The 576,716-nt window shown below is 44.1% G+C and overlaps 3 protein-coding genes across 8 annotated transcripts; 1 reads left to right on the top strand and 2 right to left on the bottom strand.

Moving 5' to 3' along the window:
• Positions 1 to 261,186: 261,186 nt before the first annotated feature.
• Positions 261,187 to 266,980, bottom strand: S1PR1 (sphingosine-1-phosphate receptor 1). Its single transcript, XM_088451312.1, has 2 exons — positions 266,624 to 266,980; positions 261,187 to 263,745 (listed from the first exon to the last, which is right to left on the bottom strand). The coding sequence occupies exon 2, from the start codon at positions 263,656 to 263,658 to the stop codon at positions 262,537 to 262,539; it is 1,122 nt and encodes a 373-aa protein (XP_088307438.1). The 5' UTR covers positions 263,659 to 263,745; positions 266,624 to 266,980; the 3' UTR covers positions 261,187 to 262,536.
• A 13,824-nt stretch (positions 266,981 to 280,804) lies between these two features.
• LOC148500820 (putative oxidoreductase ZK1290.5) lies at positions 280,805 to 459,854 on the bottom strand. 6 transcript variants are annotated; one of them, XM_088451308.1, is made up of 9 exons: positions 459,766 to 459,854; positions 459,586 to 459,672; positions 430,411 to 430,659; positions 388,397 to 388,498; positions 362,856 to 362,947; positions 350,941 to 351,123; positions 343,876 to 343,935; positions 341,759 to 341,863; positions 282,399 to 282,486 (listed from the first exon to the last, which is right to left on the bottom strand). In XM_088451308.1, the coding sequence occupies exons 2-8, from the start codon at positions 459,650 to 459,652 to the stop codon at positions 341,768 to 341,770; spliced, it is 849 nt and encodes a 282-aa protein (XP_088307434.1). In that variant the 5' UTR covers positions 459,653 to 459,672; positions 459,766 to 459,854; the 3' UTR covers positions 282,399 to 282,486; positions 341,759 to 341,767. The 6 variants fall into 6 exon arrangements, with proteins under 6 accessions (XP_088307432.1, XP_088307433.1, XP_088307435.1 ...); XM_088451306.1 differs by lacking the exon at positions 341,759 to 341,863 and having other exon boundaries at positions 280,805 to 282,486; XM_088451307.1 differs by lacking the exon at positions 341,759 to 341,863 and having other exon boundaries at positions 280,805 to 282,486; positions 459,815 to 459,836.
• Positions 459,855 to 459,981: 127 nt separating this feature from the next.
• Positions 459,982 to 513,018, top strand: DPH5 (diphthamide biosynthesis 5). Its single transcript, XM_088451305.1, has 7 exons — positions 459,982 to 460,299; positions 460,952 to 461,076; positions 483,325 to 483,433; positions 499,084 to 499,204; positions 501,392 to 501,431; positions 503,039 to 503,142; positions 512,342 to 513,018. The coding sequence occupies exons 1-7, from the start codon at positions 460,165 to 460,167 to the stop codon at positions 512,578 to 512,580; spliced, it is 873 nt and encodes a 290-aa protein (XP_088307431.1). The 5' UTR covers positions 459,982 to 460,164; the 3' UTR covers positions 512,581 to 513,018.
• Positions 513,019 to 576,716: the final 63,698 nt, after the last annotated feature.

Below are 576,716 nucleotides of genomic sequence, written 5' to 3'. Positions count from 1 at the left end.
TCAACAAAGTAGTGCCAAGCGTGCGCCTGTGTCATAAGTAAAGGGCCGGCTGGCTTGACCGTTATAGGGTGCTGTAACCCCCAAAGTACACTCCAGTCCAAACCAAAAAAAAAAATATTTTCTGTGTTTGTGAATTGTGTGCGCAGTAGCCGCACGTGCATCAACAAAGTAGTGCCAAGCGTGCGCCTGTGTCATAAGTAAAGGGCCAGCTGGCTTGACCATTAAAGGGTGCTGTAACCCCCAAAGTACACTCCAGTCCAAACCAAAAAAAAAAATATTTTCTGTGTTTGTGAATTGTGTGCGCAGTAGCAGCACGTGCATCAACAAAGTAGTGCCAAGCGTGCGCCTGTGTCATAAGTAAAGGGCCGGCTGGCTTGACGGTTAAAGGGTGCTGTAACCCCCAAAGTACACTCCAGTCCAAACCAAAACAAAATATTTTTTCTGTGTTTGTGAATTGTGTGCGCAGTAGCCGCACGTGCATCAACAAAGGAGCAGCGCCAAGCGTGCGCCTGTGTCCCATAAGTAAAGAGCCGGCTGGCTCATTTCTTAAAGGGTGGTGTAACCCACAAAGTGCACTACTCTCCAGCAAAAATAAAAAAATATTTTCTGTGTTTGTGTGCGCCTTAGCCGCACGTATATATCAATATAACATAAATGGAGGACCAAACTTTCTCCGATAAAAATAAAATAGGGAAAGATCAAGAACCACTTCCTCCTAATGCTGTTGCTGCTGCTGGGAGTTGTTCATCATCCCAGAGTGGAAGTAGGAACATCACTACTTTTACTAAACAATTGACCCTCCAACAGTCCCTAGCGATGAGGATGAAGTACGACAGCAGTCATCCTGAAGCAAAACATATAACTGAGGCCTTGACTGCTATGTTGGTGTTAGACGTGCGTCCGGTATCCGCCATTAGTGCAGTGGGATTTAGACAATTGATGGAGGTAGTGTGTCCCCGGTTCCAAATCCTGTCTAGATTCCACCTGCATCCTCAAAGCAGCAGCGACAAGCGTGCATCTGTCTGTTAAAGGGTGGAGTAACCCTCAAAGTGCGCTCCACAAACAATAAAAATATTCTTCTTTTTTTTTCTGTCTTTGTGAAATGTGTGGCCTGTAGCCGCACCTGCATCCTTAAAGCAGCAGCGACAAGCGTGCGTCTGTCTGTTAAAGGGTGGTGACACCCACAAAGTGTGCTACACAAACAATAAAAATATTGTTCTTTTTTTTCTGTCTTTGTGAAATGTGTGGGCTGTAGCCGCACCTGCATCCTTAAAGCAGCAGCGACAAGCATGCGTCTGTCTGTTAAAGGGTGGTGACACCCTCAAAGTGTGCTAAACAAACAATAAAAATATTGTTCTTTTTTTTCTGTCTTTGTGAATTGTGTGGGCTGTAGCCGCACTTGCATCCTCAAAGCAGCAGCGACAAGCGTGCGTCTGTCTGTTAAAGGGTGGTGACACCCTCAAAGTGTGCTACACAAACAATAAAAATATTCTTCTTTTTTCTGTCTTTGTGAATTGTGTGGGCTGTAGCCGCACTTGCATCCTCAAAGCAGCAGCGACAAGCGTGCGTCTGTCTGTTAAAGGGTGGTGTAACCCTCAAAGTGCTCCAAAAAATAAAAAACTATTTTTTTAATGTGTTTGTGACTTGTGTGCGATGTAGCCGCACGTTCATCAACATAGTAGCAGCGCCAAGCGTGCGCCTGTGTCATAAGTCAAGGGCTGGTTTGGACATCTGGTCCGGACTGAAGGACGTGCCAACAATTTCTGACAAGTCTACTGTAACTGCATATGATACTGTCCTCAAAGCAGCAGCGACAAGCATGCGTCTGTCTGTTAAAGGGTGGTGACACCCTCAAAGCGTGCTACACAAACAATAAAAATATTCTTCTTTTTTTTCTGTCTTTGTGAATTGTGTGGGCTGTAGCCGCACTTGCATCCTCAAAGCAGCAGCGACAAGCGTGCGTCTGTCTGTTAAAGGGTGGTGTAACTCTCAAAGTGCTCCAAAAAAGAAAAAACAATTTTTTTAATGTGTTTGTGACTTGTGTGCAATGTAGCCGCACGTGCATCAACATAGTAGCAGCGCCAAGCGTGCGCCTTTGTCATAAGTCCTGGGCTGGTTTGGACATCTGGTCCGGACTGAAGGACGTGCCAACAATTTCTGACAAGTCTACTGTAACTGCATATGATACTGTCCTCAAAGCAGCAGCGACAAGCGTGCGTCTGTCTGTTAAAGGGTGGTGACACCCTCAAAGTGTGCTACACAAACAATAAAAATATTCTTCTTCTTTTTTCTGTCTTTGTGAATTGTGTGGGCTGTAGCCGCACTTGCATCCTCAATGCAGTAGCAACAAGCGTGCGTCTGTCTGTTAAAGGATTACATCGGTGACAGCATCCAAGTAGGCATGTCAGACAGTCCGTACCTGTACTGGCAGGAAAAAGAAGCAATTTGGAGGTCCCTGTACAAACTGGCTCTATTTTACCTGAGTTGCCCCCCCTCCAGTGTGTACTCCGAAAGAGTGTTTAGTGCAGCCGGGAACCTTGTCAGCGAATGGCGTAGGAGGTTGCTTCCACAAAATGTGGAGAAGATGATGTTCATAAAATGAATTATCAACTCTTCCAGGGAGACCAGCCTCCAGAACGTACAGAGGGACCTGTGGTTGTGGATTCCAGGGGGACGAATTAATACTCTGTGAGGATGAGGATGTACACAACACTGAAGAGGGTGAGGAATCGGTGGATGAGGAGGATGAGGACGACATCTTGCCTCCATAGAGCCAGTTTGTGCAGGGACAGATTAATTGCCAGCTTGTTTTGTGGGGGCCCAAACGAACCAATCATTTCAGCCACAGTCGTATGGCAGACCCTGGCACTGAAATGTTTGGTTTGTTAAAGTGTGCATGTCCTGTTTATACAACATAAGGGTTTTCTTTGCATTATGTATAGTTTGGGGCCTAGTTTTTCAAACTGCCATCCTGTCTGCCACTGCAGTGTCACTCCTAGATGGACCACGTGTTTGTGCCGCCCACTCGTATCTCTTAGCATAGTCATCCAGCTACCTCGGTGCAACCTTTTGGACATAAAAACACTATTGTGAGGTGTGAGGTGTTCAGAATAGACTGGAAATGAGTGGAAATTAAGGTTATTGAGGTTAATAATAGCATAGGAGCAGAAAAACCCACAAATTCTGTGATTTTAGCTGTTTTTATGCTTTTTTTTCAAAAAAATACAGATCCAAAACACAAAACCCAGAACCCAAAACATGGAAGGGTGGTTTTGGCAAAACCAATCCAGATCCAAAACACGAAGAAAGATCCAGATCCAAAACCAAAACACAAAACACGAAAAGTGGCCGGTGCACACCCCTAATATATATATATATATATATATATATATATATATATATAAATGTCCATACCAATAGACGACCAGCACACCAAAATAAATGCAAAAAAATATAGGTCTTTTTATATCACCACAACATATCTCAATACAGCGTTAGTTCACAATAAAGTGCAAGAGTGCTGTTTCGGCACCCTCAGGTACTTTCTTCCATGCCCCAGGAAGAAGGTACCTGAGGGTGCCGAAACAGCTGTTGGACCGGGCTACACACCATGCCACAGCGATGGGTCACTTATTTGATGAGTATCACATTTTAGCCATTTTTGCACTCTTGCACTTTATTGTGAACTGAGGCTGTATTGAGATATGTTGTGGTGATATAAAAATACCTATATCTTTTTCCATTTATTTTGGTGTGCTGGATGTCTATTGGTATGGATTTCTATTTATCTATCTATTTGGATCAGGCACCCATGAAGTATATAATTTGTTTGTGTGTGCAAGACTTGTGAACTTTCTTATATATATATATATATATATATATATATATATATATATATATATATATATATATAGATTATAGCTAGATATATAATATTGACCTGTGAGATGCCTTATGTTTATAATGTGTGGGACAGTGGCCTACCTTACTAGCTCAGCTCACACAATGACCATATCACCAGGATGAGCAGCTGAAGAACAGAGTAAAGTGGTGCCTCTGGCATCTCTGCTCTGCTCTCTCCCTCACACACAGCCTCACCTCTGGTCTGAACAGTAAATCTCATGAGATGATGATGTCAACTCTCACAAGACTGTACTGAGACCAGTGGTGGCTACAGACGTGGGGGGTGCAGCACAGTCCAAAACTAAAATAGGGGAGCTACACCAACTGCCAGTGAGTCCCAGCCAGTAATGTTTTCCAGCATTTGGAAGGGCAGTTATTGTGGCTCCTCTATTTGAATTTTGAACTGTACTGCAGCCCCACCTCTGGAGCCTCCACTGACTGTGACTGTCTGAAGTGAAGCACCTCGAGGACCGCTGTAACAGGTAACAGCTGTGCCGCTGAGGAGGAGATCGTGGACCGGAGCGGAGACAGCTAAATGTTGTACTCTGGTTTTGGTTAGTAAGTGTGGGAGACAGAGAGTGGAGGCCCCCTATGTGTGTGGGTCACAGGGGGTCCCTGCTGCCCCACATATACTCCGGCCCTGTCTACAGGCAGCATTAGCCTACAATTCTGATTCAGGCCCTATGTTAATTTGGGTTGTCAGCAGCAATAATATCAGATGCTGGGAAACATTGATGAGAAGAACACAACAAAAGTATCTAATTTCCTCTGGCATCCAAGATGCAGTTTTTATAGTATTTAGTACATGTCTGCAAAGGGAACATCTCAGTGAAGGTGGCTCCCAGGTGCATCCTAAGGACGTGCCCCGTGGCTTACAGTGCATTGGATAGCCTCTCCAGGTTGCCCAAGAGGTAGAACATGGTGATGGAGTGAAGGGCAACCTTGCATCCTGAGCAGCAGCCCTGATTACAGCCCAGACACCAGTACATAGCTGTACAGAAGTACATAGCTCCCCCGCATATAGCTATGCAATAATTATTTTATTATAAGTAGTATTTTTAATGTATAAAGCACCAATCAGTGCTGTACATTGAGGAGATTATGATACAAATAAATTAAACATGAAAGAGAAGATACAAAGGAGCTGCCCAAAAAACTCCCAAATAGAGATGAGGTTCGGTTTTTCTGGATTATGTTTGGATCTCAAAAATGGCATCATATTGGCTATCTGGCTCTCACGTGCTTTGGATAGCCAATAGAATAAGTCCAAACTAATTTGAATTTGCACTAATTTGGCAAAAAGAACCAAGTCAAAACCAAACATCTCATCTCTACTCCCAAGTGTTATGTAGTGTACTTGATGCATAAGGTATGGGGATAAAAACTGTAGCTGTAGATTGAAATATATATATTCATGGATATAATACAGGTACAGTACTAGTATATTGCTTCAGACAGTTATTACATTTACTAGTGTCTAGCTCATATACATCTCATCAATATCCAACTCTCCAATATACAGCTGTCCTCTGTTGAGTTTGCTAGAATAAAGCCTCCCAGAATCTACTGGACCCTCCCCAATATACAACTTTCTGTGAGAATCGGTATGTATTACCGCCGGACCTAAGCCGGCGGAAGAAATCCCGATGCCTGAAGGTCGGCAGATGAAGATCCCTACTAAGGTAAGTAAGTACCTTAACCCTCCCCTCTCCACCCCCCCTTCCCCTAACCCTCCCTTATGGGGGGAAGCAATCGGGAAGCCGACTGCCTAAATACCGGCAGCCAGCTTCCCGACTGTCTTATCCTGGCATGGGTGAAATGCCGGATGTCTAGCTGTAGACGTCCGCATTTCCCCGACGCCGGGAGACCGGTGCCCGGCATCACGATCGTAGTGATGCCGGGCACAATGAGCGGACAGCCGTGGGGGGGAGGGTTAGGTTTAGGGCTCCCAGGGGGACTTAGGGTTAGGCACCCCCCCGTGAGGGTTAGGGTTAGGCTAGGGGGAGGGGGGGTTAGGGTTAGGCACCCCCGGGGGGAACTTAGGGTTAGGCATCCCCCTGGGGGACTTAGGTTTAGGCAGCGGGGAAGGGGGTGGTTAGGGTTAGGCACTTAGAGGGGGGATTAGGGGTAGGCACTTGGGGGGGAAGTTAGGGTTAGGCAACCCTAAGGAGGGTTAGGGTTAGGGGGGTTAGGTTAGGTTAGTACATAACGGCCGGCGGTATATCATACCCATTCCCTTAGGGGTGCCTAACCCTAACCACCTCCCTAGTGCCTAACTCTAACCTGCCCCCAGGGGTGCCTAAACCTAACTCCCCCTCCCCGCACCCTAAATCTAACCCTCCCTGGGGGGAGCCTAACCCTAACCTCCCCCCAGTGGTGCCTGACCATAACCCCCCATTACCCTAGCACCCGGCTTACCTACGTTCAGTATGCCGGGCGTCGGTATTTGGGCGTGGGGCTAATGATAGGCATCGGTATTTAGATGACTATTATTAGTCCAATGCTGGTCTTTCACTGTCGGGAAGTCGGCGGTTCAGCCAACAGTACAAAGGTTACCAATATACCAATACTTTTTCCCAACATGCACAAGTGACTACATACAGTGTCCTTCCTAGTGCACAGCATCCCAGTATGTAGCCCCAGCTCTGCTATTCAGTGTACAGTATTCTAATGACAAGCTCCCCAATTCAAAGTTGCACCCATCCCACATTGTCTGTTGTAAATGTATTCAGTATTATTTATTTATCCAGTAAACCCTTACCTGTAGCTCTCTGTAGTTCCAAAATATGTGTTCCCATCCCTTAGCTAAAAGCTTTAACTATGTAGTATCATTGATTTTAAGAAATACTGTATTCTCCATTTCTAGTGACAATAATGGGACTGTCATTAAAAGCATGAACATATTATTGTCTATAGAACACAAAATCTGCACAGTAAATGTTAGGGAGGTAGTTGAAATGCCGGCTGTCAGGATACCAGCGCTCAGAAGGGTTAGCTTTAAGCGTTAGGGGGAGGCACTAGGGGGGAAGGATTAGGGTTAAGCACTAGGAGGGGAGGGTTAGGTTTAGGCACTAGGGGGGGTTAGGTTAAGGGTGCAGGGAGGGAGGGTTAGTTTTGGGGGTAAGGGTTGGGTTAGGGTACTTACCAGCCATAAACTGTATTTTACCCCTGTTGGGATGCTAGCGTCGGGATTCTGCCTGCTGGGATCCCGAGCACCAGCATCCCGTACCAAAGCCATGTTTGAGCACAGTATCACAGGCATTAGGTAATTGGCTAGGCTGTTTCTTAAGTACAGTAATCTTATTGAAGTGATTCCTCAAAATTATCTACAATACATTTACAGTTGTTTAAAATATAATTGTTGACGAGGTAAATAATTAAATATTAATAGATTCAGATTGGACCACAGTGTGCCTCACTTTCTACAGTGAAAATTACAATGAACCACTCCTGCCAGGGGAGTTTCCAAATGCTTCATTATAGAGTAAGTGTGGTCAGCCCATGAAGAGGCCATAATTAGCACTTAACAAACTACAGGTATCGCCTTCCTCATACAAAGTACAGGGTATGTAATACTTCAAATAAAAACTGAGCCACCTATCACAGTAAGCCGTTGGATGTTGTAGAAGAGCCAGCCCATCTGAGTTGAATATTATAGATGGTCTATAGTATAGGCTGTTCAAACTTATTGTATCAAACATATCTATCTCATATAAATAAGGGGATGCAGTCATAATCCCGGCAAGTGGGATGCCGGCACTTAGAATACTGGCCTGTCAGAATCCCTGCGCCGGCATCCCGATAAGTGTCAGAATCCTGGTGCCAGCATCCCAAAGGTAAGTAGTAGAGTTAGGGGGAGGGTTAGGGGTTAGGGATAGGCACTAGAAGGAGGGTAAGGCTCTAGGGGGGGTTAGGTTTTGGGTTCCGGGAGGGGGTGGTTAGGTTTAGGCACTAGGGGAGGAGGTTAGGTTTAGGCACCAGGAAGGAAGGGTTTAGGGTAGGGAGAGGAGAAGGGTTAGGATACCTACCGACAGGTGTTGGTAGCCTAACCATGTCAGGATGCCGGCATAAGTAGTTTGACCACCGGGATCCCAAACCTAAACAAGTGTTCTGCAAAAAGTTAAGCATCTCAAAACACCGGTCTCTTCCTGCTGGCAGCTGCTCTTTGGTCTCTATGGTCTGGTGCTCTGACTAAGCTTTTAGAATGACACATTGCTACTGGGCATGCACAGCAGCTGTTTCATCCATTATACTACACAGCGCTAGTAAATTCATATTATATACTGGAAAAAAGTCCTGAATATATATAATAGGAGGTGCTACCTTTTGAGATTATTAATGCAGACACAAAAAAAGACAGATCACAGGTGCACAACTCCAAATTACTAATTATATATAAATACATTTTACAATGAAATTTTGCAGTAAATAGGTTTTTAGCATAATCATGGCCAAGGTTATGGACCTACTCACCATATCCAGGTAACCTCTGTGGGGTAGGTCCCTAACATACTGGTGTTCAAATCCAGGGCGCAGGCCATCCCCAAACCAGTTCAAGCTCAGCTCTACACTTCACCTTTCTCATTAGAGCGGTGAGATATGATGTTATTTACAATGTAGTGTGAGCTATTAATGTTTTATAGTGGGGTTGTTAATGTAGTGAGGGGGCTGATGAGGATTACTTACATAATATGTTGATTATTAATGCAATGTGAGAGTGTTAATGTAATGTATCTTACTCTACACTTCACCTTTCTCATTGGAGAGGTGAGATATGATGTTATGTACAATGTAGTGTGAGCTATTAATGTTTTATAGTAGGGTTGTTAACGTAGTGAGGGGGCTGATGAGCATTACTTACATAATACAGTATGTTGATTATTAATGCAATGTGAGAGTGTTAATGTAATGTGGCCGTTGGTGGGGCAGTTTATGTGACATAGGGGCCTATTCATCATCAAAGGCCATATGGCCTCTGATGAAGAAGTTTAGAACTCGCTGTGAGGGATACTTTAGTATCTAACTCGCAGCAGGGGAATCCTGACACCGGAGCAATTCATCATTGCTCTGGTGAGTGGACAACTGCTCCGAAAAGCAGTTGTCCACGTGGAAAGTAACGCAGCTACTTCTGTAGCTGCATTACTTACCTGCTCCCCGTCACCCCAGCAATGCATGCGTGACCTTGGGTCACGCATGCGCACTGCCGCCGGAAAGCTGGTGACGAGGCAGCAGAGGGATTCGCTCGGATCCTTATTCGCATCCTCGGAACTCCTTCCCATAGGAAGGAGCAGGGATCCAAGAACAAGCGTCGTCTGAAGATGGCGCTTGTTCTTGCCAGCAAACTCGGAGTTTGCTGAATACAGGGGGGGTTCAATAGGACCCCTAATGTTGAATGGACTGGTAACTTAAAAATGCGGAAACTAGAGTTTCCGCATGGTTACCGGGCCATTTATCGTTTGATGAATAGCTCCCATAGAGCCTTGTGAGGGTTTATGAATGTTGTGTTACAGTAGTTAGGGGCTAATAATTTAACATGGTGTCTCTTTTATTTGTGAACAAGGTGTAATGGGTGCGATAAATCAATAGTGTGAACATATGATGTGAACAAAACAGTGTGAAAAAACAATATACTGTACAAGATAATTGTCCAGATATATTAGTCTGTGTGTACACACTCTCTACATTGTGAGGTGGCTGCTTAACTCTTCAATAGATGAATTATTCAGAGATCATCAAAAGAAATAGTAAAAAACGGTGAAGACATAGACCCTCATTCAGAGGCGGTGGCAAGAAGCAATCACTCTCTCTGAATGAGGCCGGCCGCTTCTTTTTTAGTGCGGCCTCCTGGATGCCACCCACAGCTTAGCGACCGACCAGGGTAATGGTCACGATGGTCAAGACCATCGTGACCATTGGGGCTTGCGACGAGACCCTAAGGTTGAGTCTCGGTAAGCGCAAGCCCCAGGGAGCTCCCTGCTCTAATCGAGCATGAAGCTCCCCACTGCTTGCTGATGTCAGTGGGGCCGCCCCCAAACGGCAAGCATTCCATCGGGAATGCCTCCGTTTGGCCGGCCACGCCCCCTGCCCGCCTCCCAAACGGGGCAAGCTGTCAATCACCATCGACAGCTCACCCCCTTTGGAGCGAGACCCGTAGCGATGGAGCGCCCGTCGCTAGCCGAGTCTCGCTCATGCGCACGTTGGAGCCGGCTCCAACGTGCGCATGCCCGGTGGGCAAACATCGACCTGGTTGCGAGCGCTCAGCGCTTGCAACCGGGTCTGAATAAGGCCCATAATGCCTCCAGTGCTGAGCAATAAAACCTTTTTCTATCTGTAATATTTCAAATACTTTTAAAGGTTCCTTAGTTCTTAAAGTAATGTCTTCATGATCTTCAAATTATTATCTTAGGATGTATGTGCATGTGCCATAAGACATGGGAAAAAATACATATATAGTGTAATACTAACATTCACAGAGACAGTGCTCTCATGCAGTAATAAATGGTGAAAACTAGTCAGTTTATTAAAAACACTGATTGTGTAAGAAAGCTCTCCACTTGTGCTTTATAAAGCCAAAATGCACCTCCAAACTCCCCAAGGGAATTAAATGTGAACCGTACCAAAGTTAATCAATCACAGGCATAATTGATCCTCTCATAGGTAAATTGCTGTTATTTCGGGAGCAGTATATATGTGCATATATAAAAGGAGATAAGAACAACATCCAACTGTGTAGTATAAAAATATATGTAACCCTTTAATAATTATACAATAAAGACTTGTACAATATAAAAGAAAGAATAAACTTATCTGCCATTTAAGATTTGGGGTGACCACAGAAAAGCATCCCAATGCGTTTCATCCCGCAATGATGTATGGGGACTTCTTAAGAGGAATATCAATCAAAGGAGTCTCCTTTATTGAATGTGGGGCTAATAATGTAATCATAGGCGTGTACAAAAGGTCTTTCCTTCTCATATTCTTCACCTTAGCCTAACTAACTAAACCTAACTAAGGTGAAGAATATGAGGAGGGAATACCTTTTGAAGTACAACAAAAAGAAGGAACAGAGTCCTGTGAAAATCCTATTCATCACCCAATATAATAGTTTTACACAAGGACTGGAATCTAGCTTGAGGAAACATTGGCACCTATTGAAATTGGACCCAGAATTGAAGGATCTGATTACTAACAAACCCAGAATTGTTTACAAGAGAGCACGAACTTTACAGAACATACTAACCGCGAGTTGCATACCCCCAGAATTAACAAAAAATCAAATGGAAAACCAGAAAGGATTCAACTACTGCTTAAATTGTAAGGCTTGCAAAGAAAGAGGCATTAACTCTACCTGACCAATAACGAATTTCCAATCAAAATCGAATAACAAAGAATTTGACATCAAACAATACCTGAGTTCCACCACGGAAGGTGTAGTGTACTTTTTAGAATGCACATGCAGCCTTCAATACATTGGCCGAACAATAAGAATCGTGGAACACATGAACAATATAAGAAAAGGTGTGAAGACGCACCTAACCATTTTCTATTGCACCACCAAAAGAACCCTACAGGATTAAAAAAAAATGCAGTTAAGAAAATTTAAAAAAACTGGAGAGGTGGTGATTTCAAAGAAAGAAATCTCACAATCAGAAACTGAATGGATCTTTAAGATGGGATATTTGCACCCAAATGGTCTGAATTTAGACTTCAACCTGGGTGCATTTCTAAAAGTCTAAAATACACCTTTGCACAGAACACTTTCTCTTACATTGAATAAACCCCATCCTTATTCTAATGGTAACAAAATTTTTAGTGCAACTTCAACTATCCAATGCCCTTTCTTATTAATTCACCTTTTTAATATATATATATTTTTAAAATTTTTATATTTATACATATGTTATATTTAACATTAATTACAGATATATTTAGTTTTATATTTATTTATAAATTATTTTCACATTTATTAGGACATGTAACCTAATATTCTCCAGTAGTTCATTATACAAACTAAAACAACATTTATCATTCACCCGGCTAAATAAATAATGGTGATTCATTACTACTAATTTGCACACATTGTTTCATTCTACTGAGAACTCATAGTAATATACATTTAAAGTAATCTGTATTTTTATATATATATTTTTTATAAGGTTTTTTTACACATTTAATAAAGTTTGATTATACTCAGTCATTTTATATACACATTATGGATTTTATTCAGTCTCAAATAAGAAAAAACAACGTATATAGGTATCTATCAATTTATTAATTAACCAATTAAGAAGTTGGACAGGACTTAAATGGAGACTACAATCAACAACAGATAACTTGAAATAGTCATGTTGATGACGAAACGCATTGGTGTTTACCCCTAACTGATGTCATACCGGGAACACGGACCCCGGCGCATGAAGTGTGGTGATCACGGTGACTCCGCCAAGAGATAAATTAACAACCCCAGCATAAGGAGGATCAAGAGGCTAACATACGGGACCAGCACGCAGCTGATCCCGTATGTTAACTCCGTGCAAATGCTGAAAGGCAGAAAGATCATCCGCGAAGTCACCACTACTAGGGAAAGGTAGGGTCAGGGCCGGATTGAGGGCCCCGTGGGCCTGGAGCTGAAAATGACCAAGGGCCTATTATGACTTATGAGAAGCAGAGGAGGTGTGACCAGTGCTGTGTGGGTGTGGCCAGTGCCATGTGGGCGTGTACACCCCTATACCCAATGTGTCCCTAAATATGTAAAAGAAAAAAATGCTTAATTTTGTGAGGTAAATAGACATACAATTTTACTACTTATGATTTATGGCTGACCATGTGGAGAGCAGATGGCCAGTCAACATCATGTTGTCATGACAATGGGCCTATTTTTATGTGGAGGCCTGGAGCTGTAGCTCCATCCACCCCATTGTTAATCTGGCCCTGGGTAGGGTGAGCTTATTGACTACAATTCACTGATTACCTTCCCAGGGGAGTAGCAAGGGTGGTTCTAGTGGAGCATGAGCTCCGGGCGCTAAAATGGACAGAGGACGCCATCCAGGGTTCCGGAATTCATGGGGCGCTGCACAGTATGACGGCCACCAATTAGTTTTATCTCAATTTGTTTGCTCTTTATCCTAAATAAGTTATTCATCGGAGATCTGTTTCTAGATTTCATGCTCCCTCAAGCTGCCCAGATTACCTCCCATCCGGCCCTCCCTACTCTGTGATCATCTTCTGTCACCTCCCCTTTCCAGTTAGATTGATTACATTCACTTTTCACCTCTTTAATTCCCTCCCCTCTCTACCCTGTGATCGGCTCTTTGCTCGTCTCCTCTCCTTTTCTTATTGGCTTCTGCTTCAATGAATTTAATAGTTGAACATCTGAGGTAAAATCCTAAACTTCAATTATAAGGTATGAGATTAAAAAAAGTCACTGCTTTGCTATATAAAGTAATGGTGGGGTTCCCAGGCATGACCACACAGTGACCTGAAATAATAATAATAGTGGTAGACAGAACATGACATGGTTAGTAGTACTCACATTAATATAGGTGCAATGTATATTTGCTAAGCAGGAGCAAAGCTGAGAAGGGAGCTCCCCATAGGTGTTCCCACTCCAGTGACAGCTGCTTGTGGCCGTAATTGTAGTGATAAGCTGTGCACCCTGTGGAATCTCACTCTAGCACATGTACTCTGTCAATTTAAGTTACATAATCAGAATATATAATACAATCTCCTCTATTGACTTATAACAATTATTCTAAGGTGATAAAAGTCAGATCTTATGTGCTATACATAAATAAAGAAGTGCCAAGTCAGCTACCCTTTAATGTCAGATTCATTCCCCCAATGGGACCTCAATGCACAGTGTGATACTGCCACTGTTTGCTGTTTTATCTTCACTTCAGTATTCCCCCACAGGCTGGCCATACCCCACTGGCACAGTTCAGTCCAGAGGGGGGTCGCTATAACATGCACTTTCTCTGGGCGCCATGGTTCCACGCTACTCCTCTGTACCTACCAGACACCGGTCAGATACGTGGAACTTGTTTGAACTGACACACTTTTTTAAACATTCACAGATAGAGCTTTAAACATTATTATTATTTCAATGTTGGAAGGAGGGACAAGTCGCGTGCCTCCAGTGCTCGTGACCGAAAAGAGGGCATGACCTAATTAAAAAAGGGTGGGGCCTATTGAAAATGGGACGGAGCCTCGCGGCTTCGCCCGTTTTCATAACTTTGGGAGCTTGCCCAGCATTCTCCAAGATGCTGGGCTGCCCCCAGGCAGTCCGTTCCCACAAGAACAGATGCCGTGCGCATGCGCATGGCATCTTTTCTCCTGCACACCCGCTGCTCTGCTATGCAGAGCAGCGGTATGTGCTCTCCCCAACTTTCCCCCACCGCGGGACACTGTGGCCCGTGGGCGGGACAGTGGGACAGTCCCAGAAAAATGGGACTGTCCAGCTGAATGCGGGACATTTGGGAGGTATGCACACTGTATCCGACCTGCACTGTAACCGACTCACACTGTATTCAACCCACACTGTATCCAACACTATATCTGACCTGCACTGCATCCAACTCACTATGCATCCTGAACTGTATCCGACTCGCACTGTATTCAACCCACACTGTATCCAACCTGCACTATAAACTGCACTGTTTCCGACCCGCACTATAACCAACTCACACTGTACCCTGTACTGTATCCAACCTGCACTGTATTCAACCAACACTGTATAATACACTGTATCCGGCCTGCACTGTATCCAAAACGCACTGTATCCCACACTATATCAGACCCGCACTGTATGCCACTTGCACTGTATCCAATCCACGCTGTATCCTGCACTGTATCCGATTCACATTGTATCGCACTGTATCCGACCCGCACTGTATCCGACCCACACTGTATCTGACCCGCACTGTATCTGACATGAACTGTGTCTGACATGCACTGTATTTGACCCGCACTGTACCCTGCACTGTATCCGACCTGCACTGTTTCTGATTCGCAGGTACGGAGTACCGTTTTTAATGGTTGGGGAGATTTTGGGGAACTGATCAACAAAAAAGGGTGATTGATCGAGGCTTTACATGGGCCAGTCAGCGGTGGCCCAGCGCCTCCAGGAGTAAAATACAGATTGGGCACTGAGAATAGGCATGTGATGGGGGCAGCTGTTGTTATTTACACATGGTTTAGGGTTTTTTTGTTTGCTGCTTGTTAACTTCGACTAATTGTTTTGAGCAAGGATATTCCACGTACGATTTTTAGTAAATTTCTGTGTTGAATTGTTTTCTATTGAACGTACTTGTGAGTTGTAAACAGAGTGTTTGAACTTTTGCGATCCACACTAAAATAGGACAGCTCAGGACCACAGTGATATTCACGAATCACCAAAATAGACTTTCTTTCTTTATTGTACTTGTGAGTTGGTTTAGCCTATGTTGGTGAACAATATTGTGTGAGGTGGTCACAATTGACTGGAAACGAGTGGAAATTAATGTTATTGAGGTTAACAATACTGTAGGAACAAAAAAAGAAAAAATTATGTGATTTTAGCAGTTTTTATCAATTTTTGAAAAAAAAATACAGATCCAAAACCAAAATAAGCAAGGGTGGTTTTGGCAAAACCAAATCCAGATCCTAAACACGAAGGAAATACAGATCCAAAACCAAAGCCAAAACACGGGGGTCAGCGCACATCCCTAATTAAAATGCTCTAAGTAGCATTACACCAGTGTCCGGAGCCCAGCCACGGCACTGTCATGTGGCATCACATCCATAGGTGCATGGACCAAAACGTATGTTCACCCCACCTAGAATGGCACCATGACCAGTGATTTGCAATTTAAGATTCCATTTTTGGATAATAAATCCATGTTAAAATTGGAAGTTAAAATCAGTGTGTTTGTACTTCTCAGAAAACTACCACCATTGCTGAAAAAGTGTCATGGTTATTTGTATAGTGTGTTGGGTTTAAAAATGGCAGGCAGTTGTTTCACCTTTTCTGATCCCCAAAAAAATGTAGAAAACTAGTTAGCTGCTACCAAATCACTGTTTAATAAGTCTCCCGCATAATGTTCTAGTGCAAATTAATATGACTGTCGATTTCCCAATAGTCATGGTAAAACTGAGTCAAAATCTGCAGAGAATCGACTGCTATAATAGGTAATAATCATCATCCAAAGCCACTTTGAGAGGCACAGCTAGAGGTAAGAAGCTGAGATGCTTGAACCCTTTAGACAAGCACCAAGGAGAAAAAAATGACAGTCCCATGGTCCAGACACTACGGGAAGTGCCATTACCCAACATGGCTCTTGTATGCAATTAGGACTCTTTATCAGGGGATAATGTGTGGGAGATGAATCAAATCTTCTAAAGAGAACAAGTGGATATGTTGTCTATAATAACCAATCAGATTCCAGATATTATTTACAGTATATAGCACAATCTATAAAATGATAGCTAGACTATAATTGGTTGTCATGGTCATCACCACCAGTTGTCCTCTTTAGATGGTTTGACACATCTCCCCCTCTATCTGGTATGACCTGTTGTCTTTCTAGGATAAATAAGGGTTGAAATATTGGATGTTTTAGTATCCAATCTAAATTACAGTACAGAGATACAACAGTAAGCCATGGACAAATGCCCCATTAGTTATTTTTATTATAACACCCCTGCCAAAACAGAAGTCAAGAAGACCCAGCGCTGTGATAGTTCATCTTTTTCATTTTTCAAAATATTTTTTTTATTTTGTGGATAAATGCTGAATGATGAAACAGTGCTTCTAGAAAAGTACTTTTGGCTTATAATAAAATTACTGTCTTTAATTCCCTGACCTGTTGCCACTGTTCTCCATTGGGTGTCATTGAAAAGCCATGTATTCCTGCATTGAAGGCACTGCTATGAAAACCTCCTGACATCTAACTGTGTATGCCCCTTGGTATGCTGGATAAAAGAACCTCTTGTGATGAGTGTTGGCAGCTTTTATTGTCTCCAGTGAATCATTTATAAAGTGCATGGTGTTTGGAACAAATTCTTCATTTTCCAGCTGCCAAACTGATTTTTTCAAAAGAAACACATAGATCTTAGGAGGCTTTAAATAATTCACAGCTTTGAGTGTCAAACTTCTTCACTCTGTGTCTTTATGTTTGCATAGCGTATGTGAATTTGCAGTGCCTGTGAGGGGCTATCATTAGCAATGAACATGTTTATGTGAATACTGAAATACAGAGCAATAAAACAATATGATCTGTCACACATTTTAAGCCAAAAACATAATATGTTCCAGATACCCAAGGCATATTGTTTCTGCATTTGCCTATTACCAATATTTCCGCCTATAGTGAGCAACAGTTAAGTCCTCTGCTAATTATGGTAAAGATGCAATGTGGTTAAAAAAGTATTCCTTTGCAAATCTGCAAAGTGCTGGATTACTCTATCAACACGTACATTGAATGCTGCTTGTTTTATACTCTACTAGCTGGAGTACCCAGCATTGCCCGGGATTTTACGAATGTTTGTTTATACATTATCCTCCAACAAACCTCTCCTTAGGCAAACCTCACGAAAAGTGTGACAAACTTCCCCATCCACAGTCCTAAGGTCTTCGAAGGAAGTAGGACCTGTAACGGTGTAAAGCAAACTTCGGAGATAGAAGCATTCAAAATTTGTCGGATGCACAGTGTAAACATGGCCAAGAGCTTCTGTTGCTCTGATACCAGGATGACTTGTACTTCCTGGTTGCTGGATCGCACTATGAAATGCACAGCAACTACTTCCAGTTCCTTGTGCAGCTGTTTCCGGCATTCAGGGTCTCCATGGTATATAAGTTTCATCCAATCGGTTTTACCCTTCAGGGGCTAACAACGGAATGAACCGGAAGTAGCCTCTGTGTGTTCCATAGTGTGGTCCAGCAACTAAGGAGGTAGACAAAAAAGATTGGTCACCATTATTATTGACACCATCTAGTTGTGTAAGCTGATGCAAGAGCAAGTATAAATAAAAATGTGTGCTGCAGAGCTGCGTTTTTGCATCCCAGTATAGTTGCCATCTTTATGGGCCTGGTTGTAAATCAGATGGATCTCTCCTCATGGATGCAGATATCAATTTTTACCATATTCAGATTCATAATAAGCCTGGCTTAATATCAATAGTGGTTATAACTTCTAGAGATATGCGCCGACCCTCGTGTTTTGGTTTTGGATCTGGATCTCCCCTGGTTTGGATCTGAATCTGGTTTTCTTTTTTTTTCCTTGGTGTTTTGTTTTTCGGTTTTGGTTTTGGATCTGGAGTTTTTCTTAAAATATCATAAAAACAGCTAAAATCACATAAAATGGGCCTGTTTTTGTTCCTACAGTATTATTAACCTCAATAACATTTATTTCCAGTCATTTCCAATCAATTTTGACCACCTCACAATATTATTATTATTATTTATCTAGTTAAGGCCAAAAGGTTGCATACAGCTAGCTGGCTGACTAAGCTAAGCGACACAGTGGGCGGCACTAACATGTGGCAGTTCAGCTTCCAATTTCCAACACGGATACAGTGTGTTATACAGTGTGGGTTGGATACACCACTAGTGCATTACTGTGACAGCAGTGTCGGCAGAACAGTGTTGCTGATGATGCCCTCAGTTAAGGGTACCGGCGATGTCGGCAGTGCAGGAGCACCGGCGGAGTCAGACAGCGAGGGATGGCGGGCGCCATTTTCTTTTGCTTCCTGTGTGCATATTAAATGGGCTTAACGCTGATTGGCTGAGAGCCGTGATAGACGGCTTTCAGCCAATCAGCGTTAAGCCTGCTCAAAACAAAACCTCGCGACCCGACAAGGGCATCGCAAGGTTTTGCCTCAGGTGAGAGATCCGGGGGAGGCACGCCCCGGATCCCCAAAATTCGGATGGGTTTGGTTCTCTGAGAACCGAACCCGCTCATCCCTAATAAATTCGTACAGCATTTAAAAGATACTGTAAACTCCACGCGAGAGACATAGTAAATGATGTTCAGAAACTTAGATTATATGCTACAGAATAAAATTCCATGATTCCTTAGTATGTAGCAAAATGCATGTTATAAAATCAAATTCTGAAATGAAACAAAAATAACATTTTAATAATTTTATTATTGATCTAGCAGATGGCCCAAGAAGAATGGTGTCCAAATCTGCATCTAACAATAAACCAAACAGGACAATGCTTTTATTCTTCTTTAGAGGGCGAATACTATGCAAAAATTGTGTTTTTTAATTATTTAAAAATTAACAGTAATTAATTTCGATATAACATTTTTTTAGTTGCCTCTGCCGTGTTTTAATACATATGTATGTCAAATTTCACGATCTTAGCTTGTAAACTGTGGATTTGTATAGAAAGACAGAATGACAGAAGGACAAATTTTCGCTTTTAAATATATAGATGGGTGTTGCTGGAAGGTAACAGAGGGTGGCTAGCCAGACGCGGGCATGTTGATGGCCAGCAACTGCAACTCTTTCCGCAGTTGCACTGATTACGGCGGCCATGTTCAGACAGACATTCTGCATCCCCATAGGCAGGGCCGTTTCTAGGGGCAGGCGACCCGTGCAATCGCACGGGGCACGCTACCTCCTACCCCTGCTGTAGAAACAGCATGTTAACTGCCGGGCGCCCGCTGAGATTCAGTTACCAGCGGGCGCCCGGCAGAGCAGAGCAGCCAGAGATGGAGACGGAGACGGAGATGGAGACGGAGGCTCCTGCTTCCGGCTTCCAGCTTCCGGCTCCCCCAATGTGCACTATGGGAGAACGTCATGACGTCTTTCCCATAGTGCAGAGAGAGGAGCAGCCGAGCGGAGCGGACGCCAGAGCGGGGCTGAAGGTAAGTGTTACTGTTTTTTGTTTTTTTTTGTGTGCAGGCAGCCTGGACAATACTTGGGGGGAGGCACTACTACTGGGGGCACTTCTGCTGGGGGAGCCACCACTACTGGGGGCACCTGGGCACAGCTACTGGGGACATTACTCTGGGGGCACTTCTACTGGGGGAGACACCACTACTGGGGGCACCCGGGCACTACTACTGGGGACATTACTCAGGGGGCACTTCTACTGGGGTTATTGCTTAGGAGGCACCACTACTGGGTGCATTACTCAGGGGCCAGGGGCACTTCTACTGGGGGCACTACTACTTGGGGCTTTTCTACTTGGGGCACTACTACAAAGGGAGCATTACTATTGGGGGCACTAATACAGGGGCATTAATACTGGGGAATTTATAAAGGGGACACTACTACAGGGGGCATTACTATTGGGGGCAATACAACTGGGGACACTACTACTGGGGCACTACAACAGGGAGGGGGCATTACTGATGGGGGCATGACTACAGGGGACATGACTACAGGGGGCACTACTAATGGGGGCTCTGCATAAGTTACACTACCACTGTGGGCACTGCATAAGGGGCATAAATACAGGGGACACTGCATATGGGGACAACTACAGGGGGCACTGCATAATGGGCACTTTTGCCTGAGAGCCAGTGGGGGGGAAGCCTAAGACCTGTCGGGATGGAATGGCAAGGGAGGGGGCTGGAATGAAGTGTGTATTATGTGAATCATGTTTTTTCAATGTGTTTTATGTGGTTCTGGATTTAATAATGTATTTGAGGTGGATGTGGTTTTAAAACGTAGTTTATGTGCCTCTGGCTTTTCCAATATATTTTATGTGGAAGTGGTTTGTTGCAGTGTATTTTATGTGGATCTGGCTGGGCTCGCTCCCAACGCGACTAAAACCGGGTGTGATGCAAGGTCATACTTCTGCAAATGTCACACCACAGGCATGCACACAGAAATGCGGCGTGGGCTTGTGACAGCTAGGCCACACCCCATTTTTTGAGCGCGCGCCACCGGCGCGCGCATGCTGTCTGTCTTTTGTTTTGCTACATATATTTTTCAGCACTTTGCCTCTGACAGGTTAGACACCCCTGTACTCAGTAGTCACGGTGGCTGTCATTCTGTGGTCTTTCTAGATCACGCTCCCTTACTGTGATACCACACCCCCTCACGATGACGCCACGCCCACTCCACAATATTACTGCTTCGAGGGGGGGGGGGCGCATTTTGACTGCTCGCACTGGGAGCCTCAGACCCTAGAAACTGCCCTGCCCATAGGGCTGGTGCAATGTTCGATGGTGCCACATATGTGCGGCCAATGTTAATACACAAAGCATCAGATTAGCAAATCCCATCTTCTGCGGCTATAGCACAAAGTGGCAGCCACACTGCTAGAAAGACACAGTCGCTGACATTAGTTTCCACCTCTGAATCAGGCCCTGTGGATTATATACAGTATCAATAGACCCCTTACTCCAGTGATAAGCAGGATTTTTCTTCTAAACCACACTTTAGCAAAAAAATATCACAAGGGCAGTTTAACAATACTAAACTGGCCTAGAGCAGTAAAGATTAAGAAAGAGCAAAAGCCCTATTGAGAGGGAATTTCAATTTTCCAGTGTAGTCCCCCGATGATCAGCAGAGCTTTCCATCTGGTGAGTAATGTATGGCAGGAGTTCCTAACTAGTGGCTAGTGTATATAATGGGAGTTCCCATATGCTAGGTAGTGTGTAGCAAGACTTCTGAGCTTGATGCTAGCTAGTATGTAGCAGGACTAGGGGCGTATCTATAATGGGTGCATGGTGTGGGGGAACATGGGCCCCTGGGTCCAGGGGGGCCCAGCACCCATAAAATTACTTACCTCTCCGTAGTCCCACGTCGGCGCGGGCATCCAACACTGTAAAACGACTGGAAAATGGCCACGGTGGCCATTTTCCCATCGTTTGCGCATGCGCAGTACAGGGAAAATGGCCACCGCTGCCATTTTCCCGGTGACCTGTGCATACACTATAGACTCTGGGCACACTCTAGTGCCCAGAGTCTATAACTCCGGCTCTGGGCGCGCACAGGTCAGTGCGCTGCTGGCCGCCCGGTGGAGAGGAGGGGGCCCATGTCAGAGGCTGCACATGGGCCCCCTCCTCTCTAGAAATGCCCCTGAGCAGGACTTCCCACCTGGTATCTAGTCTATAATAGGACATCCTTCTTTTGGATAATGTAAAAAATATTCTGCTTTGTGATGGTTAATGTATAGCAAATTTATAATGTGGTGGCTAGTGTATAGCAGGAGTGTTAATCTTGCATCTAGTTTGTAGCAGGACTTCTCACTCAGCGTCTAGTATATTGCAGCTTTTCCAACTTGTAGCTAAGGTTGAACAGAACTTACTATCTAGTAGCCCAATGTTTTAAATCTGCACATGCATCCCGATGGTTATCACTGATGGAGCTGCAATTTCGATAGATTTCCCTTAGCAGGGACTGTGGGGGTGACTTTAGTTGGCAGGTCTGTTGGCAGATGTAACGGACTGTGTTGAAAGATGCAGTCTACTGTCATTGGCAGCCATGTACCATTGGCCATTCTGAGTAACCATAGGGTTTCTCTGATGTCCGAGGGTGCAGCCACTGTCTGCTCAATGGTGCGACTATCAATGCACCACAGAGAATTAGAGCCCCAGTCTGTGGGAGTCTTAGTAGGAAGCCCATTGGCTGAAGCATTAACATAAATTCACAGCTGCTACTGCACCTCCATCCACCTCTGAATCAGGCTATAAGTTATACAAGGACTTTCCAACTAATAGCCAGTGCATAGCAGATTTTCTTGATGTTAGATTGTAGCAGGGCTTTCCATCTGGTGGCTAGTGTACAGCAGATTTTCTTGATGTTAGATTGTAGCAGGGCTTTCCTTCTGGTGGCTAGTGTATAGCAGGACTTCCAACATGTGGATAATATATAACAGAACTTTCTGTCTTTTTGCTAATGCATAGCAGGACTTCACTCTTGGAGTTTAGTGTATATCTTGACTTGCAATGTTCAGGTTAGTTTATAGTAGAACTACCACATTGTGCAACATAACTTTCTATCAGGTAGCTGCAGTATAACAGGAATTCCTACCTAGTGACTAGTTAGGCATGGACTAGTTAGGCATGGCAACTTGACCCTTTAACTCTCAGAACACCAGCAATAGATGGCACCATCAGCGATGACAACTGTGGGCCTGATTCAGAGATGCATGCTAATGCTACCGCCATTGTGAATATGTATGCAGTGTGAAAATACAGTATGCAAATGTCACAGCCATGAGTATTGAGAAGCCAATATCCAAGCGACTACATACAGAGATGCAGCATCCTTTACAAATCAGTTGATTATTGGACTTCTGTGTAAACCTATGGTTGCACAGTATGGTTGCCGATACTGAGATACCAGAGCCATTTTTACTGTGTACAGGATAGAGTCGCAGGCAGAGACACTGCACGAAAACTGTTGGGAAATGCCTGGGTTTGACTCGCAATAGGAAAGGTGGAATTACACACCTCTGCTGTTACGTCAAAGAGTCTAGTTTTGTTTGCCTGTTTATCCAATTTGGCTTTGTCCCCTGTAATTCTACATTCTTCAGCCCATTTACTTTGGCATCATACCTCATTCCTCTACCTTCTCCAACACACTGATTGTAGCTTAGTCCCTCATGCTCCTTTTTCTGAGGACTAAGCAACTTTAGCAGTTGTGATGTGTCTCTGATATAACTGCCACACTCAAGTGAGTCTCTCCTGGTAGCAACTAGCACTGTGACGTTTGCTTGTGCACATTACAGTAAGTGAAAATGTATGTGTAATTGTGAGTGTTGAAGGAGCACTGCACCTGTTACTTGTAAATGGAATTGCAGCAGATACTCACAGATGCAGTCATCTTTAGCTGGTATCACAGTAGTGCCAAGGTGGATCAATGCATTCCAAAAGTTTTTGGGGTATAGGGATCTATTTACTAAGCTTTGTTAGGAGATAAAGTGAACGGAGGTAAGGTACCAGCCAATCAGCTCATAACTGAAATTTTTCAAACACATCCTGTGACATGACATTTAGGAGCTGATTGGCTGGTACATTATCTCTGTTCACTTTGTCTCCTATCAAAGCTTTGTAAATAGACCCCTTAGAAACCAATACAGACGACCTCAACTCGACACTCGATCACAGGTTGGGGGTTTTGTTTCGCACTGGTTCTCGGAGAATCAGGGTTTCCCGCTTACCGCCAGTGAATGCCTGTCACTGACTGCGCCCACTGTGCCATGGGTGTGTAACGATGCTGCTACCACCAAACTCTACAATCAGCATTTGGAACTGCTTCTTATGTACTCAGGCTCCTACCTCCGGCACCATGCTGCTTATACGTCGACTAGCTGCGGCCACACCTCCTGATTGGTGCCAGCTGATTCCTCCTGATCCCTCACAATTGACCAGGCTCTGCACGATAGCTGGCAGAGGACTTGAGCTTTGGAGATGCTTGGCTTAATCCAGAACAGCCAGAGAACGGAATAGCATTTTTGCGCAATTCTGTTGGTCGCAGGATTCAGATGCAGTTGTAAGGCAAAGATGTTTATTGTTCACAGTCTTGAAAAATACTCTTCCCTCAGCTTTTAAGGGGCATAGCATACAGAAATCTTAACAGCAGTCTTGATCTTTAAAAGATATACAAGGATGTCCACAACCCAGGCTCGCAGGCCTGGTATATATGTCACTCCCATACACATTACCACAGGGGGTAAATCCACCCTGTGTTCCTTCTAGCCAATCATGCTAGCTCATAAAATATAAATAAACACATCTTACTTTGCCTAAAGCACAAACTGAGTTAGCATATACTGTTTCTGAAGAGGTAGATATAATGCATATTTTCAATGGCATTCGTCCTTTCACATGTCTATAACTAACACCAGTTTTGGCTTTCTGAGTCTTAACACCTTCTAAGTTCTTCCACACAATAGAAGCTCCTTAAACACAACCAAATTGCTTTCCCCAAACTTGCTGGGTATTGTACCCAGAGACACACTGGAGACCTCTGCATTGCATTTCAATGAAAGTGCTGTAAACGAAGGTTTGGTCACTACGTTAGGATAAATAACATCACTAGGAGGTGAGAATGTCTCAAAACCATTTCAATCTAAATGTCACAGCCTTCTAAAACAAAATAACTTATAAGTTCATTGGCTATACATTTAAAAGTACATTTGCAGACCCTCCAACATGACCCATTCCATTAGGTACAATATGTTCTGCTCCTGGACTTCCCTCTTACTTTATGATTGCAGACACCTGTGGTGAAACACCTGTCTCATCAATTACCTAGCTCAACACAGGTGACTGCAATCATATATTAGGTGAGAAGTCCAGGAGCAGAGTGTTTTGTACCTAATGGACGGGTGATGTTGGAGGGTATGCATTTCCACAACTGCGCACAGCACATTGAATATAACATGTTCAAACACATTACATATACAATCGCAGTACGTGGCGCACTGAGCGTAAAAGTCCTTTTAACAATGGTGCGCGGCATGAGGGTTAATCCCTTCAGTGCCGTGGCAGCCATTTTAATCACGTTTGGTTGGGCTCCGGCCACAAGCACTATAAGGACCTCATTCAGAGTCGGTCGAAGCGGCCGCTCGGTCGTACGGGAAAAGGGGCCGGATATGCAAATGATTCCCTCGCAAGTTGCTTCCCTAAGTTCAGATCGGTAGCTGGCCGACCAAGGGGAAGAAGCGGCCGGAAGACATAAAAATATGCCCCCTTCTCGTACGCATTACACGTCATCTCCGGCAATATAAGGATTAATCGAGACCATCGGGAACCATCGGAACTGGTCGTAGAGCTTAAGGTTGACCATACCCTCTCTTAAGCTCTACGATCATGTCAGTGTAAAAACCTCCCATGTCACATGTGCCATGACGCTACTTTGTTAATTATGCACTCCCATAAAACGCCGTTCGCATAATTAGGCATGCCTGCGTTCGGATCTCCACTCCCCCGTTTTCAAGCACCTTACCCTGTTACCACCCACAAATGCCTCAATATGTCACTCAAACTACCGACCTGGCTGTGTTCAAGGAGAAAGAAATTTCTGATCATAGCGGCTAGTTTGCGCACTCGCATTGCGAACTTTATGCATGCGCAATATAGCGAACATCGGTGGCGTACGACCGTGCGGCCACTTCGACTGACTCTGAATGAGGTCCAACATTGTCCTCACTGACTGAAGTAAACTTCTAGAGGTGTCTAAATTCCTTCTCTCTGTCTTCACTGACTACAATACTTGCAGTATATCCAGGGACTAAAAGCTTGAACCTTCTGCAGGCATGGAGGATGCTTTTCTTAACCAGGTTTAACTTTATCATAATATAAATGCATTGATCCCACAACATCAAGGCTCACAAACTCTCTATACAGATCTCTTACAAAAAAGCTGCCATGGAGAGTAAAGTCATTATACTCCAGGCTTGACTCTGGAATTATTAATTTCTTTGGAGTTGCTACTGTAGCATACAGGTTAAAAATAGCATCAATCACTAAGCTACTCAAGGCACCAAAATGCAACAGGTTTGTTCCTCCTGACTGACAGCTGGAGGTGTTACAATGAAGACATGACTCACAACTGGCAGTGTTTCACAACATTTTGAAAACAATCTATTTGTTTCTCCAAGAATTCTGGTGGCCAACTGTAAAAGATGTCCCTTCCTTTATCTACATACACCAAAGAGCCACAGTCCACTGGGCTTTTGATGCTCCTGCCACTTCCACAGAGTACATTGACTCTCATGTCTCCATGGATTCATCACCGACCTCTGCAGCTCCCAGGTTTACACCACCATTCTGGTGGTCAGAGCCGGCACTAACTAATTTGATGCCCTAGGCAAGATTTTGGCTGATGCCTCCAGCAGATGCAAAACTCTCCCTTCACAGCACCCCTCTTCCATCCCAGCACACTGTTGTAACTAAAGAAAAAAAGTGACAGGTTTTAGGGGAAAGTTCCTTAAACCTCCACCTCAGAAGGCATTCTATGGGGCACATTATCCCCTCATAGCACTTCTCTTCCCTCACTGCACAGCACCCCTCACCCAGCACAGTACCTCTCACAGCACAGATTACAGCTCAGCACCCCTCATCCAGCACAGTACCCTTCACCCAGCACAGCACAGATTGCAGCACAGCACCCCTCACCCAGTACAGCACACCTTGCCCAGCACCCCTCTCCCAGGACAGCACCCCTCACACAGCACAGATCACAAAACCCATCACCCCTCACCCAACACCCCTCTCTCAGCACAGCAACCCTCTCCCAGTATAGCACCCCTCACCCAGCACAGCACATCATACATCACCCATCACCCCTCACCCCTCTCGCAGCACAGTACCCTTCACTCAGCACAGCACCCCTCACAGCACAGATTACAGCACAGCACACATCACCTCTTACCCAACACAGAACCTCTCACCCAGCACCCCTCTCCCAGCACAGCACCCCTCACAGCACAGATTACTGCACAGCACCCAACAAGCCTCATCCAGTACAACACCCCTCATCCAGCACAGCACAGATCACAGTACAGCATATATAGAACAAAGACACATAGCCAAAAAAAAAAAAACACTTACCTGAATCCCCGATCCTGCCACAGCCACTGCTGTCCACTCCTCCGTCCTCCCGCCTCGCTCTGCAGTGCACTATGGGAGAGACATCATGATGTCTCTCCCATCAACCACTGCGGGAGCTGGAAGGCGGAGCTCATGAGTGAGCTCCAGCCTGGCTCCCTCCGTGGATGCAGCAGCCAATGAGAGACTGTCTGACTCTCATTGGCTGCTAAAACAAACACACAGGTCGCCGGGTAGTACGAGTGTACTACACGGCGCTGGCGGTGGTGTGTTTTTTACTGTGTCGTGCGGACTGCACTCACTGCGGTTTGCACTACACTTACTGAAACCGCCACTGAACGGCGAGCAGGGGGGTTTCTTGGTACTCAGAAACCCCCGTGCATGCATGCCTTGCCTCCCCCTCCCCGCATAGCAGTATCATTAGCTCCCTGAGCCTCCACTTCCCATATGTCTGTGTCTCCCCCTGCCATAGCAGTGTCATCAGCCCCCACTCCCCATATGTATCTGCCTCTCCTAATCCAGCTCTTACCTTTATCCTGTGTGGCTGCATGTTGCCTGGCTTCCTCTGCAGCTGCTCAGCCTCAAGCAGAAAATTAAAGTAAACTTCCTGCCTGTCTGAGACCGAGAACCGGCTCTGTGTCCTGCTGCTGCAGCCTCCTGACCTCTCCTACTGGCTGGCTCAGATTGCCGAGCCAGCTCAAATTAATAAAAATCTACTGCTGGTACTAGGCTTGGGATGCTCCTAGGCTTTCCAGTTCCCCCAAAGCATTTGCCTATAATGCCTATGCCTAGGGCCAGCCCTCCTGGTGGTAGTACTGTATGTCACTTGTCCAAGCAAGTCCACTTTACAGCCTTGAAAATACTGCCTTTGGCACTTAAACTTTCCTAAATCTTCAACAAAGAGGTCTTCTGGCTGCTCAGACTTCCATCGGAGATTGAGATAGTAATTCATATAGTTTCTTTAACAAAGAAAAGCAATCTTATGGCTAGTCCACAGTAGGACTTTCCGTTTTGGCCTCCCTTAATTATGTAGCCAAAGGTTGCCCATGTCCCAGCTCTGTAGCTTATTGCTAAGGGGAGAACAGCCAGGAGCTGTCAGTAATATATAGCTGATGGCTCTCAATATTGATTTGTTCAAAGAGTCAGAAAGGAAGCTGTATATTATGGATGAATCAGAACATCACGTGCTGAATGTAAATAAAAGCTTCAAGCCAATCTCTCTCAGGCAAAATTCAAACAAATTAAACCTAAAAGTGACTCCCCTTGGTTATTAATGTTTTATTAATGTTTTCAATGAATTATGTGAATATGGGAAAGTCATGGCTGTATTTATTATATTTGTCTCTATCCTACACTTTAATGTTTTCTCTTACTACAGTTCAGTATATTGGCATAAAGTGTGCTTTACCAACACAGCGCATCTGGAAGGTATAGTAAGTACAAGGTGAGGCACCCTTATATCCTACCATGGAGGACATATGAAAACTGTACCAAACTTTTTCAGGGGAAAAAAGGGTTTGGGCCCATACCTCTGCTCAACTGGGAATCCCTCTCCCCACCCCTTTATCTTTTAAATATCTTGTCCTACCAAACAAACTCTTGTTTTTGCATTTGGTCAAAACAAGACACAGGGGTGCATGTAGCCCATATTAAGCAAACATTTAAGTGTACCTGGAAGTGCATCTACCCTATATTAAGCAATCATTTAAGTGTACAAAGGGCATCCCATATACCACAAGCCCCAATCTCCAGTACCTCTAGCATAAGTCTTCTTTGTGGGATGAAAAATACTTTGTATCCTCCTGGTAAACAGAGTACGCCACTCCACCCCTCTCATTTAAATCAACTCGGACAACAAAGCAAAATCTAATTTTTGAACAAGGGTATATAAAGATGGAATTCAGCACAGAACATAGCTGATTGGCCCATTAGAAAATGCAACATTTTGCACTCACACATTTTCTACCATCTCCTACAAATCTGTGCACTTTCCCAAGAAAAGGTGTGCTTTTGTCCAAAATAGGTTAGTGATATCACAACACTGCATTTGCACAGTACTTTTGGATATACAGTGAATAATACACCCATCAGCCATAACATTACAACCACTGACAGTTTAAGTAAATAACATTGATTATCTTGTTTAAATGGCACCTCTCAAGGAATGGTATATTTTAGGCACCAAGTTAATAGTCAGTTCTTGAAGATAATTTGTTGGAAGCAGGAAAAATGGGCAAGCATCTCCAAAATGGCAGGTCTTATGGGGTGTTCTCGGTATGCAGTGTTTAGCACCTATCAAAAGTGGTCCAAGGAAGGACAAATGCTGAACCCTCAACAAAGTCATGGGCTCTCAAGGTTCATTGATGCAAGTGGTTTGCGAAGGCTAGCCCATCTGGTCCTATCCCACAGAAGAGCTACTGTAGCTCAAATTGCTGAAAAAGTTAATGCTGGCTATGATAGAAAGGTGTCAGAACACACAATGCATTGCAGCTTGCGGTGTATGGAGCTGTGTAACTGCAGACCAGTCAGAGTGCCCATGCTGACCTCTGTCTACAACCGAAAGTGACTACAATGAGCACGTGAGCATCAGAATTGGACCATGGAGCAATGGAAGAAGGTAGACAGGTCTAATGAATCACACTTTCTTTTAGATCATGTGGATGACCTGGAGCATGTGCATGGAGCAATGGTAGAAGGTGGCCTGGTCTGATGAATAACACTTTCTTTTACATCATGTGGATGGCCGGGTGCATGTGCATTGTTTACCTGGGAAAGAGATGGACCAGCATACACTAATGGCAAGCCGGCGGAGGCAGTGTGATAATCTGGACAATGCTCTGCTGGGTCCTGGCATTCATATGGATGTTACTTTGAGACATACTACCTATATAAACATCAGTGACGTGTGGGGAGGTAAATGGCTGGGGTGGCACTGGCTAGTATCAGGGCCAGATATACAGATACATATATGAACCCAAGGATTCATGTGGGCATTATACAAAGGTGCAGCAGTACATATGGAAATTTGGTGTGTTTTGATCAGGGATGTTCGGAAAAGGTAGAGAGGGGAGGCAGTGCCTCACCAGCCATACACTTTTTACTCCAGAGTTTTGAGTAGAAAAATGATTAGAATAATACAAAGAAGATATTTATAATATTTTCTTTACATTTTTCTTATATTTTTTATACTTAAAACCCTGGAGTATACCTAAGTTTCACAGGAAAGGCTCTGCCCCACCTGACCGCACATCACTGCTAAATATTGTTGCAGACCAAGTGCACCCTTTCATGACAACGGTATTCCCTGATGGCAGTGGCTTCTTACAGCAGGATAATGCTTCCTGCCATAATAAAAAATTGTTCAGGAATGGTTTGAGGAAAATGACAAAGAGTTCAAGGTGTTGACTTGGCCTCCAAATTCCCAAGATCTCAATCCGATTGAGCATCTGTAGGATGTGCTGGAAAAACAAGTCCGAGCCAGATGCCACAGGTTTCTTTCAGAGGTCTTGTGGAGTCCATGACTTGACAGGTCAGAGCTTTTTTGGTGGTACGAGAGGGGCCTACACAATATTAGGCAGGTGGTTTGAATGTTATGGCTGATGCGTGTATTTGTCTATTCTGCTCTGAATAAGTATAGAAATCACAGTACATTTCAGAGGTTAGTACAAGTGATGGTGCAGTGATAGAATTCACAGTGCAAAAGCATTTTCCTGAATTTCAAACTATGGGCTAAATTTACTTAGCTGCACTTTTCAAAGTTGCTGCGTCTTTGGCAGATTCGGCTGCTGGATTTAAAGTAAAAATAACAGGTGTGTTTTCTATTTACTATGTTTGCCCATTTAAATCCAATGGCCAAAACGGCTGAAGATACATCTGCTTTGTAAAGTGCAACGTAGTAAATTTATCGCTATAGATGTCAGGTCTAGAAGGGGAATCCCAGATAAATCACAAACTGTGAAGACAGCCATTCTCTCTGCTGAAGAAGTATTTAGTTTGATTCACTGTGCACTATTGACATCATTGAGCCATAGGTTGCATTCTTATGAATATTGGATCATGCAAATGTTTGGGTCCACTTTAAAAATATCCAAGCTAACGTTAATTGCAGAAATTTGTGACAACACTTTATTTATGTCACAGGTCTACAGGATTTCATGTTTTTCATTGCGGTGTATCATTTTACAGCAGCTGTACAAATGTTACCGAATCAATTAATAAATGAGATGTTTCATCACGCTCCTCATAAACAGATTTATTAATGCAACTTCTTGCTTCAGTAAATTAACACAACATCGTTCTCTAAAATGAGATAATGATTTCTCTCCTGGGTAATATTTAACTCTTCTAAAGAAAGATTTAAATAGATTTCAGGGAATCATCTAATATGGTTGTAACCGTCAAAGCGAAGAAATATTCCAGTTTTCTTTCTGCTATAGAATTTAGAGTTAATATTTATAAAAAATGAGATATTGTAAATAATCCTGAAGCACTACAGTAAGTAATTTTGTTACATACTTCTGCTTTTTAACATCTTCTAACTAATTTTTCTCCCAATATCTCTTAACATGGACATGTAACTCGTGTGTTTCTATAAAACTAAAGGGGGGTATCCACTAGACGATAAAGTTGAACGATTGAACGATAATGATAAAATCGATTGATAATCGTTCGATAATCGTTCAAACATCGTTTGAACATCGTTTGTAAATCGTGCAGTGATTGTTTCTAATGATGTACGATGCGGGCTCCCGCTGGTCGTTTGATCGTCTCCTTCATCGACTGAACATGCAGGTCAATTTCACTTGATTGCTTGCAAATCGTTTACACATCGTTTACACATCGTTTACACATCGTTCACGCTGAACGATCAAACGATGAACCACTGTCTGCCCACTATAGCTGAAAGCTCTCAATCACAGATTAAAACAACATAGTTTATTGTTAGATCTTTTGCAAATTGTTTGCAAATCTTTTGCAAATTGTTCAGAGTGGAAGATCATATTTCAAGGGAAACTTCAAGGGAAAATCGTTAAGAGGTTGGACAGGGATAAAATCGTCTAGTGGATGCCCCCATAAGGATTCCGTTTATAAATATTTTTATATCTTTCAATCCTAGTTTGTATTTAGAATATTGCAGTCAATTCTTACTTCATGGTGATCTAATGTACTAGGTATAAAACAAGGGCTTATCTGTGCTTTATTTTTTATTTATAAAGCTGTTATAATCCGTCAACTGTGATAATGGGGATTTTTACAGCTTTGCGCTATTCAAGGAGAGGTTTACCTCAGAGAAATGTGTGATTTGTCTTGCATTCGACTGAGTTACAGATTATTTCACTTCCCCATACTCATGGGGAAAGTGATCCTCCGCTTACCATCTCTTTCAGGGACCTATTCATCATAACTAAAATGGCTAGTTTCCGCATATTTAAGGTAACGAGCCATTCATCATCAGGGGTCTCATAGGACCACCTGATATTCAGCAAACTCCAAAAACTTAAAGTTTTCAGGGTTTACCTGCGACAACAAATGCCATCTTCAGATGACGCTTGTTCTTGGACCCCCTCTCCTTCCTATGGAAAGAAGTTCCGGGGATGCGAAGAGGGGTCCGAGCGGATCCCTCTGCCGCCTCCCGGCTCTGCGCATGCGTGACCTCAGAGAAGAGGTAAATAGAAATAATAATAGTGCACATTTAATGTTTTGAGCTGCTTCCTTATTTCTTATAAATAATAGAAAGTGACAATATAGGTAATGGGGAAGCGCTGTGTGTGTGACGTGAATTAGAGGGTGTGACACAAAATGGTAGAAATAATTATTGAAAGAATGTATATACTGTATGTGGTATATTTCAACTGCTTCAGTTCTCTCCCCGGCACTTGTGTCTTAAATAAACAAGTTGCTGTGCAGTGTGCGCTCTGTCTTCGGCGCGATGGACGAGGCAGCATACAGTGTTCGCACTCCTCGGTCGGTCTGTTTAGCACTTACAGTAGCACTGTGCTTTTCCAGACCTGCCGGTGGCTTGGTGATTGTAAATAGATGCAGGCTCCAACTAGTTTCGTCCCTGTATGGACTTTTTCAAGGTACATTTCCTAGGAATCAAATTTCTGGTTTTTAACTTTTTTTTTTTTTTGCCTCAACTGATTTTTTTATTCTTTTAGAAGTAGGGATTAAGAATTGAAAATAATATATATTTTTTATATAATATTATTGATGACTGCCATTTCACTCATTACCCAATTTCTCACACACATCTTTTTATACGCATGAAATATACCACATATATACATTCTTTCTATAATTTTTTCAACCATTTTGCGACATTGATGCAAGTGGGTTGCGAAGGCTAACCCATCTGGTCCTATCCCACAGAAGAGCTACTGTAGCTCAATTTGCTGAAAAAGTTAATGCTGGCTATGATAGGTGTTGCGTCCCTATTACCTATATTGTTCAGAGAAGCGGTAAGTAATGCTGCCACTTCTGTAGTGCTACTAATCGTGGGGATAGCTGCTTTTCGGAGCAGCTGTCCCCACACAGGAGCAATGATGAATTGCTTTGGTGATAAATATCCCCGTGGCGAGGTGGATATGATGAATAGACCCTCATCCTGAGATGGTTTAACAAGTCTTGTTGGAGGAGTTAAGTAGAGAAGAGCCATTTCTTCCAGCTTCCTCTCCATCCTCAGCATGTTGTTCTGCCCCCTTCAGTGTACAACAGCCAATCACTGCATTGTGCAGTATTTTTCCTAATCTCCATTTCCAGGTGCTTAAAAGCACAGCAAGTGCTCATGGACAGGGCTCGTTTATAGTTCTTGGGATATTTCACCCTTACCTTGGATATGGATAGATCCACTAATCCTCCCAGTAGCACCTCCTAGCCACATTTTAAGACAGCTAACTTGTCCTTCTTTAACGGACTGAATAAACTTTGTGATCATAGCATAAATTGTCATTTCAAATTTACTGCTATAAGAATTTTACTTGGTCGAGTTGCTTAATTGCAGTTCAGTTTCCTCTCATGCTAGAGCAGGCACGTCAAGCTGAAAATACCAAAGGGACCGAATGTTCAAGGTCTAAGAGTGTGTGGGCCGCAAGAAAAAAAAAAAGCAATGCCACTGTAGTTGTGCCCGTTATGCAATGTCCCCTGTATAAGAGCCCCTTATGAAATGCCCCCTTTATAAGAGCCCCTTATGCAATGCCCCCTGTATTAGAGCCCCTTACGCAGTGCCCCCAGTAGTGTCCAATATGCAATGCCCAAATAGTGCCCCCTTATGCAGTTCCCCCAGTAATGCCCCTTATGCAGTGCCCCTAATAGTGCCCTTTATGCAATGCCCCCTGTATTAGAGCCCCTTATGCAGTGCCCCCATTAGTGCCCATTATGCAGTGCCCCTTATGCAGTGCCCCTTATGCAGTGCCCCAGAAATGTCCCTAATAGTGCCCCCTATGTTGTGCCCCCAGTAATGCCCCTAGTAGTGCCCCTTATGTTGTGCCCCCAGTAATGCCCATAATAGTGCCCCTTATGCTGTTCCCCCAGTAATGCCCCTTGTAGTGCCCCTTATATTGTGCCCCCAGTAATGTCCCTAGTAGTGCTCCCAGTAAAGACCCTTATGCTGTGCCCCCTCCCAGTATAGAACAAGCCTCACTCCCCTGTGCAATACTTGTCTCTCTTCATGCTGGCCGCTAGGCGACGCTCCCGCGTAGCTCACGCTGCCGCTGACTGGATCTAACTAGATCCAGCAAGGCAGGCTCCTCTCATCGCGGGTGATGCGGCTGACATCACGACGTCACCCGCGCACCCGTGAACTGCATCACTGGGAACGCTGGCCTCTGAAGCAATCAGAGGTTACACAAATAAACAAATATTATGTGGTCCAGTCACCCCTGCCGCGATCGGAGCTGAGCTCTGATCGCGGCAGGGGTGACGGCCGCATAATATATGTATTTGGACCCACACTGTTTGGCCGCATAAAATGTTATGGTGTGCTAGGCATATATGCTAGTGTAGGGATCTGCAGAAAAAAAGGGTCCCTTGCCATTGGGCTGCAGGCATAAATGCTTTAGCAAATCATGAAAGAATCCCCTTGGTTTTATTTGCTGCACACACATAGATTTGCAGTATATTATTATTAGCGCCAATAGCAAAAGTTTTTCTGTTTTGTATACATTTATGGCATTAATATTGCCATGCTGCTGGTACCAAGTATAATATGGGTAAAACCGAGCGCGGGCATATTTCTTTTCTGTTTTGTTTCAAAATGTTGCCTTGTGCTATCATGGCAGCTTTTAATTAAGGCTATAAAAGGCCTAGTTGGGTGTGGCTCACAACCAGCCCCTGTATAGATGTTTCCCTCTGTATCTGAGTACATTTAACTGCAATTTAATGGTGTGCTGGGCATACATACTAGTGTATGGACCAGCAGAAAAAAAGGGGTCCCTTGCTGTTGGGCTGCAGGCTTAAATGCTTTGATCAAATCATGACAAAATCCCCTTGGTTTTATTTGCTGCACACACATAAATTTGCAGTATATTATTATTATTAGCAACGATAGCAAAAGTTTTTATTTTTTTCATTCATAGCCTGTCTGCAAGACAGCCCAGCAGTGAGAGCAGGAGAACCGAGAGCCAGCTATGCTAACTTAGAATACTGCAGCACGGAACATCACCCAATTAGGGGCAGTTGATATTACTTTGGGCAGACATTAGATCCTACAATATCATTATTTTACCTTTCCTCATATCTCGCATTAGGACAGACTTTCGCTGCAGACCCACTTTTTGCTTATTAGGAGGGGTGAAAGTACTTAAATTACTCAATAAATGGATGAATTAACCCTGTAAAGCTATATGATAAGTAACGATGTCCACGTTTAAGAGGCCTATGTATTCATGGGATGGGTACGGGATGCCGGCGTTCAGGATCCAAGTGGTCAGAATCCCAATGCCGGCATCCCGAGAGGGTTAGAATACTGACACTTTGTCAGTTGGTATCCTAACCTCCCCCCTTAGTGCCTAAACCTAACCTCACCCTCCCCGAACCCTAAACCTAACCCTCCCCCCTAGTGCCTAACCCCAATGCTCCCCTAACCCTGCTACTTACCTTCGGGATGCAGGCGGTCAGGATGCCGGCGCCGGGATTCTCACAGGTGTCAGGATTCCGGTGCCAGCATTCTGATCGCCGGAATACCCTCCATCGGTATTTCAACCGCATCTTGTATTCATAATCTCTGCAGTTCTATCTGTCCATATTGCAAGAGATATCTTTATTTTGAATGAAAATATCCCCGCTATGTACTAACTGCAACAGGCAGGGGTAGCACACAGTAACAGATTCCTAAAATGGTCAGATTAAACCTACAGAGCCAAACTCTGAAAAGTTTTGTCAACCATATAGCAGTCATTCCTTCACTGGGATTAATCATTAAATAGTGTAATTAATAGGGCTGAGGAGAAACTAGATATAGTAGGTGTTCCCTATAAAAGAAGAGGAAGTGATGTTCCACTCTTTATCGGATAGGTGTGGCACCAAACACAGATCATTTAACTATAGCATCTACTGTCCAATAACCAGAGGTGGATCTACTGTGAAACTAATGAAGCTTAAGCACCGGGGGGCCTAACCCCGGAGGGGCCACGTAGCACATTTTTTTTAATAAGTGAATTTTCAAAAAAATCAATGGAGTTTTTTAAGTGTGTGTTATTAAAATAAGGTTATTTTAGTTATAGAATCAAAAGCCAATGGGTTGAAATACTTAATATTGACCTTAGAATATGCTCTACAGTAGTGCACTTAGGGGGGTTTCTGAGTATGCTGAAACCCTCCCCTGATCAGTACTGGCTGGCAGACGCTCTATCTACAGCTCCAACTGAAGGATGGCTCTTATGAGCTGGCCGGGCTCAGAATAGAAAGCTGCTGTCAGTGTCACTGCTGAGTACAGTACTGCCAGGTGCCACTATCTCCAGTTCCAATCTCCATTTGCGCTGTCCCATCTGCCAGAAGTCGACCCTGCAGTGCAGACCACAAACTGAAAGCTGAGCTGACTGAGGGATGGCATGCAGCTCAGAGGCAGGAGCATGCAGTGTGGGGGAAAGACCTGACTCAGGGGGATTCCAGAGATCCCATTCAGGATGATCAATAGCTGGGATCCTACAGAGGAAGTAAGTTTTGGTTTTCTATGTGATCTATCTACAGTCTCTCTCTCTCTCTCTCTCTCTCTCTCTCTCTCTCTCTTTGGGGGGTTTCTACATCTATCTATCTTCTATCTATCTACAGTCTTTCACTCTCTGGGGGGTTTTTACATCTATCTATTTATCTACAGTCTCTAACTCTCTGGGGGTTTCTACATCTCCACCATTTGGACCTCAAGGTCCTTGTAAGAGCAACAAGGCACATTGGACCTTGTTGGATGTTGCCCTATTGTTGCTGGTTGCATAGGGGCCCCCATAACAGTTCAAGTTTCAGGGCCCCAAAAATCCACCACTGCCAATAACATCAGGCTGACAGCTATAGGGCAGTATATCAGTTGAATATCTAAAATATAAAAAATTTGGAAGGAAAAAGTTAAGATTAAATATTTTATTCAATGTTAAATGTGACTGTCGTGAATGATTAAAGTAACCCAACCCACTGCTAATTACATTGTATCTACATCATGGCCTGTACCACGCTTTAGAGGCTAATTACAATGAAGCTATATCACATGGTTTCCATTTCTTCATCATTCTACACTTCAGCCATTGACCACATCTTAGAAACACCTATGAGGCAGGAAATACTTGTAAATAATTAGACCAATGGTTTCCAAACTTTCTTGAATAACAGTGCACTAGATTATTAGCATTTTTCCATGGCACTTATTGAATGTTCTAGGCCCTCTGGGATACACTTGTTGCATCTTCCTATAGAATATGTAAAGTTTCTGCATTAAATACCTTGCAGCTTAATCAATGATGAAGTAAGACATAGAAATTAATGCTGATCAAAAAAGCTGCCAGTACTGACTTTGAGGTGACGCTGGCATGCACGCTCACCAACATAGCTTTTCTAAAAGGAAAAATTAATATTTCATTAATTTTTATTTTCACAAAGCCCTGCTTCCATGAGGGACACTGTAGACAATGCGGTATAGGGGTGCCGAGAGAGTCTGGGCACTAAAAGGTTAAATATCTTCCTGCACAGGATCCTTCCCCTCTATACCCCACCCCCTGCATCATAACAGCCAGTTTACACTAACAAAGCCAAAAGGACAGAAGGAAGAGAAAGGAGAGGGAAAAAAAGGAGGCAATCACAACCACACACATACACAGAAAGGATGGATAGTAAGCCAACATGCTCCAAGAAGTTGATTACACAGAGAAAATCTGGGCGCCCCTATAGATCTGTACTTGAATAAATTCAAGTGGTGCCACTCAGCAGAATTAGAGAATGCCTACCTCCAATACAAAAACAGTAATAGAAAAATACTGCAAGGCGCTAGACCACTTGGAGTATATATACAAACACGTTTAAAATAACACAGTATTTATTAAACATAAATTGATACCATAAGTTAATAACAATTGCTCCCGGGAGTATGTATAAATCACATATATGTCATAAAAATGAGAGAAAACACAAAAACAAAAAAGCAACAATTGTATAATGTCAAAAAATGTTAGAATAAAAGTCAGGGGTGTTAATCCTTGTAGCTGGACATGAGGGGCTAGAGATCACAAATGCCAGTGGGGTAATTAATGTTCTGTTGGAAATACAAGTCTCCACACTAACAAGTGGGTCCGCAGTTGGAATATGATGTTATATGCTGAAAATATATGTGAGCATGGACTCAAAGTACTCACTCCATTGGTATACGCTGGCAGACTCTGGTCTATAGTAAAGCACAAAGGTTGCGGTGTATACCTCCGTGTCAGGCTCCAATTGAGAGAAGGAGCACCATGGATCCTGTGATTCCCAGGTGTGAGGAGAAGGCCCGGCTCCAAGTGAGTATCCCCGAGAAACAGCTCTACACGGTCATGTTCACCGGACCGCTTACGTGAATCCACACAGACACTGTGTACACCAGGCGGCTCTGTAAGTGAGGTACTTGCTTCAATGCGTTGGAATATGTAAATAAGCATCCTTGATGTCCAATGATGCCATGAGGTTCAGGGGCAAATGCAGGATTTCTATAGGGGATTTCCAAATACTTGATTTTAGAGCAAGTGTGGCCAGTCCATGAAGAGGGCATAATTAGCACTTAACCAGCTATAATATACATCATATGAAGTATAGTGTATGTTATAATTCTGACATATACAGGACCAGTGATCACAGTATGCTATTATATGTTAAAGTAGGGCCATCCTGCCGGAGCTGAATTCAGATGTGGGCTCCATTCCAGATCATTTGAGCAAATTCGGGAGTATGGGGGAGCAGCAAAAGAACCTTGCACTGCCCTGGACATATATGTATAGATTGGTCTCCTTATGCACTGGATAGTGTATTCTTATACAGTAGTAATAAGTGACCCTATAGATGGTCTATATCAGTGCACTCTTAACAGTATATGTTTTCCAGATCTCCTAGTTGGTGCACAAGTGTATTCATGACTGGCTCACACATTTTAAAAGATCAAGAGTTGGTACTAATCATTTCATTTGTGACACTGAGGAGATGTTACGCTTTTCCAGTGACCACTCCTAGTAAGCCGTCTAGAACTCAGGCTGCGAGGTCTTCTGCCACTAACAACCGCCCATTGTTCCCTTACAGATGAATAGCTCACCGGTACTTAGGCGGCCGCCTGGACTTACTGCTCGGAGTAGTAGCAGCTTACAGGAGTGTCGACTGGATTCCTGAGATGAAAGAAAAGAGTCTTGTGCAGGAAAAGCAGATGATACATTTGGAGAGATGCAGCTAGGGAGCCAATGGTGTGAAGTGTGCCAATGGTGCAGCTACTGTTCTACTGGTGTGGCAAATGTGTCGATGGTGCGGCAGATGTGCCGATGATGCAGAAAATGTGCCGATGGTGTGGCTTGTGTGCCGATGGTGTGGCAATAGCCAGTGATAGACAGTTTATTAGTAATGCTGTAGCTTTAAGAGATGATGGTGCAGCAAGTGTGTCGATGATGCGGTAAAGGTGCCGATGGTGCAGCAACAGCCAGTGATAGACAGTTAATAGTAATGTTGTGGCTTTGGAAGCCGATGATGCAACAAAGGTGCCGATGGTGCTACTTGCATTCCGATGGTGTGGCAATAGCTGGTGATAGACAGTTAGTAGTAATGTTTTAGCTTTGGGAGCAGTTGGCACGGCACATGTGCTGATTGTGCTGCTTGTGTGCCGATGGTGCTACTTGTGTGCCGATGGTGTGGCAATAGCCGGTGATAGACAGTTTATTAGTAATGTTGTAGCTTTGAGAGCCGATGATGCGGCAAAGAAGCCGATGATGCGGCAAAGGTGCCGATGGTGCGGCAATAGCCAGTGATAGACAGTTAATAGTAATGTAGCTTTGGGAGCCGAAGATGTGGCAAAGAAGCCAATGATACAACAAAGGTGCCGATGGTGCGGCTTGTGTGCCGATGGTGCAGCAATAGCCGGTGATAGACAGTTAGTAGTAATGTTGTGGCTTTGGGAGTCGATGGTGCGGCACATGTGCTGATGATGCAGCTTGTGTGCCGATGGTGCAACTTGTGTGGCAATAGCCGGTGATAGACAGTTTATTAGTAATGCTGTAGCTTTGAGAGCCGATGGTGCAGCAAGTGTGCCGATTATGCGGTAAAGGAGCCGATGGTGCGGCAATAGCCAGTGATAGACAGTTAATAGTAATGTAGTAGCTTTGGGAGCCGATGATGTGGCAAAGAAGCCGATGATGCAACAAAGGGGCTGATGGTGCGGCTTGTGTGCCAATGGTACAGCAATAGCCGGTGATAGACAGTTAGTAGTAATATTGTGGCTTTGGGAGCTGTTGGTGCGACAAATGTGCCAATGTTGCAGCTTGTGTGCCGATGGTGCGCCTTGTGTGCCAATGATGAAGCCATAGCTGGTGGTATACAGTAAATGGTAATGCTGTGGCTTGCAGAGCCGGTGGCAGCACAGTGGTGAAAGTGCGGCTTGGAAACCGTAGAAGAAGCTGGAGACCCGGGGTCAGTGCAGAAGCTGTTGCTGCAGCAAATGTCATGAAGGTACGGCAAAAGCCGATGGTAGAGGAGCAGGTAGTCAGTGCTGCAGCTTGGAAAGCTGATGGCAGCATAGTGGTGAAGGTGCGGCTTGGAAGCTGGTGGTAGAGAAGTAGCTAGTCGGTGCTGCGGCTTGGAGAGCCAATAGCAGCATGGTGATGAAGGTGCAGCTTGGAAGCCGTAGAAGAAGCTGGAGAGCCATGGCTAGCACGGAAGCCACTTTGGGAAGGCCAAAATCTGCACCATGTGGAGGAACAGATCGCTGACCATGCAGCCAAGCTGAGGGAACTCACAGATACGCTATAGTCGGTGAGGCGGCAAAAGTCCAGTGTGTACAAATTGGAGGAACCACCAATCACGCTGCACTGTTGATGACACGTCACTTCCTGAGGCATGCCGATCGCCTAGAAGAAGAAACTGGGGTAACCCCATCCTGACTGGGTAACCTGCTCTAAGAGACAAGTCATGACCGTGACTTGTAACAGCAGATCTTCAAAACATGCAGCTTTATTATTATATGCTTTTGCTATTGTGGTCATAATGGTGTGGGCTGGGGAGGGGTTTCCCAGGTAACCGGAATTCCCTCCTATGTTTGTCTATGAGGTTCCAAGGATTGAACAATCGATCTTGGGGATTTCATCTTGAATTTGGGAACCTGAAGATGGAGATTGAGGGATTTGAGATTCAAAATGGAATGAAAGGACCCATACAGCCTCGGAACGAGGAAGAGGTTTGAGTAGAAACCTTGGGCCTCATGCAGAGCCACTCGCAAGTGCACAGCACTTGCAAGCAGCTCAATGTTTATGGTGTGCGCATGCGCCGTGTCTGGCATGCGCATGCATGAGTCCCGATGAGCAACTGAGCTTCAGTCACTGCGGGGCTCGCTACAAGATGGGGTGGCTGTCAATGGTGAGTAAAAGTTTGCCCCGTTTTGTAGGCAGGGAGGGGGGGTGGTTGGGCAAACACAGGCATTCCCAAAGGAACACCTGGCATTTCAGGGAGGACCTACTGACATCACAAGTGATATCAGTAGTGGACTTCCTGCTCTATTACACAAATGTCATGAAGGTGCAGCAAAAGCCGATGGTAGAGGAGTAGGTAGTCGGTGCTGTGGCTTGGAAAACCGATGGCGGCACAGTGCTGAAGGTGCAGCTTGGAAGCCGGTGGTAGAGTAGTAGCTAGTCGGTGCTGTGGCTTGGAGAGCCAATGGCAGCATGGTGATGAAGGTGCGGCTTGGAAGCCGTAGAAGAAGCTGGAGAGCCGTGGATAGCACAGAAGCCACTTTGGGAAGGCCAAAATCTGCACCACGTGGAGGAACAGATCGCTGACCATGCAGCCAAGCTGAGGGACCTCACAGATACGCTATAGTCGGTTAGGCGGTAAAAGTCCAGTGTGTACAAATTGGAGGAACCACCAATCACGCTGCACTGTTGATGACATGTCACTTCCTGAGGCATGCCGATCACCTAGAAGAAGAAACTGGAGTAACCCCATCCTGACTGGGTAACCTGCTCAAAGAGACAAGTCGTGACTGCGACTTGTAACAGTAGATCTTCAAAACATGCAGCTTTAGTATTATATGCTATTGCTATTGTGGTCATAATGGTGTGGGCTGGGGAGGGGCTTCCAAGGTAACCGGAACCCCCCCTATGTTTGTCTATGAGGTTCCAAGGATTGAACAATCGATCTTAAAGATTTCATCTTGAATTTGGGAACCTGAAGATGGAGATTGAGGGATTTGAGAATCAAAATGGAATGAAAGGACCCGTACAGCCTCGGAACGAGGAATAGGTTTGAGTATAAACCTTGGGCCTCATTCAGAGCCGCTCGCAAGCACACAGTGCTTGCATGCAGCTCAATGTTTATGGTTTGCGCATGCACCGTGTCCAGCGTGAGCATGCGCGAGCCCCGAAGAGCGACTGAGGTTCAGTCACTGCGGGGCTTGCTACAAGATGGGGTGGCTGTCGATGGTGAGTGACAGTTCGCTCCGTTTTGCAGGGAGGGGGGGGGTTGGGCAAACACAGGCATTCCCAAAGGAATGCCTGGCATTTTAGGGAGGACCTACTAACATCACAAGTGATGTCAGTAGTGGACTTCCTGCTCTATTAGGCAAATGTCATGAAGGTGCAGCAAAATCCTATGGTAGAGGAGTAGGTAGTCGGTGCTGTGGCTAGGAGAACCAATGGCGGCACAGTGGTGAAGGTGCAGCTTGGAAGCCGGTGGTAGAGAAGTAGGTAGTCATGCTGCGGCTTGAAGAGCCAATGGCAGCACAGTGATGAAGGCATGGCTTGGAAGCCGTAGAAGAAGCTGGAGAGCCGGGGACAACATGGAAGCTACTTTTGGGAAGGCCAAAATCTGCACCATGAGGAAGAACAGAATGCTGACCATGCAGCCAAGCTGAGGGACCTCACAGATACTCTATAGTCGGCGAGGTGGCAAAAGTCCAGTGTGTACAAATAGGAGGAACCACTAATCACGGTGCACTGTGGATGACACGTCACTTCCTGAGACATGCCGATCGCCTAGCAACAGGAGAAGCTGGAGTAACCCCGTCTTGACTGGGTAACCTGCTCAAAGGAGACATGTTGTGACCGCGACTTGTAACAGGAGATCTTCAAAACATGCAGCTTTAGTATTATATGCTATTGTGGTCATAATGGTGTGGGCTGGGGAGGGGTTTCCCAGGTAACCGGAACCCCCCCATGTTTGTCTATGAGGTTCCAAGGATTGAACATTCGATCTGCGGGATTTCATCTTGAATTTGTTAATCTGAAGATGGAGATTAAGGGATTTGAGATTCAAAATGAAATGGAAGGACCCATCCAGCTTCGGAACGAGGATGAGGTTTGAGTAGAAACCTTTTCCTCACTGAAGAGGAGGTACAGGAATGATGACTTCTGATGTTAACAGGGAAAGGATGGACCCCTGCAGAGCCACTGCTTTTGCTGGATCTGAGGGAAGACCAGTAACAAAAAAAGATGTTGCAAACACACCTTTCCATTGTTGAAAAAAGCCACTGGTTGCTGAACTTGAGCAGACGTAGTCCCACCATTGAATCCTCTTGATGGTGCAAAAGGAGAAACAAAGGATAGTCATGCTGCAGGCTTGTCAGCCGACTTATGAGCTGGACACTTGATGACCTCTAGATCTTGATCCTCAGGAGGGCCCTGGGTAGAAAGAGACTGTGTGTCCCCTTGAGGGGGGTTACAAATCTTCGCCTCCCCTGCAGACGAAAGTACTGAAAGTAAGGCCTTGGGTTTGGATCAGAGGAAGGCAGAAAAGCGGTCTTGGATGCTGCCGCTACTGTGATAATCTTCTCCAGTTCAGGGCCAAACAAGATGTCACCCTTTTTAGAGTCTGCATTCACCTGCCACGTGCGTAACCACAAAGCATGATGAGCATCGATGGCAGAATCAATAGTCACTTCACCCAAGTACCTGGATGCTAATCTGAGGCTCCCCACCAAAGGTAACAGCTCTGCACATGACATGTCACTATGAAGTTCATCATTTAAGGAGTCCACCCAGCATTCCATGGCCTTGTTGACCCAGGCTGTGTAGAGTACTATATTTGAGAAACCCATCAAGTTTCCTATCAGTTACATCTTTGTGAGGCTACGTTTGGCAGAGGAATACTAGTAGCCTTAGCCAAACGTGCGATGGGGCATCCACCTGGGGGTGGAGTTTCCAATTTGGTTTTGTCTGATGATGGGAGAGGATTAAAGGAGAGGATACATCTGGAAGTCTGAAATTTGCGGTGAGGCTGATCCCAGGCTTCAAACAATAGATCTTCCAGCTGCGCAAAAGAGGGGACAGTAATTAATTCCTTTTTCTTGCACTTGAAAAGGGAGAACACCTGTTTAGTGACACCCTCAGGATTCTTAATCTGAAGGATGGTTTTAACCACACCCAATTAAAGCTTCCACATTAATAGGAATGTCAGAGTCCTCTTCAACCACTGAGGATTCTTCAAAATCAGTTACCTGTGGGCAGGCTTCCTCATCTGCAGAGAAAACGTCAGAACACGAAAGATAATCCTGCACCTCTGGGACAGATAAGTGGCACTTCTGAGTGCATGCAACTGCTGGATCCAACATCCGGTGTAGGGAGGATGAAACCTGTACTAACCCTTGTATAGACTGGGATAAACTAGATACCCAGACAGTCTCTTCAGAGGTGGTTGGGCACTAGTGATAGGAATAGCAGCAGGAGCTCGTCTAGACAGGGATAACGGCTGAGACAGTTCTCACATAGCATTAGATAGGGCATCTGCCCAAGATGGCTTAGATGGGGATGAACCTGGGGGACTATCCCCCTGTGACTTTGCAAAACATGGCTCACGAGCCCATTGCAGTCTGGAGCTCCACTCTGAAGTTTCTTTTGGCAGCGTTTGCATCTATGACCAGAATGTTTGTCAGCAGCCTTAGAGCTCTCTTTGAAGACATGGTGACACAAAATGTATACAAAAACACACAGTGAAAAACAGCCCACACAAAAATGTCTGTAATGGATGTGTAAGAGTTGTGTGGTGCGGTACCTGCTGTCGTGCAGGTGTAACCTTGCGGCTTACCTGGCATTGCACCCTCTCACCTTCAGGCCATATGTAGATCAGACAGTCCTGGAATTCCAAACAGGACACAGACACGGTGGCCTAGGAGGAAGGAGATGACGTGAGTACTGTCCTTCCTCAATGCCAACTGATTTGCCCTACCGGACCGAGGGCTACACAACAGATTCAGGTTTCAAGTCAGGATCATCACTGGCGCTTTTGCCCTGAGATCCCGAGTTTCACCTATAGGTACTCGCGCACCAGGTGAAGACTCGACCTTGCACCGGAGTGCAAGGTCCTTTGTACTCCCTGAAGAAATGAGGATAGGCAGAGATGAACCGACAGTAATAGACAGACAGATCGAGAGGTTCCCACTGGAGGTGCTCTTGGGCTTTGTCCCACTGGATCCCACACACAGGTCCCTGTAGGGGAGAGAATCATACACTGTGCAGGGTTCTAACCTAGCCTAGAAGTGTGCCACTTGTTGTTACCTAAAACTACACAAACAGCAGCCCTAACCAACAAACTGTGTGTGTGGTGTAACAGACCCTTCTAATTTAACAAATAGCAACAGTGCTAAATAAATTTACCCTGCATGACACAACACACATAGTGATACTAGGACAGTTAAACCATGCAAGAGTGACCCCGGGTTAATAACCTATGTACTGTTTGTTTAAGCCTGCCTATCAAGAGCTGGCCAGCTCCTCTTCTAGGTGACTGAGAAATTACTTGTTATCTTAGTGGGAGCCTGACAGCTCTCCACGGGGTACCAGTGAGGGTGAGTGCCATACAGCAACACACCTCTCTTGCACATTTACGCAGGGGCGATATACTTATTATGCCAGTGATCTGGACCTATTGCCCAGACCCACTCAACAAACTAGGTGCGCGGGGCCTAGCACCCATTGTCTTACCGGTGGCTCAGGCTTTATGCCTGCCTACTGCAGGGCCCAGGAGGGACTTGGGCCTACTACCTAGAATCCCATTTTATCTTTATAAGGCCTCAGACCTATGGGGTTGGCTGACTGTGGGGCATACTGAGTGATCTGGACCTAATACCCAGAGCACTTTAATGAGGGCTCAGGCCTACGGGCCTGCCTAACAGTGGGGCTCACCTAGTGGCCCGGGGCCTAATGCCCAGGGCCACTTTGTATCTTTAAGTACAGGCAGGCCTACTTTCTCAATTAGTGGCCTGGGCCTAAAGCCCAGGTCACTCACACCTAATGGGGAGCAATTACAACCTATAGGGCCTAATGCCCCCTATGTAGCCCGGGTCTAGGGCCCACCTATCAGTGGCACAGGCCTATTGCCTGACTTTTCCCCCATGGGCCTAGTGCCCGACATCTGGTGGTCTAGGGAGTGGTTAATTAAGATGATAGGCCTCACAGAAGGCCTACCAGTATGTTGGAGGAGGCTGTGAGGGGCAGCTTCATTAGCTCTTTTACAGATGTCACACAGAATTAGTGAGGAAGCCAGTCACTATAGTGTATAAACATTTTTATGGTATACTGAAGTGATGGCCATTGACAGCAGTACCATCAATGGCTGATTGGTTCAAACATCGATAGAAACAATCGAAGGTTTGAGAACGCAGCTGCCAATTGTTTCCTTCTCAGTCTCAGTCCTCTACGATCAACTGATGGAAGTTTCTATTTTTTCGAAGATTGACTTATGGGGAGCATACAACCTTATCTGCATCCATAAAGAAGATGAGTGGAAGACAGCATTCAACACCCACTCAGGGCATTTTGAATATCTTGTCATGCTGTTTGGTCTCTACAACGCCCCAGCTGAATTGCAGGAATTTATCAATGAGACTTCCTGGGGGTCTTTGCTGTTGTCTACCTAGATGACATCCTCATCTTCTCCAAATCCATTAAACAGCATCAACAGCACATGATACTGGTGCTGCAGAGACTCCTTGATAGCAGTTTGTATTCCAAGTTGGAGAAATGTGAGTTTGAGGTGGAAGAGGGTCCCAAGTTCATTGGCCCTTTTAGAATTATTTCTCAAGTAAATCCTGTGGCTTTTCGACTGAAGTTACCTCACACTCTCAGGTTCAATAACACTGTCTATTGTTCTCTCTTGAAACCAATTTTCCTTTCCTCCAGGTTTACTCCTAGGCGTTCAGTCAGGCTTCCACCAGTGCTCATCCAGGGGAGCCAGGAGTTTGTTGTGGAGAAACTGACTACAGAATTTCTCGAGGATGTCTTTAGTTTCTTGTTTACTGGAGCAGGTATGGACCAGAGGAGTGTTCTTGGAGTCCTGAAAAGTCTTTGCATGCTCCTACCCTGAAGAAAGGATTCTTTGAGAACTTTCCTGACAAACCAGGGTCTAGGGGTTCTTTAACCCCTCGTCAATGGGGGGTACTGTCACAAGCTGCAGCACTGAGAATGCAGAATGAGACGAACACCGGGCGAGCATTCGCTGAATCTCCTCCTATCTCCAGTCCTTCATTCTGGGATTGTTCTGGATTGGCTCCTGCATCTATTTCCTTCTGGTGCTAACGCTGCTCCAGTGCCAGTGATAGCATTTCACGTGTTTCCAGTTCTGGCTAAGGGCACTGATTCAGAGCTGAATGCTCTGACCAGAGCGCTCGCTCTGAATCAGTGCCCTCCTATCAGAAAATGGAGTGGCCCCCTGGCCGCTCGCATAGCTGTGGGTGACCACCCACAGCATATGCGAGCGTCCATGATGATGGTCATGATGGTCTTGACCATCGCGACCATCGGGCTTGCGACAGAGACCCAGCGGTAGGGTCTCGCTGCCGCAAGCCCTGGAGTGATTTTGGCTCTATCAGAGCCAAAATCACTCCCACTGACATCACTAGTGATGTCAGTGGGGCCGGCTTCAGACGGTAGGCGTTCCCATGGGTAGGCGTTCCCATGGGAACGCCTCCGTCTGGCAGGCACGCCCCTGGCACGCCCACCAAAGGGGGCATGCTGTCAATCAACATCGACAGCACGCCCCCTTTGGTGCGAGACCCGGAGCGGTGGAGAGCCCATCGCTCGCTGGGTCTCACGCATGCGCACAACGGAGCCCCCTCCATCGTGCGCATGCGCAGTGGGGGAACATCGACCCGCTTGCGAGCGTCCTGCGCTCACGAGCGGGTCTGAATGACCCCCTATGTCTCCTGTTTTCCAGTTGAGTACCCAGTTATTCTGTCAGCTTTGTTTTTTGCCTGCCGTTTGTACCTTCTAGGCGGCATGGTCCGCATAGCATCTACCTGCCGTTTGTATCATCTAGACGGCACGGTTCGCATACATGCTCCCAGCCATTTTTGTCACCCGGGCTGCACAGGATGCACTCAGTGTCCAGAGTGCACAACCCAACCTTCTGTATTATCAGCATTTTGTACCTGTTGTCCCTGTCAACCTATTGCATGTTGACCATTTGGTGTCGACCCATTGAATGTCGACCTTTACATTGTCGATATTTTATACCACACCCTAGGGCTGGACTGGGACTAAAAATAGGCCCTGGCATTTAAAGCATACAGGCCCACCTTGCGTCACCACCTGGCTCCTGGCAGAGACTCCTCCCCTTACTATCCTGACTCCTCCCACTTCTTAGTCTATGCTATTACAAATATAATTTATATTAGAGCAACATACAAGCGTACGTCATTCCTTGTATTATAATACACACAACAGGGCTCATCCTGCAGGGGTTACATGCATGTGCCATAGTCACACATTTGGTATTTGGTTGGGTCTGTTAGGTACAGAAACTCCACCCGCAGAGAGAGGAGAATTAAAAAGTAGGTAAGCATGGGCTATGCCCTTCGTCTTGTCATTGTTGAGCTGCAATATAAAGAACCCTAACTAGACATTTTTGGTCCCTGGACGTCCTGTCCTTAAAAATCCTTTCATTTTCCCATCGGGAAGCCAAAGGTAAGTATCAGGGTGTTAAGTTTAGGGTGTGGGGATAGGCACTAGAGGGAGGGTTAGTCACTAAGTGGTGAGGGTTAGGGTAGGGAGAGGGGGAGGGTTAGCATACTGACCAACAAGTGTCGGTATGTTAACCCTTTCAAGATGCCGGTGTCGGGATTCTAACAGCTGGAATCCCGAGTGCCGGCATCTCATACCAATAAAAAATGTCCTAAACAGTTGCCCAGCTTATCATTCTATTTTGTGCTTTTGTAAGAAGATTACTGGTATGGTGTTCTTTGGATCTATGTTTATGTATTTAACTCAGTTCCTCAGTAGTCAACTCTAATTCACAAAGTCTCTCAAAACAAAAAGAAGAGTAACACTTAAATGAAAAACATAAACACACAATTCCTATCCGTAAATGGCCTAAACATAGGTAGAGGGTGATGTCTGGGAGAGGCAGAGTATAACAGGAGAGAGAGGGTGGTAGGGGAGAGATGGTGATGCTGGGGAAAGGCAGGAGGTGGCAGGGAGAAGGTGACAGGAGAGCCAGTAAGTGACAGGGAGAGAGTGATGGGGAGAGGCATTGGGTGACCCCAGGCAGTGGGTGACAGGGAGAGAGAGACCGTGAGAGGCAGTGGGTGATATATAGGGGGGCACTTGGCTGGGTGGGAAGGGGGCAATGAGATGGTAATTAGAGGGAGGAACACTAGGCTGGAGAAGGGGGTACACTGGGGATAATGTGGGGGGACACTAAGTGAATTGGTTGGGGGTTCTTGCTGAGGGGCAGTTATATGGGGCAGTGGGCTGGTTGGGGAGGTAAAGGGGGAGACACTGGGATGGGGGATCAGTGAGATGGTGGGGATATTGGGCTGGATGGGAGGCACTGCGGATGGGGAGGTCCTGGGCTGGTTGGAAGTGGGGCATTGAGAAAGGGGTGGGAGGGAGGAACACTAGGCTAGAGAAGGGGGTACACTGGGCTGAATGAGGGGAGGACACTGGGACTACTGGCTGGCTGGGGGCAGTTAGTGCTTCTCCTTACTTTACTTTCGCCTACTTCTTACCCCCCTCCAGGGCACCTAACACTTGGTTGCTTATGCTCTGTTGCATATCTAGGTGTTATGGTCACTTATGTATCAATGTATATTATCCATGTCCTTGTCCTATTTTGTACTGTAAGTCAGTTGTCAAATTATTTGTTTATGTACTTTGTAAGGCGCTGCGGAACACTTGTGGCACCATATAAATAAAGGATAATAATAATAATAGGAGCAGTGGGCTGATTGGTGAGGGAAGGGGGGATGCACTGCGATCAGGAGTCAGTGAAATGGTGTGGGACACTGGGCTGCATGGGGTGACATCATGTGAATGGGTGGTAGTGGGCAGGATGGGAAGGAGACAGTGAGATAGGGGTGGGAGGGGGAACACTGGGATGAATGAGGGTGATCTCTGTGACTGGACTGGCTCGGAGTTCTAGGTGGGGGCAGTGAGTTGCAGTGGGCTAGTTGGGGAGGGATGGGGGAGACACTGGGCTGGCAGCATGGGAGACACTAGGATGAGGGGTTCAGTAATGGTACGGGACACTGGACTGGAGAAGGGGTAGACACTTGGATGGGAGCACTGACCTGCTGCTATACAATTTCTGCACACTCAATGCAGCACTGCATGCTCACACAGCAGCCTCCTGAGAATCTCTTCTAACTCCGACTGCTGCTGGGATCTGGGAGACTGGATCTCATTGCGGGATCTATTAACTAAGCAGTGTTGGGATACAGAGTGAAAAGTGATAAGGTACCAGCCAATCAGCTCCAAACTGTTATTTTTCAAACACAGCCTGTGAGATGGCAGTTGGGAGCTGATTGGCTGGCACCTTATCACTTTTCACTCTGTCTCCTAACACTGCTTAGTAAATAGACCCCTGTGTCTCTTTCCCTGGCGGTGCGTTCCAGGTAGGTGGAAGGAGAAGGGAATAGTTTTGTGCCCAGCCCAGGAGTCAGTCTAAGGCTGTCAATAAGAGGCTGAGCTGTGAGGAAATGAGGCGGGCCTCTCTCCTGCTCCATCTCTAGTAAAGATGTGACGAGGCCAGGCCGGCTCCTGATCTGCGCTGGCCATGGCACGAATTTTAAGAAAATGTAAATTGAAAAAAAAAATACACAAAAAAAATTATTCCACCTGCCCAAACAACAGTAAAGTCTACCGCTATATAGAAAAGAAATGGGAGCGCCGACAGCGGCTGCTGGTTTAAAAAATTAGTGATTTTATTACATATAACACTATTTCCAAAAACATTAAAAACATCAAATGGAAATACAGATGAATATAAAACCCAGAACCCAAAAAACGGAAGGGTGGTTTTGGTAAAACCAATCCAGATCCAAAACACGAACAAAGATCCAGATCCAAAACCAAAACACAAAACACGATAAGTGGCCGGTGCACACCCCTACATATAACACTATTTCCAAAAACATTGAAAACATCGAATAATGGAAATACAGATGAATATAATTAACTGGGCTTTAATGCCACATAATTTAAAGCATGGAGCCAGCTCCACCATATGATATTAATTAATATCAATATAAAGATACTTCAAAAAGACTTCTGCAAGATACTCTTCCTATAACATACACATTATGATAAAACGGAGCGTGAAATAAAAGTCACTGGTCACAGCCTAATAGTATGGGTTAGTTGCTTGTTAGTATTGGTATCCACTTATACCCAGTTAGTCGAGGGTTAATGAAAAGTGAAGAAAACAATGCAGCTCTTTCCACACAGATTAGAATGTTAATATTGCAGTGCTAGTAATATAGTGGATAATAGGTAATTCCTATAGTGAATGTATTACCATCCAATCATTTTTAGTAGACAAAGCAGGGTATACTGTGGCAGTTAACCTCTACCCCAATCCCAGGGGGAGGAAACTCATGCAATTATCGTCTGCTCACTCGGAGCCAGTGTCAAACCCCGCCCCCCGAACACCCGCGAATCGTGTCGTTCCTTAGGGGCGGGGCCTAATAATGCAAGATGCCCGCCACCCATTAGCAACCAGGTGCTGTGCAGAAGTGTAAGTAATAAATATTTTTGTGTTTGTCTGTGTTAGTGTGTGTATATATGTGTATGTACTGTATATGTCTGTGTTAGTGTGTATATATATGTGTATGCACTGTATATGTCTGTGTTAGTGTGTATATATTAGGGGTGAGCGGGTTCGGATTTCTGAAATCCGAACCCCCCCGAGCCCCCCCGATCCGAGTCCGATCCGAGTCAGGCTCGACTTTTCCCGCCTGACTCGGATTCTGAAATCGAGGCAAAACGTCATCTTCCCGCCTTCCGAGTCTCGCGGGTTTTGGATCCTATATAAGGTACCCACGTCGGCGCCATTTTCTCACTCGGCTGTGGACAGTGAAGAGGGAGGGTGGGAGTTAGGGCTGTGTAGTGTAGTGTAGTGTAGTGTAGTGTAGTGCTGCTGTTGTCCACTACTTCAAAGTCCATAGGGGCTGGCTGTGTTGTGCTGTGCTGTGCTGCTGTTGTTAATAGGGGCTGTGTCCACTACTTCAAAGTCCATAGGGGCTGGCTGGACTGTGTTGTGCAGTCAGTTCTCCATAGGGGCTGTGTCCACTCCAAAGTCCTGTGCAGTGTCCCAGTCCTAAAGAGGTGCTGTAGTGTTGTCCAGGGGGTGCTCTGTCCATCAGGGGTGCTCCCCCCAAGTGCTAAAAATATAATATATTTTCTGTGTTTGTGAATTGTGTGCGCAGTAGCCGCACGTGCATCAACAAAGTAGTGCCAAGCGTGCGCCTGTGTCATAAGTAAAGGGCCGGCTGGCTTGACCGTTAAAGGGTGCTGTAACCCCCGAAAGTACACTCCAGTCCAAACCAAAAAAAAATTATTTTCTGTGTTTGTGAATTGTGTGCGCAGTAGCCGCACGTGCATCAACAAAGTAGTGCCAAGCGTGCGCCTGTGTCATAAGTAAAGGGCCGGCTGGCTTGACCGTTAAGGGTGCTGTAACCCCCGAAAGTACACTCCAGTCCAAACCAAAAAAAAAATTATTTTCTGTGTTTGTGAATTGTGTGCGCAGTAGCCGCACGTGCATCAACAAAGTAGTGCCAAGCGTGCGCCTGTGTCATAAGTAAAGGGCCGGCTGGCTTGACCGTTAAGGGTGCTGTAACCCCCGAAAGTACACTCCAGTCCAAACCAAAAAAAAAATTATTTTCTGTGTTTGTGAATTGTGTGCGCAGTAGCCGCACGTGCATCAACACAGTAGTGCCAAGCGTGCGCCTGTGTCATAAGTAAAGGGCCGGCTGGCTTGACCGTTAAGGGTGCTGTAACCCCCGAAAGTACACTCCAGTCCAAACCAAAAAAAAAATTATTTTCTGTGTTTGTGAATTGTGTGCGCAGTAGCCGCACGTGCATTAACAAAGTAGTGCCAAGAGTGCGCCTGTGTCATAAGTAAAGGGCCGGCTGGCTTGACCGTTAAAGGGTGCTGTAACCCCCGAAAGTACACTCCAGTCCAAACCAAAAAAAAATTATTTTCTGTGTTTGTGAATTGTGTGCGCAGTAGCCGCACGTGCATCAACAAAGTAGTGCCAAGCGTGCGCCTGTGTCATAAGTAAAGGGCCGGCTGGCTTGACCGTTAAGGGTGCTGTAACCCCCGAAAGTACACTCCAGTCCAAACCAAAAAAAAAATTATTTTCTGTGTTTGTGAATTGTGTGCGCAGTAGCCGCACGTGCATCAACAAAGTAGTGCCAAGCGTGCGCCTGTGTCATAAGTAAAGGGCCGGCTGGCTTGACCGTTAAGGGTGCTGTAACCCCCGAAAGTACACTCCAGTCCAAACCAAAAAAAAATTATTTTCTGTGTTTGTGAATTGTGTGCGCAGTAGCCGCACGTGCATCAACAAAGTAGTGCCAAGCGTGCGCCTGTGTCATAAGTAAAGGGCCGGCTGGCTTGACCGTTAAGGGTGCTGTAACCCCCGAAAGTACACTCCAGTCCAAACCAAAAAAAAAATTATTTTCTGTGTTTGTGAATTGTGTGCGCAGTAGCCGCACGTGCATCAACAAAGTAGTGCCAAGCGTGCACCTGTGTCATAAGTAAAGGGCCGGCTGGCTTGACCGTTAAAGGGTGCTGTAACCCCCGAAAGTACACTCCAGTCCAAACCAAAAAAAAAATTATTTTCTGTGTTTGTGAATTGTGTGCGCAGTAGCCGCACGTGCATCAACAAAGTAGTGCCAAGCGTGCGCCTGTGTCATAAGTAAAGGGCCGGCTGGCTTGACCGTTAAAGGGTGCTGTAACCCCCAAAGTACACTCCAGTCCAAACCAAAAAAAAAATTATTTTCTGTGTTTGTGAATTGTGTGCGCAGTAGCCGCAAGTGCATCAACAAAGTAGTGCCAAGCGTGCGCCTGTGTCATAAGTAAAGGGCCGGCTGGCTTGACCGTTAAAGGGTGCTGTAACCCCCGAAAGTACACTCCAGTCCAAACCAAAAAAAAATTATTTTCTGTGTTTGTGAATTGTGTGCGCAGTAGCCGCACGTGCATCAACAAAGTAGTGCCAAGCGTGCGCCTGTGTCATAAGTAAAGGGCCGGCTGGCTTGACCGTTAAGGGTGCTGTAACCCCCGAAAGTACACTCCAGTCCAAACCAAAAAAAAAATTATTTTCTGTGTTTGTGAATTGTGTGCGCAGTAGCCGCACGTGCATCAACAAAGTAGTGCCAAGCGTGCGCCTGTGTCATAAGTAAAGGGCCGGCTGGCTTGACCGTTAAAGGGTGCTGTAACCCCCGAAAGTACACTCCAGTCCAAACCAAAAAAAAATTATTTTCTGTGTTTGTGAATTGTGTGCGCAGTAGCCGCACGTGCATCAACAAAGTAGTGCCAAGCGTGCGCCTGTGTCATAAGTAAAGGGCCGGCTGGCTTGACCGTTAAGGGTGCTGTAACCCCCAAAAGTACACTCCAGTCCAAACCAAAAAAAAAATTATTTTCTGTGTTTGTGAATTGTGTGCGCAGTAGCCGCACGTGCATCAACAAAGTAGTGCCAAGCGTGCGCCTGTGTCATAAGTAAAGGGCCGGCTGGCTTGACCGTTAAAGGGTGCTGTAACCCCCGAAAGTACACTCCAGTCCAAACCAAAAAAAAATTATTTTCTGTGTTTGTGAATTGTGTGCGCAGTAGCCGCACGTGCATCAACAAAGTAGTGCCAAGCGTGCGCCTGTGTCATAAGTAAAGGGCCGGCTGGCTTGACCGTTAAAGGGTGCTGTAACCCACAAAGTACACTCCAGTCCAAACCCAAAAAAAAATTATTTTCTGTGTTTAGCCGCACGTATATATCAAATCGATATAACATAAATGGAGGACCAAACTTTCTCCGATAAAAATAAAATAGAGAAAGATCAAGAACCACTTCCTCCTAGTGCTGAAGCTGCTGCCACTAGTCATGACATAGACGATAACATGCCATCAACGTCGTCTGCCAAGGCCGATGCCCAATGTCAAGGTAGAGGGCACATACAATCCCAAATGGCAAAGTTCAGGAAAATGACCTTGAAAAAGACATTTAAATCAGCTGAAGAGAAACGTAAACTTGCCAATATGCCATTTACGACACGGAGTGGCAAGGAACGGCTAAGGTCGATCCCTAGTATGTTCATGACTAGTGGTTCAGCTTCACATGACGATGGAAGCCCTCCTCCCACTAAAAAAATCAAAAGAGTTAAGCTGGCAAAAGCACAGCGAAGAACTGTGCTTTCTAAGAAGATATCACAAATCCCCAAGGAGAGTCCAAGTGTGGTGGTGGTTGCGATGCCTGACCTTCCCAGCACTGGACGGGAAGAGGTGGCTCTTTCCACCATTTGCACGCCCCCTGCAAGTGCTGAAAGGAGCACCCACAGTCCACTTGCTGATATGCAAATTGAAGATGTCACTGTTGAAGTACAACAGGATGAGGATACTGGTGTAGCTGGCGCTGAGGAGGAAGTTGGCGAGGAGGATTCTGATGGTGATGTGGTTTGTTTAAATCAGGCTCCGGGGGAGACAGTTGTTGTCCGTGGGATGAAAAAGCCCATCACGGTCATGCCTGGGCAGAAGACCAAACATTCCACCTCTTTGGTCTGGCAATATTTCTATCCAAATCCGGACAACAACTGTCTTGCCATATGTACCATATGTAAAGGTGAAATAAGTAGGGGTAGGGACGTCAACCACCTAGGAACATCCTCCCTTATACGGCACCTGCAGCGCGTTCATAAAAAGTTACTGTCAAGTTCAGAAACTTTGGCTAAGACCGTAAGCAGTCCAGGGACACCTAAATCCCGTTGTCCTGTTGTATCCAAGCGCCTGCAAACCACACCGTCAACTCCCTCCTCGTCAATTTCCTCCTTAGTTAGGATCGGAAGTAGTCCTGCAGGCCATGTCACTGGCATGACTGACTCTCCTATCCGGGATTCCTCCGGAGGATCCTGCATTGCTACGCCTACTGCTGCCGCTGCTGCTGTTGCTGCTGCTGGGAGTCGTTCATCATCCCAGAAAGGAAGTAGGAACACCACTACTTTTACTAAACAATTGACCCTCCAACAGTCCTTAGCGAGGAGGATGAAGTACGACAGCAGTCATCCTGAAGCAAAACGTATAACTGAGGCCTTGACTGCTATGTTGGTGTTAGACGTGCGTCCGGTATCCGCCATTAGTGCAGTGGGATTTAGACAATTGATGGAGGTAGTGTGTCCCCGGTTCCAAATCCCGTCTAGATTCCACTTCACTAGGCAGGCGATACCGAGACTGTACAGAAACGTCAGAAAAAGTGTCCTCAGTGTCCTGAAAAATGCCGTTGTACACAATGTCCACTTAACCACGGACATGTGGACAAGTGGAACAGGGCAGACTAAGGACTATATGACTGTGACAGCCCACTGGGTAGATGTATCACCTTACGCAGCAACAGCAGCAGCGTCACCAGTAGCAGCATCTCAGAAATGCCAGCTCGTTACAAGGCAGGCTACGCTGTGTATCACCGGTTTCAGTAAGAGGCACACCGCCGACAACCTCTTAGAGAAACTGAGGGAAATCATCGCCCAGTGGCTTACCCCACTTAGACTCTCCTGGGGATTTGTGATATCTGACAACGCCACCAATATTGTGCGGGCATTACATCTGGGCAAATTCCAGCACGTCCCATGTTTTGCTCACACAATAAACTTGGTGGTGCAGAATTTTCTGAAAAGCGACAGGGGCGTGCAGGAGACGCTTTGGGTGGCCCGAAAGATTTCTGGCCACTTTCGCCATTCAGCGACTGCGTGCCGAAGACTGGAGCGCCAGCAAACACTCTTGAACCTGCCCCGCCATCACCTGAAGCAAGAGGTTGTGACGCGGTGGAACTCAACCCTCTATATGCTTCAGAGGATGGAGGAGCAGCAAAAGGCCATACAAGCCTATACATCCACCTATGACATAGGCAAAGGAGGGGGTATGCACCTGACTCAAGCGCAGTGGAGAATGATTTCCGTGTTGTGCAAGGTTCTCCAGCCCTTCGAACTTGCCACACGTGAAGTCAGTTCAGACACTGCCAGCTTGAGTCAGGTCATTCCCCTCATCAGGCTTTTGCAGAAGCAGCTGGAGAAAGTGAAGGAGGAGCTAAGACGGAGCGATTCCGCTCGGCATGTGGGACTTGTGGATGAAGCCCTTCATTCGCTTTGCCAGGATTCCAGGGTGGTCAATCTGTTGAAATCAGACCACTACGTTTTGGCCACCGTGCTCGATCCTAGGTTTAAAGCCTATGTGGTGTCTCTCTTTCCGGCCGACACAAGCCTGCAGAGGTGCAAAGACCTGCTGGTGAACACACTGTCAGCTGAAGCGGAACGTGACACGTCAACGGCTCCTTCTTCATTTTCTCCTGCAACTGGGGCTGCCAGGAAAAAAACTTAGGTATCCTAAGCAACCCGCTGGCGGTGATGCAGGGCAGGCAGGACCAAGTTTGGACATCTGGTCCGGACTGAAGGACCTGGCAACAATTTCTGACATGTCTACTGTCACTGCATATGATACTGTCACCATTGACAGAATGGTGGAGGATTACATCGGTGACAGCATCCAAGTAGGCATGGCAGACAGTCCATACCTGTACTGGCAGGAAAAAGAGGCAATTTGGAGGCCCCTGTACAAACTGGCTCTATTTTACCTGAGTTGCCCCCCCTCCAGTGTGTACTCCGAAAGAGTGTTTAGTGCAGCCGGGAACCTTGTCAGCGAAAGGCGTAGGAGGTTGCTTCCACAGAATGTGGAGAAGATGATGTTCATCAAAATGAATTATCAGCTCTTCCAGGGAGACCAGCCTCCAGAAGGTACAGAGGGACCTGTGGTGGTGGATTCAAGTGGGGACGAGTTAATACTTTGTGAGGATGAGGATGTACACACTGAAGAGGGTGAGGAATCGGTGGATGAGGAGGATGAGGATGACATCTTGCCTCCATAGAGCCAGTTTGTGCAGGGACACATTAATTGCCAGCTTGTTTTGTGGGGGCCCAAACGAACCAATCATTTCAGCCACAGTTGTGTGGCAGACCCTGGCGCTGAAATGATTGGTTTGTTAAAGTGTGCATGTCCTGTTTATACAACATAAGGGTGGGTGGGAGGGCCCAAGGACAATTCCATCTTGCACCTCTTTTTTTTCTTTGCATTATGTACAGTTTGGGGCCTAGTTTTTCAAACTGCCATCCTGTCTGCCACTGCAGTTTCACGCCTAGATGGGTCACGTGTTTGTGCCGCCCACTCGTGTCGCTTAGCATAGTCATCCAGCTACCTCGGTGCAACGTTTTGGACATAAAAACACTATTGTGAGGTGTGAGGTGTTCAGAATAGACTGGAAATGAGTGGAAATTAAGGTTATTGAGGTTAATAATAGCATAGGAGCAGAAAAACCTACAAATTCTGTGATTTTAGCTGTTTTTATGCTTTTTTAAAAAAAAATACAGATCCAAAACACAAAACCCAGAACCCAAAACACGGAAGGGTGGTTTTGGCAAAACCAATCCAGATCCAAAACACGAAGAAAGATCCAGATCCAAAACCAAAACACAAAACACGAAAAGTGGCCGGTGCACACCCCTAGTATATATGGGTATGTACTGTATATGTCTGTGTTAGTGTGTATATATGGGTATGTACTGTATATGTCTGTGTTAGTGTGTATGTACTGTATATGTCTATGTGTTAGTGTGTATATATGTGTATGTACTGTATATGTCTATGTGTTAGTGTGTATATATGGGTATGTACTGTATATGTCTGTGTTAGTGTGTATATATGGGTATGTACTGTATATGTCTGTTAGTGTGTATATATGGGTATGTACTGTATATGTCTGTGTTAGTGTGTATATATGGGTATGTACTGTATATGTCTGTGTTAGTGTGTATGCACTGTATATGTCTATGTGTTAGTGTGTATATATGTGTATGTACTGTATATGTCTGTGTTAGTGTGTATATATGGGTATGTACTGTATATGTCTGTGTTAGTGTGTATGTACTGTATATGTCTATGTGTTAGTGTGTATATATGTGTATGTACTGTATATGTCTATGTGTTAGTGTGTATATATGTGTATGTACTGTATATGTCTGTGTTAGTGTGTATATATGGGTATGTACTGTATATGTCTGTGTTAGTGTGTATATATGGGTATGTACTGTATATGTCTGTGTTAGTGTGTATATATGGGTATGTACTGTATATGTCTGTGTTAGTGTGTATATATGGGTATGTACTGTATATGTCTGTGTTAGTGTGTATATATGGATATGTACTGTATATGTCTGTGTTAGTGTGTATGTACTGTATATGTCTATGTGTTAGTGTGTATATATGTGTATGTACTGTATATGTCTGTGTTAGTGTGTATATATGGGTATGTACTGTATATGTCTGTGTTAGTGTGTATGTACTGTATATGTCTATGTGTTAGTGTGTATATATGTGTATGTACTGTATATGTCTATGTGTTAGTGTGTATATATGTGTATGTACTGTATATGTCTGTGTTAGTGTGTATATATGGGTATGTACTGTATATGTCTGTGTTAGTGTGTATATATGGGTATGTACTGTATATGTCTGTGTTAGTGTGTGTATATATGTGTATGTACTGTATATGTCTGTGTTAGTGTGTATATATGGGTATGTACTGTATATGTCTGTGTTAGTGTGTATATATGGATATGTACTGTATATGTCTGTGTTAGTGTGTATGTACTGTATATGTCTGTGTTAGTGTGTATATATGTGTATGTACTGTATATGTCTATGTGTTAGTGTGTATATATGTGTATGTACTGTATATGTCTGTGTTAGTGTGTTTGTACTGTATATGTCTATGTGTTAGTGTGTATATATGTGTATGTACTGTATATGTCTGTGTTAGTGTGTATATATGGGTATGTACTGTATATGTCTGTGTTAGTGTGTATATATGGGTATGTATTTCTGTAGGTGTTAGTGTGTATATATGTGTATGTATATATCTGTATGTGTTAGAGTGTACATATGTGTATGTATGTTTGTGTGGATGTATGTGTATGTACATATGTTAGTGTGGATATATGTATATGTGTTATATATACATGTACATGTGTGTTATGCTGCATATATTATATGTGTATGTGTGTGTTTAACAATATATATATATATATATATATATACACACACAGTATATATATATATATATATATATATATATATATATATATATACTGTATTTTAATTATTTTATTAGAAACCCCCTCCCTCTCCCTCAGAAAATCCTGTATTTGCCCCTGCACTTGTTTAATAAATTTTCTTTTCCTTTGGCGTTGGGGTGCATGACATCACGCCACTGGATGGGAGATGTCAGATGAGCCGCGGCGTGTGAGGAGCAGCGCCAGCCAGCCCTGGAGGAGAAGAAGCCAGAAGGAAGAAGCACAAGGCAATAAGGTAAGTCATAATTAATTAGACCTAGCAGTAGCGGGAGGGGGGGCCCAGGGGCCCTGCCTATTTTGTCAGTCCTGGGCCCCACAATATCTGAAGGCAGCCCTGACAGTGACATCTTCAATTTGCATATCAGCAAGTGGACTGTGGGTGCTCCTTTCAGCACTTGCAGGGGGCGTGCAAATTGTGGAAAGAGCCACCTCTTCCCGTCCAGTGCTGGAAAGGTCAGGCATCGCAACCGCCACCACACTTGGACTCTCCTTGGGGATTTGTGATATCTTCTTAGAACGCACAGTTCTATTCTGTGCTTTTGCCAGCTTAACTCGTTTGATTTTTTTAGCGGGAGGAGGGCTTCCATCGTCATGTGAAGCAGAACCACTAGTCATGAACATACTAGTCATACTAGTATGACACACACTAGTCATAGGGAAAGACCTTAGCCGTTCCTTGCCACTCCGTGTCATAAATGGCATATTGGCAAGTTTACGTTTCTCTTCAGATGATTTCAATGTTTATTTTAAGGTCATTTTCCTGAACTTTGTCATTTGGGATTGTATGTGCCCTCTACTATGACATTGGGCATCGGCCTTGGCAGACGACGTTGATGGCATGTTATCGTCTATGTCATGACTAGTGGCAGCAGCTTCAGCACTAGGAGGAAGTGGTTCTTGATCTTTCTCTATTTTATTTTTATCGGAGAAAGTTTGGTCCTCCATTTATGTTATATCGATTTGATATATACGTGCGGCTAAGGCGCACACAAACACGGAAAATTTTATTTTATTTTTGCTGGAGAGTAGTGCACTTTGTGGGTTACACCACCCTTTAAGAAATGAGCCAGCCAGTTCTTTACTTATGGGACACAGACGCACGCTTGGCGCTGCTCCTTTGTTGATACACGTGCAGCCACAGTGCACACAATTCACAAACACAGAAAATATTTTTTTATTTGGTTTGGAGTGTACTTTGGGGGTTACAGCACCCTTTAACGGTCAAGCCAGCTGGCCCTTTACTTATGACACAGGCGCACGCTTGGCGCTGCTCCTTTGTTGATGCACGTGCGACTACTGCGCATACAATTCACAAACACAGAAAATATTTTTCTATTTTGTTTGGAGCGTACTTTGGGGGTTACAGCACCCTTTAACGGTCAAGCCAGCCGGCCCTTTACTTATGACACAGGCGCACGCTTGGCACTACTTTGTTGATGCACGTGCGACTACTGCGCACACAATTCACAAACACAGAAAATATTTTTTTATTTTGTTTGGAGTGTACTTTGGGGGTTACAGCACCCGTTAACGGTCAAGCCAGCCGGCCCTTTACTTATGACACAGGCGCACGCTTGGCACTACTTTGTTGATGCATGTGTGGCTACTGCGCACACAATTCACAAACACAAAAAAATATATTTTTTTATTTTGTTTGGAGTGCCCTTTGGGGGTTACAGCACCCTTTAACGGACAAGCCAGCCAGCCTTTTACTTATGGGACACAGGCGCACGCTTGGCGCTGCTCCTTCTTTGATGCACGTGCAGCCACAGTGCACACAATTCACAAACACAGAAAAAAAAAATTATTTTATTTGGAGTGCCCTTTGGGGGTTACAGCACTCTTTAGCGGTCAATCCAGCCGGCCCTTTATTTATGGGACACAGGCGCACGCTTGGCACTACTTTGTTGATGATCTTGCGGCTACTGCGCACACAATTCACAAACACAGAAAATATTTTTTATTTTGTTTGGAGTGTACTTTGGGGGTTACAGCACCCTTTAATGGACAAGCCAGCCGGCCCTTTACTTATGACACAGGCGCACGCTTGGCACTACTTTGTTGATGCACGTGAGGCTACTGCGCACACAATTCACAAACACAGAAAATATTTTTTTATTTGGTTTGGAGTGTACTTTGGGGGTTAGAGCACCCTTTAACGGTCAAGCCAGCCGGCCCTCTACTTATGACACAGGCGCACGTTTGGCACTACTTTGTTGATGCACGTGCGGCTACTGCGCACACAATTCCCAAACACAGAAAATATTTTTTTATTTGGTTTGGAGTGTACTTTGGGGGTTACAGCACCCTTTAACGGTCAAGCCAGCCGGCCCTTTACTTTGGACACAGGCGCACGCTTGGCACTACTTTGTTGATGCACGTGCGGCTACTGCGCACACAATTCCCAAATACAGAAAATATATTTATTTATTTTATTTGGAGTGTACTTTGGGGGTTACAGCACCCTTTAACGGACAAACCAGCCGGCCCTTTACTAATGGGACACAGGCGCACGCTTGGCGCTACTTTGTTGATGCACGTGCGGCTACTGCGCACACAATTCCCAAATACAGAAAATATATTTATTTATTTTATTTGGAGTGTACTTTGGGGGTTACAGCACCCTTTAACGGACAAACCAGCCGGCCCTTTACTAATGGGACACAGGCGCACGCTTGGCGCTGCTCCTTTGTTGATGCACGTGCAGCCACAGTGCACACAATTCACAAACACAGAAAAAATATTTTTTTTTTTAGCACTTGGGGGGAGCACCCCTGACGGACAGAGCACCCCCTGGACAACACTACAGCACCCCTTTAGGACTGGGACACTGCACAGGACTTTGGAGTGGACACAGCCCCTATGGACACCTGACTGTACAACACAGTCCAGCCAGCCCCTATGGACTTTGAAGTAGTGGACACAGCCCCTATGGACAACAGCAGCACAGCACAACACAGCCAGCCCCTATGGACTTTGAAGTAGTGGACACAGCCCCTATGGACAACAGCTGCACAGCACAGCACAGCACAACACTACTCTGCACTACACTACACTACACGGCCCAGCCAGCTATAACTCCCACCCTCCCTCTTCACTGTCCACAGCCGAGTGAGAAAATGGCGCCGACACGGGTACCTTATATAGGATCCAAAACCCGCGAGACCCGGAAGGCGGGATGATGACGTTTTGCCTCGATTTCAGATCCGAGTCAGGTGGGAAAAGTCGAGCCTGACTCGGATCGGCCTCAGATCAGGAGGGTTCGGGGGGGTTCGGATTTCAGAAATCCGAACCCGCTCACCCCTAGTTATATGTAATAAAATCACTAATTTTTTAAACTAGCAGCCGCTGTCAGCGCTCCCATTTCTTTTCTATATTTCTGATCTTGATTGCTATTAGGTGAATTTCCAGATCCACTGTGTGGGGGCAGCAGAAGTGGTATACACTTTTTCAGCTTAATTGGTGACATACATTGGTAGCGCCCACTTTTTTCCTAAGTCTACCGCTAATCTGTGCCTGAATGTGGCTCACTTTGCAGTTTGCACAGGCAAGACTTCACGGAGCCAAGCCGGGGACAGCCAGAGCCGGGCATAACTTAATGGCAGAATGAGGCCGGCGCAGCGGAGTGTGGGGACGTCACCTCTCCAGCCCAACACCATTCTGCAATGCATAACTCGCTTACCACTGCAGGCCGGCCCCCACACCAAGTTGTTACTTATCCAGGCAGCCAGATGCTGACTGCTCTCCCTCTGCCAAACTGCATATGACCGTTGCTGGCATAGTACTTTGTGCGGAGTGGGGATGTGGTGCCTCGGTCTCGCCAGAGAACAGTGGTTTCCTCTCTTGCGATTTCAGTTCCTCCAAGGGTGGGCCGCTGTCAGCCAGTGGGCTGCCTGTCATACAAGGGCAATGTGCTACTTGGGGTGGGGGGCCACATACGACAGACAGTCCACAGTCCACTCTGGAGGGATTAAACGGCCAATCCACCCCTGTGTGTCTATAATATAATATATATATATATATATATATATATACACTGTGCGTGTGTGTGTGTATATATAATATATATATATATATACAAATTACTGGTGAGCGGGTTCGGATTTCTGAAATCCGAACCCCCCCCCGAGCCCCCCCGATCCGAGGCCGATCCGAGTCAGGCTCGACTTTTCCCACCTGACTCGGATCTGAAATCGAGGCAAAACGTCATCATCCCGCCTTCCGGGTCTCGCGGGTTTTGGATCCTATATAAGGTACCCGCGTCGGCGCCATTTTCATACTCGGCTGTGGACAGTGAAGAGGGAGGGTGGGAGTTAGGGCTGGCTGGGTTGTGTAGTGTAGTGTAGTGTTGTAGTGTAGTGTAGTGCAGTGTAGTGTTGTGCTGTGCTGTGCTGCGCTGTGCTGCTGTTGTCCATAGGGGCTGTGTCCACTACTTCAAAATTCCATAGGGGCTGGCTGGACTGTGTTGTGCAGTCAGTTGTCTATAGGGGCTGTGTCCACTCCAAAGTCTTGTGCAGTGTCCCAGTCCTAAAGGGGTGCTGTAGTGCTGTCCAGGGGGTGCTCTGTCCGTCAGGGGTGCTCCCCCCAAGTGCTAAAAAAAAAATTTTTTTTCTGTGTTTGTGAATTGTGTGCACTGTGGCTGCACGTGCATCAACGAAGGAGCAGCGCCAAGCATGCGCCTGTGTCCCATAAGTAAAAGGCCAGCTGGCTTGTCCGTTAAAGGGTGCTGTAACCCCCAAAGGGCACTCCAAACAAAATAAAAAAATATATTTTTTTGTGTTTGTGAATTGTGTGCGCAGTAGCCGCACGTGCATCAACAAAGTAGTGCCAAGCGTGCACTGTGTCATAAGTAAAGGGCCGGCTGGCTTGACCGTTAAAGGGTGCTGTAACACCCAAAGTACACTCCAAACAAAATAAAAAAATATTTTCTGTGTTTGTGAATTGTGTGCGCAGTAGCCGCACGTGCATCAACAAAGTAGTGCCAAGCGTGCGCCTGTGTCATAAGTAAAGGGCCGGCTGGCTTGTCCATTAAAGGGTGCTGTAACCCCCAAAGGGCACTCCAAACAAAATAAAAAAATATATTTTGTTGTGTTTGTGAATTGTGTGCGCAGTAGCCGCACGTGCATCAACAAAGTAGTGCCAAGCGTGCGCCTGTGTCATAAGTAAAGGGCCGGCTGGCTTGACCGTTAAAGGGTGCTGTAACCCCCAATGTACACTCCAAAAAAAATAAAAAAATATTTTCTGTGTTTGTGAATTGTGTGCACTGTGGCTGCACGTGCATCAACAAAGTAGCAGCGCCAAGCATGCGCCTGTGTCCCATAAGTAAAGAGCCGGCTGGCTCATTTCTTAAGGGTGGTGTAACCCACAAAGTGCACTACTCTCCAGCAAAAATAAAAAAATATTTTCTGTGTTTGTGTGCGCCTTAGCCGCACGTATATATCAATATAACATAAATGGAGGACCAAACTTTCTCCGAAAATAAAATAGGGAAAGATCAAGAACCACTTCCTCCTAGTGCTGAAGCTGCTGCCACTAGTCATGACATAGACGATAATATGCCATCAACGTCGTCTGCCAAGGCCGATGCCCAATGTCATAGTAGAGGGCACATACAATCCCAAATGACAAAGTTCAGGAAAATGACCTTGAAAAAAACATTGAAATCATCTGAAGAGAAACGTAAACTTGCCAATATGCCATTTATGACACGGAGTGGCAAGGAACGGCTAAGGTCTTTCCCTATGTTCATGACTAGTGGTTCAGCTTCACATGACGATGGAAGCCCTCCTCCCGCTAAAAAAATCAAACGAGTTAAGCTGGCAAAAGCACAGCGAAGAACTGTGCGTTCTAAGAAGATATCACAAATCCCCAAGGAGAGTCCAAGTGTGGTGGCGGTTGCGATGCCTGACCTTCCCAGCACTGGATGGGAAGAGGTGACTCTTTCCACCATTTGCACGCCCCCTGCAAGTGCTGAAAGGAGCACCCACAGTCCACTTGCTGATATGCAAATTGAAGATGTCACTGTTGAAGTACAACAGGATGAGGATACTGGTGTAGCTGGCACTGAGGAGGAAGTTGGCGAGGAGGATTCTGATGGTGATGTGCTTTGTTTAAATCAGGTTCCGGGGGAGACAGTTGTTGTCCATGGGATGAAAAAGCCCATCACGGTCATGCCTGCGCAGAAGACCAAACTTTCCACCTCTTTGGTCTGGCAATATTTCTATCCAAATCCGGACAACAACTGTCTTGCCATATGTACCATATGTAAAGGTGGAATAAGTAGGGGTAGGGACGTAACCACCTAGGAACATCCTCTCTTATACGGCACCTGCAGCGCATTCATAAAAAGTTACTGTCAAGTTCAGAAACTTTGGCTAAGACCGTATGCAGTCCAGGGACACCTAAATCCTGTTGTCCTGTTGTATCCAAGCGCCTGCAAACCACACCGTCAACTCCCTCCTCGTCAATTTCCTCCTTAGTCAGGATCGGAAGTAGTCCTCCAGGCCATGTCACTGGCATGACTGACTCTCCTATCCGGGATTCCTCCGGAGGATCCTGCATTGCTACGCCCACTGCTGCCGCTGCTGCTGTTGCTGCTGCTGGGAGTCGTTCATCATCCCAGAGAGGAAGTAGGAACACCACTACTTTTACTAAACAATTGACCCTCCAACAGTCCTTAGCGAGGAGGATGAAGAACGACAGCAGTCATCCTGAAGCAAAACGTATAACTGAGGCCTTGACTGCTATGTTGGTGTTAGACGTGCGTCCGGTATCCGCCATTAGTCCAGTGGGATTTAGACAATTGATGGAGGTAGTGTGTCCCCTGTTCCAAATCCCATCTAGATTCCACTTCACTAGGCAGGCGATACCGAGACTGTACAGAAACGTCAGAAAAAGTGTCCTCAGTGTCCTGAAAAATGCCGTTGTACCCAATGTCCACTTAACCACGGACATGTGGACAAGTGGAACAGGGCAGACTAAGGACTATATGACTGTGACAGCCCACTGGGTAGATGTATCACCTTACGCAGCAACAGCAGCAGCGTCACCAGTAGCAGCATCTCAGAAACGCCAGCTCGTTCCAAGGCAGGCTACGCTGTGTATCACCGGTTTCAGTAAGAGGCACACCGCCGACAACCTCTTAGAGAAACTGAGGGAAATCATCGCCCAGTGGCTTACCCCACTTAGACTCTCCTGGGGATTTGTGATATCTGACAACGCCACCAATATTGTGCGGGCATTACATCTGGGCAAATTCCAGCACGTCCCATGTTTTGCTCACACAATAAACTTGGTGGTGCAGAATTTTCTGAAAAGTAACAGGGGCGTGCAGGAGACGCTTTGGGTGGCCCGAAAAATTTCTGGCCACTTTCGCCATTCAGCGACTGCGTTCCGAAGACTGGAGCGCCAGCAAACACTCTTGAACCTGCCCTGCCATCACCTGAAGCAAGAGGTTGTGACGCGGTGGAACTCAACCCTCTATATGCTTCAGAGGATGGAGGAGCAGCAAAAGGCCATTCAAGCCTATACATCCACCTATGACATAGGCAAAGGAGGGGGTATGCACCTGACTCAAGCGCAGTGGAGAATGATTTCCGTGTTGTGCAAGGTTCTCCAGCCCTTCGAACTTGCCACACGTGAAGTTAGTTCAGACACTGCCAGCTTGAGTCAGGTCATTCCCCTCATCAGGCTTTTGCAGAAGCAGCTGGAGAAAGTGAAGGAGGAGCTAAGACGGAGCGATTCCGCTCGGCATGTGGGACTTGTGGATGAAGCCCTTCATTCGCTTTGCCCGGATTCCAGGGTGGTCAAACTGTTGAAATCGGACCACTACATTTTGCCCACCGTGCTCGATCCTAGGTTTAAAGCCTATGTGGTGTCTCTCTTTCCGGCCGACACAAGCCTGCAGAGGTGCAAAGACCTGCTGGTGAAAACACTGTCAGCTGAAGCAGAACGTGACACATCAACAGCTCCTTCTTCATTTTCTCCCGCAACTGGGGCTGCCAGGAAAAAACTTAGGTATCCTAAGCAACCCGCTGGCGGTGATGCAGGGTAGGCAGGACCAAGTTTGGACATCTGGTCCGGACTGAAGGACCTGGCAACAATTTCTGACATGTCTACTGTCACTACATATGATACTGTCACCATTGACAGAATGGTGGAGGATTACATCGGTGACAGCATCCAAGTAGGCATGTCAGACAGTCCATACCTGTACTGGCAGGAAAAAGAGGCAATTTGGAGGCCCCTGTACAAACTGGCTCTGTTTTACCTGAGTTGCCCCTCCTCCAGTGTGTACTCCGAAAGAGTGTTTAGTGCAGCCGGGAACCTTGTCAGCGAAAGGCGTAGGAGGTTGCTTCCACAAAATGTGGAGAAGATGATGTTCATAAAAATGAATTATCAACTCTTCCAGGGAGACAAGCCTCCAGAACGTACAAAGGGACCTGTGGTGGTGGATTCCAGTGGGGACGAGTTAATACTCTGTGAAGATGAGGATGTACACAACACTGAAGAGGGTGAGGAATCGGTGGATGAGGAGGATGAGGACAACATCTTGCCTCCGTAGAGCCAGTTTGTGCAGGGACAGATTAATTGCCAGCTTGTTTTGTGGGGGCCCAAACGAACCAATCATTTCAGCCACAGTTGTGTGGAAGACCCTGGCGCTGAAATGATTGCTTTATTAAAGTGTGCATGTCCTGTTTATACAACATAAGGGTGGGTGGGAGGGCCCAAGGACAATTCCATCTTGCACCTCTTTTTTTTCTTTGCATTATGTACAGTTTGGGGCCTAGTTTTTCAAACTGCCATCCTGTCTGCCACTGCAGTATCACTCCTAGATAGGTGTTTGTGCCGCCCACTCGTGTCGCCTAGCATAGTCATCCAGCTACCTCGGTGCAACCTTTTGGACATAAAAACACTATTGTGAGGTGTGAGGTGTTCAGAATATACTGGAAATTAGTGGAAATTAAGGTTATTGAGGTTAATAATAGCATAGGAGCAGAAAAACCAACACATTCTGTGATTTTAGCTGTTTTTATGCTTTTTTTAAAAAAAAAATACAGATCCAAAACACAAAACCCAGAACCCAAAACACGGAAGGGTGGTTTTGGTAAAACCAATCCAGATCCAAAACACGAAGAAAGATTCAGATCCAAAACCAAAACACAAAACACGAAAAGTGACAGGTGCACACCCCTAATACAAATGCACGAGGGGCCAACACTCTCTCTCCAGTTAGAATTAGGGATGTGCGCCGGACCATTTTTGCCGGATTTGGATTTGGTTCTAATTCATCGTCCGGCTTTGGATTTGGATTTGGATTTGCCAAACTGCGGTGACTGGCTTTGGATTTGGATTTGGATTTGGATTTTTTTACAAAAATTGACAAAAAAAGCTAAAATCACATAAATTGGTCTTTTTTTTCTTCCTAGAGTATTATTAACCTCAATAACATTAATTTCCAGTCAATTTAGACAATATCACAGCTTATAATATTGTTTTCAACATTATTGGCCAAAGGTTGCAGTGAGCTGACTAAGCGACAAAGCAGCGGCACAACGACACAGACACCACAGTATAAAGCACATCTATGACACATTGCCACACAGCAGTGGCAGAAATGAAAAGTAGTGCACCCACCCAGTGGGGTACGGCCAGCAGAGTCACAGTACTTGTTTACAAAGTGGGCTACGGCCCTAGGAGTCACAGTGCACAATCTTATTCGCATTACACCGCACATAGGGCCTGATTCACATTACACCATAAAGTAGTGTCTCTTATTTATGTTACGGCACACAGTAGTGCCCCTTTTACACAATGCCCACAGTAGTGACCCTTTTACACAATGCCCACAGTAGCCGTGTCCCTTACACAATGTCCCCCAGCAGTGGTGCCCCCTATGCAGTCCCCTTAGTAGTAAGGTCCACTATGCAGTGCCCCCAGTAGAATGCCCCCCAGTAGTATGCCCCCCATTAGCAGGCCCCCCCAGTAGTATGCCCCCCATTAGCATGCCACCCAGTAGTATGCCCCCCATTAGCAGGCCCCCCCAGTAGTATGCCCCCCATTAGCATGCCACCCAGTAGTATGCCCCCCCAGTAGTATGGCCCCCCCAGTAGTATGGCCCCCCCAGTAGTAGGCTGCCCCAGTAGCAGGCCCCCCCAGTAGTAGGCTGCCCCAGTAGTAGCCCCCCCTGTAGTATGGGCCCCCCCTGTAGTATGGCCCCCCCTGTAGTAGGCTGCCCCAGTAGCAGCCCCCCCCCAGTAGTAGTAAGCCCCCCCAGTAGTATGGCCCCCCCAGTAGCAGGCCCCTCAGTAGTATGGCCCCCCCAGTAGCAGACCCCCCCAGTAGTATAGCCCCCCCCAGTAGCAGGCCCCTCTGTAGTATGGCCCCCCCAGTAGTATAGGCCCCTCAGTAGCAGACCCCCCCCAGTAGTGCAGACCCCCCCAGTAGTATGGCCCCCCCGCACCCCCAGTAGCAGACCCCCCCCCAGTAGCTCCCCCGGCCCTTGCACAAATAAAAAAAAAAAAAACTTACCTGTATCCCCGCTCCCGCGCCGTCCGCTCTGTTACACGCTGAGGAGGGAACCGGAAGACGGAGCTCATGTGTGAGCTCCATCCGGCTCCCTCCGTGCAGCAGCCAATGAGAGTCTGTGTGACTCTCATTGGCTGCTGTAACAAACACACAGCTGCTGCTGGCGGCTGTGTGTCTGTGTCTGTGTAGGGCAGAGCGCTATCACTGCGCTCTGCCCTACACGCGAGGAGACCTGATGTCAGATTCTCTAGTGAGAATCCGACATCAGGCGGCCGCCGTTCGGCCCCGAACGGGGATCCGAGTCAGGCGGTGAACACCCGAACAGGGTTCGGGTGGACTCGGATCCCCAATGTTCGGAGCGGTTCGGATTCCACAGAATCTGAACCGCTCATCTCTAGTTAGAATGCTCCGATGCACTTCCCAAGGTAAATGTAATCGCAGCAGGAACGGGATGGCACTCAGTGAGACTCCAATAAAAATAGAGTACGCAGCACTACTTTGCTTTAAGTTGTCAGACGACTTAAAGCAAAGTAGTGCTGCGCTCTTTATTTTTATTGGAGTCTCACTGAGTGCCATCCCGTTCCTGCTGTGATTATATATATATATATATATATATATATTAGAATGTATATACACATATTGTGTGTGTATATATATATATATATATATACACACCCTAACATTATATACTCTGTTAATTACACTAACACATGCATACATCATACGCACACTAGCACACACATACACCCTAGCATAGTATACATAGATTTACACACTCACTTTTTGCTGGAGGTTGCTGATGGGGACGGGCACCTTGCACCATTAGGACCCACCCCCTCGCTGCATTTTGCAGCAATTTGCGGTAATCTGAGAGGAGGCAGGACTGTTCACAGGGGCCCCATCTGACCCAGCCAGGGGCAGTGGCAGGCTGGGCCGGGGGGCAGGGTGCCATGTGCCCCACAGGCCACAGCGTCATGCGGGCCGCAGGCAGTCTGTGTCACTATGACACAGACTGCACCGCGTGTGTAGCGCTGACTGGACGGAGTTCGGTCAGCGCTACACAGCACAAACACACAGCCGCCTGTGCCGGCAGCTGTGTGTTTGCTTTAGCAGCTGATGAGAGTCAGACAGACTCTCATCGGCTGCTGCTCCCACTGCCAGAGCCGGACATCTTCCGGCTCCCGCAGTGGGTAATGGGAGTGACGCCTCACGCCCATGATGCGCCACTCCCATAATGCAAAGCGGCGGATGGAGGAACTGATCTCGGCGGCAGGAGCGGGTGTCAGGTAAGTGTTTTTTTTTATTTTATATTATGTGTGTCTACTGCGGGGGGTCTGGCACTATAAGGAGGAGACCACTACTGGGGGCACTACAAAGGGGGGGACTACTACTACTGGGGGTGCTACAAGGGGGGGACTACTACTACTGGGGGCACTACAAGGGGGGGACTACTACTGGGGGCACTACAAGGGGGGGACTACTACTACTGGGGGCACTACAAGGGGGGGGACTACTACTACTGGTGGAACTACAAGGGGGGACTACTACTACTGGGGGCACTACAAGAGGGGACTACTACTGGGGGCACTACAAGGGGGGTACTACTACTGGGGTGGACTACTACTAGGTGCACTACAAGGGGACTACTACTAGGGGCATTGCATAGGGGGGAGGGGACTACTACTAGGGGCACTACATAGGGGGGAGAGGGCTACCACTGCATCGAGGGACCACTGCTGGGGGCTCTACATAAAGGGCAATAGTGGGGGTACTGCATAGGGGGAAGACTACAACTGGGGCCACTATTTAAGGGGCACTGCATAAGGGTTACCACTACTGGGGGCACTATATAAGGGGCTTACTACTGGGGGCACAAGGGGCACTGCATAGGGGGGATCACTACTGGGGGCACTACTCGAGGCCTGCATAAGGGTGTCCTCTCCTGAGGAGGGGGTGTGCCGTAGCACGCACATTCTTTCGGGCACCCTGGCTACACGCTACTCTTTTGCCAGGGCCGCCTGCATGCATTTGCCCCCCAGGCTAAAAGTTGCCAGCCAGCCCCTGGCGAGGGGTATGTCGGTCCACAGGGGGTTTACTGTTACTGCTCTGGCAAGAGGGCTCCTGGCTCCTGCATGCTTCCCTGCCAGAGAACTTGTGCTCTATGACTCCGCCTACAATGGATGGTTCGAAAGATTAAATTTGGCAAACAGTGAAGCTGCATAGAGCTGACTGACGGCCTGGACTAGCCACTCTGATTGTGTTATAAACACAATGGGAGTGACTGCAAACCACTGTGTGAGTAACTGTGGCCACGGTGCTGAGCAGATGCAGAGCTCTGAGAGACGTTATCTGCTCAGCTGGGCTTCTTGACGGCCGGACGGAGCGGCCCATCTGATCATTGGCCCTTCTGGCATGTGCCAGAACTGCCAGATGGCCAGTCCGGCTCTGCCACACCCATTCAATTACCCACAAGCTTTTTGCGTGGAAAATTACCATGGCTATGAAGACCATTTTTTCATGTGGGCATATGCGTGCACAGAAGCCGGCACAGGGAGATTCGCAACAGGACCTCCTTTATCAGGTCATGTACATCACCCCCCTCCCTCTGGGACATAGACTACTCATCTGGGCAGCCAGGTGAACAATCTATATCCCAGAGGGAGGTGGGGACAGGGTAGTCAATGACCCAATGGAGGGGGAGGTCTCATTATGGCACCCCATGCGAGCTTCTGAGCGTAAAATTTTACAGCAAAATTAAAATGTTAAAAAAAAAAGTAGTACAATCAACATGTACCTCCCAAAAAAATAATAAAAAAATATAATGCAACAGTATAGCTGTTACTTACTGTCCCAAAGGAAAAAATTAGTTTTAAAATTTTTGAAAATAGCTAAGTTGAAAAATATAAAAAAATAGACAAAAAGCAAACTTTTTTTAATTTAATTAAATATGAATACAATTTTAAAAAAATGATTTTGTGGTAATTTGATGCTAGTTTAAAAAAAAATAAAAAAAATTATAAAAAGCAATTTTTTTCTGTTTAAATACTTAATTTGAATTTGGTGGTGCATAAAAACAGAAATCATTGATTTTTGGGTAATTTTTTGGCCACTATTTTCACCACAAAAATTACATGTAATTATTAAACCAATTAAGCTAATTGAAAACTTTCAATTGCCTAATTATATATAATTACAGTTTCCAGACTCTGGGTCTGATTCAGCATGGATCGCAATTGCAACCGTGTACGCAGATGGCCACTGGTGTGTACTGCGCATGCATATGCACCGCAGTGCACGTGCGCAGGTTAACATTGTGGTGATGGTGAAGTGGCGTGCCTGTCCGTTTGAATGCCGTTACATGGGCGTGCATAAATTAGCCACTGCGACGGCTTACACAGCTAAAGTACTCACTGCATGCGATGAGACTTGCAATTTCTGAGATAGGTCAGACCTGCTGTAATGCTGTGTGAGAGGCCGATGTTACCGATAAATACACAGGGCTACAAGGTCTTACAGATGTAAGAAAGCGGTAGTGGGCGTCTCTATGCTGGCTTAGCAGTTGCAAATATTAGCATATTATCGCTTCAGAACTGCGATCACAATAGCGGGCTGTAATGAATCAGGCCCTCTGTTCAATAATCACAGGAGGTTCCTTTTATAGATATAGGCATTGAGTCCAGTGACCCTTCCTGTTCCAGCAGTTGTCCTCTGCTCTTGATATGTGTAATTCAATGATCAGGAGCTGTGAAGAGTCAGATAATTGGCTGTCACCTCCTGTCTTCCCACTTCTCATCCTGTACATTTAGTGAAGCAGCCATGCAGTAATCCAAAAAAGTTTTGTTCAGAATGTAACAATTTAGCTGTCTTCTTCCGAAACACCCATTCAGGTCTACTGAGGATAGTACCATGATGTCTGTGCTAATGACTTAAAGCATTAATGTGGATATGCAGGCCACTGCCTGCAGTTGGAAGTTCCAGTAAAATTATTTCCTTTCCAAAGTACAATACACAGATGACAATAACAGCACAGGTAATATAGTAAATTATAACAACTAAAATCTCTAAATTTACAGAATATATTTGTAGAATGGTGTAGAGAGGAATATTTCATAAGGTTTCCCTCAAAGTAGCTCTTAGGCAAACTATAACTGGACATTTTAGTGCCCTAGGCGAGAGATAGTGCTGATGCCCCCTATATCTGATAATAGTAATAGTGTGCACAACTAGAGGGGCAAGGGCCAAAGCTACTGTGACAAGGTATTTTTTATTAGAAGGATCGCAATGAATAACAGAGATCATAATAATCAAAATCTCACTTATATAAATAATTATCAAACAGAAAAGGTCTGTTCCTTATAAAATAAAAACAGAGATTGTGATCCATTTTTACAATTTAACAGAGTGAAGCAAAAAAAAAAGTTCAGTGTACACAATGGTAAAGTAGGCTGAATAAAGAAAGGGATAAAGAAGAGAAAATGAAAGAAGAGAAGCAAAAAAAAGGGGGGTGAGGAAGGATCTCCGAGGTGGGTCTCAAAACTGAAAATAAATGACTACATATGTACATATACACAACTTGTAAATATACATAGATGTTTATAGATATGCCAATATAAATGACTGTTATACAGCAAAACAGGAGGGGGCAGATTGAGCTAACCATGGGCTCCAAATTTTATCAAAAGATTTAGAAGATTGGTTAATAATGCTAGTCATATATTCCATGTGATAAATATACCTAATGCGAGATAGAATAGACTGCATAGAGGGAGAATCAAGCTTTTTCCAATCAAAGCTATCTGACATTTCGTTGCATTAAGAATATGGCGCATCAATTTGGTGCCTAGTCAGCGTAGGAAGGTTTAAAGGGAGAAGAATATACTTAGGATCATAAGGAATAGGTTTAGTGAGTAGACGATTTACAAGGCCAAAGACTTCCTTCCAAAGATCTACTATCTTAAGATAAGTCTACCAAATGTGAAGAAAGGAGCCTTCAGCGGCACAACCTCTCCAACACCTATCTGCCAAACCAGGATACATCTTGCTCAATCAAGAGGGAGCATAGGGCCTGATTCAGAGCCGGAAGCTCTGACAAGAGCGCTCTCTCTGAATCAGGGCCTTCCTACCTAAAATTGGAGCGGCCTCCTGGCCGCTCGCATAGCTGTGGGTGACCACCCACAGCTTATGCGAGTGGCCAAAATTATGGTCGCGATGGAATGCCTCCATCTGGGCAGCAACGCCCCCAGCACACCCACCAAAGGGGGCATGCTGTCACTCACCATTGACAGCACGCCCCCTTTGGTGCGAGACCCATAGTGACGGCTGGCCGTCGCTATGCGGGCCTCGCACATGCACATGATGGAGCTCCCTCCATCATGCTCATTCGCACTAGGGCACCATCGACCCGCTTGCGAGTGATCAGCGCTCACGAGCGGGTCTGAATCAGGCCCATAGTACCATCTATATAATAGATTGTATGTATTCTCTTTTATTTTAACACAAATTGAGCAAGAGGCAGCATTATCCCAGACCTCAGCCCATTCCTCATGATCTAAAGAGGTAGCCAAATCCATCTCCCAAGCCTTTTCATGAGAATCATGTTGTGAAGACAACTCCCCAACAAGCATTGTATATAGGGAGGAAATTAAACCTCTGGTTGAGGAGCATCTCAATCATAAAGCCTCAAAGTTGGAAAGGGGTCTATTAATTAGAAGATGTTTCAATTTAGAGTGGAAATGCCAAAGTTGCAAAAATTGGAAAAATTTGTTAGAGGGAAGAGCTATATCCTCCTGAATCTGAGAGAATTGGGGAAAACTTGAATCTCTAGTGATGTCATTTAATTAAAAAATGTTCCTCCCCTTCCATGGATAACAAAAAATGTTTTTATCTGGAGGCAGATTGGAGTTGTGAAAAATTGGAATAATGGGAGAAGGGCTCGGGGTCAGACCAATTTTTCTATTAGCATAATCCCATACAGATAGTGAGCGGGAAACAATTGGATGAGAGGTGATATTTTTAGGTCGATGTGACCTCAGAAGCCAAAGAGAGAGGAAACCGTGGAGAGAACCAATTCAGCAGCCTCAATAGCAACCTAGACCTTCCTAGCACCAAGGTTACACCACTGTACACAGTGAGCATGTTGCGTGGCTAAATAATATCATTTAAAATCAGGTATACCTAACCCCCCACTATGCATGGGACATTGCAGCAATTTCAATGTTTGTTTGTCCAAATGAATCATGAGGTATGGAACTGTAAAAATTTAAATACATAGGGAAGAATAAAAATGGGGAGAATCTGAAAAAGGTAGAGTATCCAAAGGAGCACATTCATTTTAACAGAGTTCACTCTGCCTATACATGAAATAAAGTGACTAGCCCAAGAATTAAAGTCTGACTTTATCTGGTCTAAAATATGGGGAAAATTCGTTTGGAATAACTGGTGGCGGTGATGTGTTAGGAAAATACTTAGATCTGTGATTTTTTTGTTTATGCCAATTAAATGGGAAAGATGTCACCAGAAGGAGTTTTGTTGACACATGAATATAGAAATCAAGCACTTCTGTTTTACTCATATTAATTTTGTAGCCTGAATTACCTGAATAAAGGTCAATTTCCATGAGGAGAAGCTGCAGCAATTGAGCTGGGTTCCCAAGACATATTACAACGTCATCCATGTATAATGCAATTTTATGCTCTGAGGAAACAGCTTTTATACTGACAATGTCTGGATTGTCCTTGCTGCCAGAGGTTCCATGACTAGAGTGAAAATCAAAGGGGAAAGCGGGTATCCTTGTCTGATACCGTTGGCAATTCCAAAAGGAGAAGAAGTGGTGCGATTGACAGAGACTGTAGCAGTGGTGGATCGATATGGGGCTAAAATACCATCTAAATATTTTCCAGAGAACCCCATTTTCTGAATTCCTCCAAAAACAAAGGCCCAGGAAATACGATTGAATGCCTTTTTGGCATCTAATGCCATAATTAGCAAGGTAATTTCTGAGTATGAATAGAGTTAATCAGTTCGATGGCTTTCCTAGTATTATCAGATGCCTGATGGCCTGGAATAACGCCCACCTGATCTGGATGAATTAAATGGGTAAGAAGGGGGGGCTAAACGGTTAGCCAAAATTTTTGCATAAATTTTGAGGTCTACATTTAGCAATTAAATTGGCCTATAATTAGAGTACTATGTAGGGTCTCTGTCAGGTTTTGGAATTAGCACAATGTCAGCTAGCATGGAAGCTGGTGCAAAGGATGCACCATCCAAAATATTATTGAAAAGGAAGGTAAGACGTGAAGCGAGCTCCTTAACAAATGATTTAAAGTACAGAGCTTTGAAGCCGTTGGGACCCGAAGCAGCTGAGGACCGCATGGACATAATAGCAGCCATCGTCTCCTCTTGTGAAATCTCCTTATTAAGCACAGAAAGCTGGGATTCCAACACACATGGTAAAGGAATATTGGACAGATATGAACGTATTTTCTCGGCACCAGTGGAGGAAGAAAGGGGGGGGTCCTGGTAAATTATAGAGAGAGCTATAAAAGTCTCTAAACTCCTCCACCATCACTGCAGGGTCATATGTAAGGGTTCCTAGTTTGCGGGAATACAATTTGTCTATTGTACTTGAAGTTTGCTTATGCCTCAACTCACTGGCTAAAAAAGCATCAAATTTATCAGCTTTGTCATAAAACCGCTGGTGTAATTTCTGTAAAATAGCGGCAGCCTGACGGGACAAAAGGGCATTCAGCTGCCTTTTCATGCATTCTATCTTAGAAAGGAGAGAAGACCTGGGGGAGCATTTATGTTGGGTCAAAAGAGTGGAGTATTGGAACTCTAAAGAAAGAATTTCTTGGGCTGCCTTTTTGTGGATTGCAGAAACCTTTGCCATTCAATGGCCTTGAATGGTGGCCTTATGGGTCTCCCAGATTATTCCAGGTGAGATATCAGGGGATGCATTTTCCTCAAAATAATGCAACAAAGCACTTTTAATTTCCAAAACAGTTGAGGGATGCAACAAAAGAGAATCGTCTAAACACCATTTACAAATCCCCTGTGTAGCCCTGTTTATATTGAACAAAATTTAAACCCCTGCATGGTTGGTCCATGTAAATGGAGTAATTCCAGCATTGGTAACTACTGACGTAATTGATTGAGAAATGTGAATCATATCGATGTGGGAGTAGTGTTGGTGTGGTGCAGAGAAATGGGTATAGTCTCATGCAGAAGAGTGACACAAATGAAGCTATTTGAGGGAGGATGTAAGGGTGAGAGAGGCAGTAGATGGCATCATTTCTCTCTTCTTTTTAGGGGAACCTGACCTATCTAAGAGAGGGTCAAGGCCAGTACTAAAGTCTCCTCCCAGTGTTATGTGACCCTGTGCAACTCTACCTAAATGTTAGGACAAAGAATTAAATAATTGGGAATGATCCATGTTAGGGGTATATATTGAAGAACCTCTGTATGGAGGGTGCCAATCACTATTACACAGCGTCCCTCTGTATCAATTATTGTTTTAGTATGCATAAATGGGATATTACGGTGAATTAGAATAGCAACCCCCCATATCTTACAATCTGCAGATTCAAAGAAGGTCTGGGTAAATTGTTTACCTTGAAGCTGAGAATGAGAACCAGTAATGTGAGTCTCTTACAGGAAAACTATATCTGCTTTCTCTCTCCTAGGGGTGCCCAGGACCACAGTACATTTTCTGGGTGAATTAAACCAATGTGGTTAGCCTTTTGCAAATGCTATCAAGTAAAGATGTGCAGGTCCGGATTTCTGAAATCGGAACACACCCGAATGTAGGGATTCTGAGTAGAACCCGGGTAAGGTTCGGATTCACTTTTGTGTCCTAATTCGGTTCTGTTGCCGGTTCGGGACTCGGATTTAAAAACCAAACTTGGGTTTTTGGATTTGGAAATTTTAGCTGTTTTTATTGACTTTTATCGATTTTTAATCAAATGACAGTATATCCAAATCAAAAACACTTATTAATAATAATAATAATAATAATAATAATGTTATTTATATACAGTAGGGCTTTTCTCCTAAAGGACTCAAAGTACTTTACATTTGCTCTACAGTACAAAATACAAAACAAGCTTAACAAGGGTCTTTAGTGAAATGCTTGGGTGAATAGGTGAGTCTTGAGTCTATTTTTGAAGGATTCTAGAGTGGAGGCCTCTCAAACTGTGTGGGGAAGTGAATTCCATAAAGTCAGAGCTACAAAGCTGAAAGCTCAACTCCCAGACTAATTCTGTGAGATTCTAGCTACTGTTAATAGTCCTTCGTCAAAGGATCGCAGTAATCGAGTGGGACAGTAAGGAATCAGAAGCTGCTTCAGGTACCTTGGGCCCTGGTCATGTAGGGCTTTGAAAGTTAGTAAGCCAATCTTGAAAAACATTTGCCATCTGACAGGCAGTCAGTGAAGGGAGTAGAGAATGGATGTTATGTGGCTGGAACAGAGCTGGTTGGTTAATAGCCTGGCAGCTGCATTTTGTACCATCTGCAAGTGGTGCAATTATTTTGCTGGGAGCCCAAGGAAGAGGGCTTTGCAGTAGTCGGGTGTGGTATAACAGATAGACAAAAATTAGTTAGACAATGTCTAGATCTACCCCAGTTGTTAGACAGTCAGTAGATGGACAGGTACAAAATGTCGACAGGTATAAAAGGTCGACACACTAAAGTTCGACATGTAAGAAGGTCGACAGGTACAAATCACTTACAGGGTCAAAAGGTCGACATGGAAAAGGTCGACACAAAAATGGTCGACACATTTTTTAAAAAATAAAATTGTGTAAATACCACACGCTTCGCTCGCCATGCTGCGGGCACGGTGGCTCGCTTCGCTTGCCACGTGGATTTATTCCCCCTCCATGCCCACTTGGATGGTAGGGAATGACGTTGGATGGTAGGGAATGACGTTGGACACTGGCTCATCTTAAGTGCCTAACCCTAAACCTAAAAAAAAAAAGTGTCGATCATTTTTGTGTCGACCATTTTCATGTCGACCTTTTGACCATGTCAACCATTTGTACATGTCGACCTTTAGTGTGTCGACCTTTTGTACCTGTCGACCTTTTGTACCTGTCGATCTATTGACTCTAACAACTGGGGTCGATCTAGACATTGTCTAACTAATTACTGTCTATCTACAGTCCGGCACCCGCAGTAGTCTAAGCGTGATTATATACTGTAAATGCATGTATGACTATAGGCAGATCTTCTGAGGGAATTAAGTGCTTGATTCTGGCTATGTTCCTCAGATGAAAGAATGAGTATTTGATTGTGGCTGATAACTGATTAAGCGTCAAGGCATTAACCAGGACAACACCAGGATTCTGCACATGTTCAGTGTTTTGTAATTCTGAACCCCCAAGCATAAGTCCTGTTGGTTGGCTATGCTGTAGTCTTGTCCTGTGACCTATCATGATGACCTGTTTTATCAGGGTTCAGTTGCAGCCAGCTGGCACTCATCAACTCCTGAAGCTCAGCTAGGCAGTCATTTAGGGTTGTTATGGGGTCCTTTGTCCCTGGAGCAAAGGACAGGTACAGTTGTGTATCATCTGCATAGCAGTGGTAGACCATGTTGTCTGATTATTTCACCCAATGGTAGCATGTATACTGCAAAAAGCATGGGAGATAGTATAGACACCACATGGAAGTGGCACTGGTGATGAAGAGTTTACTCCAGAAGAAACTCTCTGTGACCTGCCGGTCAGAAATTATTTGAACCAGCTGAGGACTGTGCCATCCAGTCCACACAATTTTTTCAGGTACTCAATCTGCTGCAGAGAGATGCAGGAGGATTAAGATTGAACAATTACCTGTCTCTTGCCATCAGAAGATCATTAAGCACACATACCAGGGCTGTTTAAGTGCTATGTCTTCTCCTGAATCCTGACTGAAATGGATCATAAATATCATGGGTAGAAAGGCAGGTTTCCAGTTGCATTGCCACCACTTTCTCAATGACCTTTCCTAGAAAAGGAAGGTTTGATACTGGTCTATAGTTGGTCATGCAGTCAGGGTCTAAATTAGGTTTTTTAAGAAGTGGTCCAACAATTGCTTCCTTTAGTGGTTCTGGAAAAATGCCTGTCTGCAAAGTGCATTGAACTATTTTTGGAATTACAGGGCCACTTATTTTTGCAAAACCAAAATATGAAGATGAATATGGGGGTCCACGCACATCTCTACTCTAAGTAGGGATGTGTGCCAGACCATTTTTGCCAGATTTGGATTTGGTTCTAATTTGTCGTCTGGCTTTGGATTTGGATTTGCCAAACTGCGGTGACTGAATTTGGATTTTTTACAAAAATTGTAAAAAAAAGCTAAAATCACATAAATTGGGCTTTTTTTCCTTCCTAGAGTGTTATTAACCTCAATAACATTAATTTACAGTCATTTACAGCCAATTTAGATCACCTCACAGTTTAAATTATAGTTTTCACCATTATTGGCCAAAGGTTGCAGTGAGCTGACTGGTTACCAAGCGTCAGAGCAGCGGCGCAGCGGCACAGACACCACAGTATAAAGCACATCTATGAAACATTGCCACACAGCAGTGGCAGAAATGAAAGGTAGTGCAAGATGGATCTTGGGCCCTCCCACCCACCCAGTGGGGTACGGCCAGCAGAGTCACAGTACTTGTTTACTCAGTGGGCTATGGCCCAAGGAAAAAAGGGGGGGATGGGCTGCACAACCTAATTACAACATTATCAGAGGTGCTACCATGCTGTGACCTGTAGTTCTATTGCAGAAAAAAGGGGGGAAGCTGATGCACACTCTAAGTACTAAGAATAATAAATATAAACATATTCCCAACATGGATTTACAGCATACTTGCCGACATTTGTGTATGGGGATCCGGGAGGGGGCTGGCAGGTCCGTCCAACAGAGAGGGTGGGGGGCGGTTCAAGTAGGCGGAACGGGGGTGTGCCAACTCAATCGCGTCATAGTGGCCCCGCCCCCTGCTTTATAATGCCAATATTACTGGCATTATAAGTTAGGGGGCGGGGCTATGATGACGCGATTCAGCATGAATCGCGTCATCGCACCCCCGGACTGCCCACTTTTGCGGTGGGTGCGGGGGTTTGCAGCGTGCCGGCGGCTATTCTGGGGGATTTGCCTAATCTTGCGGGGTGTCGGGAGCGGCACCCGATTTTCAGGAGGCTCCCGACAGTCCCGGGAGAGTAGGCAAGTATGATTTACAGTTCTTTTACTGTTGCCACATAAGGGGCATGTGGAGAGGACATTTGTCATATCAGTAGTGTCCTCAGTCATATATATTATACCAATATACCATGTAAGTGCAATGCTGAATGCAGATACTCGACTATCAGAAATCTGCTTGTGCACAGGACCCATTCTGCATATGTGCAGAATGGGTCATGGATGATCATTTATGGAGTGGTGCGGGGGGCGGGGGCGGACCTGCTTTCCGGGAGTGGCAAGGCTAGGATCTGCATCCATGGACACAGTTATTTGGTCTTGCAAGTCAGTCAGCCTGCGTGAGCTGAAGCTTACTCAGCTGGCTAGCACCATCCACCATCACAACCGATAATATACCAAGAATATATATATTCTGCAGCACTTTACAGAGACTATTTGGCCATTCACATCAGTCCCTCCCCCAGTAGAGCTTACAATCTATCCCATACCACATGTACACACATACACACTAGGGTTCATTTTTTGTTGGGAGGCAATTAACCTACCAGTATATTTTTGTAGTGTGGGTTAAAATCAGGGTACACGCAAACACACGCAAGCATGAGGATTTTAAAGGATGGTAAAAAAAAGTGGGTTACTCTAGGAGACCAGATGTTTTGAATTTGGAAGAGCGGTTCATGGATAATGCTAGTGACTGATTTCAAACTAATAATAAATGTATTTTCTTCTTTATGGATCGTCTTCAAAACACTGGTAATTCCATCCTATGAGAGAGAAAAAAATTATGCTTGAAATTAATCTTGATTTTAGACAAATTGTTGTCTTGTAGGGTGGTGGTAACAATGCATAGGGTATAAGTTCAGGAAGCCAGCCGTCGCAATGCAGACAGCCAGCTTCCCAACTACTTAATCCCGGCGAGGGTTAAATGACAGGCATCTAAAGCTAGACGCCTGTCATTTTACTGATGCCGGGAGAGCGGCACCCGGCATCCCGATCGAAGTGATGCCGGGCGTGGACAGCTGCGGGGGGGGAGGGTTATGTTAGGGGCTTCTGGGGGGACTTATGGTTAGGCACCCCCCTGGGGTGACTTATGGTTAGGGTAAGGCTAGGGGAAGGGAGGGTTAGGGTTAGGCACCCCCGGGGTGGAGGGTAGTGTTAGGCACCCCCCCCGGGAGACAGGTTTAGGCGGCGGGGAAGGGGGGGTTAAGTTTAGGAACTTACAGGGTGGATTAGGGTTAGGCACAGGGGGGAGGTTAGGGTTAGGCACCCCCGGGGTGGAGGTTAGTGTTAGGCACCCCCCCGGGGGACTTAGGTTTAGGCGGCGGGGAAGGGGGGGTTAGGTTTAGGCACTTAGAGGGGGGATTAGGGTTAGGCATGGGGGGAGGTTAGGGTTAGGCACCCCCGGGGTGGAGGTTAGTGTTAGGCACCCACCCAGGGAAGGGGGGGTTAGGTTTAGGCACTTACAGGGTGGATTAGGGTTAGGCACAGGGGGGAGGTTAGGGTTAGGCACCCCCGGGGTGGAGGTTAGTGTTAGGCACCCCCCCGGGGGACTTAGGTTTAGGCGGTGGGGAAGGGGGGGTTAGGTTTAGGCACTTAGAGGGGGGATTAGGGTTAGGCATGGGGGGAGGTTAGGGTTAAGCACCCCCGGGGTGGAGGTTAGTGTTAGGCACCCACCCAGGGGACTTAGGTTTAGGCGGCGGGGAAGGGGGGGTTAGGTTTAGGCACTTAGAGAGGGGATTAGGGTTAGGCATGGTGGGGAGGTTAGGGTTAGGCACCCCTAAGGGAGGGTTAGGGTTAGGGGGTAGAATTAGATTAGTTTATTATACTTACCTTTAGGATGATTGGGATTTCCTCCTCTGTTGGGCTGCCGTTGCCGGCGGTAAATCATACCGAATGTAATGCATACTAGTGGTTTTGAGAGCTCTGTTTAGACCAATCATAAGACAAGTCAGTTAAATTTGCGGCAACATTTTAAAATACAAAGTAGAGGACTGACGTGTAAATTGTATATCTGTAACTGTTTGAAATGTAGATGGCCGAGCCTCTATGGGGAAGATTCTATTACCCAAGTTATTTTTCTGCACAGATGAAGCTCTGGGTTTTGTGGCCTGAGCTATTCTTTCCTGCCCTGTAAACCGTCAGGTAGCGTGCGTTAACCCATAGAGTCTGTGTTAAGTGCTAGAATCTATCAGTTTCCCTATTTGTAAAGCTCAAGAGGGTGCACTTACAGTATGACAGATTTTGTCATAGATTTTGCGTTGTGGAAAACATGAAGCAGGCTGACACAGCATTTTCCTCTCTAATTTCAAACTGTGAGAGACAGATGGTGTAAGACTCTAATGCTCCTCCTTCTGCAATAGTGTCTCCTCTAGGTTTGAAGGCGAAGAAGAACAAGTCTCAAGATGGTGTCCAGTAAAATGCGTTCTATGCTCCATGAAACTGCTTCATATTGGCTGGCACTTGGTCTATTTCTTGCTCTTCCTGATGATCTTCCTGCTGATAGTCCTCCTGCTGATGCTCTACATGCTGGTGGCCTGCCTACTGATTGTTCTGCTGCTGATGCTCATCCTGCTGATGGTCCTCCTGCTGCTGTTGCTGCTCCTGCTGGTGGTCTTCCTGCTGATGGTCCTCCTGCTGATGCTCTTCCCGCTGTTGGTCCTCCTGCTGATGGTCTTCCTGCTGATGGCCTGCCTGCTGTTAGTCTGGGGTATCCTGATCTCATCCATGTCCCTGTGATGTTTTGGATTGGTCCATCTGAAAAGATATTTAATATATTGTAGGATATCATAAATAGCCATAGGTAACATGTTAAATCAATAATGTGATTTAGATATTATGTTGAGATATTTACAACTCAAAAAAACTGCAAAAGTCTAAGTGTATAGATGGAGACCCCAAATGTTTAGTGATCCCTGATCAGCAACTGACTAGCAACATGGAAGGTGCCACCCAGTAACACATGGACTCTGTCCAAAGACCACTATCATAGTCCCTCTCACTTCTAAGGGCAACTGCTAAAGAATGAGAAAGTAGTCTTAGATTTAATTTACTGAGCATACATTTTACTTACCATCATTTCCATGTAGCTGGGCTACTTTCCCCTGGCTTATTGCAGCTAATGACAAAGTGCCAAATAAAGAAAAAAGTTGGTGCACAAAGATAGAAAAAAAAACACACACACAAAACAGCACAAATGTGATTGTGCGCTCAACTCCGCTCAGTGGTAAATTACTGGAAGTATTCAATAGTGTACAAATCAGCTCCTAACTGCCATGTCACAGGCTGTGTTTGAAAAATGACAGTTAGAAGCTGGTCGGTTGGTACAGTATCAGTCTACTCTATCTCCATCCAAGGCTTAGTAAATAGACCCCTTGGTTCTCTCCTCCAAGGCTTTTCTCTAGCATCAGCAACTGCTTCAATTCCAGAAATGACACTGATGTTGCCATGCGCTGGGGTTTTATACCAGACCCATATAGTGGGCACCTGACCATGGTTACCATGGAGAATGTTGTATACATGCATATGTGGCATGCGTGCAGTAATTGGTAATAGCTGTGCTTCACATCAGCTCTCTGCCCTATACCCCACATCAACATCTTCACACTAATATTACACAATTACACATGTGGGAAATTACATTAGTGCTGAATAGTTATCACAACAAGAGCAGGGTGGTTTAGGGCATCTACTGAAAGCATCTCAGTTCTGTTGCAGGACCTAGTTATTTCATCTGTCATTGCTGCTGCCATCTCTGCTTCTTCTGTGGTGATGTCTGTAGCGCAGGGCCGGATTAAGGCTTGTGGGGGCCCCGGGGCAACTAAGTTGTAGGGGCCCCATCAATATAATTGTCGCGGCCTCACGCAGCGACTACTATGCCCCTTACCTCGCCACTGGATTCTCCACTGACCGGTAAGGTGGCAGCATAATAAATCATGTCCGCGACACTGTTGGGAACTGACTCCTGGCAGCATAGTGGACATGATTTCTCTGTCCTGCTGCAGTTGTAATCTATGCTCCAGGCTGTCTGAGCCGGCATCCGGGTCTACCCACAATGCAGAGCATGAGCAGATTCCCTTCCCCCAGTATACAGCACCTCTCCATCCATTCCCACCCTACCCCATTCTCTCTAACATGCACATCATCCAGTGTACCCCCTTTTCCCAGTACACAGCAGCATTCCATTCACTCAGAAAGAACCCTGCGGACCCCCCCTCCCCAGCAGCATCCGACTGACCCTCAACCCCTCCCTCCCCCAGTACACACCATCCTGCGCCCCCACCCAAAAGAGGTTGTCACCGCGGCCAGGCTTGTATCTGCGGACTGATGCGGATAACTGGCTGCCATTACAGCTCAGTTACCCTAGAGGAGAGGCAGCCAGGGACAGCTAAAGGAATCAGCAACAGTGCGCACAAATAATATGGCTCCTCTCCCAGATCTCCTCTGCGTCTAGTCTGCTGGACTGCGCATGCACACAATTCACACACGAAAAAATCAACTTCACTCGGCAGCGCTGTTTAAAGAGAGAAATAGCGCTGGTGGGTTTTTTGATACTAGCGCTTGCCAGCGAGCGCCTCAATGATGATTTCTGAATTTAAAAATAATTTCGGCAAGCGCTAGTGACAAATATCTTTAGTGTAAAAATGTAAATGGAGCCCATTGCAAGAGCGATAGATAGATAGATAGATAGATAGATAGATAGATAGATAGATAGATAGATAGATAGATAGATAGATAGATAGATAGATAGATAGATAGATACGAGATAGTTAGATATGAGATAGATAGATAGATAGATAGATAGATAGATAGATAGATAGATAGATAGATATGAGATAGATAGATATGACATAGATAGATAGTTTGATAGATAGATATGAGATAGATAGATAGATAGATAGATAGATACGAGATAGATAGAAAGATAGATAGATAGATAGATAGATAGATAGATAGATATGAGATAGATAGATAGATATGAGATAGATAGATAGATAGATAGATAGATAGATAGATAGATAGATAGATAGATAGATAGATACGAGATAGATAGATATGAGATAGATAGATAGATAGATAGATATGAGATAGATAGATAAATAGATAGATAGATAGATAGATAAGAGATAGATAGATATGAGATAGATAGATAGATAGATAGATAGATAGATAGATACGAGATAGATATGAGATAGATATATAGATAGATAGATAGATAGATAGATAGATAGATAGAGAGATAGATATGAGATAGATAAATAGATAGATACGAGATAGATATGAGATAGATAGATAGATAGATAGAGAGATAGATAGATAGATAGATAGATAGATAGATAGATAGATAGATAGATATGAGATAGATAGATAGATAGATAGATACGAGATAGTTAGATATGAGATAGATAGATAGATAGATAGATAGATAGATAGATAGATAGATAGATAGATAGATAGATAGATAGATACGAGATAGTTAGATATGAGATAGATAGATAGATATATAGATAGATAGATAGATAGATAGATAGATACTGTATAAAGAAAGAGTGAGAGAGAGGGGGGAAGGTTGAGAGAGGGAGGAAGGGACAGGGAGAGATACAGACAGAGAGGGGGAAGGGAGAGAAAGAGAGGGAGAAGAGAGAGAGGGGGGGGAGACAGAGGGACATGGGGAGAGAGATAGAGAGAGAGAGGAAGGGGAGAGAGAAAAGGAGGTAGAGAGAGAGAGAGGAATAAACGGACAGGGAGTGAGAGAGGAAGTGGAAGAGAGAGAGGGAGGGAGGAAGGGACAGAAAAAGAGCACACAGTACCTGTTTCAGCAGCTGCAGCAGCATCAGCTTTCTGATGGTGGCGGGCACTTTGCGGCAATTGGCCTCGCCCCCTACCTGTGCACCCGCGAATCGCAGTATTAAGGGGGCGGGGCGTCCATAGTCAATCACGTTCACGGACTCCGTCTGGTCCACCGACCACCGGTCCATCAGTGAGTGTGGCTGGAAGTGTGATGTGTGTGTAATGCTCCCAGGAGCCGGCCAGGAAGTGTTTAGAGTGCCCAGGTTCCAGCCAATATTTGTGGCGGTGTGGGGGCCCCCAAGGTGTGGGGGGCCCTGGACGACCGCCCCGTCTGCCCCGCCTATAATCCAGCCCTGCTGTAGCGATAGCTGTCAAACATCATCGGGAAGAAAAAATATATATATACTAGGGGTGTGCACCGGCCACTTTTTGTGTTTTGTGTTTTGGTTTTGGATCTGGATCTTTCTTCGTGTTTTGGATCTGGATTGGCTTTGCCAAAACCACCCTTCCGTGTTTTGGGTTCTGGGTTTTGTGTTTTGGATCTGTATTTTTTTTTTAAAAAGAATAAAAACAGCTAAAATCACAGAATGTGTTGGTTTTTCTGCTCCTATGCTATTATTAACCTCAATAACCTTAATTTCCACTCATTTCCAGTCTATTCTGAACACCTCCCACCTCACAATAATGTTTTTATGTCCAAAAGGCTATGCTAAGCGACACAAGTGGGCGGCACAAACACGTGGCCCATCTAGGAGTGGCACTGCAGTGGCAGACAGGATGGCAGTTTGAAAAACTAGGCCCCAAACAGTACATAATGCAAAGAAAAAAAGAGATGCAAGATGGAATTGTCCTTGGGCCCTCCCACCCACCCTTATGTTGTATAAACAGGACATGCACACTTTAACAAACCAATCATTTCAGCGCCAGGGTCTGCCACATGACTGTGGCTGAAAGCATTGGTTCATTTGGGCCCCCACAAAACAAGCTGGCAATTAATGTGTCCCTGCACAAACTGGCTCTACGGAGGCAAGATGTCGTCCTCATCCTCCTCATCCACCGATTCCTCACCTTCTTCAGTGTTGTGTACATCCTCATCCTCACAGACTATTAACTCGTTGATGAACGTGCGGCTACATCACACACAAGTCACAAACACATTAAAAAAATAGTTTTTTATTTTTTGGAGCACTTTGAGGGTTACACCACCCTTTAACAGACAGACGCACGCTTGTCGCTGCTGCTTTGAGGATGCAAGTGCGGCTACAGCCCACACAATTCACAAAGACAGAAAAAAGAAGAATATTTTTATTGTTTGTGTAGCACACTTTGAGGGTGTCACCACCCTTTAACAGACAGACGCACGCTTGTCGCTGCTGCTTTGAGGATGCAAGTGCGGCTACAGCCCACACAATTCACAAAGACAGAAAAAAAAGAACAATATTTTTATTGTTTGTTTAGCACACTTTGAGGGTGTCACCACCCTTTAACAGACAGACGCACGCTTGTCGCTGCTGCTTTAAGGATGCAGGTGCGGCTACAGCCCACACATTTCACAAAGACAGAAAAAAAAAGAATTTTATTTTTTTTGAGGAGCGCACTTGGGGGTTACACCACCCTTTGACAGACAGACGCACGCTTGTTGCTGCTGCTTTGAGGATGCAGGTGCGGCTACAGCCCACACAATTCACAAAGACAGAAAAAAAAATAATAATTTTTTTATTGTTTGTGGAGCGCACTTTGAGGGTTACACCCCCCCTTTAACAGACAGATGCACGCTTGTCGCTGCTGCTTTGAGGATGCAGGTGCGGCTACAGCCCACACAATTCACAAAGACAGAAAAAAAAAGAAGAATTTTTTTATTGTTTGTGGAGCGCACTTTGAGGGTTACACCACCCTTTAACAGACAGACACACGCTTGTCGCTGCTGCTTTGAGGATGCAGGTGCAGCTACTGCGCATACATTTCACACACAAACACAGAAGAAAAGATTATTTTATTTTGGTTGGAGCGCACTTTGGGGGTTACACCACCCTTTAACAGACAGATGCACGCTTGTCACTGCTGCTTTGAGGATGCAGGTGCGGCTACAGCCCACACATTTCACAAAGACAGAAAAAAAAAGAAGAATTTTTTATTTTTTGTGGAGCGCACTTTGGGGGTTACACCACCCTTTGACAGACAGACGCACGCTTGTTGCTGCTGCTTTGAGGATGCAGGTGCGGCTACAGCCCACACAATTCACAAAGACAGAAAAAAAAAGAAGAATTTTTTTATTGTTTGTGGAGCGCACTTTGAGGGTTACACCCCCCCTTTAACAGACAGACGCACGCTTGTCGCTGCTGCTTTGAGGATGCAGGTGCGGCTACAGCCCACACAATTCACAAAGACAGAAAAAAAAAGAATTTTTTTATTGCTTGTGGAGTGCACTTTGAGGGTTACACCACCCTTTAACAGACAACGCACACTTGTTGCTGTTGCTTTGAGGATGCAGGTGCGGCAACTGCGCATACATTTCACACAAAAACACATAAAAAAAGAAGATTATTTTATTTTGCTTGGATCGCACTTTGGGGGTTACACCACCCTTTAACAGACAGATGCACGCTTGTTGCTGCTGCTTTGAGGATACAGGTGCGGCTACAGCCCACACATTTCACAAAGACAGAAAAAAAAAGAAGAATTTTTTATTTTTTGTGGAGCGCACTTTGGGGGTTACACCACCCTTTGACAGACAGACGCACGCTTGTTGCTGCTGCTTTGAGGATGCAGGTGTGGCTACAGCCCACACAATTCACAAAGACAGAAAAAAAAAGATTTTTTTTATGGTTTGTGGAGCGCACTTTGAGGGTTACACCACCCTTTAACAGACAGATGCACGATTGTCGCTGCTGCTTTGAGGATGCAGGTGCAGCTACAGCCCACACAATTCACAAAGACAGAAAAAAAAGAAGAATTTTTTTATTGTTTGTGGAGCGCACTTTGAGGGTTACACCACCCTTTAACAGACAGATGCACGCTTGTTGCTGCTGCTTTGAGGATGCAGGTTCGGCTACAGCCCACACAATTCACAAAGACAGAAAAAAAAAGAATTTTTTTATTGTTTGTGGAGCGCACTTTGAGGGTTACACCACCCTTTAACAGACAGACGCATGCTTGTCGCTGCTGCTTTGAGGTTGCAGGTGGAATCTAGATGGGATTTGGAACCGGGGACACACTACCTCCATCAATTGTCTAAATCCCACTGCACTAATGGCGGATACCGGACGCACGTCTAACACCAACATAGCAGTCAAGGTGTCAGTTATACGTTTTGCTTCAGGATGACTGCTGTCGTACTTCATCCTCCTCGCTAGGGACTGTTGGAGGGTCAATTGTTTAGTAAAAGTAGTGGTGTTCCTACTTCCTCTCTGGGCTGATGAACAACTCCCAGCAGCAGCAACAGCACTAGGAGGAAGTGGTTCTTGATCTTTCCCTATTTTATTTTTATCAGAGAAAGTTTGGTCCTCCATTTATGTTGTATTGATATATACGTGCGGATAAGGCGCACACAAACACAGAAAATAATTTTTATTTTTGTTGGACACTATTGCACTTTGTGGGTTACACCACCCTTTAAGAAATGAGCCAGCCAGCCCTTTACTTATGGGACACAGGCGCACGCTTGGCGCTGCTCCTTTGTTGATGCACGTGCAGCCACAGTGCACAAAATTCACAAACACAGAAAATATTTTTTTATTTTGTTTGGAGTGCACTTTGGGGGTTACGGCACCCTTTAACGGACAAGCCAGCCGGCCCTTTACTTATGACACAGGCACACGCTTGGCACTACTTTGTTGATGCACGTGCTGCTACTGCGCACACAATTCACAAACACAAAAAAATATTTTTTTTTATTTTGTTTGGAGTGCCCTTTGGGGGTTACAGCACCCTTTAACGGACAAGCCAGCCGGCCCTTTACTTATGGGACACAGGCGCACGCTTGGCGCTGCTCCTTTGTTGATGCACCTGCAGCCACAGTGCACACAATTCACAAACACAGAAAATATATATATTTTTTTGTTTGGAGTGTACTTTGGGGGTTACAGCACCCTTTAACGGACAAGCCAGCCAGCCCTTTACTAATGGGACACAGGCGCATGCTTGGCGCTGCTCCTTTGTTGATGCACGTGCAGCCACAGTGCACACAATTCACAAACACAGAAAATATTTTTTTATTTTGTTTGGAGTGCACTTTGGGGGTTACAGCACCCTTTAATGGCCAAGCCAGCCGGCCCTTTACTTATGACACAGGCGCACGCTTGGCGCTGCTCCTTTGTTGATGCACGTGCAGCCACAGTGCACACAATTCACAAACACAGAAAATATTTTTTTATTTTGTGTGGAGTGTACTTTGGGGGTTACAACACCCTTTAACGGACAAGCCAGCCAGCCCTTTACTAATGGGACACAGGCGCACGCTTGGCGCTGCTCCTTTGTTGATGCACGTGCAGCCACAGTGCACACAATTCACAAACACAGAAAATATTTTTTTATTTTGTTTGGAGTGTACTTTGGGGGTTACAGCACCCTTTAACGGACAAGCCAGCCAGCCCTTTACTTATGGGACACAGGTGCACGCTTGGCATTGCTCCTTTGTTGATGCACGTGCAGCCACAGTGCACACAATTCACAAACACAGAAAATATATTTTTATTTTGTTTGGAGTGCCCTTTGGGGGTTACAGCACCCTTTAACGGACAAGCCAGCCAGCCCTTTTCTTATGACACAGGCGCACGCTTGGCACTACTTTGTTGATGCACGTGCGGCTACAGTGCACACAATTCACAAACACAGAAAAAATATATTTTTTTTGCACTTGGGGGAGCACCCCTGATGGACAGAGCACCCCCTGGACAACACTACAGCACCCCTTTAGGACTGGGACACTGCACAGGACTGGAGTGGACACAGCCCCTATGGACAACTGACTGCACAACACAGTCCAGCCAGCCCCTATGGACTTTGGAGGAGTGCACACAGCCCTTATGGATGACAGCAGCACAGCGCAGCACAGCACAGCACAACACTACACTACACTACACTACACAGCCCAGCCAGCCCTAACTCCCACCCTCCCTCTTCACTGTCCACAGCCGAGTGAGAAAATGTCGCCGACGCGGGTACCTTATATAGGATCCAAAACCCGCGAGACCCGGAAGGCGGGGTGATGACGTTTTGCCTCGATTTCAGATCTGAGTCAGGCGGGAAAAGTCGAGCCTGACTCGGATCGGCCTCGGATCGAGGGGGCTTGGGGGGGGGTTCGGATTTCTGAAATCCGAACCCACTCACCTCTAATATATACAGTATATATGTATATATATATATATATATATATATATAATTTCCAATATAATAGGGCACTCTTCTATAGATAGATCAACTCACTGGGTGCTCATTCTCCTTGTAATACGTTTCCTTGAGGTAAGTAAAAACCACACCATGTTCAGCACTGTAGTATGCATAAATGTATTTAAATAGATGACATTCCAGCAACGTTTCTGGATCGCGCAGTATCCTATCCTCAGGCTGTAATGAAGGTTAACAGTAAAAGAAAAAGAAATCTAGCCTTACCTTATAACCCCACTGAGGTGTTTCACGCTATCCCGGAGACTGTAGGCCCACTGCCGTGCACTGGGACACCACTCAGTGACATAGGCGCTGCACGCCTGCTGGTTGCTAGGCAACCCGACGCTGTCTACCTCTCCGGGATGAGGCTGTGAATACAAAGAAAACAATGGCTGTATCTGCTCCCAGAGTGCCGTGGGAATTTAGGGGACATGAACACTAAAATAACAAAGACAGAATGCATGAACAATATATGCTCTAAATATGCGTGATGTAGCAGAATACAAGTAATAAGTCCCCTAATAATATGGAGGTAACAGTGACAAAATGGCTGGTACAAGGGTCTAATTGATTACGTATACATGTTCCCTAAGAAGAATGAAAAACTGTAAAGGAGAATAGTCATTAAATGTATAGAGAGGCGCATGATCAAAATAAGTGCCTCACAGTCAATGGGAGATACATGTTGAGAAGAACCCAAAACTAGGGTATAATGAACCTCTATGTAGTAGGTCACTGAAAAGCTTTCCAATTAATGCGTTCATTTAGTCCCTTGGGATATATGGTTTCAAATTTATAAATCCACCAGGACTCCAATCTTAATAATGCTGCGTTTCGATCTCCTCCTCTTGGTGATGCCAGTACTTGATTGATAATTTGGTACTTCAGTGATGCCAAAGAGTGTTCCTTCATCTTAAAGTGGCAGGCTACTGGTTGCTCACTGTCCATTCCCAGATAGAGCTGACATAATGGCCGACCGATGGAGGGCCACTGTCTCCTTAAACATACGGCTGATCATCCCTATATGGTAGAGACTGCATAGGCAAACAATGCAATAGATGACAAATTTAGATGAGCACGTAAGAACATGTTTGATATTAAATGTGTCTTCTTTGTGGGGATGCTTAGATACGGATCCTGTTATTAAATAGCTGCATGTGGTACATGAGGGGCACCAAAAACCCGGTTTCTTCCTTTGTCCAAAGATGCCAGATGAGGCACTGTAATCATCTTACTAGGAGGTCCCTTAGGTTTCTCCCTCTCTTGTAACAAGTCATTGGTTTAGTGTTTTTGAAAGATGGTAAGCTCTGGTTCGTGGAGATGATTGGCAAGAGAGCCTTAGTGGCCCGTGGGATAATTGGGCTGGAAGTAGAAAATTTGGTAGTCCATATTGTCAAAACCGGATAATTGGCGAAGACAGAATCTGTTTGCAATTGGAATCTGCGCAATGCTATCTTGTAAAGGGCGTCAAGACTCCATCTTAGAAATAAAATCTCACAGCACTATATTGTAAAAAAAAGGTACATAGTCAGCCTTCCTCAAACACAGGCAGACAGTGTTTAACACAAACACTAACTTATTAGCATTTAGAACCCTATACAAAGCCCATCTTCAACCCAAAACAGGCAGAATAAACAGGGAGGCTCTGACTGCACAGCTGGAAGCCTCCTTCCTGTATGAGGATTAAATTCACTGTATAAACACATTTTGCAATTGCAGTTTAAAAACATCAGAAAAATACATGTGTGCTTATGTGTGTGTGTGTGTATATATATATATATATATATATATATATGTGTGTGTGTGTACATGTGGCCCATCATGCATGGATTTATGTGTATAATATCACGCACAGACTTATATTTGAAAAGTAGCAAAATTCCCTGCAACTCATACACACAATGTTAAACAGAACACAGTCAGTTTTTTAGTGATCCTTCCCAAAATCATACTGGCATGGCCACACACACACATAGATGCCCTTCCAGCTTAGTGCTGCTCGCTGAGTGCCCCACCGACCCTCAGACGCACAACGCAATTCAGTGCTGTTTTCCCCGCATACATACATTTAAAAGCAATGGTCCCGTAATGCAAAAAGGATAACTATTACTTGGTTTAAACGCAATGTCAGTATATAAAGAAATGAATGTTTTCTGTAACTATGGCTTAGTAAATGACAATTGGACTGTGTGTGGAGCTGTACTGATCTACTCTGTTTCCACAGCGTTCCGGTGACATCAATATGAAGATCAGAACATGCGGCTATGAAATATGAATGTTAGAGAGAATAACTATTTGAAATGTTGTTTGCCATAGCAGCTTAGATTTGCATGTAGGGGGATACAAAAGGAGGTTGGAGACCTTTTGTATCCATTTGGAATTGTCCAATAAATGCCCTGTAACAGATTTCTAACCTCTACCAAAAGACAATAACATGGGTGTAGGCTTGTTTACATTTTTGTCCAAAGGACTGGTTATTCCAGTCTAATCAATAGAGATAGCTAACTGGGAACAGTAGTTCAGGAAACCAAAAGGATACTCCCTTTCTGATGACCTCACAGGTAAAAGGGGGTGGGAACATAGCATGCACATCCTGAGAACACACAGCCAGCAGACACACTTGCAGATTTTGGAAGGAAGAGAGAGGTTCGCTCCCTCACAAGACAACGGAAAAATGGGTCTCAGTTCCTCTGGGTTATAGCTAAGTATAAAATGTGCAATACTTAGCCTATTTGGGTGTCTGTAGCTATGTTTGGTGTTAATCTGTTATTAGCTTAGCATGGTGTGTGGTTTGTAGTTTTCTAAGGATATTCATGAGTCTGTGTTAGCATACAGTGGATGATATGTTATCTAATCTGTACTCTTCATCTACACTGTAGGGTACAATAGTCTGTTATCAGCATGCAGGAAAGGGATTGATTATGGAGTTTTTGTAATATTTGTAAATGATTGATGCTGGTTGATTGAGATCCCATGTGCTCTGTGTTAGGGCCTTCCCATGTGCTCTGTGTTAGGGCCTTCCCATGTGCTCTGTGTTAGGGCCTTCCCATGTGTTCTGTGTTAGGGCCTTCCCATGTGTTCTGTGTTAGGGCCTTCCCATGTGTTCTGTGTTAGGGCCTTCCCATGTGCTCTGTGTTAGGGCCTTCCCATGTGCTTTAACAATATCTCTGCTTGGGAGAGATAGGCTTGGTATGTGTTGTGTACTCATGAATGTAATCATAGGGTGGTATCAGTTATATATTATGGAAGTTGAATTAATAACAGCTTTGAATGGTCATAAGTAATTGCTGTGTGGGTCAGATAGGTATATTGTCTGCAGTTTATTAGAGATGGCTACTTCCATGTGGGGTGAACAAAGGAAATTATAATTCTACCCAGTTATGGTGTTGTATGGGTCAGATAGGTATATTGTCTTTATTATAATTGTGATCATTTATGGATGTATGATTTACAGAGTTACAACTTAATGTGAGTTTTCAAATTGGAGTTTGCCTAGGGATCATGAGGCTTGCAAACAAAGGAAGAGCATGTGCTTCAGCCCTTCCCCCTCCCCACGGTCTAGTGGGTATGGGATGAGGTCTGTTTTAGGATGGTATTGTTGTATATTGGAATCAGCTTGTGTTGTAAATGTTGGAATATTAAATGGTGCAGTGTTTGCCTGATGTGTTGGCATATGATATCCAGCTTGCATATTTAATTAACTATGGCATTATGGGAGATTTCAATGAGGTAGCTTCATAATGGAGTTTGTTTGTAGACCATGCAGTTTGGACAATAGGGCAGGAAGCATTCCTAAACCCCCCCTCACACACAAACACAAACACACACACACACACCATCACCAGCCATCTTGAACATGTGCTCCCAGCAGACATTGATATCTCTCTCATTGTATTTTGATGTGTCTCTTTTTCTCTCTCTTTCTATCTCTCTCTCTGTCTCATATTGCTCATTGTATTTTGATCTTTAATAACCGTTTCATGTATTTTAACTGTACTTTATGACCTAATGTTTGTACAATTTATTTGCGCTCATTATTAGATCATAGCGTTGTAACATCTGTACTTTTACCTGAATAATAATCTTTAGCGCTTTGGACCGCTATTCAACTGTCTCAGTATTCCATTAATGGTATAATCAAACACAGCGCTAATTAGCGACATCTTGTGGTTTCAGAAGGTATAGGCAGGTGAATCTTAGAGGATTATAGGCAGGAATGTATTAAAAGGTTTATTGACAAATTCAACAGTGGGGGCTCGTAGGTTTATCACACTATCTGATACACGATAACACTCGGTCAGTCCTCTCTCAGCAAAAGGGTGGAGGTGCCTTTTGAGAGACGCATTAGTCTCTCATTACCACAGTGTTGCTGAGAGCATACTGCCGGTTATTGTGTAGAGGAAGCGCTGATCAGAATCCAGGGACAAGAGAGAAAAAAAAAGTTTTTTTTCTCTGTTGATAGAACCTTACGTTTAGAGGGCTGCCGCAGTATTGAGTATGCGGCTGAGATGCATTTTTGCATACGCAGTTAAAAAAATCATTATACGGTTGTGTGGTAGTCGCATTAATGTGTATGTGGATGGGCACACGATAGCGTATACGCACTTCCGGTTCTGCTGCCACATGTTTGAACAAAGCCATTGAGGTTTACATTTTTTTCTATCTACCAATATCTGGGTAAACGTTTATTTTCTGCGCAGAGAAAAAGTGTGTAACAGTGAGTGTATTGGTAGGGGTAATTTATTCCCTAAAGTTAAGCATACCGTATGATCCTTAAGGGCTAGGTGCAAGGGTTAGCCTAGTCGCTCGGTAAGCAGCTTTACCATTCTAAACACAGTAGCAGGTGTACATGTTGTCTTTGTTGTATAGAGGTGCGTGAGAGTGGCCGACATATAAACTCTCATAGGTCTGGAAGTTACCTTACTAAAGCTTATCCGGGTCTGGAAGTTGCCTGTTTCAAAACTTATCTAGGTGTGGAAGTGGCCTTACGAAATCTTATCCAGGTGTGTGGGCGCCGCCGACTTAAATCGTTCACAGGTAAGTGAAAGTATCTTGATTGTCTTTCACCAGTTTAAATATTTATTGAAAAGCATAGGAGTTGTCTCAGAATGGGAGCCACGCAAACAGTAGAAATGGTAGGCAATGATGTGCTGCTAATGGAGGCACCGATCAGATCAGCCCGTCGTATCATGCATACTAAGTACGGTACTTATGCAATAAGGTATTGTGATATATGGTTTAATATGACGAGAATGAGAGTTAGACCGTTTCCCAGAATTGGTGGTTTTGATAAAAATGTGTTAGACAATGTCCAGGATCACATCAGTATGGTGCGATCCCGAAAAAAGATTGTCTTTTGTTTAAAACTGTGGCAGCATGAAGGGAATGCGTGGCTTAACAATGTGCAAACGACGCAAACTAGCGTCGTGAGCACATTACCAGAGAATAAACCCGCAGTGCTGAAATGCAATGCGTGCGAGCTGCGAAATAGCGCGCATGTGCGGCACGGTAGCATTGTGGAAGGTAGTACAGATGGTTCACGCGCACCACCACCATCATATGCGGATGGGGGTGTAGGTACAGTCAATGTGAAAACCCATAAAAATGTAACTAACCACTTATACCCTCTCTTAAGCTAAAAAAAAAGAGAGATCCAGAGTGAGATAGCTTAACTATTGTTTATTTTCTCCCTCCCATACCCCAACTACAAGTGCCCTCTTGCTTCCATATAAGGGAGAGGTACACTGCACATAGACACGAAAGCCTCAGGGTCCCAGGGACTAACCCAGTATTGTTTGTCAAAGCTTTATAGAACTGTTGAAAATCTTTTCAGCCCGTATGTTTAAATGATATTAAACTGTTGTGCTTTATCTTTCACATACAGGACGCAAGGCTGCCAAAGACATACGACAGCCATACCCGGCTAAGGTTAAATACTTGAAGTACTGCCCTACCCAGGGGACAAGGAAACAATAGAACCGTAGACATTTATAACAGAATTTTTTTATTGCAGGAATTTTTGTATCAATACAGTATCCTTAGAATTAGTGATGGAAGGAATACTCATTTCACAAGTAATATATTTTACAACATGTGTAAGGTGATAGGTACTAGTATCAAGATCATCCCAGACCACCTGTCTGTCTCCCGTTGAGATACTGTTTGCCAGGTAGCCTCATGTGAAAATATTATGAGGTTACTGTGCAGGTTCTCATGACAATGTGTAAGAACAACAGGAAATGAAGTGTTATTTACTAACATGCCTGAAGCAAACTGTAATGATGTTAAACCTGGAGAAAAATTCATTTGATCTAATAATTTCTTGTGTTCAGATTGCCTGATTGATCGGGGGATAGAACCATATCCGACGTGTTAACAAAATTCTACATCCTCAAAGGGTGGCTGACTAAGATACCAGAGTCCATTCCACCAAATACAGGGAGGATTAATCTACCAGAGGAGATACAAGGTGGAGACGAGGCCGATAGCATGGACCTGTCAATCGCGAGCTTGTGCCGGGAAGATTAAAAGGTGACTGTGAGCTATCTGAGCTAAAGAAATTGCAGATCAGTGTTGCAGCAATGGACCAGTCTGCTGTGTTCATTTTTGTATTGTTTTGCAGAGTTTTCACCATCCTGGGTTGCTCGGGGATTCCTGGTTTCGGTGATGGGGGACTGATACAGACAATGGGAGCTGATGTCGGCATTGATGCAGAGGAGTCGAAAGGAGGAGTGCTATACCAAACCAGGGGAGTGCCGGTCCAATATGTAGTGTATAATAATGTAGCCTGAGTTTGAGTGGTCATGTATGGATATAACGTTTATGTTGTTTTAAGTCATCTTAGGTAATGCAGTCCCAACCCCTTCCAAGGCTCTCCTTATAGGATAGGTGCATCCCAACATCTTTCCCATGATCCCTTAAGGATCCGCGGTGTGCGTACAAGGACAGTTTTATGTCCCTCTCGGAGACGCATTATCTGAATGGTTCAAATGACCATACTGTGTCATACCATAATAACATTGAACGGTATATTCTCATGCATGGCTAAACAGATTCAGAACAGGTTGTGATAGCGCTTGATTGGCTATCAAAGGGTGGACTGTCAAAACCGGATAATTGGCGAAGACAGAATCTGTTTGCAATTGGAATCTGCGCAATGCTATCTTGTAAAGGGCGTCAAGACTCCATCTTAGAAATAAAATCTCACAGCACTATATTGTAAAAAAAAGGTACATAGTCAGCCTTTCTCAAACACAGGCAGACAGTGTTTAACACAAACACTAACTTATTAGCATTTGGAACCCTATACAAAGCCCATCTTCAACCCAAAACAGGCAGAATAAACAGGGCGGCTCCGACAGCACAGCTGGAAGCCTCCTTCCTGTATGAGGATTAAATTCACTGTATAAACACATTTTGCAATTGCAGTTTAAAAACATCAGAAAAATACATGTGTGCTTATGTGTGTGTATATATATATATATATATATATATATATGTGTGTGTGTGTGTGTACATGTGGCCCATCATGCATGGACTTATGTGTATAATATCACGCACAGACTTATATTTGAAAAGTAGCAAAATTCCCTGCAACTCATACACACAATGTTAAACAGAATACAGTCAGTTTTTTAGTGATCCTTCCCAAAATCATACTGGCATGGCCACACACACACATAGATGCCCTTCCAGCTTAGTGCTGCTCGCTGAGTGCCCCACCGACCCTCAGACGCACAACGCAATTCAGTGCTGTTTTCCCCGCATACATACATTTAAAGCAATGGTCCCGTAACGCAAAAAGGATAATTATTACTTGGTTTAAACGCAATGTCAGTATATAAAGAAATGAATGTTTTCTGTAACTATGGCTTAGTAAATGACAATTGGACTGTGTGTGGAGCCGTACTGATCTACTCTGTTTCCACAGCGTTCCGGTGACATCAATATGGAGATCAGAACATGCGGCTATGAAATATGAATGTTAGAGAGAATAACTATTTGAAATGTTGTTTGCCATAGCAGCTTAGATTTGCATGTGGGGGATACAAAAGGAGGTTGGAGACCTTTTGTATCCATTTGGAATTGTCCAATAAATGCCCTGTAACAGATTTCTAACCTTTACCAAAAGACAATAACATGGTGTAGGCTTGTTTACATTTTTGTCCAAAGGACTGGTTATTCCAGTCTAATCAATAGAGATAGCTAACTGGGAACAGTAGTTCAGGAAACCAAAAGGATACTCCCTTTCTGATGACCTCACAGGTAAAAGGGGGCGGGAACATAGCATGCACATCCTGAGAACACACAGCCAGCAGACACACTTGCAGATTTTGGAAGGATGAGAGAGGTTCGCTCCCTCACAAGACAACGGAAAAATGGGTCTCAGTTCCTCTGGGTTATAGCTAAGTATAAAATGTGCAATACTTAGCCTATTTGGGTGTCTGTAGCTATGTTTGGTGTTAATCTGTTATTAGCTTAGCATGGTGTGTGGTTTGTAGTTTTCTAAGGATATTCATGAGTCTGTGTTAGCATACAGTGGATGATATGTTATCTAATCTGTACTCTTCATCTACACTGTAGGGTACAATAGTCTGTTATCAGCATGCAGGAAAGGGATTGATTATGGAGTTTTTGTAATATTTGTAAATGATTGATGCTGGTTGATTGAGATCCCATGTGCTCTGTGTTAGGGCCTTCCCATGTGCTCTGTGTTAGGGCCTTCCCATGTGTTCTGTGTTAGGGCCTTCCCATGTGTTCTGTGTTAGGGCCTTCCCATGTGTTCTGTGTTAGGGCCTTCCAATGTGCTCTGTGTTAGGGCCTTCCCATGTGCTTGAACAATATCTCTGCTTGGGAGAGATAGGCTTGGTATGTGTTGTGTACTCATGAATGTAATCATAGGATGGTATCAGTTATATATTATGGAAGTTGACTTAATAACAGCTTTGAATGGTCATAAGTAATTGCCGTGTGGGTCAGATAGGTATATTGTCTGCAGTTTATTAGAGATGGCTACTTCCATGTGGGGTGAACAAAGGAAATTATAATTCTACCCAGTTATTGTGTTGTATGGGTCAGATAGGTATATTGTCTTTATTATAATTGTGATCATTTATGGATGTATGATTTACAGAGTTACAACTTAATGTGAGTTTTCAAATTGGAGTTTGCCTAGGGATCATGAGGCTTGCAAACAAAGGAAGAGCATGTGCTTCAGCCCTTCCCCCTCCCCACGGTCTAGTGGGTACGGGATGAGGTCTGTTTTAGGATGGTATTGTTGTATATTGGAATCAGCTTGTGTTGTAAATGTTGGAATATTAAATGGTGCAGTGTTTGCCTGATGTGTTGGCATATGATATCCAGCTTGCATATTTAATTAACTATGGCATTATGGGAGATTTCAATGAGGTAGCTTCATAATGGAGTTTGTTTGTAGACCATGCGGTTTGGACAATAGGGCAGGAAGTATTCCTAAACCCCCCCTCACACACAAACACAAACACACACACACACACACCATCACCAGCCATCTTGAACATGTGCTTCCAGCAGACATTGATATCTCTCTCATTGTATTTTGATGTGTCTCTTTTTCTCTCTCTTTCTCTCTCTCTCTCTGTCTCTCTGTCTCATATTGCTCATTGTATTTTGATCTTTAATAACCGTTTCATGTATTTTAACTGTACTTTATGACCTAATGTTTGTACAATTTATTTGCGCTCATTATTAGATCATAGCGTTGTAACATCTGTACTTTTACCTGAATAATAATCTTTAGCGCTTTGGACCGCTATTCAACTGTCTCAGTATTCCATTAATGGTATAATCAAACACAGCGCTAATTAGCGACATCTTGTGGTTTCAGAAGGTATAGGCAGGTGAATCTTAGAGGTTTATAGGCAGGAATGTATTAAAAGGTTTATTGACAAATTCAACAATATAAATCTGTCATCTTTTTTCGATTTATTTGTTAATTGTACCAGACTCGCTCTATCTAGTCCCAGGACGTTTTCCTTCACCTGCATTAACAATCGATGGCTGTAGCCTCTTTGTTCAAACTTATGCACTACTGTGCCCAGTGCTTCTGGAAGTTCTGCTGGGTCACTAGTGATTCTTGCTGTACGCAACATCTGCGAGTAAGATAAGCCATCCTTTAGTGTCCTCGGATGATCACTACTTGCATCTAACAGGGAATTCCTGTCCATATTTTTGTGATAATTGTAAGTAATCAATTGACCCCCTTGTAAACGTATCATGACATCCAAATAATTGATTGAAGATCTACTGAACCTATAAGTAAACTTAATAGGAGTAGGTCGCTGATTTATTTCATCCATCATGGACTCAAATAACACTACTTCCCCGTCCTAAATCATGAAGAGGTCATCTATATAGTGGGGCATACACAATTGGGTGCGAGGTTTAGCAAGGAATAAACCTCATGCCCCTTGCGCCCAATTTAGGAATACCACGGGTATGCGCGCTCCCGATACCCACGGTATTCAATTAAAAAATAGTGGTCGCAGGGTTTTTTGCTCTGAAAACCCTGCGCCGCATAAATAAATAAAAAATCTGCAGCTTCCGGTGGCTTCCCCTCTCTCTTCTTACTGGAGAGGTGGCTGCTGGGAGTCCCGGGGGCTCTGGGAGGCTCCAGGGGCTGGTGGGAGGGGCAAGGGCTGCTGGGAGATGTAGTTCTCCCAGCGCCCATTCCAAAGGCCACAAGGACACTAGGGGAGCACACTGGCAGTGGGGATCAAACACGCACTGATACACACACACACTCATGCACACTTATAAACACCACACACACTGACATACTCATACCTAATTGAATAGCAAAAAACTCACACCTGCAGGAAAAACCTTGCAGGTGCGGATTTATTGCTATTCTCGCACCTGATTGAATATGCCCCTATGTGTCTTTTGTATAATTCATTTTCCAAGAAGAAAGCTTTTTCCTGTTCAAACATGTAAATGTTTGTGTATGCCTGGGCCTCGCTGGACCCCATGGCACAGTAGCTCCTCAACCTATAGTACTTGCCATCGTACCAAAAGTAGTTATTAGTAAGGGTAATCTTTAGTAGTTGAAGGAAAAGATTCTCATTCAATTCAAAGGATGTTGTAAACTTCTTAAGAATTTGTGGACAGCAGCTAAACCTTCCTCATGTGGTCTGGATGTATATAGAGAACAGATGTCCATGGTCCATAGTGTGACACTTTCTTCTACATGCTGGAATCTGGTCAAGTGGTTTAGGAAGGTAATGATGTCTTTGAGATATGTGAGTTGACTCGTCACATGGGGTTGCAACAGGGCGTCCAGGAACTCAGCCACCAGTTGAAATTACGACCCCCTGGCAGAGATAATAGGCCTGCCAGGGGGGTTATTCAGGCTTTTATGCACTTTTGTTACAGTGTAGAGGAGAGGATTCCTGGGATTTTGCTGTAGGATAGCTTGTAAGTTTTTTTTCGTTATATTTTTATGCTCTACTGCTTGTTTGAGGATCATTTCCAGTTCTTTATAATATTTATTGGTAGTATTCTTCCCTAGTTTTTCATATGTGTTGATGTCTCCCAGTTGACGATATATCTCATTTCTGTGTTGAATCTGAATCACTATACTACCCCCCTTGTCAGCGGGGCATATAATGATGGAGGTGTCTTCGCTATGGTTTTTAATCACTTTAAACTCTTCCTGTGTTAAATTGGGAGTAACACGAGTAGGTGTTTTAATGTACCTCTCCACTGAGTTGTCCAATATTCGTGTGTAGGTATTAATGGAGGAGTTGGATGATTTCGGGTCAAAGTTATTTTTTTGGTGTACTTCTGGAGAACAGGGTGTAATTTCTCTTGTATAGAAATGGATGCAATGGTATTTTGATAAAATTATATTAGTCTTATTTTCTGTTCATGTTATGTAGATCTGCTTGCCATTCAAACCCATTGTGCCTATTTGTGGGCACAAAAGAGAGGCCTTTGTTTAATATGAATTCTTCAACTGGAGTTAGTGAACGAGTGGATAAATTAAAAATTAGGTTTCCTTTTTGGCTGTTCCTTTTGTGGATCCTTTCCATTTGTCCACCCCTTCTTGTTGGTCTCCACTTGTATCTGTCCGTGCTCATGTTTGTGCACCTAAAGGGGGTTGTTGTGTATTATGAGGATCATCAGAGTCTGCCACGACAAAGTCATTGTCAATATTAGACGTATTGTACTCATTTGTTTGGCTCTCTCTCCTTTGTCGCCAATTGTTCCAACCTTGATTTTTATTATATTGTCTCACTGGCTTCGTGACTGTAAGCCATATGTAGACCTTATGTTCCTCATAGTCGTTTTGTATTGTTTGGACCTTGGACCTTTTAAATTTCAATAGGTTATTTTTGTAGTTTTCCACCTGCTGGTTCAATTTGATCCACCATGACATATTATTGGGTTCTTGTAAAGCGGCCTCATGCATTAATTTAAAAGAATCTATCTTAGAGCGTACTGCTGAAAGTTCCTTGTCAGCTCTTTCGATCACTAACAACATGAGATCGAAGACGCATTTATTTAACACTGCTACCCATTTTTTGCAAAACTCTGCACTGCTATGTCCTATGGACTGTGTATTCCAAACCCTGAATCCCCTTGGGTTTAATTTTTGCCAATAATAGTCAGATAATGAGGATCCATGAAGCAAATAATCCACTTCTCTTTTGCGCATACGTGTCAATTGATGATACAAGTCATCTATGGAGAAGTCCAATTGTTCAGGAATTATGTTTTGTCCGCTTGCTCATGTGTGAAGCTAAGCGTGTCCCCCAGAGGTAATGTTAGACCTATGAATCCAGGTAAATCACTCTGGGAACCACCCAAGGAGTCCATTATTTCACCGAAAAAGATGTATGAACAATGTTGAATAAATCGGTGGGTTCCTTCCAAGACAGTATTTAGATAGTTCAATGCATGGGGTGCCTGGAAACTAGGAGTGAGATCGCTCCACAGTATAATTTCCAATAATAAGAAATAAAAGGCCCAGGTGCTGAAGATGTAAAGGCTTTCAGACGCAGGGCCTGATTCATTACGGATATCAACAGCGATTAAGCACGCAGATGGCCAATTGTTGCAGTCTGTGCATGTGTATATGCAGACTGCGAAGGTCTCACTGCAATCACATTGTGATCGCAGAGACTACACAGACCATCACAGAGTGATTGACAGGAAGTGAGCATTTGGGGGTGGTGACAGGGGGGTGGTCAGCGAAATGCAGGCGTGTCTGTGGGTGTGAATGCCGTCACAGGGGCATGCATAAATTAGTCACTGCGATGCCATATGCAGGTTGAGATCTCACTGCGTGCAATGAGGTTAGCAATTTTTGAGTAAGGTCTGACCTTGAGCAAGTGTGCATGGTACTCATTGTTACTGATGGTTTCGCTGTTTTGCAAAGTATTACGGATGTGAGTAAGGGGAAGTGGGCATCCTTATATTTTGCTGCGATGGCACAGCGATTGCAAACATTAGCATATTTTCAGAGTGGACCTGCATGCGTAATCTCAGCTGCGATCGCATTAGTGATCCGTAGTGAATCAAGCCTCAATGCAGCTGTGTGACGTAGTCACTCTCTCTGATAAATTGAAACACAGAAATAAGACAGCTGCAGAGTCTAAAAGTAGCGATTAGATACACTCAACTCAGTTACAGTTATTTTAATATGCAACAAACTTAATAAAACAAAATATTACATTAAAAAGTATGTATTATCGACTGTATATTTGGCAGACAGCAAAAAGCTGAGAGTCCAAATGAAAGTTAGTTAAAACTTAGGGTAATTATATAAGTCCCATGGGTAAACAAATAAAGAAATAGCAGCAAAAGTAGTATTTGGGGATATACTTTAATCCAATACGTTGTCTGTAGGAAGCAGCATGGGATTTTACCTGTTGGTCTAGTGAGACAGTAACTTGTCCTTAAACTGATCCGGGTTGGCTGTAGCTGTAACATAAAGACCGTGTCCATGGATGTCAGGCTTCTAAGCTCAACCCGGCACAGCGGGGAGTGTTATTGTATCCACAGAGAAGCCGCTCTAAAGTCCTGTGTAATTGCTGGAAATAGCCATTAAGTCCAGAACAGTACGGAGGTATTTAGTGTTCAGGAGCTGCTCAGCTGTGCCCAAAAGAGAACTCGGCTTTAGGATTACATAAATCCCGATCTCCCTTTTTGACTAGAGCCACTTGCAATCATAGGCCCTCATTCAGACCCGGACGCAAGTGGCCGTTCGTACGTTCGGCGTACGTAAAAAAAATATGTAAATTCAAGCACTCGCTCGTATTTTCGAACGCAGCCAAACATCCTCCCCAAACTCAACCGACCCCTCCTCTAACTAACGAGCGTGCCAAATAGCGAGCGTACATCCCCGAAATGGCTTGAAGGGAACACACGCACAAGTACAAACCGGAAGTGTGACTGTCAGATTTCGATTAACTGCTCGTTTATTCTGCCTACCTCCCTCAATCGTATCATGCCAATCAATATATCAATTTGCTTAATTATTTTTTTTTTTTTCACAATGCAATAAACTTTAATCTTGTCCGTGTTTGTGTTTACCCGCAGAATACGTACGGCTTAAACATTCGCTTTTATTTGTCAAAAAACATGTTAGACCCAATTAAACAATTGTTTTATTTGTTTTTATCCCCGCATATTTCCCGGGGTTCATTTCTTTATTTAAATTTGCTTACGCATGTCACTGCATCAAGCCTATCATAACTCTCAAGAGATTTCTGGCCCTGTCGAACACATGACTCATACATTAACCAATAGAATTGGTCCTGTTAATTACCCAAATACATTAGCCAATCAAAATTATTTTCGGGTCTTTATTAAAAATGATTTTTAACAAATACACCATTGCCATCATGAGAGCCTCGGCATTCACCAGGCGCGAGCTGCTGGTGTTAACCCAGGTGATGGATAGGCGGTTCACCAGCCAGCCTCCACCCATCACAAATCGCGAGAAGCGTTCCGCATATGCGGAGGTACGTGGCCGCCTGCATTCCTTCGGCTCACGACGCCAGATCGGTCAGCTGGAGCGCAGGTGGTCGGACCTGCAACGGCGGACGACCCGCTTGCTGGCATGCTTTCGCATGCAGATCGCTGAAAGTAAGTTTTTGGGACTGTGGTTTTCATGTTTATCTTTGTGACCCTAACTGCGTGTGCATGTTTTCATGTATGTCCTATTTATTCCTTGTACTCATATCTGCATGGCCATGTTTTCATGTATGTCCTATTTATTCATTGCACTCATATCTGCATGGCCATGTTTTCATGTATGTCCTATTTATTCATTGTACTCATATCTGCATGGCCATGTTTTCATGTATGTCCTATTTATTCATTGTACTCATATCTGCATGGCCATGTTTTCATGTATGTCCTATTTATTCATTGTACTCATATCTGCATGGCCATGTTTTCATGTATGTCCTATTTATTTATTCATTGTACTCATATCTGCATGCCCATGTTTTCATGTATGTCCTATTTATTCATTGTACTCATATCTGCATGGCCATGTTTTCATGTATGTCCTATTTATTCATTGTACTCATATCTGCATGGCCCTGTTTTCCGATTTGTGTTGTCATAAATTTGTGTTTGTCTCGGTTTTGGTTGAAACTAACCACAATTTGTTTCACATCTTTTAGGGGCACAGCGAAGACTACGGCACCATCGCCAACCAAGACGGCGCTCTCGCCCACTCTCCCCAACCCCAAGCCAACCCTCCACAACCCCAAATTCCCCTATTTCCCCCTCCTCCCCAGCCTGCCCAGACCCTGTGGCGGATATTTCAGGGCTCCTTCCCCTCCATCCCAATTCCCCCTCTCCTCCAACCACCCCTCTTCTAACTACCCCCTCCCCGGAATCCCAAATCACCCCGCCAAGATCTTTGGGGAATGGAGGCACCTCCGAGGAGGACGAGGGAGTGGCTTCAGGAGCGGCCGTTATTTTGAACTGTATGTTTTTTTTATTGTTTTTTTTGCGCCACAAACTGTTTGGATGTAATCATGTGTCGTTCCCTTTTTTTGTGTTTTTTGATCGACTTTTTGGGAGTTTTCGGGTTGTCTTTACCTGTTACTGCTGATTTCACCATACACATATCACACCTGTCTGAATCTGATTTTTGGACTTGTAATTTTGGGGTAGACCATTTTGGTGGGCTTGGTTTTTTCGGTGTAATTCTGCTTTGTGCCACAAAGTTTAGATTTTTGGTTAGCTTGGTTTTGCTTGTTTTTTAATGTGGTTTCATTATTGATGTATTAATCCCCACACTTTTCTAACCCACAGAGGAACAGAGGCGTATGGCTGAATTAGCCGGCTGTGTGGGCCGTATGCGGGAACACATCATCGGGTTGCTGGTGGTCCTTGACCATATGTCGGTCCTCCTTAGGAACCAGTTTTAGTGGTTTTTTTTGACAAAATTTAAATAAATTAATATTTTAAACTTAACGTTCTGTCTCATTCCTTGTTTCAAAATCATAGATTGTTTACACTGACATAAGTAGACTCTTCCAGCAAGGATTTGCAATTATTGTCACTAAGATTGTGTGTTGTATTTTTTAGGAAAACAGGCACAAGAAACACCTAACAGTAACAATCTCATTTCCCTTTTTTGGTGTTGTCAAAATTATATATTACTACATTTTACATGTTCCTATTTGGGGGGCAAGCTGCTTAGGCCGATATTACAAAGCCAACTGATTGTACAGGATTCCTTTGGGTGTTGGTTTGGACCCAGAAAACATCTTACATTTTAGCTCAACTTGCGTCATTACTGGATTACCCCTTAGGCAAATGTAACGTGTGTGAACCTGGTTACACTTGCTTGTAATGGGCAAAAAAAGGAACAAAATTACACTCTCAAGACATTTATTCACAACATAACTAAAATAACAAAGTGGTCACTCACAAACAAAACACACAGTGATAATCATAAATACAACACATACAAAAAAAAAAAAAAAACACGCAAAAAATCAAGAACTGGTTGACGAAGGACCATGCCAACATGATTCCACAAATGTGGCGTTGCAATATGGGTTCCATAATATATTCCCAAAGTTTCCACATGAAGGTTTTTTAAGGGTAGCAGGAAGTAGTCATCGTTGGAGTCCCAAAGATTATGAAAATAAACAGAAGATGGAGTAAAAAAAAACAATTAATTAGATGTTCGCAAACAAACCGTACCACATTGGGTCTAAACACTGTTGTTTTGACAATAATTACCTAAAATATCTGGCCACCACATCATCGCGTATGGCGCCCCCACATACTGACCTCCGACCAACCTCGGGGGGGCCATCCTCAGGTAAGGCATCCTCTGGCTGCATTGGGACACCACTCCTTATGGCGATGTTGTGAAATATCCCACACAGGACCACAATTTTCAAAACCATATCCGGCAAATACATGAGCTCGCCACCAGAGCGGTGGAGGCATCTGAATCGGCCTTTTAAAAGGCCGATACATCACTCCACCACTTGCCTGGTGGCTGTAAGTGCGGCATTAAAATTACTTTGTGGCCCTGGTGTGGGAGCCAAATAAGGAGTGAGCAGCCAGGGCGTGCAAGGGTAGCCACTGTCTCCTGTGAAAAAGAAGTGACAACATCAGGATCACTGTGTATCAAGCTTAACATTGTTATGTACTAAAGGTCTCCACTTACCCAGAAGCCACGCATCACCAGCTTGTAGGTTGGTTAATTTGTGCCATATCCCTGATTGCCGGAATACGAAGGAGTCATGTGCACTTCCTGGTAATTTTGCATTCAGGGACAGGATCTGGAGGGAGGCATCACATACCACCATTACATTCAGGGAGAGATAGTGTTTCCGGTTGCGAAATATGGCCTCCAGCCGTGCTGGAGGCTGAAGTGGTATGTGCGTACCATCCACAACCCCTATGATGTGTGGGAAGCCAACTATTTGGTAAAAATTGGCCTTGGCCACACTAAGGGCACACATATCCAAAGGCATTTGAATAAAATGATGGAGGTGCTTGAAAAGTGCCTCCATCACTGCCCTCAGGATCCGGGAAAAGGAGGATTGGGAGATGCCCGCCACTATTCCCACCGTTGTTTGAAACGATCCTGAGGCACAGAAATGTAACACCGCCATAAATTGCGTAAGTGGTGGTATTGCTGTAGGACTGTCAATTTGCCGCTCAAGATCACTCTCTATTAATGAGAGAGTGTCTATGATGATTTTGGGAGGAAGACGGTAGCGTCTTAAAACCTCATCATCGGGCATTCCAAAAAGGGTGCCACGTGTTCGAAATATCTGGGGCCTTGCACGCCTACGATGCCTATGCCTGGGACGAGATTGAGGTTGGTCGGCTTCCGGGAGCATGGCCAGAACAATCCGACCCAGATCAACCTGAAATGGCAAGATTTGAATGTAAGGCTTTTTAACCCCCCCAAAAATACGAATTTTACTTAGCTTAATGATACCATCCATTGATGCTTACATGTCAGGGTATTGTCATGATACGTGCAAACTGTAAAGAATCACAATATAAAAATACAATTTATGCTGGGCATTTATGTTTCAAAACATAAAAGGGGAGAAACACACATTTGCCCAAAGAGCAAAACGACATTGTGCAGACTACGTCAAATTGGGGCCAAATGTAAGCAACAAATGCTAAAGGGAAAACACAAACAATTTAACGGGTCTGAATAAGCAGTTAAAAATGCGCTAATTAGTTCGCAAATACAAGACACAATAGAAACAGATAAAAATGCGCTAATTAGTTCGCAAATACAAGTCACAATAGAAACAGATAAAAATGCGCTAATTAGTTTGCAAATACAAGTCACAATAGAAACAGATAAAAATGCGCAAATTAGTTCGCAAATACAAGTTCTAAAATACGCAGCTAGAAAAACATAACATTTTCGAAACATTTCTGACTAAGAAAAACAAAGGTTACAAGTGTAAGGTCCAACAAAGTTGCGTAAATCCAAACATGAACATTTACTAACCAAGTGAAAATATGAACTTACCAATAGATAATATATAAGATTCCGGATCAAAAGGTCTTTGGGGCTGAGCCAAAAAAAAACCTAACAAAGATGAAATTACGAAAAAATAACGTTAAAAAAAACAGGAAAAGAAGGAGACACAAATTGAACAAAAGTTAGACTGCCAAAAACTTACAAAATAAAGAAACGCCAAAAAAAAAAACACCGGAAAAAATGCGAACGGAAAAACTAAAACAAAATTTAGCAAATAAAAACTACTCCCACCAATGCCAACTCCAAAACCCGCCAACAATCAACTCCGACCAACGTAACCTCCAACAACCAACAACCGCCACCTCGACTCGAGACGCCCCAAGCCATAAATAGTGTTTAGTTTCCCGCACAAATTAAGGAGGGATCATAGGAACGCACAATCAATGATGCGGCCGAAAAATAAGGACGCATGTATAAATACGTCACTAGCCAAACCAAAAATTCTGGTGTATTTCTTGTTTTGAGCTAAGACATGGCTACAGACCAGGGAAACAATGGGCAACAGTCTGGCGGTAAGTATTTCAGGCATTTGGAAACAATGATTAATTTGACACATAATATAGTGCAAGTTGTGAAGTTTACAATTCTCAACATTTAAACAAATAGGTGAGGAGGATGACATGGAAGAGGCTGCTGGGCCCAGTATTCCGGCCAAAGCTGGCAAAAAGAAAAGGCAGCCACAATTCACAAGAAAGGAGATGGAGGTTTTGGTTCAGAAGTGTGTGGACATCCTGCCACAGGCAGACAGGAATATGAGTGCAAGCCAGAAGTGGAGAATGTGGGAGGAGGTAGCCGTTGCTGTCAATAGGGTTGGTGATTATGTCCGTCTACCCCGGGATGTCAAACGGCGGTAAGTAAACACTTGACCCCCCCCTAAAACCAAAACCCATTTAAAACAAAAGGATAATGGTTCCAATTTCACCCACAGATGGGCCGACTTCAAATATCGCCTGAAGCAAAAACTTGCGGACAGGGCTAGGCATGCAAGGGGGACAGGTGGGGGTCCCACCCCTGTGTCATTGGAGTTGAATGATTTAGAAGAGCTGGCACAGGGGTGTGTGCAGGCTGTGGAGGTGTTTGGCGTGTCCAACATGGATACGGACATGCCAGACTTTGCGGCTCCTCATGTTGTCCAAGGTAAATATTGTGATGTCACCAACTCTGAAATGTTATTGTGCCAATATGTAGATTCTAATGTGACTCTTTTCGCATTTTTCCAACAGAGACACAGGCGGATGAGTCTGCTCCAGAGGGGAGCCTTGGCCGCAGAATTTCTGCTGGCTCTGCAGGGGAGGAACCAGGACATCTGGCTGAGGACCCTGCAGAAGCCAGTCCAGGGCAATCCCCCTCGCAGGCAGTTTCCCTCCTCACAGAACTCAATTTTAAATCGGATTTCCATACGGAGATTCTGCAGAGGATGGACGCCAGTCTGGTACGGGTGGCTGAGGCCCTGGAGCAAAATGCTGCGGCCAACGTGACCATTGGTCAGGACCTGGTGGAAAATACCAGGGCCAACATCCGCATCGCCAATGCTCTGGAGCAGCTCGTTCGCCAGCACATGGTGGCGCCGACCTCCCTTCCTGCCGGAACATCAGGATCCTCCACCTCTGGCACAACATCAGCCAATCCTCCAAATGTGCCTAGCCCTGTGCCTAGTCCAGAGGCCACAACATCTGCCTCTGGACGGGCCAGCCCAATGACATCCCGGACCCGGTCTGGCGCCCTCCCTCCCCCAGCCAAACGGGGGAAAAAACGTTGACAGCACTGACTACTTTTCCTACACTCCTTCTATGCTTGCCCCATATTCCTTTCTGGCCAAAACTTCCCTCTCCTTTCTTGTGAATTGTTTTTAATTTTTAGCTTTACGTTTCCAAACACTTTTATGTTTGTACAATTATTAAATTTTTGGGAATGAACACTGCAAAAAATGTTTGTGTAAAATATGTGCATGAAATTGTTTTTTTATAGCAATAAATTTGCCAAAAATGTACGACTTTGTATTGTGACATTATTGTAAAAATGGTTTACATTTAATCCTGGCCCACAAGGCAAAACCGTGCAACACCAACATTTAACATGAGAAAGAAAAAGGGCTCTTTAAGGAACGTTTTAAAATTTACATAAGAATGCAAATTCACCATGCAAAAGCAAAATGGGCCAAAAAAAACAAACATGATGACATTATTGTTACAATAGGCCAAAAACCAAAAATTAACCCAAAAATAAACCCCCACAAATGTACGCAAATTGATTGTGTAATCCTAACATTAGCAGCTATGATTTCCACCTGATTACGGTTTTGTGCTAACCCAAAAAACTGATTTCAAAACACATACCAAGCCGGTATTCAATCCAACACTAATTGATTTTCTGACAAGCCGTGATTAATCGATGCTACATCGTGGAGTGCCGGGACGGAGGAGAAGGCCATCGCCAATGTGGTCGAGTAATCCAGACCCTAAGCTGTGCGAGCATTTTGAAGGGAAAGAGGATCATCCAGTGACGTATGAGTTGGTACGAACACATTTGACGTTCGCATCTGATAATGTATGTACGCCCCAAAAACGCCTCGCCACGCCTGCGTTTTTCCATCTCCACCCCCGTCAACGCCCAAAAACGCCCTGTTCTGTCAATCACATTTGACATGTCACTTCCTGTACGCTATTTGACGAACGAGACAAAAAAAGCTTGCAATCTGCCGTACGCACATGCGCAGTGTTACACCGACGCACGCACGTTTACTCAACATCGGAACGCAACGAGCGTACTGCTGTTAACGAACGGCTCTGAATCAGGCCCATAGTCCCATGGAGAAAGTAAATGTGTTACTTGCACCGTAATACCATACCACTCCAGACAGTTAGTTCCACTCCTTCAGACTTTGTGACATTAATATTTTGCACCCCTTTTTACACTTTAAAGCTGGGTACACACTACACTAACAATTTAGCCGAATCTGACGCATCGGAAAGACAAATCATTAATATTGTGCAGTGTGTAGGCACTACATCATGTAGTGCGCACTCCCGTGTGGTCACCAGCCGCATCGCCTGATCTTTTGTACATGCAGTAAAATCAGGCAATGCGGCTGACAAACCCATACAGCGCTATGCAGCGGGGTGCGGCATATCGGGCGGTCGGGCAACGGATTATCCAGTGTACACGGACCGCCCGATATGTTGGCTCGTCAACAGCTGGGTCATGTGTTGCATCGCTGGGTACACACGTCGTTTAGTGTGTACCGAGCTTTAGTCATTACTGTATGTTGGCATGAGCGTGTACACAAAGGTCGCACTAAAGTAGATTTTTCTATGCAGTACAGCCCACTTATTCACTTAGTCCATCACACAATTTTAATGATAACACATATATTACGGGGTGCAATTCCAGGACTAATGCTAAATCTCCAAAGATACAAAAAGTAGTCCTTTGAATGGAATGCACACATGTGCTGTATAGATATCACAAATAAAAATTAGACTAATAAAATGGAACTCGTTAATTTCCAGTTCCTGGTTACATTAATAAAATCAGATAAATAAAATATATAGAGCAGAGATTAAATTTAAAATCAAAGGCAAAAAAGGCCTTTGAAAAAGCTACAGTGAAACACGCCTTGGCGTTAGCTACAACTGTCTCATTATGTGCCCTATTTGAAAATATGTTTGTGTGTAACAATAGTAAATACGAGTTTGAGTGCACACTAGGTGATTAAAGTTACTGCAAGTAGTGGCACAGATTGAATTATAATATGATTAGATCCTGGCAAAGTGCATATGGCTAGAGTAACAGTGGTTAGGGGCATTGATACAACTGCCTTGTACAAAGAGCAAGACACTATTAGGGAAACCGCTGCTGAGCGGCACTTACATTGCAGCCATATATCATATTAACGGAGGCAAGGCTAGCTATGGATCAGTAGGGCAATGAGAATAGTGTCTGTATAATCATTTAATCACTAGGATACACATTAAAACACTATTGGCTGGAGAAATAAATCTACATGCGCGGCTGAATGTGGCTGTAGACAGATAGTATATGACAGATCGTAATTATCTTGTTAGCTCATTTTGTTCAGGTATAGATGATCTGTATTGATACTAAATGTGCATTGTTTGTAACTAGTATTATTTGCAGTATGAATATACGAGCAAACAAGGAATATATATGTACTGGTATCACATCTTGCAATATAAAGAAACTATGACTGAATGGAATACATCTATTGAAGTGATGCATAACAGCTCCTAATTGAAGTCAGCGTATACAGTAAATAAACATATACTCACACCTCAGAATTATAAAAAATTGCCATTTATTGGATTGTGTATACTGGCACAATGCATAATGCCTCCTGAATAAAGCCTGCATGTAAATGAATACATGCTGGTTGACCTTTATTGAAACAATAAATTAATGCATGAAGCAATTAACAGATTTTTCTGACAGCCTATTTTACACTGGTAAAATGATCTGATCTTATAAAAATAAGTCACAATAGTAACCTGGATTAAGCACACTATAGATACAAAAAAAAAACATTTGTTTGAGGTGTATTAACAGTAACACCCATCAGAAGAGTGGACTTCTTGTCTGAATTATTGGGAGTGCTAACTGGTAGAAATACATCAAACTTATAGTCTACATTGCATACTGTAACTGTATAAGATACATTGTATAACTCAGTGGATACACTGTAATGATCTGATTGTTACTATGAAGATGAGTCAAAACAAAGATCGGTGGTTATAAACTAAACTTCAGGGTGGCACTTTGTAATACGAGATATGTCTATTAAATAATGAGATTGATTAAATAACTCATCTTTATTTATTGGTATTACAAATTTAATGTTTGTCCCCTTCAATATACTCCCCATTTGCACTAATACATCGCTGTAGTCTTGTTTTCCACATGCCGAAGGCATGGAGCAAATTAATTTCTGTTAGTTGTTTCAACATATCTGCCATTTTCTTCTTTACAGCATAAACTGATTCAAAATGTGTCCCTTTAAGCACAGATTTAACTTTTGGGAAAAGATAAAAGTAGCAATGTGCTAAATCGGGTGAATATGGAGGATGTTCAAGTCTAGTAATGTGATTGTCAGTCAAAAACTGCGTCACAGAAAGTGCTTTGTCCTGGTGAAGACTTAAACCACGCGCACGGGACAGGCAGTCATTCCCATAGGCTGTAGTAAGCATTTGAAAACATTCTGTTGGTGTTTTGTGCAATTTTGTAAAAAATGTCAAATTCACACGTTGTTAAACTTTTAAACTTAGCATTTTTTCATCACTCTAATGAAAACACAACCAAATTAAATGGCGACTCACAATCGACTGAACGTCATAGAGTGTTGCTGCTTGTCATGCAGGTTCAGACAAGTTCAAGGTTACTACGTATGCAGTTAGAACCGGTTCTGACTGCTTTGTTTACTATGCGGAATCACAGTGTCATTATTCTATAGACATACCTCGTATGTCAGCGCTTATAAAGATAATAAGAACTACAAGGTGCAGAGGGCGGCTCAAGATGCTGCCTTGGCCATCCACATCGCAGCTTCTCAAGGAGCACGTATTTGTCTGCAAAGTATTTTCTTTTTATAAAAAACAAAGATTTGGGGGGAAATCAAAGAGCACACACTGTAAATATATATGCAATTTATAGTAGTCCACAATAAGGTCCTTCTGTGGGAATGGGATTGAAATACCGGCGGCTGTTCAAATCCCAACTGCACAAGCTCGACAGGAAGATATCCCAACTGGGGCTGGTAAGTATTCTAACCCTCCCCTCTCACCCCCCCTAACCCTCCCTTGGTGGTGCCTAACCCTAAAACTCCCGGGGTGGTGCCTCTCCATAAGTCTCCCAGGGGTGCCTAATCCTAACCCCCCTTCGTGCACCCTAAATCTAACCCTCCAGGGGTGGTGCCTAACCCTAACCTCCCCCCAGTAGCACCTAATCCTGACCTCCCCTTCCCCTAGCCTAACCCTCCCCGGGGGGTGACTAACCCTAAGTCCCCCCAGGGGTGCCTAACCCTAACCCCCCCACCCTACTGCTAACAGTTAAAACATGCCGGACTTACCTCGATCAGTCCGGGGACTGTCTGTCTTCCAGCGTCGGGATTAAGATAGATGCCTATCTTAAGTCCCGTGTTGGGCTTTAGGTGTTGGTATTTAGACCAGCAGCATTCAGTCCGCCGGTCTAATAACTGCCTCCCCTCCTGAGTTCCACTTGTTTCTTCTGTTATTCTTCCATTTATGTTCTTTTCCTCAATGATGGTATAACATAAAAGAAGGATAAAAACCAACAATGTGTAGAATGTTCTAAAGAATCTTCATTCAGAATAGATGTCACGTGAGCTAAGAGGCTGAAGGTATTCTGCATGCAAGCTATATATGGCCACAAAGTTAGGAAATTAGGTGAAGTACCAAAACTTACTTCACAAAAATGTGTTCACCATTTATAAAGGTATCTTTACATCATGCAAATCCAGAAAAGTAATCACCAATCATGTATACAACACCAAATGATTAAAAAGTAGTGTACCCCACTCACATTAAGACAATATGATAGATAATATATCAAGGTATATTTATCATCAAGGAATGTTCTATCAATAAACTGCGTACTCTACTCACACATACATTTTGCTCATTCCTCATATAAAGGTATCTTTTGTAGTGATTTCCTCAGCCAATAAACGTAAGCTTCATTTCAACATTCATGAAGGTTAAAACAGGGTTTATTCCACAAAATGAAAATGCATCAGAACAATAATAAAGTGCAAATAAAAGTCCAGAATAAAAGTTCCAAACATCGGTCTCTAAAATAAGTAAAGATATCACAGTGGGTGGTTAAAATATAGCCGTCCGGATAGGCAAAATAGCCAGACCAGTATCTCAATTATTTCAGGGATCCGAAGTAATCAGTCCTTTTAGAATGCACATACCCCACAACCAACGCGTTTCAAATGTATCTTTTTCAAGGCATAAATGGGGTAGTGACACATACAATCTCTTATACTCCCGGTTACCAAACGAAACATAGGGTGAAACCAGAAGTAAAGTACAGGATATAAATAATAAAAAATTCCATAACCTATTTATAATGTATAATATGTGCTGACTCACTTGTAAAATTAAACTAGGGAACATCATCTCCAGGTCCGGTAGTTGGGTGTCCTTCCTTGAGAAACAGTAAACAGATCCAGACACTCTGATATCACCTAAGACTGGAAAACCACTGCAGTGCAACACAAGCCGGAACTATATATGTTTTACCTGAGTGGGACGCAACCTATATATAATGCGCATCACCCTAATATTAATGGTGGAACATAGGTTTAAAAACCTGTTTGTTGCATATATATACTCCGGTGGGACATAACATTCTATAATATTATACTAAATGATAAGGAACTGTATAGGAATACTATTATTAAATAATAAAAAATGGAGCACAATACAATACCTTCAGCCTCTTACAGTATCTCACGTGACATCTATTCTGAATGAAGGTTCTTTAGAACATTCTACACAGTGTTGCATTTTCTCTTCCTTTTATGTTATACCATCATTGAGAAAAAGAACATAAACGGAAGAATAACGGAAGAAAAAAGTGGTTCTCAGGAGGACCTTATACTGGACTACCATAAGTTGTGTATATATTTACATAAATTGTGCATATATTTACAGCGTGTGCTCTTTGATTTTCCACAAAATCTTTGTTTCTTGAAAATTTAACTTTTCTTGTATTTGGCAAGACTGGGGTTGAATGAAGCTGTCTAATACTGTATTGTGCCTCTACATCTCCAACCATATTGAATTTCTATTTTCTTTTTATGCCCATTAGAACATCAGGAAGAAAGAAGAGGGTCCCCTTGATTTGGGTGAATAATACATTGATATATGGGGTATTGGACAGTGTTCATTTTAAGAAAATATTTTTTTTCAGTCTCAGCAGGCCCTAGATGCCAGGAATGCTGGTGCTTTGGGTTCTTGGCAATCAAGCATATGCTGGCACTTGGCATTCTATGATTGCCAGAACCCAGTTTATGGCTGCCAGAGATTGCTGAAGTTCCAAATAAAAATGCATTCGAACATTTAACTATTTTTTACTGCAATATCCACTAGGAATGGGTGTTGGGAGGAGCCTCAGGGCTGCAGCACAGGACTGGTTCATCCCTAGGGAATTCAGCCTTATGCTGAACATTTTTGGGCTATGAACCTGATTCAGAGATGAATGCAGTCAGCGCTGCTGCTGCATCTTCGGTAGCTGCAGATCTGAACATGTATTCTAAAGGATGTAGTTATGTAGGTCTCAATCTCGACATAGGAATCCTGATTTAAGATAGACGTCAAAATACCGGCGCCTATCTTAATCCCGATACCGGAACGCCGAGGACGCCTGCCCGAACGAAGGTAAGTCTGGGGAGCCTTTAGGGTTAGCCACTGGGGGGAAGGTTAGGATTAAGGGGTCCAGTTGGGTTAGTGTTAGGTTTAAGGGGGGGAGATTAGATATAGACATCCCTATGGGGGAGGGTTAGGGTTAGGCACCCCAGAGAGAGATTAGAGTTAGGCACCCCCCCGGGAGGGTTAGGTTTAGGGAGCGGTAAGAGGGGGTTAGGGTTATGCCCCCCAGGGGGATGTTAGGGTTAGGCACCACTAAGGGATGGTTAGAGGGGGACAGGGGATGGTTAGGGTACTTACCTGTCCCAGTTGGGATCTTCATCCTGTCGGCATCCGCCGGTAATTCAATCCCATTCCATATTCTAATTCCACAGAAGCTCTTTTGTAAAAAGAACCCCACTGCTGTCTTCCCAGATCAACTGCCTGCGTCTGAAGATGCAGCATCAGATCCATCATGACCATCGGGAATTCCATCCGGGGATGCAGACTCTGGCTTTGGCACCCCCCAAAAATGGAGGTGACACGCCGTCGGCCTCCAAATGCCTGCAGCCTGTAAATCAGACTGTGGCTAACTCTACACCTTGACCGGAGCCGCAGCACCATTGCTGCATATGCGCACTGCGGCTCCGGCGCACGAGATGAAAACAAAAAAAACATTGGCCACTAGTGCCCAAATCAGCAATGTGCCTGAGTCCCCTTCAGGCCGTATGTGATATTATAACATGCGGACCTCATGCTGCAAGTTTCTCCTTTACAGTGTCACCAGCCCAGCCTATCATAGCCCAGTGATTGTTGCAGCAATTGTAGGGGACCCTCGCTTTTTGTCCCTGACTCCCCCGAAAATTGCCACAATCAGCCCAGCACTGGTGCTAAGATCACATTTATTATTATTATTATTATTATTATTATTATTTTATATTTTTTTGCTTTTGTGTGTTTGTGGGTGGGGGGGTATTAAAAAAAATATTTTTTAAATCTACACTAAAATGTCAGCCATCATCATCAAGTTACTGAAAGACTTGCAATCCAGCAGTATAATGATACGCTTTTAGTGTATCAAATGCTTTAATCAGTCAGACACGTTAACCATACTGTGCTGCATTGCATATTTCTTTAGAGACTCAGAACATGTATGTACTATGTACTTGCATCTTTTTTAATGCATTTTACTTCTGTTTATTGGACACATATGCATTCAAACTCATTACAAAGGTTGCCACCTTTTCTAGAAACAAATGCCAGCCTTCCTATATGTTTTATAGTGCCCTATTAATAGCATTGGTACAGTCACATTTTTACTAGTGATGAGCGAACTCACCCGAACTTTGGGGCTCCTAGTCGAACGGATTTCTGACTCAGATTCTGAGTAGAACCGGCCTGGGTCTTCCTGCAAGTCTGATCTCAGATCTAAAAACCGTATCTCATGTGTTTTGGATTGCATGTAAGTCCCTCCCTCTTCATTTCCATTATTCTTGATCAAAATTTTATGGAAATGACTGGAAATTGATATTATTGATGTTAATAATACTTGTAGAAGAGCGGGTCCGGTTCTCAGAGAACCGGACACACCCAAACTTCCAGATCCGAGGTGAGAACCGAGCTTGGGTCAGGTTTCCCGCTTGACCCGGATCTCAAAACGATGCAAAATGCCATCCTCCCGCTGTCAGATTCTCACGGGCTTTGGATTCTATAAAGGTCCCGATGACCTGCGCCATTTTCACTCTGGGTGTGGATGGTGAACTGAACATTCGTGTTGCTGTCACTGTGTGTTTCAGTGTGTTGTCCAACTTGTCATGTGTGGGTCTGAGGATAAAGGTTGCTGCTGTGTTGTTTATAAAGGGGCTGGGGTTTCAGTGGGTGCTGCAGCTGCTGTGTCACTTGTCCTGTCGATCAAGGGGCTGATGCTGTGTTATATATAAACTGCTGCTGGGTTGTTGTCCGGTCCATAAAGGGGCTGGGGCTGCAGTCCATAAAGGGGTGCTGTGTTGTCCAGAGGGGTGTTCTGTCAATCAGGGGTGGTCTTCCCCAGTGTAAAAAAAAATTATAGTTTTTTTTGTACATTAGCAACTTAGCTGCGCTGTGTTCAGCATACCAAACAAAAACAAGCTGGTGGTGTGGGAATTCATCTCCCCCTCCCCTCTGCTCCTTTTGGATCCTACCCCTGGAACCCTTGCTCTCTTTCTTCTCCTTTTAACTGGTCAAAAAATGTAACACATAGCTTCTGACATGGTGGTCTATTCATGAAGAACATGAACTGACTACTGAATTATATCACTATTTATCATATTACATCAATGCGTTATATAGTGATGTTTAGTAGCCATTCATGTACACTTACCTATCTGGTGTCTTCGTGTGTTATGCAGCCCCTCCACTATCCCTGGAAACAATGGGAGCCCGATATGTGTGCTTCCCACTGCTAATGCATCGGATTCTGATAGCAGCAGGTCACATCAGACCTGCTGCAATGGACACTGGGCTAAAGGGGTGGAGTAAGTGCCGAGTGCTGGGCAGACAATGTCCTCTGTTTGGGTCGCCGCACAGATTACGTCATCCTGAGTTGGTGAATCTGTACACAGCAGAGGAATGGAAAGCTGAGTAACTTGATGCGATACATACACAAAGTGGGGTCGCCTGAGAAGGAATACCTTCTCCATGGTAACTCCCTGTATGAATTACCAAAGACAATGTAAAGTCCTGTTTTTAGCTAAACAGGGCTTTTCACTGCTCTATGAATAGATCTCATGGAGTTTTATACTACTCAATCTTTTTTAGTCTATGTATACCAAAGCATTTTTAACGAAAAAAACTCTTGTGTCTGCGCCTGAAATCACTTAACCATAAAAATAAACCAGAAATGTAACATGAATCATATATTTATTACAATAACAATGGACCTGTTAGAACTGCAGCTCCTCAGGACATAACAAAATGTAATAACAATATTGCAGTAATGCAGTAGATCACTTCTACACATAAATAAAATATAAATAAAATACGGTCAAATTGCTGAAAAGACTGATGAAATAAATAGGGTTCCTTTAGTGGATGACAAAAGTTCCTCGGGATACTGGTGGCTGGGTATGGAAATTCAATATATGTAGAAAATAACTCTTCCTTATAACAGAATTAAACCGTGTCTCATATTACAAGAGAGGCCACTCACCACTGATGTATTGGAGTCCCGAGTATGCCAAATAAGTAGGTGAACATATGCAATCATCAATGGAAGCCCGGTCAACAGGACATTCCACAAGGGCACAGTCGGCAGCAAAGTTCAGCCTACCCGTTGCGGGAGTCTCCGGACTCAGAGCTGGCTGCCACAGTGTTGGAAAGTAGATCCCGTATGCACGATGAAACCCGTCACCTGCGGACAACAGGGGTCGGGGAGCGGTGATATTGACTCTGACACCCGGGATCAGCTGGAAGAGGTAAGAGGTGGTGTCAGCGGTGGATGCCGCAGGGCTATATGTAGAAGCCGCGAAGTCCGCAATGGTCTGTGACCGAGATGCATACTTCAGTGTGTTCAATCTCCCACGGACGGCAATCAGAAGTCCATCTGAGTATGTAGCAGCAGTTCAGGATAAAAGGTCAGCACCTTGACGCGTTTCTCATTAACTGAGGTTTTTTCAAAAGGCAGGATAAGTCTCTTCTTCTCAGGAGGGGATTATAAATACACAATTACCAATAGCAGACCTTTAAGTCAAGCTGAACACAATTAATCAATTAGCAGCTTTTCAAATGTTCTAACCATAAAATATAAATCAATACTTTCTGGTTTGTTTGTTCAATAGTTCAATTACTCAGTAAGGGTACTCAGAATTAAAAACATTAATGAATATATGTGAAAAATATATAAAAAAAAATGTAATCACCAAAAAACTAAAAAATAATAATGATGATAAAACAAAAATAAATAAATATGTTCCTCATAGTAACAAATGTTCAAAACAAACAGAAAGACAAATAAAAATATATAAATAATAATTAATATAAATATTATAAATAGATCAATAATAAAAAAGACCCGGATTAAATAAATCCCAATGGAATATTACTAAAAAATAGTAAACAAATAAATAAATACATAAATAACTAAACTCACACATATTAACCTATTCAGACAAGAGTAGATCTAATACATTACTGCTTAGAGCAGTGGGGAACCAATGACATAGGAGGAATCCCCCTCTACCAATATAGGGAACGGTTCACCAATCTACATGCTTATAAGCACCACACTGGATAATCCAGTCACAGAGCAAGGTCTCATATAAAAAAAAGAGATAGAGGACAATGATCCATACATTTAAGGAGGGTAACCCATATACCACACCTAGAAATCTAAATCAACCATTTCACTCAGTCCATCCAGGACTAACGTCCGCAGAGTGTGTATCCAATAAGCCTCACGTACACACAACCTGCGGAACCTATCTCCTCCCCTAACTGTGGGGGGATGTGTTCAATGCCCACTACTGTTAAGGCCCTGGGATCCCTGGAGTGTTGAAATGCCAAGTGTCTAGAGACACTATGATTACTGATACCATTCAGAACATTCCTACGATGTTCCAGGAATCTGGTCTGAAGAGACCTAGTTGTTCTCCCTACATAACTGAGATGACAAGGACATTGTAACATATAAATCACATATGAACTTTTGCAATTAATGAATGACCTAATAGGGTATTCAATATCAGATGATGAAGAGAATGAAGTGCTTGTATGTCTAATGTGTCCACATGTGAGACAACATGTGCTCCCACACTTGAAACACCCATTGATTTTAGATAGCCACCTCAGAGATTCAGGTCATGAACTAGAGACCCTACTCTTCTTTTGAAAAAAACTAGGGGCCAAAAACCTCTTTAGGTTATCGGCCTTCTTGAACACTACAGTAGGTTTGATTTCCAATTCATTCCAATTCAGTAGTGGATCCCAAAGTAACATATTATAATTTTTAGTAAAAATCTTACGTATCTGAAACGAACAGCTGTTATATTTCGAAATAAAGAGACTGGATTTATCTACAGGAAAAGCAGATTTCTTTTTAGTAGAAGATTTCAACAATATATCCCGATCTATTTCTTCCATAGATCTCAAAGCTTCCTTTAATAGAGGTTCGGGATAATTTTTATTTTTGAAAACCTCCATCAATTGAGTGGCCTGTGTGGTCAATACATCCTTAGACAAACAATTGTGATGTAATCTTCTGAACTGGCCCGATGGAATATTCTCAAGTCAGTTCCGGCGGTGATTGCTAGTGTAGTCAATGTAGTTATTTGTGTCAATCTCTTTCTGAAAGGTGCTAGTTTGAATGACATTAAGTCTGATATCCAGAAATGTGATCATGGAGGAGTGAAAAGTGCTCGTGAAAGTCAAATTATAATCATTTTGATTCAAATAATCCAAAAAACTTAAAATAGAGTGCTCATCACCATCCCATATGAAAAATAAATCATCAATAAATCGCTTATATAGGACCAGGTTTGCGCCGAATTCGCCACCTCAAATGAGCCGCTCCTCCAGGTGGCCCATATAGAGGTTCGCGAAACTCGGCGCGAACCGGGTCCCCATTGCTGTGCCAGTGCACTGTAGCTAGTGAACCCGATAAAAAACAAAATTATTGTGAGTCAGTATAAAGTGAATACAATCTAAAATAAATCTACAATGTGACCTTTCAATCTTGTCATCCAAAAGTAAAAATGATTCCACAAATTCAATACCTCTCACATGGGGGATATTGGTATACAATGCGCTGACATCACACTTCAAAAATTTATAGTGTGGCAACCATTTAATATTGGAAATAGAGTTCAAGAAATCTGTGGTGTCTTTCAGATGTGATTTAAGAAAAGCAACTTGTGGCTGTAAAAGTGATCAACATAAAAAGAAAGATTAGCAGTTAAAGAACCCACACCAGAAATAGTAGGACGACCCAGTGGATTGTGTAAGGTTTTGTGGATTTTGGGTAAATGATAATACGTGGGAGTGACGGGGTGTGCAGAAAATGAAAACTCAAATTCCCTCTTAGAGATGATCTGATTTTCCAGGGCATCATCCAAAAGCACCTTTAATTCCTCCTGAAAAAGATTGGTCGGATCCGATTCAAGAGTAGTATAGAAAGATGTATCAGAGAGTTGCCACATAGCTTCTCTCACGAAATTATCTGTATTTTGAACTACCACTGCACCACCTTTATGTGTAGAAGTCATCTACTGCATTACTGCAATAGTGTTATAAATTTTATGTCCTGAGGAGCTGCAGTTCTAACAGGTCCATTGTTATTGTAATAAATATATGGTTCATGTTACATTTCTGGTTTGATTTTATGGTTAAGTGATTTCAGGTGCAGACACAAGAGTTTTTTTCGTTTTGGGGAATTCTAGGTAGATATCCCCTCGTGTCAGCTGCCAGTAATTCACTGGTGAATCCCTGTTGTTATATATTAGCGCTCCACTTCTTCTGAATCGATGGTGATTTCTAAATAATTGTAATCAATTTGGTTCGGGTACTCAGTATGTCTCTTAATTGTTGTAATGAGAGAATTAGTAGGAGACAGGATTATTTTAATGATCCAGGTTCTAGTACTGGTGTCAATGAGAATGAAGATCTACAGTCAGGTCCATAAATATTGGGACATTGACAGAATTTTCATATTTTGTCCTCTATTCACCACCACAATGGCTTTGAAATGAAACAAACAAGATGTGATTTAACTGCAGACTTTCAGATTTCATTTGAGGGTAATTACATCCAAATCACGTGAACGGTGTAGGAATTACAACGGTTTCTATATGTGCCTCCCACTTTTTAAGGGGCCAAAAGTAACGGGACAAGCTAAACAATCCTAAATCTATCTTTCATTTTTTAATACTTTGTTGCAAATCCTTTGCAGGCAATTACAGCCTGAAGTCTGGAACACATAGACATCACCAGACACTGGGTTTCATCCCTGGTGATGCTCTGCCAGGCCTCTACTGCAAATGTCTTCAGTTCCTGCTTGTTCTTGGGGCATTTTCCCTTCAGTTTTGTCTTCCTCAAGTGAAATGCATGCTCAATCGGATTCAGGTCAGGGAATTGACTTGGCTATTGCATAACATTCCACTTTTTAGCCTTAAAAAACTCTTTGGTTGCTTTTGCAGTATGCTTTGGGTCATTGTCCATCGGCACTGTGAAGCGCTGTCCAATGAGTTCTGAAGCATTTGACTGAATAGGAGCATATAATATTGCCCGAAACACTTCAGAATTCATTCTGCTGCTTTTGTCAGCAGTCACATCATCAATAAATACAAGGGAACCAGTTCCATTGGCAGCCATACATGCCCACGCCATGACACTACCACCACCATGCTTCACTGATGAGGTGGTATGTTTTGGATCATGAGCAGTTCCTTTCCTTCTCTTCTCTTCCCATCACTCTGGTACAAGTTGATCTTTGTCTCATCTGTCAATAGGATGTTGTTCCAGAACTGTAATGGCTTTTTTAGATGTTGTTTGGCAAACTCTAATCTGGTCTTCCTGTTTTTGTGACTCACCAATGGTTTGTATCTTGTGGTGAACCCTCTATATTCACTCTTGTGAAGTCTTCTCTTGATTGTTGACTTTGACACATATACATCTACCTCCTGGAGAGTGTTCTTGATTTGGCCAACTGTTGTGAAGGGGTTTTTCTTCACCAGGGAAATAATTCTTTTGTCATCCACCACAGTTGTTTTCCTATGTCTAATGATGGCTTGCTTCACTGATAGTGACAGCTCTTTGGATCTCATATTGAGAGTTGACAGCAACTGATTCCAAATGTAAATGTCACACCTAGAATCAACTCCAGACCTTTTACCTTGATAATGAAATAATGAGAGAATAGCCCACACCTGTCCATGAAATAGCTTTTGAGTTGATAGTCCCATTACTTTTGGCCCCTTAAAAAGTGGGAGGCACATATTGAAACTGTTGTAATTCCTACACCGTTCACCCGATTTGGATGTAATTACCCTCAAATTAAATCTGAAAGTCTGCAGTTAAAGCACATCTTGTTTGTTTCATTTCAAAACCATTGTGGTGGTGAATAGAGGCCAAAATCTGAAAATTCTGTCAATGTCCCAATATTCATTGGACCTGACTGTATTTAGGTCCTTTTTCAAGTTGGAAGATTTGTTGAAAATAGAAACTAGACACTGGTTAGACATGTGTATGTTGGAGAAATATATCTCCAATAATATTATACCTAGAGGACTTAGAGTATTTAAACGGTCCACATTTCAGGATGATCCTGATTTTGGTGAAAAATGGGATCAAATATTAGATCTTTGCTCTATATCTCTGATGAAACTATTGGTTAATTATAGGGAACAACAAGTGAAAGAAACAGTAGTGGAAATAGAAAAAGAAAGAGCCCTATTAGAAGCTCAGAAAGATCATCTACTCTTTTTAGAAAGGGATATATTAGTTAATCAAAGAGTAGAAAAATTTGAAAGAGATATTATTGATAGGAAAAATGGGAAATATTTAAGAGATCAGAAAGACTATTCAAATGGTAAGGTGAGAACCTATAATAAGAGCGATTTCAATCAATGGAAGAAAGACAAGAGTCGTACATATAGGGATAGGACGCATTCTTTTAGGAAGCACACGGAAGTTGCTCATGTGCATAGTAATGTGATTACCTCTCCTAAAGGAAGTGAATCAAGTAAGGGGGACTTCTCCTTTACTCCACCAATAAGAGGAGTCTCTGTGAGACCTAAAATATTTAAACAACCAAGAGGGAAACAGCAGTTTTTTCAGTCCCACAGGGGGAGGGATTCAAATTATCCGCTAGCACACAAAACATTGATACAGAACCGATTCAATCCATTGAGATTAGACACTCCAAAAAGAAGAAGAAGCTCAGAACTAGAGGCATCCGAGGAGGACGAGTGGTTTCAAAAAGAAAAAAATCCCAGAAACAAAACATTGCAATAGGTGCTAAGGGTCTCTTTAATTTATCATCTAAACAATTGACCAATGACCAAATGAGATTACTCATGAGAGGTCTAAATTTTGCACCTTCATCTAAATACACTTTTTTCTATCTTTTTGTTGAGCTAAATCGGTTTATTCGTAATCTTTGTCGTAAAAGGTATTTTGCCATGCAAAAATTAAAGAAATCTAAGCAAGCAGCTTCTCCCATTGTATTGGATAGTGGGGATGAATTAGCTTTATCCATTTTGGAGTCCCTGTGTGATGAAGAGCTTTCTGCAGATGTTCTGGGTAAAATCTATGATGTTAAGCAGTCAGGCTCTCTCTCTAAACTCACCAAAATATCTCAATTTTATCCAGTGTAATACAAAAATTCATGTATTGATACATTTTATAAACAGACTCTTGATGAATTTAGAGTAATGTGTGAAAGAGAGCAGCATACCTTCCGATATAAAAATAATCTCTCTATGAATGAAAGGAAGGCATTAAAGGAACTTACTGCAGATTCTGAAGTCATCATCAAGATGGCGGATAAAGGTGTTGCAGTGGTAGTTCAAAATACAGATGATTACATGAGAGAAGCTATGCGGCAACTCTCTGATACATCTTTCTATACTACTCTTGAATCGGATCCGACCAATCTTTTTCAGGAGGAATTAAAGGTGCTTTTGGATGATGCCCTGGAAAATCAGATCATCTCTAAGAGGGAATTTGAGTTTTCGTTTTCTGCACACCCCGTCACTCCCACATATTATCATTTACCCAAAATCCACAAAACTTTACACAGTCCACCGGGCCGTCCTATTATTTCTGGTGTGGGTTCTTTAACTGCTAATCTTTCTTTTTATGTTGATCACTTTTTACAGCCACAAGTTGCTTTTCTTAAATCACATCTGAAAGACACCACAGATTTCTTGAACTCTATTTCCAATATTAAATGGTTGCCACACTATAAATTTTTGACATGTGACGTCAGCGCATTGTATACCAACATCCCCCATGTGAGAGGTATTGAAGTTGTGGAATCATTTTTACTTTTGGATGACAAGATTGAAAGGTCACATTGAAGATTTATTTTAGATTGTATTCACTTTACACTCACAATAATTTTGTTTTTGATCGGGTTTACTAGCTACAGTGCACTGGCACAGCAATGGGGACCCGGTTTGCGCCGAGTTTCGCGAACCTCTATATGGGCCACCTGGAGGAGCGGCTCATTTGGGGTGGCGAATTCGGCGCAAACCTGGTCCTATATAAGCAATTTATTGATTATTTATTTTTCATATGGGACGGTGATGAGCACTCTATTTTAAGTTTTTTGGATTATTTGAATCAAAATGATTATAATTTGACTTTCACGAGCACTTTTCACTCCTCCACGATCACATTTCTGGATATCAGACTTAATGTCATTGAGGATATCATTCAAACTAGCACCTTTCAGAATGAGGTTGACACAAATAACTATATTGACTACACTAGCAATCACCGCCAGAACTGGCTTGAGAATATTCCATCGGGCCAGTTCAGAAGATTACGTCGCAATTGTACGTCTAAGGATGTATTCACCACACAGGCCACTCAATTGATGGAGGTTTTCAAAAATAAAAATTATCCCGAACCTCTATTTAAGGAAGCTTTGAGATCTATGGAAGAAATAGATTGGAATATATTGTTGAAATCTTCTACTAAAAAGAAATCTGCTTTTCCTGTAGATAAATCCAGTCTCTTTATTTCGAAATATAACAGCTGTTCGTTTCAGATACGTAAGATTTTTACTAAAAATTATAATATGTTACTTTGGGATCCACTACTGAATTGGAATGAATTGGAAATCAAACCTACTGTAGTGTTCAAGAAGGCCGATAACCTAAAGAGGTTTTTGGCCCCTAGTTTTTTTCAAAAGAAGAGTAGGGTCTCTAGTTCATGACCTGAATCTCTGAGGTGGCTATCTAAAATCAATGGGTGTTTCAAGTGTGGGAGCACATGTTGTCTCACATGTGGACACATTAGACATACAAGCACTTCATTCTCTTCATCATCTGATATTGAATACCCTATTAGGTCATTCATTAATTGCAAAAGTTCATATGTGATTTATATGTTACAATGTCCTTGTCATCTCAGTTATGTAGGGAGAACAACTAGGTCTCTTCAGACCAGATTCCTGGAACATCGTAGGAATGTTCTGAATGGTATCAGTAATCATAGTGTCTCTAGACACTTGGCATTTCAACACTCCAGGGATCCCAGGGCCTTAACAGTAGTGGGCATTGAACACATCCCCCCACAGTTAGGGGAGGAGATAGGTTCCGCAGGTTGTGTGTACGTGAGGCTTATTGGATACACACTCTGCGGACGTTAGTCCTGGATGGACTGAGTGAAATGGTTGATTTAGATTTCTAGGTGTGGTATATGGGTTACCCTCCTTAAATGTATGGATCATTGTCCTCTATCTCTTTTTTTTATATGAGACCTTGCTCTGTGACTGGATTATCCAGTGTGGTGCTTATAAGCATGTAGATTGGTGAACCATTCCCTATATTGGTAGAGGGGGATTCCTCCTATGTCATTGGTTCCCCACTGCTCTAAGCAGTAATGTATTAGATCTACTCTTGTCTGAATAGGTTAATATGTGTGAGTTTAGTTATTTATGTATTTATTTATTTGTTTACTATTTTTTAGTAATGTGCCATTTGGATTTATTTAATCCGGGTCTTTTTTATTATTGATCTATTTATAATATTTATATTAATTATTATTTATATATTTTTATTTGTCTTTCTGTTTGTTTTGAACATTTGTTGCTATCAGGAACATATTTATTTATTTTTGTTTTATCATCATTATTATTTTTTAGTTTTTTGGTGATTACATTTTTTTTTATATATTTCTCACATATATTCATTAATGTTTTTAATTCTGAGTACCCTTACTGAGTAATTGAACTATTGAACAAACAAACCAGAAAGTATTGATTTATATTTTATGGTTAGAACATTTGAAAAGCTGCTAATTGATTAATTGTGTTCAGCTTGACTTGAAGGTCTGCTATTGGTAATTGTGTATTTATAATCCCCTCCTGAGAAGGAGAGACTTATCCTGCCTTTTGAAAAAACCTCAGTCAATGAGGAGAAACGTGTCAAGGTGCTGACCTTTTATCCTGAACTGCTGCTACATACTCAGACGGACTTCTGATTGCCGTCCGTGGGAGATTGATCACACTGAAGTGTGCAGCTCGGTCACAGACCATTGCGGACTTCGCAGCTTCTACATATAGCCCTGCGGCATCCACCGCTGACACCATCTCTTACCTCTTCCAGCTGATCCCAGGTGTCGGAGTCAATATCACCGCTCCCCGCCCCCTGTTGTCCGCAGGTGACGGGTTTCATCGTGCATACGGGATCAAATTTCCAACACTGTGGCAGCCAGCTCTGAGTCCGGAGACTCGCGCAACGGGTAGGCTGAACTTTGCTGCTGACTATGCCCTTGTGGAATGTCCTGTTGACCGGGCTCCCATTGATGATTGCATATGTTCACCTGCTTATTTGGCATACTCGGGACTCCAATACATCAGTGGTGAGTGGCCTCTCTCGTAATAGGAGACACGGATAATTCCGTTATAAGGAAGAGTTATTTTCTACATATATTGAATTTCCATACCCAGCCACCAGTATCTCGAGGAACTTTTGTCATCCACTAAAGGAACCCTATTTATTTCATTCGTCTTTTCAGCAATTTGACCATATTTTATTTATATTTTATTTATGTGTAGACGTGATCTACTGCATTACTGTAATATTGTTATTACATTTTTATGTCCTGAGGAGCTGCAGTTCTAACAGGTCCATTGTTATTGTAATAAATATATGATTCATGTTACATTTCTGGTTTGTTTTTATGGTTAAGTGATTTCAGGCGCAGACACAAGAGTTTTTTTTCGTTTTGGTTGTTTTGGGGAATTCTAGGTAGATATCCCCTCGTGTCAGCTGCCAGTAATTCACTGGTGAACCCCTGTTGTTATATATTAGCACTCCACTTCTTCTGAACCAAAGCATTTTTGGCTAGTTAAAATATGGATGAATAGACAGAAAGAGAGAGAGGAGAAGCTGTCTAATTCTCACTGGTAGAGAGATGACTTATCACACTACTTTGTGGGCCCCAATTATTGTTTTCCCCCTATGGGCCACTCATGCCCCAGTCCGCCACAGGTATTGTTCATCAAAGGGCTGCTGCTTCATTCAGGGGTGCACTTCCCCAGTGTAAAAAAAATAAAAGTGAAATAAAATTAATATTATCAATCCACAAAAAATAAAAAAAATATATATTTGTGTGTGTGTGTGCGTTAGCAACTTAGCCGCACTATTATTGTTTGCTGACACTGCCGGCCAGACCGCAGTTTTTTGTCCACGTATTTGTGACTCTGCACTGCAGGTGGTCTGTCCATACTCAGCAGGGGTGCTTTGCTGTCCATCAAAAAGGGGTGCTGTCTGTATTGTTCATCAAGGGGCTGCTGCCTCATTCATGGTGCTCTTCCCCAGTGTCAAAAAATATAAAAGTTCTTTTTTGTGTGTGTATGCGTTAGCAACTTAGCTGCACTATTATTGTTTGGTGACACTGCCGGCCAGGCCGCAGTTTATTGTCCACGTATTGTGACACAATAAGTCATAGTGCAGTGTGTTATTCTTATTCATAAATAATCTTGTGACACTGTAAGTGGTAGCCCAGTCTAATATTCAACTTTTCACTTCTTTCCTCAATCGAGAATAAATTATTAGCCTACACGCTGACTACAAGACCACAACAAAGTGCTAAATAACATGCATTATATGGAAACCATAATGACATCACTGTAAGTGGCAGCGCAGTGTGTTATTCTTTTCTTATTCATAAAAAAATCTAGTGACATTAAGTGGTAGCGCAGTGTGTTATTCTTTTCTTATTCATAAAAAATCTTGTGACACTGTAAATGGTATCGCAGTGTGTTATTCTTATTCATAAATAATCTTGTGACACTCATACCCCTTTCACACAGGAAAATAAGGTAATTTGTTGAACAACACAAGGTTTTTTTCTGTGTACAAGGTTCAACCCAGGAATTATGTCCCGAGTTGACCCTTTCACACAGAGAAAAACCCTTTGTTGTTCAGCAAATTACCGGGTAAAAGTGCTTTACCCAGTAATTTGCCTTTCTGTGTAAAAGGGGTATAAGTGGCAGTGCAGTGTGTTATTCCTTTCTTATTCATAAATAATCTTGTGACACTAAGGGATAAATTTACTAAGATGGGAGTTCTATTTATGTAGTGATGTTGCCCATAGCATCCAATCAGATTCTACTTCTCATTTATCTAGCACCTTCTAGAAGATAATACCTGGAATCTGAATGGTTGCTACGGGCAACATCACTTCTTAATAGAACTCCCATCTTAGTAAATTTACCCCTAAGTGCCAGCGCAGTGTGTTATTCTTTTCTTATTCATAAAAAATCTTGTGACACTGTAGGCCATTGATACTGCAGTGTAATATTTAAAATTGGTACAAATTGATGTATGTGCTGTACCCCACTTCATTCGTGTTTGTTGATATGGAGAATGATCAGCTGAGAGGAGAGCAAGAACCACATACTAGTGCTGGAGCTGCTACCAGTGCCACCAGTCATGACGATACTAGTCCATCTATATCATCTACTAAAGCCCAGAGGCATACAGGGTTTAAGTCAGGGCATCTAAAATCAAGAAGCAACCTTTTATAGTGGTAAAGAAAAAAACATCAAAGGGAAAGTTAGCTGCAGAAAGACATAAAATTGTCAATTTGGCTTTCACCTCATGACGTGGCAAGGAAAGGCTAAGACTGGTGGTTCTGCCTCTTATAATGATGTAAGCACCAATGAACATGCTGACATAGAAATTGAGGATGCTTCTATGGAATTGCACCAGGATGAGCAGGATATTTGTGTAGCTGACGCTAATAAGGATGTTGATGATGAGGATGTTGTTTGTGTAAATCAGGCACCAGTGGAAGAAACAGTTATTGCCCATGATAAGCAAATGCCTGATGTCATGCCTGGGCACAAGACAAAAAAATCCACTTCTTATGTGTGGATTTATTTCTACCCAAATCCAGACAACAATTGCCAAGTCATCTGTACCCTTTGTAAAGCAAGAGTAAGTAGAGGTAGGAACCTTAACCATCTTGGAATCTCCTCCCTGTTACTTCATCTGCAGCACATTCATCCAAAAAGTTTTTGTGTTGACTCATCTGTGTGACCAGTGGGTCTTTTGGGAAAGTTTAGATTTTCTCGGCACATGCGCTTGCTGGAGAAACTGAAAGAGAAGCCATCACTGCATCTCGTGCAACTTGAACTGACAATTTGCTTACCAACAGCTATTTGCATCTCTTCAGATCTGAGTCAGTTGGGAAGAAAGACACAACATATGACTTAAACCTTATATCTTAAATCTTGCATTTAATCTGTTCAGCTTGTCCATATATCTGTGGTTAAGTGGAAAGTGGGTACAACGGCATTTTGGAGGCCACTAATTAAGTTATTTTTATTTCCCTGTACAGGTTGGGAATTGCTTTTCTAGTGAAGTGGAATCTTGATGGGATTTGGTAAGGGGGACACAGAACCTCAATTAACTGTCTACAACCCACTGCATTATTGGCAGATATTGGATGCACATCCAATACCAGCATAGATGTTGGCGTCAGTAATCCGCTATGTAACTGGGTGACTGCTGTCATACTTGCTCCCCTTGCAAAGGATTGTTTAATGGTCAATTGTTTTTTAAAGTACTACTGGTAGTCTACCTGGTCCCTTTCTGGGATGAAAATTGACTCCCAGCAGCAGGAGGCTGTTAGGGTACAGGTATTATCTTTTGAAGGAATAGCCTGCAAAAGCATTGAGGGCTGGATTACTTGGCTAGCTGCAGCTGTGGATCAGCCTTGAGGGCTGATAAGGCTTTGACTAGTGGTGGCCTGTGGGCCGTAGGACAAGATGCGGTCTTTGGGCTATGTAGCAGCCTTTGCAGGCAGTGGCCTGTGGGTCATATAACAAGATGTTGCCATTTAGCTGCCTTGGCAAGCTGTGGCCTGTATGCCATAGAACAAGATGCGGCCTTTAGGCTGTGTAGCAGCCTTGACAGGTTGTGGCCTGTGGCCGTAGAACAAGATGCGGCCTTTGGGCCATGTAGCAGCCTTGAGAAGTTGTGGCCTGTGGGCCATAGAACAAGATGCGGCCTTTGGGCCATGTAGCAGCCTTGGCAAGTTGTGGACTGTGGGCCGTAAAACAAGATGTGGCTTTTGGGCCGTGTAGCAGTCTTGGCTGCATGGTCTGAAGTTGACACAGGCTGTGGTATGCAGGATTGCATACTTTGGATACTGAATTGTGGCCTGTGCCACCGAGATGACACAAGCGGTGATATACATTGGAGTGCGGCCTGTGCCGCCGGGTTGACACAACCAGCAGGACGCTGAAGTGCGGTCTGTGCTACCGGGTTGACACAAGCAGCTGGACGCTGAACTGCACACTCTGGACACTGAGTGCTGTTGGTGCCACCTGGATGACACAAAGGGCAGAGCATGGATATGCAGACTGTGCTGCCTAGATGACACAAAAGTAGACAGAAGATCTGGGTACTCGACTAGATACCAGGAGATAACACCAAAACCGGAAACACGTGAAACACTATCACCGGCATCGGAGCAGCTTTCGCACCAGAAGAAAATAGCCACAGGAACCAATCCAGAACAGAGCAGAGATGATGGACAGTTGATGGGAGGAGTTTGTTTCCTGATGTGCCATGTTGGAAGTTGAACTGCCACTGCAGCTGCAATCTTTGACACGTGGTTGCTGATTGCCAAAAATTTCCAGAAATGTTTATGGCCACAGACAGCATCTCCTGCATACCCCTTTAATTTAAAAAAAATATTCTGAACCACCAAGTTGGTTTTGTGGGTGAAACATGGGACACCCATGCTCTCCCCTCCTCCCTCATAAATTTGCTTTGGAATCAAAAAATTAAATGAAATTTACCAGCTATATTTCTTGTCCCTGCCTTCAACTACATACATGCTCCAAGTCCATCAGGCCTCTTGATTAATGAAAACATATGTTTCCTTATGTGCCATGTTGGAAGTTGAACTGCCACATGTCTGTGCCGCCTACTACTGCTGCTTAGCTTAGTCAGCCAGCTAGCTTGGTGCAAATTTATTATGGCCTAAACCGGATGAAAACAATATTGTGAGCTGTGAGGTGGTCAAAATTGACTGGAAACTAGTGGAAATTAATGTTATCGAGGTTAATAAGACTGTCGGAACAAAAGAAAAGAAAATGATGTGATTTTAGCAGTTTTTATCAATTTTTGAAAAAAATACAGATCCAAAACCAAAACCAAAACACGCAAGGGGTAGTTTTGGCAAAACCAAATCACGGGGGTCGGCGCACATCCCTGTTAATACTATAGGGAACAAAAACTGGCCCAAGATACATGATTTTAGCTGTTTTTATAAAAACATTTATAGAAAACCAAAACCGAACCAAAACACTTGTGGGTGATTTTGATAAAAACCAAAACCATAACCAAATGGGGATTCACACATATCTCTAATTTTTACTAGGGATGAGCGGGTTCGGTTCTCAGAGAACCGAGCCCACCCGAATTTTGTAGATCCGAGTTGGATCCAAGCAGACTCGGAGTTTCCCGCCTGAATTTCAATCTCGAAACCGAGGCAATACCATAGAGTCAGAAATCTTGTGGTTCGCGAGCTTACGTCTCTATGATCAATGTAGTATATAGGGACCACGCGGCGGATGCCAGGGCCGTAGCTAGGGTAGTGCGGCCGGTGTCTTCGCACAGGGCACCACAGATCAGGGGGCGCTGTTTGGGCCTATCAAATTTCTGTTTATTATCATTCTCACTTGTAGCTTCCTTTTATTTCATCCCCAGCATCTCCTGGCTTCTCCTATCTCTTCCCTGGCCCTTCCCCATGAGGCCATTCCCCTTTTTTGAGTGCATTATGTCCCTTTGAAAAATGAGGGGGCGCCAATGCTCTTTCTGGCACAGGGCACCAAAAAGTCTAGCTACGGCTCTGGCGGACGCCATTTCACTCTGGCTGTGGAGACTGAACAGGCAGGGTGGGTAGTGTAGGGCTGGGAAAGTGGTGCTGTGTGCTGTGCTGTCTGCTGTGTCCTGTGTCCTGTGCTGGTGCACTGCTGATCCATTCTGGGCTGGTGCTGTTGAGTGCTGATCCATTCTGGGTTGGTGCTCTGCTGTCTGCTGGGTCCTGGGCTGGTGCTGCTAAGTGCTGATCCATTCTGGGCTGGTGCTCTGCTGTCTGCTGTGTCCATCTGGGCTGGTGCAGAATACATCTGGGCTGGTACTGCTTCCATCTGGGCCCAATTTCTGGACTCCCAAGAAAAAATAAAAAAAATAAATAAATAAAATATATATATATATATATATATATATATATATTGTAGAAAAAAAAAAGTGTCTTATAGTGTAATATTTTTCTGTGTGTGTGTGTTAGGCTTAACCGCACAAGATCTAGCCAGCAATGCAAGTTGCAACCTAGTGCTGCCCGACTCCGGTCGTGATCAATCGCTGCTCTGGGCCTTCTGGAGCTGAAAAAAAAAAGTTCTTCTGGAGCTGAAAAAAAAAATCAATTGTTTTTTTATAATTGTCTGTGTGTCTGTGCGTGTTAAGCTTAGCCGCACAAGATCAAGTCGGCAACGCAACCTAGTGCTGCCCGACTCCAGTGGTGATAAATCTGTGCTCTGGGCCCAAGTTCTGGAGCTGAAAAAAAATGAAAATCAATTGTCTTTTGTTTGTCTAATATTTTTGTGTGTGCGCACGAATGCATGTGTGTGAATTTTGTAACCGCACCTTGACTACACTATTGGTGTTTGTGACGCTGCTTCAAGACCGCAGAAAATATGGAGGGCTGTCACATGACAGGAGAGCAAGGCCAAGAACCACATGTTGTAGCTGTCGCCAGCAGTGCAAGGCTGTCAACTTCCTCGTCCTAAGCCCTCATCCCCCAGGGCTTAGATCATGCCATCGATATGGTAAAGCAAGTTTTACTGAAGTTAAGAAAAAAAATTTAAAGGGTATTTGCCTTTAGATAAACAAAAAATTGGCAATATGCCATTCACTGCACAAAGTGGTAAGGAAAGAATAAGGCCTTGGCCTTTCTTTATGAAGACTGCTGATTCTGATAGCCCTTCTGCTTGTAGTAGTAGTGGTGGTGGTCCAATTAAAAAGGTGAAAGTTGTTAAGAAAGCTCCGGAAAATGCAACTGTGTGTCCTGAGAAATCGAAGTCACAAATCCCTGAGGAGAGTGCAAGTGTGTCCGCGGTTGCCATGTGTGAGCCCGACCTAAATGCTAGTGTATCCTCCAAGTTCCAACATTTGTGTGCCCTCTGTAAATGTGGAGAAGGGCAGTCAACATCTTGCAGATGTAGTCAGTGAGGATGCTTCTGTGAAATTGCACATGGAAGAGGAGGATATTTTGGTAGTTGAAGGCGCTAAGGCTGATGAGGATGTTGATGATGAAGATGTTGGTGATGAGGATGTTGATGCCGAGGATGTCCTTGGTGTAAGTAAGGCAACAGCTGTTGCCCATTTATTGAAAAAGCCAAAGCCCATTGTTGTCATGCTGGGGCTAAAGACAAAAAAATCCACTTCTCACGTGTGGAATTATTTCCACCCCAATCCGGACAACAGTTTTCAAGCCATATGTAACCATTGCAAAGCAAGAGTGAGTAGAGGGAGGGACCTAAACCACCTAGGAACCCCCTCATTGTTGCATCACTTGGAGCGCATTCATCAAATATCAAAGTGTATGTCGCCAAGTTCCAAAACTCAAAACGTAACAAGTCCAGTGTCACCTACCTGCTCCCTCTCTGTGGGATCCAAGCACCTTCGATCTCCAACACCAACACCTGCATCATTATCAACATCCTCATTCGTGATCAGAAGTAATTTAAAAAAACAATTGACTATTACACAGTACTTTGATAGAGGAAGTAAGTATAACAGCTGTTACCCAGTTTCACAGCGGATCACTGACGCCATGATGGCTGTGCTAGTTTTAGATGGAGAAATAATAAAAAATGAGGATGATAGTGTGGAGAAAGTGCAAAAGGAGGATGAGGGGGAAATTTGTGTCCTATCTGACGCTAATGTGGATGTTGATGATAAGGATGTGGTTTGCGTAAATCAGCCACCAGTGGCAGCAGTTCTTGCTAATGATAAAAAGAAAGCCAGAAAAGCAACGTCTTGGGTGTAGAATTATTTGAATCTAAAGGCCTGATTCAGAGCCGGTCGCTATTTGCGCTCGCTCGTCCAGAAAATAGGGGTGGCTATTCAAATGAACCGTTCGCTGTTTGCGGTCTGTTCACGCCTCTAGGTCTGAACGAGCGATCAAAACTTGCGTTCGTTTTTTGGGAAACTACGCCCCCTGTCCGCTCGCATCCTACGTCATGCCCGCTATTTATTAGATTAATCGAGTACATCGACCAGGGTATGAACTGCTCGCTATTCTTGTGGTTGGTTTTTGCTACCACAATTTTGCGAGCAGTTCTGGCTCTAAAATAACCCAGTGACGTGGTCAATGACGCTGCTGTTTTAAATATGCACACCCTTAAAACGCCCGTTTTGACCTTTAAGCACGCCTGCGATCGGATCTCTCCCCGTTTTCAAGCACCTTCCCCTGTTACCACCCACATACGCCTCATCCTGTCACTCAAATTAGCAGGCATTCGCTATTTTGTGAGCACATGAATTTCGGCCGCACTGACTGGTTCGCGCATGCGTATAACGATCCGTACGCATGCGCAGTTGGGCAAACATCGCTCGGAGCGAACAAGCTACCGCTTACAAGTGGCTCTGAATCAGGCCTTAAATTCTGACAGCAGTTGTGAAGGCATCTGTTCCATTGGTAAAGCCAAAGTTAGCAGAGGAAGGGACGTTAACCATCTAGGCACCTCCTCCCTGTTACGTCATTTGCAGCGAGTTCATGCAATTTGTTTAACAAAGTTATAATTTGTAAATTAATAACAAGCAGTCCAGTATCAGCTACCAGCAGTTTGGACCAGCACATACAATCTCCACCACCAACACCCTCATCACCAACCTCCTCCTTAATAATTGAAGGTAGTCTTTCCAAAAAATGTTTTGTGGGCGCCCTTACAAACCAAGGAGTTCAGCCACGAAAGTGCTTGGTTCTGTGCATGTCCTTTTTAATATCCCACATAAGAGTGGGTGGGAGGGACAATTCCATCTTGCACCTCTTTCCTTTACATTTGGCACAATTTGGGGCATTGCCAACTGACATTATTATAGTTTATTAAACTGCAATCCTGTCTGCCACTGCTGTGTGACAATTTTCCATAGATGTCTGATATTTATTTAAACTGCCGTGCGTTTGTGCCGCTGCTCTTTTGCTTACTTTAGCCAACCAGCTCGCTGCAGCCTTTGGCCTGTATTGATGACAAATAGTGAAATCAATATTGTGAGCTGTGAGGTGGTTAAAATGCCTAGAAATGCCTGAAAATGGTTGTTATTAAGGTTAATAATAGTGTAAGAAAAACAGGCCCAAATTATGTGGTTTTAGTTGTTTGGAAAAAATACAGATCCAAAACCAAAACCTAAAAACAAAACACCAAGGAAAAAAATCCAAAACCAGATTCAGATCCAAAACCTAAACACGGGGGTCGGCGCACATCTCTAATTTTTACTGGTCAAGTGAAAACTAATTCCACAGGTGTCTGTGCTCAACTGCCAATAGCTGTTTCTCCTGTGCTCAGAGGGTCTGATTCTTCATGGATCGCTATTGTGATCGCAGCTGCAATTACGCACGGTCTACTGCAAAAATATGCTAAAAAATGCAATCACAAAGCCATCGCACAGCCAACATAGAGACGCCCACTACCGCTATCTCACGTCCGTAATACCTTGCAGTCCTGCATATACATTGGTAACATCGAGTAACATCGGCCCCTCACGCAGAATTACAGCAGGTCTGACCTGCCACAGAAACTGCAAGTCTTGTTGAACACAGTGAGTGCTCAAGCTGTGTATGCCGTCTCAGTGGCTAATTTTTGCACGGCCAAGAAACGGCGCTCAAACAGACAGACACGCCTGTGTTTCTCCGACCACTTCCCCTTCACCACCCCCAAACGCTCACAGCCTCTCCCTCACTTGCGATGGCTTTCATTCTGCTATCGAAATGCAATAGCAAAGCTGACTCACGGACGCGCACTGAGCTGCATGCGCAGTACGCACCATTGACCGAATTGTGTACGCTGTTGCAATAGCAATCCATGCTGAATCAGGCCCAGAGATACTGATAATTCAGTCTGCTGTGAGTGTTTAAGGAGAAGGTTGTAGAGACACTGCCTCATTGACTGACATTGCATACTAAAAGAAATACGGAATACATCTAATATTGTGCTTCATCACCCTCTACTGGTAAAATATGGAATTAACAGTGGAGATATTAAATATGCAGTTAAATATGAATATATTTATTAACACTTTTTTAAGCCAACACACATGAACACAGACACACACAAACAACACACAAACAATATGATTAGTTTTTATCAGAAACCATTAGACCTATCAGTATGTCTATGGATCGTGTGAAAGGAACCCCCAAACTCAGATAGGGCTCTGGTCAGAAACAAACCCATCTTGTGAGACAGCAATGCTAACCACTCTACCACAGTGCTGCTTTTAAACTACTGTATTCTAAATTCATATATGTTTAACTTTTTTTTGTAATACACAATAAAATGTCAATATTTTTGGGGGGCATATTTGTGGACATTAATAAAAACGAGGCAGAGCTAAATGAGTCAGTAAAAGTCACTACACATTGGGCGCCTGTGCTCAGGTGCAAATAGCAAGGTTGTGTACAGTGCATGCGCCAATGTCCAGAACCTGGTCTGATCTGTCTTTCTATGAAATTGGGTAATTCAGGATGGAAACTGGGCTGCAAAATTCCTAGGGCACAGAACTGCCCTGACTTGGGGAGTGTCATAGTAGTGTTGTGGACGTGTATCAAAAGCTTTGTGCGATCCTGAGTCCTGCGTACGGGGAAGGAGATGATTCTGACATATCTCTTGCACCTACTGTATCATGGGACTGGTGCAAGTGAAGATAGTAATGGTGGCTGCAGTTGGTGTAAAATATATGGGCAGATGCACAAAAGAATCTCACATTAGTATAAGGTATCAAATCTGTCTTTGACAGCTGCCCGCAACTACAGTCATTTTGTATGCAACTCAAAATCAGGCCCACTATGTGCAAGATATGTTCAGTAGAGATGAGTGGTTCGGTTTTGCTGAAAACTGAACACAAACAAACTTTGGGGTTCCACGTAGAACCACGTCCCGGCTCTGATCACTTTGGGGTTCCGAGTAGAACCAATTCCAGGTACTGATCACTTTGGGGTTTCGAGTAGAACCAAGTCCCGGCTCTGATCACTTTGGGGTTTCGAGTAGAATCAAGTCCTGGCTCTGATCACGGGGTTACGAGTAGAACCAAATCCTGGCTCTGAACACTATGGGGTTCCAAGTAGAACCAAGTCCAGGCTCTGATCACTTTGGGGTTCCGAGTAGAACCAAGTCCTGGCTCTGATCACTCTGGGGTTCCGAGTATAACCAAGTCCTGGCTCTGATCACTCTGGGGTTCCGAGTAGAACCAAGTCCTGGCTCTGATCACTTTGGGGTTCCGAGTAGAACCAAATCCTGGCTCTGATCACTTTGGGGTTCCGAGTAGAACCAAATCCTGGCTCTGATCATTTTATGGTTGCGAGTAGAACCAAGTCCTGATTCTGGTCTTTTTGACAAATTAATGTTATTGATGTTAATAATAAAAAAAAACAGTTCTGTGACCCTTTTCAAATAAAAAGAATACTTCCAAATTTGTCCCGTTACCTTTTAGTTTCAAATACATATATCAGCTATTTTTAAGTTGCTTATTTTGTATTGAACTGTCCTAAAGCATATGCAAAGCTAGTAACACTTATGCAGAATGCTAAAATACACAGGGCCTGATTCGGAGATGAACGCAGTTGCAGCTGCAGCCAGGGCTGCCACCAGAAATTGTGGGGCCAAGGACTGACATAATCATCAAGGCCCCCCCAGCTCAACAGCCACAGCCTGTCTAGTCTGTCCCCTTGTGTGTTTCCAGCCCCCCAGTGTCTGTTTCCTACAGCACTAGCATGTCTCTCAGGCCCCCTTCTGTCTCTATAGATCCAGCACGTCTCTCCCCTTCTGTCTCTCCAGCCCCCTTCTGTTTTCCCAGTACCTTCTGTCTCTACACCCCTGGCATGTCTCTCTGGACCCATTTTGTCTCTATAGTCCCAGTGTACACCACAATAAAGAAAAAACATTTTTATTGAACCACGGCTCGCCGGAATTTATGAGAGGGACCAAGTGATAGGGCTCCCAGGAGCCGTACATGTTGCTGTCACTGGGCCTGTGAATCGGCCTGGCAGAGGGGGGAACCAGGGGCTGTGGCATGCAACTGATGGGAAACGGGGCCTGGCCCAGCAGGAATTTGCCCCTGGCAAAAGAAGCCAAGGGCGGGCTCCCAGTCTGTCCGGGCACGGGACTCCAGTGGCGGCAGTTGCCCCCAAATGGTGTCCCTGGCCACAGCTGTGTCTTTTTACTAGAGATGAGCGAATTTGGGGGATCCGGGGCGATCCGAGAGCAGCTCGGATCTCCCTCCCTGCCCCGGATCCCTGACCCGAGGCAAAACCTTGCGACCCCTCTGTCGAGTCGCGAGGTTTTGTTTTCAGCGGGCTTAATGCTGATTGGCTGAGAGAGCCGTCTGTCACTGCTCTCAGCCAATCAGCGTTAAGCCCATTGAAAACAGTACAAAAGAAGAAAAATAAGATGGCGCCCATCATCCTCCGCCGCCGGCAACCCCCGCTGCCGACACCACCGGCACCCCCACTGGCAGTATCCCCCGCTGCTGACACCACCACTGCCGACACTCCTGCTCTGCTGCCCAACGTACTGAGGACACCGTCAGCGACCCCCACACTGCCGACACTGCCGACACTCCCACACTGAGGACACCACCAGCACCCCTGCACAGCCAACACAGTCAGTAAACCTGCACTGAGGACACCGCTGGCACCCCCGCTCTGCCGACACCGCCGGCACCCTGCATTGAGAACACCTCTGCACTGCCGACACAGTCAGCAAACCTGCAATGAGGACACCGCTGGCATCCCCGCACTGCCGACACAGCCAGCAAACCTGCACTAAAGACACCGCTGGCACCCCCACACTGCCGACACAGCCAGGAAACCTGCACTAAGACACCGCTGGCACCCCCGCACTGCCGACACAGCCAGCAAACCTGCACTAAAGACACCGCTGGCACCCCCACACTGCAGACATCACCGCTACCCTTCACTGAAGACACTGCCAGCACCGCAGCACTGCCATTCCATCTACTGAGGGGGACACCGTCAGCAACCCCGCTCTGCCGACACTGCTGTCACAGTAAGTGCACTATTGGTGTATCCAACCCACACTGTATAACCCACTGTATCTGTGTTGGAAATTAGAAACTGAACATGTTAGTGCCACCCACTGTGTCACTTAGCTTAGTCAGCCAGCTAGCTGGATGCAACCTTTTGGCCTTAACTAGATGAAGCAAATAATATTGTGAGGTGGTCAAAATTGATTGGAAATTACTGGAAATAAATGTTATTGATGTTAATTATACTATAGGAATACAAACAGGCCCATTTTATGTGTTTTTAGCTGTTTTTATGATTTTTTAAGAAAAAATCCAGATCCAAAACCAAAACACGAAAACAAAACATGGAGGTGATGTTTTGGCAAAAGCAATCCAGATCCAAAACCAAAACACGGGGGTCGGTGCACATATCTGCTTTTTACATAGTTGTGACTGCATCTTTATTCAAATGCCACGGACGATGGTCTTTCTACTGAGACACCCACCAGCTGCAGAGGTAATCCATCACTATGCGTATTAAGAATGACACACCATCGGAGATTGTACCAGCCCTAAGAAGGCGCAGAATCTCAATCTGAAAATGGCTGCCTGTGTCAGTTCAACCGCAGACCATGACACACCCATGACACATCCGTGTCTGGCTTGCCACCCACCCTGTTACCACCTAGAAAGCACCTACCTAAATTGCCTCTCTCTGCATCCAAAAACACTCTGTGTGTCCCGGCGGTAACCATCAGGATGCAACTTAGACGCATACGCAGCATTTCCAACATTGGCCAACTGCGTCAATATCAACCATTGCGTGCAATTAGCGTGCACCTCTACATCACTCCCTATCTTGACTGAACAACTGATTGTAGTTGGGCTGTTTAATATAATAACATCAAAATTTGTATGTCTTGATTCTAGTGTCTTGATCAGGAGGTTGCATCTTATGTCCTGCTTAAAAATTGAGATGCCGGACATCCCGATCCCCTTGAAGAAAGTACACATTGAGTGGGTGCACACTGATCTGATAATCTCTCCGAGGATCAGAGCGTTTATCTGATCTGCAGAATGATCTGCACAGTGGGGCTGATTCAGAGACAGACTCTGGACCGATTTGGTCAAAACTGTCCGATATTTTTTAGCTGCACGAGATTTGTAGTGTGCATGTGCCACGATACTGCTGCAGCTACAAATGTACTGTGGGGGAAGCCACAGTCTGAATGATAGACTGTGCCAATTTGGGGGAGGAGGTGTGTTGGCTCAATTTGGTGGGAGTGCCAGGGCAAGTGACTGCATTTTTCAATGCAGATTTACTGGCAGCGGAGATATGGCGGCCATTCTGCGTAGCTTTAGGGCTGCTCAGATGGCCGTGTCTGCCCGATCATCAAGATAGTGATCTGATGCTGCGTCTTTGGACCCAGCTGCTGATCAGGGAAGCCTGTAGTGGGCGTCTTTTTACACAAGACACCTCCTGCGGCTTTGACATATTTTCGCTCTGTCACGTTGCACAATGAAGCAGTGGCGTTGCCAATATTGTCTGTCTCTGAATCAGGGCCAGTGTGTACCCAGCATTACACTTTGTAAATGATCACCAAATGCTCCCCTCTGTGTATTTATAGATACATGCTATGATACTGTATAAGCCACAGAGTTTCATGGATGACGCTCTGCTAACTTACATACATGCTGTTTTATTAGAAAATATACTTAATATGCAGGCATGCTGCCATAGTCTTTTTCCATTCTTGACCTGTATGATCACCAATCTGTGACTGGTATGCTACTATTACCAGCATTGGGGTATTGTCCCACATGGCTACACATTTTCTATTCGACTTTCCCAATCATCCGCAATGGGTAACTAGAACACTTAGCCTGGGGATGGAGGGGTTAGGTTTAGGGACCCCCAGGGGGAATTAGGGTTAGGCACCCCTCGGGGAAGGTTAGGGTTACCCTAGGAAAAGGGGTGTTAGGGTTAAACACTAAGGGATAGGTTAGGGATAGGCAACCCCCTGGGGGGGTAAGGTTTAGGGTGCGGGAAGGGAGTATTAGGTTTAGGCACCCCTGGGGGGAGGTTAGGGTTAGGCACTAGGGGGGAGGTTACGGTTAGGTACCCCTAAAGGAGGGTTAGGGTTGGGGGAGGGAATGGGTTAGGAATTAGAGAAGAGGCGGGTTCGATTCCCTGAGAACCGGACCCACCCGAATTACAGAGGCAGATAAGAGTTGGCTCGGGTTTTCCCGCCTGACTTGGATCTGAAAATGAGGCAAACTTCATCATCCTGCTGTCAGATTCCTGCGAGTTTTGGATTCTATAAAGGTGATTCGCCGCCATTTTTCATTCTGGCTGTGGAGAGTGAAGAGGGAGGGAGCTGGGAGCTGTGCTGTTGTGTTGTGTTAGGGGCTGGCTACTATTGTCCATAAGGGCTGGCTGTTGGCTTCTATAGAGGGGCTGGCTGTTGTCGTGTCCATAGGGGCTGGCTGGCTGTCATTGTCCTGTCCATAGGGGCTGGCTGTAGTGCTGTGTTGTCCAGGGGGTGATCTGTCCTTCAGTGGTGCTCTTCACCCACCACCAGTGTGAAAAAAAAAAATTAGTGTTAGCCACACTTGTCATCAGTGCAGGGGTGCTGTGCTGCTGTCTGTTAAGGGGCTGCTGCCTCTTTTCAAGGGTTCACCCCAGTGTTTAAAAAAATTAAAATAAAAATTTTACATGTTAGCCAGACCTGTCATCAGTGTAGGTGCGCAGGGGTGCTGTGCTGCTGTCTGTCGAGGGGCTGCTGGCCAAAAAAAAAAACATTTTTTGTGTGTGCATGTCACGGTGTAAGCCACACCTGGCTATCACTGTCATCGGCGTAGCTGCGCAGGGGTGCTGTGCTCCTGTCTGTCGAGGGGCTGCTGCCCAAAATAATAGATAAACAATTTTTTTTATGTGCATGTTAGCCACACCTGGCTGTCACTGTCATTGGGGTAGCTGCGCAGGGGTGTTATACTGCTGACTGTTGGGGCTGCTGCCCAAAAAATAAACAATTTTTTTTGTGTGCATGTGAGCCACACCTGGCTGTCACTGTCATCGGCATAGCTGCACATGGGTGCTGTTCTGCTGTCTGTCGAGGGGCTGCTGCCCAAAATAATATATAAACATTTTTTTTGTGTGTGCGTGTCAGCCACACCTGGCTGTCACTGTTATCGGCGTGGCTGCGCAGGGGTGCTGTGCTCCTGTCTGTCGAGGGGCTGCTGCCCAAAATAATAACTAAACAATCATTTTTTGTGTGCGTGTCAGCCACACCTGGCTGTTACTTTCATCGGGGTAGCTGCACAAGGGTGCTTTGCTGCTGTCTGTTGAGGGACTGCTGCGCAAAAATTAAATAAGCAATTTTTTTGTGTGTGCGTGTTAGCCACACCTGTCATCGGCGTAGGTGCACAGCGGTGCTGTGCTCCTGTCTGTCAGAGGGCTGCTGCCAAAAAAATAAACAATAGTTTTTGTGTGCGTGTTAGCCACACCTGTCATCTGGGGTGCTGTGCTGCTGTCTGTCAAGGGGCTGCATGAATATTACAATGAAAACATTTTTTTTAAGTTAATGGGTTACAAAAAGTTTTTTTTTTTTAATCTTAAACATAGGAAAGAAGTCACCACGGCCTAGCCCACAACAAGGTGACGCTGCGCAGCTCCAATCTAACCAGCAGGCACCCCGGCAAGAGTTATGCAACCTCAAAAGTCCAGCCACACCAGGTGAAGCTTTTGTATTGCACCTAAAGACGGGGAAGCCAGCACATCCCGGCAACCAGCAGTACTCCACTCCAAGCTCCTTCAAAGCAAGTCTGCAGATAACAAGTGTTGTCATCCAGAAATCAAACCCCCTCATCCATAACCTCCCGCCGACACCATTGGTCGGGACTATCATTTATTGCCATTAGCCAGCACTACCCCCCCAGTACCCAGCCTGGAATGGAATGGACCTATAGGTAAGCGGGACGCCACTATCCTATATCATTGAATGAACTAGCATAGCATCAATTCGCTAACCATCCGGACACTTCAGTGTGCATTTACCCTAATACTGTGTTTCATTTTCTTGTCTATACTCCATAGTATCATCATTATTTGAGTGTATATTGTTGTGAGCAACCTCATTTGTACATTTATTACAGGGTTGTGATATTGTATTTCAGTCGATACAATCTTTTTCTACACCTGTATAGTTTCTGTCACAAATATATGTATTACAATTCTGTGGTTGACACTGTGTTTAACCATTAAACAGATTTTTCACTCATAATCCATCCAAATCTTTATTGGACTAAGGTACACACACCACATATAGGGGTATTGCGCAGTAAAACTTCGCTCTATATAATCTTAAACATAGAGGAAATGTTATCCTAACAGCTTATAAAGTTATATGCTCTAAACAACTAATGCCTATATTTATTTACAAACCTGCATAGAGTGGACATCCTAAATTCTAAAACTGTTCTATTCAAAAACATAAACAAAAGCAAAGATTATGTCTAGTGTGTTATAGTGTGTTGTTATGATGTTAGAATGTAGAATGACAAAAATTGGTGGACCACACATGGCTGAATGATCAACCATGGTGACTGGATTAGTGTCATAAGGAAGAGGAGGCTGCAATCTGGGTGTCATGTTATGAGTTGGCCATATGGGGTATGTTGCTGTTAAGGGATCAGGCTGGTTATCAGTGGACACATTATTATTATTATAGTTATTTTTATTTTGGGTTGCTATCTCCTGAAGGGTGTTTACCAACAGACAGAGACTACCTATCAGCTCAGGCATAGACACTTCCAAATAGGTGGGAGCCCCTGTTCCAACATCTGAAGCTCTTATCTCTCCACATCATCTCTTATAGATGAAAAAATGTCATCTGGGATAGCTAGCTCCTCTTTCTGTACCCTGCTCACCCTTTTTGGACAGGAAGTCCAGGAAGGATGGTTTGAAAGAAGAAGGCCTAGCAACAAATGGGCATGGTCATTATCAAGACCTGGTCCCCCCAGTGGGTGTAGTCTGGGAGGTATTGGCATGCAGGCAGTGGAATAACAAAGGCCTTCAGGTTGTCTGTGCTCACTATTCTGTATTTCAGTTTGCAATTCAGGTAGGAATAAAGTTAGCTACAGAACACAGAATCACTGGATGTCTTAGTGCATTGAGGCCAGATATGATCCATGAATTCCTAGACAGATTCCAGACAGATGAATCCTTTGCTTGTGATAATCTTTGGTAATTCCTGGCAAAGGTGGGTATTATAGCCAGACACTTTGAAGGCTGTAACTTTGAACTGCTTTATAGAAAACATGTGAATGAAACCTTTCCACACTGCAGAACATGATGGAGAAATCCCTTGAGCATCTTTTTTCATCTTTTTTCATGTTCTCTGAGGCCTCTCCTGACTGTGAAGAAAGATTTTCCAAACTGTAGTCTTCCATTGTGACTTTTTAATGGAGATTTCAATGTTGTCCACTGGCTGCAATCCATCTCATCTGAGGGTTGGGTTTTCCCCATGCAAATGCGACAATTCACATCCAGAAGGTGACTCTTATGTTTAGCCGTGGTGTCAGTCTCTCTTTTGGTAGAATTTGCACAATCTTGGTCTTGGGGGCACCATGATGAATCAGACAGATCCTCCAGGGTATATCTGATCTGGTGTTGTATCTATTTCTATTAAACCTTTGTGTGTGAGTTTAGTCATCTGCCGCTTGTGGTGGAGCTCTTTTTCTGCTTTCTAAATGATCTCCAGATACAACGTAAAACTTAAACCTTAAACTGAAATGTTGCATTTAATGCTCTGTTCTGCTTGTTCACAAGAAGTGGACAGTGGGAACAACAGCAATTTGAAAACCTCTAACTAACTCTGTTTTTTTTAATATCCCTGTACAGGTTGGGAAATTCCTTTACAGAACAGAAGGTTTGCAAAGGATTATTTAAGGCAATTGTTTATCTATTTTTGGAAAGCACACTTCTTGTTCCTGGTCCCCTTCTGGGATGAAAAAAATCCACTCCCAGCAAGCAGGCATGGCACTCAAGAAAGAATTCCCAAGAAAGACACAACATAAGACTTAAACCTTAAATCTGAAATGTAGCATTTAATGCTCTGTTCTGATTGTTCACATATCTGATATGGTTAAGTGGACAGTGGGAACAATGGCAGTTTGAAGGCCACTAACTAAATTTGTTTTTTTTAATGTCCCTGTACAGGTTGGAAAATGCCTTTACAGAAGGTTTGCAAAGGATTATTTAAGTCAATTTTTTTTTGGAAGCACACTTCATGGTCCCCTTCTGGGATGAAAATCCACTCCTAACTGCAGAAGCAGGCACAGGATTCTCAAGAAAGACACAATGTAAGACCTTAAATCAAGGGTAGCCAACTTCGGTCCTTGAGAGCTCACGTTTTCCAGATGACCTAGCTGGTGCACAGGTGTATTTATTACTCACCAAAACATTTAGAAAGATCCACAGGTGGAGTTAATTATTATAGTTGTGATTCTGTGAGGAGACCTGGAAAACATGCACTGTTGGTAGCTCTCGAGGACCAGGGTTAGCCCCCCTGCCTTAAATCATAGATCTTACACTTGTGTAATATCTGTGCTGGTTAAGTGCCACTAACTATGTTTTTTTATGGGGTTTTTTATGTCCCTGTACAGGTTGGTAAATGCCTTTATAGAAGGTTTGCAAAGGATTACTTAAGTAAATTGTTTATTTGTTTTTGGAAAGCACTCTTCCTTGTTCCCTTCTGGGATGAGAAAATCAACTCCCAGCAGCAGCAGCCATGCTCAAGGTTTCTTCTATGGCAAGGACTGATGTGAATGTATCACATTTTTTTTGTAAATGCCTCCTCCCCTCCCCTTCTCCTTCATAAATTTTCTTCAGAATCAAAAAACAAAATTAAATTTACTACCAATCAACCCTCCCTGTCCCTGCCCTGCCTTCAACTACATACGTACTCCAACTCCCTCAGGTCTCTCTTGAATAATAAAGTGTTTCCTGATGTGCTATGTTTGAAGTTTAACTGCCATGTGTTTGTGCCGCCCACTGTTACAGTCAGCAAGCTATCTTGGTGCAAATTTTGAGCCTAAACTAGATGAAAAAAATCAATATTGTGAGCAATGTACGGTACTGTATATACTGTAGCAACTGGGTGCCTGGACACATCCTTGTGATGGGAGACTGTGGCCACACTAATAGGGGAAGGGAACCTAAGCCTGTTCCATCTGCTGATAATATTTTTTAATGATCAACAAAGTTTGCACTGCCATTTATATTCATTAGGAGATAGAGATGAAAAGTGTATAACAAAGGCAAATATACTGCACATATTTTAATTATTATTATACTGTAAAACTGTCCAAAAACTAACCATTATTCAGAGTTGTACGTTATTGCACAGCTACTGTGACCAGTGGCGGGCTGGGCCAGGGGGTGGGTGCCATCTGCCCCCCATGCCGGTCCATGCTGGGCCGGTCCCAGGGCTGGCGCAAACACACTCAGTAAAACATGCATTGCGGGGAGGTGCCAGGCTAGAGAGGCGCTCTCCTTGCCTGCTGCAACTGAGTTTAGTGTTTATGTTGCCGGCTGCCTCTCTGCCCCCTGGCGGGGTCCCTCCCCTCTCCTCCATCACCTCCCTTCCCCACTCCTCAGAGGCAGACAGCACCTGAGCACATACTTAGCCGGCCCGCCTGTTCAGATACGCGGCGGCACTGTCACTGCCATCCCTCGCTGCTGCTACTGCCAGTCCCATGATGTTGCCGCCAATTCACCTGCTGCCACCACCAATCCTGCGATGTCACTGCTAATTCACCTGCTGCCAGTCCCTTACTGTGCAGGACATGACAGGTAAGTTGGCTACTGGTGGGGAAATGAAAGGGGCTGTGTTGAGGAGAGCCGTGAAGGGGCTCTGCTGAGGGGGGCCTGTGATGTGAGGGACTGTACTGAGGGGGGGCTCTGCTGAGGGGTGCTGTACTGAAGAGATTTGTGATGTGAGGGACTGTCATGTGAAGGGCTGTGATGTGAGGGGGCTGTGCTGAAGAGGATGTAATGTGAGGGGCTGTGCTGAGGGGGGCTGTGGTGTGAGGGGCTGTGCTGAAGGGGGATGTGATGTGAGCGGCTGTGATGAAGGGGACTATGGTGTGAGGGGCTGTGGTGTAAAGGGGGGCTGTGCTGATGGGGATGTGATGTGAGCAGCTGTGATGAAGGGGACTGTCATGTGAAGGGCTGTGATGTGACGGGCTGTGCTGAAGGGGGGCTGTGATGTGAGGGACTGTCGTGTGAGGGGCTGTGCTGAGAGGGGCTCTGCATAAGGGGCATTACTGGGGGCACTACTAAGGTCATTACTGGGGGCTCTGCATAAAGGGATATTACTGGGGGCTCTGTATAAAGGGCATTACTGGGGGCTCTGCATAATTGGCATTACTGTAGCCACAACATAAGGGGCATTACTGGGGGGTCTGCATAAGGGGCACTACTAAGGACATTACTGGGGGCACAGCATAAGGGGCATTACTGGGGGCTCTGCAAAAAGGGCACTACTAAGGACATTACTGGGGGCTCTGCATAAGGGTCATTACTGGGGGCTCTGCATAAAGAGGCACTACTAAGGCCATTACTGGGGGCTCTGCATAAAGAGGCACTACTAAGGCCATTACTGGGGGCTCTGCATAAAGGGGCATTACTGGGGGCTCTGCATATGGGGCATTACTGGGGGCTCTGAATAAGGGGCACTACTAAGGACATTACTGGGGCACTGCACTGGGTCTGGGGGAGTGGGGTTGACTGATGCACACTGGGTCTGGGGGTGTGGAGCTGGGAGACACACACTGGGTCTGGGGGAATGAGTGAGAGACACACACCGGGTCTGGGAGAATGAGGCAGAGACATACTGGGGCTAGGGAATGTGTCTTACTGCTGTTTGTTAAGATACTGAAAGAGGACCATAACCTCTTTAAGCAAGTGCTAAAGGTATTATGTTTCATTGTTAAATGGGGCCCTATATTGTCTCTGTTTCTGAGAAATATCCACCATTTTATTTTCCTCTTATAATGTTTTCTTTAAGTGTATGTATTGAAACTAACACCCCTATTTGAGCCATTGATTAGGACATGCTCTTGCGCCCGGTCTGCGCGTGAGACCTCACAATCTCTATTTAAGGATAAGACATTGTAATGGAGCGTACACACGGTCAGATTTGTCAGACTTGTCAGATTTGTCAGATGAACGACTGAACGATTAAACGATTTGAACGATTTTACCAAAGTTTTGAATGATTTGAACGATTTGAACGATTGAACGATTTTTGACTGCATTAAAATGAATGGAATCGTCCAAGTCTGACTGCAAACCCATCAGATGTCAGATATCGTTATCTGACAAACGGGAACGCGCATCGTTGATCGTCCATCGTTCAGGCATGTCAGATATGAACGATTTTCCTTCAGATATGAACGTTCATATCTGAAGGAAAAATCTGATCGTGTGTATGCACCATTAAAAGTTGCCAGCAAGCCCCTGGCTGTGACTGCTGTCCACTAATATGCCAGTGCAGAACACACAATGAATCCACTTAATGTATTCCCATAGAAGAATATAGGATCCCTTCATTTACTAACATTCGATTTGCAAATCGAATGTTAAACGAACTCAAAATCAAACTTTAAATCCCCAAATAAATAGAAGTGCTTCATGCTTTCGATTTTAGCATGAGCAGTTCTATTTGACACAGATGCATGCATACATCAGTGAGATGCATGCATGTACCTTAGTGTAAAAAGCTTGTAAAGTGTTAATTTAAAAAAAAATTGACATGGGGTCCCCCCCTAAAAGCACAACCAGTCCCGGACTTTTCATAGACAGTCCTGGTTGTGTAAATACAGGGGAAAAATGCATAGGGTTCCCCTGTACTTAGTGCAGCCAGCACCAGGCTCTGAGCCAGTCCTGGTTCTGGAAATACAGGGGAAAAAATTATTAGGGTTCCCATGTAATTTCCATAACCAGCACCTGGCTATTTCTAGTAGGGGAGTAAATCCACAGCCAGGGAAATCCTATCACCAGGTCCCCCAGCCAAAGCATTACCCCTGACCACTAGTCAGCTTAGGCCGGGGATCCCTGGGGAGTTGGGAACGCCCCCCCAATAAAGAGGTCCCCCTCTCCAGGGCACCCCAGTCCTGGGCTGATAGCCCAAGGCTATCCCCAGCACTCCTAAGCGGTGGGTGCCAGGTTGATTGTGTAAAATGTGTGTAAAAATAGAAGAGATACATTGTCTTTAACAGTAGAACAACAGGTCCCAGCAGGTATCCCCCGCATGCTGGTACTTGGAGAATCACAAGTACCAGCATGTGGGGCATTAAGGGCCTGCTGGTACCTCTAGTTCACCTGTAAAGAAATGATAAAATAAAGACAAGACACACACACCATGACAGTATAAGTTTATTACACACATACACACTTCACACATACTCACCTTCAATACCTGGACCAATACCAGGACCAAGTACCAACATGCGGGAGAGGCTTGCTGGGACCTGTAGTTCTAATGTTAAAGACAATGTTTTCACTTCTATTTTTACACACATTTTACACAATCAACCCAGCACCCACCGTCCAGGGGTGCTGGAGATAGCCCGTGCTATCAGCCCAGGCCTGGGGTGCCCTGAAGAGGGGGAACCCTTTATTGGGGGGTCCCCAACTCCCCAGGGATCCCTGGCCTGGGCTGACTAGCAGTCAGGGGTAATGCTTTGGCCAGGGGACCTGGTGATAGGGTTTCCCTGGCTGTGGCATTACTCCCCCGATATAGCCAGGTGCTGGTTATGGAAACTACATGGGAACCCTATGCATTTTTTCCCCTGTATTTCCAGAACCAGGATTGGCTCAGAGCCCAGTGCTGGTTGCGCTAAATACAGGTGACCCCTATGTCTTTTATCCCCTGTATTTACACAACCAGGACTAGCTATAAAAAGTCAGGTGCTGATTGTGCTTTTAAGGGGGGACCCCACATCAATTTTTTTAAAACTAATACTTAACAAGCTTTTTACACTAAGATACATGCATGCATCTCACTGAAGTATGCATGCATCTGTGTCCATCTGTGTACACTGCTTAATCAGGCCCTAAATCCACAGGTATGCTTCTCCTGTGCTCAAAGATACTCATAATGCAGTCTGCTGCGAGTGCTTAAGGAGAAGGTTGTAAATACATGCTTCATTGACTGACATTGCATACTAAAAAACAAAAATGTGCAATATATGTAATGTTGTGCTTCATTTCCCTCTAGTGATAAAATACGGAATTAACAGTATAGTAGCACACTATAGCTAATTTGGTCATAAACCATTTACCAGTGTTCTATTGGTTGTGTAAGGAAACTAAAGCACTTCAAGAAAGCCCACACAAACCAAACTCAGATAGGGCTCTGGTCAGAATCTTGTGAGACAGTAATGCTAACCACTCTGCAACTGTGTTGCTCTTAAACTACTGTATTCTAAATTCTCATCATACACAGTCTCTGCTATGCCTCTGCCTGATTGACAAGCAGAGTCATTTACGGGAAGTGTGGGGGGCCAGCGTTCCCAGAAACTGGGTCATGTTGCTCCCGTTTTCCGGGAGTGGCAAGGCCAGGATCTGTGTCAACAGACACAGTTTCCTGGCCTCGCAAGCCAGCCAGCCAGCCAATGTAAGCCGAGGCTTACTCAGCCAGCCGGCACCATCCACCATCGCGACTGATGGTCATGATGGTTTTCCCAGCCTGCATCGCAATGCTGTGCTCGCAAATTCAGCAGGGGGTGTCAGACCCCTGCTGCTCAAACTGGTCATGCCCCGATAGATACAGGTCCCTGGATCTGTCAAACACTGGTACTGGCAGTGTGGCAATAAAGCCAACTGCTGCAGCGGTGAGGCGGACACTGGTGGTACGCGGCTCTATGCTGGGTATTGAGCTCCTGTGATTCTGCTGGTAAATGCTGATTGGGGTACAACCAGTCTGAGCAGCGGGAGTCAAAAGCAAGACCCGAGCAGGAACAGAAACTGGCCTCAGGATTGACCGCAGCTACTGAAGAGCCGTGACTATTCACAAACTTAGTACTGGTACTGTGAGAAGGAGCAACAGGGTAAAGACAAATATATTTTACCACAGATTGGGGCATTGCAACATTTTTACCCTGAAACCCTCAATGTTGCACCTTTTTCCCTATTGTGTCCATTCCTTCCTCTGTACTTACGTTACCTCATTATAACACAGCTGTGCTACCTGAAACCAGTATATATTATATATATTGCATTTTAATAAATACTGTCCTATGGATAATCGCAGCAACAGTTTTATTAATAATTAAATCCTTACTATTTTATGATACTTTATTCTTAGCTACATGATTACATAAATACATACAGCACTAAAGCGGTATATAGTTATATTTTAAATGCAATTATTTTAAAGCTATTGCATTTTAATTGTTGCGCATTGCATTATTGCCACTGTTACTGTGATATATATGTTTGCATAACATTTGTACATTAACATAACCATATAAACCTATGTGGCGGGTGAGTGAGAGGTGTGTGGTGACCTCACTGGATTAGCAGCTCTCAACCTTTCCGATCAGCACCTGATTAAGCTCCTTTACCTGTATTTATATTACAGAGCTAAATGTATGCATACTTAATGCCTGATTTACATTACAGAGCTAAATATATGTACGCTTAGGGCCTGATTTACATTACAGGGCTAAATGTATGCACGCTTAGGGTCTGATATATAGGTGGGCACAGTTGCAGCTAAGACTGCATCTTTTTCTGCATTGCAACTGCATCTTTATGCTAATGGTGTGGACGATCACATTTTTTACAGAAGCGCTCACCGGCTGTGGCGCTAATCCACCGCTGTGCGTATTAAGATGCACAATCGAACGCATCAGTCGCACCTTTGGACATTCACCAGCTCTATGGAGGCACAGAAAGTCTGTCTGAACATGGCCGCCGATGTCAGTGCAACTGCGGCAAAGGACACAGTCACTGACCGCAACATGCCCGAGTCTAACTAGCCACCCCTCTGATACCACCCAAAAACCTCCACTGAAATAGCTTCTCTCTGCGCCTAAATTCATCCTGCGGCTTTAGGCGGTAGTCATTGGGAAGCACATGCAGCACGGCTCAGACGCATTTACAGACTGAAAACATTGTCTGCTTGCATCCGATGCCGTTACAGCATCCACCTCTGACTCAGGCCCTTAGAAAGGCAGAATGGGGGAGCAAAGGAGTGGGCTAGCAGAGTCTGTATTCCAATCCCTCTGACTTGCCTCCAGATGTGATGCACTAGTGACAGATTGCAAAGAGATTAGACTGGTACACTAATAACTAATAAACTGCAGATAAGCCTTAATACATATCACAGGAAGGTGTATGTACTGCATACATGCCAACTCACCCTCATTGTCAGGGAGACTCCTGAACTAGTAGCAATCTCCCTGACTCCCTGAATAGTCTAGCAATCTCCCTAATTGCACTTTACCCCCAGGCCTGCTGAGAGCCACGGCGGGCCTGGGTAATAGGGTGTGTAGCCTCATCGCGGGAGGCGTGGCCATGCCCCCTTTCCGGAAAAAAAAAGGTTTGCGGCGCTGCGCGCTGGGGAGTGGGGCGCTCTGGGCCCCCTCAGCCCTGCTCAAAGCCAGGGGGGGTGCGATCAGTGTGATCGCTCCCCCCCACAGGCATAGGAGACTGCTGTGGCTGCTCAGCAGCCATGAGCAGTCTCCACTGCAGCTCAGCACACACTGTGTGCTGGGCTGCTGTGAGGGAGGGGGAGCGGCGCCGGACCCGGGCCCCCGCCCGGCCCCTCAGGAAGCCCGTGCCCCGGTAATCTGTACCCGCTCCCCCCCCTCTCGGCGCCCCTGTTTACCCCATTATGAAGCTGTTATATAAAAAAAAACAGAGATATATACTTTAAAATGGGATTATTAGTATAATTTCCCTGCATTGTGTCACAAGCTGCTGCGTTGCTAGGAGATGCGAACACCGGGCGATCATTCGCTGAACTCCTCCTGCCTGCTGTCCATTATTCCTGATCTGGCCGGATTGGCTTTTGTGGCTTTTTCTATCTTGTACGTAGGGTGCTCGGATGCTGGTGATAGCGTTCACACCTGTTTACGGTTTTGGTGGTTAGCATTCTCTCCAGTCTTGTGTCCTTTTTCCTGCCTGTTTTGGGTGTTAAGCCACACTCCAGTGTCTCCAGCATACGCATCCTGCATCCTGCATCCTGCCGCCTGTATCATCTGGCGGCACAAGACGCACTCCAGTGTCTCCTGCATATGCAATCCTGCATCCTGCCACCTGTGTCATCTCGGCGGCACAAGCCGCACTCCAGTGTCTCCTGCGTACGCATCCTGAGTCCTGCCATCTGTGTCATCTCGGCGGCACAAGCCGCACTCCAGTGTCTCCTGCTTATGCAATCCTGCATCCTGCCACCTGGGTCATCTTGGTGGCACAAGCCGCACTCCAGTGTCCCCTGCATACGCAATCCTGAATCCTGCCACCTGGGTCATCTCGGTGGTACAAGCTGCACTCCAGTGTCTCCTGCATACGCAATCCTGAATCCTGCCACCTGGGTCATCTCAGTGGCACAAGCCGCACTCCAGAATCTCCTGCATATGCATCCAGCGTACTGCCATCTGTGTCATCTCGGTGGCACAAGTCACACTCCATTGTCTCCTACATATGCAATCCAGCGTTCTGTCGTTGGTGTCATGTCGGTGGCAAAAGCCGTACTTGTGTCATCTGCCAAGCACTTCAAGCCCTCAATGCTGCTACAGAGCCAAGGCCGCATCTTGCCAAGTGCTACCAGCCCTTAAGGCTGCTACTCGGCCCAAAGGCCACACCCTGCCAGGCACTTCAAGCCCTCAAGGCTGCTACATGGCCAAGGCCACATCTTGCCAAGTGCTATCAGCCCTTAAGGCTACTAATCGGTCCAAAGGCCGCACCGTGCCAAGCACTTGCAGCCCTCAAGGCTGCTACTCGGCCCAAGGGATGCACTGTGCCAAGCACTTCCAGCCCTCAAGGCTGCTACACGGTCAAGGCTGCATCTTGCCAAGTTCTACCAGCCCTTAAGGCTGCTACTCGGCCTGAAGGCTGCACCTTGCCAAGCACTACCAGCCCTTTAGCCTGCTACATGGCCCAAAAGCCACACCTTGTCAAGCATAATCTGCCCTCAAGGTAGTAACTGGTCTATCTATGCTTGGTGATACCCTTCAGCCATAACATATTGGTTATAAGTAGAGATGAGCAGGTCCAGTTATCTGAGAACTGGACCCGGGATCCGAGTCTGGCTCGGGTTTTACCACCTGACTCGGATCCCAAAACGAGGCAAACATCATTCTTACGCTGTCAGATTCTCGTGGGTTTTGGATTCTATAAAGGTCCCCGGTCATCGGTGTCATTTTCACTCTGACTGTGGAGAGTGTACTGAATAGATGTGTGTGTCCTCCAGGGGTGCTCTGTCTATGCTCTGTCCATCCATCAAGGGCTGCTGTGTATTCCAGGGGTGCTCTGTCCATCCACCAAAGGGGCTGCTGTATCCTCCAGGAGTGCTCTGACAGTTTAGAGGTGCTTTGTGCATCCATAAATGGGCTTCTGTGTCCTTCAGGGGTGTTCTGTTGGTCTAGGGGTGCTCTATCCATCCATAAAGGGACTGCTGTGTCCTTCATTTGTGCTCTTTTGGGCTAGGGGTTCTCTGTCCATCAATCAAAGGGGCTGCTGTGTCCTCCAGGGGTGCTCTGTTGGTCACTAGGTGCTCTCTCCATCCATAAAGGGGCTGCTGTGTCCTTCAGGGGTGCTCTATTGGTCTAGGGGTGCTCTTTCCTTCCATAAAGGGGCTGCTGTGTCCATCAGGGGGTGCTCTGTCAGTCTAGGGGTGCTCTGTCTATCCAAAAAGGGGCTGCTGTGTCCTTCAGGGGTGTTTTGTCGGTCATGGGGTGCTCTGTCCGTCCATAAAGGGGCTGCTGTGTCCTTTAGGGGTGCTCTGTCGGTATAGGGGTGCTCTGTCCATCTAAGGCTGCCCAGTGTAAAAAAAAAATAAAGCTAATAATATTAATAATTTAATTTAAAAACTTTTTTTGTGCTATACCCCAGTGTACTATATTTTATTTTTTTTACTGTGATGCTGCCGGTCAGACCGCAGTGTAATTTTCATACATGTATTGTGACACTGTAAGTGGTAGCACAGTGTAATATTCATGCATATATTGTGGCACTGTAAATGGAATCGCAGTGTAAGATTCATAAAAAATATTGTGACACTGAGTAGTAGCACAGTGTAATATTCATAAAAAATATTGTGATACTGTGAGTAGTAGCACAGTGTAATATTCATAAAAAATATTGTGATTCTCACACTGTAAGTGGTAGTGCAGTGTAATATTCATACACATATTGTGACACTGTAAGTGGAACCGCAGTGTAATATTCATAAAAAATATTGTTACACTGTGAGTAGTAGCACAGTGTAATATTCATAAAAAATATTGTGATTCTCACACTGTAAGTGGTAGTGCAGTGTAATATTCATACACATATTGTGACACTGTGAGTAGTAGCACAGTGTAATATTCATAAAAAATATTGTGATTCTCACACTGTAAGTGGTAGTGCAGTGTAATATTCATACACATTTCGTGACACTGTTAGTGGTAGCGCAGTGTAATATTCATACATGTATTGTGGCACTGTAAGTGGTAGCGCAGTGTAATATTCATTAAAATATTGTGACACTGTAGGTGGAAACGCAGATTAATATTCATTAAAAAAATATTGTGACACTGTAAGTGGAACCGCAGTGTAATATTCCTACACGTATTGTGACACTGTAAGTGGTAGCGCAATGTAATCATAAAAATTATTATGACGCTGTAGGTCATTGATACCGCAGTGTAATATTTAAAATTGGTACAAATTGATGTGTGTGCTGTACTCTAATGCGTTCATGTTTGTTGATATGGAGAATGATCAGTTGAGAGGAGAACAGGAACCACATACTAGTGCTGAAGCTGCTGCCAGTGCCATCAGTCATGACAATACTAGTCCATCTACATCATCTACTAAAGCCGATGCCCAAGGGCATGCAGGGCTTAAGTCAGGGCATCTAATTTTAAAGAAGCCATCTTTTACATTGGTAAAGAAAAAAAACATCAATGGGAAAGTTAGCTGTAGAAAGACATAAAATTGGCAATATGCCTTTCACCACACAAAGTGGCAAGGAAAGTCTAAGGCCTTGGCCTTTATTTATGACTGGTGGTTCTTCCTCTTATTATGATGTAAGCCCTTCTGCCTGTAAACATTTTTTTTAAAAAAATCGTTAAGGCACAGGAATAAATTGTGTTCTCAGATATGTAACAAATCTCCGAGTAGAGTCTAAGTGTGACGGCGGGTGCCATGTGTGAGCCTGACTTTTCCAATACTGTACTCAAAGAGGAGCCTCCTTCCACTACTTGTGCATCCTCTGCAAATGTGGGGATGAGCAGCACAAGTGAACATGCTGACATTGAGGTTGTTTCTGTGGAAGTGCACCAGGATGAGGAGGATATTTATGTAGCTGATGCTAATAAGGATGTTGATGATGAGGATGTTAATAATGAGAATGTTGTTGATGAGGATGTTGTTTGTGGAAGTCAGGCACCAGTGGAAACAGTTGTTGCCACTATTGATTCCTACCTATCTATACCTTCTAAAATTGTCACTATTTAGTGTTATGAGTCACACAAGAAATAAATACTTTCAGACCTTGAGTGTGTTTCCAAAGCACAAAAAGTTATTATTCAATATAAAAACAGATGGTTACATGCTGTGATCTAAATACAATTAGCGCAAATAAATTATACAGACCCAAGGTACAGTCATTACATATGCACGCGCTCTGGACCCAGATCCCGACATCAAAGATGAAACCTCTGTCAATAGCAAAGCAAGAAGACTGGCATCAAGGTTTAGAGAGCCCACATATATACTCTAGCAGAGATAGGCAATACAATAGAACAGTTTGGCATGATTCCATTGGTTCTTCTTCCTGGTTCTTCTGTTACAGTACAGTTCATAGGTCAATTCGTATGGACGCAATCCAGCCTCCAACAGCTCTTTGTGTCCTGTTTCCTGCTGCATAATAAACCTAATCTGGCTACATTACAGAGTACATTTTAATGTTTAACTCTCTATGGTCCATAGTTTGCAGACACATGTTGCGATCTTCTCACCGATGGTACCGGAAATCTGCAAAGACACAGTGGATCAGTACAACACCAAACACGGTCTGCTTACCATGTACTAAACCTTAGATATCAAATTACATTTATTTCACAACATTAATAATACTGAATAAATCTTGAATATTACACTTTAATGCTAGGGAACCTTTTTATGTAAGTGTGCAGTGTGTAAGTATCGGGGAATTGAGAAAAGATGCTAGTTACCGTTGTCCGACTATGAGTTTGTGGAGTACACCATGGTACGTATTTTGCAGGGTTGATCATCTTATATGTTTTAGTGACTGTCTGTATTTATATGATGAGGAATTTTAACTTCTTTCTATTGCGTGGGAATTGCACAACACTAAATAGTAGCATCGCTGTATATACTTATAATGGGCGAGATTCACTAAAATGGCGCTGGGTGGCCAGACGCAAAATGGCATTTCATTGCCATTCGCAAAATGGCATCGTGCAGATCCTGTCTCAGCCAATTATCCAGCTCCGACAGTCCACCCTTTGATAGCAAACAACATGCTATCATACTCTGATTTTAACATTTAATATAGGCTTACATTATGACATATTATTTAATGTTATATTATAGGATGGCACAAGGTGGTTCTTAAACCATCGATAATGTGTCTCTAGGAGGGGACATAAAACTACCCTTATACGCACACCACGGATCTTGGGAGATCATGGGAAAGATGTGTAGATGCACCAATCCTATAAAGGAAGTCTTGAGGGGGAATAGGGACTTACATTATTTAAGATGTTTTAAAATAACATTTTAATAACACATTTCATGCATGTCTATAACTTATACATCATATAATGGTACCTTCTAGTTCAGGGTTGTAATGCAGTCCTACATTTACCTCAGTATTCATATTCTAACTACTGACCACCATCATAATTTCATTCTTTCGGTTTACCTTATCTTTACATTTTCCACATTTCAACACAGTAGGAACACACCTGACACCTAAGCCAATTACTATGATGACAACCAGTATGAGGATCAGGAGTTTACCTATGCTCGCAATCATTTCCTGGACCCACTCTCCTAGACCTGAGAACCATTTCACTGGGTTCAACCAAGAGACCCATTCCTCTACCTTCTCCTCTACTTCAGCCACTGAAGCATTATGGTTCTTTCGAAATTCCCATTTCAGCTGCAGAATTTCATCCATGTTCCGGTCTATCACCTCCTTGGTATCGCTGGTATTGTTTGTAATGTAAGTGCAACATTTTACACCAAATTGGGTGGCCAAAGTTACGCAATACCCTCCAGTGACAGCTGTTAAATAATTTAACACTAATCTATGTTGCGCGAGTTCTTTCTTGTAAGCTTGCAACTCCCTACCTGTATACCTAAATGTGTCATTATACATCTCAGTGATATTATCTATTAATTTAGCAAGATCTTGGATATAACTAAAATTTAGTGTACCCCAAGCGATCCTGGTGAGATCCAATGCTACCAAAACTTGAAAGCCAGTTGTCTCACTAATTAACTGTGTGGCTTTGTGCACGTCACCAGGTATCCTATTTCTTTTGTCTCTGTGTTCATACTGTGTGTGAAGATATGGTGATGGTGTGTTTTTATGAATACCAAGCATTTCACCATGTGTAAGGGTCATAACCACTGGAAGTACTGTTCCCAAATAACACAAACCTTCGGAACTCAGAGAGAGACACTTATACGCTTCCCTTCCACATATAAAATATACATCATGGGGGAGAACATAAGGAATGATCATCCAACACATTTTCCTCACAAATGAACCTATCTCAGCTTCTCCCATCTGGCTAATACATGTTTCTGGTTGTATAACCCTAGCACAGTACCCTTCTGGTATTCTGCCAACCATTTCTTTGGTGTTACTTAGTGTATATTTATACCAGAAGTGTCTTCCACCTGACCTAATTGTGCGTAACAGTTCATAATTCATAGGCTCACGATCAGCTCTTAGTGAGAAGGTCATCGTCTGGTTATTCCCAGTCACCTCCCAACTTCCTGGTTCATTGGAGTTGATGATGTTTAAACATAAAAGTGATTTATCTACCTGGTACTGGTGGAGTTTAAAATGGGGTGGTTTGATGTTAAGAAATTTTCCATCCAGTGTCTTCCTTTTTTGTAATTCTAAAATTTCAGAGACATTTAATGGGAATAGCACTAATCCTACATTATGCTGTCCTTGGGGCACGTGAGAGCACACCCAACAGTCGGTTTGATTAAAAATTTTGCACACCATGGTATGATAATCCTCTAAAGGATACCCACCCCAATACAGGTTATACTTAGGTTGGCACTGTTGGATGCATCTCTCACTGTCTTCGGACCCACAGAACTCACACATACAATAATCCTCAGATGAAATTACCTGGAGTAAAGAAACTAGTTAGGAGACTGCTGGGGAGATCGTTTGATCCTCCTTATTATTCACTGGACACCCTAAGGACTGCAGGGACCTGCCAGGAAGTTTGTGGATACATCACCTGGCTATTGCGTTAACACATCTACAGTGGACTCATTAATACACCTGTGTTGGAGCCACTCACATGCAGTTTTTCTTCTCAGGATTATTGGAGAAGCAACGGCTATCCTGATGGTTCTCTGCGGCTGATGTGAACCGCTCTGGGCTAGATAGAGATGCTGGTCTCATTGAGCTTTTGAGAGGAGCTTCCAGCACGCAGCACAGACCAGCAATTTCTATGCTGAATACCCCTGGATAACTTCAGTGCTATCATTACACCTATTTCAAGTGGTAGGCAATCCACTGATATCACCATTCGTGACATTTATTAGTATTTAGCATGGATAAAAGAAATTGCCAGCTGTTTACCTTCTTTTAACCTATTTATACGATCTATACACTGCAGTGTCAACAACTTATTTATTCTGTGACTAAAAGTGGCTCCCCTTTATGGAACATTTGTGATCACCACAAAACTACATTTTGATGGAGAGATTGTTTGACTTGTTTAAACCCACACTTCGGAGCAGATATAATTGTATCAATTGAATATTTATATATATTTTTTTTTTTTACTCCCTGCAATACGTATTGAATATTTTTTCTTGGAGGATTAATTCTTTTTTATATTTATTAGCATTAATATCTTTCCTATTAGGAAGTATTTGCTCACACATTGTATTGCAATCATTCTGTTTCATTAATGCTTTTTATTATGTGTACTTATGTTATTAATGAAATTTGTTTACAATTTACAATAAACTATATACAGTAAAATGTTATTGCTGTGATTGATATAGCGCAGTCCTTTTGTATTTTCTTTTGTTGTCTATGGTCAGGGAACTACAGAGTTCCTTTGGGACAGCTGCTTAATCAGTGACAGCACCTCGCTCTGCAATTCATCTCTGGGCAAACTAGCGCCGACTGGTTTTTCTTGCTTTGGATAGACTGTCACACTGTCTCCGAGTATCCAGAATAGCAGATCTCTTAACAATTACTGTACTGGGTTTGGTCAGCCCTTGTGACTGTATTGCTTCTTCTCCCGACTCCACTCCATTGATATCACCATCAGCTCTTTTCTCCGTCCTCTGTCCACTGTCACAGAAACCAGAGATCCTGAAACAACCCAAAATAATGAGGACTCTGGGAGAAAACACAAAGATAACCACAGCAGACCAATCCATTGCTGAAAACAAGGATCTACAAATTTCTTTAGCTCAGGTATCTCACTGTAACATTTAACCTTCCCGGAACAGACTCACAATTGACAATTCCGCCTTGTTTCTCCACCGGTTGGTTGACCTTCTTACAGTGAGTGGAATGGACCCAGGTATCTCTCTCCGCCACCTTCAATTAAGTTGACTCATCAGCAACACCTGATACGGACCTTCCCACCGATCATTCAAACAACCTGAATGCAAGAAATTTCTGATCATAACAAATTCTCCAGGTTCCTCTTCATGACAGTTTGTTTCAGGCATATCATGTGACAACAATTTCAGTTTCTGCTGTTGTTTTAACTGTTTACTCATTGTTATAAGATACCTTACAGTTACCTCGTTGTTACCTTTCAAATCTTCCTGCGGACTTATAATCAAATGAGGTTGTCTGCCAAACAGTATTTCAAAGGGGGACAGATTGAGAGGGGGTCTAGGAGTTGTCCTGATACTATTAAGGACAAGTGATAGTGCTTCTGGCCAACCCAGTCCAGTTTCCGACATGATTTTACTTAATTTGTATTTAATAGTCCCGTTCATCCTCTCCACCTTAGCACTGGCTTGCGGTCAGTAGGGGGTATGAAGTCGACTATTAATACCCATCAACTTACACATATTTTGGAAAACATCACCTGTGAAATGAGTACCCCTATCACTCTCAATAATTTTAGGGATACCGTATCTGCATACAAACTCCTGAACAATTTTCTTGTTAGTAAACACAGGAGTATTAGTGGCAGCTGGGTATGCCTCAACCCAATTAGAAAACACATCAGTGCACACTAATACATACTTGAGATTCCTGCAGGGTGGTAATTGGATGAAATCAATTTGTATTACCTGAAAAGGTCCGTCAGTCGGAGGAATGTGGGATGGTTCGGTAGGGATCGTTTTCCCAATGTTTTTCCTCAAGCAGGTCAGACAGGACATTGCTCTCTTTTCCACTTGAGAAGAAAAACCCTGTGAACACCAGTATGCTCTCACCAATTTGCACATAACTTGCATTCCCAAATGAGTCAGACCGTGTGCTGCCTCAGCCAGGCTTGGGTAGTACGCCTTGGGAGCCACTGGCTTACGTTGTCCATCTCTCCAGAGTCCAGAAGACTCTTGCTCACATCCCTTGGACCTCCAGACTGCCTTTTCATGAATGGAACACAAATTTTCCATCTCAATTAATTTCAGCATGTCAATCATTTGAAAAGTCAACATTTGTTCAATTGGCATATTCATTTTTAACCCTGCTGCCCATTTTGCAGCTTCATCTGCCCTATTGTTGCCCAGTGACAACCAGATCATCCTCACATGTATGGGCTTTACACTTAATTACCGCCACTGCCTTAAGCATTTGGATTGCTGTCAGTAGTACTTTTACATGTCTGGAATGTGCAATTGGAGTGCCTGCTGCCGTCATAAATTTTCTCAGATGCCATAGAGTGCCGAAATCGTGTACTACCCCGAAGGCGTACCTAGAGTCAGTGTAGATATTAGCAGATTTACTTTCAGCTAATTCACACGCTTTCTTTAGTGCCGCCAGTTCCGCCACTTGGGCCAAGTGTGGTGGGCCTAAAGGTTCGGCTTCTATAATGTCCTCGTCATTTACTACAGTATAACCTGTACATAACTCTCCAGTGTCAGTTTGTCTATGACAACTCCCATTCATGTAAAATGTCACATCTACATTTTCTAAAGGTGTATCCCGTATGTCAGGTCTTGCAGTAAAGGTTTGATTCAGATTTTCCATACAATCATGTGCATCAATATACCTGCAGAACTCACCTTTAGCCAGTGACTCTCCTCTCTCCACCCTTTGTGCATCATGTTGCACATATGGTAAATACGTAGCTGGGTTTAACGTACTGCACCTTTTGATGGTGATGTTTGCAGGTGCTATTAAGGCTAGTTCCCATTTTGTGAATCTAGCTTAGAAGACATGTCTGGTTTGGGCAGAGTTTAGCAAAGCAGCATGGGGAGTATAGACAATCATATCATGGCCTAGTACCACATGCTCACTCTTACTGACCAATAGAGCAGTTGCTGCTACACTTCTTAAACATGTTGGGAGTGAATTTGCCACAGTGTCCAATTGTGCACTGTAGTATGCTACGGGCCTACTGGCATCACCATGTTTTTGTGTGAGGATCCCTGCTGCACAACCATCAGCCTCCGTACAATATAAATCAAAAGGTTTTTCATAATCAGGTATTCCCAATGCAGGTGCTCTTGTCAGACTATCCTAAAGATTAAGGAAAGCCTGCTCTGATTCCTCTGTGTTTATGACATGATCGGGCTTTGAGGAAGAGACTAAGGGGGTCATACAGACCCGGTCGCAAGCGCTGAGCGCTCGCAACCGGGTCGATGTTCTCCCACTGGCCATGCGCACGTCAGAGCTGGCTCCGATATGCGCATGCACGAGACCCGGCTAGCGACAGGCGCTCCGTCGCTAGGGGTCTTGCACCAAAGGGGGCGAGCTGTCAATGGTGAGTGACAGCTCGCCCCGTTTGGGAGGCGGGCAGAGGGCATGACCAGCCAAACGGAGGAATTCCCGAAGGAACGCTTGCCATTTGGGGGCGGCCCCACTGACATCAGCAGTGATGTCAGTGGGTAGCTTCCTGCTCGATCAGAGCAGGAAGCTCCCTGGGGCTTGTGAGTGCCGAGACCCAACTTTAGGGTCTCGTTGCAAGCCCCGATGGTCGCAATGGTCTTGACCATCATGACCATCACCCTGGTCAGTCGCTAGAGAAATCGACCAAGAGGCGGCACTACAAGATGCAAGCAGCCGCCCTCATTCAGAGCGACTGCTTGCATCTAACAACCACCTCTGAATGAGGTCCTAAGTCCTGTAATGGCAAGGCCAAAATAAAAAACCTGGGATCCACATTCTGTAGTATCCATACATTCCCAAGAAGGTATGAATTTCCTGTTGATTCTGCGGCAGTGTCATGGTTAATATGGCTTGGATTCTGTCATTTGTCAGATGTCATAACCCCTAGGTTAGGTAATGTCCCAAGTATTTAACTCTGGACTGGCGTGGCTGTAGTTTGTCCTTAGCAACCTTGTGTCCTGTTTGCGAGAGATGAAGCAATAAAAGTTTAGTATCATTTAAACATGACATAAATGAATCAGAACATAACAATAAATCATCCACATATTGTATTAGAACAGATCCATTGGCAGGTTTAAAAGATTGTAAACAGTCGTGTAAGGCCTGGGAGAAGATACTGGGGCTGTCTATGAAACCCTGGGGAAATCGTGTCCATGTGTATTGTACACCCCTGTATGTAAAAGCAAATAGGTACTGACAGTCAGGATGAAGAGGTACAGAGAAGAAAGCATAACAGAGATCATTGACAGTGAAATGGGTTGCATTTGGTGGGATCTGCATAAGAATGACAGCTGGATTTGGCACTACGGGAAATTAGCTCTTTACTACCTTACTAACACCACTAAGGTCTTGTACCAGCCTATAACTCCTCCCACCACTCTTCTTCACAGGAAAGATGGGACTGTTGGCTATACTTGCTGTACGGACTAAAATTCCCTGCTGTAATAATCGCACAATTATGGGATAAACCCCTAACTCTACCTCCTGTTTTAATGTGTACTGGGGAATTTTTGGAGCTTGCCTACCGCTTTTTAGATTTACCATTACTGGAACTACATTTGCCATTAATCCAGTGTCCTGTCCATCCTTGGTCCAAAGTGAATCTGGAATTTGGGATAACATTTGATCTACCTGAGATGGATTTTTACCTGAACCGGTAGAGTGATACATTATCCTTTGGGGAGTGTCCAACATATCCCTCACCTCATGTGCAACTCTCTCTGGGATATCTAGAAATATACCATCAGGGGTACAATATATGACACATCCCATCTTACATAACAAATCCCTTCCTAGTAGGTTAGTAGGAGCTGCTGCTGCCAGGAGAAAAGACTGCCTGATATGCAATGGCCCGATAGTGAACTTTGTGGATTTGGTTAAAGGATAATGTTGCACTTTACCCATTACACCCATTGCTGGTACTGTCTTGCTGCTCACCTGTAAATTAGCTGGAGATTTTATCACTGATCTGGCTGCCCCTGTGTCTACAAGAAAAGGATGTTTAGTACCAGCTACATCAACCATCATCACCGGTTCTTCCCTAGTACTTCCCGTTAACCTGACTATCTGTAGACTACAGGTATGACCTGAACCCTAGCGTTGACTTTCACTCTCCAATACAGCATTTAAGGCCACAATTGGAGCTGGTGACTGTTGGAAATTTCCTGTACTCTGTGTATATCCCTTATGTGGATATCCAGGTACTCCCTGGTTAGGGAGTCCTACCTTCTTCACCTTGCAGTTCCTACTTACATGTCCCACTTGGTTACAGTTAAAGCACCTTAATGAGTGTGGTGGGTGAAAGGTTTGCTGTGTGGGTTGAGCGGTAGGGAAAGATTGTGGGTGTGGGTAAAGATTTTGAGGGTAATATGGTGGTTGTGGATAGTATGGGTTTTGTGGCTGTGTGTGATAAGTGGGGTAGGGTTGTGTTTACGGTGGTGCAGGATTGGTGAGTCATTCCTTCTAGAGCTTGAATACTAACAACCATTAGTTTCTCGCTCTGGGTCTCTCTCTTTTTGAGGATGTTTTTATCATGTTCAATAGCGGATTCTATGACTGTGTCTACAGTAACTCCTCTCCAGCCAGGTAGTGAGGTCTGAACTCGGGTCTTTAGATTGTCTTTTAGACCATTCATAAGTACCATGATGATCATTCCCCTGTGTTGAGTGCTATCTTTAATATCCTCTAGCCCAGTGTACTGGGTGATAGCCTGCAGAGCTCGGGTACAATAATCCTCTGCAGATTCACTCTCTTTTTGTTTTATGGTGCAAATTTTACTCCTGTTAACTACTACTGGAAAATATACACCCAATTGAGTTATTATGTGGGTAATGTTACCTTGGTTACTCTCGTCTGTTAAGGGACCATCTCCATCCAATACGCAATCCGTGATAAACTTTTCACATCAGTATTGTGTGGAAGACAAGCCCTTAACACCACTCGCCAATCTTTATTAGTTGGCTCGTGAGCACTACCCAAATTTTTCAAAAATCTTTGGCATTTGGCTAATTCCTTTTTAGGTTCAGGGAAATCATTCATTATGGAATTTAGCTCCGCTCTTGTCAAGGACAATGCATTGCTACCTCCCTTGTGGGCACTACACCGTTCACATCTGCATTCCCATTCGGAACAATTATTGTCCGGATGGGATGCAGATCGGCCGCACTGCTACTTTTGACCTTGTTACCTGGCTAGGGATTTAGGGCCTGATTCAGAGCTGGACGCTCTGAATCAGGGCCCTCCTACCTAAATTTGGAGTGGCCTCTTGGACGCTCGCATAGCTGTGGGTTACCACCCACAGCTTATGCGAGCATCCATGATGATGGTCTTGACCATCGCGACCATCGGGCTTGCGACGAGACCCTGCGGTAGGGTCTCGGTGACCGCAAGTCCTGGAGTGATTTTGGCTCTATCAGAGCCAAAATCACTCCCACTGACATCACTAGTGATATCAGTGGGGCCGGACCCAGACGGTAGGCGTTCCCAAGGGAACGCCTCCGTCTGGCAGCCACGCCCCTGGCACGCCCACCAAAGGGGGCGTGCTGTCAATCAACATCGACAGCATGTCCCCTTTGGTGCGAGACCTGGAGCGACGGCTTCCCCGTCACTCCCCGGGTCTCGCGCATGCACACGACGGAGCTCCGTCCATCGTGCGCATGCGCACTAGGGCACCATCGACCCACTTGCGAGCGCTCAGCGCTCGCGTGCGGGTCTGAATCAGGCCCTTAGTCTATTACTGCTACGTATGTGGTTAACAACTTCCTCTACGGGTGCAGTGGATGTTAACACTTCCTGCACTATCACTGATGAAGATGGGGCCACCACTTGTGCTTGATGTGATGGAGCATCTAACATGTGTACAGCATGGGAAATGGCAGACATAATGACAGGCTCATCATCCGCATCATAAACATTTTCTTTGTGATTACTCAAGAGAGGGTACAAATTACTTGTTACATTTTTATGGGTTTTTACATCGACTGTACCTCCACCCCCATCTGCATAGGGCGGTAGTGGTTCGCATGAACCACTGGCAATACCTTCCGCAATCCTACCTTGCTGCACGTGCACGCTATTTCGCGGCGCGCAAACACCACAGTTTAGCGCTGTGTGTGCACTCTCCTGTAACGTGCTCGCGATGCTAGTTTGCACACCTTTAAGCCACGCATCCCCCTTATGCTGCCACAGCTTTAAACACTCGTTATATTTTACCTTGTTCATTCGAAAATGCACCCTACAGATGCTATCTCAGACATTGTTCAATATCTTCTTATCAAAGCTGCCAATTCTGGGGAAAGGTCTAACACTATTAAATCATCCATCACAGTACTTAGTTGCATAAGCACCATACCTAGTATGCATAATATGCCGTGCCGACCCAAGCGGCGTTTCCAACAGCAGCACATCATTTAACATCTCTACCGCTTGCTTGGCTCCCATCTTGGGAGAACCCTAAGCTTTTCAATAGAGATTTACACTGGTGAAAGAAAGTCAAGATACTTTCACTTTACCTGTGGACAATATTAACAGGATGCGCCCACACACCTATGGAAGAATAACCAGGCTGCTTCCACGCACCTAATCCCTTTTTGACTACCTATCAACTGCTAGCATGTAGGCATTCCAATAACACCTACCCTTTTCAGTGATTTCGTCCACCCTCTACTCAGTTCACAATCACAATTTAGCCAAAACTGTGCTGTTCAATTACAATGCTCAAATAACCCTAACTGATCACTGAATACTGTAATCACACTGCGAGCCGAACCTACAACAAAGACAACAACTACACCTGCTTATATGTTAGAACGGTATCTACTACTGAACTACTAGGTCGACCCTTGCGCCTAGTCCTTAAGAGTCCTATGATACCCTCAACTAGGGAACTGTTGTCCCTACCAACAAATACTCACTGTTACACACCCTTTTCTGGCGCAGAAAAATACACATTTTCCCAGACTATGGCAACACTGATCAATGTATTTACAACAATGCTATCTATCAATATCACCATGCACTCTCAACGGCTTTGTTTAAAACACGTGGCAGCAATACAGGAAATACATAAACGCTATTGTACGACTAGTCGCATACACAATAATGCGACTACTACCCACAATGTATTATTACCCTTACGCTATTGTGTGACTTCCCCTTTTTAACATAAAAATCTATCAACGAAGGAAAACAAACTTTTTCCTCCCTTGTCCCTGGATTCTTAATCAGTGCTCCTTAAGCCACAATAATGGGTAGCGGACTCTCAGCAACAAAGTGGTAGCAGATTTTCGAAGGCACAATGCATTCTTTCCTGCTATGGCGCCTCCACCCTTTAGCTGAGAGATCGCTGACCAAGTGTTACCAAGTGACCGGTAGCATGATTTCACACTGCGAGCACCCAACTATTGATTCCTACCTATCTATACCTTCTAAAATTGTCGCTATTTAGCGTTATGAGTCGCACAAGAAATAAATGCTTTCAGACTTTGAATGTGGTTCCAAAGCACAAGAAGTTATTATTCAATATAAAAACAGATGGTTACACACTGTGATCTAAATACAATTAGCGCAAATAAATGATACAGACCCAAGGTACAGTCATTACATACGCACGCGCTCTGGACCCAGATCCCGGCATCAAAGATGAAACCTCTGTCAACAGCAAAGCAAGAAGACTGGCATCCAGGTTTAGAGAGCCCACATATATACTCTAGCAGTGATAGGCAATACAATAGAACAGTTTGGCATGACTCCATTGGTTCTTCTTCCTGGTTCTTCTGTTACAGTACAGTTCATAGGTCAATTCGTATGGACACAATCCAGCCTCCAACAGCTCTTTGTGTCCTGTTTCCCGCTGCATAATAAATCTAAGCTGGCTACATTACAGAGTACATTTTAATGTTTAACTCTCTATGGTCAATAGTTTGCAGACACATGTTGCGATCTTCTCACCGATGGTACCGGAAATCTGCAAAGACACAGTGGATCAGTACAACACCAAACATGGTCTGCTTACCATATACTAAACCTTAGATATCAAAATACATTTATTTCACAATATTAATAATACTGAATAAACCTTGAATATTACACTTTAATGCTAGGGAACCATTTATGTAAGTGTGCAGTGTGTAAGTATTGGGGAATTGAGAATAGACACTAGTTACCATTGTGCGACTACGTGTTTGTGTAGTACACCATGGTACATGTTTTGCAGGATTAATCATTTTATATGTTTTAGTGACTGTCTGTATTTATATGATGAGGACTTTTAACTTCTTTCTATTGCGTGGGAATCGCACAACGCTAAATAATAGCATCGCCGTGTATACTTATAATGGGCGAGATTCACTAAAATGGCGCTGGGTGGCCAGTCGCAAAATGGCATCTCATTGCCATTTGCAAAATGGCGTTGTGCAGATTTAATTTTAAACTGATCCTGTCTCAGCCAATTATCCGGCTTCGACACCCATGATAAGGAAAAGCCCATTTTCATGCCTGTACATACGACAAAAAAATCCACATCTTATGTGCGGAATCATTTCTACCCAAATTCGGACAACAATTGTCAAGCCATCTGTACCCATTGTAAAGCCAGAGTAAGTAGAGGTAAGGACCTTAACCATCTTGGAACCTCCTCCCTGTTACGTCATCTACAGTGCATCCATCAAAAGTGTTTGCAAAATTCAGAAACTTTGGCTAAAAAGTAACAACAAGCAGTCCAGCATCAGCTAGCCCCTTTCTCTATGATAGATCCAAGCACCTGGTATCTTCACCACCAACACCTTCATCAACAATATCCTCAATCATGATTGGAAGTAGTCCTGCATCTGTCCCGGCCTGTGGAGACTCTTCCTCTCCATCCCGGCCTGCAGCGACTCCTCTCCATCCCAGCTGTCTGCTGTCTCCTAACTCGGGGTGCATAATGCCCTTCATAGGTAAGAGGGTCTGTGCATGGCCAGGGATTGTGGAGCAGCTTCAGAGGGATAGTGGTGTGACCCCCCTAGTTGTGTAACCATTGGGGTTGGTTGCCCAGGGTGGAGGTGGGGAAGGATAGCTGCTCAGTAATGTGGCCACGGGGGGGTGGGGGGTTTGTTTGCCTGGGGAGTATCTGTACAGCAATGTGGTTGTGGAGGGGTGGTTTGTCTGGGGGTACCATCTTATTAGTGTGGCTGTGGGGGTTGGTTGCCCAGGGGGTAGGTGCTCAGGAATGTGGCCCTGAGGAGGGGGGGTTAATAGTACTTTCTGGCACCATTGTTTTATGTGCAAATGTGGTCTGTTATTACTGGAGGGGGGTCGAGCAGGGGAGCTGTGCAGATCAGTGAGGGGGCCTCCATTTTACTATATCCATTCATCGGCATATGTTTTGTGGACTAGTCTACCCAAATTCGGACAACAATTGTCAAGCCATCTGTACCCATTGTAAAGCCAGAGTAAGTAGAGGTAAGGACCTTAACCATCTTGGAACCTCCTCCCTGTTACGTCATCTACAGTGCATCCATCAAAAGTGTTTGCAAAATTCAGAAACTTTGGCTAAAAAGTAACAACAAGCAGTCCAGCATCAGCTAGCCCCTTTCTCTATGATAGATCCAAGCACCTGGTATCTTCACCACCAACACCTTCATCAACAATATCCTCAATCATGATTGGAAGTAGTCCTGCATCCAATTTGATAAGGCTAAATCAGTCCTCTCCTATCCTGGATTCCTCAGAAGAATCCTTGAGCCAGGACTCGACAAATCCCGAGGGACAAGTTGCCATGGCTACCAGATTTTGCTGCCTGGCTACCAGATTTTGCAGGGAGGGCAGAATCATCAGCCCCTGTGGAGATATGTGTATGTAGTATTGCAGCAGTCATTTAATGCACAGGAATGCATGTGCTGAGAGTCACCTGTGGTGACTGCTGTGCCTCTCCGTCCTGGCCTGCGGTGACTCCTCCTCTCTGTCCCGGACTGTGGCAACTCCTCCTCTCCATCCCAGCCTGCGGTGACTCCTCTTCTCTGTCCCGGCCTGTGGAGACTCTTCCTCTCCATCCCGGCCTGCAGCGACTCCTCTCCATCCCAGCTGTCTGCTGTCTCCTAACTCCGGGTGCATAATGCCCTTCATAGGTAAGAGGGTCTGTGCATGGCCAGGGATTGTGGAGCAGCTTCAGAGGGATAGTGGTGTGACCCCCCTAGTTGTGTAACCATTGGGGTTGGTTGCCCAGGGTGGAGGTGGGGAAGGATAGCTGCTCAGTAATGTGGCCACGGGGGGGTGGGGGGTTTGTTTGCCTGGGGAGTATCTGTACAGCAATGTGGTTGTGGAGGGGTGGTTTGTCTGGGGGTACCATCTTATTAGTGTGGCTGTGGGGGTTGGTTGCCCAGGGGGTAGGTGCTCAGGAATGTGGCCCTGAGGAGGGGGGGTTAATAGTACTTTCTGGCACCATTGTTTTATGTGCAAATGTGGTCTGTTATTACTGGAGGGGGGTCGAGCAGGGGAGCTGTGCAGATCAGTGAGGGGGCCTCCATTTTACTATATCCATTCATCGGCATATGTTTTGTGGACTAGTCTAGTGTGTATAACAGTTGCATAACACACAGAGCTGTGTTCCTCACTCACATAATTTTTTGGGTTGACGGTGGTCTGGCTCCTACACTTTCATCCTGGCCCCTAGATTTTAGAAAAATTTGTCAAGCCCTGCCTTGAGCACTACACCTGCTGCTGTTGCTGCTGCTGCTGCTGCTACTGCTGCTGGGAGTGGATCTTCATCCCAGATGTTGACCAGGAAGACTACTAGTAGTAGTTAAAAAAGAACAATTGACTGTTAAACAATCCTTTGCAAGGTGGAACAAGTATGGCAGCAGTCACCCAGTTGCACAGCAGATCACGTGTGCCCGATATCCACCATTAGTGCAGTGGGTTTTAAATAGTTAATTGAGGTCCTGTGTCCCCACCACCAAATCCCATCTTGATTTCACTTCACTAGAAAAGCAATTCCCAGCCTGTACAGGGACATTAAATAAAACTTAATTAGTGTCCTCCAAAATGCCATTGTATCCACTGTCCACTTAACCGCAGATATGTGGACAAGTGGAATAGGGCAATCACAAGATTACATGACTGTAACAGCCCACTGGGTGCTTGTATTGCCTTTAGCGCCACCAAAAGCAGCAGCAGCAGCCACATCTAAGAAACAGCAGCTCATTCAGAGGCAGGCTACTCTTTGTATCACTAGTTTCACTAAGAGGCATACCATTGACAACCTCTTAGAAAAACTCAGGGAAGTCTGTGCAAAATGTCTTAAACCGCTTGGACTCGGGATTTGTGATTTCTGACAACGCCACCAATATTGTGAGAGCATTACAGCTGGGTGAATTTCAACATGTCCCATGTTTTGCTCACACCAACAACTTGGTGGTGCAATATTTAAAAACAAATTACAGGGCCGTGCAGGAGATGCTCTCTGTGGCCCACAAAATTTCTGGACATTTTCACCATTCAGCAGGTGCATGTAGAAGATTGCAGCACCTGCAAGAAATGTTTGCCCTGTCATCAGCTGAAGTAAGAGGTAGTTGCAAGGTGGAACTCCACCCTGTATATGCTTCAGCGGATGGAGTAACAGAATAAAGCCATCCAAAGCTACCCAACGAAGTGTGACATAGGAAGAGGAGGGGGAATGTACCTCAGTGGAAAATACTTTCTGTGTTGTGCAAAGAGCTGAAACCCTTTGAAGTAGTCACCTGTGAAGTGAGTTCAGACACTGCCAGCTTGAGTCAGGTAATTCCCCTAATTAGACTGTTGGAAAAGTAGCTTGAGAAGGAGGAGCTGAAATAAAGCTATTCTGCTAAGTATGTTGGACTTGTAGATCAAGTTCTTTATTCCCTGCACCAGGATCTAAGGGTTGTCAGGCTCTTCCAATCAAATCAATATATTTTAGCGACCATGCTCGATCCCAGGTTAAATGCATACATTGTGTCTTTCTTCCTAATGGACACAGATCTGAAGAGATGCAAAGATCTGTTGCTAAGCAAATTGCCAACTCAAGCAGAACATGATGCAGCGATGGCTCCTCCTTCAGTTTCTCCTGCAAGTGCGGCTGACAGGAAAAAACTCAGCTCTTCCAAAAGACCCACTGGTGATACAGATAAGTAAAGTTTTGACATCTGGTCAGGTCTAAAATAATTGCCCTCAATTAATGAGACCTCTACCATGACTCCATCTGATACAGTCACCATTCAAAGAATGGTTGAGGACTATTATAATGATAGTGTCCAAATAGGCCTGGCAGACAGTCCATTTGACTAGTGGCAGGAAAAAAAGGCAATTTGGAGGCCCTTGCACAAACTGGCTTTGCTTTACTTGAGCTGCCCACATTCCAGCCCTCCAGTGTGTACTCAGAAAGAGTTTTTAGCACAGCTGGAAACCTTGTCAGCGATCGGCATAAGAGGCTACTTCCTCAAAATGTGGAAAAGATGATGTTCATCAAAATGAACTACAATTTCCACGAGGAAGACCTTTACAGCCAATTACATCCAAAAATTACAGAGGCATTTAATGCTGTAATGGTGGATTCCAACGGGACAAATTAATATTGTGTAAAGATGATGTACACACTGATGAGAGTGAGGAATCGGATGATGATGGCGACAACATCTTGCTTCTGTAAAGCCAGTTTGTGCATCATTGCCAGAAGCTGCCCATTGGTAGCTTGTTTTGTGGGGGCCCAAACAAACATATTGCTTCAGCCACAATTGGTGCATGTCCTGTTTAATATATACAACATAAGGGTGGGTGGAAGGGCCCATGGGCAGGGCCGTTTCTAGGGATGGGTGACCCGTGCAATCGCACAGAGCGCTCCACCACCAATCCCTCCTGTGGAATGCTGGCCTCTGAAGGGACCGAAGGCTAAAGAAGCCTCTGATCACTTTAGAGGCAAGCGTTCCCAGTGATGCACTGTGCGGGTGATGTCATGACATCACCCGAGATGTGAGGAGCCTGCCCTGTGCGCCTGCTGGATCTAGTTAGATCCATTCAGAGCAAGGCAGAGGCAGCGGAAGTGGGAGTGCTGAGCATGTTCAGGTAAGTACTGGGCTGGGGCTGGGACCACCTGGGTGTACTGCATAAAGGTCCAGTCTGGGGGCACAAATTCTACTCCAATTGCCCTTTAGTAACTTTAGATGATACTAAAATAATGTGAAAAGGGTGTGAAAACACCCTTTTTCACTTTATTTTAGTAAAAATAATGTTAATAAATAGAGCCCTAAATGTGTTTTCCTGAGCAGTATCAGTGAGTTGTTATCAACATGTAGATTTTACTAACTGCTTTGTGGCTCATTTACATTTGGATGTAAATCAATTTTATGGCACATCTCTCAGATATAGCAGTACATGCCTACTTTACCAGCGCACTCATAGGTGCTATCACAATCTCCCTGAAATGCATTTTTAAAAGTAGGCAAGTATGAGGTACAGTACTCAGTGGCAGATCCAGGGGTGGGGCTGCAGCACAGTCCAAAATTCAAATATGTCCTCATGGGTAGGAGCGTGGTCATGCAGGAAGGGGTGTGGCCTCGTGACCAAACCCCTGTGGTCTTGTCATCGTGCTTATTACTGGGGGCAGGGGGAGTGCCGGAGGTGCAGACTGCCCTGTGTGCAGTGCCGGCCAGCTACCTCACAGTGTCAGGAGCCGAGTTCTGCACTTAATTATACAGTTCAGCACCCGGCTCCTGTCACTGAGGGGGAGGTCTGCACCTTGGTGTCACCCTCCTTGTGAAGCCACTGTCTAGCAATCTCCCTGATTCCATCCATCTTACATCCACTATGATGCAGTTTTATATATATACAAATATATATATATATATATATATATATATATATATATAAGGGGTGAGCGGGGTCGGATTTCTGAAATCCGAACCCCCCCGAGCCCCCCCGAGCCCCCCCGATCCGAGGCCGATCCGAGTCAGGCTCGACTTTTCCCGCCTGACTCGGATCTGAAATCGAGGCAAAACGTCATCATCCCGCCTTCCGGGTCTCGCGGGTTTTGGATCCTATATAAGGTACCCGCGTCGGCGCCATTTTCTCACTCGGCTGTGGACAGTGAAGAGGGAGGGTTGGAGTTAGGGCTGGCTGGGCTGTGTAGTGTAGTGTAGTGTAGTGCAGTGTAGTGTTGTGCTGTGCTGCTGTTGTCCATAAGGGCTGTGTCCACTCCTCCAAAGTCCATAGGGCTGGCTGTGTTGTGCTGTGCTGCTGTTGTCCATAGGGGCTATGTCCACTCCTCCAAAGTCCATAGGGGCTGGCTGTGTTGTGCTGTGCTGCTGTTGTCCATAGGGGCTGTGTCCACTCCTCCAAAGTCCATAGGGGCTGGCTGTGTTGTGCTGTGCTGCTGTTGTCCATAGGGGCTGTGTCCACTCCTCCAAAGTCCATAGGGGCTGGCTGTGTTGTGCTGTGCTGCTGTTGTCCATAGGGGCTGTGTCCACTCCAAAGTCCTGTGCAGAGTCCCAATCCTAAAGGGGTGCTGTAGTGTTGTCCAGGGGGTGCTCTGTCCATCAGGGGTGCTCCCCCCAAGTGCAAAAAAAATTAAATATTTTCTGTGTTTGTGAATTGTGTGCGCAGTAGCCGCACGTGCATCAACAAAGAAGTGCCAAGCGTGCGCCTGTGTAATAAGTAAAGGGCCGGCTGGCTTGACCGTTAAAGGGTGCTGTAACCCCCAAAGTACACTCCAAACAAAATAAAAAAATATTTTCTGTGTTTGTGAATTGTGTGCGCAGTAGCCGCACATGCATCAACAAAGTAGTGCCAAGCGTGCGCCTGTGTCCCATAAATAAAGGGCCGGCTGGATTGACCACTAAAGGGTGCTGTAACCCCAAAGGGCACTCCAAACAAAATAAAAAAAAATTTCTGTGTTTGTGAATTGTGTGCACTGTGGCTGCACGTGCATCAACGAAGGAGCAGCGCCAAGTGTGCGCCTGTGTCCCATAAGTAAAAGGCCGGCTGGCTTGTCCGTTAAAGGGTGCTGTAACCCCCAAAGGGCACTCCAAACAAAATAAAAAAATATTTTTTTTTGTGTTTGTGAATTGTGTGCGCAGTAGCCGCACGTGCATCAACAAAGTAGTGCCAAGCATGCGCCTGTGTCCCATAAATAAAGGGCCGGCTGGATTGACCGCTAAAGGGTGCTGTAACCCCCAAAGGGCACTCCAAACAAAATTAAAAAAAAATTCTGTGTTTGTGAATTGTGTGCACTGTGGCTGCACGTGCATCAACGAAGGAGCAGCGCCAAGCGTGCGCCTGTGTCCCATAAGTAAAGGGTCAGCTGGCTCATTTCTTAAAGGGTGGTGTAACCCACAAAGTGCACTACTCTCCAGCAAAAATAAAAAAATATTTTCTGTGTTTGTGTGCGCCTTAGCCGCACGTATATATCAATATAACATAAATGGAGGACCAAACTTTCTCCGATAAAAATAAAATAGGGAAAGATCAAGAACCACTTCCTCCTAGTGCTGTTGCTGCTGCTGGGATTTGTTCATCATCCCAGAGAGGAAGTAGGAACACCACTACTTTTACTAAACAATTGACCCTCCAACAGTCCCTAGCGAGGAGGATGAAGTACGACAGCAGTCATCCTGAAACAAAACATATAACTGAGGCCTTGACTGCTATGTTGGTGTTAGACGTGCGTCCGGTATCCGCCATTAGTGCAGTGGGATTTAGACAATTGATGGAGGTAGTGTGTCCCCGGTTCCAAATCCCGTCTAGATTCCACCTGCATCCTCAAAGCAGCAGCGACAAGCGTGCGTCTGTCTGTTAAAGGGTGGTGTAACCCTCAAAGTGCGCTCCACAAACAATAAAAAAATTCTTCTTTTTTTCTGTCTTTGTGAAATGTGTGGGCTGTAGCCGCACCTGCATCCTCAAAGCAGCAGCGACAAGCGTGCGTCTGTCTGTTAAAGGGTGGTGTAACCCTCAAAGTGCGCTCCACAAACAATAAGAAAATTCTTCTTTTTTTTTCTTTGTGAATTGTGTGGGCTGTAGCCGCACCTGCATCCTCAAAGCAGCAGCGACAAGCGTGCGTCTGTCTGTTAAAGGGTGGTGTATCCCTCAAAGTGTGCCCCACAAACAATAAAAAAATTATTCTTTTTTTTTCTGTCTTTGTGAATTGTGTGGGCTGTAGCCGCACCTGCATCCTCAAAGCAGCAGCGACAAGCATGCGTCTGTCTGTTAAAGGGTGGTGTAACCCTCAAAGTGCGCTCCACAAACAATAAAAAATTCTTTTTTTTCTATCTTTGTGAATTGTGTGCACTGTAGCTGCACGTGCATCAACAAAGGAGCAGCGCCAAGCATGCGCCTGTGTCCCATAAGTCTGTTAAAGGGTGATGTAACCCCCAAAGTGCTCCTAAAAATAAAAAACATTTTTTTTCTGTGTTTGTGACTTGTGTGCGATGTAGCCGCATGTGCATCAACACAGTAGCAGCGCCAAGCGTGCGCCTGTGTCATAAGTCAAGGGCTGGTTTGGACGTCTGGTCCGGACTGAAGGACATGCCAACAATTTCTGACAAGTCTACTGTCACTGCATATGATACTGTCCTCAAAGCAGCAGCGACAAGCGTGCGTCTGTCTGTTAAAGGGTGGTGTTACCCCCAAAGTGCGCTCCAACAAAATAAAATAATCTTTTTTTCTGTGTTTGTGTGTGAAATGTATGCGCAGTAGCCGCACCTGCATCCTCAAAGCAGCAGCGACAAGCGTGCGTCTGTCTGTTAAAGGGTGGTGTAACCCTCAAAGTGCGCTCCACAAAAAATAAAAAATTCTTCTTTTTTTTTCTGTCTTTGTGAATTGTGTGGGCTGTAGCCGCACCTGCAAGGACAATTCCATCTTGCACCTCTTTTTTTTCTTTGCATTATGTACTGTTTGGGGCCTAGTTTTTCAAACTGCCATCCTGTCTGCCACTGAAGTGTCACTCCTAGATGGACCACGAGTTTGTGCCGCCCACTCGTATCTCTTAGCATAGTCATCCAGCTTTTTGCAACCTTTTGGATATAAAAACACTATTGTGAGGTGTGAGGTGTTCAGAATAGACTGGAAATGAGTGGAAATGAAGGTTATTGAGGTTAATAATAACATAGGAGCAGAAACACACACAAATTCTGTGATTTTAGCTGTTTTTATGCTTTTTTTCAAAAAAAATACAGATAGAAACACACAAAACCCAGAACCCAAAACACGGAAGGGTGGTTTTGGCAAAACCAATCCAGATCCAAAACACGAAGAAAGATCCAGATCCAAAACCAAAACACAAAACACGAAAAGTGGCCGATGCACACCCCTAATATGTATATATATATATATATATATATAAACAGAGATTTATACATTCAAATTGGATCATTAATATAATCTCCCTGCATTGGCTATAGGCACAATGATGCTACATGCATTTTCTAAAATTTATCATCAACAAGTAGATCTTGCTGATTTGGGCCTCATTTACATTTGGATGTAAATTTTATGACAGGCCTCTCAGATGTATCAGTACACACCCACTTTACCGCCACGCCCATAGGTGTTGCTATCACATTCTCCCTGAAAAGCTTTTTCAAAAGTAGGCAAGGAGGAACATGTGCTGCACATCTGTGCAGCACTCATCACACACTCTAAGATGGTGCACGGGTATCATGCATGATCAGCAGTGACGTAACTAGGGGGGGCCGAGCTGGGCACATGCTGTGGGCGCTGTGGCAGGCCCAGCAGGGGGTGGGTGCTGCCGGCCAGGGCATTGTACCCGCACCGCCCGCCCCCTTTGCCCGGACCGAAGACTTGTCTAATAATGTAATGAGCACTGGCAGGCACCTGTGCCTGCTAGTGCTGTCTGTAGGGGGAGCTGCAGCAGAAGTGTGCAGCCCCTCTCAGCCAGTCATCCCTGAGTGCTGCCGGGTGATAACTTTTCCTTCCCTGGCACTCTATCAGCTCCAGAGCACCCAGGGGGGTCTTAGTATTTTTTCCAGGGGGATGGGGGTCCAGACTGCCACGGGGGAGTTCCGGACTGCCGCAGGGGTGGGCGAGGGGGGGTTCATTTCTGTGAAAGAGGTGTGTATATCTGTGTCAGCATGTGTGTCTGTGTCAGTGTGTGTGTATCTGTGTCAGTGTTTGTCAGTATGTGTGTATCTGTGTCAGTGTGTGTGTATCTGTGTCAGTGTGGGTGTGTATTTGTGTCAGTGTGTGGGTATCTGTGTCAGTGTGTGTATCTGTGTCAGTGTGTGTGTGTGTATTTGTGTCAGTTTGTGTGTATTTGTGTCAGTGTGTGTGTATCTGTGTCAGTGTGTGTGTGTATTTGTGTCAGTGTGTGTGTGTGTGTATTTTTGTCAGTATGTGTGTATCTGTGTCAGTGTGTGTGTGTATCTGTGATGGTGTGGCTGAGAGACGATGCAGGGGGAGAGGCGATGATGTGGCTGAGAGACAATGCACAAGGGGGAGGCAATGGTGTGCTGAAAGATGACGCAGGGGTGGAGACAATGGTGTGGCTGAGATACAAGGTGATTGCGTGCTGAGAGATGATATAGGGGGAGGCAATGGCTGAGAGACGATGCAGGAGGGGAGGTGATGTGTGTTGAGAAACAATGCAGGGGGAGGCAATGGTGTGCTGAGAGACGATGCAGGGGGGAGGTGATGGTGTGCTGAGAGACAATGCAGGGGGAGGGGATCTTGTGGCTGAGAGACAACGCAGGGGGAAGGTGATGTTGTGCTGAGAGATGATGCAGGGGGGAGGTGATGGTGTGGCTGAGAGACGACGCAGGGGGAGATTGTGTGGCTGAGAGATACAGGGGGAAAGAAGTTATACAGGGGGAACGAGTCTGGTTGAACCGCTGTTGTATTATGATGACCTTCTTAATATTTCTACACAAACGGGCATCTTCCAGGCGATGTGACCTACATGAATGAATACCAACTAAAGACTTCGTCTTCCCAGGGAGGAAACATTTTTTCAGAGGTTCCACATTGTGAGAAACTACTGTATAGATAAGGTGCATATAGAATGGAAAGGAATGTTCCCAGAGTGATGAGAATTGGGTGGCATGTCATGTTGGCTCGCCCCATTTTCAGTGGCCATGCTCCTTTGGTATGTGACCACGCACATTTTCGCAGAAGGCGCAGAAATATATTTTGCTATGTGTGTGTGTATGGGGGGGTTTGCCGTTCTTCAACTTGTCCTAGGCTCCAAAGACCCTAGATACACCACTGATGGTCAGCAACATGTCCTGGTGGCCATCTTGGTAAAGGTGGCTGGCTGGCTTCAATGCAGAATAGGAGATGGCGCTGGAATGTAATTGTCTTTATCAGACCCACTCGCTAGATGCGTTCGCAAGCAGTCATCAATTGCCAAAGTATACAAATCCCGTGATTGCACAGCAAGGCATTAGCATGCCCACTATGTCTTGGCATGTGATCACGGTGTGTATTTAGCCACCCACCAGCCTGTCTTAAGACGCCCACTTTCCCTTAGTGATACACGTCATCTCCCGGAAGTGTAAGCAACAATTGGTAACATCGAGTAACATCAGACCTGTACGCAGCACTTGTGGCTGACCATACCCTACCGCAAGCACTGCGAGTGCTTCAGTGTGTAATTCAACCATGTGACATGTACTATGATGCTGCATCTTAATTATGCATGCCTCTGAAATGGCATTAAGACGCTAAGACACGCCTGCGTTCGCACCACCATTCCCCTGTTTACATTGACCAACCCCTGTCACCACCCACAAACGGCACATCCTGTCACTCAATCTAGCGAGGCGTCTATGTACAAGGGGTGATCGCTTTGCGATCGCATGGACTGGTTTGCGCATGCGCACTGTGTTGCATATGCATGCGCACTTTGAAAACGTTGGCAGGCTATGTGCGAATGCATCCTAGCTAACAGGTCTGAATTGGGCCCTCGGTCTCATGCTTGTACACCAGGGAAGGACTAATACTGGCATTAGCATAAAGTCGCAGATGTGACTACAGCAAAAGGCTCTAAAGCAGAGGCAGCAGCGTGACTCAGGGGCGTATTTATCAAATCTGGGAGAGAGATAAAATTGTAAAAAATAAATTACCAAACAATCAGCTCCTAGCTATCATTTTATTAAAGCAGTCTGCAAAATGTAAATTGGAAGCTGATTGGTTAGTACTTTATCTCTCACAACTTTATCTCCCTCCCAGCTTTGATAAATACCACTCTCAGAATCTGTCCCATAATGTGAAACAGTAAGACCTCCTTCACGCAATAGAGGGAAAATACTGTAAAACATAATGCTTTGAAATAAGCATTCAGTATATCTATTGCTTCAAGGTGTTCGATCAACAGATATAGCTGAAAGTGTGTGTTTGTAAATCAGGGTAAAGCAGCAAGAATGAGATAATGTTATATAACAAAACACTTTAAGGGCCTCATTTATCAATGAGTTTTATCATATGCAACAAGCATACCTCCCAACTGTCCCACATTCAGCGGGACAGTCCCATTTTTCTGGGACTGTCCCGCTGTCTCACCCATGGCCACAGTGTCCCGCAGTGGGGGGGAAGTTGGGGAGAGCACATACCACTGCTCTGCATAGCAGAGAAATTTGTATGCAGAAGGTGAACAGATGCTGCGCATGTCATCTGTTCACCAGTGTTGGGTGAGCCTGGGGGCAGCCCAGCATTTCCGAGGGTGCTTGGCACACCCCCTATAGTAACATAAACAGGAGTTGCCACGAGGCTCTGCCCCATTTTCAAGAGGCCCCGTCCCTTCTCGTGAAGCCCTGCCCCCTTTTCTGGCGCGCGCGCACCTTTGCGTGCGAAGTGTCCCTCTTCATGGACCATAAAAGTTGTGAGGTATGCAACAAGTGATAAAACTCATTGTGTATGATAAATAGTGCTCCAGCCAATCAGCTCCCAACTGTCATGTTTCCAACAGATTCCCTAACCCTCCCTCCACGATGCCTAACCCTAACCTCTGCCCCTAGTGCCTAAGCCTAACCTCCCCCCTAGTGTCTAAACCTAACCTCCCCCTCCCCGAACACTAAACCTAACACCCCCTCCCCGGTAGCTATACCTAACCTCCCCCTAGTGCCTAAACCTAACCCCCCCCTCCCCGCACCCTAATTCTAACACTCCCTACCTAGTGCCTAACCCTGACCCTCCCCCTAATGCCTAACCCCACTAACTAACCCTAACCCCCCCTTAACACACCGATACTTACCTTCAGGATGCCAGTCGGGATACTGGTGCCGGGATCCCGAGCTGTAGGGATTTCGGCACCAGTATAGAGACCATCGGCATCCCGCGCTACTACCGGATGCCGACTACATCCTGTTATGTGACTGTCACTTTAAATCCCTATCAGAGTCATGTACTTTCTACTGTAGCACCTGACCTGCACATGGCACAGAGTGGGAGAGAGAGAGCGGCAGCAGTGGTCACTGTCAGACCCAGATAGAGACCCTTGGACATCATGTGCACCTGACACATCCCTTACACTAGAGTGCTGTAGATCTCTCCCTTCGATTCTCTCTTCCACCTCTCCCTCTCTGGTTCCCATTCCCTCCTGTTCTCTCTCTTCTTCACCCTCTTTAGTTCACTCTTCTCTCCCAGAGGTATATTTACTTAAGGTCAATTTTAATCGATTTTGAATTATTTGATGTTGTGACTCAGGCGATAAATTTACTAACAGACAATTGTTTATTTATTTTTTAAAGTATTAGTAAATTTGTGATTTATCCCCAGAATTACATCAATGTTGATCGATTTTCATCGATTTGAAATTGGTCTTTAGTAAATATACCCCCTACTCTCCTCTCTTTAGTCCTAACTCCTCTTCTCCTCTTTTTCTCTGACCCCTTCTTTTTGGTTCTCTTTCCTCAGCCATCTTTATTTCTGTTTCTCTCTCCTCACTATCACTTCTCCTTGGACGAGCCCACAAATGGCCTATAAGCTTGAAATCTCGCTGTAGGCTGGGTGATGGCACTGGCAGCTTCTCCCCCATTCCTCTCTTCTTCCTCTCCTCCCCCTCTCTGATTCTCTCTCCACTCTACCAACCTGCACTGATTTCAGTGATTACTGATTATGGTGGCTTGTAAGCAAAGCAAAGCCCATTCTAGCAGCAACTCTGCAGTACTAAGCTAATTCTGGGCCTGATTCAGAGCTGAACGCTCTGACCAGAGCACTCGCTCTGAATCAGGGCCCTCCTCCATGAAAATGGAGCGGCCTCCTGGCCGCTCGTATAGCTGTGGGTGACCACCCACAGCATATGCGAGCGGCCAAAAAGATGGTCGCGATGGTCTTGACCATCATGACCATCGGACTTGCGACGGAGACCCTGCGGTAGGGCCTCCCTGCCACAAGCCCTGGAGTGATTTTGGCTCTATCAGAGCCAAAATCACTCCCACTGACATCACTAGTGATGTCAGTGGGGCCGGCTTCAGACGGTAGGCGTTCCCAAGGGAACGCCTCCGTCTGGCAGGCACGCCCCCGGCACGCCCACCAAAGGGGGCGTGCTGTCAATCAACATCGACAGCACGCCCCCTTTGGTGCGAGACCCGGAGCGATGGAGAGCCCGTCGCTCCCCGGGTCTCGCGCATGCGCACAACGGAGCTCCCTCCGTCGTGCGCATGCGCAGTGGGGAACATCGACCCTCTTGCGAGCGTACTGCTGCTCGCAAGCAGGTCTGGATGACCCCCACTGTTTGATAATATAAAAAGTGTCCACAATGCTACTAATTATATTATTATTGTACTTTATTTATTTGCCACCGCAAGGGGTCTGCAGCACCTAACAAAGAACAGACAACAAAGAATAGAAACAGTATGAACAAATAAGGATAAAATTGGGCACATTGAGGTTGCTCAGGTAACCACTTGCAGCATGGATGTAATCACCATGGGGATAGTAACAGAGACAGAGATTCTGTTAGCCGGGCGCAACTGTGCAATGCACTAATACGGTTGTACTGTGGGTTTTGTATCTGTGTATGCGTGAGCAAATTTAAAATGGCAAATTTGTGAACGTATTTATTTACAAGGCGAGGAAGGTGTTAGCAGTGGCGAAGAAGAAAGGCAGTGTGGGGGGAGACATTCACCGTGAATCAGCTGAATGGAATCTTTGTTGCCTGTTACCTCAAGACGGATGCTATGAATGTGCATCTGATTCATTGACTTTTGCACTCATCTTGGGACATGGTTTTGAGGCATTATGATGAGGTGTGTCGTCTTAAGCAGAATGGCGTACATACCATGGCCCATGGCTGCAAACACATACATTACATTTTTATTTTTTTTTATGTTACTCAGCCTGTTTCTGCGGCCTAGGAATTTAACTCCAGCCTTGCAGCCTCTATTTCATTACCCTAGGATGAAAAGTTGTTAAGTTGTGCAATGCTATAGTCTTGGCCTTGTCTTGTGTTAAGGTTATCTTGATACGGTCAATCACTTTCAGGCCTTTTTAATTTTTCTTGTAGTGTCATACCCATGGGCAGGGTTTTCTGTCACTTGAATGTACAACATTGGGTGTGCATAAGCCACACCATTTTATACGGTTATCTGATGAACTCTGAAGGGACCTAGTTTTGTCTAAATTTAATGGTGTCTGATTTTGGTTGTCCCCTCCCATGGCTAGCACTCAGCTCCAGCTTTATTACTGATGAGGCTTGCTCCTCTAGGTTCAGCAATTATTTGGAGGGTTCCTGGTAAGCTTCTCACTGGCCATCCAATTGAATTGAGCGAGAGCTTAACAGGAATCTTTTACTGCTGGAGCTATTCCCTATCATAGTGGCCCATGATTTATTGGGGGAGTGGTTGTGGAATTGCCATATGGTTTTTTGGTGTGTCAATCTTGGGGTGGTTCATGCCATTAATAGCTAGTGTTCTTCATCCCTTCCGGATTTGCGTTTACTGGCGCAGCTCATATTAAGTTGCCTGGAGCTTAACATCTGCTTTGTTTAGATAACTAAATTGCAGACATGCTTCAATGTTTCTAGTGGGATAATTTTCGATTACTAGTACCAGTGGCAGCATTGGTCAGTGGCGATTTCTCCTCTCATTGTTGGCAGGTAACCTTGCTGGAATGGAGAGGCTAGCATGGGGGTCTGTTGCCCCCTTTAGAACATAACGCTCAGACATTTTTACCTTTCAAAAATCAGTTGGGTTGAGGTTGATGGATATCCTTTGTACCCTGCTCCGATTCCGTCTCTGATGGTCTTAACAAAGGAATATATTTTTTACGGCCTCCCATGGCTGGTGCACAGTTGATACACCTCAAAGGTTCTCCATTGACGTGTAAATCAAATGAAATGGTTTTTTGGGTGGTGTATCTTTTCGCTTGGCTTATCCCTTGTCAATATGGCACCGATTCGAATTTCTTCCATATTGGGACTGCTACAACTGTGGTGTTTTTGCAATTGTCTGAAATCAAAACTGGAAGTCAGATGCATATAAAAGATATGGGCGGTATTATTTAGTGAAATTAAGGTGGAGATGTGTGCTATTTCACAATTTTTGATTGACTATTTTTCTTTACTGTCAAATTATTCTTAACTTGGGAGCGTATGGTGCTCGTTTCCATTAATGGTGAGGGGCTCAACAGATTTTGCCCTGTTTTTGCCCTGAACCTTGGAAACTGACTGGACATTTCTTAGGATTTTTAGGTTTTTACCTCGGGCCAAGTTATCCCCCCTCTCTTCTCTACCCGCCCTGTCTCCCTTACCTATTCTTCCTGTAGGTTTAAGATTTTGTTTTCACTTAATTGTAATTCTCTTTGTTTTATAGTTGCAGGTGACCATTTATACGCTTGTCTCTTTTGGTTTGTGGGTCATTCTTTCGTAAAGTGGGCCTCTAAGTCAGCTTTGGCTCATAACCTAATTTTTTTTTTTTTGGCTTTTACTTAAATAAGATGGTTGGGGCGTAGAGTGATGCTGTGGGAATCTCTCTTACCTTACTTGCAAAATATGGCTGATTCCTTTGGTCCTTCTGCAGTTGTAGTGATTCACTTGTGGGGTAATAATTTGGGTTAGATTGTCCCTTGACCTCCACTTTGCTGTTGTTCATGACCTGTAAACCATAATGGTTTCTTGATTTGGTGCTCTATTATTCCTAGGCAATGTGGAAGGGTGATTTTGCCGAGGTGGTTATAGACAAATTTTTGAAGAAAGTGAACACTGGTTTCTGAATGGGTTTCAGTTTTAGGTGGCATTGTTCATGACCATCCGTTGATACGTTTTAGGGATGTTAATTTGTTTTGGCAGGATGGTGTACACCTGACCGACAAAGGTACTGTAAAAAGGTATTTTCTTGTGTTTAGAGGGTGTTTTTAGGGTTTTTGATATTTTGGTTTAGGTATGGTTGTGGGCTTGGCTCCTTTAGAAAAGTAGCTGTGCATGGCAGGAAAGAATGGCAGTCCAGTGGCTATTTTGCTGCACTGCATATTCTGTTTTTCTCCCTTTCAATATACGGATTAGACTGAATTCACCCTACTGGGGTCAACTGTCTGGCTGGGCTTGATGCCATGTATTGATAAGTGAGTTGGATCCTGGTACATGATACTTGCTGTTGAGAAGGGCAATTGGCCCTGCAAGTTTGTGTTATGTCATCGGATAGCATAATACAAATAGTCGATGATCAACTGGCCGTTCTTTCTTTCTGCCACCATACACAGATAATATTTTGTTTTACTAAAAAGGATGACCATTTTTAAATGTTGTTTGTGTCATTATTTTAGACAAGTTTATAGCTAAGGAAAGGCATAACAAAACCTAATTCCACAGGGCCCCCCTATGCAAATTATTTTGCAGTTTATCCATTTTGATTGTAAATGGTCTAATATATGCACTCTGCCTTCTTAGCTAATGTGTAGGATTAAATGAATGGTAATTAGGATATAGTAAGTATTGTAAATGAAAAAATATATTTTCTAAACAATTATATTATCTCCCTAATCCTAAATTTTTATGATATAATGTGGTATAAAAGAAGGCTATGATTCACTTGCTAGCGATGACTGTAGCTTAGATCAGCTCTGGGCCTAGATGCCCAGCAGCAGCACTATGGTGAGAATATAATAGCCAAGGTTCAGGAGATGGCAGTGTAACTCGGTGCAGGGAGAGGGACGGACAGTCCCTTTCTCTCACCTACTGTAACTTTTCCCATGCCTGTGAGTGGCAGCTGGTCTGTTAAAGATTGGAATAGTTTGTACAGTGACACAATCCTTTCAGTAGATTGTTTCAGATGATGCAGATATGAGATCTTATGCAATATTAAACAGATGGGTAGGCATATATGGGGTGTTGAATCTATGTACAGGTCTCGAGTAGGACACATCTGTCTACTCTCCTGGGAACCAATGGGAGGGTCCCAGCTTTTCGGGTAGCCTCCCGAACCCCAGGAAGAGTAAGCACTTCATTCCTCTTCTACCCACTTCCTAGTAAAGTAGACAGAATCAAGAGAATATTACTGGCAATACGAGGATAATGGCATCATTTGGCCCACCACCTATTTAAAGTAGGGATGTGCGCCGACTCCTCGTGTCTTGGTTTTGGATCTGTATTTTTTTTTTTAAATTGATAAAAACTGCTAATATCACATAATTTGGGCTTTTTCTTGTTCCTACAGTATTATTAACCTCAATACGCACTTCCGGTCAATTTTGACCACCTCACAGCCCACAATATTGTTTTCATCCAGTTTAAGCCCAAAATTTGCACCAAGCTAGTTGCCTGACTAAGCTAAGCGGCAGCAGTGGCCACCACAGACACGTGGCAGTTACACTTCCAACATGGCACATAAGGAAACATATGTTTTCATTAATTAAGAGGCCTGAGGAAGATGGAGTATGTATATAGTTGAAGGCAGGGACTGAAGGGTTGATTGGTGGTAAACAGTGGCGGCTCCAGATGTGGGGCTGCAGCGCAGTCCAAAATTCAAATAGAGGAGTCACACCAACTGTCACCACAACTGCTGCCAAACATCACTGGCAGTTGGTGTGGCTCCCCTATTTGAATTTTGGACTGCGCTGCAACCTCACCGCTGGATCCGCCACTGGTAGTAAACTGAAGTAATTTTTTTTATTCTGAAGCAAATTTATGAGGGCGAAGGGGAGAGCATGGGTGAACAATATTTCCCATATTTTGCCTACAAAATCAACTTGGTGGGTCAGAATATTTTAAAAAATGAAAGGGGCATGCAGGAGATTCTGTCTGTGGCCATAAACATTTCTGGACATTTTTTGGCATTCAGCAACCACATGTCAAAGATTGCAGCAGCTGTGGCAGTTCAACTTCCAGCATAGCACATCAGGAAACAAATGTTTTTATTATTCAAGAGGCCTGAGGGAGTTGGAGTATGTATTTAGTTGAAGGCAGGGAAAAGAAGATTTGATAAGTAGTAAATTTAATTTAATTTGTTGATTCAGAAAGCAAATTTATGAGGGAGGAGGGGAGAATGGGAGGACAGGAGGGGAGGCATTTACAAAAAATATTTAAATAATTCACATCAGTCCTTGCCCCAGAAAAATCCTTTAGCGCTATGCCTGCTGCTGCTGGGAGTTAATATTCATCCCAGAAGGGGACCAGAAAGACTACTAGTAGTACTTTAAAAAATAATTGACTGTTAAACAATCCTTTGCAAGGGGGAGCAAGTATGACAGCAGTCACCGAGTTGCACAGCGGATCACTGATGCCATAAAATCTATGCTGGTATTAGATGGGCATCCAATATCTGCCAATAATGCAGTGAGTTTTAGACAGTTAATTGAGATCCTGTGCCCTTGCTACCAATTCCCATCTAGGTTCCACTTCACTAGAAATGCAATTCCCAACCTGTACAGGGAAGTTAAAAAAACATAATTAGTGGCCTTCAAAATGCCGTTGTACCCACTGTCCACTTAACCACAGATGTGTGGACAAGCTGAACAGAGCAAATGCAAGATTTAAGATTGAAGGTTTAAATTATATGTTGTGTTTTTCTTCCCAATGGACACAGATCTGAAGAGATGCAAAGAGCTGTTGGCAAGCAAATTGTCAGCTAAAGTGGCACGTGATGCAACAATGGCTACTCCTTCAGTTTCTACAGCAAGTGCAACTGCCGTGAAAAAACTAAACTTTCCCAAAAGACCCACTGGTGATGCAGATGAGTCAAAACAACCAAGTTTTGACATCTGGTAGGGTCTAAAAGAATTACCTACAATTAATGAGACCTCTACCATGACTGCCTCTGATATGGTCACCATTCAAAGAATGGTTGAGGACTATTTTAAATTGTTTAATGATAACGTCCAAATAGGCATGTCAGACAGTCCATTTGACTACTGACAGGAAAAAAAGGCAATTTGGAGGCCCTTGCACAAACTGGCTTTGCTTTACTTGAGCTGCCCCCCTCCAGTGTGTTCTCAGAAAGAGTTTTCAGCACAGCCAGGAACCTTGTCAGCGATCGGCATAGGAGGCTACTTCTTCAAAGTGTGGAAAAGATGATGTCCATCAAAATGAACTAAAAATTCTATGCCAATGACATCCATAAATTACAGAAGCACATGTAATGGTGGATTCCAGTGGGGACAAATTAATATTGTGTAAAGATGATGTACACACTGATGGATGATGATGGTGACAACATCTTGCATCTGTAAAGCCAGTTTGTGCACGTAGAGATCATTGCCAGCAATGTCAGCTGCCAATTGGTTGCTTGTTTTGTGGGGCCAAACAAACCAATTGCTTCATGATTGATATTGTTGGTGAAGATGTTGGTGGTGAAGATGGTAGGTGTTTGGATCTAGCAGAGAAAAGGGACCTAGCTGATTCTGGACTGCTTGTTGGTACTTTTTTAGCCAAAGTTTGAAAAAACTTTTTGGATGGATGCACTGCAGATGATGTAACAGGAGTTTCCTACATGGTTAAAGTCCCTACCACTACTTACTCTGACTTTACAAAGGGTACAGATGACTTGACAATTGTCTGAATTTGGGTAGAAATAATTCCACAAATAACAAGTGGATTTTTTTGTCTTGTACCCATGCATGACAATGGGCTTTTGCTTATCACGGGCAACAACTGTTTCTTCCACTGGTGCCTGATTTACACAAACAACATCCTCATCAACAATATCCTTATTAGAATCAGCTACACAAATTTCCTGCTCATCCTGGTGCACTTCCACAGAAGCATCCTCGATTTCTATGTCAGCATGTTCACTTGTGCTTACATCATCATAAGAGGCAGAACCACCAGTCACCACTTCAAGTGGTGAAAGGCATTTTGTCAATTTTATGTCTTTCTGCAGCTAACTTTCCCTTTGATGCTTTTTCTTTACCACTATAAAAGATTGGTTCTTGATTTTAGATGCCCTGACTTTAAGCCCTGTATGCCCTTGTTCCTCTTTTTTAGTAGATAATGTAGATGGCCTAGTATCATTATGACTGGTAGCACTGTTAGCAGCTCCAGCACCAGTGATGTCATTATGTTTTATATATTACACATGTTATTTAACACTTTGTTGTGGTCTTGTAGTCAGCGTGTAGACTAATCATTTATTCACGATTGAGGAAAGAAGTGAAAAGTTTAATATTACACTGCGCTACCACTTACAGCGTCACAAGTTTTTTTTATGAGTAATACACTGCGCTACCACTTACAGTATCTCTATTTTTTATGAATAAAAATAACACACTGTGCTATGACTTATAGTGTCACAATACATGGATGATAAACTGCGGTCTGGCCTGCAGTGTCACTGGACAATAACAGAGCAACTAAGTTGCTAACACACACACACACACAAAATGATAATTTTATTTCACTTTTATTTTTTTTACACCGGGGAAAAGCACCCCTGGACAAGACAGCAGCCCCTTGATAAACAACACAGCACCCCTTTATAGACAACAAATCACCCCTGCAGAGCAGCGGAGTGTGGACGGACCACCTGCAGAGTCACAAATACGTGGATGATAAACTGTGGTCTTATTGGCAGTGTCACCGAACAATAATAGCGTACCTACTTACTAACTAGTTACACACAAAAAATGAAAAAAAAATAAGATTTTAATTTTAACTTTTTTTTTTTGCACTGGGGAAGAGCACCCCTGGATTGACAGAGCACCCCTGAAAAAGGCGCCGGTCACCAGGACCTTTATAGAATCCAAAACCCTTGAGAATCCGACAGCATGGGGATGACGTTTTGCCTCGCTTTCAGATCCGAGTCATATGGGAGACCCTGAGTCGGACTCGGATCTCGTCTAGTATCACGAAGTTCAGGTGTGTCGGTTCTCGGAGAAAGATAAAAAGCCACTAATGTGACTAAACTTAAAACTTCTTTGTTATTAAGCCCAAAAGAGGTACAAGGGCACATGTGTGGAGTTTGTATATTCCTCGCATGTGTGCATGTACATGTGTGTGTAAGAATAATGTGAAGGAATCGGTATGTTATGCCAGCTGTTGGTATCCCAACAGGGATCGGGTAAGTATACTTACCCTCCCCCCTTCTCCCCCTAACCCTAACCCTCACTTCTTGTAGCCTAACCCTAACCCTCTCCACACCATAACCCTCCACATTAGTGCCTAAACCTAAGTCTCCCCCCTTCGTGCCTAAACCTAACCCTCCGATTTGGAACTCGGATTTAAAAATTGAACTCGGGTTTTGGATTTTAGCTATTTTTTTTATTTTTTATATTTTTTTTATTTTTATTGATTTTTATCCGAATCCAAAACCAAAACACTTGAGAGTAGTTTTGCAAACCCAAAACACGAAGATGAACCCAGATCCAAAATCAAAACATGGGGGTCAGCGCACATCTCTAGTAAGTATGCAATAGGATTGTGTCAACATTTGGGTGTGGAGTTGGATCCCCGGAGGATTGGACGTGTTTACCAAGTGTTTACCAATCTTAAATCATGCAGTGTCATATCAGATTAATAATTAGCTTTATCCATTGTGGCCGGAAGCCGACCACACGTGATTAAAATTGCTGTCAAGGCATTGAGGGGATTAACCCTCATGCCGTTGCGCCATTTTTAAAAGGACAGTGTAAAAGCACACTGCACATGGTTTATAATAAACTGTATTAAAGTATATTTGTATTGCTGTAATGCACTGCAGCTGATCTGCAATGCATTAGTGCATGAAGTAACATATGTTTAATAGGCTATGCACTATATGGTTTAAATGTATATTTTGTAGAGAAAATGCACTTCTTGAATATATGCCTGAATATGACATGACCAGCCTCTGTGTCTGCAGAAACTAGCAGGAGGTCTGATGAATAGGAAGACCTGTTGTGGTCAGTGACCTCTGGCTGAAAGTTCTCTGTGTGAAGGTGTGAATGGTGTCATATAGCCAAACACTTCAGATACAGAACTTCCTTTTGAAAAGACAATTAATTTGTTTGTAAGAAGATCCTTGTGGATGCCACTTCTAAAAGCTGAATGTGTTAAGGTTGGAAATGCCAAACTGATAAGGATGAATGTCATTTACCATTTCCTGTGACATGTTATATCAACATTTTAGGAGACAGTATAATATATGATAAATCAGTTTGTGTTGGTTGGATTAGTAAGGAGGATATTGAGAGACTCCTTTGAAATGTAATATGTTGTTAATTTATGTTTTCTGAAATAGCCTGATTGGCTAGAGGGAACACAGGGTGGATTTGCCCCCCTGTGATGTTGTGTGTAAGAATGACATAAAAAGAGGTACTGTGAGCCCTGTATATGGTACAACCCTGTAACTTCTTGGAGGAGAAGAGCTGCTGATAAGATTCCTGTATGTGGTACATCTTTGAAAATCCTTTGTGGAGAATTGCTGTTTGATTTCTGTGTGATATTCCCCTTCAGACGGAAGGGAGGGTCTTCTTTAAGACATTGAGCAAATAAACACCATTTGCCTTTACTTCAATTGAACCTCAATCCTGCGACCAACAGAATTGCGCCAAAACGCTATTCCGTTCTCCTGCTGTTCTGGATAAGAGCTCCGTGTCTCCAAGTTCAAGCCCTCTGCCAGCTACTGTGCAGACCTGGTCCATTGTGAGGGATCAGGTGGGAACAGCCAGCACCAAACAGGAGGTGTGTCCGCAGTTAGTCAAACGCATATGCAGCAGAAGCAGTTCCAGGTGCCGACATAGGAGCCTGATTGTACGTAAAAAGCGGTTCCAAACGCTGATGGTAGAGTTTGGTGGTGGCGGCATCGTTAAATGCCCATGGCACAGTGGGTGGAGTCAGTGACAGGCGGTCACTGACGGTGAGTGGAAGTCCAAAAGCGCTAACTCGTGACCAGGGACGGCCTAGGTGAACGGCGTCCGGTCACATCCATTGTTTCTGAATTAAAAACTGCAGATAAAATGGAGGGAGATGTCTGAAGGGGTAAGGGTGATAGACCAAATGTGTTATTTAGTCCTGAAGATGTTATTCAGAGTCTTTTTCTGAAGATTTTGCTGTTGAGGACCTTATTGCAAGATGTAATCCAAAGTCTATATCATTAATCGTTATCCAAAGTTGATTAAATAAAGCAGAAAGTACTCAGAGTATCAAGGTAGGACAAAATGGCACCACAAAATGGCTGCCAGTAGCTGGGCATCCGTTATATAGGGCTGTGACCTGCATTGTGACATCACAAGGCATGCAGGCAGGCAACTAGAGATGGCTGTAGCTTAGATCTGCTCTGGGCCCAGATCATACTTGCCTACACTCCCAAAAGTCGCAGGATGCTCACAGTTTTTTTGGTAGCCCCCTCCACACCCCTGAAAGTGTAGGCAGATCTCCCTGCATCCCGCCCACTTCACAGTAAAGTGGGCAGGATGGGGAGATTTTTCTAGGAATTCACGTGTCCGTTGGAAGGGGGCGGGCTAAATGACATTAATTGCATAATTCAGCCTCGCCCCTTCACAAACCCTTTTGTCGTGGGATGGGGCCTAATGACGTCTACAGTCCAGCCCCGCCCCCCCTCCCCGAAGATGTTTGCAGAATCTCCTCTCCAGGCTGCTCCAGGGGAAGAGTCATGCAAAGTTGGTAAGTATGGCCCAGATACCTTGCAGCAGCACTCTGGTGAGAATAGAAAAGCCAGGGCTCAGGAGATGGCAGTGTAACTCAGTACAGGGAGAGGGCCAGCCTCATAGCAGCTTAGCTCTCTACACCTACCATATCTACGACCTTGTAGTTAAATATTATTAAGTTATTCCTGTGATTTGGGGTAAATCATATTTCTGCCCCTCCAGCAGCCTACGCTTCATTCCCGACTCCTTCAGCCATCTCTCTGCATGAAGGAGGCAGGATAGGTGGGCACTGCTTGGGACAGAAGGGAGCTGGAGACAGACAACAGTGACCCAGCAGGGGGCTCCCAGCATGAGGAAGGAGGTAACCCCTGCCTCAACTGCTAACTACCCTTAACCCCACTGTAATGATGCCCTGGGTAAGTCTTGCAACTACAAAATGTATATAATCTTAGAAGCCAGGAGTTGCGACAGTGATGTTTCAGAATCTGGAGTCGTTTTGTGGGCTGACGTGTACTTGGCTGAGGTGTGGCCTTGTGGCCAAGTTGCAGCTTTGAGAGCTAATGTGTACTTGGCTGAGGTGCGGCCTTAAAGCCAAGTTGCAGCCTTGAAGGCTGATGTGTACTTGGCTGAAGTGTGGCCTTGGGGGCCGAGTTGCATCCTTGAGGGCTACTGTGTACTTGGCAGAGGTGCAGCCTTAAGGCCAAGTTGCAGCCTTGAAGGTTGATGTGTACTAGGCAGAGGTGTGGCCTTGGGGCCAAGTTGCAGCCTTGAGGGCTGATGTGTACTTGGCTGAGGTGTGGCCTTGGGGCTTAGTTGCAGTCTTGAGGGCTGATGTGTACTTGGCAGAGGTGCAGCCTTGAAGCAGAGTTGCAGCCTTGAGGGCTAATTTGTACATGGCAGAGGTGTGGCCTTGAGGTCGAGTTTCAGCCTTTAGTGCTGATGTGTACTTTGCAGAGGTGTGGCCTTGGGGCCTTGAAGCAGAGTTGCATCCTTGAGGGCTGATGTGTACGTGGCAGAGGTGCGGCCTTGAGGTCGAGTTGCAGCCTTTAGTGCTGAGGTGTACTTGGCAGAGGTGTGGCCCTGGGGCTGAGTTGCATCCTTGAGGGCTTATGTGTACTTGGCAAAGGTGTGGCCTTGTGGCCGAGTTGCAGCCTTGAGGGCTGATGTGTACTTGGCAGAGGTGTGGCCTTGAGGTCAAGTTGCAGCCTTGAGGGCTGATGTGTACTTGGCAGAGGTGCGGCCTTGGGGCTGAGTTGCATCCTTGAGGGCTGATATGTACTTGGCAGAGGTATAACCTTAAGGCCAAGTTGCAGCCTTGAAGGCTGATGTGTACTTGGCAGAGTTGCGGCCTTGTGGCTAAGTAGCGACTGGGACAGTCTTGAGAATCTTTTGCCAAACTGCGGCACTCAGGTGCTGCTGTGTGGCTAAGACTGTAGTAAAGTAAATAACTAAAAGTTCACTCAGTCGCTGCAGTGTGGCTCAATCTGCTGAAATACAAGAAGCAAAAGTCCACTCAGATGCTACAGTGCAGCTGAGATTGCTGAAAGATTAGAAACCAAAGTCCACTCAGATGCTATGGTGTGACTGAGACAGCTGGGATACATGCTGGACAGGAGGAAGTGGAACACAACACGAGGAAGATTTCCACACACAGGAACTGAAAGGCACATGCTGAATGATATCATTGGCATCTGAGCAGAGAACCAGCAGGGAAGAAAAAGGAGAAGGATTCAATCTGAGCAGGGCAGAAATGATGGAGCGGCCAGGTAGGATGACCTCACCGAGAAGCAGGCCGGTATCCTTGTCTTCTAGCAACAGGTCTGAGAGAGCTGCCCAGAGCACAGTTGTCAGACAAGATGCAGCGGTGGCTTGTGACAGTACTCCCCCTTGATGAGGGGTTAAGGAACCCCTAGAACCAGTTTTATCAGGGAAGTTCGCAAAAAATCTTCTTTTGTGGACAGGAGCATGTAGAGATCTTTCAGGGACCCAGGAATGCTCCTCTGGGCCGTACCCTCTGTTGATTTTTAAATGAACCTCTATATACCCCTGCCTATACCTTCTAAATATCCTTCCTATAAACCTCTAAGAATAACGCTAATTTGCGTACGCAGTCTGACCGCAAATAAAGACAGGAGTGGAATCTGTGGTTCCAACGCACAAGTATTATTCAAGTAGAAGTACAGTCAGTTACACGCTATGATCTGTGTATAATAAGCGCAAATAAATACAATGAGAGAGACAGAGAGAGAGACAGAGAGAGAGACATAGAGACACACAGAGAGAGAGAGACAAAGAGAGAGAGTGACACACTTTAGGCGCAAAAGGAAATTATACAGACCCCAAGTAAAGTATACATACGCTGCGCCTCCGGACCCAGAGATAGACCTCAGACTAGAGACCCTCAGTTCATACAACCTTCAGCATGGACTAAAAAACCAGTATTCGGGCACATTTTATCCCCCTCAGACTGAAACAGGACAAAGGGAAAGTTTCTTGCTGATATCATTGGTTCCCAGAGGAGAAGCATATGTTACAGCACATTTAACAGGCTGTTTCAAATAGACTCTCCCTGCCTCTAACAGCAGGGGAATCTTTCTAGTAACGCCTCCTGTACATTCCAACAGTTAAACATTTTGTTGCTTGTAGGTTCTGCGATCCATAACTTGAGTTTGCATGATGCGATCTCTCCTCCGATAATACCAGAATGCTGTAAAAAGCATATGCATCAGAACAAGACCAAACACAACTTGCTTATCATGTATAATACCTTAGTTATCAAATACCTTTATTTCTCAGCATTTAAACTAAAATAACCAACTTAAATCATACATTTTGATGCTTATGGAACTTTATGTGTGAATATGAAATGTGTGAGTATTCAGGGTTTGGTATAAAGACATATTTAATGTGTGTGTGAAGATGAGTGCATTTGTCTCTAACATTTTAGCATGCTGGGCCAGATAGTTCTACATGTCCTGTCAGCAGGCCCTCCCACCTTTCCTGTGTCATTGTAGGAAGCTTGCTTATTTATTCTAGCCAGACCACCCGTAGTGAACAAACACTATGCAGGAAGCTTATCTACACAAGCCAGTTGTCACCTGGCCACTTGCTTACTGCAATACTGCAAAGCCATTTCTGGAATATATCCCTTATAATACGTAAAGTAATGAAATAGGCTTTTAGTGAATCGCCGCAACCTATGGTAATGGTCACAGATGCATTCACTTTTAGTGAATCGCCGCAACCTATGGTAATGGTCACAGATGCATTCACATGATGCTAATGGTATTATCGCCACATGTACTAAAATGTGAGTTTATCTAAAATGGCGTCTTGCAGCCAGTCGCAAGATGGTGTCGCTGTGATTCAATTTTAAACTGATCTTGTCTCAGCCAATAATCCAGATTCGACAGTCCACCCTTTGATAGCGACCAATATGCTATCACAATCTACTATTAGAATTTAATTTAGGCTTACATTTACATATTATTTGGTGTTATTATGGGATGGCACAAGGTGGTTCTTAATCCATCAATAATGTGTCTCTGGGTGGGGACATAAAACTACTATTATATGCAGACCGCAGATCTTGGAAGATCATGTGACAGGTGTGGGAATGCACCAGTCTTATAACAGCAGTCTTGAAGGGGAATTGAGACTTTACATTGTCTGAGGTGTTCTATAAATAACATTTCAATAATACATTCTATGCATGTCTAAATATAATACATTAAATGATGGTACTTCCTAGCTCAGGGTTGCAATGCAGTTCTGTGTCTATCTTGGTATTCATACTGGCCACTATCATAATTTCATTCTTTCGTTTTACTCTATTTTTACATTTTCCACACTTCAACACAATAGGAACACACCAGACGCATATGCCAATTACTATGATGACAATCAGTATAAGGATCAAGAATTTGCCTATGCTGGCGATCACTTCCTGGACCCATTCCCCTAGACCTGAGAACCATTTCACTGGGTTCAGCCATGACACCCATCCTTCTATCTTTTCTCCTGCTTCAGTCACTGATGCGTTATGGTTCTTACGAAATTCCCACTTTAGCTGCAGAATCTCATCCATCTTCTGGTCTATCACCTCCTTATGGTCGCTGGTATCATTGGTGACATAAGTGCAACATTTTACTCCAAATTGGGTGGCTAACTTTACGCAATACCCTCCAGTAACAGCAGTTAAATAATTCAACACTAGCCTGTGTTGCACTAGTTCTTTCTTGTATGCTTGCAATTCTCTCCCTGTGTACCTGAATGTGTCATCGTACATCTCGGTGATATTATATATTTAATTTAGCAAGTTCCTGGATATATCTAAAATTTAATGTACCCCTAGCAATCCTGGTGGGATCCAGGGCAACTAAAACTTGGAAGCCAGTTGTCTCACTGATTAACTGAGCGGCTTTATGCATATCACCAGGTATCATATTTCTCTTGTCTCTGTGTTCATATTGTGTGTGAAGATATGGTGATGGTGTGTTTTTATGTATTCCCAACATTTCAACATGTGTGAGGGTCATAACTTCTGGAAGTATTTTTTTCAAATAACATAACAATTACAATACTAAAATTAGCAGAAACTCCCCTGATTGGCATTGCACTCCTCCTGACTCCACTCCATCAGCTCCGCCATCAGCTCACATCTCCTTTATCGGTCCCCCATCACAGACACTGAGTATCCCCAAATAGATCATCATGACAAAAACTCTGGAAAGAAAAAGAACTAGGATGACCACAGCAGACCACTCCATTGCTGGAAGCACTGATCTACACATTTCTTTAGCTCAGATATCTCACCGTCACCTTTTTAATTCTTCCGGCACAAGCTCGCAATCGACAGGTCCACGTTATCGGCCTTGTCTCTGCCTTGTATCTCCACCGGTTGGTTAACCTCCCTATAGTGAGTGGAATGGACCCACGTATCTTCCCCGGCCACCCTTTGAGGATGCTGTATCATCAGATACAGACCTTTCCACCGATCAGTGAAACGACCTGAGCTAAAAAAATTTGGATCATAACAAATTCTTCCAGATTTTGACATCATGACAGTTTGCATTAGACATGTTAGTTAATAACACTTTCAATTTCGGTTATTCTCATTCATCTTCGTGAGACCCTGCACAGTAACCTCATTATCATATTTTCACATGAGGCTGCCTGTTTGAACAGTATCTCGAAGGGGGGCAAATAAAGGAAAAGACAGTCTGGGATAATCTCAGTGTTGTTACCCATCATCTTACACATGTTCTTGGAAACGTCACCTGTAAAATAAGTCCCCCTATCATTTTTAATAATTCTAGGGATATAGTATCTGCATACAGGTTCCTGCAAATAAATCTTGTTATTAATAGCTACTGTTCTAAATAATGCCTGTGCCACTGTTTTGGATAGTATTCTGAGTAGTCGACCTCAGCCTGGCATGGCTGCCGTTTATCCTCAGCAACCTTGTGTCCTATGAGTGGGAGATAAAGCACAATCGTTTAATATCATTTAAACATGACCTAAAATACAACAATAAATCATCCACATTTTACATTAGAACAGATCCATTGATAGGTTGAAAAGATTATAAACAGTCATATAAGGCCTGGGAGAAGATACTGGGGTTACCTATGAACCCATAGGAAACTCGTGTTCCTGTGTGGTGTTCTTCATTTTGCAGTTCTTACTTACGTGTCCCACTTGGTGACAGTTAAAATATAATTTTGAACGGGGTGGATGAAAAGATTGTTGTGGGATTTGAGCAAGAGGGAAAGGTGGTGGGTATGGGTAAGGATAGGGAGGATAAGGATATTGTGGGGGATATGAGTATGGGACCTGTGGTTGTGTATGATATGTGGGGTAAGGATGTGTTTGCTATGGTGTGGGATTGGTGAGGACGTGTAATTGTTCAGGTGCAGGTGTGTGTGTGGGTGCAGGTGTGTCAGTTGGCTGTGATGTTATTGTCATTCCTTCCAGAGCTTGGATACTGACAGCCATTAGTTTTTCGCTCTGGGTCTCTTTCTTCTTTGTGATATTTTTATCATGTTCTATGGCAGACTCTATGAGGTTATCTATTGTGAGTCCCCTCCAGCCAGGTTGTGAGGTCTGAACCCGAATCTTTAAATCGTCTTTCAGACCGTCCATGAGTACCGTGACTATCATTCCCCTGTGGTGAGTGCTATCTTTAATATCTTCTATCCCAGTGTACTGGGTGATAGCCTGCAGAGCCCAGTCGCAATAGTCTTCTGCAGTTTCACTCTCCTTTTGTTTGATTGTGAAGATTTTGTTCAAGTTAACTACTACTGGAAAATATATACCCAATTGAGTCACAATGCGGGAAATGTTACCTTGGTTTACTTGGTCTGTTAAGGGAACGTCGCCATCCAATACACAGTCCGTGATAAATTTTGTCACGCCGGTATTGCGTGGCAGACAGGACCTTAACACCACACGCCAATCTTTATTAGTGGGCTCATGAGAACTACCCAAATTTCTCAAAAATCTTTTACATTTGGCTAGTTCCTTTTTTAGATCAGGGAAATCATTTATGATGGAATTTAGTTCTGCTCTTGTCCATGGACAATGCATTACTACTTCCCTCGTGGGCACTACACCATTTGCATCCGCATTTCCATTCGGGACAGTTATTGTCCGAATGGGATGCAGACCGGCAGTGTTGCTACCTCTGACCTGGTTACGTGGCTGGGGGTTTAATCTGCTGCTGCTACGTATGGTATTAAAAACTTCCACAATGGGTGCAGAGTGTATTAACACTTCCCTTGCTGTTACCGATGGAGATGGCGGCACCACCCGTGATTGTGGTGATGCAGTATCTATCATTTGCACGGCATGGGAAATGGCAGACATTACAATAGGCTCATCATCTACATCATAAACATTTTCTTTATGGTTACTTAAGAGATGGTACAAGTTGCTTGTTACATTTTTATGGGGTTTTTTTTTTAACTGTACTTGCACCTCCATCCACATAAGGTGGGGGAGGTGAGCGTGAACTGCTGGCAATACTCTCCACGACGCTACCTTGCCGCACGTGCGCGCCAATTTGCGGCTCGCCCGTATTGCTACTCAGCGTCGTGGATGTATTTTCTGGCAATACGCTCGCAACGCTAGTTTGTGTCATTTGCACATTTTTAAGCCAAGCATCCCCTTCATGCTGCCATAGTTTTAAACATTCAAAATACTTAATCTTTTTCTCTCGGGATCGCACCATACTGATGTGATCCTGGACATTGTCTAACACATTTTTATCAAAACTACCAATTCTGGGAAACGGTCTAACACTCTTCCTCGTCATATTAAACCATAAATCACAATACCTTATTGCATAAGTACCTTACTTAGTATGCATAATACAATGGGCTGATCCAATCGGAGCCTCCATTAGCAGCACATCATTGCCTAACATCTCTACTGTTTGCGTGGCTCGCTTTCTGAGACAACTCCTATGCTTTTCAATAAAGATTTAAACCGGTGAAAGACAATCAAGTCACTTTCACTTACCTGTGGACGATTTAAGTCGGCGGCGCCCACACACCTGGATAAGATTTAGTAAGGCCACTTCCACACCTAGATAAGATTTGAAACAGGCAACTTCCACACCCGGATAAGTTTTAGTAAAAACCTATGAGAGTTTATATGTCGGCTACTCTCACGCACCTCTATACAACAAAGACAACATGTACACCTGCTACTGTGTATAGAAAGGTAAAGCTGCTTCGCATGATGCTAATGGTATTATCGCCACATGTACTAAAATTTTAGTTTATCTAAAATGGCGCTTAGGCAGACATTTCGCAAAATGGCGTCTTGCGGCCAGTCGCAAGATGGTGTCGCTGCGATTCAATTTTAAACAGATCTTGTCTCAGCCAATAATCCAGCTTCGACACCCTTCCAGTGAACCAAGAACTGTAGACCTCCTCATGAAAACCTGGAATCTAATACTTTCTCCACAATTAATTTTTGATGACCCTGGATGAGAACAGGAGAAGGTCTAGCTGGTTGTCTAGAATTGAACCTAGCAGAAGAAAAAAATGGTTTCAGTAGAGAGCAATGGAAAGGTGATGGGATTGATCTGAGAAATGATTCTGAAGGGAACAATGAATCTAGGACCCAACTTCTGTGATCGTTGGTGAATGTTGATAATGTTTTTTAGTACAGTCATACCAGGTCTCCAACCTTAAACTTGCATGGCTTGCGGTGTCTGTTGACCAATGCCTTGGAGTGAAAAGATGCTTTGAGAAGACACTGCAGAACCTTCTTCTAAATAGAACAGAGCCTGGAGACTGGCGTAGGAAAAGAAGTTCTTTCAGAATCCGTTTCAAACTAATTAACTCTAGGATGTAGTGCAGAATTACAGAAAAATATCGAAATGAAAGAAGATGAATTACAAGAGTTATTGAAAGTGAATTCTGCCAATGGTAAGTGAGAAACCCAGTCATTTTGATATTTGGAGGCAAAACATCGGAGATGTTTTTCCAATGACTGATTGACCCGCTCTGTCTGTCCGTTAGATGGAAGATGATACCCAGAAGAAAAAGAAAAAGCCAAGAAAGTTTTGGATGGCTTTAAGTGTGGTTGGCTGGATCCAATCCAGAATGGCTTTAACTTTGTTAGGGTCCATGGAGAATCCCTGGGAAGAGATGACATATCCCAAGAATGAGACCTCTTTCAACTCAAACTCACACTTCTCTAACTTAGCATATAAATGGTTCTCAAGAAGTTTCTGTAACACCTGTCTCACATTCTGATGATGTTAATCTAAAGATTTAGAATAGATGAGAATGTCATCCAGGTACACGATGGCAAAAACTCCAAGGTACTCTCATAGTACATTGTTTATTAGATCTTGAAAGACAGTAGGTGTGTTAGAAAGTCTGAATAGCATGACCAGGTACTAGTGGCCAGAAAGAGTATTGAAGGCTGTTTTCCGTTCATCTTCCTCTTTGATCCAGATCACGTTATAAGCCCCACGCAGGTTAATTTTAGAAAAGATGGATGCTTCAAGAAGTTGGTCAAAAAGGACTGAAATTAATGGTAATGTACAGTATAAGAATTCTTGATGGTAATTTTATTCAATCCCTGGTAGTCAATACATGGACGTAGTGACCCGTCTTTTTTCTGCACAAAAAAGAATCCAGCCCCTACCAGAGATTTTGATGGATGAATGAAGCCCTTTAGTAGACTATCTTGGACGTATTCCTGCATAGACTTACTCTCAGGTAAGGACAAGGCGTGTAATCTTCCTTTAGGGAGTTTGTCCCCGGGGTGCAATTTCCATTGCACAGTCGTATGAGTGATGTGGTGGAAGAATATTAGCTTTCTTCTTAGAGAAGACCCAGGAGAGATCCCGATAGGGAGCAGGAATTGCAGAAGAAGAACCTGATTGGATGGAAATGGTAGCTTGTACAGGAAGGACCAAGCAGAGAAACAGGAGGAACCCAAATGGAGAATCTCGCCAGAATGCCAGTTGATAACCAGATTATGGTTCCTAAAACATGGCAACCAGTAGAATTATAGGTGCCAGAGACCAATGAAACAAAATAAACTAATTGTCTTGGGAATGAAGAGCTCCAGTAGATAGAAGGATGGAGCGTGATCGGGAGTAGACTGCACCTTCAGAAATATGCCTGCCATCTAATCCAATAATTGAGACAGATTGAGGTAAAGACTCAGGGGTCGATTCAGACCCGGATGCTGAGCTGCGCTCTCTCGCTGCCAAAAGGGGCTGGGTATGCAAATTCTGCAATTGCACTGTCTGGTGTAAGGATGCCCTCTATGTCTTAGAGAGCGACAGCAGAGTGAGCATACATCGGTATAAAGACGCCCACTTTTCTTTCTTAACACATGTCATCTCCAGGAAGTGTATGATTAATCATAACCATCGAGAGCCATCTTAGCTGCATGCAGTGCTTGAGATAGACCCTACTCCACCGCAGGTACTGCGATCACTGCAGGCTGAAATACAACCATGTGACATGTACAATGACGCTTCCATGCTAATTATGCACACCCATAAAACTCAGTTTTGACGCCCAGACACACCTGTGTTCGCAGCACCACTCCCCTGTTCACAAGCACCTTCCCCTGTTACCACACACAAATGGCACTATCTGTCACTCAAAGTAGCCCTCAGTTTTTGTGTTAAGAGCGCACGTTTACCATTCACAATGACTGGTTTGCGACCTTGGCACAGCGATGCATATGCATGCGCAGACGGGCAACAATAGCGTGCATCCGCGGTTTAGCGTCTGGGTCTGAATTGGGCCCTCAGGAACTAAACTTAAAGAATTGAAAAACAAAATATCCATAAACTTATCTGCTGCACCACTGTCCAGGAAGGTGGAAATGTAAAGTTCTTTATCTAAAACCTGGATTACTATGGGGATAAGGACTGAGGGCCTTATTCAGAGCCGGACGCTATTTGCGCTCACTCGTTCAGAAAAAGGGGCTGGCTATTTAAATTGAGCGCTCGCTCTTTGCGGTCTGTTGACGCCTCTATGTCTGAGCGAGCGAACTAAACATGCGCTCGCTATTTTGTAAAGACGCCCCTTTGCCGTTCGCATCATACGTCATCTCCGCTATTTATTTGATTAATCGAGTACATCGAAAGGCGTCTGAACTACTCGCAGTGCTTGTGGTTGAATTTTCCTACCGCAATCATGCGAACAGTTCAGGCTAAAAGACAACCAAGTGACGTGGCAGATGACGCTGCTTTGTTAATTATGCACACCCTTAAAACGCCCGTTTTGACCTTTTGGCACGCCTGCGTTCGGATCACCACTCCCCGTTTTCAAGCACCTTCCTTTGTTACCACCCACAAACGCCTCATCCTGTCACTCAAATTAGCAGGCACTCGCTATTTTGCGAACACACGATTTCCGACCGCACTGACTGGTTGGCGCATGTGCATTACGACCCATACGCATGTGCAGATGTGCGAACATCGCTCGGAGTGAACGAGTGGCCGCTTACGAGCGACTCTGAATCAGGCCCTGAGTTACAGTACTGGGAGAAACAGATGCAAGACCCAGATGTAACTCTCCCTGTACATCTAGACCTTGCCTTTTCCCGATTTGATTGGGCAAACATAGGCGGTATGTCACTTTCTTCCACAGTACAGGCATAATCCTAGTGACTGTCTCCTGCGTTTCTCCTCTGAGGAGAGGCAGAAAGCCCCTAACTGCATGGGCTCCCCTTGTTCAAGAGGTGTCATCCAAACTGGAGATCATGGAGAGATGGTTGGCAGCTCTTTCTCCAGTCTGTGCTCCCGAAGTCGACAGTCAATATGGATAGCCAGATGCAATAACCGATTCCAACTGTCAGGAGCAGAGTACTGGACCAGGATTTCCTTGATTTGGTCTAAGAGACCCAGATGAAATTGGTTACGGAGAGCTGGATCGTTCCACCCGCAGTCAATAGTCCATTTTTGAAACTCTGTACAAAAGTCTTCAGCTGGTCTCTGCCCTTGTCTTAAAGATCGAAGGCTTGCTTCGGCCAAGGCTGCCTTGTCTGGGTCATCATAAAGCAGACCAAGAGCATAAAAGAAGGAGTCAACAGAATGAAGTGCTGCATTAGTAGAAGGAAGACCAAATGTTTGAAGGTCCCCCTGGAGTAAAGAAAAAACAATACCCACACATTGGACATCAGATCCAGACGATTGGGGACGCAACTTGAAATATAACTTGCAACTTTCTCGGAAATTAATACAATCTTTACGATTTCCGGAGAAGTGGTCAGGTAAATTAAATTTTGGCTCCCTGATTGTGGCCTGAGCTGATGAAATCCGAGTTTCCTCTATTTGAAGTGATAGTTCTTGTACTTTTTGGGCTAAGGCCTGAATTTGCGCAGCAAGGACTTGGGCCAGGTTATGAGTGGGATCCATGATGAAAGATAGGTGGTTCCTCTGTACACCTAAAAAATATATTTTGTTGTGGCTGGTGATAATGTTATGATCCCCTGAGTATCTCTTGCAACTACAAGATTGATATAGTCTTAGAGACCAGGAGCTGCAACAGTGATGTTTCAGAATCTGGAGTATATTTGTGGGCCTTGTGGCCAAGTTGCAGCTTTGAGAGCTGATGTGTATTTGGCAGAGGTGTGGCCTTGGGGCTGAGTTGCAGCCTTGAGGGTTGATGTGTACTTGGCAGAGGTGCAGCCTTGAGGCCAAGTTGCAGCCTTGAGGGCTGATGTGTACTTGGCGGAGGTGCGGCCTTGAGGTCGAGTTGATGTGTACTTGGCAGAGATGTGGTCTTGTGTCTGAGTAGCAACTGGGACATTCGTGAGAATCTTTTGCCAAGCTGGGGCACTCAGATGCTGCTGTGTGGCTGAGACTGTAGTAAAGTAAATAACTAAAAGTTCACTCAGATGCTGCAGTGCAGCTCAATCTGCTGAAATACAAGAAACAAAAGTTCATTCAGACACTACAGTGTGGCTGAGATTGCTGAAAGATTAGAAACCAAAGTCCACTCAGATGCTATGGTGTGACTGAGACAGCTGGGATACACGCTGGACAGGAGGAAGTGGAACACAACACGAGGAAGATTTCCACACACAGGAACCGGAAGGTACGGCATCTGAGCAGAGAACCAGCAGGGAAGAAAAAGGAGAAGGATCCAATCCGAGCAGGGCAGAAATGACGAAGCAGCCAGGTAGGAGGACCACATGGAGAACCAGGTGTCAAAGCTGAATAATTGAGTGAGACAAGTTCAGTTTAAAATTTAATCTCAGCGACGCCATCTTGCGAATGACCACAAGACTCCATTTTGGAAATGAGATCACAAGACACCATTTTGTGTGGTCAGCATTAATTCAAGTTATAACCCATTAACTAAGAACAGATGGCAATGTTTTTGTTAACACCAAGGGCAACGGGAAAAACCAGCTTTCTAAGTAGAAGTAAATAAGGAGAGACAATGGGTATTTTTACATACAAATTGGGAATCCCGGGATGCAGATAAAGTATAGTTGTGGCAATTGTAATATAATATCTACACAATTGGATTTGCCTGAATTCTAGACAAGATGGCTCTAAATCCCATAGTTTGAGGTGATAATACATTTGCACTTCACACAAGTGTCTGTGAGAACAAAAGAGGTTTTGTTTTCCTTTGAACACAGCAGGTGGGGGCCTGCTGACAGAGGACATGTGGAATTACAACCCTCAGCCATCCACACTGCTGGATGTTCACTTCGTGTATGAGAGATTATGCACTTAAATCTCACCCATTAATAACTAGCGTCCTTATATCAAACCCCGAATACCCACACACTACATATTCGCACATAAGGTTCCATAAGCATCAAAATGTATGATTCAAGTTGGTTAAGTTAGTTTAAATGCTAAGAAATAGAGGTTTTTGATATCTAAGGTATTATATATGATAAGCAAGGTATGTTTGATCTCGTTCTGATGCCTACAATTTTTACAGAATCCCGGTGTTATCGGTGTAGAGATCGCATCATGCAAACTCAAGTTATTTATGGATCGCAGAACTTATAAGCAACAAAATGTTTTAGTTGATGGAATGTTACAGGAGGCGTTACCAGAAAGACCCCGGCTGTTAGAGGCAGGAAAAGTCAATTTGAAACAACCTGTTAAATGTGTCGTTACATATGCTCCTCCTCTGGGAACCAATGAGATCAGCAGGAAGTTTCCCCTTTGTCCTGTTTCAGTCTGGGGGGGGATAAATACATGTGTCCAAACACTGGTTTGGCAGTTCATGCTGAATTTTGGGTGATATGAGGATATCTAGTCAGAAGTCTATCTCTGAATCCAGAGGCGCAGCGTATGTATAACCGTACTTGGTCTGTATTATTTCCTTTTACGCCTAACTTGTGTATGTATAGATTGCGTGTAACTGACTGTACTTTTACCTGAATAATACTTGTGCGTTGGAAACACAGATTCCACTCCTGTCTTTATTTGCGGTTAAACTGCGTACGCAATTAGCGTTCTGTTTAGAGGTTATAGGCAGGGTTTTGTCTTAGAGGTTTTAGGAAGGTGAATCTTAGAGGTTTATAGGAAGGAATATATTATAAGGTTATTTACAATTTAACACAGGTCAGTGTCGTTGTCTCTAAGCAACAGTTCTGAGAGAGCTGCCCGGAACACAGGGAGCATTGTTCCATCTGACAAGCACGGGGCCTGATTCAGAAATGTACACTAATGCAATAGGAGCTGCGATCCTGTACCCAGACGATGTGCATGCAGCTGCCTGGAAATGTATTCAGATGCCCACCAGCAGTCTCGCAGATCCAAACTTGTGCGTACAAACACGCAGCAGTGGTCGCAGATCCTTCGATAATCGACCATCTCAAAAATTCTATGGTTGCACAGAATGGCTGCGGAAACTGAGACACTGACGCCAACCTTTATATGTATGGGATTGGAGTAGTATGCTGAGACACTGACGCCAAGCTTTCTGTGTATGGGATCAGAGTAGTATGCTGAGACACTGACGCCAAGCTTTCTGTGTATGGGATCAGAGTAGTATGCTGAGACACTGACGCCAAGCTTTCTGTGTATGGTATCAGAGTAGTATGCTGAGACACTGACGCCAAGCTTTCTGTGTATGGGATCAGAGTAGTATGCTGAGACACTGGCGCCAAGCTTTCTGTGTATGGGATCAGAGTAGTATGCTGAGACACTGATGCCAAGCTTTCTGCATATGGGATCGGAGTAGTAAGCTGATACACTGACGCCAAGCTTTCTGTGTATGGGATCGGAGTAGTATGCTGAGACACTGATGCCAAGCTTTCTGTGTATGGGATCGGAGTAGTATGCTGAGACACTGACGCCAAGCTTTCTGTGTATGGGATCGGAGCAGTATGCTGAGACACTGACGCCAAGCTTTCTGTGTATGGGATCGGAGTAGTATGCTGAGACACTGACACCAAGCTTTCTGCGTATGGGATCGGATTAGTATGCTGAGACACTGACGCCAAGCTTTCTGTGTATGGGATCAGAGTAGTATGCTGAGACACTGACGCCAAGCTTTCTGTGTATGGGATCGGAGTAGTATGCTGAGACACTGACGCCAAGCTTTCTGTGTATGGGATCGGAGTAGTATGCTGAGACACTGATGCCAAGCTTTCAGTGTATGGGATCAGAGTAGTATGCTGAGACACTGATGCCAAGCTTTCTGTGTATGGGATCGGAGCAGTATGCTGAGACACTGACGCCAAGCTTTCTGTGTATGGGATCGGAGTAGTATGCTGAGACACTGACGCCAAGCTTTCTGCATATGGGATCGGAGCAGTATGCTGAGACACTGACGCCAAGCTTTCTGTGTATGGGATCGGAGTAGTATGCTGAGACACTGACACCAAGCTTTCTGCGTATGGGATCGGAGTAGTATGCTGAGACACTGACGCCAAGCTTTCTGTGTATGGGATCGGAGTAGTATGCTGAGACACTGACGCCAAGCTTTCTGCATATGGGATCGGAGTAGTATGCTGAGACACTGACGCCAAGCTTTCTGTGTATGGGATCAGAGTAGTATGCTGAGACACTGACGCCAAGCTTTCTGTGTATGGGATCGGAGTAGTATACTGAGACACTGACGCCAAGCTTTCTGTGTATGGGATCGGAGTAGTATGCTGAGACACTGACGCCAAGCTTTCTGTGTATGGGATCGGAGTAGTATGCTGAGACACTGACGCCAAGCTTTCTGTGTATGGGATCGGAGTAGTATGCTGAGACACTGGCGCCAAGCTTTCTGTGTATGAAATCGGAGTAGTATGCTGACACACTGACGCCAAGCTTTCTGTGTATGGGATCAGAGTAGTATGCTGAGACACTGACGCCAAGCTTTCTGAGTATGGGATCGGAGTAGTATGCTGAGACACTGACGCCAAGCATTCTGTGTATGGGATCGGAGTAGTATGCTGAGACACTGACGCCAAGCTTTCTGTGTATGGGATCGGAGTAGTATGCTGAGACACTGACGCCAAGCTTTCTGTGTATGGGATCGGAGTAGTATGCTGACACACTGACGCCAAGATTTCTGTGTATGGGATCAGAGAAGTTTGCTGAGACACTGACGCCAAGCTTTCTGTGTACGGGATCGGAGTAGCTTGCTGAGACACTGATGCCAAGCTTTCTGTGTACGGGATCGGAGTAGTATGCTGAGACACTGACGCCAAGCTTTCTGTGTATGGGATCGGAGTAGTATGCTGAGACACTGACGCCAAGCTTTCTGTGTATGGGATCAGAGTAGTATGCTGAGACACTGACGCCAAGCTTTCTGTGTATGGGATCGGAGTAGTATGCTGAGACACTGATGCCAAGCTTTCTGTGTATGGGATCGGAGTAGTATGCTGAGACACTGACGCCAAGCTTTCTGTGTATGGGATCAGAGTAGTATGCTGAGACACTGACGCCAAGCTTTCTGTGTATGGGATCGGAGTAGAATGCTGAGAAACTGACGCCAAGCTTTCTGTGTATGGGATCAGAGTAGTATGCTGAGACACTGACGCCAAGCTTTCTGTGTATGGGATCGGAGTAGTATGCTGAGACACTGACGCCAAGCTTTCTGCGTATGGGATCGGAGTAGTATGCTGAGACACTGATGCCAAGCTTTCTGCGTATGGGATCGGAGTAGTATGCTGAGACACTGATGCCAAGCTTTCTGTGTATGGGATCAGAGTAGTATGCTGAGACACTGACGCCAAGCTTTCTGTGTATGGGATCGGAGTAGTATGCTGAGACACTGACGCCAAGCTTTCTGTGTATGGGATCGGAGTAGTATGCTGAGACACTGACGCCAAGCATTCTGTGTATGGGATCGGAGTAGTATGCTGAGACACTGACGCCAAGCTTTCTGTGTATGGGATCGGAGTAGTATGCTGAGACACTGACGCCAAGCTTTCTGTGTATGGGATCGGAGTAGTATGCTGAGAAACTGACGCCAAGCTTTCTGTGTATGGGATCGGAGTAGTATGCTGAGACACTGACGCCAAGCTTTCTGTGTATGGGATCGGAGCAGTATGCTGAGACACTGACGCCAAGCTTTCTGTGTATGGGATCGGAGCAGTATGCTGAGACACTGACGCCAAGCTTTCTGTGTATGGGATCGGAGTAGTATGCTGAGACACTGACGCCAAGCTTTCTGTGTATGGGATCGGAGTAGTATGCTGAGACACTGACGCCAAGCTTTCTGTGTATGGGATCGGAGTAGTATGCTGAGACACTGACGCCAAGCTTTCTGTTAATGGGATCGGAGTAGTATGCTGACACACTGACGCCAAGCTTTCTGTGTATGGGATCGGAGTAGTATGCTGAGACACTGACGCCAAGCTTTCTGTGTATGGGATCGGAGTAGTATGCTGAGACACTGACGCCAAGCATTCGTTGTATGGGATCGGAGTAGTATGCTGAGACACTGACGCCAAGCTTTCTGTGTATGGGATCGGAGTAGTATGCTGAGACACTGACGCCAAACTTTCTGTGTATGGGATCGGAGTAGTATGCTGACACACTGACGCCAAGATTTCTGTGTATGGGATCGGAGTAGTATGCTGAGACACTGACGCCAAGCTTTCTGTGTATGGGATCGGAGTAGTATGCTGAGACACTGACGCCAAGCTTTCTGTGTATGGGATCGGAGTAGTATGCTGAGACACTGTCGCCAAGCTTTCTGTGTATGGGATCGGAGTAATATGCTGAGACACTGACGCCAAGCTTTCTGTGTATGGGATCGGAGTAGTATGCTGAGACACTGACGCCAAGCTTTCTGTGTATGGGATCGGAGTAGTATGCTGAGACACTGATGCCAAGCTTTCTGTGTATGGGATCGGAGTAGTATGCTGAGACACTGATGCCAAGCTTTCTGTGTATGGGATCGGAGTAGTATGCTGAGACACTGACGCCAAGCTTTCTGTGTATGGGATCGGAGTAGTACGCTGAGACACTGACGCCAAGCTTTCTGCATATGGGATCAGAGTAGTATGCTGAGACACTGATGCCAAGCTTTCTGTGTATGGGATCGGAGTAGAATGCTGAGACACTGATGCCAAGCTTTCTGTGTATGGGATCAGAGTAGTATGCTGAGACACTGACGCCAAGCTTTCTCTGTATGGGATCGGAGTAGTATGCTGAGACACTGACGCCAAGCTTTCTGCGTATGGGATCAGAGTAGTATGCTGAGACACTGATGCCAAGCTTTCTGCGTATGGGATCGGAGTAGTATGCTGAGACACTGACGCCAAGCTTTCTGCGTATGGGATCGGAGTAGTATGCTGAGAAACTGACGCCAAGCTTTCTGCGTATGGGATCGGAGTAGTATGCTGAGACACTGACGCCAAGCATTCTGTGTATGGGATCGGAGTAGTATACTGAGACACTGACGCCAAGCTTTCTGTGTATGGGATCGGAGTAGTATGCTGAGACACTGACGCAAAGCTTTCTGTGTATGGGATCGGAGTAGTATGCTGAGACACTGACGCCAAGCTTTCTGTGTATGGGATCGGAGTAGTATGCTGAGACACTGACGCCAAGCTTTCTGTGTATGGGATCGGAGAAGTATGCAGAGACACTGACGCCAAGCTTTCTGTGAATGGGATCGGAGTAGTATGCTGAGACACTGACGCCAAGCTTTCTGTGTATGGGATCGGAGTAGTATGCTGAGACACTGACGCCAAGCTTTCTGTGTATGGGATCGGAGTAGTATGCTGAGACACTGACGCCAAGCTTTCTGTGTATGGGATCAGAGTAGTATGCTGAGACACTGACGCCAAGCTTTCTGTGTATGGTATCAGAGTAGTATGCTGAGACACTGACGCCAAGCTTTCTGTGTATGGGATCAGAGTAGTATGCTGAGACACTGGCGCCAAGCTTTCTGTGTATGGGATCAGAGTAGTATGCTGAGACACTGATGCCAAGCTTTCTGCATATGGGATCGGAGTAGTAAGCTGATACACTGACGCCAAGCTTTCTGTGTATGGGATCGGAGTAGTATGCTGAGACACTGATGCCAAGCTTTCTGTGTATGGGATCGGAGTAGTATGCTGAGACACTGACGCCAAGCTTTCTGTGTATGGGATCGGAGCAGTATGCTGAGACACTGACGCCAAGCTTTCTGTGTATGGGATCGGAGTAGTATGCTGAGACACTGACACCAAGCTTTCTGCGTATGGGATCGGATTAGTATGCTGAGACACTGACGCCAAGCTTTCTGTGTATGGGATCGGAGTAGTATGCTGAGACACTGACGCCAAGCTTTCTGTGTATGGGATCGGAGTAGTATGCTGAGACACTGACGCCAAGCTTTCTGTGTATGGGATCGGAGTAGTATGCTGAGACACTGATGCCAAGCTTTCAGTGTATGGGATCAGAGGAGTATGCTGAGACACTGATGCCAAGCTTTCTGTGTATGGGATCGGAGCAGTATGCTGAGACACTGACGCCAAGCTTTCTGTGTATGGGATCGGAGTAGTATGCTGAGACACTGACGCCAAGCTTTCTGCATATGGGATCGGAGCAGTATGCTGAGACACTGACGCCAAGCTTTCTGTGTATGGGATCGGAGTAGTATGCTGAGACACTGACACCAAGCTTTCTGCGTATGGGATCGGAGTAGTATGCTGAGACACTGACGCCAAGCTTTCTGTGTATGGGATCGGAGTAGTATGCTGAGACACTGACGCCAAGCTTTCTGCATATGGGATCGGAGTAGTATGCTGAGACACTGACGCCAAGCTTTCTGTGTATGGGATCAGAGTAGTATGCTGAGACACTGACGCCAAGCTTTCTGTGTATGGGATCGGAGTAGTATACTGAGACACTGACGCCAAGCTTTCTGTGTATGGGATCGGAGTAGTATGCTGAGACACTGACGCCAAGCTTTCTGTGTATGGGATCGGAGTAGTATGCTGAGACACTGACGCCAAGCTTTCTGTGTATGGGATCGGAGTAGTATGCTGAGACACTGGCGCCAAGCTTTCTGTGTATGAAATCGGAGTAGTATGCTGACACACTGACGCCAAGCTTTCTGTGTATGGGATCAGAGTAGTATGCTGAGACACTGACGCCAAGCTTTCTGAGTATGGGATCGGAGTAGTATGCTGAGACACTGACGCCAAGCATTCTGTGTATGGGATCGGAGTAGTATGCTGAGACACTGACGCCAAGCTTTCTGTGTATGGGATCGGAGTAGTATGCTGAGACACTGACGCCAAGCTTTCTGTGTATGGGATCGGAGTAGTATGCTGACACACTGACGCCAAGATTTCTGTGTATGGGATCAGAGAAGTTTGCTGAGACACTGACGCCAAGCTTTCTGTGTACGGGATCGGAGTAGCTTGCTGAGACACTGATGCCAAGCTTTCTGTGTACGGGATCGGAGTAGTATGCTGAGACACTGACGCCAAGCTTTCTGTGTATGGGATCGGAGTAGTATGCTGAGACACTGACGCCAAGCTTTCTGTGTATGGGATCAGAGTAGTATGCTGAGACACTGACGCCAAGCTTTCTGTGTATGGGATCGGAGTAGTATGCTGAGACACTGATGCCAAGCTTTCTGTGTATGGGATCGGAGTAGTATGCTGAGACACTGACGCCAAGCTTTCTGTGTATGGGATCAGAGTAGTATGCTGAGACACTGACGCCAAGCTTTCTGTGTATGGGATCGGAGTAGAATGCTGAGAAACTGACGCCAAGCTTTCTGTGTATGGGATCAGAGTAGTATGCTGAGACACTGACGCCAAGCTTTCTGTGTATGGGATCGGAGTAGTATGCTGAGACACTGACGCCAAGCTTTCTGCGTATGGGATCGGAGTAGTATGCTGAGACACTGATGCCAAGCTTTCTGCGTATGGGATCGGAGTAGTATGCTGAGACACTGATGCCAAGCTTTCTGTGTATGGGATCAGAGTAGTATGCTGAGACACTGACGCCAAGCTTTCTGTGTATGGGATCGGAGTAGTATGCTGAGACACTGACGCCAAGCTTTCTGTGTATGGGATCGGAGTAGTATGCTGAGACACTGACGCCAAGCATTCTGTGTATGGGATCGGAGTAGTATGCTGAGACACTGACGCCAAGCTTTCTGTGTATGGGATCGGAGTAGTATGCTGAGACACTGACGCCAAGCTTTCTGTGTATGGGATCGGAGTAGTATGCTGAGAAACTGACGCCAAGCTTTCTGTGTATGGGATCGGAGTAGTATGCTGAGACACTGACGCCAAGCTTTCTGTGTATGGGATCGGAGCAGTATGCTGAGACACTGACGCCAAGCTTTCTGTGTATGGGATCGGAGCAGTATGCTGAGACACTGACGCCAAGCTTTCTGTGTATGGGATCGGAGTAGTATGCTGAGACACTGACGCCAAGCTTTCTGTGTATGGGATCGGAGTAGTATGCTGAGACACTGACGCCAAGCTTTCTGTGTATGGGATCGGAGTAGTATGCTGAGACACTGACGCCAAGCTTTCTGTTAATGGGATCGGAGTAGTATGCTGACACACTGACGCCAAGCTTTCTGTGTATGGGATCGGAGTAGTATGCTGAGACACTGACGCCAAGCTTTCTGTGTATGGGATCGGAGTAGTATGCTGAGACACTGACGCCAAGCATTCGTTGTATGGGATCGGAGTAGTATGCTGAGACACTGAAGCCAAGCTTTCTGTGTATGGGATCGGAGTAGTATGCTGAGACACTGACGCCAAACTTTCTGTGTATGGGATCGGAGTAGTATGCTGACACACTGACGCCAAGATTTCTGTGTATGGGATCGGAGTAGTATGCTGAGACACTGACGCCAAGCTTTATGTGTATGGGATCGGAGTAGTATGCTGAGACACTGACGCCAAGCTTTCTGTGTATGGGATCGGAGTAGTATGCTGAGACACTGTCGCCAAGCTTTCTGTGTATGGGATCGGAGTAATATGCTGAGACACTGACGCCAAGCTTTCTGTGTATGGGATCGGAGTAGTATGCTGAGACACTGACGCCAAGCTTTCTGTGTATGGGATCGGAGTAGTATGCTGAGACACTGATGCCAAGCTTTCTGTGTATGGGATCGGAGTAGTATGCTGAGACACTGATGCCAAGCTTTCTGTGTATGGGATCGGAGTAGTATGCTGAGACACTGACGCCAAGCTTTCTGTGTATGGGATCGGAGTAGTACGCTGAGACACTGACGCCAAGCTTTCTGCATATGGGATCAGAGTAGTATGCTGAGACACTGATGCCAAGCTTTCTGTGTATGGGATCGGAGTAGAATGCTGAGACACTGATGCCAAGCTTTCTGTGTATGGGATCAGAGTAGTATGCTGAGACACTGACGCCAAGCTTTCTCTGTATGGGATCGGAGTAGTATGCTGAGACACTGACGCCAAGCTTTCTGCGTATGGGATCAGAGTAGTATGCTGAGACACTGATGCCAAGCTTTCTGCGTATGGGATCGGAGTAGTATGCTGAGACACTGACGCCAAGCTTTCTGCGTATGGGATCGGAGTAGTATGCTGAGAAACTGACGCCAAGCTTTCTGCGTATGGGATCGGAGTAGTATGCTGAGACACTGACGCCAAGCATTCTGTGTATGGGATCGGAGTAGTATACTGAGACACTGACGCCAAGCTTTCTGTGTATGGGATCGGAGAAGTATGCAGAGACACTGACGCCAAGCTTTCTGTGAATGGGATCGGAGTAGTATGCTGAGACACTGACGCCAAGCTTTCTGTGTATGGGATCGGAGTAGTATGCTGAGACACTGACGCCAAGCTTTCTGTGTATGGGATCGGAGTAGTATGCTGAGACACTGACGCCAAGCTTTCTGCATATGGGATCGGAGTAGTATGCTGAGACACTGACGCCAAGCTTTCTGTGTATGGGATCGGAGTAGTATGCCGAGACACTGATGCCAAGCTTTCTGCATATGGGATCGGAGTAGTATGCTGAGACACTGACGCCAAGCTTTCTGTGTATGGGATCAGAGTAGAATGCTGAGACACTGACGCCAAGCTTTCTGCGTATGGGATCGGAGTAGTATGCTGAGACACTGACGCCAAGCTTTCTGTGTATGGGATCGGAGTAGTATGCTGAGACACTGACGCCAAGCTTTCTGCGTATGGGATCGGAGTAGTATGCTGAGACACTGACGCCAAGCTTTCAGTGTATGGGATCAGAGTAGTATGCTGTGACACTGACGCCAAGCTTTCTGTGTATGGGATCAGAGTAGTATGCTGAGACACTGACGCCAAGCTTTCTGTGTATGGGATCGGAGTAGTATGCTGAGACACTGACGCCAAGCTTTCTGTGTATGGGATCAGAGCAGTATGCTGAGACACTGACGCCAAGCTTTCAGTGTATGGGATCAGAGTAGTATGCTGAGACACTGACGCCAAGCTTTCTGTGTATGGGATCGGAGCAGTATGCTGAGACACTGACGCCATGCTTTCTGCATATGGGATCGGAGTAGTATGCTGAGACACTGACGCCAAGCTTTCTGTGTATGGGATCGGAGTAGTATGCTGAGACACTGACGCCAAGCTTTCTGCATATGGGATCGGAGTAGTATGCTGAGACAATGACGCCAAGCTTTCTGTGTATGGGATCGGAGTAGTATGCTGAGACACTGACGCCAAGCTTTCTGTGTATGGGATCGGAGTAGTATGCTGAGACACTGACCCAAGCTTTCTGCGTATGGGATCAGAGTAGTATGCTGAGACACTGATGCCAAGCTTTCTGTGTATGGGATCAGAGTTGTATGCTGAGACACTGACGCCAAGCTTTCTGTGTATGGGATCGGAGTAGTAAGCAGAGACACTGACGCCAAGCTTTCTGTGTATGGGATCGGAGTAGTATGCTGAGACACTGACGCCAAGCTTTCTGCATATGGGATCGGAGTAGTATGCTGAGACACTGACGCCAAGCTTTCTGTGTATGGGATCAGAGTAGTATGCTGAGACACTGACGCCAAGCTTTCTGCGTATGGGATCGGAGTAGTATGCTGAGACACTGACGCCAAGCTTTCTGTGTATGGGATCGGAGTAGTATGCTGAGACACTGACGCCAAGCTTTCTGTGTATGGGATCGGAGTAGTATGCTGAGACACTGATGCCAAGCTTTCTGTGTATGGGATCGGAGTAGTATGCTGAGACACTGATGCCAAGCTTTCTGTGTATGGGATCGGAGTAGTATGCTGAGACACTGATGCCAAGCTTTCTGTGTATGGGATCGGAGTAGTATGCTGAGACACTGACGCCAAGCTTTCTGTGTATGGGATCAGAGTAGTATGCTGAGACACTGTTGCCAAGCTTTCTGTGTATGAGATCGGAGTAGTACGCTGAGACACTGACGCCAAGCTTTCTGCATATGGGATCAGAGTAGTATGCTGAGACACTGACGCCAAGCTTTCTGTGTATGGGATCGGAGTAGTATGCTGAGACACTGATGCCAAGCTTTCTGTGTATGGGATCGGAGTAGTATGCTGAGACACTGACGCCAAGCTTTCTGTGTATGGGATCGGAGTAGTATGCAGAGACACTGACGCCAAGCTTTCTGTGTATGGGATCGGAGTAGTATGCTGAGACACTGACGCCAAGCTTTCAGTGTATGGGATCATAGTAGTATGCTGAGACACTGACGCCAAGCTTTCTGTGTATGGGATCGGAGCAGTATGCTGAGACAATGACACCAAGCTTTCTGCATATGGGATCGGAGTAGTATGCTGAGACACTGACGCCAAGCTTTCTGTGTATGGGATCAGAGTAGAATGCTGAGACACTGACGCCAAGCTTTCTGCGTATGGGATCGGAGTAGTATGCTGAGACACTGTCGCCAAGCTTTCTGTGTATGGGATCGGAGTAGTATGCTGAGACACTGACGCCAAGCTTTCTGTGTATGGAATCGGAGTAGTATGCTGAGACACTGACGCCAAGCTTTCAGTGTATGGGATCAGAGTAGTATGCTGAGACACTGACGCCAAGCTTTCTGTATATGGGATCAGAGTAGTATGCTGAGACACTGACGCCAAGCTTTCTGTGTATGGGATCGGAGTAGTATGCTGAGACACTGACGCCAAGCTTTCTGTGTATGGGATCAGAGCAGTATGCTGAGACACTGACGCCAAGCTTTCAGTGTATGGGATCAGAGTAGTATGCTGAGACACTGACGCCAAGCTTTCTGTGTATGGGATCGGAGCAGTATGCTGAGACACTGACGCCAAGCTTTCTGTGTATGGGATCGGAGTAGTATGCTGAGACACTGACGCCAAGCTTTCTGCATATGGGATCGGAGCAGTATGCTGAGACACTGACGCCAAGCTTTCTGTGTATGGGATCGGAGTAGTATGCTGAGACAATGACGCCAAGCTTTCTGTGTATGGGATCGGAGTAGTATGCTGAGACACTGACGCCAAGCTTTCTGTGTATGGGATCGGAGTAGTATGCTGAGACACTGACGCCAAGCTTTCTGTGTATGGGATCGGAGTAGTATGCTGAGACACTGACGCCAAGCTTTCTGTGTATGGGATCGGAGTAGTATGCTGAGACACTGACGCCAAGCTTTCTGTGTATGGGATCGGAGTAGTATGCTGAGACACTGACGCCAAGCTTTCTGTGTATGGGATCGGAGTAGTATGCTGAGACACTGACGCCAAGCTTTCTGTGTATGGGATCGGAGTAGTATGCTGACACACTGACGCCAAGCTTTCTGTGTATGGGATCAGAGTAGTATGCTGAGACACTGACGCCAAGCTTTCTGTGTATGGGATCGGAGCAGTATGCTGAGACACTGACACCAAGCTTTCTGCATATGGGATCGGAGTAGTATGCTGAGACACTGACGCCAAGCTTTCTGTGTATGGGATCAGAGTAGAATGCTGAGACACTGACGCCAAGCTTTCTGCGTATGGGATCGGAGTAGTATGCTGAGACACTGTCGCCAAGCTTTCTGTGTATGGGATCGGAGTAGTATGCTGAGACACTGACGCCAAGCTTTCTGTGTATGGGATCGGAGTAGTATGCTGAGACACTGACGCCAAGCTTTCAGTGTATGGGATCAGAGTAGTATGCTGAGACACTGACGCCAAGCTTTCTGTATTTGGGATCAGAGTAGTATGCTGAGACACTGACGCCAAGCTTTCTGTGTATGGGATCGGAGTAGTATGCTGAGACACTGACGCCAAGCTTTCTGTGTATGGGATCAGAGCAGTATGCTGAGACACTGACGCCAAGCTTTCAGTGTATGGGATCAGAGCAGTATGCTGAGACACTGACGCCAAGCTTTCTGTGTATGGGATCGGAGCAGTATGCTGAGACACTGACGCCAAGCTTTCTGTGTATGGGATCGGAGCAGTATGCTGAGACACTGACGCCAAGCTTTCTGTGTATGGGATCGGAGCAGTATGCTGAGACAATGACGCCAAGCTTTCTGTGTATGGGATCGGAGTAGTATGCTGAGACACTGACGCCAAGCTTTCTGTGTATGGGATCGGAGTAGTATGCTGAGACACTGATGCCAAGCTTTCTGTGTATGGGATCGGAGTAGTATGCTGAGACACTGACGCCAAGCTTTCTGTGTATGGGATCAGAGTAGTATGCTGAGACACTGACGCCAAGCTTTCTGTGTATGGGATCGGAGTAGTATGCTGAGACAGTGACGCCAAGCTTTCTGTGTATGGGATCGGAGTAGTATGCTGAGACACTGACGCCAAGCTTTCTGTGTATGGGATCAGAGTAGTATGCTGAGACACTGACGCCAAGCTTTCTGTGTATGGGATCGGAGTAGTATGCTGAGACACTGACGCCAAGCTTTCTGTGTATGGGATCGGAGTTGTATGCTGAGACACTGACGCCAAGCTTTCTGTGTATGGGATCGGAGTAGTATGCTTAGACACTGACGCCAAAGCTTTCTGTGAATGGGATCAGAGTAGTATGCTGAGACATTGACGCCAAGCTTTCTGCATATGGGTTCGGAGTAGTATGCTGAGACACTGATGCCAAGCTTTCTGTGTATGGGATCGGAGTAGTATGCTGAGACACTGACGCCAAGCTTTCTGTGTATGGGATCGGAGTAGTATGCTGAGACACTGACGCCAAAGCTTTCTGTGAATGGGATCAGAGTAGTATGCTGAGACATTGACGCCAAGCTTTCTGCATATGGGATCGGAGTAGTATGCTGAGACACACTACAAAAACGGCAGTGGCACGTCTGCATTTTTGCCACCACTCCCTGTAACTGCCCCCAAATGGTCCTTGATTGTCAATAACTTTGCAAAGAAATCCTCACTGCGTCCGGATTCGCTAAGGTATCTTGGCTTGTGCACAGTGCGACCGTAAATCATTTGCTCCACTGCCTAAATAACAGCATTTGTCCAAATCTGAATCAGATCATTTTGCCATGGTGCAAAGTTTCCTCCCAACTCAGAATCAGCCCCATAGTGAGACCTGACCACAACATAAGGAGTGTGACAAGATGGGATTAATTTACCACCCATATTGGGGAAGATTTAATTGGTGTTTTGCTTGCAGCCTGACTACTAATTTGTACCCTGTAGACACAGGTATGAATAAATAGTAGATATGTGCACAGACCCTTGTGTTTTGGTTTAGGCTCTGTAACCATTTTTGTGCTTTGGCTTTGATTTTGGCTTTGCCCAAATGCTTTCTGTGTTTTGGTATTAGTATTGGTTTTGGATTTCATTAAAAATTGTTAAGAACAGGCAAAATCATGTAATTTGTAGCTTTTTATAAGTTCCCACATTATTATTAATATCATTAGTGTGTATTTATCATCATATACAGCCAGTTTTATAAATGAACACCTCAAAACTTTAAATATTTTAATTTTTCATCAACATTGTGCAAAGTCTGCAGGGAGCTTGAGGGCCTGATTCAGCTTTGGGAATAGAGCACTTAACTGTGTACCTGGACAAACCATGTTGCAATGCAAGGGGTGTAAATCAAACTTACCTACTTTTGAAAAAGCATTTCAGGGAGATTGTGAAAACAGCACCTATGAGTGCGTGTTAAAGTGGGCGTGTACTGATACATCTAATAGGCCGGTCATAAAATTGACTTACATCAAATGTAAATGAGCACCAAAGAAGTCAGTAAGATCTATTTGTTGATGAAAACACACTGATACTTTTGAGAAAATACATGTAGCCATAGGGATCATTGTGCCTCATAACTAATGCAGGGAAATTATACTAATGATCCCATTTTAATGTATATATTGCTATTCTTTTCATATATAACAGCTTCATAATGGGGGCAAGGCACAATCAGGGAGATTACTAGACTTTTCAGGGTGACAGGGAGATTGCTACTACTCCCCTGACAATGAGGGAGAGTTGGTAAGTATGGTGTAAATACATACATTTTTTTGCATGTAGTGTAAATACTGGCTGCTTTTGTATGTAGCCCACAAATACTGCACAGCTGTACTATTAAACTGCACTTTAGATGTCAGTTTGGACACCTCCCTACCAAATCTAAGGGGTCTATTTACTAAGCAGTTATAAGAAGTGAAAAGTGAAGAGTGAAAAGTGATAAGGTGCCAGCCAATCAGCTTCTAACTGCCATCTCACAGGCTGTGTTTGAAAAATGACAGTTGGTAGCTGATTGGCTGGCACCTTATCACTTTTCACTCTTCACTTTTCACTTCTCCTAACACTGCTTAGTAAATAGACCCCTAAATCTCTCTGCACATTTTAAATCTGCCCCACCTGCTGTGCAACATGGTTTCACCAAGATGATCAGTAAGGGCTCTATTTATTAACATTATTTTTACTAAAATAAAGTGAAAAAGGGTGTTTTCACACCCTTTTCACATTATTTTAGTTTCACCTGTAGTTATTACAGGGCAATTGGAGTAGAATTAGTAAAATTCTACTCCAACCCCCAGTATCACTTATTTTTAGTAAAGCAGATCGCATTTCCCATAATTGTAATGGGAAATGTGATCTGTGTGCAAGTTACTAAAAATAAATTGTAAAAAAATACCGGGGGAAGCCCTGTGATAATAACGCCACCTGGAGGTGGCGTTATCCAGGGTCTCCCCCGGTTACCGGGCTCCCACTCTGCTCTAACGGGGAGAGCAGAGGCGGGAGCCGGTACCAGTAGGGGGGTCGCGGGGTCCACGATCGTGGGGGCGGGGCTTAGCGCCAGGGGCGGGGCTTAGCGTCGGTGGGGGGTAGTAGCGACAGTGGGTCGGCGCATGCGCGGGCTCTTAGTCGCGGTATTTTTTCCGAAAATACCGCGACTAGAGTGCGGATGGGATCCGCAGGGACAGAGCTTTATCGCAAGCTCTGTCCCTGCAAGGGATTTATAGTAAATCCCTGTGATATTGCCTGAATTCGCAATGCGAATTCACTCGGTAATATCACACTACAATCCGCATTCAATATGCGGATTGTAGTAAATAGAGCCCTAAGTGCTAAATCTCACTGTATATCCAAAGCTGAATCAGGCCCTGAGTTTCTAAACTCAGTGATAGAGCAGCAACACAAACAAACAGCAGTTTAATGTCAGATACAACACCTATAGAGTACAATATTTTGTGCAACACACTGAAATGAAATGGTGGCAGATGTAGATACCAGTTCCTTTTAAAAAGTAATGATGTTGAAAAGACTGCATCAAGAATAGATAAAGGCCTCAGTGGCGTGTAAGGATGCTGAGGTAGTGGGAATAGTACTGCATCCTTAACAGAACATGTGGGCGATTTAATCACACCTAGTTCAATCTAATAAAAATGTTTTTGTAACTTTAAAATATGTAGGGCCATACAGTAAATGGATTTTTATTATATGGAGATATAAGAAAAGATTCAGCCCAATTTTTTTAAATTGATGGCAAAAAAGATTACATTTATTTAAAAAAATTATAATTAATTTAATTTTGAAGGAGACCCTGACTACAGAGCTTACTGGTCTCTGTAGATAATGGTGGTTGTGGTGAAAAAAATGTGTACCATACAGTAAGCTATTGGCCAGTATTTATTGGATTGGAAAAAAAATTATTGCAATTATTATAAATCAATAATTAAGGCAGTGACAATTGCTTAATGTAGATTAGATCCTGACATCTGTGGCTTATTTGGGCTGCCAGGCTCTAGTGAGGCAAATTACAATCTGTCCCATCCCCAGCATCTTGGCACCTCCAGGCCACAATGGCATTTAACCAGAATAAGGACATCTTAAATCCTCTAAAGAGCTCCCATTGGTGGTCAAGGCTGTGCCAGCAGCAGCCTTCCTATGTAAAGTATGATTGTTTTCTTCTAAGGCTAGGGCTGATGTGAACAACCAAACATTCACTGTATAATTTATTCATTAATATATTTTGTAAAAAATTGATCATTGACAACAAGAATCAAGATTAAAATTGTGGTCTAGACTCCAGGGCAACTGGTGCCAGCAGCAGCCGTCCAGTTGTTTGGCTGTATTCTATTCCCTTCTCCGCTCACCAGGTCTTCGTCATGAGCATTCTCAACAGCAAGGATTAAGAATGTTTGGCCTGGCTACCGAAGTGAAAATGCTGCAAGCTTGTGGTAACAGCCCCCTCACCTTGCAGTCCCACTTCCCACCCCATTTCTTAAAAATGAAGTCTGCATGCTATTTGTGCAATGCACTATAGAGCCTTTGCTATCAGCACCTTGAGCACCCCTACGCTCGAGGAAGGGGGGGGCAGGGTGCTGAGAGCGAAATCTCTGGAGAACATTACATGAGCATCAGGCAGCCTTTATTTTTATTACTTATATGTATTATGTATTTAAAAAATATATCTCTCAGTCACAAGAAACATGAATCCATAATAACTGTGCAGACGATGGTCATTTAAAAACTCCAAGTTCCAATAAGTAAACTCATAAAATGACCAATATGGAATGGAATTGTCCTTGGGCCCTCCACCAACAACTTTGATTTTAAAAATGACAAATAATTATATTTTACAAACCACCAGACGCTTCTGCTGCAACAGAGGGGATGGAAATTTTTTAGATTATAAACAGTATTTTCTTTTTTTACGGGCCCACAGAAAAAAATATATAAAACAAGTTTAACGTGACAATTTTTGTTCTTGCTGAAACTTTGGTTCGAAAAACAAACGTCCTAAAAAAAAATTTTCAATTAAAATAAAAAATATTATATTTTTTCATTATTATTATTTTGTCCTGGGGCTCAGTGGTCATCTATGTCACTGTGGACATTGACAATTTTATCATCATTATGATTGTCATCATCCTCCTCTTTGTTGATGTCAAGTAGATCATCATCTTCTTCCCCCAATATTAGTTTATTCCCACTGGAATCTAGACTTGCATACACATTTTTTGAGGGATGCCTATGGTATTTCTCAAACAATTTGTAGTTCATTTTGGTGAACACCAATTTTTCTACATTTTTGGGTAGTATCTAGTAACCTCCTTATGTTGATAACTCCACTGTGATGCTAAATTATGTATTGGCATTAAGGTATTCCTCCACCATTCTACAAATTGACAATGTATCACAATTAGATGTGGTAGAATTGTCACTGTCAAAATTGGGTATTTCATTTAAGCCTATCAACCTTTCTATTCAACGTCTGTGAATCTCTGTGAAAAACTAAGTTTTTTCCTGGAATTATTAATAATACTACTGATAGCAGCACTTCAAAAAGCCGAAGCAGAGGATGTGGCACTTGAGGCTTGGTCTGTCAACTTTCTCATAAGGATCTCTTTACATGTCTTAAGAGCTGTTTCACTGGGAAAAAAAATACATGACATATGACTTAAACCTATAATCAAGTATGATTGACAAAATGTAGTCATCATTTTGCAAGATCTTGCACACCCTTGGGTCATTCCAAAGGGAATGAAGACATTGATCTATCAGGCCAACATACTTTGCAGAATCACTTGCATTCATCATATCCTCCTTAAGCTTCTTGCTTTTTGGGCCAAGTGTCAAGTGGCAGATGAGCATCCTTACAATGCCCTTATATGTGATCAAAAAAATGCAAGCACAGAGAATTAAAGGGACATTATGTTTAACTTGCTTTACCTCGGGATTGTATTATACCAGTGGTACAAGTAGATTTTTTCTTACAGGTACTGTGTGCGCGCACCAAAGGAGCGTGCTCGAAAATATGGGCGTGATCACACATCACAAGGGGAGTGGCCACAATGCATGAGGGGCGTGTTTGCACAACAGGCTATCCACTTTCTGGGGCCTATTTACAAAATGCATTCTGTTCTTAAAACATGCACTCACTAGGCTGTTTGCATAGTACCTGTGCCAGATAGAATTGCACATAGTACATGTGCTGGGTTTTGGAATTGAAGAGAGAGAGTACAGCAAAAAGCTGCAGCAAAAAAGATGTTATCTGTGGAATTGCTTTTTCACATCTTTTGATTTTCAGCTCACTGGACACTCTCTCTGCAATTCCTAAACCTCAGCATATGTACTATGTGCAATTCTAATATATTTGGCACAGGCACAGTCCAGTTTCACAGCAGGTATACAGTCACTATGTAATTATTGGTCCAGACTGGAACTGGAACTTACATAAAGCAAGGTAAGCTGCAGCATAAAACCTGAGGTGTCTGACTGAACTGTAGACATGCTTGCCTACTTAAAAATTCTCCCCGAGAGAAGCCTGGGGTGGAGAAGCAGGTGGACGGGGTTGGGGTCAGGGCCGGATGGCTTGCATCCTAAAGCCCTGCCCCAGCGGGAATTTGTCACGGGCACCGTATTTTTTAAATAGGGGTGGGGCTAAACTACGCAACATATGGACCCGCCGATCCCCGGTAATATTTTCCCCAATCCTAGTGAAGTGGGCAGAATGCAGGGGTGCTGGGGGTTACACGAAAAATTGTGAGCCTCCCGCGACATCCGGAAGGGTAGACAAGTATGACTGTAGACTTATGGGTATATTTACTAAAGTGAGAGTTTTTAGAAGTGAAGATGTTGCCCATAGCAACCAATCAGAGTCTAGCTATTATCTTCTAGAGGGTGCTAGATAAATGTTAAGTAGAATCTGATTGGTTGCTATGGGCAACATCTCCATTTCTAAAAACTCTCACTTTAGTAAATACACCCCTGAGAGTCTGCGTGAAAGACTCTCTAGTTTACAGTTGGTCTCTGAGACCAGGCAGGGACCCCTATAGATGTGCATGGTAGGCTGCTTGGCTCCTCTTCGTGCCAGGACAGGGAGCGTGATGTTGTGACGAGAAATCTCTGAAGACATTGATCTTCCCAGGGCAGACGATGTCTTCAGTTAGTATTTACTATTCATGTAGGAATCCCATGGTCTGGAAGATGCCTGTTTATGCAGGAATATAACCAATGTCATTATCATACAACAGTGGTTCAACCAGACTCGTACCCCCTGTGTCCCCTTCAACCTCATGTGTCCCATCCAGCCTTTCTGTGTTACATCAAGCTTCAGACCCCCTGTGTCTTTCCAGCTTTATGCCTCATGTCACCTCCTGGCTCCTGTGTCTTTACAGCCACATGTCCCCTGCATCACTTCCTGTGTCCCCTCCAGCCTCCTACCCGTGTCACTCCAACTTGTGCCCTGTCACTTCCTGCTCCATGCCTTTCCATTTCCCTCGTGTCTCTCCAGTTCTCCATCATCATTCCAGCTCCCTGTCACAGTTTGCCAGATCCCGGGGTCTACTTACTGGGTCCGGCGGCACTGGGCTCCGTGGACTTTGGTGGGGCAGCAGGCAGGAGGTGCCGGCACCTGCTGCAGTGAGTCCCGCTGACTATCTGCCTCTGCGGGCTCGCTAATGATCTCTCCCTCCTTCCACCTGCAGCATGCTGCTTCCTGCCTAAGTGCACAGATGACTACCATAGGGATGTGCACACCGCTTTGTGCAGGATTTAAAGGGCCAGGCTCACCAAAATTTAATCTCAATATGACGTCCTATGGAATCTCCTCCTATAAAAGGAAACCACTGGGAGTACTTCCCTGCCAGAGTATAGGCTCCCAAGCCTTACTCCAGAGTCTCCATTACCCTTGATTGTAACTGTGCATTCCCGACCTTGGCTTCATTCCTGACCTGTTTAAGCCTTATCCTTGGTGCCGCTTCGTCCGTCTGGTTTTGAACCTGTGTCACAGCAGCTCCAGCCCAAACTTACCTTCTCGGGCCTTTGCCTGCAACCATTATTCCTTTTCTCTGTGTGGCTCCTCCCCTCAGTCCATATATATAAGAAAGCAGATATATAAATGTTGAGGTATCAGAAATAATGGCAATTTCATGAGGCTTAAATTGCCTTCAATCATTAATAATATACTGTAAAAACAAAGATATATTACTTTATGGATAGGATACAGAGTAGATACACATTTATTAAAGTAGTACACATAGGGCCTGATTCACTACCGATCGCAACTGTGCTTACGCACGCAATCGGCCATTTGTTCCATTCTGCGCATGTGTATGCATTGCAGTGCGCATGCGCGAACCGGCCACTGCAATCCCAGACCCATCGCAGAGTGATTGACAGGAAGTACCATTTGTGGGAGGTGACAGGGGGTGGTCGATGAAACGCAGGTGTACGAGTGCATTTGAACAGGTTGCATGGGCATGCATAAATTATGTACTACAATGCCATATGTAGTTTGAGTACTCATAGTGTGCGATGAAGTTAGCAAATCCTGAGTAAGGTCAGAGCTTGTGCAAGTGTGCGTGAGGCTGCGATGGTACTCGATGTTACCGATGGTTTTGCAGTCTTGTTAAACATTACGGATGTGTGTAAGGTAAAGTGGGCGTCCTTATGTTGTTCTGTGATGGCATAGCGATCGCAATGGATTAGCATACTATCACAGTGAGACTGCGTGCGTAATCGCTATTGCAATCGCAGTTGAGATCCATAATGAATCAGGCCCATAATCATTTGTAAAATAACAATTTGTCACACATCAGTCCTTATTACAAATTACAAATAAACATTATTAATATCAGTGAACCCAAGACAGAATTGCATATCCAACAAAGTTCAAACTTTTAATTGGTGAGTAGCTTGATTCTGATAATTAACCACTTAACTGACTTTTATTTGCAAAACCGCTCAGAGTTTGTATCTTTTTTTATTATTTAATAAAGTTTAAAAAGTATTTTTAATAATATATTTAAATATTTTATTCAAAATTAAATTACATCGAGGAGGGTATTCCCCCCCCTCCCTATCCCCCTGTTTCCATAGGCATCCATTGAAAAAGAACTTCCCACCCCGCATTGGCATTAGACCCCACAGGGTGGTCATAAATAGTAATACTAATAACAGTACCCTCACCCCACACACACCCTTAGTAGTAAAATAAAATCTCTGATTTATAAACTAACCATCCCCATCATGCAAATAGCCAATTTGTTTGCACCCCCTACTCCTCCTTCTACTACCCTGTGGCCAGTGTAATTTATATATATATATATATATATATATATATATATATATATATATGTATATAGTTACCACATGACTGGCACTCCACAGTAATAGAAAATCTTGCCTCGTTGCCTTCCCTGGGGTAAGACCCAAACAATATAGCAGCAGACGGGCGGCACTCTAAGGCTTGTAAATGATCAGGAGAAATGCTCAACCTTTAGGTCATTTTAATACCATACCAACGTTTCAATTGCACACAGAGGATTTTTCTCAAGGCTCAACAAAGACATACACTTAAATAGGGAACCAACACTCACCATGTGGTGGACACAGCCAGACAGTCCAGGTGGGGCTGCAGTGTGAGTGAAGCAGACCAGGTGGTCAGGATCAAACCTGAAAGGAGACAGGCAGATCCATATACCTCTGACACTGTCCTTGTGAGAGGTGGCAGCCAACAAGCTGAGAAAGCTATACCAGGCCAGGAGGCCAGTGTCCTGTCCTGCATGTGGCAGGAAGGACCACAAATCTCAGTGACTGTGAGAGACTTTCATGCAGATTAGCTACTTCTGTAGAGAGGGTTCAAGAAGTGAACTAGTGTCCTAAACAAGGGCTGGTTTGTTTATTATTTTTCTGTTTCCTGATTTGATACGCTGGAAGTAAAGCATCACTTATGTTTATTTAACTGGAATGCTACGTGTGGGCTTTAATTCTGCACCTACTCACTGCACCACTGACCCCAGCCTACCGAGCTAATTAACCCCAAGTATCACAATATATATATATATATATATATATATATATATATACGCTATATGAACAAAAGTATTTGGCCACATCTGTTAATTATTGAATTGAGGTGTTTCAATCAGACCAGTTTCCACAGGTGTATAAAATTAAGCACCTAGCCATGCAGTTCCCTTTTGCAAGCATTTGTGATACAAAATGGGTCATTCTGAAGAGCTCAGTGACTTCAAGCATGGTACTGTGATAGGATGCCACTTTTGCAATAAGACGGTTCGTAAAATTTTATCCCTGTTGTTTATTCCACAGTCAAATGCAAGTGATATTATTAGAATGTGGAAGCATTCAGGAACAACAGCAACTAAACCACGTTAAATCACAGAGCTACTAGAGACTACTAAGGCGCATGGTGCGTAAAAGTCACCAACGCTCTGCTAATTCCATAGCTGAAGAACCCCCAAACTTCAAATGGCATTAATGTAAGCACAAAAACTGTGCAGCTGCATGAAAGCCTCACATCACTAAGTCCAATGGCGAGCGTCTATGGAGTGGTGTAAAGCACACCAACACTGGACTGTGGAGCAGTGGAAACGTGTTCTGTGAAGTGACAAATCACTCTTCTCTGTTTGGCAATCAGATGGGCGAGTCTGGGTTTGGCGGATGCTGGGAAGACGTTACCTGCCTGACTGCATTGTGCCAACTGTGAAGTTTGGTGGAGGAGGGATAATGGTATGGGGATGTTTATCAGGGTTTGGGTTAGGCCCCTTATCTCCAGTGAACAGCAATCTTAATGCTTCAGTATTCCAAGACATTTTGGACAATGTTATGCTTCCAACTTTGTGGCAACAGCTTGGGGAAGGCCCTTTTCTATTCCAACATGACTGTGCCCCAGTGCACAAAGCAAGGACTATAAAGACATGATTGGTGTGAAAGAACTTGACTGGCCCGCACAGAGTCCTGACCTCAACCCCATCGAGTACCTTTGGGATTAACTGGAATGGGGATTGTGAGCCAGGCCTTCTCATCCAACATCAGTACCTGACCTCATAAATGCTCTACAGAATAAATAGGCACAAATTCCCACAGAAACACTTAAAGTCTTCCAAGAAGAGTGGAAACTGTTATAGCTGCAAAAGAGGGACCAACTTCATATTAAAGTATATGAATCTGAATACAGTCCCTGTTGGTGTAATTGTCAGGTGTCTGAATAACTTTTGATCATATAGTATATATAGCAGAAAAAGTCTGATGACACCTAAGGGCTGCATGTGGACAGAGGGCCTGATTCAGAGCCGCTCGGAAGCAGCCGCTCGTTCGCTCCGAGCGATGTTCGCACAACTGCGCATGCGTATGGGTCGTAATGCTCATGCGCCAACCAGTCATTGCGGTCGGAAATCGATCGCTCGCAAAATAGCGAGTGCCTGCTAATTTGAGTGACAGGATGAGGCGTTTGTGGGTGGTAATAGGGGAAGGTGCTTGAAAACAGGGAGTGGAGATCCGAACGCAGGCGTGCCAAACGGTCAAAACGGGCGTTTTAAGGGTGTGCATAATTAACAAAGCAGCGTCATCAATCACGTCATTTGGTTGTTTCTTAGCCTGAACTGTTTGCATGATTGCGGTAGGAAAATCCTACCACAAGCACTGCAAGCAGTTCAGACGCCTTTTGATGTACTCGATTAATCAAATAAATAGCGGAGATGATGTAGGATGCGAGCGGCCAGAGGGCATCTTTACAAAATAGCGAGCGCATGTTTCGTTCGCTCGCTCAGACATAGAGGCGTCAACCGCAAAGAGCGAGCGCTCAATTCAAATAGCCGGCCCCTTTTTCTGAACGAGCGAGCGCAAATAGCATCCGGCTCTGAATCAGGCCCAGAGCCCAGGTGAGGGCTATTGAGGCAAACTAGTCAGGCTGCCAGAGGAGACAGTCAAGTGGGACTGTGGCAGCCCAGTGTGCCTGAAGGCCAGTGGGGGCCAGGAGGCCAGTGTCCAGACCTGCAAGAGGCAGGGAGGACCACAAAACCCTGTGTTTGTGTGAAGCTGTAGCAGCCCAGCTGTAGGCCAGGAGGCCGGGTCTATACTTGCAGGAGGCAGGGAGGACCACTAAAGAGACAGTATGACTTTGTGGAAGTCAGGCCAGGGGTCTGTGTCTATATCTGTGACAGACAGGACTACAAGAGACTGAGTTGCGTTTGCAGACTAGCTGCCCATAATACAGAAAAAAACAAGGACTCAGCGCTTACACTATAGTCTACTCAGTGAATAAATTAAGTGTGAACAATAAATAAATTCTTTTAGCAATGAGATGTATTTAAAAAAAATAATTTAATAGCCAATGCTGGCACATAAAGACAATAATCTAGGCAATGACAGAAAATAACAATCTAAAAATTCAAACAATAAATGAATAATTTGAATCTGAACATTTGTGTATAAACCAATTATTAGTATAGCTGGACACTGCTCCTTATTGCAAACTATACAGAGAATCATTTGTCTTATGCAGCCTTATGTTATGCTTAGATACACAATGACTAAATGCTCCTATGGGCAAATGCTGCAGCAAATATGGTTAAGTTGAATGATCCAGAAAATCTTGATGATGGAAAAAATATTGTAAAAATCAGATAATCTGACCAAAATTATTCATGTATGTTTTTCAGCTTTTGGTAAATCAATCTTTGTATATTAAATCATAATGAAATGCCGGCTCCTATTTATGTAGTCAGAAACATGTGCTTTCAGCTGTGCCTGTTAACACTTCCACTGCTAATCCAGAAAAAAATTAAAAAATAGTTCTCTTTGAGATGGAATAAAGCCCTTCAAGGCAAAGTGATGAGTGTGATAGCTTAACCACTTAACCACTTAAAAACAAGGGGCCCCCACTTCCTACATATATTGTGAGTACTCACAGTTCCTTCATTTATGGACGGTCCGGCTCACAGTTTCTTTTTACAAACCTTTGTTGGAGACTTAATATGATCAGCTGTACAACCTGTATCTAATTTATATTTGCCTATATCACACTCATCACTTTGCCTTGAAGGGCTTTTTTCCATCTCAAAGAGAACTATTTTTAATTTTTTTCTGGATTAGCGGTGAAAGTGTTAACAGGCACAGCTGAAAGCACATGTTTCTGACTACATAAATAGGAGCCAGCATTTCATTATGATTTAATATACAGAGATTGATTTACCAAAAACTGAAAAACATACATGAATAATTTTGGTCAGATTATTAAATATGTTTATTTTATATACATCTCATTGCTAAAAGAATTTATTTATTGTTCACACTTAATTTGTTCACTGAGTAGACTATAGTGTAAGCGCTGAGTCCTTGTTTTTTTTCTGCATTTACTATTTTTGCAAACATACACAACTTGGCTGCATCATTATAGTACTTCATTTGTATTAACTATATATCTTCAAATAGGTACATGCGCCAGAAGTAGGTGGTTATACATATTTTGCATGCGATTCTGTGTTTTCTTGGCTGTAATTGTACCTGCACTAGTTCTTTTTAGGTGCCCACGATTCTGGTTAGATTATAATATATATTTCTGTTCATATATTTTATTTTCTTATTTACCACAGCTCATTACAACTATATACGTGTGGTTTTTAAAACTGTGGTTTTTATCACACTGCACCTTATTTTTTAGTGTGTCATGGCCTTACTATCATGTTTTAATGAACGCAACAGTAGAAGGGACAAATACGAAAAAAAGAATTTAAGGGTCTTGATGACCTACAGCCCGTAATTCAGGAAAATAATAATGATGAGTTTCATCGATTATTTTATAAGTTGGAGGGCCTTCTAAAACCTGAGACCCGACATTGGTGGGATATGGTCGCACTCAATAAATACATCTCCTCCAAAAGAATACCAAGAGGTTTGAGAATATTTAAGGCACTCTCCATTATAGAGGATTCTGGGTTAAAGGAAAAATGGACCCAACTACTAGATGGGTGCTCTTTTTCCTTTATGGAATTATTGGTCAGTTATAGAAAGAACAAGATTGATGATATCATTAAAGAAATAGAAATCATTAGAGATCAACTATTAACACTTATGGACCATATTGAATATAAAGACAAAGATGATAGTCTCAATATTAAAATTGAAACATATGAAAAAGAGATTATAGATGGTAAGAATAAGAAGTACTTGGGGGATAAAAACGATTATGAAAAGGGTGAGTAAACAACCTATAAAAAACAGGCTAAGGGATCTTGGGCCTCATTCAGAGGCGGTCGGAGGATGCAAGCGGTCGCTCAGAAACTGGGCGGCCGCTTGCATCCTGACCGCCCGCCTCTGTTTCGGTCGTTAGGCTGTGGGTTAACACCCACAGCTCTAACGACTGCTAGGGTGATGGTCGCGATGGTCTCACTTGTCGTAAGCCCCGGAGAGCTTCTGGCTCTGTCAGAGACCCGGAAGCTCTCCACTGACATCACTAGTGATGTCAGTGGAGCCTCTGCCAAACGGCAGGCGTTCCCATAGGAACGCCTCCATTTGGGCTGCCACCCCCCCGGCCCGCCTTCCAAACGGGGCGAGCTGTCAATCAACATCGACAGCTCACCCCCTTTGGAAAGAGACCCGCTACGACCGGCGCTGTCGGTCGTAGCGGGTCTCACGCATGCGCACGAAGGAGCCGGCTCCCTCGTGCGCATGCGCACTAGACAAACATTGAGGCGGCCGTGCAGTCGTAGACCGTACGGCCGCCTCTGAATGAAGGCCCTTATCCCTATAGGATTTCCTCTAATGATAGATTCAACTCTAGTATGCATCCCATGAATAGGAGAAACCGTAGCTACTCAGGTAGGAGAGGTTTTTTCAGAGAAAAAGTATTGAATTATAATAAAAGATCATATCCCCTAAAGGGAGATAAACAATCCCCCACTTCTTACATTAGATACAATGAATCCAGTAGATATAACCATTATCGTACTAACAAAGATTTCCTGGAGAGGAAAACTGAGAATGACCCCCATAATACTGTAACAACTGATGATCAGATACGAGACTCTGCTTCTAAACCTAGGAGGGACCATATTAGCCAATTAAGAATTGATAAGAGGTACATTTCCAATCATGGAAAAATTACTGACAATAAATAGGGATGTTAGACCTAAAACCTACAAGACCCAGGGAGAGACTGATAAACATGTAACTAGTCCACGTAGAAATAAAGATCTTTCTCATCCTTTTTTGGGGGAGGAGTGGAGGACACAATATCCTCCACATCTAAAGCAGAGAAACAGATATCAGATCCTCTACTCAGAGTCTCCAAAAAGAGGAAGAGAATAAAATTCAGAGGAAAGAGAGGGGGACATAGGAGGCGCAAAAAGAAAGACACGATTTCAAAACTAATTAAGATGAATAGTAATAGGGGTATATAAAATTTATCTTCTAAAACCCTAACTACTGATGAAATTAGTCTTCTAAGCAGAGGCCTTAAGTTTTCTCCATCACGTGACCCCCAATTCTTTGACCTATTTGTCAATCTTAATCGATATGTCAGGACACTGTGTCACAAAAAATATTTTGCCACCAAGAAATTGAAATCTAATGATCTACAGGATGAACATAACAGCATTATCCTTGATGATGGTGATGTAGAAGCTTTAGAAGCCCTCAATGATTTATTGAGAGACAATGGTAAAGAGGGATTACCAACACAAAACCTCACAAATGAGGTTATAGCTTCTACTAAACTCTTTGATATTAACAACACATTAAGGAAAAACACATTCAGGAAGAAATCACAATTTTTTCCCACACAAGTTAAAAGTACCCCCATAGACCTATTTTATAAGAAAACAAGAAACAAGAAGAGATCGAAATATAGGGACAATCTTTTAATAAGGGAGAGATTGGCATTGAAGAAACTGTCTGGTGATCCCTCCATCATTATCAAACCAGCTGATAAGGGTGGAGGGATCGTCATTCAGGATACCAATGATTATATGACTGAAGCACTTCATCAATTAGGGGACAGAAATCAATATATCATTCTTAAAGGAGACCCAACGAATGTATTTCAAAAAGATCTGGTAACCTTGCTTGATAAAGCTTTAGGTGAAGGTGTGATATCGAGGGACGAAAGGAATTATTTGTTGTTGAATCACCTCATAATAACCTACTTGTTACCACCTTAGAAAAATCCACAAAACACTTGTTACACCACCTGGGCATCCCATTATAGCTGGGTCCTTCACATCAAATCTTTCACAATTTATTGATTTTTTTCTTCAGCCTTATGCCACTGCATAATTTTTTTAATTTAATCAAAGATGTAAAATGGAAAGACACTTTTTTTTTTGTGACTTGTGACATACAAGCCCTATACTCTAACATCCCTCATGATTTGGGCATTAGGGCTGTCAGAGATATTCTGATGAGAGATTTGGAAGTCACAGTAAGTCAAAGGAATTTTATTTTGGATTCCATTTATTTCATACTCACGTACAATTATTTTCTTTTTGATCATATTTTCAATTTACAGACACTTGGGATGGCGATGGGCGCGAGGTTTGCACCGAGCTTCACCAACCTCTACATGGGGGTCTTTGAGGAGACGCATGTGTGGGGGGCAGGGCTTGGCTTGAGCCTCGTGCTCTATGGTCGTTATATAGATGATTTGTTTTTTTATTTGAGATGGGGATGTAGATTCACTCACTAACTTTATATCTCAGCTTAATTTAAACAATTTTAATTCAACATTCACTAGCACTTATCACCCCTCTACAATTTCCTTCCTCGATATCACCCTTTACATTGAAGACGATAATATTCACACCAAAACCTATAGAAAGGATGTGGACACATACAATTTTCTTCATTTTAATAGTCTACACCACAAACCCTGGATTAATAACATCCCCTATGGACAACTTAGGAGGATGCGTCACAATTGTACAAGTGACGCCTTTTTTGAGAGTCAATCTGTGGATATTCCTGAAGCCTTCAGAGAAAGAGATTATCCTGATACTCTTCTTAATAAAGCACTTGATAAAACCAGATTACTTGATAGGAAAGAGTTGTTAGTCTCTAAATCGACACATAATTCTTTTTTAGCTTACCCTAAATTTATATCCAAGTACAATAACTGCTCCAATCAAATTAAGAATATTATATCTAGGAATTATCAGATACTACTTTTAGATAATAAACTTAAAGAAAATATTCTGGCAGATGTGTCAGTTATCTTCAAAAAAGCTAACAATCTGAAGGATCTATTAGCACCGAGTTTCTTCAGAAAAAATCCAGTAACCGCCAATAAGACGAACAATAAGCGCGATTGGTTGAGTAATAAACCTAAGGGTTGTTTTAAGTGTGGACGGTCATCCTGCATTACTTGTGACTACATCACCAACAGATGTTGTGAGATTGTATCAACAAACTCCAATGAAATGTTCCCTATCAAGAGCTTCATAAATTGTAATACAACATATGTGATTTATATGCTGGGATGCACTTGCGGCATCCAGTATATTGGTAGGACAATTAGACCACTTAGGTGTCGATTCTTAGAGCACAGAAGATTAATTATTAAGAACAACACAATGCACAGTGTCCCGAGGCACTTTACAAATATACATCATTCCAACCCTAAGGATATCAAAGTTACAGGAATTGAACACATCCCACAAACAGCAAGAGGTGGTGATAGGTTTTACAAACTTTGCTTAAGAGAAAATTACTGGATACATAAAATGGGAACACTTTCTCCTGAGGGGTTTAATGAAATTATTGAAATAGACTGATGAGTCCTCTGTCCACCATTATCGATATTTGGTAATGGTTCTTCTGTTGGTTGGGTGGATGCATATTAGGGGTGGGTGGGACTTGATTTCGGGGACCCTCTGTCCAGAGGGATTTGGGATCTATATTTCCGCCACCCCTTCTATACCACATCCCCCTATATATCACCACACAATCTATTGTGCACTGTTCGATTCAATACATTTTTTGGTATCTATTTGATGCCTCTCCCATTAACGTATTCGTGAAAGGAACCCAATTATGAGTATCCTTTCAATGCTTTTGCATATACAGTATACTGTTATTTAGTATCTACTAATATGCATTGATTCTCACTATGTTTTTTATTTGAAGACTTATATATAGACCTAAGGCTGACTGTTTAAAATTATGCATATTTGTACCAACTGTGTATATTAATTGGGTTCTGTAGGAATTAGTTGTTACAACATTACCTCCATTAAACATAGTGGTTAAGATACTCTTTGATATTTGAGGAGAGTGATGTATTATAATGGAATATTGGGTCGAGTATGCTGTTATTTTATCTATTGCTTATGCACCATGGATAATTATCATTTTCATGGATTTTCATTGATATCTCATTGGGATTCATCTATAATTTATTCTAATAATTTTATTATTTATTAATTAGTATTTTTATACAGATTTTTCCTTCTCTTTTTTTGAATAATATTTTATGTCTACAATATTGATGGTACTATTTTCTCCATCATCGATATGATGAGACATAGGACCTCATTCAGAGTCGGTCATTGCGGCCGCACAGTTGTACGCCACCGATGTTTGCTAAACTGCGCATGCGCAAAATTCGCAATGCGTGTGCGCAAACTAGCTGTTACGATCGGAAATATCTCTGTCCTTGAACTTGGCCAGGTCGTTAGTTTGAGTGACAGGATGAGACGTTTGTGGGTGGTAACAGGGGAAGGTGCTTGTGAACGGGGGAGTGGAGATCCGAACGCAGACATGCCTGACTATGCAAACAGCATTTTATGGGAGTGCATAATTAACAAAGTAGTGTCATAGCACACGTGACATGGGAGGATTTTACACTGACTTGATCGTAGAGCTTAAGAGATGGTATGGTCAACCTTAAGCTCTACGACCAGTTCCGATGGTTCCCGATGGTCTCGATTAATCCTTATATGCCCGGAGATGACGTGTAATGCGAACGAGAAGGGGGCATATTTTTTGTCGTACGGCCGCATCCTCCCCTTGGTCGTCCAGCTAACGATCCCATCTTAACAACGCAACTTGCGAGTGCATCATTTGCATATCCGGCCCCTTTTCCCTTACGACCGTGCGGCCGCAGCGACCGACTCTGAATGAGGTCCTTAATATCGATGTTTTACATATCGATTGTGGATATTAATATGATTTGCCTGTTTATATATTTTTAATCTTAAATTTTTAATTTATTAATTTATCATTTCCACCATCACAATTTATTAAGCGGTAGTATACCGAAATCATTTATTCTTAGTTTGCTGTGGGTCATATGACTGGGACATTAACTTACAACGCTAGTTTTATATCAGCAACAACAGATCCATGATATACTTAATATTATTGTTATACAGATATATGTGGATGTTTCCCTATATATATATATATATATATATATATATATATATATATATATATATCTTTCTGTGTTTTTTGTATATGTTGTGGTTCATACGACTGGGACATTAACTCACAACGCTAGTTATATATCAGCAACAACAGATCTATGTTATACTTAATATTATTGTTATACAGCTATATATGGCTGTTTCCCTATATTTATACTTTTTATTTGTATGTTTTTTTTGTTTATGTCTTTTCCGTTTTTTCCTTTTTTCTGAATACAATGAGATGTAAATGTTATTATTGTTTTTTTAATTAGGTTTAATATAAGGTGTTACAATGACTAGACCAAAATAATTTACTGATTGGTTAATTGATTGATTTCTGAAGAATCACCTGTGTCAGCAGGTACATAAAGGCAGCATGGAGATCTCCCTATTACCTTTGATAAAGTCACATATTAAGTGGCGAAACGCATTAGACGGGAAATAATCATTACTAACTATTTACTGATAAACTTTTGCTTCCCATGATTGCCTGGTGCTCCGATAGCTCTACCCTTTGGCGCTGTGTCCAGGCTCATGCTCCGGCACGTGTGACACAGAAGATTCCACTGTGGTTTGCAGATCGGCTTCCAAGTCTAGCGTGGCACTAGACAGGATTACTTTGGAAAACAGAGGATCGTAGGAAGATACAAAACAAGGGGGCCCCCACTTCCTACATATATTGTGAGTACTCACAGTTCCTTCATTTATGGACGGTCCGGCTCACAGTTTCTTTTTACAAACCTTTGTTGGAGACTTAATATGATCAGCTGTACAACCTGTATCTAATTTATATTTGCCTATATCACACTCATCACTTTGCCTTGAAGGGCTTTTTTCCATCTCAAAGAGAACTATTTTTAAATTTTTTCTGGATTAGCGGTGGAAGTGTTAACAGGCACAGCTGAAAGCACATGTTTCTGACTACATAAATAGGAGCCAGCATTTCATTATGATTTAATATACAGAGATTGATTTACCAAAAACTGAAAAACATACATGAATAATTTTGGTCAGATTATCTGATTTTTACAATATTTTTTCCATCATCAAGATTTTCTGGATCATTCAACTTAACCATATTTGCTGCAGCATTTGCCCATAGGAGCATTTAGTCATTGTGTATCTAAGCATAACATAAGGCTGCTTAAGACAAATGATTCTCTGTATAGTTTGCAATAAGGAGCACAGTGTCCAGCTATACTAATAATTGGTTTATACACAAACGTTCAGATTCAAATTATTTGTTTATTGTTTGTATTTTTAGATTGTTATTTTCTGTCATTGTCTAGATTATTATCTTTATGTGCCAGCATTGACTATTAAATATGTTTATTTTATATACATCTCATTGCTAAAAGAATGTATTTATTGTTCACACTTAATTTATTCACTGAGTAGACTATAGTGTAAGCGCTGAGTTTTTTTCTGCATTTACTATTTTTGCAAGTATACACAGAGTTTGCAACTTGGCTGCATCACTATAGTACTTAATTTGTATTAACTAGATATCTTCAAATAGGTACATGCGCCAGAAGTAGGTGGTTCTATATATTTTAGCTGTCCATAATAGTCAGGGTTCAAGAAGTGAGGTAGTGCCATACTTACCGACCTACCAAAATTGCTCATAAAATCTGTCACAAGCCACCGCTACATCTTGTTGAACAACGGTGCTCCTGGCGGCTCTCTCAGGCCTGTTGCTGGGAGACAATGAAGCCACGCTGTGAATCCATGAAGTCCTCCCATCTGTCTGCTCCGTCATCTCTGCCTGGACCGGACTGGTTCCTTCTCCTTTTTCTTTCCCGCTTGTGCATTGCTCAGATGCTGGTGATAGTGTCTTACACATGTTTCCGGTTCCATAGTGTTGGTTTATCTCCTTGTGTTACTCCAGCGTCTCCTGTCTTGGCTGTGTGGTTGTTCCAGAACACTATGCAGCTTCTGAGTGGACTCGTCCTAAACACCATGGCTATCTCTGCTGCACTGTGTCTCCAGTCATCTCAGCTGCCGTACTACATCCCTGCGGCATCAACCACACTGCAGCATCTGAGTACCCTCAGCTATAAGACCCTGGCCATCTCTGCTGCTCTGCTTCTTCAGTCATCTCAGCTGCTGTACTACATCCCGGCAGCATCAGTCGCAGTGTAGCGTCTAAGTGCTCTTTGCCTTACACCTCGGCTACCTCCACTGCTCTGCACCTCCAGACATCCCTGCCAAGTATCTCCAGCCCTCAAGGCTGCAACTTGGCTGCAAGGCCACATCCCTGCCAAGTATCTCCAGCCCTCAATGCTGCAACTTGGCCTCAAAGGACACATCCCTACTAAGTATCTCCAGCCCTCAAGGCTGCAACTTGGCTGCAAGGCCACATCCCTCCCAAGCATCTCCAGCCCTCAAGGCCACAAAGGCCACATCCCTACTAAGTATCTCCAGCCCTCAAGGCTGCAACTTGGCCGCAAGGCCACATTCCTGCCAAGCATCTCCAGCCCTCAAGGCTGCAACTTGGCCGCAAGGCCACATTCCTGCCAAGCATCTCCAGCCCTCAAGGCTGCAACTTGGCTGCAAGGCCACATCCATACCAAGCATCTCCAGCTCTCAAGGCTGCAACTTGGCCACAAGGCCACATATGTGTCAAGCATTTCCATCCCTCATGGCTGCAACTTGGCCAATCTTTTCTGTTGACTGCATTGCTTCATATAATGCTCAACACTTTTGCTGTGGAACTACAGGTACCTGCAAGCCTGTAATGTACCAGCATGCAGGGGAGCCTTGTTGGGTTACCCGAAAAAATTGTGAGCCTCCCGGGAGAGTAGGCAAGTATGGGTAGTACCCTGAACGGGGGCTAGGTGTTTGTTATTTTTGTTCATGAATTCTGACAGTAAGCTCCATTTTATTTAATTTAAACCTGAAAAGCTGCATGTGCATCTTTATTATGCACCTAGAAACTGCACCTCTGACCCATCTACCGAGCAAATTACCCCAAGATATCACAATGTACCTCAAGATCAGGCATGTCACACTACCCATGTATGGTGCTGTGCAATATGTATGTATTATTCACAGCAATTTTGGACACTGACCAGTTCTGGAAACCTGGAGGACTCTTGAAATGCTTATTAAAAGTCTGCATGGTTGTTGAGTAACTTTCTTCTATAGGCTATAAAATAGCAGAATGAGTTGTAGTGGGACAACTGAAATGAAACAACCTGGACCTGAACTACTACCTCTGGGCCAGAACTAGACTTCCTTTGGATTGGACTCCGGACCATATGCTGGATATATACAAGTTTGCTCTCAGCTAATGGAAGACCTTGCTAGTAGCCCAGCAGCACACCTGATTAGATTGGTAGCTAGTTTGGCAAACTAATTGTTTTCAATGTAAGATTGGCCCCTATATCTGTCAAATGTGCAGCTTTCTCTTTAAGGCTGTCAGCACTCTCATTGGCATTGGCAGTCCTTCTCATTGCCTCTAGTCTCTCAATAATTATATTGTCCTTTCTGTCCTTGTCTCTGTTGGCAGATCTCCTCCCAACAGTATTTACTCTAACATTGATGTCTTTCTGGCTAGTATGCCATGCAAATTGATTGAGCAGCTTTAGTTTCTGTATAGTATACAAGCCAGAGTTTCCAAATAACCTAAACATTTGATGATTTACATTCCTACAACAACAGACTATAATCCCACAAATGGTTGTGTAAAGCATCTGGAAATATTATAAAGCATCTGGAGTGTGCACAGAAGCTTCTTCACTTTGCCATTTATACAAAAAACGTATAAATGTTGTGCTAGTGTTGTCAGTATTCTATTATTTGATTCTGGATTTTGGAAAAGCTTTTAACAAGAGATTGACATAAATAATTATGAAACTTGCTGTTTTGTAATTCTTAACATATTATGACAGGTTACAAAACACTTTCACAATAGAGGAAATTGTATGTGCTTTAAATAAACTTTTTGTAAATTAGCCTGTTGTGAAAAAAATGTGGGAAATAAATGCAATTAAAAAGAAAGAAGTACAGAATAAGTGTAAGTATAAGTATGTGTAAGACTTTAAAATGGGTAGGTGTAATACCAAATGGTATCCGGTCATTACGTTACTGCACAAGGGGCCGCAGTTGAGCATAAACATCGCACCTAGAAGCCAGGTAATGCTGGCACAGAAGGAGCTTCACACTGGAGGAGCTTTCTGCTAATGGCCATTCAGACTGGCAGTCTCAGGGGGGGCAAACACCTAACCTAGGACTGACAGTCTGGCTTGTGATTAGCAGAAGAAAGGGCTTCAAATATGAAGCCAGTGCATGGACTGGGGGCTTTCTGGGGGTTGCGGATTTTATTGGGGCGGGCTCTAGCCCCTAGATAAAATCTGCTATAGATAAGATCCATGAATAATAATATACTTTTCCACTAGCATTTCTTCAAAATGGCAAGGGTTACTGAAATGTAATATTTTCTCTTTGCTGAACTATACAGAGTTTACAAACTTTTAAATGAATACTGTAATAGCTCAACGTACAAAATACCAAACATAGTAATTTAGTAGAACTGACAGTAACGGGCAGATTCAAATACATGTGAGCTGCCGTCAACAGCTTGCCTGGCATGTATATCAGCCATTTACAGTAGGCTCATCTCCATTTGCACCTCCATAGAGGAAATCAAGATTTAGTGATATTGGCCCTCATTCAGAGCCGTACGCTCTGAGCAGAGCGCACGCTCTGAATGAAGGCCGGCCTCCATGAAAATGGAGCGTCCTTCTGGACGCTCGTATAGCTGTGGGTCACCACCCACAGGCGATACGAGCGTGCATTTCGAGACCATCGTGACCATCGAAATTGCGAGCCGGAGCCTGCGGTTGAGGTTTTCAACCGCAAGCTCCGGAGTGATTTAGGCTCTATCAGAGCCAAAATCACTCCCACTGACATCACTAGTGATGTCAGTGGGCCGGCTTCTGATGGGAGGCGTTCCCGTGGGAACGCCCCCGTCAGGGAGGCACGCCCCCGGCATGCCTACCAAAGGGGGCGTGCTGTCAATCAACATCGACAGCACGCCCCCTTTGATCAGACACGAGCGAAGGACTTTCCTTCGCTCGTCGCGTCTGGCGCATGCGCACGACGGAGCTCCCTCCGTCGTGCGCATGCTCAGTCCATAACATCGACCCACTTGCGAGCGGACAGCCGCTCGCGAGTGGGTCTGAATCAGGCCCATAATGTGCAACCTTTCCAGTGCAGCAGTGGGGTCATTGACATTTCACACCAGTCTTTTAGATCCCCATTTAACAAATGACTTACATATCAGGGTGTAGTCAAAAGGTCGACCACGACAATGTGGACATTCACATTGTCAACACATCAACATTGTTAATCTGTCAACAGGCATAGTGTCAACAGTCTCAGAAAGGTGAAATGTCGACAATAGGGTTAGGCTGCAGGTGAGAGGGTTAGGCTGCAGGGGAGGTTAGGGTTAGGCTGCAGGGGAGGTTAGGGTTAGGCTGCAGGGGAGGTTAGGGTTAGGCTGTGGGAGGAGGTTAGGGTTAGGCTGTGGGAGGAGGTTAGGGTTAGGCTGTGGGAGGTTAGGGTTAGGCTATGGGGGGAGGTTAGGGTTAGGCTGTGGGAGGAGGTTAGGGTTAGGCTATGGGGAGAGGTTAGGGTTCGGCAATTGACGGAAGGTTAGGGATTGGGGATAGGGGAAAAATACTCACCGGAATGCTGGAGGATTTGAGGTCTGAAGTCACAGTCACGTGACTGCCGGGATCTGGAATGCGCCACTGAAGTTGCTGCAGCCATCAGGAGCAGGTAAGTCACTGCTGGGCCACCAGGGACAATATGTCGACATTTCATCACTGTCTACATGATGAATGGTGACATGGTCATAACGATGTGATGAATGTCGACATTCTGACTGTACCCAACCCATATGATCTTTAAACTGTTTATAGCAAGCGTACTCCAACCCTGTGAATACAGTCTCACACCTCCAGGGGTGCAGACATCTCAGGATAAAAACCACAGCTTTGGTATGACGCACCTAAAAAACTCACATTTACAGATGTGTATTAGACCTAACATGGGAATAATTACCTGTCATAACATATGCTGACAGTTTACACGGCTGTCCCTGTAAGTTATGTTCAAGTCAATGTTCAGAGAGGCAGAAAACTCTCTGGAAGAGCACAGTGAAAAAATGTAAATGTCACAACCCCCACTGATATCAATCATGAGGGTGTGCAGATATAGACACTCTCTTTATTATATAGCAACATTTATGGTGTATGAAGATTTTAATTTCTACATTGCTCAGAATGTGTCTGGAACTATTCTCGGCTGTAGTGTGTAATGTTTCCAATTAAAAGTGTAAGAGCCCAAGGGCAGAACTACAAGTGGTGCAGGAGGGTGCCTGGAACTTTGGGGTACGGAGGTAAGAGCGCATTTACCTACTCTCCTGGAAGAGTAGGACCCCTCCTGCAACCCAATTCCTAGTGAAATAGTCAGGATGGGGGAGTGCAATCGATGACGTGATTCTTAGAGAAGCTTCTAATGAGAAGCACCGGCCCAGCCTCCCCACAGTAATCATCTACATCTCCGGATCAAGAGTCAGGTCTAAGAATAGGGCATCATTCATACCTGCAGACCATTGTATAGTGCTATCCAGTGATATTTCAGATAAGTGACCCCCACCATGGTACCACTCTGGAGGCAGAGAGTAATTAATAGACATTACTGAGTTCACCTAAATGCATGAAAAGGGTTATTTGGCACTACAAACGGTTTTGTTTTCTTCCAAAAATCAAGTATGTGGAAACCCCCATCAAGAAATTCTGTTTGTCCCTTGACCCGTTAGAGTGCATATATCTAATGCTAAATTGTGGTGCAGCTGTTAAGTCAGTGGGATTCACAAAAAAAACTTATTAGGGAAGCTAATGGCTGAGGACATAATTGTGTGGAGCAATATCTCAAAAGCGTATGGTAAGGAAAGGAAGTCACCAGGTAATTACTGAGTGATAAAGATGGTCTTCACACATCATGGCATGTCTGGGTGGAATGAGATGAAGTCATTTCTTCCTGAGGATTTCAATCTGCTCTTTAACATCCTTTCCACTTCCAGACCTTTGTCTTACAAGGATATTTGGAATTTCCTATAGGAAGTAGGGGTTGTGGCCTCTTCCCATTTTGCTGATGCCATTTTCCCACAGCAAAATATAAACTTCTCTACTTTTTCTTTACACATGCAGTGTATTACATGTCTTGTGTTTGATAAAAGAGGGTTTTCCCTGAAGAAACATATATGGGGCAGATGTACTAAGCTCTGGAAAGTGATAACTGGAGAGTGATAAACAGCCAACCAATCAGCTCCTAACTGTCATTTTTCAAACACAGCCTGTAACATGACAGGAGCTGAGTGGCTGGTGATTTATCACTTTCCAATTTAGCACTTTCCAGAGCTTAGTACATCTCCCTTATAGTCACATAAAAAGAGGCACTAATACTCTGTAACAATTAACAGTTTAAAAACGCGATAAACACAAATGTTCACATACTGTATGCATAGTATGTGTGTGTGTGTGTGTGTGTGTGTGTGTGTGTGTGTGTGTGTGTGTGTGTGTGTGTGTGTGTGTGTGTGTGTGCGCACCATATTAAGCCGCACTCTCCAAAGAATAATACATATTTCATATCACTCTCTGCTGCATAAGAGATTACAGTCTTTAGGCCTGATTCAGGAATGGTCTGTTCCCTGGACCCGTATACCTCAATTCAATGTAATTGTTTTTTTCTTGTACTGTGCCAGAGATTTGGATGATATCTTCTTCTCTTGGAACATGTTTCTGTAAATAACCGGGAGGGCAGAGACAACATAGGAGGACAGATGACTGCATATGGCCTACTGAAGATGGCAGAAGATGTAGAATAGGTGGTGTACTGCTAGAAAGTATATTTAGGGAACTGTTATGCTGGGAACACACTGACCGACATATTGGCCTATCAATTGATCAGCCAATATATCTGCTGGCCGTCGGCCAGTGTGTACAGGCAATATGTCTGTGAACCGTGTCATTCACAGACATATCGCATTGGCTGTGCGTACGGGTGGTATGCAGACCGCCCGTATACACACAGCGGCAACAGCCAGCGGGACCCACGTCTGCCAGATAGATGATGGCCGTTCAGTGTGTATGAACAAACATCACCTAAAGATATATCTGCAGATTACTCGATCTGCAGATATATCTTTCAGGTGTGTACCCACCTTTACAGATACAATAGGTTATATAATTCCAAAATAATAGATCCTTTGAGAATGCATTCACCCAAACATGCATCTGCACACTTATGGTTCCATGTCTGTAGGTTGAGTTAAATACATACTGTAACTCTTGAGAATAGATATGTCCAGATCAAATATCTATCAATTACCATTAGCACAAGCTTAATCCATTGTTGCCTGTTTCCATGGCAACTAGCTCACGTGTGCTGCATATCTACATAGTAAAAAATCGCAGACATGCAACATTGCTGAGTTTGGATTTACTCGACTGAACTAGATAGTATGTAATAGAGCCTCATGTTTTTCTACCACACTTCTTTGAAAGTGATACATTGTAGTTCCTTTGTACTGCAATACTATTTTGAAAACAGTGACTTCTCATTTCCAGCAAGTGACTCCCAGTTCCTGTGTGGAGCTCTTCCAAGGTTAGAGCCTGCGTAATGACCTATTCCATTAAATCTTATCAAAACTTCCTTCATCAGCGGCAAACATCACTGAATACTGAAACACAGACAGATATGATGTTAAAAAAATGCAGTTTGTTTACCCTTTTTCTTTTTTTTTTTTACGGAAAATGCTTACGACATCATGCACATAATTACAGGTACCAATGTTTTTCCATTATTTTTTTTTATGTCTAGTAGAAAAATTGGGCCAAATCAATTACTAGAAGTAATCCACTGGGAAAATTAATGTATATAACTTTTCTAGTACTGCGCTGCAATAACTAATTCTAACCCAATTTTTATTATGTCAGATTAAAATGCTTGATCTAAAATATTGTGCTGTTGTGTAGCATATTAATTAAAACTAAAGTCAAAGAAACAGCATGAAAAATAATCAGCCACAGAAGGCCAACAGTAACAAGGGACTATCAGGGTGTAATGTTTGGCCTACAGAGGAACAACAGTATAGCAGAGATAATACATTAGATCTATGGTACTATGCAAACAAAAATGTACTGTTTTGTTACTTAAATAGGCCAGTGAAATTTAAGTAAACTGTCATTTATGTTCTATTATTCATGACTGCATATCTCTCTTTCTGTGTCATCCTTATCTGTACAATCAAGAGAAACTGGGGAGTTGCTTTGCATGCATTCTGTCTCCTTAGCCAGCACTGTCAATCAAATGGTCATTTTGTACACCACTCGGACAATATACAATTGAGATATGCTGCACATACAGACAGATGAGTGATATAGCTTAATTAGGGCAAAACCAAGACTCATATATAATGCGTACCTTATTTTTTAGTATTTAGAAATGATAAGAATTAACATTGTTTATCTCCTGTTATTAGTAAATATCATTTGAGTGTAATGAGCATATCATTTGGGTAATGTGACCAGCTGAACAAATTCATAAACTTAATGTAATTGTCAATAAAAGCCTTTGACACTTATGAAATGCTTGTAATTTTACTACAGTATACCATAGTAACATCTGACAGAACGGTCAAAAAACACTGAAGCAGCAAACTTTGTGAAAACCAATACTTGTGTCATTGTCAATACTTTTGGCCATGGCTGTACAGAGAATTGTTCCATTAATACAATGTATTCTACTCCCTCTGATGCTCTGTGCTACATTTGTGGACCATGACAGAAATGTGCACGCATGTAAAAATAAAGCCCTCACCTCAGAAAAAAACATTGCAATTGGACTATGGACTGTTTCAAATTTTCTTTTTTCATTTGTGTGCAAATAGATGCACTGTATGGTGTCTACTATGCTACAGTTTTCTATAAAATGCCCATTACTAACAAGGTATAATAGAGCATGAATCAACCTGCACTGTACTTGATTCTTTTCATGTTAAATTATATAAACACTGTTGAAGATAAGAAAAATAAAAGACACAATGCAGGAATAGACTCACATTAATTCTCTTCTAAAATGAACCCTCAATAGGGTTGAAATTGCTTCCATGGTGTACATTTACTCATGCAATTCTCACGTAGAATGCTCAGAAACTGAAAATGTTTTTATTTATTTTTTTAAATAAAAGGACCCCTACATACATACAGTTTTACCACTGCCCTTGTATCTTCAAAATGGGAAAACATCTGGATGAGAGTTTACATGTTCTCAGACTCTATTACATTGGCCGAGTTTACATGTTCTCTGACTCTATTACATTGGCCGAGTTTACATGTTCTGGGACTCTATTACATTGGCCGAGTTTACATGTTCTGGGACTCTATTACATTGGCCGAGTTTACATGTTCTCTGACTCTATTACATTGGCCGAGTTTACATGTTCTGGGACTCTATTACATTGGCCGAGTTTACATGTTCTGGGACTCTATTACATTGGCCGAGTTTACATGTTCTCGGACTCTATTACATTGGCCGAGTTTACATGTTCTGGGACTCTATTACATTGGCCGAGTTTACATGTTCTCGGACTCTATTACATTGGCCGAGTTTACATGTTCTCGGACTCTATTACATTGGCCGAGTTTACATGTTCTCGGACTCTATTACATTTGCCAAGTTTACATGTTCTCTGACTCTATTACATTGGCCGAGTTTACATGTTCTCGGACTCTATTACATTGGCCGAGTTTACATGTTCTCGAACTCTATTACATTGGCCGAGTTTACAAAAGTGTGAAAAAACTCACATTTTCTAAACTCTCACCCCATTACATTTGGCCCCTAGGGGTAGATTTACTAAAGCGTCTAAAAATGGAAAGTGGTGGTGCTACCCATAGCAACCAGTCAAATTCTGTCTATCAATTTCTAGGTTGCAATATAGAAATGATAGCTAGAATCTGATTTGTCACTATGGGTAACACTATTTTTCATTTTTAGAAGATTCAGTAAATATACCCCTTAATATGATACTGATGATGGATTGCAACAGAGAAATTGCTCAGTCCAGCTATCACCCATCACACGCTGGTCTGTAGACAATCTGTGATTTAGCACTGTCAGCTTTGCAAGCTGTAAGTCTGAGGGAACTGTGTGTCTGATTCAGATATGTACACTAATGCAATCATAGCTGCAATCCCACACACAGCGGCTGTACAAAAATATGTAAATGACGCAGACACCGAGATATGTATTGAGACGCCCACCTGGGCCAACGCAAGTTCAAGCGACTGCGTACACATACGCAGCCATCGTCGCAGATAATTCGATAATCGACCATCTGAGTAGCCCTATGGTCGCAAAGAATGGCCGTCTGAACTAAGACATCAGAACCACTTTATCTGCATATGGGATTGCAGTTGTAGGCTGTGACAAGCTGCGAAAATGATTGCGACATGCTACAAAAACGATCGCGACATGCCTGCGTTTTTGCCGCCACTCTCCGTAACCTCCACCAAATGGTCCCTGAATGTCTTTTAAAAAGAAATCCTCATTGGAAGCAGCAACGTTAAGATACCTTGGCGCGTGCGCAGTGCAACCGAGACGCATGCGCAGCCGACCGATAATCACTGAACTGTGTAAATATCGGCATTGCGAACATATCTGAATGAGGCCCTGTGTTCCCAAGCAGGGATTCTGAGTATAGCCCTGCACAGCGTAACAAGCAGAAGCAGGGTTAACTTTGATAATATGAGGATACATCTAAAAACATTTAAGTTATTTATATATATTGTGGTCATCTAAGATTACAGTGTCTTGAGTGTACTTATACTGTATAACTAAATTTCTTCTTCTTGTGGTTGCTGGCCTGGTGATACTGTCAGGGACACGTTGGAAAATGACTTCACAGCCCAGCATTATTCTAATTCCCTTTCCAGGCATTCATTGGTAAGAACCATAAATTATATGTGGACGACACTTCAGCAGCTGCATGAGAAGCATGTGAATATGGTCTCTCCTCTCATGGGATTTCCTGTCGGCTCATTCTTTTGCCGATGGCATTTCCTGAACCTCACAATGTCCCGGATCCCTAATTCCAGCCATATTTGGAAAGGACTGGAGTGACTTTCTTATGACATCTTATACCCAATATAGTTGAGCACACAGGTTTCATTACAAAATTATCAGTTTTATTACAGGTTTATAATACAGTAATTCTATGTGCAAATTCAACGAGAAAAGTCAGGCATTTTTAAATACTATGTAAAAACAGACAAACAAACAAAAAGTCTATTTAATTGCACTGGTAAAAAAAATACTAAAATGGTACAAATGAAAAAGTATTGCAAGTGGCTTATATAAACCATCTGTCAACAGTTTGCGTTTAGAACAACACAGCTTTGTAAAATCTGAGAAAAAGGTTTCCCAAATGGGAAAATTAATACTACTTTGTCTTAGCTATTACATTCAAAGACAGGTCCATTAGTGCCCATCATTTACTGCAGCTGCGCCACTTATTGTGGGCGCAAACATGCACCACCCACTATTACATACGCAGTACATGTCCCTTCAAAATCAGGAAGGACTCATCTCACTCCACAGATCAATTGGCGCACCCTCTGTCAGCATGGGTCAGGGTAGCATTACGAGCATATAAGTGCCAAGACAAGTACATGTGAAAGTTATGGCTGCATCCCCTTAACCCAAATTCTGTATTTAAAATATTTTTATGAACTATACATCAAGAATGGGTTGTAAATATAAGCTGATTTTCATCTGGATAGGGAACCGAGCTTGCTGCTCTTCAGAGAATCCTTCACTAAAAAATACATATGTTTCCAATTTTAATACTAATGGGATAGATAACTTGACGAACTTAAACGAGCTTTACACAATTCTACATTTGGCCTATACCATGAAGCATTCATTTAAACTGTACAATTCTTTTTTTTTATTATTCATTAGAAACCTGTTGAACTTGCTGTTCCATAAACCAGAACTCTCTATTCTATACACCAGAATTCACTATTCTTGTTCTATTGCTGTAGTCCAAATTATAACTATTGAACACACAAATAAATATATGTATGTTAAACGAACCATACAATGCATTCATATTAAGTATAGTAACTTCGGCTACATAGAATGTGTATGTAGTGATGCTGATTATATATTTAGTTCAATCATAAGATGAACTATTCCCAAGACAGACTTTGTTACAGAGAAAGATCATTTTGACTTTTTCAGCTCATTTGTAAATATGTAATGTGTGACAGACTGGCAAAGTGACCAATATGTATCTTCTATAGAAAGTGTTGATCTATATTAAGAGTCCTATACACATTGAGTGAGTGATGCTAGATGTAGTTTCACATTCTTGTCTATGCAACTTGGTGCAGCTCCTCTAGTCAAGTGCTTGGTATCTCCAGACCTAACCCAATCTTGCTGTATTCAGCATGTTCTTTGCATTATCCGGGTGGTCAGGAGACATTTCCCATTAAGATTTTATACATTTCCAACAGTATATTCAGTTCCAGTTTGCCACCCAAACATTAGGAAGAGGAAGTCAAATTTCCAGAAGACATAAGAGTCACCGGGTATTCCCCCTCTTCTTTCTGTGGGTGAGATGAGTTGTCTGACCTGCTCCGGCTGAACTCCATCCCGGTGATGATGGGCCTTTTAACTTTTTTCTCTGGGTTAAGAATCGAGCAGTGGCAATGTGCCATCTTTAGGAAGGCACGCCTCATCTCCCTGTTAGTCAGAGTGTAAATGATAGGATTAGTGGCTGAGTTGAGAACTGCAAGAGCCAAGAAGTACTCAGCTTTGAATAGAACCTGGCAGGTGCCAACTTTACATCCGAAATCCATCAAAAGAAAAATGAAGAGAGGTGACCAACATAAGATGAAGGCACTGAGAACAATGATGACTGTTTTAAGCAATGCCATGGACTTCTCTGAGCTCCTACTGGCTCTGGCACAGGTTCTTCTAAAGGTCAGGCTTCTACTCCGGGTTCTTACTAAGAAGTAAATCCTGGCATATAGAATAACAATGGCTATCAATAAAATACTGAAAATGGTTGTGCAGAAAAGGATGTAATGTTTATGGTACAAGGGAAGGACTGTGGAGCAATACTTCATGTCTGTCATGCAATTCCAGCCCATAATTGGGAGACCTCCAAGGCACAATGACAGAACCCAACAGCCACTAATCAGAAGGAAAGACCTGGAGCTTTTACTACCATTGTGCAACTTCATTTTCAGCATAGTTATATAACGTTCAATAGCAATGGCCAAAAGGCTAAAGACTGAGGCAGAAAGAGCCACAAACATACTCCCTTCCCGTACAAACCACTGTACTGGTGTTAACCTGTAGGTATTGGATCCAGAAAGGAGGATGTTAGCTGTGTAAGCAGCTCCAGCCAATAAGTCGGAAAGTGCCAAATTCCCAATAAAGTAGTACATGGGCCGATGGAACTTCTTGGTTCTCCAGATGGTGAGAAGCACAAGAACATTCTCCAGCACAATGAAGCAACAGATAATGATGAAGATAATGGAGGATGGCTTCAAGTCATTGGTAGAGTTGTTCTTATACTTCCCTGTGTGGTTGTAATGACTTACAATAACATCAGGATTATAATAAAGGCTCTTTTTTTGAAGCAGTGCAGAGGGAGTCATGACTGCTGCAGTTCCTCCAAAACAACACAAGATGGCAGATGTGATTTTGAAATGAAGATCCTGACACCAAAATCAAGTTGAAGCTTCCTTAAAACGATATAAAAATATGTTAGTTGAATTGTTCTTATTTTGTACATGCACCACTTATATCATTTGCAATTCTGTGGAGTGAGAAATTAAATGTGTAGAAAAATATTGTTACTTTTCTGTAGCATTGGCTGAACACCTTTAACATCATAAAAACAGATGTTATAAACATATTAAATGATTGATTCCTTTGTTTTTTTCCCAATCAACTACTTTCATCATTATTAACATATATTAACATATAACACCTTGGGAATCATTTGCTCCATAATAGCTTTTGCTCAGAACATATTACATACTGAATGGTGGAGTAAGTCTCAGCCATCGTACTGCAAAATATTCCATGTCTGCTTAGGATAATATTAAAGTGGTCTCATCACTTGCACATGGGGCTATACCATTTACATTGTGGGCTTACTCAGTATTCTGGAATATTCAGCCTATCAATAGTCATAATAATAATAATAATAATAATAATAATAATAATAATAATAATAATAATTTAGCCCACAAAATGAAGATATGCGAGGATGTCGTACTAGGCAACTAACTTATATTGCACCAGTCATCATTGTTTTGCAATACACTGGTTGCTGTGTTATTAACATTCATAATAAAGTGTAACTTTACAGCTTAAAGCTTGCATTGCATTGCTAGGCGCATGTACAGTGTTTGATAAGATGAAAAATGACATACACGGCTTAATGGTGTTCTCCTTCTGTTTATTTTGTGGGCTAGTAAGGTAGAAGAATTCAGATTGCAGACTGGGAGAATTATATAAACGTCTGGTTGTAAAGAATAATAATTCTGATCTGTCGAACTCTTAACTCTTTGTGTGATGTCATCTTATGTTACAGAGGAAGCTTTCTGTCTATGGGGTAAGGTTTTTTTTTGCGCAAGTGAAGCGGTAAAACTTGGCTAACTTGAGAGCTGGAAGGAAATTAAGCTTGCATGAATGAGAACCAATACTAGTACAATGTGTTCTCTATTCAGAGGATGCTGCATTCTATGCCCAGTTACAGGAAAAGTAAAAATTAGAAAGTGGATACTACATCTAGACTCAGGAATCCCAGAATAGGTTTCTCAGTTAAAATTCACACAACTGTACTGTACTCTTTAGAAAATGATGGCAGATTTACAGAGCACTTTAGCCATGACAGTATGTTTTGGTGCTTGGTGGCAAGGTGTATTTACATCTATGTTTGGGGGCAGTATTTGCAAAATGTCCATGCTATGATATTATATTTGGATTGGGCACTGGAATAAAATGAAAATGAGGAAAAAAAATATATTTCATACTGCACATCAGACTTTTGCAAGTTTAAATGTCAATTTTCTGCTGCACATTTTAGATTATTGTACATCTTAATCACTTTCCTTCTCAACATCACAGCTTTCCTGATGTAGTTTAGAGATTGTTGCCATGAACAGTTCTCTATAAATGTAAAATATGAGCTATCTTCCGACAGATCTGTAATTAGTGTAACTAAAAATAGTTTAGGATATTTGTTGATTGCACAGAACCTAAACATTATGTACATGTGTTGTTCTAAACCTTGTTACGCTAAATAAACTTGATAACATCTGAACATTACAGCGAAATACTGAAAGTAACTTAAAGCAGAATTGTGTAATAATTAGAGTGGGGTCATTTGATGCCGTCCATAATATAGTATGTTGTAGGAATTGGAAAGATAATTAATAGAGAAGGATCTTGTCTCCAACCTCCTAAGAGGTATCTTCCAGTCTATACCTGCTGCTCAAATTAAGACTCATACAAATAAGTTGCAAAATGGATTTATGATGTATTGTCAGTTATCATGTTTGATGGTCCCGATTTATCTGAGGTTACTTTGCAAAATATAATGGACTCATACATACTAAATAGTCAGAACTCAATATACATTATTATCATTAATCACTCAAGTGATTCTGCATGGAAAAATCTTGCACACAGTAAGCATAGCAGTGTGAGCTATGGGTTTAGAGTACATGGCAGATTCCAAAATTAAACTAATGATGTTCTAGCTCCTTGAAATCCATTAGTGCTAAGTAAGCTGCCCACTTCAGTTGTTTCCAAAAATTGCTGGAGAGACTATAAAAATGTGCTAAAGTTTCTACCAATGTTTAAGGTTCAACTAGTAATTCTACAGTTCACTGTTAAATTTCAGATTAAAATCTTCATAGGAACTAATTAAGGAGGGTGTTAGTGAAAGGGGACATTAGCCATTGTGCAAATAGATGTACCTGTCCATCTCTGCAGCAGGTATAGGAGGTGTAGGTGATGTTTGCATAGGTGTCTACATTAGCAGGTGTTTGTAGAAAGCACTAGCTTCATCCTCCAAGGGAGAGCAATATACAATAGGCTGCAATACTGTGAGTGAAGATTGAGATTTCACTATAGCACTGCAAACAGATTACACTAATCACCTTAATAAGTATCGACTGGCTGGTATCACTGCTGGTACTGTACTGTGTGTGGTTATAATTGCTAGGAATAGCAGCCAGTGAAAAGAGTTTTCCAACCTAGCATTCCAGACAGGACAGATACAGTAACACAAGTCTGTAAACTTTTCTCACGTTTATGATCTTGGCACAAATTCAGTTCTATTATATGATGTATTGTTCTGCTTATGTATACTTATTATAAATAAGATAAAGAAGTAATGAGCACATTTGTTTATGACTGTCTAGCCACATATATATAACATTTGGTCATGCACGAGCATGCTGTACTGTTTATTGCATTGTATCAAAAAAATAGATCTGAAGTACTTTAGATCAACTTCTGTAATTAGTTCAGTGATCTCGTTATATAGACTTTATAACACGACTATTAAAGAGATAGTTCTGTGCAGGATGAACCAAACTGTCTTACCTTTGGGAAAGGTTGGTGCTTGGCTGCTGTGGTCAGACCGCTTAAAGCAAACCGCAGTCTCCTTTCATCCAACACGATTTCTTCACTAGTAAGCTCGCTGGCCATAAAGTGAATCCATTCTCCAAATTGCAAATCCTCAATTCATAGGGAAACTTGCATTACAGCTACTGTAGCTCCGGCACATAGATCCTGCCTTACTTGGTTCTTACTGTATGACCGTGCTGGTTGATGTCCTGTGCAGTGAGATAGTGTAGTATAGTAGTGCCGCTGTCGCAGTGCTGTGTGCTCGGCTCGCTGTCCCAGCCCCGTCGCTCCTCCCACTTGAAGTCTCTGTAGGATGCGCTACCCGGTGGCACTGGCAGCATGCTGTGTGCGAGGCGCTACACTATTATAGTAGCGGCAACAGACTAATCACTGACATATATACATTATTGTGGTCATATATGTCTGGGAGGTAAAGGACTACGCCTCTTAGAATGAGTCAGCACTGACTGTCAGGAGAGCGACCGTTTTACCTCTCTATAGCCAGGTGGATTGCTAGTAAAACAAACCCAAAAAAACACAACTTTAGAAACTGCTCTCTACATCCATGCTTGGAAATGTTGACCTTAACATATTAATGTTGTTTTTTTGGTATTATGTACTACATTGGTTTTAATTTGAATAGCTATCACGTTTCATTCTGTGAATGTGTTCAGTTTACTATGCAAAATATATATATTTTTTTGTAAATGTACCGTCTCATAAATAAGGGAGAGTTTAAAGTAGCAATCCCAAGAAAAATAATTATTTTGTTTTAGTAATGTGGCAGGCTATACGAAAGTAGGGATGGACATTGGAAGCCCTGTACCCAATTATTGCTGAGCTTCGGATATCTAATCAAACAATGTTATGGCTAGTTGCCATTGCATACCAACCACTTGAAAGCAAAACCATCAATGATTATACCGTGTGCATGTTCAGAAACAGCCAGAACTGCGGACACCACTTCCGGGTTGCCGCACTGAATACAGGCAGGAAGCCATAGGATGGGCATGGGAAAGAAGCACCTAATGGCTGGCAGTAGGAACCATTGAAAACCCAGTATTCAATGGGAAAAAAATGGGAACATCAATAGTTGCTTACTATTGGTTTCCGATGTCCATCCCTATACAAAGCATCTTAGTAACTTGACTACTATGGCATCCAGTCACATGGCATGTGATGTAGTGAGCAGAGAGGCTTTGGAATTCCTCTCATAGCTTTATTTTCACTGTAGGCCTGGTTTAGAAGTGGACGTAATGCTGATGTTTGCGCAGTTGGCCAAAGTTTTTGAACTGTGCATGCATCTGAGTCACACTGCGCATGTGTCGCAATGGTTTACAGACGGCAGTAGCAGTGACTATTTGAACACAGAGGGATTCACAGTCAGTGGAAAGTAGCCAGTGACATGGGGCCCATTTATCAGAGGGAATTTGAGGTAAATTCCCTGAAAACACCTGTTTTCAGGGGTTTACCTCAAATACTAAGTACCCCCCGGATGTATGAAGGAGAGACCGCAGCAGGTATCTCCGATATCTGCTGCGATCCCTCCATTGACGCTGGCAGCCGCCTCCCCCATAGGTTTCTATGGGGGATGCGATGCTGCTAAATCTATCAATATCAGCAATGCGAAGCATTCACTATATTGGCCCCAGCAGCTAACACCATCTGTTAGCCGCTGGAGCCTATGGAGACTTACCGCATGTCAGCCGGCGGAGGGATCTTCCAGACTGCGCATGTGCAGCAGCCTCCGGCCACATCGCAGGAACGGGCTCCTTTCGGATCGCATTTTGCAATGCGATCATGGGCGGTACTGCATGTCCTGATCGCATTGCAAAATGCGATCATTAATAAACGGGCCCCTGAATCTTTATATGAACCTTGACTGCCCCCGGAAGCTTCAGACTGACATTTTGAACAGCCATGAATGCTTCTAGGCCACAGGTTCTCAAACTCGGTCCTCAGGATCCCAAACAGTGCATGTTTTCCTGGTCTCCTCACAGAATCGCAAGTTAAATAATTAGCTCCACCTGTGGATGTTTTAAAATGTGCCAGTGAGTAATGAATACACCTGTGCCCCTGCTGGGTGACCTGGAAAATGTGACCTGTGTGGGGTCCAGAGGACCGAGTTTGAGAACCACTGTACTAGGCAGTGCAGTATCTGGACAGCAGTGCGCCCTGTGAACATCCTCACCCAGGGGCAAACGTAGGATTTTTCCAGGGGGGTTTACACACACATATACATATATGTACACACATACATATGTCACACATAACTTACACACAAATATATACAGTATGTCACACATACATTACACTTACCTTGCAGCAGCAAGGTGATGGGACCTGGCAGACTGGCACCATGTCATTAGGCTCCTCCCATAGTGGTAAAATGCCACATTTTGCGGGTCAATTGAGAGGGGCAGAGCCAAATTGCGCAATCCTAATAGAATTGGTCCCGCCTCCTCATTAACCCGCATATCGCGCCATTTAGCAGTGAGGGGGCGGGGCTTAATAACATGGTGTCTGCTCTCGAGGCTGTCAGGGGGGTTTGGGTACTCAGAAACCCGCCCCTGCGTGCGCTACTGTCACCATCTACACACAGAAGTATGCAGACAAGAAAAGTGTCAAAATCTAAACTGCTTTAATGTTAAATAGTGTATTGGTTATTTACAATAGTTTTATGTGATCATCTACAGACAATGGCCCTGATTCAGAGCCGGACGCTCTGACCAGAGCGCTCGCTCTGAATCAGGGCCCACCTCCATAATTATGGAGCGTCCTCCTGGACGCTCGTATAGCTGTGGGTCACCACCCACAGCCTATACGAGCGTGCAGGTTGATGGTCGCGATGGTCTTGACCATCGCGACCATCGCCACTGCGAGCCGAAGCCTGCGGTTGAGTTTCTCAACCGCAAGGCCCGGAGTGATTTTGGCTCTATCAGAGGGGCCGGCTTCTGACGGTAGGCGTTCCCTTGGGAACGCCCCCGTCTGGGAGGCACGCCCACCAAAGGGGGCGTGCTATCAATCAACATCGATAGCACGCCCCCTTTGATCAGACACAACGAGCGAAGGAAAGTCCTTCGCTCGTCGCGTCTTGCGCATGCGCACGACGGAGCTCCCTCCGTCGTGCGCATGCGCAGTGCACACCATCGACCCACTTGCGAGCGGACAGCCGCTCGCGAGTGGGTCTGAATCAGGCCCAATGTTGCAGGATATATTGCTGTTTCAGGATATAAAGCTTGTATCAAGGTATGTGCAAGCCATATTAAATCACTGTAAGGTGGAAAAAGCTCTTCTAACATCTGTACCATTAAAAACACATGCTCTATTTTGTTCTCTCATATAGCTTTACTAGTTATTATGTCTACAGTGTCAGCCAACCCTATTAGGAAATAGGATTCACTGTTAACGTTTGTGGATTATTTTTCTAGATATCCCACATGGAGAAGAATTTTAACTCCTATTTTTTCAACCACAAAGTTTATTTAAAGAGCACATTTCCAAACATATGTGAGCAGTGCAAGCGGATGTATTTCATGGGTAATTCTTTTGAATTGTTATTACAATCATATCTACAAATGTGCCCTCATACACTATTGCTGCAGTCACACCTAACAGCCCTTCTCGGCACGCCAGGTCCCATGTGACTCAGCTTACACCGAGCGTCCTTTTTGCCCAAAAAGGCGTCTTCAAGCGGATGAGACAAGCCGCTTCACAAGACTGCACTGATTACTTTAATATGCAACACTTGTATCAGGGGCGTATCTATAAGGGGTGCAGTGTGTGCGGGGCACACGGGCCCCCGGGTCCAGGGGGGGCCCGCACCGCACACACTGCACTCATATTATTTAAAACTTTCCTGTCCGTGGTCCCACGCCGGTTGTCTGGGCTGCTCAGAATACTGGAAAATGGCTGTCACGGCCATTTTCCCGGCGTTCTACGCATGCGTAGCAGACAAGGCTCCGGTGGCTGGCTAGCCATGGGAACGCCTGCCGTTTGTGGGAGGCCCCACTGACATCACTAGTGATGTCAGTGGAGAGCTTCCGACTCTGACAGAGCCAGAAGCTCTCCGGGGCTTATGACAAGTGAGACCCTACCCTAGGGTCTCGTCGTAAGCCCCGATGGTCGCGATGGTGTATGACCATCGCGACCATCACCCTAGCGGTCGTTAGAGCTGTGGGTGTGAACCCACAGCCTAACGACCGAAACAGAGGCGGCCGGTCAGGATGCAAGCGGCTGCCCAGTTTTTGAGCGACCGCTTGCATCCTCCGACCGCCTCTGAATGAAGGCCAGAATACTTACACAAACCAAGTGCTTAGGAGAGGAGGGGGCTCAGCAACACAGTCCAATAACAGATGGCATATATTTACGCAGCAGTTCCCACAGCCATCTGCAACCAGTGCAGAGAGCTCTGCTGATCAGTGCTTTCTGTCTGAGGGGCTGCTCCGATTGCGCCCACGGCCGGTGAAGAGAAAGAGATGGTGCAACCGATGGTGTGTCGTAATACGCAAAGTGGCGAATTCGTACCAAAGCCGATGGGCATTTCTGTCTGAATCCCATCGGCTGCGCAATTAGCATAAAGGATTTGCATAAAGCATTTGCGCTGCTTAAAAAGTCACAATCGCGGCTGCATTAGCGTCTACCTCTGAAACAGGCCCATTACAAATTACTTCCAGGTTCAGCACTGCACATGTACATACAGCAAGGTGGAATGACATTTCTAAGCATTGGACTCTTCTGGGTATATTTACTAAAGTGAGAGTTTTTACAAGTTGAGATTTTGCCCATAGCAACCAATCAGATTCTATCTATTATCTTCTAGAAGGTTCTATTTAAATGTTAAGTATAATCTGATTGGTTGCTATAGGCAGCATCTCCATTTCTAAAAATTCTCACTTTAATAAATATACCCCTCAGTGTTAAAGAACTTATTTAAAAAAAAAAGTCTGTAAATTCCATTGTAGAGTGACTGATTTTCATTTCCCAATGTTGCCCTGTGGGAATAGGACAGGATATGTAATATAGGGTTATTTCTATCAAACATAAGCTCCCCACACACAGGGAGACTATGCTGCATGATATGTAATCACATCTGTCTGCCATATGGAAGACAATAAAACACTCTGGATTCCTTGCTCACCCCACACACAAGTTGTCTGCTGTACCAAGCAGTGTTTAAACAGGGACAGATATAAATACCGGAATGAGCAATTACACCACTACCACCCAAGACAACAGTCCTCTTTCTTTTACCTTCAGGAACATATTAATACAGTCACTCACATTACAAAGTGTGTTGTGGATCCAATCTCACTTGTGTATCTGAAAATTACAGGGTTCCACTCATTCAGTAAAAACCCAAGTTCATAAATACACAAAAGATGTTTAACCACTTTGAACTTTATTAAAGAAAAAAGCAATACTGAAGGAGAGAGTATTTGATATTACAAAATAAATGATACTAGTAATATGGACCCAGCATATGCCAAGTGACCTCAGCACCTACACTACTGCCTCCATCCCCTCTCCAATATACTTACCCCCATTGCCTCCTCCCCTCTACTGGTGATCTGTCCATCTCTGTCGCTGCCATTGGGGAGGTGCACACACTAAATGTGCATGATGGAAACGGGATAAACCAATGATGATTATAATATAGCGGTTCTAATATGGTCTACTGGTAAAAATAATTCAAGGCTGAAAGTCACTCTCACGAGTGAATCAGTGTTGTTTCTGAGAGCTTATCAAGGTCAAAAGACCCTAAAATATTGGGCCTGATTCATAGACGGACACTCTGAAAGAGCGCTCGCTCTGAATCAGGGCGTTTCGTTTTTTTGGGAGCGGCCTCCTGGCCGCTCGCATAGCTGAGGGTGACCACCCACAGCTATAGCGAGCGGCCAGGTTGATGGTCGCGATGGTCAAGACCATCGCGACCATCAGGCTTGCGACGAGACCCTTGTGGTAGGGTCTCGTTGCTGCAAGCCCCAGAAAGATTTCGGCTCTAACAGAGCCAGAAGCTCTCCCACTGACATCACTGGTGATGTCAGTGGGGCCGCCCCCAAACGGCAAGCGTTCCGTTGGGAATGCATCCGTTTGGCCAGCCACCCCCCCCGGCCCGCCCACCAAACGGGGCGAGCTGTCACTCACGATCGACAGCTCGTCCCCTTTGGTGCCAGACCCAGAGCGACGGAGCACCCGTCGCTAGCCGGGTCTCGCGCATGCACACGACGGAGCCGGCCCCGTCATCCGCATGCCCATTGTGCAAACATCGACCCGGTTGCAAGCGCTCAGCGCTTGCGACCGCATCTGAATCAGGCCCATAGTGCTAGCTACAATCAGAACATGGAGTTAAAGGAATAACCTGTGTTTGGTTGGGATATAACCAATCTAGCTCCAAAGCTACCAAATGGAATTGAAAATAATGCATTTTGTTTATTTACAAAAATACCCAAAACGGGCAACAAACAGAGAAAGCACTTTCCTTATACAGCGTACCCGGCAAACCTTTATTCACTTCATCAGCAAAGTATAATGAAATCTGAAGGAGAAGGACAGACTAATGTTATAGAGGTGTGTCTTTAAGGTGACAATGTTTTTGTGTCTACGCACTCCCTTAATGTAAATCTATACAACTCTTCCGTGTTTCTGGGCACCAAAGGGAAAGATAATTACTATTGTTTTCTTTTGTCAGATGTGCTACTTGGATCAGTACAAGCTTAAAATCATAGTACCCCAAGACAGATATAATTACTTTTTTTCCTTTTTTCATGTCTCTCATTAAGATTACTGACTATGCAGAATTTGTCTGGCTGTTTCCATGATTTCCAGAGAAATAATTTTTAAACGATGCACTGTTATTAGATAGATAATTTATCAGAGTTACCTTTTCTCATAATAATGAAATATGGAAATCTACAATATAATATATCTCTACTACATAAAAGCGAAAATTTGTCCTTCTGTCTTTCTATACAAATCCACAGTTTACAAGCAAAGATCATGAAATTTTACATACGAGCGGAGGCAACTAAACAAATTTAAAATCGAAATTAATTGCTGTTCATTTTTAATTAAGTAAAAAACACAATTTTTGCTGTACGCTCATTGTGGGGCCTCAGGGCATATGGGTAGGGCCTCGGAGTCTGCGTTTTGTATTGTCATGTTTTGTCATGATCTTAATGTTTATTATCGAAGAGAGCTTTAGCAGGCTTTGCCAGCATTCTCAGCTCTCTGACTATACCAAATTACGCAACAACATTGACTTCTTTCTTCCAACTGTGTCAAAATGATGACTTTGCAAGGACCCTGCTGTACTGTGAGCTGCCAAAATATTACACATGGAATGCTTCTCGAAAAGTTTTTATGCGCAGAAAACAGGGAGTTGCTGTAGATGGTCATCCTGGTATCAGAGCAACAGAAGCTCTTGGCCGTTTTTACACTGTACATCCGACAAATTTTGAATGCTTCTATCTCCGAAGTTTGCTTTACACCATTACAGGTCCTACTTCCTTCAAAGACCTTAGGACTGTTGATGGGGAAGTTTGTCACACTTTTCGTGAGGCCTGCCTAAGGAGAGGTTGGTTGGAGGATGATGTGTAAACAAACATTCTTAAAATCCTGGGCAACGCCGGATACTCCAGCTAGTCTAATATAAATCTGTAGCAGACAACTATTTTAATGTATTAGAGGTCCATGTGTTTGCTGAACAATATTTTGCTTTAAGAAACAAATGTAGACTTCCGCTTCCGGCTGCATGGCGTGAGCATCTCACTCACGGAGCTCCGCCAATATCCCGACTATTTACACAGTCTAAAGGCTTTTTCTAGCCTCCATCGGGGATTCCCTTCCGTGGCTTACCTCTCCGAGTTGCTGGTATATGGAGAGATTCTTCCCTCCCGCGTCTGTACCCGCCGCTAAGCCGCTCCAACCGCGACAAGAGAAACGCAGGGCTGGAGTCAATATGGCGCCGGACTCTGACAGTGAAGCTGCCTCTCCAGCACACAAAAAATCTGCGGCTGATGCGTGTGATGCCCCGCAGGTATGGAGAAGATCTACCTCCCCTGTATCATACAATGAAGTGGTAGATGCTATTACAGCCACCATGGGACCTCTGCTCAAGCAGGCTGTCAGTGATATCACTGTACAATTGCAGCAATTAACACACAGAGTGGCAGACTCGGAAAACAGGATCGGATCACTTTCTCATCATATGGCTGAGGTTCAGGGATCTGTAATCAAGCTGGAAAAAGAAAATCTCCAGTTGAAAAATAAGATTGATGACCTAGAAAACAGGTCACGACGGAATAACTTGAGGTTAGTGGGCCTTCCCGAATCCATCAAAGGCCAGGCACTAGCACAGTTTGTTCAGTCCACGCTCCCTTCCTTGCTGGGAATTACTGAAGAATGTAAAGATCTTATAGTGGAAAGAGTACACAGAATGGGCCCCTTTTCCAGAGCCACAGAAGCAAGACCTAGGATCATCTTATTCAAGTGCTTAAATTATCTTCACAAAATAGCCTTTTGGGATGCTTCACGGAAAAAAAGAAATATTACATGGGAGAGCCATAAGCTATTCTTCTTCCAGGATTTCTCAGTGGAGCTAACGCGTGCTCGAAAGGCGTTTTCACCCATTTGCACTCAATTAATTAAAGATCGTAAGAAATTTGCTATGATATATCCTGCCAGATTGCGTATATTCGAAGGAGATTCCTTTGTGGATTTTACCAACTCAAAGAACGCGCAGGCATATTTCCAGGAAGCGGCTCAGGAACGTAACTGGGACATTTCGGATCCGACATCCTCACAACAGTCCTAAGGTCTGCAGTGTTCCTTCTCTTCAAGATTCCCTGTTATGCTACCTTGGTGAGATGTCGCCATATACTGGACTTTATTCTAAGTTTTATATGCAGATATGTGGCAGTTGTCTACACTGCAACAAAAGTTCAGTTTATAGGTTAACTTGCCTTGATCCCTTTGTTGTATAGGTCCACCTATACGTGGTATATAGGTTTCGTTTACTTCGTTAAATTGGTGGCGGGAGATTATAGATTGCCTTAATTTGATCCCGTTAGTGGTTCATAATGCAATATAAGCTACTCTTTATCCATGTCAAGTTTGTTACTTACCATACTACCCCCTATACGGTTTATACTATCAGGATATTAGGTCGGGGCTCAGCCCCGGAATTATTTTAGTGGTTGTTCTACTGTTTTTGATATAACAGGAAGTTCGAGGTTTAGGTATATCTACCTACCCTATTTTAGGGATGTTATTTGTATGCTTATTATTATTGTTGTTTTATATTACTTTGTACCCCTTGTCTCTTTTTATTTATTTTTCTCCCTTATGTTCTATCCTCTCCGTTCCTTGCCCTCCCCTGGTCAATGCGGTCTTAAGTAAATCTGAGATGAAGTATAGAAAAGCTCCTTTTTCCCCTTTCAAAGTTTCATGATGTCGCAGCTAAATATAGGTTCTTGGAACGTCGGGGGAATCAACTCCCCTGCCAAGCGACGTCAAATTTTAATGTATCTGTCTAAACAAAATATAGATATAGCGTTATTACAGGAAACCCATCTGACGGCTTCAGAAACATGTAAACTACAAATGATGCAATGGTGTTTAGTTGCTTCGGCTCCATTTACTTCAAAAAAGAGAGGTGTCGTTATATTGGCCAAACGTTACTTACAATTGAAGGTTTCTTCTATATACTCTGACCCGGAGGGCAGATATGTTGTAACTGAGTTATTATATAATAACATGCCTTTAGTAATATGTAATGTCTATGCCCCTAACATATATTCAAGACAATTTTTCCAAAAATTTTTAGCCAAACTCATTACTCATAGTAATTCTAGACTGATAGTAGGAGGAGACTTCAATCTAATTTCATCTCCATATCTTGATAAATCGAAGCCCACTTTGCACCCTTCTCCTCTCCCTAAATTTGGGATTCCTCTTTTTGCTTCTAGATTGCAACTAATAGATGCTTGCAGAGCGTTAAGTCCTACCGAAAAAGACTTTACTTGTGTCTCAGCTGCTCACAGTTCTTTATCTAGAATTGATTACCTGTTAGTATCCAAATCTATATTCCCACAAGTAATAGAAACCCATATAGATCCTATTGTTATCTCGGACCATTCCTTAATTAGGATTAAGATTCACCTACATATTGATAAAGGTCCACATAAGTTATGGCGTTTCCCTTCTCACCTCCTGCGCTCCCCCAAATTAAAAAACAGAATTGAGGCGGTTTGGGAAGAATTTCGAATTAACAACTCCGAACACGCTGAAACGAATCCTCCCTTGTTTTGGCAGGCTGCTAAGTCAGTGATCAGAGGAGCCATTATTTCATATGTAGCAGATATAAATAAAATATATACCTCATCTTATCTAACTCTTCAGAATGCTCTTACCAATGCATATCAGGCATATACATCTAATCCTTCACCTAGTACCAAGGGTCAGTATCTTGTAGAAAAAATCAATTTTGAGGAATTTCTTAACGATATGGGAGATAAATATCTATATGATATTAATTATAAGTTCCATAAATTCGGGAACAAATCTGGGAGAATTCTCACTAATTTATTAAATGGTTCGCGTCCTTCCATGGTAGTACATCCACTCAAGACTATTTCAGGTGCATTTACCTCCTCTGATAGCCAAATATCAGATATCATGCGAGATTTTTATAAATCCCTATATGCTTTTGATACGTCTCCGTTAGTCAATACTTCAGATAGTTCTGATTCCAATGCTCATTGGCCCGAACTCCAATATCCATGTCTCACACCTGACCAATCTAATACAATACTGGCTCCGGTGACTGCGGCTGAAGTACTAAAGATAATTCAGAATCTGCAACCATATACAGCTCCTGGTCCGGACGGGCTAGGAAGTGACTTTTATAAATTGCTCTCATCTAGTATTGTAGATACCTTGGTATTAGTTTTGAATCATTTAATATCCGGTAATTCACCACCCTTATACTTTAATCATGCAATCATAAAGGTCCTTCCGAAATCAGGAAGAGATCTATCATCTCCGGCATCCTACAGGCCGATTTCCCTTTTAAACTCAGATTACAAAATTTTAACAAAAATATTGGCTGATAGGGTTAATTTGTTGTTGCCTAGTATAATACACAGAGACCAAACGGGCTTCATTTGGGGCAGGCATTCTGTCCTAAATGTGCGAAGAGTTTTGTCTGTGATTCAACATTTGCAGTGTACTGAGACCCCCGCCTCTGATCTAAACCTCATTCTTTCCCTAGACGCTGAAAAGGCCTTTGACCTTATCACCTGGCCCCACCTTCTAAATTCATTAAATAAATTCGGATTTCCTACTACTTTCTGTAATTTCATTTCCTCACTTTATGCTAACTCACAATCACAAGTATCTTGCAATAGTTTTCTGTCGTCACCCTTCCCCATACTAAAAGGCACCAGACAGGGATGTCCACTATCCCCTCTCTTATTTGCCATTGCGATTGAACCCCTAGCCATAGCACTTAGATCTTCCACTGCATTCACGGGTATTTCTATAGGAGAGGTGACTCTTAAAGTGGCCCTCTATGCAGACGACATGTTGTTATTTGTTTCCAACCCAGCTCACTCACTTTCCGCAATAATAGATCTGATTACTTCTTTCGGCACCTTTTCTGGATATAGAATTAATTTCGACAAATCCGAAATACTTCCGATTTCAGGTAATATAACACATTTGAAAGATATTCCTTTAGTGCAAACTTTCAAGCTTAATAAATCACAGATAAAATATTTAGGGGTGCAAATTCCTGCTACCTTACCAGACCTATATAAATTTAATTTTCCCCCTAAGTTTTCTCAGGTGTCTGCATTGCTGGATAGTTGGAAGCTCCTTCCGCTTTCTTTGCTGGGACGCATTGCGGTTATAAAGATGGTGATCTTTCCAAAAATATTTTATTTATTACAGATGCTTCCTATTGGTATTTGTAAACGAGACTTGCATCATATTCAAAAATTAATGTCTACATTTATATGGCAGAATAAAAAACCCCGGATTGCTATAGCAAAATTATCTTTATCTAGACAAAAGGGCGGTGTGGGTTACCCTGACTTCTCAACGTACTCATTGTCGATCTTTTTTAGGTATATTAGCGATTGGCTTCTTGACAGAGAGGTATATACTGACATGGAACTTGATGCAGCCATATTTTTGCCTTACTCTCCAGCTGCGCTATTGCACTCAAAACCCCAAGATATTCCCCCTTGTATTTTATCCCATATCATTTTTAAAGATACATATCTTGCTTGGAGAACCTTAAATAAAAGATTTCACAGACATTCTAACTCCTCACCCTATATTCCTCTCTGGGGCAACCCCTCCTTCCCACCGACTCTGACTAATGCAACCTTTCGAACCTGGCGTGCAAAAGGCTTATCTATTACAGCCAAAGTTTTTGATCCAGGAGGATCTTTACTAAGTTTCTCGGATCTTAGACAACAATTTAACTTACCAAACTCAAACTTTTATATGTACCTCCAAATGAGACATTTCATCTCGTCCATACTCCAGGCCATGCAAGAGGTTTCTTCGAAAGACCCTATAACCATGCTGCTAAAAAATAATCTTAATATGCCATACAAAATTAAATATCTTTATACGATTTTGGTTGATCTGTCTCACAATACTGAAAGGAATAGAACATTATCCTTATGGAAATCGGATTGGTCTGATATGGGAGATGATGAGAGTATATTTCTACACTACGACTCCACTCTCAAGATTTTAAGATCCTCTTATCTTCAAGAAGTTCACATTAGGACAGTATTTAGAGCCTATGTAGCACCTATTCAAAGACAACATTTTAATGTCTCATACACTGCAGAGTGTCCTAAGTGTCATATCTCAGTCGCAGGTTTTCTGCACTGTATGTGGACATGCAGGAAAATCTAAAAATTCTGGATTAATAAACTATATAAATTCCGTATGTTCACTCCTGTTAACTCCAGACCCGAAAGCCTGCCTGTGGTCAGATTTTCCGAACTGGGATCTGGGTACCAAAAAAAAGCAGTTGATCCTATTCCTCACGATTACAATTACAGTAGCAAAGAAAGTAATTCTATGTCACTGGACAAAAATGTCCTCTCCTTCAATCTCGGAAGTGAAACTAAAACTTCTCCAGCTCCTATATTTTGATAGGAGAGACACCTTTCCGGATGTCAATAGAGAAGCTAAAAATTTCTATTCTAAATGGTATTTTTATATAGAATCCTTAGATCCTCCATCTCGCACTCACATTCTAAAAAAATTTAAACACACAGAGTGGTTCTTGTCTAGACAACTCTTGGAGTCTACGCATGTAGAAGTGTAATATTCTCTCATCTCGTTTATGGAAATTAATATTAAGGACAGCTTATACATATTTACTTTGTCATTATTTGCTTATGTCTCTATTACTCCTGATATATAAATATTTGCAAATCTAAGATGGATGGATATTGGCTATTGACACTCATATAAACGTGATAAAACTATTTGAGATGATCCTTTGATGCTATACTATACCTGCAATAGATAGATAGATCTATGTTACACAATGCCTATAATAGATTGATAGATAGAGTTCTGTTATTGGCATTTATATGAAGCTATACATTTATATGAGATGATATCATGATGTTACATTATACTTGTGATCTCTAATAATGTACGTATGACCAGGCCCTTTCCCTCCTTCCCTACACCTTTCCCTTTCCTTCCTATCCAATTTCTTTTTATTTTCGTTGAATGTCTTGTCCATTGTTTCCCCCCACTGTAGTCTTACTAATCTGTTTCATAATTATTATACAAGTTTGACCTCAGCTAGGTCATAATGTTATTATAATTGATTTATTCTATGTCTGTCATAAAACAAATGTGCAAGACATATACTAACTGATCTTCAGATATATAACACAACTGTTTATAGCACTGTTTATTTGTAATGTTGATCATGTTTCTGCTCTATATCAGATGTTTCATATTTGATGTCTTTTGACCTTTTCGGTATACTGGCTTATACCTTAAGTATTATCATTTCATTGTATAATTCTTTTGAAAACTCTTAATAAAAACAGATTTAACAAGAAACAAATTTATTATAGCCCCATATTTTTTTTTCATTGCATTGCAGAACATTGATGTAGTAAATGAAGTACATAAGGCCTGATTCAGCTTGGATCGCAGTTGATAACTTGTGTGCAATTCTGTAGGCAGGTCTTAGGCGAATATATGCAAATGCTGCATTTGCAATGCCGTCGCACGGCTAAAATATACACGCCCTCTGGCTACGCTCACATTCATAAAACTGCCGAAACCAGGCCAAACATCGGACACATAAAAGGACATCGAACCCACACCCAGCATTGAGGCAGGTCAGACCTTACTCACAAATTGCTAACTTTCCAGGTCACGTGGAAAGCTCAGGCTAATTTATGCACACCCATGCAACGGCATTTAAACGCACAGGCAAGCCTCCGTCCCCACCCCCAAACGCTCTCTGCCCGTCAATAAATCTGCTAATGCCCTGCGTGGAGTCTGTGCGTTCACAATGGTGAGTTCACGCACACGGCACTGTGATGCATACGCGTGCACTGTATGCAACAATCGACCGATAGCGTACACATTAGCAACTGCGATCCAAGCTGAATCAGGCCCAGAGATAGTAAAGAATAACACGGGAGGAGAAATATATTATATGTAAGATTTACATTTAGCCTTTGGTGCGCACTCCCTTTTCTGCAGACTGTCCTCAGTCTGTCACCTTTCAAGGTTCTATTACTATCCAGTACGGTTATACATATACCTACAACTCCCTACGAAAATGTCAAGATTACACTGACACTTGTTCAGTCATTACGTTCAATCTCATAATGCCCCTATGAAGATACATGACACTTTTTTTAATCAATGACAGACGGCTGCCAGTGCACAAAGCATCTGTGTAAGATGTCAGCACATAATAGTATTTTCTGATGAATACACTGCAATAATTCATGTATTAATCCAACATTTTTTTAATCTGATTACATTACCTGTGAGACTGACCAGTACTACTAGTTGTCATAATAGTTTTAAATAAGGATACAACATTGTAATAATCAGTGAAGTTGGAGCAATCATAAACATAATAATATTGCATTTCATTTTGACACGTATACAGCAGCAAATACACAAGTGTCATGTCAGTTTATTATGCATTAGAAGCATATGGTTAAAAAACAACCACAATTTTATAGAAAATGTAAAAGGCACCAATAGAATAATAACGGCATCAATTAAGGTTTATGTGAACACACAAATAATGTAAGTACTGGAAAATAAATTCACATTTTATTTCTCCCAAAAGAAAATAACTGTTTCCTAGCAGAGGTTAAAGGTGCTCAACCTGTGGCTTTCTATATGCTGGGAAACCAGTTCACAATGGCTAGAGAACCACAGATACTATAGGCCAAGCATACAGTATAGCAACGGAGGTTAAACAATTGGGATTAAAGACGAGCATAACATATTAAAACAATACAACTGCATACCAAGAAACAGCAAGAGAGATGTTAGACAGTCAACATTCATTGTAATTATTATTAACATTAACACACTTGCTGTCCTGCCAAGCATTACATTTGAACACACAAGGGATTCATGTGATAGTAGTTAGTATGTGCATTCCATAATGAGGTCTTCAGTGTTTTGAAAGTTGTGTTTGGATTCTAGATTCATCCTCTCCACAATGGGTAGGTCAGATGGATTAGCTTCTTGTTACTGTGCAATGAGGATATTCGCTCCATGTCATTATGCTGCAGATGAAAGTCAAACACCTGTGAGAGACAGTGCCAGTGATTAGTCATAAGAGATGTTGATGGGTCCCAGGCTTACGCCGTACGATAAACTGATACATTTACTTTAAATGACAATATTTAAAACAAAAAATATATTCAAATTACAGGGGGTATCTATATTAAATGTAAGCTCAGGAGTTCCTTACACCCCTAACATGAATAACACGAACCAAACATACAATCACCCTATGTATCACACTTATATTTTCCATGGATCTTTCTCCCACGCTGCCTGCTTTACTGGGGGATGTTTATGATATATTGTTCCGAACCGCATTGCAATGATATATTCTACAATATATTGTATAGCATGTACTCAGTTTAATACTATGCAATAGTTAAATTGCGCAATCAATTTATAACTAGCAAAAAGTGCATCTGTGGTTAAGGATGAAACAAAGAAAAAGAGAAAGAAGAACCAAAAGAAAGTGCTGAGGGGATGTCTTCTTATTATCACTTTAAATGTTAATAAACATAATAGGGTCTATTTTTCAATTATCACAATATTAGCTAGATTATTTTTGGCCATTATTATGACTAACGATTATGACTAACACGCCGTCACTGCAAAGTCCCCTACAGCTTTGTTTTCAGATGTCCGAAAAGATGGACTTCCTCTATCTTGTATAGCGCATAATCACAGGATAGCACACAGGCCCGTATATTAAAAGTCTCTCTATGGATATAAAAACTAACTTGTTCTGTGTATAGATACGAAATATAAATGTCTATATCTATATATATATTATATATAACGATCCCACAGGACAGCACTCAATAGACTTCCATCAGTAAAAACGTCCTTTATTATTCCATTATATATATATTTGTGGCAAGATCAGGGTATGGGTGCCATCTCTTGGGGTAAACGATTGCACTTTTAATGCAACAGCGAAGTAGTAGTGCACCAGTCCAGGAGCTTGGTACAAGGAGCCTCAGCTAGTTTTTATTAGCAGCACAAATATAAACAAAATATAAAAGTAAATTCTGGCCTGTTTAAGGCGGCTTATAAGCTTCTGTCTACAAGACAGAAGCTAAAAACCTGGGGCATATATATCTCCCCTTGACCATTTTTCCAGTGTTCTTGTCACAGTATTATATATATATATATATATATATATTAATTCATATTTCATATGTATGTATTTGTATACACATTAATTTTTATATCCATAGAGAGACTTATCATATGAGCAGTACATGCTACTGAAACTGGACTCATGACGTGAGGAGAGTGGGAGGAGTTTCAACAGCCTACGGGGACTAAAGAGAAAATATCCATCTGTCCCTACAGTCTTTGTGTAACAAAAAGATTTTATTCATAGAATGCCATTCTCAGTTGGCGTTAAATAAGGTAAGCCTTTTAGGATTTCCTTAACATTTTTCTGCTTGCTAAATAGCAGAAACGTTAAGCACTTGCTCTCTACAATGCGATATTGTAGGAGTTTTCATTAAAGGAGAAGATAATGTACCCTTTCCTACATAGCTGTGATAGATAATCATGTGGAAACGTATGATATAAGTGAAATTTGGTTTGCTAAATAGACCCCAATATGTCTTACTCGATTGACTCATGCAGCTTGGATAAGGTAAACAAGATTATAGACAATGCAGACACCATTTTATTTCAATAACCCAGCATTCCTCTCTACCAGTCTACTAGAATGTCCATATTATCATGTTGGGAACCCCGTAGTTCCTGCTGTACTCAAAGTGGCAAGGTAAACAATTCTCCAAGGATCAACACCCTGCAGTTCTTTTACTACAGCAGCTCCACCAGTAAGTTCTTGATACACTTGCACTGATTGCTGTATTTATTTATTTAAAAGGACTCCATGGGAACAACCTCCCTCCCAAGGAGGGGTGAATATAGCAGGTAGTGTGTGTGTCCAGACACATGTACCCCACAGTTATTTTACTCAGTGTGAGAGGAGTTGTTTTAGTGGAAAGGAGTTCTTTAATTGGTGATAATGCTAAGTGCCTCTTGTTTGCGGCAAATGGAAAACTACAGAGAACAAGAGAAAAGAGCAGAAACAGCTGCAATACCAACAATAAACCTTTTATGAAATTTTGAATCCACACAAAATAACTAACAACTATACACTTTTATATGTCAAGTTTAGATGGGATGTAGTCACCATACCAGCGCAGACAATGCTGATGGACAAAATCCCGATGCCGGAATCACGACGGTTGTGATCCCGATGGTGATTATTAGGGATAGTGGTTAGGCATTAGGGGGAGGGTTAGAGTTAGGGTGTGGCAGGGGAGGGTTAGGATCAGGCTGTGGGGAGCATCGGTTAGGCTGTGGGAAAGGGGGATTAGAGTTAGAATACTTACCTGCATGAGTCTGGATTTCCACGGTCGGGATTACTCTGCTGGGATTCTGACCGCCAGCATTATCAGCGCTGGGATTGTGTATCCAAGCCGTTTACATTAAAATTACACTGTTTTCATGATATTCCCCTTTGAGAAGAAATCCCACACAAATTATTATTATTATTACCATTTAGATTTGCATGGCACCACAGCACTCTACAGTGCCAAACAATGGGGAAAACAGGACATAAATAAAATAGACAAAATAAATGCAGGGATGGCTATGCTCATTAGAGAACATACATTCTAATTGTAAGAGGGCAACGCTGAAACAAGAGGAGTGTAGCTCAGAGTGGAGATTGTATAGTTGTGTGGGTGGTATAGGCAGGAGTACTGTAAACTGTAATAAACAGATGAGTGTTCAAGGTGTTTTAAAATTTGAAGGCTGTGGGATAGCCTGATCATGCTTTGCAAGGTATTCAGTGACCAGGTAACTGCACAGGAAAAGTCTTGTAGCCAGGAGTGAGAGTGGGTTAACAGAGATGGGTCGCATGTGAAGGGATGTGCGCCGACCCCACATAATTTGGGCCTGTTTTTGTTCCTACAGTATTATTAACCTCAATAACATTTATTTCCAGTCAATTTTGACCACCTCACAGCTCACAATATTGATTTTTTCATCTAGTTTAGGGCCAAAAGGTTGCATCCAGCTAGCTGGCTGAACAAGCAGTGGGCGGCACTAACATGTGGCAGTTCAGCTTCCAACATAGCACAGAGTGGCATTGCAGTGGTAGACAGGATGGCAGGTTAATAAACTATACAACCCCTAGGAATTTTAAAAACCAAGAATGTTACCCTTAAGTAGGTCAGAGGCCCGACAGAGTTGGAATATGTTTATGTGCAGTAATCAAACAATACTTCCAGCGCAATAAAGCATAAAATTAGGAATAAAGGTAATAAATTAGAAAATATTTATTAGTTTGTATGCAATAAAATTGACAAGTATATTCTTTATAAAAATGGACTATTAAGTTATATATATAAAGAAAGTAAAAAAATCTTAATACCGGTATACAACAATCAAGACATTTAAAAACAACATATATTATGACATAAACTATGTGGCAAAACGCAATGAGAGCGTATTACTTGCCACATTAAGAAATTATAAGGGTATATTCCTCCTATAGAACCAGACCTGCTCATCTCTAGTTCTTATACCCCTTATCACAAACCAAATAACACAGGTTATTGCTGAGTTGACCCGGGTCGCGCCTCAGTGTAGAGAGAAAAAACCTTAGTCGACTGGCCTGGAAATCCAACTCAGGTAGCGAGCAGGGTTGGACCCAGGAATTCCTGGGTAAAATGGCAGTGTGAACGGTCCGAGCCAGGTTTTAGGACCCGGCTCATCGCAAAAGCCACTTATTAGAGCTTCCTGGGTGCTGGCAGGTTATATATTTGTGAGCCTGAAAAAGGCCATTTTGAATTATATCCATTGGTTTTGCAGGGCTGACCCAGGTTCAGTGTAAACGGCACCTACCCAGGAATAACCCGGGTCGTAGGTGCAGTGTGAAAGGGGTCTCACCTGGCTTTTTCTAGTGTTCAAAATACCAGGTTGGTCCCAGGATTTTGTTGTAAAAGGGGTATTAGAGGGCTCGATGGAGAGAATTTTGAGATGTGGCGATGGTGTTGTTGAGGTCTTTGCAGGTAAGTCATTTTAAATGGATTCTGGAGGATACGTGGAGCCTGTGTTCAGATTTGCAGGCTGGTGTGGCAGATGTGAACACGTAACAGTGGAAGATCAGTCTTGCTGTGGAATGTAAAATGGATTAAAGTGCACATGGATGAGTGAGGTGAATGTTGCAGTAAACGAGGCGAGAGATGATGTGAAATGAGTTTGGAAGCATGTTGGTTAGAAAAAAAGGTATATTATGACAACATTTCTAAAGTGGAGGTGACATGAGTGGCAGACAGACTGAGGAATTATGGAGAGGGCTGAGTCAAATGTGACATCAAGGCTACTAGTTAGGTAGACTAAGGAAATATTGATGTTATTGATGGTGATTTATGTATCAAGCACTGAAAAGCATGGAAAAGTTGCCCATAGAATCAATCAGCTACCTATTATTTTATATACTGTAGTATACTTCAAAGCTGGTCCTCTTCTCCATGCTTTTCACTGCTTGATACATAAACCCCTCTATGGAGCTCTGTTTTGGATGTATTGAGCTTCCGGTAGCATTGGGACATCCATCTGGAGCTACAGTAGCAGAGAAGCAGTTGGTTACACAAGATAATACAGAAGAGGAGAGTTCAGGGAGAACAGGTATATTTTGGATGTCATCAGTGCAGGGGTGGTATTGGAGGCCAAATGGGTGACTTAGAGAACAGGTTTACAGTGAGAAAAGAAGAGGGTCAAGAAGAGAGTCTTGTGGGACCCCCAACAGATATTGTGAGCGGAAAATGTTACATAGTCAGAAACACTAAGGGACTGATTCAGAGTTGCACCTAAAAAAGCCGCAATCGGAAATAAACATGGATTTCCACCTGTATTTAGAGTCAGCGGATCTATGCCCCACTGCAATCCAATAACGCCCACTCACTCAAGTGGAGATCCGTCTGAGATCCATACGACTCTAAGGGGGAGATGTACTAAGCCTTGGAGAGTGATAAAACACCAACCAATTAGCTCCTAACTGTCACTTTACAGACTGTGTTTGAAAAGTAAGTTAGGAGCTGATTGGTTGGTACTTTATCACTCTCCAAGGCTTAAGGAACATATCCACTACACTATATAAATGGACAATTGAACGATAACGACATTGTTATCGTTCAATCGTTCATTAATCGTTCATTAATTGTGCAGTGAATATGCCGACAACGAACAGCGATGTGCATGTTCAGAGATGAGGGAGGGTGTCTGCACTGAGCGACATATTGTTCAGTGTGGGCACATAATCCACTGCACAGTATAATGAACGATTGAACCATTGTGAAGTGGATATGCTATGCGCTCGCGAGCGGGTCGATGTTAGACCACTGCGCATGCCGCGCATGCGCGAGACCTGGCTAGCAACGGGCGCTACGTCGCTCCGGGTCTTGCACCAAAAGGGGGCAGCTGTCGATTTTGATCGACAGCTCGCCCCCTTTTGGAGGCATGGCGTGGGGGTGGCTTCACAAACGGAGGCGTTCCCATGCCAGTTCACCAGTGATGTCAGTGAGAGAGCTTCGGCTCTATTAGAGCCAGAAGCTCTCTGGGGCTTCCGGCCACGAGACCCTACCATAAGAGTCTCGTCGCAAGCCCGATGGTCGCGATGGACTTGACAGCTATGCGAGCGGCCGGGAGGCCGCTCCACAAAAAAAAAAAACGCCCTGATTCAGAGCGAGCGCTCTTTCAGAGCATCCGGCTCTGAATCAGGGCTGCAGTCCCAGACACTTGGACAGTCTGCTTAAAGTCGCAAGATCCGTGTGCAGGCGGAATTGCATGCAACTCTGAACCAGGCCCCAATTAAGCAGCTCTGCAAACAAGAATGGAACCAGGAAAGTGTCACAAAGGCCAATAGAGTGAAGGGTGTGCAGGAGAAGAAAGTGTTGCCAGCAGTAAAAAGGTCCGAAAAGTATCTGAAGAGTAATACTGTATAAATATATCAATTTTTCACAAAAAAATAAGTATGGTACAATTTTTACTACGGTTGTCTTTATAATCAGCAGTTTTATTTATCTTATCTGCTTTCTTGCTGATATAAGTAACACTGATTTAGGACAGGGTTAGCCAACTGGCAGCCTGTGGATTGGGTTCGGCACGTCAAACCCCTTTTTGTGGCCCCTATCTTCTCTGAAAGCTCCGCAGACTCTTTTGAGCGACAACATTTTTTGAATAGTACTTGGCCTGAGAACACATACTTAGAACTGAAATATGGTCCTCCACATGGAAATATTTGGACAGCACTGACTTAGCATATTGCAGTAATGACAAGTATCTGTTAAACCAACAACAAAACTGTATGAAGCAAATAAGCTCAAAGGAGGAAGCAAACATCATTTCACAGTAACCAACTATGCAGATTAGCCTGAATTCAACCATCTTCATATTTCTTAAACTGATCCAAATAAAAACAAATATAAACACATTTTACTGAATTATTTTTTTCTCCATTGAATGTTTTGTTGCAAAAGCTGCTCTTCTTGTACAGTCACAGTAGTTAAGAAAAAAGAAAAATAAGCCTGCGCTCTTTGGACCTCATTCAGAGCCGGACGCTATTTGCGCTCGCTCGTTCAGAAACAAGGGGTGGCTATTCAAATGAACCGTTCGCTCTTTGCGGTCTGTTCACGCCTCTAGGTCTGAACGAGCGAACAAAACATGCGGCCGTTTTTTGGAAAACTACGCCCCCTGGCCGCTCGCATCCTATGTCATGTCCGCTATTTATTAGATTAATCAAGTACATCGACCAGCGTATGAACTGCTCGCTATTCTTGTGGTTGGTTTTTCCTACCGCAATCTTGCGAGCAGTTCTGACTAAAAAATAACCCAGTGACGTGGTCAATGAAGCTGCTGTATTAATTATGCACACCCTTAAAACGCCCGTTTTGACCTTTAAGCACGCCTGCGTTCTGATCTCCACTCCCCGTTTTCAAGCACCTTCCCCTGTTACCACCCACAAACGCCTCCTCCTGTCACTCAAAATAGCAGGCATTCGCTATTTAGCGAACAAACGATTTTCGGCCGCACTGACTGGTTCGCGCATGCGTATTACGATCCGTACGCATGCGCAGTTGTGCAAACATCGCTCGGAACGAACGAGCGGCCGCTTACGAGCGGCTCTGAATCAGGCCCTTTGCACTTTCATATTAGTATAAATGAAAAAGAAAATCAATCAGAAATGCATTTAATACATTATCTACATATTTATGTATAAAATACTTTTAGCATACAACTTTAATATTAAAATAAACTGGCATATAGACTAAGCTTATATGTGACAGAATAGTATGCATATGGTTAGAATTACAATAATGAACGTCAATTAGCTGTTCCCAATCTATTAGAGATGTATACTAAAATAACTATTGTTACATCTTATAATCAGACTTCCACTGGTGTATTGTAGATGACATTGAGAAATCTTTACCAGAGGAATCTTGGACGTGGCATTCTTGCAGAACTAAATGAGACTCAGACTGAGGGCCTGATTCAGCAAGGAACGCAACTGCTAATTCGCACGCAATTGGTCGACTAATTCGCACTGTGCACGTGTATGCATCGAACTAGCAATTGCAATGGGAATTGCGTCTGCAGAGGCTATGCAGACCCAGAGCAGGGTGACTGACAGGAAGTGCCGTTTGTGGGTGGTGATGGGGGGGGGGGGTTGGGTAAACGCAGGTGTGCCAGTGTTTCTCAACTCCGTTGCAGGGGCATGCATAAATTATCCACTGCGCTACAATACGCAGCCTGAGGCTTCATACCGTGCACTGAAGTTACCAATTCCTGAGTGTGAGGTCTGTCCTGTCTTAACTGTGCGTATAGGTCCGATGTTACCGATTAATTCACTATGTTGCCCAAGTATACAGATGTGTGTAAGGGGAAGTGGGCGTCCTTATGTTAGGCTGTGATCGCAATGCGATTGCAAGCATTTGCATTTCACTGCTGATATTAGCAACTTGTGTGCGTATTCGCAGAATAGCGATCCTTGCTGAATCAGGCCCGGAGTCTCCTAATGATATTGACGTCCCTCTGTGATGAACGGAATATATGTTGCTAACCACTCTTCAGTTCCCTTTGGTCTCAATGTTATATGCCGTCAGTGGAAGTAAAGGTCCTCTGTAAAGAAAGTCGGTGGGATAGTTCCTTCTTATAAATTGATGCAGTGGGCGTTGTACCGGGCACTCACTGTAAGGGGGTTTAATGTAGAAGTCGGCCGCAAGACTTATGTATCTATGCATATGTATACATATGCCATCTTTGTATCTAAGTTCTTTCTTATAGTCTGTCCTAACTTGTTTTCAATGCACCTGGCGCCTTTCTCAAAGGTTCGTTTTGAATAAAGATGATAAGATAGCCTGAACCTAGTGATGTGACACATGTGAAGTTTGTCTATATATGTATTTGCACCTGTATTACAATATCACAGGTCACCAACTTAAAAAATTAAACATTCTATAACAAATGCTTGGAAGTAATCTTCTCTAGTCCCCCTGCAATGATGACATTGTATTGAAAGCTACTTTATTTCACTACATTAGATATTTGTCAGAGTACATCAATTAATGTTCCAGAGCAGCTACAGATGAATCACCCAGAAAGATTGGATGAGCTGTAAAAGCAACAGAACAAGGTCTCATAGAAAAGTCACATTATCCACAGCAAGGTTAGATCAAAGCAGAGAGAGTAAGAATACACTCAAGGTTCCCAAAACAGTTTGACATCCACTGTAGAGGACTGGACATATTTCTGCATACTGCATTCAAATTACTGCTGAACTGCCAGAGATCAGACTTATAGCGCAATGTGTGTGTGTGACCCAGGAGGACCCCAAATGGATGGTGCAAAGGTAAGTCTAAGCTTATCTCTGCTGGGCCAGCATCGCTCAGCTGACCCAATGACATTTTAATGCTAAATAGAGGCAATAGAAGATTTTCTATTGCTACGATATGTGACATTAGAAAATCCTGTCTTTCGACACTTTTTGAAGGAATGGATCCCGATATACCTTGGAGACCCACATTAGTTTATGGATGTGTTATATTTGTATGACCCGTCATATACCAGACCTGTCCCAGCCCCCATGTTACTTACCCTGTGTCTTGGCAGTGGTAGCCTCTGGGGGGACAGACGAGAACGCATTACTACTATAGATGTGGTCATTTAAAGATACCTTGTTATGACACAAACTGATTTGCGGAGCCTGATTGTTATTAGTGCCTACAGTGATCTTAATATTACAGAACCCACCTGCTGAGTGCTTCACCTATAACAGCCCCCTTCCCCGGAACTGCTATTATACACTGAAACTTGGCAGCCGCCAGGCCTTAAATTCCAAGCAGTGTAAGCTCAAGATCACAGACACAAATTTAAAGGGAGCTGGACACCACAGAAAATACTAAAACTATATCTAGAAAACAGCAAGCCAGAACCTTAGTATAGCACTAGCAATTTGCACTGAAGAGTATGCTCTTCCCAACAACACTGATAAATGTTTTGCTGGACAATTCTTTTATATACCACAGTTTTTTTCACAATAGAGACTTAATGACAAATAACAGGTTTTCTAAATGCACATATAAGTGCTTTGTAGAAAAATATTGAACAGTTCTTTCTAAGAGCACAAGTATTTTCACAGTAGAAAATTGATGTAAAATAACAGGTTTTCTGAATGCACAGGTAATTGTCTTGTAGAGAAATACTGACCAGTTCTTTAAAAAAGCAAGTATTTTCCACAGTAGAGAATTGCAGGTAATGGATATCTTGAACAACACAAGTAAGTTGCACAGCAGCAAGCTATTAAGTAGATCTTCAGAGTACTCCAGATTAGTTGCACTATAATGAAATGCTAAACAGAACTTTTCAATAGGCAAAATTTGCCCTGTAGCAAGATAATTAGCAGATCTTCTTAATCTGTCCAGCCATTCCCTAGTACAGAGGTTCCCAAACACGGTCCTCAAGGCTCCCCAACAGTTCAGATTTTAAAGATATCCATGGTTGAACACAGGTGGCTTAATTAGTACCTCAGTCAATTTGATTTAACCACCTGTGCTCAACCATGGATATCTCTAAAACCTGAACTTTTGGGGAGCCTTGAGGACCACGTTTGGGAACCTCTGCATTAATACCTCTCTGGTGCCTTTCTTCCATTTACCCTAAACCTCTCCTGGGGGTTGTGACCTGCAGGGTTTCTGGTATCTTACAGGGGTGTGGTATAAAAGGTCAACACCACAAGGGTGACAGATTCTGAATGTCAACAGTAAAATGGTCAATATGGTAATTAGGTCGACCATCATTCTGTATACATGTATTTAGCTTGACAGGGCTAAATGGTCGACAACATTTTACCCTAACCCTAAACCTAACCCTAAAAATCATTAAAAAAAACATGTCAACATGTTAAATGTCGACCTTTTGAATAAGTCGACCATTTAATCCTGTCGACAAAATGTTGATCGACCTAATGTCCTGTCAACCTTTTCACTGTCGTTATTCATAACCAGTCATTCTTGTTGTGTCGACCTTTTATACTACACCCATGTAAGATACCACATACCCTGCAGGTCACAACCCCCAGGAAAGGGAAGAAAGGCACCAGAGAAGTAATAATGTACTAGAGAATGGCTGTGTCGACCATCTGGTGTCATCCTTTTTATTTTCAACCAATCAATGGTATCCTTATTCAGGGGTCCCTTGTGAAGACCAGTCAAAGCAGGACTGGCTGAAGGAATCATCCACATTCCAGTGCTACTGGGACATATCGTGTAGATGTATATATATATATATATATATATATATATATATACTTCCCATGGAAGCCTGGCACTCTGGATGAATAGACCAGCGGAGGGGTGCCTTCCTAAGCACATGCGGTCATCTCACGTCCCACTCCAAAATGATCATGATGCAAAAAAAAACGTGTATTTAAATCAATTCAGTGACACATGTGTCACTGAATTGATTTAAATACACGTTTTTTTTTGCATCATGATCATTTGGGAGTGCCGCCTCGTTCTTGGAGTGGGACGTGAGATGACTATATATATATATATATATATATATATATATATACACACATATACAGTCAGGTCCATAAATATTGGGACATTGACAGAATTTTCAGATGTTGGCCTCTATTCACCACCACAATGTTTTTGAAATGAAACAAACAAGAGGTGCTTTAACTGCAGACTTTCAGATTTAATTTGAGGGTAATTATTTCCAAATCGGGTGAACGGTGTAGGAATTACAACAGTTTACATATGTGCCTCCCACTTTTTAAGGGACCAAAAGTAATGGGACTATCAACTCAAAAGCTATTTCATGGAGAAGTGTGAGCTATTCCCTCGTTATTTCATTATCAATTAAGCAGGTAAAAGGTCTGGAGTTGATTCTAGGTGTGACATTTGCAGTTGGAATCAGTTGCTGTCTACTCTCAATATGAGATCCAAAGAGCTGTCACTATCAGTGAAGCAAGCCATCATTAGGCTGAAAAATCAAAACAAACCCATCAGAGAGATAGCAAAAACATTAGGTGTGGCCAAATCAACTGTTTGGAACATTCTTAAAAAGAAAGAATGCATCGGAGAGAGCTCAGCAACACCAAAAGACCCGGAAGACCACGGAAAACAACTGTGGTGGATGACAAAAGAATTATTTCTCTGGTGAAGAAAAACCCCTTCACAACAGTTGGCCAAATCAAGAACACTCTCCAGGATGTAGGTGTATATGTGTCAAAGTCAACAATCAAGAGAAGACTTCACAAGAGTGAATATAGAGGGTTCACCACAAGATGCAAATCATTGGTGAGCCACAAAAACAGGAAGACCAGATTAGAGTTTGCCAAACAACATGCAAAAAAGCCATTACAGTTCTGGAACAACATCCTATGGACAGATGAGACAAAGATCAACTTGTACCAGAGTGATGAGAAGAGAAGGAAAGGAACTGCTCATGATCCTCATCAGTGAAGCATGGTGGTGGTAGTGTCATGGCGTGGGTATGTATGGCTGCCAATGGAACTGGTTCCCTTGTATTTATTGATGATGTGACTGCTGACAAAAGCAGCAGAATGAATTCTGAAGTGTTTCGGGCAATATTATATGCTCATATTCAGTCAAATACTTCAGAACTCATTGGACGGCACTTCACAGTGCAGATGGACAATGACCCGAAGCATACTGCATAAGCAACCAAGGAGTTTTTTAAGGCTAAAAAGTGGAATGTTATGCAATGGCCAAGTCAATCCCCTGACCTGAATCCGATTGAGCATGTATTCCACTTGATGAAGACAAAACTGAAGGAAAAATGCCCCAAGAACAAGCTGGAACTGAAGACATATGCAGTAGAGGCCTGGCAGAGCATCACCAGGGATGAAACCCAGCATCTGGTGATGTCTATGCGTTCCAGACTTCAGGCTGTAATTGCCTGCAAAGGATTTGCAACAAAGTATTAAAAAGTGAAAGTTAGATTTAGGATTGTTTAGTTTGTCCCATTACTTTTGGCCCCTTAAAAAGTGGGAGGCACATATAGAAACCGTTGTAATTCCTACACCGTTCACATGATTAAGATGTAATTACCCTCAAATTAAATCGGAAAGTTTGCAGTTAAAGCACATCTTGTTTGTTTCATTTCAAAGCCATTGTGGTAGTGAATACAGGCCAAAATCTGAAAATTCTGTCAATGTCCCAATATTTATGGACCTGACTGTATATATATATATATCAATGACAGATGTTTTTCATACAGTGTCAAAGCACAATCAACTTATTTTGGAGTTCCAGAGTGCCAATCTTCATCATCTACGTGTACAGTATATATATATATATATATATATATATATATATATATATATATAGTGACACAGTCAGGTTAGGGGGTCCCTCTCCTGGGTAGAGGACTCCTTCCTTACACACACAGCAGCTGGGAAACAGTACGCCAGACTGGATTCGAGTACAAGCTGGTCGGCGCCAGTCTTTATTGTGCAATGTCAGAAATAACATAAAGGAAACAAAACATAACTCCTAGCCCTGTCGGGGCGCTAACTTCACAGGTGATTCCCTCACTACCAGAACCTGGCAGGGCCTAATGCCCTCACCAGCAACAAAGGCACAGCACAACACTCACAGATAGGTTTTTCCAGTGTCTCTGAGCAAACTCCCTGTCTGCTCTCCCAGGTGAGACACTCAGCCCTAAACACACTAGGCTTATATTGGCCACTCTCAGGTGGAATCCCTAACAAGCCTGTTACCAGGCTGCGAGAACCAAAACCTGGAGTGGCCGTGGGTGGAGCCCTCCCTCTCCTCTCACCCACAACCCCCAGGTCCCAAACCGGCTTTTCAAAAAGCCGAGACTCAAGCCTGCTACACTGCAGACTTTCTCCTGGGGGTTTAGAACACATAAGACAGGAATCTGGGACAAATGTACCTGCCACAGACCACTTTACCAGTGATCCTATCACAATATATATATTATATATATATATATATATATATATATATACACACACACACATATACATATACTGTACACATAGATGATGAAGATTGGGACTCTGGAACTCCAAAATATGTTGTTTGCGCTTTGACACTATGAAAAATATCTGTCATTGAGAGATATATATATATATATATATATATATATACACACACACACACACACACACACACACACACACACACTATATCTGGTACTGTGCAAAAGTTTTAGGTAGGTGTCGAAAAAATGCTTCAAAGTAAGAATGCTTTCAAAAATACAGAAATAGAACTGTTTTAATAGTTTATTTTTATCAATTAACAAAGTGCAAAATGAATAGACAGAAGAGAAATATGATTCAAATCAACATATGGTGTGACCACCCTTTGCCTTCAAGAGATGTTGACCCATGCCATCTGGATAGCTACCCACAGCTCTCTGATATTTGTAGGGTGCGATTAGATCTCTTGAACATGTCTCATACATGCTTGATTGGGTTAATGTCGGGCGAACATGGTGGCCAAACCATTCGTCTGAACTCTCAAGATTGCTCTCCTCAAACCAATTCTGTACAACTTGGGACCGATGACATGGTGCATCATCCTGCTGGAATATTCCATTGTTGTGGGGGTACATGAAGTCCATGAATAGCTGATCAGGAATGCAATGTAGCGGTTACTGGTCAGGAAGATCAGCAGACCCAACACTTGCCGTGTGAACACACCCCACACCATTATGGAACCACCACCAGCCTGCATGGTGATTTTTGACAACTGGGGTCCATGGCTTCATGGGGTCTGCGCCACACCCTACCATCAGTCCAATATAACTACAACTGTGACTCATCGGACTACGCCACGCTGCCAGTTTTCCAGGGTCCAATTAACAATGTGACAAGCCCAGGTGAGGCGCTGTGTCCGATGTCATAGTGTTAACAGGGGCACTCTGATAGTCCTTCTGCTCCCATATCCCATGGAAGATAAAGAACGCAGCACTGACTAGTTGGATATGCGCCTGGTACCTCCTGCATTGAATGTAAATGTGATTTGAGTCAGTGACGCTTGTTTGTTACCAAAGACAATTCTGCCCAGATGCTGCTGGTCACATTCATTAAGCACTTGTGGTCAGCAACAGCGCTGTCCACAGTGGGTGGTAATACCTTCCATGAGGTATTCCTGGTACACACGTGACACTGTAGATTGAGGAACGTTGAATATCCGCACAACTTTGGTAATGGAATGTCCCATCCATCAGGCACCCACTATCATGCCCCATTGGAACTCCGATAATTCACGTCGCCTTGCCATGAGAAGCCTAGCCAGTGTTCAAACTGACTCACAAGATGTCAGATTATAATTGATGCATGTCTGGACATTTCCAAGATGTCACAGTATGGTGATGCCACCTACCATTACCTTTACATATTGCTATCCCCTGACTTTTGGCACAGTTTTATGTATATTTATATATATACATAAACATTCTAGCCTCAAACTACCTTTTTTGTCCTTTGACACTATTTTGATTTGTATTATCTTTCTAGTGTTTTCTGAACTTCATGCTTCCTAGTCATATTATTGTTGTGTATTTAAATATCTGCATAAATAGAGAAAATATTGAAATACTAAAAGATTAATTATTAATTAAGCTAGTATACATTCTTAGAGCTTAGTAAAAACATTGGAATTAATTAAGTTTGATCTCAGCCAATCAGGCTTTATAGCAGGAGAGAAACAGAGATATCTGCCCAGAATCACTTTATTTCCTGTACATAATTATATCATTATTATAAATGATACAGTATATCTTCTCTGATGAATCCATGTGTAGCCCAGTCAGATTACATAACGGCAGTCTCACTCCCCAGCACAGCATATCAGACATAGTTTTAAATCTAGTTTTGAGTAAATAACTTTAGTCTCCCAAATATTACTTACTGTGTGGGGCACAAATTAAATTAAAGCAGACTGTGTCAATCCCTGAATTGTGATCTCTAATTGCCTCTATGGGATTCTTATTCAATGGGAAAAAAATGAGTCCTTACACTAACTTGCAAGGAGATTGTAGTTCAATCTCATTTAGTAGAAAGCTACATAACAACAAAGCAATATTTTCACACATTAGTGAATGGGCTGATATGTATCATTCACATGCAGGTAATCTCATCTAATGGGGTACTAGAATAAATAGTTTTAATCATGTAGGCTATAAACTAAAGTTTACATGTGTTAGAATAGTCATCTATTATGTCCCGATGGCATCAACTCTTGTTGTGTTGTTTAATTACTGCAATTAATTCGACTATGGTATATTGTACATCTGCAAATGTTGTTATTGCTAAACCTGATCTCCTTGATCTCATTGTGTTTTCATTTTTATTGTTATTCCAAACAATACCTGTCTGTAGTATCACTAATTTACATAGTGTATATACAATTGTCTGTCTAACTGAGTGAATAGAGGAATTGATATCACACAGGCTGGAATAGAGTTGAGCACAAGCCCATTTTGCAGAGATATCTTTTTGCTGAACCAGAGTGCATACAACTATGGGCGGTGCAAATTTGAACACAACTAAGTCGTATCCCTACCTGTGATGAGTGGCTGTACCTGGTTGGTAATTGGGTGTTTGCACGTAGGCTAAATTCAGTGAGGGTGTGCCTATGGGACTGCAGGTTATTCAGAGTTGTGTGTGTCCGTAATTCTGTTTTCAGACTAATGTTTTGCACCAGGGATAGGACTGGTGCAAATGCGCACAGCTAACGATGACAGCTATTAATCCAAGTATGTGGATGGGGGCAGTCTGGCCACAGAGAATGGATGTGTACAACTTTGCATAGAGTATGCAATACGGGAGCAACTTACGTCTAAATCCACTTCAGCGACACAGTGAGTTCTCATTGCTGAGTCACATGCCAGTTACTTCTGACTGACAATATTGTACATGTACCTTGCAAAAAAAAGCATTTATACTTTTACTTGAGTTGTGCCATAGCTGTCCCCATTTGTTTTGCACTCTCACCCTGTTATGCATTTTGGAACCGTACTCTACAATGATCACTGATTTTTATTACATTCCCGATTATGCTTCATACATCATGCAGCAAACATAACTCCAGCAGGCAGGAGTGGCCATGCGGAGACACGGTGTACCGTACACAGTGATTCCAGATCAATAGAGGGGGAAAAAAAGCATATTAACTTGGAACAATGCAGGTTAAATTGTTACAATAATTTAGACATTTGCTGGAACTTAGGAGTTTGTTTAATGTCTTAAAGACCAGGGGACATATGTACTAACAATCGTAAATATCGTCATAAAAAAGGGCCTATATTTATCAATTTTGGAGAGGTGGGAAAGCTCCTCCATTATCTAGTTATCAATATCTAGTTCTCCTGGCAGGGAGGGCCTTTGTGATCTGAAATCAGTCACACACATGTAATGCAGAAGCGAAGGATTTCCACTTTTTTTTCATTCCAACATAAATGAACACATGCACAGAGACAGAGGCCAATTTATATAAATTAATTATAACAAAATCTAATAATTAAATATAAATTACATATTTATATTAAATATAAATAATACAAATAATTAAATAAACCTTGGCAGGTCCGGTGCCTTTTTGATCTCTCCCAGGCCCAGGCTGCAATGTCTGTGTGCACCTTTACACAGGAGAAAAATCTAAAATGTCCCACCCCCGTGAAGTCTCTGCAATAATGACTGATAGCACCAGCAAATGATGGTGTTAGCTTCTGACTAAAAGCTAAAAAAAATATATATATAATTTTCGGACACTTTGAATAATTTAAAATAAAATCTGTTCCTATATATGAGTGGAGCAACGATTTTGGAATGAAGATCAGACAGAACGTAAGTAATGCGGGATATATTTGCAATATCTCCTGCGTTAGATATTTAATACACATGGCCGATACGTAAAAGATGAGACAAACATTTGGAAAGCACCATTTCCGCATGTTTTGCATAAAAAAGCTGTAGGTACATATAGCACAGTGGTGGTTTACTACCAGATTAATTTTCATGGTTTGTCTGGAATTACAGATGTGTCCTTATACATCTTTGCTGCAGTCACACTAAAAAGCCCCTCTCGGCACGCCAGTTCCCACAAGTCTTTGCTAGCACCAGGCATCTTTTGCAATGTGGCTAGGAAGCACCAGCAGACTGTGCTGATTAATTTGATATGCAACACTTGTGTATCTGTGTGCAAATGAGTCTCTAAATCTGTATATGAAGTGCTACAATGTAGCAGCCGCAGCTTTTTTCATTCCATGTTCCGTTGTGGTTCATAAACAGACTCAGGTGCACACAGATACAGGGGTGCTGAGGGGGGGGGGGAGCGGGTACAAATTACCCGTGCTTGCTGGAGGGGCCCGGCAGGGGACTGGGTTCTGCACCACTCCCCCCCCTCTTACATCACAGCAGCCCAGCACACGCTGCTGTGTGCTGGGCTGCACTGTGAGACTGCTCGTGGCTGCTAAGAAGCAGCCACGAGCAGTCTCCTATGCCTGTGGGGGGAGCGATCAAGCAGTTCGCGCCCCCCAATGGTTATGCCAGCACTGCAAAACTTTATTTTTACCTAAGGGGGCGTGGCCACGCCTCCCGTGATTAGGCCACTCACCCTTTTTTACCGGGGCCCGGAGTGGCTCTTGATGGGCCTGCACAGATATACAAGTAATGCATATAAAATTAATCAGCAGTCTGCTGAACGCCCGAAGCTAGCAGAGTAGCATGGGACCTTTGGCTCGCTCATGCCTGGCAAGTCGCGCTGCGTGGCGTATTGAGGCTAGATGTATGAGGACACATCTGTAATTATTATTTTCTTATTTAAGCCAAGCACAGGTTATATTATTATATGGGTTCTTTTGATAACAATTTGAAATAGCTGTTTGTTATCAGTCCATTGATTAGAAAAAAAAAAGAAAAAAATAATGAAAAACATGGGGCCTGATTCAGACCCACTCGCGAGCGGCTGTCCGCTCGCAAGTGGGTCGATGTTATGCACTGAGCATGCGCACGACGGAGGGAGCTCCGTCGTGCGCATGCGCCAGACGCGACGAGCGAAGGAAAGTCCTTCGCTCGTTGTGTCCGATCAAAGGGGGCGTGCTGTCAATGTTGATTGACAGTACGCCCCCTTTGGTGGGCGTGCCGGGGGCGTGCCTCCCTGACGGGGGCGTTCCCACGGGAACGCCTCCCGTCAGAAGCCGGCCCACTGACATCACTAGTGATGTCAGTGATTTTGGCTCTGATAGAGCCAAAATCACTCCGGAGCTTGCGGTTGAAAACCTCAACCGCAGGCTCCGGCTCGCAATTTCGATGGTCGCGATGGTCTCGACCATCGCGGCCATCAAAAAGCACGCTCGTATAGAAAATGGAGCCCGGCCCTCATTCAGAGCGTGCGCTCTGCTCAGAGCGTACGGCTCTGAATGAGGGCCATGGTTCATATTTTTGTTCCCATGGTTACTTTTACATAGTCAGTACTATTCCAGAAAATTGCATTTCAAAAAAAATTATCCATCCCCTTCTACAAGGTATCAAAGTCTTTAGAGGGGATGTAGTTAACGTATTGACATTTAAAAGCAGAAACGGGACAGCAGTATCCCAAACACGACAAGGGGGCATGTCATTACTGTGCTGTACGGCATCATGACCATGTCGGCTTTACAAGTTTAAACATGACGCCTTACCATCATGTTTAAATTTCTAAAGTCAACACGGTCACAATGCTGTACAGCGCAGTACTAACATGAGTTAGAGAAGAGAGGCTGTGTTAAGAGTGCCAGGCAGCCAGTGAGAGCTATGAGGGAAGGGAAGGGAGGCGTGGCCTCACTTCAGTTTTCACTCCGTTCATACATAATATATACATACATTTGGATACACCTCTTACAGAGCTCCAGAAGGTTATTGTGTGGCAGGTAGGCTAGAATGTTCAGATGATATGTTATCATGATTATTAATTGTAGCGTTTTTTTGGTTTGTATGGTTCTCTGACATTTCATATTGTATGTTTGCATAGGTCACACTATTTTCTACGGCTGGCCTCTTTCCAACAGTGTTCGCACTGATCAGTGCATTGTATGACTGCCAGACAGGAAGCAGTGCTCTCGTCACTCTCCATGTTCCCTCCCTTCCATTCTTTGTTTATATTCTAGGCTTTCCTGGAACATTGTTTTCAGCGATGAGTTTGTTTGAGATAATGTTCCTCTTGTATGGTCATTATTTTCCATCATAAATAGTTCTGGGCTTACACACATATTTAGTGTGTCTATCTAAGTGGCATACCGTTATTGTAATCATACCCTTTATACCCCAATGACCAAAAACTCTTATATGCATTTTAGTTAATAAACAGAATCTTAAAAGAGGGAATCCACTTTAAAAATAAATGAAAATAACTTACCTTGCCATAATAATACTTTTGGGGTGCTCCTCTATTTGGAACCCAGCACTATTATTGGTAAGTAAAGTTGTTTGGTAAAATGTATTTGTAATGTAAAAACACCTTTAGTAAACCTGCAGGGCCGGATTATGGGGGCGGACAGGACGGTTACCCAGGCCCCCCCACACTGCCCAAAACATTGTCCCCTGACCATTTCCATCGGGCAATTAACAGCACCAGTGGCTCGCGGCATCAGCCGCTAACCACTGTCATAGGTCGCCAGCGACTCTGAACATTAGCTGCACCCACCAGCTAAAACAACACCAACAGCAGCCGCTCTGTCAGTTCCTGGCAGCCGGCAGGTTTATAGCAGCTGCAGCCGCAAGATCCCATCAGCTCAGGGCGCAAACCGCAGCCCAGCTGGAACAAGTTACCTAGTAGCATCTCCAGGGCCTCTAGGTTGATTGGAAGAAGAACCACCACAACCTGCGCTGCCGGTAAGGGGTATAGCAGTAGCAGTGACTGCAGGGGTGTGGGCGAGGGGTGGAGGGAGTTTCAATATTATTGGGGGGGTCAATAATATTAGTGGGGCTCCCACAACTTAGTTGCCCAGGGGCCCCCACAAGCCTTAATCCAGCCCTGAGTAAGTGATTCTGGGGTGGGAGAAAAGCAAAAGAAAGAGCAAGTAACTGTGCAACTCGATGTTGTAATGGAAGTGGGGCAGATTTAACCCGGTGTCTTTGTGGTGGGAAGTTGTTATACGTACGTTGATGTGGGCCATTATGATCTGGGTATATTTTATTCCTGATTTTGAAATTTTAAGGATGATTTTTAGAAGGTTATTAGTATATTTGGAATAATGGACTATTAAATGAGGTATTTTGTTAAGATAAAGTGATAGAGAATAGAGAAGGAACTTTTTTTATTTCTACACAGTCTTAAAAGAAAATCATTAAAATTGACAGCTTCTCTGTTATTGCTAATATTTTAACAAAAAATAAACTTTTCATCTAAAATTAAACTTTTTTAAGAATGAGATCTTAGAAAATGAAAACAATTCAAAAACAAAAAAAAATGTTGTTACACTGACATTGAGGTTCAGGGGCTGATTCAGAGCCGTGGCTCGATGTTACCCCACTGTGCATGCGCCGACTCAGACGTGCGCATGCGTGAGACATGTCCAGCGACTGCAGCTCAGTCGATACGGGTCTCGCTACAAGACGGGGCGGCTGTCGATGGTGAGTGACAGCTCGCCCCACATTTTGTAGGCGGGGCAGGAAGTCCACTCTGGCTTGCGGGAGCCAAGACCCTACCACAGGGTCTCGTCGCAAGCCCGATGGTCGCGTTAATGTGCCAGTTTTTTGTAGATACATTAGTAGACACATCTGCGGCAAAAGATGCAAGGAAGGCCGCGACTGCCTCCTACTCAGAATCAGGTCCTATGGGGAGGGAGTATCACCCCCCCTCAACAGAACTGGTCCCCTTAACAGACCCACCCTCATTAGCACTGCTTCCAGCAATTTCCCAGGCTGGTTTTCCATCCCAATCCTCCCCTGCTTGTGGGCCTGGAGCTCAAATTTATGAAGGGCTAATTTTGTGACACTGCAGGGGTGTTTGACAAGCTCTGCGATGGTGTGACTAGTGTGATTTGGCTGTGGTCTACACAGGGTGTGTGGCCTGTGCCATGGGTGTGGCTATCTTCATGGAGGGCCTAGCTGGTGCTTACCTTCAACCACTGTATAGTGGAGCTATAAAAAAAGAAAAAGTTTGAGTTGTTGTGTGAAAGGGTGTGAACTGCATTGCCTGCCTTTCCTTGAGTGCTAGAATAGTATAGATTAATGAAAAAAAAGGAAAGAAAAAAATTTCCAAAATTGTTCACTGATTATTGGCATTTTTCTATGTGTCCATCCCAGATCCCTTCCTAGCCACTGCAGTAAATTGATACAAGAACTGCCTTATTAGCTGTTGCCTTTAATAAAAAATAATAACTGCAAAGGAAATACTGGACCAGGGCGAAAAGTGCATACAAGCCGACTTTCTGGCTGCCCCCTCCTGGAGGGGGTAGCCAGGTTGGTGCTGCAGCGGGCGTGGTGGTGGCAATGGTAGGAGGTGCGGGGGCGTGGGGTCGCGTCATTGATATCTCCAGCACTGTAAAGCTGGGGGCTGTGTTACGATATCGCTATTCAGCGCAAATCACATTTCTGGGAGACTTGCCCTTCCTTGCAGGCAGCTGAGAGCGCCACATGATTTTTGGGAGCTTCTCAGCCATTGCGGGAGTGTCGGCAAGTAAGGGTAAGGGTTAACTTCCTACTCTCCAGATGTGCACGCGTGAGTTGGTTTGGGCTTGTTTAGTTAGTTTAAAATAAAAAATTAAAGATGATAAAAAAGACTTTACATGTAAAAAAAAATATATACCGTCTATACTCGAGTGTAAGCCGACTTTTTCAGCACATTTTTTGTGCTGAAAAAAAAGTACCCCCTCGGCTTATACTCGAGTGAAGTGTAGCGCTGACCGGACGGAGTTCGGTCAGCGCTACACAGCACAAACACACAGCCGCCGGAGCCGGCAGCTGTGTGTTTGCTGTAATCAGCAGCCGCTGAGAGTCTGTCAGACTCTCAGCGGCTGCTGCTGCTCCCACTGCGGGAGCCATCTTCCGGCTCCCGCAGTGGGTAATGGGAGACACGTCGTCATGACGATGTCTCTCCCATGCAAAGCGGCCGGAGGAGCGGATAGCGGCGGGACCAGGAGCGGGAATTTCAGGTAAGTGATTTTTTTTTTCATTCTTATCACATCTCTCTCTACTGGGGGGGGGGGGGAGACTACAGGGGGCACTACCAGGGGACAATTACTACAGGGGGCACTACCAGGGGGCGATTACTACAGGGGGCACTACCAGGGGCACTAAAAGGGGGGATTACCACCGGGGGAACTACCAGGGGAGGATTACTACAGGGGGCACTACCAGGGGGGGATTACTACAGGGGGCACTAAAAGGGGGGATCACCACTGGGGTACTACCAGGGGGGGATTACTACTGGAGGCACTGAAAGGGGGGATTACCACTGGAGGCACTGAAAGGAGGGATTACCACTGGGGGCACTACCAGGAGGGATTACTACTGGGGGCACTACCAGCTGCTGCCATTTCCCACACTAGGCTTATACTCGAGTCAATAAGTTTTCCCAGTTTTTAGGGGTAAAAGTAGGTACCTCGGCTTATATTCGGGTCGGCTTATACTCGAGTATATACGGTATATATATTTTTGAATGTAATCTGTTAATGTCATCCTGAGATAGCGCTAATAGAACAGGTAATGTGGCAGTGCAAGTGGCGCTACAATACTGGTTATATAGGCTTCCCAATGCAAATGCTGTGGGAAGCCTTCACCAGTTAGCAGTGTTATCACTTACAAGTGGTAACATTCATCTTTATAAATCAAGTCACTGACTTGGATTTTTTTGCATAATAATAATAATAATAATAATAATAATAATAATAATATATATTTTATTACTGGAGCCTGCTAAAACATTCTCATGTTACCTTTTATGTCTATGGCAAATCGAATGTATACCTTTGAGACATCCACCACTTGTTCCTGAAAATCGCACTCTGAAATGTTATCTGCCGCTGCACCTCCATTTCCGACTGCAAAGCAGCCCCTATAGTTTTCTATGAAGGCTGCTATGCTGTTGGATTTACCAAGTTCTGGAAAATGAAGCCTATGGACTACTGTACAACAGATTTTTTCAGAGAGTGATCTCTGTCTGCCCCTGATGATGCATGTACAGGCCAATGGCCGCACATGCACAATATGTACACAAACGGTGCCTATGTTCAGGCAATAGATTCTTCATAAATTCAAATGAAAATTTAAATTTTCACATTGCGAATTTGTTAAAAAAATCCAGTCCAGTCTTTCTGTTTTTCTGGGAGACTTCATGCTTTATCCCAAGATGGCTACCTAGCTCTCTACTGAGCGTGTGCAGGGGCCATCTTGCTTTTACTGTGTAGCGTGACATGATGGGAGCCTGCAGACTCCTACTTAGCTCCTTTATACTTACTTGTCTGTTACCTCCAAAGTGCAAAAATCACTGGGAAAAAAGTGGCGGCCATTTTCCCGGGGACTCACGCATGCACAGTCCCTGCCCCTAGGAAAATGGCGCCGGCCACACATGCAAAAATTGCTGGACCATGTATTTCCAGAGGTTCAAGGGGTGGAGAGAGCATTATTCACACCACAATATGTTTAGAATTTTTCACGTACATGGTGGAGTAGAATGGGCCCAGGCCATACTACAATGGGACGCCTTTCTCATCTAGCAGACATATATGGGGAAGCACAATTATAAGTATAGATCTGCCGATATAATAAAACTGTAAAAAAAATAGTGACACATGCAACAAAGCCTAGATTTTCACATGAAAAATCTAAGACATAAGGCTCTACCAAACAGTATTTTAATAGAGAAAAAAAAATACAGTACTAATGTACAGGATCTTAAAGTTGTCTTTCCATCATGCACATTTCTACCAATGTCTCAAGCCCAGGAGCAACGAGAGGGGGGGGGAGCGGGTACTGATTACCCAGACCCAGGCTTACTGGAGGGACCCGGCTGGGGGCCCAGGTCCGCCGCTTCCCCCTCCTGTCAGCAGCAGCAGCGCCCAGGCTGCAGTGAGTACAAGGAGACTGCTGCTATCACTGAGTGCCTTCTGTGCCTGCACCAGATAGGAGGGGGAGAGTGATCATACTGATTGCACCGCCCCCCCTTGGATCTGCCCCAGGTTGAGGGGCAAAATAGCGCCACTGTGGAGCGCGTAATGACGCAGCAGATAATATTTTTTTTGTTTCTATTTTTTTTGCGTGGCCATGCCTCCTTCCATTAGGCCATGCCCCTTGACATTACCCAGGCTCTGCCAGGCTTTCTACAGCCCTGCTCAATCCTGTGAAAGGTAAAATTGTGCATTTTTTTGCGGCGGGGGGAGGGGTTGTTTTATGAGAGATTGATGGTGTAACCCCTGTATGCACTCGGTGGACAGTAGGGTGTGCTCTCATAATTAAAAATGTGCGTTGTGCTTATTCTTTTAAAGTGAAATGACCATCTGGCAATTAATAGAGACAAGACTTATTTTAACACCAATTAATACAGCCATGGGTTGATGTGCTGATATTTATAGTTAAGTATTCAGTACATTATAATTATAAGACTGTACAGGCTACAATTCGCAGCATGGCATGAGCCCTACTGTCTAATACTGACCAGTCTAATACTGACCACAGGCTGTGTTATGTGCAAGGATAATAGTATATACTCATAAAACAACCTCAATGCACATTAGTATTTTTTTCTAAATGAATCATTAATGGATATGATGGTAAATGTGGTCTGCCAATTACAAAAGGTGATATCTATTTGCTTGTCTGTGTCTTCTTCCAACTGCACTGGCTGGTCCCTGTGACAGCAAATTAAATCTGCTGCCCAGAACTAAATAATCAAATCCAATCCAATATGGCCACTTATGTGTTGCTATGGTGACCACTGAGCGCTGGACCATATGTGGCCTGAATAGAGGGAAGAAACTGGAATATACTTGACATGAGTATCAACTGACAGGATCACTGTAAAAGTTTTATGTTAGTTCACTGCCGATGTAACTGGTGCCTGTTAGTAACTACTTATATTAGATTTCTAGTTTATTTAGTATTGTGTTTATGATGCCAGTTTTCTTCAGTGTACTGTGTTTACCGCTGAAGACTGATGAGTTATACTCTTTGAATACTCCTTGTGTCAACATGTACAAATGCTTAGAGCTACTTTTATAGTTTATGTTTATTTTTTGTATTGTCATGTAAAGGATACCCTAATTTTCTCCTACGCAATAATTAGGTATTCAGTCATCCAAATAACTGACCTGTGGTAAGACTGGGGTGTAATTTACACATGGTCTATTAGCGTTTTACAAAACCTGTAAATTAAGCTGCACAAAGTTGTTTAGTTTCAAAAGAAAAATCACTAAGGTGGAACTTCTTTGACTCATGATCCCTGTGTTAAAAAAATAAATACATGATCTCAATGTAAACTGCTAGGTATATTACCTTAAATGAAGAAGATGCATCCCACATTTCAAAATTAGACTCAGGTTTAGATAGTGTTAACACTCATAAGATGTTGTTTATGATTTGTTTAGAGACATCTACATTTTGATCAAAACAGTGTTTTGACTCTGCATACAACCAGTGCTTTAGTATATAGAATGAAAAAAACTAAACAAGCAGGAAGATCCGAGCCAAACTGAACCGCTCATCTCTAGTTTAGAACTAATTCCTGCACGTATAAAGTCACAGCCCATCTGTAGTACGATTTGGGTGGTGTTTTGCTGCATCTGTGATGTGAATAAGAGGTAAAGTTTAAAGAAAAAGACATTACGCTACACCTCTCTGAGGGGCTCAGTTGTTCCAGGCATCTTGCACCTTATAGTCAGGGCCATCAAAAGTGTTGACGGGCCTGGTTAAAGGGAGGGGACGTGGCCAAATGTCTCGGATTGGAAGAGAGACTGCTGCCACTGAGCAGTAGCAGTTTCCTCCCTCTCACCTGCTCGATGTGCTACTAACCCTGGCCCCAACCGGGTCTCCCCAGCCAGCCCGGGAAAGTAGTACCCACTCCCTCCCCTCTTGGTGCCCCTGCATATGATCTATTGAGAACACATCTGTACTCACATTATACTTTCCTACTCTCCCGGGAAGGCTCCCGAAAATTGGGTGGCTCTTCTAGATGCAGGGAAAAGCAGGCAAATCTCCCGGGTGGCCACCTACCCTCTGACCACCCCCACACACACACACCCGCCGAGGGGGGGACAATGATGCAATTCATGCTGAATCTTGTCATCATGGCCCCGCCCATTGCTCACTATGGCAGTAATCTTGGCATTGTGTAGTGGCGGCAGATCCACGATGACAAGATTGCGCAATCACGCCCCCCGCTCTGCCCCCTAATCTCGGGTTATGTTTCCAGCCATGCCCCCATGCTGCGCCACACACCCCACTATGCCGGCCTGGCTATCCCTTCCTGGAGTCTCAATGTCGGCAACCCTGATTCACATACATACAAATGCAAACCACAAGCACAAATGCTAAATTCTGAATTATAACTATGAACAAAGACCCTGTTTGTAGAACATGCATAGACATAGAGCAATAGAGGCATCATCGATTATGACCACTACTGGCACAAAACTGTGGGTCTGATTCAGCTTAGGACGGATCAAGTCCATCCTTCCTATTATGGTAATGATGCAGCAGGCATCACGCCTCCTGCATGCATAACTTATCTGAGCTGCATTGTTCAACGCACCATTGGATAATCTGGGGGAAGATTGGCCGGCTAAGTGACCTATGGGGTCATGCAAGCTGGCCGCCACAAATGAGAGAAAGAGGCCAGGAAATCTCCATCAGCCGACAGAGACCCTGGCCTCTTCCCTCCTCCCCAACCGCGGCGACACACCTCTGTTTTGGGAAACAGAGGCCGTCGCTGCCCCCTCCCCATCCACAAAAGGCAGCAGGCTGTCAATCAATGACAGTCTGCTGCCAGTCTGCATGCAGGATCGCAGACCCGTTCTGCACATGTGCAGTACGGGTCAGGCGCCTCCGTAGATTTCCGACCATCGGGAATCTGCATTCAGCATTGCACTAGCATGCATTGCTGAATCAGGCCCTTTGACTGCTGTGTGCTACATGCGCTCAGCTGCCTGATCTTTACCTTTTCTGCAGTGGTACCAGCATGACTAGTCCAACAGTTAAACAGTAAGAGGCATTCTAAGGCGAGAGCTTTCACTTCTAGTAAAATGGCAATACTCTGCATAGTAGGTGTTATTAGTGGTGGGCAACTGTGAAGTAAAAACCAACTTTTGCTCTGGAGTCCAAAGACTTTTAGCTATGCCACAGAACATGTGAATCTGTACCGAGTTGGCTTGTTTTACATACACATCAATTAGATCTCACCACATGAAAAAGCTACACAGGTGCTAAGAGTATGCATGACAGAAATAATCTGCATTGCTGGCCTGGTTTCAGCCATAACACCCTTATGCGGTAGCGGCCTCTCAACACCTTTGTTATTGTGAAAGAGCCTATACTCCAACAGCATATAAAGTATCTGGTGTGAAGTGTGCTAGAAAAACTTGCTCACTTAAAAATGTTTTAAAGTTGCAGGTACCACAAAAGACAGAGAAAATAACACTAGACAATAAGGGTTTCTGTCTGAGGAGGAAACATATACTGTACACTACTTACATGCTTGGTTTCTCAATTTATATTGCAATATGCATTATATCGATAGAGTAGACCAGGCATGTCAAGCATGCGGCCCGAATAAACATTTGTGAAGCCTCAGAGGCCAGCGTTTCCAGTGATGTAGCGCGCGGGTGACGTCATGACGTCACCCGCGTCGAGCCTGCGTCTGCCACTCTGGATCTAATTAGATCCAGTCAGCGGCAGCGTTTACGCGGGACGGTGGGCGTGAAGTCGGTGTGGACTGGAGCTGTGGCCAGCGGCCATCGTGAAGAAAGGTAGTTATTGCACAGGTGAGTGGGGCCTGTTCTATACTGGGAGGGGGCACAGTATAAGGGGCAGTACTGGGGGCTCTGCATAAGGGGCATTACTGGGGTTCTGCATAAGGGGCATTACTGGGGGCTCTGCATAAGGGGTTTTACTGGGGGCTCTGCATAAGGGTCATTACTGGGGGCTCTGCATAAGGGGTGTTACTGGGGGCACTACTAGGGACATTACTAGTGGCTCTCCATAAGGGGCATTACTAGGGTCATTACTCAGGGCACAACAGAAGGGGCATTACTGGGGCACTGCTAGTGACATTACTGGGGGCACAACATAAGGGTCATTACTGGGGCACTGCATAATGGGCACTGCTAGGGACATTACTGGGGGCACTGCATAAGAGGCACTACTAGGGACATTACTGGGGCCACAACATAAGGGTCATTACTGGGGCACTGCATAATGGCCACTACTAGGGACATTACTGGGGGCACTGCATAAGAGGCACTACTAGGGACATTACTGGGGCCACAACATAAGGGGCATTACTGGGGCACTGCATAATGGGCACTATTAGGGCACTGCATAAGGGGCATTGCATAATGGGCACAAATTCAGGGGGCATTGCATAAGGGGTACTAGTACAGGGGGCACTGCATTGGTTTTATTAATAAACCTTTTAAAATTGCATGTAAGACTGTTTTGTTGCGGCCCACACACTCTTGAGACCTTGAATATTCGGCCCAGTTGGTATTTTGAGTGTGACATGCCTAAAGTAGACTATCTTTAATGAATCTCATTTCACAGCAAATTTGAATTTATTACTATACACTTCCAAAATAATCACTCAAGAAAAACTGCAGATTACCAGCTAACATCACCATTGAATACCACATTGTACATAGAGGGCATTTTTATATTTTTATTCTAATCAAATGTAATGCAACTTGCCCAATATCATTTGTAAACAACAATTTTATGACCATAGAGTCTGTTACAATAATTCACCTTTAGACACATATTTAACAGAGTTCCTGGCTAAGGGTGTAAAACACAAAAAAATATTACAGAGGCACATCCCAAAATTGTGGCAAGAGGAATTATACATTTATATTGTTGTTATGAAAGGGTTAATACATAGTATAAGGATATCAGAATATAATAATGAAATATCCTTCTGGAGAGGGTTGGGGAAGGGGGGGTTGTCATGCCCATTTTGACAGGGTCACACAACCATCTTGCCTTAGCCATGCCCCCATTCCGATTTAGAACTGACCCAATGTGCTGTAGGAAGACTTTTGTGATCATGTCGCTGTGGCAATAAGTTACTGTTTTTCTTTTGTGGCTTCCAGAATTTTCTGCATAAGGGGTTTCCAGACAGGAGATCCTACCTTACAAATGTTTTTATATTGTTATGCTCTTTTTTGTGAGAGAAAGGAAAACTGTCACACAGCTGTGTTTTTTTCTGTGAAAAGTTGCTTTTGCAATGATGAGAACATAGGCTAGTCATTGGGTTTGTTGTGGGTTGTGTAATCTCTGGAAAAGTAAAGCTGGCCAAACATAGTGGCTGATTCTGAGTTGGGGCAAAAAAAAGCAAGTAACTAGGGCCTGATTCAGCAAGGAACGCAAGTCTGCATAGGCACGCACCCGGCCGCTGCCAAAATATGCTAATGAATGCAATCGCAATGCCGCCGCAGCACACAATGCAGACGCCCAGCACTACATAATGCCACCCCCTTACCTTTACTTACATCCACAATGCCTCGCAAGACAGCGAAAACATTGGTAACATTGAGAACCATCGGACCCATACCCACAATAGTGGTTGACCTGACCTCACTCAGATATTGCAAAACTTCCTGTCGGTATCTAGTACTCAGGCTGCATATGTCGTCGCATGGGCTTAATTATGCACGCCCCTGTAACGGCATCCAAACGGACAGTCACGACTGCGTTTCTTTGGCCACCCTCCGTCACTGCCCACTTCCTGTCAATCACTTTATGAGGGGACTGCGTGCTCATTGCGATTGCTTCCTGATCGCAGCGGCCGGTTCGCACACGCGCACTGCATGCATATGCATGTGCGGAACGCAAGCATCGGCCGGGTGCGTGCAAATTCACGGCTGCGTTCCTTGCTGAATCAGGCCCTTAGCAGCTTGGTAAAACCATGTTGCACTGCAAGTGGGGCAGATGTAAAATGTGCAGCGATATTTAGAATTGAGAGGGGTGTGTCCAAACTCAAATCTAAATTACAGTGTGACAACAAAGCTGCCCAGCATTTGGTGCCTATATGCAAAACCAGCCAGTATTTACCCTGCATACAAACCCCCCCTACCCAAAATGTATTTGCACCCGTTTGCATTGCAACATTGTTTATTCCAGGCACAAAGTTAAGTGCTTTTTTTTTTTATCTTGCCTCTTGTCCTGAGATCTGTCCGCTGTCCATTTGGCACCTCAGGACAAGCCGCCAGATCGATTTTGGCATCATTGCATCCTGTGACACAGGAAGAGATCTGTTTGTGATTGACTTTACAGCAAATTTTCTTTACCTCATTTTCTGTATACACTATGCATTGTGTAATATATAATCATAATCAAGCATTCTCATTATCAAATCATTTTCTTAGTACTCAGCATTTAAAATTAGCGATAGTAGACCTAAGCTAAACCATATATTACCACTGTAGCATTCTAAAAAGAAAAAAAAGAGATATGTTCTTAATTGGAGTTTTATAATAACTATTATTTTTTAGTTTTGTTCCATTTTGAGATACTCATTATGCTATGTGATTTTCTAAGCTACCATTTACATTAACAGAAGGGTTAAGTCCAGCAACGGAATCCTGATAACAATATAGTGTTTAACTGGCAGTTTGGCATGGATAACAACGGTATTTCCATACTCTGAGAATGAGACGGGAAACAAAATAATGTGGGAGTGAGATATAATTCTTGGCATTGCTTTACCAACAGGCCAGTCTATCTCACAGCATAAGAGATGTATTATTGTAGGATAAGAGTGAGGTCAGATGTTTTACAAGAAAACAAAGAAACAGATACAGATGTGTCCTCATACATCTAGCCTCCGTGCATGTTAAACAGCCCTTCTAATCTAGCCATGCCGCGGCGTGACTAAGTAGCGCAGAGCGTCTTTTTATGCAACTTTTTACCTTTAAATGCGTCTTCTTCACAGCAACAGCTCAACATCTAAAAACCCACACTTTAGTAAATATGCCGCTAGGTGTATGAAGACACATCTGTACTTACCTTCTTTGTCAAGATGACCTTGTCGCAACTGACGGATAGATAGTGGATGCTAACCGGTATTTCAGGATTGACGAGACCTAGTACTGAGGCGCGGAGTCTAACTTTCACCAGTAACACCCGCAAGGAAGTTTCGACTTAGCTGCGTTCGACTCGCAGGTTGCAGCCCACAGACTTGGTTCCCTAATACAGATGCTGGTATTCTCTGGACGGGAGTAGAGTATGATGAAGATGTACAGTGTAGTCGACAAGCCGGGTCAGAACCAAATGGACAAGACGGTACCAGGGAGCGGACTTATGCAGGTCACAGGGGATAGCCATGGGTCAAAACCGGAATACCAAGTGCAGTACCAGGGAGGAGACGGAGTCAGTCAGGTCACAAATAAAGCCAAGGTCAGGAACGAGCAGTAGTATCACAGGTAAGAACGCTGGAGTAAGGTTTGGGAGCCTATATTCTGGCACCAGAGTGTCCACAGGAACCTCCTTATATAGGAGGAGACTTGAATTTGGAGCCGATGTGACATCACACATGGCGCGCCTGTCCCTTTAAGACCTCTGAGCAGTGCTAACCAGAAGTTGGGGGAATAAGTCGCCGGGACCGCACATGGCGTGCCCCAGGCAGCTGCAGAGTAGGAGAGCCGGCCGGACCCTGAAGCAGCGAGCGCAGGGAACCACCCGCCCACTGCTCCGCAATACACCAGCGCCGCCGGACCCGGTAAGTACATGCCGGGATCCGCCACTCTGTGACAGACCTCCAAGAAGTCCAGGTTGGAAGTGTTGTATCGTGACTCACATAACTGCAGCTGTGCGATGCATGGAATTGCTCCCCTGGGAGGATGGTATCTGGGAGAGTTCCTCCAAATTCTGGAGACTCCTGGAAATTTCAGGAGAGTAGGAAAGTGTGTTTCAGGCTGCTATGCATACTGTACTTATGTACAGCAGCCCAGAATCCCTGAAAAAACAGCTGTAAAGCTACACAGGAAGCCAATCTTAGATATCTACCAAAGGGGGCGATTCAATTCAGCACGAGTTGACTAGCGCCGGAAAGTTGGTCCCGGACCTATTCAATTCAGCGTGTTATTTAGTCTGACTATTACAAGTTAAGTCGGAGAATGCCGGTTCTCGCGACTTAACCTGGGTGTATAGCCGCGAGAACTGGCATTCTCCGACTAAAGTGCCAGCCACAAGGCTGTTAGCGCCTCGCTAAGCCCGAAAAACAGCCCCGCGCCCAGCACTTTAGTCAGAATTCTCCTCGCATAGGAGAGTGCGAGAAGTCGTCATTTAGTCACCCTAACTATGAATTGAATAGCTATGGGGCAAACTTCCCGGCACTATTCAACTCCCGCTGAATTGAATCGCCCCAAAGTAACAAAAAGAGAAAGAAAAGCTAGTACACACATGACACATGTGAGAAATATACAGTTTTTTTCTGGGAGATGTTACGATCCTGAGAAGAGCCGATTTACAATGTACACACTATCTGAACGATAAATGTGCCTAAAGATCGTTGAGGTGACATTTTTAAATAAACTATGTTGGGTCGGTCTCTGTATACACTAAATTTCCAGAATGATAATTGCTCATCGTTAATGACAAATGGTGAGATCAGATGAGCAGATCCGGCTGCTGTCCACACGATAATTGGCTCTGGATGCTATGTAAACACTTTGCAATAAATGGACTGGGTATCTTAGAATAGACTGTTCAGCCAGATTATTGCACAGTGTGTACCCAGATTATACATATAAATAGGAGTTGGATGGTGTGCAGTGAGCACTATAGGATAGCCATAGAACTGAGCTGACAAATTCAGCAGAAAATTTTAGCAAAATATGACTATTATTCAGTCCATTTTCTATGGTGTAAAACAGTATTATCATTATAGGTTTAATGGTTTTCTTGAAAGCAAAATTCACTTTTGGAACCTGTGCACTAGTTACTTGTGTTGTTATTCTTTGCGAGTACATATAAATTAATTTATTTGTAAACTTTTATCCCTTCTAACCAATTTAAGAGCCATGGCTACAGAGGAATCGGTATGTAATGCCGGCCGTCGGGATGCCTCCTAACAAAATACCGCCATCGGCATCCCGATGGTTGGTATCCCAACCTCCTAACCCTCCCTTCTAGTAGCCTAACCCTAACCCTTCCCGTTAGTGTCTAAACCTAAGTCTCCCTAAACATAACCCTTCCCCCTTAGTGCCTGACCCCAACCCCCCCCCACCAGTGGTACTTAACCCTCCCCCCTAGGGTGCCTAACCCTAACCCCCCCAAAACCTAACCCCGCTACGCTGCCTAAACCTAACACTCCCCCCCGCGTGGCTAACAGCTGAGGCTGCCCTGGACTTTCCTTGTTCGGGCTGTCATCCTTCTGGATTCCGGTGTCGGGATTAAGACAGGACTCAGTATTTCAACGCCTATTTTAAGGCCTCTGTCGGACTTTTAGCGTCGGGATTTAGACCGTGGCATGCCATCCACTGGTCTGATAACTGCATACCGCTACAGCTGACATTGTATAAAGATACAAAACACTGTTGGAGATGCAGCAGAGGAACAGGTGATGTAAATGCCCATGTTTGTATTTATAAACGCACTAAAACTTTGCTCAAGTGTTACTTGGTGATATATTTGCTCCATTCACTGAGCTAGTCTAACAAAAGTTACTTAAACTATTGAAACGGTCCCTCAACTTTGTGCAGACTTATTTGTACCTCATCAATAACAAAAACATAAAGCTATTTAAAACTATGCTTAAAAGTCTAAAATAGCAAAGAGAACCATAGCAGCAGATTTAGAGATATTCAGTAGAATGGAAACACTTGTATTTTGTTGATTAAATATACTAAGAAAACAAAACAAAGTACAGTCCAGGATGACAATCAGAGAAGCAAGAATGGAAACTGGAGAAAGTGGAAAACAACAAACAGCAATAAATAATGAAATGAGTCAAAGGACTAGAGTGTAGTGAAGGATGAAGAGGAGTGGGTGTAATGCCATATAGATATATAAATCTTTTCACAAGAATAACAGTTGCTCTTCTATGAAAAAAAAACTTTTTAACATTCACAGATACACATGAGAGTCCCAGAAATATTTGGATTCATCAAAATAATGTTGGAGAAGGAATATTAGTTTTTGCATTTCTTGTGTTTGGTTGTTGCATATCCCTCTGAATGAGTAGATGAAATTAAACATAAAACATTGTTCTTATTTGAAATAAACTACTAATCCAGTGCTATTGTTAGGGACACCACAGATTTTATCAGTAGTACCCTCAATCTAATAGGTCTTTGACATTTACTGTGCCATTTAAAACCTAGTGTCACCATTTCTGTAATCTCCCAGCAGTGGTGGTGGCTTGCTTATCGTTAACTCTCCATCATCTGTGAAGGAGAGGAAGGGGCGCACAAGATCGACATCACACACTAAAAGAGCTGTTGCATAACAGCACAAGTCAGGTATGGAATAGACACATGCAATAAAACAGTACTGATGTCTAAAGCTGGGGACACACTGGGCAGTATATTGGCCATTCAATTGGACGGCCTAAATAAATCGCAAGCGCATCTGCCAGTGTGTACCCGATATATCTGTGCACAGCCGATGGACGATATATCTGCAGATATATTGACACATCTGGTTGTGTGTATGGGTGGTCTGCCAACCGCCCATACACTTGCTGCAGGAAACCGGAGGAGATTAACATCTCAACTGGTTGGGCAAATTCAAATGCCGCCCAGTTGTGATGTCAGTGCTGACAGCACAGACATCCTGGCACAACGATTGATAGGTTTAATAGGTCGGCGGGTCGTCCAAGTGTGTACCCAGCTGATTTCTGAATTGCTGGTATTCAAGACATACGATCACATCATAAAGAAACCATTTTTTAAATGTATGTTTTTATGTATCAGGACTAGAGTCGTCTCCTACCATTGTATCATGAGGGGTCTGGTGCTCACTACTGATCCGGTCAATGTGTGTATGTGCAGGATTGCGATCCCGCGCATGCCCATAAATCAACAAGCAGGCTTCCAGGGACCTCATCGGCTGCAGCTACTAGAAGTCAGATTGGGCTGATGTTATAGCAGGGCAGTCACTTCCCATTGGAAGCACTCTCTCACTGCTAAATGCAATTCGGACTGGCAGTCCCATGGGGAGAAAACACCTCCCCCTGGGACTGCCTGTTCAGCTGCGACTAACAGGAAACACTTCTAATGAAAGTCACTGCCACTGCTAGGCAGTCTATACGGTGACAAATTTTACTGGGGGGGCTGCAGCCCTCCAACCTATAGATAAAATCTGCCACAGAATTCTGGACAGAATTATAAATGGTCTATTTCTAAAATTGTATGTATTCTCTCATGTGACAAATAGCCAATACAATATATTATTTGGTCATTGATCATTTAACAAAAAATAAGTGAACATGAAGTACCCATGTGTGACAAAGCTCACAGATGCCGCTTCCATATCAATAAGAAGGTAATTTGAAATCTGCTAATTAAATCCACTTCATTATTTCATCATCAGGAAGAGCTGCCCCCTCTATATAAAAGTGGTACCTTTGTCAGTTTGCTCTGTTGCATTCAGGTTTATGGTAGCACCATGCCAAGAAAAACAGATTTCTGCAATGACCACGGATAAGCAACCGTTGCTGCTCATCAGTCTGGGAAATTATATAATGTAAGGCAATTATCCATCAAGCCACAGTGAGACAGATTATTTACAAATGGAGAACACTGAGCAGTTCCTAATTTTCCCTTTCCCTTTCCCTCTAATACATCTCTCAGGCAATTCATCCAAAAGATCAGACAGTATCATGCTCCAATAAATCAACCAGGTTGATTTTGCCTTTTAAATGATAGCTGCTTTAAAACATTGGACAGTCTCGCATGGAACTCGCCGATGCCTGCCTATTACATTTACCCCCATGGCTTTACCACCAGGAGAAGATGAAAAAGTAAGTATTTCATGTAAAAGTAGCCAGGAGATATTCCCTTCTCTCCAATAAAAAGCAAAACATAAGACTAAGGGCCAATTCAATCAGGTGCAAAAAGTCGCGTTGGTGAAAAAAATTCACCAATGCATTCTTTTTGCGCATACCAGCGTATCGTGCGATTCAATTCCTAGAGTTTTCGCACGTGCGAAAACTCCATAGGCAAAAAACAGGGGAAAGTTTTCACCACCTCAGAGGCAGGTGAAAAAATTTGCAAAATCCCTATTTTTGCCTTAAAATGTGGGGACGGTGCCTGATTCAGCATGGATCACAAGGCTGCGTTCGCATGCACCCTCTCGTTGCAAAAATATGCTAATGAATGCGATCGCACAGCAACCGCAGCACTATACCAATACGCCCACCACTGTATAAAGCCACCCACATCCCATTACATACATCTGCAAGTTAGCGAAAACATCAGTAACATCGGACCCAAACGCAAAGCTGTGGTTGAGCTTGACATGACTCACAACATGCAAAATTTCCTGTCGCCATGTAGTCCTCTGGCTGCGTATGCCGTAGCTGGGGCTTAATTATGCACACCACTGTAACGGTGTTCAAACGCACAGGCACGCCTGTGATCCGCTGACCGCCCCCCCGTTACCATCCCCCAAACGGGCACTTCCTGTCAATCACTGTGCGATGGGACTGCGTGCGCTCTGTGATTGCTTCCCGATCGCAGCGGCCAGTTCGTGCACACGCACTGCAATGCATACACAAGCGCAGAACGCAAACATCGACCGGGTGCATGCGAAACGCAGCTTTGAGATCCATGCTGAATCAGGCCCTTGGTTCAGAGCCCTTTGGACAATTCCTCCCCCTAATGACTAATTAGGTAAAAAAAAAAATTTAATTAGCTTAATTCCCCCTAATAATGACAAGTCATTTTGGGGGTGAAAATGTGAAAAGTTTAGGAAATTGTTTTTAAAGTACTGGGTCAGGTAGTTTGGAGAGCTGTATGGATGGGACAGGTGTTATTAGGATTGCTGGTGGCTGCAGCAGGTGTATTTTTAAAAAAATTTAAAACTGCACTTTCTAGCCACAATAATATACTAACACCCATTTTAATGTACTCCCAATTTAACTACAACTATTATTTTTTTCCAAAATAAATTGCTTTATATAATTTTTCAACACTTATGCATATATGCACATAACAGCCATTTGACTCAATTTAAGAACCCAAAATACTTTTATTAGGGCTATAAAATCAATTCAGCCCCATGGCTTAAGTGTGCAAAACGGCATCTGAATACATCAGAATAATTACCTCTGGACATAAGAGAATGGAGTTGTATGGTCTAAATGCCCAAAACTATGGTGACAAAATCAAACTCAACATATCACCATAAGACCCTGAAACCAACAGTCAAGCATGGCGGTGGAAAGGTAATAAATTGTGGTTGCCTTGAAGCCATAGGAATTGGACTGCTTGCTATCACTGAATCTATCGTTAACTTCTCTTCATACCAGAGTAATCTAGAAAAAGTATTTTAGAAAAAAAAATGTGAAAGCCTCTATCCAGCAACTGAATTGTGGCCAAAAACAGATCATGCAATATGGCAATGATCTGAGCGTCGGCAAATCTACAGCCCCTTCTCTCCAGTCTGCAAATATGCCCTATTGATTTATTGAGCAGCCTGCTTACAACTCTTCTCCCTTTGTAGTAAGCACTTGTGGTATAGTAATACAATAAAACATTTTTTTATTCGTAGCACAAGCCACAGAAGGTGCAAATTTCTGTGGTTCTTGCTGAAAAGTGGTTGACTTTCTTCTCACTATTTAGAACACCTTTCATTTCCTATAAATTTCTTATCTCGTGAAATTGAGACTGTTACAACAACATCTGAACTCTGAGGTTGGAAATATATGCACTTGATAAACTGAGAAAGCAACAATTAAGTCATGCGTACATTTAGAATAATTTAAGGAATTAAATTATGTGCAGTGTATTAAAGTATATAAACCAGATGTATTAAACCAAGTGTTCAGAAGAAGACAAATAAAGTTAAAAAAATGAAGCACAATGAATGTGCTTAACACCATTATTGGATGGTTGGGGCAAAGCCAGGTATAGATCAAGAGGGGGTGATCTTCCTCACTTGCTGCGGCCGGGTGGGCTGTGTGGCATCTATCCTTCGGCTGAATCAATTTTTAAGCTAATCAAAGCGGCTGGGCATGCAGTGAGCACGGTTACTGGGTATGTCACAGTAGCACACACCTATTGGTGTATGGCACAGACCACCAATCAGAGTAGTGGGAGGGATGCACATTGCCTGAACAGGGAAAGGCCGTAGAAAGGGTAAGTAATTGAATTAGATCAACCCACAAATCTGGAGGTCTATCTTTATACCATCAGTGATGGGGGAAGGGGAGGAAGTATCTCTTTTTATGTGCTGCTATAGATACAAATAATTATACAATGCTAAACATACAATAGTTAGGCAGCAAGTTCCTCTTCTGTGACATTATAAATTGCTATTTATATTAATACTTTCTGGGACATGCTCTAAAAATATAGCTGTATAAATACAAATAAAGGGATACCAGTACCCAATTTTGCACTGTGGACTTAAATGTCGTTATCAGTGTCGGACTTTACATAGGGGCTGTTGCCTTGTTGCCACCCCCCTCCCCTGTAAAACAATGCCACCCCCAGTGACGTTAATCAGTGAGTGTAGGCACTGGGTGTCTTCCTTGGGAGTGGCAGGGGCTTCCCATTCAAAGTGCTACCTCTTACTCAGACGCCAGACAGACTGTCCCAGTGGGAGGGGTTTCTCACCCTGTGACTGCCAATCCAGGCAGTGATTAGCAGACTTCGATTCCAATGTGAAGTCACTCTCCCACTTATCCGTCAGCCTTACTTGACTTCTAGGGGCTGCAGCCAATGCAGTCCCTAGAAGTCTGTGTTTGCATACATGCACCAGTTGCTCTGTCTACCAGATTCATTGATCTCTGTCCCTCCTCACACAAAATGGTATGAGCCACCACTGGTTGTTATGCAAGTACAAAGCAATCAACAATCGTTGTTTTAACCTATAAAAATGAAACAGGAATGTTCTTAAATGACATGGTTCGAACACGAATAACAAGTAATGTGAATAGATGGTCACAACATCATATAATATAGCAACCCGCTGCATTGATAATTTGCATACTATCAGTGAGACAGGTCCACATGCAGTTATCCAACCAGAAGCAGGTGCTGATTGTCATTATCAGGACATCAGCACGTATTCTGCACTAGGGGTCATGACCAACAAGAGTCACACATGCGTCTGTGTCTAGGTCTACCTTGGTTACAATTGCATAAACACTTCCTTGTTGTACTACATTTGCCTGCCACATCTCATCTCTCAGCATAGAGAGAGTCATCAATGTAAGATGCAACCAAATCTGCATATAAATGCAAGCGGGAGTAACACGCGCAGCACAGAAATATAATTTTTATGCAAAAAAGTCCAAGTCAACATGAGCCTGTCACAAACAGGGTTTCTTGGTATGGTTGTCGACGAGTAATACCTGTGAGGTAACTGTGGCGGGGGGTGTCTGGCGGTGGTGCTGGTGCTTGGCGAGGGGCATTGGCTGCGTGTGGTTCTGTGCGGGCACATTGTCACTCAGGGTTAAGGGGTCCATCATATTCTCTAAGTTAGATCTGAAAGGGGCCTACAATCTCATCCGTATTCGCGCTGGTGATGAATGGAAGACCGCCTTTAATACCAGAGATGGACATTTTGAATACCTTGTGATGCCCTTTGGGTTATGCAATGCCCCTGCTGTGTTTCAGGGCTTTGTTAATGAAATTTTCCGGGACTTGTTATATGTCTCGGTTGTTGTCTATCTGGACGATATACTGATTTTTTCGTCTTCTGTAGTGGAACATCATGAACATGTGAAGAAAGTATTATCCCGTCTGAGGAGGAATCACCTTTACTGCAAATTGGAGAAATGTGTCTTTGGTGTGCCCAGTGTGCCATTCCTTGGTTACGTCATCTCTGGCTCCAGTCTAGAAATGGACCCCAAGAAGGTACAGGCGATTTTGAATTGGTCCCGACCTCAAACATTGAAAGCCATTCAGAGACTGCTTGGGTTCACCAACTACTATAGACGCTTTATCAAGGGATTTTCGTCATTATTGGCTCCCATTACAGCCTTGACCCGCAAAGGCGCTAATCCTGCCCTATGGTCACCTGAGGCAGAAACAGCCTTCCAGCTCCTAAAACAAGCCTTTATTTAGGCCCCAGTCCTACGACAACCAGATCTGGATTGGCCTTTTCTTTTGGAAGTGGATGCGTCATTAGTCATCAGAAGCTGTCTGAGCAGTCCTATCCCAGCGTTATGAGGACAATCGAGTTAATCCCTGTGGGTTTTTCACCAAAAAGTTTTCCCCTGTCGAAAGAAGTTATGCTATAGGTGAACAAGAACTCTTGGCAGTGAAATTGGCATTAAAAGAATGGAGATACCTGCTGGAAGGAGCAAAGTTTCCCTTCACTGTCTTCACTGACCATAGGAACCTCCTCTTCCTCAAGAATATCCAGTGTGTGAGCCCTCGTCTGGCCCAATGGGCAATATTTTTCGCTCGGTTCCAGTTCACTCTGACCTTCCGGTCAGGAGCCCTTAATCATAAAGCAGACACTCTGTCCAGATCCCTCCTCTGTGACGACAATTCGGAGACCCAACGTAATGCCCCTGTCTTGGAGTCAAGAGTTTTCGCCACCATACAGTTACAGCCTCCTACTGGGAAGACTTTTGTGTCCCCAGAGTTAAGGAAGCAGCTCCTCACCTGGGTTCATTCCTCTCGCTTTGCAGGCCACTCAGGTACTCGACAGACTCTGGAATTTTTAAAGAGAGGCTATTGGTGGCCATCCATGAAGGCGGACATATTGGAGTTAATTTCTTCATGTAACTCTTGTGCTCAGCATAAATCTTCACATCAAGCTCCGGCTGGCGAGTTGTTGCCATTACCTATTCCATCAAATCCATAATGCAGCTCTCCATGGACTCTGTAACGGATCTACCGAACTCTCAGGGTTACACTACCATCTTGGTCGTAGTAGACCGATTTTCTAAAATGGTCCATTATATACCCCTAAAGAAACTGCCTACGGCTCCTGACTTGGCTCACCTGTTCGTTCAACACATATTCCGTCTCCATCTTCCTGCTGAAATAGTCTCTGACCGTGGTGTTCAATTTGTAGCCAGATTTTGGAGAGCCTTATGTTCTGTTCTTTAAGTAAAACTAAATTTTCCACGGCTGATCACCCACAAAGCAATGGATCTACTGAGAGGGTTAATCAAGACCTTGAGACCTTCCTAAGGATTTTTATGTCATCTTCCCAAGACAATTGGTCTGAATTGCTGCCATGGGCTGAATTTGCACATAACGCCTCCTACCACTCTTCTACAAACCAAACTCCATTCCAAGTTGTCTACGGTCTTCATCCTCGGGTTCCTGAATTTCAAAGCCTGCCTGTCTTCGATGTACCAGCTGTAGAGGACACTGTACGGAAATTTGCTTTTATTTGGACTCAAGTACATGCTGACTTGGAGAAAGCGTCCTCCAGCTACAAACATCAGGCAGGTAAAAGGCGTAGGAAGGTGCCACGCATGCAAGTTGGAGACCAAGTCTGGTTGTCCACCCGGAACCTATGGCTTAGAGTACCTTCGATGAAGTTTGCCCCACGTTTCATCGGGCCCTTCTCCATCATAGATATCATCAACCCAGTGGCTTAAGCCTTCAGTTGCCTCCTTATCTGAAAGTACCCAACTCTTTTCATATTTCCCTACTTAAACCCCTGGTACTGAACAAGTTCCACAGAGTCCTTTCTGTTCCCCCTCGTATCCAGACTGAAAGGGGCGTGGAGTTTGAGATCTCCCAGGTGCTGGATTCTTAGCTTCGCAGAGGACATTTGCAGTACCTGTTAGACTGGAGGGGTTACAGTCCGGAAGAGTGCTGTTGGACCGATGCCTCGAGACATCCATGCTCCCGCACTCATCAAGAAGTTCCATGCTGTCCATCCGGAGAAGCCTGGTGAGTGTCCTGAGGCCACCCATAAGGGGGTACTGTCACGACCAGGGTTTCTCGGCATGGTGGTCGACGGGTAATACCTGTGAGGTCACTGTGGCAGGGGGTGTCTGGCGGTGGCATTGGCAGCATGTGGTTCTGTGCGGGCACATTGTCACCCTGGCTGGTGAGGACTGGCGGTGCTCCCGTTCCACTCAGCATGGGCACCGCCATCTTGCCTCCGGCCATGTGATTCAGTTGTGCAATCCTGGTGGGTCATGTGCTCTCTCCAGCCAGTCATGACGCGGCACTTGGTATTTAGGAAGGTCCAGAGCCTTCCTTCTTTGCCAGTGCAACATGTTTCTCAGCAGCAGCTGAGAGAGAGTTCCTGAGCTCGTTACCTGCCTCCTTGGAAACGCTACCTAGCCTGTTACCCTGCCTGCTCCAACCGCTGGACTTTCCCTGCACCCTCCATTTACCTTCCCCCTGCCTGAGTACCTGAGTCTGCACCTTGCCTCCACACTATGCTGGACTCACTTCTGCCTGCAAATTCACTTCAGCCTGCAATTCATTTCAGCCTCACCACACCTGCATACTGGACTGTTCCTGCCTGTCACTATCTGGACATTCTCCCATTTGCTTCACTACAGTTCTCAAGTGCACTTCAGTGCTATACCTGGACTATTTTTTTGCCATATCCATGTCTACTAAGTCACTCATTAAAAGTTCCACATTTTCATTTAAATCTGCTTCCGTGTCTGCTCCTGTCACCACCCCAGGTCCAAAATAAAACCAGAACCTCACAGAGCCCCTGTATGAATTTAATGATTACATTTTCTGAAATAACAATGTGCAATATTTTAGTTATCCTTGGAAGTCTTATCAAAGAAAAGCCAGCAATCTCAACATGTGACATTATGTGCAGGAATCTCATTCTATGCTGTTTGCTTATTCTGATATTCCCAGGATTAGGTCACTAAATCTCTGCTCCATTCAGGCCATTAACAATGGATTTTTTGTTAGTTGTCTGGGAGAATCCTGCTTGTATAGCCCAGTAACAATGTGCCAGGAGAATACCATCCCTTACTCGCTCTTGGATATCTTGAAACATATTTGAGAGTCTGTCAGGCAGAGGAAGTCTCGACACAGTCTAAAGAATACAGAGAGTCCTAAAATAAACCTAAATGATGACATAGGAGTTTGGTTACACTTTGCAGACAAATGATGAAAACATGCATTCAAGTTAAAGAAAAAATATTACCATCAGCATTTTTTTAACATCAGAAGAATAAGGATAACCAGGACATCAGCAATTTTCTAATTGCTTATGTGAGGTCATTATGGGAGGAGTCAAATTAGTAAGGTGAAGAACATCTTCAATCATTTTTCAATGTGAGTATATTTATATCAGGGTACCAGCCATATAAAGTGGCATGAATAAAGTGGCATGAGAGAGCTCTGATGCATAGGGAGCTATGAAGCATAAAAAGGAAGATGAGTTGACTCTGGGCTGACATATAAAGGAGCATGAGGGTGCCCTGGGCTTGCAGATAAGGGCATGATGGGGCTCTGAGGCATATAAAGGGGCATGAGGGGGCTCTGAGCAGGCAAATAATTGGACATGGGCAGCTCTGAGGCACACTCATAAGGTTCATGTGGAGTAGATGGCATATACGTAAAAGGGCATGATTCCGGGACTGTCTGCAAGAATACCAAATGGGTGGTAGTCCTATTTATTCTGTATTCCAGGAGAACGCAAAAACATCTTTGTAGAGAACATGCATAATGGTGTTATTAGAACATTTATGTGGCAACATGGATGGATGCAACAGTTGCAAATGTCCAACTTTTTTCTGTCTGTTACTGTAATGATATCTGTTGAATCATTCAGCATGTCTCCAAATGAGACTTTCAGCAAGCACAAACCTTAATAACAAGCAATGAGTAAAATATAGCATTTTTGGACATCAGCGCTATGATGGATAATTGTACTCAAATAATCAAATAAGGATATAATGAATAAAATGATATATACAACTTTAATAAAAAAAGAACAATTGTATAAAAGACGCAAATGCATATACACATTTATAGACGAGCATGTCATGTGGTATGTGGCATGTTGTGTACATCACATGACCGGGATTAGAGCAGCAAAACCGAAGAGGCAGGTATATAACATATACTGTATATTATTAAGTGAAGTGCTTATTAAAAGCAGTTTCTAAATAATAAATTTAGTTGATTATGCTAATAGGTCTGCCTCCAATGTACTGCTACATTGTTTTTATTAATACACAAGTAAATAAGATGGATGATTGTAGCCAGGTGTAAACGAGGGGTATATAAAGGCCCTCCAGGACACTTAACTTCCACCTTTGAAAAAGCTGTTATTTCTGGACAGCAAAACGCGTCAGTTGACCTTTCCTCTACCCACGAAGTGACCCTGTGACTTGCCACTTGTTTCCCACAAAGCCTGGACCAACTTACCGGATTTACTTAAAAGATCTGCATCATCTGGGACTCTCCATCTGTTTCCATCCTGAACATGTACACCGTGAACTTTTGAGGGCTCCAGGTGCTGTACATGGAACTTTTGTGCCAATAGGAGTATCGCTCTACCGGTGATCACACAGTCATGCCCACCGCACAGCCCACAATCAAGGGTCACGACCCCTGCTGTGCCGACCTGGCTGCCTCTTCCTGGAGGCACCACAGACACAGAGACACATTCAATATATACCAGAAACGCCAGGCTGCGACCATGACTGCACAGGGATTAGTATTAAGTATGTAAGTTGCAGATGAGGCACAATGGAACTTGGTGTAAAAAACATCATGCCCACTGCATCATAGCACCTTGTATACAGTTTCAGACTCATTCACGCACAGATGTACAAGTGTCGCATATCAGATTAATCAGTGCAGTCTTGTTAAGTGGTTTTGCCCCATCACATTGCGACTAAGGCACTTATTTGAGCAAAAAAGATGCTAAACGCAAGCCAAATTGCGCGGGACCTGGGGGGCTGAGACGGCTGTTTGGTGCAACTGCAGCAATAGTGCAAGAGGACAAATCTGTATCTATCTCATATCTATCTCTCTCTCATATCTACCTATCTCTCTCTCTCTCTTTTATATCTATCTCTCTCTCACATCTATCTATCCATCTATCTATCTATCTCTCACATCTATCATTGCTCAGTGGAGTATACCTGGGTTAGGGCAAGCAGTTAAGGAGACTAACAAACTCTGCAAGGTATCAGAAATAAAATATCAGGACAAACCAGGTCAGCAATAATTAGAATCAGTGTAAAAAGAAAAAAAAAACAAGAGAGGGGTCAGGAGGGGTCTTGGTCATAATCGCAAGGAAAAGCAACAGTGAAAAAAAAAAACACATTAATGCTAAAAGTACAGGTACTGTAGATGCCTAAAACTGTGGTACTGTACTATATGCTATTGCAGGTATAGGCAATGGATGATCTATTTACTTATTTATATTTATCTATTCTTACAACAATATTCAGTATCATATGTTGACGTGCAGTGAGGTAAATAGCTGAGGAGGCACTGGCTAGTATCAGAGCCAGATTTACACACATATATGAACCTGAGGGTACATGTGGGCATTATACAAAGGTGCAGCAGTATATACAGTAGTGCTGGAAATTTGGTGAGTTTTGATCAGGGATGTGCGGAAAAGGTATACATGGGAGGCAGTGCCTCACCTGCCATACACTTTTTACTCCAGAGTTTTGACTAAAAAGTGATTAGAATAATACAAAGAAGATACTTATAATATTTTCTTCAAATTCTTATAGTCAAAACTCTGGAGTATACCAAAGTATGACAGAAAAGGCTCTGCCTCACCTGACCACACATCATTGGTAAGTACTAGTAATAAGTTATAACAAGGGGTAAATGTAGAGAAAATAGGTGTCCTGTGATTCGTGGAACACTGCAGAGAATTTTTTTATATGATTTTACCAACCAGTGGCGGAACTAGCAAGTGGTGGGCCTAGGTGCAACAATATGCAGTGTCCCATCGAGGAGGTTGAGGTTTCTCTGCGCGGGATTGAGAGACAGCTGCACCTTATTCCTATCACAGACGGAGGGGAGGCGCTGCCCACATCATCCGGAGGCTCCGTGATTCTGACAGGAGGAATCGATTGATTGGCAGCCAGCAAGGACTGTGTAGGGTCTTCTGATTTTCAGAGAGGAGGAGCCGGCTGCACCGTTGATAGTTCCGCACCTGTTACCACCACTATGCAAGTGGTACTATACACTTCTTTTGGTAAGACACTGTTTTCCCATTTAGGGTACATATGATAATGACAGTTATGTATAGTGAAGCCAATGTAAGTGAAAACAGAAAATCAATAAATATCACAGGTGGAAATGTAATAAATTACAAGGTTCCTAGGCCCCTATTTACTTCAAATGTGGATTGTAGTGTGATAATTTCACTGAAATTCGAATTGCCTTCTCAAGCAGGGACACAGCTTGTGAGAAAGATCTGTCCCTGCGAATCTTGTTTTTTTGGCAAAAAATACAGCGACTGTACTGGGGTCACAGACCAGGAGTCCCGGCGACCAGCTGACCGAGGAGAGAGCTCACTAATCACTCCGACCACGGTGTGGGGGGTGGGGGTAGAGCTAGCCTGCATCAGCGCATGCGCAGTGGTACTGTCGCTGTATTTTTTGAGAAAGATACAGTGAAACGGATTCGCGAGAAAGCTGACTCCTGGTCTGTGATCCCAGTTAGGTGTGCTGTAAACTGACATGCCGGCTTACAGCACAGCTGACCAGCGTCACAGTGCAGGAGTCCCGATAACCAGCTACCCGAAGGAGAGAGCTCACCGATCAACAGACCCCCTGCTGCAGGTAAGTGTCTGTGGTTTTTTTTTAACTATTTTCTTTTAACAGTAATCAGCGTGTGGTCTATCTAGACCACAAAGCTGATCGCAGCGGGCCAGCTCCGGCTCTGCTCTGTCAGAATACAGCAGAAGCCGGGGAACCGGGGGGAACTCTGCTTAATGCCATCTCCAGACGGCGATGATATGGCAGGGCTCCCACCCAGTATTTTTTTACAATTCCCTCTTAGTAAATTTCAAGCAGATCGCATTTCCCATTACAAGTAAGGGTAATGCAATCTCCTTGCTAATGAAATGCGAATTACAGGGCTAGTTTTTCACGAAAACTACTGCAATTGCCCTTTAATACATTTCAGTGAAACTAAAATAATGTGAAAAGGGTGTGAAAACACCCTTTTTCACATTATTTGAGTAAAAAAAAATGATTGATAAATAGGACCCGTAGTCTTCATTCTAGCACCCTGCACCTGTCCCAACCTGTGCAGTTCCTCTTTCCTGCCTGGGCTGTCGCTCTCTGCTCTGGTGCTTCTAGCAAACTCAGCTGATGCAACAAACTGCTCAGTTACATACCACAGTGTGCTAGATGCACCAGAGGAGAGAGCGACACCCTAGACAGGAAAGAGGAACTGCAGGGGGTGTGACAGGTGCAGGGTGCTAGAATGAACAATAGGTTCCGTTGACCTTGCACAAAGTGTAGTTGCCCATATTGGGTAAATACTAAAAGAAATCTTGCTTGTTTTTATTTGCCCATCTACGGCGTGTGAGCAATGTTTTCTTGTTAGATAACCTGCAATGTATTAGCATAGTATTAACAATGTATTAGCACAGTGTGATCAAAAAAAGTACCACATAAGAACAAATCTGAAAAAGTTTAAAACAGAGTACAAGTAGGCAGTGCTATGAAAAAGTTTAAAACATAGTACAAGTTGGCAGTGCTATGACGCCATTTTAAAATTAAAAGGTGTCAAGGTAAAACGCTGTACAGTCTAAGGGCCTGATTCAGAGCCGGACGCCATTTGCGGTCGTTCGTTCAGAAAAAAGGGGTGGCTATTCAAATGAACCGTTCGCTCTTAGCGGTCTGTTCACGCCTCTATGTCTGAACGAGCGAACAAAACTTGCGGTTGTTTTTGGATAACTACGCCCCCTGGCCGCTTGCATCCTACGTCATGTCCGCTATGTATTAGATTAATCGAGTACATTGACCAGCGTTTGAACTGCTCGCTATTGTAGTGGTTGGTTTTTCCTACCACAAATTTGCGAGCAGTTCTGACTATAAAATAACCCAGTGACGTGGTCAGTGACGCTGCTGTATTAATTATGCACACCCATAAAACGCCCGTTTTGACCTTTAAGCACGCCTGCGTTCGGATCTCCACTCCCCGTTTTCAAGCACCTTCCCCTGTTACCACCCACATACGCCTCCCCCTGTCACTCATATTAGCAAGCATTCGCTATTTAGCGAACAAACGATTTTCGGCCGCACTGACTGGTTCGCGCATGCGTATTACGATCCGTACGCATGTGCAGTTGGGCAAACATCGCTCGGAACGAACGAGCGGCCGCCTACGAGCGGCTCTGAATCAGGCCCTAAGCTCCTGAGCAATGCATTGCTCCCTGGGACAACAAGAAAAATATAGAGGGGTGAAGATAGGCTTTCTGTCACCCCAGACAGAGACTCACCTCTTCGCTCTACCCTGTATATAGTTGTTACCCTTGGCTTGCTTGAATACAGACATCTCGATATTGTAATGCTCCGCTACTGTTTTTTGCTTTTTTCTGTCCCCATCTGTTTCTTCTTTTCCTTTCCTATCTCATGCCGCCACTGCTGTCACTACCTCTTTTCACCAATTATTTATAGAGCTTGTAGTAAGACCCAGCATACACAAATTATGTGGCTAGGGATGGCCATCGACCATCGATGCTTACAAACCATCGATTCTTCCATCGATGGCACAGAGCCCCCAATGTTTTTCTTTTTTCTTCCCTACCTGTTCCCGTGACAAGGAGCATTGCTCAGGCCCCAGCACTAACATCAAAGCCCCTCCCCCAAATCTGATTGGCCCGCTGCCTAATACAGAAGTGCTAACTAATAGAGTAGGGCTAACCGTTGGTAGACGAAACCACCGATGGCCATCCCTAGATGTGGCTATAGCAACCGTTGCTGATGGAACTCCATGCCCTGCCCCTATTGTGACGTAGGGGAAAGTCATTAAGAAGACTGCAAAGCCAGTGGCTTGCCACTTCTAATGCTTGCAAGGCCACTTCTGTTGCAAACTTCATGGCCACAGTGAAGTAGATGGAAGTCACTGGGAGGTGTGAAGCCTGTCGTCTGCTGCTTCTGCTCCTTGCCAGTGTCTGCCACAATGACACATTCCTCACTGTCAATGTGGTCGGATGCCAGCCCAAATCATTCAATAGGGCACGTTCCGTGGGGACATGCCCCCCTGCCCAGCCCGCCCCTGGGTGCAGCGCTAACTGCCTTGCCTATACTCTGAGAGGGTAGAAGGCAAGCACTTTCAGTTTTCAGGGCACATTCCTCACACTGGGGTTTTCAGTGCATATCCCTCACACTGCAGAACCATGAAGATGAGAGAAAACACTGTCAGTCTAGGGGGGAGATTTATCAAAGATTGGAGAGAGATAAAGTGGATAGTGACAAAGTACCAACCAATCAGCTTCTGACTGTCATTATTCAAACACAGCCTGTAAAACGACAGTTACAGTACTTGGTTAGTACTTTATTTCTCTCCAAGGTTTGATAAATCTTCCCCCTAGGTTAGAGAAATGCTTTAGTCAGGATCTGAACAGTTGGGAAATCTTTAAATCTTGTCATGTATAAGAGGTTTCACTTCTTTGTCTCTCTGCGTCCGTTAATTCAGAATTTAAACCTTGGGGAGCACCACCAACGACAATAACCTTAGGGAACACCCCCATTTACTATTTGTACATTGTTGGCAATTTGTTATGTGAAATATAATATCTTAAAAAGTCTAGTGCAAGCGCAAACCCCAACCGCTTAACCCAGATGTATAACAAAGTATGCAGGGGCACTGAAGAGTTAATGATTATATCATTTATCATGAGGCAAATGAAAAACGCAGGAAGGAGCTCGCTCAAGAACAGTTGGCATCCCTGGGCATCAGTGACCTTTTTATATGCTTCTAGAATCCCATATGATGTTACTGGAAAATTTACATTTTAATGAACAACTTTATCCCCCATTATTCACGTAAATGCTGAACTCATACTTTTCCAGGGAACACAAGCACGGCTGTAACTATACATTCATGCTGATAAAGACATCAGTCAGTTTTTTGAGATGTAAATTTGTCGCTTAAATTTGTAATCCAACTGTAGTTCCACTGAATGGAGCTTTGAACCAAGAATAAACAGACCATTTCCTATGTAAAACCATAACCTTAGGTCCATTCAGAGTTTTCACATCAAGGGCCTGATTCAGACCCGGACGCTATTTGAGGACGGTCGTTCCAAAAAAGGGGCCGGCTATTTAAATTGAGCACTCGCTCTTTGCGGTTTGTTGACGCCTCTATGTCTGAGCGAGCGAACGAAAAATTTGCTCGCTATTTTGTAAAGATGCCCCTTTGCCGTTCGCAACACACGTCATCTCCGGTATTTATTAGATTAATCGGGAACATCGAAAGGCATCAGAATTGCTCGCAGTGGTTGTGGTAGGATTTTCCTACCGCAATCACTGCGAGAAGTTCAGGCTAAAAGATAACCAAGTGACGTGGTCGATGACGCTCCTTTACTAATTATGCACTCCCATTAAATGCCCTTTTTACTGTTAGGCACGCCTGCGTTCGGATCTCCACTCCCCCGTTTTCAAGCACCTTCCCCTGTTGCCACCCACAAACGGTACATTCTGTCAATCAAATTAGCAGCCCCTCGCTGTTTTGCAAGCGCACGATTTCCGACCGCAATGACCGGTTTGTGCATGCGCATTACGACCCATACGCAGTTGTGCGAACATCGCTCAGAGCGAACGAGCAGCTCTGAATCAGGCCCTAAGAGCATGCATTAGAGTTCAACAAAAAATTGTGACTTTTGTGTACATGCAAAAAAGCTTTTGTACACTTCTGTCTCAGCTGTTGTATATTGAGTTGCATGGATCTGCAACTATAAATCTAGCGAACAGAGATTGGCATTTGAACAAATTAGGTGACTCATGAGTCAATTTTTGTGTGGGTCCCCTCCCTCCAGAAAAATGGCACCAGCGCTATGGCACTGCTATCTTCTGCGGGAGTATCTTCACAAATATGGCGCATTATTTATTAATAAATTGTTGGAAAAATTGTAACTGCCTAAGCCAATGATTCCCAAACTTTTTTGAGTCACAGCACAAAAATAATTAAATTAAGTAAATTGTCATCCTTAGGTTCAGTTATGTGATGGTGCACAGGGTTCCACTTCTGTTTGTCCACAGATTTTATGACTGGTAGCCACCAGCTTTGATTTTGCCTATCACATTGACCATAACTAATTTGATTTGGTCCTGAACCACCAACTCGTGGCACCTCTGCATGTGTACACATAGCATATGGTGCAAAAGGTATACACGTGAGTCAAAATTGGACACATCTCTAATGGACATGATTGACTTGTATCTCCATTGCATTGATGTAATGACACTTGAACAGCCCTGACCTACCTCTCCAAGCACAGTCGGACGCAAGTATAAGATATGTTCAACACAAAATAAGATAACGCAAGTTATCTATCAAGTTAAGTTGCAATGTGAATCATTTTATGCAAGGTGTATTTAACATAGTGAAGATGGACTTCAGTAAACACTACATAAGGCTCTTTATCCATTTTCTTAAATATAAGGAGTTTGGGTTTTTATTTTAGAAAGATCTTTCTTATAATCTCTAGGATCCAATATGTTGAACACAGCCATAAAAAAATGCATCATGCTCCATTTTAGAGACACCTTTGGAATCAATTGCTGTATTCATGCTTTTAATCGCACAGTTCTGACAATGCATGATTTCTAAAGCTTTTATTTTCAATATGTTTGAACAAAGAAAATAAAATTTGCCATAATCCTGCTACTGTAAATAACAAGCATGGCTGAGTCACTAAGTGTTACTTATATAGATGTATCCATACACACCTATCTACCTATAAATAACAGGGCTATTTGGCACCCCACAGATAATGCGACTAGGCCACGCAATGCATCCCAACACATAGTTTTGTACCAAATTGCATCTTATTCACATGTAGGTAGGCGGGCGGATGTGAGACATGCCCAGTTTTTCTGGGCCTTCGGGAGCACCACACGGTTTTATGTATGTGTGTTTCAGCAGCCAATGAGAGTCACACAGACTCTCATTGGCTGCTGCTGCGCCCACTGCAAGAGCAAGGCTGGAGCTCACTCATGAGCTCCGCCTTCCGGCTCCTGCAGTGGGTGATGGGAGAGACGTCATGACGTCTCTACCATAATGTAGAGCGCGCCAGCCCGGGAGAACTGAGGTGCGCACGGCGGCGGGAGCAGAATCCAGAGCCGGAGTGAGGATTCAGGTAAGTGTTTTTTTTTTCCTTTTTTTATTTAACTTGCGTTTCTTTGTCTGCCTATTGGGGGCACTGCATCGGGGGGGACCTCTACTGGGGGTACTACTGGGGGGGGGGGGACTACTACTGTAGCACTGCATCGGGGGACCACTACTGGGGGCACAGCATAAGGGGGGGGACTAGTACTGGGGGTAATATATAAAGGGCACTGCATAGGGGGACCTCTACTGGGGGCACTGCATAGGGCGGGACCACTACTGGGGGCATTATATAAAGGGCACTGCATAGGGGGGGCAACCACTAGGGGCACTGCATAGGGGTACTTCTACTGGGGGCACTATATAAGGGGCTTACTCATGGGGGCACAAGGGGCACTGCACTGGGGGACCATTACTGGGGGAACTGAATAGGGAGGACCACTACAGGGGACACTGTAAAAGGGACACTGGATAGGGGGGGGATCACTATTGGGTTCCTGCATAAGGCAGACCACTACTGGGGGCACTGTATAAGGGGCACTACTGAGAGCCTGCATAAGAGGGACCACTTCTGGGGGCACTGTATAAGGGGGAATAATGGGGGCTGCATAAGGGGAACCACTACTCTGGGGTACTGTATAAGGGGCACTACTGTGGGACTGCATAAGGGGGACCACTACTGGGGGCAATGCATAGGGGGTACTGTATAAGGTTCACTGCATTAAGGTGCATATGGAATGGAAAGGAATGTCCAGAGTGACGAGAAAGGGGTGTGTGCCATGTTGACAAGCCCCATTTTTAAGTGATCATGCCCCTTTTGACTACGCCCATATTCCGGCGTGCGTACATGGGGGGGCTCCATTTTTCAATTTCCCCTGGGCTCAAAATACCCTGGTACCTCCACACTGCTCCCTGACTACTTCTCCCAGACATCTCTGCCAACCCCTACTATTTTTCTTCTCCACTAAAGCTTTGTTATCCAAATTCTTTTTTCCTCTCTAATTTTTTTCTTTAGATCCCTGCTTTCTATTCCTTTTTGTCATATCACAAATGTGTCTATCTCTTCCACCGAGCTTTCCTTTTTCTTCCATATCACTGGCAGTGCCCATCCGTGGCTCTCCCTCCCACTCCTCCACAGTAACATGCCCCTGCTGACTGCTGTGCGGTCAGTAGGAAAAAAAATGATTAGAGGATATAGAGTGTGTCATCTAATTGAATGGTATAACTTGCAGTATGGGCATTTCTAGGGTCCGAAATGACATGGGGCTCAAGACCCGGCCAAACTTAACATGTTAATTATCATATTCAAAGTCTGTCATTAGTACGCCAACCCATACTATGCCATGTTACCATATGACATCACTGATACAAGAGGGACCAAATAGAAATATAATGACTAACAACACAGTAATGAACAATAAAACAATGTGAGAGGGCTTGGGGCACAGTGGGGGAGGGAGTATTGTGCCCCCCTCCAACTGTGCCTGCACATGTGATTACTGACACTGTGCTCCCTAATTTAAACACCAGATACTGGGCTGCAATCAGGGGTGGATTAAGAGAGAAGGGGGCCCGTGTTCAGTCTTCGTGTGCCCCCCTTCCTTGCAGGCGCAGTTGTCATGTTCCCTGTGATTTCTCTACTGTGCATGTGTAGATCTTTGGGAAAATGGCAGAAATGATTTTTGCTGCGCCGATACCAGCGAGGTAAGATAATGTATGGGTGCAGGGTGTGTAGTGTGGGCCCCCCCCGTGTGCACCGCGCACCCTGCACCCATTATAGATACTCACAAGTCTGCAATACCATTATACCTATATCTAATATGTCGTCAGTGCGCCCCCATATGTCACACCGTGTCTCTACGTATGTATGTCTCAAATGGCTATTTCCCCCAGGTTTGATCTCTCTGTTTTTATATAGCACATAGATTAAAAGAAAGTAAATGAAAATAATTTTAAAGGCTCAGTGCTAAATATAATTGTGTGTACAATACAATCTTATAATTGGATTCATTTATTAAGTTTTGGTGATTGATAAAAGCTTAAGAAGAAAAATATTTGATTTCTACACATGAAAATCTCCCCTGGAAGGTGAGCAGCAAACTTATTTCTGAAGTAAGATCCAATTTGTATACACAGTGTACACCACTGTACAGTATATACTGTAGATTTTTTCCCAGTATACTAGCACCAGGAGGATTTACAGGGGTGTTAACTGCTTTGAATGTTGGCATACAGCATTTACATCACCGCATATGTAAATTGTGTCTTGTTCATATACTTATAATGGCATGTATTTTACACCTTGTAGGTGCACTAATGGATGCACAAACCTGTACAACAAAAAAAGTTTTAAAAATCTGAAAATACAAAAAAATAACATAGTATACAGTCCACTCACTCATGTGATATAGGTAAAGCTAAAATAAGCAGTATTTTAGATGAAAAATGCAAACGTGTCAATTGGGGATGGTCCTAAAGCTGTATTAGATTTGACTTTGATGTGATGTTTTTACTTTTCACACCCTATGTATTTTCTAGTGCATCCGCTAGTAGCAAACAGATTTCAAGGTGACAATTACAATGACTGTTAACTGTTAAGTAGTTGTGTACCTTGAAATGTGCTGATAAATGAGCCTTAAGGCCTAAATCAGAGGTGGACACTAATGCAGGCATGACTGCATCTTTTTCTGCAGCGAGACTGTATCATTATGCTAATGCCACAGCTGATGGGATTCGTACAGAGATGTCCATCGACTGTGACGCTAATCCGCCGCTCTGTGTAATAAGATGCACCACCCGCCGCACAGCGGTCACACCATCAAACATTTCACCAGCCCTATGGAGGTGCAGAATGTCCATCTGAACATGGTTGCTAAAAACAATGCAACTGCGGACATGCCTTCATCTGGCTGGCCAGGAATGCCCATTCTCTCTTTCTGCATCCAAATTCATTCTGCGGCTTTCGGCGGTAACTATCGGGACGCATGCGCAGATTGAAAAAATCATCCACTTGTGTCCGACATTGACACTGCGCCCAGCTCTGAATCTGGCACTTAATGTGTGAATTGTTGCCTGACACATACAAAAAGAAATTCAAATCTGTTCAAAGAGTGAAATCTTTAAAACAAAAAAAATAAATAAAAAAAAAATAAAAATAAAAAATATATATATATATATATATATATATATATATATATACACACACACATACAGTCAGGTCCATAAGTATTGGGACATTGACAGAATTTTCATATTTTGTCCTCTATTCACCACCACAATGGCTTTGGAATGAAACAAACAAGATGTGATTTAACTATAGACTTTCAGATTTAATTTGAGGGTAATTACATCCAAATCAGGTAAACGGTGTAGGAATTACAACGGTTTCTATATGTGCCTCCCACTTTTTAAGGGGCCAAAAGTAATGGGACAAACTAAACAATCCTAAATCTAACTTTCACTTTTTAATGCTTTGTTGCAAATCCTTTGCAGGCAATTACAACCTGAAGTCTGGAACGCATAGACATCACCAGACGCTGGGTTTCATCCCTGGTGATGCTCTGCCAGGCCTCTACTGCAAATGTCTTCAGTTCCTGCTTGTTCTTGGGGCATTTTCCCTTCAGTTTTGTCTTCATCAAGTGAAATGCATGCTCAATCGGATTCAGGTCAGGGGATTGACTTGGCCATTGCATAACATTCCACTTTTTAGCTTCTTTGGTTGCTTTTGCAGTATGCTTCGGGTCATTGTCCATCTGCACTGTGAAGCGCCGTCCAATGAGTTCTGAAGCATTTGACTGAATATGAGCATATAATATTGCCCGAAACACTTCAGTATTCATTCTGCTGCTTTTGTCAGCAGTCACATCATCAATAAATACAAGGGAACCAGTTCCATTGGCAGCCATACATGCCCACGCCATGACACTACCACCATCATGCTTCACTGATGAGGTGGTATGTTTTGGATCATGAGCAGTTCCTTTCCTTCTCTTCTCTTCCCATCACTCTGGTACAAGTTGATCTTTGTCTCATCTGTCAATAGCATGTTGTTACAGAACTGTAATGGCTTTTTTAGATGTTGTTTGGCAAACTCTAATCTGGTCTTCCTGTTTTTGTGGCTCACCAATGATTTGCATCTTGTGGTGAACCCTATATATTCACTCTTGTGAAGTCTTCTGTTGATTGTTGACTTTGACACATATACATCTTCCTCCTGGAGAGTGTTCTTGATTTGGCCAACTGTTGTGATGGGGTTTTTCTTCACCAGGGAAATAATTCTTTTGTCATCCACCACAGTTGTTTTCCATGGTCTTCCGGGTCTTTTGGTGTTGCTGAGCTCTCCGGTGCATTCTTTCTTTTTAAGAATGTTCCAAACAGTTGATTTGGCCACACCTAATGTTTTTGCTATCTCTCTGATGGGTTTGTTTTGATTTTTCAGCCTAATGATGGCTTGCTTCACTGATAGTGACAGCTCTTTGGATCTCATATTGAGAGTTGACAGCAACTGATTCCAAATGCAAATGTCACACCTAGAATCAACTCCAGACCTTTTACCGGCTTAATTGATAATGAAATAAAGACGGAATAGCCCACACCTGTCCCTGAAATAGCTTTTGAGTTGATAGTCCCATTACTTTTGGCCCCTTAAAAAGCGGGAGGCACATATTGAAACTGTTGTAATTCCTACACCGTTCACCCGATTTGGATGTAATTACCCTCAAATTAAATCTGAAAGTCTGCAGTTAAACAACATCCTGTTCGTTTCATTTCAAAACCATTGTGGTGGTGGATAGAGGCCAAAATCTGAAAATTCTGTCAATGTCCCAATATTTATGGACCTGACTGTATGTGTGTATATATATATATATATATATATATATATATATATATATATATATATTATTCTTATATCCCTGAGAAATTTGGAACAAATGTATCTTTATATAAAGTACTATATTATGATTTTGTAATAAATAAAGCATTTTTTTCCTTGATTTTTTTCAGCATAATAAACTCAGATGTACAAAAGAAAGAAATGAATTTACTGGCGTTAATAACATCAGACAATAAAATCTCTGTCCGACTTCCATAATGAGAAGCCTTAACCCATTGCAGAAGGGGCAGGCCAATGCAATTTGCACAGTGATGAGACTAAAGCTGGGTACACACCTGACAAATATATCTGCAGATGATGGTTGTTCATACACACTGAACAACCATCATCTGTCATCTGGCCATGGGTCCTGCTTGCCGGGGGGGTATGTTGCTCCCCCCTTCCTGCAGCCTCTGCTGCAAGTGTATGGGCAGTCGGAAGACATATCTGCCATCGGATGTGCAGCATAGGTAATGAAGACACAAGGGGCCCACAGTAAACAGGTCAGCAGACAACACCACAAACTTCATGTGGTCACTATTTGATCTATTTTTCCATCAACTAAAATCCTAACTGATATTTTTGTAAAAAGATTACTGGTGGTTGGCAAACAGCTCGTACAAGGGATGAAAACAGGTTTGTCCGATGGTATTAAAAAAAACAAAACGGCTGATTAAATTGCTACGTGTGGCAAACTTGCGAGGTGCTGGTCTGCAGAAAATTTCATAAACTACTTGGTTAAATTGAAATGTGTAAACACGTAAACGCTTGACACACAGTACAAGAAATGCATGTTACAGAGGTGAGTTAACTATCACAGTGTACTATTCTAAAAAGGCATGAGACAATGAATAGTTTACATGGGGCCCATACATCAGCAATCAGAAAAAAATGATTCTGCTTTTTTTTCCCGATTTCCCGATTCTCCAATCCGCCAATTTGCACCCATACATTACATATAATTTTCAGGTATTTGCAAATCAATTTCACCAAATAACAGATCTGCCAATTGTGAAAGGTTCATAATTTTACCAGTAACAGTCAGCAAATCGGCTGATCGTTATCATAAACTAACAATCTATAGACTCGAATATTCGGTGAAATCCAACATGTTGAACAACCTGATTTACTGACTCCAATCACTTTTTGGTCGGAATAGGCAATCGGTTAACCCCATACATTGCAGATATATTTACACAGACATCTGTAACATGAGGAATTGCCCCAATTGATATCTAATGTGTGGACCCCATTAGAGTATGTGCAATTACAGTAGATGTTCAAACCTTTGACAGCTACAATATATTGGAAGGATCCCAGGACACGTGTCGTCCGTCATGCAATGAGTTTAAGGTGAAAATGTCCACGTCTGCTAGAGAGAAACCCAACACCTAAGGAGATGCAGGCTGGTTAGTGTGTAAGGAGGACAGACACATGAGTTATAGCACAAGGTGTAATACTAGATATAAGTATGCAGGTACATTTTAGTAACTCACGAATATTTGTTTTAGTAGAGAAGATTACATTACTGGGACTCACTACAGTATATTTATTAAAAAATCTGAGGCCTACAGCTGCTCAAATAATAATGACTATATCAAAAAGTGTCACACTCTGGATGTGAGGAGCCAGCAAAATGAACATGAAAGTAAAGAAGAGATACTTTCATATGAAAAACTAGATATCCATGATATATTGTCTTTCATATCCTATTAGGTTCTACAATTGTGGTACAGAGCTCCCTCTTTACACCAACCCCCAGTACAAAGCCCCTCTCTTATCGCAAAGTATTATCTAGCTTTAAAAATATAATGTATTAGTTTAAATTGCATGTATTCCTCTTTCTGACACCACCCCTGCTACACCACCAGTTTTGACCATTGGTTCAAGCTGACATTAAAAAGAGAACTCTGTATGAATTTGTAAATGAGGCGATAGTTAAGATGCTTCTCTTAGGTGTATATTGCTACACTATCTTCATAATGGGGAAAATAATATACAAATGAATAGAACTGAAATTCTAAGCTGGGGAGTCAATTCAATGCAAGGTGCTGCCACAATGTTCAGCTACGCACATTGCTGTTTAATACGGTAAAGGCACAGGGAAAGCCTGCTTTTCTTTTTTGTAGCACTTAATACGGTTGCCAAATATCATTAACTTTCCTGCTCGCATCTATGGGGAACAAGGGAATATAATCGGTGGTACTGATTAGGAAGACCTTCGCACGACCATTTTGGTGGCAGTTCATGGCCATCGCTCAAGAAGTGAATTCCCCGTTAAGTCTGTGTTTCACCATAAAGTTGCCTATATGGGTAGGGATGTCAATCCTACACTAAAATTACTATTTGAAAATTCTAGTGCCAACAAGGTCCTAAATGATACCAGTGCCACATATCAGAGCCCTAAATAGACATTTTGGTGCCCTGTGCGAGAAAGAGCAACGGTGCCCCCTCCGCACACTCCTATGATTCTCTCTCCCAGATGCAGCACTCACCCGGCCAATAAATTAAAATTATTCTTACCGTGCCAAGGATAAGGTACAGTACTAATGTAGTAGGTGACCAAATAAACAATAATGTCTTCTGGTTTGCCATCAGCTTATTCAATGAAGGATGATCCTGTGTCTTCATTTAAATAAGATTATGGCAAACAAGAATATATTGTTTATTGGTCACTTGTTAAATTATTACCTTATACATGGAACAGTAAGGATCATTTTAATATTATTATCGTGTCATATCTCTGGTGAATATAGCAATGTAAGCTGACATTTTGCCATATATAATTTTCTCTCTCATTGTTGTTTTAAGCCTCAGAGTCATTAGAGATGACAGAATCTGTGTATTTTTCCTATTACGATTAGTGAGCTGTGACTGGAACTGTTCACTTATGATAATGACCACACTGGAGACACATATAGCAGTATGTAAAGTCTTCTTAGTTTAGTCATTTATATACCGTAATGTAATGTGATTGATAGATGGCATGCCTGTACACGCTAATGCTATTATATAAATAGGTTTGTTTGTTTTTGTTTAAAACATTTACAATTTTGCTTCAATGTCCACATATAATTTCAGTGATTCTCTAATTTAATATTTAACCAGGGGTTAATAGGAGTCTTGAGAGGTATAGTTTCACCCTCTACAGCTCACACTCCTCTCGTAAACGTATACCTTCAAATTTAATGTACTTGCTATGCATATTGCCATTCAGGCTAATGAACTGTTCTGAAGGATATTTCAAGACATACGGTACTACTATTATGTAGGTAACTGCCAAGTAAACGTAAAAAAAATCTCACACACTGAGCGTCAAAACGTCACCAAATTCACTGCTACGACTCCTGTTATTCACAATTATTGTAGGATAGATGCAGTCAGCGGTCTGATTGTCTCTCACCTGGCAGTTCTCATTGATTCTGTTCTCTTTTGTGGACTTTGGGATGGTGATAATGCCATTCTGTGGAGAGCAGATAATATGAGATATGGTAAGAAATAACCTTTGTTATCTCTATTTCTACGAAGTCCATAGGGTTCCACAGGATACCTTGGGGTATAGGTGTGACGTCAGTCATCGGGCACCATAGAGTTAAGCTTTCAGCCTCCCAGGATGCACCAGGGTCCCCCTCCCATACCCCGCCCCCGAGCCAAGGCACCTCAGTTAGTTACCAAGCCATAGGCCGGAGGAGGAGAAGGAAGAGAGAGAAAAAAGATCTGGACACACACAAGAATCACATTCTCACCAGAGGGAGACGGAAAAACCGGTGACCAGAGCAAAGCCCATTTGCAGCACAGGTGCGACAGGGCGGGAGTCCTGTGGAACCCTATGGACTTCGTAGAAATAGAGATAACAAAGGTAAGTTCTTACCATATCTCATATTTTCTACTTCAGGGTTCATAGGGTATCCACAGGATACCTTGGGGATGTCCCAAAGCAGTATCCTTTAAGGGTGGGGACGCTCCTGTGCTGAAAGGAGAATCCGCCGCCCGAAGGAAGCATCCTGAGAGGCGAAGGTGTCAAACCTGTAATACCTCATGAAGGTATGGACAGAGGACCACGTAGAAGCCTTGCAGATCTGGACTGCAGAGGCACCACGTCGAGCTGCCCACGAAGGACCCACAGACCTAGTAGAATGAGCCTTCACAGAAGGAGGAACCGGCAGGCCTTTATGAAGATAAGCTTCAGAAATTGCCATACAGATCCAGGCTGCCAAAGTTTGCTTTGAAGCAGGCCAACCCTTTTTACGGAAGCCATAGAGGACAAACAAGGCGTCCGACTTCCTAAACGAAGAAGTGCGGTCAACATAAGTCCTTAAGGCCCGCACAACATCCAAAGAGGCCTCACCCACGGAAAGGCCAGGTGAGTTAAAGGCCGGAACAACGATTTCCTCGTTAACATGAAACTGGGAAACAACTTTGGGAAGAAACTCAGGACGAGTGCGTAGCATTGCCCTATTCCCATGAAAAATCAAGAAAGGGGGTCTACAAGAGAGAGCCCCTAAACCAGAAACATGTCTGGCCGAAGCTATGGCCAGAAGGAAAACAGTCTTAGCTGTTAGCTATTTAAGATCCGCTGAGCCCAGTGGTTCAAACGGCGGTCCCTGGAGAGCCCTCAGGACCACAGCCAAATCCCAAGGCGCCACAGGTGGAACAAAGGGCGGCTGAATGCGGAGAACACCTTGCATAAAGGTGCGCACATCAGGGATTGTAGCAATCCTACGGTGAAACCAGACAGACAGGGCCGAAACCTGTACCTTCAAAGAAGCAAGGCGAAGCCCATGATCTAGGCCCGCTTGTAGGAAGGAGAGTATCCTAGACAGACGAAACTCCCGCGGTGCATAACCTCTCGGTCGACACCACTGGAAGAACGTATGCCACACGCGATGGTATATCCTCGCGGAAGACGGTTTCCGAGCTCGTAACATCGTACGCACCACAGAGCTGGAAAACCCCCTGGACCTCAGCATGGCTATCTCAACAGCCACGCCGTCAAAGACAGCCGAGTCAGGTCCGGGTGAAGACAAGGGCCCTGTGACAGAAGGTCCGGTCGTAGCGGCAACCGCAGAGGACTGTCTACGGACAGACCCTGAAGGTCTGAGAACCAGTGCCGTCTGGGCCACGCGGGAGCTATCAACAGGAGCGTCCCTCCTTCCTGTTTGAATTTCCGGATTACCCGTGGAAGAAGGGAAATAGGAGGAAACAGGTATGCGAACCGGAACGTCCACCGGACGGACAGAGCATCCACCAGAGACGCCCCTTCATCTCTTGTGCGAGACCCGTACACCGGCAACTTGTTGTTGTGCCGGGACGCCATGAGGTCGATCTCTGGAAGACCCCATCTGTCCACCAGCAGTTGAAAGACGTCCGGGTGCAGGGACCATTCCCCCGGATGAACGTCCTGGCGACTTAGAAAGTCCGCCTCCCAATTTAGCACTCCCGGGATGAAGACCGCTGATATGGCCGGAAGATTGCGCTCCGCCCATACCAGGATCCGAGAGACCTCTACGAGAGCCGCCCGACTTCGGGTTCCTCCTTGCCTGTTTATGTAGGCCACGGTGGTAGCGTTGTCCGACTGGACCTGCACCGGACGACCCTGGAGAACCCGATGTGCCTGCTGGAGAGCATTGAAGACCGCACGGAGTTCCAAGATATTTATTGGAAGCTCCGCTTCTGTCGGTGTCCACCTGCCCTGGAACAAGTGTGGACCCGAAACTGCTCCCCAGCCCCGAAGACTGGCGTCCGTTGTCACAGGACCCAATTTGGAACCCAGAACGGACGTCCCTTGCTGAGATGGGTCGTCTGTAACCACCAGGTAAGGGACAGGCGAACCTCCGGGGTGAGCACAATCGTCTGGGACTTCAGAGACTGAGGCAGACCATTCGACTTGGACAGGATCAGGTGCTGCAGAGGTCTGGAGTGAAACTGGGCATATTCCACCATGTCGAACACCGACACCATGGAGCCCAGTAACCTCATCGCCGAGTGTAGAGACACCTGGCGGCTGTGCAGACAACTGAGCACCCTCGACTGTAAAGCAGAGATCTTTTCCTCCGTCACGAAGATTCTTTGCTGTTCCGAGTCCAATAAGGCTCCGAGGTGCAGAATCTGCCGAGACGGGATTAGAGTGGACTTCTGCCAGTTTATTAACCAGCCGTGCCGTTGCAGTAGCGCAATGGTCAGGTCCAAGTGGTGAAGAAGGAGCTCTGGAGATCCTGCCACTAATAAAAGGTCGTCCAAGTACCGGCAACATGCGGACTCCCTGCAGCCGCAGAGAAGCCGCCATGACCGCCATCACCTTGGTGAACACACGCGGTGCTGTCGCCAGGCCAAAAGGTAACGCCCGAAACTGGAAGTGGTCGCTGCGGATTGCAAACCTTAAGAACTGTTGATGGCGCGAAAGAATAGGGACATGCAGGTAAGCGTCCTGTATGTCCAATGACACCATGTAGTCCCCAGATTCCAGCGCCAGAATGATGGACCGTAGGGTCTCCATCCGAAACTTCGGCACCCGCAAAGACTTGTTGAGAGCTTTAAGGTTTAGAATGGGACGATACGACCCATTGGGTTTCTGCACCAAAAAAAGATTTGAATAGAAACCCTGGCCCCTCTGGGAGAATGAAACAGGCACTATAACTCCAGCCTGGAGCATAGTGTGCAAGACCTTCCGCAGCTCCGTGGCCTTGTTCCGGTCTGATGGTAGACCCGTGGTGAAGAATCGAGCCAGGGGTCTGTGCCGGAAAGAGAGGGCGTACCCGTGGGAGACCACCTCGAGAACCCAAGTGTCTGTCGTGGTAACCGACCAACACCGGGCGAACTGCAGCAGGCGGCCTCCCACTTTGGGATCCCCCAAAGGGAGGCCCGGACCGTCAGGCCGCAGGCTTGTCATCTGGCTTAGGGGCCGGACGTCTGGTACTCCATGCCTGCTTCCGGGGCTTGGCCGATTTCTTAGGACCAGCCTGTCGAGGAAAAGACTGTGGTTTGGGCCTGCCCTGGGCCCTATAAGACCAAAAGGACGATGGTCCAGAACCAGAAGGAGCAGCGGCCGACGGGAGACATGCCGATTTGGCTGCCGCCAGCGTGGCCACAATCTTGTCCAGATCCGGACCGAAGAGAACTTCTCCGTTAAATGGCAACGCCTCCAAACCCTTTTTGGAATCAGCGTCCGCCTTCCAGGATCGCAACCACAAGGTGCGACGAGCAGCCACCGCTGCTGAAGAAATTCGAGACACCAGGGTACTAATGTCTAAGGCCGCCTCGTTGATATAAGTGGCCGAATCACAGAGATTACCAATCAACTCCGCCTGATCGGCCGGACAGTCGGAATCAAAGACGCCTCTAATGAATCCGCCCAGCGCTCCATCGCTCTGGCTACCCAGCAAATGGCCATAGACGGCCGTGCTGCCCCCCCCCGCAAGGGAATAAGCGGACTTCAGGCAGATCTCCACCTTGCGGTCCGTAGCATCCTTAAGGGAGGACATGGATGGCATCGGCAATGTGGCACTACGGACAAGACGGGTCACGTGAGAATCCACCTGTGGAGGGGATTCCCACTTAGCAAAATAATTATCCGTGAACGGATAAGCCACCGCCAGGCGCCTCTGCGGCTGGTATCGTTTGCCAGGCTGTTTCCACGCCTCCTCTAAATGGTCCACTAACTGACCCGAAAGAGGAAAGACTGTGGCGTCACCCTTCACATCTTTAAAAAAGGCATACTTGGATTTAGCCGCTGGGGGAACTTCGTCCTCAATCACCAAGGCTGTGCGGAATATATACCTTGGACCTAGCGTCAGCGTCCTTAGTATGGAGAGGTTCCTGATCGTAAGGATCCAGAATCTCCCCATCATCAGACTTCACCTCGTCATCCTCAAAAGGAGCCGACAGAGACGCCACCGGCCGTTTATGTGGCCGCATCACAGACTCCCCTTGCAACACATCCGACAAGTGCTGCACAGAACTCGTCAGGGAGTTAACCCACGACGGCTCCTGAGAAACCGGGAGGGGGGAAATAGGGAGACTGTGGGGTACCACCAATTGTCTGGGGAAACCCTGCACCACTGACTGCTGGGACAAACCCATCTGCGTAAACGCGGGCTGCGGAGCTAACTGGCCCACTAAGGTCGTAAGCGCCTGAGCGAAACAAGCCCAGGGTGGCTCCTGTACTGGTGCTGTAACCGTAATATTCCGCGCCATTGACAAACACTGCCGGCAGAGGCCCTCCGCACTATCCTCCCCCTCCGCTAACGGTACTTTACACGTAGTACACTGTAGCCGCAGAGGAAAATCACTTTCAGACATGATGGTACCAAGTATGTGACCCCTCTCACCAATTATATATTAAATAGGCGAGAGACCACCCTGCAGCACCGCACCGCAAGGGCTTAGCAGAAAGGACAGGGACAGGAATAAAGCTGACAGTCAGAATAGAAGTTACAGGCAGCAGCGCTAGCACAGTCACATACAATGCAAAGAAAATCAATTCCTGCACTAACAGCTCTGATCACTCAACTACGCAGACACAGGGTCTGGTAGGACACATCGCTGCATACACAGACCTGACCACAGCGGAGGAGAGGTATGCGGGGGGACCCAGACCACGATGCTTCCGTCCAGTGCTTCCAGCAGCGTTCACCATGCGTTCAGGAAGATGGCCGCCGAGGAGCATAGAGGAGGCTGGCCTGGGGGAGGAGTGCTGCCACAGGACCAGTAGGCAGTGTGCAGAGAGGGCTGTGTGCAGCGGGGGAGGCGCCGGCTGTGAGGCAGGGAAGGCGCACTCCCCTGGCATGCATTTAACCCCCGGGACGCCGCAGCACTACCGCTCTGCTGCGGTCCGCTGTCCCAGGGGGGTAGTGGAAGCGCAGGTTACATACCTGGCTCCACGCTGCAGCCAGTCCCCAGGGAGCCCCCTGCCTGGGGACTCTGGACCATGTAACAGCGGGGACCCACCGCGGGACCCCGCTGCTTACCTTGCTGTCCCCCTTGAATCCGGCCATGGTCCGGAACATCTGGGGTCACCGCTAGCTGTGACCCCAGATGCTCACCAGCATCCCCGGACCGGTACCGGCGTTCTGGTACCGGCGGGGGTGTAGGGAAGACAGCATGGACGTCAGGACTGACTGTCCATGCTGTACATCCAGATGTGCAGCCACAGCTGCATGCAGAAAAGCTTCAGGGGCTCTTCTAGCCCCCACTCCAACAGGTGCACCCGACTCCGGCCGGGCACCAAACTAAACTGAGGTGCCTTGGCTAGGGGGCGGGGTATGGGAGGGGGACCCTGGTGCATCCTGGGAGGCTGAAAGCTTAACTCTATGGTGCCCGATGACTGACGTCACACCTATACCCCAAGGTATCCTGTGGATACCCTATGGACCCTGAAGTAGAAATAAATTATCACAGTGCCATTTGAGGGTGATGTTCATCATACTATTATAGCATTTATTCCACACAGTATTATATTCAGACAATCAAATGATCATAGAGCTCAAAGGGCCCATTTATCATATGCTGCATTTTAAATGCAGATGGGATAGGATAATAACGGATACATTCAGAATGTGAAAATTTAAATATTCATGCAAATTTAGTACTGTTCTTTTGCCGGGACACAAACTCTGATTGGAGCTTGTTCCAGTGAATAGCTGGAATCAGAATGTTAGCTTAGGCTATCGCTCTGCTCTCGGGGTTAGCATACATCAGTTGTTGCAGACAGAGAGTGACCCAGAGGGTCCCTCTTAGAAAGAATTTTCATTAGAGTACCCCATTCCAGAGATTGGAACATCCAATAATTTAGCAGTCCACTGACTCTGGGCCTGATTCAGCTTTGGGAATATAGCAAGTAACTGATTATCTTGGTAAAACCATGCTGCACTGCAGGTGGGGCAGATGTAAAATGTACAGAGATTTAGATTTTTTAGGGGTGCGTTCAAACTGAAACCTAAATTGCAGTGTAAAATTAAAGTTGTGCAGTATTTGTGGGCTACATGCAAAAGCAGCCAGTATTTAGCCTGCATGCAAAAACATGTATGTATTTGCACCCCTTGCATTGCAACATGGTTTGTCCAGGTTCACAGTTACTTGCTATATCTTACTCTATTCCCAAAGCTGAATCAGGTCCTTTGTCCTTCAAAAACACTATCCTGCTGAAGGGAAAATGATGTAAAAGTCTCCTGTTTCTCAGCTAAAAGGTGAGAGCAGGCCTGACAGTGAGTTAGCCTGCCTGCATGCGAATGCCTGCAAAAGTTGTGCGCAGGTCTAAAAGTAACAGATTAATTCATTTTCCATAGTGTATAAGAAAACACATGCCGATGTGTTGCTGGGTGAATACAGTGCCGCTAGTGCATTACATGCTTGCTGAAGCGGATAGGAGAATATTTGGAAGTCATGTAATGTAGATGATTAGCTTGTCAGCTTGCTTGTAGATGCATCACTAAATCAGACATATCAGCATGCCAAGCCACTTCTTTCTCACCTGGATGCTCCAACGTATACATATTTGTGCTGGTGTCTTCCCATAATCCTTTGCAATTCTCAAGATGACTGGATGTGTCAGAGCTTGTCCCTTGGCCAGAGGACAGTATCCTCCAAATATAATATTATTTCTCCTACAATAATCTACCAACTTCTGTGGCCTCTGAAATGGATGGTATTCTACCTGCAGAAAAAGAACACAGGGATATTACGTCAAGTGATGTTTGGAAGCAAAGATTAATACTATTTGAGTTTTTAACAAAAGCATAATCAGTTCAACATTAACAGAACCAGGGTTGGACCGGCCCACAGGGGTACAGGGGAAATCCCTGATGGGCCCCATTGTCTGATGACCCACCCCCTCCCCCAGGTGTCATGTTCTAGACTGTGCACTGAATTATACATTGTTACTCTATTAGTGGGTCAGATACCTGGAGGAGCAGAACCACTGATAAACATCTGGTTTGGTTTGCTTCTATAGAAACTACATCAAAATTTGCCTAATGGTTAGCCAGCAACTGTGGTGGCTGGTCACACTCCCTCTGGTGGATGACCACCACGACTCTACCTGTGCGGAGTTTGTATATTCTCCCTGTGCTTGCGTGGGTTTCCTTCGGGCACTCCGGTTTCCTCCCACACTCCAAAAATATACTGGTAGGTTAATTGGCTCCCTACACAAATTAACCCTAGTGTGTATGTGTGTGAGCATGTGATAGGGAATATAGAGTGTAAGCTTCACTGGGGCAGCGACTGATGTGAATGGCCAAATATTCTCTGTAAAGCGCTGCGGAATATGTGTGTGCTATATAAATAACTGGTAATAAATAATAAATACATTACCACACCTTTAAGCATGTGCCCCTATCACTACATTCCTCCGGTGGGCCCTTTATGCCCCAGTCCGACACTGAACAGAACTGTAATACAACAGTGGATAGTTGTGTTTGGAATAGGGGTGTGCACCGGCCACTTTTCGTGTTTTGTGTTTTGGTTTTGGATCTGGATCTTTCTTCGTGTTTTGGATCTGGATTGGTTTTGCCAAAACCACCCTTCCGTGTTTTGGGTTCTGGGTTTTGTGTTTTGGATCTGTATTTTTTTTTTTTAAAAAGCATAAAAACAGCTAAAATCACAGAATTTGTGGGTTTTTCTGCTCCTATGCTATTATTAACCTCAATAACCTTCATTTCCACTCATTTCCAGTCTATTCTGAACACCTCACACCTCACAATATTGTTTTTATGGCCAAAAGGTTGCACCGAGGTAGCTGGATGACTATGGTAAGCGACACGAGTGGGCGGCACAAACACGTGGCCCATCTAGGAGTGACACTGCAGTGGCAGACAGGATGGCAGTTTGAAAAACTAGGCCCCAAACAGTACATACTGCAAAGAAAAAAAAGAGGTGCAAGATGGAATTGTCCTTGGGCCCTCCCACCCACCCTTATGTTGTATAAATAGGACATGCACACTTAACAAACCAATCATTTCAGCGCCAGGGTATGCCACATGACTGTGGCTGAAATGATTGGTTCTTTTGGGCCCCCACAAAACAAGCTGGCAATTAATGTGTCCCTGCACAAACTGGTTCTACGGAGGCAATATGTCGTCCTCATCCTCCTCATCCACCGATTCCTTGGATAAAACAGGAAAAAGGGATTTAGGTGACCCTGGACTGCTTACGGTCTGAGCCAAAGTTTCTGAACTTGACAGTAACTTTTTATGAACGCGCTGCAGGTGCCGTATAAGGGAGGATGTTCCTAGGTGGTTAACGTCCCTACCCCTACTTATTTCACCTTTACATATGGTACATATGGCAAGACAGTTGTTGTCCGGATTTGGATAGAAATATTGCCAGACCACGGACAACAACTGTCTCCCCCGGAGCCTGATTTAAACAAACCACATCACCATCAGAATCCTCCTCGCCAACTTCCTCCTCAGTGCCAGCTACACCAGTATCCTCATCCTGTTGTACTTCAACAGTGACATCTTCAATTTGCATATCAGCAAGTGGACTGTGGGTGCTCCTTTCAGCACTTGCAGGGGGCGTGCAAATGGTGGAAAGAGCCACCTCTTCCTGTCCAGTGCTGGGAAGGTCAGGCATCGCAACCGCCACCACACTTGGACTCTCCTTGGGGATTTGTGATATCTTCTTAGAACGCACAGTTCTTCGCTGTGCTTTTGCCAGCTTAACTCGTTTGATTTTTTTAGCGGGAGGAGGGCTTCCATCGTCATGTGAAGCTGAACCACTAGTCATGAACATAGGGAAAGACCTTAGCCGTTCTTTGCCACTCCGTGTCGTAAATGGCTTATTGGCAAGTTTACGTTTCTCTTCAGATGATTTAAATATTTTTTTCAAGGTCATTTTCCTGAACTTTGTCATTTGGGATTGTATGTGCCCTCTACTATGACATTGGGCACCGGCCTTGGCAGACGACGTTGATGGCATGTTATCGTCTATGTCATGACTAGTGGCAGCAGCTTCAGCACTAGGAGGAAGTGGTTCTTGATCTTTCCCTATTTTATTTTTATCGGAGAAAGTTTGGTCCTCCATTTATGTTATATTGATATATACGTGCGGCTAAGGCGCACACAAACACAGAAAATATTTTTTTATTTTTGTTGGAGACTAGTGCACTTTGTGGGTTACACCACCCTTTAAGAAATGAGCCAGCCGGCCCTTTACTTATGGGACACAGGCGCACGCTTGGCACTACTTTGTTGATGCACGTGCGGCTACTGCGCACACAATTCACAAACACAGAAAATATTTTTTTATTTGGTTTGGAATCTACTTTGGGGGTTACAGCACCCTTTAACGGTCAAGCCAGCCGGCCCTTTACTTATGACACAGGCGCACGCTTGGCACTACTTTGTTGATGCACGTGCGGCTACTGCGCACACAATTCACAATCACAGAAAAAATATATTTTTTTTAACACTTGGGGGGAGCACCCCTGACGAACAGAGCACCCCCTGGACAACACTACAGCACCCCTTTAGAACTGGGACACTGCACAGGACTTTGGAGTGGACACAGCCCCTATGGACAACTGACTGCACAACACAGTCCAGCCAGCCCCTATGGACTTTGAAGTAGTGGACACAGCCCCTATTAACAACAGCAGCACAGCACAACACAGCCAGCCCCTATGGACTTTGAAGTAGTGGACACAGCCCCTATGGACAACAGCAGCACAGCACAGCACATTACTACTCTGCACTACACTACACTACACTACACAGCCCAGCCAGCCCTAACTCCCACCCTCCCTCTTCACTGTCCACAGCCGAGTGAGAAAATGGCGCCGACGCGGGTACCTTATATAGGATCCAAAACCCGCGAGACTCGGAAGGCGGGATGATGACGTTTTGCCTCGATTTCAGAATCCGAGACAGGCGGGAAAAGTCAAGCCTGACTCGGATCGGACTCGGATCGGGGGGGCTCGGGGGGGTTCGGATTTCAGAAATCCGAACCCGCTCACCCCTAGTTTGGAAAATGGACAAAGATAACACAGGATACTGTACGGTACACAACATTTTTTATTTGCAAATAAACCAGTGTTCCCAGCTTCAGTAAAACCAGTGTATGCTGTGTGGTATGTCTGCACATACTGGCCTTTGCGGAGATTTTTTGTAGCAGTTTGTACCTTTATATTCTCATATCTGTTTTATCTTTTAAAAAAGCTGTGAAGCATATGTATTAAATGCACAAATGTAATTGTGACTTCCTGAGAGCCTAGAGTCTCATACAAACATATTAGCAATTCATTGCACAACACTAGTAGAAAGGAGGTTAAGGGACAACCAGGTCACTTCTCTCTATTCACAAGCTCTCCTGACGTGCTTTGTCCTTTGTGGAAGCCACTTCATTGCAGCATTGAAATGTCCCATCTATCCACCCTGGAGCCACAAAAACAAAACTAAAGCACAGTTTGTCCCAACAGCCAGCCAAAAAAGTGCGCTCAACAGTGAAAGGGACTTGAACATGCAGATAGAGAAAGAGAGAGAGAAGGAGGTGACAAGTGACAGGAGAGAAAAGAAACTGAGTGTATTGAGGGATGGGGGGGAATCAGAAAGAGGGAGAAAGAGAAAGGAGTGGGAAAATAGACAGAGTTCCCACAGAGAGGAAGCTCACAATACAAAATAGGAAAAATACATTCACTGAGGCACAATGTGTTCCCCTGTGATAACACCAATAGGAATACTATCATTACATATATAGTTAGTATATATTGTGCCATTGTTTACATGATCTCATGACATTATTCACTGGTGCTGGCTCATATTCTTCCACACAAATAAACCACAATAGTAACTTTCCCCCCAACTGTCATTAACTGAGCAAGATCTATTCTCAGTACTTTATAGAGAGTCTAAACATTGCCCAAACTTCACACTTTGTATTATTTTACACAATAAAGCTGCTCCCTGCAATTTGGTAGCAATAAGAACTACCAATGCTCTTTGGCTGCTTAGTAATACTAGTTGCATATGTGAAAAAATATATTTTATATCAGCTACATACACTGTAAATAGTATTGGGTAGATTTACAGCACTTTTTGGAGGAACGGCATTCACACTCCACCTTTGATTATTGATGCATGTTGGTGTGAACCATCCATAAATGCATTATATGCTGATTTCATTTTTATTCAGTAAGCATACATCGATAATTCTCCCCCCTCCTACCTTCTTTTGTTATGCTGAGTAAGCTTATTTATATAACAAGTGAGAAAGTGTATGTGCGTGTCTGTCTGTTTGTCCTTTATGCACGGCCAGAGTTATGTAGCTACAGTAGCTCCACCAAATTTGGCATGGTGGTGTAGTTTGATAATGATTAGGTTTTTGGCGCTGTTTGACGTTCGTCCTGACCATGGAGGTCTACATGGTGCCCACCAAGTAGGCCGAGGAGTCTCTGATATGAAATTTTTGTTTAAGCAAGTACACTCAGTATGTCTTCCAGTACCTCAAACTGCACTGATCTGAAGGCACAGACTGATATGACTGATATGTACCAGTGGGGGGCAATCAGAGCTTCAATGGAAGAGCAGTGAGTCAGAGGATCAACTGTCACCCTGCACCTGCACCGACAGTTACTAATTTCCTCCAAGCACATTTTCATATACCATGGTCAATGTTGGTGTGAGGAGATTTCTGTTCAGCAATGATTTCTGAATCTGCAGTGATTTGGGAAGCTACACTGAATTCTGTCCCGTAAGTCACTCTGCTCCTGATATACCCCATTCCAAAAAGAGAATACGCCTGCCTGCACTGTCATTTACTCCTCAATTGCATTGTTATCCATGTGTGAATGACTTCTGTGTCCCTGGTCAAAGCTTTACCCCTTTAGTATACCACATTCAAACAAAGTTTAGTTATTTTTACATCTCAGCCTTCAGAAGTGTGGTCCTTTTCAAGACCATTCATTGTTAAAGCACAACCAAAGACTAAGGGCCTCATTCAGCAGTGCACGGTAATGCGCTGCTGAACGCAGATTCCCGATAGTTGTGAATCTGCCCGTTTGCAGGACCCATTCTGCGCATGTGTCACCCCCTCCTCGCTGCCAAAGGGAAGCAGACTATCAATCACTGACAGTCTGCTTCCGTTTGGGGGCGGCGACGGCCTCCATTTTTCCAAAACAGAGGCATGTCGCCACCGTTAGGGGGAGAGAAGAGGCCAGGATCTCCATCAGCAGATGGAGATTTCCTAGCCTCTTTTGGACATCTGCTATGGCTGGGCTACTTGACCCCATGATCACTCAGCCGGCCAGGGACACGCAGATCATCCAATGCTACGTCTATGGATAATAGCATTTACATCTATGGATAATAGCAATGATGGAATTGCAAAGCTGCTTGCATGCAGTTTTAGAATTCCCCCAGAGCTGAATCACACCCTAAGTTTCAGAATAGCCATGTCACCAAAAAAAACATCCAGTCTTGGTTGCTGCTCCTCAGCAGCCAGAAGTAAAAAAAGAGGCAAGACATGAGGAGACCTCAGAGGAAGTACAAGCAGATGTCAATGGATCAATGGAATGGGGTTATAGGTAAAAAATGAAGGCAGCAGATGTACTTCAAGGTCCATTCTACAACCCGGGCCAACGCCGGGTATCCCAGCTAGTTCTTAATCATTGTGGAACCTTTATCACCCAGATTAAATCTGCATTTTGGTGTCACCTTTTGGTTCCACTCACTGTGGGAGGTATTCAATTAGGTGCGAGAATAGCAAAAATCCTGCACCTGCAGGGATTTTCCGGCAGGTGCTGGAATTTTACTATTCAATTAGGTGCAGGATTTTTCATTTTTTGAGCGCTAGGAGGTTTTTTTTTGTGCACCTCCAGAGCACGTCCAATTTTTCCATATTTTTAGAAAAAATGGTCGGGAATTGCTCTGGGACCCCTAATGACTAATTCAGCTATTGGAAGTTTCCAATTAGCTTAATTAGTCAGTAATTACTCACTTTCTGAAGCGGTGTCTTCTCCCTCCAGCGTTGGGACATGGTCCTCTGCAGCAGCGGTGTGTGTAAGTATGTATGAGTGATTGTATGTGTAAGTGTCTGTGTGACCCCCATGTGTGAGCCGCCCCCCGGAGGTAGCAACAGGGAGATTTACATCTACCAGCAGCCACCTCTCCTCCCAGCAGCCCCCACAACATACATACATATATATATTATCGCTGAGCATGTTTTTGTGCGACTTATTACCTTCAAATGCACCTTATTTGAACTTCTGTGTGCAACTATGGGTGTACCTGCATGCAAAATGCTATGTTACAGTGTCAGCGGCTGTGACACTGTAATGTAGCATTTTGCATGCAGATGCACCCGCACGCTAAATATACGCATGCTGCATATCATTTTAATCAACAGATGCTGCTTGTGCATCCTATTCTAATTGCTGTGCGAATAAGACGCATTTGAAGGTAAAAAGTTGCACAACAAAACACTCAGCACTACCAAGTCACGCGACGGCATGGCGCGATTAGAAGGGCTGTTTAACGCAAAAGGAGGCTAGATGTATGAGGACACATCTGTATTTACAGCAAACAGGTATAACACTAAAACCACCTGTCTATATTGTGTGTTGTGTAGGCCCCACTCCTGCCGCCAAAACAACTCTGACCCGGCAAGGCATGGACTACACAAACCTCTGAAGGTGTTCTGTGCTATCTGGCACCAAGACGTTAGCAACAGATCCTTTAAGTCCTGTAAGTTGCGAGGTTGGACCGCCATGGTTCGGACTCGTTTTTCCAGCACATCCCATAGATGATTGATCAGACTGAGATCTGGGTATTTTTCTTTCTGTTAGTTGAGTCTAGACTCTTTTGTTTGAACATTTAATAAATATATTGTCCTTTAGAATAGACAAATTAAATCTTCAGCAGTTTATGTAAATTATACAATCATCTATTCCTAGTGTTAGATTTGTTCCTGTTTTCCTTCTTGTGTTGTGAAGTATTACTTTTCCTATTCTATATACTATGTTATTATATGTTCCAGTTATTAGTACTGCATAAATATTGGATGCAAATCACAAAGGAATTATATACTGTAGTAAATCCCCTTTTGTGTTCTGTGACATGTAGATCCTCATACGCCAAAACTGGAAACTACGATCTATCTATATCTTACATCCTAAATGCATATATTTGTACAGTAAGTGTATACACACTCAGTAGAACTTCATTGGTGTAGTCAAGTGATCTCACTATTGAGTAATTAGAGTGGAATTTACAGAAATAATAATAACATGCGGAAAGGAGTTAGGAGCAGCCAACATTGAATTTCTTTCCCAGTAATACGGAAATCTGGTCATTTCCTGCTTCATATCTTTAGTACATGTTGTCTCTACTAATGACAATGGTGTAAAAACAATTAGTTGGGTGTGGCTCAAGGAGAATGGGGACTCTCCTAAGCGGGGATGAGCCTGAGAATGACTGGCGTCATCAGGAAAAAATCCTCGGAAAAGGCTATAGAAGTATAAAACAGGAAAACAGTCAAATGCCATGACAGTAATTATGAAAAGTCCCAAATCTCATCATGAGAAAAAACCCACAGAATTCTCCACTTAAAAGAAATTAGCATCCTATCCATGGTCCCAGTCACATCTCTGCCGCAAAACACAATGCCAAGAAGTCACATTTTCAGTTTTAATGGCAGATAAAGTCTGAAATTTGCTGCAGAAATGCTTTTTTTCTAAATTATTTTCATTTATTGATTTCCTCCCTCCCATCTGCTGAAAACAACATTATAATAACAGTGACATGCATTACTACACGTTGAATAGCTTTTGGTGAAGCACAGTTGCGTCCATTCACACAATTAGCAATAATTATGTAACCCATAGCCACCAAGCTTGGTAAATTTCATAGTTTTAACCATTTTCAGATAGAAAAATGACAAAAACCCGGCTTTTACCTGGCATTTGGGTGCCAGGTCGTTTTGCCGGTCCCAGCCTGAACTCCCTTTCAGACAGAAGAGCAAATTACCGGGCCAAACATTTCTACCCGGTAATTTGCTGAATAACACAGGTATTTCTGTTGTCTGAAAGGGTCAACCTAGTTCGAAATTCCCGGGTCTCCGACCCTGGTAAATTCCTGGGTCGAAGTCCTGGGAATTTCGACCTGGGTTGACCCTTTCAGACAGAAAAAGGACCAGTGTTATTCAGCAAATTACCGAGTAGAAATGTTTGATCCAATGTTACATGTGCCGCTGCGGCTCTCTGCCTAATTGGCTCTCAGTGGTTATCCTAACTACCTGGATTCTGGCTGCTACGTGCAGTTACTCACCTGTTGGTAGTCTCACTCCTGTCCTCATCCTCAGTGACCAATCACAGGAGACCTCTCCCTTCATTAAGGATTCAAGTCTGTTCCTGCCTGCCAGTGATATTACTTATACCCCTTTTACACCGGAGCTAAAACCCGGGTTATTGCAGGGTTAACCCGGGCAGCTCCTTGATGTAAAAGGGGTGAGGGTTGGAGTGACCGGGTGGAGTGACCCGGCAATCCAACCCAGGTAAATAGCAGGGTTTAACACGGGCGTAGCCCGTGAAACCCTGCCCTGTGTATGGCGCACTCCGGGTCTTGATGACCTGCAGTGCGCCGCAAGCCGGCCGATTGGTCCGGCTACAGTGGCGCTTGGAGATGACGTCATCTTGAAGCGTCCACTTTCACGCTGGAAAAGCCGGGTCTATACAGACCCGACTGCGGTGTGAGCGGCGCCGACTCGGGAATATCCCGAGTTGGTGCCGGCTAAATTCCAGGTCTGATCCGGATAGGAACCCTGTTCCAACTCCGGGTCAGACCCGGAATTTTGGTGGAAAAGGAGAATACGTTTTGCTCCTAGTGGATGTTCATGTGGTCGCTGCACACTGTGCAGTTCCTCGCTTCCTAACCTTTGTTCCTGTGTGCAGTATCCTGCCGTTGTATACCTTTGCTCCCAGTCTACTGTGTCCTGCTGGATTCTGCCCTGTTCCTGTGTCCATCCTAACTCTGTGCCTGTGTGTTGCCAAGACCCTCCAGCTTACCTTCTGTGTCTCCTCCGGTTTGTGTCTAGTCCCAGTGTGTACCTGCATCTGCCTGTCAGTATAACTATATCAAGTATTGGTTCTGCTACAAACTCCAACCTGCATCTGCCTGCCAGTTCAACCATTTCAAGTATTGGTTCTGCTACAAGCTCCAACCTGCATCTGCCTGCCAGTTCAACAATATCAAGTACTGGTTCTGTTACAAACACCCACCTGCGTCCTGAGTAACTGGTCTGAGTAACTATTAAATCAATTTCCAGCATTGCAGGTTCTACAGTATTCCCACCTGCATCTTGAGTAGCTGGCCTGCCATAATCAAATCCATATTCAGCATTGCAGCTTCAACACAATTCCTACCTGCATCCTGAGTAGCTGGATTGCTACTATCCAGATCTACATCCTGTCTGTTTCTGTGCTTATCCACCTGTGCCAGTTAATTGCAAGTCTTCAGACCATCAAGCTAGTTTCCCAGCAGCAGACTCTAGCACACACCTGCATCTGTTTGCCTCAGCCATTAACTCCAATCTTGCCTGCTGCCATTACTCCAGGTTAAACTTTCCTGTGGATCCCTGCCTATTTCATGATACATCAGCGAACTCAAGGGGTCTCTTGTAAATAGTGCAGGTACATCCATAACACCCGGTAATTTGGTTTTCTGTCTGGAAGGGGTATTAGCAGCCCCACAGGAACTTCTGATATCTGCTGCGGTCCCAAATTCTTAAATCCTGGGGATACATACATTTTTTTGTGGATATCCCACAAAATTCCTTTGATAAACATGCCTCATAATATAATTTCACATGTATTAGCATCTGAATAATCTTACTGCATAGGAAAACGTGACTTGATTATACCTATTTACTTTGTTTTTAGGCAGGATTATCACTAGAATGCTTTAGTTCTATGATGATCGATGTGTTTGTCTGTGAAGAACACCGTCCATCTTCGCATAGCTGTGTATCTTATTTATTCTTGAATTAGAATGGGAAAATACCATATGACTTATCAACAGTGTCGTCGCTATGGTGGTGTACGCAGCACCTGGGTGTCACCTCTGTGGGGGTGACACCAAAATGCCGGCTCTTCCTCAGTGACAGGAGGAGCCGGTAGTGCAGGCACTAGCCTCCGGGTGCAGCCCATCATCACCGGGGATGCTGGGCACGCCCTCGTAATGATGCTCTCTGAATTTCCCGTGAGGCCACATCCCTTTGTTAGGTCACGTCCACCTGTCCATCCCTTTGTTAGGTCACGTCCTCCCTCCCATCTGCTGACAACAACATTATAATAACAGTGACATGCATTGCTACACGTTGAATAGCTTTTGGTGAAGCACAGTTGCGTCCATTCACACAATTAGCAATAATTATGTAACCCATAGCCACCAAGCTTGGTAAATTTCATAGTTTTAACCATTTTCAGATAGAAAAATGACAAAAACCCGGCTTTTACCTGGCATTTGGGTGCCAGGTCGTTTTGCCGGTCCCAGCCTGAACTCCCTTTCAGACAGAAGAGCAAATTACCGGGTCAAACATTTCTACCCGGTAATTTGCTGAATAACACGGGTATTTCTGCTGTCTGAAAGGGTCAACCTAGTTCGAAATTCCCGGGTCTCCGACCCTGGTAAATTCCTGGGTCGAAGTCCTGGGAATTTCGACCTGGGTTGACCCTTTCAGACAGAAAAAGGACCAGTGTTATTCAGCAAATTACCGAGTAGAAATGTTTGATCCAATGTTACATGTGCCGCTGCGGCTCTCTGCCTAATTGGCTCTCAGTGGTTATCCTAACTACCTGGATTCTGGCTGCTACGTGCAGTTACTCACCTGTTGGTAGTCTCACTCCTGTCCTCATCCTCAGTGACCAATCACAGGAGATCTCTCCCTTCATTAAGGATTCAAGTCTGTTCCTGCCTGCCAGTGATATTACTTATACCCCTTTTACACCGGAGCGAAAACCCGGGTTATTGCAGGATTAACCCGGGCATCTCCTTGATGTAAAAGGGGTGAGGGTTGGAGTGACCGGGTGGAGTGACCCGGCAATCCAACCCAGGTAAATAGCAGGGTTCGACATGGGCGTAGCCCGTGAAACCCTGCTCTGTGTACGGAGCACTCCGGGTCTTGATGACCTGCAGTGAGCCGCAAGCTGGCTGATTGGTCCGGCTTCAGTGGCGCTTGGAGATGACGTCATCTTGAAGCGTCCACTTTCACGGATGCGCGCAGGGGGATATGGAGTGCGCAGCGGGTGTCACTAGACCCAGTGACACCTCTGTTTATCAAGGGTACTCTCAACATCATTTTATTGAAACCAAACTTTTAGCAATATCCTTTAAGTTCTCATCTTTTCCCAGGATTATTTTAGATGCTGTTAACAGAGAAAAGAAAAAAAACTGTTACCTGGTTGAGATGAGGAACCACACTGCAGTCTTCCTTCAGCTGCTCCAAGTGAGGTATGAGAAAGTTACTGACGCCAATTGAACGACATATTCCTGGTGAAGAAACAAACACACTGTACTGGATGAATAAACTCATTGTTATACATATTTTATTTGCAAAGCAGGGGCACACTTAGGGCCTGACTAAGAGGTGGACTCTAATGCAGGTGCGGCTGCGATTTCTTTTGAATTTGCTGCTGCGATAATATGCAAATACTAGTTTCAGTCTTCACCTTCTGTAGTTGCGAGTGCAATTGATAGCAAGCCCTGAGACTTAATTTTTTTTTTTTTCAATATTACATTTTTATTAGTTTCGGTCACAAAATATATATAACAAGACACACAATAAAATAAAATAAACAATAAAATAACAATAATAAAATAAATAACAGAATAGGGACAGGGAAAATATTGGCCCTAGGGCCAGAGTACATCAACATAAATCACAAAAATATCAAAGTACTGTTAACATACCATACAATTATCTACAGATAAACAATATAATATAAAACATATATCAAACAAAAGATATATAAAATTCTCCCATCATTGAGAATCTAACACTGGCAGTTTAAGGCCAGCAATGCTTTGAGAACGTCGGGACTCTGCTTGATATTCACTCCAACTGAACCAGGTCATTAATGGATTCTTAACTGAGGTGGAGTATGAGACTCCCGCTATCTCAAAATCACAATGGGGTTGTATTTTATTCTCTATAGTATCTAATTTTGGTATAACGTCTGAACGCCAATGATAAGCAATAAGAGACTTAGTGGAAATTAAAATATGCCCCATCACATACTTATCCCCCAAATAAATATTGTCCTGGTAAACATGAAATAGTGCTAAAAAGGGGTCTGGAGGTATAGCAATCCCAGTCACTTTGGAGATTAACAGAAATAGCTGACGCCACAATACAGTCAGGTGCATAAATATTGGGACATTGACAGAATTTTCATATTTTGGCCTCTATTCACCACCACAATGGCTTTGAAATGAAACAAACAAGATGTGCTTTAACTGCAGACTTTCAGATTTAATTTGAGGGTAATTACATCCAAATCAGGTGAATGGTGTAGGAATTACAACGGTTTCTATATGTGCTTCCCACTTTTTAAGTCTGCAGTTAAAGGACATCTTGTTTGTTTCATTTCAAAGCCATTGTGGTGGTGAATAGAGGCCAAAATATGAAAATTCTGTCAATGTCCCAATATTTATGCACCTGACTGTATATTCAATTTTGGACACGCCCAAAATACATGATAAATATCCCCAATTTGGCCGCATTTGCGCCAGCATTGGTTAGGGAGGGAAGGCCAGATTTTATGAAGCCTGTCGGGAGTTAAATACATCCTGTGAATAAGTTTATAAAACATTTCCACATTGGAAAAACACTTAGAAATATGGAAGCACGATTTGAAAATGAAGCCCCAGTTATCTTCCGTAAGAGACATAGGGCCTTATTCAGACCCGGTCGCAAGCGCTGAGCGCTCACCGGGTCGATGTTTCCCACTGGGCATGCACACGTCGGAGCCGGCTCCGACGTGCGCATGCGCAAGACCCGGCTAGCGACGGGCGCTCCGTCGCTATGGGTCTCGCACCAAAGGGGGCGAGCTGTCGATGGTGATTGACAGCTCGCCCCGTTTGGGAGGCGGGCAGTGGGGGGGGGGGGCGGCCAAACGGAGGCATTCCCGACGGAACGCTTGCCGTTTGGGGACGACCCACTGACATCAGCAATGATGTCAGTGGGGAGTTTCCTGCTCGATCAGAGCAGGAAGCTCCCTGGGGCTTGCGCTTGCCAAGACCCAACCTTAGGGTCTCGTCGCAAGCCCCGATGGTCGGTCGATAAGCTGTGGGTGGTAACTAGCGACCAGGAGGCCGCACTAAATAAAAGAAGCGGCCACCCTCACTCAGAGAGAGAGCGATCGCTTCTTGCGACCGCCTCTGAATGAGGGCCATAGAGAGATCACATTCCCATTTCAAGAGAGCCGGAAAAGTTACAGGTTTGGAAGCACCTACCAGTAAACTATACCACCAAGAGATACTTTTCTTATATCCCCCCCCCCCGAGGTAAGTCTCTCAAAAATATATTTTGGGGTAGTCTGCAAAGGCTGAGAGCCTAATTCTAAACTGTGCAACCAATGGCGTAAATGTAAATATTTATAGAAATCTCTTGATGAATTAGAATACAATTCTTGAATGCAGGAGAGCGGGAGAATTACACCATTAGACATTACATCAGTCAATGAGATCGCCCCCTGAGCCACCCATGTATCAAATTTCAAAACAGGGATCAAAACAGCTATACTTTTCAAAGTAAGGTTAGTAGTGGGAAGGTGAAACTCATTCAATCTAGCTACAGTTTGACGCCATGCAGATACAGAGGCACTTATTGCCATTGAGAAAGAAGGCAACTGGCTATTACAGGTAAGCGGTAACCATAGTAAATCAGATAATGAAAAAGAATGAGACATATTCCGCTCTAAAAGTACCCATGGTTTAGGAACCTCCAAATCAAACCAGTCCCCAAGCTGAAATTCAGCAGCATGGCCCTCGCTAACGACATAGCTTGTCGGTCGTGTACTGTATGTAGGGAGCGCGCATTGTCAGTAACATACACACTAGATGGACAACATATCGTTTAGTGTGTACCCAGCATAAGAATCCGGCTGCTCTTAGCCAATCAGCGGCAGTTGTCATAGTACCCGGCCACTGATTAGCTAAGAGCAGCTAAAGTGCAGGAAACCTTGTGGGTTTCCTGACATTCAGCTAGCACTATACTGTAAATACAGTATAGCGCTCGTTCTGGTCCATGTAAGTCGTTTTTTTTTTAAGAAGACCAGATGCCTACTGGACAAGAGGACCGACGGGCGCCCGGGAGTAGGTAAGTATATAGTGTGAATGCAGGTGAGTGTGAGTTCAGGTGAGTGAGTGAATGTGTAATAAAGTAATACAACATTCGGTGTAGTTTTTAAAAATAAAATTCTTCACAATGGGGCTACCAGTGCCAGTGCTGTCACTTGTGGTTCTACAAGTGCCGCAGGGCAGGCTTGCTGGTACCTGTAGTTCCCACTTTCTGAGGATTGCCACCCCTGGACTGACCAGTTTGGTTCAGCCTGGTGTTGGTTAATGGAAAATAGGGGGAACATCACATCTGGTTTTTCCCCAATTTTCCACGACTAGACCAGCTAAAAGGTGCAGGGCTAATTATGGGTTTAGGGGGGACCCCATCCTGTTTTTTTTATTTTTAACTATTTAAGTTATTTTAAGCCTAAGTAGCATGCACAGATCATAGTGATCTGTGCATATTTCTCCCAAACATGGCTGCCTTAGGCAGATCTATTGTTTGGGTTCTTTGAAAGTCGGTTTTGAGGTTGATTTTTATTGGATTTTCAATCCGACTGTTAGCAAATTAGGGGATCCTGTAGTGGTCTATGTGACAGTACCTATGTTTGGTCGATGTTCGGTTTTGGTTGGGACTTTAGTAAATCTCCAAATTGCAAAATTGAATGAAAATCGACTACAAATACACCAAAACCCAAAACTGACCTTTAGTAAATATACCCCTAAATTGTTATAAAACCAATAGGATCCACACTAAATTCACCCAAAACCACAAGGCTATATTTGTGCTTGTGAATTATTCATGGATGTCGCAGAATCTGTTTCATTTAGATAAGCATTCATCAGCTTCTCCTCAGTGACAGGAGCCGAGTGCTGTAGTGTGACATTGTCCTGCAACACTGGGCTCCTGTCACAGAGGAGGAGCCGACAGTGCAGGCACTAGTCTCCGTGGGCGGCCCAGTATCACTGGAGATGCTGGGCACACCCCCGGGTGATGTGATCCCGATAGGAAACACCCCTTTATTCCAGGCCACGTCCCCTCTTCAGGCGCGTGCGACTCCGCCACGCGGGGGGCATACATAGTACGCACCGGGTGTCACCAGACCTGGTGATGCTTCTCCGTCCGAAAGAATCCAGAATATCAGTTGGCTCTGCCGGACGTCTGCAAAAGTGGGCAAGTCACTTACCCTCAGAAACCCTTTTGTTGGCAACTGTGTACAAAATCCGTCAGGATTGTCCCTGCATGGATAACAATAATCGCATTTGCACCCCTTACATTGCAACATAGGGGTTAATCCAATTAGGCGCGAATTGCGAGTTGCTATTTTCTCTTCGAATTCACGTAGCAGATTTATTTTACAATCCAATTAGCAACTCGCACTGAACCAGAGAGACTGAATTCGCTTTTTTCCATTCACACCTCCCTGAGGGTGAGAGATGGAAAGGAAAATCTTTATTTTAAGGTTACAATGTCGGGACACTGGGCCTGATTCAGAGCCGCTCGCTCTGACAAAGCGCTCGCTCTGAATCAGGGCCGGGCTTTTTCCTTTTTGGAACGGCCTCTTGGCCGCTCGCATAGCTGTGGGTGACCACCCACAGCTATAGCGAGCGGCCATGATGATGGTCGTGATGGTCAAGACGGGTCGGGCTTGCGACGAGACCCTTGTGGTAGGGTCTCGCCCATTGCAAGCCCCAGAGAGCTTTCGGCTCTAACAGAGCCGGAAGCTCTCCACTGACATCACTTGTGATGTCAGTCACTTGTGATGTCAGTGGGGCCGCCCCCAAACGGCAGGTGTTCTCATGGTAACGACTCCGTTTGGGCAGCCACCCCCCGGCCCGCCCACCAAAGGGGGCGAGCTGTCACTCAACATCGACAGCTCGCCCCCTTTGGTGCGAGACCCGGAGCGACAGAGTGCCCGTCGCTAGCCGGGTCTCGCGCATGTGCACGACGGAGCCGGCTCCGTCGTGCGCATGCACTGTGGGCCACCATCGACCCGGTTGCGAGCGCTCAGCGCTTGCGACCGGGTCTGAATCAGGCCCACTGTGCTGAACCCATTGGACACCCCCCTAATGACTAATTAGGCAATTGGAAGTTTACAATTAGCTTAATTAGTCCAATAATGACATGTAATTTTTTGGGGGGTAAAAAAATAAATTGTCCTCAAATTACCCCAAAATCAACTTTGTTTTTGTTAGTTTAGGCACCCCAAAATTAATTACAATATTTTTTTCATTGAAAAATAATTGCTTTTTTATCATTTTTTTTTTTCAATTTATCAAGGTGCCCTCAAACTACCCCCAAATCACCTTTTTTTCCTACTGTGTTTTGCATTTTTCATTTGACAAACAGCCTTCTATACGGTCCTGCTAACGTAATTATCCATTTTGAGGGATCCAGGATGGTCTCCCCACTTTTTCATGCACTTCTCTCAAATCTCATTTGGCAGTCAATTTGCACCCCTCCACTGCGAGTAGTGCGAATAAGCATTTTTAATTGGATTGGCGAATTCTCGGGAGCACACATCGATGCGAAGTCTGTGTGTTTCAAGAAACAAACTCACTACTCGCAATTTGCACTTAATTGGATTGACTCCATAGTTTGTTCCAGGAGCAAATTTTTTTTTTTTGCTACTAAAGCTTGATGCACACTATATAATGTGTGTAGCCAGCAATGGTAATTCACCTCGGATCTGGCAAGATCCGGGTTTGTGTGAATCTAGTGTGGATCCGGATGTGCCTGCGTGCATTTCATGTGATAGCATTCTTTCACTTTAAGAAAAAAAAGTTTCAATGTGGGTTTACAAATAGTAATGTTAAGTCAGACAACCCCTCAAATGCAAATGTCTTACATGCTGTACTAAAAGGAATCCACACTATGAACCTCTTCTCCACCTTTCCTATACATCATTGAAGGATCACAGATTTATTTACAGGGACCGATGGGGAGTACATCGCGACATGTTCCGGCCACTCAATAAGGAGTATATGGTTGCGGCCGCAGAGGACCACCGGTGTAGGTTAATGAGAATACGGTGCACTTTGTGGAAGACAACATGTGCAGGGAGTTTGTGTTTACTGGTGATAGTGCAGGCAGTGGGCATGAGATTGAAACGCTAGTAATGTGTCTGAACAAGGTCTATATTCCTATTTCTACACACTTGCTTCTCACTTCTAAATCCTATATTTGTTACCACTTCCTCAAGTCTAAACAGGTGTTGTGTTTCCTTCTTCAGCTAACGCTTTCAACCAATCCATGACATACATTTCCATGTTTACCAAGATTTTTATATGTATGTTCATACACTTTCGCTGTCTTCATGACAAAATGCCATTATAATACTTATTGCATGGCCATATTGTAATTATTCATAGTGAAGGATTGCTGTCTCCTTTATTCCTTGCAGCTGAAGCTAGTGATAATTTTACCACAATCCACCAACGGTAGGACGCAGTCTTGGTCAAACGGTATCATTTGTATAAAACTGCAGCTTATCACTCCAGCACAGACCTTCTCAGACTTATACAGTTTAGTAGCATATACAATAACTGATAGAGATAACAAGCTACAGTAGGTCTACTCTCCAGAAAACTGTGGCTCATTATCATTTGCATTCCCTATGTATCCTTTCTGAAAGGAAGAGTGAAGTAATTATATTACTAGATAGGATAAAAATATAAACGCTAATATCATTTACATTTATAGTCATTGTCTATCATTTTAATAAAAACTACAATTGTATTACCACACTGCACGTAACATACTACACAACTATAATAAGAGTGAGATTAGTATCTGTGGTCTATTATAGTATTTTTATGATTTAAAAGGTTAAGTATCTGATCAAGCAGCTCATTTTATTAAACAAATCTTCGTATTCCTACAATACAGGAATCCTGGTGGTAGTAGGGGGTGGGGCTGAGATAAAAAAAACACTTGAGTAACCTCCCCTTCACAATGTAACATAGGGCCTGATTCATTACGGATCACAACTGCGATTGCAATAGCGATTACAGACGCAGTCTCACTGAGATAGTATGCTAATCCACTGCGATCGCTATGCCGTCGCAACACTAAGGGCCTGATTCAGAGCCGGACGCTATTTGCGCTCGCTCGTTCAGAAAAAAGGGGTGGCTATTCAAATGAACCGTTCGCTCTTTGCGGTCTGTTCACGCCTCTAGGTCTGAACGAGCGAACCAAACATGCGGTTGTTTTTTTGAAAACTACGCCCCCTGGCCGCTCGCATCCTACGTCATGTCCGCTATTTATTAGATTAATCGAGTACATCGACCAGCGTATGAACTGCTCGCTATTCTTGTGGTAGGTTTTTCCTACCGCAATCTTGCGAGCAGTTCTGACTATAAAATAACCCAGTGACGTGGTCAATGACGCTGCTGTATTAATTATGCACACCCATAAAACGCCCGTTTTGACCTTTAAGCACGCCTGCGTTCGGATCTCCACTCCCCATATTCAAGCACCTTCCCCTGTTACCACCCACATACGCCTCCTCCTGTCACTCAAAATAGCAGGCATTCGCTATTTAGCGAACAAACAATTTTCGGCCGCAATGACTGGTTCGCGCTTGCGTATTACGATCCGTATGCATGCGCAGTTGGGCAAACATCGCACGGAACGAACGAGCGGACGCTTACGAGCGGCTCTGAATCAGGCCCTATATACGGACGTCCACTTTACCTTACACACATCCGTAATACTTAGCAAGACTGCGAAACCATCGAGTACCATCGCAGCCTCATGCACACTTGCACAAGGTCAGACCTTACAAAGGAATTGCTAACCTCGTCGCACGCAGTGAGTACAAAAGCTGCGTACGGCATCGCAGTGACTAATTTATGCACCCCCTGCCATGGCGTTCAAACGCACTGGCGCGCCTGCGTTTCGCCGACCACCTCCCCGTCACCACCCCCAAATGGTGCTTCCTGTCAATCACTCTTTGATGGGTCTGCGTAGTCACTGCAGTGGAGTCTTCAATGCATACGCAGAATGCAACAAACAGCCTACTGCGTGCGTAATCGCAGTTGCGATCGGTAGTGAATCAGGCCCATAGTCCAGTGATTAATATAAGCAAATTGGCATGATACTGCTGTTTCTGTGGCACCCAGAGGAAACCCATGCAAGCACGGTGAGAACATACAAATGCCTAATCGTTAGTGCCAGGTCAGGAACGGATTTCATGACCTCAGAACTCTGAAACAGTAATACTAACCACAATGTCAACCATGCTGCCCTTTATTAATAAGGTTCTTTTCAAAGTGAAACAAGAATTACAAAACCAAAAGTAAATGTCTTTCAGTCCTGATCCTTCCATTTATATAGTAACTGGTATAAAACAAAAATAAATATTAGTAACTTTTGCCAATCCATGTGACACCGCAGCATGTTCGCAGGGGTGCCACAGGAGGGAGGGCAGTACAGAGGCTCAAATCATTTGGGCTGGCATCTTTAAAGACAGACTGACTGCTTCCCTGACTGCACTGTCTACTAGGGTGCAGCTCTGCCCCCTCCTCCATTCTCTGCTCTGCCTCCTCCACTGCACAGATTACTGCGACTAGGCTGCACCTCCTCTATGTAAGTAGTGCCCCATCTCTTCCCTTTCCCAACCCCGTCTGCGTCTCTGCTTCTTACTCTCTGCGTTTGTCTACATCTCTTTGTGACCTCTCTGACTCCAACCTGTCTCCAATCTGTATGTGTACCTATCTATGTGTCTCTGTGCCTCCTTGTACCCCCTTTATGTGTTTGGCTCCCATTGTCTCTTCGTTATCTCATATCTGATCCCAGGGCAGTTGAAAGCTGTGATGGCCTGGGTACAGGGGAGCGGGTTTGGCCACTCTCCTCCATCCTCAAAATAAACAAAACAAAGTACTATGCACGACGTCGCAAGCTCAGCACAGGGGGGCGGCTCCAGGAAAGGGGTGAGATGGGAAGATCAGTGCAATTGCCCCTGCCTGCAGCAGCAGTCTCCACTCTCTCACTACCTGATGTGCCGCGGCAGCGGTAGAGGGCAGAACAGTGGGGGTGGGCGCTGACCCAGGCACTTCCCGCTCTGTGTGCCCGTCTGATCCCTCAACCCAGTGTACACTTGCACCCTACCTTCCACTTCTCCCCTCTTCATGCCTTTTCCATTATATAGTCATAACCAGTGCTGGTAGTTGCCGATCAGAAGCGATATGGACAAACTTGTCCAACACCACATGCCTGAACCTATAGATGGCAGGTACTAGTAGTAAGAACAAGTTTGGATTTGAAAACATTTTTCTAAATATCTCAATAAAAACATTTTGAGGGGATATTCAGTTAAGCGCAAGATTCCATCTGCGCACACAGACAGTAGCAGGTTATTACAGTAAAGCTGGGCATACACTATACCATTATCTTGCTGATCCACCCGATATCAGCGGATCATCCAGATAATTGCACATTGAATGCGGGCAACCAAGCTGAAAATAAGTGATAGTGGGCCGCATCGGGCAGTGTATGTGCTTCTGTGGCCGATCAACGGAGATTTCCCCTGTTCCTTCACAGGGAAGGAAAGGGGAAATGTCTCCTCCCCTGGGGAGGAGCGCAGATATATTGTGGCCCATACACTGTGAGTTATCTCACAGTATACGGCCACGATATCATGCTGTCAGATAAAATGGTTGTCGGTCTGACAGGTCTTTAATCTGTACGTGTATGCCCAACATAAATCTTGTTGTTTTTTGCTCTCACCTATATAGGGTGCTAACAAACACAAGCGAAGTCTTGGTAGTGGATAGAGTGCAATGTTCTGACAGAATCTTACCACTAAATGAATTTGCTCCTTGGCCTAGGGATGCCATGACAACATTTCTGTGGATCTAAAGGTGCCATGAATCATGAATGTTTGGGAACCACTGACACAAGCAAACATCTGGGCTCCTTATATTACACCAGCCCAACACAAATATTTCTGCATTACATAAAAAGTATATAATAATAATATACTTTATTTCTAAAGTATATTACACAGTGCTGTACATTGATATACAGTTACAGTAGTCTTCACTTCCTAAGTACAACGATTGCTAGCCGCAAACAGTGGAACAACACAGGCAATACTGGGAATTTGACTGAAACTGCAGTTTGCGAGACTCCAATATGACAACTTTACATGTTAGCATGTTAGTAAATGCGGTCATGAGCTGGCCACTATTGGACACTACGTATGATCATCTTTTGACAGCACTAACAGGCAGGGACGTATCCACCCCTTGTCCAGGATGGCACTCATCAAGGGCGCAGGCCAGCGGTGAAAACCATGGCCAAGGGGTAGAATCACATAATAGTTCAGACAGAACTACTTTCAGATTTCAGATCTCCTATCACCCTGCAGGGGCATCATGGGAGCTGTAGTCTGCAAAGGGCACTTAGCTCGGTGTCGAAGGAGCTCAGTGCCAAAGGCCACAGCCTGGTGAATGAAAAGCTACATGTCCCAGAGGCCTCCGAGCTCCGCAGCTCACAACTGTCTGATCCCGATGCACGGTTCGCAGGGGGGCTGGCTGTGGGGGTCTCCGACTCCTCTCATCATACGAGGAGACTGGAGGCTGCAGGAGTTGGAAGATATGGCTGGGGCACTGAGATGAAATGAAACAAAGGCATCTTCCAGGTACCAGCCCTGGAGCATGATGTGATGGGATAATGGGGTTGATGAGATTGGTGTCTGCAGCTATCTCACTGCCGGGCTGTATTGCTTCCCATGTATGTATTATACCCTCCTCCTCACTGACTGCTGCTACCTCCTGGGGGGGCTTTATTCATTCCCATGTATGTACTATACCTTCCACCTTCCCCCTCCTCATTGACTGCTGCTCCCTCCTGGGTGGCTTTATTCCTCCCCAGGTAAGTACTATACCCCCATCCAACCCTCCTCACTGTCTGCTGTTTACTCCTGGCAGATTTATTAGTCCCCATATATGTATTATAACCCCCTCCTCACTGACTGCTGCTCCCTTGGGGCTTTATTCCTTTTTCTGTGTGGCATAATGTGTATAATGGGTATTACTGTGTGGTGTAAAGTGAATAAGGGGCTCTAGTGTGTGGCATAACATGTATAAGGGGTACTACTGTGTGGCATAACGTGAATAAGGGACATTGTGTGGTGTAATGTGAAGAGATACTACTGTACTGGTCATATGAATAAGGAACACTACTACGCTGTGTGATGTGAGTAAGGGACACTACTGTGTGGCATAATTTGAATTGGGGGTACTATTGTGTGGCCAAATCATACTTTCCTACTTTTAAAAAAGCATCTCAGGGATATTATGAAAGCATTACCTATGAGCACGGTGTTAAAAGATTGAGTGTACTGCTACATCTGAGGGGCGTGTCATAAAATTGACGTACATCCAAATATAAACAAGCCCCAAAGCAGTTAGTAAGATCTATTTGATGATGAAAACACACTGATACTTTTAAGAAAATGCCTGTAGCCATAGGGATCACTGTGTCTTATAACCAATGCAGGGAAATTATACTAATGATCCCATTTGAATGTATATATATCTGTTTTTGTATATATATATATATATATATATATATATATATAACAGCTACATAATAGGGGTATGGTGCAATCAGAGAGATTGCTAGACTCTTCAGTGACAATGCTACTATTTCAGAAAGTCTCCCTGACCATGAGGGAGAGTTGGCAAGTATGGGCCACGTGCCTTTCCCACAAGACCCATGCTGTCCCTATTTAAAATTAGGGAGGGCGCCAGTCCCTTACCTTGCCAGGGGTGCTCAGACCCCTAGATACAACCCTGCTAACAGGCTCGAGTGGTATCGGAAGCGATCCAGATTGAACAGTGAAACTGTTTGTTTGGTTAAAGCCCCTATTACATAAAAAGAAAAAACTGGGACACTATGTGACTCAAAGTTTACAGAGGCCTTAAAATTGCCACAGGGAAGCTCTACATAGGGCTCAGGCCAAGCAGCAGGATCCCATGCCTGGTCAGTGTAGTAAGTTAAAGCAACAATAATGATTCTTTTTTGTAACACACCCAAATAATATTTTATAGGTAGAAGTGACAGTAGTTAACATTAGTATACAAAGATGAGAAGTTGTTAAAATTTGCTGGCACTTAGTTTAACAACTATTTTTAACATTACCAACAGCCCCCTATATATCTGTAGTTATCAAAATTTTCAAATATTATGCATACTGATATACTGGTAACATTAAAATAGTGTAATATTGTAAGCTCTCACAAGAGGGCCCTCCCTCCTCTTGTCTTCACCAACTCCTCATCCAGTCTTATACAAGCAGGGCCAGACTGGCAATCTGGCAGTTCTGGCAAATGCCAGAAGGGCCAATGGCCAGATGGGCTGGTCTGGCCGGTGCCACTGAGGGGGAGCCAGGGTGGCAGCAATGTATTTGGTGTTAGGCCGCCAGCTGATTACAGTTGGCGCACAGGCATGCAGCCACAGCCCTTAAGAGACAGCACCGCCGTAGTTCAAATCGGGCGCTGGTCACAAGCCGATTGGAGTTCGCAGATTGGCAGACAATCAGCAGCGGCTGCCGTACTGCAAGCTTTGATTGGCTTGTGACTGACGCCAGATTCAAAATGCTGGCGGCACTGTTGCTGCATGGCTGCGTTGCATGCCGGTGCGCTGGCGGACTGGCACCAAATCCACACCTGCTGATGGCACACAGGGAAGGTGAGAGGCTGCTGGAGGGACACAAGGGGAGGAGAGTTGCTGGGGGGAGGGGGAATAATGTGTAAGGGGTGTTATTGTGTGGCATAAGGTTATAAGAGGCATTAATGTGTGTGGTATAATGTGTAAGGAGCATTACTGTGCAGCGTAATATGTAAGGGGCATTACTGTATATGGCATGTGTAAGGAATGGGCATTACTGTGTGGCATGTGTTATAAAGGGCATTACTGTGTGTGGCATATTGTGTAAGGGACATTACTGTGTGGCATAATGTATAAGGGGCACTACTACTGTGTGGCATAATGTGTTATTAGGGGTACTATTACTGTGTGGCATGATGTGTATAAGGAGCATTGCTATGGGGCATAATGTGAATGAGCTCTACTGTGTGGTGTAATGTGAATAAGGGGCACTACCATGTGATGGAATGTGAATAAGGGACACTACTGTGCGGTGGGGCACTACTGTGCGGTGTAATGTGACTAAGGGACACTACTGCAAGGTGTAATGTGACGAAGGGGCACTATTGTACGGTTAATGTGACTAAGGGGCACTACTGTGTGGCATAATTTGAATTGGACATGCTATTGTGTGGTCACGCCCCTTCCCAGCGAGACCACACCTATTTTGTTTGGTGCGTGCCTAAGGCTCGCTCTCTGCTTACTTCAGTTATGGATGGGGGCACCAAAGACTCTTTTTCTACTGTACACAGGGCACCAAAATGTGTAGTTAGAGCTCTGCTTTGGTGTGCACAGATGTGTCACCTTCTGTGTTCAGCACCCCTGCTTTAAACATCTCCTACAGTGAACACTATCTAATCCTCCAAATCTGCTAAGCTAGGGCTTGGTCAATTGGGAAAATGCCTTCCCTTTTCTTTGTTTGTGACCTACACCATCAAAGTGCCAGCTTTACCTAACAGAACCAACCAAATACCAAATGTCTGACTATGGCACATGTTTGAATCCCCTGCATGATGTGTTCTGTTGTGCGTATTTTAATTCAGAGAATGAGTACACTTGTATGTTGTTCTAATATTGATTGTATTTGTAAGAACATAGACTAAGAAGTGGGAGGGGTCAGGAATAGTAAGGGGAGGAGTCTATACCAGGGGTCAGATGCTAACGTGAGGTGGGCTTGTGTGCTTTAAATGCCATGGCTTAATTTTAGCCCCAGTCCAGCTCTGTACACAAGTGTCCAAACATCCCATGATCTAGTTCTTTCTTATGTCCCATGCACTGTTTTCTTTATATCCTGTGCAAGTTGCATTCTACCATGTAACCCAGTGATAGGCAACAGTGTACATTTCAGGGGCTGCATCGGGCGGTCCTCTACCCTTCAAAAGGGCTGCACATTAATCTCGGTAGTAAATTAATTTAATACATTTAATCAGTGAAAGAGACACTCGTAAGAACATATTGAAAGGCCTTTTATGCAAGCATTCCAAGCTATAACAAACAAATACTGTATGACAGTAAAGCAAGAAGGGGCTGGGGGCTCCATGTCAAGGCTTGGAGGCCAGCATACGTTCCCAGGGCCGCCTGATGTCCATCACTGATGTAATCTGCTGTCCCTGTATTGTTGTATCTTGACATATTATACGATGTCATGCCAATTAAATCATATAATAACTGTCATATTAAATATCATCCAGTTTGTTGTGGTTATCCTTATTGTACTTTATTGGCACCATGTAAAACAATAATAGTACTAGTATTCTTTTTGTTAATTTTAGATACATTTTAACTTTGAAACTTATGAAGATAAAAAGAAAGGTAAGAATTGTTTTTAACATGCAAAACAATAGAAATGTTATTGTGCAGTTGTCAGTACAGGAAAGTTATGACATTTTCAGGGGCAAAACTTTTACACAATGGTCTGTCACTGGAATTCGGACAGTTTGCAACTATGCATGATAATAAAAGTACTATTGCTAATATTGCTAATACATATTAAAGTAGCGTTCATGCAAAACAAGATGCCTTGAAGTTGGTCCATGAGTTTATATTTGTTTTTTCACAAATGTAACTTATACATTACTTGTACTCACTAGCGTTACACAGATTTACTGATACAAGGCAAAGCAATGACACGGTTTTCACTCTGCTTTCACAATAGTTACTTTATTTTACTATGGATAGACATTTTAAGAAAATGAAGGTTAAACCATTTTCTTTCATATGTATAGAAGGTAAGCCATTTGTTCTAGTCACATTTGCATCTTCTGCCTCAGACAGTTCCACGCCAGGGCCAACTAACAATGTTCAAAATGGGGCGCCAACCACTAAACTTTCCAGTAATGGAGCCTGAATAGAGGCGACTATAAACATGATTCAACTTAACTCATAAACTTGATTTGCTAGCTTCTTAATAAGTTAATAAACCATTTGTTTTAAAGTTAGTTTATACTAAGGTAATCATGAAACCTGCCGGGACAACTAAAGAAAAAAAACATTAGTAAGCCAACACTTAGAAAACAAGTCTAAAGTCTAACCGTTATAGCTATAATATTAACTAAATACTAAATGTGAAACAAACTTGAAGGGTAAACTCAAACTTTAAATACCCATAGACTGCAGGTGAATGGTGGTGGGAAGCAGGCACATCCTGGATGATGTTCAAGCATTACAGAACAATAACTTAACAGGAGCCACTGTGGCTCAACTTGCAGAGTTGCTGGTCGCAAGTCCACCAGAACTTTTGCCTGCGAGCATGTGACAGCTACAACCAAGTGTTAACCTTAGAACAAAGTGCAAGTCCTAATCCTGGTTTAGGTTCATAATCATAAACCCAGTTGTAACTTTTACAAGTATCCCATGTCTAGCAGTTCTGAAATTAAATCTGGTATAGCACAATTTGTACAACTGGTTTTGTCACAGTGGTACAGATATGTCGGCTTTGCCGTAATTGCACCGAAAACCCTTCTATCTCGTGTCACGGTGATGGATACAGTGGAACACCATGTTATCAGTCATTTTTCAAACGGCAACGCATAGCATAACTGAAGGATGGGCAATGTACCACTTGTAATCTGTAAATTCTTGCAATTTCAGAGTTCTCCCAAAAGTGTTATGTTCATTTACAAAAAATATGTAAGAAAATTGCAAATATTCACAAAAAAAGTAAACAAAATGTAGCAAAAATTTTAATATTAGCAAAAAAATACAAAAATAGCAAACACTAGCAGAGTATTAGCAAAAAGGTAGCAAACAAAATTAAGACTAGTCAGTGTTCCTCCATTCACAGAACAACTATTGTTCAAACCAGCCAACTAGTTAAAATCGTATATCGTCCCACACACTTAGAAATGGTCAAAATCTGTCAGTCCACCAAGAGGCAATAATCAAGCATGTTTGATTACTGCCAACTAGTTGGCTGACTATCCTTTCAGTGTTGGATGGAAGTTGGGCACTTTCCCTACAACTGATCGGTTTCATTTATTATTTATTTTATCTAGTTGTTATTTTTATCGCTATTTAACAATAGAAGTAGGCAACTTGTGTTGTTACAGAAATAAGTGAAGTTGGCTGGTCTTCCTGAAAAATAGAGCAAAATAAGTTGGACAGTTGGCTAAATGGATGAAAGATGGTTAGTGTATGGCCAGCTTAACAATGTGGCTAAACATGTAAAAACATGTTGTGTATGTCATACAATCATCTATGACATAATGATACGTATCAAACAACAATGAACAAACAATGACTAGTCTTAATTTTCTGTGCTACTTTCATACTAATTTTCTCCTAATATTTTACCATTTTTTTTTGTGCATCTTTAAATTGAAAGTGCTATATTGAAGTATAGTAGTGACAGTGCCTGCAATTATACACATTGAGACTATATGCAAATACACGCAAGCAGAGTATGACAAAAGCGCCATCTTCCATCTGAATACCTTTATTGCTTTAGTTAAAAATGGCACAGGCTCGCAAAAACTTATTGCAATTGGTGTCCTTATTGGAGGACACCATCTCACATCACTCCCTTGAATATGTGAGTATTTTATCTTTGGACCTGGGATAGATAATGTATTAAAGGTGCCTTGTCTGTAACATGTACACAACAGGGGCATTTTAAGAGAGGAGGGGGTCCGTGCGCAGTCTCTATACGGGACCCCCTCTCTCTCTCAGGTGGCCGGCGGCGCGCACTGAACAAAGCCATGTGGCCCCCCACTGGACCCAGGAGCCCGTGTGCCCCCGCACACCCTGCACCTATTGTAGTTACACCCCTGGTACACAGGGCTGTAGTGAGAGCGGTGAGGCCGCTGCCATTGCTCAAGGCGTATTGGTGAGGTCCCTAACGCCCCAGCCTATAATGGTGACGGTTCTAACTGTACATGTGGAATTTGCTGTGTGCACACCGCCTGACGCTCTGCATGGTGTGTAGTATGTACTGTGCATCCACTGTCAACCTTGCTCCCCTGCTCCTCAGGCTGTTGCTATTACATTACAGAGGGAGATGAATATAACGACATGGTGGCAGGCAGGGCCGGTGCTAGGCTGTTCAGCGCCCCCTGCCTCCCATACTTTTTAAAGGAACAGCGTGCGCCTAAGGGGTGTAGTCTCAAATGGAAGGGACATGGCCACATAATAGTACCCCCAATTTAAATTACGCCACACAGTAGCGCAATATTATTTACATTGCACCGCACATAGTGCCCAAATTCACATTACTAACATAGTAGTGTTCCTTATTCACATTACAGCACACAGTATCGCCCCTTATTCACGTTACGTTACACAGTAGTGCCCCCTATTCACATTACGCTATGCCGTATTACCCCTTAAACACATTACACCACACTGTCGTTCCCCTTATACACATAATGCCACACAGTAGTCGTGTCTCTTATACACATAAAGCCAAAGTAGTAGTGCCTTTATACATGTGCCACAGTAGTAGTGTCCCTTATACACAATGCCCACAGTAGTGCCCCTTATACACATAATGTCCACAGAAGTGCCCCTTACACATAATTCCCACAGTAGTGACCCTTATACACATAATGCCCACAGTAGTAGTGCCCCTTACACATAATGTCCACAGTAGTAATGCCCCTTACATATAATGCCCACCTTAGTAGTGCCCCTTATACACAAAGTGCCCATAGAGCTCCTTATACACCTAATTCCCACAGTAGTGCCCCTTATACACATAATGCACACAGTAGTAGTGCCTCTTACACATAATGCCCACAGTAATGCAGCTTACACATTATGCCATACAGACACAGCACTATACTTACCTGAAACCCCGCTCATATGCCCGCCGTCATCCGACAGCTCCACGCGCTCTGCGGGAGCCTGAAGACAGAGCTCAGGAGTGGGCACCAGCCTACGGCTGCAGGGAAGGAGCCACTGGGCGCCTGCTGCTAACAAAATCTCAGTGGGCGCCTGGCAGATGGAGAAGGTGGTGGCGGCGCCACTCCAGCCCAGCACCTCCTTGCATTGCAGAGCCAGCTTACCACATCAGCCGGCCCACGGAAGAAAAACTGCAAGATACAAGTGCTTATTGGGGTTGAAGGGAAAGCTAGAAACCTTGGCCTCAAGGTGATGAGACCAGATGGCAGGATGTTTTTATTTTTTTTTTAAATATTTTTATTAAGTGCAAAAAAGCATATAAAAAAAACAGCAAATATAAACAGTAAAAGGCATCATACATTGGTATAGCAGGAAATTTACAAAATCATCAAATTGCCATGATAACTGCATAAAGTGACAAAATACACAGTAAAAAAAAAAATTAACAGCACCAATGCAGGAGACCTACATAATGAGCACATACAAGGAGGGAGGAAAGGATAAAGAGGGAGAGGAGGAAGGGGGGTTACAAATAACAACAACAGCAGAGTGCAGTAAAAATATAAAACATGGATGTGGTCATGTAATTCTATTGATATCAAAAAGAAAGGTATAGGGGTTAAACCAGAGTCCTCCAAGAAGTACAGGATTCACGTGGGACGTTAGAGGCTAATTTGCTAACCTAAGACAAGTTACGATATAAATACCAGGAGTTAGGTTCGAATACTTGTAAAATCTTAGCATGGACAGAGTAGTCAAATGATTCAACAAAGGACCCCACTTCTTATAAAAAGAGGCCACTCCAGACTCTAAAGCTGGAAAAAGAGCTTGCCGGTCATAATAGAGTGTTCTGAGCAACAAGTACTTGACTGTTTCCAAAAAGGGGGGTACAGAAGATGTCCAAGTGCAAAGAATGACCATTTTGGCAATCGTAACAATTACAGTCAATAAAGGGATAAGGTGGCAGGATGTTAAAAGTCCGAAGAAGTATCTAGAATGGAACCAGCATCGGTGAAATACACCAGTTTCGGACATCGACGACAGGTGGGTAGATGAAATAACGGATACCTGGGAAACTCCAGATGATTCTGGGGCCCATTATGAATAAAGTCTGTGTGCAGCAGGGTGTCAGGTTCTTTATTTGTTGTGGGCACAGAATTGGGACCACTGGACTATGTTGGTGAGAACTAGTGCTTTTACTCATAGGTCACAATCATAGGAACAAGAAGGTAGGGCAGAGCAAAACTAGAGAAAGGCACTGATGGACTATCTGACTGTGGCTGAACGTGATCCTGACAGCCGGCTTCCCGACTGCTTTATCCCGGCGTGGGTTAAATGACAGGCATCTATATCTAGACGCCTGTCATTTTCCCGACGTCTATATCTAGACGCCTGTCATTTTCCCGATCGAAGGGTTGCCGGGCACCGCGAGCAGACAGCCGCGGGGGGAAGGGTTAGGTTTAGCGCACCCGGGGGGGGACTTAGGGTTAGGCACCCCCCCGGGAGGGTTAGGCTAGGGGGAGGGAGGGTTAGGCACCCCCGGGGGGGACTTAGAGTTAGGCACCCCCCCCCCAGGGGACTTAGGTTTAGGCAGCGGGGAATGGGGGGGGTTACGGTTAGGCACTTACAGGGGGGATTGGGGTTAGGCACTTGAGGGGAGGTTAGGGTTAGGCACCCCTAAGGAGGGTTAGGGTTAGGGGGGTTAGGTTAGTTATTACTTACCTAAGGATGATCGGGATTTCCAGCGCTGTCGGGCTGCCGCTGTCGGGATCTGTTCATCTGTTGGCCTGCCGCTGCCGGGAATTGAACCATGCGGCCAGCGGTATTTCATAACCATTCCGGCTGAACACTGCCCACTCAAGAACACTTGAATGAGTGGTGTTTAATACTGAAGGTGGAATTGTAGATACACACTAGTGTATGTGCCTTCTGCAGGTAGAATGGATGTGACAACTGGAATCTGTATGCAGCTTAGGTGTAGATGAAATCAGCAAGGTTTTATAGCTGAAGTGAGCACACTGAAGCTGAAATGACTTTGCACAATATAAACAGATGATCTTAGCTGTTAGGAGTTAGCACTATGTTGCAGATGACGGTAGCTCTATGAGTGCAGATGCTGTTAGGAAATTGCATGAATGAGCAGATGATGGTAGCTGCGCAGTCTACCTCAGTATATTCCTGCATACACAGAGAACCAATGAATCTGCCACGGAGATGGCACAGACATCAACAAGCAGAGAGTACAAATAGTTAAAGTTAAGCAGGAGCGCAATGGTCTAGAGAAGTGGCGCACCACGGAGCGTACTAGCACAGAGCAAGACCTCACTCAGCGAGTGACAGGTAAGGAAGTCAGTAACAGGAGTACTGACCTGGAACCAGGAGCAAGTGGTAAGACGAGTTATACTGGTGATGTTCTAGTGGGTTGAGGAGGTTTAAATAGGGTTGACTGAACACAGATTAGCTGCACTGGTTATTGGTATGATAAAATCTGTGGATTGGAGCAGCCAGGTCAGAATGTAAACAATATGGCGGCGGCTAAGTTACGCTATAACCCTGTCAACCGGAATCCATGTTTGGAAGGACACATGCTATTTAAAATCATAGTGGCGACAGAGATAATCAGGTTTGGAGAACCGCAATCTTACACAGGGCATGTGGGGGAATAAGCTTTTGGGCAGGGGGGGGCATAAGAGACAGAGGATGGTGAGCAAGGGCTTCATGTAACGGAGGTGATACTTTCCAACATAGCCTAAGTATAACCAACCAATACACTCATGCTCTCCAGCCTTTCCCTTGCAGACCCAACAAGCTTTTGTTTTTACACATGCCTCACTACCCAGCAGGCTTTCTCACACTTGCCCCCCTGATCACTAGCTTATGCCAAACTTGCCTTCCTGCAACCCATATTTTCTCAAACATGTCCTCCTGCTTTCCAGAGTAGCCCACACAATAAAGAAGTCAGTGGGGAGGGGAGTTAGATTGGAGGAGTTGGAGTGGAGGCACAGAATCAATCAATAAATATATACAGAGTGGGGGGTGGATGAGACAAAATACTACTAATTTATGAAGAAAATATACATGAAGGAGGTGGGAGAAGCAAATTTATAATACGATTATACATATTTTCGGCTGTAAAATCCAGATGAATGTTCTGAGATTACATTCTTACCTTCTTAAATTAACTGATGTACATCGAACACTGGTGCCGACATTGAAGCCAGAGAGGATAGAAACTCACAAAATCCATAAAAAAATATATACAGTATAAAGTGTGAGGGTAGGTGGCAGGGGTTGGGTATGAAATGCCGATGGCCGGGAAGCCGTCTGACAAAATCCCGACGCCGCAAGCCTGAACGCTGAAAATCCCGACTGGGGCTGGTAAGTACCCTAACCCTTCCCTCTCTCCCCCCAACCCTAACCCTACCTTAGTGGTGCCTAACCCTAAGCTACCCCTGGTGGTGCCAAACCCTAACCTCCCCCCAGGGGTGCCTAAACTTAACCCCCTCTCCCTGCACCCTAAACCTAACCATCCCGGGGTGGTGCCTAGCCCCAAGTCTCCCCAGGGGTCCCTAAACCTAACCCCCCCCCCCTGCGGCTAAGCGCTGACACTGCCCGGCTTACCTTCATTCGGGAAGCAGTCTGTCTAGATTTCGGAGTCTGTATTTAGACGGGCGTCGGGATTTCGACGCCTGTCTTTAGTCCCGCGTCGGTATTTAGATGCCGGGATATAGACAGACGGCCTCGTGACTGTATCCCGATGGCGGTGCTGTCTTTCACACAGGGTGTTAAAATGTCTAGTTATGGATCTGCATGTACAAATGAGAGGGATTACAGAGTCAATATATATTCTAGCAGTATAATCAGTGCTCTAGGTGTGAATTTAGAGGAGGGGATATAGAAATTTGAATCTCCACCTCACCCCCAGCACACTACAGCCTCTTCCCTGCCAGGCCTCTGACCTAAGGACTGTCCTCCAGGGTCTCCTCGATTGGCAGCTTGTCTATGCTGATCATGCCTGGGGCTACACGGAGAGAAGCAAAAAGCTGAACCGGAGAGAGTCACAGCAGTGTCTGTCTAATTCTGCATCCAGGAGCACCGACAGCAGATGTCACTCCCCTGAGCCAACTCATTAAATCCAGCGGGACACATCTCAACAGAATGCTGCTGCTGTTCCAGCGCTGGGACCACATACTGGTACATAATCTACCGCTGCAAAATGAAGTGGCGGCAGAAGTGGCGGTATGTCATACTGCCGTATACTGCCCTACTTCAAGTACTGTGAACAATAGTTTGAAAATAAGGACAGGGCGCCAAAGGGGGCAGGCACTCAGTAAGGGCCAGCTAACCAGGGGAAAAATGCCTCCCTCCTTGGCACACAATGCCACATTGCGTATAGCAGTTTTCATTATTCTTTCATCTTCAGACAGGTGTGCCCATGACCCCATGATGTGGCCACACCTCCCCACCACCTGAGCCCGTCATTGCCCTTTATCACCCTGAATTTAGACCCAGACACTATTGCTTTTAAAGCTGGGTACACACTATACCATATATAATACAATATATCGTTCCGACGCGGATCGGAACAATATATCATACACATCGTACCGTGGGCCTGATTCAGAGCCGGACGCTATTTGCGGATGGTCGTTCCAAAAAAGGGGCCGGCTATTTAAATTGAGTGCTCGCTCTGCGGTTTGTTGACGTCTCTATGTCTGAGCGATCGAACGAAAAATGCGCTCGCTATTTTGTAAAGACGCCCCTTTGCCGTTCGCAACACACGTCATCTCCAGTATTTATTAGATTAATCGGGTACATCGAAAGGCATCTGAACTGCTCGCAGTGCTTGTGGTAGATTTTTCTTACCGCTATCACTGCAAGCAGTTCAGGCTAAAAGACAACCAAGTGACGTGGTCGATGACGCTGCTTTACTAATTATGCACTCCCATTAAACGCCCTTTTGACCGTTTGGCACGCCTGCGTTCGGATCTTCACTCCCCCGTTTTCAAGCACCTTCCCCTGTTACCACCCACAAACAATACATTCTGTCAATCACATTAGCAGCCCCTCGCTTTTTTGCCAGCGCACGATTTCCGACCGCAATGACTGGTTTGCGCATGCGCATTACGACCCATACACATGCGCAGTTGTGCGAACATCGCTCGGAGCGAACGAGCGGCCGCTTACGTGCGGCTCTGAATCAGGCCCAGCGTGTACAGCCAGTCCGTCAATCATCGCATCGTCTCATCTGCTGTTCTGCACTTCAAATGGGACGATGCAAAAAACGTTGCAGTGCAGTTACATGCAGCATGAAACCATACATAGTGCCGTCGTACACCGGATCGTGAAGTGTGTATGGCACGCGCAATATATCGGTGCGGAGGCTGTGGCGCGATGAGCAGGGGGTGTTTTTGTGTGTTTTAACTAGGGATGGGGCTGTATAGAGGTCTATGGGGCATAATATATTATAACTATATTGCAGAACATGAACTTTGGGCACAACTATGGGGCATTATATGATTTGGGGCATAACTATGGGGCATAAAATGATTTGGGGCATAACTATGCATATTGCAGAACATGAACTGGGGGCATAACTATGGGGAAAACCTCAGTATTCAGATTAAATTACCGTGTTGGCACTTTGCGATAAATAAGTGGGTTTTGGGTTGCAGTTTGGGCACTCTAAAAGGTTCACCATCACTGCCCTATAGTAATGCTACCTTCAGCAGTGCACCTATAGTAATGCCCCCTGAGGTAGTGCCCATATAGTAATGCCCCCATAGTAATGCCCCTGTAGTAGTGCCCATAGAGTAATTCCCTTGTAGTAGTGCCCATGTAGCAATGCCCATAAAGTAATGCCCCTGTAGTAGTGCCAATATGGTAATGCCCCCATAGTAATGCCCCTGTAATAGTGCCCATATTGTAATGCCACTGTAGTGCCCATATAGTAATATCCCTGTCGTAGTGCCCATATTGTAATGCCCCTGTAGTAGTGCCCATATGTTAATGCCCCTGTAGTAGTGCCCATATAGTAATGCCCCTGTAGTGCCGCTTACCCCCAGCCTCTGGCTACTGCGGCGCAGCAAGGAAGGAGCCGGGCGCCCTCTGGTAATAAAATCTCCATGTGGCGACGGGCTGGAGGAAACTGGAGGCGGGTGAAGCTGGGCCCCCTCCTAGTTGTGGCCCTGGAGAGGTACTAAATCTGCCTAGCATCAGCTCCACAAAACCCGCCCTTAACAATCCTATAGGAAAGGAGAAAAACACAACTAACATTCTCAATCTTAAGGGGTAAATAACTCCAACATATTATAGAGGCAATACACAGAGAAACACCTAATGGTTCCTCCTTCATATTTATTTCAATTCAAAACCTTTAGTCCTACTGAAATGAGTGGAAAGAAGAAAGACTTAGGGGTATATTTACTAAAGTGAGAATATATAGAAGTGGAGATGTTGCCCATAGCAACCAATCAGATTCTAGCTATTATCTTCTAGAAGGTGCTAGTTAAATGTTAAGTAGAATCTGATTGGTGGGCAACATCTCCATTTCTAAAAACTCTCACTTTATTAAATAAGTCTGACTGTTAGGGGCCTATTCATGATGTTAATTATCGGGGACCTCGATAATTAACATTTTAACTCGCCGTGGCTGCCGGAGCAATTCATCATTGCTCCGGCGCGGTGACAGCTGATGCAAGATCAGCTGTCCCTGCCAGCGGCTTCACTGCTTCTTTTTGGAGCAGTGAATCTTTTCACTGATCCTTTCGGAGCAGTGATGGGACTGCGCATGTGCGACCTACAGGTCACGCATGCGCACTAGAGCCCCGACGTCCGGCAGAAGGAGCCGGACAGGAGCGGAGGGATCCAAAAGGACCCCTCTTCGCAACCTGGACCTCCTTCCCTATGGCTTGAAGAATTCTGTCCCCATACTAGGGCCATTCCGCAAAAGGAAGCTAAGTAGGAGATATCTGTGATATCTCCTGCTTTACCTTATTGATGAATGGCCGATAACTTAATTCTTACAATTGCAGGTGAAAATGTGCATTTAACCTGCTTTTGTAAAAATTAATTAATGATGAATAGGCCCCTTAGTCTGACTCTCTTGACAAGATAAAGAATACTAATAACTTTGGATTGTTAATGTTAGAAAGCATTAAAACATGGTTGATCAAAAGTTTCTAATTTATTTATTTATTACCAGTTATTTATATAGCGCACACATATTCCGCAGCGCTTTACAGAGAATATTTGTCCATTCACATCAGTCCCTGCCCCAGTGGAGCTTACAATCTATGTTGGGACCCAATTAACCTACCAGCATATTTTTGGAGTGTGAGAGGAAACCGGTGTACCCAGAGGAAACCCACGCAAGCACAGGGAGAATATACAAACTCCACACAGTTAGGAGTGCTTCACAGTATTAATATAATAAGGAGAATTCTTTTTTTTTTTTTCATTAAAACATTAATGTAAAAAAAAAGATTTTTCATTTTAAATGTTTTTTTTTTTTTTTCCAACACTGATTACAATAATGGCATAACATCATTTGGGTCAACTAAATTATGCTATAAGGTATAAGTATTTACCACAATTTTATCCAATGCCATGGCTAGATCACATATTTGCAATTTAACCTACAGTACAATGATCAAAGCTGTTACCTCTGTAATACAAATCCTCTAGAGCTTTCCATGTCTCTGCTCGCCCCTCCCGGGGACTCTTTCCCGGAATATTTGCATCAGGCCAGTGCATTAAATACAAATCTAGAAAGACAGAGAACATCTTGTCATTTTAACATTTTTCTGTACCCTTACCATAGTTGTCATCAATTTCAATTTCCTTCTGAATTTTCCAATGCTTTTAACAGTGCAAAGAATATTTGTGTAACATGCATAATGGATTTTAAATTACCCTTGTAAATTCTAAAATGCAAAATGTTCATCAAAAACCAGTCTGAAATATATTCTTAACAAGACATTAGTAAATCAATCTATGGGGTCAATCCAATTAGTTGCAAATTGCGAGTAGCGAGTTTGTTTCATGAAACTCGACGAGTTTGCATGAATGCGCACACCCAAGAATTCTCCAATCCAATTAAAAATGCCTATTCGCAGTAATTGCAGCAGAGTTTTGCAAAATGACTGCCAAATGCGATGTGTGTGCATGAAAAAGTGAGGAGACCCTCCTTGACCCCCCAAGATTGATAATTTCGTTAGCAGGACCGTATAGAAGGCTGTTTGTGGGCATTAGGAAAGTACTGGAAGTTTTTAAATGGTGCCAAATGGCTGATTTGTGCTTTTAAAAAAAATGCAATACAATGATAAAAAAAATGATAAAATGATAAAAATGATAAAAATCTCAAACGAATTAAACGAAAAATGCAAAAAAAAAAAAATATAGGAAAAAAGGTGATTTTGGGGTACTTTGAGGGCACTTTGAAAAATTAAAAAAAAAAATGATAAAAGAAAACAATTATTTTTCAATAAAAAAAAATACTGAAATTAAATTTGGGGTGCCTAAACTAACGAAAAAGTTGATTTTAGGATAATTTGAGGTCAGTTTTTTAACCCCAAAAAATTACATGTAATGATTGGACTAACTAAACTAATTGGAAACTTCCAAATGCCTAATTAAACATCAGGGGGCATGTCCAAGGGGTTCAGCACGATGTCCCGATATTTTAACCTTAAAATAAAGATTTTCTTTTCAATCTCTTGAATTGAAAATGCGAATTCACTCTGACTGGTTATGAGCGATTTGCTAATTGGATTGCAATTCGAAGAGAAAACAGCAACTCGCACCTCACAATTAGTACCTATTTGGATTGACCTATATGGATGAGTGATGCTCAGTTATAAAAAGAGCATAATAAAAGCAAAATAAATAAATAATAATAACAATAAATGCTGTATGGGGGTCTTATTTTTGTCATACTTAGTTTTATTATTATTATTTATTTTATTAACAGTTACTGTACTTAAATAACGCCAGCATATTCCTAACTTGGTAACAAAACAGTAATAAAACAAGACTGTGTAATTATTATTATCCTTTATTTATATTGCGCCACAAGGGGTTCGCAGCACCTTACAAAGTACAAAAATACAAACAGTATCAACAGAAAACACAGGAACGAAAGTGATATACAATACAGAACATTGCAGAACATGGACATTGATTATAAATATTGCTGCATCAGCAGTCATAACACTTAAATAGGCAGGAGGGTGGCAGAACGCAAAGGTTGGGTGTCATTGTAGGCAGTGGGGAGGGTATGGTGGTAGAAGCAAGGGAAGGAAAAGCACATAAAGGAAGGGGGCCCTGCTCGTGAGAACTTACAGTCTAAAGTAATAACAGACAGACAAAGAGGTAGGAGGTAAGCTTACAATCTATAGAATGGACAGCATCATAAAAGAAATGTCTTTTCTTTGCATTTTCTGCAAGCCAGACAAATAATGAATCCAGCTAATGCTATGATTTCAAATCAATGTTTGTGTGGTCCACTGTGTCTCTTTCAGAGCCCTGTACAGCTGTTAGGTCCATAGCTGGGAACGTAAATCCTGGAAGATTTGTCAGTGAATTAGGGGTCTCGTAATAATAATCAGGTTACTGCCGCGATTATTATTAACCTAACTCACTGGGATATTTTCATCTTTAATAAAAATATACCGGCTATGTACTACAGAGAATTCGCAGGGACAGCAGTTGCGGTAAGCGCTGTCAGCGCGAGTTATATCCCCAGCATTTAGGAGAAGTCTTTGACAGAAGTGAAAGACTTCCCCGGGGGAGGCTGACACTGCACATGTGCACAGCGTCAGCTTCCGGAACTGGCCGGGGGCTGCGGGGGAGAGATCAAAAGAGCTCTCTCCTGCCCCTGGAGTCCCTCATAGGCAAACAGTAGGTTATAGCATCGGAAGATGGTGTAAATTACCGGTGCTAAACTCCGAAAAGTGTTGCTTTTTGGAGTTTAGTACATAGTGGTCATATCGTAGTCCCCATTGATAATAGTGGGGACTGTGAAATCTCCAGCATTGTGCTATTAGTACATATGAATGATACATAAAATTATGCAGAAACTGCAGTTTCTGCATAATTTTATGTAAAAAACAGCTTGATACATAGCCCCTGTGTCTGTCCACTGAGTGGCAGAAATCATCACCAAAGTCAAGTGCTCTGCTAAGTGGTGTAGGAGTGGCAGAACTTTTTTTATATACATATTTCTCTTTAAACGACCTGTGTAATTCCTCTATGAAAGAAGTTCCCATATTTTACTCCATGTAATCAATTAGCCTGCTCAAGATTTCTAGATTATATGAAGCAGTATCAGCTCAATAGCTGCATATTGTTCTACAGCACTGCAAAAAAAGTTACTGAGACAAAGTGACTGAGGGGCACATGTACTAAAAATCAGGGAAGTGCAGCAATTTAGTTTCAAGGTACATTGTAGCGGGGACAATCATTCTTTACATTATTATCCCCGCTATGTACTAAATGTAACTTGCAGGGACAGTATTAACGATAAACTCTGTCCCTGCAAGATACATCTGAGGATAAATAAACCAACTGGAGTTTGGTACATAAGGGTTAGACTGCAGTCCCTATTTACATTACTATGGACTGCGGTCTGCAGCAGTAGTTACCCTTTTGCAGGAGATTTAATTGAAATTACCTCCATTAGGCTGTTAGTACATAGATGGGATACATACAATTATGCAGAAACTGCAGTTTCTGCATAATTTTATGAAAAAAAATGGCTTGAGAAATAGTCATCATAAAACTGAAGAGATACAAACGGCAGGTATTATTAAAATATAATTTATAAATATAAACTTTTATGCAACAGGTTATCTATAGAAAATACAAAATACAATTATGTTTAACATTTAAACAGTTAATTTTAATGACAGCGTCTGATAATTTGCCAGATTCGAACAGCACGGTAACAAAACCCCATCCCCCACTAGCCTCTTTCATGAAGGTCATTTAAATTCCACAACGTACAAATTCCTCACAAGCTCTTGGAGAAGCTTGGGAGGTGCAGGAACAGTTGGCAGGGTCAGTTTGGAGTGGTTTCATTGTTTCTGCTGACGCACTCTCAAAGGTTGTTGGATACCCAGAACGGGTATAATACCTGCTTAATTTTTAAGTAAAATCTTGTATTAGAAAGGTTCCCAGAATGTACATATAAAGAGATATATCACACATCACTGCACATGTGAAGCAGACTAGCTTAAGTAAACAATACACTTTGCAGGTGTGATTTAGTCATGGGATTAGCACATGCTTTCACACTTGAGTGGACATGAAAACTTTGGTTATTACATGAGATAAAAGAGACAAAATAGCATGAATGCATTTTCCCCTAGTCCCAAATTTGAGAGAGTTGGGAGGTATGCATACAGAGCACATCCATGCCATTCAAATAACATTCATATTCTTCACTACATCATTCATTTATCAATTCACACAAGTAACAACCATTTCACTTTCGCTATACTTCCTTAAACAAGGCAGTGGAACACTCCCTATCACTCACACCATGACGTATCCTTTGTACAACCTTGTTTGTGGGTCAGTAGCTATAGAAGATGTTTATCTAGCTGGACCCCAATTTGGAGGGCAGGACACAGCAAACAGGACTTTAGTAGGATGCCAAGATATTTCTTTCCCCCTCATTAAATAGTTCATAGATATTACTCACTCTGGCAGGTGGCCCAAATATCCACACACAACATAAAACATGGGCAAAGCAGTAGCTATCCTTCATTATGCCAGACGGTCAAGACAGTATCTCCCCTTCATACAACTGGAAATACAGCATTTAAATTACAAACAAAACAGTTAGGGTTCCCTGTACTATTGTGATCAGAACAATATATTGTGTGGTAGTCACCAGCCGCCTCCACAAGCATCGGGTTGTTCATCAAATGTACAGATTGAGCAGCATGTAGGCTCGTTCTATTGATGTTATGAACGTCCACATGGGAGCAAGCATGATCAGTGTCACAATCCAGTGAAAGTGATCCTCTGTGGAGGACGGTGAGCCGGGGGGTTCAGGTGACTATCGGAGTGACTGTGGCTAGGTCTCCTATTTGCGGCCGAACCAAGGTTTGGCTGGACCTGCCCAGAGGTGCGGAGTCTAACTCACTTGGTGGTTTTCTCCAGTAACCCCTCCAATTAGGATTTGGTTTTCCGCTGCACCAAGTGAGCAGGTCGCGGCCCTCTGGACAGGTACCTGGGAATGGCAGAAGACCGGAAACTATATTACGTTAAGTTATTGCTAGGACACTGGAGATACACTGGAACACAATTAGAAATCCTGATCACCGGCTTGCATGAGATTACTGAGAATGTAGTAAGAATCACTAAGAAATCCAGGAGCTGACTAGCTCAGCAGCTCAGGGAGATGTGGACACAGGCAGGTACTGGAGTTTGCTAAATATGCAGGAAAACACAAACATATACTGGGGATTGCACATACAAGAGTAGAGTGGACTCAAGGAATATATTGGGAATGCTAGAAATGTGGTACTGGACAAAGGCCAAATACTGGGAGAGCTAGAAATGCTGGTACTGGGCAAAGGCAAAATACTGGGAATCATTATATTGCACAGACAAGACATATAGAGAAGATAGGCATACACTGGGAGAGTGCTAACTGCAAGTGCACATTTGCACTGACAAGACACAGAGCAGATTGACACAGACATGTGCTGGGAGGACCAGCTGTGAGCTAATTAATACCAGCAGGTAATCTGACACTTCAGTGATACAGGGTATAGCCACAGGAAAGCTGCAATAAAATTAGCAGCACATATACAAAGACACACAGGGAAGGGACATGAAACACTGAAGTACTGTGAGAAGGCTAAAGTCTCAGAGTAAGGTTTAGCATGGAAGCTAATACAGGAAACTGGGAAACTGTGAGCAGGCTGAAGCAACACGCTGAAGGATTTAGCACAGAGCAACAGTGGGAATAACACAGGCACTTGGAATAACGAAGTTGAACAGCAACTTCCTGGAGTTCTGGAGGCGGATTTATACCCAGGGGTAGCAGATTACTGGAGCACAGCATCAGCTGACTGAAATCATGCTACCATAGGTTAGGAGTACTGTCACATGAGAGGAACTGTCATGGCGGCGCCCATGATGGGAACTCCGATCCCCAGCACACACAGCCGACCATGGAAGCTCGCAAAAAGTACCTAAGGCAGAATACTCAGCCCCACATCCATCACTGCACCAGACGTCTGACCGCAAGGAAGTCAGGGGAAGCCAGCAAGGAGGTGAGAGAGGCCGATCCTAGGCTGAACCCTGACAGTACCCCCTCCTTTTAGGGTGGGCACCGAACACCCATAAAGGCTCAACTGGAACTCCTCGGAAAGACACAAAAACTATACTTGAAAAACACAGAAAACTCGAAAATCCGACATGAAAACATCAACAAAAAAAAATCTTGCTTGAAGACACAATAAGAACTGGGTTCCAGCAGACTAGAAAAAATAACTTTTTAGATATCCTCCCAACTTTCGTATCCGTTTTTAGAGACTGGAAGTACTGGAATACTACATAAGGAGGCTTGTTCAAGAAGTAACTGTTTGCTGAAATAAATGTCCACCAATTAAAAAAATTTATCCTCATTAATGACTTTGACCCCCAAATCTTTTGCTTTTGCTCGCCTGGATCTCCCACCATCAAGGCCCAAAATAAGATAATTGATTTTACTGCTGAGTTTCTCAAAAACTTTGCCTCCATAAGTTTATATTAAAGATTTGGCTTCATTATTCTCAACAGATTCTAAGACTCCCGAGATCACAAAAGACAAGTCCTTCAGGCAATTATCTGTTCCCAATACCAGATGGATTCTGAGACTAATAATTGGAAGAAATAGTTAACTTGGTCCAAGAAAGGCTGGTGACCAGGAAGTCATCGATTCTTCTTCTTTTTCCGAGACTTTTTCGAACCACTTGAAGAAGAAGAAGACTTAAGTTGCAAAGTGTCTTTCATGGGAACTACCGAAATTGTTTTTTCATCGTACTCAGGATCATAGTCAGAATCTGTGTTATAATTCATCATCCTTATGCCTCCTTGAGTCTTATCCTTCTGGACAGGTTGTTTTTGTACTGGATCTTTTTGAGAAGGACTCAAAGAAATGCATCTGAGCTTAATAGCAGAGGGTGGTACCCCAGAACTGGAGACTTTGTTGAGATGAGTATCCTCGAGAGAGCTGTAAGGATAAGTTGGACCAAATTCTTTAATGACTGCCGCGGTAAAGGCTACTAAATCTGACAGCTTTGAATCATAAATAGGCTCAACCCAGTCCCAAGCTTTACCTCGGAAAGATGAAATTATAAATTTTACTACATTAGTAGGCTTGATTTCAGACCATGGAGAGGATTTCATAATAGCGATGAAATGATCCACCAAAGCATAATACTGCGTTATATCTCCATAAAAAAAATGGACATAGAAACATCAGATGGATCCTGAGGTATACCTTTAAATGTAGTGGTAGCATCATCTTGTGAACCTCTTAACGGATTGGGCACTAAAGCATTTAACTTTGACACAACACTAGAAGATTCTTCCATGAGTAAAGAACCGGAGACATTTCCTTGGGATACAGATTTTGAAATCCCTTTTTGAGATGTAAAACTTGAGACTTTCCCCTGGACTATGAGACTTGATACCCCCTGCCAGGGTACATAACTAGAAACCTCCTCTTTAGGTATGATGCTTGAACCTTGAACCCCCATCTTGGGGAGTAACACTTTGAAACCCTTGTTCTTGGGGTACAAGACTTGAGACCTCCTCCTGGGGTAAGACACTTGAACTCTTCTTCGGCAATGTAATACTCGAAATCCCCCCCTGGGGGATGGCACTAGGAATCCCATCCTGGGGTGAGACACTTGAAGTCCCCTCCAGGGGAATAACACCACGAACCCCATCTTGGGGCATTACACTGGGAACCCCATCTTGGGATGAGGCACTTGAATTCCCCTCCTGGGGTATAACACTGGGAACCCCATCTTGGGATGAGGCACTTGAAATCCCCTCCTGGGGTATAACACTGGAAATCCCATCTTGAGGTATAACACTTGGAACCCCATCCTGGGGTGAGACACTTGAGGTCCCATCTTGGAGAATAACACTTGAAATTCCCCCTTGGGGCACAACACTGGGAACCCCATCCTGGGGTGAGACACTTGAAATCCCCTCCTGGGGTGAGGAAACTGAAACCCCCTCTTGGGGTGCGAGGCTTGAAACCCCCTCCTGGGGTGAAGAACTTGAAATAAGGACTTTCTCTTGAAACATAACACTTGAAATCCCCTCCTGGGGTATAACACTGGAAACCCCATTCTGGGGTAGGATACTTGGACCCTTGTCCTGGGGTGAAGAACTTGAAATAAGAACTTTCTCTTGAAACGTAACACTGGAAATCCCCTCCTGGGGTATTACACTGGGAACCCCATCCTGGGGTGAGACACTTGAAGTCCCCTCTAGGGGAAGGACACTAGGAACCCTCTCTCTGGGTAAGAGGCTTGAAACCCCCTCCTGGGGTAAAGAACTTGAAATGAGGATTTCCTCTTGGGACGTGACACTTGAAATCCCTTCTTGGGGTATAACACTAGAAACACCCTCCTGGGGGATAGAATTTGAGGCCCCTTCCTGAGAAACAAGATTTGAAACCTTCTATTGGAGTTAGAGACTCAGGGCCCCCTCCTGGAGTACAGAACTTGACACTCCCTGTTGGAGTATGGGACCTAAAACCCCCTTCTGGGGAAGCTGACTTGGCTTTTCCTTTCGGGGTACGCAATATGAAACCCCCTTTTGGGATGCAAGAACACAGACTTCCTCCTGGGGTGAGTGGCTCAGAACCCCCTCTTGAGGTATGGAACTTGAGACCTTTTCTTGGGGAGTAACACTTGAAATTACGGTCCACACCTGGGGCATAACACTCGAAACTAAGGCCTCCCCTTGAGGCACGAAACTCAAAACGAAGGCCCTCTCCTGGGGCGTGAAACTCGAAACGAAGGCCTCCTCTTGAGGCGTGTAACTCGAAACGAAGGCCCCCTCCTGGGGCATGAAACTCGAAACAAAGACCCCTCCCTGGCGCGTGAAACTTGAAATGAAAGCCCCCTCTTGGGGTACAACACTTGTAACCTCCTTCTGGGGTGAGAGATTTGAAACCCTCTCCTGGGGCATGAAACTTGAAACGAAGGCCCCCTTCTGGGGCGTGGAACTTGAGACCCCCTCTTGGGGTGCGAGACTTGAGACCCCCTGCTGGGGTGCGAGACTTGAGACCCCCTGCTGGGGTAAGGAAGTTGAGACCCCTCCTGGGACTACTGACTGGAGTCCTGTATTGGGAAAAGCAGAATCCGGACTGGGACCAGAACAGGCAGAATCCGGGCTGGGACTGATGGAAATGGAATCCAAGCCGTGACCAGTAGAAGTGGAATGAGTAGTGTCCCTGACTTTAGAAGGTTGAAATATCCTCCCAATATTTCTTAGACAAGGGTTGAAGCATCTTGTAGCAGGGCCCCAATTGAAAACTTGAACTTTCTTTTGCTTAATGGACATCACCTCCTTATCTGTAACTGAAGAAACGGGAATCACTGATGGATGATGGGGAGAACTGAAAACGCAGACATTAGGAGTCACACACTTGTCACCACTTCTCAGTTCTCTTAAGAAAGTGATCGTCATAACCGCAATATAAACACAGATGCAGTTCCCGGCGTCACTGACGTTCAACCTCAGTAAGTTTAGGGCGCAGGTAACTTTGATGCTTTACTTTAGTTTGCTTAGAAAAGCTGTTAGTCAAGTCAGGAGTAGCACTAGAAAGCTTGGAAATAACTTGAAAAATTTTGGGACGGAGATTTTGTAGTTGTTCTAGAAGCCAGTAGAAACTCTTGAAAGGTTCAGGGTTACGAATATCAGGAAATTGGGGAACCAGAGGACACTTGAGAGGTTCACTAGCTTGCACAGAAAATTTTTCATCTGTAGGGGTAATTGAAACTGTGGAGAATTCACTGGCGGAACTTGTGGTGTGTCTGGGGACAAAGCAGCTAGAACTGAATGAATAACCGTCATTTGACTAGAGAGTTCTTGCAGCTGCTGTTTGATGGATTGCAAAGCTGTCTCCTGTGCAGACACACGAAAGAGTAAATCCTGAAAACCTGCTTCAACCTGGCACCCGGCGGCTTGCATATTAGGCTGTTCAAACTGTCACAATCCAGTGAAAGTGATCCTCTGTGGAGGACGGTGAGCCGGGGGGTTCAGGTGACTATCGGAGTGACTGTGGCTAGGTCTCCTATTTGCGGCCGAACCCAGGTTTGGCTGGACCTGCCCAGAGGCGCGGAGTCTAACTCACTTGGTGGTTTTCTCCAGTGACCCCTCCAATTGGGATTTGGTTTTCCGCTGCACCAAGTGAGCAGGTCGCGGCCCTCTGGACAGGTACCTGGGAATGGCAGAAGACCGGAAACTATATTACGTTAAGTTATTGCTAGAACACTGGAGATACACTGGAACACAATTAGAAATCCTGATCACCTGCTTGCATGAGATTACTGAGAATGTACTAAGAATCACTAAGAAATCCAGGAGCTGACTAGCTCAGCAGCTCAGGGAGATGTGGACACAGGCAGGTACTGGAGTTTGCTAAATATGCAGGAAAACACAAACATATACTGGGGATTGCACATACAAGAGTAGAGTGGACTCAAGGAATATATTGGGAATGCTAGAAATGTGGTACTGGACAAAGGCCAAATACTGGGAGAGCTAGAAATGCTGGTACTGGGCAAAGGCAAAATACTGGGAATAATTATATATGCAGGTTCAGATTGCACAGACAAGACATATAGAGAAGATAGGCATACACTGGGAGAGTGCTAACTGCAAGTGCAGATTTGCACTGACAAGACACAGAGCAGACTAACACAGACATGTGCTGGGAGGACCAGCTGTGAGCTAATTAATACCAGCAGGTAATCTGACACTTCAGTGATACAGGGTATAGCCACAGGAAAGCTGCAATAAAATTAGCAGCACATATACAAAGACACACAGGGAAGGGACATGAAACACTGAAGTACTGTGAGAAAGCTAAAGTCTCAGAGTAAGGTTTAGCATGGAAGCTAATACAGGAAACTGGGAAACTGTGAGCAGGCTGAAGCAACATGCTGAAGGATTTAACACAGAGCAACCGTGGGAATAACACAGGCACTTGGAATAGTTGAACAGCAACTTCCTGGAGTTCTGGAGGCGGATTTATACCCAGGGGTAGCAGATTACTGGAGCACAGCATCAGCTGACTGAAATCATGCTACCATAGGTTAGGAGTACTGTCACATGAGAGGAACTGTCATGGCGGCGCCCATGATGGGAACTCCGATCCCCAGCACACATAGCCGACCATGGAAGCTCGCAAAAAGCACCTAAGCCAGAATACTCAGCCCCACATCCATCACTGCACCAGACGTCTGACCGCAAGGAAGTCAGGGGAAGCCGGCAAGGAGGTGAGAGAGGCCGATCCTAGGCTGAACCCTGACAGTCAGTCATAGTGCATACACACTTGCCAACATGGACGATATGTCGGCCCGATTCCTCAAGTCAAATTTGTCAAACATTGATCAGGTCATTTGTTTATATGGCCAATAGTCCAAATCATGGGGTGGAGGAGCAGCTTTACAGACAATATAAGGGGGTTGCTGCCACCTATAAATGGATGAACAGTCAATGTCAGTGACACACTGAAAACAAAACAAGTTCATTAAATATGATGAATATATTTTATCTAATACAGTGTAAAAAATCTATAATTGTGAAGTCCTGCATCGAATGTGATAAAGTTATGCTACTAAATAGAAAGATTCTAAAAAAGATACAGTGAGGACCGAAGAGGGTGTATTTATGAAGCTCGATGCCCGATATTTATAAGGGCAATGATTTTAATAGCTATACATGGCCAGCATTGCTCATTTAAATATTGGGCATTGCCATGATCAGAAGTGCTAGGTTTTACAACCCGATGCTTCGTAAATGAAAACCTGAATCTCAATCTAGTATTTTTTCGTACCACAACAAAAATATTTAAAAAAATATATATATAAATTTTAATTGTAATCTAAATTGTACAGTACATTTTATATTTTGCTTTCTAAACTTGTCTACCAGATTTGCATTTATGCTTTCAGCCTGCACATAATAATCAGACACCAGCACCCACTTGCAGAAGAGCATCACTTGAATAAAATGCATTCACAACAGAACAGTTACAGAATCAGTTTAGAGAAAAACATCAGCTAGGTGAATAAACTCATATTTTGCCATCACTGACAAGATCAAAGTCACAGACTGAAATTGTTTCGAATTTGTCAGAGATCATATTAAGGATACTTTATCATTATAAGGATATATATTTACTGATAAAATCAAAGCACAGTATTCATGTTACCCACACACTAGATAAACTGTACTCACATATTCAGATTTTAATTTAAAGTGATTCTGAATTAAATAAAATGATACTGCATAGCACTTTTATCTTCCTTAGGTTGTCAGGACTATGCTGCTTAATGAGGAAATTACAGCTTAGTTTTCCTCTCTCTGCTTGTTGTTACATTTCTCAGGAAGTCTTTGCAATCATCTAATTGGGATAGCATATGCTGACCCACTTTCCTGAATAAAGAACATGACGGGAATCCGGCGGATGACACTACCTGTGTGTGCTCCTTGAATTCTACAGTACTATTCTGATATTGTCCTTGGATTCAGGACAGAGTCATAACTTTGAACGGTACCAGGTTAAATAGTGTCTCATTCTGCAATACATTGGCGAACCCTACATTAGTTTGACTACTGCAAGCTGATAATGGCAAAATATATGCATTGTACTGCATGCAGTTTCAGTATATTCATAGCTTCACAATATTGGACTCTACATAGTATGCAAAATGGTTTCAGTATATTCATATCCCACATTACTGCAGGCTGAGGGGGGAAAGGGGGTGCGTGGTGTGGGGGAGGGGGGAAAAAGCCAACAGAACTGATCTGCCAAACCATACACATATTTACCAAGATCAATTACGACACTAAAAATCAGCACTATTGGTTTGATATTACAACAGGGAACAGTTGGCAAACAATCTTTCCCACTCAGAATAATTCCCCACCTTTGATTCTCTTTCTAGTTACTACATGGATAGATTGTTCCATGAAATGGCGTTTCTAGGAGGCTACCATGCGATATGCATGGAACATGGGAGTGTCATGGGAGCGTCATGGGCATGCAGACTTCCGTGCTTGATTTTAGAATGTGGACGGAGATCGGATGCCTTTTGCAGATGCATGTGGTGGGTATTAAGTCCCAATACTATTGATGATGGCTGCGGAGATGGATGGATATTCGAAATAAATGGTCAGATGCTGCCGTTCTTCAACTGATTATTATTGTACTAACACCTTAGAAATACGCAAATGTGCCCAAACGTAACATTTTTGGATCGTGATTCTTATAAATAGGATATATTTTTATTTTGCATGCTACATCTCATTGAATCTGTATGTATAAAATAGATGTATGAGATCTATTGTACTACACACTATGATACATTTTTCTAGGTGTGACAGAGTCCTATAAACTCACACCCTGCAGTCTTCACTAATCTTTCCTTTACCATGTCACTTCAAAGTGTCAAATGCTGCCTGGCGGGGATTTTAGTAGACTGTTTTTATAAGATAATAATCTGCAACACAATGCTAATTACAGGTTGTATAGTCACAGAGGACTGGGATGATACATTTTTGTTGGATAATGAGCCAGCACTTTGTAGCTGGAGCTTGACTTTGATATGTCTTCAAGGTATGAGAACAATCTTACTATGTGAAATTCTGTTCACATTAAATTTTACAGCAGTCTTCAGTTGCTCACATCAGAAACAGAGAGAGGTATAGTTCTAAAATTCAACTGTGGTTGTATCTTGTATCACTCACTAACTGTAATGTTAGGTAAATACTGTGCAATAATTGGGGCGATTAGCCAATTTTCGGCTGGTCTGTCCGATTATTGCAGTGTGTACACAGCACCCAAAATAGACTGTGGCAGAGGCATCACCGAGCGGCGCTCACTGACCCCTTGCACGCGCCGTGTGTCAAGCCCCCGTCCTCGTCACTCTAGGGCAGCATTTTTTAACCACTGTGCCACGGTAGTCAGCTCAGTGCATTTGTAGTGTGTTTTATTCCTGAGGAGGCCAATGTAGTGCGTTTTATTCCTGAGGAGGCCAATGTAGTGTGTTTTATTCCAGAGGAGGCCAATGTAGTGTGTTTTATTCCTGAGGAGGCCAATGTAGTGCGTTTTATTCCTGAGGAGGCCAATGTAGTGCGTTTTATTCCTGAGGAGGCCAATGTAGTGTGTTTTATTCCTGAGGAGGCCAATGTAGTGCGTTTTATTCCTGAGGAGGCCAATGTAGTGCGTTTTATTCCTGAGGAGGCCAATGTAGTGCGTTTTATTCCTGAGGAGTCCAATGTAGTGTGTTTTATTCCTGAGGAGGCCAATGTAGTGTGTTTTATTCCTGAGGAGGCCAAAGTAGTGTGTTTTATTCCAGAGGAGGCCAATGTAGTGTGTTTTATTCCTGAGGAGGCCAATGTAGTGTGTTTTATTCCTGAGGAGGCCAATGTAGTGTGTTTTATTCCTGAGGAGGCCAATGTAGTGTGTTTTATTCCTGAGGAGGCCAATGTAGTGTGTTTTATTACTGTGGAAGCTAATGTGTGTATATTTTTTTTTATGTGGGAGCCAATGTGTATGTTTTTTCATAGGTCACGCACGCCGTATCACCGGATGGTATGCCTTGGCAATTTTAAAATCTTGTGTAGTGTACCTTGAGTTGAAACAGGTTGAAAATCACTGCTCTAGGGGCTTGCCTAGCACTCCTGGAAGCCCCCAGCCTCACTCAGCTCAATGTGGATATCACACATCATCCCACCATAGCTCTGTTCGGTAACACCATCTGATGGGGTAATAACAAAGCAGCTCTGCTATTCTGGTGTCACCCCCTCGGATGGTGTCACATGGTGCAACCCACCCCATCGGAATCGGTATGGGATGCCGCCTGTCAGAATCCCGACAGTGGCATCCCGACAGGGCTAGCATACCAACACTTGATGTTCGGTATGCTAACCCTCCACCTCTCCTTACCCTAATCCTCCCTCTTTGGTACCTAAACCTAACCTCCGCCCAGTGCTTGAACCTAACGACCCCTCCCCACACCCTAAACCTAACCCACCCCCCTTAGTGCCTAACCCTAACCATGCACCCTAACCCTTCCCCCCACCCCACTACTTAACTTCGGTATACCGGCGTTAGGGATATCGGCGCCGGGATTGTGATAGGCGTTGGGATTCTCGCGCCGGTAATATCAGTGCTGGCATCGCAGTCGCTGGGATACTGACTGTATCCCGCCCCCCCCTAGTGACACCACTGGACTGTGGTTCTTAAACTTGAAAAGATGATGTTTTGCAGCAAACACAGTGTGTATCATCTGACAAACTGTAATAACCATCACAGGGCTGTAACTAGGGTGGTGCAACGTGCCACTGCACGGGCCTGTCAATTTTCTCTTTATAAGTATTTTCACTTGTAGCTTCCTTTTCTTCTATCCCAGGCATCTCCTGGCCACCCCTATCTCCTCCCTGACCAAGTTCACCTCCATCTGGGCACCTCCCCAAGCACCTTCAGTCACATCCTTTTTTATTTAAGATACACATTTCAAAATACCTGGGACTCAGGGGCGTATCTACAGTACAATGCATGCAGGGTGTGCGGTGCACAAAGGCCCCTGGGTCCAGGGGGGCCTGCACTGCACACCCTGCACCCATAATATATAAACCTAATCTCTCCGTGGTCCCGCGTCGGAAGACTCAGCGCTTCTCAAAACACTGGAAAATGTCCGGCGCGTTAATTTTTCCTCACTGCATGCGCAGTGAGGAAATCGCAGAGAAAATGTTGGCCGCGCCATTTTCCTGGCGTTCTGCGCATGCACAGTAGACTCTGGGCGCACTCTAGTGTCCAGAGTCTACTGATGCTGCGGTGGCCGGCCAGCTGCGTCAGTCGGCTGCCGGGGAGAGGAGGGGGCCCGGACGGGAAATGCACATGGGCCCACTCCTCTCTTAAGACGCCCCTGCCAGGACTCAAACCTATCACCTCTCACATGGCAGTCAGACACCTTACACATGGAGCTATCTGCCCCACAATTTCTGATGGCAGTCCTGAACACAGCACCCGATTACCGACCCAGGTGTTAGCAGCACACCTTGAGTACCATAAACCTATGATTTGCAGCCTTTTTAAACTCGAGACACACTAAACAAGATTTGAAAATTGTCAAGGCACACCATACAGCGATGTGGCGTGTGCGACCTATGGAAAAACACCCCCAGCAACAACAAAACACACTACATTGGCCCCCGCAGGAACAAAACACACTACATTGGCCCCCGCAGGAACAAAACACACTACATTGGCCCCCGCAGGAACAATACAAACTACATTGGCCCCCACAGGAACAATACAAACTACAGAGCAATAAACAAGCACTTTTGCTGGTCCCACAGAAATAAAACAAACAATCATATTGGCTAGCCCCCACAGAAAAAAAAACACATTGCTCCCCACAAAGAAAAACTACATTGGCCCCCACAAAGAACCCCACAGGGCTGGCTGGCCGCGAGTGAGAAGGGCTCGCTGGATCACTGGTGCGGGGTGGGTGGGAAGAGCTAGCTGGGTCACTGGCCCAGAACCATCACCTCAACAATCTTGTTCATATAGGAATGATAGTTTTCTGTATATATAAACCTAATTTCCACATTCGAAGGATCATTGATTTAATGCAAGGCCATATAATTAAGAGAGGAGGGGGCCTGTGTGCAGTTACCATCCGGGACCCCCTCCTCCCCACCTGACGGCCAGCAGCACACTGATAGCCGGGGCAGTGGACTCTGGGCACTAGTAGACTCTAGCGCTGTGCCAGGGTCTTTTGCGCATGTGCAGGTCACTAGGGAAAAGGTGCACAGATTTCCCTACTGTGATTTGTACATAGCTGCTACCACCAACGCGGTACTCCACAGAGGTAAGTATTAAATAAATGGGTGCAGGGGTTGCGGTGTGTGCCTCCCTGGACCCAGGGACCCGTGTACACCGCACTTCATGCACCCATTATAAATATGCCCCTGATTTAATGCATATTGGGCCTGATTCATTACCGATCGCAACTGTGATTACGCATGCAGACGGCCGATTGTTGCGTTCTGCACATGCATCGCAGTACACGTGCGCAAAGGTCTAATTTTGATCGGACTACGCAGACCCATCGCAGAGTGATTGACAGGAAGTGAGCATTTATTGGTGGTGATGGGGGGGGGGGTCGGCGAAACGCAGTCGTACCTGTCCGTTTGAACGCTGTTGCAGGGGCATGCATAAATTAACCACTGCAATGCCATACGCCGCTTGTGTACTCACTGTGTACCGGCAGGTTAGCAATTTCTTAGTAAGGTCACACATTGTGCAAGTGTGCGTGAGGCTCCGATGGTACTCGATGTTACCGATAGTTTTGCAGACTTGCTAAGTATTACGCATGTGTGTACGGTGAAGTGGGCGTCCTTATGTTAGGCTGTGACGGCATTGCGATAGCAGTAAGACTGCGTGCGTAATTGCAGCTGTGATCGGTAATGAATCAGGCCCATTGGTCCCTATCCGTGCTCTTCAGACTCTAGTGGTGGCCATCTATTCTGACAGGTCGGGATCCCGGCACCAGTATCCTGACCGCCGCCATCCCAGAGGTAAGTATCGAGTGTTAGGAGGAGATTAGGGTTAGGTAGCGGGGTTAGGGTTACGCATTAGGGGGAGGGTTAGGGTTAGGCACTGGGTAGGAAGTGTTAGGATTAGGGTGCGGGGAAGGGGAGGTTAAGTTTAGGTACTAGGGGGTATATTAGGTTTAGGCACTGGGGAGGGGGTGTTCGGATTAGGGTGCGGGGAAGGGGAAATTAGGTTTAGGCGCTAGGGGGGATATTAGGTTTAGGCACTGGGGAGGAGGTGTTAGGGTTAGGGTGCGGGGAGGGGGAGGTTAGGCTTAAGCACTGGGGGGGGGGTTAGGGTTAGGCACCGGGTAGGAAGTGTTAGGTTTAGGGTGCGGGGAAGGGGAGGTTAGGTTTAGGCACTAGGGGGGGATATTAGGTTTAGGTACTGGGGAGGGGGTGTTCGGATTAGGGTGCGGGGAAGGGGAAATTAGGTTTAGGCGCTAGGGGGGATATTAGGTTTAGGCACTGGGGAGGAGGTGTTAGGGTTAGGGTGCGGGAGGGGGAGGTTAGGCTTAAGAACTGGGGGGAGGGGTTAGGGTTAGGCACCGAGGAGGAAGGGTTAGGTTTAGGGCAAGGATTAGTAAAACACTTACCTTAACTTCCTATGGGCGTCAGGATGCCTCTGTCGGTATTCTGACCAGCTGCATCCCGACAGCCGGGATTTCATACCCAACCCATTTTGAACAACTGCTTTGGTGGAGCTTGTTTATTTTTGGATGAGTCAATTTTATGACATGCCTCTCAGATGTAGCAGTACACGTCCACTTTACTACGGCTTTAATACAGTAGGTGGTACTTTCACAATCTCCCTGAAATGCATTTTCAAACCTAGGCATGTATGCTGCTAGCTGATTTTCATACAGACAATGCTTCCTAGAAAGAGTTAATTACTTCCTGGTTCGGTCGAACGTCAGAATGAACATCCTCCACAGGCAGCTTTATCTTTGTCAAACCCATTCCGTTGAAAATTCTAAGAAACCTTAAACAAACCCTTATGGCTTTCATTTGAGCTGACAAGAAGCCTTGAGTGAAAATGAGGGTTCTTCCAAAAACACACTCTGAAAGGGGGATTTTTATTCCGGACCTAAGAAAATATTACCACGCGACATACTTATCCAATATGGAGTATGGACTGCTATTGAAGCAGATATTCTTCAAGTTTACTCCCCATATAGTTTACTGTGGGCCTCACCTCATCATTGATTCTTATATACTAAGCAATACCCTATTAACAAATTTTCGCTGTCTATTTGGCACTATTGCTCCTGTCGGTTCAAAACCCTTTCTTCCCCCCTATTGTTGAAAGAACCAGTTTTTCTGCAGGTTCAGATCATAGGGCTTTCCGTGACTTGACTAAACATAATGTCCATTTCCAACAGACATTGGGTCTCATTCAGACCCACTGCGCGTGCGCAAGCCCCGGGGCGAGAGAGAAATTCTCTCGCTCCGGGGCTCACTACAAAGGGACGGCTGTTGATGATGATCAACAGCTCGCACCGTTTTGTAGGCGGGGTGGGGGGGTGGCTGACCAAATGGAGGCGTTCCCGAAGGAATGCCTTTTGTTTGGGGGCGGCCCCCCTGACATCACTCATGATGTCAGTGGTGAGCTTCCGGCTCTATTAGAGCCGAAAGCTCACTTGGGCTTGCGGCAGACGAGACCCTACCACAAGGGTCTCGTCGCAAGCCCCGATGGTCGCAATTGTCTTAACCATCGCGACCATCAACCTGGCCGCTCGTTAAAGCTGTGGCTCTGCACATAGAAGCGGCCGCCCTCATTCAGAGTGAGCGCTCGCATTTTGCGAGCGGCTCTGAATGAGGTCCACTGTGTCATTGCGTTGTTCCCAGATTTTGATGTCCTTTGTTTGCAATTTTCCCTTCCCCATAGAGTTTTTTCAATACTTACAGCTCTGTCATTTCTAGAATACCTTTCGAGGGCCAGGTGCCTCCTAACAGAGCACCCCACTAGAATCAATTTGCAGACATATCCGCGATTCCAAAGGCCTGAAATCTACTTTATATAAAATACCATTCTTATAGTCAATCCCTTAAAGAGGCTAATGAACTTGCATAGGAGAGGGAGTTAGGAGAGAATCTGGTCCCTGAGGAATGGGCTGTCATTCGCTTAGCTCTAGCTAATGTTCAACCTCAGTTCATATCAAAGATGATTTCAAGATTTTTGATCATTGCTACATGGTCCCTATATTCTATTTTTCCTTCGCCTCACATTTATGTTGGTGAATTTGCAGACAGATTGACACTCTGTTGCACATATGATGGTCATAGAAACATAGAATTTGACAGCAGATAAGAACCACTTGGCCCATCTAGGTTCCCCCTTAAAGTCATGTCCGAGATTAATAGGCTATTGGCAGAAAGTTCAAAATCTGATTAAATCCATTACTGGAAACCAAATTCCTGAGTCCCCTTTATATTTACTGCTTTCCAGACCTTATGCCCCACATCCCACTCACAAGCTCATCAACCACTTGTTGAATGAACCTAAGTATCTGACAGCTGCACACTGAAAATCTACTGATCAACCCTCATATTTAGCCTCTATCAATTCTGTATAGAGCGAATTACGGCAACCTTACACTCCCGAGAACTTTATACGGGTATGGACACCTGGACTTTAAATTTTGAAGCAGAACGCCCACTACAATACTCTATAATTAATACTACTCATGTTTGCCCGCTCATATAAGCTACTTGGCAGTCGGCGACTCTCTGTTTCCCATCCCTCTCCCTCCTTTCCCCTTGCTTTTTACGATTTCAAATGATCTGTTATTGCTTGTTGTTTTCTTTTTGCCTAAATTACTTTGTGATGTATACTCTTACCAAATAGTTTGATTCTAAGGGGACAATTCAATAGATTTTAAGGCGTGCTACTTAATGGGTGCACAATGTTGCAATTCAATTGTATTTGGTTACTCATTAATTATCACGCTTCTCACATCCAATCAGATCGTGTTTAGCCACGTAAAACGGCTAAACCTGTCTAAAGTCCTGGTAATGGCACCGAAACCACTGACTTTTTGCATCTTTCTGCTCGCCGTATCAGGAGGGTACGTGCAGAAATGTAGGTGCCGGCAACTGTTCATGCCCAAATTGCTCCCAGCACTGACAGCCACCGGCGCTAACAATTGAACTGTCCTCGTCTGTTATGTTAAAATCTACATAAATTAATAAAAATAATAAGATTTGATTAAAAAAAAAATGTAAAGAAAAAAGTCATCATATTAGGGGTGTCTGAGTTAGTAAAACAAGTTCCCAAGACAGAAGTATCAGGAAATGGTTCAGGAAGTCACATGCAGGACTGAAAATTGCTTTCCCAAAGACACCAATGCAATTCCAATTATCTGGAATAAAAAAATCCTTTAAACTCTGTCACAATAATCTATGCCTGGCTGGATTCTTTGCTGCCAATTTAAGGAAAATAGCCAACATTTTTAAACACTAAACTGGTCAGCAGAACTTAAATTCCATGTGTTATATATCTGTGTTGACATGTGAATAAAATGTAACCTTATTTAGTGTAATGGCTGCCAGCTGGGAAAGCAGACAATAAATTATTAAATAATTTAATGAGAACTGGGATAGACACAAATTCCCTACTAGCAATAACGTACCTGCAGTTAGATCATACTTGACAACAGGGACGGATTAAGGATTAAGGTTTGTGGAGGCCCCAGGGCAATAAACTTGTGGGGGCCTCTGCCAAAATAAGATTGTCAATACATTTGGCTAGCGATGATACTAAAAAGTGTAATACTGCCAGCAACACAAATATGTTTAAGACATTGGTTCTCAAACTCGGTCCTCTGGACCCCACACAGTTCACATTTTCCAGGTCACCTAGCAGGTGCACAGCTGTATTCACCACTCACTGACACATTTTAATAAATCGGCAGGTGGAGCTAATTCACTTGTGATTCTGTGAGACCTGGAAAACATGCACTGTTTGGGGTCCTGAGGGCCGAGTTTGAGAACCTTTGGCCTGTGGTTTAAGACATTGTAGTGACCTCTGTTCACATTATGCCACACTGAAACCCCTGTTCACATATACCACAGTGCTCTCCACGCTTGTGACATAGCTATGTGTGGGCGTCCCGGGCAACAGTGTTGTTAATCTGGCTCTGCTTGACAACTTTTTACCCGGATTGCCCAGGAGATGACAGAGGGGAGGCCCAGATGGGAGGTCAGGGCCGGTGCTAGGCTTTGCTGTGCCCAGCGCCGTCCTGTATTGCCGCCCCTTCCCTCCTCCGCTCCCTCCCCCTGAGCTTACATATTCACTATAGCGCCGGGAGGGAGGGTGGGCGTTTCTTGCGCCCGCCGGATACAGTGGCGCTCCAGGCGACGTCCCGGCTTGACCGTGCCTAGAGCCGCTCCTGTGGGAGGTATGGGAGTGTCGCAATGTGTGTCGCTGCTCTGCCTCACCACTGTTCAATGCTGTCATCATGCCTCCAGACTGCCTACTTCTATAGGAAAGTGTGCATATCTGTGAGGCTGATCTGCTCTCTCAAGTGTCCAGGAAAGCTCCCCGAAATTTAGGATTCCCCAGACACTCTGGAAAAGTAGGCAAGTGTTAAGAAAATATTTCATTATAATAGTCTCCACTTAGAGATAGCTGTGCAAACTAATCCATCGTATTCAGAGTTTATTTACTCCCTGACACAAACTATAGATTTGAAAACACATAAATATATTCCTTCTACTGCAAGAACTAACAGAATTTTCCAGCACCTATAGTTGAGGCATTACCTTGGATCTCAGATAGAATGGATCACCTGTTTCTTAATTAAAGATGTCTACACATAACAATAATTTAACTGTAAACCAGCACCTGCTCGTTCGCCTACTGATGGCAGAAGAATACTTAATTTCACTGCTGCAGATAACTCTTGGGCTGAAAGAAGATGGCTGAAAGGCTGAGTTAGGTATTTAATAAATAACGGAGATCCTATCATTAAACCTTTGATGTTCTACTGGTTGGAAAGGGGTTGAGTACGCGATGGCGACACTCGGGATCACGGCGAGCAGAATCCCGATAGGGTTACGACACCGATACTTGTCGGTCGGTATCCTAACCATCCCCCCTCTCCCTACCCTAAAGGAGCGTACACACTAGACGATATGCTCCCTGACATGCAGCAACCTGACAAAATCGTCAGGTTGGCCTGCATGTTTAACCGATGAACGATAATGACGAACGACCCGAGGGAACGCGCATCGTCGTTAACGTTCATCGTTTTGGTGTTAAAAATGGACGATAAAGTGGACGACTGAACGATAGTACCTTTATCCCCGATGCCAAAGCCTAACCTCCCCCCTAGTGCCTAAACCTAACCTCCCCCTCCCCGCACCCTAAACCTAACCCTCCCCCCTTAGTGCCTATCCTTAACCCTCCCCCTATCCCTAACCCCTAAAGGTGCATATCCACTACACGATAAAATTGAACGATTGAACGATTACGACAACGTTATCATTCAATCGTTCATTAATTGTGCAGTGAATATGTCGGCAATGACCAGCGATGCGCGCTCCCGTTGGTCATGCCGGCATCTGTCATCGCCTGAACATGCAGGCCAACCGGCTGATATGGACAGCTGCACAACGGGAAAGAGGGAGGGAGCCTGCACTGAATGACATATAGTTCAGTGTGGGCACATTATCCACTGCACAGGATGATTGAACAATCACGATGTTTTAATCGTACAGTCGTCCTACTCTCGTGTAGTGGATATGCACCATATCCCTCCCCCTAACTTACCTTCAGGATGCCAGTGCTGGGATTCTGACAGGTGTCGGGACTATGTCCGCATCCCGTAGGAAAGATGGTGTGTAACAGTTACAGATTTGTCAGGGGTGTCACAGTTACATCTTTGTCACAGATGTCATAGATATACAGTATCTTTGACCAAAGTATTTGAAAAATAGTTTGAAATCTTTTGAGCTGTAACACAAATTACCTCTATATGGTACATTATCCTAGCTTTGTTTAGTTTTGTTTAAATTGTTTAGTACAGAGGTTCTCAAACTCGGTCCTCAGTACTCCACACAGTTCACTTTTTCAAGGTCGCTTAGCAGGTGCACAGGTGTATTAGTTACTCACTGACACGTTTTAAAAGATCAACAGGTGGAGCTAATTATTTCACTTGTAATTATGTGAGGAGACCTGTAAAACATGCACTGTTTGGGGTCCTGAGGACCGAGTTTGAGAACCTGTGGTTTAGTGTGTTGGCTTTAGCCTGTTCCCACCTGCAGTCCATATATAAGTATTCTTGCTGAATACAGGTTCTACCCACATTTGATGTTATATCACTTTGTATACTGTGGTAAGAGAAATTGATTAGTCTGGTATACAGTCAGAAGGTCACCAGTAACCAAGTCGACATCCATGATGTCGACACCAGAATATCTACACTAGAATGTTGACATGGTTCAAACTCTCTACAGGCACCATGTCAACATGTTTCTAATGTCAACATCTGAACTGTCACCATGTGAAATGTCGAGAGTCTAAGAATGCCGACAGTTAGAGATAGGCTGCGGTGGTGGATCGGGTTAAGCTGCAGGGAGGGGGGACAGCAGATTAAGCACTAGGGGGAAGGTTAGGAATTAGGATTAGAGTAATACCCCTTTCAGACATACTGAGATTCCTGGGATTTTGGCCTGCCTAGGCCAAAATTCCCGGGTCTCATGTCTGTGTGAAAGGTACCTACCCGGGAACACGTTCCCGGGTAGCCGCCCCTGCAATCGACCAGGGTTTTTCCCGGGACTTAAGTCTCAGGAAATTACCCTGCTTCTGTCTGAATGGTGCTACCCGGGCAGGACCAAGCAGCTTTTGCATGTAGCTGACAGCGCAGAGCGTCCTATAGGACGCTCAGCGCTGCTGCTTTGAGCTGACAGCGCAGAGCGTCCTATAGGACGCTCAGCGCTGCTGCTCACCACCCCCAGCACCGTCCGGCTGTGCCACAGTGGGCCGCCCGCACTCCCGCTGGACCACCAGGGAATTACAATAAATGTTAAAAAAATTATAATGAAAAAAAAAAAAACTGCATTTCGATTGGCCGGCTTTTGGCTGCTGAATGATGACATCATCATCATCAGCCAGAGAGGGGATAGGCTAGGAGGAGCAGACGGCAGAGAAGAGGCAGGTAAGCAGAAAAACCCTGCTCTTGTCTGAAAGGGGTCTACCTGGGAATTTCCCGGGTAGACACTGTAGTGTGAAAGGGGTGTCTCGACCAAATACCCAGGAATTTGCACAGGAGAAATTCCCGGGTCTGAGCAGGAAATTTCCCGGGTTGTATATCTGAAAGGGGTATTAGTGAGGAAAATACTCACCGGAAACGCTGTTGGTGAGACATCACCACCAAAACTGATCCTCACGTAACTGCTGGGATCTGGAAGAAGCCGCTGCAGCCGCCGGGACAAGGTAAGATGCTGCTAGACTACTAGGGACTGTTTTGTTGACAGTTCACCTTGTCCACATATTATCCATGTAGACATGATGAATGTTGATATGGTCACTGTCGAACCAATCATATTCAGCCTATGTACACATAACCAAATAAAGAAGATGCAAGTTGGATTCAAAGTCCATGAAGTGTATCATGCTTGGTTATTGCCATGAGAGTAAAGGATATAGGCCCGTATTCAATTTGGGAGCGAAAAGTCTGTGCTGGACTTTTCGCTCCACATCGGAGCTTTTCCTGGGATAAAGTATCGGGTGCGTGCACGCTTTATCCCCGTATTCAATTTAAAATCAGCTAAAACGGGACACGGCGAATTGGGATCTACGAAAAAAAACGGGAATTTTCGGGAAATAATTGTAGGACCCCCCTAAAGATGTCCAGACATGAGGGATCACTATGGGTACCCCCGTTTTTGCTCACAAAAGAAAGTCGGGTTTTTAAATAACCGCGCAGGTGTTTTTCCCGACATTGAAGAAGTGATGCAGAGAACCTAAGAGAACTTAGGTTATTTTTTTTTCATTTTTTAAGTGGTCCCATCAAAATGGGTACTAGCATATTTTTAAGTCCCTAAAGTCAATTTTTTTAAATTCTGCAAAAATGCACCTGCCGCTAATAGCCTATTCTAGAAAACACCTACCGCATACTTACAGAATATCCCTGAACCTATTTCCCTATTTTTAAACACTGTTTACACTTTTTTTTTCACCCCAAATTTATTATTAATGTTTTTGGGGTGTCCCTATTTTTTTTTTACTTTTTTTGTAAGCCTGCACCCCTAAACCCCAATTCTGCACTTTTTTTCGCCATGTAAAACATGGTGAAAAGTTATCCCCTTTTTTTGTCAAAGACTTTTAGAACCTGCGAAAAGTCCTTGAAATTGAATACGGGGATAATTGTAATAGGCTAAAATGACGTCATTGGCGATATTTAAACTTTTCGCAGCCTAATTGAATACCCCCCATAGACTCTGGAATCCAGGTACTAGAAAGCCTGTCAAGTCAAAATGTTATATTGCAAAAAGCAGCACCACTTCAAAGCTGGAGAAGTATGTGTCACTGGATATGCAAGCAGCTGGAGACATACCTGAACCAGAGGCTACCAGCGCGTACATCAGGGACGTGCAGTCAGGTTGGGCAGAGCCTCCCCTGTCATACTCCTGAGATTTGATATAAAAATGATTAGAATAATACAGAGCAGATATTTATAAGTTATAAACATCTTCTTTGTTTATTGTAATCATTTTTATAGTTAACACTCACCAGCTTTGTGGAGCACCCTGGGACTGAAGGAAGAGGAGAGATGAGGCAGCAACAGCTCAGCCTCAGTTCTGTATAGTCAGATACTTCTTGCAGAGCTGGGGGCGGGGCCACACCATGGGCAGTAAGCTGCACAGAAAGAAAGCTAATAAAGACATGTCTGTTAGTATGGGGGGTGTGCCTTGAGCACTGATGGACACCTTGGATGTGACAAGAAAGTGCACTGCAGTGTTTAGAGACCGGAGCTCAGTCAGCAGCAGCAAGAGAAGACACAGTGATACAGGTAGGAGAATCAATGAACACTGAAGCTTAGTGTAGTAAGGGGAGTGGAGTTACAGCGATTAGGGGGTGAGACAGGCTCCCAGCACTCAAACCCACCCCCATGTGTGCCTCCCCAGCCATTGATCTCACCACACGTCACTGGCGGACATCCAACCACAGACCAGATTAAACAGTGGAAAACCACCAAGGAGACACTATGCCAATATTGCACTCAATGATCCTCAAGGTATCCAAAAAGCAATGTCAAGAAATGACTGGTGTGACTGGTGTGAATGGAAATCAGAAATAAACAAGAATGACAACAGTCGTGAGTTCATAAAGAAAGGAACTGCTCATTTGGTTCACGTAGTCAGCAAGAAGAATCCTGAATTGTGAACTAGACTCACTTGAAATGTTGATATATTCCTGCTCGTCTAAACCTAAATTTTTTACAGGTTGCTCCTTTAATGCTGAATGTAAAAAATGTTTGTGTAACATGGAGAAGCTTGCAGCGGGGAGGGGGATGTGGTGTTGAAGTATGGAGTGTGCTTCTGCACAGTCTCCATAATGCACCTCTGGAGAGGCATCAATCCTTTACCAAGATGGCCATTGTTGTTCCTCTGTACATGTGCAGCGCCATTTTGTCACTGTGTTAGAGTGCCACGGTGGGACACGGACATGTCCAACTTAGCTCCACTGAAACCATGCAATAGATCCACTGAATGCCTGCTATCACCACTTATACATGCACCGCTACCCACAGACTCACTTGCTGGTGCACTGTATGTCCTTGCTCAAGCTCCACTCCATCAGATACTAAGGGGAATATTTACAAAAGTGAGAGTTTTTAGAAGTGGAGAAGCTGCCCATAGCAACCAATCAGATTCTACTTAACATTTAATTATCACTTTCTGGAAGATAAAGAATCTGATTGGTTGCTATCGGCAACATCTCCACTTCTAAAAATTCTCACTTTACCCCTAAGTGTAAGCAACAGTGAGTACGACTGTATAAACTAACTACCACTCAATAAACCACACTACTGGTTAAGCACCAAGGCTGTTTGGTGACTTTGGGAATCCTTTGGTTTATACTATTACTCTGCTATTACCACCACCATGTAGTACACACATATTCAACAATTATTAGGTCGCAGTGTTGGGAATGCAAATGCAGCAGGGGTTGTGATACACCTCCTCCTGCATTTACATATTAGCGAGGACGGAATTGCAAAGCAGCCTGCACACAGCTTTGCAATTCTGTCCTAAGCTGAATCAACCCCATATGTCTGTCAGCAGAGCTAATGAATATAACTCCCCACTGGTGACGTCATATTCAATTACCTCTGCTGCAGATATATTGGGCTGTCGGTGGGTCGGCCATACAGACAGTGCAATGGGCGATATATCTGTTATGTACTCAGCTTAAGGATCTTATCCATTGAACACTTCAGCTGTGTTATGTGTTCATTCTGTATGCCTGCAGTACAATATGGCTGAGTTTGAGCTGAGCTGAGGGCCTGATTCAGAGCCGGATGCTATTTGCGGTCGTTCGTCCAAAAAATAGGGGTGGCTATTCAAATGACCCATTCGCTCTTTGCGGTCTGTTCACGCCTCTATGTCTGAACGAGCGAACAAAACTTGCGGTAATTTTTAAAAAAAATACGCCCCCTGGCTGCTCGCATCCTACGTCATGTCCGCTATTTATTAGATTAATAGAGTACATCGACCAGCGTATGAACTGCTCGCTATTCTTGTGGTTGGATTTTGCTACCACAATCTTGCGAGCAGTTCTGGCTATAAAATAACCCAGTGACGTGGTCAATGACGCTGCTGTATTAATTATGCACACCCTTAAAACGCCCGTTTTGACCTTTAAGCATGCCTGCGTTCGGATCTCCACTCCCCGTTTTCAAGCACCTTCCCCTGTTACCACCCACATACGCCTCATTCTGTCACTCAAAATAGCAGGCATTCGCTATTTAGCGAACAAACGATTTTCGGCCGCACTGACTGGTTTGCGCATGTGTATTACGATCCGTACGCATGCGCAGTTGGGCAAACATCGCTCAGAGCGAACGAGCGGCCGCTTACGAGCGGCTCTGAATCAGGCCCTGAGTTTGCAATGTACAGGCCTGTGCTATCAGGGGATTTGCATGAGTGAGATTGATCAGACAGCGGTATGCGTGGGCTTGCTAGACTCTTCCATAGTTATCAAAATCCTCCACTATAGAAATGTGAAGTGTGACTTTTGCAAGGGATTGTGGACCTTATTCAGAGTCGGTCGCAAGTGCCGATGCACTCATAACCAACTCGATGGTTAGTCCTGCGCACGCGCAAGCCCCGGAGCGACAGATAAACTCTGTCGCTCCAGAGCTCGCTACCAAAGGGGCGGCTGTCGATGATGATCGACAGCTCGCCCCATTTGGTAGGCGGGACGGGGGGTGGTTTCCAAAACGGAGGCGTTTCTTAACGAACGCCTACCGTTTTGTGGGCGGCCGCACTGACATCATCAGTGATGTCAGTGGGGAGCTTCCTGCTCCATCAGAGCAGAAAGCTCCCTGGGGCTTATGAGTGCCCAGACCCAAACTTAGGGTCTGGTCGTAAGCCCCGATGGTCGCGATGGTGATCACCATCGCAACCATCAACCTGGTCGGTCGTTAAGCTGTGGGTGGTAACCCACAGCTTAACGATCGACAAGGAGGCGGACGTTCAGGATGCAAGAGGCCGCCCTGATGCAGAGCGACCGCTTGCAACTAACGACCGCCTCTGAATGAGGTCCTGTGTCTTCACATGGAAAGATTTGCGAATCCATCTTGCTAATTGATTCACTACAGCTACTAGCCATTCCCTCGCTGATTTATATCACACAGGAACACCACTGGATACTTCAATAAAATCTTTAAATTAGGTCTCTAAATGGGTTGTTTTTGGACAGTCCATTTATCTTATTTGCCTATGTACTTTTATTGAGAATTTTTTGCAGTGAGTATTAATATTTGTAATGCTACTGTATTACTCTTTATGCTTTATGCTTAATGTATTATGCACATTTTTAATAGCCAATAAAAGAGGTTTTCATAAAATATCTGTGTCTGTTATAACATGTCGACATTCAGAATGTCGACAAGGGCCCGTATTTAATTAGCCGCGAAAAGCTGAGATCCGCGGAAAAGTATCGCTTACAATTCCATCCACTTTTCACGTACGCGGAAAGTCAGTGCAATTTAATAGGCAAAAAAGATTTGCCTCTGAATAGCAGGAGAAAAGAAGTGCAACATTTTTATTTTGGGGTGCAAAGGTGGGGAAACCACTCGGAACCCTTGGGACAGCCCCTGACTGTGTCAAAAAATCCAGAAAAAAACCTTAAGAACACCCCAAAAAAGTACTTTCATTTTGGGGGCGAAAAAGGATGGGTCAGGTGTTTTTTTTTATTGCAGGTGCAACAGGTGCATTTTTTTATATTTTTTTAACTTCACTTTAGAGACTTTAAACTATGCTAGCACCCATTTTCATGTACCCCAAATTTGACAGGACTACTTATTTTCACCAAAAAATACTGCTTCATGCCATTCTTCACCACTTGTGCAAAGACGCTAAAAGGAAGCTATAGAAACAACTAAAGTACCCCAAATAGCTTTATTAGAGCTATTCGGGCACATCTACATTGATCCCCAATGTTAGTGCATCTTTTTGGGGGGGCTCAGGCTGATTTCCCCATTTCTGACAGCACTTTCCGTCTGTTCCGACTTCGCGGCTTGGCGTTTTCGCGTGGTTTGGAAATGAACAGGGTGAATAGCGGGGATGGGCACGATAAGTTTCTGTGTCCAAAACACGCGATGTAGACGGAAAGTCGGGCAGGCAAAACTTTATCGCGGATGCAAAACGAATTGAATACCGCCCATGGTCTGAATGTCAAAATTCCAGATGTTGAAATGTTCACAATGTTGACCTTCACAATATCGACACTGACATAATTTCAGCATGTTCAAAATGCCTAACCCTAATATGTTCATAATGTTGACATGCATGTTGACATTTTGTCAGTGTCGAAATGTTGAATGTCAACATTATGAACATGTGGACATTCTGACCAAACATTTTGAATGACGACATTCTGAACCTGTAGACATTAGTGTCGGCATTCTGCATGTCGACATGGTGACTACATACTAATAATTTTTGCTAGAACTGCAAGTGGGACAGATGTAAAATGTGCAGAGAGATGTAGATTTGGGGGGGGTGTCCAAACACAAACCTAAATTGCAGTGTAAAAATAAAGCTGTACAGCATTTTTGCGCTACATACAATAGCAAAGAGAATTTACCTTGCATGCAAAAACAATAAAATGTATTTGCGCCACTTGCATTCATGCTTACCGACATTCTGGCTGCCCCCTCCGGGTCGGCAAAGCGAGGGGGTGTGCGACCCAAGATATTGTCTGGTAATAGGGTCGGAGCAGGGCCATGACCATGTGATCGCGTCATTTTGGCCCTGTACAATGTGATCGCGTCATTTTGGCCCTGTCCCATTTGATCGCGTCATTTTGTCCGCGTCCCCGCTACACAATGCTGAGATATAATAAATTTATACCTTTACAGAAGTGAAACGCATGACGTCACATCATGCACTTCACTTCTGTAAGGGTATAAATATGGAGCCTGGGAGTCGGTGTTTGTTTTTCCTGCTGACCTGCCTTTGTTGTGGAATTGGCTCGGTTGTACTGCTGCTACCTTGATAAAGGTGGGACCGAAATGTTGGACACCGGTATGGTATGTTTTGGCTGGTGAATAAACTATTGTATTTTTGTATTCTTTGACTGGAAGTGCCTTCTTCTTTCGGTGGAGAACTGACTGTATATATATACAATACTGTGCAAAAGTTTTAGACAGGTGTGGAAAAAATGCTGCAAATTAAGAATGCTTCCAAAATAATGCTAAATAAAGCTTTTTGTTAATTGCTAAAAATAAGTGAATGAGCAGAAGAGTAATCTAAATCAAATCAACATTGAACACTTCTATTTTTGCAGAATTTTTTCCACACCAGCCTAAAACTACTGTACATATACAGGCTTAATCCACGGCACTCAACCATCTGGGATGCTCTTGGTATGTGACCACACCATCTACATAAAAAAAAAAGTTAGTTCCAAAATATTGCAATAATTTGTCCAGCTGACCAACCACATCAAGGTCTTCCCATCTGGTCAGTCCCTACACTGACTCTCAAAAATATGAGCACTGCTCTGCCACATTTGGTTCCAGCTACCACACAGATTCCAAATACAATACAATACAAATACAATTTATGCTTCTTCTATGAGTATAGGTCCTGGATTAAACAGAACCACAGTCAGGCATATCATTTAATGAGCACCTGAGAATAAACTTACAAAGTTTGGCTTACATTTGGAAAGCAGGATGCCCTAGCAAGTGTGACCACAAAAAAATGTATATAAATAATAGGCTTAATCCTTGGCACTCAACCATATGGGGTGCCCTTGGTATGTGTCCACACCATTTCCATAAAAAAATCATACAAACTCGGCACTCGTCAGTGACATCAACCGTCGGACTTTCATGCAGGTCCGACAGGCGATATTGTCAGTAGGGGTAATGCTGCTGAATGAAGCATGGCCCACGCTGTCGTGCCGTTGCTCACAAATTTGCCAATGCCGGCACCCCCATCGGGACCCGCTGCACAAGACATCGGCTGGGTACACATCGTTAAGTGTGTACCCAGCATTACAGCGCTATCCAGTTAGCAGCACCAAAGTAGCACTGCTAATGGATCATTGTGGGGCTATCCAATTAGCCCCGAAGTGCCGCCCAACGCCGGCACTTATCGTGGGTTTTTTTAGGGATCTGACGTGTCCTGAAAAGTAATCCACAAAAAGTGTAGTTTTTCACTGCCACAATGGCTAAAATATATACTGTAGGTCCTTCAGCTTATCAAGGATCCTATGTGTTTTCATCTGAAATAATAGCATATGGGGAAGAAAAACAAATCTACGAAAAATACCTGTTTTTTTGTCCCTTAGAAAATGTCAGGGCTAATTGGATACCGGGGTAAGTCTGGCTCTCTTTTGATGCGATAACAAAACCTAATAATAACTTTGTTGATTGTTAATGTTCGAAAGCATCAAAGCATAGTTGCTCAAGGTTTCTAATACATAGCAATGTTTCACACTATTAAAATAATAAGTAGGGTAGAGTGGCAGAAGATATTTTGTAATGTGTTCCAAAAGTCTAAGTGCATCAACCACTCAGAAATGCTTTTTAAGCTTATACAAAGAATATATCTCACTCTGACACGTTTACATAAGTTCTGGACTAATGTCTCTCCGTTATGCTGGAGAAACTGTGGTGAAGTCGGTACTCTTCTCCATGTTTTTTGGGCTTACCCAAAACTCCAACCACTCTGGGAGGAAGTTTTTAAGCTAGGTACACACTGAAGTGACGGGCATTCGGAGTGATTGTGCATCTACACTGGACGACTTTAATGAACAAACTAACGATCACTGTTACTTCATTCATTATCAATGCACTGGCCGCAAGCAATATCGCTAGGTTTGAGGTGCAGTACATAAAACCTGGCGACTATCGCTAGCGACCGCAGGAGCGCGCAGTGCAAACATGCGTACACACTGAGCGATGTAGGCGATATGCCGTTATGAAATGACATATCGGCCCGACAATGCTCTAGTGTGCATCCAGCTTTAGTCTAATTTCTCACGTTACGGGGATCTCGCTACCATTACAACCTGAAACGGCTTTACTTCATCATTATCCAACTTCTGTCCAACCCCACTGTAGATGGAATCGGTATGTAATACCGCCGGCCACATGGCCGGCAGTTCGATTCCCGGCAGCGTCAGGCCGACAGTGGAACAGATCCCAGCAGCGGCAGCCCGACAGCACTGTAAATCCCGATCGACCCCACGTAAGTATGAACTAACCTAACCCACCCCCCTAACCCTCCCTTAGCGGTGCTTTACACTAACCTCCCCCCCAAGTGCATAACCCTAATCCCCCCTCTAAGTACCTAAACCTAACTCCCCCTTCCCCTCTGCCTAAACCTGAGTCCCCCGTGGGGTGCCTAACCCTAACCCTCCCTCTCCCTAGCCTAACCCTAACCTCCCAGGGGGGTGCCTAACCCTCCCCCCCACACGGCTGTCCGCTCGCTGCGCCCGGCATCCCTTCGACCGGGATGCAGGGCGCCGGTCTCCCGGCGTCTACATCTAGATGCCGTTCATTTCACAGTCGGGAAGCCGGCTGTCGGTATAATGTCACCCGGCTTCCCGATTGCATCCCCTGTAGATATGTAACAGGTCACATTTTTATTGCTAGCAGATTAGTCATTGCCCAATATTGGAAGAATCCTAACCCCCCAGCTATTTCGAAGATTATTACCTATGTCCAAAAGACTAATGACATGGGAACTATGGGAATTAAATAATCTACTTCTTCTCCTTTGGCTAAGTGGAGATTGTGGTTTGAATATTATTCCTCATTATGTCCCTCATCGAGCCACCATGCGAGCAGTATACACCTATAATGTTCTTTGGGTTTTAGTTCTCCTGGGTATGTCAATTTGGATAACATTTGGTCGCCATTGTTCTCTTTTTTGCTAAACTATATGTTTGATTTTGTATGAACATAAAATATTTTAATATTTTTATTGTCTCGGGATAATTTCCCCCTTTATTTTCCCTCCTTGTCCTACACCTAAGTTTATTTATTTTTGATTTTTTTATTCCTCAACTGTTATTGATATGGTTATTATTACCGACTGTTTTTGTTTATGCTGTTTTATTATTTGTGTTATGCTATTTGTATTATGGTCTATCTAACTCTGTTCACGTTAAAATAATAAGCAGGATTAAAACATTTTTCATTAAAACATTAATGCAAAAAAACCAGACTGGTTTATAAAAAAAATAACGTAGTGAGTAGCTCTGCAATATGCGCGGATGACATGTCAGACTATAGCAATGTATACTGTCTATGAAGTGATGTGTGAGACTATGGGACTGACTAGAGTTGAACACAAGTTGGCTTACAGAGCATATTTAACGTATTTTCGCACTGCATGCTGCAAAGCAATGCAGAATATCAGTCACATCTCCACTTGCAGCTGAAGGGAAGTAACCAGGCTGTAGCAGGGTGTTCTCTCTTAGGCTTCAGAGAGGGGGTGCTATGCAGAGTTGTGCATACACATAAGTACACCTGTTTTCAGAGAGATCTTTTGCACCACGGATAGTACCACTGATAATGATGATGCTATGAATCCAAGCATGTGGATGTGTATCACTTTGTATATTGGCGAATATGCGCATTTAGTTCTGTGCACGCAATGTGGGAGCACTAACAGCTAACTTACGTTCAACTCTGCATACTAGTATGGTGGATTTATAAGGTTAAAAGGTAGGCAAATATGATACAAATACACTGTAAGTTAAAAAAAAATGATGTCTGGTACATAGCAAGAGGATAATTATAAGAATGGTCTACATAATACATATGGTTTGCTGCACCAATACTGATACTTACATCTGCAATGGTCTCAGTTTTCAAAAGACTGTTTTGAACTAATTTTCAATAAAAATGGATGTAACCTATTGAGAAAGGGGAACGGTGTAGCGGGAATTGGGGGTGGCATGGGTAAATTGTGGCATGAATTGGTCAAGTTGAATTCACCAGGAACCACGTTGCATTATAAAGTAATAGTACTGTAAAAATAAACCCTAATGGATACATTTTTCCCTGCAGTGTCCCTATATTATTACATGTTGGGATGTATGTATTGAGATCTGTAGATCAAATTTGCACATGGAATCTCATAAATGTTATAAAATCCAGATACAGTACTTATAGCATGGCAACCAGTGAAATGTTATTATTAATAAATGATGACAAATTGTCATTAAATTCACCATCCACCAGAACTCTAATACACGTATGTCTGCTCAATAGACTAGTCAGACCTGTCAGAGTCATTCAACCATTTTTAAAAACAAAAACACATGTATTATTATTTAAAATGTTGTTTATTGTTGAGTGCTTTCTACATTTAGCTAATTTAGAGAGCCAGTTTTTAGTCTTTAGTCAGTAGAAAAACCCTGACATCCTCTCAAGAGAACCTGGATGAAAGGGCCACACATAATTACATATGTAATGGCTATTTTAGGACATGCAGGCAAACATTATAATTATCCACATGGCTTTGTAGGATTCCTGTATGGAAGTGGAGTTTTATTGGCTTTAAGTTTTTTTCTATGGTTAATCCTGTAAGTGTTTACGGTGTTGTATTTAAAGGCCAATTGCAAAGGAAATATGTTTAACAGAAAATGTAAATCTTCTATTACTCTGTGCTTCCGGGATCATTATTATTTGTTGAAGATCTTTGCGCCTTATAGCCTACTATCTGTCCTCGAACTAGATTTGTAGAGAGGCAGACAAATTCTAGTTAAGAGGTGTACTGGGCATGAGAGTAAGGGATATATTTACCAAAGGTCGATTTTGATTGATTTAAAATCAAAACATGGTTGTTGTTTTTTGTGGGTTAAATTACACATTTTCTAATTGACAATTTTTTCAAATGTTTTTTTAAAGCAAAAGTAAGTGTGGATTTAGCCCCAGAAACATAACATCAACATTTTAAATTGATCAAAATCGACCTTTAGTAAATATACCCCTTAGTGTACTGCATCCTTGCTCACTATTTTATCTCCCCTCCGTGAGAGTTTTCTGAGGGGATACTGACACTGTGAAGAGTGGATTGGGCAAATCGCTGCATTATTGCCTCTCTCTCTATGATTACATGTTTCGCTAAGAATCGCATCATTACAGCCCCACTAGGAAATGGGCTGGATGCTAGAGATTGTGGGGACATTCTGGCGAGTATAAGAAAACGTCATATCAAAAGTTTAATTGCAAACTACTATAGAACCACCTCTTTTTAGATAAACGTTTCATTTTTCTGATGAAAAACTCTCTTTTGAGAATAATTAATTGGAACATGTGGCACTTTTGTGTGTTTGAAGATTTGATTTGTATTTAAGATAGTCATACTTGCCCTACTCTCCCGAAATGTCTGGGAGGCTCCCAAATTTCAGGGAGTAATCCCACACTCACGGGAGAGTAGATTATTGTACCAGATTGTACTGGCTTCCCTAGTAAAGTGGGCGATCCGAGGGTTTGATAATGCGTCCGTGTAGCCTTGCAGCTGCTGCACGATGGCACAAATCCCAGCATTTCGTTGTGGTTCTGCAAAGATGAGATTGGCCATGCCATGCCCCTGCACCTCCCACAGCAGATTATTGAAAAATTGGAAAGCATGGGAAGAGTGAAAAGAGCTTCCTATTAAAAAAAAGAAAAACAGGACAAGACCTGCTCTTTGCCAGCTGAGAGAATCCAAAATAAATCTATTTTTGCACTGCACTGTAAAACTGTAGGCAGAGCAATATGGGAGGTTTAAGAGAGGAGGGGGCAAGTGTGCAGTCTCTAGGCCTCATACAGAGTAGTACGCAAACACGATGGTTTGCGTACTACTCTAATGATCAGGATCTGTACTGCGCCTGCGTCGGTCTTCTACTCCGAGATCTGTTGTTGGTCCCCAAAGCTGCCACCTAATTAACAAGCTGCAGCCGTTTGGGGGCGGCCTGCGTTCCCGGTAAATGGAAGTGCGTCTCCCCCATTTTCTAGGAGTGCTGAGGCTAGGGTTTGGGTCTTCCGACGAAGATTCCTGTCCTTGGCTACGGATGTGAGATGGTCATCTGAGTAACCTGAGGGTTACTCTGATGGCCGATGGTGTTGCAAGTGATCTGATGGTTGTGTCTTTTTACGTAGCTGCAGATCACACAAGCATGCATGAAACGTCTATTTACACCAGACGCCTCCTGCTGCATTAACAGTGTACAGCTCTGAATCAGGCCCCCTATGCGGGCGTCTCTCTTGCAAGCTCATGCACAGACTAGACTCTGGCACCCTGCTATTGTGATTGCAGCTGCAGCGGTGGAGGTTATGGGTGCAGGGTGTGTGATACCTGCTCTGCATTGGCCTATCTATAATGTATCAAGACTTATGAAAAGTAGGAGTATGCAGCAAAAAATATAACACAAAGTGTAAAAAGTGCTACTTAGTGACATGTCCCAGCATATATTTATGCAAGAGCGCCAATTTTTATTTATTAACACTTATTTATATAGCACCAGCATATTCCATTGCACTTTACAAGTGCATTAATCTGTGGGTCAAATTGGGTGCTCCTGCAAGGAGGGAGGAAATTATCAGATCAGACAATTTCCACACTAATTAAACAAAAACAATCATACACGCTCTGCACTCACCTGTTACACTCCAAACAGTATTCTATTTAATAACAGGGAATGTTTGTGGTCACATTTTCTCTTGCACCCCATTTCCAGTCTATGTAAGCAAAGTTGTGTTAGCTAAATCACCAAGTGTCCCTTAACTGCTTGGTGGAGGTCCTGTCTCATTGAGCCTATGGGCAGAAAAGCCTCAACCCGAAAAACTCCAAACGTATGTATAACATTTGTAACTTCAAATTACAAGACAATAAACCAGGGGCATCCAATTTTTTTTCTTGGAGTGCCATGTTAGGAAAATGACTTTAAATGGAGGGCCACAACATTATGTCTCACAGCTCAGAGACTGCAGTTATATGCCAGCCCAGAGCCCCCCCCTCATATTCTTACATGCCAACTGCCCTCATGAACGTATTTGTTATATGCATGTCTAGAACCCCCATCATGTTACTTACCTCACTGAAAATATCCTTTTAACGGCAGTCCCCTGTCACCCGTCTATGACAGAATCCTATAGTCTGTCCACCCCACACCACTGCCATCACGCCTGGATCTGGAGAAGCAGAGTGGACTGACAGAGTAGCTGTAGAGAGGGCCTGCCAAACTTTTACCACCTCTGAACTCTGGACAGAGGTGTCTTGTAGCACCTGACGCGTCTGGGTTTAAGCCCTGCCTCCTGCACCGCAGGGCTCAAGCCCTGTCTCCCAGGGACATCAGCTGTCAGTCACTGGTAGGGTAGGAAGAGACAGGCTGAATAGGTACGACATGAGCGGGAGTGCTGCCAGCGACAGTAGAAGGGCAAGTAAAAAAAATAAGGGACAGGACATCAGACATCAGAGTTGATCTAGGTGTATAACGTGTTAAAGAATGGGATGGGTGAGTGGCTACAGGTCACATGGTATAATTAGGAGCCCCCGTTAGGTTAAAGTCCTCGTATTGATAGAAGCCCCCTGGAAGTGTCCCCATAGTGAGAGAGGCCACTGTATGGAGTCTCAGAGGCGTACAAAGAGAGTGAGTCCCTGTTGGAGGGACATGGTGCAGAAACCTCGTGTCACAGTTCGCTATGTGACTTTATGTGTGGGAGACTACCACCTGTGATACTACTGGTCCCAGAATGTCCTGGTATGTACTTCTGACTGTTTTACAACATATGCCACAAACTTTTTTGGTGAGTGGAGAGCAAAATTTGTAGTTACACCACTGGTACAAGGCATTTCCAAAGTGGAAGAGAAGGTACATCAAATATGGGTAACAAAACAGAAGACATCCAGAAACTTTTTGAAGTTGTGGTAAGCATCATAAGTGACAGTAACAGTGCAGTGCTAGTAAAAAACAATACGCAAAACACAACTTTTAAAACGCATGCCCCATCATAGAGCCAGAAAAGGAATATATCAAGTCCACTAATAGAGGATGTCTATATAAGGGTAGGAACAGAAAGCTCTCTGCTGTACAACATCAAAATTGAGAGGACATTAGAGGTGGAGGCACTAATAGACTTGATGGCCTGATGCCCAATTTATCACCATGCACTGTACTGGCACCCACTTCACCACACAGCATCATGTGTTAATTGACTGAGTATTTGTGGGCACACTGGTACCCATGCCATATTCATGACCAGCGGCAGCTCCTACTGTACCTTTCTTTCACAGGGGGGTCTGTCTGTCTGAAATGTGGGTATACGCGGGATTGTGATCCTGCACATGTGCATAAATAAAAAAGCAGGCTTCTAGGGACTGCATCGGCTGCAGCCCCTAGAAGTCATATTGAGCTGCTGTTACTGGCAGGGGTGTGGCTTCCAATTGGAAGTGCTACCTCTGCTAATTGCCGTCCAGATTGGCAGTCCCAGGAGAAGAAAACACCTCCCACATGGTATAGCATGTCCATCATGTGATCAGCAGGGAGTGCTTTCAATGGTAAGCCAGTGCTAAGTGTCACTGGGGTGGTGGATTTTACTTGGGGGGGTATTCTCTAAATTCTTCTTTGAATTATTAGCACGTTTTTTCAACTGGTCACTTTGAAACTAAGGGGAGCAGCCAATCCCCAGCCCAACACCACATTATATAGGGCACATACAGTGGTCTGTTAATAAAAACTACCCTTCTAAACTGCAAGTACAGGGGCCTAGACAGTTGGGCTCCTTCATTGGGGCACTATTCATTTGAGCTCCATCTTTTTGGCTCTGCTTAATATAGAAACAGTTATCTCGAACACTGGGCCTGATTCAGACCCGCTCACAAACGCTATGTGCTCGCAAGCGGGCCGATGACCGGGCAGTGCGCACATGCGGCGTGCGCGAGCCCCGGAGCGAGCGAGAAATCACTTGCTACGGCGCTCGCATCCAAAAGGGGCGGCTGTCGATCTTGATCGACAGCTCGCCCCGTTTGGTAGGCGGGTCGAGGGGGGGTGGCTGGCCAAACGGAGGCGTTCCTGAAGGAACGCCTGCCGTTTGAGGGCGGCCCCACTGACATCACAAGTGATGTCAGTGGTGAGCTACCGGCTCTACTAGAGCCGGAAGCTCACTGGGGCTTGCGGCAGACGAGACCCTACCACAAGGGTCTTGTCGCAAGCCCCGATGGTCGCGACCATCACCTGGCAGCTCACCCCATTTGGTAGGCGGGTCGGGGGGGGGTGGCTGGCCAAACGGAGGAGTTACCGAAGGAGCGGCCTCTGTTCCTTGAGACTTTATAAATTTGGATGCCAAATCCTTAACTGCATTTGTGGCAAGATGGCAACTGTTAATCTCCTTTCTGGAGTGCTGAAGAAATGCTGATACAGTAATTTCTTGCATTAAGTTACATTTTCTTGTAAATCATATGTTTACCATTCCTTATCCCAAGTCCATAATTACAGTCCTCAATCCAAATCATTATTGGTATCGTCAATAGGTATTCCAATAATTTAAAACACAAATGACCAGCTAAAATTCTGAAGTCAAAATGTTGTATGACAAATCAACACAAGAACATATGAGTTGGGCCCTTATTTACTACAATCCGCATTTCAAATGTGGTTATAGTGTGATATTTTCACCTAAATTCATATTGCAAATTTAAGAAATAGCACAGGAATATATTAAAAATCCCTAGCCGAACCAGAACGTGCAATAAAGCTCTGTCCCTGTGAATTCTCTCTGCTCCGGCTGCTGCCTGTCTTCCCCGGCTCTCTGGTTCTGCAGCCCAGGTTCCTGCCTCCCCGTTCTCCCGCTAAGCCTGCCCTGGACTACCTGCTGCTGCCCGGTTCTGCTTACACCCCTCTCGCCTACCCCCATCTGTAGCCACTGTTCCTTTCTCTGCCCTGGCCCCCCTTCTGCTGCCCGGCTAAACATTTCCATTGCCCCCTCCTCCCCTGCCGCTGCCTGCTTGCCAAAGCTGATCCCCCCTCCTCCACTGCCCACTGACACTGACCTTCCACTGCCTCCCATAACCCTGTGGCTGCTGCCCTCGCCCCCCTGCCCCTGGTTCACACTTACCTGTAAGGGGGGCTGAGCGTTGATCTCCTCTGACCGCTGGATCAGCTGATGCTGCAGTCAGCTGAGATGCAGAAAAGCATGTAGGCTGCTAGGGGGAAGGGTTAAGTTTAGGCTGCATGGAGGGAGGTTTGTCGGTATCCTAACTTTGTCGGGATACTGGCGTCGGGATAAGAACCACTTGGCCCATCTAGTCTGCCCCATTTTTAAACATATTGTTACTTCAACCCTTATTGATCCTTACTTATGTCTATCCCATGCATGTTTAAATTGCTCTACTGTCTTAGCCTCTACCACCTCTGATGGGAGGCTATTCCACTTGTCCACTACCCTTTCTGTAAAGTAATTTTTCCACAAATTTCCCCTGAACCTACCACCCTCCAGTTTCAGAACATGTCCTCTTATTCTAATACTTCTCTTTCTTTGAAGAATGTTTCCCTCCTGCACCTTGTTTAAACCCTTTTTATATTTGAATATTTCTATAATGTCCCCCCTTTCCCTTCTCTGCTCCAAACTATACATATTAAGATCTTTAAGTCTTTCCTGGTATGTTTTGTGGTGTAGACCTTGTACCATTTTACTTGCCCTTGCCCGTCTAATGTATTCATGTCCTTCTGTAGATATGGCCTCTAGAACTGAACACAGTAATCGAGATGAGGACGTACCAATGACCTATACAGTGGTATTATCACTTCTTTCTTTCTGCTACTGATTCCTCTCCCTATGGAACCAAGCATCTGACTTGCCTTCCTCATTGCTTTGTTACCATGTTTGCTTGCCTTTAAGTCACCTGAAATAGTGACTCCTAGATCCCTTTCCTCTTCAGTACTTTCCAGTATAGTGCCATTAATACTATATTTAGCCTTTGGATTTTTGAGTTGTTTATATATTTACTAAGCAATTTTACATGCTTCTGATTGCAGATATTATAAAAGCAGACCAATTAACTATTTAGAGGAACATAAACAAGGACATTTAAGATTTGCTATATGCCGCCAAAAGCAACCACAATATATTATTTTTCGTACCTAGATACTCCAATCCGAGCCGTTTACATGAATCTAGACATGCTTGTGTGGCTTTTTCATATCCGTAGTCCCCTGGCCACAGCTTAGTGGTGATCCACAAATCTTCTCTTTTCACTCCACTGTCAGATATTGCTTTTCCAACTAGTTCCTCATTGCCATACCGTTTGGCTGTGTCAATGTGCCGGATACTACAATCTCTCAAAGCATAGAACAGTGCATTGTGGGAATATCCTCCATGATGAGACATCCCTAGAGGATAGAGACATAGTTAATATGATACAATAGAAAATAGGCCTTTATGTTTCATCCAGTTAGTTTACTGTGTATAGTATAGTAAGCGTGTAACTCCTAGGGTTTGATTCAATTATCTGCGAGTTGGTCCTCAGCACGAGTAAATACGCCTATATACTGCACTTATGGTACCTCCGAAGTCACTGATTTTTGTTGCATACAAACAAGTCTGACGAGAGCCACACCGTTGCAACGGCAACTCGCTCGCCTCACGGCTGATTGAAATCACACATTAGTGGTCTATTCAATTAGACTTTCCCTGCAAGCCCACGTGAGTATTTGAAGCTATATGCCGCACCTACAGTAACTCCAGATTTGCGAGTCTGGAGAAAGACTGGGCCGCGAGGGGTGCGAGATGAGCTGCTGTTGATATCATTTCCACACCGTTGCAGCGGCAACTTACCCACCTTGAGGATAACTGAATCGATCCCTTGGTTGGATATGTTTCAAAGACATTTTCTCCAGCTATGTAAACAGAACCAGCTAGGAAGTGTACACAACTGTAAACATATGAAACACATTAAACAATTGTGGCATTTACTCTGGCAGTGCTGTACACAAGTAAATTATGTAACTGAACTACTTTTATTCTCAGAGACAGGTTCTCAGCATCGAGAATTGGGCTCAGTTTGATAGGAATCAAGAGCGGCTGCTTTTCAGAGACTGGATGTATAATACCCAGAGAGAAATGAATGAAAAGCATTCAGAGACTCTGCCAATGGGCACAAACCCTTCTTGTGCGCTAATGACTCTGGCAGAACACTCAGGGCAGGAAACCTATTCAATGTCAGCTTGTCAGGCAAGACAAAATGCCAAAACCCTACCCTTGAGATGGCAGCTCTGTCCCATGGTGCTAGTACGATCCACCTCGTGCAAAAATATGAAGGCGTTCAAGTTACAAGAAATGGTGCAGGATCTTTAAAGGAGATGGATAGAGGATGAAGGAGGTGTTTATAATAGCTTCTCCTGCAAATATCTTCTGTGTTCTGATTTATGAAATAATACATTTTAAGGTCCAATATAAATTATTTTTATGGAAAACAAGAATTTGTATCCCATAACTAAGCACTGTGAGCCCGATTTATAGTTGCACGCAATATGCTTCTAAGCACAAACATAAAATGTGCCTGTAAAGAAAAAAAAAACATATTTTGTTATCTATGCTGAGTTGCCTGTGGGATGTGACCAATTTAGCATAAGAAGCAAATGTACCTCTCGCTCCCTCCAAATAATAGAATAATTGGGTGCATCGTGACAAATTAGATGTAGCCCATGGCTGTCATCACCGTCAGCTCCCAAATGGGGTTGTGTCATTTGCACATGATATATGGCCGTCTTTGGACACACATATCATTGACATGTCCCGATGTACTTTGGCCGACCACCAACTTCCTGCCCCCTTGACAGAGAGGGACCTAAATGGTAAATGTGGCCAAGTCATCAGGGCAAATATACTCATTGCGATACAATGCTCGATGAAATCTAACCATACTTGCCTACTTTTGAAAAAGCTTTTCAGGGAGATTGTGTAAGCAACACCTATATGCCCGGCGGTAAAATGGGCGTGTCTGCTACATCTGAGATGCGTGTCATAACATTGACTTACATCCAAATGTAAAAAATCCCAAAGCAGATGTTTTTTCTTCTATATAACAGCTTCATAACGGGGGTAAGGTGCAATCAGGGAAATTGCTAGACCCATCAGGAAGATTGATACTATTTCAGGAAGTCTCTCTGACAATCAGTGGCAAACAAAACAATGATATAGATATTCCAGATATGATTTATGAAGACTATATGAAATCACTGAAACAAGCAACAGAGGAAAACTGTGTGTTTGTGTGTGTGTGTGGGGGGGGGGGTCTGCATTCAATGCAGCCTCATATTCATTATATTTATTACAAGTTGGCAGTTATAGTATTGATAAGTTCGGATCTCAGAACAAGGCACAACGTCATCTTTCATGGACATCTCGCCACAGATAAAGTTTTGCCACGTTCTGAGACCTGAACTTGATGGGAAGATCTGAGCCAAAACCAAACCGCTCATCTCTATTGATATTAACCAGAGAAAATCAATAGGAAATATACAAATAGTCAGTAAGTTTCACTCAACTTTAGTAGAAAACAGCAATTTCATGGATGTCATACTTTTTCTAATCATTTTTTATTGGTACCAAGGGTGTCTGGAAGAAATGGGGGAGTGTTGTCTATTAAATAACAAGGGAAACTGCTAAATAAATCTCACCTAATTCTTGTTTTAATTTTCCCATATAAGGGAAATGAGTGATTGCTATGTATGTAATATTTAATTTTCACATCCAATATACAAGTTCATGATGTCTATTAAAAAAAAAAAAACTTTTGTTAACTATAAGCTATAGGTGCTAACATACCAAGCAGATGTTCTCTTGGATTATGCGTTGTTCTACAACTTTATTCAGAATCTTTCATTAGATCTTTTCATCCCAGAAACAATGTGCTAATTAATCTATTTCTTCATGCTGAGAGCAGAAACAGTTTACAACCAACTTAAGTTTGAGCACCTTGATATTTGCCACAGAAACAAAATCGGAAATAAACTCTGCGTTTCACAGCTTTCCATAAGGAATTTGGAGGGTGCCTTTCTTGCATCCATTCCCACAGAATTTCATACCATTTCTCACCTCAGCCAAATTGTTCTCAGATGCTCGGCTTCCAGAGGTTGCCTTGGAAACGGGTGAAAAGAGGCAGCTTTCTTACACTGAATCCCAGGGCAACCAAAGTGCTGGGAGAGCTTCTGACATAAATCAATTCCAGGGTCACTGAATGCATTTTAGGACTATAATATGCCAGCTCGGGTGTGAAAGGGTGATATGTACTCACAAAGAGTGTCCCTTACCAACTTCAAAGGCCCCCTCCTCTTTCTCCAGTCCCCTGCCCCTTATATCCTATTCCTACACCAGCAACAGTTACCCCAGAGAGTTGCATTCCTTCCAGAATATCCATTGCCGCGAACACTACTACAGTACAATGTACATGGAAACACAGCAATATATTAGCATCCAGGGGGAAGTGTATATGTTGTTTTGTCTACGGTACATACAACATATTTAAACACAATAATATATAAACAAAAATAAATAAAAATGTGAAATGATATTAAAAGAATCAAAATATAACTTTTGTTGTTTTACATTTATTACAATTGGAATAAAAAATGGTACATTTGCACCATGTCTTTCAGTAAAATGTTGCTGTTGCCAAACTCCAGCGCAAGTAGGCACTATGGGGGTAGGCATTGTGGGGCCAATGCAGTTAGTTGGAGCAGAGCGAAAAAAAAAGAAAAGAGCGAATTTGCACCTTGGCAAAACTATGTTGCACTGCAGTGGGAGGGATTTATAATGACACAGATTTACATTTGGGAAAGGGTGTGTCTTAGCTTAATTCTGAATGTCTATGTGAAAAACAAAATATTTCTTTGCTACATGCAAAAGCAGCCTGTATTTTCATTGCATGCAAATAAAAGAATAGAAAAGAACGCATTTGCAAACCTTGCATTGACACATGGATTACCCTGTAGCAACTTTAATGACTGTCCTCTAGTAAATTTGTTCCTTACTTTGCTACTAACTCTGCATAAGCCCCTGTATGTGAATGGCGATAACTCTCCTAGGGACTAGTGGAATGTGCCTCAAGATGCGTATACACTACACAATGGTGTACCCAGCCGATACGATGTAACGACATATTGCGCCGTCCGTACACATTGCACGATGCTGTGTACCATGGCGTGATGTATCGTTACATGCTGCATTTAGCAGCATGACGTCGTTCATTGCATCGTCCCATCTGCTGTGCGGCACAGCACATGGGACGATGCAATCAATGACCTATGGGCATGCACGATCGGGCGTGCACATTATGCGATCCACTCAATATATCATTCTAATCCGCGTCATACTATATTGTACTCTTCTTTTTGTTTATGATGTGTAACAGGGTCACAGAAAGCAGGACACATGACAGGCAGGTTTTCTGTGAAACAGTGCGGCTGATTCAGACCCGGAAGCTAAGCCGCGAACGCTCGCTATGGGCGATTGTCGCCCGTCTGCGCATGCGTATGCATCAAAATACGCATGCGCCAACCAGTCACTGCATCCAGGAATCGTGCGCTCGTTGAACACAGACTGAGCGCTACTTTGAGTGACAGATAGTGCCGTTTGTGGGTGGTAACGGGAAGGTGCTTGTGAACGGGGAATTGAGGTGGTGCGAACGCAGGCGTGTCTGGGCGCCAAAACGGAGTTTAATGGGCGTCCATAATTAGCATGGAGGCGTCATTGTACATTGTATAGCTTACTTTGTTTTGCATGGCAGCAGTTTCCTACTTAGAGAATCGACTTCTCTTCAACCACAATGGACTGTGATAAAAGAGCTCCCAAGTCTGTCGTGGAGGCATCGGTTTGCAGGACAAAGGGTTTCTGGAAATCAGGTCCCTGTAGGACCGGATTGGAACACAGGGCCGTCCTCATATCTTCCCATGCTGCCTCAGCTGTTTTGGACCGGCGGATTCTTTCCGGCTGAGCATTCTTAAGGGTTTCAGTCAACAGTAAAGCTCTGGAGGCGAAATGCGCAATTAAACAGCGGTAATAGCCCCACAACCCAAGGAAGGTCCTCATTTGTTTTTTTGCTGGAGGGTCTTGGCCAGGACTTAACTGCCTCCACTTTCCTTAGTTGGGGTTTCACTTGTCCCTTGCCAATCACATACCTAAAGCAATTAGCCTCTGAAAGTCCGATGGTACACTTGGCTGTATTAGCCGTAAACCCATGCTGTCTTAAACTGTCCAGCACTTTTTGGACTTTGGGCAAGTGTGTTTACCAATCTTCGGTATATATGACAATGTTGTCTAAATAGGCTATGGCGTACCCCTGGTAAGGCCTTAGTAGGCGATCCATGGTCGCTGGTGCCCCATGAAGGCCAAAAGGAAGAATTTTATATTGCTATAGGCTATCCGGCATCGAGAAGGCAGTCTTCTCCTTGGCGGACTCGCTTAGGGGAATTTGCCAGTATCCCTTTGTGAGGTCTAGGGTCGTAAGATACCGGCTATTCGCCAAATATTCCACCAGTTTGTCCACCCGAGGTAGCGGGTATGCGTCGAACCGGGAAACTTGATTCAGATGTCTAAAGTCGTTACAGAAATGGATTGCTGCCATTGGCTTGGGGACTAGGACAATAGGACTTGACCAATTACTCCTGGACTTGTCATTGACCCCAAGCTGAAGCATCTCCTTTACCTCTTGCCAGAGAGCTTGATACAACACCTCAGAAATGCGATACGGTCGCTGCTTTATGACCACCCCTTCAGGTGTATTTATGTCGCGCTCCACCAAGGTAGCGCACCCCGGCAGAGGGGAAAACACATCCCGGTTGTTGTGGGCCAAGAGCTCTGCTTCTCGTTGTTCCGCTGACAATGTATCTGCCAGCGAAACAGCTGAAGGTCCCGGGGAACTGGAAAGGTGCTCAGAAACCAGAGGGAAGGTGGTTTACAGCACGCCCTTGGCTTCACCTGGGTTGGGTATAACATTCTTGATGGCAGCCTTATTTTGCTGGACCCGGGCAAAGCTTCGCAAATCTATCTAATTCGGGAGAGTACCCCAATCTGGAGTAAAAGCATCATTGTCCGGCACTGGTTGCTCAGGGGTTTCATCTCCAAAGACGACTGGTCATTTTGATACACCCTTCTCCACTTGGTGAGTTAGGGCATTGGAGATTTTATACTTGTTCTGTCTCTGAGGTTCCTTCAAGAAATCAGTGACCCTGTTAATGATTTCCCGCAAATTGTGCAGTGGGTACGCACTACCGGACGACCAGGCAATATATTAACATTACATAGGTAACAATCTAACCACCAAATGATGCAAGATATATCGTTTGGAAGATTGCACAGTGTGTATGCACTAAGGGCCTGATTCAGAGCCGGACGCAATTTGCGGACGGTCGTTCAGGAAAAGGGGGTGGCTATTCAAATGAACCGTTCGCTCTTTGCGGTCTGTTCACACCTCTATGTCTGAACGAGCGATCAAAACTTGCGGTCGTTTTTTGGATAACTACGCCCCCTGGCCGCTCGCATCCTACGTCACATCCGCTATTTATTAGATTAATCGAGTACATCGACCAGCGTATGAACTGCTCGCTATTCTTGTGGTTGGTTTTTCCTACCACAATCTTGCGAGCAGTTCTGACTATAAAATAACCCAGTGACGTGTTCAATGACACTGCTGTATTAATTATGCACACCCATAAAACGCCCGTTTTGACCTTTAAGCATGCCTGCGTTCGGATCTCCACTCCCCGTTTTCAAGCACCTTCCCCTTATACGCCTCCTCCTGTCACTCATATTAGCAGGCATTCGCTATTTAGCGAACAAACGATTTTCGGCCGCACTGACTGGTTCGCGCATGCGTATTACGATCCGTACGCATGCACAGTTGGGCAAACAACGCTCGGAGCGAACGAGCGGCCGCTTACGAGCGGCTCTGAATCAGGCCCTAAGGGCGTGATTAATTACGGATCGCAGCTGCGATTGCAATAGCGATTCCACACACAGGACCTCATTCAGAGTCGGTCGTAGCGGCCGCACGGTCGTACGGGCTACGGCCGCAAAATCTGATCGTACGGCTGGTCGATCGTAGAAAAAGTGACGCCCATTCGTTAGCACTGCACCTCCTCTAGCTACCGACTGATCTGATCGAACGAACGAGACAGTAGTAGTCAGGCGCTGTCAGTCACTGTATGCTAATTATGTTCTGATGTTTGCGGCCGTATGTGTTGTATTGATGGCCACATGTCATGTTTACATGGACTATCGAACAGCTTGTTATTAGCTTGTTGTCAATTATCTAATTAAGAATATTTAACTCTTGCTGTTCTTTTTATTCATTTTTTTTCATGTGTCAATAAACTTTATTGTTTTTTTTGTGGGTGTTTTCTCCATTCTCGTTTTTTTTCAAAATTTCCAAAACAAAGTAATGTTTATTATCTGTGAATGTACTGTTGCTAATTGTGTTAACTTTAAAAATGCATGTGCATTTTGCGTTAGGATCATTTGCACTCTTATGTTTGCAATTGCACCCTGCGTGTTTTATCCAATCAAATCTGACCTTATTTTTCGGGTCACATGATTAAAGGATTGGCCAATTCCCGTCGGGAATTGTTGATTCTTGTCAATATTATGGACAGGCGGATTACGAACGCCCATCCTCCAATTTCTAACCGCATAAAGCGTGCGGCCTATGCGGAGGTGAGGAGAGCCCTTCGCAGTGCGGTATATAGGCGCAATATAGCGCAACTAGACAGGCGGTGGTCGGATTTGCGCCGCCGGTCGCCAGTCCTTTTGGGAAATTTGCAGGCGCGATTACGCAGACGTAAGTATGCGTTTGTACAAATGTTATAATTAGTGGACTGTTAAAAATGTATGTTCCTTTTCCAATTATTTTATTACATGTAAACAAACCCTCTTGTATGTTGTCCCTATTGTCCTGAATGTGTAAAGTGTACTTGTATTGTGTAGCCGAAAGTGAAAACTAAACTTAGTTTTTTTAATATCTTTCAATTTTAGAAAAACAGCGGAGACAGAGAAGGGCCCGCAGATTTGGACGCAATGCAGGTCCCAACCTGCAGCCCTCCACCTCACCTTCCCCATCCGCTGAACCCAGCCCTCCCTCCCCACCACCATACTCCCCCAGTAACCCTCCCTCCCTCTTCCAAAACTCCCCTAGTATTCCTCCCTCCCCTGCCCACTCATCCCAAATCTCCACTCCCGTGCCCGAGTCCTCAACACAAATATCCCCTCCCTTTGATTTTTGCCACTCCATTTCCCCTCCCACCATTCCCCCAACTCCAAATTTCTCCCCATCTGCATCTCCAGCACCATCTCCATCGGGTGCTTCGTTGCCATGCTCGAATGGTATGTGTTTTTTATTATAAATTTTTTTTTTTTTGGAGTGTTGTTGTTATCCATGTTTTTTAGGCTGTGTGTTTGTTTTTGTTTTTTTACAGTATGGGTGTCATAATCATTGCACAGTAATCCTGTTATTCAATATTTTTTGCTTATGTTTTGTGCCTGGGCCCTTTTTTTGGGGGGGAAATGTATGCCTTTTGGGGTTTACAAAATGCTTTTTATTTGGTGTAAAAATTGATTACATTTGGATGTATTTTAGATTTAAATAAAACATGTCACAGAACTTGGGAAGGTGATAGGAACCAGACTAACTTTGTTAATGTTGTGTACACTGTGTTTAAAATGTACTAAGATGTAACTTCATTAGGAAAAGTGATGTTAGCCATAGCAAACAAACACACTGTATTTTTGGATTATCACGAACATTCTAGAAGTGAATACGTGCAGTGTGTTTTAAGGATATGGCCATCATGATTTAAGACACCTCCCAGTTGTTTAGAAATCATCCTAGGGTTTTTTTGGTTATGCCACATAGTTAGTGTTTCAAAGTGTTTTTACACCATAAAAGTTTCTATATAATAATAATGTTGTGTGGCGGAAACTTTAGAACACACCCTAACATCATTGTGTCTACCCACTATTTTGGACATTGAATAATGTGTATTTTAAAATGTGGGTCATTTTTAAGATGTTTTTAACCTACAAATACATTTTTCTGTCCACAGATCTAACCAACATACTGGTGGGAATTCGGGAGGAGCTAACTCGTAGAAGTGGCCATCTGTTGGAGGCCTACTGCTGCCTACAGCGGATTGTGGGGAGTCTGGAGCGGTTTTAGTTTTCTTTTTCTCTTTGTACATTTATAATTTAAGATATTTCCAGTAAAGTTTTTTTTGTAAAACATTTGTCCTCTTTTTTCTTAAAAATTAAATGGTGTAATTCTGCATTTCAAATACTTTGTGAACAAAGCTGGGTGCCTTTCCATAGTGTAACTAATACAAAAATGTTTATGTAAACCTTAAGAACATTTGCAATAATGTTTTGTTCTTTTTTGGTTTGGGGTTGCCCTACATTATCCACCTCAAAATGGCTTTCAAAATACATTTACTCCAAACCTTTTTTTTTGGTAAAACATTTATTAAATAACAAACATGTTGCCAACATGCTTTTAATTGTAAAAAGCATTTCATCACAGAATCACACAAAAAAATGGCCTCAGGGTTTTCACAAATAAAATATCTTGCTTAGTCAGACATAAACAACCAAAGCAAAAATCAAACATAAATTTTTGTTTTTAACAGACAATTTTTTTACAAAATTAACTAAACATGTGGTGGTATATCCGGAAAAATTGTATTAGTTGTCCAAAAACAGTACAGGGTATTGCCAATGGGTTCCATTAGTTTTTCAGTTTTAGAAAGTATTGTGATTTTGGTGCAAAAAAAAAAAAAAAATTAGGTTCACCTTAAAATACATTTGCTCTAACTGTAAAATTTTAAATAAATTTAAAAATTATTACCTAAAAAATCTGGAAATAACAGAATCACGTCTGGCCCTCCCCGACAGCATCACAACACCTTCCTCCGGGGGGCCATCCTCTGGTAAGGCATCCTCGGGCTGCATGGGTACTCGACTCCTTATTGCAATGTTGTGTAAAATCCCACACAGGACCACAATGCGAGAAACCATATCCGGCGAGTACATGAGTGCACCACCAGAGTGATGGAGACACCGGAACCAGCCCTTTAAAAGGCCGATACAGCGCTCCACCACCTGCCTGGTGGCAGTAAACGCGGCATTATATTGACTTTGTGGCCCTGGTGTGGGATTCAAATAAGGAGGCAGCAGCCAGGGAGTGCAAGGATATCCACTGTCACCTGATGGAAATGGGACACCAAAAGCTCCATAAATTGTCAATGAAAACATGTTTACACTATTACTATAGCTGCATACTGGATTTATACTTACCAAGAAGCCACGTGTCACCAGCTTGCAGTGTGCTTAATTTTGGCCAAATCCCTGAATGCTGGATCACGTACGCATCATGGCTGCAGCCTGGAAATTTGGCATTCAGGGAGAGGATCTGGAGGGAGGCATCACATAGCACCATTACATTTAGCAAATGGAAATGTTTACGGTTCCTATAGATTTGTTCCCTGCATGCAGGGGGCTGAAGGGCTATGTGAGTGACATCCACTACCCCTATGGCATGTGGAAAGCCTGCAATCTCAAAAAACTTCTGCTTTACCACATCAAGGGCTTCCGTATCCAAAGGCATATTAATAAAATGTGCTATATGATTGAAGAATGCATCTAGCACACGCCTCAGGATCCGTGAAAATGAGGGTTGGGAGAGGCCACCCACCAGCCCCACAGTGGTTTGGAAGGACCCTGAGGCGCAGAAATGTAACACCGCCAACAACTGTGTAAGTGGTGTGATTGCTGTAGGAATGTGAATCTGACTTTCTAGATCATTCTTTATTATTGAAAGAGTGTCTAGGATATTTGGAGGCAGGCGATAAGTGGTTACAACCACATCATCAGGCATTCCAAAAAGGGTGACACGTGTTCTATATATCTTGGCCCTTGCACGCCTCCTATGCCTACGCCCAGGAGGAGGCTGAGGAAGGTTGGTGGGGGGCAACATGGCCACTATTAGCTGGCCCTCATCACTCTGTAAAGTTACAAATAAAAAAAAATAGTGTTTTTCAGAATGATTTTTCAATATTTTTACAAAAATACTTAGCTTAGTAATAATGGTGCATATTCTTACAGGGTCGGGATGTGCCATCTTCGGAAACCCCTACAGGTGTTGTTTGTGTACGGTTTTTATTTTATGGAAGACAAAGAAAATAATATTTTATGCAAAAAAACACCACTATTACTACTATTATTGTTAAAACAATCCTTAACTTTGAAATTGGGCAATATTAAATTTTGAAAACATAATTTTTTTTTTAACATTATAAACCACAAATGCATTATTAAATGTCAAAAAGACTGCAAAAAACACTTCATTCTTAAATACAAAAAACTTTTAGGTTTGTAAAAATAGACACTTACCTGAATCAATTACAAACTGGACTGTTAAACACCTAAAACAAAACAATAGAACATGACAATAATTGTTTGAATCATTTTTTTTTGTTTTAAAATAACAACCAAAAAACAAACAGCTTGCAGTAGGCTGGCACACTTACTGGAGTCTGCCAAGAACGTTGTTATTTTCTTCCTCAAAAAACATGGCCACCCAAACTCACCAAGTAACCGGGTTTGGAAATGTATGGACAAACCAAAATAAAAAAATAACCCACCACCCAAAAAAATCCCACCGCCCGAAAAAAAAAAAAACAACCCAAAAAAAACCCACCACCCAAAAAAATATATAAAAAAAAGGCACACCCAAAAAAAAACCCCACCACCCAAAAAAAAAAAAACACCACTCCAAAAACACACACAAGCACCACTCAAACAACACACACAAGCACCACTGAAACAACACACACAAGCACCACTCCAAAAACACACACAAGCACCACTCAAACAACACACACAAGCACCACTCCAAAAACACACACAAGCACCACTCAAACAACACTCACAAGCACCACTCAAACAACACACACAAGCACCACTCAAACAACTCCAATCACTGTAAACACTAGCAATCCCTTCCTGCACCACAAATCACTCCAACTACAACCCACAAGTAAGGGAACATTTGGCCTTAAATAAGGCCAAAAATAACACAATGATTGAATCATGCAGGCAAGGTGTGCATTGTACGTAGGCAAATAGGGATGCAAGGGTAACCAATCCAGGGATGCGCTCACATCTAGCCCAACCCACGCATTGATTACAGAATGCAGGCAAGGTGTGCATTGTACGTAGGCAAATAGGGATGCACGGGTAACCAATCCAGGGATGCGCTCACATCTAGCCAAACCCACGCATTGATTACAGAATGCAGGCAAGGTGTGCATTGTACATAGGCAAATAGGGATGCACTGGTAACCAATCCAGGGATGCGCTCACATCTAGCCCAACCCACGCAGTGATTACAGAATGCAGGTAAGGTGTGCATTGTACGTAGGCAAGTAGGGATGCACGGGTAACCAATCCAGGGATGCGCTCACATCTATAAAATAGTCTTCACAAGCACTATTCTTCATGCTCTCTCACAAGTTTGGAAAATGTCAAGCGAGGAGCATGGTGTGCAGAGGCCAAATGAGGCAGGTAAGTGTTAAATACATTTTGCTAAAAACACAAGAACAGTTCATAATTTCCAAAAATGCATTTTTTAATGAAACTAAATTTTAAAATATTGTAGGTGCTGGGAATCCAATACCACCACTAGAGGAGGAGGAGGCGGGGCCAAGCAGGCCAAGGCCAAGAAATCCTCCGTTTTCAAGGATAGAGCTTGAGACATTGGTACCATGACAATGGATAACCTTGTCCATGCCCCAAGAAATATGGGGGTTGGAGCCAAAGACAGGATTTGGGAGGAGATATCCAGGGCTGTTAATGCTGTGGGGACAACCCACAGAACCATGAAAGTCGTGAAAAAACGGTAAGAAAATGATATTGCGAGTGTACTGAAGTCAAAAGCGAGATCTTAATTAAATAAACTAACCCTTAAAAAATGCAAAATCACATTGTCAGATGGACCGATTTCAAGTACCAGTTGAAGAGGAAGCTACGGAGTAGGGTGGACCATGCTGCGGGGACAGGTGGTGGTCCCATCCCTGAGGAGCTGACCTTGACGAGGTTGGAGACGTTGGCTCAGGCATGTGTGACGGAAGAGATAGTCGACGTGTCCACTATGGACACTGACATGGCCGACTTCAACGCTCCACATGTGCAAGAATGTAAATATTTTTTGGAAGCAATAAAGTCTACAGCTCAAATGTGTATGTGTTTTTGTAATTTTAAAAAATACTAATGTTTTTTCTTTTATTTCCAGACTCAGAGGAGGTAGTGCCTGCTCCTGAGGACAGGTCTGGGTCCAGCACAGATGGAGACTCTGCAGGGGAGGATCCAAGTACTCCATCTGGGGACCCTGTGGAGTCTACTCCAGGGCAACCATCGGAACGAGCAGTGCCTCTCCTCACCAGGTTGGTCTCCCAAACTCAGGAGAACAGATGTGTTCTTCTGAGGATGGAGACCACTCTGGTGAGGGTGGCGGTGGCCCTGGAGACCATTGCTGGGGCCATAGATCGTTGGGCCAATACCCAGGAGCAGGCAAACCCACCTGCCATGATGGAGCGAGACTCCCTTCCTCCCAGGACCACCACCTCTGGCAGCTCAACAGCCACCCCCGCAAGTATGGAGAGCCCTATGCCTAGGCCTGAGGAAATGCCATCTACCTCTGGCCAGGCCAGTCGGCGTGTTACTTGCCAGTCGGCTGTCCGTAGCTTACCTCTTCCTCCGAGCCGGCCCAAATGACGAAAGTAGCCCTGGATATCTCCTCCCTCACCTCTTGTCCAGTCCCCATATTTCTTGTCACCAATGTCTCAAGCTCTTTTTTTTTTTTAATAATTTATTTTTAGAATTGTGTTTTTTATTTTTTATTTTTATTTATAGGTAAATGTTGCCCTAACAATTGTAAGTAAAATTGTGATGAAAGGCTAATTTCCTAAAAATAAAATTTTTTTAATACAAAATGTCTATATTTAACTATATCAATGTATACATGGTTTAAAAAGTATGGTATCTGAAAAGGCTGCTACGCAAAACACAATGCTAGATGTTTTTAAAAATGTCAGAACAAAATAAGTTTAAAAAGCATAAATAAACATATGTGTTACGAATTCCCTAATGCACACGCAAGTGAAATCAGTTACAAGGTAATTAGCAGTGTTAATAGTTACAATGCACCAATCTTAGCTGCTTGGTTTGTGTGGTTCCAATTATAAACATCACAAGTAACATTGGATTAACGATTGTACTGTTGTGGCTTACGGACGCTTCTTGCCTACCTCAGCCTGGACGATCATCCTGTTCGTAGAGTGACGTTGTCATGCATCCGCAATTCATGGTCGTACGAAGCACATAATTTATGTACTCCCCTAAAACGCCTGGAAACGCTGAAGAACACCTTCGTTTGCAGACCACCACCCCCGTATACACCCACAAACGGACTTTCCTGTCAATCAACTTTAGCAATCCACTTCCGTTTCGGAAGCCCTACGACCGACAGTATTTTGCATCGGTAGAGCTCATACGCACATGCGCACAGCTAGCCGTGTGCAGGCGCAGAAAGAAAAACATCGGATGCGAACGACCGTGCGGCCGCTATGACCGACTCTGAATGAGGTCCACAGTCTCACTGTGATGGTATGCTAATCCATTGTGATCGCTATGCCGTTGCAGCACAACATAAGGATGCTCACTTTACCTTACACACATCCGTAATCCTTAGTAAGACTGCAAAGCCATCGGTAACATAGAGTACCATTGCAGCCTTACGCACACTTGCACAAGCTCTGACCTTACTCAGAAATTGCTAACTTCATCGCACGCTATGAGTACTCAAGCTGCATAAGGCATTGCAGTTGATAATTTATGCACGCCCATGCAAAAGCATTCAAACGCACTGGCACGCCTGCATTTTCGCCGATCCCCCACCCCATCGGCCACCCACAAACGGCACCTCCTGTCAATCACTCTGCGATGGGTCTGTATAATCACTGCGTTCGCAGTCCCGATCGCAGTGGCCGGTTTGCGCATGCGCACTGCGATGCATGCGCAAAAGCAACAATTGGCCGATTGCGTGCGTAATCGCAGTTGCGATCGTTAGTGAATCAGGCCCTATATCGTTTGTTAGGGAGTTCAAGGGAAGTCTGGATGACCATCGCATTGTTTGCTGATTGTCTAATGCGTACCCAGCATTAGTTTCACTATGTGCGAATGCCCAGCTGCTTCATAGTCGCAAGGGGATATATACGGCTGAGATCCAAACGACTCTGAATCAGCTGTAATTGTTATAAGTTGCATACGCAGGCTACAACTCATGCGCAGTTTGCTAAAAGTCGCATTTTCCGTCCACAAACTGACTTGTATGCAAATAAGAATCAGACCCATAGTCTGTCAGGCAAGTATAACAGCCTTATAAAGATGGAACAGTCAGCTATGCATCTGCATTGTGACAGCTTACGATAAGTTATGTTGTGTTGTCCATTGAGTAGTGCTAAAGGCAATGAAAGTGAAAGCAGGAGGGTGTGGTGGGTGATGAACAAAAATAAGGTAGAGAGAATCAAAATAGATTGAAAAAGGGGAAACAAAGGAGAAAGGAAATTACTTGCGGAGGAAGAACATAGGGCTTGATTCCGATTTGAAAATAGAGTAAGATAGTAACTTGCTCTATGGGACTGATTCAGCAAGGAACGCAAGTGTGCACACGCACGCATTCGGCCGCTGCAAATATATGCTAGTGAATGCATACGCACGGCAACGCAGCACAAGATGCAGACGCCCAGCACTGCACAATGCCGCTCACTTCCCTTTACTCAAAGCCTGAGTAGTCAGCAAGACAATGGAAACATTGGTAACATCGAGAACCATCGGAACCATACGCACAATAGAGGTTGACCTGATCTCGTGCATCGAGTCGTTTGGCAGCGTATGCCGCCACACTGCCTACATTATGCATGCCCCTATAACGGCGTCCCATCATACAGGCACGCCTGCGTTGGCTCGACCACCCCCCATCACCACCCACAAACGGCACTTCCTGTGAATCAATATCGGAATGGTCTGTATACACACTGCGTCTAGCTTGTGTACCCTTACCCGCTCGCACTGGCTAGTTCGTGCACGCGCAGTGCGATGCATGCGCAGTGCGAAAACATCAACCTTGTGCGTGCAAATTGTCATCTGCGTTCCTTGCTGAATCAGGCCCTATGTACCTGGTCAAACCATAATGCAATGCAAGGGGTGCAAATACATAATTTTTTTTTTTATCATGTGGGGTTGCTGCTTTGCTTTTTCATGTGGGGATGTGGGGATGTTACTTTTGCATGTAGCCCACAAATGCTGTACAGCTTTATTATTACACTGCAATTTAGATTTCAGTTTGGACACGCCCCTCCCGAATCGAAATCTCTCTGCACATTTTAAATCTGCCCCACCTGCAGTACAACCAGGGGCATAGTCAGGGCTGCCATCAGAAATTGTGGGTCTCGGTACTGACAAAAAAGCAGAGCCCCCCTCCTCATGAGATGGGGCAGAGGTAGGCGGAACTGTACATAATATGGGTGGCGCATCAATCGATGTGTAAACGAGGTTAAACATTCTCAAAGTTTGGGCTGTTGGGGTGGTTATTATAACAATGACAATCTAGCGTTCCCGCTAGGCTGTTTTAGCGGGGCGCGGCGCCCTGCCCTCCTTCTGGAGGGCAAAAAGCACCCTGCCCTCCAGGAGGAGGGCAAAAAGCGCCCTGCCCTAACAGCCTGCGGGAGCCGTTCTCACCCGCGGGACGCAGTGTCCCGCGGTTGGACAAAAATGCGGTGACCAGGTCACGACCGGAGAATAGACGCCCGACATCTATTCTCCCTTTCTGCAGCGCTTGGGGGCTGCCCGACATGTCCGTAAGCGCCGGGCACGCCCCCAAGTATGACGAAAAGGGGACGCGTCTTATAGACATGCCCCCTTTTCATAACCACGCCCCCTTTTCGGCCGCGCGCGCCAAGGGGGGGCGCACAACATTGCCCTCTCTAGCTCCGGCGCCCTGCCTGCCGCCGGAGCTAGAGGGAACACTAACAATCTATAATAATATATGAAACTATACAAATACAGCAATGTAGGAGAGCAACCTGCTGTAAATTCACACACACACACAGAAAACCAGAATCTATACTTATGGGCCATATTCAATTAGACACGAAAAGCCAAGAAAGTATTGCCGATTACGTCTTTTCGCCTGTCGGAAACTTATCTCCGTATTCAATTCCATCCGCTTTTCGCATACGCGGAAAGTCAATGCAATGTAATAGGCGAAATAGGATTAGTCTCTGAATAGCAGTAGCACTGACCGTTCCGACAACTGCAACTATCAATTTCGGCAGCTGCCCTTGCCGCATCACAGTACTGACCCTGGCTGCTGTTTTTTTTTTTTTAAACGGCACGGATGCCGCTGGGAATTTTAGACTGGCGCATGCGTAGATTCACTGCAAGCGCCAGTCAGAAGACGAAAGTGGGAGAGTGCGATTCGCCAGACAGGATAATTAGCACTCTCTCTCTTCGCCAAACCCAGAAATCAAACATGCAGGCGGTTTCAGGACCTACTTCACTGTGATAAAAGGCAAAGCAGGTCCGGACATTTACCACTCGATAGCCGGCCTGTCATACATCTCCCCAATAGGCACAGGAATTGCACAGCGCTCCGCTCTCCCGACACTGGAGGCTCTACCAACTGCTGCTGGTATTTGAATAAACTGAGTGAAAGCACAAGGGTTTTGAAAGGCGGCGGCCATTTTTCCGGTGACTTTCGCATGTGCAGTACTGCTGTCCCCGGGAAAACAGCGCCATTGAGCTAGAATCTACTGCATTGCAGCACCACTGAAGAGAGGAGGGGGCCCGCACTGAGTATGTACACGGGCCCCCTCCTCTCTTAAAATGCCCATGCCCACAACACTCCCTCAAGATAACAGCTCTGTGCGATTGTATTGTCACTGGCCAGAACCTGCACCAAAATGCCCATTTCACGCAGAGCAAGATCCAGCAAAGATCCTTCTGACTCAGGATCGGACAGATAAATGCAACATGTGTATATATATTTATTACCAGTTATTTCTATAGCGCACACATATTCCGCAGTGCTTTACAGAGAATAGATTCGCTTCTGCACATACGCAGTAGCTAAAATTCGCTATATGCAACCGACTCAGAATCAGCCCCATAGTACTTATCAATACATTAGCATATCATTTGCATACACTTATAGAATAACCATACAGAAGAACCTTACCAAATTCTATGGCTGCACAATTACAACAAACAATTGAAATATCTTACAGTTTTTTTGTTTCCATTAAAATAATTAATAATATGCAAAGTGTCTTTACACAGTCTGGAGCCAAAGTCGAGCAAACTAGTTATTTGTTAATTTCTATAAATGCCTTTATTGAAGAAATAATAATAATAATAATAATAATAATTATTAATACTATTATTATTATTATTATTATTATTATTATTATTATAACAGTAGATGTGGCTTTCATCTCACAAATCTCTTAAAAATGGATCTATGGAATCAGCAAAGGAGAACTGAAGAGGTGGTGGGGCAGGAAGCAGCCGTAGAAAGTCCACTGAGGTCTAACAGAAAAATGATTTATTACCTCCATGTGCTTGTGGTACGGGGAGAGAAAGATAATAATGTTCCTAAATGTCATTGGTTAAAAAATGAGAGAAGGTTTGTCCAAGACTGCTGCACCATACCCTAGGGAAAAAGGTCTCTGAGATGGGCAAGAAAGATTGATAAAATAAAAGTCTGAGGAGTGATTTGTGTTAGCAGCAATGTGCTGATGGACTTAGTAAAGGTGCTTTTAATTTCTAATATTTTGGCATAAACTATCTGAGCCAGGAGTGATTGTTTTAAGATGTGATAGTCTTTATGACTTCAGTTAAGATCTTTGAACTAGGGATGTGCAGGCTCGGATAGGTTCGAGTTTGCACGTGGAGTTCGGATTTTTCCCTCCAAAAAAACGGAACTCAGAAAGAGGCAAAACGTCATCTTGCACGGACGAACATCATCATTCCTGGACAGAGAACAGAGAACTACATCTCCCATCCTCCACAGCATGCCAGAAATACAAATAAGCTTTACTTAACAGGAACAAAATATTGCCTTTACAACTTGTATGGGAGACATAGACATAATTTACCAATGAATGTCATGCTTACAGCTCAAGCTGCTGCATTTCACTGCATTACTCCAAAATTTAAGTGGCAATGTCCCCATCCCCAGGTGAATGAATGGTGGACGGAGATGGTTATAGCGGTTATTATACCAATAGTGGGTAGAATCTGTGGTGATTGCACTGATCTAGCTGGAGTATGTGAGAACACACCAAAATTTGTGAGTCATCCCGGACATTTCAGGGGAATAGTCAAGTATGTTGTAAGTGTGCATCACCAGAAGAGATTTTATGCCATAAAATGCATTTGGGGGTTTGATAGCATTGCAAGGAGCACATGGGGAGTCCTAAAGACATGTGGAAGAATCTGATGAGTATATAATCAGCTTTTTGGGAGACCTGAGGGCATGCAGGGAATCTTATGGGCACATAAACTATACGTAAGCAGCTCAGAGGGCATCTGATGATCATAAAATGCATATTAATGGCATACCGCAGGTCTGGTGAACATATATAGCATATATGGTGGTCTGAAAGCATGTGGGGGATCTGAAGAAAATATGGTACATCTTTTGGGCATGTGAGGTTGCCTAATGGCATGTGGGGAGGTCTGAGTGGCAATCAAGTGAGATGTAAGGAGATCTGACGGTAAATGGGGAGGTCCGAGTGCATGTGGGGGATATGATGGGCATGCAAACTGCATGTTTGGAGGTCTGGAGCATGTGAGGGATCTGACAGTCATATAAAAGGCATGTGAGCAGCTTGAAGGACGTGGGTAGACCTGATGGGCATATAAAATGTATATTAAGGGACGAGGGGAAATCTGATGGCAAGTGGAAAGGTCTGAGGGCAATTTAAAGGGCACGTGGGGAAATCTGATGGCATTATACTGTATATATTATATATTTACACAATGCCATGAATTATGATGGGACCCAGGAATATTGAAGCAGGACGACAATTTTTTTTTTCATGATCGGTCCTGGGACCCATATAATTTTGAACTTGGTGCATTTACTGGACTGGCACAAGTAGTGATGATGGCTACTTGTGCAAGTGAATGGATATGGGCGGTGCGGTCGCATAGATGGATGCAACCCTGCATTCAGGAGAATAGTAGTCTTCTCCCTATTCTTTTCCCATGCACTGAAATGGTCACTCCATTGATCTCATCTTCTCGCACCTTTGTGCCATCTTAAGGCCCCCATATACGGCACGATATACATGCCGTTCCGTCGGATCGGCACGATATAGGTGTTATATCATGCCGTGTATGGTCAGGATATCGTACCTGATATTGTGCTGTGCGCTCCCGCAGGGTCGTACATCACATCCCCAGTTCTTCCTGCAAAACCATATGATCTGGGATGCGATGTTCGATGCCATTCAGATGAAGGAGGGGGAAGTCGGAATAGCATGCGGTCTACGGGGACCGCACGATTGCCGGCGGTGACAGCACAATCCGTCTGCCGACGGATCGGCAGTCGCCCTACACAGTGCATCGCACCGTGTATGGCCACCTTTAGACTTTTCCAACTTATCTTTCCCAATCACTAACCACGTCTGTTTTCCTTCAGCTTCTTCCTGCCTCCTGCACTGCTCTCCTCTCCTTCGCTAAATCTATGCTCACAAATCATATTCTAGATGCCCTTGAACCTGCCATATTTTCTACCTCACCTGCAACAATCCTGTCTCTAATAATTGCCCTAGCTTACCCCATTCAGATTGTTTCCTTTAACAACCATTATCACCTCTGGGTCACAGAAATGTTCGTTAAGAGCACTCATGGGTCTCTATTACAACCAAAGAGGAACAAGGTGGAGGCAAACCAACATAAAACATATGCATGGGATATGGATCCCAATGGCTTGTGGCCATGTAGAATATCAGGTGCAGGAAATAATAACAGGTCCAGGAAAGGAAATGCTTTGAAAACAGAACCCAAACAATAATGGCAAGTTCAAAAGGCAATCCATAAACATGTAATGTTGTTAGCAGATTAATGAGAAATGCTTCAGAGTTCAAAATTCAACTACCGCTTAGCAAATACTTAACAAAGAGACTATAGTTTATCAGACTAGCCAGCAACAGGAATTCCATAGTTCAGGGAGCTGGTTTGTGCAAGCAGATTATAACTAGGATCAAAACAAGCAGGTATTCCTGGAGTGGAGAGGTTTGATACATTAAGGGCCTGATTCAGAGCCGAACGCTCTGACCAGAGCGCTCGCTGTGAATCAGGGCCCTCCTCCATGAAAATGGAGCGTCCTCCTGGACGCTCGCATAGCTGTGGGTGACCACCCACAGCTTATGGACGCTCGCATAGCTGTGGGTGACCACCCACAGAGCCAAAATCACTCCCACTGACATCACTAGTGATGTCAGTAGGGCCGGCTTCAGACGGTAGGCATTCCCATGGGAACGCCTCCGTCTGGCAGCCACGCCCCCGGCATGCCCACCAAAGGGGGCGTGCTGTCAGTCACCATCGACAGCACGCCCCCTTTGGTGCGAGACCCGGAGCGACGGAGAGCCCGTCGCTATCCGGGTCTCGCGCATGCGCACGACGGAGCTCCCTCCGTCGTGCGCATGCGCAGTGGGGCAACATCGACCTGCTTGCGAGCGACCTGCGTTTGCGAGCGGGTCTGAATGACCCCCTAAGTCCATAACACCCCTTTCACACATAGCCGAAATACGCGGGTTTTTGCCGTACGTGCACTGACCCAGGTCTAGACTATTGAAAGATGGGCAGATTTACACAGCAGCACACAAGCGGCTGTGCAAATCCGTCCATCTCACATGCAAATGCAGAAGGAGGTGCCAGACACCTCCATGCTGCATTTGCGATCCCAGCACAGCCCCCCCGCAGCCTGGCCGGTGCCTGGTCACGCAAGAGGCCAGGACCCTGCGTCCGCCGTCGCAGACCCTGGCCTTGTCCCTCCCGGTAAACGACACACCTCCATCCAGGAACGCTGCCCAGACACACCCCCCAAACACCACTGCATGTCAATCATGCTGCGGCTTGAGGGAGTCAGTGAGTCAGATTACAGGACCCGTTCTGCACATGCGCAGAACGGGTCCTGCACAGGCGCTGACCCTTCAACATCGGAGATGTGCGTTCAGCCTCAGATGAACGTACATCCTTGAATCAGGCCCTATGTGTGAAAGGGACCGACCCGGGTAAGAGAGCCAGGTCTGCGTCCCTGCTCTGTACCAGGGTCATGGACAGAGACCCGGGAAATTCACAGGTTGATAGACCTATGTATTTCCGGGGTCGTCAGTCTGAGAGAGGGAGTGGTGACCGGAGTCCGCCTGCAGGTTCAGCGTAGGTATGGACATCAGAATCCAATGTGTGTGCTCCAATGGTAGTGTTTTTGACATATGATGGTAGTGGTCTGATGTTTGCCCCCATTGAATGGAAATCATTCGATGGTGTTCCGATGGTTATTTGTTTTTATCAATTTCCTGATAGGTATGCCTTCCCTGGCTCCTTCCTGGCTACTGTGGCTACATCAGGGCATCTTCATGGGTTTGTTAGAGGCTGTCTCTCACTCTCTGGGCCTGATTCAGATTTGGGAATAGAGTAAGATAGCAAATACTCCGGAGCTCATTCAGACCCGCTCGCTAAGATGCATACTCTCGCTGCTGCCGATGGTATGCAGTGTGCGCATGTGTATGCATCGCAATGCGCATGCGCATACATTAGCGAAAGTCCACAATGCATTCGCTCACAGCGCATAGACAGCCCAGCAAAGTAATTGACAGGGGAAGCCGTTTGTAGGTGGTAACAGGGGCTGACCATTAAAAACTTGCCTGAGCATCTCAATGGCGTTTTAGAGATGTGCATAATTAAAAGATAGCATCATAGTACACGTCACCTGGCTTGTTTTTACACTTAGGTGCTCGCAGTGATTGCGGCAGGGTATGGTCAACCTCAAGCGCTGCGATGGCATCCGATGTACCGATGGTTGCATACACTTCCTGGACATGACGTGCACAAGTGGGCGTCTTAGATCAGGCTGGTGGGTGTCTGCATACACTATGTGATCGCTGTCTAAGAAATACTGGGCGTGCTAATGCATTGCTGTGCGATAGCACTGCCTACGCAATTTGTATCCACATCGTGCGAGCGATCGCATCTAGCGAGCGGCTCTGAATCAGGCCTTCTGTACCTGGGAAAACCATGTTTCAATGCAACTGGTGCAAATACATACTTTTTTTTGCATGTGGGGTAAATACTGGCTGCTTCTGCATCTAGACTACAAATGCAGGACAGCTTTTCTTTTTAAACTGGAATTAAGATTTCAGTTTGGATACACACTTCCCAAATCTAAATTTCTCGGCACATTTTAAATCTGTCCCACCTGCAGTGCAGCATGGTTTACCAAGATGCACAGTTACTTGCTTTTACTTAAGCTGGGTACACATCAGACGATTGCTTGGACGATATGCCCGTTTCCGATGGATCGGGCAGACATATCGTCAAAATCGTCTTGTGTGTATCCACTACAGTATGTCGGCTGTTGCATGCTCCCATTTGGTCATCAGCAGCAACATCAGGTCATCACTACATACTGCTGAATCTGACGATACGGCTGACAAACCCATGCAGCGGGATACGGCAGGGGCCGCCATATAGGGTGGTCGGGCACCGGATTGTCTAATGTGTACCGGCCACTTGATATGTTGGCCCATCGGCAGGGGGGGTCGCCCATCGCATCACTGGGTAGTATCGCACCTGCCGCAACCAAGCGCATTCTAAAAAACACCTGCCGCATACTTCGGGATCCCCCTGAGTCTATTTCTCAAGTTTTTAAGTTTGTCCCGCAACTTTTTCTTTTCGCTTCCAAAACTAAACCATTTTTTTTTGGGATGTCCTATCGAACTTTTTAAAACATTTTTGACACAGATGACTTTTAGGGGACATTCCAAGGGGTGCAGGGTACTTTTATTTTAGTCTGCACCCCAAAACACCAATTCTGCACTGCGAAAAGTCTTTGAAACTGAATATGGGGAAAAGTCAAAATGGCGAAAATGACATCATTGGCGATAAATTATCGCCGATAACTGCTTTTCGCAGCCTAATTGAATATGGCCCATAGACGTAAATAGGGCAATGGTTCTCAAACTCGGTCCTCATTATCCAACACAGTTCACTTTTCCAGGTCGCCCACCTGCTGCACAGGTGTATTCATTACTCACTGGCACATTTTAAATGATTCACAGGTGGAACTAATTATTTCACTTGTGATTCTGTGAGGAGACCTGGAAAATGCACTGTTTGGGGTCCTGAGGACCGAGTTTGAGAATCTGTGTACTAGGACACAGGTTCTCAAACTCGGTCCTCAGGACCCCAAACAGTGCACGTTTTCTAGTACTCCTCACAGAATCACAAGTGAAATAATTAGTTCCACCTGTGAATCTTTTAAAATGTGCCAGTGAGTAATGAATACACCTGTGCAGCAGGTGGGCGACCTGGAAAAGTGAACTGTGGGCCTGATTCAGACCCAGTGCGCATGCACACGACGGAGCCGGTTCCGTTTTGCGCATGCGCGAGATCTGGATAGCGACTGGCAAACCGTCGCTCCAGGTCTCGTATCAAAGGGGGCGTGCTGTCGATGTTGAGTGACATCACACCCCCTTTGGTGGGCGGGCCGGGGGAGTGGCTGGCCAGACGGAGGCGTTCCCATGGGAACTCCTACCGTCTGGGGCCGGCCCCACTGACATCACAAGTGATGTCAGTGGGAGTGCTTTCGGCTCTGTTAGAGCCGAAAGCACTCTGGGGTTTGCGACAACGAGACCCTACCACAAGGGTCTCATCGCAAGCCCGATGGTCGAGATGGTCTTGGCCATCGCGACCATCTTCCTGGCCGCTCGCTATAGCTGTGGGTGGTCACCCACAGCTCTGCGAGCGGCCAGGAGGCCGCTCTAAAAAACAAGAAGGCCGGCCCTGATTCAGAGCGAGCGCTCTGTCAGAGCGTCCGGCTCTGAATCAGGCCCTGTGTGGAGTCCTGAGGACCGAGTTTGAGAACCACTGAACTAGGATAACTCCTAAAAATATATACCACCCAACATGACCCTCTTCAGGAGGGACACAATGCTCTGTTCCTGGACTTCCCTGGTAAATTATGATTGCAGACACCTGTGGTGAAACACCATTCTTATCAATTAACTAGTTCAACACAGGTGGATACATTGTGCCCTCCTGGAGAGGATCATGTTGGGAGGTATGTATATATTTTTGTATGTATATGTAAAGGCTTCCCCATCCCCAACTGTTACGGCTTTTATACCGAAATTCCGGGTCTGACCTGGAGGTTGGAACAGGGTTTCAATCCGGATCAGACCCGGAATTTCCCCGACGCCGACCCAGGATATACCTGAGTTGGCGCCGTTCACACCGGTGCCAAGTCTGCAGACCTGACTTTTCTGGCATTAAAGTGGGCGCTTGGAGATGACGTCATCTCCAAGCGCCACTGAAGCCGGCCAATCGGCAGGCATGCGCCACGATCCAGGTCATCGTGACCCGGATTGCGTCGTTTACACTGCAGGGGTTCACGGGTTATTCCCGTGTTAAACCCTGCAATTTACCTGGGTTGGATTGCCGGGTCACTCGACCAAGGATTCCAACCCTGTCCCCTTTTACACCAAGAAGCTACTCGGGTTAACCCTGCAATAACCCAGGTTTTAGCTCTTGTGTAAAAGGGGTATAAGTTTGAGGCATGCTTTATGTCATACTTGCCGATATCCTGGCTGCCCTTCCGGGAGGGAGCAGACAGGTCGGCTTAGCAGGAACAAAAGGGGCGTGGCCGGAGACATTGCACAGCATTTAGGGGCGGAGCCACGTACTCACATTATTTTGGTTCCGACCCCGCTACACAATGCTGAGATTTTCGGCATTGTGAAGCAGGGGGCGGGGAATCGCGTCATCAGCCCCCCCGCTACAGGATGCATTGCAGGAGGGACTGGGAGGCTTGCCTACTTTTCGGGGGGGCCGGGAGCGGCACCCGATTTTCGGAAGACTCCTGTCCAAATCAGGAGAGTAGGCATGTATGCTTTATTTTTTGGAAAAAAAGTGTACTTTACAGTAAAATTACTTTTTAAAGTGTTGCAGCAGTTTTAGGAGTTTTGCAAAACTGGTGCTAATTGACCAATCACATAAGGTCATCATTATCACCTTACACTTAACACCAAGGACAGAGCACATGACACTCAGGCCCTGATTCAGCAGTGCACATATGTGCACTTCTGACCACAGATTCCTAATGGTCGGGAATCTGCGCAGGTGCCGGGCCCACACTGCGCGTTTGCGTGAGCGGCGGCAGACTGTCAGTGATTGACAGTCTGCAGCCGTTTGTGGGCGAGAGGGGGCGGCGACGGCCTCCGTTTCCTGAAACTCCATTGGTGGGGGTGGGGAGAGAAGAGGCCAGGATCTCCGTCAGCTGACGGAGATTTCCTGGTCTCTTTGTTGGATCTGCGGATGTTATTGCAGATTATCCAATGCTGCGTCTTTGGACGCAGCTCGTATAAGTAATGCATGCAAGAAGCATGACGCCTCCTGCTGCATTACCATAATTGCAAGGACGGAATTACAAAGCTGCTTCAGCCTGAGCTGAAACAGGCCCTCAGACCCTTCAGGAGACTGCGTTCAGGAGAATTATACCCCTTTTCCACCTAAATTCCGGGTCTGACCCGGAGTTGGAACAAAGTTCCTATCCGGATCAGACCCGGAATTTTGCCGGCGCCGACTCGGGATATTCCCGAGTCAGCGCCGCTCACACCGCAGTCGGGTCTGCATAGACACGGCTTTTGCGGAGTGAAAGTGGTCGCTTGGAGATGACGTCATCTCCAAGCGCCACTGAAGCCGGACCAATCGGCCGGCTAGCAGCGCACTCCAGGTCATCGTGACCCGGAGTGCGCTGTTCTCACAGCAGGGTTTCACGGGCTACGCCCGTGTTAAACCCTGCTAGTTACCTGGGTTGGTTTGCCGGGTCACTCGACCCGGCGATCCAACTCTCTCCCCTTTTACACCAGGGAGCTGCCCGGGTTAACCCTTCAAAAACCCGGGTTTTAGCTCCGGTGTAAAAGGGGTATGAGTCTCAAGTTGCAAATATCCAAAAACACCCTTACTGTACTTTGCTGTAAGTGCACACTCACTGTGAACACAGGTACACCCACTTTCCATGACTACATGCCCATTCAAACGCAGGTCTAAAGGTGCGTATCCACTTGCAGATCTTGGAACGACAGTACGATTACAACATTGATACAATAATACAGTCGTTCCTCTTCCTCTGTAGTGCCTTCACTGAACAATATGTCGTTCAGTGTAGGCACCCTCCCTCATCCCTGAACATTCCCAATCTGTCGTTACCGGCATGTTCAGGTGATGATTGATGTTGAAAACGACCAGCGGGAGCACGCATCGCTGGTCATTTTCGACATTTTCATGCACGCTTTTGTGCACGATTAATGCGATTGAATAATAACTATGTCATTATCGTTCAATTGCTCTGTTTAATCAGCAAGTGGATACGCGCGTTTAGACCACTAATCATGTGCAGACTTGCCAGTTTGTGAAAGACCGTGCATACGCAGAGCAATAAATCGCAACTTAAGAGTTAAAAAAACAAATTACAAACAGTATTTCAAAGTGACTTTAACCACTTAACTGACGAATTCTTTTTCCAAAAACCGCTCCAAAATTGGCGGTTTCTTTTATGATTGAATTAGGTAACGAACATAATTTTAAACTTATCATCACTATTTTATTTGAAAAAAATATCTTTTTAAACACAGTATACCATAAAAATAGCAATTTTTATATTACACTGTAGTGATGGCCATTGACGGCTGTACCATCGATGGTTGAACCATCATTAGAAGCCATCAATTGTTTTGCGATTGGTCAAGGAGATCTGTGTACACCACAACTGCCGATGTTTCCGAAACATCGATCAAGGTTTGCCATCGATGGTGCAACATTGATGGCCACCAGCAATGGCAAACCACTTGCGATTATCGTTCATGCGCGTTCACGTTTGTAGTTTGTAGTTCAGTCAGACTTGTCAACTCAACGATTTTCATTAACGGAATATGCAAAAATCGTTTGTAGTTCAAAAAATCATTCATTACACTTTAAAAAATCTGACAGATAATCTGACAGAAAATCGTTAATAAAATCGTTGGTAACTAAATCGTTGTGTGTGTATGCAGCTTAACTGTCATGTTACAGGCTGTGGGGTCTATTTACTAAGCATTGAAGGGGATAAAGTGAACGGAGATAAGGTACCAGCCAATCAATACCTAACTGCCATGTCACAGGCTGTGTTTGAAATATGACAGTTAGGAGCTGATTGGCTGGTACTTTATCTCCGTCCACTTATCTCCATTCAAGGCTTAAGTTATTATGTAATGACATATCGCCTACATCGGTCAGTGTGTACTCATGATTGGTCGCTAGCGACGGTCGCAAGGTTTGATGTGCTGCACATAAAAGCTAGCGATATCGCTAGCAACCAGTGCATTGTAAATGAATGACGTAACAGTGATCATTACGTTGTTCATTAAAGTCGTCCAGTGTGGACGCACAATTACTGTTGACGGGCATTTGTTCCAATGTCGGAACGAATGCCCTTCGCTCCAGAGTGTACCTAGCTTTAGTAAATAGACCCCTGTATTTGAAAAATTACAGTAAGGAGCTGAATGCCTGGTAGTTTCTCACTTTTCAGAGCTTAGTACATCTGCCCCCATATCTTTCTGAATTACACATTTTCCCAAGGGTGTATCCTAAAGAGATATACAATAAAGTTAAAAGAGGAAAAACACAGTGCTAGGGATGATCCTTTGCACCCAGTTAATAATTATGGGTAATTATCTTATGTAGTATGCTCAGGCGATCTGTAGATTTCCTGCTGTGGCACTACAGGTCCCAAAATGACCAATCGGCCATTGACAAGTTATCCTAGTAGATGTAGTTCCATAAGGAGAGCCACCTGCCAAGTTCCATGCCCTTTTTAAGCTTTTCAATATATTTACTTTAGATGTCATTCTTAACAGAAAATCAAAGGTAATATTGCAAAGTAGACTTACCCAGACCCAGAATAGGTATGTGATGCCCGCTTGATAAGGGTACAGTGGGACATTTGGACATATCCATGTTCTTCCTTCAAGTTAACTCTGTACAACACAAAGTATAATCATGTTACAAAAAAATAGGTTTATTTTAATTGATAGAAAAGTTGGTGTGAAAGATATTCATACATCCGTTACCTAAAGCATCACTTTCCTTCTCACACTGAGGTAACCAAAGTTCACAAACCTCTTGTGTAAAGCGTAACTGTACTGTAACTGTACAACCCCCTGCCCTGATGAAACATGGCCGCTTCGTCTTCTACTTCATAGGAACCCAGTGACAAAAGTAAAGATGGCGACGGCTGCAATACTATAAATAAGACTGCCATTAGCTAACATGGCGAATGACAACACGGAAGTGCATGTATTCCGTTTACTGCAGCCGTATTCCGTCGTACTGTAGTCCTATAGCTGTCAGCGTGGAAACAGAGCAGGGGGGGATCTGCATCATCAAATGGATACTGACATTTAGCTTATCTGTATATTACATACTTCTCTTTTTTATCAGGAATTGCTGTGCTCTCCAGTGTACGGATCATGTTGTATCTAATAGGTTTAGGTCTTGGGGATGCTAAGGATGTAACTGTGAGGGGCCTGGAGGTGATCAGGAGCTGTTCTCGGGTGTACCTGGAGGCATACACGTCTATACTTACCGTGGGCAAAGAAGCTTTGGTATGATTCTGGTTTTGCACTAAGGTGTTAATTTATCATAGAGTTGTGTTTATAAAGTATATATATTGTGAGAAGCACAAATGCATAATATGGCATTTATTTTCTCTATGGATTTCAGTACTTGGTTTTGGGGCTCATTACAATAAATACCTGTATATTTCATTGTGGATGACTGCTGGGGGGCTGTGGTGGGTGAACCCATAGTCTTCAGATCAATGTTGATTTGGGCAACATAACACATCGCAGGGGCCTCATAAGGGCGATTGCCTTGGCTGATCAGTAAGTATCGGGTCAGAACAGAAGCATGAAATGTTCTCCCTGCTCAAACAGTAAATGAACCTGCTACTGCTCATCTCATACTGTATGTCAGGACCCATATGTGGTCCCAAGTCATTTTTGTGGTCCCTTGATGTATATGCAGTTCACATCTCCGTTAAGTTGTGAACTAGCCTATTAATGCACTTCGCTCTCTCTGTGACAATAGAGTTACTAGTCTGCAGAGGACCAAAACGGTTATACTGTAACCCCTATGAAGGCCACATGTTACTCTCCATTGCTCAGTATCATTATAAGGTGTGGAGAATGAGAATGCATACAGAATACTTCTATAAACGATAATACCAAGTCATATCCATCTGTTTAAATTGCACAGGAGGAATTCTATGGCCGGGAGCTGATACTTGCCGATCGGGAGACTGTAGAGCAAGAAGCGGATGAAATCCTGCGCGATGCAGCGGTTAGTGACGTAGCTTTCCTGGTGGTTGGTGATCCTTTTGGGTAAGTGTGAAATCCTTCGCTAACAATTATAACCAAGCTAATAAATAGTTATACATTTGGTAATTAACACAGTATGAAAGAGCTCATGAATGCTGCAGGCAATGTTGAAATGGATGCAAAGCAATTTTGCTTTTGACTTATACCATTGAATCGCATTTAATAAACCTTAAGAATGTGTATTTAACACTAAAGCTGCATACACACACAACGATTGAGTTAATGAACGATTTTAGTAAACTATTTTCTACCTTGAAAAAATTAACTAAAATCGTTTACTAAAGTTGTTCATTTACTATGTTCATTTAAATGTAATGAACTATTTTTATGAACTACAAACGATTTTTGCATATTAACTTAATGAAAATCGTTGAGTTGACAAGTCTGACTGAACTACAAACGTGAACGCGCATGAAAAATAATCGTTCATCGTTTGACTCAGAACGTGAACGATTTTTTCAAGCGATTATCGTTAAACGATATCGTTTAATAATGATCGTTCAAAAAATCGTTGTGTGTGTATGCACCTTAAAAGTTAATGTCTGTTAGACATAATTAGAATAGGAAAAATTGTAATGGTGGGCGCGGGTACATCCAGTTGATAATTGGACATATAGGGATTGTAGTGTTGTAGAGATCTCTAGCGTCACAGTAGGACCCTCATGAGAACAGTGTCGCCGTATAAGAAAGCATATGTGGATTATAGTATTATCCATTTAAAATGTTTCATAAATTGTAATATGAGATATATATATATATATAACACACCCCCCCACCCCCCTTCACATGGGAGCAATTTAATCTCGCCACAGCCCCCTGCATCTCATAACAACCTACGCCATGTCACCACAACCCCCTGGTTTTTACTCCTACCCCCTGCATCTCACAATAGTCTCCTTCTCACTTCTGCCCCCTGCATCTCACCACAGCATCCTATATTTCACATAAGCCCCTTGCATCTCACCACAGGCCCCTGTTTCTTACTCCCTCCTACCACTGGTTCTTACCACAGCCCCCAGCATCTCACCACAAGCCCCTGCTTCTCACTCCTGCCCCCTGCATCTCACCAGTGTCGCCACAAATCCCCCTGCTGCTGCCCTACAGCTAGCTTTGGTCCGGCCACTGGTATGTGCTGGGAAGGGCAGGAGGATCATGGATAAGAGATTTGTATTGCAGCTACCGTAAGCATTATCAGCAGCGTGTCTCTGGGGCATCTGTGCATATTTCCGTAGCCCCCATGCACACCTTTCCCCGGCTGCAGAACATGGCGATGAGCAATGTCCTCTTTGCACAATGTACACTGTATTTCCTGGGCTTCCTCTCAGGAAAACAGCGCTGACTTCCATGGGAGGGCGTGTGGCTGAGCGGGAACATCGCACTGGAGACGGAGGCCTTTACGGTGGAGGAGTGGTGGACGGAGTCCGCTTGCAGGTTCAGCGTAGGGATGGACATCGGAATCTGATGGTTACTAACCACCGTCGTCTTTATTCCCAAATCAGTCGATGGTTTTCCGATGTTTGTTTGGTGTTTTTATAAATTTCTGTTAGCTATGCCTCCCCTGGCTCCTTCCTGGCTACTGTGTCTGCATTTTCATGGGTTCGTTGGAGGCTGTCTCTCACTCTGTCTGTCTCAGACGTGACCCTACTTAGTCCCTGACTCCCTCCCCTCTCTAGGCTGCTGCAGTGCTAGCTCTGATTGGCTCTCACTGTCTCAGAGAGCCAATCAGAAAGCAGCTCTCGCTCCTGCAGCAGTCAATCACTCACACAGCACAACTATTTTTTCTGTGACTTGCTTCAGTAAAATAATCACTGCTTTGCTCCCTTTTGTCACAGATGAATGGTTCATGCACCTAAACCTTCCTTGACAAATGCTGTATAGAATAGTGAAAACCTTATTTTTAAACTCTTGTTTCTAATATATTTATTGCTTTTAAATATAGCAATACATAAACATTTTATTTAATAGCAATTATATTCCTTATAAATGTATTTACTGTTGTCCCTAGAAAATGTTTCCAGCCATGTGGCATGAAGAAGTAGCTGGGTAGGGGCCTTTGCAAAAATGAAATGTTAAAAACCTGACCTTTATATTGATTTAAACTTGAGGTTAACATTTTATATAATATCTCTTCTTTTCTTCTTAGAGGCCCTGTCATCTGCAACTTTTTCATAAATACTTTTTACATGTGCAGATACTGTCCAATTGCTTTGTGGATGCTAATATATATATATAATTTTTGGAACAGCTCCCAGATGCCATCCCCACTAGCTGGCTCAACAGATATTTTTTGGCAGCTCCCAGATACTAGCAAATAAATGACTGGCTCCATATTTTATTTTTTATTTTTTTACAGCTCCCAAAAGATACACAGCACAGAGAGTGGACATAGAAGGACCACTCTCTGCAATGTGCTCAGGTGACCGGTCACGCCCGAGCAGTGCGTCCTTTCTTTTATTTTGGGGGAGGGATCCCTGCCCTCCAGCCTGATGCTGCACTGCACTGTGACATGGCCAAGCTGCGCCAACATCAGTCACCCATCGGGGGCTTCGTCTGGAATCCGTAAAGCCTGTGAAGACCACTGGTGTTGCTTTGCAAATGTTGGGGGTATAAATAATGCAAATGGTCTGCTGGGGTGGGGGTACACTGGTGGAAACCATTGACCTATGTGAACAAACAAAATACTTTATTAACATTAAAGAATTGTATGAAAGTGTGTACGTGAAAAATTTTGAATATAGAAGTTTGTTATAAAATAACAGAAAAGAGTAAAATGATAGTTTGTACAGGTATTCAAATTGTGCATCTAGAAGTGTTCTGGTCAGATAGGCTACTTGTAGTGTAGGAGCCCGCTGTCTATTATCATACCCCCCAACATCTGGGAGTTCCGAAGAGGGACTCCTTGCAGGTGCTGGAAAAAGAAGCGCAGCCTCGTGTCATGTCCCTCGTTATCTGTCCTCCCAGAGATGCCAGGCTTTCCCCATTATTTTCCCCACACTGTATAGATACAGTGGACATGTGCATGCCATCTATTCACCTACTGCTCTGCTATGCTATGATGAGAGTGATCCCTGCTGCTGCCAGCGGGTAGGACGGAAGAACAGTTGAGCTATGCATTATAAATAGTTATGTTAGTGTAACCGTACAGAAATGGTCTGAAAATATGAATAACAGTCAACAACCTTCACCATTCCAGAACAGGAAAAAATGAATATTTTAGACATTGGGGGAACTCAATAGCCACGAGGTTCCTTCGGGCCATCATGTGGTACTGAGGGGTGAGCAAAATCCCATAATTACCTGCAATGTGTGATGCCACACATCAGGGCATCCCACCCTTAAATGCGTGGGGGAAACATGGAAATAGTCACTATTACTCAACTATGGCCGGCGAAAAGTCAGAATCCGCGAAAAAGTATCGCGGGTGACGTCATTTCGCCAGACGGAAAAGTATTGCTGTATTCAATTGCAAAGTCAATACAATGTAATAGGCAAAAAAAAAAAGTTTTGCCTATGAGTGCCCTGTGGAATAAAAGCACCCTTTGGACAGCCCACAAAGGATAACTGCATCAAAAAACGCAAAAAAAATAGAGGAACACCCCAAAAAATGGGGGCAAAAAAGTACAAAGTGGGGGTACAAACGCAAAAACTAGCAAAATAGACTTTTGGGGGTCTGCAAGTATGGGGACGTGTTTTTTTTTTTTTTTATTATTATTATTGCAGGTGTTTGCTGAATGTGCGTTTTTTGCAGCACTTAAAACTTGATTTTAGCAATTTTTAACTATGCTTGCACCCATTTTCAAGTACCCTAAATTTGACAGGAAGTTTGACAGGACTTATTTTCAACAAAAAACTGCTTCACCACTTGTGCAAAGCCGCTATATTGGAGCAATTGACAGCACTTAAGTACCCCAAATAGCTTCGGTAGGGGTAATTGGGGACATCTAGATTGATCCCCAATATTAGTGCATCTTTTGGGGGGTGTCAGGCTGATTTTCCCAATTTTGCCAACACTTTTCGTCTGTTACAGTTTCGCTGGGGCGAGTTTTCGCGTCCTTTGGAATTGAATACGACAAATAGCGGGGGGCACCCGATAACTTTCTGCGGCTAAAACACGCGAAGTTGTCAAAGTGTGGCATGCGAAATAATATTACGGATGCAAAACTAATTGAACACTGGCCTATGGCCATGATTCAGAGCCGGACGCTCTGACCAGAGCGCTCGCTCTGAATCAGGGCCCACCTCCATTAATATGGAGCGTCCTCCTGGACGCTCGTATAGCTGTGGGTCACCACCCACAGCATATATGAGCGTGCAGGATGATGGTCGTGATGGTCTTGACCATCGCGACCATCGAAACTGCGAGCAACAGCCTGCGGTTGAGGTTTTCAACCGCAAGGCCAGGAGTGATTTTGGCTCTATCAGAGCCAAAATCACTCCCACTGACATCACTAGTGATGTCAGTGGGGCCGGCTTCAGACGGTAGGCGTTCCCTTGGGAACGCCTCCGTCTGGCAGGCACGCCCACCAAAGGGGGCGTGCTGTCAGTCAACATCGACAGCACGCCCCCTTTGATCAGACACTCCGAGCGAAGGAAAGTCCTTCGCTCGTCGCGTCTCGCGCATGCGCACGACGGAGCTCCCTCCGTCATGCGCATGCGCAGTGCTGACCATCGACCCACTTGCAAGCGGACAGCCGCTCGCGAGTGGGTCTGAATGAGGGCCTATGTCTGGAACACATTTGTAGTTTCAACTTCTCAATTTCTATGCATTCAGTAATATCATTTTCTATGTAGGTTAACCAGCAACTGAATAGATAATTACCTGATCTGTCATTCACAGCATGCAGAATCTTGGTAGTCACTCGAAAGTGATATTCTGGTTTTCTCTAAGGGGGAGAGGGTGGTATGTAGGATTGTGGTATGAGGTGTTTCTAACTATCACTTATCGGTTTGTTGAATGTGACGTAGCTAATCTGTTTTGAACAATGTATTATTTATAAATTGTTGCAGCTTTACATCTGCAGCCAAGATTGCTGTAATCTCCCTACTCCACACACCGCGCAATCTATTCCCGACTGTCAAATCCCGGCATGGGACTAATGATAGGCGTTCAAATCCCGACGTCTATCATTATCCACCTGCCGAAAATCCCGGCATACCGAACGAACGTCGGGAGCGGACAGCCAAGGGGGGGGGTTAGGTTTAGGGGCTCCTGCGGGATGCTTAGGGTTAGGCACCCCTTCCCTGTCCCCGTCCCCTGGAGGGTTAGGCTAGGGGAAGCAGGGGTTAGGGTTAGGCAAACCCCCCCCCCCTTGGGAGGGTTAGGTTTAAGGTGGGTGTCCACTTAGCGATTTTACCAAGCGATTGCACGATAACGTCGTCGTTATCGTGCAATCGCTTGCAAATCGCGATGCGCGAGCCCGCTGGTAGTTTCCGACATCTATCATCGCCCTATAATATGCAATGGTTAGTGAGAAATTCAGCAAATTTATGTTGTAGTGGGATACAATATATAAGTATTAGTTTATGAAAGAGCAGGTATGGAGACAATAAACACACATTGGTTCATGCTATTACACATGGGCCTATACAGTATGTGAATGCTTTCTTATATTCTAGACAAGTAACCCTACAGTCCTCCAGTGTTCACAACTCTGTCACAGGTTCAGTTTTGGTCCAATACTAGACACGTAACAGAGTTTTACTGCTGTATTTAAACTGATCTTATCAGTGGGAACTATGTACTCCCACAGGAATAGCATGGATCCATTGCTCCTTATGAAAACCGCTCACCTGGCTTAATTCCATTTCACTGTACATGACAATTTTGCAAACTCGGGATCATCTAATGATATGAATGCAATGGAAATAACCTTTGTTGTCCAATACCCATTTTTGTGTTTATTAGATCTCATTTATCATATATAGATAGTGCCTATTTCATAATATTTTTGTAAAACTTATATTAACATTGATGCATACAAAACCTATCCTACAACTTCAATCAAACTTCAAACAATCAAAATATCACAATACTATCTACAAATTTGTTCTCAACAAATGTGCAACTCTAGTATAATAACTTCTAGAGAACACAAAGGAGTATGGGCATATGCCACTTCAGTAACTTGTGCCTTTATGATGTATCCATAACTTCAGAGTTGCATTAATAGTGTATATTTTAAGTATCAGATGCTAATGACATGATATCCTTTTATTGTTATGCGGTGAATAGACCTCCTGTAGATACTCATCTTTAATACAGTCGTCGCATAGCCAGTCTGTGTACTGGTCAGTAATATTTGCTTTGTCATAATCAGACACACTTTGCTGTTCTGTAAGTAACTAGTCTGGTGCTCTGTTAACTAAACTCACTCTACAATGATAACAACTACTGTGTATGATTGATTTCTGCACATTGGTGTTAACTCTTTATTTAAAGGTTACAAAAAGGACATTATGAAGTGTGTTTTGTACCACACTTAATATGCAACACCATTTGCAACCCCTTTCTCGCCATTCACTAATTATTTATTACCCTAAGTTAATATTTAGTTAAACTACCTCTCTAAGCTGTTACACCATTAGTCTTAATTAACTTTGAACACTGATATTGAGCAGTATTTTCCCATTACTCTTGCAAATGGCCCTACTTGGGTCAGGTTAATTGGACAGTGGCAAGTGTGAAATGTTGTCCCAGCATTTAGATTGGTCCCTCAATGAAGGCTATCTTCTGCATTTTACGCCATTCCACTGTTGCTCTTGCCACGTGCTGTGTATCATTGTCCTGATAAACTGTGTCTCCTATTATGAGGTGGCTTGTGACTTGTTTTGTTCAGAGAGTGCCGTTTCCAGGCATTTTATTTATACTTGTGGCGTATAGGGTTGGGTACGGGATGCCGGCGGTCAGAATCCTGACTCACTACATGTTATCATTTCAGGTGGCAACGCAAGAAAATCAAATAGTCGGCCACATTTCTCACTTCCTGTATCGATATTCTATACCAATTTCCCTACCATGTTTCCTAAGCTACAATGTTATCTGTCCACCTGAAGGCATCATGTAATCTCGTGGCCGGGCAGTTTAATCACAGTTAAAATGACCATCCTCTCTAAGTGGTTATATGTTTTGCAAACTTTACCAGTTGCAGTCCCGCTCTCATTACTAAAAAAACATCCAAAAATCCTATTGTGCAATTTATCTGGAATGATTGCACTCCCAAAGTTTCCACTAATCTCTGGTGGTGCTTCCAGATTCCCTGATGTAAAATTGTAATACTTAGCAGCTCACTTCACACAAATTGTAGCTTTCTTTGTGCCCCCTCGGGTGGTATCCAGGGTTGACATTGAGACATTTTCTCTAAATATGCCATCTGTTTCATGTCTCTGGTGAGTACCCTGGAAGCTTGCCAGGGTTAGTACCCTGGACCGCTTGCCTCCACATTGCCGCCATCATTACGGTTTAATGTAAAGTTATGGGACCTGTATTATTACAAGGCTTATTTCACCGCCCCACACTCTCCAATGACTATTTGTGGCATCCCCAACTTCGACCCAGGACTGTTATGTGCACGATTTCCTGACTAGTTATGTGCAGGCCTAAAGTACGCCGCTGATTTTGCTTGGAGGCGTAGTTGGCTCTCTCTCCACGACCTACAGCATAAATTCCTGTGTGTCACCATGATACTTTTCAAGTTTCTCCAATACAACATTATCTGTCCTCATCATGAGTCAATGTGGAAGAGAAACCCTGCACCCTCTTTTCTCCAAGTTACCTATCCTTTCCCCCCCCACACCACACTAAACCTCCACCTTACCCACCACCTGCTGTCACCCTTCCTCATTCAGAAGCCAGCCACATAACCCCAACTCCTTATTCCCCTTCTCTAAATCAATATCACCTCCACACTACATCAATCCTAATAATCTCATTCTCCTCTCACCTCTTAACTCTGTCCCACTCTCCTGTTCCCTCTGGAAAGCCAGTTTTGTCTATAATAAACTGGTCTCCGTTCATGAGCACTTCATCTGCAATGCCCTGATTCTCCTTGCAATCACCAAACCCTGGATATACCTTTCTGACACCACTGCTCCTGCAAAATTCCTCCATCACTTGGCTTCCTGTAGTTCTCCGCCACCCCCCCCTCTACTTCCCCAAACCTCGACACCTCCAGCTGTAAGGTGGCCATGCATCTGCAACGGATCGTCACGATGCAGGGATGCGATCGGAAATTTCGATCGCCCATCGGAAACTTCCGATCGCCCACCATCGATGTTCTGCGATCCGTCGCTGGATAGCAGACATTTGTCATGTTAAATGTCGGCGATTTGATAATTTTTTTGTTCGCGATCGGCAAAATCCAACACGTTGGATTTCTGCGATGCCAGGTGGCAGCATTGCGGCAATACTGTAATTTTTAAGTTACAATCTTTCTACTTCAGGGTCCATAGGGGGTCCACAGGGTTGACCTTGGGGTATAGCTGGATCTGGATCCACGGGCACCACGCAGTTAAAGCTTTGCTGCTCCCAGGATGCACTTGGGTCCGTCCTCCTCTATACCCCGCCCCGGCCACAGGCACCTCAGTTTTAGTTGGTGCCCGGCCGGAGTCGGGTCACCCTGTCGCAGTGGGGCTGCAGGAGCAGCCCCTAAGCTTTATTTTAAAAGAGAAATTTTTTATTTTTTTCTTCTTTTTTTACACTTTTAGAGCGGCAGCATCAGACTGTCCTTTAGGACGTCCACGCTGCCGCTCCTTCTCCCCGCTGGCGCCGCGACGCCAGTACAGCTCTGGGGATCGCGGCGGGACCCCAGAGCCTGTACTAGCCGGGCTCTGGGGACTCCCTTGACTGCTGCCGGACGCGACGGGGATCAGGTAAGCCGCGGGTCGCCGCGTGCGGCGGCCCGCGGATACTTCAATGCAGTCAGGAGCCTCCGGTCTCTGGGGACAGACCGGAGGCGCTAGCGGCGGCGGCGGGCTCCCCCTCAATTGAGGAATACCCCGCGTGTCCGCTAGACCACCAGGGTATCAGGCTGGTAGCGGGACCGGCAACCCGGGGGTTAATTGCTAGCCAGGGGAGGCAGCCTTCCCTGTCTAGCGGCTCCTCCCCTCAGCTCAGCGCGCCTTTCAACAAGCAGTCTGGCGTCGCTGAGCTGCTCTTATCTCTCGGCCACTCCTCCTCTGAGGTCTCCGGCGGCCATCTTTACTGGCACATCGCAGACTCCCAGGCGGTATCAAGTGGACCGGTCCCCCTGTGTACCTCTCCCCTGCTAAAGGACAGTGTACACAGCGCTATAGCCCTCCCAGACACTGAATCTGGGCGGTTGATTGTAGCGGAAGGTGCAGTGAGTATAACTTTTCTGCATTGTATGTGACTATTGCTAGTGCTGCCTGTCTGACTTATTCTCCTTACTGTCAGCTTATAACTATCCCTTTCCTTCTCCTACGGCCCGGCAGGTGTGTGGGGGAAGGGCGTTTTTCTGAGACCCTCACATATATAAAACACGTATTTGTGGGGTCAGTCACATACTGTTGTGTGCTACACAGTACCATATCTGGGCTGTTGTTTCGCATACTGGTGAGTGCGCGGGTGTTAAAACCGTAATTCCTCTGGTGATACCTATTTCTTGTGTATTTACGGTATCATGTCGGATGAGGAGACTGAGCGCTCTGTGGCTCCTGTGTTATTTTCCTGCAGACGCTGTGCTGCTGGAGTTGATGGGGAGGACTTATCTCAGGATGGTCTGTGCGGGCGGTGCCAGCTGGTACCGGGCCCCTCCAACCCCCCTGTATCACAGGACCCTCCTTGGGCGATGTTTTCACAGGTGCTGGCGTCTATTGCGGACCGGTTATCGGTCCCATCAGCGGTCCCTTCTAGGGCGTTACCGCAGCCCACCATCCCCCATTCCCCGAGGGTTCCACAAATGTTGCGGTCTTCCCCCGGGGCCCAGACTGTGGGTCCTTACTCGGGACTGCCTGTGTATGTGCAGTCTTCCCCAGGGACGTGTCAGTCTGTAGTGCCTTTGCAGAGTGTTGCTCCGACGGCTCCTCCGCCTTGGGTGGATGTTCTATCCAGCTCCGTACAGAGTCTGGCGGCTTCATCCTCGGCGTTTCAGTCTATGTTGCAAGGTGATGTGCCACCAAGGGTGTCTAAACGTCCGGTTGTGAGTTCACTAGCTGCGCAGTTGTCGGACTCGGAAGTGTCCTCAGATGATGGAGAAATCCATGAGGACTCTGACTCTGATGTCATGGGGCAGGAGGTGGAAGCTAAGTCCTCCATTAATGTTCCAGCCTTAGTTAGGGCGGTGCGGGCTATCCTACATGTTGAGGATGATGCGCCGGCTCCTAGGTCGAAGTTTCCTAATTTTAAAAAGGCCAAGGTGACCTCAACTGTGTTCCCCCTGTCTGATCAATTATCGGATCATATGGCGGCGGCCTGGCAATTACCTAGTAAGAGGTTCCATCCACAGAAAAGGTTGGCGGCGAACTATCCTTTTCCTGAAGCTCATTGCAGGAAATGGGAAACTCCGCCGGCGGTGGATTCCCATGTTACCCGCTTGATCAAAAGCGCGACGTTGCCATTGCCGTCTATCTCCTCTTTGAAGGATCCCACGGACAGGAAGGTGGAGACTTGTTTAAAGTCCATTTATTCTCTTTCCGGGACGGTGGCTCGCCCGTCCATGGCTATCTCCTGGGTGGCTAAAGCCATTGAGGCATGGGCCAATGCCTTGGAGGATACCTTTCCTGATGAGGCTCCGGATATCCAGAGAGCGTTAGTGGGACAGATGCGGGATGCAGCTTCCTATATTGGGGAAGCGTCTTTGGATGCCAGCCTGCTCACTTCTAGGGTGTCGGCTGCAGCGGTATCTGCTCGGCGCTCCCTGTGGCTGAGGTCCTGGAGGGCTGATGCAGATTCAAAAAAGGGTCTGGAGGCCTTGCCTTTTAATGGTGATTTACTATTTGGTCCGGATTTGGACAGAATAGTGGATACTTTGGCTAAGTCCAAGTCGGCTTTTCTCCCTTCGGCCTCTGCGCCGGCTAAGGTGAGGAGCTCTGCCTTTCGGTCCTTTCGGGTTCAGGGTAAGGCCAAGGGCCAGTCCTTCCCGAGACATTCGGCGACCAAGGCCGCACCCAAGCCCAAGAAGCAGGCATGGAGTGCTCGGCGCCCTTCTTCCAAGCAGGAGGATAAGCCTGCTGCCTGATGGGACGGGCCTCTCTCTGGGGGACCCCAGAGTGGGAGGCCGACTTCTCCAATTCGCCCAGTGTTGGCACAATACCACCACGGATGCCTGGGTTCGAGAAGTAGTCTCTCAGGGGTACGCCCTGTCTTTTCGGTTCAGGCCGCCCCACCAGTTTTTCTGTACGAGTCCTTCTCTGGACAAGACCAAGGCTGGTCAGATTCAGGTAGCTATAGAATCCTTGCTACAAGCAGGGGTCATTGTTCCCGTTCCGCAGTCTCAGCGCGGGACGGGGTACTATTCTACTCTGTTTCTGGTACAGAAACCCAATGGTTCTCATCGCCCTATCCTGAATTTGAAGTCTCTGAACAGATACCTCAGAGTTCCCAGGTTCAGGATGGAAACGTTACGTTCCATCATTCTGGCGATGGAACCCGGGGATTATATGGTCTCCCTCGATATCCAGGACGCATATCTCCATGTGCCCATAGCACCGGCACATCAGCGGTATCTGAGGTTTGCTATCCTGAACCATCACTACCAATTTCGGGCGTTGCCTTTTGGCCTTTCCACAGCTCCGAGGGTGTTCACCAAGGTGATGGCGGTTATGGCTGCCCACCTTCGGGGTCAGGGTCTACGTCTGTTGCCGTACCTGGACGATCTTCTGCTGCTGGCGAGCTCCCCGGAGGTGCTTCTTCAACATCTCCACCTGACCATTGCTTGTCTTCAAGCACACGGGTGGTTGATAAACTGGAAGAAGTCCTCCCTGATTCCATCACAGCGGATGGTTCATTTGGGAGCCCTGCTGGATTCTCGTCAGCAGCGGATTTTCCTGACTCCAGAGAAGGTCTCCTCCCTGCAGCTGCGGATACACAGTTGCCTGAGCAGTTGCCGCCTGTCGGTCCATTCAGCTATGAGAGTTCTGGGGTCCATGGTGTCGACATTCGACATGGTGGAATTTGCCCAGTTCCATTCCCGGCCCCTGCAGGGGCTGATTCTATCGGAATGGAACGGGTTACCTCACCGGATCCGCTCTCAGATGCTGGTGTTGTCCGCGGAGGTTCGGCAGTCTTTGGCTTGGTGGCTTCAGACGGTGCATCTGGTCGAGGGGCGCCCCTTTTGGATCCCGGACTGGGTCCTGCTCACGACGGATGCCAGTCTTCGGGGTTGGGGGGCAGTGACCGGCTCATTATCGCTTCAGGGTCGTTGGTCCGCGGAAGAAGCACTTCTCCCCATCAACATCCTGGAACTGCGGGCTGTGTACAGGGCCCTGCAGTCGTCCGGCCCCGCTCTTCACGGAAGGGCGGTTCAGGTGCAGTCCGACAACGCCACCACGGTGGCGTACATCAACCACCAAGGGGGAACTCGCAGTCGGGCAGCAATGTCGGAGGTGTCTCGCATTCTTGCTTGGGCAGAGTGTCATGTTCCAGCGATCTCGGCAGTCTTCATTCCCGGAGTCCTCAATTGGGAGGCGGACTTCCTCAGCCGTCACGATGTGCATCCCGGGGAATGGTCGCTTCACCCAGAGGTGTTTCAGCTACTCGTGGACAGGTGGGGGCTGCCGGAGCTGGACTTGATGGCCTCCCGTCACAATCACAAGTTGCCCGTTTACGGGTCAAGGACAAGAGACGCAGGCGCCTGTCTGGTAGACGCTCTGTCGGTGAAATGGACGTTTCACCTGGCGTATCTGTTTCCTCCGATATCCTTACTTCCTCGGGTTCTGCGGAAATTCAAGCAGGACGGCGGCACGCTCGTGCTGGTGGCTCCGGCGTGGCCCAGACGTCCTTGGTATTCCGATCTGAGGTGCCTCTCCATCGACGCTCCGTACCTTCTTCCTCAGCGTCGGGACCTGTTGTCTCAGGGGCCCTGCCTTTACCCGGATCTGGGTCGGCTGTCTTTGACGGCGTGGCTCTTGAGACAGCCGTCTTGAGGTCTAGGGGTTTCTCCAGTTCAGTGATTGGTACCATGCTTAGGGCACGCAAGCCTGCCTCCGCGCGGATTTACCACAGGGTGTGGCGCACTTATTTTCAATGGTGTGAATCCAGAAACTATGATCCGCAGGTGTTCCGGGTTTCCAGAATCTTGGAATTTCTTCAATCGGGTTTGGACCTCGGCTTACGCCTGGCCTCTCTGAAGGTTCATGTGTCTGCTTTGTCCGTGTGGTTTCAGCGACGGATTGCTACACTGCCAGATGTTTACACCTTTTTCCAAGGTGTTCTCAGGATCCAGCCTCCCTTCGTGCCTCCGGTGGCTCCGTGGGACTTGACGGTGGTACTGAGGGTCTTGCAGGGTCCTCCTTTTGAGTCGCTTGAGTCGGTGGAGCTCAAGTGGCTGACGTTTAAGACCATTTTTCTCCTGGCAATTGCTTCGGCCAGGAGGGTTTCAGAATTGGGGGCGCTTTCCTGTCGCCCTCCTTTTCTGATTTTTCACCAGGACAGGGCAGTGCTCCGCACGCGTCCTGAGTTTTTGCCCAAAGTGGTTTCAAAGTTCCACATTAATCAGGAACTTGTTGTGCCAGCTTTTCAGTCACCTGATCTTTCGGCTGGTGAGGCTTCCTTGGATGTGGTCCGGGCACTTAGAATCTATGTGGACCGGACTGCTTCGGTTAGGAAGTCGGATTCTTTGTTTGTCCTCTTTGGTTTTCACAAGAGGGGTTGGCCTGCCAACAAGCAAACGATAGCCCGTTGGCTTCGTTCAGTTATTTGTGAGGCTTATGCGCAGGAGGGTTTACCTGTGCCAGCCTCTGTTAAGGCTCATTCCACTCGTTCTGTGGGTCCCTCTTGGGCTGCTAGACGTGGCGCCTCCGCTGTTCAGCTGTGTAAGGCGGCTACTTGGTCTTCAATTCAGACGTTTTTGAGGTTTTATGCGTTTGACACCTTCGCCTCTCAGGATGCATCCTTTGGGCGCCGGGTACTCCTTTCAGCACAGGAGCGTCCCCGCCCTTAGTTGAACTGCTTTGGGACATCCCCAAGGTCAACCCTGTGGACCCCCTATGGACCCTGAAGTAGAAAACAAGAGATATGGTAAGAACTTACCTTTGTTATCTCTGTTTCTACGAAGTCCATAGGGTCCACAGGGCGCCCGCCCTGACGCACCTGGCTTCAAATGGGCTGTGTGGCTGGTCACCGGTTTTCCGTCTCCCATTTCTGTGAGTATGGTTTCTTGTGTGTTCCAGTCTTCCTTCTCTCTGTTTAGTCTCCTCCTCCGGCCTTAGCTGCTTACCAACTGAGGTGCCTGTGGCCGGGGCGGGGTATAGAGGAGGACGGACCCAAGTGCATCCTGGGAGCAGCAAAGCTTTAACTGCGTGGTGCCCGTGGATCCAGATCCAGCTATACCCCAACGTCAACCCTGTGGACCCTATGGACTTCGTAGAAACAGAGATAACAAAGGTAAGTTCTTACCATATCTCTTGTTTATTACTCTGTATTGTTTAATTGGTCCAGTCTCTACATATTTCTGCAAAATCCAGGTACTACTGTGTTTTATCTCCTATAGCAGTGGTTCTCTGTCTCTGTCCTCAGGACCCCACACAGTTCACGTTTTCCAGGTCACCCAGCAGGTGGACAGGTGTATTCATTACTCACTGACACATGTTAAAAGATCCACAGGTGGATCAAATTAATTCACTTGTGATTCTGTGAGGAGACTTGAAAAACATGCACTGTTTGGGGTACTGAGGACCAAGTTTGAGAACCTGTGCTATATAGTGTTCTGTATTGCTTGCTATCAAGACCTGTCATTGAAAAGAAAAAAACTAAAGGGTTTTTTATGCCCTTTAAAAAGAAACTCATTGATGGTTGGTGCTCTTTTGTATAGGTGATTTCTGTATATTCTGTCTCCATTACTTTAAGATGTTATTCACACACATCAGGATTGGTCCAATTCCTTTTGATCCTCTTATATTGACACCATGGAATGTTGATAAACAAAGGAGAAAAGAAAGCTCTTTTTGCTAGGGCACTCTTGCAAATGAATAATCAATTAAAACTTAACTTTTATACTGGACTTGCAAGACAAACCAACAAAAACACACAGAAATCTGAGAAAAGTATTCTGAAATATTAAAATATATAAGAAAAAAGTGTATATATTATATATATATATATATATATATATATATATATATATAAATAAATAATGTGAAAAGGAGAGTGTCAGGAATATCAATGGTACTTCTACATATAATATATATGAAATAAATATTTACACCAATACCTTCGTAAGTCCTATCCATCTGAATATTACCAATTATTGGATCCAAAACCTTGTTAGACATATTGTTGTATCACATAGTAGCAATTAATGTCCTAAAGACATAAGGTAAGTAAGTAGAAGGGATTTTCCTAACAGGTGCCCGGTTTCTACTTCTGATCGTGTGTTGCAACGGACAGTGGCCCTCATTCAGAGCCGTTCGCTATTTGCGGTCGTTCGTTTAAAAACAAGGGGTGGCTATTCAAATGATCCGTACGCACATTGCAGTCTGTTCACACCTCTAAGTCTGAACGAACGAGCAAAACATACGCTCGTTTATTTGTTAAAAACGCCCCCTGGCCGCTCGCACCATACGTCATGTCCGCTATTTATTAGATTAATTGAGTACATCGACCAGGGTATGAACTGCTCGCTATTCTTGTGGTTGGTGTTTGCTACCACAAATTTGCGAGCAGTTCTGGCTATAAAATAACCCAGTGACGTGGTCATTGACGCTGCTGTTTTAAATATACACACCCATAAAACGCCCGTTTTGACCTTTAAGCACGCCTGCGTTCGGATCTCCACTCCCCATTTTCAAGCACCTTCCCCTGTTACCACCCACATACGCCTCATTCTGTCACTCAAAATAGCAGGCACTCGCTATATAGCGTACAAACGATTTTCGGCCGCACTGACTGGTTCGCGCATGCGTACTAAAAAGCGTACGCATGCGCAGATGTGCAAACATCGCTCGGAACGAGCGTACTGCCGCTAACGAGCGGCTCTGAATGAGGGCCAGTGAACCATCGGTGAGAGTGCCGAAGCTCGAGTATAGGGGAAAGCGAGCTGCTGCTGTCTGCTCTTGTCCCCCGTCCGAATGACTGTTACCCACCTAGGAAGTGTTGTAAAGCCAACTAAACAGATGTTCACTTAATGAGTGTATATAGTAATTGCAGTCCACTGGTTTTGTGGCAAGTTCATGTATTGTATCGTCCTGTATTGTATCTGCCGCTCTGTTGGATTAAGGTGGTCTTTATGTACATTTGGGTAGTAAGCAGAGGACAGGGATAGCAGGAGAAAATGTAGTAGGAGGTGGGGAGCCGGTGAAAGGAGTAGGAGGTGGGGAGTCGGGGACAGGAGTAGGAGGTGGGGAGCCGGTGACATTAGTAGGAGGTGGGGAGCCATTGGCAGGTGTTAGGAGGTGGGCTCCTGAATAAAGGAGAAGGAGGTGGGCAGCCAGGGACAGGAGAAGGAGGTGGGAGCCTGAAACAGGAGTAGGAGGTGAGGAGCGGGTGACAGGAGGATTTGGGGAGGAGAGCTAGGAACATGAAGGGCAGGCAGGGACAGGAGAAGGGGCTGGGTGACACTGGGTATTAGGGGTGGAGGGGAGGCGGGGATTAGAGGCAGAAAGCCAGGGATTGCTGGGGCCAGGTGCGTTGCTGTACACTCATCCTCATTTGTAGCAGACACCTGGCTGGCTATTCCAAAACAGGCTGACTCTTCAGGCTATGGCCGCGCTGCCCTCAGGCAGGGGAAGTGAGAGACTGGGGGCGGGGCATCACATTTGCACTGTCCTTCTGGCAATAGACGGCACACTCCGCCCAGCAAATAACAGTGGTCAGCCCAAGGGGTGGACCGGCCAGTGGTGCATCTGTCACTCTGCCCACCTCTGGCTTCTGCTCCTGACTGTGAGCTGGGACTCCGGCTCCGCCTCCAAATAACAGGGGTTGCGGCAGAACATTTAATTTCCTCCAGCTTTTGAAGGGGTAGACAGGGTAGGTTCCTATTCGTTGCAGCGCACAGCATCTCATCCGATTCAGGAGCCAGGGATAGGTCACAGCAGAGCGCGCCCCCGGGGACTCACTTTTGCAGAATGGGTGGATCCCCGGGGGCGCGCTCCACTGTGGCCCTGGCTCCTGAGTCGGATGAGATGCTGTGCATGTAAAAAACACGCGCTATAATGCGTGTTTGCCATCACTGACTTGTATCTCCAGTTCCTGCTCTTTCACTGTAAAAAAAAAATTTTTTATTGCGTTTCTCCATTAATGGCTCATTAAATAGATGCTATGGGGTAAATTTACTGATGGGAGTTCTAGTTAACAAGTGATGTTGCCCTTAGCAACCAATCAGATTCTACTTGTCATTTATCCAGCACCTTCTAGAAAATAATACCTGGAATCTGATTGGTTGCTATGGGCAACTCCCATCTTAGTAAATTTACCCTAATGTAGAATGGTAAGTGTAGCACAAAGAAGGATCCCTGTTTCGTTCAAGTATTGTTGAAGCAAGAGCCAGGAACTCCCTCAGCTGTGTAGATTGTATTGAAAATCAGGGTGTCATTAGTGTAGGAAAGTTCTCTACGCCATGTGTTCTTACGACGGAAAGTATCTGGACAGAAAAAACTTCTCATGATTCTCCTTCAGACATCTCTTGTTAAATTTACTCTGATTCTATGAAAGCACCTATTCTATACTGATGATTTTGTTCTGACATGGAGAATTCATTGATATCTTTATTCCTGAATGGTTTTCTGTGGAGTATGGGGGAACCATCTCCATTGGGTGGTTTACAATTTAATCTTGGTTATCTGCAGGTTACCACATTGACCTCTAGATGTTTGTGATTGAAGGCAGATGTAGCTTTTGGATCCTGGTCTTTATTTGACATGATGGCTTTTTTTGTCCCCGACATATTTTCTATATTTATTTGCCATTTCTCTGTTGTTTTTAAGGGCAATTTTATTTTCCATATCTTGATAGTCCTCTAATTCAGAGAAAGTGCTGGTCAGATTATGCAGATGCATGATGGGATTATCAGCGAGTTCTCTCTTCTTCTCTTTTAACATAAGTAAGATCAATGAGATGGAACATTGGTCTAAAATACTTTTTCCTAAAAGTGTCCATGGTATATACAGCCTTTTCTCCTTTGCACTCAGGGCCTGATTCAGAGCTGTTTGCGAGCGCTCGCTCTGAATCAAGGTGTTGTTTTTTGTTTTTTTTATCCGCCTCCAGGCCGCTTGCATAGCTGCAGGTGACCACCCACAGCTTGTGCGAGCGGCCTGGCGATGGTCGCGAGGGCTTGCGACGAGACCCTGTGGTAGGGTCTCGGCTCCTGCAAGCCTGAGTGGACTTCCTGCTCCAATAGAGGAGGAAGTCCACTACTGACATCACGAGTGATGTCAGTAGGGCTGCCCACAAATGCCAGGTGTTCCTAAGGGAACGCCTGCGTTTGTGCAGCCACCCCCCCTCCCCGCCTACAAAACGGGGCGAGCTGTCACTCACCATCGACAGCCGCCCCGTCTTGTAGCGAGCCCCGGAGCGACTGAAATTAAGTCGCTCACTGGGGCTTGCGCAGGCATACGCCGGAGGAGGCGCATGCACAGGGGCCAAACATCGACCTGCTTGCGAGTGGTCTGAATCAGGCCCTCAGTTTGACCATCATCACTGAGAGTCAGCACAAGTAAGGCATATATCTACACCTTTATCTTTATGCTGAAAAGTCTTTAGTAATTTATAACCTTGTGATTTTTTTTTTTTTTTTTTGCTCGGTTTCCTACAGATCAAGCTACTCCTATATGAGTAGGAGAAGTTACAGCTTTATACAGTAAGATATGCACCTCTGAATTCACCATATACCATCAGTTATTATAGCCCATTTAAATTCTCATTACTAACAGTTTTAGTGGATATTTATAAGTCTACTTGTGTCTGGTTTCAGTGGCGTAAGGTCATCCCAGACGCAAGGCGGCAAGTTATAATTTGGTGTCCCCACTAAAAAAGGGAAAATAAATATGGTGCATATCTATCCATACGCACAAAAAACACTAATATAGAATAAGTAAATTTGCCGGATATCCCCCCAAAACACCCTTTTCAAGGAGTGGGATGGGGAGTTGTGGGTATCGGGGGGGGGGGGGGGGGCCGTATGTGTCACACTGGCATAAGAAGCTGCTGAGGGGCAGCGACACCAATGAGCGGAGACAGGCTATAGATAAATGGAAGCGGCAGCTAATGATCTGACACAGAGCCCTACACTAGTATATGGTTATGGTGGCTTCTCAGGTGCTGGGAAGGGGTGCCATGTATTGGGCGGCCGTGTCAGTACACTCCGGGAACATATTTACAGCCCTAAGTGGAGTGAGTATATTGTGGGCAATGGAGAAGGTGCCCCTTCAGTGCTGGCGCCCCGCGGCAGGCGCCTCCATTGTCTCCTTTCCCTGTCTGGTTTTATGCATTATATTATATGTTAGATTGATACACTTCCAGTTTGGACCTATAAATGGACTTTTAACACACAGCCATCTAGCTTTGATAAAGACCATATGAGGGTGGGAACGTGACAGTGGTAGATGTTGTGTATCACATTTTAATCATTGTGAAGGTTCTCTTCCAGGAATAGTCTATACGGTAAAACCCTGGTTTTCCTTGGTCCAGAATTCTGTTTTCCATCTACATGTTGTATATAACGTTGCACCCTGGTAGGTGTAACATTACTTACCCCAGTTGGGGATTTTATTGTTACAAGTGATTGAAGATAATGCACTAGCAGTCACTATTGTCATTTTTATCATCCTCTGCATAAGGCCCTATGAGATATCTGGGAAGATCGTGATATGCAGCAAAACAGATACAGATGTTCCTTCTTTAACGCCGGTGTGGTATAAAAGATTGACAGTGTATAGATAGTCAATAGCTCGATACCAGATGATTGACAGGCAATCGGTCAACAGGGTCAAATGGTCGAAAGTAAAAAGGTCAACATGGTCTAAGGTCGACGGGGTAAAATTTTGACATAGTCAAAATGTCAACTCGAATGGTCAACGCAGAAAAGGTTGATTTTTTTTGTTTATTTAGCCCTATCCCTCCCCATGATGCCTAACTGCCCCCTTCTGTCTGTAGCCTAACCCTCCGCCAGGTGCCTAACCCTAAACCTAACTGTAACCTTCATCCTAAACCTAACCCGAAAAATCAGCTGTCAACCTTTTCTCTGTTGACTATTTGCCCTGTCGACCTTTTGACCCTGTCAACCTATTGCTTGTCAACCATCTGGTGTTGACCTATTGACTGTCTATCTGGACACCGTAGATCTTCCCTCCATATACCTTTTTAATACTGATGTGCTCTTAACAAGAATTTGCAAAGTACAGTATTGGAGGGCCTCCATTCCATATTTATTTCTATGTCTATATTATGCCTTGTTTACTATATTGCTTGCATATAACACACATAGGCCCTGATTCAGAGCCGGACGCTCTGACCAGAGCGCTCGCTCTGAATCAGGGCCCACCTCCATAAATATGGAGCGTCCTCCTGGACGCTCGTATGGCTGTGGGTCACCACCCACAGCATATACGAGCGTGCAGGATGATGGTCGCGATGGTCTTGACCATCGCGACCATCGCCACTGCGAGCCAAAGCCTGCGTTGAATTTCTCAACTGCAAGGCCCGGAGTGATTTTGGCTCTATCAGAGCCAAAATCACTCCCACTGACATCACTAGTGATGTCAGTGGGGCCGGCTTCTGATGGTAGGCGTTCCCTTGGGAACGCCTCCGTCCGGGAGGCACGCCCCCGGCACGCCCACCAAAGGGGGCGTGCTGTCAATCAACATCGACAGCACGCCCCCTTTGATCAGACACTACGAGCGAAGGAAAGTCCTTCGCTCGTCGCGTCTCGCGCATGCGCACGATGGAGCTCCCTCCGTCGTGCGCATGCGCAGTGCAGACCTTCGACCCACTTGCGAGCGGACAGCCGCTCGCGAGTGGGTCTGAATCAGGCCCATAATTTCTGTCTCCTCTCTCCAACTCTATACATATATCGATTTGGAAACTTTGGGACGCCTGTAAACTTAAGGGGGGTATCCACTAGACGATAAAGTTGAACGATAATGATAAAATCGTTCGATAATCGTTCAAACATCGTTTGAACATCGTTTGCAAATCGTGCAGTAATTGTTTCTAACGATGTACGATGCGCGCTCCCTCTGGTCGTTTGATCGTCTCCTCCATCGACTGAACATGCAGGTCAATTTCACTTGATTGCTTACAAATCGTTTACACATCGTTTACACATCGTTCACGCTGAACAATCAAACGATGAACCACTATCTGCCCACTACAGCTGAAAGCTCTCAATCACAGATTAAAACAACATAGTTTATTGTTAGATCTTTTGCAAATCGTTTGCAAATTGTTCAGAGTGGAAGATCATATTTCAAGGGAGACTTCAAGGGAAAATCGTTAAGAGGTTGGACAGGGATAAAATCGTCTAGTGGATGCCCCCCATTAGACAAGAGTTTCTCCATTCCCCTCAATAGATCTGTGAATGAATTCTAAAAAGAATGAATCTTTATTTTGACTGATATTCATTTGTTTATGACTTGGACATTTCATCAGTTTGGGACATTGTTTTTCTAACTCTCTGGGAGTTCCCCATTATTGTGATACACAAAGAGGAAGTTGTTTATAATCAATTTATTGGCCCATCGCAGGTGATCTGTGATACAGAGTGAACCAGATATACCATCTTTAATACTCTATTATGCTATTAACAAGAATTTGCAAAGTAATCCTTGAATTTTAGTGATATATTCCCCACCTATATGCCGGGCCACCTCTGCCCCCCACACCAGGGAATAGTTTTAGAATATTTATTATTATTATTTAATATAAAATGTAATACTTTGTGGATCAGTGCCGCAAAATCTTACTTAAATCTATTTCAAATTCAGAATATATGGCATAAAAATGTCTTGGGCACATAATACGTATATTTGCTGGAGTCTTCTTTTTGGTACTTCTACATATTGGTAACAGACTTTTATAGTGTGGTGTATGCGTGTTTGCATTACATGTGTGCTGCCTATCCTATGGTATCGTTCTCTCTGCAGAGCTACAACGCACAGTGACCTGGTACTGCGAGCTGCCAAATCAGGAATTCCTCACCGCGTCATTCACAATGCCTCTATTCTGAGTGCAATTGGCTGTTGCGGCTTGCAGGTGAGCATTCTTTATTCTTATAACTTCTTTTCATTCGAAGTGGAATTAAGTTTTACAAAAAATATATTATTCTGTTTTTTTCATTTGTATTTACATTAAGATGCACCAAAATACAGCACACTCATGGGTTTATATATTCTGCATAATCATGTTGCTCTAATGTTCTTGTTCATCAGTTTCATTCAACGTAATAAAAACACTCGTAAGGGGTAAATAATAGAAGACCTATCTGAGAGATTCAGAACTGCTGGGCAACTAGTGCTGCGTCATAGTCATCTCATCATGGCGTCTCAGGTCCACATCGGAAGGGACATGACACACAGGTGGAGAAAATACACAGCTTAAATGCTGTATGGAAGGCAACCTTACACGTTTACTATAAGAATGTCATCAGGGATGATGACTGATACTGATACTGATGACTAGTTCTATAGGTTAACACATTAGCATAATTAAGTATATTGCTGCCCTATGTGAGTTATATGCCAGGAACAAAGATGGCAGTGCTGTATTAAAACAAATTCTAAAGTTAAAAATTGGATTTATCTTTATTAGATATTTCGTTTCACCTTAATCTTTCATTACTCTTGTCCTCAGTCTTCATTAGATTCATCATTAATCATCGGTTTGGACAAATCCAGTTCACTACATTTCCCCCGAGGCCTCATGTGATATTCTCTTCAGCTGAAGTAGTTCAATCCAAATATGTTATATTCCGAGAGGGACATTGAAAAAAAAATGGAGAAACCTTCCAGCCCTGTGCTAAAAGCTGGGTACACACTGAGCGATGTGCACCCAGCCGATATGTCAGCCCAACGGGCCGACATATCGGATCATGGGTACGCATCAGAATGAGGTACGTCCTTCATTACCTGCAACAGGGCTGCTTGCGATATCAACCGGATTAAGCGCATATTGGCCGTACACACTGACCGATGCAGCCATAATGTCGTTCGGATTCGCCGGGAAACGACATATCGTGCCGACATTGCTCCAGTGTGTATATTTTCTAAGAGGCTTGTAGAGAGGTGTAATATGATATGTCAACAGTCATAATGTCGGCATAAGAATGTCAAAATGACGACATGTTAGAATGTCGGCATATTATGTCTGATAGCCCAGCGATGACTTACTTTGCCATCGACTGCTGCAGCGAGTTCAGCGTGGTTTCCGACTCCTGGTAGTAATGATAGCTTTCCTTGAGTATTCCTCTCCTATCCCAAACCCTAGTCCCTACCCTTTAACTCTCCCTTTAGTGCCTAACAGTAACCCCTCAACTTGTAGCCTAACCCTAACCTACCTCCCCCTGCAGCCTAACTATATCCCTCCCAGCTGCAGCCTAACCCTAAAGTTAACATTTTGATAATGTCGACACGTTGCTTGTTGACATTTTGACAGTCGAATTCTAGTGCCCACATTATGAAAGTCTTAACCATTTGACTACATCCATTGCAGAGAAGAGGCTTTTATAGACTATCCTATGAGAATCTCTGTGCTTTGGGACTGAGCTAAAGAGAAACTCTGTGTAGGGTTCCCAAACTCTATCCTTAAGGCATACTAAAAGTCCAGGTTTTAAGTATATCCATTCTTGTGCACATATGATATAGTTAAACTGACTGTGGTACTGATTAAGTCACCTGTGCTTGAGCATGGATATCCTTAAAACCTGGTCTGTTATGGTGCCTTGAGGACCAACTTTGGGAGCCACTGTCATAGTGATTAGTGGGATTCCTTGTAGGTCAGTACAATATCATGGTAACCTGCCATAGCCTCGGAGTTCTGTGGGCCTGGGAGTGGGGATCATTTGAACCCTTGTTTGTTTTGCAGCCATGCTTGCAACCTTTTAGAGGTCACACTAATATCATTTTGGCTAGAAAGCACTTTTTACTGCTCAGAATGGTTGTAATAATTATAAGAATCCATTCTCCATTGCTTTGTCCTCCTATCTACTGCAAAATGTCAACCTAGCACTCCGTAATTCAAGGGTTGGCAATCATACAAAAATCATGGTAACCAGCCCAACTTCTATGTAAAGATAATGGGGTTCTAATAAGCCCAAGTCTATTACAAAGGCGCTCTAGAGCATTAGCATAGTTGTGGGTCCCACGGCATAAGGTGGACTAGAAAAAGCCCCTGAGCTCTCCAGTGCTGAGACAGGTGGTTAATAGTAGAGTTAGGGGCCATCCTCATGTTTTGCCCCATCTAATAGAAGCTGTCAATCCAGCACTGAGTAGAGCAAGTCACTGTATTTTGGGGGTGACTCAATGTTGTGGGTTGCTCTAAACTCATGGTAGACCACCCAAGATAGAATGTTCAGGACCATTGAGTAATGATCTTTATGGTCTTATAGAGTTTGAAATATGGGCCTAATTGTATGAGAGGATTTTCCTTTTCATATAGTGTGACTAGAAAGGGGATCTACTCTTTTCAGTGCAGGGATTTGCAGAGCGCTCTACTTTTTTTTTTTCTGAACCTGTCTATTTAAAACAATGAGCCCAGCTCTGACCAATCTAGGATTTGGTTACTTGATTTGTAATTGGCGCTGAATGTGTATGGATATACAAATCAGGTGTATTTATTAGTGAAATAAATATACACGAAAACCTTATACATTAGAGTGTTTTTAAAAGTTGCAGTTATAATGTACAAACAAACTGCATCCTATGCAGGACACAGTAATTTAACATGCTTGGCTTATTTTGCATATAGATCATTTCCGATTTGCTAAATGGCTATTTTAGCCTATTTAGCATAATCGTTGTTTTTACATTTCTTGTATATGGACAATCTTATGTAAGTATATAATAAAGTAGAAATAGCAACAGTGTTCTCCCCAGAATTTTTTTCCAGCCGGGTGGCATCAAGAAGTAGCTGGGTGGGGGCTTTCGCAATAATAAAATGTTTTAAACCCTTACCTTCTAATGATTTAAACTTGAAATAACATTTTATATATTAATTCTCCTCTTCTTATTAGAGACCCCGTCATCTGATTATGAAAAAGCTGCAAAGTCTGTATGATCTGGTCCTTTTTAGACAACTCCCAGATACTGTCCCCACTTGCAGGCTTCCGAAGTGCCGGGTGATACGCTGTTTCTTGCCGGTGCACCACCCGGCAAGAAACAGCCTAGGGAGAACACTGAGCAATACTTTCGTCTACTTGCATACAATCTCGTATATAGCAAAGGTGTACTTGTAATAGTCTCTCTGACTGGGATATCAGCCTTCTGTATGGCTCTTCTATAGACAGAACAAAGTAGTCAGATTTGAGCGGCTTTCACTTCGTTAAAAGTGCTGATCAGTGAGCTCTTCGTCATGTACGTCTTTTTTAGCACAGTTTGATAAGTTATCTGGTCACTTTACTATTTATGATTCTTGTTGAAGCCATGCTAGCTGCCTGGACCATCTATCTTTAGTTTGAAAGAAATGTAAGAGGGGGCAGATAACTCAATTTATATGTTGCCTACCGGGTAAGGGTTTTTCTGAATCCTTCTACTATTTCAAATCTGATTAAACTTAGTAATTCTCCATGAGTGTGAGGTCAAGGGCAGCACCAAACAAATAGCCATAAATTAGTTTTCTAAAATAAACCGTGAAGGAAGCAGAGCAGCAGGACAGCAATGAGCATCTGAAAAACTCTAGTTAATAGAGCAGCACTGTGGGGTACATGATATAAGCTTGCATGCAAGTGTCCCTCTCAAGGAAAAGGTGTTTCCTGTTGATAGAAAGATAGAATAGATTTTTACTTCCAGTCTCTAGCCAACAGAGACACAAATAAAGCACATTGGAATATATCTGTAATGAAGAGGTCAGCATAAGGTCAAGACTGTAAAAAGTACTAGAAAGTATAAATTAAAAGTAGCTTCGTTTCACTGAAATGTGAGTGGTTATTATAGTCATTTTTTTTTCTTAGCAACATCCACATGTAACCAATCTTGAGGTGGGTGTGGTTTGAACCAACCAGTAGCCAATCATTGCATTCAAACTTCACTCAGCTAGACCAATCATTTTCCAGCCGCAGCATTAAACATGTAAGCACAAGAGGATTGAGAAACATGTATCTACATAAAATAGAATTCATACTTTTTTTAAAAATGGAACACATTTGAAAAGTATAGGTATATACACTCAGTAGCCACTTTATTAATCACACCTGTTTTTTCATTGAAATATCATCCAATTGTGTCCGTTGCTCTGTGTATAAAAACATGCAGACATGGTCAAGAATTTCAGTTGTTATTCAGGCCAAACTACAAAATGAGGAAAAAAGTGACTTGGACAGCGGAATGATTTAGTGCCAGAGAGGGTGGTTTTAGTAACTGTGAAACTGATTATCATGGGATTAATATGCACAACAGTCTCTAGAGTTTACAGAGAATGGAGCGCAAAACAAAAAACATCCAGTAAGCGGCAGTTTTGTGGATGAAAGCGCCTAGTTAATGCCACAGGACAGCCAAGAAGAGCCAAGTGGTTTAAGCTGACTGGAAGGAGGCAGTTTCTCAAATAACCATGCTTTACCACAGTGGTATGCAGAAGAGCACCTCTACTCGCAACACGTTTAGCCTTGAAGTGGGTGGTGGCACGCTCTGCTCCGAGGAATCCCCTACTGAGGGTTTGAAAGCTGGGGTCCTGGGTTGAGGAAGGAATCGGAGGCGAGGGCCCTGAATGTAGGTTCTCCTCATCCACAAGTATTGGATATTGGAGAGACCTGACAAAAGGCACGTAGTCTAACCTGCTGGAAGGTGTTCACCAGTGACCCCTTCAAGCAGCAGGTCACGGCCCTTTGGTCAGGTATCCAATACAAGTGAGAAACAGAGAGAAATACACCACTATGGCCCAGAGAGAAGTACTTTGGAGAAGTACTAATGTATATACTATACCCTTTGGTACAGATGGTGGTCCAGTGATTTGTACTCAATGTTGTGTACTTTGTACACAATGTGCGACTCCAGACGCACCGGCAGATGACTTGGAATTGTACATAGAGGTGTGTACACTATGTGCGACTCCAGACGCACCAGAAGATAGTAGCGCGATGCTACAGCACTAACTTGAGAATGAGGAACAGGAACCTGGAACAAAATAACGATCAGCAAACACTGGAAGTGACGACGTTGCACAGGCAACTTCCTGGTGTCCAGGGCCCAGTTATATACCCTACAGTAGCAGTTCATTGGAGGTCAGCGTCAGTTGACTGAGACTACGCTGCCATTGGTTACGGGAACAGTCATTTGAGAAAGACTAACATGGCGGCGCCCCTGACGGCAACCTCGGAAACCAAGACACAGAGCCACACATGGAAGTCCAGAAAGCACCCAAGGCAGAATCCTCAGCGCGTCACCGGCCTCCGCACCTGACATCTGACCGCACGAGAAGTCAGGGGAAGCCGCTGCTGGGGTGAGTAACGGCCGAACCCTGACAGATGGCCTACAGCAGAAGAAGACCTCACCATGTTCCACTCTTGCCAGTTTAGAACAGCAAATTGAGGCTACAGTGGCACAAGCTCAACCAAAATTGGACAGTTGAAACTTGGGAAAAATGTTGCCTGGTCTGACCAATCTTGATTTCTGTTGCCTTGCATTAGCAGTTCAGGCTGCTGGCAGTGTAATGATGGGATGAATGTTTTTTTGGCACACATTAGATCCCTAATACCAATTGAGCATTGTCTACATACCACAACCAGACCTGAGTATTAGTTGCTGACCATGTGCATCTCTTTATGGCAACAGTCTACCTATCTTCTAGTGGCTATTTTCCACCATGTCACAAAGCACAAGTCATCTCAAACTGGTTCAATGTACATGACCGTCACCAGATCTCAATCCAACAGAGAACCTTTGGGACGTGGTGGAACAGGATATTCACATCGTGAATGTGTAGCTGACAAATATGCAACATCTGCGTCATCCTGTCAAGTCAGCATGGACCAGAATCTCTAAAGAATTATTCCAGCACCTTGGTGAAGCTATGCCACAATGAATTGAGGATGTTCTGTGGGTAAAGTGGGTCTTGCTCAGTACTAAAAACCTGTACCTAATAAAGTGGACACTAAAGATCTGATTCAGAGGTGGATGCTGCTACGTCTGGTCTAACACCTGTTCCTGGAGTCGCAGGAATATTACCCAAATGCTATCTTTCAGCCTTCCACCTGGTGTACTAGCTTGAACCTGAATGTTTCAGCGACGGTGCACACAGTAACACAGACAGTGGTTATTAACACGCCACCTTTGGCAAACCATTTGTGTGCACCATTTTCGTTGCGCCTGCCCTATGCCAGGTGCAGAAAATTGCCTCTGTGGAAGCAGCTATGCATCTGGGAACACAGCTGGTTTTGCTCCCATCAATCGGCCATGATACATATTTTTGTGTTTTTTTCAAGTCACCTCCCATCGTTTTGCCTCTCAGGTTCTGATACCATCATTCGGTACACAGCAGTATCTTTGTGCGGACACACTGTGTAACACGTGTGCCGTAAGGGTTTTCAGAGTAATTTGTGCATGCACAGTAGTAAATAATCGCTCTACTACGTGAACTTTGGCATGGCGTGTAGATTGCGTGCACCACTGAATCAGGCCCTGAGTGTATATATGTATAAAAAACAGACAAGCACTGGTTTTATATATAAATATATTCATAAAGAAGCACTGATTTTATATAATATTCATAAAGAAGCACTGATTTTATATGTAAAGTTATTATATATTTTTATTTTATAGAAATACTGTATGTACTCCATTGGATTATCTATGGTTGGAATAAGACTCTAAGAAGGTGTATTTTGGTGTGTGCTCTGTTCTCCATGGTCAGGCAGGAACGAACCATAAGTTCTATGGTCAGCTTCACAGTACACCACAATATGGTTTTCTGAGTTACCGCGATAGACTGAACCTGTCCCTATGTGTAAATCAACCATTCTACACCATGCATTTCTACACAGCAATGAATCAACCAGTCTACGCCATGCATTTCTTCACAGCAAGTGGGTTATGCTGTCAGGCACTCTGGCTGATTCTTAGTTGTATCCTCTTGTCCATGTCTGCGACTGTATGCAAATTCTGCTACAAAGTCCTTCCCTGGTGTACATCCATGCATCCAAATGTGCAGGGACTGTCGGTGCCTGTAGATGCTGAAAAGCCGATTGGTTTGTCATTAGATGCACCGCCGAAACACCAGCCCATGGCAAATGCAGTTTCTCTGTCTTAGTATAGACTACGATTTGAGCGTCTGTGTATGCAACCACTTTCACCGACATGCCTGCGACATTTCCATAACGCGCCCATAAGACCGACCATCTCCACATGTGCGCTAGGCCACATCCTTGTCACCCATTAGGAATGCTCGCTACACTTTCATACATTTCTAACACCTTGTGTATCCCGTGCACCTAAATCGCAATTCCGACTCTCTGCACGCGCTAATTTGACGCATGCACAGAAGCAAAAATATTGTTCCTCTGAGTCTGACATTGGCAGTGCGTACGAATCAGAATCGGGGCTTTTGTGTTTATGATCCTGAAGAATGTCCTTCCAAAATTGGTAACCTGATGCAGAGGAGTGAACGAGTGTATGGGGACCTATCTATATACATTTCAGTTCATTTCTTTTTGTCCTATGTATTATGCAAACCCCATATAATTAACCGATTATGTCCCCTAACTGACAAAGATTTGGGCTTCTGGCCATCTTAGTGCATTGCCAAGAGACAACTTGTTTTTCAGAACAAAGAAACATACAAGAATGTCAAAAGGTTGTGCTCTGGAGGAAAGTAATACAGTTTTTATTACATTTCTACTTAAATTTCAATATCATCCAGCAAATACTGGACTGTTCGTACATGTAGGTATTGCGTAGGCACTGCTTATCTTTTTAAGGCTAATCAAAACTGATATGTATGAACTTCAATACTCAACCTAGAGATCGACTTACAAAATAAGTTATATAAGGATATACAACAGTTAGTTTTTAACCACAATTTCATCCATTTTCTCTTCACATCTATGTCTTTGATGTTCAATATTTTAGTGTTTTGACATTGAAATCTCATTTAGAAATGTATCAAATGTCATTCCATCCTGTACACACCACCTCTAGACATTTTCTTGTCTTTGTTTTTTCTGAAAATTGTTCTCGTTTGTGTAGCATTGTGAGGGGCCAGCTTCATTGAATACTATCAGCCGGCGCACTAAGCAATTTTTCTTTGTATTACAACTAGTGGATATTGTTCTGATTGCAGCTACTTCTAGCTCTTGGAATTCACTAGTGGAGAAAAAAGGCATAGCAGGCAATGGGAGCGCTGATTGCTTTATCTTGCGCCTCTCCAGGGCCACACTAAATGTTATAAGTTTGCTACTTTGTACATTTTGTTAATTGTTCTACAAATACTAAAACTTTTTATTGACTCATTTAAACAATAAATATGCATACAAAAATGGAATAATATTATTACACCTTTTATTTCTATACTGCCAACATAGCTTTAGGCTGCTAGGAGAACATTTTGAAATAAAATGATTAACAAACATTGAAGCAAAAGGTGCGACGACACACTGGAGCGAATAATGTAAAGCCATAGCTTTATCCTGGGTTTGTCCAATTTACTTCACCAAACTTCCAAATTACAGTAGTAATTTATGGCAAGTAACAATTTAATAATGTGTAATTTTAAAGCCTCATGCATGTGGTCATCTCAGTGGTAATGCCAAGCATACACAGCCCATCCAACCAGACAGGTATGAAAGAGCCCAAGACACTTTTTTTAATTTATTTTTTTAAACATTTTCTTAAATATTTTCTTGATTGTTGTTATGAATGATTATCAATAGGCTCATGAGCTCTATTCTGTAAATTTACAGGATATTAGAAGCTACTGAGATGGGGCTCACAGAAATCTGGAAATGGCTTCTAATATCCATAATACATTACAATGGGAAATGCCTTATTTTTTCAATAACAGACTTAGTGCAAGTTTTTAGGAGATGTTGCCCATAGCAACCAATCATATTCTAGCTATTATCTTCTAGAAGGTGCTAGATAGATGTTAACTAGAATCTGATTGGTTGCTATGGGCAACATCTCCACTTCTAAAAACCCGCACTTTAGTAAATATACCTCTTAATGTCCGTCTAGTGCATGTAAAGTAGAGAGCTGGAGGGAAGCCTCTACCTTCATTAACAGCTCCTGCTGGCTGCCTGCCCAGACACAGGGAAGAGACGGGGATGAATATACAGGTTGAGTCTCCCATATCCAAATATTACGGAATATTCAGAAATACGGAATATTTTTAGCATGACTGAGTTAGTGAAACCTTTGATTTTTGATGGTTCAATGTACACAAACTTTGTTTAAGGCGCAAATTATTAAAAATAAAGTATAAAATGACCTTAAGGTTGTGTGTATAAGGTGTATATGACATATAAATGAATTTCATGTATCTACACAAACTTTGTTTGAGCCACAAAATGATTGAAAATATTGTATAAAATTACCTTCAGGCTGTGTGTATAAGGTGTATATGAATCATAAATGCATTCTGTGTTTAGATTTGGGCCCTATTCCTAAGACATTTCAATATTGTATGCAATTATTCCAAAATATGGACTATTCCAATATCCAAAATACCCTTGGGCCCAAGCATTATGGATATGGGAGAGACAACCTGTATTATAAAACCCCTGCAGTGCTGGGCACAATAGCCAGCGACCTAGCAAATGACAGGTCCAAAATAATAGTTGCTTTATAATGCACCTCATAAATACATGCAAAACATATTTATACAGTGCTGATATATTATATTGTAAGTACTGAATACCTAACTAAGGTAGTTAAGTAGGGGAGTGAAGTGCAAATAAAAACCAGATCACTTTTGTTGTGATGAGAGATTGCTCAGATGTCAGTTGGGATATTTGGAAAATATGTTGGAGTTAAGCAATGAATCATACAATTATATAATTTATTATCTCATGTATGGGAGAGTTAAGGGGAGAAGTATGCCCTGTAGGGATCATACATTATTATGAAAACTATACATCTTTCCATAGCACAGGACAGACATGGATATGCAGTGGGGGGGTTTGTGCAATTGTTTCTCCTCATTGTCACTTGTGCACTATATAAAATAGGGCACACACCCTGCCCATGGAGATAAATCATCCTTATTATGCCTGTGTCTCCAGTACTTGCTGTAAGAAAGACTGGACACCGCATTTCCTATTGAAACACAAATGAATGTACGTGAACATTTGAAAACAAAGGAAATAAAGAAGAAATAAAATGTGTGTGGAAGGAAAGGAATTTGTGTCCATAAAGTGCTGTCTCTGAAAGATGGACAGTCCGCAGGCATGTCTCCAAATATGTAATGTATGCTGGGCCATACAACATGAATGTATCTGCGCTACATATATCAATCCAATAAGCGCTATAAGCGATCTCCTAGTTGGCCTGAAATTCCACACAGCTTCTGCTTTTATACTATAGGAAATTCAGGAGTTATCCTTATTCCTATAGCTAATCATATCCCTGAGACACATGCCATAGATATTACCAATAACTAATCTCATTAATTACTGGGGTACAATACAATTTCCCCTTTTACCACTATTTTTGTTGTGTCATATAATTATGGAAATATTGACATCTCCGAGGACAAACATTTCTCATCACACCTAATAAAATCATTGTTTTCTGCCACCATTCAAACATAGACAGGGAATCCCAGTTGTTATGCAAGACGCATCCCGACTAGGAGCCCTTGGGAGCTTCCCCTAAGACATCTTTGTTTGGCCGGGCTCTATCACACATACTATTTGACCTACACGTCAAGTAGCCTTCCACTTGTTAATAGCAACCTAAACACAAGTCTGTCATCCCCATTATAATGTATTGTGTGTTAACAAGCCATACTTCATCCTTTATTTTAGTTCTCACAAATACATAGGACAAAAAAAAATATTACATAAAGATAACTTCAAAATCATATATACAGTACATATATTACATTACAGCATGCTTGCCAACTCTCCTTGATTGTCAGGGGGACTCCCTAAAATAGCAGCAAACTCCCTGAAGAGTCTAGCAATCTCCCTGATTACACCTTACCCCCATTATGTAGCTGTTATATTAAAAAGAAAAAAAAAATCCCTTCAAATGGGATCATTAGTATAATTTCCCTGCATTAGTTATAAGGCACAATGGGGCAGATGTGTGAAGCTCTGGGAAGTGATAAAGTGGAGAGTGATAAACGACCAACCAATCGGCTCCCAACTGTCATTTTCCAAAACCAGCCTGTAACATGACAGGAGCTGATTGGCTGGTGGTTTATCACTCTGCACTTTATCACTTCCCAGAGCTTCATACATCTTCCCCATTGATCCCTATGGCTACAAGTATTTTCTGGAAAGTATCAGTGTGTTTTCATCAACAAATAGATCTTACTAACTGCTTTGGGGCTCATTTACATTTGGATGGAAGTCAATGTTATGACACGCCCCTCAGATGTAACAGCACTCTACCACTTTACCACCGCGCTCATAGGTGCTGCTTTCACAATCTCCCTGAGATGCTTTTTCAAAAGTAGGCAAGTATGCATTACAGTTTAACAGGCATGATATTATAAAACATTAGTAAGCCATTCTTAGAAGTGAGTTTTTACTATAAATCCCAGTAATGTGATACCCCATTCTGTCACTTTTAGGGTTAGATTTACTAAAGCTTCTAAAATGTTGAGCTGTAGTCCATTGCTGCCAATCCGATATTCGCTATCATTTATTGCATTCCAGAAAATTACAGACATAATCTGATTGGCTACTATGGGCATCACCTCCTCTTGTTTTATAAGCTTTAGTAAAACTACTCTTAAATCCTAAATTAATTGTGTTGCTGTAATCCTCTTTTTGTGTATATAAATACCAGAAATCCTTTAAGGCGTGTGCATGTACATATGTCTCTGTAAGTGTGCATGCAGGAAATAATGTATGCAATTGTGATATCAGTGTTTGTACTCTGTAAGTGTGTCTATAAAAATGTGTTAAAAAAAAAGACTACATGAGAGAGAGAAAACAAAAATGGCCAATATAGCATGGAGGCAAGATGTCCGCCCAGAGCAATGGAGGGAGATGTATGTATAGGGTTGCATCGGAGTGCAGGACAAAATATATTGTTAGTAGTATTTATTATAAGTTTAGGTATGGAAGTAACAGTGCAGGAGTTGGGTATAGTATTGCATCCTGCAGAGTTAGGGTTATACAATATCAGTAAGCGTCATTGCAGGAAGTCAGTATTACAGGCAGTGCCGGGTCACAGTTATTGTAGTTGCTGGAACAGATATTCTTTGTAAAGTATGGAAGGAGATAGCTGTAATTTACTGCATTACTGTTTAACTATTACTTATTGTATAGTTAAATAGATATAGATGCAGACTTTAGATAAGCAGTACATAGGTGCAGGCTTTAGATAATAAGATATATTTGCAAGCAGTAGTTCTTGTAGGGTTAAAGATGCAAGCTTTAGATAGGTTTATATATCAATAAGCAGTAGTTGTAGGGTTAAATAGATAATGCATGTTGTAGATAAGCAGTATGTAGATAAGTTCTACGCATAAGCAGTAATTATAGTAATGGCAAATAGCTGCAGATGCAGTCTTAGATAGGTAGTAGTTATTGTTTTAGTAAATACCTGAGACTGCAAAGCACACAGGAAAGTGATGAGGATGCAGAGGCTGCTGGGTGCTGGGCAGAGAGAACCCAGTGATTGTGAGGTCCACACTTATAAAGCCCAGCTGTTACAATAAGAATAAACCATAAGTGTGCTGGAAAATAACAGGTCGCTCAGAAATTACCAAAATAAAGTCTTTATATGTGTGTAGATCTCTAAGGAACATTCTAATTGACATAGACGGTCTAAGTGGGAACCATGTGTGTCAACAGAGTGCGCCTATTGGAGCTACACCCATGTAAATACGACTTTATAAAGCCCGCCACACGCTGTCCTTGTGACCATGTGAAAGAAATTAAGCCCCTCACATCGCCAAAAACCGGCCCATACCTTTCCTTTGCACAAATTTACAGAGGGCGTTGAGTGCTGGTGGCCATTTACACGCATTATACTTGTTCTTCTATTTATCTCCTCAGTCTTCCCTAATTTTCTCTAATCTCTCAGCCATAAAATGTTGTTCCTCTTCTCTGTCATATATATCTTTCTTGCATCTGCCTCACTTGTGCCAAGGACAGGAAGCAGCTGTCTGTATGTCTGTCTGACTTATTATTTGTACGCTGCACCATATCTTGGGGGGTCATAATACAATCTAAGGAACATTTGATATACAGGTCGAGTCTCCCATATCCAGAATGCTTGGTACCAGGAGCATTTTGGATATGGGATTTTTCTGTGTTTTGGAATATATGAATACCATAATGAGATTTCTTAGGAATGGGAGCCAAATCTAAACACTGAATGCATTTGTTTGATCTACATCTTTTACACACAGCCAGAAGATCATTTTATACAATTTTTTTAATAATTTTGTGCATCAAACAAAGCTTGTGTACATTGCAACATCAGAAAGCAAAAGTGTTTAGTATCTCAGTCATGCTAAAAAAATTCTGTATTTGTATATGGGAGACTCATCCTGCATAAGTATAGTGGTATAACAATTGTATCGGCTGGTGGTAAAAGTGAGTGGTTGACGTAAGAACAGTGATTATGGAGAATAGGGTGAAAAATGGGTTTCTCTGAAGAAATTCTTCAATGAATGTTTTTAAAGCTTTGAAGGCTGTGAAGAGTGTGATAGGGCAGATAGGAGTTATATAAGAAGAAATCTTGCTTCTATAATTTTATGGACTACATGTCTAGCAGGTGAGAAGAGATTGGGTGGTATATTTATATAATCCGATTCTAGCTATTGTTTTCTAGAAGGTGCTAGATAAATGTTAAGTAGCATTTGATTGGTTACTATGGGCAACATCTCCACTTCTAAAAACTAGTACTTTAGTAATTATACCCCTGGGTTGACAGCATTTATTGTAATAGAACCAAGCAATCATTTCTTAGCTTTCACAATAACAATCTTATTAAAATGTCTTTACTGAGGTTTTACAGTTTCATACAGTCCTAAATGTATGCTTGTTAAGAGAGATATACTGCAGTTTTGCCTGAACTTAAGTGAGATAAGCTGTCACACTAGGGTCAAGATGACCATATGTCCAGCACAGAGGTCAGCTTAGTGACGCTCGCAGCTTCTGTTGGTTTTCTTGGAAAGCAAAGCTGTCAATGACTTCTCTGTTTCATGACTTTAGAATGATTGATAGTAATGCAGCAGCTAAAGTCTTTACAGTTAAGAATCACTTTTCTTGAGTGTAATTTGCATGCTAGGCTGTAAAACTGAGAGCTGCTCCTGTTCCCTTTATTATCCCAGCCATCACCATTAAATGGCCACTGTAAGAGCCCTCTAATACACCATATGGGCTGATGGTCCTAGCTTTCATTATCCAGACCTTCTTCTAGAACCGTCACATTCCTATTGCAGATGTCAGGTTATTGGCGTCCTAGAGCTTATGCAGAAGGAAATGTTGAGGTAGTTTTAATATCCGTCGGATTTACAAAACCGGCGATAGATTAGTGGCTTTGGCCCATGGATTTCAAAGGACAATAGGAATTAATGGTAAACCACGCTAATTTAGCATTAATTAATTACTATCGCCATTTGAAATCCATTGTTCAAAGCCGCCGATCATCAGAGCTTTGTAAACCAGACAGATAGTAAATCTACCCAATTGTCTCTCTCTTGCACATATATTTTATTTATATGTATTATATGTATGTCTGCTGGGGTGTCACTCCAAGCGGAATCACAAGGTCCCATGTGAGGGTGCACTCTTGATTCGAAAAATAACATGTTTTTTTGGTGAAAAAAACTAAAATCACCAGTCAATGAGAGTCCGAGGTTGGTGGAGGATACTAAATGCGTAATCAAGCACTGCCCATCTGACTAGTGATGGCATAAGCATATGCCTGGCCCCAACCACTGTTATCAAGTTGTCCCCCACCTCTTTTTCTCATATATCCCCTTCACATATCTGACATAAAAAGCAGGTAAGTGTGGATGTACACATGTAGGCTCTTTATAGAAATTGGTCATCTTATGAATTCAAATTTATAATGAAATATCACAGTGCATCTATTGGAGTGTTTTATTGACTTGTCTATTCAATTTAATTTGCCCTTGGCTTAATATGTAAATGAGACAAAGAATACATTTTTAGCAGACATTATACAAGTTTAAAATACATTTGGCTCTACTACTACTAATTAAATACACACAGTCATGCACTTTTTTCCTGCATTCCTATTGAATGAAAGTATATGTTGACTGGTTTATCTTCATAGGGAGTAGTGTTGCCTATTCTGCCATGCATTCTGAGTGCACCGCAGGATAGCTAACAGAGATGCAGAGAAAGCACCTGTGTGCATCTATTCTAAGGTGTCACCATATGGGTATTACCAAGCTTATGAAGTTGGTTGAATACAAAACATTCTCATCCATAAGTAATGATTAATAAATGACTTTAAAACCGTTGCCTGTCATGTATGTTACTGCTAAGATGTGAACAGTAAGCCTATAGCAGTAATTCCAGGTGATCTGACTCTTATTTTATATTGCAGCTGTATAACTTCGGGGAGACTGCTTCCATTGTCTTCTGGACAGACTCCTGGAAGCCGGAGAGTTTTTATGATAAGATCCGAAGGAACAGACTGAGTGGGCTGCACACTCTCTGCCTATTAGGTGATCTTTATATATAATACAGCATCGTATATAATACAGCATAATTTCAGGATGTGTTTGATTATTGCACTTGGAGTAAGGTTTGACAAATCTCAGGTACCAGGGGGTATATTTACTAAAGGTCGATTTTAATTGATTTAAAATCTGTCAGCACGTGTGATATAGCCCCAGAACCACATCGATGTTGATCGATTTGAAATCAATCCTAATCAATTAAAATCGACCTTTAGTAAATTTACCCCCAGCTAACCAATGCAGATACAGTACCTTGCAAAAGTATTCACTCCCCTTGGCTTTCTACCTTTTTTGTTACAATACAACCTGTGATTTATTTATTTTTTTTCATCTGAATTTTATGTGATGGATCTGCACAAAATAGTCTAATTTGGTGAAGTGAAATGAGAAAAATATATATAAAAAAGATCTTTGTATATAAAATTCTGAAAATTGGCATGTGCATATGTAATCACCACCTTGCTATGAAGCCCCTCAAAAGTTTCGGTGCAACCAATTACCTTCAGAAGTCCGAAGTGAAATGAAGTCCACCTCTGTGAAATCTAAGTGTCACATGATCTGTCAGTATAGACACAACTTTTCTGAAAGGCCCCAGAGGCTACAACACCACTAAGCAAGAGGCATTACACCACGAAGACCAAGGAGCTCTACAAACAAGTCAGGGACAAAGTTGTTGAGAAGTACAATTCTGGGTTGGGTTATAAAAAAAATATCCATATCTTTGATGATCCCCCGGAGCACCATCAAATCTATAATCATCAAATGGAAAGAACATGGTATCACAACAAACCTGCCAATAGAGGGCTGCCCACCAAAACTCAGACTGGGCAGGGAGGGCATTAATCAGAGAGGCAGCACAGAGACCAAAGGTAACCCTGAAGGAGCTGAAGAGTTCCACAGCAGAGACTGGTGTATCTGTGCATGTGACCACAGTAAGCCGTACACTCCATAGAGCTGGGCTTTATGGAAGAGTGGCCAGAAAAAAAGCCATTAGTGATAAAAATAAGAAGACACGATGTGAGTTTGCCAAAAGGCATGTGGGCGACTCTCCAAATGTATGGAGGAAGGTGCTCTGGTCAGATGAGACTAAAATTGTTATGCACGCTGAAGTTTTCTGTTCTGTTGTCTTAAATGTTGTTTGATTCACAATATAAAAAAAAAACACAACTTCACAGTTGTAGGCATGTTCTGTGAATGAAATGATGCACACCTCCAAATAATCCATTTTAATTCCAGGTTCTGAGTCAACAAAACATGAAAAATGTAAAGGGGTGGGAATACTTGTGCAAGGCACTGTAAATAGATAATGCTACAAAGCTATAAAATAACACACTTGCAGACTCTTCCTGAATGTCAGGTAGACCCCCTGAAATAGTGGTGATCTCCCGGATTTCCTGAAGAGTATAGCAATATCCCAGAGCCTGGACCAGCAGAACACAATGATGACACCATTACTCTCCGCCCACCATGGAGAAAACACTGGGGAGCAGTAAAAAGGAGGATGTGTGCTACAAGAAAATGGCTTTCCAGCACACATATACATAAACACCAGTGTGCCCACCAGTGTGTGACGAATTGCATGGCGTTACGGAACCCTTGTGGTACCGTATAAATAAAAGATAACCTGATAGAAGGGAGAGCGTTGCAGGGAGTAATGTAAGTAGAGTGTAGAGTAGAGTGTAGCATACTTGTAATGCATATCACATCTATGGTAAAGAATGTTTGTGGGTTCAAGGGCTAAAGAGCAGACTCACTGACCATATGTGCAGACTGTCTGTGACAGCTGTGTATGGTTTGCTGAACATTCTCATACAGCCTCTCACTACATTTGTACCTTACCTAAAATGCTGCTTTTAAAATAGGCAACTATGTTTCATCTGAATACATATTTATGGGAATGCACCTTTTCAATTCAGATTCACAAAGTGGTGTCAAAGTACCTGAGTGAATGGATAGGCTTCCTTCTAATCAGACATGGTTCAGCCTACAGCTGCTGCTTTACCTCCCAGGTGACACACCTATCACCTGAGGTCAGCAGGACATTTGTGGGACCTGCCTATGTTCCATTCTGTGTAAACCATGAGCTAGGAGCATGCACAGAAGGCTGATCTCCCATTTCTGCAGTGTAAATGAAAAGTGTTTGGTAACAGATGTTTTTCCCTCTTACTGCAGATATAAAGGTGAAGGAGCAGTCCATAGAGAACCTTATGAAGTGAGTGTACTTCTTTGTATAGCAGTAGTTGTCGGTGTACAGCAGTTCACATTCTACCATTGGACACGTTTTATTTATGTAAAAAGAAATGGAGTACTTTATACTATGTTGGACCACCAAAGCAGCGCATGCCTTAATCACTCACTAGGTTTTTAGTGACCTCTACTGGACTGTTTGGGGACAGCGCAGTGCTCCAAATATAGGGCCTGATTCAGAAACGGACGCAAGTGTCTGCTCGTTCGCTCCGAGCGATGTTTGCCCAACTGCGCATGCGTACGGATCATAATACGCATGCGCGAACCAGTCAGTGCGGCCGAAAATCGTTTGTTCGCTAAATTGCGAATGCCTGCTATTTTGAGTGACAGAATGAGGCGTTTGTGGGTGGTAACAAGGGAAGGTGCTTGAAAATGGGGAGTGGAGATCCGAACGCAGGCGTGCTTAAACGTCAAAACGGGAGTTTTATGGGTGTGCATAATTAATACAGCAGCGTCATTGACCACGTCACTGGGTTATTTTATAGCCAGAACTGCTCGCAAAATTGTGGTAGCAAAAACCAACCCCAAGAATAGCGAGCAGTTCATACCCTGGTCGATGTACTCAATTAATCTAATAAATAGCGGACATGACGTAGGATGCGAGCGGCCAGGGGGCGTAGTTTCCCAAAAAACGACCGCAAGTTTTGTACGCTCGTTCAGACCTAGAGGCGTGAACAGACCGCAAACAGCGAAACGGTTCATTTGAATAGCCACCCCTATTTTCTGGCCGAGCGAGCGCAAATAGCGTCCGGCTCTGAATCAGGCCCATAGTCAGTCACCTAGGATACAGTTGTGTATTGCATCCCTGCAACCATGAGACTGTTTTAATTGCTGTTGTAAACCGCTTGGAATCCTCCGCAATACCTTGATAGCTTAAATCATACATGACAGCAGATAACTTTTGGTTACTGCTCATAGTGATTGAAAACCACTGATGACCGTGAAGGCTTTCCATTATTTGGAATCAAAACACCATCTGGTTCACGTGGGGACTGTGTCACTATCTTGTGATCATAATGTAAGCAGAACTACATTCACATTTTTTGGGACACCGCATATGATTATATAAACAAAGAATATTTCACTCTGCAATATACCAGAGCAGTTAGATTAACACAGGTGTTATTAGACCCTAAACTATAATACAGTACGAAGAAGAGAAAATCTGTGCATCTGTATTGGAAGTATTGTTCCAACAAGGTTCTTTGAACAAATGACTCTGAGTAGGATGATTAGATTTTTCAAAAGATATCTTTATCCATGCAGGATTTCTTACCGCTTTGCACGTAATTATTATTGCTCTCCTCCTCTTCAATAATTACATGAAGTACCTATGCCACATTCCCATCAGTCCAGGAGAAGTCTCTCTACAGCAATGTTTCCCAACCACGGTCCTTAAGGGGCACTCTAACAGTCAAGGAAAGCTTATGAAAATGCACTGCTAAATAAACACAACATTCATTTGCTACATACACATGGTTCTCATTTATTTATATGTGTACAGTGCAATTATAGTTATGGCAATACAGGTTTAGAAAGATTTCATGATTTGCATTTGTTTTTCTTTCATAGGGGAAGGAAGGTTTTTGAACCACCTCGCTATATGACTGTGACCCAAGCAGCCGAGCAGCTTTTGCAGATTGTGCAGAACAGGAGGGAGCTGGGAGAGGAGCTGGGTGAGCATTAGCTGCGTCATGTGAAACCTTGAACCCTTGTACTTCCATATTCTGTAAATATTTATTTATTTGTTCTAAGGAAGTGTCTATGATCTCACTAGTTACTCCTGTGCAGGAAGTCGGGTCTAAGTAGCCGTACAGGAAACATTAACCAGTCCTGTCATGCAAGGTAATCCTAATAGAGCAATGCTGAATTGCACTTAATCCTGCGTCAGGCGCACCTCTGGGACTCCCATGTTCAGACGCCTGTTATAAAATCGTCATTAGCAACTAATTAACTCAATTCTAACGTTCTTAAAGTGATCAGTGACCTTCATTAGGATGTACAAAGAGAGAATATATGAAAAGCTGATTCACAAAACCACATTTATGAACCTTAAAGCAAGTAAAACAAAAAATACTACATTTTAAGAGGCGCAGTGTGCCTAAGAGGCCACCCTGGACAAACCTACGTATTTCTACTTCAGGGTCCATAGGGTATCCACAGGATACCTTGGAGTATAGGTGATGACGTCAGGCATCGGGCACCATAGAGTTAAGTTTTCAGTCCTCCCAGGATGCACTAGGGTCCCCCTCCTATACCCTGCCCCCGAGCCAAGGCATCTGAGTTTAGTTTGGTGCCCGGCCGGAGTAGGATGCACCTGTTGGAGTGGGGGCTAAGAAGAGCCCCTGAAGTTTTCTTCAAGCAGCTGTGGCTGCACATCTGGAAGTACAGCATGGACAGTCAGTCCTGACGTCCATGCTGTCTTCCCTACACCCCCGCCGGTACCAGAACGCCGGTATTGATCCGGGGATGCTGGTAGGCATCTGGGGTCACAGCTAGCGGTGAACCCAGATGTTCAGGACCATGGCCGGAATCAAGGGGGACAGCAAGGAAAGCAGCGGGGTCCCGCGGTGGGTCCCCGCTGATACATGGTCTACAGTCCCCAGGCAGGGGGCTCCCTGGGGACTGGCTGCAGCGTGGAGCCAGGTTCTAACCTGCACTTCCACTACCCCCCTGGGACAGCAGGACCGCAGCAGAGCTGCGGCGTCCCAGGGGTTAAATGCATGCCAGGGGAGCGCGCCTTCCCTGTCTCACAGCCGGCGCCTCCCCCGCTGCACACAGCCCTCTGTGCCACGCTGACTGGTCCTGTGTCAGTGCTCCTCCCCCAGGCCGGCTTCCTCTCTGCTCCTCGGTGGCCATCTTTGGAAAGAAGCATGGTGAGCGCTGCTGGATGCTGAAGAACGGTGGCATCGTGGTCTGGGTCCCCCAGCATACCTCTCCTCCGTTGGATTAAGGTCTGTGTATGCAGCGCTGTGTCCTACCAGGCTCTTAGTCTGTGTAGTTGAGGATCAGCGCTGATAGTGCAGGAATTGATTTCTTTGCATTGTATGTGACCTATGCTAGCGTCTGCTGCCTGTACTTTCATTTTCTATCTGTCAGCATTTAACTGTCCCTGTTCTTTCTGCTAAAGCCTTTGCGGTGCGGTGCTTGCAGGGTGGTCTCACACTATACTAACGAGTATCAGTGAGAGGGGTCACATACTTACCATTATGTCTGAAAGTGATTTTCCTCTCCAGCTTTTATGTACTTTATGCAAGGTACCTATAGCGGAGGGGGATGGCAGTGCGGAGGGACTATGTCGACGGTGTTATTCGTTGACGCGACCGATTACGGTCACGGCTCCGGTACAGGAGCTGCCCTGGGCTTGTTTTGCCAAAGCGCTTACAACCCTCGTGGGCCAGTTAGCTCCGCAGCCTGCCCTCACTCAGATGGGTTTGTCCCAGCAGTCAGTGGTGTCGTCACCCATGCAGGGTTTCCCAAGACAATTGATGGTACCTCACAGTCTCCCTACTTCCCCTCCTCAGGTCTCTCATGAGCCTGCATGGGTTAATTCGTTAACAAGCTCTGTACAGCAGTTGTCAGAAGTGTTGCAAGGGGAGTCTGTGATGCGGCCGGTGGCGTCTCTGTCTGCTCCTTATGAGGATGACGACGGGACGTCCGATGATGGGGAGATTCTGGATCTTTCTGACCAGGAAACTCCCCGCCCTAAAGAGTCGGACGCTAAGTCTAAGGTGTATATACCTGGCCTTATTCGTGCAGTCCGTACTGCTTTAGTTATTGAGGATGAGGAGCCTCCAGTATCAAAGTCCAAATACGCCTTTTTCAAAGATGTTAAAGGAGATACCACAGTGTTTCCTCTTTCGGGGCAATTAGTTGACCACCTAGAGGAAGCGTGGAAACAGCCAGGCAAACGATATCAGCCTCAAAGGCGTTTAGCAGTGGCGTATCCGTTTGTGGACAATTATTTTGCCAAGTGGGAATCCCCTCCTCAGGTGGATTCTCATGTGACACACCTTGTCCGTAGTGCCACATTACCCATGCCATCCATGTCCTCCCTTAAGGATGCTACGGACCGCAAGGTGGAGATCTGCCTGAAGTCCATCTGTTCCCTTGCGGGGGGGGGCTGCGCGGCCGGCTATGGCCATTTGCTAGGTTGCCCGAGCTATGGAGCGCTGGGCTGATACGTTGGAGGCGTCCTTCGATTCCGACTGTTCGGCTGAGCAGACAGAGTTGATCGGCAATCTCCGGGATTCGGACACTTATATCAACGAAGCGGCCTTGGATATTAGTACCCTGGCGTCTCGAATTTCTTCGGCAGCTATGGCTGCTCGTCGCACCTTGTGCTTGCGATCCTGGAAGGCGGACGCTGATTCCAAAAAGGGTTTGGAGGCGTTGCCTTTTAACGGAGAATTTCTCTTCGGTCCGGACCTCGATAAGATTGTAGCTACGCTGGCGGCAGCTAAATCAGCATGTCTCCCGTCGGCTACTGTTCCTTCTCGTTCAGATACTCCGTCCTTTCGGTCTTATAGGGCCCAGGGTAGGCCTAAGACAGTCCTTTCCCCGACAGGCTGGTCCCAAGAAATCGGCCAAGCACCGGAAACAGGCCTGGAGTACCAGACGTCCGGCCCCTAAGCCAGATGACAAGCCTGCGGCCTGACGGTCCGGGCCTCCCTTTGGGGGATCCCAAAGTGGGAGGCCGCCTGCTGCAGTTCGCCCGGTGTTGGTCGGTCACCACGACAGACATTTGGGTTCTTGAGGTGGTCTCGCACGGGTATGCCCTCTCCTTCCGGCACAGACCCCCGGCTCGATTCTTCACCACGGGTCTACCATCAGACCGGAACAAAGCCATGGAGCTGCGGAAGGTCTTGCACACTATGCTCCAGGCTGGAGTTATAGTGCCTGTTCCATTCTCCCAGAGGGGCCAGGGTTTCTATTCCAATCTCTTTTTGGTGCAGAAACCCAATGGGTCGTTTCGTCCGATTCTCAACCTCAAAGCTCTCAACAAGTCTTTGCGGGTACCGAAGTTTCGGATGGAGACCCTACGGTCCATCATTCTGGCGCTGGAACCTGGGGAGTACATGGTGTCATTGGACATACAGGATGCTTACCTGCATGTCCCTATTCTTTTGCGCCATCAGCAGTTCCTCAGGTTTGCAATCCGCAGCGACCACTTTCAGTTCCGGGCGTTCCCTTTTGGCCTGGCGACAGCACCACGTGTTTTCACCAAGGTGATGGCGGTCATGGGGGCTTCCCTGGGGGCTGCAGGGAGTCCGCATGTTGCCGTACTTGGACGACCTTCTCTTAGTGGCAGGATCTCCGGAGCTCCTTCTGCGCCACTTGGACCTGACCATTGCGCTACTACAACGGCACGACTGGTTGATAAACTGGCAGAAGTCCACCCTGATCCCGTCTCAGCGAATTCTGCACCTTAGAGCCTTATTGGACTCGGGACAGCAAAGGATCTTTGTGACGGGGGAAAAGATCTCTGCCTTACAGTCGAGGGTGCGCAGTTGTCTGCAGAGCCGCCGGGTGTCTCTTCACTCGGCGATGAGGTTACTGGGCTCCATGGTGTCGGTATTCGACATGGTGGAATATGCCCAGTTTCACTCCAGACCTCTGCAGCACCTGATCCTGTCCATGGAATGGACTGCCTCAGTCTCTAAAATCTCAGACAATAGTGCTCACTCCAGAGCTTCGCCTGTCCCTTGCCTGGTGGTTGCAGACGACCCATCTCAACAAGGGTCGTCCGTTCTGGGTGGCGAATTGGGTCCTGTTGACAACGGACGCCAGTCTTCGGGGTTGGGGAGCAGTTTTGGGTCCACACTTGTTCCAGGGCAGGTGGACTCCAGCAGAAGCGGAGCTTCCAATAAACATCTTGGAACTCCAAGCGGTTTTCAATGCTCTCCAGCAGGCACATCGGGTTCTACAAGGTCACCCAGTGCAGGTCCAATCGGACAACTCTACCACCGTGGCCTACATAAACCAGCAAGGAGGAACCCGAAGTCGGGCGGCTCTCGTAGAGTTGTCTCGGATCCTGGTATGGGCGGAGCGCAATCTTCCGGCCATATCAGCCGTCTTCATCCCGGGGAGTGCTAAACTGGGAGGCGGACTTTCTCAGTCGCCAGGACGTTCATCCGGGGGAATGGTCCCTGCACCCGGACGTTTTTCAACTGCTGGTGGACAGGTGGGGTCTTCCAGAGATCGACCTCATGGCGTCCCAGCACAACAACAAGTTGCCGGTGTACGGGTCTAGCACAAGAGACGAAGAGGCGTCTCTGGTGGATGCTCTGTCCGTCCGGTGGACGTTCCGGTCTGCTTATCTCTTTCCTCCGGTTTCCCTTCTTCCACGGGTAATCCGGAAATTCAAACAGGAAGGAGGGACGCTCCTGTTGATATCTCCCGCATGGCCCAGACGGCACTGGTTCTCAGATCTTCAGGGTCTGTCCGTAGACAGTCCTCTGTGGTTACCGCTCCGACCGGACCTTCTGTCGCGGGGTCCTTGTCTTCACCCGGACCTGACTCGGCTGTCTTTGACGGCGTGGCTGTTGAGACGGCCATGTTAAGGTCCAGGGGGTTTTCCAGCTCTGTCGTGCGTACCATGCTCAGAGCTCGGAAACTGTCTTCCGTGAGAATATACCATCGTGTGTGGCCTACGTTCTTCCAGTGGTGTCGACCAAGAGGTTATGCACCGCGGGAGTTTCGTCTGTCTCGGGTTCTCTCCTTTCTACAAGTGGGACTAGACCATGGGCTTCGCCTTGCTTCTATGAAGGTGCAGGTTTCGGCCCTGTCTGTCTGGTTTCATCGTAGGATTGCTACAATCCCTGATGTGCGCACCTTTATGCATGGTGTCTTGCGCATTCAGCCGCCATTTGTTCCACCTGTGGCGCTTTGGGATTTGGCTGTGGTCCTGAGGGCTCTCCAGGGACCACCGTTTGAACCATTGGGCTCAGTGGATCTTAAATGGCTAACAGCTAAGACTGTTTTCCTTCTGGCCATTGCTTTGGCCAGACGTGTTTCTGATTTAGGGGCTCTCTCTTGTAGACCCCCCTTTCTTGATTTTTCATGGGAACAGGGCAGTGCTACGCACTCGTCCTGAATTTCTTCCCAAAGTTGTTTCCCAGTTTCATGTTAACGAGGAAATCGTTGTTCCTGCCTTTAACTCACCTGGCCTTTCCGTGGGTGAGGCCTCTTTGGATGTTGTGCGGGCCTTAAGGACTTATGTTGACCGCACTTCTTCGTTTAGGAAGTCGGACACCTTGTTTGTCCTCTATGGCTTCCGTAAAAAGGGTTGGCCTGCTTCAAAGCAAACTTTGGCAGCCTGGATCCGTATGGCAATTTCTGAAGCTTATCTTCATGAAAGCCTGCCGGTTCCTCCTTCTGTGAAGGCTCATTCCACTAGGTCTGTGGGTCCTTCGTGGGCAGCTCGACGTGGTGCCTCTGCAGTCCAGATCTGCAAGGCTGCTACGTGGTCCTCTGTCCATACCTTCGTGAGGTATTACAGGTTTGACACCTTCGCCTCTCAGGATGCTTCCTTCTCCTTTCAGCACAGGAGCGTCCCCACCCTTAAAGGATACTGCTTTGGGACATCCCCAAGGTATTCTGTGGATACCCTATGGACCCTGAAGTAGAAAATATGAGATATGGTAAGAACTTGTTATCTCTATTTCTACGAAGTCCATAGGGTTCCACAGGACTCCCGCCCTGTCGCACCTGTGCTGCAGATGGGCTTTACTCTGGTCACCGTTTTTTCCGTCCCCCTCTGGTGAGAATGTGATTCTTGTGTGTGTCCAGATCTTTTTTCTCTCTCTTCCTTCTCTTCCTCCGGCCTATGGCTTGGTAAATAACTGAGATGCCTTGGCTCGGGGGCGGGGTATAGGAGGGGGACCCTAGTGCATCCTGGGAGGACTGAAAGCTTAAGTCTATGGTGCCCGATGCCTGACGTCATCACCTATACCCCAAGGTATCCTGTGGAACCCTATGGACTTTGTAGAAATAGAGATAACAAAGGTAAGTTCTTACCATATCTCATATTTTCCGCAAAATACCCACAGCCTTTGTAATTTTCATTCATAAAATGAGCAAAATACACAAAATTGTGAGAAAATAAAAAGAAATACGTACCTTCAAAAGTCGGACGAGTTCGGGCACAATGAGCCCGAGAGTCCAGGAAGGTCACTACAGCACTCCACGCAGGCGGAGGGAAAACTGACTAGGGGGGGTTTCAAACAGCACCTAGAGATAGGAAGGTACTAGGAGGGGCAGGCCTCTGTGCACCCTTGCGTCAGAGAGGTGAGGGAGAACAGCTTTGTGGCGCCTGTCAGGCCAGCTGCGCCTGACGCAGGGTTAATAGTATCTACTGTGTTTACTTGCAATTAAATCCAGTTTGTATTGGATTTACTAGTGCTAAATGCAGAGGAAACCTAATGGAATGTCCATCTTAGCCTTCTGTTCTCCCTATGTAAGGCCCATGCGATCAAAGCTAAATTATTATTTAAGTGTCAACATATTCTAATATACTACCAAAATAAATGTACATTTTGCTTTGAGTAAGGAATTCCTGGTTGAAAAACAAGAATATGTATTTAATAATTGAATAAGAGGTTAAGCAGTCCTGTTTGTGGATTGCTACTTGCCATACATTGTAATATAATATTCTGCACATGCATGTTTTGTAATGCATGGTGATATCACAGACCACCTCAAAGCCCTCTGCTTTTAAGCTTTTGCTACAATATTAAGCATTGCCACATCCTGCATTCCTGTAGCTCAGGGACACACCCAGGTCTTCAAGAATAGTCTTAACAGACAGGATGAACTTCCTCCACCCTTATGTTCTATTTCATTTTTTTTTAGTTTAGTCTGGCAGAGGTTGAATAGAAGAATATTTATTTGGTAGTGAAGGCAAATGTACTTCATCATTCTCTGTACCCAGGGGCGTTTTAAGAGAGGATGGGGCCCGTGTGCAGCCTCCGTTTGGGCCCCCTCCTCTCTGTCGGCTGTTCAGCGCGGCACTGGGTGTTGTAGATTCTGGCTTCATGCCAGAATCTACAGCGCATGCGCGGGTCTCCGGGAAAATGGCGCCCGCGCTTTCCCGGGAACAGATTTTCTGCACATGCGCAGATCACTGGGAAAATGGTCACCGCCATTTTCCCAGTGAGTGTTTACTGCTCTGCAGTGCCGTTCCGGCGCTGCGGAGCAGCACTTCGGGAATCGGCGGAGAGGTAAGTATGATTACCTGTGGGTGCAGGGTGTGCGGTGTTGGCCCCCCTGGACCCAGGGGCCCGTGTGCACCGCACACCTTGCACCCATTGTAAAGACGCCTATGTCTGTACCACTCCCCATATAATGCGCTGGTGACTGGCTTTCTCAAGACCACAGAGATTGTGGTCCAGCTAATCATTTGAATGCAACAAAAAATCCAGATTTGTGTGTTGGGTATTAAATGCCGAAGAGGAACTAAAAACAAACCTTAAAATCACTCATTCATTGAATTATGTAAAAAATGCTAAAGGAGAAATACACACTGATTTCCATGTTCTATGCTCACTGAGAATAGTCAGGAAGACCTCTTCTGAGGCGAGTGGCTCTGTGCTACTTGAATTCTAATTTCAAGCTGAAATTTCCACTCAAGGTATTACAGTATATCCCAAATTATATTAGAACAGAGAAGTTTACGTAACTAGAGTCCGGTGTTCATGCTATTGTGCAGGTCCCCCTAGCAGCATGTGTCCTGTATGAAAAAGATTAGAGTGGTAGGAGGGTCCTCCAATATCTGCCACACTCTCCTTGCTGCTACCTAAATGATATATAGTGATGTTAGATAAATGAGGAACACAAAAGTCTGCTGTGTTAGCCAGTGACTTGTAATGTGGGCCATGCATTCACAGAGCTATGGTAGTATTCAGACCGTAGCCTGTAACTTATTTTCTTTTTTAAAGAGACATCTTGTAGTATACAAGCAATATAGTTCAACCAGTACTTTAACCTATTAAAAATGTTTATTTTTCTTAATTTCTTCCTTGATATTATATCAGTCCATCTAAATAAAAATAATATTCAGAGATGCATGCAATGCCCGACTCTGCTGCGATCCCGTACGCAGAGGACTTGCCGTATGCAGTGGACCACCGTCTTGTGCACAGACGCTCACTGTCCGCGTCTCACATCCGCCCCTTACATACAAAAGTGGGAACATCGGTAGCACATTGAACCTCTGAGCACGCCTATGCTGTCTCAGAATGAGCGCCTCGCCTAAGGTGCCGGGGCCTCTGCAGCTGCCTACAAATTCATAGAGGCTCGCTAGGGCGCGCCCAGAAAACTGTCCCGACATGCTTGTGTTTTTCTAACCAATTCCCCCCCCCATATTACCATCGTATAAACACAATTACCTGTCACTCACTTTGCAAAACTTCGTCTCGGCGACCAACGTCTCTGATTCATCGCCGAAAGTGCGCAGTACAACTTTGTCGCATGCACAGTAGCAATATGTTGCTACACTGAGTCCAACATAATCATCGTGTGCGTCTCTCAATCAAGCCCATTGTGACAATTAGAGCCATGAAATGCTGTTACATGAGCATGTAATGTGTGGTTATTAACTTCAGTCTCTTCACCCATTGATGAATGGAGCACAAACATACCTTGGGGTGCCGATTATTTATCCTTATGCACTTATGTTACATGAAATGGAAAACAGATCAGGGATGTGGCATTCATTACACCTATCCTTTTACCTTCCATGGCAAATCACCTGTCTCCTAAAGTTTGTGCACATAAGCAACGTTACTATGAAACTCATTCCATTTCCTTTGTAATATATTTTTGCTACATGCAAAATACTTTGTGTATTAAACCTGAATTCCTGTATATCCCCAGCTCTAACTGAGAACACCATCTGCGTGGGACTGGCTCGAGTGGGGGCATCTGACCAGTATATAGCAGCGGGCACTTTGCAGCAACTCAGCTCGGTTGAGTTTGGTGGTCCTCTTCATTCATTGGTGATAAGCGGCTGCATGCATCCCCTGGAACTGGACATGCTTAGACTGTTTGCTGTGGAGCCCTCTAGTTTTGATCAGATAAATGTAGAGGACAGCTCAACATATCTGTCATCATAGACATGGTTTGAGAACAATTAATGCATCACTACTTAAGCAGCAGCTACCCTGTCTGACAGCAAACAGTGCTTGTATGTGTTCCATTGTGCTTCTGTGTCCTTCTCACTTAATGGTATAGCTGTATACTAATGTAAGATGGTGGGCCTGAACATTTATCCTTTTTGTGGACCAAGCTTTCCAAGCAGCTGACAAGGCACTGTGCATATTGGCAAGGATGCTGTCAATGGTTCTAGTTACCTACTGCATTTTAAAAGAATTTGGTGCATCCATAATATATGCTCAGGCACTTTAATATAGATCAGTTTCATCTGGTTCAGACCTCACATCCCTCTTGATACATATTTATTGGAAACCACAGGGATTTTCCATGAAAGCTTGATCTTATTTTGAAGTGAATGCCTAAAATGAATAAAGCAATCGCATTTTCAAATAAATACATTTTGGTGGTTGTTTCTCTTTTAATTTCGCTTTCCTTATATCTTTGATCTTTTCAATATATTTATAAATCTAGAAATTAAGGGAAAAAAATTATTAAAATTACATTAAGTGTTTCTTTTTTTAAGGATTCTTTTTAGGCTAAGGCCTGTATCAATTTGAAGCGCAGAGTCCGGATCCGCGTTAAGTTACCGCCGATGACGTCATTATCGCCTGTTTTGGTTTTACCCCGTATTCAATTTGGCGGAAAGTCAATGCAATGTAATAGGCGGTAAAGTATCGCCTATGAATGGCAGGCGGAAAAAAGTGCAGAATTGGGGTTTTGGGGTGAAACGTTGCGGGAACCCCCCTGCAGCCTTCAGACAGTCCCCCAAAGGTAATCTATGTAAAAAAAAAAAAAAACTTAAGGACACCCCAAAAATTTACTTTGAAAAAGGGAGCAAAAAAAAAAATGTTGGGGTACAAACTTAAAAACTAGTGAACTTGAATCTGGGAGGGGTCCCCAAGTATGCCCCAAGTGTTTTTTTGATTGCAGGTGTTTGCGGCAGGTGGATTTTTCTAGATTTTTTTCAACTTCACTTTTTCAGCTTTAAATATGTTGACCCCCATTTTCAAGTACACAAAATTTGCTGGGATAACTTATTTTCTGGAAAAAATACTCGTAAATACTATTCTGAATCAGGTATAGAAAAACGCTATTTAGCAGCTATTGAGCCCTTTTAAAAACACCAAATACCTTCAGCAAGCCAAATCGGGGGGTACCATAGCTAACCCCCATGTCAGAGCATCTTTTGGGGGGTCGCAGGCTGATTTACTCAAAACTGACAGTACTTTCCGCTTGTTAAAGTATCGCCAGGTCCCGTTTACGCGTACTTTCAAATCGAATATGGGGTAAAGCATGCACGTGCGCGATACTTTTCCGCCTCCAAAACAGGCGAAGTGGGTGTCAAGTCCAGGCCGCGTAACTTAACGCGGCTCGGCTCAAATTGAATTGGCTCTTAAATGTTTTACTTTGTACCTGGCAAGTGTGAATAAATATCCGCTTTCCAAGAAAAAGGGTGAACTGAGTACTCTTTTGCCATCAATTCAAGCAAACTATTTACAATCAATGCACATTGAGGGATATTTATGAAGGATGAACAGTGCACTTTAACCCACAGCAACCAAATGCTGAGTTTCATTTTTGTAGTACAGCAACTAAAGGTAGACAACACTGCATTTTCTCTCCATAGGTTTTTGACTTGTGATCGGGTCCTGCGATCACAGTCGAAGTGCCCCCTGACCCACAGCCTGATTCACAGGCTGCAGCTGTTTAGGGGCGATGGTGATAGGAAACAGTGTCTACAAATGCTGTACCCTGATCGCAGATGCATTCAGGAGGTGTCTGTTTCCTACAGACACCTCCTGCTACATTAGCGTATTAGTTAGATGGTATTGCAATACCGTTTACATCAGAATTGGGCCCTTTGATCGGCTGCAGTCACAACCATCGGAAGCACCATCAGGACTTGCACCAGCCCCATGCTAGGTGCAGAATCGCCTTCAGAAAATTGCTTCTAATGTGCACAAATAAGCGCCAAGTCTACAACCACTCCTGCAAGGACTAAGAGGCCCACTTTCAGCGTCAGGAGATGCAGTAAGTAGGGGGTGCTGTGTCAATGGGCTCCCATTATAAAATCACTTTCCATTGGCAGTAGAACCCCCTCCCCGTAGTCATAAATTCTACTAACGGTACCCAACACATCCCCATAGTAGTAAAATAATTACTGTTTTTTAAGCCAGCCACCACCCTCCTGTAAAAAGCCCCTGGATTTTTTTGCACCCTCCCTCCTCCACTCTGGTGACTGTCATTTTTAAAATTATTTTACCCCCCACCCCCAGCGTCATCTTGCTTAATTTTGCCCCACCTCCCCCACATGCAGATCACCCCTGGGGTATAACACCTTCTCCCCCACATGCAGGGCGCAGCGGAATGTGTGTCAGTGGGGACTGATGATCAGGGGTGCGATTGCATCGGTTACAGCCTGCCACATCACTGCAAGGTGGTCCGAGGAGCCAGAGAAGATCTGCTGGAGGATACAGCGGGGCCGTGCGGTACAGTCACATCCCATGCGACCACACCAGTTAAGTGGTTAATGCTGCTATTGCAGTATTGTTGTTTATTTTATGGTAAATACATTATATCCGAGCTGTTCCTGAAATACATCTGCACTTACACAGCTGTGGTTAGTGACATAGTTGCTGTGATTGTGACATCCTCATGCAATGTGCTTTTTTTTGATGGTCACAGCATATGTTTTTGTTATATTACAAAGGGAGAGAGTGCTCATATTCATTTTAGGTATATTACGCACAATAAGACTTTCTGCTAGTCTCCAAACATTCAAGCATTCCCTGAAAACTCACCTCTTCAGACAAGCTTATTAGATTCCAGAACCGCCCACATAACCTTCATAGCTTCCCTATCTAACTCCCTTCTTACAGTATACACATCACATATTTCTTTCTTCAATTTCACAGCCTCCTAACACTAGTCCAACTTTCCTGTGTGACTGGATCATACAGCTCACCACTAACCTCTGCAAACTGGCTGGACCAATTTGCAATAAGTAGCACCTATCCTTGTGTATCAACACCTATATCCCTATAGAGTGTAAGCTTGCGAGCAGGGCCTTTTTAACTTTGTCTGTTACTACCCATTTTTGTTCTATTAATGTTTCCATTGTAAAGCGCAACGGAATATGCTGCGCTGTATAAGATACTTAATAAATATTAAATAGCAGCACAGTTAAGAATGGCAATACCACAAGCACAAAATAAAATTTGTAGATAATAAAAATAATAAATAAAAATGTAAATATAAAAATAAAGTGAATTAAATCAATCGGGACTAAGCCAAGCCGCAATTAAGAACGCATAGGGCTCACTAGTGCAAACTGTTTCACTCTCACACCATTAATATTTAAGCTTTCACAGGTGTGTGTTGGAGTGCAGATATCATGCAGTGCTCCAAGGATTAACTTTCCCTATTTTACCCTATTTTCATCTTCTCTGCTGTTTTACCTCTCCTCGGTCCGTCCTTTAGGTGGTAAATCGGTCACAAATGCATTGGGACTGGCGGTTCGTTGAGAAATTCTGCCCGAGGAGATCAATGACCTGGCCGTCTGACCTGGTGAATGCTGGGAAGGTCGGGTGGTTAGCGTGCTGCTTGCAACACATTTGAAAAAGTGTTGTCTGTTTCAAGGAAGCTTGTAATTCTTAGTATCCTTGTATAAATAGCCTGTCTATTTATACAACACTTGTTGAAACGCGTTGGTGCCAGCATGACATGCGAATGGTTGCGCACACGCATATCATTACCTTTACAAGAATCAGGAACTTTCCAATAGCCAGACTAACTTTATTATGGATAGCATTGAGTTCACATAATTACTTTGGTATGGTGGCGACTATTACAAGCAGTTAACAAGGACGGCGATGGGCAGTTGCTTTGCACCAAGTTATGCAAATTGGTTTGTAGCTAAATGGGAAGAAAATAAAATTTGGAGTAACAATCCATACATACACAGACTTGTGTTATGGGTCCTCTAAGTAGATGATGTGCTTTGTATTTGGGATGGCAGTGAGGAAGAACTCAAACAAGTTTTATGCCACATCAATTGTAACTAACTTAATTTGGAATTCACCTCGACGTACAGCAAGGAAAGAATCAACTTCCTAGATTTGAATATATACATTGAGCAAGACCAGATGGAAACCTTCATTAAAATAGTGGAGTGCAATAATTATATCCTGGCATCAAGCAACCACCATCCTGAGTGGAGTAATAATATTCCGCGTGGACAGTTCCAAAGACTTAAGAGGTACTGTTCCAAGGAGGCAACGTTTGAGAAACCATCAAGTACCCTGAACAGCGTCTTCTGGAAAGACACTATAATGAGAAAAAACTGGATGAAAGTATGGGCAAAGTAAGAAATAGAAAAATAGAAGATGTAATGCAATGCAATGACACAAAAAAGAATGAAACTTACGAAATTGTTTTCATCACACAATATAACAGCTACACAAGAGGACTGGAAAACATTTTGAAAAAAATATTTGGATATGCTTAAACTAGACCCGCTGGTAGGAAAATTCATCCCAAGAAAACCAGTGATCTTGTATAAAATACAATTTGAAATAAGGAGTTATCTAGTTTATAACACTGAAGGTGTGATATACATGCTGGAATGCCTTTGTGGCCTACAATATGTAGGCTACACAAAAAGGAAATTAAAAATAAGAATCAATGAACACATTCTGAGTATTAAAAAAGGTCTTAAAACACAGTGTATCTAACCATTTTGCCATTCATCATGGAAGAAATCCCACAGGCTTAAAATTTCCAGCTATACAAAAAGAACCAGACAGGAGAGGTTGAAGACCGTCCTGCTAGACTGTGTTTTGTTTTGTTTTTAAATTGAGTATTTTTTATTGGAATTTGCATAATACCACCACCCAATAACAAGCAAGAACAATAACATAAAACAATACAGATAAATCGACATAACAATTAAGTAGACAAATAATAATGTGATACATATTTGGGCAATACATATATACTCCTAAGTTAACAGTATACTAAAAAATATCGTCCCAACTATATAAAGATATTACACATCAGAACTAATTTGCTATGGCTCAGTCCTAAGTACAAAAATATGCTAGCAATATAACACAATTAGGACATCTATTCCACAATAATGTTAAACTTATCACACACTGATCAAATCCACCTTATCTTATTAATTAACAATTCAATATCAATAACAAAACAAAAAAAGAGAAAATGAAAAAATTGAGATGAAAGAGAGAAGAGAAGCTTCTCCCGTGCCTGCACCTATACCATATAGAAGTAAACAATATTTAGGCATTCCATATCAGGGAGAGCGTACGTGGACTCCATCTATGGCCAAATTTGAACTCTGCCTTTCGAGTTAGATAAAGGTATTTCTCCTGCCGAACAGTGGTACGGACCAATGCAAGCCAAGCACAAAAGTCCGGACCCTGAGAGGCCAACCAAGTGCGAGCATTACTAACCTTAGCCAGAGTACACATATTAATGATGTACTGCCTAGCATATTTATCAAGAATGGTATCCTCCAAGACTCCCAAACAACATACCATCGGAGTAAGAAGAGGGGCATGAATTCCAGTGGTGGAAAGAACATGTATAACCTTACCCCAAAATGTCTGTACTGAGGGGAAATCCCAGCGTAAGTGCCAAAAAGTACCAACTGCCTTCTTCTGACACTTTGGGCAAACATTAGAAGCAAGGCCACCAAATTTCGCTAACCTAATTGGAGTTAAATAAACTCTATGTAAAATATATAGCTGAATCTGTTGATATCTTACAGAGGCAGTGGAGGTGCGGGGAATACGCAGAGCCATATCCCAGTCACTATCAGTTATTGATCCCACGTCCCCTTCCCATTTTTCTTTAAGATTAGATAACTTGGATTTGTGGTGAAAGGACGAAAGGTATGAGTAAATAAACGACAAAGACCTACGGGGACCCAATGAAATAAGTACTGTCTTAATGGGAAAGGACTGAATGTCAGGAGGACCAGCTCTAAACTGAACACTGAGGGCATGCCTACATTGCAGAAATCTGTAAAAATATGCTCTAGATAGAGAAAACTCCTCCTGCAGTTGAGTAAAGGATTTAAGTATAGAACCGACATATAACTGTCCTAGAGAGTGAATACACTTGGTGCCTCACACTTGTCTAGTTTGAAGTTCTCTCAATTCAGGCAGTGCCCTAGAATTCCACAAAGGTATATCAGGATCCAGTCCAGTAGATTGCGTGATAACAAGGGCTGCCTGCCAAATCTTAACGCCCTGTATTAGTAACTGGGGAAGGGATCTATTAACTCTATCACTCAACAAGGCCTGTAGGGGCGTGTGACCAAGGGAAGCCTGAGACACCAGCAATGAGTGTAGAGCAGTGGGAGAAGTATCCTGAAGCCATTCCCTCATGAGAGAGTTGTGCCGCATAATAGTATAGACGAAAATTAGGGAGCGACAATCCTCCAGCAGATTTAGGGCTCGTCAATATTCTGAATCTAACGCGAGGTCGTCTATTCGCCCATATCAGAGAAGATAGCATACTGTCCAATATACGAAATACTGAGGCAGGGATAAACACTGGGGACTGCTGAAATATATATAATAGTTTAGGTTGTACTATCATCTTTATCAGGTTGATCCTGCCTGTAACCGTGAGGGGCAATTTAATCTAAGATTTAATTTTGTCTTTTAAGTATTCAAATAGGGAGCCCAGGTTAAGCCTTATATAGTCATGCGGGGAGTTTGTAATGTAAATTCCCAAATATTTAAACTGGGATACCCATCGCAGAGGGAGAGAAATGGGAGAAGGTTAAGAGGGAGGATAAAGGATTTATTCCAATTCATTTTTAACCCAGAGTAATCGCCAAATAAATTAATAACTTGAAGAGCTACAGGCATAGCCACTATATAATTAGTTAAAAATAAGAGTAAATCGTCGGCATATAGAGCCATAGTGTCTATTGTGGTGTCTAATTGCAGGCCCACAATCTGAGGGTGTGACCTCAAGGCACAAGCAAGAGGCTCAATTGCAAACAAAGGGCCGGGGATAGTGGGCAGCCCTGTCTCGTACCCCTTTCTAATAAAAAGGGTGAAGAAAGAAATCCATTTACAGAGATCCTAGCCACAGGCCTATAGTATAATAGCTGAACCCACCGTACGTATACAGGGCCAAAACCCATACATTTCATGACCTTCCAAAGGAACGACCACTCCACAGAATCAAAAGCCTTAGCTGCGTCCAAAGACACAATGACTGAGGAGGACTCGTCCCCATGGGAGGCCTGAACATGAGTAAACATGTCTCACATTAATAGAAGTGGACTTGTCCGGCATAAAGCCTGTCTGATCCGAGTGGACCACAGAGGTGACAACCTGATTGAGTCTTAAAGACAGAATTTTGGCCAGGATTTTCACAACCGACGGTATTAAAGAAATAGGATGGTACGAGTCCGTGAGTTTGGGGTCTTTGTCAGGTTTTAATAATACAATGGTTAGTGCTTCTGACATAGATGGTGGGAGGGTATTCATTTCAAACAATTCATTATATAGCTCTAATAGTTTAGGGACAAATACATTGGCATGCTTTTTATAAACCTCTATTTGGATACCGTCTGTACCCGATGCTTTACCCCCAGGAAAAGAATTAATGGCCCCATCCACCTCCTCTAAAGTCAGTGGAGCGTCAAGAAAGGTTTTAGCCTCTGCTGAAAGGCGTTGCAACCCAAGTGATGTAATATATGCACGCAAATCCTCCAAATCGCATGACAAATGAGACCTATAGACGTCCTTGTAATATGATAGGAAGACATCAGCAATATCAGAGATGGACGTGGCCACACAACCGTCACTACCAACAATCTCCGAAATGGCTATAGCAGGTTGGGCGGACTGGACCAATCTTGCTAGATAACTACCTTGTTTATCAGCATTAACATATTGGGAGTTATCACGAAATTGATGATTAGTTCTGTCTAATAAGTGGGCAGACCTTACCTCCTGAGTGACCAACCATTTAATTTGAGAAGCATCAAGCACATCTTGTAGAAACTGGAGTTCAGAATTTCTATAAGTGCATTCCAACTCAACCTCCTTATCCCTATAGTGTTTTTTAATTTTGGCCACCCTTTTCAACAAAGTCCCTCTCATGAAAGCCTTAAATGAGTCCCAATTCACATCAGTCCTAGCAGACCCAAAGTTATCACCAAAATAGCCCGTCCAAAGTACCTCAAGCTCTGACTCTGCCCCCATCTGCGTCAACCAAGAGGGATGCAGCTTCCAGAATATCTGTCCCCTTGGTCCGCCTAAATCTAATCACATTACCAATGGAGAGTGGTCTGACGCCCCTCTAGTCATATATTCAATTTTAACTATCACAGAGAGAAGGCCGGGTGAAACCAGTGCCATGTCAATCCTTGAGAAAGAGTTAAAGAAGGAGGAGAAACATGAAAACTGGCGCACCTCAGGATGCTTTTTGCGCCAGGCATTAACCCAACCTAAACCAACAGTAAACCTTGCAAAACTAGTATTTGGTAACCCCTGAGTGCCCGGAGTCTGCCGCCATCTGTCCAAATACCCATTCATAATGTTGTTAAAGTCCCCCAGGCATATAACATGAGTATTAGGGGAGTCAGCAATAAATCCAGTTGCTAATTTTAGTACAACATAGCTAAACGAGGAGGGATATAAACTGCCAATAAAAAAAGCGTAGTGGAGTGAATTTTACAATCTAGAAATACAAATCTCCCATATGTATCAGTTTGGACTTTATTCAGCACAAAGGGCACATTTTTATTTCTGAGTACGGATACCCCCCTAGATGATGTGACGTGGGAGGCATGATATGCCCAGCCTACCCAAGGACGTTTTAATGAAAAAACTCTGCTGCCCACCAAGTGGGTTTCCGTCAGGCAAGCAATATCCGGACAATATTGTTTAAGGAGTTTAAGAATTAATGACTGCTTAATCTTGTCATTAGCTCCAAGAACATTCCAGGTCAACAGATTCAGCATTAGCGTAAATATCAATTGTATGTAACAAGAATAAGATCAGGCCCAGACCAGAGCCCCCATTCAAAATATTATGACCCTAAGATGAACAGTACTATGCATGCAAGAAAAAGAGCAAGAAAAAAAATAAAATAATTTAAAAAAACATACATAACGTAACCCTACATACCCCCAATAACCTTCCCCCTCCCTGTATACCACCCCAATTGCTGGCATACCTAGACCCAGAATACAACTTACACTTAGCTACCCACTATGCCGTAGAACCCAGCTAAGTGGCGGAGCAAACAGAAAGCAGAAGCCACCAAAGCAATGAGGCTCTCCAGCGTATATAAGACCAATAGAACATGACATAAATTGTCTATAATTCAATGCATTACCGTCTGAAATACATATTAAAATATAAACATAAAAGAGGAAAAAGTTGCTGCAGGTCACATACATCAGAATAACAGTTATCGCTACACAAATAGGTACAAAATACATAAAACTGTGAACCTTCAATACAAAAGAATAAGCAACATTGCATATAAAAAGAAAAGTAGCCCGACTACGGGCAGCCAGAAGTAGATAAAACAGTTAGGAGCCAGCTGCCTGGCGCCAGGTACCCTGTGATCCAACCATACTGCAGCCACGCGAGGGGAAACAAAAAGTTTGGATTCAGCAACAGCCACAGCTCTCAATTTAGATGGAAGCAGCATGGCAGACTGTATATTCATTTCACAAAGACATCTTTTGTCTCCAGCATATATATGATCAATAGAACATGACAAGGTATATACTTTCTAATATCTATTGCATTACCGACTGAGATATAAATTCAAGCATGAACACAGAGAAGGGTAAAGCTGCTGCAATTCACTCACAGCATTACAACAGTTAGCAATGCATACTAATAAACATAAAACTATGCACCTACAATACAAGATAAAACCTGTATCAATGCATATAGGACTAAGAGAGTAACCCGACTACGGGCTTGCACAAATATACATATCAGTCAGGAGCCATTTGTCTGGCGCCAGGTACCCTATGGGCCAACCATGCCGCAGCATCACGGGGGGAGGCAAAAAATTTGGACTCTCCATCTACTACAACTCTCAATTTAGATGGAAACAGCGTGGCGTACTGTATATTCAAATCACGGAGGCGTCTTTTGATGGGGATGAATTTAGCCCTATCCCTCTGAACTTCAGCAGCAAAATCCAGAAACGCAGAAACTTTTTTTTTGTTGCGTTCCAGTGGGCCCTTCACCCTAGCCAATCGGAGCACAGAGTCCCGGTCAAAATAATGCAAGAATTTTGCTATGAAGGTGAGCGGAGGTGCCCCAGGAGGCAGCGGTCTAGCAGGAACACGGTGCGCCCTTTCCACCGCGAATTGAGCTGAGAATGAGTCGCGGCCATACTTATCTACAAGCCATTTTTCCAAGAAGGCCTCAGGAGATGACCCCTCCTCCTTTTCTGGCAAGTCGACAAAACGAACGTTTTTGTCTCAATCGACCTTCTATGTAGGCAATTTTATTCTGCATTATAGAAAGTTGGGAGGTCAAGGAGGATACTTGCGTTTTCAAAGGAGCATGTGAATCCTCCAGTGTAGAGATGCGAGTTGCAGCTTCTCCAACTCTCTCACGGACTTGCTGCAGATCCTGATGCAGAAAGAATATATCAGCTTGTACTTTCCCTATTTTATCAGATAACCTCTGCTCACTGGAATTGACAGCCTCCAAAACCTGTTGAAGAGTGACCTTCGTTGATGATGAAGAGGAGGAGGTAGCATGGGACCGGGAGTCCAAGTGAGACAGCTGAGCCTCCTGAGCTGGGGAAGGTGGACCCTGATAGTCTCCACTTGGGGGTGGCTGGGGAGTGGAGGATCTTGAGAAACGCTCCAGCTTGGCTGCTGCTGCAGCAGCATGTCCGGTTTTGCCCATTGTAGCAGACACGAGGCAGCAGGGTGTGCAATATTAAAATCCACCAGCAGGGGGCCTTCAGGAAGAAGGGAGCACAGAAAATATTCCTCCAGAGTCCCAGCAATGGCCGCCAAACCCGCGGAAACCAGTCCCAAGCAGGCCGACACCAGAGGAGGCCACACAGCACAGAAGACCAGGGTAATAGCAGTGGAAACCTTGAGGAGGACGGATGGGACAGCTGATAGCGCTACTCCCCGCACTGCACCAGCGCTGACAGCCTGTCCCCGGCGGCACCACACATGCAGTTGCACTCCCGACAGAGACCCACCAGACGGGATCTGGGTGCCTCACACCCACGGTCGGCACCCACAATACGGACCACCGGAATCGCGGGCAGCAGGAGAAGGTAGGTAGAGCTCCGGGGCCGGTTCTATGGTCTCAGGATGTTGCAATTAGGATGCCACGCTGGAGAGCCTGCAGAACACGCATCTTCCTACATCGCCGCCATGGCCATGCCCCCTCTCCTGCCGGACTGATTAAACGTGGACTTTGAACTGGCATCCTTTTTAAAATAACCGTTGAATAATTTTTAGAACAATCTTATTTAAAATAATAATTTTTTTTTACTAGCTCAAAAACAGATTGGTCAAAAATTCATAGTTTGATCCTATTTATTTAGTATAGCTGTTATTTTATTTTATTTCAGAACAATTTTTTCTCATTTTATTTTTTACTTATTTTTTTTTTTTTATTTCATTATCACATTCATTTATTTTATTGCCACATTTATTCTTTAAAATTGGAAGGAGATTTTTATGTATTTTTTTTTACTATTTTTAAGTAAAGTATATGTTTTTAAGGAGTATGGAGGACTTCTCCATACTTTAACCTCCAACCAATGAATTTATACAAAGAGACCGAGGAGTACAAGCTTCCTTGAAAAAGACAACAGTTGAAATGCGTTGGAGGCAGCACAATGACCACCGGACCATCCCAGCATTCACTAGGTCAGTAACGTTGGACAGCTAGGTCAATGATCTCCACGGGCAGAATTTCTCCATTATCCAGCTATGGGAGGCCGAGTCACAAAGAAGCGTTAGTCCCAGTGCATTTGTAACTGAATTACCACCTAAAGGACGGACAGAGGAGAAGTGAAACAATGGAGAAGACGGAGATAGGGAAAGTTAATCCCTGGAGCACTGCACGACACCTGCACTCTAACACACACTTGTGAAAGAGCTTAAACATTAATGGTGTGAGAGTGAAACAGTTTGCTCTACAGTGAGCCGTATGTGTCCATAATTGCGGCTTGGCTCAGTCCTGATTGATTTCATTCACTTTATTTTTATATTTACTATTTTATGTATTATTTTTATTTGTATTGTTATCTACAAATGTTATTTGTATTTATTTTGTGCTTGAGGTATTGTCATTCTTAACTATGCTGCTATTTAATATGCCTACAGTGAACATGAGCGCTCTCTCCCTTTTTTGTAATTTTTCCTGACACATTACTGTGATTCATGAGAGCTGCTGCTAAATAGGAGAGCGTTAGTGTTTTTAGTTGTGAATGTTTTTGTTCTCTCCACTTTCTAAAATATTCAGAGGATGAAATTAACATAATCAGAAAATTAGATAGAACCGTCCATTAATAGACAATTGGTAAAACTGTGAAATAGCAGCGAACACCAGTTTGGATAGGCTCAGGAAAAAGTACAGATACCTGCTCTTCGGCAAATAAATTATCTGTCAAAAAGTTGATCTTGGCCAAGCGCTGATCTGGCTAAGGACAGGATCATTGTTACATTGGTATACACACCTTTGTGGCTAAATAGGGAGAGATCCAGGGGCCCATTCCATCACTTCCAGCATTACTGGAGCTTGTTAATATGATACTCTCTATCTAATTATCATCAGGCATTTGTCATTTTCAGTCCACACAGACTAAAATATCAGGCTAATTGTTCCATAAAAGCTGCAGTATTTACAACAGTGTCTTTCCCCAACTAACCATTTAATTAATGTGTATCATATAATCTGCTCATATTGTGTATCATATAATCTGCTCATATTAGGACAGATGCAGAGAAAGAACTGTGTGGGAATCTTGCACAATTGCATTGGGAATCTTACACAATTTCTAACTGTGCTTGCCCAGAATTTAAATGCTTGCAAACGCACAATGGCAGATATATATTCCTTTTACAACCGCAGAGTCAGAATAGGGTTGGGAAGTAGATAATGTCGGCAATGTTGAGTAAGGGTATGTTCACACATATGAGGCTTATGCAGAAAAGCAATTTTGGGCATATGCACACAAAAAGTGTGGCTTCTGGTGCAAGTACAGGGGAGGGTATATGCTTGGTGGTGGAGGGACATTAAGCTAATGGATACATGATGCCTAATGCTGTGTAGGTGCAAAATAAATAAATGTTAGCCCAATTAGAGCTAAATAATATTTATAAGAAAGGAGGGGGAGTATTGTGATTTCTGCACTAACTCTCTATGAACTCAAATCCCACTATCTATATCGTTAGGATACATCAAAATCAGAACAATTTAAGCAGTGGTGGTGCTCCCCAAGAGCAATTACTGAATATTAGAGAAAAAAAGAAGAAAAAGACAAGGCTCTCAAATTATGGGGCACTCAATTGAGATTATGCATCTAAAACTTTACTTTTATTATTGTTATAATTAACAAAACTGTTAGACACACAACGTAACCTGAAAACATACTGAAAAGTGTGCAAGGAGTCACATGTACCACAACAATGCTTAGAAATTACTAGCATCTGATTTTGGTAAAGAAATTCTGAGCACAGTCAGGAAATATTTCCTCACACTGCCTAGCTCGCACTCCACACAAATCTCACTTTTTACTATAACATGCTCACTGGTTGTTTTCTGCTAGCCAGCAATGTAGGTCTCCCCCATACATACATAACTGTAAGGAGAACTTTACCTAACACCCACTGTTCTGACCACAAGGCTGTTGTGGTCAGAACAGTGGGTGGTTACATTAGTTATATAAAGCTCGTTATTAAGGTTACCTAAGTTTATGCCTATGGCTGCTCACATAGACATCAAATATTATTGCAAAATTGTTTGCAGTGGAAATCTATTAAAAATAATGGACTGAAGTAATTATGAAATTGCCCAGGGGTCAATTTTTGTGCAAGATGCGCTAACTGAAATTCTATCACTGCTTATTGTGGGATACATACAGACGTGGACAAATTTGTTGGTACCCTTCCACGAAAAAACCAAAAAACATTATTTTTTTTCTGAAATAACTTAAAAGTGACAAAGGTAATTGTCATCCATCATTGTTTATTCCATATTTAATAGAAATCAGACTTTGCATTTGATTTTTGATTCAACAGAATATTTTAAATAATAAAACAAATGAAAATGGCATGGACAAAAATGTTGATAACCTAATATTATGGTGCACATCCATTAGAAGCAATCACTGCAATCAAGCAATTTCTGTAGCTCTCAATGAGACTTCTGCACCTGTGAACAGGTATTTTGTAGAGATGAGCAGTTCGGTTCTACTTGGTTCTTTTACGCCAAATTAGCACAAGTTCGGATTTATCTTATTGGTTATCCAAAACCCGTGAGAGCTGGATAGCTAATAAGTAGCCGTTTTTCAGATCAAAACATAAGAGTAGAAACAAATCGCTCATCTTTAGTATTTTGTCTCACTCTTCCTGAGCAAACTGCTAGAGCTGTCTCAGGTTTGATGGGTGCTTTCTCCAGACTGCTTGTTTCAGCTCAATCCATAGATGTTTTATTGGATTCAGATAAGGGCTCATAGAAGGCCACTTCTGAATAGTCCAATGTTTTGTTCTTATCCATTCTTGGGTGCTTTTAGCTGTGTGTTTTGGGTCAGTATCCTGTTGGAGGAATATTAACCTGTGATTAGACAGACATTTCTGACACTAGGGGGTAAATTTACTAAACTGAGAGTTTTTTAGAAGTGGAGATGTTAACCATAGCAACCTATCAGATTCTAGCTATTATCTTCTAGAAGGTGCTAGTTAAATGTTAAGTAGAATCTGATTGGTTGCTATGGGCAACATCTCCACTTCTAAAAACTCTCACTTTAGTGAATTTTCCCCTAGCCATTATGTTTTGCTCTAGAATACCTTGATAGCTTGGAGATTTCATTCTACCCTGACAGATCCAAGACACCCCAAACACAGCAAAAGCAGCTCAAAAACATAGCCGAGTCATGGTTAACAGTAGGTATGGTGTTCTTTGAAAGCTTATTTCTTTCATCTGTGAAAACAGAGCTGATGTGAGATGCTAAAAAGCTCCAGTTTTGACTCATCTGTCCAAAGGACGTTATCCTATAAGAATTGTGGCATGTCAATATGCATTTTAGCAAATTCCAGTCTGGCTTTTTTATGTTGTTTTTTTCAAAAGTGGCGTCTTCCATGGAGCCCACAGTTGCTCAAAAAGCGTCAGATGGTGTGATCAGACACAGATGTACAGTACCTTGAACTTGGAGTTCAGTTTGTATCTCTTTGGAGGTTTTCCTTGGCTCTTTTTCTACTATTCTCACTCTCGGGTCGATTTTTCTCTTGTGGCTGCATCCTGGGAGGTTGGCTACAGCCTACATCCTAATATTTGCTACTGTAGTCACAGGAACGTCAAACTGCTTAGAGATGGACTTATAGCCTTTATAATAGTTTGATGGTGTTTGTGCACTACTTAGAAATAAGGTGAAAGGGTTAATCAGACTTATGTTGCAGCTTTAGACACTGGTGAATTCCCCAATATTCACCAGAAACAAAATTTGATAGATATGGTAGTGTGTCTAATTAATAGTGCAACATATAGTTAATGATAGGATTACATATCGTACAATGATCAACATAAACATATAGAGAAGATCATTCGTACACACTGGCTCATATTAATGAAAGATGACGCTCTACAAGATATCATCCCAAGTAAACCACAATTTACATACAAAAAAGCACAAAGCATTACACAGAAACTAGTGAAGAACCACCTACCACCAGAAGGAAAGAACCACCCAAAGGAGGGAACCTGGTTGGGAGAGAAGAACCCATGGTTTTATCACTGCAACAGGTGCATAGCATGTAGAACAACAAAACAAAAACACTGGTCCAACAACAGAAATAACATCAAGATCAACTGGAACTACATTCAAAATTAAAGACACAATGACCTGGGACACCAAAGGGGTCATTTATGTAATTACCTGCCCATGTGGCCTACAACATGTAGGTAGAACAGCCAGAAAACTAAGCCTATGTATAGGAGAACACATAAGGAACATCAAACAAAAGCTAGATTCACACAGTGTGTCTGACCATTTCAGCAAAGAACGTAATGGAGACTCTAACCTTTACAGCAATAAAAAAGTGAAAGCAGAATGGAGAGGTGGCAACTATCTACGTTCCATGTCGCAGAAAGAAACCAGATGGATTTACAAGCTGAAGACTCTTGCACCAAAGGGTCTAAACATCGATTTCGAATTCCTGAGAGAATGAGCCCCGAGAGAGAGAAAAAGGCTGTATGTGATTCCTACATACATACCACCCTGGCCACGCCCAAACATTTCCGAACTTGGAAGCTAAGCCGGGATGAAAAGAAAGAAAGAACACCCAATAACCAATAGGAGTCAAGCGACATGAGAACCACCAAACTGCTTAAATTATCTGTTAAGTCAACCCTAATGAGAACATCAGGTAATGACCGAATCTTAGACCCTACTCAATTCCCCAAACCTTAAGATCAATTGCACTATGACACCAAACTGCCATTATTACAAATAATCAAACCATTATTCATACACATATCTGTACTTAAGTTGATTCATCATTTAAGTACTTGTATATACACATATGTTTTTGCACATATCACAAATACATCTCTTATTTTGCCATATATGAATCTAGATATGCTCAAACCATGTTGGCAATATACTCTTTAATGATAACTGTGAGACCTATATATTTAACTGTTATTGTATATAATACTTGTATATATTTAAAAATTGAATCTACATATCCTCAATGGCAGGTATACCCTAGTATATACCAAAGTAACCAAACAATGACAATTGCGATGAAAGAATACATCATCACAGGTTAACCCCGGCATGGATCCTAATTAACAATCAAGGAGGAGCCATACACACATTTAAAAAGAGAACATTTTGCAAGCAACAGATTAACACAGCCCTGACGAAGCCCACACAGTATCCAGTGTGTGAAACGCGTTGGCCACGCCCCCTCTTTACCGCACGGACCCCAGAAGTACCAACACCGGCGGTGAGACAGCGTGCACACTCACCGTCGGAGCGCCCACAGCAGCAGCTACCACACTCCATCTAAGGCAGCGGCTACAGCGCCCAAAAGGAGACCGGAACGCAGACCAGGACCGGGAGGCTACTATACAAACAACGGAACATGTTTGTGCCATACCCAAACCACAGAAACAAACAGTACTGCAGGACGAGGTAGGAGGTGCGCGCACCATTTGACTAGTTACGGATACCTACAACATTGTACCAATACAGCAGTCACCACAAGCTGTTACTGTAACTCAAACAAAGTTACATACCAACAAGTAACAAGTATTGACTATGCAAACCTTTCTGAACTACCTCACCAATAAGTTTTAGCTGCCTTCATTATCATTAGGCTGTATAGAATCATATTGTTAGCACTGTACTGTGTATCACTATTGTTTATGAGACACGATTTTATTTCACAGAGACAGCTTTATTTTATTACGGTCACTGTACATAGGCAAACGCAGGGGGGGTTTCCGTCTGCCTGGAAACCCCCTCCCCAGCCGACACCATTACCACAATAGAAATAGTAATATGATAGAATTTTACTAGTGCTGCATGTTCTTGGAATGGTGCCCACATCTAAAATAAAAACATTCAGCTCAGACAGGATGGACCTACTGCCGCATCTAATGGGTTACTGTGATCGCTGGTCTTGTATAAGCTGGGATTATGACATATAATACACTTTGTATGACACATAATAAAGCTGGATAAGTGCTAATTATGCCCTCTTTCTGGACTGGCCACCCTCACTCTAAAATTGAGCATTTGGAAACCCCCCTCTAGAAATCCTGCATTTGCCACTGCTGTATATCATATATGTACATAGTTGTAACATCATCGGACTTATAGCCTTTACCTTAACATGCTTGTCTATAATTTTCTATCTAATCTCCTTAGAAAACTCTCTCCTTTGCTTTCTCTGGTCAATGTTCAGTGCGGTGCACACGATGATACCATACAGCATGGAGATCCATGCAATTTCGATGGACGTTCCTGGGTGGTGACTGGGGATGTGGCTAACGTTAGCGGGCATGTCAGGGACTGCAATTAAAAATGCAGTTCCACTGACACCGGCGGCAATAGACCCACGGACATTATGCGCCTGTCATAAGCAGAACCAATGTCCAATGGTAGGCCAATGAATACGCCTTTAGTGCATCTATTTGCGCACATCATCAGATTTGTGCTGCAGTCAAGGGTCATCTCAATAGGCGCAGTAGTGGCTGCGACAAAAGTCTCAACTGCTACATTACTGCCTCCACCTTTGATTCAGGCTGTATATACACACACTCTATGGCAACAGTGTATCCAATACGTATCTTTATGTAAAATTATCACACTGATATTCAGTCTATTATATAACATTCTGAGATGTTCTTAGGAGTTAAAAATTAAACACCTCATTTTATATTGTGTCTTATGTTGATTCGGCGTAGTTGTTATATATATTTTTATATATATATATATATATATATATATATACGAGGATAGTTCAATAAAAAAGGTAACAAGACTTCTCATTGCATAAATTTAACTTGTACATATACAGTACATAAAATCAATAGTATGACCTTGGTACAGATTATTTTTCCACATAGTCCCCATACTTGTCTAAGCACTTGTTCCAATGGCACACCAAGGCATCTATCCCGGCATAGACGAAATCAGTGTCAACTGCCTGAAGCCAGGACATGACGGCTTGCTGAACTTCACCATAGGTTGTGAATCAACTTCCACCCAGGTGCTTCTTCAATGGTCCAAAGATTTGGATATCACTCAGTGCTGGATCAGTGCTGTATGTAGCGCGTTAACAACTCACACGTGGGACTGGCTGAGTGTGGCCTGGCATTGTCTCGCAGCAATATGACACCTGTTTGCAGCAACCTAGCTTGTTTTCGAACAATTGCACTTCACAACCAGCTCAATGTGTCACAGTAGCAGACAGCATTCACAGTATATCCCTTGGTCAGGAAATCAACAAGAAGCACGCCCTTGTGTTCCCAAAACATGATCGCCATAACCTTCTTTGCTGATGGAGTTGTTTTGAATTTCTTTGAAAGTGGGGACGATGTGTGTTTCCATGTCATGGATGTTTGCTTCAGCTCTAGTGTCACATAATGCACACTTGTTTCATTGCCTGCAACAATACTGCACTCCCTGCACGAGAGACAATCCCATCCAGCAGCGGCTCCTACCCTCTTAGATGGGGGGGGGTTGCCGCCGCCGAGAATCACTCACCCTGGCCTGGTGCCGGTCCTGGCGCCTACTGCGTAATCGATCTGACAGGCGCCGGGACCTGCGCATGTGCAGTAGTGGCGGGGCGCTGTTCCGCGCATGCGCATGTCACTGGCTTCCAAAGGACTGCATCGTCTGCAGCAGGGGTGTATCTACCCATTGGCCAGGATGGCACTCACCAGGGGTGCCGACCAAAGGGGGGCGCAGTCCGGCAGTGCCACCAGCAGCCAAGGGGTGGACAAGACGCCCGGCCCCACAAGTGTAGGGCAGACCGCAGTGAGAGCGGTCTGCTCTACACAGTTTACAAACAGACAGCTGCCAGCGGCGGCTGTATGCTTGTAATAGCAGCCAGCCAATGAGAGTCAGACAGACTCTCATTTGCTGCTGTGTCATCCGAGGAGGGAGCCGGCTGGAGCTCACTAATGTGCTCCGTCCTCCGCGCCCCTCAAAGCCCCCCCTGCCCCCTGCAGCATGTGATGGGAGAGACGTCATGACGGACAGGAGAAGAGCGGGGTGGGACTCAGAGCGGACAGTGGCGATCACGCCAGGAGCGGGGATCAGGTAAGTTGTATTTTTTTTCTGTGTGTGTGTAAGTCTGGCACTGCGGGGGGGGCCAAATAAAATTAAATAGTGGGTGGCCGCTACTGGGGGCACTTTTTGGGGGGGTGCCCGTGACTGGGGGCACTGTACAGGGGTGGCCACTACTGGGGGCAATTTAGGGGGGGTGCCCGCGACTGGGGGCACTGTACAGGGGTGGCCACTACTGGGAGCAATTTAGGGGGGGTGGCCACTACTGGGGGCAATTTAGGGGGGTGGCCACTACTGGGGGCACTGTATGGTGGGGACTACTACTGGGGGCACTGTATAGGGGGGACTACTACTGGGGTCAATGCAGCATTGGGGGGACTATTACTGGGGGCAATGCAGCATTGGGGGGGACTACTACTGGGGCCACTGTATAGGGGGGACTACTATTGGGGGCACTATATAGGGTGGACTACTACTGGGGGCAATGCAGCATAGGGGGGGATTACTACTGGGGATTACTACTGGGGGGACTGGATAGGGGGGTAGGGGGCATCAGTCCATTACATTGCCAGGGGCGCTTGGATCCCTAGATACACCCCTGGTCTGCAGCCCCAAGGAACCGGGTAGGACTGGTGGAAAAGCAGCTGGTGCTAATAGCAGCTCGGACTGGCAGTCCCAGGGGAGGAGACACCTTCCCCCAATTTTTTAAATAGGGACATAAGTGCACTTGAAAAAGGCCCATGCAAAAGTAACTAGAAAAAATGTTTCTCACGTGTTTCCTGTATCTAGATAGTTCAATTTGCTTAACACTGTAAATAAAATATAAGATGACCTGATCCCGTCAGTTATTGTTATTGCTGCAGTTTTACTGTATGTTACACAATGCTTTTTACATTTCCTTTGATAAACATTTTACACAAACAATTCTGCTTCTCCAAAATAACCTGTGGTTTTGAAGTTCCCTAGTGGAAGCCCCGATGTACTTGCTCTGCCAAGAGTCCTTCCTTTGCCTCTCACCATGAGTCAACATTTTTATGTACACTTGTAAATGTAATACTATGCAAGTCATACTGTACATGCCAGAGAGCTCCATATAATGCAGAGAGCGTCACAATGAGTGCCATATAATACAGAGAGTATCACAGTGAGCACCATATAATACAGAAGCATCAGTGAGCGCCATATAATGCAAATAGCATCACAGTGAGCGCCATATAATGTAGAGCGTCACAGTGAGCACCATATAATGCAGAGAGCACAATATAATGCAGAGAGCATCACAGTGAGCTCCATATAATGCAGAGTGTCACAGTGAGCGGCATATAATGCAGAGAGCATCACAGTGAACGGCATCTAATGCAGAGCATCACAGTGATTGCCATATAATGTAGAGTGTCACAGTGAGTGCCATATAATGCAGAGAGCGTCACAGTGAGTGCCATATAATGCAGAGCGTCACAGTGAGTGCCATATAATGTAGAGCGTCACAGTGAGCACCATATAATGCAGTGAGTGCCATATAATGCTGAGAGCATCACAGTGAGCACCACATAATGCAGAGAGTATCACAGTGAGCACTATATAATGTAGAGAGCCTCACAGTGAGCGGCATATGATGCAGACAGCGTCACAGTGAGCGGGACATATAATGCATAGAGCATCACAGTAAGCGGCATATAATGCAGACAGCATCACAGTGAGCGGCATATAATGTAGAGAGTGTAACAGTGAGCTCTATATAATGCAGAGTGTCATAGTGAGCGGCATATAATGCAGAGAGCATCACAGTGAGCGGCTTCTAATGCAGAGAGCGTCACTGTGAGCGCCACATAATGCAGAGAGCATCACAGTAAGTGCTTTATAATGCAGAGAGTGGCACAATGAGCGCCATATAATGCAGAGAGCGTCGCAGTAAGCGCTATATATAATGCAGAGAACATCGGTGACCCACATATAAGTTATAAAACAGATCATATGAATCCACCTCCTACACACACACTACCGTAATACACCACCCCCACCACAGACAGTATTAAAACATTTTCCAACCCCCCCACCCAAACAAAAACCCACCCCTCCCCATTACATATATCATCCCCCTAGATGACAGTGGCACTTACTTACCTCAGGATCTGTGTGGGCCCTGCTGGTCTCCAAGGCACAGAAACAACTCAAAGACAGAGACACTGAGCTTGACTGGAAAGGAAGGGGCAGTGTCTCACGCATCATTCAGGGACAGGAGGGTGACTATAGAATAGACAGAGGAGGGGCGGAGACTCAGGGGAAGGGGCTGGGTCTCGGGCAGTCACAGTGACAGGTAGAGCAAAAAGGAGACCGGCCGCCTCCTCTCCACCACCCGGACTGGCTCCTCCTTCCTTGGCCAGCAGTCAGCCACAGAATACTGTAATAATGAGTTAAGGTGCCTACACATATAGTGATTTTTTTCCCGATTTGGCCAATTTCGACGAATCGTGACGATAAATCATGTAAAATATGGCCAAATTGTGAGTTTCCACTTATGATCACGATGCCAATGTGCTTCCCCTCTCGCTGTACATCGCATCTTCAGATCTGCCGTGCTGTAGGGCAGATTTGCCAATCTGGGACACGATGTGGTGCCGATTGTGAGTACTTTTAAACTCACGATTCATTGTACATTACGGAATTTGACGCACAGGAGCCTGTACACGCCCATCCGCTATCTTGTGCAGCATCGTGGATAGAAGGCGAAGGAAGCACAATTTTTGAGCCTGCACACTGAAGTCTGGATAGCAGAACTTTGGTGAGTATTGGTACTGTATTAATGCAACCCCACTGCCCACCAATGTGTGCCACCCACCTACCCACCAAAGTGTGCCACCCACCTATAAATGCATGACCCAGCCACCGCCCGCTGGAATGAGGCAGGCAGTGGCTGGGTCATGCATCAATCCCACTGCACACCAATGTGCGCCAACCACCTATCGACTAATGTGTGCCACCCACCTATAAATGCATGACCCAACTACTGCCCGCCGGAAATAGGTGGACGGTGGCTGGGTCATGCATCAACCCCAATGCCCACCAATGTGCACCACCCACCTATAAATGCATGACCCAGCCACCGCCCGCCAGAATGAGGTGAGCGGTGGCTGGGTCATGCATTAACATCCAATGCCCACCAATGTGCACCACCCACCTACCCTCTTACTGGTCATCAATGTCATGGGCTATCTAATAAATAACTAGAAAACACTCCAAATATATGAAAATTTAAAAAACAAATATATTACAACAAGATAAACAAAAACAACAACATAAGCAAGTCTATTACAACAACATAAAATATAGTTCAACAGCATAATCACACATTACATTTGTTTATGTTGCTGTAATATATTTGTTTATTATGTTGTAATATAACATCATAAACAAATGTATTGCAACAACATAAACAAATCTATTACATAAACGGAAATATATTAAAAACCTGTAAAAAAAAACAAATTAAAATATAAATAAAAACACACTACATTTCTGTAACATAAAGAAAACATTACAATACAAATAAAAACACATTACATTCCTGTAAAAGAAAAACATTACAATACAAATAAAAACACATTACATTCCTTTAAAAGAAAAACATATCATAATACCATTACAAACATATTTAAATCCTGTAAAAAAAAACATATTAAAACATTAAAACATTTAACATTAACAACATTAAAAATAACAAAACTATTTACAATAATACAAAAATATTTATATGTCATTTTTTATTCTTTCTAGGAATGCCAATGGATAGTGAGCACAAGTTTGTGACTGGATTCCTCGAGATCCTACAGTCAAAAGAGTGTCTATGGCGGATAAGCTGTAGACAATACCATAATAAGTCTCAGAAATTGGCAGCTTTAGAGGTGTTGTTGGACTACACAAAAAAGTTAATTGCAGATGCTGACCTGAAAACAGTCCGCCAAAAACTCCAGAACCTGAGTACGGTCTACATCAAGGAGAAGAAGAAAGTGGATGATTCAAAAAGGTCTGGAGAAAGGCACTGACGATGTGTATCATCCAACGTTGTGGTACTATCACTTGATAAGCTTCATCAGCGATCAGGAGCCACAACGCCAGTCTGTCGTCCTGATGGCCGAGCGAGAGGGAGAAGAGGAGGCAGCAGAAGTGAGTGGACCGTCCGAGGAGATTTTGGTAAGTTGCAACACAGTTCATAAACCAAATCTTTTTTCTTTGGAATAATCCCAAATGTCCACTGTAGTCAGTTAGTTCACAGACAGTCCTCCTGCCATGGCACCGCACCTGGGGCCTGATTCAGACCCGTTCGCTACCTGCGTACGCTCGCTAGATGCGTATGCAAATTTTTCAAAGTAACGCCACGGGAAGCGATCACTCGCCAAGGCATAAGCATGCCCACCATGTCTTAGCGAGCGGCCACTTTGTTTATGCATATGCCCAATCGCACAGGCAGAGCCGCCCACCAGCAACACGTCATCTCTAGGAAGTGTATTAAAACATTGGTACATCGAGCACCATCGGATGCGAACGCAGTGTTTGAGGTAGCTTTACCCTACCGCAAGCATTGCGAGGAAAACAGTGTAAAAAAATGGCAAGTGACGTGTACTATGACGCTGCGTGTTAATTATGCACGCCTCTAAAACGGCGTTCAAACACCCAGGCACGCCTCCATTTGCATCTCCAGCCCACCGTTATTAGTGTCCTGCCCCTGTTACCACCCACAAACGGCCTCTCCTGTCACTCATTACCCTGAGTTGCCTTTGCTGGGTGAGCGAGAGGGTTGCGATCACAGTGTGTAGTTCACGCACACGTGCAGAATGAAGCATGCGCAGAACATAGGGCAGCTTGCGAATGCACAGCGCGAGCATGCAGCTCTGAATCAGGCCCCTGGTCCGTTGAAATAGGCAATATACGCCTCCCTCACTTCTTTGGCACATGTGGTTGATGTTGTTGAAATTGGTGGTGCAGGCACTGATGTAAACTGGGCAATCTCCTCCGGATGTCCTGCATATTCAGGTCTAGCTGTGACTGGTCCCCGTGTTGTTTTCCATTGCAGAAAGCTATGCAGCACACAGCACGCCATAACGACCCAATCTATCTTGTCCACACACGTAGGTTTATGGTGGTGTGGAAAATGCGGAACCGGTTGCTGAGTATTCCAAACACATTTTCCACAATGCATCGTGCACGGGATAGACGGTAGTTGTAGATCCTCTTCTGTCTGGTCAGGCCCCTCTGTGCAAATGGCTTCATCACATGTTCATACAAAGCAAAAGCCTCGTCTGCAACGAAAACATAATTTAGCCCGTGCTGTGTCTCGTCCAGTGACGGCAAGTTGATGGTTTTGTTGGTGAGTAGACCCACCATCTGAAGCACGGCCATTCTTGCCAACATCCACAAACAAAAATTCATAGTTGGCATTCACCACTGCCATGAGAACGATGCTGAAGAAGCTTTTGTAGTTGTAGTAATATGATCCGGTGTTGGCAGGTGGGTTGATGCAGATGTGTTTTCCATCGATGGCTTCTCAGTAGATAGGGAAATTCCAACGTTGTTCAAACTCTTCAGCGATGCTCTTCCACTCCTCCATGGTGTTTGGAAACTAGAAAAATAGTAAAAAATGGGTTAAAATATGACTATAATATTGTTTCTCCATTTTTTTTCCTACAGTATATAGACTCCCACTCAAGAGCCTGATATGTCCTCCACGCCGGACCTAAGTTTGATCGGGGACAGCGAGGTGGAAAATTTTTCCCCAGTGCCAACAAGCATTCAACACCCCCCATCATGTTCCGCACCTCCCCGATGAAAAAGAAAAAAAAAAACAGGGGAAAGAACAGCAGGAGTACTCTGAACAGGAGGACATATTTCTCCAACAAGCAGAACGCATCCTTCAGAAACCGCCGGATTATATCAACGATTTCACAGTGCATATTAACAGTAGAATGCGAAAGGATGAACCAACTAAGATAGATTTCCACAGGCTCATGTATGAGCTATTAAATAGGTCACTCAAAAGCAATTTACATGACTCTACTTACATTGCACACCCACTTCTATATTCGCCTGCCCCAAGTGCACATGTGAGGCTCCCCCAGCTCAGTTGGAGGTTACTCCCCCACCCAGTACCCCACCCACAAGTCAGATCATTTATAGTGCTCTGCTGGAGTCAGAGGAAGATTTGCCCTGTTACTCGTAAGTTTTAGGGGTTTTTTTTTTCATTATTGTTGCCTGTACTATCACCAAATTTTATCACTCCCAATAGGTGCTGCTGTATGGTATACGGTAGTGATGACGCTGTTTGGACTAGGTCACTGCACACATGGCGCAAGTACAGATTGGTGGAAGCCGGGGCCACAATCTGTACTTGTGCCATGTGTGTATTGGCCTGTTCAAACTGGTGTCTGTCCCACCGTATAAAATACAGCAGCCTACCTACAGGAATTGATAAAATTAGGTGATAAGCTGTTTTCTACATTTTATATACATAATGTGTAATTGTTATATTAAAAAAAAATACAGAAATAACAAGAGATATGGTAAGAACTTACCTTTGTTATCTCTGTTTCCATAAGTCCATAGGGTCCACAGGGTTGACCTTGGGGTATAGGTTGGGAACCAAATCCGGGCACCACGCAGTTAAAGCTTTTAGCTCCCAGGATGCACTTGGGTCCACTCTCCCTATAACCCACCCCCCAGCCAGAGGCACCTCAGTTTGTAAGTAGCCAAAGGCCGGAGGAGGAGAGAAAAAGAGAGAGAAAACTGGAACACTCAAGAACCATACTCACAGAAAAGGAGACGGGAAACCGGTGACCAGTAACACAGCCCATATGAAGCCAGGTGCGTCAGGGCGGGCGCCCTGTGGACCCTATGGACTTCATAGAAACAGAGATAACAAAGGTAAGTTCTTACCATATCTCTTGTTTTCTACTTCAGGGTCCATAGGGGGTCCACAGGGTTGACCTTGGGGATGTCCCAAAGCAGTTCAACCAAGGGTGGGGACGCTCCTGTGCTGAGAGGAGAATCCGTCGCCAAAAAGGAAGCATCCTGAGAGGCAAAGGAAACCAATGCCTAGAACCTTAAAAAGGTGTGGACAGAAGACCACGTGGACACCTAGTAAGGCAAAACAACCGAGGCGCCACAACGAGCCGCCCACGAGGGTTACATGGCCCGAGAAAAAACAAGCCTCAACAACAGAAATGCCCACCCATGGGTAGGACCCTGAGGAAGACATACGAGACCATCCAGCCAACATTTCATTATAGGCTGGCCATCGTTTCCTGTGAAAACCAGAAACCGCAGACCACCAATAAGGAGTCTGATTCCCATAAGGAACTTGAACGGACCACATAAAGCCAAAGAGGCCGGACCACAGTCAATGAGGCCACACCAGCCGAGAGGACTGGGGACTGAATGGCCGTACCATAAGTTCCAGAATAATATGGAACCTAAAAACCACTCTAATAAGAAACACAGGGCGAGAGCAACTCACAACCGGACATGCCCTCCAGAAGAGGGAGCCACATGAGAACGCTCCCAATTCAGACACTCTCTTGGTTGATATAAACACCCTGAGAGAGAGAGCTTAAACAATAGACCATGTAATGGCTATCACAACCAGCGGTTCCATTGACTGTCCCCGGAGGGAACAAAGAACCACTACTAACTCTCCAGGAGTCCCTAGGGAGGACAAGTGGAGGCATAATCCAGAAAAACACTCCAAAGGATGAACTGGATACCAGAGTGGAGCAATTCCATATCTTAACCATACCGACAGTGTAGAGATCCGCACTGTCAGGAAGGCCAGGCAAAGGGTGAAACCCAAGCCAGCCGGAAGGAATGCCAGAATATCTGGAAATCCTGGACACCGGAGGATCGTATCGACAGGTACGATACCATAAGAATTATGTATGCCACAGTCCGTGGCAGATCCCAGCAAAGTCTGGCCTATCTGCTCTAAACATCTCAATGAAGACAGAGCCAGGGAAGCCCTAGGACCACAGTAGGAGCGCAGTCAAAGACAAACGATCCAGGTCCAGGGAAAAACAAGGACCCTGAGACAACAGGTCCAGATAGTGAAGCAGTAGGAACGGAGCATCGATGAGGAGACTCCGAAAATCTTAGTACCAGTGATGTCTGGGACGAACTGGAGCCCCCAGAAGAAAAGCCCCTCCATCTCGAATTAAACTTCCGAAGACCTCGAGGAAGAAGGGAGACCGGAGGACACAGGTACACAAAGCGGAAGGACCACTTCACTGACAAAGAGTCACTGAAGGTAGCTTCAGTACTCCTAGAGCTGGACTGTAACACCGGTAATGTGTGATAGTGTCAGAAGGCCATGAGGATCAATCACCTCAGGGAGGCCCCCTCTGCTCACCAGGAGTTGAAACCTCTCTTGGAGAAGAGACTAGTCCCCGGGATGCACGTCGTGGCGGCTGAGGAAGCCCGCTTCCCAATGGAGAGCTCCGGGAATGAACACTGCAGAGTTGGCCAGGAGAAGACCCTTGGACTATGTCAGAATGTGTGACATTCCTGACATTGCCACCCAACTACCAGTGTTGCCTAGATGGAAGCCACTGTTGTGACACTGTCGGACTGAACCTATTCAGGTTTACCGTGACATATGGGTGAGACCAGAGTGAAGGCCCAAGACAGTCTAAAGTACCACCAAGTTAAGTGGCAGGGCGGAAGCGACAGACGTCCAACTGCCCCGAAATGAATGCGGACCAGACACTGTCTGTAGCAAAGAATACCCTGGACGAGATGGCCATAGCCACCCGGACAGAGCCCTACTCGCCTCCGGAGAAAGTATCATCGTTCGAACAGCGATCCGATGGAAAATACTCGATCCATCTGGAGAGGAGTCAATTATGGCAAGGCCTGGAATGGAACTGAGCAAATTCCACCCTACCAAAAGGTAGACACTCTGGTAGACCGCGCATCACAAAGAGTAATGACATATGTCGACTGCGTAGACATCCGCACACTCCAAGTTGAAGAGTGGAGATCCTGTCTTACGCCAGAAAAATTCCTAGAGTCTGAGAATCCAGCAGTGCTCCCAGATGAAGAAAACCCTGTGAGGGATGCAGGGAGGACTTTTTCTCCGATGACTAATTATCTGTGCCGAGAAGAAGCCACGGTTATCCTGACCTGGCGGTAAAGTACCTTGGTGATCCTGCTAAAAGCAGGAGGCTGTCCAGAGAAAGGAGCATTCGGATACACTGAACAGGAGAACTGTCAGAAAATCCATAAAGCTGGTAAACCCCGGTGGAGTTGAGGACAGTCCCAAAAGGCAGAGCCCAAAACTTACAAGTGTTGCTGTGGCATAGCAAACCTGAACCCATGCTGATGAGAGGGCTCTGTATGTACTCCTAGGTACGTATCCTGAATACTCAGATATACCATAAAATCCCCAGGTTCCAAACGTTGGATGATGGAGCATGGACGATTCCACCTGAGTCCAGGCACCCTTGGAATCTGATTCAGGGATTTGAGACAGAGTATAGGCAAATGAGGACCAGTCAGTCACTGCCCCAGAAAGAAAGTAGAACAACCAGTCCCTCGCTGAGATAGTGAGGGTGGCCAAAATAGCTCTGCTTACCGCAAAGACTGTATAGCTTTCTGGGATTGTAAGCCCCTGATCGGGTCTGAAGAAGGGCCCGTGTAACAATGCCTGTGAGGAGGCCGCCTGAGCAATGAGAGGCCGTTGAGAATCAGTACCTCACTCTGGAATTCCCCAGATGTAGACCTGTCCCGTCAGGCTGAAGGTTTATCCTCAGGTGTAGAAACAGGGTCGTCCGGAAGTCCAGGACTGCTCGGTACTGGATATGGTGGCCCCCGTGGAGGCCGACAGCCTAGGAAAAAACAGGCCTTTAGGCTGACCCTGAGGACAAAAAGACTTAACAGAGTTAGTCCGAATGTAGTGGGAGTAGCTAAAGACGGTATCTCTCCATTAGTGATACTGCCAATGATGCAACAATCTTGTCAAGGTCAGGACCAAACAAGATCTTCCCCATGGAAGGAGTCTGCACCTCTGCTTTCCCATAACGCAGCCATAGGGTATTGCGGCGGATACAGTTGCAGCCGAAACCCTGAAAGTTAGAAGACCAGCATCCAATGTAGGTAATCCCACATATGACCACTGCATATTTTATGTGAGCGGCAAAAGATATTTGAACCCCAGACGTGTTGGAGGGGAAAAACATTACAAAAGCATCACCGTGCGATGGCCATGGTAGGACGGGCAACAGGCCCTGAAAACGAGTACATTGATTTCAGGCAAAGTTACCACCTACGGATCCGTAAAATCCGTCCAGGCCGGGATGGGAGGCGTATTAATGCCTGTAACCCGACGATTAACATACAAATCCATCCCAGAAGGAGACTTTCATTACTTGTGAGGACCCTCAGGGAATGGGAAACAGGAGACCTTTGTGACTCCTCGTATCTGGCGACAGCCAGACTCCCGCCATGAGATCCACCCGCTGGGCAGAAACGGGAGATGTATGATACAGGTGCAGGATCGACATTCTCTATATCCAGAACGAACCTGGCTACCAGCCCCAAAGCAGGGATAATAATACTTGAAATCGGCTCCCCCCATGTGAGAGAGAAAGAGCCGAATACACCATCCAGTTCACGGCAGAGCCACTGGGAAGTAACCACAGGGCATATATCACGCCATTTAGTATTTCGTAGAAAACGACATCCACCAGGGTGGCCGTTGTGGTAATCCCTGCAAGGGGAACGACAGACCGATGTGGTATCGGAGGTAATTCATGTACTGTGAAAAAACCCTGGCAGGGAGCGATAGTCTGTGACACAGGGGTAAATTGCAAGAAATTGCGAGATACCCCGAGTTGAAAAGGGCAGTATGGTGAAGTAACTCCAAGCGAGTGACGACAATGGGGCCCGCCCGGCGATCCTCAAAGGAGAGGATCCTGAGAAATAAACCGCCCTTTAAGGGGGTCGTGCAAGGGGCCCGGCACCAGATGGTGCCGCATACATAAACCTTTCTGAGTTAAAATCCTCCGCACTAATACCTGCAGGCCCTGACTTGCAGGATAGCAATAATGGGTGCAGTATCGTGTGCAATCTCCTGGTCAGATATATTTGACTATCTTGACGGAAATATTAAGCAGCGCCACACCGGTCCTGACTGACGCTAAGATTAGCTGCAGGGACCCATTATCAGCGTATGCAACTCACAGTTCCATCTAAAATATGGCAACGTGCAGCACGCAACAGTATGTGACAAACCTCACAAATATTAACAAGTATATATATGTGAGGTCTCAGAACCACCCCAGGTACACCTGTATTAGGGCAGATAAAGAAAAGGGATAGATATACACTGACAGGTGTGAGAAAAAGCAGACAGTCAGCACTAGCATAAGTCACATACAATGCAGACATATATACTGTACATACATGAGCATGACATATAATATACTGCACAATGTCGCTACATTCAACTGCCCAGATTCAGTGTCTGGGAAGGCTATAGCGCTGTGTACACTCACCCAAAATGGCCAGGTACGCAGGGGGACTGGGCTCACTGTCATCCTAGGAGTTCTGCAGCACCACCGAGAGATAATGGCCGCTGGAGACCTCAGAAGAAGTGTGGCCCGTGGAGGAAGCAGCTCAGCGACGCCAGACTGTAGTATTGAAAGGCGCGCTGAGCTGAGGGGAGGAGCCGCTAGACAGGGAAGGCTTCCTCCCCTGGCTAGCAATTAACCCCCCGGGATGCCGGCTCCCGCTGCCGCTATAATCCCTGGTGGGCTGTGGACACGCGGGGTATGCCTCCATGGAGGGGGAGCCCGCCGCCACCGCTAGCGCCTCCGGTCTGTCCCCAGAGACCGGAAGCATAAGGCTGCATGTACACGCGGGTCACCGCAAGCGGTGACCACGCGACTTACCTGTCCCCGTCGATCCGGCAGCAGCCCAGGGATTCCTCCAGAGCCCGGCTAGTACAGACTCTGGGGTCCCGCTGCGATCCCCAGATCTGTACTGGCGTCGCAGCGCCGGCGGGGTGTAGGAACGGCAGCTTAGACGTCCATTGGACAGTCTGATGCTGCCGCTCTGAAGAGTAGTAAAAAATAATAAAATAGAACTCTTTAAAATAAATTTTAAGCTTAGGGGCTGCTAAGCAGCCCCCCTGCAGTAACGGTGACCCGACTCCGGCCGGGCACCAACTTAAACTGAGGTGCCTCTGGCTGGGGGGCGGGTTATAGGGAGAGTGGACCCAAGTGCATCCTGGGAGCTAAAAGCTTTAACTGCGTGGTGCCCGGATTTGGTTCCCAACCTATACCCCAAGGTGGACCCCTATGGACCCTGAAGTAGAAAATGTTTTATTTAATACTGTGCAGTGTTGTTGGCACAGTCTTGTTAATGCAGCCTTATTGGCTGTCAGCACAGTTATATAAGGAGTAAAAAAAAACACAAAAAAAAACCTTTTTTTTCTTTTACAAGAAACAAATGTGTAGTGTGTTTTTATTTTCTTACCTTGCAATACTTGTACTGCAGCACTTTAACGATAGCCTTGCAGGTCTCTGGAATGATGACCCCAAGGCCTGAGGGGAGATGAGGGTCCCAAACTTCAGGTCTTCCAGTGACCTTCCTGTAGCCAGGTACCTCAGGGTAGCCACCAGTCTCTCTTCAGCAGGGATTCCCCTCCGCCACTTTGTGTCCTGCCTCCGGATGTGGGGGGTAACCATACTCAGCAATTCCTGGAAAGTGGCGTCATCCATGCGCAGTTAGTTGCAGTAGTCGTTGGGTTGTTCTCCTTGATCTGCATCAGCAGGGACATATGAGAGCGAGTATCTCTTTGCTGCAGCCACTCCTTGGTCCAGCATGCTCTCCTCCTTCACTGGGCCCTCTCCTGGATCACCTTGACCCCAGCTTGGGCGACCAACACTTTATACTGATAGGGATGCATCAGCACAGAATTCAGGAACAGGATAGAATGCAGGAAGCACACACTTTCAGGTAGAAGACACTTTGTAAAAGGCAAGCCCGATACAAAGCAGAGCACAGCAGCAATGTACAGGGTTCAGCAGGTATACACCTAGCCTCACTAGTAGCAGAGCAGAATGTGCACAGGGTTAAAATGGCGCCTGCTTTTTATAGCCCCCTAGCTAGCCCCGCCCATTATTTAAATATCCAACCAATCGTGAAGATCCTCCTGTGTTGTTTGGTAAACTCGCCATCTATCGGGCATGATCTCACGATTTGGACTTCCTACACGAGTCACGATAGATCGTGAAATCGTGAATCAAATTGCCAGGTTTTTTTTACCTAATCGTGCTCACGACTGCCGGGGAACTCCCAGGGAGAGTTCAGGGGAAATCGTACACAATGTCGGATCGTGAGCACATCGCTATGTGTGTAGGCACCTTCACTGTGACTCATTATTAGTATTGCCTGGCTGCCGTCCCTTTCATTACTGTGGGCCCTGGTGTAAGCACCGCCGACGCTGCGGGCCCCCTGGGACCTGCCGGGCCCTAAGAGCCCACTTTGGTAGCCTAGCGGTAAATCTGCTACTGGTTCTGGCGACCAGTCTGAGTAAGATTGGACTTACTCAGATGGCCGAAGGTTGCGATCATTGCGACTGCCTTTGGACGCAGCACTCGGATCTGCAATACTGGCAGGAGGTGTTTTTTGTCCTCAGACGCCTCCTGCTGCGTTAGCATATTTTAGCATCACTCTCTGAATCACCCCTATGGCATGGATCATAGAGTAACGTTGTAGATTTTGGGATATATTTAGAATTTTTGGAGCAACTGTTTGTAAATAATAGATTTGTCTTCAAGATGTGTTAATTTGCCACCGCTGTCGCCACATGGAGATGGTAGCAAACCCCTACAGCCATATAGAGCATGCTCAGTAATGCGTGTGCAACATGATTCGCTACGAGTTGTTCACTCTCACTCTTCCAGTGCTGCTTTAATATCATTCGTCTTTCACCACCCTTTCTAAGGGGTCTATTCATCATCACTTTATTTATACAAAAGCAGGTGAAAATTAATATTTTAACCTACTTTTGTATAAATTGTCAGACCCATTCATCATTCATATAGGTAATAGGGAAGTGCTGTGTGTTTAACGTGAACATATATTAGTATGTCACAAAATGGTTGCAAAAAATGATTGAAAATATGTATATATGTGGTATATTTGATGAGTATAAAATGATGTGTGTGAGAAATTGGGTAATGAGTGAAATGGCAGTCATCAAAAACAGAATGTGAAAAAAAAAAATTTTTTTTTAAGCTCTTAAAACCTACACCTAAAAGTATTAATAAATATGAGTGGAGGCAAAAAAAAAAACAAGTTATAAAACCGGCAATTTTTTGCCCTAGGAAATGTACCATATAATGTTATAGCTCTTTTTGCAGGGTGTGGAGATTCCTGCTGCTGTAGTGCAATGCTTCAGGAGACTATCTCTACCTTACCCTAATTGATGCCTTCTCGTCTCCATTGGTAGTATGGCTGATACTTCTGCTGCTGCTTCAATTCTCTCCCTGGCGCTTGGGTCTTAAATAGACAAGCTGCTGTGCAGTGTGCGCTCCGTCTTCGTCACAATGGATGAAGCGGCATACAAAAAGTGCTCGCTCTGCTTGGGCGATCTGTTTAGCACTTAGCACTGTGCTTTTCAGACTTGCTGGTGGCTTGGTGCTTGTGAATAGATGCAGGCTCCAACCAGTGGCGTAACTTCATCCCAGTTGCCCGGAGGCAAGATAAATGTTGGTGCCCCCCCACAAATTAAAATTTACCAATACTAGCCGCCACCACCCCCCTATGCAGTTCCTCTTATACAATGCCCCCAGTAGTGCCCCATATACAGTGCCACCAGTAGTGCCTCTTATACAGTGCCCCCGATAGTGCCCCCAGTAGTTGTCCCCCTATGCAGTGCCCCCTGTAGTGCCTCTTATACAGTGGCCCCATTTACAGTGCCCCCAGTAATGGTCCCCCTATGCAGTGCCCCCAGTAGTGCCTCTTATACAGTGGCCCCATTTACAGTGCCCCCCTATGTAGTACTCCCAGTAATGGTCCCCCTATGCAGTGCCCCCAGTAGTGCCTCATACAGTGGCCCCATTTACAGTGCCCCCCTATGTAGTACTCCCAGTAATGGTCCCCCTATGCAGTGCCTACAGTAGTGCCTCTTATACAGTGCCCTTAGTAGAGATCCCCCATGCAGTGCACCCAGTAGTGAACCTTATACAGTGCCCCAGTAGTGCCCCCTTATGTAGTGTCCCTAGTAGTGGGTCCCCCCTATGCAGTGCCCCCTTATGTAGTGTCCCCAGTAGTGGGTCCCCCCTATGAAGTGCCCCTTATACAGTGCCCCCAGTAGTGGTCCCCCTATACAGTGCCCCTTACAGACAAGACACACACAGATTACTCACCTCAATCACCGTTCCTGCGCCCACTATTATCCGCTCCTCTCTCCTCCCGTTCGGCATTATGGGAGAAACGTCATGACATCTCTCCCATCACCACTGCGGGAGCCGGAAGTGAGTGAGCTCTGCCTGGCTCCCTCAGTGGATACAGCAGCTAATGAGAGTCTGTCTGACTCTCATTGGCTGATAAAACAAACACATCACCAGCGGCGTGTTTGTTACTGATCGGTAGGCAGGGGACCCCTCCTGCGTGCCCGAATGGGCTCAGGCGGGTCGCGACGGTCACATGCTACGTGACGTCCGCAGCCATTCAAGACTACGGCAGCAGCAGGTCATGGAGGTGGAGCGCCGATCAGCGCTCCTCCTCCATGCGGCTCCTCTGCTCCCCAGCAGCAGGTGGATACGGAACGGCCCGGTGACAATGGAGCTGGGTGCCCCCTTCAGGGCTGGCGTCTGGGGGCAAATGACGCCATTGTCTCCGGGAGTTCCGCCACTGGCTCCAACGAGTTTCATCCCTGTATAGACTTTTTCAAGGAAATGTAGTCCATACAGGGATGAAACTAGTTGGAGCCTGCATCTATTCACAAGCACCAAGCCACCGGCAGATGGAAAAGCACAGTGCTAAGTGCTAAACAGATCGCCCGAGCAGTGCACACACTTTTTGTATGAAGTTTACTATTTTTAATTATAATTTCTCCTCAGCTAAAGGGGGAGGTAAACTATTACCCACAAGGCTAGAACTGCAATAGTTACCTTTATTGCAGGTTACATATATGGCTATATATCACGCTAAAGCTACTGTGGAGCACTGGGAGATTAGATTAGTTTCATAGACTTGAGTGCCTTGTGTTTTATAATATGCAGCAGCCTAATTGTGGGCCCGGCAGGTCGGTGGGCTCTGCTCAGCTCAAAGACACCTGTGCTACTTCCCGACTGGCAGCTATATAAAAAAAACAGCTCCTGCTGCTTATACTATAGTGATGCCCCCCCAGCTGTTGCCATCACACAGTTGCAAAGGGAGGAGGTGGCTCGGTACCGGGTTTGGCGGTGGCTTCATGTGTGATCCACCGCCTGGGATGGTATGGATAATCGGAACCTGACCGTGTCTATGGTAAGGATATAATGACTTAGGTATTAGTGCAAAGTGCGAACATCAAGCCTCACTAAGGTGCGAGTACTGTAAAGCATATATAGGGTACACACAGGCTTTGACTCTACTGCATGGATGGGGAACTTTAGGCCCGAGGGCCGTATAAGGCCCTCAAAATCATTTGGTGTGGCCCTCTGCTAGCCTCATCTGGCTAGCAGGGTGCCTAGAATGGCACCCTGCAGCCAGAATCTATGCAGCAGTGCCATCTGGAGCATCTTTAGGACGCTTCAGATGGTGACACCGCTGCACTTACAGCTCCCCGAAGCATCCTCAGGATGATCCGGGCATTGCTGTAATCAGAGGGGAGAATTAGAAACCTGGACTAGTTGCCCATAGCCAGGGCTGCCATCAGAAATTGTGGGGCCCAGTACTGACAAAATAGGCAGCCCTCCCCAGGGGTATGGGAAAGAGGTGGGCGGAGCTATTTCAGGGGTGGGGCATCAATTGGTGCGTAAACCGAGTAGCGTGTTTGTTTCATGAAACTCGACGACCGCACCAGTGCGCGCGATTATCCAATCCAGTTAAAAATCACTATTTGTGGTGCTCGCAGCGGAGGTTTGCGCATTGACTGGCAAATGTGATGTAAGAGAAGTGCATGAAAAAGTGGTGAGACCACCCCGGACCCCCCAAAATTGATAATTTTGTTAGCAGGACCGTATAGAAGGCTGTTTGTCGGCATTAGGAAAGTACTGATTTTTTTAAATAGTGTCAAATGGCTAAATTTGTCCCTTTTTCTAAAATGCTAAAATATGATACAAACAAATTTAATTAAAAATGCAAAAGAAAAGTAGGAAAAAAAGGAGATTTGGGGGTACATTGAGGGCACTTTGAAGAATTAAAAAAAAAATAATGGGGGCGCCTCAACTAATGAAAAATATCACAACAAAAGAGAAAAAAGAATCCCCATAATAGTGCACGCTTTTCTTGCCAGTATCAACTAAAATATAACTTTTATTAAATAGTTTAAATATCCACTGGAGTGGTATCTTTAAAAACACAACAAAATATCTAAAAAAGAAAAACAAAATTAAAATAGTACGTTTGATACAATCTAGTGCTCAGTCATATGTGTCCTATCCATAAATACTCAATGGTATACCAAATGTTGACCTGTAAAGGTGCCTGATGATAAATATATATGGGCAACCTTATACACCTATGTCCCTTAGTGTGATAAGACTATATTCCTGTATATATGGAGTGCAGAAAATATATAATCACACTATCTGGCTATAACGGACATCTCTCCTACAATATAGTCTTGGCTGTGGATAGGGAATATGTATCTTCCACAACTGCTGTGCACTCTATACATCTGTTACCATAAATTACAATGGCACTGAGTATACTGACATCACTTATCATATAATCGTGACTGTGTCCATATCATGGTAGCGCTGCCAACTCAGACAATATGAGTATTCTATTATACAAAACGCTCCCAGGTTGGTATAGCTAATATACTAAATAAAGCTGCCGCATGCTCTGGCAGTACGGGCGGCTATAATATGAAACACTCCCAGGTTTGTATATCTAGTATATAGTATAAAGCTGCCGCGTGTTCTGGCAGCGTGAGCGGCTATCAGCTAGAGCCCGCACTGACTCTGCAGCGCCGTGCGGCTTTCTGCTCCACTCGTAGCCTCCGTAATGAGTGCACTGTGCAGGACATAGGATTACATCGACATTTTGTTACATATTCAACAACACATTTGGAAACATATTAACCACATTTTTGACTGGCACAGTGAACGCCTGACGCGCGTTTCGTATTGCTTTTTCAAAAGGCAGACCAGAACAAACCTCCTGATGCATCTTAAATACTCGCACCCTCCTATCAATTACAATTTAGGCATGATTGACATAATGGCCAACCAATCAGAAGGAATATAGGGGAAAAAATAACTCAGACTAAACATAATTATTTCTTAAATATTATTTATAATGGCCAACCAATCAGAAAAATATATGGGAAAAATTACTAAACACAATATATTCCTTAAATGCTATTCATATAACACATAGATTGCTGCTAAACTGCACAGATCTAATGCATGTTACTAATACAATAGTGATTCATAATACATGTGTTAAGTCATTTAATATATCAATAGAATTCTACAAATCTTATCAACCATATAAATGTGCAGGTATAAATATATATATCAAAGTGCTTATCTCCATATATATTCCTAAAAATTTTTTATATTATTTTAGAAATACCAAAAAGTGCATCAAATTCTAAATTAAATAATAACACTCCATACTTCAAATATATCATAAATTCAATTCTTCTCAATGTATAATTAGCATCTACAATGCTTATTCCAGTAAAACCATTTGTGACCATGTGATAAAATAAAATGTAAACCTAATAGATATCTCTAAAATATACTAATAAAAATAAATAACATAAAATTAGAATAATATATAAATGTGCAAATAACAAGTAATAAATGGTGTTACACAAAATTGAATCAATATAATATTATATTGAATAAAAATAAATATAAATACATGTATTTAACATTGTGCAAAATTTAATAATGACAATGGCATGTCAGTGTCCCTAAATGATCAAAAAATTAATTATCAAATGTGAAAGCTTACTCATAATAATAATAACCGAAAAATCAAACAGTAAAACAAATTATACCCATGACAAATATTCCCTAACCTCCAAAAACATAAAACCTAATGTGTATCCAGTATAATTGTAAGCTAAAAATACTACTACAATAACCATATTTTTATTACACTCTTCATTTACTAGACATAACATGTAATCTTACTATTGTTTTTATAGAAACACGGAATAATTTATATTTTCATTCATCCCTTTCGGGTATACACTATCCAGGAGAAAAATCCACTTAGTTTCTTTACGCAGCAATTCCTGTGTTATATTACCACCTCTCAGGCCCAATTGCACTTTTTCTATTCCAAAGGCCTTTAATCCATCACTATCACCTCCATGATGTCTTAAAAAGTGTTTAGCCACGCTTGTAAGAGTCTTCATCCTCTCCTGATCCCTTCTGGCATTTTTAATATTGTAGGTGTGTTCTAAGACCCTAGTCTTAAGTTGCCGCTTCGTTATACCCACGTATATTTTATGACAAGGACAGATGAGACAATATATTATTCCATAAATTGAACAATTAAAAAAGTCTCTAATCTGCCAAGTTTTCCCATATTTGTCAACAACCTGTTGTCTCTTAAGAATATGTGGACAAGCACTGCAATGCCCACATTTATGTGTACCTCTAGTGTGGGTCTTATTTTTGGTCTTCTTCTGTCTCAAAAAATGGCTGTGTAATAGATGATCCCTCAAATTTTTGGATCTTCTCCAACTCACCTGGACTTGATCTCCTATGTGTTGGGCCAGATCATCATCAGTTTTGAATACATGCCAGTATTTTTGTAGAGCCCCTTTGATCTCCTCCCATTGATTGCAATAGGTGCCAATAAATCTAATAGGCTGAGATTCTTTAGATTTATCCATTTTCATGGGAAAGATAAGTCGATCTCTATTAGTGTTCTTGGCCCCATAGTATGCTTTTATTATGATGGTATTACTGTATCCTCTTGCTTTAAGTTTAGACCCCAATTCCTCGGCTCTCTTATCAAATGTACTCTCTTCAGTACAGTTACGTCTCATTCTTAGATACTCCCCTTTAGGTATATTTTTCTTAGTTGCTGGGAAATGTGAGCTTTGATAATGTAATATACTATTAGTTGCCGTAGGTTTTCTATAGATATCAGTTGTTACTTTTTCCATCTTCATTGATTTTGATGGTGAGGTCCAAAAAGTTCACTTTTACCTGATCTATTTCAGAGGTCAGTTTTAAATTAAGCATATTGATGTTCAGTTTATTTATGAATTCCTCCAATATTTGTTGTTCACCCTCCCAAACTATCAGAACATCATCTATATACCTGAGCCAAATCAGTATCTAACCGTGTATATTGTATTCTCTTCAATAAAAACCACTTCACGTTCCCACCAACCTAAATATAGGTTCGCGTACGTCGGGGCACATGTCGATCCCATAGCTGTGCCCCGCACCTGGAGATAATATCATTCATTGAACGTGAAGTAGTTTTTAGTAAGAACAAATTTTAACAATTCAAGGAGAAAATTATTTAGTTCATTTTCTCTCTCCATATCAAGAAAATACTTCACTGCTCTCAAACCATATTCATGGTTGATGCTAGTATACAGGCTTTCTATATCACAGGTCGCCAAGACAGTATGTTCTTTCACAACTACATTTTCAATTTTTCCCAAGACATCTAGGGTATCCCTAAGATATGATGGTAGTTGTGTGACATGTTTCCTTATATGCTTGTAAATAAAGTTGCTTGCTTTTTCACTCAAGCTGTTAATCCCGGATACTATTGGTCTTCCTGGAGGTACCTTATCGTTTTTATGCACCTTAGGTAACATGTAAAAAGTAGCAATCTTTGGATTGTCTACCCACAAATAATTAAAATCCACTTTAGTTAGAATTCCCTCTCTATATCCTTTTGTAATCAGATTTTGATAGGTTATAAGGAAATTCTGAGTGGGATTAAATATAAGCTCTTTATAGCAAGAGACATCTCTCAATTGCTTATATGCTTCATCCAAGTACATGTCCTTAGGCCATATCACAACATTGCCTCCTTTGTCCGAAGGTTTGACTTCAACATCATCCCAATCCTGGATTTCTTTCAATGCTTCATATTCCTTTATATTCAGATTATGAGTTGTATCGATTTCTTAGGGGAAATTTTATCAATTTCTTTAGAGACTAACCTGAGGTAAGTTTCAACTTGTGGGCATATTTTCATATCTGGTATGAACGTGGACTGTTTTTTCAAAATAGGTCTCTTATCACCAATCTCAAATGGCTCTCCTGAGTTCTCTTGCAGTAATTCTTCTAGTGTATCAATGGCGTTACATTCCTCTATGGACATATTATTTCTCCAATCACTCTCCTTGTCTAGTGTACCTTTATTCTTAAAAAATTTATATAAGAGTAACTTTCTCACAAAGAGATTAAGATCCTTCTCTACTTCGAATCTGTTGATGTTACTTGTTGGGGAGAAAGACAGACCTCTATTCAATAGGGAAATATGTTCATCTTGTAATGTTTTATCTGACAGATTGATAATTCTCAACCTATCAGTAACACTTCCTAATACTTGTGATTCCTCCTCTGTCGTTTTGGGGCATCTTCCCATTTCTTTTTTATTTCTTTCCGTTTTAAATCCCTTACCCCCTCTCCGTATCTTCTTTCTCTTGGAGGTTCTTCCAGGGTATCTCCACCTTTCCCTAAAAAATTACGCCTGCCAAATGATGCTCCTACACTCTCACCATCAGAAGAGTCCATTTCAGAGGTAGTATAATTCATTGATACATCTTGTTTATCCCTCATCCTTTTATTGCTGCTCTGCCATTTGAATACTTGATTCTGTGCATAATCATTTTTATCCCTTGAGAACTTTCTTTTTTTCATATCTATGATATCTTTTTCTGATTGATCTATCTCATTTTTGAATTTTTCAAAAGTTTTTTGGAATTTCTCTATCCCCTCAAACACTTTGAGTTTTTCTCCCAATGTCTCTATATCTTTGGTACATTTCTCCAATAGAATGGTATCATGTTTCACTATAATCTGCATAATCTCTTTAGAGCATTTAAGTAGTACAGATTCCCATTCTTTTTGGAGTTCAACTGTTGCTAGTTCATATGCTGGAAACATTTTAGGTCTTAACCCACGTGGTGTCAAATTATGTTTGAGATAGCTTTCTGTAGTCGTTTTATTCCAAAATAGTTTGGTTTGTTTAGTCCATAGGTGTTTTAACTGATACAAATCATCTAACCAATGTTCTGCATTTCCCGACTGTAGATTTTCCCAAGAGAAGTCATCTTTATTCCCATACATTTGAGTATGTCTATTTCCTATTTCTCGACAGATGCTAAAAGTGGGATTAGCCATATTCCAAAAGATAATTCCTATATATTAATCTGTAATTGATAGAGTTCAATAATGCTCGCTAGATATCAGATGTTAATAATGGTCTTATAATATTGATAAATAGATATCACTAAATAGTGATTATAGCTGCTTGTTATTAAAAGATAATATAATTAAAGCCTTGTGCTGTACCCTATATACTGTGTAGAACAGTTAATCATTCGATTTAAACAACCAGGAGAAGGGAAATGGAGTAACGGGTCGCACCAAGGCTAATATCCATGTAGAAATACCCTGTTAATAATCTATGTGTAGTAGAATACTATTTATCACACAGGGGTGAAAAAGTTGACTTTAGGGTAATTTGAGGCCATTTTTTTCGCTATGGGAATTAGAAGAGAAAACAGTACCTCGCACCTAATTGGATTAACCCCAATAAATTCTCAAAGTTAGAGAGCAGAGGGGAGGTGGTGAGAGAGAAGCTGAGAGACAGGAGACAGAGCCATTGAGAGAAGGTGACAGATAGAGGACTGGTGGGGTGGTACTTAGCATCTATGTACCTATGGTGTCTACTTACTAAGCCTTGGAGAGAGATAAAGTGGAGAAAGATTAGTACAAACCAATCAGCTCCTAACTGTAATTTTTCAAACACAGGGGCCCATTTATCAAAGTGTATTTGAGGTATAATACCCGAAATCACCCATTTTCGGGGGTTTACCTTAAATATTAAGTATCCCCCGTATGTATTAAGGAGGGACCACAGCATGTATCTCTGATACCTGCTGTGATCCCTCCATTACCACAGGCAGCCGCTTCCCCCATAGGTTTCTATGGGGGATGCGATGCTGCCAAATTTATCAATATCTGGAATGCGATGCATTTCAGATATTGGCCCCCGCAGCTAACGCCATCTGAAGATGACAGTAGCCACTGGGCTCAGGACGATGGAAGGATCTGCCGGTTCCCTCCCAGGATGTGGCGGATGTGCATGCGCAGCAGCCCCTGCTTTGGCCGGCAGCTCTCTCTGGAGACATCGCAGGGAAGGGCTCCTTTCGAATCCCGTATCCCTGCATGTCCCAGATGATCCATCCGGCCACTATGATCGCATTTTGCAATGCGATCATGGGTGTTACTGGAATGCCCTGATCGTGTTGCAAAAGCGATCATTGATAAATGGGGGCCACAGTCTGTAACTGTAACAGTTAGGAGCTGATTGGTTGGTATAATCTTTCAGCACTTTATCTTTCTCCAAGGCTTATTGAATAGACACCTATATTTGAATAATAAATCCCACAAATATACGCAGGCCTGGTGTGATTGGTTTACTTATAATAGCCCATCCCATCAAAGAGACCCATGCCAGGGCTTTTCTGACTATATACTGGGCTCTATTTACTACAATCCGCATATTGAATGCGGATTGTAGTGTGATATTACCGAGTGAATTCGCATTGCGAATTCAGGCAATATCACAGGGATTTACTATAAATCCCTTGCAGGGACAGAGCTTGCGATAAAGCTCTGTCCCTGCGGATCCCATCCGCACTCTTGTCGCGGTATTTTCGGAAAAAATACCGCGACTAAGAGCCCACGCATGCGCCGACCGGCCACCGCTACTACCCCCCCACCGGCGCTAAGCCCCGCACCCCGGCGCTAAGCCCCGCCCCCCGCGATTGCGGACCCCCGCTACCCCCCCCCCCCCGCGACCCCCCCTCCCTTCATTACACTTACCTGCATCCTCCTGGCCTTCGGTGGTCTTCTCCGGGCTTCCCGATCAGGTGATCTCCCATACTGCACTGGGGCTCGATAACCTGATGAACGGGCCCCAGTGCACTGTGGGAGACCAGCTGACCGGAGAGGAGCCATCACCGGAGGCCCGATCACCGGTCCCTGGATTCAGGTAAGTGAAAAAAAAAAATGTTTAATTTTTTTTTTCTTTTTTTTACAGCAATCAGCTTGTGGTCTCTTTAGACCACATAGCTGATTACTGGTACCGGCTCCAGCCTCTGCTCTCCCCGTTAGAGCAGAGTGGGAGCCCGGTAACCGGGGGAAACCCTGGATAACGCCACCTCCAGGTGGCGTTATTATCACAGGGCTTCCCCCGGTATTTTTTTACAATTTATTTTTAGTAACTTGCACACAGATCACATTTCCCATTACAATTATGGGAAATGCGATCTGCTTTACTAAAAATAAGTGATACTGGGGGTTGGAGTAGAATTTTACTAATTCTACTCCAATTGCCCTGTAATAAATTAGGGATGTGCAGGCTCGGATAGGTTCGAGTTTGCACGTGGAGTTCGGATTTTTCCCTCCAAAAAAACGGAACTCAGAACGAGGCAAAACGTCATCTTACATGGACGAACATCATCATTCCTGGTCTTTTGTCCAGGAATGATGATGTTCGTCCATGTAAGATGACGTTTTGCCTCGTTCTGAGTTCCGTTTTTTTGGAGGGAAAAATCCGAACTCCACGTGCAAACTCGAACCTATCCGAGCCTGCACATCCCTATAATAAATACAGGTGATACTAAAATAATGTGAAAAGGGTGTGAAAACACCCTTTTTCACTTTATTTTAGTAAAAATAATGTTAATAAATAGAGCCCTATATACTATAGTCACATAACAAGAACTAATCAATTTTGGCTGTGTACTGTGCTTTAGTATGTCAGTATTTTCTGGAGGTCCCAGATGCAGCCTCTGGTGACCTTTTTATTGGTCTGTTCACTTTGTGCCCGTGTGTCTTTTGACAACTTATTATAAGTGATAACTGGACAAAACTTTCCATAGTTACTCTGCAGATCCTAACTGGAAAGCAAGAGACTGGGGTGTTGAGTTTTACGGCTAATACAATGTTTAATTAAAAGTATACAGTACTTCTTAAGCTGCATACACGCACAACGATTTTTTGAACGATTAGCATGAAACGATATTGTTTAAAGATAATCGTTTGTAAAAATCGTTCACTTTCTGAGTCAAACGATGAACGATTTTCGTTCATGTGCGTTCACGTTTGTAGTTTGTAGTTCAGTCAGACTTGTCAACTCAACGATTTTCAGTCAGGGAATATGCAAATATCGTTTGTAGTTCTAAAAAATCATTCATTACATTTAAATGAACATAGTAAATGAACAACTTTAGTAAACGATTTTAGTTCATTTTTTCAAGGGAGAAAATAGTTTACTAAAATCGTTCATTAACTAAATCGTTGTGTGTGTATGCAGCTTAAGGGGTAAATTTACTAAAGTAAGAGTTTTTAGAAGAGATGTTGCCCATAGCAACCATTCAGATTCTAGCTATTATCTTCTAGAAGGTGCTAGTTAAATGTTAAGTAGAATCTGATTGGTAGCTAAGGGCAACATCTCTTCTAAAACTCTCTTCTAAAAACTCTCACTTTAGCCTCAGAACAGAAATAGCCAGCCTTGGGCTGTCTGGTGGGGTCTGTGATGTATTATGTAACTGCCTATATCAGGGCTTTGCTGTTGCTGCCTCTCTAATACACTTTTAGGACCCTGGCACAGCTCACAGCAGAAGGAGATACTTGTAATACCCCTACAGGTCTCAAGTGATATAGGGCCTGATTCAGAGCCGGTCGCTATTTGCGCTCGCTCGTCCAGAAAATAGGGGTGGCTATTCAAATGAACCGTTCGCTGTTTGCGGTCTGTTCACGCCTCTAGGTCTGAACGAGCAAACAAAACTTGCGGTCTTTTTTTGGGAAACTACGCCCCCTGGCCGCTCGTATCCTACGTCATGTCCGCTATTTATTAGATTAATTGAGTACATCGAACAGGGTATGAGCTGCTCGCTATTCTTGTGGTTGGTTTTTGCTACCACAATTTTGCGAGCAGTTCTGGCTAAAAAATAACCCAGTGACGTGGTCAATGATGCTGCTGTTTTAATTATGCACACCCATAAAACGCCCGTTTTGACCTTTAAGCACGCCTGCGATCGGATCTCCACTCCCCGTTTTCAAGCACCTTCCCCTGTTACCACCCACATACAACTCATCCTGTCACTCAAATTATCAGGCATTCGCTATTTTGCGAGCACATGAATTTTGGCCGCACTGACTGGTTCGCATGCGCAGTTGGGCAAACATCGCTCAGAGCGAATGAGCGGCCGCTTACGAGCGGCTCTGAATCAGGCCCATAATATGATGACCCGGCCCTTTACCTATCGAAGAGGTTTCTTTCAGTTCAATTCTCCCACAAGATACGGTAAGTCCTGAGCTGAACTTGCAGAGAGGTAAGGACATACTTGCCTACTTTTGGAAACCACTTTTAGGGAGATTGTAGAAAGCGAAGCGCGCAGTTTTGGGGGCGTAGTCTGCTCCACCCAGAGGGTGTGTCTAACTCCACCTATGGGTGTATACATTTCTATAATCTGATACACTACCTCCCCCACTGACATTAATATCTGACACACGCACACACACAACTAGATCTCACTACATACACACACACGTTACCAGATCTCACTACACACACACACACACTACCAGATCTCACTACATACACACACATTGCCAGATCTCACTAAACACACACACACACGCATTACAAGATCTCACGACACACACACACATTACCAGATCTCACTACATACACACACACGCATTACCAGATCTCACGACACACACACACATTACCAGATCTCACTACATACACACACACGCATTACCAGATCTCACGACACACACACACATTACCAGATCTCACTACATACACACACACATTACCAGATCTCACTACATACACACACACACACACACATTACCAGATCTCACTACATACACACACACATTACCAGATCTCACTACATACACACACACACACACTACCAGATCTCACTACATACACACACATTACCAGATCTCACTACATAATTTCCCTACACACACACACATTACCAGATCTCACTACACACACATTACCAGATCTCACTACATACACACACACACACACATTACCAGATCTTACTACATACACACACACACTACCAGATCTCACTACATACACACACACACATTACCAGATCTCACTACATACACACACACATAACCAAATCTCACTACATACACACACACATTACCAGATCTCACTACATACACACACACACATTACCAGATCTTGCTACAAAATCTCACTACATACACTCACACACACACACACATTACCAGATCTCACTACATACACACACATTACCAGATCTCACTACATAATCTCACTGCATACACACACACACATTACCAGATCTCACTACACACACATTACCAGATCTCACTACATACACACACACACATTACCAGATCTCACTACATACACACACACACTACCAGATCTCACTACATACACACACATTACCAGATCTCACTACATAATCTCACTGCATACACACACACACATTACCAGATCTCACTACACACACATTACCAGATCTCACTACATACACACACACACATTACCAGATCTCACTACATACACACACACACTACCAGATCTCACTACATACACACACATTACCAGATCTCACTACATAATCTCACTACATACACACACACACACACACACACACACACACATAACCAGATCTCACTACACACACATTACCAGATCTCACTACATACACACACACACATTACCAGATCTCACTACATACACACACACACTACCAGATCTCACTACATACACACACATTACCAGATCTCACTACATAATCTCACTGCATACACACACACACATTACCAGATCTCACTACACACACATTACCAGATCTCACTACATACACACACACACATTACCAGTTCTCACTACATACACACACACACTACCAGATCTCACTACATACACACACATTACCAGATCTCACTACATAATCTCACTACATACACACACACACACACACATTACCAGATCTCACTCAATAATCTCACTACATACACACACACACACATTACCAGATCTCACTACATAATCTCACTACATACACACACACACACACATTACCAGATCTCACTACACACCATACTTGCCTACTTTTGAAAATGAGTTTCAGGGAGATCATAGTCAGCAGTAGTATGCGTCGCGCGAGGGGGTGTGCCATGCTCCACCCAAAGAGCATGTCTAGATTCCCCCATGAACATTTCTATTGCCAATCAGGTTTTTTACACACACATACATATACTCGTACATACACATACATATACAAACATACACACAGAGTTCCCCCACCACTACAAAAGTACAAAAGTATTCTGAGAAAGGAAAGGAACTAAAAAATATATAATATACTGATTCATTAAAATAAAAAAATAAAAAACTGAAAAAAACATGTGTAGGTGGGAACATACCATATATGCTAATAGGCTACAAAAGAATTTGAAATCAACCATATTATAGCAAACTTAAGAGAAACTTTAGATAACCTGATTCAAAAAAATAGATTTTACAGCATGCTTTATATGACACCAATAAATCATATCACAAGTCATGTACTGTATGTTCCAACAGCAGCCATCATTTGAGAAATGCAGAGTGTCATAAACCTAACAGGTCCCATGAATGGATATCAGAGAAATAGTATGCTGAGTATCTTTCTGCCTCCCACAGTAGGTACAAGCACCAATGTAATGGGCATTCCCTCCTGCTGTGAAGCACACTATAAGGGAGTTTCTATAAGGGAGTTTCACTGAGCAAGCAGGCCCAGGGCATATGAGCAAGTGGTGCTGGACCTGTGCTACTTTTACACGACAAGGAAGGAACCCTGCTGCTGTAAACATTGGAGCTAATCACCACCCGTCCCCATGGCTGCACAATGAGCACAAGGAGGAAGTCACTCACCTCGGAATGCTGCAGAGCTTGGTCATGGGCAGGCAGTGCACTAGTGCTGGGCAGGCAGTTGAAGCTCCCTGGTGGGCAGAGCAGCTGACAACACGGAGCAGCGCTCACACGGGAGGCAGCAGCAGCACCCAGGGGGCGGGTCATTGTGCTACACTGCTGCTGAAAGCAGCCTTGGGATAGGCTGTACATTGCCTTGTTCTCATTGGTCTGTTAATCCGGGGGATTTTTTAAATTTTCCGGGGCAGCGGGAGACTCTACTGGGAACCGGGAGTCTCCTGCAGGATTCGGGAGGGTAGGCAACTATGCTATACACACATTACCAGATCTCACTACATACACACACACACATTACCAGATCTCACTACATACACACACACACACATTACCAGATCTCACTACATAATTTCACTACATACACATTACCAGATCTCACTACACACACACATTACCAGATCTCACTACATACACACACACACACACACACACACACGCACACACACATTACCAGATCTCTCTACATATAAACACACACACACACACATTACCATATCTCACTACATAATTTCCCTACATACACACACATTACCAGATCTCACTACACACACACATTACCAGATCTCACTACATACACACACACACACACACACACATTACCAGATCTCACTACATACACACACACACACATTACCAGATCTCATTACATAATTTCACTACATACACACACACACACACACACACACACACACACACACACACACACACACACACACACACACACACACACACACACACACACACACACATTACCAGATCTCACTACACACACACATTACCAGATCTCACTACATACACACACACATTAACAGATCTCATTACATACACACACACACATTACCAGATCTCACTACACACACACATTACCAGATCTCACTACTTACACACACACACACTCACACACATTACCAGATCTCACTAAATACACACACACATTACCAGATCTCACTACACACACACACACACACACACACACACACACACACACACACACACATTACCAGATCTCACTACACACACACATTACCAGATCTCACCACACACACACACACACACATTACCAGATCTCACTACTTACACACACATTACCAGATCTCACTACACTCACATTACCAGATCTCACTACTTACACACACATTACCAGATCTCACTACACACACACATTACCAGATCTCACTACATAATCTCATTAAATACACACACACATTACCAGATCTCACTATGCACACACATTACCAGATCTCACTACACACACACACACATTACCAGATCTCACTACATACACAAACACACATTACCAGATCTCACTACACACACACACACACACATTACCAGATCTCACTACATACACACACACACATTACCAGATCTCACTACACACACTACACACATACACATAACCAGATCTCACTACACACACACACATACACATTACCAGATCTCACTACACACACACACATAACCAGATCTCACTACACACACACACGCACACATTGCCAGATCTCACTACACACACACACACACACACTACCAGATCTCACTACACACACACACACACTACCAGAGCTCACTACACACACACACACATTTACATGAGTAGATAGGGAGTAGGGACTGACCTGCTGCTGCCGGGAACTGCTGGGAGAGCAGAAGGACCCGGAGGAAGATCCCATCAGCTGCCGGCTGCCCAGAGTAGTGCCCGCGGACAAGAAGACTGCTAAGGAGCCTGCTGCCAGGACCAGAGGGAAGGAGCCACCGTCACAGAGGACTTCATGCTGCTGCTACCACCCATAAATAGGAAGGCCCCGCCGAGGAGACCGGAGAGACAGCCTGACAGCCACAGGCAGAAGAAGGGCCAGCCCCTGAAGAGGAACATGACCCTAAAAGGACCAGCGCCACCTTGCATGGGGATAGAAGGGGCCACCACTGCCGCATCTCCTGCTGAAGCCTCCGTCAAAGAGAGGTACTGTGTAAATAGATGGCCACCGCTACCCATAACCCCGCGGTGGCCAGCCTTCATGTCACACGTTGTGAGTGACGTCTCCATTTGTAGGCTCCACCAGTTGTGCATGCTCAGTGTTAATTTAAAAGGGGTCGGTAGAAAAACCGGGAGTAGTGGCAATGTTTGCAGGACAGCGGAGCCTGAGGTAAAAATCAGCAGGCATGTATGGGTAAGGAGGATAACCCAATAGGAAGAGAGTGACAACATTAATTTCAAAACACTTCTCGTTTATTCAGGAGGAGGTTTCCTGAGATTAATCTGAACATTTTCAAAAGATTATAACCATACACCAACAGTATGCAATATTGGTAAACAATGAACATATAGCCTGAGTATACACTTGTGATACAAACCCAAAGGTTATGCTACAGAAATACTATTCCAACATGTTACCTGCACACATAAAATGGAACTACACTTGTAACTGATATGCATCAAAATTGTTTGTTTTCTCTGCAAAACCTATTTACAAGAACTCAGCAAGTTGCAATATGAATCAAGGTACAAATAACTGCACAGTAAACATCAAATCACATTTCCCAACCCATTGTTCTCCTCAATGCTGTAGAGGTGGTGCACATGAAAGGAAAAGCTGTAAATGTTTGGTCTCTGACACTGTGGCCGGATGGTTGTAAGCACTAGATGGTAGAACAATTTGGGAGTACTCCACTACACTTCGGGTTAGAGTCCACTCATGAGATTAACAATCTTCTAATTTTAGAAGCAATGATACTGTTGTATATTTATTAGCATATCCAAGGTACAGTATGGTGACTTGAGGAGTCCCTCACACAATGCAGACTGTGGCAGGGCATACACTTGTCATACGGCTTGTGAAATACTGGTTGGCAAAGACAGGTTATATACAGGGGACAGCCACTTGGTACTACCCTTTACTTTGCAAACAAATGTCTCTCACAGTCAGTGGCGGAACTTCCGGAAACAATGGAGTCATTTGCTGCTGGGCGCCAGCCCTGATGGGGGCACCTGGCTCCATTGTCACCCTGCCGTTCCGGGCACTGCTGAGGAGGAGCTGCATGGAGAAGGGGAACCGCTAATCGGCGCTCCTTCTCTGCGCTCTCCCTCCCACCCTGTCCCCGGCACCAGCGGCAGACCGAGCTCACTCCTGAGTCCCGCCATGTACTATGGGAGTGACGTCATGATGTCACTCCCATAGTTACGAGGAGCGGGCGCCGGGGACGGACGCAGGCAGGCACAGGAGCGGTAAGGTAACTGTTGTGTTGGTCTGTGTTGTGTTGTTTGTGTGCGTGCGCACGGGGGGGCTTTCTACTAGGGGCATCCTATGGGGGCACTACAGCGGCCTTACTACAGGGGCCTTACTACTGGGGGTACTATTTGGAGCACTACAAGTGGGGGCACTACAGGGACCCTTACTACTGGGGACACTTCAAGGGGCACTACTACTGGGGCACTGCAGGGAGCATTACTACTGGGGGCACTACAAGGGCATTACAACTGCGGGCCCTACAGGGGCCACTGCAGGGGGCATTACTACTGGGAGCACTACTACAGGGGGCATTACTTTTAGGGGCATTATTACCAGGGGCATTACTATAGGGGGCATTATTACTACTGGGGGCACTGCATAGGGGGGCCACTACTGGGGCACTGCATAGGGGGACCACTACTGGGGGCACTGTATAAGGGGCACTACTGGCGGCACTGCATAGGGGGACCACTACTGGAGGTACTGCATAGGGGGACCACTACTGGAGGTACTGCTTAGGGGGACCATTACTGGAGGGCACTACATAGGCAGGCACTGCATAGGGGGACCTCTGGTGGTGGCAGCTGGGGCGGGCACAGGGGCTGGTGGGGTGGTACATTTTTATTTGGGAGATGGGGGGCACCTCTCTCTCTCATTCTCTCTCCCCCCCCAGTGCAGGGTACTGGTGGTGTCGGTAGAGCGGGGGTGCCAGCGGTGTCCTCAGTGCACAGTTTGCTGACTGTGTCGGCAGTGCAGGGGTTGCTGATGGTGTCCTCAATACATGGAATGGCAGTGTGGAAGTGCTGTCAGTGTAGGGTACTGGTGGTGTCGGTAGAGCGGGGGTGCCAGCAGTGTCCTCAGTGCACAGTTTGCTGACTGTGTCGGCAGTGCAGGGATTGCTGACGGTGTCCTAAGTACATGGAATGGCAGTGCTGCGGTGCTGGCAGTGACCTCAGTGAAGGACCGGCGATGTTCGTAGTGCCAGCAGTGTCTTCAGTGCAGGTTTGCTGGCTGTGTCAGCAGTGTGGGGGTTGCTGACGGTGTCCACAGTACAGAACACTGTCTTCAGTGCAGGTTTGCTGGCTGTGTCGACAGTGTGAGGGTTGCTGATGGTGTCCACATTACATGTGGTGGCACTGCTGTGGTGCTGGCAGTGTCCTCAGTGAAGGGTACTGGTGGTGTCTGTAGAGCAGGGGTGCCAGTGGTGTCCTCAGTGCACAATTTGCTGACTGTGTCGGTAGTGCGGATATTGCTGATGGTGTCCTACGTACATGACATGGCAGTGCAGGGGTACCAGCAGTGTCTTCATTGCAGGTTTGCTGGCTGTGCCGGCAGTGCAGGGGTTGCTGATGGTGTCCTCAGTACATGGAATGGCAGTGTGGGAATGCTGGCAGTGTCTTCAGTGCAAGGTACTGGTGGTGTTGGTAGAGCGGGGGTATCAGCGGTGTCCTCAGTGCGGGGGTTGCTGACGGTGTCTTAAGTACATGGAATGGCAGTGCTGTAGTGCTGGCAATGTCCCCAGTGAAGGGTACCGGCGATGTTGGCAGTGCCAGCAGTGTCTTCAGTGCAGGTACCGGCGGTGACAGTAGAGCGGGGGTGCCAGCGGTGTCTTCATTGCAGGTTTGCTGGCTGTGTCGGCAGTGCAGGGGTTGCTGACAGTGTCCTCAATACATGGAATGGCAGTGTGGGAGTGCTGGCAGTGTCCTCAGTGCAGGGAACCGGTGGTGTCATCAGAGTGGGGGTGCCAGCGGTGTCTTCATTGCAGGTTTGCTGGCTGTGTTGGCAGTGCGGGGGTTGCTGACAGTGTCCTCAGTACATGGAATGGCAGTGTGGGAGTGCTGGCAGTATCCTCAGTGCAGGGTACCGGTGGTGTCAGCAGAGTGGGGCTGCCAGTGGTGTCCTCAGTGCAGGTTTGCTGACTGTGTCGGCAGTGCAGGGTTGATCTCAATGCAGGGTGCCGGCAGCGTCGGTTGCATGGAGGAGCCAGTGGTGTCAGCAGCGGGGCTGCCGGCGGTGTCAGCAGTGGGGGTGCGGACAGCTGGTGTGTCAGCAGAGGGGGATGTCGGCAGCAGGTGTGTTGGCAGCGGTGGGTGCCGGCCACGGCAACCAGCGCCATCTTCTTTTAGTTGTTTTTTCCCTGCATTCAATGGGCTTAACGCTGATTGGCTGAAAGCCATGACAGACAGCTGTCAGCCCATCAGCACTTTGCCCATTGAAGGCAAAGGGATTTTCAAAAACAGCCGCTCGAGGCAAAACCTCGAGATCCGACAGCAGATTGCGAGGTTTTGCCTCTGGAGAGGGATCTGGGGCAGGCAGGGAGATCCGAGCTTTGCTCAGATCGCCCCGGTTCCACGAAATTCGAGTGGGTTCGGTTCTCTGAGAACTGAACCCGCTCATCCCTATTTTAAATGCAGTATATGGGGTCTGGCTATGGGTTGCTTAGGTTACTTTAAACATCATCTGATAATCACATATACAAAATGTTATCAGTCAATGTGTATCTCCTACAGAAGGACCCAGTAACAGAGATACCCCAGAGAGGTGTCCCCATACTCTGTATTCCCAGTATTGTACAGAGGAGAAATACAGGAACCCATAGGAGGATCAGGTAGTTGGGATTTAGGGTCACCAATAGTGTCTGTCACTATATGATCTGTACAGCAGCTGTGTGTGTCTTATACACTGATATTCTACAGTTTAATAATGTCTTATTTTATTACCTGAGCTTAAAGTGTTATTGTGTTATAGGTTATTTAGGGTGAATGTCTGACTGATAGTAAGAAGATATGGAGGGAGAAGAAGAGACATATGTGACAGATGACCAGCAGTGTAAGGAGGAGGAAATCCCTACAGATATCAGCACAGGTGAGTAATAATCACATATCACAGAAAAGAGTCACATATTCTCCATGTTCTGTCACTACATCAGTCTCTTATTATGCACCCTCCATGCATTCCAGAGTGGAGTTTGCCCCCGCAGCTAACTCAATCTGAAGAAGGCTTAATGGCTAGGGCTAGGCTGATAGTGGGAAATTCTGGGGTAGAGCGTAAGGTGCTCCCAAAATTTCAATGACAAGCAATTGGCTGGTGCTGCTATTGACAGGATGACACACAGTGTGGGCAACTACATAGGCAGCTCAGCGCGGGGCTTAACTACATGGGTGCTCGGGCATCAAAAAAAAAACATCCCCCTAGTAAAAATCAGCATCGTACTTTATAGCACAAGGGCATCCCCGCACAGTGCCGGATTAACAATCAGGCGGGTGGAGCTGCAGCTCCAAGCGTCCCATTGAAAATTGGCCCACATGATACACTGACTGCAGTGCACCCAGGAAAAAATATATATTATTTTTCTGTCACCACTAACAGCCCTGCTCACTCACCTCAAGGCCGCCAGAAGTTTAGCTCATCCTCACCCTCATCCCCTCCCCTCAGCTGGACGACCCAAAGCCCCACCCACCCCCTCGCAGTCAAAGCTCTACCCCCTGTATAGTTCTTCTCTAAAGCTGTGTCCCCAAGTTGCCTAGCTCAGGAGGGAAGGCAGCCCAGCATGTCCAGATCAAATTTCTACAGGCCAATGTTATGTCTGGCCCTTGTGCATATATATATATATATATATATATATATAATTTGAAGAAAAAAGAGCGCCCTCACCAGGCTTTTCAAAAAATGAAAGGTATACTCAGCTTTTTATTCTTGCATCACATAGTCATGGATGGTCAATGTTTCGGTCCACGCAGGGACCTTTCTCAAGACCAACAACCTGCACAGCAACCACACATAATGGAAATGAAACCCTGCATTGACACCTGTGTGCTCATATATACCCATAACAACAAGGCACACCTGCTGCATAATTATCGACCGGAAGTAACCTCCTCCAAGCTCCAGCCTAATTACATCAGCGTCTTAGCTTAATATAAACATCAAACCTTATGCGCTCACTGAAAATCTAACCCATCTAGGTCAGATAAAGTAGGAGGAGGAAAAGGCCGCACCCTAGAAGAGGGAGTAGGAAGTGGCAAGGGCAGAGGAAGGAAGGGGTTGAAGAGTTAATCTTCAATTTGTTGAATCATACCCTGAGCCCATCTGAGTATTCTCTGCTCTCTAAGGGCCTCTCCTTTGTCCCAACTCAGTCATTTGATGATTTCCAGTGGTCTGTTGACTTGTTTAAAATCGGCCGTAAACTTAGGCTCCGGGAATATTTTGATAAAAAAGAAAAAAGAGAAATTGATGTTGACAATAGGATTAATAATACTTTTGATCCAATTTCTACGAATTCTAGTTTAAAGACATATTTGAGAATGGTGGACCATGATGTAAAAAGGGATACTGCTGAAAATCAAAAGAGGTTTGATAATTTGAGACTTGATGAAAGACAGGGTTTGAAATCTTTACGCAATAATACGTCTATAGTAATAAGAAATGCTGATAAGGGTGGGGCTGTGGTTATACAGGACTTTGAAAATTATGATGCTGAAATTAAAAAACAATTGGCTGACACCTGTACTTATTCAAAGGCAGAATATAACCCAATGATTTGCATTAAAAAGGAGGTGGATGATCTCATCGACACAGCTCTCAAATGTGGGTGGATCGATGTAAATACAGCTGAATTTCTAACTGTGGATTTTCCTGTATGCCCTGTTATCTACACTCTTCCGAAGGTGCATAAATCGATGATAGATCCGCCTGGCAGACCCATAATATCTGCCAGGGCGTCAATCTTACAGCCAATAGTCCAGTTTCTTGAACGCTACTTACAACCTTTGGTGAAATCTACTAAGAGCTATCTTTGGGATACAGGTCATTTTTTGAATGATCTAAATCTGGTTGAATCCTTGCCCCAGGATATTTTATTGGCTACTATGGATGCAGTATCTCTATACACCTCTGTACCACATGATGATGGGATTGTGGCCATTAGGGAAGCCCTTGTACAGGGCCCCTATAACGGTCCACCAATTGAGTTTATGTGTGAACAATAGCAAAGTATTAAGGTGTAATCATTTCATGTATCAGGGGGAGTACTATATCCAGATCGCGGGAACTGCGATGGGATCAAATATCGCACCTGCATATGCTAATATCTACAGGAATAGATTTGAGCATAGATATATTTTGCATGAATTTTTTGAAAGTATACTGTATTTTCGTTGATTCATAGATGACGTATTTCTGATATGGGGGAATAATGCCGAATCATTTAACACTATGGTTAAATTTTTGAATGATTTAAATAGTCCTATAAAGTTCACAGAATCGATTGATGCAACAACCATGAATTTCTTGGATGTTACAGTGTTAAAAATGGGGTGCACACTTGAATTCACGTTATATAGGAAGCCAAATGACAGAAATATGCTACTGTGGGCCACAAGTCACCACCCAGACTCACTTCAATCGAACTTGCCTATATCTCAATTTTTGCGTATATTGAGAAACAATTCGGACAACTCTAGAGTGGAAGTACAACTGGAGGAATGTAAACAGCGATTAATTGAGAGGGGCTATCATCCTAAGGTGGTAAAAAGTTGCCTCACCAGAGCTAAAAGGTTATTTCATACCGTATCCAAAGAAGGTGGGTCTGCGAAGAATATTTCCAACAGAATGATTCTTAATACTCGTTGTGACACCAGCCTGAAAACAGTACAGAGAACTGTGAAAAGTCATTGGCCGATGGTAACCAGTGATTCTGCGTTTAGGAAGTTACAAGGACAGCGACCACTACTAAGTGTGAAAAGGGGACCCAATTTAAAGGATGACCTATTGAAACCGAATATGCAACCTACAATATGCAGAGAGGGTAACTGGTTATCGCAACAGAAAGGTTGTTACAGATGTCTCGGATGTACAACTTGCCGAGCAATGATAGTGGGGAAATACTTTAGTCACCCACACACTGGGAGAAAGATCTACCTCCGATACCGTCTGACTTGCCTTATGGACCATGTGATCTATTTGTTGATGTGCCCCTGTGGCCTTATGTATATAGGGAAAACGATATGCACTTTCTGTGAAAGGATGAATCAACATAGATCTTCAATCTGTTTGGCCTATAACAGTGGCTCCTCGGATAAACCTGTAGCGTTACATTTCCTAAAGGAAAATCACCAGTTGGCAACATTACATTGCATGATGATAGATTGGATACCGCCGTTGCAAAGAGGTGGTGACCGTGGCTTGAAGTTATTAAGGAAAGAATCATGGTGGATACACCATTTAGGAACAGTGGCCCCTAAAGGTCTCAATGAGATGAACTCTTTTTCTATTTTTGTCTAAGGACTTAACGTTCAAATTAATACCTGAAATGTTTGGATTCGGCATTACTATAAATTTTTTTGCTTTAAAAGCAGCTGGTAATCGGGTTAATTGTAATATATGTGTTTCATGTTTTTAATATTTTCATGTGTATTGTATGTTTGTATATTAGAGGTACTAAGTAGCATTTAATGGGTGCGATTACTGACACCTGTGTGCTCTAGACCCTGGTTACATTGGGTTATAAGTGATGGAACGCAAGATGGCATTTGTTGCTAGGTTATGCACTCCAAGTTCTCTTTTTCATTGGTGACGGACCATGTGACTGTTGTGGTCTACTGTATCTAATGTAGGTGGAACGCTAACCAGTACCGTGTTATGCATTCCAAACCTCCAAGCCAGTTTGGTGATAGATCATGTGACCGATGTTTTCTATTGTACCTTATGCAGGTGGAACGCAAGCCAGCACTGTGTTGCTGGGTTATGCGTTCCACACCTCTTAGCCATTTAGTATTGCACTTCCTGACCACAGGTCTCGATTGAGACTGTGGTGATTATGCCGCGATGCTCTGAGCAGCACGTGGCCTTATCTGACCTAGATGGGTTAGATTTTGAGTGAGCGCATAAGGTATGATGTTTATATTAAGCTAAATAATATGAAAGGAAAAGGGGAATTGGGAAATTGGACCCTGCACAGGATAATGATTATAGATTAGTCTGTAGACCAACTGAATCGCGTTATTATTCTGAGTTTAATCGTATAAATAAATAACAGTGTGTTGGTGGTGCTCCCAGAAATATATGAATGTATGTATATATTGTTTCGTATTGCAAGAGCAAAAAAAGAATTCCTTTTTTGGGGCACTCTTAAATTGTACAATTGTAATGATTGTAATATTTAAAACTTAACTTTTATTACCTACTTATATATAATATGGTATAATATGAAATAATATGAATGATCATATGTCTTAGGTGAATATAATTATCTGTATATCTCCTAGATAATATTATTTCTATATCTAGGTATTCCCCTCCAGATGTTTGATTAGTAAGCTGAAATTTTAAAATGCAACATGTACTGCTCAGCCAAGATAGTAAAAAAACTGCAACATTGTTGTCAGATCATGATTTGAAAAGGCAGGCACCTGTAAAATAAATGATGTATCCTACTATATTGTAGATTCAAAAAGTGATAAATCAATGCACATGAGTATATAATTTATAAAAATCTAATCAGGTCAAGTGATTGATACCGCACATCTGATAAGAATTAAATATTCAATAGTCTACCAATCCTATCATGCATATACCATATAATCATGGGATTCTGAGGTCAATATCAATCGGTGTAGCCAACCATATCAATCAAAACAATTAGAGGGTTTCAGTCCAATGTCTGCATCAAGATAGATATTATAATCATATAATCATAATTATATAAGTAATGCAAAAATTGTGTAGTAGAAAAGTTTTATAACATAAAAATTGGTCATTTGTATTGCATATGGCCCTTATAGTATATTGTGATACATGCAGAACATAAACCCACAGGATTAATTTGCAAAAATGTATAAGCAAAGTATAATATTATCAGCAGTGATAAACAAATATCAATCTTTGAATAATAGCATCAATCAATATGTTAATTTAGCCGAGACAGTAACCATAATATTTTCCACTTAATGGAATCATTTATCAGCAATAAGCATGTATGAAAAATAAGATTAGCTAGAATATCTGTATATCTGTAAAAGGGTTAATAACCTCATTTAAAATCTGTATGCGAGTTCCTATAATAAGTAACATCAGAGCATAATACCAAATTTGAACACAAATCAATTATATTACTGTATATATAAAGATAAAGAATTAGTAAGACATTTTAAGTGTTCCTCACTTGTACTTTTACCTGTTATTCGATTCCTACGTAGTGAACAGGTAATGAGAGAGTGAGAGAACTAATGTCTATAGAAAGAGAGATATAGTGGTATTGTGTTAAAGGTCTTTGTAGTGGGAGTTAGATAATCCCTGGTGCCTGTCGGTATTGCAGGGGTTAAATTCACCCAGACCAGTCAGAAAAACCACTTGAAAAAAGCTGAGAGAATAGCAGTATGACCTGTAACAAGTATTAAATCTAATTAGTGAGTGTGATAAAGTCTCACACACAATATAAACTGTGCTAAAAGGCTGGGTAAGCCGGATAGTATCCCTATATAGCAAGTAGAATCAGAGCAATGCTCTTGATTATCGGATCTGTCTAGCGCTGATTGACCATTTGTAGTAAGAGGTCAGCACAGGGATGGAGATCAGCATGTCCGTGGGACTTGTCAGCCTGTCTGCCAGTAAGCTGATCAGGCCGGCAGGTCCATATGATGTAGAATAGCCGTGTGCAGTTAAACAGCGGGGACTGGAGTCAGCGTGCTGGGGGAGGCTTACCGCCTGTCTGCCAGTCAGCAGATCCATGTAGCGCTGCTTGAAATAGCCATGTGCAGTTAAAACAGCGGGGACTGGAGTCAGCGTGCTGGTGGAGGCTTGCCGCTTGTCTGCCGATCAGCTGGTCATAACAAACATCAGGAGGGGAATAGTGGAAAAGAATTGACGTGCTTTTCGCCATTCAGGCTTGTTCACAATAGATCACCTGATCCCCCATACTCTTGGACCTGATTAAAAACTGTCAGTAGCCAATCAGATTAGTTATCAATCAAACTGATTTGGCTGTGAGCCAAAAAAACCTCTTGTGCTCTGACCAATCAGTAATTTCATACAATAGTTGGCATGTTAAATAAGCCCATAATTATCAGGCAGTGCAGAATTAATTAATCCAGTAGAACATTAAGAATTATGAATATGTCATTTATAAAAATTAGACATATAAATGTAAAGACATGAGGGCATATTAGGAATAAAAATCCAAAAATTAATAATTAATAGGATATCTATTGTTGTTATGAGCTTATCATTTAATTATTATAACTTAAAAATTTCTCAAAAATTGAATAATGGAATAATTATATTAAGTAAGTCTAAAAAATCATTATTTTAAAAAACATGAAAGATAGTTATATTAAATACGTCTAAAAAAGATTTAATTATAATTAAAAAGCTACACTGGTGATAACCATTAATTTAATGGCAGTGAAATTAAATGTGAAAGTACAATGTGAAAGTGAAATAACAAATGGTATATAAACAATTGAATATTTAAAAATATGTTTGAACAAATGGATAAATCATCCATATAAGTGATAATATATATAAAAATGGATAGTGTGTATAGAATATATATTTTTTAATATGTTTTTTAAAGTGTTACTAAATCTATAGTGGTGCCCAAGTGTAAAATGCAGTGAGTTGTATTAATGTGATTTATATGTAAAAAGTGACAACAGCTTATGAATGAATAAAGTATCAGCTTTGAAACAAGGTTAAAAATAATAATGATAAGACTATAAAAAGGCACTAAAATTGATATTCTCATTCATTCCCTTTGGGGCAATGCTACCAAGTCTGAAGGTCCAGTAGCTTTCTCTTCTCAGAAGTTCTTTGGTAACATCACCCCCTCTAATGCCAAGATTTACTATCTCTAAGCTGCATATTTTAAGATCCGTAATGGACCCTCCATGTTTAAGATGAAAATGACGGGCTTCCGTAGTTAGCTGCTTCATCTTGGCTAAGTCTGATTCCGCATTTCTAATAGTGCCTAAGTGTTCAAGTGCCCTCTGTTTCAGCATACGAGATGTCATACCGATATGTTTAAGTCCACACGGACATGTGATACAATAGATGACATTCTTGCTTCTACAATTGATGTAATTTCTAAGGTAAATATTTTCTCCATATTTATCCTTAATTTGTTTAATATTGATAATGTGGTCACATATTTTACACGATCCACATGGATGTGTCCCTGTTACGATTGGTGTTTTCGGAGGATATTTGATGTAATGACTCCTTGTAAGATGGTCCTTTAGATTCTTAGACCTTTTCCAACTCATGGCAACTGTTGTATCAAGTTTGGATGCCAAATCTATAACATTTTTCACTTCTCTCCAATTACCGCAAAAATTTCCAACAAATCTGATTTTATCTGGTTTAGCCATCTCTTTTGGTTTCACACCACCATAGATTAAATCATCTCTCTTGGTTTGAGAGGCAAATTGGCGTGCTTTCTTAATAGTTTTACCACTGTAACCTCTTTCCTTCAAACGATTTGTTAAATCAGTGCTTTTATTTTTGTATATTGCATCTTCAGAGCAATTCCTCTGGAGCCGTAAAAACTCACCCTTAGGTATATTTTCGAGGGTGGGTGGAAAGTGTGAGCATGAGTGGTGTAGGAGACTGTTAGTTGCCGTATGTTTCCTAAAAAGCTCCGTGGCTATCATATTATCTTGGTCTTTATATATCCTTAGATCTAAGAAGGATATGCTTGTGGGGCTTGCTTCATAAGTAAATTTTAAGTTGATATTGTTGTTGTTAAGCAAATTGATGAATTAAACCGTTGTTCTGAGTTTCCTTCCCAGATGACCAAAATGTCATCTATATAGCGAAGCCAAGAAATAATATGTTTAGTGAAGTTCTCATTACTTTCACTAATAACTATTTCCCGCTCCCACCATCCCAAAAATAGGTTGGCATATGTGGGGGCACACGCCGCCCCCATTGCCGTACCTCTGGTTTGTAAGAAAAATTGGTCGTTAAAGGTGAAGTAATTTTTGTACAATATGAAATTAAGAAGCTTCAATAAAAATGTATGAAAATCATCAAGATTTTCCATCATCAGGAAATATTTTACGGCTGCTATGCCATCATCATGACCTATACTGGTGTACAGGGATTCAACGTCTATACTCACCAGTAGATTTTCATAATGTAAATGAATATCACTGATCTTCTTGAGTACATCCCTAGTGTCCTGTACATAGGAAGGAAGTCCTGTGACATGTTGTCTTAAATGTGTGTCAATGAAGATACTAGCTTTCTCAGAAATGCTTCCTATGCCAGACACTATTGGCCTTCCCGGAGGTTCTATTAGATTCTTATGAACCTTTGGGAGTAAATAGATTGTTGGGATTTTTGGATTGTCGATAGATAAAAATTATTTTTCTTGTTTTGTTATTATCCCTTCATGAGCAGCCTTATTGATGATATTCATGTACAAATCTCTA

Source organism: Taudactylus pleione, unplaced genomic scaffold (genome assembly GCF_031769625.1).
Source record: "Taudactylus pleione unplaced genomic scaffold, aTauple2 ptg000546l, whole genome shotgun sequence".
In the NCBI taxonomy this organism is placed as follows: domain Eukaryota; kingdom Metazoa; phylum Chordata; class Amphibia; order Anura; family Myobatrachidae; genus Taudactylus; species Taudactylus pleione.
This window is presented reverse-complemented; position numbering and strand designations above follow the sequence as displayed.

What these genes read in the sequence shown, in the direction of transcription:
- S1PR1 (XM_088451312.1), bottom strand. Translation starts at nt 263,658, where the DNA reads ATGACTCCCTCTGCACTGCTTCAAAAAAAGAGCCTTTATTATAATCCT.
- LOC148500820 (XM_088451306.1), bottom strand. Translation starts at nt 459,652, where the DNA reads ATGGATATGTCCAAATGTCCCACTGTACCCTTATCAAGCGGGCATCAC. An exon ending in AGAGGATTTGTATTACAGAG is followed by an intron (nt 362,948 to 388,396) that starts GTAACAGCTTTG and finishes TTTCTTCACCAG; the next exon opens with GAATATGTCGTTCAATTGGC. An exon ending in TGGTTCCTCATCTCAACCAG is followed by an intron (nt 351,124 to 362,855) that starts GTAACAGTTTTT and finishes CTTTTTCTGCAG; the next exon opens with GTAGAATACCATCCATTTCA.
- DPH5 (XM_088451305.1), top strand. Translation starts at nt 460,165, where the DNA reads ATGTTGTATCTAATAGGTTTAGGTCTTGGGGATGCTAAGGATGTAACT. An exon ending in TTGGCTGTTGCGGCTTGCAG is followed by an intron (nt 483,434 to 499,083) that starts GTGAGCATTCTT and finishes TTTATATTGCAG; the next exon opens with CTGTATAACTTCGGGGAGAC. An exon ending in TCCATAGAGAACCTTATGAA is followed by an intron (nt 501,432 to 503,038) that starts GTGAGTGTACTT and finishes TTTCTTTCATAG; the next exon opens with GGGAAGGAAGGTTTTTGAAC.